We start from the raw sequence: 576,716 nt of genomic DNA on the forward strand, positions 1-576,716 counted from the left end.
GAAAAACGGGAGACAGAGGCAGGAGAATCCAGGAGCTTATGGGTCAGCAAGCCTGGTGCACAGAGTGGTGAGCAAAGACCCTGTCTCAAACAACATGGAAGGTGGGGATGGACACCTGACGTTTTCCTCTGACTGCAAACATGCCATGGCACATGAGTATGTGTACATGCAATTGCACACACACACACACACACACACACACACACACACACACACACACACACACACATCATACCACATTACACACCCACACAAAGATGAAAAAGCAACACCATGGAGATTTTTTTCCTCATCTTTCTGGCAACCACTCAATAACTTCGATGCCATGTTCAGGGTGTCATTCTCTTATTCATTACATAAATTGTTTCCTGGCTTTTGAAACTTGTTTTTCAACAAGTTAACAACCTTTAGCCCCTGACCACATTCTGCAAGCACTAAATGGGTTTGTAAGGCAGAACACATGGGATCGCTCAGCTATCAAGGCATTCATGATGGTGTCAACTCCATGAGACTAAGCATCACCATGGAAACAAGACTTGGGCATGTCTGGGATTATCTCGGTTGGGTGAATTGAGATGGGAAGACCCATTCTAAAATGCGGACTGTACCATTCCACAGACTGGGGGGCCTGGGCTGAATCAAAAAGAGAAAGCAAGCTGAACCCCAGCATCCATCATCACTTCCTGACTGTGGATGCCATGTGACCAGCTGCCTCATGCTCCCATCATTGTGCCTTTCCTGACACGATGGACCACATCCCTTCCAACAGTAAGCCCTGCTGTGGGATGGTCTGTATGTCAAATGTGTTGCTGATTGGTCAATGAATAAATCACTGATTGGCAGTGGCCAGGCAGGAAGTATAGGCGGGACTAACAGAGGAAAATTGAGAGAACAGGAAGCTGGAGGGGGAGACACTGCCAGCCGCCATCAGGACAAGGAAGATGTAAAGTACCGGTAAGCCACAAGCCACGTGGCAAGGTATAGATTAATAGAAATGGATTAATTTAAGCTGTAAGAACAGTTAACAAGAAGCCTGCCACGGCCATACAGTTTGTAACCAATATAAGTCTCGGTGTTTACTTGATCGGGTTTGAGCGGCTTGGGACTGGCGGGTGAGAGAGATTTGCCCTGACTGTGGGCCAGGCAGGAAAACTCTAGCAACAAATGGCGTCCAACGTGGTGGCAAGAGTTTCCACCTAAAACCTGAGAAAAAAGATTCTAAAACGGAGCTAAAAACAGCTTCCTAATTGTCTCTCTCAAATGAGCGGCAGCTGCCGGTTTGAGCTACTGGCGAGTTGCTGGCGTGCGCGCTCGACCTGCAGTATGGCGGGAATGAGGCCTCTGCAAGTGGCACATTAAGCTGTGTGGTGAATTTAGCCTTTGCTAGTACAAAACAAAACAAAAAAAAAAAAAAAAAAAGAGGTTTCTGGGCTACACACTGCTTTGATAAAAGCGTAGACCCACTATTTCTGAGACTTGATGGTTCCCAGAGCTGGCGGAACCGCCATGTTGGGAAGCTAAAGTGGGCGGAGCCAGCAGCCACAGTGCCGTTTCAGGCTTAGAAGGCTGCAATTTAAAGCAACAGGTTTACAATAAGACAGATTCAGATGTAATAGTGTAAAATGTGTGTAAAATATACATAGGCTTGAAAGAGACAAAAAAGGTGATATATACAGTTATATAAACAAATACATGGTTTTAAAAAATAAAGTCTTTAAAGAGACAGTAAAATTAATATAAAAAATAAGCCACGTAGAGATGACTATTACACAGAGAGTCTGGATTGTGTTGTCTTTGGGATTCTTAACTACAGAGAGATGTTTGATTGTAAAGGAAACTGAGTTAAACCAGTACGTATATTTTAAAGATACTTTGACTTCAAAATTTGGATGTAAGGATATGTTGCTTTGGAAAAGAGTCTCTTTTGTTTCCACAGAAAGCAAGAGGCTATGGATTTGTTCCAGATTAAGACACATCAGGTTTGACCAGCCAAGACCACCTGAAAGGTCTCCGATGACACCATGGCCCAGATGATCCAACATCCAGAACCGTTTCAAGGCAACTGGCTCAGACGATACAGCCTCACGGACTACTCCATGATCCTAAAATTTTCTTTGTTTCCCCAGAAGAAACAGCGCCCCCCTCCAGCAGGAAGTAGTAAGAGAAGCTACGCCCAAATTCCCAAATATACCAAGCTGACTTTGGAGATGTGTAAAGGTTAAAACCTTCCTTTTTAAGAAAAGAAAAGGGGAGGTGCTGTGGGATGGTCTGTATGTCAAATGTGTTGCTGATTGGTCAATGAATAAATCACTGATTGGCAGTGGCCAGGCAGGAAGTATAGGCGGGACTAACAGAGGAAAATTGAGAGAACAGGAAGCTGGAGGGGGAGACACTGCCAGCCGCCATCAGGACAAGGAAGATGTAAAGTACCGGTAAGCCACAAGCCACGTGGCAAGGTATAGATTAATAGAAATGGATTAATTTAAGCTGTAAGAACAGTTAACAAGAAGCCTGCCACGGCCATACAGTTTGTAACCAATATAAGTCTCGGTGTTTACTTGATCGGGTTTGAGCGGCTTGGGACTGGCGGGTGAGAGAGATTTGCCCTGACTGTGGGCCAGGCAGGAAAACTCTAGCAACAAAGCCCAAATAAACCCTTCTCCCACAATGATTGGCATTTGGTCACAGTAACAAGAAAAGCAACTCAACCCCCCTGGAATAATGAACCCCCAAACTAAAAGCTTTCTAAGTTGCCATGGTCTTGTCACAGCAATAGAAAAATGACTAAGATAGCAACTAAGGGTAGTCTATAAGCTTAGCAAATATACTGGTCAGAAATTAAGCTGTAACAACAGGGCTGTTTGACAAACAGATATTTTTGCTGCTATTTCATGCATTACTCTGATGGTTTAGACCAGCTGGAGCAGAAAGCAGGGCTACTGAAGGAGCTGATGGGGACTAAGTGAGGGTGAGCTCTTTGAGAAAAGTGGGGGCTGTAGAGATGGTTCCGTGAGTAAGAGCGCATACTAGTTACTATTTCTGCAGAGGAACCAGGTTCAGTACTCAGGACCCACATTGAGTAGCTCACAACTGCCTGTAAGTCCAATTCCAGGTGATCTGACACCCTCTGCTGGCCTCCACAAGCACCTGCACTCATGTGTACATACTCCCACACAAACATACACATACATATAATTTACAAAACAGAACAATATAGAAATAGAAGTAGAAAAATAGAAATAGAAAAATATAACCAAGGGAGGAAGGAAGGGAAAGAAAATGGAGAGAGGAAAGTGGGGACATGGGGTAGGAGAGGAAAACGAACTTATCCAACCAATGGTTCTTTCCTAAAGGAGACAAGAACTGGATGGAAAATAAAAGACAGTTTCTAAGGAACTTGGCTTCTGTGTTCTGAAGGTTGGAGGCAGCCTCTGCCAAAACCTCCCACACTGAATTTTCTATCTGAGACCATCTGCAAGGTCAAGGCAGTGACTGGGACTTCTGAAAACACCGTCTCAGTGAAATCTAAAATGAATCCTATGCTCTTTCCAGGAGCCACATCAATAACTAGGAAAGTGAGTGGCACAGTGGGTTTTGTCCTACTTTGGCCACTCACTGGTGAAGCAACTCTGAACAGTCCATTTAGCCTTCCAGGACTTCGCTTTTAACATACTTGCTAACAGGCAAAAATCGGTTGGGATCCCAGGCCCACCGCTGTGACTGCGGGATTTTAGGAAGTTACATAACTTACAGGAATCTATTTTTCCAACCACACAATGGGAATAAGACATCAAAGGGCTGAGTGGAAGGAGCCAAAAAGGATACAGGATGTCCAGCTCTGGTTATGTCAAACTCAGAGAACATTCGAACAACAATCTATAAAAGCCGGAAGTAGATCGGAAAGGAGGGGGCGGTAGAAGGAAAGGCTGGGGGGGGGGGGCGCGGATCTTCTGAGGTGGTAAAGATGGGGCCCTGATCTGAGGATGGTCGCACCCACAGCTACACCTCTCACAACAAGCCGCACAAGACATTTTAATCACTTACGGATTATCAGTTATACCTTTTAAAAAGATTTGTGTTATTTTAAAAATTAAGTGTATAGGTGTGTATCTGTGGGTGTCCGAATTACTCTTTGATTGCTATGGAGAGGTACCAGGGCCAAAGCCATTTACAAAAGAAAAGCATTGAATCAGGGCTTGCTTACAGTTTCAGAGGGTGAATCCGCGACCATCATGGTAGGGTGGGGAGCATGGCAACAGATGGAGTGGGGGGGGTGGGGGGGTGGGGGGGGGTGGTGGGGGGGTGGGGGGGTGGGGGGTGGGGGGGTGGGGGGGTGGGGGGGTGGGGGGGTGGGGGGGGCCAGACAAGGTGCTGGGGCAATCAATAGCTAAAAGCTTGCATCCTGGTGAGAGAGAGCGAGGGGGGAAGGGGAGGGAAAAGGAGGGAGAAAGGAGGAGGGAGAGAGAGGGAGGGAGGAAGAGAGAGCACAGTACATAATCATAACTGCTAAACCATCTCCTTTTTAAAAGACAGAATTAAATCTACACAAACCAATTGCACAAAAAGTGCCACAAACAAGCCTCCAGAAACAGCCTCGTTTCTTGCTCTTGCCCTATTTTGGTAAAGGACTATTTGAAACGGTTCTGTGTGACATAAACACCCATGAGTGTTAGAAACATTAATTATGGGACAATATGCAAATACCTCTATGTTTTACTTAGGGTATCATCTTTATTAGCCATGTTTTATGCTGTTAGAATCACATTAAGCGTTGGGGATTTAGCTCAGTGGTAGAGTGCTTGCCTAGCAAGTGCAAGGCCCTGGGTTCAGTCCTCAGCTCCGGAAAAAAAAAATCACATTATAAAGAAGGAAACCCCACGGTCTATCATAAAAACGCATATGTGAAATGTGTATGTGGGGCTTTGGAGATGGCTCAGTGGGTAAGAATGTTTGCTGTGCAAGCATATGGCTTGAGTTCCAATCCCTAGCATCCACGTAAGAAGCGAAGCATGGCTGTGTGTGCTGGCTAGTTTTATACGAACTTGACACAAGCTGGAGTCATCAGAAAGGGAGGAGCCTCAGCTGAGGAAATGCCTCTATACTATCATGCTGTAGGCAAGCCTGTAGGGCATTTTCTTAATTAGTGACCGATGTGGGAGGGTCCACTTTATTGTGGGTGGGGCCACCCCTAGGCTGGTGGTCCTGGGTTCTATAAGCCAGCTAAGCAAGCCAGAAAGCAGCCCCTTCCATGGCCTCTGCATCAGCTCCTGTCTCCAGGTTCCTGCCCTGCTTGAGTTCCTGTCCTGACGTCCTTCAGTGATGGACTATGATGTGGAAGCTTAAGCCAAATAAAGCCTTTCCTCCCCAAGTTGCTTTGGTCATGGTGTTTCATCACAGCACTAGTCACCCTAACTAAGGCATTGTGTATCCCTGTGACCCCAGCATTGGGGGTGGGACAGATACAGATGGATCCTGGAAGCCCCTGGCCAGCCAGCTTAGCTGAAATGGTGATCTTCAAGTTCAGGGAACCTTCCTAAAGGCAGTAAGATGGAAAGCAGTGTAGGAAAGACAACTGACATCCTCTGCGTGCCAATGCAGGCACATGCCTGCATGTGCACACACACAGTGTGCATGCTATTTTTAATGGTGAACTCGTGGTGTCTCAGAGATGAGAATTCTGGACACACTCTAAAAGCAGAAGTGTCAGGATTTACTGACAGATTGAACCCAAGATGTGAGAGAAGAGGACCTCGGGATGACGGTGCAGCTTTTGGCCTAAGCAATCAGAAGTCTGGAGAAGCTGACATTTTCTGAGAAGGGAAAGACGGGGAAAGGGCAGCTTTGGAGGAGGAGGTGAGGAATTCAGTGTGGAGGACAAGCGTTAAATATCAAACTGGGGATAAGGAATAGGAGGTGGATGCTAGATTGGGGGAGTTGGGATGGTGGTCCAGCTGGAGACACTGACGTTAGGAGTCTCCAGCATGAATGTGGTATTGAAAACAGTGAGCTGGATGAGGCCTTCAAGGGCACACGTATGAAGACAGAGCAGAAGAGGTTCCACCATGACGTTGACAGAGTCCTTGAATGTCAGGACAGCCTGGATTTGGGGAAGGACCAGCAAAGGTGGCAGAAAAGGAATACCAGCAACAAGGAAGAAAGTCTGGGAGCGTAGACTATTCTGGCAGCCATGAAAATAGGAAAGAAGGTGCTTATCATCCAGCAAGAGAAAGGTGAAAGGGACACTCTCGAAATAAGGAGTGGCTGTACCACAGGTGTTACGATTAGAGTGTCACCAAAGCGTGGCAGCAAACAGAAGAAGGTCCTAACAAGGCATTCAAGTGGCCGATAAGTAGAGCAGCCGATGCTTGACAGCATTCGCCGTGACAGAAATACACATCCAAACCATGGTAATGTAGCACTTCACATCCCTAAGGATGGCTGGAAGCTAAAGAAAACCCTGCTCACAAATGTGAAATGGTGTGGCCTTTTTGAATGCACTGGTAAATTCCTCAGGGGGAAACAGAGTCCTCACGTGACGCAACACTTCAATGCCCAGGAATACCCAGGGATGGAGCCAACAGAAGGGAAAGCATGTGCCAATACGAAACTTGTAAATCAGTGTTCACAGAGAGATTACTCATGATGGCTAAAAACTGAAAAAAGCAAATGTCCACGTCTCAGAGGGAAAAAAAAAAAAAAAACACAACCGTGAGACATGGAAAGAAATGGTGGGGGGAAGGGGGAGAAACAATCTACAGAAACTGAGGGGGTCTCTAGGGTTGGACTTACTGGACAAAGACTTTAAGATCGGGCATTTTAAACATTGTTAAAGAATGGAAGGATGCTTTTTCTAAAGCAGGCAAGCGCAAAGGAGAGTGAGGAGGCAGAAGTTATAAAGTGAGGCAAACAACCTTTGCCGTTGAACCATACGGGACACGAAATGTGGTTACTGTGACAATGATGAGACTGTACTCTCCAGCATTAATCCCAGCACTCGGGAGGCAGAGGCAGATGGATCTCTGTGAGTTCGAGACCAGCCTGGTCTACAGAGCAAGTTCTAGGACAGGCACCAAAGCTATACAGAGAAATTCTGTCTCAAAAAACAAACAAACAGCACTCAAGAGACAAAGGCAGGTGGATCTCTGAGAGTTCAAGTCCAGTCTGGTCTAGATGGCAAGTTCCAGGACTACACATTGAGTTTTGTCTAAAATAAAAAATAATAAAGAGGGATGTAAAACAAACAAACAAACAAATACTTGTTTGCTTGATGACTTTTTCAGACTAATTAACTATATCCTTTGTTGTGCGTGACTCTGAAATCCTCACTTGATTACCGTAGTGACCAACAAACGCTTGGATGAAGATTATCTTAGTTGCCAAGAACCAATACAGCTATCTACTGGTCTTTATAGTGTGAGGTATAGTAGAAACATTCTTCCCCCAGCCTCAGCCTCCACACATGGCCCAGACTGATCAAAACCTTGCAGTCCTCCTGCCTCAGGCTTTCAAGGTCTGGGATTACAGGTTTATATCACTATGTTCAATAATACTCTGTCCCAACTTCCTGCTTATGTGGCAGCTCAAGGTCAGCTAGAGTTGAAAGCTTAGAGATGGTGTCTATTTTCCTGCGCATGCGTACTGCTACACATATACGTGTGGCTTCCTCGATCCCCAGGCATACACTGAAAGCTTTCAAAAGCCCTTTTCAACATCTCATCCTCCTCCGTCTCTCCTCTATCTCTCCTCTCCCCTCACTTTTTTCCTTGAAACAAAGTCTCTATGAAGCCCACCGTGGTGGTTTGAAAGAGACATGCCCCTGCCTCCCCTGGCAGTCTCAGGCATTTGAACAGTTGGTGAGAGCAGGGTTAAGCCCTGGGTGCTCTGTCAGTTGAAATAAATAAAAGGCTTTCAAGTGAGGTCTTCCAGTAAACCAGAAATCAAGTCGCTCTTATGAAGAAGTAACTTTGGGGAGATTCTTAGCCGTCCGTTTTCCTGATGTCACCCATAGTCCCTGCCTTCTGTGAGAACGGAAAGCCCTATTCTTCGAATGTTTGAGAGGGCCATCATAGAGCATCTAAACAGCTTTTTTCTTCACGTGGACATATTTAATGACTGCTTAATTAGCTCTCCCAGTGCAGAATTTTTTTTTCTATTTATAAATTTTCTCTACATTTTCACTTACTGGTATACAATTTTTCATGATCCTTGACACAGCGGCACACACCTGTAACCCCAGATCTTGAGTGGTGAAGGCAGAAGGATCCTTAGTTCAAGAGGCCATCTTGACTACATAATGAGTTTAAAGCCAGTCTAGGCTACCAGAGTCTCTCTGTCTCTCTGTCTCTCTGTCTCTCTCTCTCTCTCACATACACACACACACACACACACACACACACACACACACACACACACACACACACAACACACACACAACACACACACTTTTTACTTAATTCATCTCCACCTGGATACCCATTGGTCAACATTCCCCATTGCATGAGATCACAGTAAAATATGTTTTGAAGTTCTCACACTTCAACTACAGAGTTTGGAGGTATAGCTCAGTGACAGACTGTTTGCCCAGCATGCACAAGGCCTGGGATTCACTCCTGAGCACCCCTCAAGAATGCCAATTGTGACTTCTGCTTTGACCCATGATTACTAGAGTCTGTATTTTACTTTTCAAAGCTAATTCTATGAATCTCATCTATCATATTATTGGCATTTAGATTAACTTCGATGCAGTTAGAAAATGCGGTCTGCATAGTACCCAATTCCCTCAGATCAGTAATGGTTGAATCACGCTTTCTGGCCAGGCTCTTAATTGATGTTCGTAAAAGTTTCATGTGTGCATGAGAATATACACCTGCATATTAACGAACACTTAGATGAAGATTCTTTTGTACTTTGATTTGAGGGGGAATATATGCTCATATGTGTGACCAGAAATGGATGTTAGGTGTCTTTCTCAGTTTCTCTTCACCTTAGTTTTTGTTTTGTTTTGAGACAGTATGCCAGGCTAGCCTCAAATTCACTATGCAGCTGAGGTTGGCCATGAACTCCTGACAGTCCTGCCTCTATCTCCTGAGTGTTGAAAGTACCCGTGTGTGTCACCATGCTTGATTTATGGGGTGAAATGAAACCCAGGGCTTCATGCACACTAGGCATTCCACCAGCTTATCTCCCTCTATTTTATATTTTGAGAAAGGATCTCTCACTGAACCTAGACCTTACCAGTTGGCTAGACTAGGTGGACAGGAGTCCCTGTTTTCATTTTCCCAGCAATGGAATTATGGGCACTTGCCACTGTGCCTGACTTGAAAAATTATCACCATGTGTGCATGTCTGTGTACGCCTCAGGTGTATGTGAAGGTCAGAGGACAGCTCTGTAAGTCAGCTTTCTCCTTCTGTCTTTACATGGGTCCCAGGGAGCCAACCTGAACCATCAGGTTTACACAGCCAGCACCTTTACTTGCTCCCCCAACTTTACTCATCTTTACTCTACATCTTGCTGGTCCTATCTCTAGAGATTCAAACTCAGGTCCCTCATACTTCACTTGACTGACTGAGCCATCTATCCAGTCTCCAGATTATGTGGGGTCAGCATGCACACATTCTCTCTCTCTCTCTCTCTCTCTCTCTCTCTCTCTCTCTCTCTCTCTATGCCAGAGTCCAGTTTTGACCTGCACCCACCTTTCAAAGGGTTATTGGGTGGAGGAGAGAGGAATGAGGAATTGATAGAAAGATAAAAAGAGACAGTAAGAAAGACAGAGACATGGGATAGCTTCGGGAGGGCCCTGGATCAATAGCCAGCCGCCCAGTCCTTTATTCAAAAGGGCTTTTTATAATATGCCAAGGGGAGAGGCAAAAGACCTCCCCCTTGCAAGATCAAAGCACACTGTACAGCCAAGTGTAGACCTTTTAAAATACCTGGTATGATGGCCAAATCATTCCATTATGCAGCCCTGCTGGGTAAAGCAAGCCCAGACTCTCTGACCTGAGTAAGGTCTCATTAGGAAGCTTCTGAGGACTACCACATCTCTCTCTCTCTCTCTCTCTCTCTCTCTCTCTCTCTCTCTCTCTCTCTCTCTCACACACACACACACACACACACACACACACACAAATGTAGTTTTAAAAAACTCATTTGTTCTTTATATGCTTCCCACCATTCTAGCAACCCGAGTTCAATGCCCAGTACCCATATAGTAGAAGGAGAGGACTCCCCCAAGGTGTTCTCTGACCTCCATGGCATGCCATGTGTGCATCCACATCACACACAAATAAATAAACGTAATTTTTAAATGTTGTGAAAGCCCTACTGATTTGCAAACCCATCATAGAAAAATCAGAGTTCACCTGGCAGGCCTCCCTGTGGTGGGCTGCCCTCCTCAGGCACACTGAGGAATGCCCCTGTTTATTCATTTGCTGGAATGGTGGGGAGCACTTTGCCTGCTGAGCCATCAACAGGTGTTTGGCCAGGTTTGCCCCCTCCCCTGTATGATCTGCTAGACTCACAGGTCACTGAGCAGTAGTCCCTGCTGAGGGGATGGGGGCGGGAATCTGTTTCCCCAGGTCCTCTCAATTTTGGGTCTATAAATTTGAGGCTACTTCATTAAAAACACACAGTTTTAGAACCATGTGTCTTCCTGGTGAATTTGAAATGTGACACATTGATGCTGTCTATCTTGAATAATATTTGGTTCACAGTGATCTATTATGCTGGTATGACCATACCAGACGGCCCTGGTTAATGTTTCTCCTGGGTAATTTTTCTCCTTCTTTTACTTTCAATCTGGCCATATCTATATGCTATAACTCAAAATAACACATTTAGAAAATGTAATTTGACAAAACACGTATGCTCAGTTTGATTCTTCAGCCGTCTTTTTTCTACCATTTCACCCTTCTGTTCCTACTTGTTCTGTATTTTCAAAGATTTTTTTTTCTATGATCCTGATCTTTGGAGGAATTGATTGTATTTTTTCCACTTATCTCTCATTGATTGAATTTACATATTTTTTTATTAATCTTCTTTGTAATGCTACTATGATCACTTATCTAAACTGAGTCTAAAAATAAATAGTTTCTTGGCCAGTGGTTCTCAACCTTCCTAACGCTGCGACCCTTTAATGCAGTTCCTCATGTTGGGGTGACCCCCAACCATAAAGTTACCTTGCTTCTACTTCATAGCTGTAATTTTGCTACTGTTATGAATCGTAATGTAAATATCTGATATGCAAGATATCTGATATGCGACCTCCAAAGGGGTCGTGACCCACAAATTGAAAATCACTATTCTTGACCTTTGCCAGAACAATTAAGGACCTCTGAATAATTTTTATTCTCCATAAACTATGTTCCTATGCAGAACAGTATTTCAGTATTAGCTTCTTATTAATGCCATAAAGCAAAAAGTATTTTACACAAGTAATATTTATTTGGAATTATATACACACTTTTTTTTTTTTTTTTTTTTTTGGTTTTTCGAGACAGGGTTTCTCTGTGTAGTTTTGCGCCTTTCCTGGAACTCACTTGGTAGTCCAGGCTGGCCTCGAACTCACAGAGATCCGCCTGGCTCTGCCTCCCGAGTGCTGGGATTAAAGGCGTGCGCCACCACCGCCGGGCATATATACACACTTCTAAAAAACATCATTTTAATCCTTTTTCTTTAGACCATCTGTTGGATTATTTTCTTCCTTTAATTGTAATTCACTGGAACTGATGGTAAATGTATTTCCTGTTTATATGTAAATTGTTACTTTTGTTTTGGAAGGTAATTTTTCTGGACATGGAATTCTGGGGGTGGCCGTTAGTCTCTCTAAGCGATTGTTTTCTGAGGCAGGAGCTCATGCATCGCAGGCTGGCCTCTGATAACCTATGTAGCAGAGAATGACCTTGAATTTCGGATCCAGGAGTGCAGGGATCAGGGGTGTGCATCACTATGCACAGTTTCATGCTGGGGACAGAGCTGGGGCTTTGTGCGCCTTGCACAAGCACTCCAGGAACATGACACAGTTCCAGACCCCTCTCAGCCTTTTGGAGAGGCTCTCCCACTGGCTTCTTGCGTCCTAGTTGCTGCAAAGGACAGTGACGTCATTTTCATTCCGCTTTCTCTGTGGCTGATGCTAAAGATCTTGTTGTTTCTGGGGTTTGGCAGCTTCACAGCTCTCACCTAAGCATGGGTTCCTTTGTATTTCCCCTTTTATAGGAAGGATATGGAGGGGTTTTGTTGGTTTGGTTTTTTTTTTTTTTTTTTTTTTTTTTTTTTGGTTTTTCGAGACAGGGTTTCTCTGTGTAGCTTTGCGCCTTTCCTGGAACTCACTTGGTAGTCCAGGCTGGCCTCGAACTCACAGAGATCCACCTGGCTCGGCCTCCCGAGTGCTGGGATTAAAGGCGTGCGCCACCACCGCCCGGCTAGTTTGATTTTTTTAATACAGGGTTTCTCTGTGTAGCCCTGACTCTGTAGACCAGGCTGGCCTCCACATCAGACATTAACCTCTGCCTCCACCTCCTGAGTGCTGGGATTAAAGGTGTGTGCCCCTACCGCCTGGCTAGGTTGTGTTTTTTAACTTGTATTTTTAAAGATTTTATATACATACATATATATCTAAATATTTAAGCCCACATTGTATATATTATGTATATATATTACATATATATTTTATATGTGTATGTATGAGTGTCTCCCCCCCTCCCAATCTATGTACACACACCATGTGTGTGCCTAGTGTCCACAGAAGCCAGAAGAGGCCATCAGAGGCCCTGGAACTGGAGTTACAGGTGGTTGTGACCAGCCATGTGGGTGCTGGGAAACAAACCTGGGTTAATCTACAAGACCAGGAAGAGCTCTTAACTGCTGAGCCATCTCTCCAAGCACCAATGTGGATTCAAAACATAAAAATAAAAACCATAATTCTTGACATGTAATGTGGTTTTCATTCTCCTTAAGTGATTGCTTCCGGGCCGGGTGGTGGCGGCAGGGGTGGCAGTGCCTTTAATCCCAGCACCTGGGAGACAGAGACAGGTGGATCTCTGTGATTTCAAGGCCAGCCTGGTCTACAAAATGAGTTCCAGGACAGCCAGGACTGTTACACAGAGAAACCCTGTCTTGAAAAAAAAAAAAAAAAAGTGATTGCTTCCTGCTTCCTCTTACTGATATAGGTCTGAGGTCAGCTCTGTGCTATTAGACATCAGGGTACTTTGTGAGCCATAGGGCTGCTGTTCAACATCTTACAGCCTATACATACATATATATATATACATATATATATACACATACATACATATATTTGTGTGTGTGTGTGTGTGTGTGTGTGTATGTGTGTGTACGTGTGTGTCACTTGCTATCTGCTTTGGTCATGGTGGCTGCTGCTCTAGGGAGAAGTTCCTACTCAAATGGAATGAGAAGAAACAAAACTGGGCATGGTGGCTCATACCTTTCACCCCAGCACACGGGAGTCAGGGGCAAGTGAATTGCGTGAGTTTGAGGCCAGCCTAGTCAACACAGTGAAACTCTTTCTTTAAGAGAGAGGGAAGGAACATGTAGACCAGGTGGGATAGTATAGGCCTGTAATCCCAGCACCTCAGAAGCTGAGACTAGTGGGTCTCCATGAGTTCAAACCCAGGCTGGTCTAACACATGTGGTTCCAGGTTGGCCAGGAATACACGAGTCTCTGTCTCAAAACAAAAAAAAAATAAAGGGAGGTGGAAACCCGTGAAGAAATGAAGCTGGAGAGTGGTGGTGGTGGTGGTGCACGCCTTTAATTCCAGCACTCAGGAGGCAGAGCCAGGTGGATCTCTGTGAGTTTGAGGCCAGCCTGGTCTACAGAGTGAGATCCAGGACAGGCACCAAAACTACACAAAGAAACCCTGTCTCAGAAAAACAAAAACAAAAAAAAAGAAAGAAAGAAAGAAATGAAGCTGGAGACTTTTGAAGTAATAGACCCAGGATTTGGATGGGTTTTTATCCTCCTGATTTTGATGTGTTTTTGTGAGTATGTGTGTCTATGTGCATCTCGTGTATGCTACTTTTTTCCTTAATATGTGTATTGGTGTTTTGCCTGCATGTGAGTCTGTGTGAGGGTGTTGGATCCTTGAGCTGGAGTTACCGGCATCGTGAGCGGCCATGTGGGTGCTAGGAACTGAACTCAGGTCCTCTGGAACAGCAGCCAGCAGCTCTTAACCGCTGAGCCATCTCGCCAGCCCCCACACAATATTAAAGTTGCTTCCTATGCTTAGGGCACTGAAGCCTAATATCCAGAGAGAAACAAGACAGGAGACATCTATATATTGATTTGATTCACTGAAAAAATGCTTTGTTAGGTCTTAGAACTCAACAGTATACTCAAGAAAATAAAAATATCTCTCCTTGGTGCATCTATAGATCTTAAAAAACACTTGCTTATCATATTCCTCACATACTAGTCTTCTTCTTTTTTTTTTTTTTTTTTTTTTTTTTTTTTTTTTTTTTTTGGTTTTTCGAGACAGGGTTTCTCTGTGTAGCTTTGCGCCTTTCCTGGGACTCACTTGGTAGTCCAGGCTGGCCTCGAACTCACAGAGATCCGCCTGCCTCTGCCTCCCAAGTGCTGGGATTAAAGGCGTGCACCACCACCGCCCGGCTAAGTCTTCTTATAAAAGAAAATAGATGACCTGGCTTGGAAGCACATGTCAGAAACCAGTTTTAACTAGAGAGTCCTGTCTGTTTTATCCCAATGATATAAAAAGGGTCTAATGGCTGAAGGTAAAGGAATTAAAAAGTACATTGTTTGCCCTTCATGTGATGTTTTTTGTTATTGTTGTTTTGCTTTCTGGCTTCTGTTTTTTGTTTTTGTTTTTTGAGACAGGGTTTCCCTGTGTAGCCTTGGCTGTCCTGAAGCTCATTCTGTAGAGCAGGCTGGTCTTAACTGCCTCTGTCTCCCAAGTGCTGGGATTAAAGGCATGTGCCACCACCGCCTGGCTTCATTTGATTTTCTGAGCATGCAAATCTATGAAAAGTTTAATTCATAAATTAGGCAGAGCATAATATTAATTGTAGAATTTAATGGTAAATAATATACTATATACAGCTTATGCAAATGTGCTTTTCACAAAGTGCCTCACTGCGCTCTTTTGACCACATTTGGCCAATACTTCAGAAACAGATCGTGCATGTTAGGGGAGACCACCACAGACTTTAACTTAAATTTTCGTTTTAGAAAGGGGTTTAAAGCCAGCCTGGTCTACAGAGTGAGTTCTAGGACAGCCAGGGCTACACAGAGAAACCCTGTCTCAAAAAACCAAACCAAACAAACAAAAAAGATTCGTTCAAAGTGTATGTATGTTTGTGCACCTATGTGTGGGCTTATGCACCTGAATGCAGTACCCACAGAGGCCAGAGGAAGTCACTGAATTCCCTGGAGCTGGAGTTTCAGGCAGTTGTCGCTCCTCTCACATGGGTGCTGGGAACTAACCTCAGGTCCTCTGCAAGAGCAGAACTTGCTGTTAACTACTGCAGCCCCCATTAGCTTCAATTTTCCTATACATGGGTCTGGACATTTCTTTTTTTTTTTTTTTTTTTTTTGGTTTTTCGAGACAGGGTTTCTCTGTGTAGCTTTGCACCTCTCCTGGGACTCACTTGGTAGCCCAGGCTGGCCTCGAACTCACGGAGATCCGCCTGGCTCTGCCTCCCGAGTGCTGGGATTAAAGGCGTGCGCCACCACCGCCCGGCTGGTCTGGACATTTCTTATGATCTGCTGCTTGAGGTCTTAGGCATTCCAGAACTGTAAAACTCCCCAGAGGTCATCTTGAGTAAAAAATGCTCTTCATTTTACTCTTGAGATGTAAGAAGTCAATTAACCCTGTCTACATTCCCACCACTGGAGATGGGCCTCCAGCTTCTCCGGCCACAAGAAGAACCCAGGGACCACAGGGCAGGACCAGGCTCTCACTTGTGGGACTCAAAAGATGGATCAGAAGGCAGCACGCTTGCTGTGCGGACCTGAGGACCCAAGTTCATACGCCCAGGGCCCATTTTAATCCCAGGAACTAAGACAGGTGAATGGTGAGGGCTGGCTGAGCAGCCAGCCTAGGCCAAATGACAGAGTTCAGTGAGGCCTTGTCTCCAAAAATAAAGTGTGGAGTGATCAAGTAATATACCTGATATCAACCTTTGGTTTACACCTACACAAACACACAGCTGAGAGCACTTGTATACACACACACACACACACACACACACACACACACACACACACACACAATATATATATAGAGAGAGATTTGCTTGTACTGAATACACCTCTTGCTACCTACTATCGATGTCACTGTATTGTCCCATGTCCTCAGTCCTCTTTCTATACTTCAGGAACTTAAGCCATTCTCCTTTCATTGTGAGCAATGCACACTGTCAGCTACCCTGAACACAAGTAGACTGTGAGGAGCTATTTTTATTGGTTTATTGATTTATTTATGGTTTTTCAAGACAGGGTTTCTCTGTGTAGCTTTGCACCTTTCCTGGAACTTGCTTTGGAGACCAGACTGGCCTCGAACTCACAGAGATCCGCCTGCCTCTGCCTCCCGAGTGCTGGGATTAAAGGCATGGGCCACCACTTCCCGGCGAGGAGCTATTTAAAAAAAAAAAAAGACATTGTGTGTTTTCTAGCTTCTAGAATGCATATACTTTATGTTTAAACAATTTAAAAAAGATATTCATTGAATGAATGTCTCCCAGAAAGATTATCTGCTCTCCCAGATATGGTGATATTTTATTTGTATTAAAATGTTATTTGTAGCCGGGCGGTGGTGGCGCACGCCTTTAATCCCAGCACTTGGGAGGCAGAGGCAGGCGGATCTCTGTGAGTTCGAGGCCAGCCTGGGCTACCAAGTGAGTCCCAGGAAAGGCGCAAAGCTACACAGAGAAACCCTGTCTCGAAAAACCAAAAAAAAAAAAAAATGTTATTTGTATGTTAATAAATAAAGTTGCCCGGGGTCAGAGCTATTAGCAAGCCATAGGAAAGCAGGGCAGTGGTGGCGTACGCTTGTAATCCCAGCACTTGGTAGGCAGAGCTAGGTAAGTTTCTGTGTGTTCAGGGATACAGCCAGTATTGGATACACATGCCTTTAATCTCAATACCAATCATGGAAAACCTGGAGGTCTATACAGACAGGCCGTGATGAGGCAGTCATGTGGTTAGGTTTACAACCAATGAGAAGGCAGGACAGGAACTCTATATAAAGACTTTAACACAGGGGTAGCTCTGGTTTGGAGAGGTAGGACCACCGCAGGAAGAAGGGTAAGGTTTTAGCTCTTAGCTCTGACCTCTTGGCTTTCTTCTTTGCATTGGTTCTGTGTTTCTTATTTAATAAGAAGGTTGGTTACATCTACACCCAGAAAAGTTGCTATGAAATTGATGATTTATCTTAAAATTGAAAATTTAAGTCTGTAAAAACATTGGTCCTTGGCCATGCCCACTTCCAACCCAGCCTGGCACAGTACTTCGTATGAAGATACAGAGGGAGAAGAGAGGGCATGGTCTTGCTAAATTTCATCTCTTGCATTTATCTTTTCCTTGCTCCACACAGACCTCTGAGTGTTGGAAATTGGAGGCAAATTGACTTTACCATGGGAACTAAGTGCAGGCCTTTCTTGGCATTCTGTATCATTTTAAGTGTGCTATTTTTATACCTGAAACATCTAGATGTCAGAACCTCACTTCTAGAGCAACATTATGGACTGAGGAGCTGCCAAGTATGTTTAAAAAATGCCGAAGAAGGACTTTTAATAATTAATGCCGCACTAATTATAAATTCTAGCCAGACTCAGAAATCTCAAGGTGAGTCAGGCTTATCAGAGAGCTGGAGGACCTGCTGTGGCTAGGATGCTATGGGAAAGACTGAGCTCCACTACAGAGGAGCTCAGTCTTTCTCTTCAGCAGTCATGTCAAAGGCTCCAATAATGGGTTTCAGGAAGGAGGTCGGCAGGAAGATTCAAATAGAGGAACTTTGAAGTCATGTGAACTCCAATACAGACGCTTAGCTTTGTGACTTTTCACAGCCTCCTGGAAATACAGGCATCAGGTGTCAGGAGGAGGATTCAGTGGACACAATACAGCCGATGTTATATGTGAGCCACTGATCTCACTCCGTCCTCACCTCCTTCCTTCAGCCACTTCTGATGTCACACAGAAATCCTCCTCAAATACTATTGGTTCTGTGCTTGAATATCCCGCCTTCTAAAACGCACCGTCTGTTCTAGGCCCACCCTCCTCAACTGGTAAAAGCAAGAGTCCTTTGTTCCTGTAGCAGAGCTAGCCCACATTCAGGATTTGTGATCAACCGGCCCGATTTTTGCCATTTCCATAAACACCAACGTTATTTACCTAGTCTTTCAACTTGGTGTCTGTTGTGATAAACACCATGACTAAAAATCGACTTGGAGAGGAAAGGGTTTATTTCTTCTTAGGACTCCCAGGTCACAGTCAGTCACTGAGGGAAGTCAGCACAGGAGCCTGGAGGCAGGAATTAATGCAGAGACTGCAGAGGAACCCTGTTTACCGGCTTGTGCTCTCTGGCTTGCTCAGCTGCCTTCCTTATACAACCTAAGCCCATTAGTGCAGGGATGGCGCTGCCCACAGTGGGCTGGGACTGTTATGCTTAGATCGCAGGGACCCCCAAAAGACCACCACGGAGACTGAATCCCATATGTAAAAGCAAAGAGCCTTTATTATCTTCAAGCTCCCGGGACTCGATCTCTCTGTCTGTCCAACACAGCGGTGAGAGCAGAGAGCCCAGAGCCCAGGCAGGGCGGGTTTTTTTTTTGTTTTGTTTTGTTTTTAATCATAGCAGAGGTTGGGGTGAGGGTATTTCCAGGGTTCAGGACCCTGCTTGGCTGACATTTGTCTAGGGGTATAGGGAATGTTTGGAATGTCACGTATTTCCTCTTAGATGCAGGTCCCACTGGGTGGGGTCTGCTTATGGCTAGGTCCAGGTGTTGCCTGCCAGAAGCTGTGTCTAGGCCTCTAAGCCTGTCATGGCAGCTGTGTGGTCAAGCTGTTTGGGGGCTCCCCACAGGGACCTCCTACATCAATTAGCAATCAAGAAAATGCCCCACAGACATGTTGTCTTAGTCAGCTTTCTATTGATGGGATAAAGACCATAATTGAAACTCGGGGAGGAAAGGGTTTATTTCTCCTTAGAGCTTTTAGTCCATCATCAGGGGAAGCAAGGCAGGATCTCAGGGCAAGAACCTGGAGGCAGGAATGGAGGCAGAGGTCATAGGGGAATGCTGCTTATTGGCTTGCTCTATAGGGCTTGCTCAGCTCGCTTTCCTACAGCACCAAGGACCATCTGCTCAGAGGGGGCACTGCTCCCAGGGAACCGGACCCTCCCACATCAATTATTATCAAGAAAATGTCCCTACAGACCTGCCTACAGACAACGTGATGGAGATATTTTTCAACTGAGGTTCCTCTTAGGAGATAACTTTGGTCAATCTGACAAAAAAAAAGTGACCAGGACATATGCCCCCAGGCCAGTCTAATGGGGGCAATTCCTTACTTGCCCTCTTCCCAGATTGGCTGTGTTAAGTTGATGGTGGATGTTAAAAATAACACGTAGTGTATTTGAGACAGTCCAAGACTAAATGCCTGTGAAGTCACAGATTTAACACACTAATTACATAACATACATAGACATGCAACTTTCATACGTACTAAATCAAATGCACCCGAAATCTTCTCCTGTTCTCTCATGCTATACACGCGACGAGTTGATACAGGAGTCCCAATGATTCATGTCATTTCAGCAGACACGGATACGCAGGAAATTCGGCGTTTATAGAACCTTTGGGGGTGCCGCCAGGGATTAGATTTGGGACTAAATCCTCAGGACTGGCTCCCACCACAGCAACCTCCCAAGGAAACACCACCCCTGGGGCTACCAAACAGAAGAACACAACTATCACTGCTATTACCACCATGACGGATCCCCAAGCCCACAAAACTAGCAGAAGGGCATTATAGAGTCCAGCTGTGCTGTGATCAACTCTCAACGTCCCCAGAACCGAGGCCCAGACATGAGATGACAGCCTTCCTTCTCATGAGAAAATAACCCAAAGTGCAGGAAGACAGCTCTATCAGATGCCTACCTATTGCTAAAATGCCCTCCCTTGGGGGACAGTGTCTACCCTTCTTCCAAAGGTCCAACAGCAAACTGAGGTATGATACCTCCAATGTTCACTCAGGAACTCACTCAGGAACTTACTGAGCACTGGGGTTATGGGTGAGCCATCTTAGAAATAAGACCAAAATGCTTTCACCCTAAAACTAAGGCCTAAGATTTCTCCTTTTAGGAAGAGGCCATTAGTTACTGAAACCAGTCAGTCCAGATTCCAGAAACCAGGAAGTGTAAAGGTACAGAGTCACAAGGTAGTCGCAAGGTAATGACTGCCAGACTATGGAATGTCCTCTCCCTGGTTTCCAGGGTAACTGACCACAGAAATGTCCCCACCTGAGGGCAGCCAATGAGAAATGGTGGCGGGTAACCACTCCCTTAGAAGCGAGATTAAGCCATGATTTCTAGAAAGCCCCTAGAAGTGAGCCAGTCAGAATTGTACCCATACTAGCACCCCTAAATGATGTAACCTTGTGGTTTTTGCCTTTAAAAACTGAGCTTGCAAGAGGTGGGCACTTCCTCCAGCCTCCACTGCGTTGGATCTGTTGGAAGAAGTCCCTGCCTCGGCTTGTATATCCAGAATTAAACCTTGCTTTTGCATTCCAGCATGCTTGTCTTTGGTGGTCTCTCTGGGGGTTGCAATCTGGGCACAACAATGGGCAGGGGTGTGGATGGTCTTAAAGTAGCCACACCAGAATGTCTACACCCAGCATGGATGAGGACTTCTTCACGGTGGCACAAATGGAGCCCCCTTCCTAATCCTTCTTCCTCCCTATATAATTCTAGCCCCTCCCCCGAGTCCCTGTGCAAGTAGAGTAGAACTGGATACACCTGGTTGAGAGGCATGGCTGAATACTTCTTCTGTGAAGGAATGCCAACAGTCAACAAGCCCAGCTGCGGGGAGCATTTGCAGGCAGGCACAGCTGAACTCATACAGATGGTGGCGGTTTAGCTCAGAGGACAGTCCTGTCCAATACCGCCTTTCAGATTTCAGATGCTCCTACACAAATGGTGGGAATTCATGTCAGCCAGGACGCTTAGCTGTCAGGGAGTCTAAAACGCATGGCTGTTAGCTTTCCAGCCTCTGCTATTTGAACAGACACACTGGAGACAGAGCTAAATGAAACAGCCTGGCCTGTCTGCTGCAAACCACAGGGCATACTCCCACAAGCAAAGGACTCTGGGATTCACATTCCTTAAGCTGTGTCTTCTTCAGCCCGCCATCACCGCAAGGGATGATGCCTCATTTGTCAATCGGACCTGGCCTTTTGTTTCTTCCCCCCCCACACACACACCATTTAAAACATTTTATTAAATTTTTTTTCATATAATACATCTTAATCATATTCTTTCCCTTCTGCAAGGTGTCCCAGATCACCCCCCATCTCCATACCCACCCAACCTCACGTTCATTCTCTTGAAAAGGAAGGAAGGGAGGAAGGGAGGGAGGAAGGAAGGAAGGAAGGAAGGGAGGGAGGGAGGGAGGGAGGGAAGGGAGGGAGGGAGGAAGGAAGGGAGGAAGGGAGAAAGGAAGGAACAAAGAGAAAACCAGCAAGACAGAAAATACCAAGTTAAAGCAAAAGGCACACACAAAAAGCCGTGGAGTCTGTTTCATGTCTGCCGTCTACCGGGCACGGGACCTGCCCTGGAGTGTGCTCACATTCTTACTGAGTTTGAGACCTGTGTGAATGAGAATCAACCAGAAGCTTTATTAATTTCTGTTATCGCATCTGGTCAGCTTTGACGAACTTCCTCGTTCCTGTTTCAGGTACTGGTGACTAAAGAAAACCCAGTTGTCTTCGAGGCTTTAGACTACGGAGTGACAGAGGACACACCGAATGGCGTCCAAGTTTCACTGAAAAGCAAATCAGGAGAGGAACCGAGTTCTACAACTCCTGCGTCCCACGTGGTGGAATGAGACAGTCAGTTCATGCAAAGTTGTCCTGATCTGTACACATGTGCACTTGAGCACACGCAGACAAGGACACACACACACACACACACACACACACACACACACACAAGAGCACTTGCATAAATTTTTTTTTTTTTTTAATGGAAGAACCAGACCTTGAAAGACTCCATCTTGCCAGTCTGGAAAGGCTACATCCTTAGGCTAACACTGCAGTGGCCCTTGATCCCTGCTCCTGGGTAATCCATGGAATAGGGAGGCTGGTCCAGCCAGCTGGATGCATGGAATTGTCTTACTCAACAGTGAATCCTGGATTTCAAACTCTTTTCAGGTGTTATAAATTGTCACTTGTTTAAGGGACAGTTAGAACTGCTGTTTCCATTTCAGCAGGGAGCGTGAGGACTGGTGGTTTGCACGGTGTGACAAAAACGGGGAGGAGCGCCCCCCCCACTCCCCCTACACCCCCCCACCCCCCCCCCACCCCCCCCCACCCCCCCACCCCACCCCGCCGCTAAAAGCTCTGTGAGGAAAACAGAATGCTAAGGGAAGGAGTTGATCATTAAACGCCAGGCCAGAGAAGGGAATGCAGGAATGTGACATGCTGGTTAGTGAACCTGCTCCACAGCCAGCCTCTGGGTTTGAGTCAGCCGGCACCCTAAAGCTCAGCAGTTCGTTTTTTTGCAGGCCTCAGCTTTCCCGTCTGGAAGGCGGAGCCAGACATCACCACCCTCGCAGGGCTGCTGTGGAATCAGCCGTGCCTGGATATAGGAAGTGGATAAGTCAGTGCGGCCAGGCTCTCTTCCACCTGCCGAGAGGCAGAGACAGCAACACCTTTCCGGAAAAATCACAACCCCATGTTACTGTCAAAGCTGCTGTTTTTAGGGTTTAGGAAATTGAGGGCCCCATAGCTACCTACACAAAAAAGCACCCTGGCCTCTGGGTGGAACCTGGGTGCCATGGCATTGTGTTCACTCTCAGGGGTGCCCTCAACCTTCACCTTCAGAGTGTGGAGCTGACCTTGAAGACCAGCAGCAAACAAGGGCAACAGTATGATTTGGAGTTAAAGTAGGAGAGGTAAAAAATTACCGCCCCTCCCCCGTCCCCCCACTACCCTCCCCCTCCCCCGTCCCCCCACTACCCTCCCCCCCACACCAGCAGCTTCTGTCTAGTGGTGATCTGCAACGTTTTCTTTTATAATTAAGGTTATAATTAAAACTAAACAAGTATTTTTTAAGAGAAGGAAAGGTCACTTCAGACTTGACAGCTTCTCAGACCGGAAGTCCGTTTCCTGAACCGAATGCAACCCCACATTCGCAGATAGAAACCTGACAACCTTGGGAGTTTTGATGATGACTGCGGACCAACACTAGCTGATCGCTCTGCTCTGAAACATACAGCTCGATCTTTAGGAAGACAGGCAACAAAAGGAGAATAAGAATTACTTCAAACTAAAACCAGCACCGCAAAACACTGAGTGCAGATATGAGCAGCTGCACTCTGAAGAGGAAATCCTGAAGAGCCAATAACAACCATCAATAACAAGCATCAAAAAGACAGACTGTTTAGCTATGTTGTAGAAACACATAAATCTATTAGGCTTTATGGACCAGCTATGGACAACCTGAAGATGAAAACAAGAAAAACAGTCTTGTTAAAAATGACGCAAAAATAATAAAACACTGAAAGAAATGCGAAGCTTGTACATTGAAAATGGCAAAGCAGGGGCTGGAGAGATGATGGTTCAGCAGGTCAGAGGACTGATGCTCTTTTGGAGAACCCAAATTCAGTTCCCAGCATCCATACAGGGCAGTTTACAAACGCCAGTAACCTCAGCTTCAGGGAACGTGATGCCCTCTTCTGGCCTCCCCAGGTATCTGCACTCATATGTGCAAACATCCACCTTGCATACATATATACATTATTAAAAATAAAAATAGAGCCTTTCTAAAAGAAAATGACCAAATATTACTGCCCCCCCAATAGAAAGGCAGGACAAGATGGCATCACAATCTGATCCAGTGGTGTTGCCACTGGTGAGGAGCCCATGCTCTGCTAAAGCCCCTCCCGCACGCAATAATAACTCCCTGGGTCATTAAGAAAAACAGCAAATAAAAAACTAGAAGGGGGAGTCGGAATGAGGGAGGCACTTAGCAGGAATGGAAGCAGAGAACAGAGGGTAACAGGTGTGAGTATGATAAAAACATACACATATGTGAACATGCCATGTGAAACCGATTATGTATAATCAACTTATACATAAAGCAAATTATCTTTTTAAGGTGCGTTAAAAAGTGCAGGAAGAGGGCCGGGTGGTGGTGGCGCACGCCTTTAATCCCAGCACTCGGGAGGCAGAGCCAGGCGGATCTCTGTGAGTTCGAGGCCAGCCTGGGCTACCAAGTGAGTTCCAGGAAAGGCGCAAAGCTACACAGAGAAACCCTGTCTCGAAAAACCAAAAAAAAAAAAAAAAAAAAAGTTTAAAAAGTGCAGGAAGAGCTGCCTAAAAGCGACCTCTGCCGCAAATTCACGTAGCACAGCACAGAGAGAGACAGCTCTGTTTGAGAGAAAGAGGGGGAATTATGCTCAGGCAATGGGCTTAGAACTCAGGCCCGTCAAGCCCAGGGCCCAGTCCACATCAGACGGGAAGAGGAAGGTAGGCACAGGTGATTGCCTTAGCGCTTATAGAGGTGGGCTCTCTGCGGTGAAACCAGTTCTGGGGCCAGGGACTATGAGGCTTCTGCACCTCCCCTGGAGCCAAGCAGAGGCTTGTGGGGATGGACGACGCTTCGAAGGCACCAGAGCAGGTCATCCTGTGCAGCAATTCCAACCACTGACGTGTGAGCACCCTGGACTTGGGAAGACCTCTAGTGTGAAGACAGGGCAATGCAGGAACAGCGGACTGGTGGCCAATCTGGGCTTAGAGCGCCATCTACTGCTGAAGCCGCAGCAGTGACCACCACCTTAGAGGAAAAACCCCAAAGCGGCAGGAGCCTGGCGACCAAAGAGGAGACGCTATCAAACCTTCAACACCCAGGGTCATTGTTACGCCAACAAACACAAACTTTAAAGGAGTCATGACCTCAGCTAATGGACGCCCGAAACTGGCCACTAAGAAACTGACACCTGAAATCTCAGGCAGCAGTTTTTGTTGTTAAGATTCATTTATTTTATGAATGTTTTGTCTCCATGTACCTCTGCACACCAGAAGAGGGCATCAGATCCCACAGGACTACAGTTATAGACAGTTGTGAGCCACCATGTGGGTGCTGGGAATTGAACTCAGGACCTCTAGAAGAGCAGCCACTGCTGTTAAAGGTTGAGCCATCTCTCCACCCCCTCAGATAGAGAATGTACAGTAGCTGTTTTAAGGAATCTCAGCAAACTTCAAGGAAACCCCAAGCAACAATTCCATCCTCTATCAAAGCCACAGCAGGGAGATGGAAGAAACCTGAAATCTCTAAGATCCAGGTACTAAAAAAACGCTCAAATGAAATGGAAACCACGACAGATGCTGTCTTAGCTTCTCTCTGCCCTTGTCATAACAGAATGTCCTGACAGAGCGACTTAATGGAGAAGGGTTTATTCCTGCTCAGCAGTTCAAGGTACCACTGTCCCTTGTACACCATGGTGAGGAAGTCAAGGAGCTTGAAGCCTTTGGTCACACTGTATCAACAGTCAGGAAGGAGAGAGGGGTGAATGCTAGCGAATGATCGGCTGGTTTTCTCAGCTTTACACAGTTCAGGATCCCCTGACCACTCCCAGTCAAGCTATATGTCTTTCCACATCAGTTAAGACACTCAAGATAGTCCCTCACAAGCATGGCCAGGAGCCTGTCTCCCAGGTGATCCTAGATTCGGCCAAGTTGACAATAACACTTGTCATCGAAGAAGGTATCTGAAAAGAAAGAAAAGGCAGATTAAAAAAAAAAAAAAGGCCAGAGAGTTCAAAGGTAAACGTGTTTGGAGATGGAAGAGAAGAGATGGGTGTGTGTGAAATGAAATGGCCACACTCATATCACACACAGAAATAAGTCTTTAATTTGAAAGTAGAGAATGGGCCGAGGAAAGTCCTTGTACAATGACAAAGGAGTCAGTCAGCAAGAGGAATTACTGTAAATGTGTATGTAAAAACCCAATAACAGAGCACACAAACACAGATTAACATCGATCAACATGGGAGAGCTATATTAGATGGTAGCGTGTGGTACCATAACTCCACTTCAGCAATGGACAGATCACTCAGGTTGAAAACCATCAAATGGACGATTTTCGTTAAACCATGATGAAGTGATATTGTATTTGTGCTCTAACAAATAAAGCTTGCATGGGGATCAGAGGACAAAGCCAGCCACTATATTAAACATAGAGGTCAGGCAGTGGAAGCACACACCTTTAATCCTAGCATTTGGGAGGCAGAGATTCCTCCGGATCTCTGTAAGTTCAAGGCCACACTGGGCACAGAGCCAGGCATGGTGGTACAAGCCTTTAATCCTAGTACAGCACTAGTTAACCACAGAGGTCTGAAGGTCTATACAGACAAACAGGAAGTGACAGAGCTGGGCAGAAAGAGGAAGTGATGTAGCTGGGCAGAGAGAGGAAGTGAGATGGCAGGGCACAGGAAGGTATATAGGCATGAGTACACAGGAAGTAGCTCTCTTGGGCTGAGGATTTCCTAGCAGCAAGAATTTGTGGCTGGCTTGTTCTATTCCTCTGATCTTTCAGCTTTCACCCCAATATCTGGCTCTGAGTTTTTTATTGGTTATACCATTTAGCAATTTGTGTTACATCATGTCCTAGACATAACAGATCTCTACAAAACATTTCATCCAACAGCTGCCGAATACAGAGTCTTCTCATCGATGCTGTGACATTCTCCCAGCTAGATCATATAACAGACCACTAAACAGGTCTCAGCACAGTATTCAGAGTGAGATCATGTTGAATGTCTCTTGCAACCACAATGCAATACAACCAGAAACAAGAAAAGCTTTAGAAACCACACAAATGTCTCTTGCAACCACAATGCAATACAACCAGAAACAAGAAAAGCTTTAAAAACCACACAAAAGCTATGGAAATTATACAACACACACCTAAGCCAACTATTGCAGGAGATTCGTTCACACTGTCACTCCGAGACTGCCAATAAAGTTAAACTTTGACTTACAACAGGTTAATGAAGAAAATAAGAAGTCACAAAACATCTTCAAACGCATGACGTTGGAAAGACAGCACACCAATGCCTACATGAAGCAGCAGCAGGAGCCGTGCTGAGACACTGGACCAACCAGCATCTCCATTCCATAAGCAGCTCATAATCTCGAATAAATTACCATCTTGACACCTTAAGGACTTGAAAAATAAGAAGAATCAGATCCAAAATCAGAAGGAAGAAAATAACATCAGAGTGAAAATAAATGAAATGAAACAGTAACTAAAAACAAAAAAAAACCCAAAGATGAACAAAAACCAAGTCATTTTTTGAAAAGGTAAACAAAATTGATAAACTCACCCACATTAACAAAGGAAACAAAGACCACAAATAAAATCAGAGATGAAAACGGAAACATTACAACTGACATCAGAAATGCAAATGTGTGAATTTGCACACGTGGGAAAATGTATTGCTGTGATCCATGTAATAAAAAGCTGAACGGCCAGCTGGGCGGTGGTGGCGCACGCCTTTAATCCCAGCACTCGGGAGGCAGAGCCAGGCGGATCTCTGTGAGTTCGAGGCCGGCCTCAGCTACAGAGTGAGATCCAGGAAAGGCACAAAGCTACACAGAGAAACCCTGTCTCGAAAAACCAAAAAAAAAAAAAAAAAAAAAAAAAAAAAGCTGAACGGCCAATAGCTAGGCAGGAGGTATAGGCGAGACTTTGGGAGGCAGAGAGGACTATGGGAAGAAGAAAGGTAGAGTTGCCAGCCAGACATGGAAGAAATAACATGAGCAGTACGGAGAGATGAGGTAGCGAGCCGTGCGGCAGAATATAAATTAAAATAAGTGGGTTAAGTTATAAGAGCTGGTTGAGACAAGACTAAGCTAAAGGCTGAGCTTTAATATAAATTTCTGTGTAGTTATTTGGGAGCTGGCTGGTGGGACAGAGAAAGACTCGTTACATACAAGGGATCACTAAACAATTATTTGTCAACAAATAATTATTTGAAATTATTTGAAAACCTAGAAGAAATTGACAAATTCCCTGAACACATACACATTGCCATAACTGAATCTTTTTTTTTCTTTCCTTTTCTTTTTAATCTTTTTTTTAAAGACAGTCTCTCTATGTAACCCTAGCTGTCCTGGAATACACTCTGCAGACCAGACTGGCCTTGAACTCACAGGGATCCACCTGCCTCTGTCTCCAGAGTGCTGGGATCTTGTGTGCACTACCACACATGGCCACAGTTCAGTCATGAAGAAACAGAAAATGGGGACAAGCAGACCTGTTGGGAGCCATGCAGCCTGGTTTCAGACCAGTATATGACTGCTTGTCCAAAGGGTCTCCAGATGAGGCAAAAGCCCTTGGAGACAGTCTCACTCAGCAAGGACCAGTGGACATCACAGAATACTGCTGGGACCACATAGCCTGCATGCTCTCTTCCCTCTCATAATATTGATGATTCTCTTGGCAGATTTAGGGTCATTTTGTCAATCATGCATGGGACATATGGGAAAACCCCATTTTTTCTCTAGAATCTTCCCCTAAAATTCTTTGGGAGCTGATGCTCCTCAGGTTTCTTGTCTGGGGATGCCAGCTGTCACTTCGGACCCCAGGAGCTGTTCTGATTCAGTGCTGACAGGATCGGAGGCAGACACCCTATTTCTGTAAGTATGTTTTGAACAGGGATTGTTGTTTTTGAAAATGTGTGCCTCTGTCAATCACTTTTTAGTTTTGTAAAGACAGGATGTACCTGGCTCGATGTTTGGCCAAGCCATCAAATTGATAAGTGTTGTTTTGGTTTAAAGATGTTTAGATGTAAAAGTTGGAAAAAAACCATATTTGACATATTTGTTTTTGCTGAGGTTTACGTAGGAGGATGGGGAAAGCTTGTTTGTTAGTATAGAAAAACATGCTTGTTTTTGATGTATGCTTTGTTTTGATGCTTGTTTTTGATGTATAAATAAAGACGGCTAGAGCGACTGGGGCCGGCCACTTGTGTGAAACTCATCTGGTAGTCAGACACTTCATTTCTTCACACGGACGCCCCTTCCCCATCTCAGGACCTGAACCCAGGCTGCAGCAGGACCACGGCACAGACCAACGACGATGGAATAAACCAACGAGATTGAATAAAAAATAGATAATAAGCCGGGCGGTGGTGGCGCATGCCTTTAATCCCAGCACTCGGGGAGGCAGAGCCAGGCGGATCTCTGTGAGTTCGAGGCCAGCCTGGACTACCAAGTGAGTTCCAGGAAAGGCGCAAAGCTACACAGAGAAACCCTGTCTCGAAAAACCAAAAAAAAAAAAAAAAAAAAAAAAAAAGATAATAAAAAGCTTCTCAGTCACATAAACCTAGAACCACATGATGTCTGTTATCAGTAATCTTTTTGTGCCGCTCTAATGAGATGCCTGACATGGGCCATTTCTGAAGGAGAGGTTCGTCTGGCTCACGGTTCTGAAGGCTCAGCCTCTGAAACGGCGGAGTGTACGGCTGTATGCTGAGGACTGTCCTCCTGCTGCACCATCTCACCACCCAGCAACAACAGAAACGTGTGTGGGAGGAAGCGAGTGTCAGCATCTCCAACCAACGGGACACCACAGGCGAAGCTTCTCTTCCTTCTGTCCTGTCACGAGAACTACCAAAGGGGTAGTAAGAAAAATGTTATATCCCCAATGACCCAAGGGTTTCCCTTGTCCTCCCTCTCAGAGCTTCCATGACCCCCTGATAGGACAACCCGGAAGGCCCAGCCTTCACTCACCTAAACCATAGCAGCTTCCCTGTTGACTGCTACCGAATTTTTTTTTTCCAGAGCTGAGGACCGAACCCAGGGCCTAGCCAGTGCTCTACCACTGAGCTAAATCCCCAACCCCCGAATATTTTTAAAGGTGATGCCAATTCTTCATTTGTTTAAAAAAAAATGATGATGATGATGATGGGCATGGCGGAGCATCCTAAGGTGGCACATCCCTTTTCTCCCTGGCACATGGGAAGCAGAGGCAGGAAGATCTCACTGAGTCTGGGACCAGCCTGGTCTACACAGTAAGCTCCAGGGCAGCCAGGGATATGTAGTAAGACCCTGTCTAAAATTAAAAAGGGTGGTGCTTGGAGGAGAAGGAGGAAAGAATTTTTTTCCAAACTCACTTGATGAGGCCAACATTATCTTTGTATTAAGATTTTCTATTTTGAATTATATATATATATATATATATATATATATATATATTTATATATATATAGCATACAGAGCCAGGGGCATTGAATTCCCTTGCAGGTGGAGCTATAAGCGGTGGTGAGCCGCCTGATGCGCTGGGTACTAAACTCAGGTTGTCTGGGCAAGAGCAGTACACCTACTTTTAACCACTGAGCCATTTCTCTGCCCCCAGGCCAGCCTTGACCAAAAGACAGCTTCAGGCTGGAATTTCTAATAAACACCGAAACACAACTCTCCAACAAATACTAACATGCAAAACATCCAACAGGATGTTAAAAACATTCTCCACCACCATCCAGTGGGGTTCATCCCAAGGAGGGAAGGATGGCTCAACATAAGTCAACCAAGAAATGTGGTCAGTCACCATGTCCTAGTTACTATTATGACCAATGCAACGTGGGAGGAAAGGGTTTATTTGGTTTAGGCTGCCACGTCATAGTCCATCACTGAAGAAGTCAGGGCAGGAACCTGGAGGCAGGAGCTGATGCAGAGGCCATGGAGGGGTGCTGCTTCCCGGCTTGATCCTCATGGCTACCTCTGTCTGCTTTCTTGCAGAACCCAGGATCAGCAACAAGACAACAGAAAATAAATCAATGAATAAACAGCATCCCAAATGGAAATAATGAATGTACGTCGGTAGCACACGAGGCTACCACTGCTCAGGGATAGCACCACCACCAATCTCTAATTAAGAAATGCCCTACAGCCAGCTCTTCTCAACTGAGTTTCCCTCCTTTCAGATGACTCTAGCTGGTGACAAGTTGACATAAAGCAGGCCAGCACACACCCCAACAAAATGAAGCACAAAACCATCAGAGCATCCCAACACCCACAGAAAAAGTCCTTGATAGAATTCAAATCTCTTGACGATAAAAGGGGAGGAATGTCCTTTAACATGATAAAGTCCAGATCTAACAAGTCAGCATCATCCTGAATGGGAAGAAAGTGGAAATCTTTGTCTCCAGGTGATTGACCACGACAAGAATGCTGACTTATGCCACTTTTATTCCACACAGTGCTGGGAATCCCGGTCAGCAAGAAGGCAACAGAAAAAAAAAAAAAATGAATAAATAGCATCCAAAGTGGGAATAATGAACAAAAGTCAGTAGCACTTGAGGATACCATGGTGTTAAACATGCAAAACCCCACCCAAAGACGCCACCAAGAATCTTAGAACCTATAAATGAATTCAGCAAAGAGAGAGAACACAAAAGGAATATAAAAAAATCAGTACCATTGCAGCATGCCATTAGATAATTATCTGAAACAGAAGAAAGCAGTGCTGTTTGCAAGAACCAGAGAGAGACAGAGACAGAGAGACAGACGACAGACAGACCTGGAAATTAATTTAACTAAAGAGAAAACTGAATGAAAGTGATTGACGGGATACAAAGAAGTCGAACACCACCTGTGGGACTAGATAAACCAGTGTTAAGCTATCCATGCCACCTGAAGGGTTAGCAAATTTCATGCGATCCCTATTAAAATAACAATGTTGTTCTTTACAAAACTGAGAAACACAACGAGGAGGAATCCTCATTAAAACAACCTCAAATGGAAAGAAAGAAGTAAGAAGTGTAGCTAGAGTACTTGCTATGGCTCTAACAGCTCTGACCCCTAGGCAACTTTATTTATTAACATACAATTAAAATCACATTTCAGTACAAGTAAAATACCACCACAAAGAAGCATTAGACTCTTGGTGTCCAAACACACAGAAGCATCGCCCTCCATTTCCCTCTGGGAGTTTCACAGTTTCGGCTCCCTCATTTAGTCTGTAACATGCTTAGAGTCAATGTTGCACATGGTGAGAGACGAGGATCTAGTTTCTTCCCTCTGCATGTGGACGTCCAGTTTCCCCCAGCACCATTTACTGAGGACACAATCCTGTCCACAGTAAGTATTCCAGTGCCCACGTTAGTCAGTGCAACGCATACCTGAGATAAAACAGTTTTTTAAAAAATAACGGTTTATTTTGGCGGCGTCTGTCCATGACCAGTTGGTTCTATTGTCTTGGGCCTGTGGCAGCGTGCTACATTCCGGCAGAATGTGGGGTGGAGAAGGCCAGTTCAGCTATGAAAGAGTGAGAAAGGGCTAGGAGCCAAAAATGAACAACATTCTCTAGCAACTGGGAAATCTCCCAGTAGGTTCCATTTCTTAAAGTTTCTACCCCCTCCCTACAGCACCAGGGGCTGGGAATCCAGCCTTAGCACATGTGGCCTCTGGGGAACCTGACCCAAGCCATAGCGGTGGTTTGTCAAAGATCAGTTGACTGCGAATTCATGTGTTAACTTAGAGGTTTTGTGTTCCTTTGCATTCCTATTTCTGTTGGCATCGTGGAGTGTGCCAGTGTCCTGCTGTCTTGATTACTATAGCTTAGTAGTGTGCTTTGAGAAAGTACTCTCACACTGCACATCTGATACAGATCATTACCTAGAACACAGAAGGAACTTACATGGCTCTGTAGCAAGCAGTCTAAATTAAACAACAGGCAACAGGTCGAAATCGGCATTTCTCAAAAGGATGCCCACAAATTGCTGACAGGAATATGAAAAAAATGCATGGCATCATGAATCACTGGAGAACTGAAAACGAAAAGCACAACAGAGTATCACCTCCCTCCCTCTAGTTAGAGTAGCTATAATCGGAAGGTCACAGTGCTGTGAGGATGCAAAGACGGGGAAGCCTTAGATGTCATGGGTGGGATGCACACTACTTATAGAAAACAGTACAGGGGGTCCTTACATGAGGAACAAAGAACCACACGATCCAGCTCTCCCAACACAACAGAACAACCACACCGAGAGACCACGAGTTAGACAGACTCTCTGGCAGGCAGACGGACAGGGAGAAGGGCCATGGCTAGGTAATAAAGGTGGCGAATTTCCAAGATGTCTGGCTTCGACCTCACCCTCCTGACTTGAGACAAAAGGCTGGCAGCTTCTGTCTCCCACCAGCGGGTCCCTGCTGATGGACTGGCTCAACCAGTTTCAGGCAAGTCACACAACAGTTGTGGACCGATCAAATTGATCAATCCTACATGAGGGGAGGAAACCTCTTCAGAGGCTTTGAAACCCCCAGCCCTCATGAAGAGACTGATTTTGGGCTTCCCAGTCCCCCTGCTTTGCAGAGGCTCTTTTCCTTGTGTGTCTGCTGTATGTGTGTGTTTCCTCATCCCCAGCAAACGCCTTTCTTCCACTGCTGATTCTGTCTGGGTGCTTGGGACGTCTCTGCCACCACCTGTTGCTCTGCAGATTGCTCTCGCTTTTTCTTTCTTTAACTAGCAGAGAAAGCGAACCCCGAGACCCCCAGACTGTATCACTATGATCCAGTTCTCTAGGTATGAAGCATTTGCCCAAAAGAAACGATGTCCATAAATCAGAGACACCTGCATTCTCGTGCTTTTATTTATTCCTAATAGCCAAGAAATGGAAATTAAAAAAAAAAAACAAACTTCCTATCAACTGATGACAGGATAAAGTAAATGAGCCAGACATGCCAGTAGCTCTCTCTCTCTCTCTCTCTCTCTCTCTCTCTCTCTCTCTCTCTCTCTCTCACTCACTCACACACACACACACACACACACACACACACACACACACACACACACACACGGATGAAAATTTTCAATTTTTTTTTCTTTATTCTTAGACAATTTCCTGCTTACTTAGGATATCATGTATTTTGGTCATTTTCGCATACCCCTCCTGTGAAACTCTGAATGTAATTGGCCCCCATAATTTCATAGGGAGTGGCACTATTAGGAGGTGTGGCTTTGTTGGAGGAAGTGTGTCACTGTGGGGTGGGCTTTGAGGATTCCTATGCTCAGGATATTGCCCAGTATCTCAGTCGACCTCCTGTTGCCTGCAAACCAAGATGTAGCCAGCATCACATCTGCCTGCATGCTGCCATGCTCCCCGTCGTGATGATAATAGACTGCACCTCTGAACTGTAAGTGAGCCCCAACTAAATGTTAGCTTTATAAGAGTTGCCAAGGTCATGGTGTCTCTTCACAGCAATAGAAACCCCAACTAAGGCACCTCCCCATTATCCCTTCTCACCCCCCTCCCTCTCCTGCTGAACCTTTGCTTCTTCCCAAGTCTTCCTCCGACTCTCACATCTTTGTTTTGTTTTGGAGACCCACTGAGTTTAATTAGGGTCGCCTGCATGAGCAATTCCCTCCAAATTAATAGACCAATTCCATTTAATTTTTATTAATAATGCTCAAAGGTTTTTTTGGTAGCAATTAATAAATGATTTCAAAATGTATATGAAAATGTAAAAGAAAGCTAGACACAGTGGCACAGGCCTCTAGTCCTAGCTAATTAAGAAGCTGAGGCAGGAGCGTCGCATGTTCAGGGCCAGCCTGGGCTGCAAGATGAGTTGAAGGCCAGTCTCAACAACCGTGTGAGCTCCTGTCTCAAGATAAAAAGTGAAAAGAGCCGGGCGGTGGTGGCGCACGCCTTTAATCCCAGCACTCGGGAGGCAGAGGCAGGCGGATCTCTGTGAGTTCGAGGCCAGCCTGGTCTACAGCGCGAGTTCCAGGAAAGGCGCAAAGCTACACAGAGAAACCCTGTCTCGAAAAAAACCAAAAAAAAAAAAAAAAAAGTGAAAAGAGGGCTGAGGGTATTGGTTAATGGGAGAGTGTGGTGATATTATGTCCCCCAAAATATTGTGCACCCTAATAAACTTATGGGGGGGGTCAGAGAACAGAACAGCTGCTAGATAGACATAGAGGCCAGAAAATGGTAAAATGAAAAAACAAAAAACCAAAAAATTTTCATTACTTATCCTATTTAAAACAAGTAGTTCCTTTTTAAAAGTAGATTCAATAATCTCCCTTTTTATCTTCTCAGGAGAGCGTTTGCCTAGCTTGTGTGAGGACTTGGTTTAACCTCCAGTGGGTGAAGGGTGGGGGCTGTAAGACACAGCCAAGGCCTTAGACTAGCCCAGGCAGGTTTTAAAAAGAAACACAAAGTTCATGAATTTCTATCACCCGACTTGAAAACTTCCTGAAAGACTTTGCAGTAAAGATAGACTGATAACTCGGCAGGGTAGAATTAACAGTCCAGAATAAACTGTTGAATCTGTAGTCGGAATACCCCCTCTCCCATCCCGTGTGCTAGGGATCAAACTCAGGGCTTCACACAAGCTGGCCAAGAGCTCTTCCTTAACTACATCCCAGTCCTGCTCACGAGAGTTTGGACTGAGCTGCCAAGGTAATTAACTAGGTAACATATCTTTTTCTTTTTTTAAAGTTCATTTATTTTTATTTTATGTGCATTGGTGTTTTGCCTGCATGTATGTTTGTGTGAAGGTGTCAGATCTTCAAATTACAGACAGTTGTGAGCTGCCATGTGGTTGCTGGGAATTGAACCCAAGTCCTCCGGAAGAGCAGCCAGTGCTCTTAACTGCTGAGCCATCCCTCCAACCCCAGTAATGTATCTTTTTAACAAATGCTCTGGGAAAATTGAACACACATGTGCAAAAAAGAAAACAAACCTTTACTTTACTTTTACTTTACATTTACCTAAAATGCATTGAAGACCGAAATATAAAATTGAAGACTTCTTAAAGAAAATGCAGGCTGGAGAAATGGCTCAGCGGTTAAGAGCACTGGCTGCTCTTCCAGAGGTTCTGAGTTCAATTCCCAGCAACCACATGGTGGCTCACAACCATCTGTAATGAGATCTGGTGCCCTCTTCTGCCATGCAGGCAGAACACTCACTGTATACATAATAAATAAATCCTAAAAAGAAAAAAAAAGAAAATGCTTGGGGAAATTCCTGTCACCTTGGATTAGGCAAAGATTTCTTAGATGACCCATAAACGAATGTGGACCTCATCAAAGTGAACTCTTAAAAATTAGTGCATGGGCAGTTAAAATAAATTCACAGGCCAGAAGAAAATATTTGCAAGTCTTAGTAGGTCTGATGTAAACAGTATCCAGAATATATAAAGAGCCTTTACAAAGCAATAAGAAGATCTTTTAAAAGCTTATTTAAAAAAGGGGCATGGATTTGAGTAGACATTTCACCAAAGAAGATTCTTAAGCAACTAGGAAACAGCATGAAGGGAAGCCACCTCTTAGTCATCGGGGAACTGCGAACAGAGTAACAGAGAGGTTCCATTTTTACAGAGTAACAGAGAGGTTCCATTTTAGATGTGTCATAAGGTCGTAGTCAAGTTCGACAACAGGAGGTAGAGATATAAAATAGTATGGGCACTTGGGAAAACAATCTGGCAGTCACTATGCAGCTCAGGGTAGCCCTGAACTCATCATCTTCCTGTCTCAGCATCCCAAGTCCTAGTACCACAGGCATGCCATGCCAAATCCAGCTTGTCATGTATTAAAAGGTTACAAATAATATAAACTTTAAAATAAAATAAACATTTAAAAAGTTAAACAGTTCCTATCCAATCTAACATTTCCACTTCTAGAAGTGAGTGAGGGATGAAAATAATTGCCCACATAATGATTTATAGATAAATGTTCAAATTTCACAAAAATGTGCATCAGGGTAACCCAAACCCGGAAGCAAAGCAAGCATCCATCCTACAGTGAATGGGAAATAAGATATGCGTCTATAGAATGGAACACGTGTCAGCAATAAAAAAAGAATTGACTTCTGGGGTATACTAACAAACCAACCTCAGAAACAGGCTAGATAAAAAAAGCTCCACAGTAAAGATTATATATTGCATGGGTTCCGTGTATATGAACCATCTACAGAGCCAGAATACATCAGTGGCAGGCTGACAGGGGAAGGAAATTAATTTCAAAAAATGGGATAACTTTTGCAACAAAGAAACTATTTTAGCATTGGACCACGGTGACGCCGCACACGTGAAACTCCACTAGAAAGAGCTGCTATAGTCTCACACGGGTGGATCTTATATGTCCGCTGGGTCCCAATACGTTGTTAAAGATTGTTACAACTGAGAACAAAATACCTTTCATTAAATCCCCATCACATTTGGCTTCTTTTTTTTTTTTTTTTTTTTTTTTTGGTTTTTCGAGACAGGGTTTCTCTGTGTAGCTTTGCGCCTTTTCCTGGAACTCACTTGGTAGCCCAGGCTGGCCTCGAACTCACAGAGATCCGCCTGGCTCTGCCTCCCGAGTGCTGGGATTAAAGGCGTGCGCCACCACCGCCCGGCACATTTGGCTTCTTAATCAACTGAAAGATTATTCTCTCCACATAGGAATCATATAATTCCTTTCCTCTGTACAACAAAACCAAACTTCTTTGATCTCTGCATCATATACTCTCTATGTTGGCAACCATTTTGCCCACTGTTTTGGCTTTCTCTCTCAGTAAGATCTCAAGGTCTCTTTCTCTTTTTTAAAACACACTCACGCACTCGCATGCCCATGGAGGCCAGAAGAAAGCATTGGGTGCCCTGGAGCTGTAGGTGGTTGTGGGCTTCCGATGTGATGCTGGGAACTGAACTCTGGTTTTCTGCAAGAGCAGAAAGTACTGAAGCCCTTTCAAGGTCTCCCTCGAAGGGGAATCTTCACAGTTTTCATGAGGGAATTTTTTTTTTAAGATGTATTTATTTATTACATATACAGTGTTCTGCCTACATACCAGAAGAGGGCACCAGATCTCGTTAAAGATAGTTGTGAGCCACCATGTGGTTGCTGGGAATTGAACTCAGGACCTCTGGAAAGGCAGTCAGTATTCTTAACCTCTGAGCCATCTCTCCAACCCATTTTTAAAATAACTTTTTAAGGGTTTTTTTTTTTTTAGTTTTATTTATTTATTTCATGTATATGAGTACTCTATCTGCATGTACGCCTTTATACCAGAAGAGGGCATCAGATCTCACTATAAGTGGTTGTGAGCCATCATGTGGTTGCTGGGAACTGAACTCAGGGCCTCTGGAAGAGCAGCCAGTGCTCTTAACCGCTGAGCCATCTCTCCAACTCCTTCAGCTGGGAAGTTTTTATTGAGTGTTTATTATATGTTGGGTACTAATACCTATAACAGTTATAAGCTGGTCAACTCAGTTGGTGGAATTTCCTTCCCTTATGAAACAGATCATGAATATAACATTAATCTAGTCAAATGATAGCAAATATTTGTTGTCTTATGCTTTTGGCAGATAACCTTATTAGGGTTACTATTGCTGTGATGAAACATGACCATAGCAACTTGGGGAGGAAATATCTGGTTTATGCTGCCATATCACTGTTCATCACTGAAGGAAGTCAGGACAGGAACTCAAGCAGGGCAGGAACCAGGAGGCAGGAGCTGATGTGGAGGCCATGGAGGGGTGCTGCTTACTGGCTTGCTTCCCATGGCTTGCTCAGCCTGCTTTCTTACAGAACCCCAGGACCACCAGCCCAGGGATGGCACCACCCCACAATGGACTGGGCCCTCCTGCATCAATCACTAATAAGAAAATGTCCCACAGCCTTGCCTACGGCCAGGTCTTACGGAGGCACTTTCTCAACTGAGGCTCCCCCTTTTCCAGTTAGCTAGCTTGTGTCAAGTTGACATAAACCTAGGTAGCACAGCAGACATCATTAATCAATCATAGCATTCCCCCCCACAACCCCCACACCCCCACCAGGGGACTGAAAAACCTTCTGAAGGCCATGTGCTGGGAACTCACTATGATTGAAATTAAACTGAACTTCTTGCTTCTGCTAGAGACAAAGACCGAATTAGCTTTACGTTCAAATTATGATGCTTAAAATATCTGAAGCTGGGCATGGTGCCACCTGTCTTTAATCCCAGCACTTGGAAGGCAGAGGCAGGTGGATCTTGTAAGTTCAAGGCCAGCCTGCTCTACATAGTGTGTTTCAGGCCAACCAGAGCTACACAGCGAGACCCTGTCTTAAAAATTGTTTGCTTTTTACTTTTTCTCACATACTATTCAGAAAGTCAGGTACTATACCCATGAATTCATGTTTAATTGCTTTTTCAAAAACTGTTTTTCCTTATGACTTTTATGTATTAAATTTAACTTATGGTATGGGTATGCAACAGGATCTTGCTAAGTAAGTGTCTCAGGCTGGCTTTGAACTTCCTATGCAGCCAGGCTCGCCTTACATTTTTCATGCTCCTGCTCAGCCTCACAAGTACTAGCATTACCACACTCAACTCATGTATTTAACTTTCAATAGTTATAATCAAAATGTTGTGATTTGTTTTCAGTTGACATTTTCCATGATTCACAATTTTGTAACTGTAGAATTGCAGGGGAGAGAGAATTCCTATGCAGATCAACAGCACTATAATGGCCTTGTAGAGCTTCATGCACATCCTTGGTATGTTCGTTAATACACTCACAAAGCTGTGCGACCATCCTGGGCTCCCTATCAGCCCCAACTTTTTATTTCAGGCTTATTTTTCTAAGTAATTCTGACATCTGGATGTTTGAGACTCAAGTCGCAGATGTGTCCTCTCTAACTCTGCTCTTAAAAAAAAAAACAAAAACAGTACAGAACTGTAAAACCCCCTCCACCTCAGTCTGCCTAGCCAGCCAGCCACACTGCCAAAGGAGAAGCTAAGCGTCAGTCCGCAAAGCCCATTCTACACTCATCGTCCTATTCTTTTCTACAAGATACAAGCCGTGAGTCCTAGAATCTGGCTGAGAGCGTATAAAACATCTTGCCCTGAGATTTCAGCATTGCCAATTGCTCATCTCCCATTTTTAAAGATGAGGACAAGATAGATCTGTGTCTGCTCTCCTTAGAAGTAAAGAGTTTTTATTGTTCCCCCGGGCTTCCTTGGCATCTGATAGACCATACATATGTGCACACACACACACACACACACACACACACATTTGTGTGTTGAGTGAATAACTGAGTACCTCCCATAGACACTTCTGGGTCATGATGTCACAGCGCTCTAACCAGCTATTTTGGCAATAACTGTCCACTGTTGACTTCTGCCTATCCATCAGCCTTAGCTTAAATGCAACTTCCTGCCACATCTTTTTAATTCCCTCCACTGAGTTAGGTGTTCCTTCCGCACTATATTATTGATAAGAGCTGCCGGAGGAAGTTTCTGTGTTTGGTTCTGGATTCACCTTAGCGTCCACAAGCTCGGGGACCAGCAGTGGTTAGTGCTTCAGCAATATGTGTGGAATGAAGGAATAATGAGAGCTGGAAATGTCGTTTGTCTCTGTCAAAAGACAAAAACCGCAGCCAGTGTACCAGATGTTTTGGATTATGTTCACCTGTCTTGAATCTCTTTTATTTAGCAACTTCGTTGAGATGTAATTTACATAGCATAACATTCACTCATTAGGACCTGACTAATGTCTTCTTGCCTCTCGCTTGGTACGTGAAGGTCATTTTTTTTTTCTGATAGCGAAAATGGGAAGAAAATCGAAGTAGCACATTGCTGAACCCTCAGAGAGAATGGGCCCTTCCGGCCCTGTTCTCCAGGCTTGTTTGCCTGCCTGCCTGTCTTTCCAACTGTGGCACCAAGCAAATTAACATTTCTAAGCCCCGGATCCTGATTTATAAAATTTCACTAAGGCAGTAGCTTCGTGGGACCCTCTCGGGATGAAATAAGATGGCCCGAGTAAAGGATCCAACCAGGGAGACAGCACTGTAAAAACCATGCTGGTTCCCAGCATCCTGTGCAGCCCCTGCTGACCTCAGCCTCTGAAACAGCATGTCCGCTCTCTGAGCATTTGTTCTGATGCGTCCTCAGCCACCTCATTCTGGGGTTTAGCTCTCCTGACAATTGATGCAAATCTGGTCCCTCCTTCAGCATAAGCTTTTTCCTTCCATCTCTTGGATGTGCCTATTGGAAAGAACACATCCCACATTACAGATCATTACAGAACCATGGTTCCCTTATTTGCAACATCCTTTCTTCTTTGCTGAAAGCATTGTGGACCAGAATCTTGTTATCCCAAGCCTCTGATCTTTGAAAAAGGCCTTTCCCATTAAAAAACAATAAATTTTTTTTTTTAAAAAAAGCTTTTCCCTTTAAGCCTCTTGTCTCAAAATCACCCATCTTTTCTTTGATCTCTTCTAAAGTGTTCCACCGTCTGTATTCTGGGTGTCTTGTATTACCCGTCCCTGCTTGTACCGCTTCCCCACGACCCCACCGGTTCTTCCCCAGGAGTCACATTACATCAGCCTCACTAATGCACTATCGGCTACAGATCAGATGTTTTATTCTAGGCAGTCCAAATTAAAAAAAAAAAAAATGAGCCTGGGCACAGGTTCGACTTAACATGGAGGACAAATTGTCTGAGGTTAAGTACAAACTGTTCCGAGATGGGAGGGGACGGACAAATATTTATATTCATATTAAATATCTATATATTTAATATATACCTGTTGATTTTGTGCTTTTTCTCAACGCTTCAGAGACCCTCGAACTTTGGAGTGATTGAGACGGTAGAGGATGGGTTTCCAGAAATTTCGCCCCGAATTAAAAGCTCCATCAGAAAGGCTGCTCCATGCGCTCAAGTAACACCCACCAACAAAAACCATCTCCACAACCACAGATTATCTCACCGGCGAGTGAGGCTGCAGGGTTTGGGGGCTCGGCTGTACCACTCTGTGCGGCGCATGGGGGGGTTCGAGGCCGCTTGGCCGTCTTCCTCGCCTTGGTTCGGCCCCTGACTCCCCTGCTCAAGCTTCCCCAGTGCGTCGGGCCATCGCTTTATAGGTGCAGCCTGGGCGGTTCCGCCGGCTGTTTTTTCGGCTCCTTGGGGTGGTGGTTGCTCCTGTGGTCCGCCAAGATGCAGCTGAAGCCGATGGAGATTAATCCCGAGGTAAGCGCAGCTGCTGGGCCGCCATGGGAACGCAGCGCCGGCCTTTAGCTCCGGCCAGATAGCCGAACCAGCTCGCTTTATTATCTTTTCCCCCTTTTTTTGCATTTGCCTTTCAGATGCTGAACAAAGTGAGTGGCATGGTGCGCAGCCTCTGTCCCTCTCCCCTGGGAGCATCGTCGGAGACGCCCAGCCGGCCGCGCCCTGCGCAATGGAGATGGCCGGGCTGGGGCGCCCTGCTGGATGTCTTTTCGGCCCTGAGTTATTTAGGGGTGGGGGTGGGTGGGTGACTGAGAGAGCGATCACAGGGAGGTGGTGGAGGACGCACCCGGACAGGAACAGGAGCGAGCGCGGGGGAACAGCTCTCGAGGGCGTGGCGACTGCCAAGCGGCGGGGACTCAAGTCCGAGGGCTTCGCGGGAGCCACGTGTGGGCCGAGCTTTGTGCTGTGTCACTGCGCGGCGCGGAGGGTGGGACGCCGCGGAGACTCCTCCCAGACTCGGGTGGGGAACCTGTGGCGGGGTGGGGGAGGGGAGCGGGGTGCGGGGGAGGGATGCGCGTGCTGACCCCGCCCCCTAGCAAGGGACCCATCACTCGTCTGGCCCTTTCTTCGGTCTGGCTGCCCTGTCTCATCTCTGCAGGTGTTGGCCAGGCTGGGGGTCGCCGGCCAGTGGCGCTTCGCGGACGTCCTGGGGCTGGAGGAGGAGACTCTGGGCTCCGTGCCATCCCCTGCCTGCGCGCTGCTGCTGCTGTTTCCCCTCACGGCCCAGGTAGGGTGAGGTCCGTGATGGGCGGGTCTCGGATGATGGATGCACAGTGCTCAGGGATGCGCTCTTAACCCACGCTGTCTTTCCCTCCTGTAGAGTAGGGAATGAGGATTCCACCTCCTAGAATGGGAGGTGCCTGCATTTTCGTGGTACCTATTCATTGGCGCTCCCGTCGTTGTAATGGCCATTATTGGCTGTTTGCCTTAAATTTGCAAGAGAAGGAGCCTACTGGTCCCGTCTGTTTTTCCAGTTACCCAGAGAAAGAACTCCTACTCGCTTGGTTCCTTTATTTTTCTGAGCTTTGCTTCCACTTGGGGATGGCTGTGGTTTCCTTGTAAGGTCACTGATTGGTTCTCTCAGACTCCCACCTAGCTGTACATTGAAGAGGGCTTGGCTTGCCCTCTTCAAAAGGTTTTTAAATCAAAAGGTACTCTTCATTTACCACCTCCACCTGCTTTTCTGGTGGATTCGGGTCTCTTCTCTCCACACACACACACCCCCTCCCCAGCAGGCACACTCTTGAACCTGATTTTTAAAGCTGAATCATTGGCGACAGAATCTCTTCAGCAGCTGCCTCTACCTCCCTGACCTTGTAGCTGGATGAAGTGGGTCTTTAGCACAGTCCATGGAAACACGCTTTCATTTTCTGAAACGGTCTTCCATTTTCCAGTGTTTGGGGATGCATGTGACTCAAGAGACTGGGCATCAGCTATAAAAACAATGCAGTAGTCTATGTGTTTTCTTGCAGTGTGTAGAGTCCCCATAAATCATGGCATCATCTGTCCCCTGTTGCTATCAGTGGCCCACACATTTAGGAGGGGATGGAATAGGCAAAACTGGGAGGCATTAGCATGTCTGGCATTACTCTAAATGTTAATTAAATGATGAGGTTAATTAAATACCATTCTAAGGGCAGGTGTTCTAGAACCATCCTCGGCCAAAACTAAGCTCTATGGGAAGGTCTAGGCCTTCCTCCTAGCAAATGGTCTATTAGGAGTTCAACGTGTAGTTTAGAAGATCTCAGTGACATGTTTTATAGCCGAAGCTTTTATTGCAACCACGGCATGTCAGGTTGGCTTCCATGACTGCACCAAAGCCATCTCCTCCACTTGAGCTGTCCCTGGAGCTGTTCTTTCCGGGAGCCATGATGACTTGGAGGTTTTGAGCAGCGCTCAGGCAAGGCCTCTGGGAGGCAGTGCAGCAGCCTGTTTGCTTTCAACTGCTCCCTGGTCTCATTTTGCAAGCTCCAGTGGATCTTTTTAGAGAACATTCCAGCTTGTCTGGCTGCTGTTTTGCCCTTCAGCAGCAGCCCAGTCTGCCCCATAGATTGGGTACCTAGTCTCCATATATAATGGGTAAAACACTGAAAAAATTTTAACGGAAAATGAAACTTGGTTTGACTTCCATCCACCAGCTAATTTAGGAAACATCAGTCCTGACTCAGGTTATGTTGAAAAACCCTTCATGGACATCTTCATTGATTTTTGTGGCAGTGAGATTGTTAGAGAAGTCTCTCCATGCAAGAGCCCAGATAACTAGAGGGTGGCTAGTCTGTTGTACAGTTGTAGCCGATTAGCCTTAAGAGGTGTGAAAACCCTTAACAGTAAATGGGATGCCAGAACATCCTGAGTGGAGTTTCAGCTCATCTTGTGGGACAGACCATCTTTCTCCCGTTCTAGAGCCACAGAGTAAACGCACACTTCATTCTGACTTCCATGAACAGTCAACGCAAGGCTACTAGAATCGGAGCCATGCTGGCTGATGTGCTGTGTGTTCTGCTGGCCGTGGGCCGTAGGCGGTTCCAGAGCGGTAGCACCTCTTTTAACTGGCAAGTCCTAACTTCTTCCGAACTCACTAGTGAGAGGAATACGCAGTCTCCTGAGTCATTGTTCAAGAAGCGGGCAATGACTTGGGGAAATCCTGTTCACACAGCAGAGTCTCTCCAGACAGTTGCTACTGTCCTCTGGTTAGACTGCTGTATTGTGCCTTGACTTCCTCTTACAAGGTGAAAAGGTTTTTAGTTTTGTTTGTTTGTTTGTTTTTTGAAATCATAGTCCGTTTCTTGTATCAATGTCTTTCTAAAACAAAACAAACAGGAAAGGAAGTTCTTGTCCCTTTCAACGGTTAAAGCTTGTTTAAAGACGTCGACTCTCGCACAAATGGAACAGTTACAGAATAGAGACACAGACACCAGCTGGCATTACCACTGAGTGTTGATCAAAGGTTGATTGGGACACCTGTATGAAGTACAGCCATTGTTCTTGTGGAAGGGAGAAAACCCTGAGCAGCGCTCTTCCCGGGTTTCATGCTACCCCATCGCCAGCTAAAGGTTGCCGTGGTGTCTAGACAGCCTTGGGCAGCATCCAAGGCTGTTGCCTGCACTGCAGCATCAGGGTGGAGCCCTCTGGCCTGCTTGGGTGTGGGAGGGAGACAGGCTGGTCTCTGGTCATCCGGCACAGCATCTAGAACCGTGGCCCCTGCTCCTGGTCACGTGTCCCACTGTGCATCTCTTTAGAACTGGTTGGGCTGCCATATGCATTTGCATTTTGAGATGAAAAAAGGAAAAAACCCAAACCACCTTTTCCCTCCATTCACAGCATGAGAACTTCAGGAAAAAGCAAATTGAGGAACTGAAGGGACAGGAGGTTAGCCCTAAAGTGTACTTCATGAAGCAGACCATCGGCAACTCCTGCGGTACCATTGGGCTGATCCACGCAGTGGCCAATAATCAAGACAAGCTGGAATTTGGTACTTGTGGCTTAATCATTTGGTCATCCGCTATTTTTTTTAATTGGTGTGGGTGTATGCCACAGCATGCCTATGGGGGTCAGAGTACCACAGCTTTGTGGACCCTCCCCTGCTACTTGACGTGGTTTTGGGGTGGGGGGACCACACTTGCCATGGAGCTGGTTCTCAGTCACCTGCTATTTAGAATTGAGATGTTGGGCTCAGAGCGTTCACAGTTTAACAGTTACAGTTTATTTCAGCCACGTATAAACATACACACACACATGATGGGACAGGACACGATCTCACTCTGACTGGCTGGCCTGGCTGGCCACGAACTCAAGGTGATCCCCTTGCCTCAGCTTCCTGCTGGGACTTCCAGGTGTGTGCCTCCACACGGATCTTTAGAGGTGTTTAAAGCCTGTTAAGTCACACAGACGTCTCACCCGGATGCCGTCCCATGAATGGCGTTCTGCCGTTTCTCTTTTGAGGGGATGAAACTAATTCTCTAAGTTCGGGCTGCCTCCCCTACACAGTGAGCTTCCTGGGTAGCTAGCTTTTCCTTTTTTTCCTTTCTCTTCTCTCGCAGCGTTGTGGGGGTGTAGGTGAGAAAAGGAACACTTGAGGGCCAGTTGCTTTAAAGGTTCTCATATACACTTTTTTGTTTTGGTTTGGTTTTTCAAGACAGGGTTTCTCTGTGTAGTTTTGGTGCCTGTCCTGGAACTCACTCTGTAGCCCAGGCTGGCCTCGAACTCAGAGATCCGCCTGCCTCTGCCTCCAGAGTGCTGGGATTAAAGGCGTGCGCCACCACTGCCTGGCCACTTTTAAGTTTTAAAATTCTAAGAAATGGTGACAGGCCCTACTGATCCACATTTTCTGGCTATCTACAGCGATTCTGTCTCCTAATGGACAGAGGGCCCAGCACAGCTGAGAGCCGCTGGCACAGGAAGGCGTAGCGATAGGTGGAAACCTTGAAGGATGCAGCTGAGAGCGAAGTCAGGTGGAGGCCTTCCGCCCTCTTCCAGCAGAAGCTGAAGGGAATGTCGGGAAAGAGGTCCGAGCCCTTAAGCTTGTGAGAGGAGCAAGAGCCAGCAAGAAAATGTTAACACTCACGGAGCAGTTACATGTGATTTAGGCCAAGAATCAGCAAAGTTTCTTAAAATGCCAGAGAGTAAATCTTTTAGGCTTTGAGAGCTGTGTGGTCTCGGACCTCTGAAAACCTGCCGTCGCTGTGCTGGAAGCAGATGGGCGTGGCTGGGGTGGATTAAAACTTTATTTATAAAAAAGAAATAATAGTAATTTGCCATCCCCTAATTTTGAATGTCTCCAAAGTGAATATCCTCAGCACTGTTGCTCCTGCAGATCAAATAAAGACCCAGCTACTCAGGATACTGAGGCAGGAGGATCACTTGAGCTTATTCAAGGCCACTGAGAGACCTGTGTCCAAAAAAATGTATAGCTCAGTAGTTCTTTGTCCAGCAGTACAAGGCCCTGGGTTAATCTCACACATGTACACTAACATATAAAATCATTTTCACTAAGATGCATGAATTAAAAAGTACCCTTGTGTACATTTTAAATTAAAATGCTTGCTTGTCCATAAGTACGTAGGTCTAGAAGTTCTTTTTCCAGTATGGATGTGATGAAGCTGGATCAGAAAGCTGTGTCTTTGTCCTTTTTATTTCCTCTGAGAAGCCTTACTTTATCTAGAGTCTGTTCCTGGGGTCAGGCTGATAATGGACTGTTAGAACCATGATAGAGCTAAGGTCCAAGAGTTCATTTGACTCAGCCCTTCTTGTGGAGTTAGAGGATCCCCATCAATTCCAGGTTTTGGTTTTCTTTCTTTATTTGCACAGTGATAGGGATCAAACCCAGGGCTAGGCAAGTACTGTACTATGCAGTCCACCCTCAGCCTCTCCAGATTTTGAGATGATCACCATTAACTGAATTTGTTAAATCTAGAGCTGGCAGTTGAGCTGAGGTCATTTGGAATTGTTCTTGTAGCTGGGTCGGTCTCCTGCCTCCTGTCCTTAGTCCACTGAGCAGTAGCCGTGCTGACACCAAAGGCCGTCGGTCGGCACTGGGCTCTCAGCCAGAGAGCAGGGTCTTCGCATTTCTACGGCCTTTATGCTAATGGTATTCTGTATTCCGTTTGCCTGTCTGAAATAGATATCTGGGTTTTGGGAACTGTTACTAGATTAGAGTGTTATCGTGGCACCATCTGTATATATAATAGACGTTCCATTTGAACTGGGAAGTGGTTCAGAGTTATCCACAGACATAGTAGACGCTGCTTTTAAGGGACTAGGACCCCACAAATACATGATTCAAGCATATGGGCGCTGTAAGGAAGTGGTGAGATTTGAGACATGAGAGGGGCAGGAATTGGGGTGTTGGGGACCAGGTGAAAGAACGTGTGCATCGGAAGTGTGGACCAGTCTGATTGCAGCTGCACGGAGTGGTCGGGAAGCTCTGGGAAAGGGGGGCAGCTTATCCTCGTCCCTGGAGGCTGTGTGTGCATTGAGGTGGTTCATAGGGCCAGCTGTATAAGGGCCTAAGTGGGCAATAAACGTGTGCCCTCTGCCATGGTCTGACCTGTGCTAATGTGTCCTTTTCTTTTTAAGAGGATGGATCAGTCCTGAAACAGTTTCTTTCGGAAACGGAGAAGATGTCCCCTGAAGACAGGGCGAAGTGCTTTGAGAAGAATGAGGTAGAAAGGGCCTCTGTACACCACTCTGAAATCGTTCTGGAGGGCTGCACTGCATGCTAATTAATGGCTTTCTCTCTTCTGCAGGCCATTCAGGCAGCCCATGACTCCGTGGCCCAGGAGGGCCAGTGTCGGGTAAATACCAATGCGAGTACAGGCCTGAGCCAGGCTGCCCCACCCCCACGCCCTCTCTGTTTCCTGTTGGCTATTTATAGGTATCACTTACTGCAATGCAGTGACCACCAAGTGTTGTCCAACAAGGGCAACTGACCCCAGAAAATCCTCCTTTTATAACATCCAGACTTGACCTGTTCCCCTCAGATAGTTTGAGAAATCTACTTGGCAATCAGTGGTCAATTCTGTGATTGGCTTCTAAGAACCTGTAGCACCAAAAAATAAGTAAGCCATAGTGAATGAAGAGACCCTCTGCAAAATTTAACTCAGAAGCCAGGGCCTGCACTGCCACAATTGTGTCTTCTGCCTTCTGAACTTAAGGCAAGCTACTCTTCCCTAGGCCTGATCTCCTTCCCACTGAAAAACATGCAGCGCATAGGCCTGCAGAGCTGCCCCCCCCATTCCAGCATTTCTGCCTTAGTAGGTTCAAATGAAGTATATTCCACTTGGAGAGTGAGAGAATGTTTTTAATAAGTTCATCTGCTACCTCATTAATTTTTTTTCTTGACTCTTTTTTTTTTTTCAGGTAGATGACAAAGTGAATTTTCATTTTATTCTGTTCAACAATGTGGATGGCCACCTCTATGAACTTGGTATGTAGTGCTCCATTTTGGAATCCAGTAGACTATCATGTATTTGTTCAGACTTAATCTGCCTTTACAGCATTGGTGTGTGACTTCCTGGCAGTATGCATGCAGTGATTTATGAAGCCATAACTGTGTGTTCCAATGGGAACATTTAGCCCTCTGTCACACCCAGTTGACCCTCCTCAGGTAACTAAAATACCCAGTGAATGGCTTCAGTGACAGGCCAGTGAGAGGGGTAAATCAGACTGGCACCAGTTGTAGAGATTCATGGTGTTCCCTCACCCCACTCACCTACAGTGCCCCTAATAACATCCATTTCCACAAGAATCAGTGCCTGAATCTGACCTTCTGTAATAGTATAGAAAATGCCTCTGTAAAGTGAATTTGGTAAGATTGTTTGAGACAGGGTCTCTTTACATACGCCTGGCTGTCCTGGAACTCACTACGTAGACCAGGCTGGCCTCAAACTCAGAGATCCGCCTGCCTCTGCCTCCTGAGTGCTGGGATTAAAGGCGTGCGCCACCATCCCTAGGTTGTAAAGTGAATTTGGATCTGTTGGGCATCAGTTCTACTTATGAAAATTAAAAGGAATCTCCATCTTGTAAAATCTACCCCTTTTAGTGGAAAAGACTTGCAGCTGTATCGTCTCAGACTTAGACTCCCCAGGGTAGAGGGACAGGGAAATTGGCAGTCACTAAAAGGCAGTTGGAAACACAGAGCACTCTTTCCTGTAGAGACAGCCTGATGTTGGTTTAGCTAAAACTGGGTGTGCAGTTCCCCATTTGGGTAGCCGGGTCAGGCCCGGGTGATCTCAACTGTAGACTAGAATTGTCAGTGACCGTCTAGGGGCCACTTGAACCTCAGCGCAATCCTGTCGCTTCCAGGGTTTCCCTCGTTGGAATGGTAGCAGCCTTTGGAAGAATGTAAAAATCCTTCTGGGTTGGGCGGCTGCCATATCCTCAAAGTTTGCAGGGAAAGCTGACACCCTGGGCTTCTGTGTTCTAGATGGGCGAATGCCCTTTCCGGTGAACCATGGCACCAGTTCCGAGGACTCTCTGCTGCAGGTAATCCCTGGAATGCGTCTCTGTCTGTTGCAGACACACATCTTTCAGCTACTTCTGTGTATTGTGCTGACATTCAGAATGCCAGCCTCAGTTATGTTGGTTAGTAGCATTCCTTGGGGCTTAAAGATCACGTAAGTCATTCCGTCTGCCTCGCTTTATGGCAGGTGGCTTTAAACAGGATCCTTCCAGAAAGGCCTGACTAATCTGTTTCGTGTGCCACCTTTCGTTAGAATTGGCTCGAAAGCCATCGCCTGGCTTTAGTGTGGGATTAAGGTAGCCATTGTTTGCCTGTCAGGTTACACCATCACTGAAGAGTGGAGTATCAATTTCCTCTACCTTCCCTAGTCCTCCAAGGCTGCTTCTGCGTGTGGGTCAGCCTTGTTGGGTACATATTACAAATTTTGGCTAGGTAAATTATATATATATTTTTTTCTTCCCACATGGTCTGCTGGTATTGGAGAGCAGGGGATTCAGGATCACTTGGCCAGAGAGGTGGCTCTTCAACCATTCAGAGTGTGTACTGCCTTTGCAGAGGACCCAAGTTCAGTTTCCAGTACCAGCATCCAGGCAGCTCACAACTACCCGTGATTCCAGCCTCAGGGGCATCCGCAAGCATGCACAAACCCACACATACATACGCATAACTGAAATAAGGGGCTAGAGAGACAGCTTAGCCGGTCAGTGTGCTGATGCATACTTGCAGAGGATCTGGGTCTGATTCCTAACACCAGGTGGTGGCTCCCAATCATCTATAACTCATTTCCAGGGGCTGTGATACCGTTTTCTTGCCTCATGCAAGTGGTACCTAGATACTCATGCAGGCAAAACTCATGTACTTAAAAAATTAAAAAAAAAAAAAATCTTGAAGATTCCGGAGGACCATGCGCCTCTCCTGTTAGAAGTAACTACTGAAGACTCAGTTCTGAACTGTTCTAGGCTTTTTTGGCCTGAAAACGAGCCTTTAGAATAGAATCGTCATGCTGTTGCAAAGGAATGTCTTATAAAATACAAGACATCGACTTTATTTGTAGTAGCAGCAACAGCTAATCTTCCCTCAGTGCTCGGTGTGCACACAGGTAGGGATCAGCAAAGGTTTTCTGGGAGGAGCCCGATAGGAAGTACTGGGGCTTTGTGTGGCCTGTGTCTCCGTGGGCAAGGGCCCAGTGATGCTTCTGCAGCTCCGAGCTCTTCCAGACAGTCCCTAAACGAACGTGTCTGCCTGTGTCTGCCAAAGGTTTGTTCACCAGATTGGCAAGAGGCTGGGTTGGGCCTGTAGGCTTCAGTTGCTGACTCCTGGACTGGGTGATTCCCTAAGAGAGTTCTACCTCCTGTTGAGTCCCTTCAATGATGCAGGAAGTGAGACTCCTTGCCCCTCCTCTAAGATAAGGATCGGGGCGCATGCTCAAGGTTCTGTGAATTCAACAGTGGAACCCTGGTTCTTGGCCACTGTGATTGAGACCCTTCTTTATAGAGGACCGACTGGGCTCTGGAGCATCAAAGATCTGGTCACCTCCCAGCACTAGTGAACCAAGTTATACCAGACTGAGCACTCCTCAAAAGAACATGGAGTCACTCGTCCTGGGACAGTCTTGAGTTAAAGTGGAGTAGAATCGAGTCCCAGCCCCTGGGTCTTTTTCCATTGCCTCCACCCTTTTAAAGTCGATGAGGGTAAACTGCTCAACTAGGCCTTGGAAACACTTTCTCTTGTGATTTGAAATTCCCGTCTCCAGCAGGTTCTGTTTGTGTATTAATACCATCCCTCCTTTCCAGGACGCGGCCAAGGTCTGCAGAGAATTCACTGAACGCGAGCAGGGAGAGGTCCGCTTCTCCGCAGTGGCCCTGTGCAAAGCCGCCTAAACCGCACCGGAGCAAACCAGCCGCTCCCCTTCCCCCGGGCAGGCCCACGCAGCCCTGCCTTGGACCTGCAGCTTTAGCACTTATAACCACAGCTGTCATCTTACGTTCCACAGCCCCGTCACCTCCACCCTACCCAGGCCACCGGGGAGCTCTGTCACAGCCACGCCCGCGTGAACTTCAGAGGCGAAGCATTTCCCCTCCTGTGTCTCGTACCTTGATATCTATGGCTTTTTTTGGTTTATGTCTGTAAGTGAAGGCTTTGGGTGTGGTTTGTCTGTCCTTAAAAGGAATAGTAAAACTTTTCTGCTGGTAAAAGAGGATCAGCTGGTTTTTATTTTCTCTTTCATGTCCCCACCCCCACCTCCAGTCTCTCAGATTGTTTTGACAAGTGATAGACAGATTTCTTACCTTCCATCTAATGGCAGGTAAGAAAAGTACCACAGAATAGTATTAGTGTTTAATCCAGACTTATTTCTGTGCACTTACAGTCCTATACATACCTGCAGACACTAGTTTTTTTTTAAAAGTTCCTTGTAGGCTAGATGTGGTAACTCAAGCCTGTAATTATAGCACTAGGCTGAAGCAGGAGGATTGCCCCAAGTTTGAGGCTGGCCTGAGGTATGGTGTGAGACTTCGTCTGAAAAAAGATATGAATAGGCAGTTTTAAGAATAATCTCAGTAAAGCCCACAGGAAGTTTTCTGTATTATTGATGTTTTATGTTGGTATCACATTATAATTGATCCTGATAACAAGGTCAGCTGAAGTCCCTAGTCTGAATGTCACCTCTCGGTTCAGGATCGTGTGTGTGTGTGTTAACATGATCTTTTGGACTGTGTCCATTGCTCCAGCCTGCCTTAGTTTTGATGACCTGGATTGTTTTGAGCAGGACTGAAGGAACAGTTTGCAAGTTGCCCCTTGATTTCAGATTTTTTTCCCCCTTGACATTGTGTGTGTGTGTGTGTCAGAGGCACAAATGCCACAGTGAACACGTTGGGACCAGAGGACAGTACATCAGAAGTCCCTTCTGCCATGTTGGAGGCAGGGTCTGGTTACCATTGCTGGGGCTTCCTGTCAACTCTCCTGCCTCCACCTCCCCATCTCACTGCGGGAGTGCCGAGATTACAAATTCACCCCCTTGCATCTGGGTTTTATGTGGGTTCTGGGGAATGGACTCAGCTCATCATAGTTGCTTGGCAGACGCTTCACCCACTGAGTCCTCCCTGGTCCGGAAATGGGTTTGTCTAATGTTTCCTTGATGAATGACCTAGGAGCTTTGGGATTCAAGAGCACAGTGGTTAAGCGCCACTTTCCTGGTGTCACATAAAGAGGACTGTCACCTTGACTCATAGCTTTTCCTCTTGAAATTTGTCACTTGGCTGAGGCTGAGGAAAGTCTCCAGGCAAAGCCCACAGCTGGAGTAGCCTTGAGGTAGACAGATTACAACTTAATTGGAATTCTTAAGGCAGGAAGCTTTGTCTCCTGTCAATCATCTGCATCAGTAGGAACATACTGATGCTATCTCAGTTCTCATATCTGACATACTCCAGTCAACATCAGCATTTTTGCTTTCCAGTAATTCCTTCCTAGGAGCTCTTTTTTAAAAAAATATCCATTCCAAGAAAGACTGAATGTGGACATGAGTTCTGCAGCTGATCTCACAGTTCCTAGACACAGGAATTCTGTAGAGCAGGGCAAGCCTCATGCTGCCTATCCTGACTCCAGAAGAGTCCTGTCCTCTGGGGTCCTCGCTGCCTTCATGTTTTTGGGGTGTATGTCACAGTAAGGTCAACTCAGGTGTTGGTCCTCGCTTTGCGCTTTGTGACAGTCTCTCTTGCTTGCTGCTGTTACTTGAGGCAAGCTGGCCCACAGCATCCGGGAATTGACTGCCTTTGCCTCCCATGTTGCTGTAAGCATGCTGGGATTACAAGCATGTGCTGCTGCGTCTGGCTTCCTGTGGTGGACTGGCTAGTTTTATGTCAACTTGACACAAGCTAAGAGTCCTTTGGGAAGAAGGAAATTCCAGAAATTTCCATCTGAGGAAGTGCCCCCACTAGATTGGTGTGTGGACAAGCCCATGGCACATTTTCTTGACTGATTGATGTGGGAGGGCCCAGCTTTCTGTGGGTGTCACCCCTGGGCTGATGGTCCCGGGATGTATAAATAGCAGGCTGAGCAAATCTGTAACAAGCACTCCTCCATGGCTTCTGTATCAGTTCCTGCCTCCAGGTTCCTGCCTGAGAATTCCTGCCCTGACTTCTTGGGATAATGGACTACAAGCTATAAGATGAAATCAACCCTTCCCTCCTCAAGTTACTTTTGGTCATAACTGTTTTATCACATTAATAGAAACCCTAACTAAGACATGTGGGTTCTGGGGATCTGAATTGCACCCTCGTGCTTGACTGGCAAACACTTTATCCACTGAGCTATCTTAGGCCCCATTTTGTGTTTTGCTTTCCCAGACAGGGTTTCGCTCTGTAGCCCTGGCTGTCCTGGAACTCACTCTGTAGACCAGGCTGGTCCCGAACTCACAGAGATCCACCTGCCTCTGCCCGCCAAGTGCTGGGATTAAAGGCATGTGCCACCACCACTGCCTGGCAAGCCCTGTTATGTTTGGAGACAGGGTCTCCTGTAGCTCAGGCTGGTCTGGAATGGTGTACCTGAGGATGACCTTGGCTCCTGGTCCTCCTGCCTCCACCTCCTTAAGTGCTGAGATTATAGTACCAGCATCTTGTTAATGCTATGCTGAGGGTCAAACCCAGGGCTTCGTTCATGCTGGGCAAGCACCCTGACAAGTCACCGAGTGGCTTCCATAGCTCTTCTTTGGCTTTTAGCTTCCATGATGATAGCACTTTCAAACTTCCTCATTTGGGGGCCAGCAGGATGGTTTAGCGGGTAAAGGCATTTACTGCCAAGCTTGACAACTGATTTTGATTTCCAGGACCCACATGGTGGAAGGAGAGAGCCAACTCCTGCAGGTTGTCCTCTGACCCCCACGTGTACATTGACATGCACGTGCACACGCGAGCACCAAATAGAAAAGGTTTCTTAGTTTTGACCGAAAATAATTACATATTTTCAGGGGATAGTATGATAATTGATGTATGTATGTATATAAGGTGAAATCATCAAATCAGGGCAATTAGCATTTCCATCTTCTTAAACATTTATTGTTTTCTTCTCTTGAAAACCTTCAAACTCCTGTGTAAAATATGTAAGGTGTAAACTGTAGTCACCTTGCCTAACTGAAACACTAGAACGTCTGTGTAACCCCATCCTCCTCTACCATAGCCAATTTACCAACTCCTTCCCTCTAGTGGCCGCTCTCCTCAATTGTCATGAGATCAACTTTGGTTTTAGCTTCCAGCAAGAGCATATAACATTTGTCTGTCTGTCCCTGGCTTACTTCATTTAGCATAATGGGATCCATTCCTCCGCAGGTTGCTATAAACAATAACTTTTATTCTTGTTTGTGGTAAGATAATAGTCTATTGTGTGTACACACATGTACATCTGCTGACATCTTTTGATGTCTGTGAGCCTCCTATTAATGTAAAAACTAAAATACAGCTGTCTTCCTTTCCTTTCCTGTTGCTGTGATAAAATACCCTGACAGAAGCAATTTGAGGGGAGAGGGGGTCACTCGGGCTCACAGATCAAGGGTCATACATCCCATCATGCTGGGGAAAGTCAAGGCAGCTGGAGCTGGACACAGCTGGTCACATCACATCCACAGTCAAGAAACAGAACAGTGAGGGTGTTAGGGCTCAGCTGGTTTCCTGTTTATGCCACCCAGGATCCTCTGCAGGGAATAGACCTGCTCACAGTCAGCATGGTCTTCCTAAATCATTTAACTCAACCAAGATAATCCCCCGCAGGCATGCCCAGAAGGCCATCTCCCAGGTAATTCTAGATGCTGCCAGGCGGACAAAACTAATCCACAAGGACAGTGACTCAAATGATTCCAGCAGCATGGAGTGGAAGCCAGAGGGATGCCTTTTAAATTCTCATTTGAGTTAGGGTCATCAGTTGATGCCAAGTTGATTGAACTTGTCCTTGACTTGGGTTCTGTCTCAGTCACTGAGCAAAGAAATTGTCCCAACCTCATTATTTCATGTTAAAAACACACTGAGAGATCTGGACCAGGGCTAGGATGAAGCTCAAAACCTTGGATTTCATCTTCAGCACCAAAATAATATAAGTAAATCATATTTAAAAACCGGTGAAGATGTATAGGAAGGATTTGGCCTCTAGAAGTTTCCATCTAGTCTCCCTCCAGTCAGTTACACAGTACTGTCCAGGTTGAATTCCATGGAAAGGCAGATCCATCTGAGATGGTGTGACTCAGAGGCCCTCTGCTTGGCATCTTGGATTTGTCAAAGATTTATACATTAGCTGCTAAAATCTCCGTTTAAAACAAATACTCCTGCCGGGCGGTGGTGGCGCACGCCTTTAATCCCAGCACTCGGGAGGCAGAGCCAGGCGGATCTCTGTGAGTTCAAGGCCAGCCTGGTCTCCAAAGCGAGTTCCAGGAAAGGCGCAAAGCTACACAGAGAAACCCTGTCTCGAAAAACCAAAAAAAAAAAAATACTCCTAATATCTAATTGGGTTCCTTGAGATCATAGACTACTCAGATAATCCCTGCGTTGACTAAACACCCGCAGACACGGAGAAATGTTCGCAAAGGAAACCCATAAGACAGCTGGCTGATATGTGCATGCGTATGCCCGTAAAGCCAGGTGAAGTGTTGGCCCTACTCTGTGTACTACACATCTGACTGCATTGTGTGGTCTTGATGTTGTTCCTGTTTCTAAGATGGAAGACTGCCACACGGTGAAGCTCAGGCAGCTTGTCTAAGGTTACTTGTTTGTTAAGTGGCGTTCCTGACATTCAGACCAAAGCAGACAGAAACACACAACAATATTTCCTGGGCACTAATGGGCCTGGCAAAGCTAAGTTTAAGTTTCATGGCCTCACACTTCGATGGATCCTTCCAACATTTTGGCTTGGATGTCCCCGTAAAATTCATCTCTCTCTCTCTCTCTCTCTCTCTCTCTCTCTCTCTCTCTCTCTCTCTCTCTCTCTCTCGTACGTGTGTGTCTTGTTTTGTTTTGTTTTTTAATTTTCTTTTTTTTCTGGATCTCATTATGCATACATCTCTCTATGCAGAGCAGGTTGTCCTCAAACCCACAGAGATCCACTTGCCTTTGACCCCCTAAGTGCTGTGATTAAATACCTATGTCATCATACCCACTCTTGTATCTCTATTATTTATTCTTTATTATTATTTTTTAGATTTATTTACCTTTGAGTGTATGAATGCTTTTGCCTTCATGTCTGCATGCGCATCATATACGGGCCTATTACAACTCCTGGAACAAGTTACCAATGGCTGTGAGATGGGGGCTGGGAACTGAATCCGGGTCCTCAGCAAAAACATCAAGTTCTCTTAACCACTGAGCCATCTCACCACACAGTCTGTCTTTTGTTTTTGTTTATATATATATATATATATATATATATATATATATATATATATATATATATATATATATATATATATTGAGACAGGGTTTCTCTGTGTAGCTCTGGCTGCCCTGGAACTCTCTCTGTAGACCAGGCTGGCCTCGAACTCACAGAGATCCTCCTGGCTCTGCTTCCCCAGTGCTGGGATTAAAGACATGTGCCACCGCTGCCCAGCTTCTATCCTTACTCTTGAAAACACAGTTCTTCCCTGCTTCTGGACATCGATATTGCGATGGACTTAACTTTAGATCTCACTTTCCAAGCTTTCAAGAATGACTACATTATCTTTATAATAAAGTTTTAAGTTCTTCCCCTAGGATTGAGAACCCTTCTCTGAAGGGTTAATTCTACACACACATGCACACACATATATGCAAGCACACACTCATGCACATGGTTGTTAATTCTAGCATGCTTTGAAGTTTCTTCAACTTATAGCTGAAACCTCTTATTTAGTCCCCTGTATCATAAAGGTCGTTTGGTGTATGTGTGGGTGGCATGCATATGTGCGGGAGTGTGTGCTTGTGTGTGTGTGTGTGTGTGTGTGTGTGTGTGTGTGTGTGTGTGCGCGCGCGCGCACATGTGTGTAGGCCAGAAGACAACTTCGGATGTCCTCAGATGCTGTCCACCTCGTTTCTTGAGCCCTATCTGTCAGTGGGACTTGGAGCTGTCCGGTTAAGGGGACACTGAGCTTCAGCACTGGTCTCTGCCCCCCCCCAGCACTGGGATGGCACGTGTGCTCCACCACACTCACCTTTTCACACGATCTAGGGATCAAACCCCACTGACTGATCCACCCACCTCCCAGCCCTTGTACAAGAGCCCTCTTCTGAACAGGCACTGTGATGGAACTGCCTTAGAACTTAATTATTTCATTTTCTCTGAAGCCTCAGCTGATCTGGACCCCACTCAGTTTCCTGCCCACTCTGCCGTGTTAGCGAACGGCCCAGTGGGCTAATTTGGCGAGTTATTTTCTTTTCCTCCTTGAATAGTGTGGTCTTTTGAAATCATTGCTTTACCTGATCGGTTGCTCACCCGGGGTTGGCTTTCACCGGGAGACAAGTGTGGTTTTGCCAGTGCGAGCTCCTTGTATAGTCAGATTGTCTGGTGTCAAGTGTGGCACTTCTCCTCAGTTCTGCAGGATGCGGATGGCAGGGCCTCCCCCTAGCAGTGGTGGACTTAGTACCTGTGGGCATTCTTGAGTAATCATCTCAATGGGACTCAAAACTGTTAAAGTTGAGGGCTGGGCATGGTGGCACACACTGGGAGTCTCAGATGCTATGGAGACTGAGTCAGAGCATCACTTGAGCCAAGGAGTTTGGGGCTAGCCTGAGCAACATAGCTACATCCTGTCTCAAAATAGAAAGGCAACCAGATGGAGGACATTCCCTCCTAGTATAAAATATATGAACAATTTAAGGCATTTGATGGTTTCTTGGTCATGTTCACATTGCCAAGAACAACACCCACACACAACTCACTGAACATGGAGAAGTTGAGCTGATGCCTACATGGAGTCTTCAGCACTATGTTCTAGTCTCTTTGGTGTGGGAAGGTACTCTGCAAGCTACCAAAAGAGCAACATGAACACCAATCCAGCCCCCAAAATCTTTGACCTACAATCCTTCTTGCCTGCATAAAATGCTAGGGCGGGGTTGGGGATTTAGCTCAGTGGTAGAGTGCTTGCCTAGCAAGCGCAAGGCCCTGGGTTCGGTCCTCAGCTCCGGAAAAAAAAAGACAAGAAAAATGCTAGGGCAATGGTGGCACAGACCTGGTGGGAGTAGCTAACCAATGTCTGAATTGACCTAAGGGCCACTCCATGAGAAGGAACCCACACCTGACACTGACTGAGTAACCTGGAACCAAAGACTAGATAGTCCAGAGACCTAGGGTAAAACCAAACACCACTAGTCAAAAACAAACAAGCAAGCAAACAAAAAACACCAATAAAATGACTACCGATGATATATTCCGCTATACTCACAGATCAGAGCCTTATCCAGTCATCATAAGAAAGGCTTTAGCAGCAGACTGGAATAGATGTAGAGATCCACAGCCAGACGTTATGTGGAGAAAGAGTCTAAATTGGAGGTCTCCATCAAATTTAAGGTCTTAAACCTGAATACCCTATTCACATCCAAAGCACACTGAACAGCTCACTCAAAGCTATGCTCATTATGCCCAGTAGGTGGCAGTACAGTATAGTGTCATAGCCAGGCAGCTGCAGCCAGAAAGAGCAGTGAGAGAGAGAGTGTGTGTGTGTGTGTGTGTGTGTGTGTGTGTGTGTGTGTGTGTGTGTGTGTGTCAGCTCCATTTTCCCAAGGTTTTGGGCTGGGTGACTTTGTCCAGATAGATTGTATCCAGCATGAACCCTGTGGATTGAGGATTGTTGTTGGACCATTTATAGTTTTTCCAGGTTTTATTTATTGTATGGTAAAATAGAAATAAATAGTAATAAATTTTAGAAGTCCATTGTACCATGGGGGATGAGGGAGGGGGCTTGGGGAGAGGATCAAGAGAAAGAAAGAATGTATGAAAATGCTGTAACGGGATACATTACTCTGTATGCTGTTTAAAAAGCTAATAAAGTTAGTTATAAATGAACTTTTCCCTCTGCTGACTTTGAGTTTACGGAGTCAATTTTATGGACCAGGAAAGTCTTGCATTTAAATCTGTGTTACCATTGGGAAATAGTGGAATTACCTGTAGAGCATTAAATCGAAAGATCCTTGCAGAGCTGGGTATGGTGGCACAAGTCTACAATCCCGATGCTCAGGAGTCAGAAGCAGGATCCGTTATGAACTCGGAACCAGACTGAGCTACATACTGAGACCCCGTCTCCAAAACAACAACAACAACAAAACACTGATAAGTTAAACTGTTAGGTCTTCAGGGAAGTGTTTCCCTCCCTGCTGTGGTTAATGTTCCTCTCTTCCTCACTCTTCTTTGGTTTTGATCTTAGACTCAGAAACTGAAAGCTTTCTTAGATTCTAAGTCCCGTGTGTTATGCCTGACTTGTCTGTGCCCTGACCCCACACAGGTTTCTGTGTGTTCCAGGCAGGTATCATGGCTTGTTTCATATAGTGCTGGAAGTTGAATCCAGGGCTTCGTGCATGCCGGGCAAGTACTGTTTCAACGGAGCCACAGCCTCAGCTCCACCTTCTCATCTATTGGTGTGTGTGTGTGTGTGTGTGTGTGTGTGTGTGTGTGTGTGTGTGTTTATGTGTACATGTGTACATGCAATGCGGAGGCTTTCGTCACCTGGCGCCTTCCTCCCTGTCCACTTTATTTTTGAGAAAGAGCCTTACACTGAACTGAGATGTGCCAGGCTTTTTTTTTTTTTTTTTTTTTGGCCACCAACCAGCTCCCAAATCATGACACAGAGACTTCTGATTAGTTATGAATGCTCGGCCTTCTCTTATGCTTGTTTCTTGCTAGCTCTTATAACTTAACCTGCTGATCTTCATCTACGTTTTGCCTCGGGGCGTTTTACCTTTTCTTTCTGTGTGTCCTACTTTTCCTGCTTCTTCCGTGTCTGGTTCGCTGGCGGCTGCCTGGCTGGCTGGCCCCGGTGTGTGTCCCTCGCTTTCTTTCTCCTCCTCCTCAGCTCCTCTCCTCCTCCTCTTCTTCTCCTCCTTCTCCTCCTCTTCTTCTTCCTCTTCTTTCTTCTGTTCTTCTTCCTCCTCCTCCTCCTCCTCCTCCTTCTGCCTAGATTTCTCCTCCTACTTACCCTCTCTGCCCGCCAGCTCCACCTAGCCTTTCTCTACCTAGCTATTGGCTGCTCAGCTTTTTATTAGCTCGATCAGCTGCCTTAGGCAGGCAAGGTGAAACAGCAACACATCTTTACAGAATTAAACAAGTGCAGCACAAACAAGTGTCACACATCTTTACTCCATTAACAAAGGCGGCACAGGCAAACGTAACACACCTCTACACAGTTAAAGCAAGATTCTGCAGCAGAAACAAATGTAACGCATCTTTGCCCGGATAAACTAATATTCCACACCACTGAGAGCTCACTGATTCGACAAGCCTTGCTGGCCAGGAAGCGCCAGGAATCCTCCTGCCTCCACCTCCTCAGTGCTGGGATTGTACATATCCACTACCATGACCATCTTTTTAGATGGATGCTAGGGAACACACTCAGGTCATGCTTATTTGGAAAGGCTTTACTCACTGAACCACCTGCCCAGCCTCTCTGCTTTTGTTTTAAATTTGTACTGACACAGAAATGTACACATTATTGGTATAATGTAATGATTTAATACATGTGTATATTTTGCAGTGATTTAACGAGGGTGATGGGATTTGCCAAAAAACAAAACAAAACAAAACAAAAACACTTGCATGAAGAGAGTCAAAAGATTTCGCACAGGGTTTTTATCTACACAACTCCCGAGAGAGACTTCGGAAAGCCCGATGTAGTGTGGCACTCGGCCTTCAGTGTGGGAGACTGTCTTTTGGTTAGCCTGGGCAGCACTAAATGCTAGTGGAACCTGCCTCTTGCTACCACAATAAAGAATTGACTACAAATGTTCACCCCTATGGACTATTTAACTAGACTAGGGAATCTTTCCTAACAAATTTGTGGAAAGTGGAATTCCGTATTGGTTACCACGCTCCCCAACCCTATTCTCCTATACCCAACACTCCTGAGATACCACTTCACTTTAAGGAGATTTTTACATGTGTAATTAGGTACCAATTACGTTAAGATGAGGATGCAAAGGCTCTGCTCAGTTGGCATGACACTCTCCTGGAAAAGGATTAAGCTTTTCCTGGAAAAGGAATGTGGGCAGCGTGCAGGAGCGAGGGTAGCCCACAGCTACGTCAGCATGGGAATAAGCATGGATGTTCTCCAGCAAGAAGAAACTGAATTTGGCCAACAGCCTATATGAGCCTGTTCTACCCTAGAATCGCCAGAAAGGAACCCAGCCCACCCAACTCCCTCATTTCAGCCCGCAAGACCCCGAGCAGCCCACCAGCCCATACCACACGACTCCTGACCTATAATAGGTACTAACCCATGAGTGTTGGTTTTCAATTTGTTTTGAGGGTCACCGAGAGTGCAGCAACATAAAACTCTTATCTGAGATGATGCCACACGTCATGGAAGCACAGGGGGACCCCCTGTTGTCCTCCCCCAACCACCCATAGCTTCTTTTGTCACTCAGGGCTGGAGCAGGAAGAAGGCATGCTGCTCCTCCATCCCTTTCCCTCAATTCCCCCAACTATGAGGGTGCAAGGGTATGCTGAATTTCCAGGAGCGGATCCCCCCCCCCCCCACACACACACGCTAGGACCTCTTACAGATGGCTGAGGTCATCTGGGTCCCCTGGCCCAGTCTGGCGCCTTTGTCTGCATATGCTTTTCATCATGAGACACCAGGCTGGTGAGACATAAACAGGAAAGGTGACACGGAGTCTCCGTTATTTACTGAAATCTGACCTGCTGCTGGGTTCATTCACGGCCCGGAAGGTTACCGAAATCCCATTTGTTTGAACCCAGTGATGGAAATGGTCTTTGTGTTCATGGGACTGAAATATTTCATGTTTTGTACGGGGTGAGGAATTCCAGACCCTCATGTCTGGCCTGCTGCCTGCTTCTCTCAGGAACCATTTTCTGTGTACTCCACAGCTGCCCCGTTCAAAAAAATGCCACCAACAAGCCATTTCAGTTACAGTTTTTCTTTATTTTTCTCTTTCTTTCTTACTTTTTTTTTTTGAGACAGGGTCTCATTATGCAGCCCTGGCTGGCCTGGAACTCTTTGTATAGACCAGGCTGGCCTTGAACTTAGAGATTTGCCTGCTCTGCCTCCCAAGTGCTGGATTAAAGGTGCCCACACTACTTGAGTTCTTTTTCTTTAAAAAAAAAATTTATACATATATATATATATATATATATATATATATATTTGAAAACACAAATCCACATTGAGAGCTTTATGACAATAATCATTTTACATCAAAAATTGTCCATTAAGTTTGAAATGAATAATGATTGGTTCAGAGACCTGGCCTACTCCCCTACGTTAATTATGGAGACACTGGGAACCAATGTTCTTCCTTACAAAGACATAAAATGCCTGAGTTCACTTTTATTTTTTCATATTGACCCATTCCATGGATTTCCACTGGACTTCCTTTTGACACCTTTCTTTCATGTCTGATGTTCCACTGCCAGAGGAGATCTCCAAACGCTGCTTGGGGGCTAGGACCTCGACACATGGCCTTTGGGGATGCTAAAGCTCCAGACTGTAATGTTAGAGCAGCATAATAACATTTCTTTAGTTAAAAGTTTTTCTAAAGCATCTCTGTCCCCGGATCTTTATTTGAATGGAAAGTGACATCGTGGTGTTTAAAATGATGGAATTGTTCTGAGGAAGACAGGGACTAGCACTCCATACAGACACTGGATGGCATCGATGAGTGTTTTATTGCAGTTCCTCGAGTCCTAGGACTTTTCAGTATGATAAGCCAATAGGTAAAATGGTCTGTCTCTGCTGGGCGTGGGGGCGCACACCTTTCATCCCAGTGTGCCGGAGGCAGAGGCAGGTAGATCTCTGTGAGTTCAAGGCCTGCCTGGTCTCTGTAGGGAGTTCTAGGCCAGCCAGGGCTACACAGTGAGACCTTGTCTCTAAATAAATAAATAAAATGAAAGTAATAAAACCAAAACATGTTCTGTTCCTAATTCTATGGAGATGAAGCACCTCTGTGCTAGAGATCTAAGAGAGCCATTTTTAACCGAGCAGGTCTGATACACTGTCCTCTCTTGGTGTCTGCAGGGATTAGCTCCAGGGTCCCCATGGAAACCAAGCTCTAGGGATACACAAATCTCTTATACAAAACAACATGGCATGATACTATTAACTGTTATCTAAAGAGTTGTTATGTTATATTGACAAAAGTTTGTACACCCATGGTACAGACAATACCTTTTTCTTTTTTTGAGACAGGGTTTCATTGTGTGACCCTGCCAGGCTTTGGGCTCTCACATCCTGAGTGCTGGGATTAGGATTAGCAGTATGTGCCACTATACCCAGTTTCTAGTACTTTGGGTCCCGGGTAGGTTGAGTCCATGGATTTGGAACTCATGGCCATGAAACAGAGTTAACAGAGAATACCTGCATCATAGTAGCCTCATTTGAGGGTGTGATCTGAAGAAATGATTAGGCTGGAAGCCCCTGTTAATAGGGACATTTCTCAAGTATACCCCCAATTCTATGAAGCTCTTTGCCGTTGATTGTAAGCCTTACTTATTTCCCAGGGCTGACCTGTGGGTGTTTGTGTTTCACTTTTGTTACACGCATTTCACAGAGAAAGTGAAGACGTTCAGCACTGATACGTTTCCACTAGCCAAGGGCATCATCCTACCGGGTATTTCTGATACCCATTGGGAGGTCATTTTCTTATGTAACCATATTCTCAGCTCAGCTGAGTCTCTTGCTTACATTTGTTCTATATGGAGAAAGCCGATCTAGAGGGACAAGTAAGAGAACCAAGTAGAGAGAGGGGCCCAAAGGAGAGACCCAGGGAATGAGGTAGTGACTGAAAGTGGACATTATTTTGAATTTTTCGAACAACAAAAACACCCAGTGTAGGAATCCTGGGAAAATCACTCATGGCCCTGCCCCTGGGTCAGCAGGGAAAGAAGGTGTGTTCTTGGCTTGGCCAAATTGGCTCTAGTTTATCGTCGCAGATAAGACGACACATGGAAATAACTTGGAAGGCTGAGTTCCCGTGGGTCTGGATTCCGTCTTGGCAAGGCCTCACTCAAACCCAGTCTACAGGCCTGGAGCCCGGGCCGGGGCCTCTGTGGGAGGTGTCTGAGGAACGATGGTGTTATAAGTCTTCCAACCACAGGAGAAGAAAACTTTTCTTCATCCTCCGTTAAAACTTACCGCTTGTCATGAAAAGAGAGATAGAGGGGTAGACCGAGAACTAAGAAAACCGAAAGTGTTCAGAGATGTAAGGATTCTTCCATCCCGGAAGTCATAACTGTCACTGAGGCAGCCCCCCTCGATGTCTTATGGAACATATATGTGTGTGTGTGTGTGTAGCTGGAGTTTTCCTGCCTGGCCCACAGTCAGGACAAATCTCTCTCACCTGCCAGTCCCACAGCCTCTCAGACCCAACCAAGTAAACACAGAGACTTATATTGGTTACAAACTGTATGGCCGTGGCAGGCTTCTTGCTAACTGTTCTTACAGCTTAAATTAATCCATTTCTATAAATCTATACCTTGCCACGTGGCTTGTGGCTTACCGGTACTTACATCTTCCTTGTCCCGATGGCGGCTGGCAGTGTCTCTCTGACTCAGCCTTCCACTTCCCAGCTCTATTCTCCTCCTTGTCCTGCCTATACTTCCTGCCTGACCACGGGCCAATCAGTGATTTATTTATTGACCAATCAGCAACACATTTGCCATACAGACCATCCCACAGCATGTGTGTGTGTGTGTGTGTGTGTGTGTGTGTGTGTGTGTGTGTGTGCGTGTTTTGTCTGCATTTATGTGTGTACACCACATACATGTCTGGTGCCCAAGGAGGCCGGAAGAAGGCACTGGATCCCCTGGATCCGAAGCTACGGACCGCTGTGCTCCCATGTGGGCACTGGGAACCAAACGTGTGTCCTCTGTGAGAACAGCCAGTGCTCTTAACCCCTGAGCCATCCTGCAGCCCTCTCACGGAATTTAAGCTTGTTCTCTTCTATCCTTTGTTCTGTGCTCTTTCAAATTCCCGATTCCCACCCGTTTAAGCCAACTCAACAAACACCCGCTAAGTACCTGCCACACAGTGGAATCGAGAAGGAGGAACAGGACTGGGAGCCTGCCCTCAAGAAACCTATGGTTGGTAATACGCCATAGCCAAACCAATAACCGCCTAGAGCAGGAATTATGCAGGACTGGGTTTAGGGGGTTCAACGAGAAATCTAACCTAACTCACTGCAGGAGCTTCTGGTCTGAGGGCAGGGCACAGATGCATACAAACCAAACACGGGCCGGACGATGGTGGCGCACGCCTTTAATCCCAGCACTCGGAAGGCAGAGGCAGGTGGATCTCTGTGAGTTCGAGGCCAGCCTGGTCTACAGAGTGAGATCCAGGAAAGGCACAAAACTACACAGGGAAACCCTGTCTCGAAAAACCAAAAAACCAAACAAACAAACAAACAAAAAAACCCAAACATGGTAAGGGCAGTAATAGGAGGAAGGAGGAATTCATAGAGCAAAGGGCAGGTGGTTGGTTTATTTGCGGAGCTCTTACCATGCGAGGAAACGTCATGAAACACAACAGAATCCACTAACAAGAATGTTATTAAGATAAGGTAGAGAGACAGAGGTGCACAGGCCTGTGGAAAAGACACAGATGAGACCGGGAATCATGACACCGGCTTATACAGGCTGGGCCGCCGGCGCACAGGCCCATGTGGCTTTTCCATGCATGCGGGTAGATCACACGGTTGCGCTGCGCGCCTTACGCAACCACGCAAAGACACGGGGTCCTGGACATGCAAGACGTTTTGACCCGGAAATGACTAGGCAGAAGTGACTAGGTCCCGTCGGGCATGCACAACGGTGCCCAACCGTGGGGGCGTGTTGTGAATCCATATCACAGGTGACCTGCAGAAGCTTGAGCCCCAGAATCAAGAAAAAAGAGAGAAAGCAAAAGAGAAAAATAATGAAAAGGGGAAGAAGGAGGGAAATGGCCACGCGCAATGCAGATACTTACCTAGGAATGATGGCGTATCTTGACAGCCCCACCCACCTGGCAGGGGGATCATTTGATACCAGCAGATTCCGGGACCACATATGAGATCTTGCCTCAAAATAAATGAGAACCAGCAAATGAGCCTGGCATAGTGGTATACATGGATAACGCGGCACCCCGGGAATTGAGGAAGGAGGATTGAGAGTTTGAGGCCAGCGTGGGCTATTTGATGGGTTCCAGGCTAGCATGACCCCTAACATGGAGACTCCCAATCATGTTGATCTATTTATTGCTGCTCACAGTTCTGTCAAGTGGGTAGTTCTCCTGCTGTGGTTGCTGGGGCTCATACGGCATCACTCAGCTGGAGGAGAAGCTGTGGGCTGGCCTCAGCTGGGCCCTGTTATCCACATGGTCTCCAGTCCTTAGTCTCTCTGTGGCTGTTCATGAATGCACACGTGTTCTTACAAGGTGGTGGGCCATTCCATAAAGGTAAAGGCTGAAGCTCTGAGTCTTTGCAAGACCCATCCTTGGAGGCTACAACGGTGCCACTTCCGCCAAAAGTTACGAGTCAAACCACGTGGAAGTTGGTTGATGGGGAACCATCCGATTAGGATGTGAACAGTAGACACTCAGAGACGCAAAGTCACATGAGTAGAAAGGAGCAGGTATTTAAGATAGATAAGAATCGGAGGCACGATGTTATATGCGAGCTCATTCGAGCGTTCTGTGTGGAGTGCTATTAGAGAACAGGTTGCAGGTATGATTGATGGATGCTGCTGTGCCCCTCCCTCATCCCAGCTGCTGTGAGTGTTGGCTGACAACAACTCACAGCTGTTCCTTTCCATAGACAGTTGCCCTTGACTACACAACACCCCACCCCGTGCCTGGTTGGTACAGGGCAAAAGGGCGGCTCCTTAGGTGTGGGTGGGATTGACTCTGATCCTGTGTGTGCTCCAGGGCCTCCTTGCTTAGCTACCTCTGCTCATTGCTGCTTCTTTTGCTTCCTTTCCTCTGAAAGCATTCTTCAGCTCGGTTGCTAAGGAACCAGCCTAATAAGTCAAAAAGGAACGTCTTAAGAAGGTGCTAGAGTGAGTGCTAGGCTTCGGGCTTTACTCCTCCAGCCTCTCTTAGCTCCGTCCTGTCTCTGATCCTTTTCAGTTCGTGCTTTTCTCTCTAATTTTTGTCTCTCCTCCCTATACACTAGTTTTTCTACTTTTTTGAAGTTTTTTGTTCCCCCACAACTAGACAGATCTGTCAGGTGTGGTAGCACACACCTGTAATATCAGCACTCAGGAGGAATGAGCAGGAAGTTTGCCCTAAGTCTGAGACCAGCCTTGTCTAGAGAGCGAGTTCCAAGCGAGCCAGGGTTACCTATTAAGACCCTTGTTTTGGGGGTGGTGCACGCCTTTAGTCCCAGCACTCGGGAAGCAGAGGCAGGTGGATGTCTGAGTTCAAGGACATCTGAGGCTACACAGAAAAACCCTGTCTCAACACCCCCCCAAAAAACAAACAAAAATTATAAAACTGCCCTAGGCATGGGGACACAGACCTTTGATACCAGCACCCAGGAGGCAGAAGTAGGTGGATCTATGTAAGTTCAAGGCCAACCTGGTCTACATAGCAAGTTCTAGGCCAGCCAGGGCTACACAGGGAGACCCTGTTTCAAAAAAACAAAAAGAAAAAAGCAGGGCTGGCCCAGCGGCTCAGCAGGGAAGGGTGCCTGCTTCCAAGCCTACCTGCCCGAGTTCAAGCCCAGCAGCCCACGTGGTGAAGCGAGACTTGACCCCTGAAGATTGTCCTCTGACTTCCATGCCGTGTGATACATCAGACATTTGTAAACATACAATAAAGTCATAAACGAAAACATTGTTTTGAGGGGCTAGGGATGGTTCAGCACTTAAGGGCATATAAGAGAAGCCCTCCATTTGCTTCCCAGCACTCATGTCTGGTGGCTTACAACAGCCTGTAACTCCAACTTCAGAAGACCCAGCACTTTCTTTTAGCTCCACAGATGCCCTTACTCACATACACATACCCACATACTTAATTGTTTTTTTTTTTTTTTTTTTTTTGGGATTTTTCGAGACAGGGTTTCTCTGTGTAGCTTTGCGCCTTTCCTGGAACTCACTTGGTAGTCCAGGCTGGCCTCGAACTCATAGAGATCCTCCTGGCTCTGCCTCCCGAGTGCTGGGATTAAAGGCGTGCGCCACCACCGCCCGGCATGTTTTTTAAGTTTTTAAATTTTGTGTTTAAAAATTAAACCAAAATGCCAGGCGGTGATGGCACATGCCTTTAATCCCAGCACTTGGGAGGCAGAGACAGGTGGATCTCTGTGAGTTCAAGGCCAGCCTGGGCTACAAAACAAGTTCCTGGACAGCAAGAGCTATTATACAGAGAAATCCTGTCCTGAAAAATGAAACCAAACAAACAAACCCCCAAACCTCAAACCAAACCATATAAACAAACAAACAAACAAACAAACAAACAAAAAACAGGATGGGCATGTAGCTATTTTGATAGGATGCCCTAGCATACATGAAGCCATGGGTTGGATCCCCAGTACTGTGCCTGTAATCATATCACTTAAGAGGTAAGTGCAAGAGGATCAGAAGTTCAAAGTCATTCTTGGTTATATAGTGAATCGGGGACCAACCTGGGCTACATAAGACCCTCAAAACAAACAAACCCCAAATGTGTTGGTTTAAATGAAAATGGCCCGCATAGGCTCTTAGGTCGTGGCACTATTAGGAGGTGTGATCTTGTTGGAGGAAGTGTGTCACTGGGGGGTGGGTTTGGGGGTTTCAGATGCTCAAGCCGGGTCCACTGTCACTCTCTCTTCCTGCTTCCTTCAGATCTTGTAGAACTCTCAGCTACTTCTCCAGCACCTGCACACTGCCATGCTTCCCGCCATGATGACAATGGATTAAACCTCTGACCTGTAAGCCAGCCCCCCAATGAAATGTTTTCCTTCATAAGAGCTGCCATGGTCATAGTGTGTCTTCATGCAATATAAACCCTAATGAAGACACCAGCCAATCAACCAAACAAAAACCTGGGCCAGAGAGATGGTTCAGCTGCTAGAGGCACTTGACCACCAAGCCTGACAAAGTGACTTTAATCGCCAGAATCCATAGGATTGAAGAAGAAAACCATCTCCTGAACATTGTCCTCTGGCATCTATACATGCACAGCATAGATACAGACATACTCACAGACAGACAGACAGACGTAGACACACACACACACACACACATGAGAAAACCCCAAACTAGGCAGACTTACTGAAGAATTCTTAAGATGCTCTTTCTCTGAGCCTGAATAGATCTGCCTGAATTAGCTAGGGCCTTTACAGATGGGAAGCCAATGAGATGGACTCAATCCCCGGGATTCTGCTCCAGTCTTATGAGAGCTATCTTGGACAAAGAACGTGGACCCAGAGTTTCAATTCCTGACCCAGTTGGCCTCTGTCATTTCTGCCCTTCTGCATCCACTCCCCTCTAGCCTGAGACCTCATTTTCAGTGGAATCGGCCTTTCCCACTCTCTTCTTTAGGCAGGCCTGCTTTGCTGACTCATAGGCGAGCCTGTGACCACACATAGAGTCATCAGACATGATGTCATCGGCAGCAGCCAGTGTCTGGCTTAGTCACACACCTTCGGTCAGACCAGTGAGAGACGATCAGACCCAATTCAAGACTACCTCTTCTCCAAGAAGGTGACTTTGTTTTTAAGAAGATCTTTTTGGTGTGAGTCAGGGGAGACTTTAAGAACCCAGTGGAGAAAACAACTGTGACATAGACTGAATCTAACTCAGAGCAAGAACAAGGTCCTGGTCTCATTCCCGGTATTACCAAGAGTGGATGAGGATCATAAGTCAGGGCTAGCCTGGGCTACAAAGTGAGTTCCAGGCCATCTTGGGCTGCTTAGCAAGACCTATCTCAAGAAAACAAAGCACCAATGGGATAGACAGACTGGGTCCTGATGTCATGCTATACGCCCTTGAGTTTAGCTTGGCCAATTTTTCCAGAACTCTACAGTCACATGGGGCCAATAAACTCCCCTCACCCCACCCCTTTAAACCAGTTTGAGGTGGGGCCTGCTGCTTTCAACCAAAAGACACCTAACTGAAATACATAGAGTTTTACTTTATTTTACAATGAAGCACTTGTTTTTACCACACTTAGACATCTGTTTCCTCTGTGCCAAGCATACACAATGGGAATGAAGTGGACATTTAACTGGAGTTGTAGTCTCTTAACTGGAAAGGCTGTAGGTTAAAAGGAGATAGTATTTGCGAAATGAAGGAAGATTAGCTAGTACCCCCCATACTAATGTGCTACTGTTTCTTGTTTCTCCTGAATCTTTGGACACTTTACTCTCATTTTAAAAACTTATTTGTTTTTGAGTAAGGGCATGCGCGCGCCACGGCACATGTATGGAGGTCAGAGGACACCTTGGAGATGTTGATTGTCTCCTTGTACCATGTAGGCTCCTGGGGTTGAACTCGGGTCATCAGGCTTGGCAGCAAGCACCTTTACCCAACAAACCATCTTGTCAGCCCCCTTCTTCCCCTTTTATGTCTACTTAAGAAATCTAGTTACACATTGGAAGTTTCTTTAAAAAAGAAATAAAGTCCTTTGAAATGTGAACACCCTGACTTCCATGTCCATGGCCTAAAGTCAACAAGTTTAATCTCAAATGGCCTTCCCCACCCTCATCATGTTATAGCCACATACAGCATGATCTCCCAGACACTTCCAAATGCTTACACAAGTACCCGCCACCTTTTGTTTTTTGCTGGTTTGCTTGTTTATTGAAACAGAGTCTTACTATATAGCTCGGACTGGCTTTGAACCCTAGATTCTCTGACTTCAGCCTCCTCAGTGCTAGGACCAAAGCATATAGCATCACACCTAGCTGAACATACACATATATATGATGCTCTCAGTTCTCAAAGGAGCCCCCCACAAACCCTCCTCCAGCTTATAGGTAAGAATATTTCATCGGAAAAGTAATTTACTGGTTCTAAAAGCTGATAACCAAGAGCCAATATTCAGAGAATTCTGATTCCATGTACCATGTGCCCCTTGTTTCTCTTCAGGCAAATACTTTGCTGTCTACAACTATCTCAAGGAAGATGAGTACTTTTGCCCAGGCTTGACCTCACATTAAAACCTCTTGGAAGATTTTCCATGAAATCAAAACTGCACATTATTTATATGTATATCTATGTAATATAAACAATATATATTTAGTATATATAGATTTTATATATTATACTAGATGTGATGGCTCATGGCTATGATCTTAGTTGTTGGGAGGCAGAATCAGGAGACCATAAGTTCAAAGCCAGCCTGAGCTACAGAGGTCCAGGCTAGCCTGTTTTACCTAGTGAGACCCTGACCTCAAACAAACAAAATTGAAATTAAAAATTAAAAAATGTGGGCTGGAGAGATGGCTCAGCGTTTAAGAGCACTGGCTGCTCTTGCAGAGGTCCTGAGTTCAATTCTCAGCAACCACATGGTGGCTCACAACCACCTGTAATGAGATCTGACATGCAGACAGAACACTGTATACACAATAAATAAATAAAGAGATCTTTTTAAAAAATTAAAAAAAAATGCTGAGCACCTGTGACATATTGAGCACACATTGAGCACAGTTGTAAATGCTGAGACGTCACAGTGGGCAGGCAAGAGAAATGTCCCAGCCTCTAAATAGAGCGCACACAGCCCTAGGGGGACAGGAGGCCAGTGTGCAGACAGATGAGAGACGCCCTGCCCGCTGCAAGGAGCTCTGCGGTGAGAAACAAAGCTGGCCAAGGGCTAGGTGATGGGGAGGCTCTTAGACCAGTGGTTCTCAACCTGTGGGTTGTGACCCATTCGGGTCACATATCAGATATTTACGTTACAGTTTGTAGCAGTAGCAAAATTACAATTACGAAGTCACAACAAGGTAATTTTATGGTTGGGGGTCACCACGACATGAGGCACGGTGTTAAAGGGTTGTAGTGATAGGAAGGTTGAGAACCCCAGCTTTAGATGAAATGGCTACAGAAAGCCTCTCAGAGCCTTGTAAGGACATTTGGACAGGGTTCCAAACAGATGAGAAGCCGAGGTATGGGATGTCCTGGAGGAGCAATGTTTTGTGTCCCCTGCTGTGGAGCATCCTTAGAAATGACGTTGTGGGATGTTCTGATTGCACTCTGACACTCCTGAAAGTGTCCAATAAAGTTATGCCTTGATTCAGGGGTGGAGCCAGAGACTAGCTGAACAGAGTTGGCCATAGAGAAGTCAGCAATTTGGATAGAAAAGACACACAGGAAGGAGAGGACAGGGACTAGAGTTTGAGCGCTCAAGGTTCTGGGATGAGGGAAGGGACGTGTCTCTTGATGTGTCTCTGTCCAAAAAGCAAGGTCAGCTAGCTTCTACTCAGCCTCTCTGAGCTAGCAGGTTTTCACCCCAGCCTGTGACTTCTGAGTCTTACTGATAAATAGAATGATAGAGACTTAATTTAAACCTACACATGGTGGGGGATCAGAAGCCCCACCAGGCCGCAGCTTGAGTGGTCACCTGGCCAGTCACTGACTGAGGGTCTGTAGGGCGGCAGACGATAATTAAAATGTCGGTAGGTTCATGTGCAGCCACTAAGCCGACAGGAAAACATCAGGATGATTTCTCATTTATTCCACTAGCCTCCACTAGATGGACTCCCTAAACACAGGGAAACAGAAACTCCACTGGTAGAGTGGGGTGTCCTAGAGAGACGGGAAGATGCTGACCACCCCTGGGAATTGATTTTCTTAAAGATGTAAATCCTATGGTCACCTGAACTGGACCCCAAAGAGAAGGGGTGTTAGTAGCATAACTGGCAGCATCTGAATCCGATCTTATTTAATAGCAACCAATGCCAATGTCCCTAGTTTAGATATATTTAAGTGATTCTGAGAGGTGTTCACAGTAGGCCAGGCGGAGTGACAGGCAGGTGGAAACTCTGCGCCATTTGTGACTTTTCAGTAAAGCCACACTTCTTTCTGAAGAAAACAAAAAAACTAGTCACTTGATGCTACTTATCTTTAATTCATATTGCCAAAACCATCAAGACCTAACCGAATGGAAAAAATCTGTACTGTTCTTGGATTTCCCTCAGGATATACAGAGTTGTTGGGATCCTCAAAAATGTCTTAGATTTTATGACCGTTAAGAAATTGATCATTTCCACTTATATGAAGATTCAAAAGAGTGATCCAGACTGAAGCAGCCTTTAAGGACATATCGGCCACCAAGACACAAGGGGCTATTGCTGTCAGATGGAGATGTTGCAAAGGTGGGCAGAGACCAGAACACAACCCAGAAAATCAAGCTCACATGTAACTAGGATTCTGAGAAAAGGGCAATACGGCACAAGGAAAGGGGTGGTCTCATAGGGAAAATGAATTCTAACATTTAAGTTACACAACACACGCACATTGATTCCATATGTAACATATAAAAAAAACCCCAAGCATCTAAAAGGAAGCAAGAATATCTTTATGACAATGGCAGAGACAATCATTTCTCCAACAGGACACAAAAAGTCCAGAGCACAAAGAAAATAATAAATGAGACTACATGGAGAACATGATGCTTTCTCCATGAGAAGATCCCACACAGACAATGAAAAGGCCATGATATGGGAAAGAAGTGTATTTCTTGGAGCTGACAATGTGACCAAAATACACAGCTAGCTCCTAAAATTAAGAAGATAACAGCTAAACATATGTATTTTCATGCTTAGGCAAGCGCTTTACCTAAGCTATAGCCTGAGCTATATTCCAGCCCTCACGAGATACTTGTCACACACAAAGCAGAATGGATGGATCTTACCCACAAGATGAGGTCAAGAGGCCATAAAAGAATATATTTGTATCATCCATTCATATAAAGCCCAGGAGCGAGCAAAGCTATTTTTATGACCATAGTGATTGCCTTTAACAGGAGGTGGTTGGTGGTACAAAGGGAGTCAATGGGTGCTTCTGGGTGCCTGTTAATATTTTAGTGCTTGATCTGGGTGTGGTATAACGCAATAATTCATGATTGTAATTCAGGAATGTAATAATTCATGATTTGCGCATGTGCACATACACTACGCACGCACGCATGCACGCACGCACGCACGCACTCCAAGAAAAGTTCAGATGCAGGGAATGTGTATGTCGGTAACCCCAGCACTCAGGATTCTGAGGCAGGAAGATTCTTGTAAATTTGGGGCCAGCCAGGGCTACACAGCAGGAACCTGGAGCCTGGGGATGGAGGGAGGAATGGAAGAAGGAGGAGAGAGAAAGAGAGAGAGAGAGAGATTTGGATTTACTAAAACACTACCCTATGTGGCTTAGATAAACAGAAGGGTTGAGATCGGGAGAGGCCATTTGTGTTATCACCGGCTGCCTCGCAATCATTCCAAACCTTAGCAGCCGAGAAAAACAAATACTTATTACCTCACAGTTTCTGTGGGCCAGGAATTTGGGAGAAGGCTAGGGTGTAGCTCCACTCGGGGTCTCTCTTGAGGTTGCAGCTAACCCATTGGCCAGGGCTATAGTCATCTGAAAGTTTGACGAGCTGGAAGGTCCACACCCATGGGCCTGTGTTGTTGGCAGGCTGGGACTCCGAACCCATGCTAGCTGAGGGCTGAGCTCTGGTTCTTCACTGTGGGGTGATCCCCACAGGCGGCCTGTTCTCACAACAGGGCAGCCAGGCTCCCTGAGAAGTGAGCAGAAGGGACCAGAGGGCCCTGGATAAAAGCCACAGTGTTTCTCATGACCAGCTATGGAAGTGGAGTGTTAGCCTGATGCTTGCTCTCTGCCTTGGGAGCAGAGAGAAAGTGAGGGGGAGCCATCTTGTTGACTGACTCCCAGAGAAAAGTTACTTTTCTTGTTTCTGTAACTAACTACTTTACAGAAGCAACCTGAGGGAGGGTTTCTTCCTTCCCTCCCCTCCCTAACCCTCCCCTTCCCTCCCCATCACTCCCCTCCCCTCCCTCCCCACCACTCCCCTCCCCTCCTCTCTCTCTCTCTCTCTCTCTCTCTCTCTCTCTCTCTCTCTCTCTCTCTCTCTCTCTCCTTCTCTCTCTCCCCCCCTTCTTTCCGTGTGTGCGCACTCCACACGCTTGCAGGTGCTGGTGCCCATGCCAGAAGAGGACAAAAGAGGGCATCCTATCCCCTGGCACTGGAGTTACAAACAGTTGCGAACCTCAGATGTGGGTGCTGGAAGCTGAATCCAGGTCTTGTGTAAGAGCAGTACTCCAAGCATCTCTCCAGCCCCAGTAATGGTTTATTTTGGTTCAGGGGATGCAGTCTACCACGGAGGTTGGGAGAGGGGCAGGGTGGGGGGCGTGGCATCTGGAGTGGCTCAGCTGATGGGGTCTGGGGTTCTCCATGTGGCTTCTTATGCTCAGCAGATCAGGAAGCCGAGAACTAGGGCTAAAAGTGGGGCTGGGCTATCACCCTGCTGCCTCACCTCTGCCAACCAAGACCTCTTTCGCAAAGGCTCCCAAAGGCTCCAGGTCGGGAACCCAGGCATTCCAACACTCCAGCCTTTGGGAGGCCATTTTTAATACAAACCAGAATACTTCCACACCCACTCCTTTGCTCTGAAATGATGAGGTTATCTTTAGAAATTCTTAGATTCTCAAACTTCCTGTCTCTCTTGTTACAATCCACCAACAGGCTCAACAATCTCCGACTGCTTTCCTGCTAATCTTGGGCAGGACTTGCTGGTGGAGACGACGAGACATCCGGGAAGGGGGACAAATCCTCCCAAAGGGAATCTGTGCTGTGGTGATGCTCTTTCTAACCTACAATTTCAGAAATTCCAGCTGTCCTCTCTGTATCTAGTACCCTGTCATAACTTGATCACCTGAAATGCCACCAGGAGAAACCTCACATGCCATTACTAAAAGTTTTTCTGATCAACATGGGCACATTATCCGGACAGTACTACAGTGGTTCACACGCTTCCCTGTTCATTAGAACCTCCTGGGAAGTAGATAAAAATACCAATTCCCTAAGCCAGCTATGACTCAGTACTCAGGAGACAGAAGCAGGCAGACAGGCAGAGAGCTCTGAGTGTTCGAGGCCAGCCTGGTCTATAGAGCAAATTCTGGGCAGTGGTTAAGCATGGTTTCTAGCACTCACGTCTGGCCTCTCACAGCTGCCGTTAACTCTAGTTCTAGGGGACCTGACAGCTCCTTGGACACTGCACTCATGTGCACAATTGAACCCTCTCCTGGAAACATACACATGCAATTAAAACCTGAAATCTTTTTTAAAAAAAAAATACTAATTCCCGAGTCCCCCTCAAGACCCACTGAATCAGAGCCTCCAGAGTTAGGCTCCCCAAATCTGCATTTTGAAAAGACTGAGAACTGGGGAGCCAGCTCAGTGAGTAAAAAGTGTGTGCTGAGCAGGCACGAGGACCCGAGTTCTGATTTTCAGGACACAGGTAAAAATAGTCATAATATTAAACCAGGTGTGGCTCTATGTGTCTGTAGCCACAGTGCTGGGTGGGTGGTGACAGGAGGATTGCCAGGACTTGCAGGCCAGCTGAAAAAGTCTAGGTCCAGGTTCAGTGAGATACGCTATCTCAAGAAAAGCTCAGTGTGGGCCGGGTGGTGGTGGCGGCGGCGGCGGCGGCAGCGGCGGCGGCGGCGCACGCCTTTAATCCCAGCACTCCGGAGGCAGAGCCAGGTGGATCTCTGTGAGTTCGAGGCCAGCCTGGTCTACAGAGTGAGTTCCAGGACAGGCACCAAACCTACACGGAGAAACCACCAAAAAAAAAAAAAAAAAAAAAAAAAAAAGCTCGGGGTTGGGGATTTAGCTTAGCTAGGCAAGCGCAAGGCCCTGGGTTCGGTCCTCAGCTCTGGAAAAAAAAAAAAAAGCTCAGTGTGATAGAGGCAGGCATTGGCAGTCTTCTTTCGACTTGCATGATGTGCATGTATATAACGTACAACACAGACACACACAACAGACAACACAGACACACACACACAAAGAGAAAAAGAGGGGACTGAGAGAGTTGCCCCCACATCTAACAGTTGGCGTCTGGAAACCATGGCCACACACTTTTAGTAGGTGGCTTTCAGCACCTTCCTGGAGAGGAAAAGCTGTTTGTCCGCAAGAGCCCATTTCCTGGCCACTGCCATCTGACAGTGTGAGTGAGTCGGGCTCCTCCGCCCCTTAGGATACCTCCTTCTTCCCGCACCTGCTCTCTGGTTCCCACCGCTCGGCCTTGAAGGTGGAGTGGCCTGTCAGCACCCCAGGCTTGTGGAGGGAGCTGCAGAACTGACTTTATCTCCTGGGCTTCAGGCTCCCCTAAGAGGGGTCCAGTGACTCCTGCTTGACAGGACACGTGGCATCTCTCGACACGGTCAGGAGATCTCCCCACCCCCATGGTCAAAGAAAGGACACCATGCCTTGTAGAGTTACCACTTGAGGGTTCTGAGATTACACTGGATGATGGCAGGAGCCTGGAGACTTCTCGCCTATGGGAAAATATTCAAGGCATGTGAAAGTTCTTCAAAGCAGAGCTTAGAAACAAGTATTTGTTTTTCATACACTCACGGGGCAAATATGTATTGGGCATCTCTGATTATATCTGCTTCCACTTTCTCTCCCATTCTAGCCCCGGTGACTCCCCCTGTTCTCACCACGGGCACCCTTCCACCCCAAGGAATCTGCACCTAGCTGCTCTCTCTCTCTCTCGAACATTCTCACCCAGGTATTTGCTCGGCCCATTTCCTCACCTCCTTCATGCCTGTTTAAATTTCCTCTTCTTAAGGGGACTAAGCCTCACTGTGCTAGTTAACCAACGTATTAGGGTTCTCTGGGGAAACAGGACGGATACGATGAATATTGCATGATATACACTACGACATTTTTGACATTTTTGTATTACACAAGGGGACTTATTACATGGCTTGGTTGATAGGGACTGGGCAGTCCAACATTGGTGGGAGGGCCCAAGGACCCAGTCACTGATCAACCCATGAGGCTGGTCGACTCAGCAGTCCCAAGCTCGCGCTGAAGGCCTAGAGGTTTCCTGGAGAGCTTTTGGTCTTCACTTCATGTTGGAAGGCAAAGAAGCTTGGTCGGGATAGATGCGCTCGCCAGCAAAACCCAGACAGGCCATCAAGAAGCTAAGTAACAGCTTCATCCTCCACGCCCCCCTCACCCCGCACCAACCTCTTGATATCTGGGTGACCTGCAGGGCGGGGGGGTTCCCCCTTTAGTTAATCCTCCCTGAAACACCCTCCCAGACCTGCCCAGAGGTGTGTCTTTCAGTTCATTCCAGATCCAATCAAGTTGACGGTCAAGATGGACCCTCACATCCAGCCACCAGCTTCCCTTCCTGAGCCTGTCTACCCTTCCTTTCCAGTACATGTCCCACCTCTTACAACTTTCTAACTTAAGTGTGATTTGATTTTAATTGCTGCCTAGTAACTATACAGCGTAACTGATTTTTCAGTCCACTATGCTATGATTAGGACAGGCCAGTGGCACATCTGCCGCTTCAAGTATTGTTTCTTTGTGTCGAGGCCGTTGAAAATCTCTCTCGGAGCTGGAGAGATGGCTCAGCGGGTAGGGTGTTTGCTGTGCAGACTTGAGGCTGAGAGTTTGAATCCCTGGCACGCACATAAATGCTGGCTGGGCGTGGCGGCCTGGCTGTGATCCCCGATCATTTGTGGAGCATGGTCCCCAGTGGACAGAACTATCTGGGGAAGTTCTGGAAACCTGGGACTGAGGAACCTAGTTGGATGAGATAGGTCTGTAGTGGGTAGCCATTTCAGCTTTGATCTGGAAGTTCCAACCCCCATTGAGGCTTTGGTAACTGTCACGCCTACAAGGCGGGGCCAAGAGAGGACCTTGAAGACCCGAGATCTGGATGCACTGCGCTCTCTTGGTTCCTGGACCCTGGACGCTGGAGGTAGACCGAGCAGAGTTCTCCAGAGAACACCGCCGGACTGCACTACATCTTTCCCAGACCCTGCAACCTACCTATCCCTTCATTTGTAAGTTACGCGACTAAATAAACCTCCCTTTTAACTACGTGGAATGGCCCTAATAATTTCACCAATACAGGTCACTGGGATGGGCCTTTGAAGGTTCTATCTGGTCCCCCACCCTTTCCACAGCTGGCTTTGCTTCCCGTCCGCTGCGAGGTATGTGGCTCCTGCCACAGTGGTATTCTACCTCACCGTGGACCCAGACTCAGTGGAGGCAAGGGCTGTGGACTTAACTGTCTGAAACTGCCAGCCACTTTATTGTTCTTTCATGTACTTCAGACAGAGCTTTGAAAAGTAACTAACACAGAGTACGGACAGACCTGGAGGTCAAAGGTAGTTAGTTCTTCAAGGCAGCTGTGGTTACCTTGAGACAAGAATGTTGGGTGATCTATCTCATCTAAAAGAAGTAGAGAAGGCAAGAGAGAGACACAGCATATATTGTTGCGAGGCAATTCCACCAGAGAACACACGGACACTCTGAAAGCTGAATAGAAAGCTTGTATTGATGGCTATCGGCTACATGGGGAACTTGCCCAAATCATGTAGCCCCAAACCCTCACTGTGCTCTGTCTTTCATGCACAAAAATCCCATCCTGGTTGACACACTTTGATTAGCAAAAAGAGTTAGTGAGAAGTGAAACTAGAGAATCCAAGAAGCAAGGTTAGTACATTTATGGCCTTTCCTGGATCCTGGAACTATGGTCCAGGTCTTTGATGGGCTAGGTCTTTGTTCCTGTTTTCCAGGTGCTGGGGCTCACTTGCTGGATTCTAAGCTCAGAATGGTGCCTCCACCATGGTGTCGACTTTGCTAAGGTGTGGGAGCCCACAGAGGCTTCCTAGTGAGACCTTACTCAGGGTCAGAGAATCTGAGCTTGCTTTACCCAGCAGGGATGCATAAGGAGATGATTTGGCCACGGGTGTGTTTACCAGGTGTTTGGAAGGGTCTACACTTGGCTGTACAGTGTGCTTTGATCTTGCAAGGGGGAGGTCTTTTGCCCCTCCCCTTGGCATATTATAAAAAGCCCTTTTGAATAAACGAAGTGGCTGTTGGGTATTGACCCAGGCCCTCCAGAAGCTACCCTGTGTCTCTGTCTTTCTTCTTGTCAGCAAGGTCTCTCTTTCTATCTGATATTTTCTTATCCCTCTCTCCTCCACCTAAGAACCCTTCCAAAGGTGGGGGCTGGACTCCCACACTAAGGTCTGGGGGCCTATTACAGTATTCCATAGTTTCCAGGAGCCTCGTGTGCTGGTGGTGTTGGGTTTTTGTCTACTTGACACAAACCTAGACATGCTTGGGAAGAGGGAACCTCAGTTGAGGAACTGCCTCCATCAGACTGGCCTGTGGGCATGTCTGTGGGGCCTTTTTCTTGACTGACAGTTGTTGGAGGAGGGCCTGGCCCACTGGGTAGTGCCGTTCCTGGGAAGCTGGATCCAGACAGAGGAAGAAATGCAGCTGAGCAAGCCAGGGGGAGCGAGTGAGTGAGCCAGCAGGCAGCATTCCCCAGTGGTCCCGGCTTGGGCTCCTGCCTTCAGGTTCCTGTTTTGAGTCACACCTTTGGCATTCTTTGGATGGTCTCTAAGCAATGAGGTGGAATTAACCCTTTCATCCCCTACTCGCATTTTGGTCATGCCATTTATCACAGCAGCAGAAACCACAGTAGGACCCCTTTTTAAGCACAGAGAATGCTTATGGCCTCACCTGGACTTGCCTCTCTTTTCTTCCACCCTTAGGCTCTGAGTGTCAGCCTCGGGACCTGTGTATCACTGTAGATGTGCAATGTTTGATGAAGAACATTCTTTATCTTCTGATCGAGCACCTCCTCAGACGCAAACCAAGTTTCCCACCTCAGGGATCAGTCCACCGAGAAAGTTGACACAGGCCTGTCACCAAGAGTTGAAGAGACACGCGATGGTCTCAGAAACAAAGCCACGTAAAGGCTGATGGGAAGGGACTTTGTACTGTGCAGTTGATGAGATGAGGAATTCCAGAGCATTCCAGCAAAGCACTTTTCACAAGGCAGCGAAAGAAATGTCTGTGGGGACTAGAAGGTCCAAGTCATTACACTGAGGCCTCTGCTAGAGATCACCTGGCCGCGGCAGGCAGTTTCCTCCTTCTCATTTTTCAGAAGAAAATGTGCGGGCATGGATAATGAACCAGGGGCAACACTGTAAAAAGGGATCTCAGATCTTATAAGGACTAACAGACTTTAAAATCGCACTTGTTAAGCCGGGCGGTGGTGGTGCATGCCTTTAATCCCAGCACTCAGGAGGCAGAGCCAGGCGGATGTCTGTGAGTTTGAGGGCAGCCTGGTCTACAGCGTGAGATCCAGGATAGGCACCAAAACTACACAGAGAAACCCGTCTCGAAAAACAAAAAAACAAAAACAAAACAAAACAAAACAAATCTCACTTGTTAATCTACCTTTGACACCTCTCACTCTCTCTGGGTCTCCTCCCCTCTCCCTGCAGTTAGGCCTCTAGGCCTGGCAGTGGGGGAGGAAATATACGATTCTTCCTTGAGCCCTGGGTTCCCAGCTTCCCAGCTGTCCACAAAGAGTACCGAGAGCCACTCAGTGCTTATGGGAAAAACACCTGGGCATCCTCATCAGAGGACACAGGGGCACATCCATCAACGAGGCCTCTGTGGAGTCTGGGTTCTTGTTGCTTTGTCCCATTCTTCTGTTTTTTGCTGAGTTAGTTAGTTATGGAGGGGGTGACAATGACTTCTCACAGCGGGCTGGCATGGTTGTGGTTGCTTTGAAGGAAGTAGTGACTGTATGCCATAAATATCGAGGGAGGGCCCGTGGAGCCTTTTTGTGCATATTCTCAAATTTTCTATAAATGACACACCTCTGTGCCAACTTTTGACAACTCGTATTTTTTTCCCTCTTCATGTTTTTGTTTGTTTGTTTGAGACAGGATTTCTCTGTGTAGTTTTGGTTCCTGTCCTGGAATTCGCTCTGTAGACCAGGCTGGCCTCGAACTCACAGAGATCCACCTGCCTCTGCCTCCCAAGTGCTGGGATTAAAGGCGTATGCCACCACCACCTGGCCCCTCTTCATGTTTTAAAACCTTACTTAGGTTGAGACGAAGTACCCTCCCTTCACTCATTCAACCCCACAGACCGTCAGCTAGGTGGGGCAGGCTCTCCACCAGGGGTGGAGTTGAAGTACTGGCTCTGGTTTGGTAAGGCTGCAGTTCTCAAATGATGCTGACGGTGCTGGCCAGGAACCATTTGGAGAGGTAAACTGTATAGTACAGTAGCCTTTGAATTCACAGGGTGCCATTTATTAATCTCCGTCCCCGCTGATGGACTTGAAGATTATGTGTAGGTATGTTTTTCCCAGCATCTAACATAAAGGACATGACAAAATCTTACCTTCGTGACACACCCACACAAAAGTTCTCCAGGACATCTGAGATGGCAACCGTTGGCTTGTAATGTCTTCATCGGTGAAAGCTGTAACTCAAGCGTTGCTGGTGGTGCAGCCAGAGGAGTTCTCAGAGACCTCTGCTCGGGAGCAGCTGGCTTCTTCACTTCTGCTGCAGAAAAGGAGGAGTTAGTCTGAAGCAGAGATGGGGTTTCTGAAGAGGGTGACATTGTGGGATTTGGGATACCTGGTTTAAGGGTAAAATTTAACGAAGAGAGGAAGTATAGGCATGTTCCCGCACTTCTGTGGGGTTTTCCTGGATGTGTGATGCATCCGATGCATGATGGATGCAGGCAATATTGCAAAGCTAATGATGTGAAGGAGCAAAAACCAAAGACAGTTGGTGGTCATCTTGGTTGGCCATGTGGGTCCTAGTAGTTTGTAGGGTCCTTGTTATGATGCAGCTCTAGCCACCTTGAGGTTACCACTTGCCCTCCATCAGCCTTCTCTCAATGGGACACATCCGTTCAGTTTTACCAAGTGTGGTAACTGTCTTCCACAGCGGCGGTTCCCACTGGCCATTCTAACAGAAGTTTAGAATTGCTTTCCCTTATCGTGGCTGCACACGAGGTGTTTTTGGTTTTTTAAATCAAGGGGTGTTACTTTTGACAGATTTACTAGATATTTAATTTCTTTATAGTCTTTAAAATTCTTATATGGTGGTTACTGATCTCTGTGCATACCTCAAATATATGACTTTCTTCATTTTTCCAGAACACAACTATACACACACACACACACACACACACACACACACACACACACACACACACACACTTTTATGGTGATATTTCATTTGTACTGAAATGTGATTTTATTTGTATGTTAATAAATAAAGTTGCCTGGGGGTTAGAGCTAATAGCAAGCCATAGCAGAAGCCGGGTGGTGGTGGCACACACCTCTAATCCCAAACACATGACAGGCAGATCTCTGTGTGTTCAAGGATACAGCCAGCATGGAGATACACGCCTTTAATCTCAATGCCAACCATAGAAGACCTGGAGGTCTGTATAGACAAGCAGTGACGAGGAGGTTATGTGGTTGGGTTTACAACCAATAAGAAGGCAGAACAGAAAGTCAATAAAAAGACAGATACACAGGAAGTAGGCCTCTTTCTGAGGGAAGGATGGCAGTGGCAGTGAAGGGTAAGAAAAGGTTTTTAGTATCAGCTCTTAGCTACTGCTCTGACTTCTTGGGCTTTTAACTCTGCATTTGACTCTGTGTTTCTTATTTAATAAGACTGTTACATCTACACACTTTTGTTTGTTTTGTTTTTTTCAAGACAGGGTTTCTCTGTGTAACAGTCCTGGCTGTCCTGGATCTCACTTTGTAGACCAGGCTGGCCCTCAAACTCACCTGCTCCTGCCTCCCAAGTGCTAGGATTAAAGGCATGCACCAACATTACCTGGCAATTATATATTTTTGTAAGTGTGTGTAGGACAGAAGTTGACTGGGTATCTTCCTCTACTTCTCTTCATCTGTCTTAGTTAAGGTTTTGATTGCTGTGAAGACACACCATGACCACAGCAGCTCTTATAAAGGAAAACATTTAATTGAAGTGGTGGCTTACAATTCAGAGGTTCAGTCCATTATAATCATGGTGGGGAGCATGTGGGCATGCAGGTAGACGTGGTACTGGAGAGGTAGCTGAGAGTCCTACATCTTGCAGGTAACAGGAAGTCAACTGAGACACTGGGCAGTATCTTGAGCATAGGAAACCTCAAAACCCTCCCTCACAGTGACACACGTCCTCCAACAAGGCCACTCCTCCTAATAGTGCCATTCTTTTTTTTTTTTTTCTTTTTTTTTTTTTTTTTTTTTGGTTTTTTGAGACATGATTTCTTTGTGTAATTTTGGTGCCTGTCCTGTATCTCTCTCTGTAGACCAGGCTGGCCTCGAACTCACAGAGATCCGCCTGGCTCTGCCTCCCGAGTGCTGGGATTAAAGGCGTGCGCCACCACCGCCCGACCATTCTTTTTAAGATTATGGGGGAAATTACATTCAAACTACCACATCATCTTAGCTTTTATTATTTATTTAAAGATTTATTTATTTGCCAGGTGGTGGTGGCGCACACCTTTAATCCCAGCACTTGAGAGGTGGCTCTCTGTGATTTCAAGGCCAGCCTAGTCTACAGAGCAAGTTCCAGGATAGGCTCCAAAGCTACAGAGAAAACCTGTCTCAAAAAATTTTTTTTAAAAAATTATGTTTTTATTTTATTTTATGTGTGTGTGTGCATCACCTGTGTGCAGGTGCCCTTGCAGGCCAGAATAGGGAGTTAGATCTCCCAGAACTAGAGTTACGGGCAATTGTGAGCTGCCCAATGTGGGTGCTGAGAACTGGACCCTTGGTCCTCTGCAAGAGCAGAAAGTGCTCTTAACCACAGAACCATCTCTCCAGCCCCCATCTTTTTGAAACAGGGTCTTTCACTGAGCATGAAGCTTGCTCTTTCAGCTGGATTGGCTGGCCAGTGAGCCCCTAGGATCCACGGGTGGGCATAGACACTGTCAGGGCTAGTAGTGTCTGCTGGGGCTGGGGTGGGGCTGGAGTGGGGCTGGGGCTGGGGTGGGGTTGGGGGTGGGGCTGGGTTCTGAACTCAGGTCTTCACGCTTCAGCAGCAAGCCTGGTACCCACTGAGTTATCCCCTCCCCTGCCCCAGCTCCAGAAGACAGTTTTAAATGTAGACTTATCATTTAGTAGACTGGCAGATCATTGATTTCAGTCAGATTAGAGTTAACATAGCAGCTCTATCTTCTCCAATTAAGTCTAAATTACAAAAGGCAATGTAGTTCCATGGAACTAAGTGGCAGATCTCCCAGGGCCTTCTCTGTAGCTGTCACTGAGTTGTCCCTATAGCTGTCAACCTAGCCTACTGCATCATCGTCATCGTTTATTTGACCAGCGCATGGACATACCAATTACCCAATTTGGTCAGGCCTCCAGGTGCACCTGATTCTGCATCATCTTTGCTGGCCAAACCAGTGGCTCCTTTTTGCCACGTTGGGATGAGACTATGTCCACAGAATGGATTCCCAACTTAGCAGTTTCCTAAAGCAGCTGCCTCCCGACAGCCACACAGCTGTTTTCCGGTCTCATCCTCTGTCTCTTATTCTCTTTCCAGCCCTGGAGGAAACTTGGGTTTGTATGGTGGATGAGGGTGGAGCGGAGGAGGAGGAGGGGGGCCTTTCTCTCTCTAATCCCCTTTGTTGTGCGAGTGTTCACGGGTCCCCTAAGGCTCTTGGACTTGAAAGTCGGTTCACTTCTTTGTTTCTTCTTTCAGCCAGCCACATCCTGCCCTTGAGGCAAGTGGAAATAAAGACCTGATGCTTCGGAGAAAGGAACCGGGAGTGGAGGGAGACGGGGCTTGGAAAAAGCTGTATCCAAGTTGGAAGGACAGGCAGCCCCACCCTCAAAAGGTTAAATGTAAAGTTAGCAGAAGACCTAGCAGTTCCACCCTTGCATTTATACCCAAGAGATGTGAAAATGTATGCCTGCACAAGAACAAATATTCCCAGAAGTGGCGTTCATAAAAGCCAAGACTGCAGAGAACCCAGATGTCCATCAATGGATGAATGAGTAATCGCAAATGCTCTCTATCCCTACAGTGAAATATTATTTGGCAGTAAAATGAACGAAGTGGTGGTATATGAAACAGAGACGGATTAACTTTGAAAATATTATGGAAAAATGAAAGAATTCAGATGCATAAGACCTCATTTTGCATGACTCTGACTATATTCCGAATATAGTCAGACTATATTACTCTGAACATCCAGAATCGCAAATGCGGGGGACCCTAAAATAGTGTTTGCCTGGGCCATGGGGAAACTGGGGAGGAGAAGGAGTGAGTAAAAACAGGGACAGGGGTTCTTTTACGTGTGATGAATACCCTGAAATTGGTTACAGCGATGGCTCAGTCCTAAATATACTGAAGCCGCTCGGTTATACACTTTACATGGGTAGATCGCACGGTCTGTGATTTATAATTCAATCAAGCTGACTTTAAAGCAAGGAAGCAATTGAAAAAGAACTACTTGCTCCCTCAAAGTGTTCTCCAGTGACACGCACATCATATATATTACAGATATTTTAAAAATTGGAAGCAGACCCTATAGGTAGATTAGCCTACTTTTCCTCCTAAATATGGATTAGGTGTCTACCCTGATCAAAGCGCTGCGGTAGAATCCTGTGGAAATCCAAAGCAGAATACAGCATGCCTCCCTCCCTCTTTGATAAACTTACAAAATGATTGCTTCCAGTCATTTGGTTTCTAGCCACTGCGGTCTGCAAATGGGACCGATTATGTATTTCACCTGTCCAAATGATCACCCCGCACTTGGGTGAGCTGAGAGTGGGGGTTAAAAGACCCAAGAGGCTAGAACTACCCCGTAAGAAACCAACCTAAAACAATGGAAACTTCTCTGTCTGTCAGTTAGGTGTAGCGGGACTCAGTTGGGCTTGAACTGAGTAGTGGTTGGGGTGGGGCGGGGAAGAGAAGGGGGAAGTGATGTAATTATATCTTAACTAAAATGAAGAAGCATTAAGGAAAAAGCAAGTGTGTATTTGGAAGGTTGAGCCATGCTCCCTATGTGACCTGAATGGTTGAGGTGTTTATGCAAATACACCAAGTGTCTCCCAAATACTGTTGGTGACAAAGCACCGCCGAAGCCCATAAGAGTCTCCCAACCAAGAAAGGGAACGGTGGGTTCGAAATCAGAAAGGGCGGCCATCAGTGTATCTGACAGAAAGGTCAGCAAAACGGCTCAGCAGAGAAAGGTGCTTGCCGCAAGCCTGTCCTGAATCTGATACTCAGGACCTACGCGGTAAAGGAGAGAAATGACTCCCACAAGCTGACCTCTGACCTACACACACACACACACACACACACACACACACACACACACACACGGGGTGGGGGGTGGGGGGGTGGGGGGAAGGAAAGTGTCGTTAATGGGCGTTAGCTCCGAGCACGCTGAGGGATGAGCATTCACAGCTCAGTGTCTGGCTGGGTTCAAGGTGGAAGTGTTGAGGGACAGAGTTAGGCTTATGAGGACCAGTGGTTCTATTGAAGGGCAACTGCAGATACTTGGGGTTCATCTGCTACCATTCAGGCTTTAAAATATCTCGAAGGGCAGCCACATCCTTCCCTGAAACCTCCTTAGTCTCTGTAAATCAAAACAGAGGGCTAATTGGATTACCCTCTGTTTTGGCTCAGTGGTTCTGATTTCTACTATCTTGCATGTATTTTTCTCTTAAAGGAATGGCTTCCTTGTCCAAAATGGGAAGAGAATCATGACTGGAGGTCTTTGTCCACCACATGATATACTGGGGACAAAGGTTTCTGTGTTTGCTTGGTGCTCAAAAGGATGTGCTTTAGACATGATTTCTTTTTTCCTTCAAAGCCTTATCCCTCCAGCAGCGGTGGCACTGAACACAGAATCTCAGATGCCATACGATTGGGGTCTGGCCCTGGAGTTCCAGTCTTGGCAGTTAGGAGCTATTTCCTGGTCCAGGAACCTAGAAGAACAGCTTTCCTGTTATGTTTCAACTCTGTCTGCTATCTTGTCCTCCAGGGATCCAGGGATCAGTTTGGTGGTGGGGAAAGCCCGCCCAGGCTTCAGGACTGGTAGGCATGATTTCCCACTGCACAAATGCCCGTGCAAAGCAGGAAAAAAATTCATGGGCTGCAACAGACTGACATTCTCTTGTTAACCCCCAGAGCATGTGGATAAAGGTCAGGACAGAATTTATGAAACATCTGAAATACACTAAAGGTTTGAAGCGATCTTATGAGGAACCATTTGTATATACGTGTGTTTCCCAGAATGTTTTGCTAATAGCCCAGGTTGGCCTCAAGCTCTCCATTCTCTGGCCTCAGCCCCCTGAGTTCTGGAATTACAGTGCTATCACACCAGCTTCTATTAAATTTTAAATCACATTGAAAAGTTCCGCAAATCCCAACTATTTATAGGATTGAATTCTGGTACTTCCAAGAAGTCAGGCCAATTGAGATTTTTGAACCCATGGGCTGAGAAGGACAAGTGTCTTAGAATGCCTTTCACTGCTGACAATGTTTCAAACCAAGATCATGGCTCTCACACAAGAAAACAGGGTGCTGGTGAGTTTTGTTTTTATTCTGACGTAATAGATTGATGCTTGAGACAGAAGTTAGGGAAGCAGTGGAAACTTTGATCTAGGAGATGCTGTAGCTGCATCATCTCAATGTAATCTCTCCTGATTGGACGACTGGCCAAATATTTGAGCTGGAAAAACAACATTGCTTAAGGCTCAGAGTTGTCTCAGTTTTGTTTTTAAGTTTATAGGTGGATACTGTTTGACTGAGGTCTTGTACACTCTGTTTATTTTCTTAACATTTGTTATAAAAGGAGCCCAAGTTCTGCAGATTTGTAAATAAATTATATCTAACTGTACCTAACCTGGCTTACATTCTTGGTGGATCATATCAACATTGGCAGAATGTTTAAATAAACATGCGCCAGAAGATGAGACAAAGGTTAAACGGTTGTTTTTTTTTCTCCTTTTCCTACCAAATTCCTTTGGCCTTCTGAAGTCACTCTTAGAAATTTCATTTTGCTCAATAAAAGTTAAGAATAAAAACTTTCATGATGGATCTTAGTAAAAAAAAAATACTATTAATGTTCCTTGCTGGGAGAGTAATAATCTTTTACCAGTCATTCATCTAAACAATTTTTTTTTTTTTTAAGATTTGTTTTGTATCCATTGTTCTGCCTGCATGAATGCATTCATGCCAGAAGAGGGCACCAGATCTCATTATAGATGGTTGTGAGCCACCATATGGTTGCTGGGAATTGAACTTAGGATCTATGGAAGAGCAGTTAGTGCTCTTAAACACTGAGCCATGTCTCCAACCCTAAACAAATCTTAAAAAAAAAAAAAAAACATAGCCTTTAAAGCTGTGATTCTCAACCTTCCTAATGCTGGAACCCTTTAATACAGTTCCTCATGTTGGGTGTCCCCCCAACCATAAAATTATTTTGTTGCTACTTCATAACTGTAAGTTTGCTACTGTTATGAATCATAATGTGAATATCTGCTTAGGAGGTGTCTGATACATGATCCTCCAACACAGGTTGAGAACCGATGCTTTAAAGTGTTATAGTATAAAAACTATCTGCTAGAGCTATTTTCTCTGTGTAACATCAGTAAGATGAACTTTTTTCCTATCAGATTTTAAGGGTAAATTGGGCCTTTTCGGGGAGGGGAATGGGTATAAATGAGTTATAGCATTGGATTTACTTTGAGGAGCTAGTGAGGCCCAGGACACTTAGCTTTGTGCCATGATAGGGTTTAGCTCTTTGAACATAGTTGGCACATGAGCTACGCCAGGCCAGTCACTATCTTGTGAGCTTCAGGGACTGGTCCCTAGGAGCAGTGTGATCCAAGTTTAGTCTTTTCCTTTTAGCTATGGGTTAGAAATGGCGGTGGTGCACACCTTTAATCCCAGCACTCAGGAGGCAGAGGCAGGTGGATCTCTGTGAGGCAGAGGCCAGCCTGGTCTACAGAGTGAGTTCCAGGATAGCCAAGGCTACACAGTGAAACCCTGTATCAAAATAATAATAATAATAATAATAATAATAATAATAATAATAATAATAATAAATTCTTTTTTTTGGTCTTTGATCAGGAAGTTATTGAAATATGGGTCAATCATGTAAGCTATCATATGCCTCTTTGGAGGATGCCCCTTTGGAGAAGGAGAGAATGAGGGTGATTGGCAAATCAAAACAAAGAGAAAGATGCCAGGTGGTGGTTGTGCACACCTTTAGTCTCAGCACTTGTGAGGCAGAGGCAGGCAGATCTCTATGAGTTTGAGGCCAGCCTGGTCTACAAAGCGAGTTCCAGGACAGCCAGAACTGTAATACAGAGAAACCCTGTCTCGAAAAAACCAACAAAGCAAAACCAAACCAAAAACAAACTAACAAAGAGAAACAGAGATGGATACAGACACAGTTGTGAAAAATGAAGACCCTAGAGTCATCCAGTTGAAGATGCTGTGGAAGATGATCACCTGTTACATCATGCAGTGTACCATTGAAAAGGAATACACTCTCCATTGTTCCTGGCTCCTTGTGGAGACCACTTCTTCCTGCCATACTCCTAACCTTCAGCTACTTCCCTCTGTGGTGAGCGAAGTGGCTGGTTTAATTAGTAAGTGGAAAACAAAGTGGCCATGCTCTGCTAGTCTCCTTTCTCTCTCTCTCTCTTCGCTTCAGGCATCTATGTGCCTCCTTCCAAGAGCTGGGAAAGAAGGCTTGGTGCGTGAAAAAAAAAGGCTTTCTGCTTCAGCATGAAGACTGGAATTTTGATCCCAGCACCCACAATTCCACACATGACTGTGATCCCAGTCCTGGGGTGGGCGGAGACAGGAGGATCTCTTCAGCTTGCTTGCCATAAGCCTAGTGTCAGGCTCAGTGGAAAAACCTTTTTGTCGAGAGAATAAGGCAGAGACTGACAGAGTGGGACACTTGATATCCTCCTCTGGCCTTGGCATGCGGGCACACAGGGGCTCACATCTGTCTACACACACAGCCTAGGATCTGCGCTGGCGTCAGGATGTTCAGGCTGAAGTATCCAGAGAGAAACATAAAGCTGATTCACGGATAGATAAGATAGATGGATACATAGTTACAGAATAAAGCTGTAGCAGAATAGTGATGTAGAGTTCAAGCAGTGGGAACTGGAGGATTGCTAAATTCTTTCCATTCTGTAGTTTGTTTGAAGAACTTCTATAAGAAAGTTGGAAAAGAAAAACCCAGTATGCATGTTAGTCTGAGTTGATATAACCTGGGAAATGGCAGAGACTGCATTTCTCTTGCCTTTTTATTTTAAAACCTTTTGTGAAGGGTGGCTAATTTATTTAACATATCCCAGATCGTAGAAAAAGAAACGAAAGTTTCAGATTCTGTGTGTGAAGAAAGGATACCTGCATAAAACTAGCAAACATTGACCAAGTTGAAGCATATCACTGAACTTCAAGACGGTGTCTTAAAAGGAGCCTGGCCTTAGGCAGGCACCAGGTTCTGCAGATCACATCAGCATTACCAGCGAGGGGAAGGCTAGCTGGGCAGTTGGGGAAAGTGGCCAGGCAGGCACCAGGTTCTGCAGATCACATCAGCATTACCAGCGAGGGGAAGGCTAGCTGGGCAGTCGGGGAAAGTGGCCAGGCAGGCACCAGGTTCTGCAGATCACATCAGCATTACCAGCGAGGGGAAGGCTAGCTGGGCAGTCGGGGAAAGTGGCCAAACTGGTCGCACCGGGGACTGTCTCTGAGCAGTTCTTCCTCGCTGTGAAAGCCCTCGCTTTGTCCACGGGCAGGAATTCTGAAATGCTACTCTCTTTAGCAGAAGACAAAATAATGGAAACTGGATATTTGGGTGGCTGAGGGGGGGTGGAGCTGCACAGAGTGGAAGACTTTGTGGCTGTATTGAGACGGTGCTTATAAAGGCTTACTTAGCATGATGGCTGAAGTAATTCTAACGTCAGCTGTGGTTAAGATTAGCATCTAGCCTAAGAAGAAACCCATGTCTACATTACAGTGGGTTCAGGTGGAACCCCAAGAAAGATATGCAAGCCTTAACCCCCAGTCCTATGAACATGACTTTATTTTGAAATAATGTTTTGCCCTCTTTGGTGTGTGTTTCTTTCTTCTCACCCCCTCCATCTTTCCTTCACTCCCTTTCTTCCTTCATTTGAGACAGGGCTGTACTAATATAGTCTAGACTTGGCCCAAACTTGCCGTCCTCCTGTCGCAGAAATCCTGTCTTTTTAATGCATGTGTTCATTTTGGACTTTAGGTGGTTTCTGGTCACCCAATGGGGTAAAGGTGGAGAGAGGCAGAGATGCCCGGGCCATGTGAAGCTGGAAACTCAGCTGCAGTGATGTCCCCTGACATCAAGAAACATCGTAAACCACAGGAAACTGAAAGTGTCAAGGAAGGGTTTACCCTTCAGAGCTGAAAGAAACCCCCCCAAATTGTGATTATTTGTTACAGTAATCTTGAGGCACAAATCCATTAAACTAAGGTAAAAGATGTCATAAGTTATTTGGATGTGATGGTATCATTATTTTTTGCCGAGAACTAGTGCAAGTCCGTATGAAAATACCCTGTGGGAACATCAGTGTCACTTGGAAGTTTCAAGTCTCAGTCCTCTCGTTGGGGGAGGTCCACACTTTTTCTGCTTTCAAGTCCCCAGCTTGCTTTTGAAGCACATGGGGCTGGCCTGGCTCTGAGCAAAGGCGTGAGAGGCCATGCTGTAGATAATCGTGGGACGTTGGGTGGAAAAACAGCTAATAATTACCTCAATGAAGTGCTACTTTAGATTTTGTTGCTCAGGCAACACGGGCAAAGGGAAATAGGTTGCATTGCAGCCGTTTATTTACATGAGAATAAAAATGTGAGGATATTGGCTCTAGCGTTACTTTTCAAGGTCTCTTGATATGTGCTAAGAAAAATGGTTCTGTCATTTTTGTGGTTAGATTATTTCCTGGAATGTTGGAGAAAAATGCTGATGCAATACATGCAGGACTGTTGTAACCCTTGGACTTTCGATCTTGGTCCTCTATTCCAAGCCCCTGTCACTCATTATTGGTCATGGTTCAGCCATTCTGGTTTTTAATTCTTTATGCTGGTTTTAATATATATACATATATATAGTATATATTATATTAATACATTAAATATAATATTTCACTGTATTTGACATACAAAAATGCATACATTAAAACCAGCATAAAAATTTAAAATATGTATATTTGAACTTTTAGACCATGATTTCCTGTCGCCCAGGCTTGCCTTGAAATCACTTTGTAGCCTAGGATGACCTTGAATTGATATTCCTGCCTCCACCTACCAAGTGCTAGAATTACAGGGTTGGCCAACAGTCTGTCTCCTTATATTGCTTTTTCCTAATTAATAAGAAAAGTAAAAACAAAGGAACCCAAGTCCATTGTAAAGTACTAGAAAATACAGATGTCTAGTGGAAACAATTTAAGTTATCTGCATGCATCTCAATCAGACCGTTACTATTAAAACACTGGTCCATAGAATCAAAGGAAGTTTTCCATCAATATTTAGCTATGTAGTTATAAGAATTTCCTCATAATATGATTATCACTCAGAAACTTGCATTTAACTTTTAGCTATTTATTATAATCATTGTACATGTTAGTAAGTATGGAATGGCCATACTTAATGATTATATTTTAATAATTTGCTTAATAAACTCCTTGCTGCTGATAGGCCTCTGTATTCCTGGAGTAACTATTTCAAACAACTCTGAAGTGAGCCTTCTTCATGGATTAATCTTGAGTGCAAGTCTATTGGTTTCCTTATAGAGATGGTCATGTGCCTGAATGTTGAGGTCTTGTAGATCTTTGGCAATATAAAAGGTTTCTGAACTTGTAATTGCTGATTATCAATTCAAAACCAAACATGCAATGAATCTGAGGTGGTCCCAGGTAGCCCTCTCCTGGGTCACACTGTGCGACTTCACTGCAGCCTGGGTTCTGAACATACGTTGTGTACTTTGCACTGTGTGAGCCGTCAAAGCAAACGGTGCCAACAGATGCTGCTCGGCATACCTGATCTAAGGGTCAAGACTATTGAGTGTTTGAATTGCAAATTTTTGCCGCGTTAATCAAATAAAACAAAGAATTTATTTTATCGTCATCATTTCTTCAGCATGTAGGTACCAAGCAGCATCTCTTTGCACTGTAATGCGTTGGAATGTTGGATCTTACATATTGCTGTTTGAGTTCATGATGAGTTTCAGTTAAAAGAAATCGTTAAAAGAATTTGGTCTAGGATTTCAGAATTTCCAACGATTTCCGAAATTGTCATAAACATACTCCTGCTCTCTGTAGTACATATTTATGAGAAGTGACATTCTCAGCATTGATCACAAAATCAAATTATAGCAAAAGATTAAAGATGCTATGCATTCTGAGATATCAAGTCTGCAACAGTTTTTTTTTTTTCAGACGAGGTCTCATGTATTCCAGGCTGTCTCAGAACTTGCTAAGAAACCAAGAACAACCTTGAACGTCTGCTCTTCCTGCCTCTGTGTACAGAGTGTTGAGATGATAGCCTTGCACCCCGCACCTGGTTTACATGGCACTGAGGACCCAACCCAGCTGGGTACATGCTATGCATCACTTTACCAGCCGCTACATGTCAAGCTCTGAGATAAGCCTTCGAATATAAGCATTAAGTCCATCTCACTAATATGCAAAATACTTTCTTTAATAAACGGTAAAATTATTCCTTAGTGTTATCAGTAAATGCTTGATTTGTGTAGCTGTTTTGTATACCTACATTTACCCAGGGTGGTTTAACAATTTCTCAGGCAAATAGAGGTCATGATGGAGCAAAGTTCAAAAAGTCCTGCTGTACAGTGCCTGCCATGGAGGGAGAGCATGACTGTGGATGACATTTGTTAGTGAATACTTTCTAGGTGGAGAATAGAAATGCCAGCATACTACTGTCTACTCTTTTACTTATCCTTAAAGGAAAACACCACAAATTATTCACATTAAGTGTAATGGTTTGAATGAGAATGACCTCCATAGGCCCATGTATTTGAATTAGTGATTCCCTCATGGTGGGACAGTGTGGGAATGATTAGGAAGTGTGGCCCCTTTGGGGGAGGCTCGTCACGGGGGGTGGGGGGTGGGTCTTAAAGTTTCAAAGGCCTGCACCACCCCCAGTCTCTCCCTCTTTCTTTTCTCTTCCTCTGCCTAGTGCCTGTGGATCTTGATGTGAGCTCTCAGTCACTGCTTTATTACCATACAGGCCTGCCTGCCGCCATGCTCCCCAACATGATGGTCACGGACTCTAACCTTCCATGACCATGAGCCCAAATTAAACGCTTTCTTTCATAAGTTGCCTTGGTCGTGGAGTTTTATCACAGCAATGGAAAAGCAACTAAGTTATCAAGTAGAAGCAAACAAAATGACTAACATCTATGTTGCTACTCTGTATCAGGTGGGTAAAAACAGTCTTCGGGACCCCACCCCACCCCTCCCCTTGATATCTAGTTTCTGCATGTGCCAATTCAACAAATCTCAGGTGGGAAATATTTTCAAACAAATTGCATCGGTATGTGTGGGAGGTATGGAGGTGCTTCTCTTCACTGATAAGTACCAGGGGAACCGGGAATGCTAAACACATAGGGTTGTCCCTTCAAAGAGAGGGATGTATATAACCCGTTTTCTACACGGAAGGCTGGGAGCGGACATGGTTAATAGCTTGGTGATCTTTCTGCTATCTGTGGAGCCAAGACCACAATGGATCCTTCCCTATACCTTTATCTATAGAACCTACCTGTATAGAAAGCGTCCCATGCAGTCAATCTATGCAGCCCATTTTTATGAAAGATATCACATGTACTTTACAGTTTTAAGTTTTATTATGTACACAGGATTGAGTTAATTATCACCGTGAACGTTTTCACCACATTGTTCTGTAAAAATGCCTAAAATAAAGTTCTTGGTTTGAACTAACACTGGCTACTGAGTTATGTTGAGCCGAACTACCTTCTTGCCTCCTGTGAATCATTACTCTGCTGACCGTGGTGGTCTCAGAGACCTCCCCCATCCCCATGTATGGAACATGTACAGATCCCCCCATTGTGATTAGTTCCTAAACAATGGAGAAATGATTTTTACATTTAGCATTTCCACAGGACTATACACAAGCAATCTTACAATGACTGAAAGTACCCAGGAGGGCATACATAGGTTACCTGCCCGCCATGACATTTTATGTAAGGATTTCAATGTCCTCAGTTTGCCTTCCTCGGAGGGTGACTCTGTTCTGTGAAACAGTATGTGGTCTGTGTTTGGGTTTCAGTTTCTGTATTACCTTTTGGGAAGTGTGTCGGCGTGGACACAGGTTTAAGGCACACATTGTGGATGCCAATGGTGCTGACAGGGGCACTGAATAATAGAGAGCAAATGTAACCATAGGGCCTGGCCGGGGCAGCTGCCACTGTGCCCTGGCTTCCACAGAGCAGGAGTGCATCGCCTCCTCCTCTTCCAAGTTTGCTAGAGGGGGTGGAAATCCAGTGGTTGTAATTGTTAGTTTTTGTTCCTGAATTCTACAAGCTGGGGCCTATTTTAAGCATTGTTGTAAGGTGCTGTACAGGCTCTAAGCCCTGTCTGAAGCCTAGTGCTGAACCATGGGTCATTAGTTTATGACCTCTGATGATATCGCTAACATTCTCAAGAAGCATATTCTCAGAAAGCTGGTCAATTTTAGGGTTTAAAAAAGGAAATACATTACACAGACTTTGTCCAGTGTAAGCTGTGTTGTAGCTGGACTTTCTTGAAAGCCTCTCCCCCCCAAATAATGACACAGAGACTTATTAATTATGAGAGCTTGGTCTTTAGCTTAGGCTTGTTCCCAACTAGCTCTTACAATTTAAATTAACCCATTTCTATTATTAATCTATGTTCTGCCACGTGGCTTTTACCTCTCTCCCATTCTGTACGACCAACTTGCTCCATGTCTCGCTGGTGTCTTGCTACCTCTCTTCTTCCCAGAGTTCCTCTCCGGAAATCCTGCCCATTCTCTCCTGCCTAGCTATTGGCCATTCAGCTCTTTGTTAAACCAATCAAAAGGCATGTTAGGCAGAGATACATCTTTACAGTGTACAAAGAAGATTATCCCACAACACTGTTTTGCCTGCATATATATGTGTGTGTGAGATGTGTGTGTGTTCACTAGTGTGTGGGCACGTGTGTGTGTGTGTGTGTATATGTGTGTGTGTGTGTGTGTAGACTAGATGTGATGTTGGGTGTGTTCTTTGTTCACTTTTCACTCCAGTGAGGCAGTGTCTCTGGCTGAAACTGTAGAGATTTGATTCAGCTGGTCTAGCTAGTTAGCTTGCCCTGGGGAGTCTCTGTGTCTGTCTGTCTGTCTGATGCCAGACTGACAGCAAGGCTGCCGTGTCCATATGTGTACGAGTGTCTTGCCTGCATGTGTGTCTTGCACCACATGTATGCCTGGTGTCTGTGAGGTGAGACGGATTCCCTGGAACGGGAGTTACAGACAGGTGTGATCCACTACAAGGGTGTTAGGAATCAAGCCCCATCCTAACCCCTAACCCCGCCATCCTTTGCAAGAACAAGTGCTCTTAACCACTGAACAATCTTTTCAGCCCTGCACACTCGTGTTTGGTTTTTTATTTTCCTTTGTTGTTGTTTTCTTTATGTGGACTGGGGTGTTGGAGATCCAAACTGTGGGCCTCATAGTTGCTCGGAAAGCCTCTTAGCCACTGAGCCATCTTCCCAGCCTCTAGTCTGAACTATTTTAAACATTTGCGCTGAATATTGCTTCATTTTTTAAGTAGCCTTGATTGATAATTTTATTTGATAATGTCATATGTGTATAAAGCAATTCTGATTATTATAAGCCTCACCCTTTTTAATCTCGGTCCCACAACTATTGCCCCACGCTCCTGCCTTCAAGTTCCCTTCCCATATTCAAGGCTCTGTTGTTGTTTTGGGGACCCACTGGGTTTACTGAGGGCTATCTGTGTGGCCATGGGTTTGAACCTATGGGTTCCTATTACACTGCTGCCCCTCCTCCCAGGAATCCATCAGTGGCTAGTAGTTCAGCAGGGAGGGGCTAGGGACCTGTAAGCCCCGCCCCAGTTCATGACGGACAGTTGATAGGCCCTATCTGGTGCAGGCCCTCATCTTTCTTAAAAGCGCTCACATACTGCATTTTAACTCCTTTCATCCTTCCACTAATTCGTTCATATTGAGGTCCAGTGGATCTGCTTTGTGTCTTGACCTCCGGGAGAAACAGCTCAGGAAGCTCCCAAGTTAACTTCGTCCTCTTAACAGATGTTAACCAGAGATGGAAGCTCCCAAGTTAACTGCCTGCTAGCAGGAGAAAGCCCTGTAGGTCTGCAGGCAGATGGCGGTAGGAAATTCACTTGAACTTCAGCAAGGCTGCGGTTTCCATGGGAACGGAGGAAGCAGCCATACCGTAGCCTGGCAGTTGAAAGGAATAGGAAACAGGCGTGCAGTCCGCATACCAATAGAAATGGCTACATTATCCCACGGCTCCAACCACACGCCTTTAGTCCTCCCCTTCGAAAGCATTTGAACTTTAGTCAGGAAGAGGAAAACCAATGGTGCTTGGTCACATGTTTAAATAGGTTAATGAGTGAATATCAGGAGGAAGTGTAAACATTTTCAGTTGCTAAAATCTGAAAATTATTAATAAGCTTTGTCTTCAGCACAATTATTCTTTATTAAATAAGCCATGATTATGTATATATATACATATATATATATATGTGTGTGTGTGTGTGTTTTAGTTAAGCTTCATTCTTTCCCTCCCCCACTGCCACCAATGTGGTTTTCTTTCTTCTTCTTTTGTCTGTGTGTATGTATGTGTTTGTGTATGTGAGTAAAGGCACACACTTGTGCAAGCTGGGGGAAAAAAATCCTTATTTAGTTTTGGTTTTTCGAGACAGGGTTTCTCTATGTAGCCCTGGCTGTCCTGGAACTCACTCTGTAGATCAGGCTAGCCTCAAACTCACAGAGATCCTCCCGTCTCTGCCTCCCAAGTGCTGGGATTAAAGGCGTGCGCCACCGCCAGACCCTGAGACATCCTAGGTGTCAGTCTGCACCTTCCAGCTTGAGACAGGCTCTCACTTGTTCACGACTGTGTATGCTAGGCTAGCTGACCCAAGGACGTCCAGAGATGCTCTTCTCCCCTTCCCACTTCCCTATGAGTGCTGGCATGGCAGATGGATATGATACTGTGTCTGACTCTTCCACGGATTCTGGGAATCTGAACTCAGCCCATCAAGCTTGTGAGGCAACAGCTTTGCCTATGGAACCATCTCCCCAGCCCTCAACATGGTTTTCTTTTAGGACTAAAATACATTACAAATAAATAAGTATTTTCTCTGAATCTCCGGGTACTCAGTTAAATAGTAAAGAATAAGCTGCGCTGGAGAGCTGTGTTATCTTCTGAATTAAAGGGAGGAGAGGGTTGGGTCTCTAGCTTCGTGGTCAGACACTTGCTTAGTGTGTGTGTGAGGCCTTGAGTTTGAGCTCCAGAGCCACAAGAAATGAACAAAAAACATAGAACAGAGCCTGAGCTCCCTTGTGTCTGTCATCCAGACGTGGATTAACCAAACTTCTGTTTCCTCTCTCCTACCAGAATTACCGTCCTCTAAGCCTCTGGGGCCAGGGAGCGTCAGAATGTTCCCATAGCCATATATCTCTGTAAAAGATATTTCACTGCGGTCTTTTGCCTCTTAGACTTTCCTTTCATCATAATTTCCCTCGTGCCTCGTGGTGATGAAATGGCTGTGGGTATTTTGGGAATCTGGGTGAGGGGAAATTGAGTTGGGGTTACATAAAGTATGGATGTATTTATGTGGCCACGGTTTAGCAGATTGGGTATGTTATTGCCGGTGGGTCTGTTTTAGGAATGACTTCCAGGAAGATCTGCGCCATCCACTGTGCCTGTTGCTAGCTGCTGTGACAGAGAGGTTGTGAACCAGACTCTGGGTGGAGCTATGCGCATGCCCTTCAACGCCTGCACCCAGGTTGGGTAGGGTAAGGTTGAAACAAGGAACTGGGCTTTGGGAAATTCTTTTCATCAGTAGACATGCAAAATCAGAAACGGAGGACTTGGTTATTTGGATTCTTTGTCAAAACTGAAGCTCTTGCCTACAAGAATAGCTGTAGAGTGTAGCCTGGTAGCCCAGGCTTACCACCACGCTACTCAGAAGAGTGGGGCAGGAATGTCTTGAGTTCAAGGTCCATGACTGAATTCAGTGCCAACCTGGGTAATTTAGCAAGACCTTGCCTCAAAATAGAAAGTACAGAAAGCAAGGATTGGGAGTCTAGTTCTGTGTTAGAGATGTTGCCCAGCCTGGGCAAGACCTTTGTCTCAGTCCTCATAACTGCATAATAAATGAAGAATAAAATTATTTTGGCAATGCAGTACATTACACTTTTAAAAATCTTTGTTTATGACCAGCCTGCCTGGGTGCCAATGGACTCCGGCGGGCGGCCCCCACTATGATGAACAGGTATGTGGCAGAGAAATGGGAGAGGAGGTGGAGAGGAGGAGAAGTAGAGCTGATCATGCGCTGTAGAGAGAAGGGGAACTAAAGATATGACGGCGGTGAGGAACAGGATGATATGGGTGGCCTACGCTGCCCCCCCCAGGCCCATGTGATATCCGGGCCTGTGCTGCTGCCAAGGTCCATGTCTGGGTCTATGTTGCTACCGTGTTACTGCTGGAGCTATGGAAGTGCGGGCCCCAGTGGCCTGGGTACTGGAGAGCTGGTCCCGCCCCTTGCCAGCCACCTCAGCAAGCCAGCTACCGCCCTCCCCCCACCCCCCAAAACTACTCCAGTGTTGTGGGCCCAAGAGTGCTGTCCCCCGAGACTGCCCTGGGAGAACTGTCGTCTCCCTCGCCTGCCAGAGCAACCGGAAAGTGGGCCCTGCAGAAGAGCGGGATCCACCTGGAGAACTGGCCCAATAGCATGGGTGTGGGAAAGCGGACCCTGAGAGACCATTGCCTGAGGAGGCGGTCCCAGTGGAGGTCCAGACTGACCAACTCAGCTACCACCCACGCCCCCATCCAGGGCTTTGAGTTGGCCCACCCCAACATCCACCCAACACATAACCTGGTGAGAGCATGAAGGGACTGGTCTATGGACCCATAGCCACAGGATCTCCATGATTTGGGGCGACAGCAGGATATCCTAGGGAAGTTTTGGTGAGGGTCCAGTATTGAGGAAGCCAGAAACTTTGAACCAGCCCAACAACTCACTGCAATGAACATTAGCAGGTAAAGCTGTTTGAGCAAAAGGGTCTACCGTGTGACACACCGCAGCTCCCAAGGTCATTATGACGAGTATGTGATGGAGAGGCAGAAAGACAGAGAAGTGAAATGTTCTTTTCTTTTCTTCTTGTTTTTTAAAATTTTCTTTAGGGGGGCTACAAGGGTGGAGGGCAAATATGGAAGTACTGGGAATGAGTGGGATTAAGGGTGCATGATGTGAAATTTCCAAAGAATCAATAAAAATTATGCAAGTAAAAATATTTGTTGCCGGGCGGTGGTGGCGCACGCCTTTAATGCCAGCACTTGGGAGGCAGAGCCAGGCGGATCTCTGTGAGTTCGAGGCCAGCCTGGTCTCCAAAGCGAGTTCCAGGAAAGGCGCGAAGCTACACAGAGAAACCCTGTCTCGAAAAACCAAAAAAAAAAAAAAAAAAAAAAAAAAAAAAAAAAAAAAAAAAAGGAAGAGGCAGGTGGGAGGGGGGAGGAAGGGAGAAAGTACTGGGAAAATGACTAGAACTGGGGAGGCATTTTGGGGGTGAGGTAGAAACCTAGTGCAATGGAAACTCCATGGAATCTAAGAGAGTAACCCTAGCAAAGGCTCCTAGTAATGGGGGATACGGAGCCTGAACTGGCCATCTTCTGCAGCCAGGCAGGGCCTCAAGTGAAGGATATTGGGACATCAACCCAGTCACAAAACCTTAGACCTACAATTTGTCCTGCCTGCAGAGGGTTCTGGGACTGAAGCCTAGGAGAATCGTCATCAAAGGGACCAGAGAGACTTCATCCAGCAACTAAAGGGAGCAACAGCAGAGTCCCACAGCCAAACCTTAGGTGGAGCTTGGGGAGTCCTGAGGAGGAGGGGGAGGAAGGATCAGAAGACCCACAGGGGTCAGGGACACTATAAGAACAGGAACTTGACCTACAGAATTAACTGACCAAAGCTCATGGGGCTCCCAGAGATCAGGGAGCCTGTAGGGGTCTGACCTAGGTCCTCTGCATGTATGTTATGACTGCTGGGTAGCTTGGTGTTCTTGTGGGACTTCCTAACAGTGGGGGTGGGGTGGGGAGCTTGTCTCTGACTCCTCTGACTGGCTTGTGGGACCCTATTTCTCCCACTAGGTTGCTTCGTTCAGCCTTGATGTGAGGGCACACTCCTGGTCTTATCGTATGCAGCTTGTTATACCCTATTTGGTTGGTGTCCCTGAGAAGCCTGCTCTTGTCTGAGGGAGGTGGAGGGTGGGTGGGAGGAGTGCCTAGAGGAGGGAGGGAGGAGAGGGAGGAGAGGGAGGAGAGGGAGGAGAAACTACAGTAGGGATGTAATATATAAAAGAATTAAAAAAAAAACTTGAAAAGAAAACTTACTTTATTTTTCTGTGTATGTGTGAGTACTTGCATGTATGTGTGCACACAGTATGAGTACCTGGTGCCTGGGAGGATGGATGAAGGATCTCCTGAAGGGTTCTACATGGTTCAGAGCCATCATATGGGTGCTAGGAACTAAACACGGATCCTCTGCAAGAGCCGCAAGCAATCTTTTTTTTTTTTTTTTTTTTTTTGGTTTTTCGAGACAGGGTTTCTCTGTGTAGCTTTGCGCCTTTCCTGGAACTCACTTGGTAGTCCAGGCTGGCCTCGAACTCACAGAGATCCGCCTGGCTCTGCCTCCCGAGTGCTGGGATTAAAGGCGTGCGCCACCACCGCCCGGCGCCGCAAGCAATCTTAACGACTGATGCATGCTCTTGTTCCTCTACCATCCATTTTAATGGGACGTACGTGTCACAGAATTCCTCAGATCCCTGTGGCTGAATTGACACTTGACAGTGACAAAAAATGGCATAAAACAGCGAAGAACAAATACAGGGACATCAGTGACAAACTGGTTCCATGAGAACTACTGATCCAGAGAGCATTTCAGATGGGAAACTACTACCGTGACTACACACAGGAAGCTGGCCAGTCCCGAAATCCAGTAGCAGGCCAGGTGTTGCCCACGTGAAGCCCCGCGCTGCAGGAGTGGCAGCAGGAGGGCGGGCCAGCCATTCAAGGCAGCTTTCCGGTCGGCTAAGATGTGAGGGGTCTCTGCTACCCACTGCTACCGTCGTCAACTACGTCTTGTCTTCTTGATCATGGTGGAGCTGAAGCCAGGAGCCAGAAGAAATGCTTCCCCACTCAGGTAGCTTCTGTCAGGTACTGGTCACGCATATGAGGACACCTAAGTCATACACACATAGAACACAGACACCTCTCATCTGTAGGAAGTGTAGAGTGGTTCGGATCACTTACTACTGAATTTCGTACGGTCTTTGTCCTCTACCGGTCCATCTGCCCATGCACCGAGCACTTTCTAACTGCTAAGCCATGAGTGCCATTCTCAGAGGAGGAACGATTCCTCCTACACCTCTAACAACTGTATAGTATTATATATACACTGTAGTGATAAAAAGAACACATAGCTATCAAGGGCTGGAGAGAGCCCAGCTCCTAAAAGTGTCTAGTGTTCTTTGAGAGGATCTGGGTATAATTTTCAGGAGCTGAATCATAGACTTTGAATTTGCTGTCTTCCTGCCTCAGCCTTCCAGGTTCTGGGATTATAGGCATGTGTGGGAACACCTGGTGGTAGGGCACATTCCAGATGAATTTCTTAGCTCGGTGTGGGGAAGTGCTTGAGCACGATCATGTATATTCCGTCTCTAAAGTGGATTGGACTTACGTTCACCTATGGTCAAAGAAGGTTCATCACTACCTCTTGCCCCACACACCGAGAGCTCAGGTCAAGACAAGGGGGAGAGAGCATTTTAGTTCTAATTCCCCACATGGCACAGGCTCAGAGCATTATATTTTAGTAATTAAGCTGGGCTGTGGTGGCGTACACCTTTAATCCCAGCACTCAGGAGGCAGAGGCAGGCGGATCTCTGTGAGTTCGAGGCCAGCCTGGGCTACAGAGCGAGTTCCAGGATAGCCAGAGCTACACAGAGAAACCCTGTCTCAAAAAAAAAAAAAAAAAAAGAAGAGAAAAGAAAAAAGATTTTAGTGGTTAAGCCAGGATGAGGCCTTCGAGCTGTGACTTCACCACAGACCTGTCAATCAATGGGCAGTCGAGAACACACTGCTGTCTCCATGTTTTCTCATTTTTTTTTTTTTTAAAGATTTATTTATTTATTATGTATACAGCATATGTGACTGCAGGCCAGAAGAGGGCACCAGATCTCATTACAGGTGGTTGTGAGCCACCATGTGGTTGCTGGGAATTGAACTCAGGACCTCGGGAAGAGCAGTCAGTGCTCTTAACCTCTGAGCCATCTCTTCAGCCCCATGTTTTCTCATTTTGTCTCTTGAGGATTTATGCTCACCTCTTCACAGATCAGTTGTGACTATTATTTACATTTTTTTGGAATAAACAGTATTTATAGGAGTTTCGTAGTAGGAAAATTATCCAGTCTGTCATAGTCTAGGAAAGTGAAATTGCTGTCCCCACATTTTCTTATGAAAAAAAAAATTTTAAGTGTCATGAAAATCCAAGCAATGGCAAATGCAGAGTATTTCTTAGAAATTTCCTTAAAGTTTCACAAGCCTATTTTCTTCTTCTTCAGTATATACCATTTTCTTGAGTGTGGGAGAGCTAGCCCAGCCCCTCATCTGCCATATGGTGGTATGAGTGGGGCTGGGGAGGTGGTGGTGTGCCCCCCTCCCTACCCCAGCCCCTTGCCAACTGTGGTGGGTGGGAGAGCTGGCCCTGAGGTCATAAGATCAGAAGCACTGTCCCTCCCCCTCACCAGCTGCAGCATTCTGGAGCGTGGCCCCTGCATCTCACCTGGGCAACACACTAGCGCTGGATCTGACAGTTCAGGTGTGAGAGAGCCGTCCCTGAGGGTGTGAAAGCAGGAGAACTGGCCCCGCCCTTTGCTCATTGCTGCAAGAGGTGAGCTAGTTGGGGCAATGCTGGAGAGCTCACCCTGGTGGTGAGGACTGGGGAGGGCTGGCGGGCTGACCAACCCTGCAACCACCCAGGCCTAGAACCAGGGTTATGAGCTGGCCCACCCCAACATCCACCCCATCTATGATCTGCAGGAGCACATGAGGGGCAGGGGACCGGCAGACCCAAGGCTGCAGTATCTCCATGACACAGGGCAACAACAAGATATCCAAGAGGATTCCCAGTGAGGGCCCAGCATTGATAGTGTAGCAGAAACCAGAGGCCTGAAACCAGACCAATGACTCTTTGCAATGAACACTTGCAAGTAAAGACATACGGACAAAAGGGTTTACTGCGTTACTCACTGTGTCACAGTACAGCTTCCATGACAAGATTTTTCCTGTTCTTTTTTTCTCTTAAATTTTATTCTGTTTTGGGGGGTGGTGGTTGCAAGGGCAGAGGCTGGGTATGAAGGGATGGGGAAATGAATGGGATCGAGATGCATGATGTGAAAGACACAAAGAATAAGTGAAAAGAAAGTTTAAAAAAAGGAAATAGATTTCTTTCGCACATAATATATCCCGATTAATTTCCCCTCCCTCTGTTCCTCCCAGTTCCTCCCCATCTTCCCTCTCATCTAGATCTTTCTGTCTCTCATTTGAAAATAAACAGGCTTCTAAGGGATACTAATAAAATGAGATAAAAAGTAATATAATGAGAAAACAAAACTAACACACCAGAATAGGACAAAACAAACAGAAGGAAAAGAGCCTGCTGTGGATGATTGACTGATAAATAAAACACTGATTGGCCAGTAGCCAGGCAGGAAGTATAGGCGGGACTAGCAGAGAGGAGAATTCTGGGAAGTGGAAGGCTGAGGCGGAGAGACGCTGCCAGCCGCCACCAGCCGCCACCATGAGAAGATGTTAAGATACTGGTAAGCCACGAGCTACGTGGCAACTTATAGATAAATAGAAATGGGTTAATTTAAGATATAAGAACAGTTAGCAAGAAACCTGACATGGCCATACAGTTTGCAAGCAATATAAGTCTCTGTGTGTTTACTCGGTTGGGTCTAAGCAGCTGCCTGACTGGCGGGTGAGAGAGATTTGTCCTGACCATGGGCCAGGCAGGACCAGGAAAGCTCCATCTACAAGAGCCCAAGAGAAGGTATAGGAAACAGATACAGACTCAAAGACCCGCTTGTTCTCACACCAAGGAATCCCAAGTTCTAGGACAGCCAAGGCTGTTACACAGAGAAACCCTGTCTTGAAAAATCACACGCACAGAAACAACATTAAAACACTAAACTAGTTAGCAGCTCCTGTGCATGCTGCCTCAGTCTTTGTGAATTCATAGATTCATTGATCCTGTTGATTGAGAGGGCCTTGTTGCCTTGCTGTCCTCCATCCCCTCTGGATCTTACAATCTTTCTGTGTCCTCTTCCACAGGGTTTCCTAAGCCCTGAGAGGAAGGATTTGATGGAGGTATCTCATTTAGGGCTGAGTTTTCTGAGGTCTCTCATGCCCTTCAGATTGTCTGGCTGTGGGTCTCTGTATTTATTCTCATCTGCTGCAGGAGGAAACTTCTCTGATGATGGCTGAGCAAGGCACTAATCTATGAATATAGCAAAATATTATCTATTTGCTACATCCTTTGAGTAGAACAGTAGTATTTGGTTTTACCCTAGGTCCCAGAGCTATCTAGTCTCTGGTTCTTGGCCACTTAAGCAGTATTGGATATGGGTTCCATTTCGTAGAGTGGCCTTAAGTCAAGTCAGATATTGGTTGGTCACTCTTACAAGCTTTGTTCCACCTCTGAACTAGCATATCATTCAGGCAGGACACCACTGTAGATCAAAGGGTTTGTAGCTGGGTTGATGTTTACACTTCTCCTTTAGTAGTGTGCCGAGTACCTTCTGTACCAAAGATGCTAGCACATGGGTGTAAAGGCTCTGTGGAGGTCCCAGCTTGACATCTCCATGTTTAATGAGTTGTGTAGGTGTTGTCTTTAGCAATAGGGCCTTGTGGTCAGTTTGTGAAGAGCAACCTATAGTCTTGTCAATAGCCTGGGTTGTCTGGGTATTCCCATGGGACCCCTCAGACCTGTTTGTTGTAGTGTAAAGTACCACATTGTGATGACAGGTGACTATTACTGGCTTGGTGGCTCAGCAAGACTTCACCACAAAGGTGACATGTAAGTCAGACCTTGGTGAGCAGGAAGTTTAGTAAATACTTGCTTATATCCAACCACAGGTCTTCCAAATACTGAACATGCTGGAATTTAGAATTCGTTTGTTGACAACCAATTAATCTGCTTCATTTTATATACTAGTGTATATTCTGTTTTATTTCTGTTTCTGTGATAAAACACCCTTATTAAAAGCAACTTAGGGAGAAAACAGTTTATTTGGCTTACAATTCCATGTTACAGCTCATCATTGAAGGGGGATCAAAGTATGAACTCCAGCAGCAGGGTCACATCACATCCACGGTCAAGAGCAGAGGGACATGAATGTGCCCACGCTGCTTGCTTTTTCAGAGCTTTCCTCTACCTCTCTCCTGTCTTACATAGTTCAGATACTCCTGCCTAGGGAATGGTGCCGCCCACAATGGGCTGGGTCACCCGACATCAACTAACAATCAATACAATCCCCCACAGACACACCCCAAAGCCAACCCAATCTAGACATTTCCTTAACTGAAGCTCTTTTCTCTGGTGATTCAAGTTTGTGGCAAGTTGGTAATTAAAAACTAACCATTATATTAGTTATACCTATCTTAACATATAATGCTATCACATTTATTGTTATCAATCACTTATTTTTGAGTGGCATCTAAGGACATAGGTGTTTTATGAATAACGTAGGGCTGGAGATGTAGCTCTGGAGTCAGTCCTTAGCATTGCATACACATGGCTACAATTCTGGCACTTGGGAGATGGAGGCAGGAGGATCAGGAGTTCAATGGTGATCTCAGCTACATAATAAGCTTGAGCCCAGTCTGGACCACACAAAACCTTGATTCAAAAACAAAACTAGGGGTTGAGGATGTAGTTAATTTGCAGAGCCCCGGGTTCAATCCCCAGCATTGCACAAACCAGGCACAGAGGCCCATGCCAATCATCCCAGCTCCAGGGAAGTGGAGGCGGAAAGATGAGAAGTTGAAGATTATCCTCAGCTACATAGTGAGTTCTCGGCCAGCCTAGGCTACTTGAGACCTTGCAAGACAGACGGTGATGGGAGAAAGATTCAGAAGGATTAAATAATGTTTTAGTTAATGCATTGTAATGAGAGACAGGACTGGACTCAGATTCAAATGTGGTAGTTATGAAATGTGCCCCTTAACGAACATCATAGACCAAGGGCTGCAGCTGTTCCGCTTTGAAATTATGGTCACATTGCATTGAGACCCCACAATGTTTCTAGACAGTTGCTGAGAATGGCAGGAACGCGAAGGCTGGCCTGTTCTTGGAATATCTGGACCCTATTGCCAGCTGGCATTGGCTCAAGGACCTCCTGACAGGCTTGCAGAACTGTTTTTGGAGTGCATGGCAGCCTAGTGGCTCTTCTGACTGGCCCCGCCCCCTTTCTTGAGACAGGCTTTCATGTAGCTCATGCTGGCTTCAAACTTTCTAGGTAGCCAAGAGTGGCCTTGAACTCCTAATTCTCCAAGGTCTACCTCCCTGTGCTCTGGGATTGTAGATGTATACTACTGTGCTGGTTCCTCTCTTCTTCACTCCAAGGCAGCACTCACTGACTCCCTCTGTAGTTTTGCTTGAAGACAGTTTCCTAATAAGCTCTTCACACCTGAAAATGCACGTTGGTTTCTGCTCCTCAAAGGACCCAGGCTAACAAGGTTTGTTTGACCTTAAGATCTGAGCTTCAATGAAAACTACGGATGTATCAAAGCTGAAACAATAAAACTCTTTGAAAGATGCATAACCTTTTGTGAGCCTACATTAAACTATAATATCTTAGTTATGACACCAAAACCCTGAGCAACAAAATTAGAAAATGGATATTTTAGACTATGAAAATGAAAAACATCTGTTCTTCAAAGGGTACCACGAAGAAAGTGAAAATTAAGTCTAGAGATGGAGAAGGAGTTAAGATCTTTTACCACTCTATCAGAGGACCAGTTCTGATCCCAGCACCCATACTGGGCAACTCCAACTTCTGGCCTCCATAAGCACCCCGGTGAATACACACACACATATACACACATGGAAAAAAAGATATTTTTAAGTGAAAATTCAACACAGAATAGAGAAAAAACTTACAAATCATATATCTGAAAGGGATTCATATCTGGAATATATTAGGACTCTTACATCTCAACAATAAAAGAAAAAAAAGAATTCAATTAATAAATGCCAAAAACGTCAGGCCTTGAGTTGCAGACCTATGATTCCAGTACTTGAGGTGTTGAGGCAGGAGGCTCACCATAAATATAAGGGCAGACTGAGTTATAAAATGATCCATTAAAAAACAAACAAACAACAAAAACAGTAAAGAGGAAAAAAGGAAGAAACTAAAGAAAAAAAAGAATAGATGTCTCTCCTAAGAAAACACTTAAGTGGCCAATATTCATATGAAAAGATACTCATTGTCATTAGCCCCCAGGGAAATACAAATCAAATCAAATCAAATCATAATCAAAGGTTGAGGATGTAGCTCAATTGGCAGAAAGATTGCCTAGCACTTGTGAAGCCCAGGGTTTGATCTCTAGCAGGGCATAAACCAGGCATGATGGTCCACATGCCTGTAATCTGAGTGTTCGGGAGGTGGAGGCAGGAGCATCAGATGTCCAAGGTCATCCTTGGCTTTACAGGGAGGTTGAGGCCAGTGTGGAATACAGGGCACCCTATCTCCAAAACAAAACAAAAAAACTTAAACTCCATTTCATAAACACTGCCGTGGTTACAATAAAAGTCTGGGTCAGACAGGGTGGCATGTGTCTTTAATCTTAGCACTCAGGAGGCAGAGGCAGGTGGATCTTTATGACTTTGAGCCCAGCCTGTCTGGTGGTTTATCAACAAGCGGAACATAAAATCATCTTGGCAAATACACAAGAGAAAACATATTTCGATACAAACACATGAGCATGAATATTTATAATAGCATTAGTCATAGCAACTCCAGAGTGAAAACAACCCAATGTCCAACTGATGAATGGATATACAGAATGAATATTAATACAGTGTCAAAATTTGGGGTAATAAAAAGGAGTGGAGTGTGGTTGTGATGGTCTGTACCACCAGGAGTCCCAGTTGCTAAGGGGATTGAGGTAGCAGCATCCGTTGAGCCCATCTGGAGGACATTGTGAGAGCATATACCTTGAATAAAAAAAATGACAAAATACTGATATTGATACATGCTGTAACACTTTAGGGATGAATTTTAAAAACATTCCAAGAAGCCACATATGAGAGACTATGTCTTGTATGATTCTATTTACTTCTTTATTCATTAGTGCTGGAATTGACCTGGGGCTTTTGACATGCTAAGCACATGCTCTATTACTGAGTTGCTTTGCCAATCCCCTATTGTTTACAGGCAGGGTCTTGCTATGTAGTCCAGGCTGGCCTCAGTATGTATCGCAGGCTATCCTCAAACTTGCAGCCCCCTTGCCTTGTTCTACCCAGTGCTTGGAGTATGGGTGTGCACTATCACACTGCCTTGGTCAACAGTCTGAACTCAGATGCTGTCTAGGTCACCTGCTTCCCTTCCCTGTACTTACCATGCAGTAAGAAGGCCATGGTGACAGTTCAATGTCAGTGTTCTGAAGTTGTTTTACAAGCTCCTGTGTTTACCCTGGTGCCTTTCTTCCTGGAGACAAGGTCTTCCTTGGACTGCATTCCCTTAGGCCCTCTTTAAGATCTGTGTTTTGCATATCTGCCTTTCCCTCTGTTTTGGATGACAGGACGCAAGGGCCAGCTGGCCTTTGCTAAGCACTATGAACTACAATGTTTCTGTCTTTGGACTTAGTCACCGTGTGTGCTTGTCCATGATTCTGGGTGGCTTGACCGCTTCGCTCGACAGGAAGAAACCGAGGCACAAATGTCAGGTGGTTTGAACAGGAGTGGAAAGGAAGCTGGGCCTGCTGTTAGAGCAGGCCTGGATAAGACTGTCTGAGCTTATAGCCTAGCTTCCTCACAGCAATGATGACAGGGCTTGAATCAAGTTTAGGTTGGTCACCTCTTTGTGCTGCAGTGAGAACTGTGCCTGGCCCCACTCAAGTTCATCTAAGTGATTTCACAGTTCATACACTATAGGCTACCTGACTCCCAAGTAGAGCATAGTGCAATTCCAAGCCTGCGTTGGGTTCATCTCTGTGTTGCAGTGGCAGAATGGGACCCAAACTAAATTCAGACTATAAACAAAGGACAGATTTAGCTGCAATGACTACCTGCCTGTCTCCAGCCAGCTTACTCACCTCTTTCCAGCAGCTGTTCAGAGATACATCCATTGCTTCCTGTCAGTCAAGAGCACTGTGTTGTGTAACAGTTTCCTCTGTAATTGAAACATTGCATCCTTCAAGGAGGCTCCTTAAGTAGGAAGGCAAACAGCTCAAAACACCTTCAGGAAGTCCCTGAAACTGACCAGATTCACTGGGCCCCCTCCTTGCCAGAGAAAATATTAAGAGTTGAGGGCTCCCCCACCCCGCAGAAGATGAGAGACAAGCTGTAAAGAAGATTCTCAGACTGACCAACTGCCTGGAAGAAGCCGAGACCAGCAGAGCTGCCTGGAAGAGGTTTAGACCAACTGAGGGAGGCGTCTGGAATACTCTCCAACCTGTTGAGCTGCCTGCACGCTGTGCATTGTGCTCCAGGTTCCCAACTTTGGGAGCTGTCTCCCATGTTGGGGTGGGCCTTGGTGATACAGCTCTCTTTGAGTCATTTCTGCAACCGTAAGTAACCCCTCACCCATATTCCTGTAAGTGACCCCAGTAAAACTCACTGGCTTACCAAGCTGGACTTTGGTTATATCCTGTCTCTCATGGAATCCATATCTGGGGTGAGTAGACTATGTGGGTTGTGTCTCCCCAGTGTAGCATGAATCTTAAAAGTTCTTATTAGCCGGGCGGTGGTGGCGCACGCCTTTAATCCCAGCACTCGGGAGGCAGAGCCAGGCGGATCTCTGTGAGTTTGAGGCCAGCCTGGGCTACCAAGTGAGTTCCAGGAAAAGGCGCAAAGCTACACAGAGAAACCCTGTCTCGAAAAACCAAAAAAAAAAAAAAAAAAAAAAAAAAGAAAAAGTTCTTATTAATAAAAACAAACCCAGGAGCCAGGTATTGGGGTGAATGCTGGAAGATCAGAGAAGCAGAACAAGCCACAGCCACCTCACCTCGCCAATTCCTCAGCTGATCCTGTTTCCTCAGACTGGAAGCCTCTGGGTCCTCATCCAGAGTGAATCTCAGCTGAACTGTTGCTCAAAAGCCTAAAAGCTTAACCAGGCTCTAGTTCCTCGTCTTCATGCCTTAAATACCTTTCTGCCTCCTGCCATTACTTCCTGGGATTAAAGGCGTGAGTCACCATGCTGGCTGTTTCCAGTGTGGCCTTGAACTCACAGAGATCCAGGCAGATCTTTGCCTCTGGAATGCTAGGATTAAAGGTGTGTGCTACCACTGCTTAACCTCTATGTTTAATATTGTGGCTGTTCTGTTCTCTGACCCCAGATAAGTTTATTAGAGTGCACAATATTTCGGGGAACACAATACTACCACACCCCAGGAAAAGTTTTGTCTCACTGAGCCACAATTGAAGTGACTGAGCAAAGGTAAGGGGTGACTGGACAGAACTGGGCGTGGGCGGGAAACCAGATAGTATCAGAGGAATTTACTGGGCCTGTGGGGAGGGATGGGACAAGAGAAGACAGGACCCACAGAGGAGAGATCTCTGTTGCTTCAGAGTAGTGGTGCCAATCCCCATGGCCTCAGGGAGACAGAATAAACTCCCTATTGCTTTGTCTAATTCTCTCTCCTCTAGACCTCTGCCAGCATGCTTGCCTCCCCCCCGCCCCCATTTCTGGAGCAACATGAGCAGGCTATTAAAAATCAGCTAGCACTTTCCTTAACATAGGCCATCTCCTCTTAGCAGATACCACATTCTGCACACATCTTTTGATTTGCATGTTTATTGTCTGTGCCCCCATGGGAATATATCGTGGATATATAGTGGAAATATATACGGAGAGGGGTGTCTCCTATAGCCTAGGCTGGCTTCATACTCACTGTGTGCAAAGGATGACCTTGGATTTCTGAGCTTCTGCCTCCGTCCACCTCCTGAGTGTTGGGATTACAGGTTTGTGTTTCCATGACCACTTGTCCTCAGTGCTGGGAACAGAAACCAGGGTCTCATGCATGCTGGGTAAGCACTCTACCAAATGAGCTATATCCCAGTCTAAATGTGCATCTCATCTCTTGAAGGCCCAGTCTTTAAATTGTGTCTTGGTTAGGGTTACTATTGCTGTGATGAAACACCATGACCAAAGCAACTTGGGGAGGAAAGGGTTTATTTGGCTTACACTTCCACATCATAGTCCATCAGTTGAAGGAAGTCAGGAACTCAAGCAGGGCTGAAATCTGGAGGCAAGAGCTGATGTAGAGGCCATGGAGGAGGGGGCTGCTTTCTGGCTTCCTCAGCCTGCTTTTTTACAGAACCTAGGACTACCAGCCCAGGGATGGCATCACCCACAACGGGCTGGGCCCTCCCTTATCAATCAACAGTTAAAAAAATACCTTACAGCCAGAGCTTATGGAGGCACTTTTTTTTTCAGTTGAGGTTCAATTGAGGCGTGTGTCAAGTTGACATAAAACTAGACAGCACACATTTTCAGAGTTTTTTTTGTTTGTTTGTTGTCGTGTCCTAGTGCTTGGTGGCTGGCAAATAATAGGAGCTGAATAAGTCGTTTGAATGAGTCAACAGACTAGGGCCCAGGTAGCTTGCTGTTAAAAGCTTCTCTTTTAACAGAAAGATCTGGTGCCTTCTGGATACTGAAGGGTGCAGAGCCAGGGGCTGAAGCTCCTGGCTTCAGGTCTGTGGTTGGGAGGGGCAGCAGGTGCTAGCGAGTCCTTCAGCTCCGCTGCAGTAGTTCTGTTTCCCTACCGCGCTTCACCCAGGTGCAGCCCGATCCGCGTCCCCACCCCGATCCCCCCCAGGAAGCCGGCCTGTGGCGGGACACGCCGGGTGGCGGGCCGAGTCCCTCCCACGGTCCTTGCGTGAGCCGGGAGGGACGCCCGGCGCTCCCGGCAGGTTATTTTTAGCTGGGGGAGGGGACGGAGCGGCAGGCCCGGGCGACACAGGCTGAGGTGGCCACGGCGTCCTCCGGCAGTGCGCGCCGCTGTCCTCGGGGACCTGCGCGCGGTGGGGGCGGGGAAGGCGGCGGGCGAGCGCGGCGGGCGGGAAGGGGCGGAGAGCGCGCTCCTGCGGAGGCGGCTGTGCTCATCCCGGCGGCCCAGCGCTCCAGTGCTCGCCGGGCTTCGCAGATGGCTTGCCCCGCTCTCGGTCTGGAAGCCCTTCAGCCCCTGCAGCCTGAACCACCTCCGGAGCCTGCCTTCGCCGAGGCACAGAAGTGGATCGAGGTAGGGTGCCGGCGGCGACGGGCGGCCTTGCAAGGGCGCCCCGAGCTGCTGCCTGGCGCGCAGCGATCGCGGGTCCAGCCTCTCCCCCACCTCCACTTTCGTGGCCAGCTTTCTCAGGTCACCCAACGCGGCCTGCAGCCGGACTGCGATCCCCTGGCGTTGGAGCCCCGGGGTGGTGGGCGTGAACAGGGGACACTGCGGTCTAGCAGTGTGCCCAGGGGCAGGAGGCGGTCCCCTGCGCCTCCATCCCTGCTGCTTGCGGAGCTCGCAATCTCGGCTCGGTTTGCAGGCGCTGCCATGGGAAGCGCAGTGCGAGCCGAAGCGCTGCAAACGCGCCAGGGGCTAGGGCTTCCAGAGCCCTTGCGGGAGCCGCATTTCAGGGTGTCCCGCTCTCTGCTCCACATTCCACCTCTTGGCCTCCCTCCTCGCCCTTCCGGAGCGGAGTTGGCAGTGTCTCCACAGAGGCTCATACCCATCGGAGAGCCTCTAGCCTGTGTTCTGGCACCGGTTCAGGTGCGAGGCTGGCGCAGAGCATAGCATGGGGGAACCTGCAAGACCTAGTTGCGAGTGCACTATCCGCAGACACGCTACCCTGCCGTTGGCTGCCCCAGAGACCGCAGGGTGGGCTCCAGCAGGCCGTATACCCGGCCAGGTTGGCACATTTCACTTCTTAAATGGCTCGATTGAAGGCCAAGGAAATCACTGGAGCTCTCGGCTCAGGCCAGGAAGCGCTCGCAGGGTGATCCTGATTCATGATGTCTATCTGCAGGTGCAGTTCAGTAGCCCTGCAATTCCGAAACCACTGGTCTTTGGTCTCAGGACGCTTGGAGGGCGAGAGTGGGGGAGGTGATCCACTCGTGGAATCCCTATTTCAACGGAATTATGCTTGCTTATGCTTTGTGGGAGGTCAATTTGGCCAAATGACTCCTTTGACCTGACTATTAAAAGGAGGATGTGTGTGCGCGGCTAAGTCATGGCCAAGCAAGGATAAACTTCATAGTACTCAGAATCTCACTTAGGGACCCCATCCCCACCCTAGGGACAGCCTGGGTTTCCATTGTTGTTAGGGTGATAGAACTATGGGGCTGCAGATTTAAACCTGCTGTATGGGGCTGCAGATTTAGACCTGCTGAGTTGCCTACAGAGGCAGTTGCTGGAAGGCTCTAGCCACAGGCCGCCACCTTTCAGGGTCAACCTTCTTCATGTATACAAAAGCGCCTCAGAGTTTGGAAACATCTATTTAAAAACGGAGTTAAGGAAACAGAGTATACCAGACACTGTTGCTAAAAGCTGGGGCTGGCGTGTCTCTTGAATACAGATAACTCACTAGCAGATGAGAAAAAGACATTGGCCTCTTATTTTTGATGTGTGCCTGAAAGACTTGGAGTATGACAGGTGTTCTCTCTGCGCTTGGGGCTCACAGGCTCCACAGGAGACGTTTGTAGGCACTGGCGGTAGTGGAGAGTTGTAGGACTCTTTATCTTTCAGGTTCTTGGACTTGAACATTCCTTGGAGAAAAATTGATTGTATTTTGGAGGTAAAGGAATGTCCAGGAGAAAGAATAGCCTCTCTGTTCTCATAGGCAAGTGATTTATTTCCAGTTTCTTTAATTGATGGTAACGCCGACATGCTCTGCTTTTTGAAGTGTATTGTGGCATAATTTCCATACAGGATAGCATGCAAATCTTAATTGCACATATCCGTGAATTCTGGAGTATGTACATCCTCCAAAGAGCAAGATATATAAAGCTTGTATGTGTGTGTGTGTGTGTGTGTGTGTGTGTGTGTGTGTGTGTGTGTGGTATTTCAGGCTAAACATTGCACAGTGTGGAGCATCAATTTTCATATTGGCTTGAGGAAAGGAAGAGACAGTTTAAGAAAGCAGAGCCAGGTTAAGCTCTAAACACAGTTTAGTATTATTCTTGTTACTTTTCTTTTTAAACCAGTCAAAGAAAGTGAAAACCTTGATGGGGTGTGCCTGTGTGGCTTTAGGACCAGGCTGCCAGGCACGCTGCGTGTGCATAATTGAAGCGGCCTATCTCCTTACCACAGCGGAGTTGTATTTCATCAAAAGGGGAGTTTCCCCTTCCAAGCCTGGGCAGTAAAAAGGTGTTCTCGGCAGGGGCAGGGGAGCTACTCGATGACCCCCTCCCCTTTCCTCACATTCCTCTTGAAGTGTAAATGCCACGTTTGCAAACCGGGAGCCAGGGGCTGTAACAGATGGTTTTGCACCCAGTTACCCAGCGAACAAAGATTCCTGGGTTAATATAGCAATAATGCGTTTCTTAGTGGGAGCCACTTCCCATGGGGATTCTTATCAGGAGACGATCGCATCTCCCGTTAGGGGCCCATTGTCTCAGGCAACATCCTCATCGGGAGGGCTTTGTTTTTCGGTTTTTGTTCCATTGGTGATTAAATTTCCCACAGGCCTTTTCTTTTTCATTTTTCTTTCTGAGCAGTCAGAAATTTTACCCTTTCAGAAAACGTCCCCATGGGTGCAGCAGGTTAATAAACAAACTTTGCTACTACTCGGCTTCAGAACCCTTAGTTCTGGGCTGTTCAGAGAATTTACATTCTTAATAAGGCTCAGAGAGCAAGCTCCCGGATACAGGTTCCTAGCAGGAATTTCTTGGCCTGCAGCCTTGACTATTTGAAGACCCTGTTATTGGGCAGGAAATGTAGCCCAGAAGCCAGGCTCCTTCTTCCCCCTGCTCCCCCCCCCCCCCCCCCCCCCCCCCCCCCCCCCCCCCCCCCCCCCCGCAGATTCTGACTTAGATGCTAAAGGTGAATCCCCTAATAAAGCTGGACTTGGTCACAACTGGGTAGGGACCGCTGGGGCACATTTCAAGTGACTTTCCATGGTTGTGGGAACAGGCTGAGTGCCTTACTGTGGGTTTGGGGAGGGTCCTGGGGAAACAGCAAAGTGCAAGCATTAATCCACGACCAGCAGGCAGAGGCAAGGCTAACTTCCTATCATATTGCCGTTCTAGCTCGTTTCCCCAAGCACCGGGCAGTAAGGGCTGCACAGGGAGCCAAGAGGCCTAACTTCCTAGCTGGAAATCCTTGGGTGGAGGCCCAGGTCTGTCACTTCTAGCTGAGCGACCTTGGACAAACTGCTTTTCCTGTCCTTATGTTTCCAGATATTTTCTTTGAAAGATACCTCGAACTAACAACAGAACAACAAAGGGGTATTGTTGAAACATCTGTAAAACAGGATGTTAAATAACACCTCACCTCGTAGGCGTGCTGGAGGGTTTAATAGGTGAACATATTTTAAAATGCTTAGAGTAGGGACTCTGGATAAGGTGCAGTGGTTAAAGCGTTGGCCAGGTAAGTGTGAGGGCTGGGATTTGGATCCTCAGAGTCCTCCATGACCCACCTGTCGTTCTAGCACTGGGATCCCCATGGGAGCTGGCTTGCAAGCGGTGAGCTCTTGGTTCGGTTTCGAGACACTGCCTGGAAGAATAAGTTAGGGGGTGGTTCAGGCAGACTCCTGATGTCAATGTTGGGGTTCCATGTACACAAACACACACCTGCACACATGCACTAGTACTTACACACACACACACACACACACACACACACACACGAACACACACAAACAACAAATACACACACATACTCCACATGTGCATGTTAAGAAAGTAAGTACTCAGAATAGCACCTGGTACTGTTTGAGTGACGGCATTAGTTAGCATTTATATTATATTATGATTGTTGTTATTCCTCTGTTATCTTTGCTACCACTCTTGGTGCTGTTGCTAATAGCAACTGAATTTGATTTTGCTCTGTTTTGGTTTCACTCGTCTGTTATCTTATTTTATTTATGATTTTATTTGTGTTGCAGTACCAGGAACTGGGCAAGTGAGCTAACTGATGTGACATCCCTAGTCTTATATTGATGCTCTGAGACTGAGGCTTGCCCAGGCTGACTTTGAATCTGAGTCCTCCTGGGATTACAGGCATATACCACCAAGGCCTGCCACTAAGCCCGAGTTTGAGAGAAATTCTTCTGAACCATATGTTTCTAATATACAACATATAATTCAGTTACCTACTGATTTCACTTCATTATCTTACTATATTTTAATACTTACTTACGTTGGGGATCAAATCCATGTCTAGGCAGGAGTTGACACTATCTCAATCTAGTAATTCTGGATACTTGGGCTAGAGAGAGATTAAGTAGATGCTACATGCTACTGTTGTTAGATTTTAGGGTCCGAGGAGAGCCTGTGATAGCTCACTCATGAGGTGACCTCACAGTCCATCAAGACTTAGAAAATTACCCCTCAATATTAGGTTGGACTTCAAACTTTAGCATGTAGTTTTGCTACCAAACTCTGAGAAGAATCTTCAGTGCCTCTTGCCTCGAAGACAGTCCAATACATTAAACTGGAGACTGGCTTGGTAGTGGTTTTTTGATTGTTTGTTTGGTTGTTTGTTTTTCAAGACAAGGTTTCTCTGTGTAGCCTTGGCTGGCCTGGAACTCACAGAGATCCGCCTGCCTCCGCTTCCAAAGTGCTGGAATTAAAGGCGTGTGCCACCATGCCTGGCCGGTAGTGGCTTATTTTGATGCCTACTTTCTTCTATGCTAATATTGATGTTTGTTTGCAGGTTAGATGATTCTAATATGCCTGGTTCTCCTCTCCCATTTGTCTCTCCACCCACAACAATATTAATCTGTTCTAATATTTATTTTTCTCTTAAGTGCCAGGCACTTTCTGGAGGACCAGATGTCTCTTCAGCCGGGTTTCACTTGATTTGGATTTGGAACAGGTTGTGAAGATTTCAACCCAATTCAGTCGTCATTTGAAAAGTCTCTGGATTGCTTTAACTTGAGTCATGGTGTGCCCATGGGTATTTGGTGATGGGTACAGTCTTACTTGTAACCTAAGGCATGTTTCATGTGAGTGGGAACTTCATTTTCCTGTGGCCACAGGGAATTGCTTTTTTAAAAAATTCCACTTTGATTCAGATCTCATTCTGAAGATTAAATGCACTTGTAGGTGTCTTAGGTGCTCTGATACCACAAGGTGTTGTATGGCTTGGCAGGAGGGGAAATTTATGAGTAGCCTTTGAGTTCCCTTAGCATTTGATGGCCGGAAACTACGACACTGGTGATGTCGTGATGGAAGTTGTACAATCCTTCAAGTTCTCTGCAAGGACTCTGTGACTCTTAAATCTTTTTTTTTTCTTTCTTTCTTAGTCGCAGTGAAGATCAGGTTTACAAATGTTTCTCCAGCTTTGCTTATGAGAGATGAAGAGGGAGGAAACCCCCTGTTGACTGGGTGGAGAAAGTTGATGTATAGACGACCACAGCAAGCAGTGTCTTTCTCACAGTGACATTGAAATAGTCTGCCTTGTTTGTAGACAGGGCTGCTATGACACAATGCTGTCACATGGTGGGAGAACAGTGAAGTCCCAGAGATCTGGGGAAAGGGGAAGTGGGATAGGAGGGGGAGCCGCTTCTTGCCTCAGCGTCTCCCTGGAAACGGATTGTATCAAACAAACTCTAAATGGGCAGGCCACTAAGAAGGGGGAGGGGAAGGAGACATTCACTTCCAGCAACCAGAGCTCTGAGCACCCTGCTCTTCACTGACAGATGACAAAGGACCTATGATGTCCACATCTGGCTTTGACTTCATGGGTGGCAGTCAGTGCTAGGTGGGACAAGGCAGATCTTGAAGTGCTGGAAATTGTGAGCTTTTCTTTTCTCTCATGAGATGGCCTTAGACAGGAGGCGGCATGCTAAGGATGCTAATACTGCTTAAGATGAGAAGCTGTATTTATGGAGTGTTGACTGTGTATTGACATTGGGCAAATTCTTGTCTTTCTTTTTTCTTCTCTCTCTCTCTTTCTTTCTTTTTTTTTTTTTTGAGACAGGGTCTTTCTGTTTAGCCCTGGCTGACTTGGGACTTGTTGTGTAGATTACACTGGCTTCAAACTCACAGAGATCTACCTGCTTTTGCCTCCTGAGTCCTGGGTTTAAAGGTGCGTACCACACCTGGCAGAGGGCAAATGATATGTTTACATGATAAGTACTGCTGTTGTTACCACCCCTTACAGATGGAGATTAAGGGTCTTGTCCAAGTACTAAGTGGTAAATGTCGGATAGGAGAGTAATCTATAGCATCGTCTCTTAGATTCCCAACTATATGTATATATTATATATTAGTGTATTTTGTATATACGTTAAACATTAATACAGGTTAGAATATCCATATATTAGTATATGTTATAGAGAAGGATGTGTTGTATGTATATGTATATACTATATGTGTTAGTACATGTTACATATACATACATATTATATATTACAAACGTATTTCCAGTTATCCAAAATTTATAGGTGAGGAACCTGGGCTTCTAGGACTCAGGAAAGTTGAATTCTTAATCAGTTTAATTGCATAGCCCATGCCATCGCATTCTGCATATTTCTCTCATTTAGGACCCTGCATCTTTTGTAAGGACTGTGCTTGACACTGCAGAGGTCCACCTCTCACGTGGGGACAACATGTGGACTCAGCAGCTGCGGCTGCTGAATGGGAAGCAGCCTATTCCCTGTAGCTCATAATTTTCCTCTTCAGGACTCAGGATTGGTCTCATGTGGACAGGCCACCTCCCAGTTCCCTGGTAGGGGGTGCTACTGAGGCAGACAGGCTGGAGGAGTGAGGCTGCGCCCCTGGCTTGCTTGCCTTCAGACCTGACGTTTCAAAGGTATGAAGACAGATTCTGGAGCGTTCAATGTCTGCTAAGAGAGGTCCTGGCTCTCCTTACACCTTTATCTTCAGTGCTGGTGTGTTACAAGTGCCGGTAGCATTTGCAAATGGACAAGGAGCACTCCTCACCACCCTCTCGTTCCCTAGATAATTCAACTGAAGAAACAATACCTTGCTCTTCACATGGGATTGTGTGGGGCGTGGGGAGAGGAAAACATCTTTCCTCTCCCCACATTGACACACTGACTCTTTGATCTTTGCCACACCTCCCCGATCTGCATCTGAGAGTTTTCTCATCTGAGCAGGACTTTATCTTCGAATGGTGGAAGTGCTGAATTCAGCCAAGAGGCAGATCCTCCTGAGAGGGGAATGGAAGCCTCTGCCAGCGGCCAGTGTCTCACTATAGGCGGCTAAAGAACCTGGATACACAACTCTGGAGCCTTAGGGGAGCTTGCTGTGGTTGACATCCCTGTTGCCTATGTTTCAGGGTGACCTTGTCACTATATTGTGGTCTTGATTTTCAAGGATCTTTTGTTGTTGTTGTTTATTTGTTTGTATGTGTGTTTACTTTTAGGTAGGGCCATATAACCAAAGCTGCCTTTGAACTCAGGTCCTTGGGTCTCAGCCTCTGGAGTGCTGGCTAGGAGGATGGGATGGGTGTGTATCACTATGGGTGTGTATCACTATGGGTGTGTATCACTATGGGTGTGTATCACTATGGGTGTGTATCACTATGGGTGTGTATCACTATGGGTGTGTATCACTATGGGTGTGTATCATCACTATGGGTGTGTATCACTATGGGTGTGTATCACTATGGGTGTGTATCATCACTATGGGTGTGTATCATCACTATGGGTGTGTATCATCACTATGGGTGTGTATCACTATGGGTGTGTATCACTATGGGTGTGTATCATCACTATGGGTGTGTATCACTATGGGTGTGTATCACTATGGGTGTGCATCACTATGGGTGTGCATCACTATGGGTGTGCATCACTATGGGTGTGCATCACTATGGGTGTGCATCACTATGGGTGTGCATCACTATGGGTGTGCATCACTATGGGTGTGCATCACTATGGGTGTGCATCACTATGGGTGTGCATCACTATGCCCAGGTGATTTTTGACCAAGCTACTCTCTTTAGAACTGTTTGTTCTTTGTTTGTTTGTTTGTTTGTTTGTTTGTTTTTCGAGACAGGGTTTCTCTGTGTAGCTTTGCGCCTTTCCTGGAACTCACTCTGTAGCCCAGGCTGGCCTCGAACTCACAGAGATCCACCTGCCTCTGCCTCCCGAGTGCTGGGATTAAAGGCGTGCGCCACCGCCGCCCGGCTGTTTGTTCTTTTTAAGCATAGTTCACGGCTTTGAGAATTTAAAAAAACATGCAATGCAGTTTTTGTAATTCATTTCCTCGCTTGTTCTTAAGGATGTGTGTGCTTATATTCCAAGCACAGGAAAGTATCCGATGTGTGTTTGATGTAAGGAGACATAGGGACAAAGGATGAGTTCAGTGCAACCATATGAGCCAATGAAAGGCTGCGAGAACTTTGTTGTTAAGGGACTGATCGTTACAATGGTAGCTGAAACGGAAGGGTCACCAGAAAGTACAGGGGAAATCATAGTGCTTTTTAAAAAAGAATGACATAATATTGGCAAGGCTTCTGCCAGGACATGAGATGTCAGATCTATCTCTGTGTGCATGGAGGAATGACGTAATGGAATTCAAGTCTACTGTGGAAAAAAACTCCCATGTCTGCAGAATCGAGAACAACACATCCAGAGCGATGTTCTTGGGCACCGGATGCTGACAGGCTAGCTGTGGGGTCCCAAGCAATCACCTTTGACCCCAGGAGAAAGGCAGGGTGACTTGACCTTTTGCCAGACACCTATGAAATCACTTGGCAGATACCTTTTCCCACTACACTTACACAGCCAGCGGAATGTTCTGTTTGTGTCTACACTGAGCTGTAAAGAATGAAGTGGTAGCCAGTAGGAAAGGCTAGCCAGCCCGTGCCCTACAGTCTGCTCAGTAGTTACTATGAGGAGCTAATAGGAGGTGCAGTCTGTCTTCCTGATCCCCCTTACGTGTGAGGGACAGACCCACCATTACCTCATTACCTTTATATAGCTACATTATAGAGGACCCAGTTAAAACCCACCCACACTTGCTTTTTGAGTAAAGGTCCAAGGTAGAAGGGTTGTGGCTTTTTCATTGACCTGATCTAACATTTTAGAAGAAAAGAGAAGTCCTCAGCCTCATCTGTGACCATGTGAGTCCATACCAAGTCCTGTTTATTACAGTGAGTACATTGTTCTTTTCCTTCATTACAAAACATTTCTAGCAAATGATACTCAATTATTTTATTTCAGTTGGATATTTTATTCTGATTCAAACACTTGGGGCTGGAGAGGTGGCTCAGCAGTTAAGAGCACTGACTACTCTTCTAGAGGACCCGGGTTCAATTCCCAGCACCCACATGGCAGCTCATAACTGTCTGTAACTCCAGTTCCAAGGCTCCTGACAGGCTCACACAGATATACATGCAGGCAAAACACCAATGAACATAAAAATAAATTATAAAAAAATGACAAGTACTCAAGTGATTTAAAACATAAGATTAATTAGTTGGGATGCCCAGTCAGCATTCATTTGTAAGTGTCCTTTATATAAACCATGGTAAAAAAAAAATTAGCATCAACATGTGAAAGTGTGATTAAAAATTCCTTTCCTGAGAGAAGTTTACTGAGTTCCAGTGGTGGTCCAGGCCCAGTGCCAGGACCCAGAGTTACATGATACAAATGCACACAGTCCCTACCTTCCGGAAAACCACACTGAGGGAAATTAGACTAATAAGTGCCAACTTACAAGTTAGGTTACATATATTCTAAAGATGAAGAGCAGGCTGGGTGTGGTGGTGCATTCCTATAAGCCTGTAATGTTAGCTTTTGGGAGGCTGAGGCAGGAGAATTGGAAGTTGGGAACCAGGGTGCATTATAATATGGCAAGACTAGGTTTCAAAATGAATGGGTGAATGAAGTAAGTAAATAAAATATCATGTGGGGATGTTTAAGGTGGAAGAATTCTTTCTATTGATGAGGGTTCTTAGTGAAGGAAAAATTTGAGCCAAGAACATTGTAGGATTCTAAGCAGGAGAGTTAGTAAGACTGATGCTGATTTGTGGCTTTTATTATGATTGTGCTGTGTTTAGCTGGAACTGTTACTAAGTGATAGAGCACTTGTCTAGTGTGTGAGAGGCCCTAGGTTTAACCTCCAGTACTAACACACACACACACACACACACACACACACACACACACACACACACACACACACTGTACACATACACCACATACCACACATACACCACACACACACACACACCACACCACACATACACACACACTGTACACACACACCACATACCACACATACACTACACACACACACCACACCACACATACACACACACACTGTACACACACACCCCATACCACACACACACCACATACACATACACACACACACACACACACACACACACACACACACACACACGCAGTAGAATCGAACATTCTTAGTGCTCTACGGGTAGGGTGAAGGTCTGTGTGTGGAGAGGGACAGGGAGCAAGGAGTTGTTAAATATGTTTATATGTTTCCCCCTTTTCTTCCTTTTGGCTGAGTACTAAGCACCAGACCTGGAGTGTGGCAGTCTAGGCAAGGGTTCTGCCACTGAGCTGCAGTCCCAGCCTCCACGAATGTACTTGCAGGCTCCTCAGAGAGTCAGCGGCATGGTCAACCAGACCCTTTTATACAAGTCACAGAGAAAGTAAGAACTCTTTTTCTAGGAGGAATGTTGCAGAAGACCTTGAGACTTACATTTCAGGATTTAGGGATTAAAACTGGCAGGCAAAATGGAGTTTGTAGAATTTGCCCTGTACACAGATGTGAGAAGGAATTGGAAGAAATCTGCCTGCTTTTCCAAGTGCAAGCTGAGTTAATTTTGTACAAGATCCTAGGTGGCAATTCACAGATGTCCTCTGATTTGGGATGCTCTTTGGAAGCCCCATCAATTGTCAACTTTCTTCTCATGGTCCAATGTGGATACCAGACTACATCACCACATCACCTGTCCAGGAGTTGGGCTGGAGGAATTGGAACGGAGGCTACAATTGTCTCTTGTAAGATACTTTCTAGAAAATTCTTTCTGATACACCTGCTTCATTGTTATTGCTCAGAACTTAAGTACCATAGCTGCTGCTGGAGAAAGGGCTTTCCCCCCTCCTCCTTCTATATCATCATCATCACCGTCATCATCATCATCACCATCACCACCATCATCACCGTCATCATCATCATCACCATCACCATCACCACCATCATCACCGTCATCATCATCATCACCATCACCATCACCACCATCATCACCGTCATCATCATCATCACCATCACCATCACCACCATCATCACCGTCATCATCATCATCATCATCATCATCACCGTCATCATCATCATCACCATCACCACCATCATCACCGTCATCATCATCATCACCATCACCACCATCATCACCGTCATCATCATCATCATCATCATCATCACCATCACCATCACCACCATCATCACCGTCATCATCATCATCACCATCACCACCATCACCACCATCATCACCGTCATCATCATCATCATCATCACCATTATCATCATCAGTATCATCAGTCCTTTCAAAGAATCTAATTCTCAATTCTCAGGAGAAAGGAGGGAATGGCCCCTGGGATGTCCCTTCCTCACTACCCCAGCGACAAATCCTTTAGGAGCTTCAACATGACATTCTGGGTGACATTCTCTCCAGTTGGTTAAGCCCACGAATCCCTTGCTTCCTGGGGTGCACTACACCTAGAGCATTCACCTCTCTCAGAAACGTTGTCCTAGTTCACCATAGTGATAGTCTGTTGTATGGGATCTGCCTCATTTGATAAGCCCCACAGCTCCCCTGGACAAGGATTAGATCTTCATCAAAGTCCTCCTCATTTATTTAGCTAGGCAGGTTAGCCACCAGGCCCACAGCCACAGAGAGTCTGTGCCCAGACATCGAGAGTCATTTGATTGGCACTTGAACTCTACTGAGACAGAGAAAATAGAAGCTGTTGCTGCCCTAACAGGAAGCAGATTTTTTTTTTTTTTAGCAAAGAGTGATTTAAAAAAAGCAGTTCACCTAAGCGTGGCCTGGAGACAGTCAGTGATTGGATACTTGGAACGTGATCCCACTTCAGGCCCTTTGGTAGGTGATACTCACTGGAGGAATCATTTCAAGAGTAGCCTTCCCCGGAGTTTGGCTTTGGGTAGCACTCACAGAACTGAGTTCTTGGCTAGAACTAATAGCAAATGCAGGCAAGTCCCAGGATGTTTATCCTTCCTTTCCTCACCTCTAAGCCACATTCAGTGCCCTTCCCTCACCTATTCCAGGTGCCCAACTCTTTCTTATTTCTTATTTTTTTTTATTTATTTATTTTTTTTTTTTGGTTTTTCGAGACAGGGTTTCTCTGTGTAGCTTTGCGCCTCTCCTGGAACTCACTTGGTAGCCCAGACTGGCCTCGAACTCACAGAGATCCGCCTGGCTCTGCCTCCCGAGTGCTGGGATTAAAGGCGTGCGCCACCACCGCCCGGCTTTTTATTTTTTATTTTTTATTTTTTTATTTTTGGTTCTTTCTTATTTCTTAATAGGAGAAATAAGTACTTCTGATTGCAAGATAATCAGTGTGAAACAGCATGGAAGGGTATTTATGAGAAGCGGCCTCGTGTGTGTGTGTGTGTGTGTGTGTGTGTGTGTGTGTGTGTGTGTGTGTGTTTAACTAGGCGGGTGTTCTCACAAGGACAATGGCCCCCAGGAAATGAACTGGTGAACCATCATGCCTGTGACAGTGGGCACAGCCCAGTGTGAACTCAGAGCAGCAGCCTCCTCTCCGCCTTTCCTATGGGAAGTGGAAAAACAAATGGCTGTGGAGCTGAGGTTGTCAGCAGCAGACAGATGTGGTTACCGCCTGTTTCCTTAGGGACCTTGTAAGCTGTCATAAATGGGAGGGGTCGGTGACAAGCGAAAAAGCCTGACTCATCCTGTTGCGAAAGTCAGTGGAATGTGATAAGGTACTGTGACCTAGCTAGCCCAGAGCCAGAGTAAGTAATAATAATAATGATGATGATAGTGAAAGCCGACCCCCTCCTATGCCATTTGTTAAGTGCTGGTGATAGTGTAGAAGCTTAAGCTAACGATATGATAAATATAAATCCATTACATCTGGTGCAGTGTTTCTCAGTCAAGCAATTTTATGCATATTTTATAGAAGGGAAAATTGGAGCACAGAAATGTTAACTGATCTGACTGAAGCCACATAGCAAGCAAGTGGCAGACTGGAGATTTAAAACCAGGCAATGGAGTTCCAGAGTTTGGGCTGTGACTGCTATGCTCCATAAGGCCCCCAGGAAATCCCAGCCACAGCTATTAAATGGCTGACCTGCCCCTCCCCCCTCGGGCTCAGCCCCCTTCCTGAGATGCTGTTTACTGAGCAGCAGCATCTCTGCAAAGCAGTGTCGGTTGCTAGGAAACACTTCCACCTATCTGGTACCCATGCACATTCTCTTCATCGGAAGCCCTTCCAGTATTTTTTGAAAGAGAAAATTTGTCAGGAGAATGGTTAGGACTTGAAGGAAAAGCCCTTACAGGAGCAGAACGGACCACGCCAGTGGTGGGGTGGGGCTCTTTGTAGTCTCCTCTTTACCTGCTCCTCCGCATCTTTCCCCTTCACGGGGGGCGCTTACTACGTCTCTGGATTTGGATAGTCCGGGATATAACATAGACATGAAATGATTATTAACAAGACAGAAGCTCATGGGTTCGGTACACCCTTAGGTTTTCTGGACGTGGCATCCTGTTTAGACCTGAGCCACACAGACATCTACTGCCACCATGCCCCTTCAAGGCTCCTTATTGGCCCTGACTCCGGAAGTGCCTCTCCTGTTGAGTTGGGTGGGTAGGTTGGTCGCGATCCTGTTTGGCTCCCGGACTCCCACCTGGTGTCTAGCAGCAGTTCTTTTCTTGGTTTGCCCGTGGCACCCCTAGACTGCAGCTCCCCTCCTCAAACACTCGCCTGGTTTCATTCTTGGTGTCCTGAACAAATACATTTGCATTTGCATTGACTTATGTTAGAAATGTGAATCGTGCGCATGCGCAATTTCCCAGGGTCTTACAGGTGGGAGATAAGTGTTCTGCCATTGAGTTCCCACAGCCCTCGCGTGGACTTTTGATGAGCACTTTGTATTTATAACTTTTCTCATCACTGTGAAAGAAATAACCTGGAAGAAGTACCTTAAGGAGAAAAGGCTTATTTTGGACCAAGGATTGGAAGGGGATGCTCCCTCATGGCAGGCAAAGCGTGACGCCAGAGCATGGAGTGGCTGGTTCTATCCCCACTGGTCAGGAAGCGGAGAGATCAAGTGGGAAGGGTTGGGGGCATAAACCACAAGGCCCACCCCCTAGGGACTCACTTTCATGGAGTCTCCTCCTCCTAAAGGTCCCACAACCAATGAAAATAGCACCACCGGCTGCAGCCCAAATGCTCACACTCGTGAGCCTATGGGGAATAAATAGTTCGCATTAAAACTACAGTATACTTTAACTTGTTCTGCCACAAATAGCAGCAGTGAGCTGAATAGACTAAGAGATGACCGTGGCAGCTGGAGAGGCCCGACACCCTGTTTATGTGCTAGACACTGTTTGGCTTTAGGGGCCCTGAGAAGTCTGATTTCCCAGGCCTGATGAACCCTAATACTGATTTGATGTGATGGGACACTGACTTTGCCTGTTGTTTAGAGTTCAGAGTAGGATGTATTTGCAACTTAATTTCTTTTTCTTTTTTTTTTTTTTTTTTTGGTTTTTCGAGACAGGGTTTCTCTGTGTAGCTTTGCGCCTTTCCTGGAACTCACTTGGTAGCCCAGGCTGGCCTCGAACTCACAGAGATCCGCCTGGCTCTGCCTCCCAAGTGCTGGGATTAAAGGCGTGTGCCACCACCGCCCGGCTGCAACTTAATTTCTTATGTGAGTTTATACTGTAGCCTATGTATAGTTAGTAAATTTTCCCTTGAATTTTTTTTGTGTGTGAGTCTGTTAGTATTTTATGATTGTATGGTAGAAGTTCAACTGGAATTGGTTTTAGAGAAATAGAAGGCCTCCTAACTCACTGACAGGGTGCATGTAGAGTCCCATTTCAGGCCAGGCTGACTCAGCCACATCAGGGATACTGGAGAGGACTTAGATTCTCTCAGCTGTTCCATTGGACTGTGCTTTATGTGGCTTTGTGTAATGCCATTTGCCTTCCCTGCTCCAGCCCAAGAAGTCCAGTGAATTCTGGCCAAGACCCGGTGAATCCGGTCTTCACACTCTCCTTCCATGCCCTGGGCAGAGAAAGGGGTCGTGGCCCTCATTCATGATGTCCACAGGAATGGAGTTAATTATCCTAGGCCAGTCAGACTCTAGTCTGGTCCATCCCTATCAAAGGGCTTGGATGCTTACTCAACAAAGAAGCCAAGAGTTCCTTAAAGGAACTTGTGGTTAAAAAAAAAAAAAAATGCAAGGAGTGGATGAGGAAGAAGCCAAGATCTATTATTGGCACTTTAACTAAAATGCAATAATGAGCTTGGGAGATAGCACAATCAGTAAAGTGTTTACTGTCCAGGATGAGGACCCGAGTTCTCCTCCTGGAATCTACGTAGAAAGCCAGGCTTGGGGCACTCGCAATCCGAGTTCTGGGGAAGTGGAGACAGAAGGGTCCCTGGAGCTTCCTCCCAGCTCCCTGGCTGGCCCAACCTATTAAGGTGAGTTCCATGTTATTCAGAAACCCTGTCTCAAAAACCAAGTTGGATGGCTGAGGTCATCCTCTGGCTTCCACACACAAAAATAATAATGCGATAATATATAGGAACATATTTCATGGATGATAAGGAAGGCGGGAATAAGATAAGAACAAAACTGTGGCTACTTCCTTAAGGGGACTGTAGGATTATACTCCTAGAGTGATTTAAAAAGAGCCATCAATAAATTGTTTAATTCCCTTTTATTTTTGTGAACAGGGTCTTACTATGTGGCTCAGGCCAGCCTGGAACTTGCAGGAACTTACCTCAGCCTCCCGAGTGATGAGGTTATAGGTGTGTGTCTCTCTGCCCAGCTTTATTTCTGTTTTGTGTGACTTGAAAAAACATCAGTTTTGGAGGTGTCAGTGAGGATCAGGTACCCAACCCCTCCCCGCACACCTGATTGGTTCCATTAGTTGTAACAAGTGGATGCAAGGAAGCACATTGATTTTAAGTGTTGACTAAGGAAGCCAGAGGTCTATGTTTTAGGAGCGTCAACTCCTTTCTTTCCAGTCTTTATGGGAATGTACTTTGTATTGAATTATAAGATGGCCAGTTTTTAGCCGGGCGGTGGTGGCGCACGCCTTTAATCCCAGCACTCGGGAGGCAGAGCCAGGCGGATCTCTGTGAGTTCGAGGCCAGCCTGGTCTCCAAAGCGAGTTCCAGGAAAGGCGCAAAGCTACACAGAGAAACCCTGTCTCGAAAAACCAAAAAAAAAAAAAAAAAAGATGGCCAGTTTTAAAGAACCTTAGCAGTAATAGTCCATTCCAGTGGCTGATTTGTGTTTCTCCTGTCTAATTCACATTCCCCAGAAGCCTAGGAAGGGCCAAAGTGTTCAGTCACTCCTCACTGGACCCTCGGATCCAGAGCATGCCAGCTCTGCCCGAGCGCTCCCCAGGCATGCTGCTAAAAGTGGACACAGCGGCTGTCGCCCACTGATCCTCTGCGTTGAGTGACCCAGATTGGCAGAGCGCAGCTGGGGCTCGACGCAGAGAGAGTCCGGGAAAGAGAAGGGTAAAAATAAAACGGGACATGCAGCTTAGCTGGAGTCGGGATCAGCGGAAGCTCCCTGAGTACTTGGCTAGCCCATTGGTCAGAATTTTTCTTTTTTTCTGCAGAGACAGTGATGATAATTAGAAAGGATTATTTTCTAGGTTTCTTAGAGTTGCAAAACAGATTTGTCCATCGCAGAGGAGTTGGGGTGATTGTTATGCATGGGGGTGAGGGCAGAGTTTTGAAAGATGAACATTTTGCCTTTATGAATTTCTTATTTAGCCTATTAACATTGTCTTTTTTTTTTGTTTTTAACCAAAGCATCTCTTTTGGTTAATAGAATGAAGTGAACTTTTCATTCATGTTTTTTTTTTTTAAATAGTTACTTTAGTAATCTTTAAAAAACTGAATGACAGTATTTTAGGTATGATGTCAGGTTATCCACCAACAGTTAAATTTTAGTCCCCTCCACACTCTGCCATTTTGACATCTATATTTTTAAAGTGTCTATTTGCTCAGTTTGAAGTTCCTGTCTTTGTTATTGGAATGTTGAGATTTATTTTTTGGCATTGAACCAACTTTTTTTTTTTTTAAGTGCAAAGCAAATTCCATGTCATTCCGTCTCTTCAGCTACTGATATCTTTGAGCCCTAGGAGATCCCTCCCCAGAGCTTGGTCGTTTTTAATGTAATCATGTCTCTGTGATCTGGAGACTGAAAATTCAATCTCCAAATAGCCTTTGCTTTGCAAGAGCAATTAAAAAGTGTATTACATATTTATGTTTAAGAATATATGGGAAATGTAGATATAACTTACTTGAAAGATAAACTAAAATACTCAAGGGATGCAATACTTCTGGTAAAAAGCTTTTATGCAGTGTTTGTGTGAGTGTGCTAATTTGGAATAAGTGGTTTTCAAATAATTCATTCAAATTATCATTTATAGACAGTACCAAGGGACTTCTGATGGCTATGGGTTTCTTTTTAGTTGTAGAGAAGTTGTGGAATTAGATAATGGTGACGGTTGGCTATTATTTACAATGCTCAGAGAACAGTGCTCCCAATTGAATCATGTACTTTAAAAGGGTGAATTTGACAGTGTATGAATTATCTTTACTAAAAGTCTGCTAAGAGCTCTTAATATTCTGGGCCCTAGTCTCAGATCTAAAGATAGGCAAAGAACGCCTTCAGTGACAAGGTCTAGGCCTGTGTCAGGCAACTCTTGATGCAGCAGTGCCGTGGAACAAATTCCCTAAGCCTTCAGGAACAAGGCAGGAGCATACTTTATTTGCAGGGTCAGCTGTGGCTTTGTCCAAGCACTTGGCTGGCGTCACTTGGTTCCAGGCTATGGGCGGGCTTCAAATTGGCTTCATGTGTCTGTTCTCCTTGGACAGAGGCAACCTGGGAGATATGTTCTCATTAGAGCAAATGAATGACAGGTGCAACAGAGTCCAGCCAAAAACACGCAATGAATACGGCTCCAGTCTTCCTTTGTATCCCATCTACTTACATCCCACTGCCAAAGCAAGCTGTGTGGCCAAGTCCCAGTCAGTGGGGCAGGGAAGGACATTCTGCTCATAGTGGTAGAGGAGGGAGCAGATATTTCTCCAATAACATATCCTAACAGATACGTTAGGAAGCAAATCTGTTCAGGAGTCCTTGAGGTGTACGGGGAAGACGAGAAGGTGCTTTCTGTGTTTGGAGAACCCTGGAGGTCAAGGTGCTGAGTGGAATCTTAAGAACTGCTTCAGTGTTGTCTCTTGGGTGAGGGAGAGAAGCGAGGGAAGGTGAGAAGCAAGGGTTGGAGAGAGGCCCTCTGGGCAGTTGGGAGAGGCTGCAGAGGAGGCATGGCGGTGTGCTGAGGGAGCAGGGAGCATTGGGAAGCCTTGGTACCGGGACACAGTATATGAAGAAGGCTGTGGGGGAGAGACACAATTGGCATGAACAAAGGCCATGCTACCATGCCTGAGGGAAAAATAAAATTGCATTTGATAATGATGATGATGATGATGACAAATTGAAAATGTGGTGTTTGGAAATAGATAGCCTGAGTTCAAAACTTGGCTCTGTCATTTTATAACATCATGACCATGTGCTAATGTCAACTTCTCTATGCTTTATTTCTCACTGTAAAAGAGGAGGATTTTTTTTTTAAGCACCGAGTTTAGGAATTTTTGATTATTGCTTTCTTATGGTGCTGTAGTTTGAACCCAGGACCTTGCACATAGGCAAGCATTTGCATCTGAGCTATCAGTCACCTGAGGTTCTTATGAAAATGCTTGTTACAGCATCATGTGCTCAGGGAATGCTGACCGCTCTTGGTATTACCTAAAGGATATTGGGTTTTATCTGTAAGCAATGGGTTATTCCTCAGAAGTAGATCGGGCAGGTTCATAGTGTTTGGGGAATGTGTTCTTGGTGGTAGTGAGAGGAAATATACAGTGACCTGCCCTTAAGTGCCACTGAAGCTGGAGACCAAAATGTTGTTGCAATCATGTAGACAGAGACGCTGATGGGATCCCAGTGAGGACAAGTGGGAGATGTGTGAAATGGGACGTGGATGAGATTTAGTGACTGGATGGATGTAGGAAGTAGAGAAATGCAGACATGAATGTGATTCCCAAGTGATTTCCTTAGCTGGGGACCACAGAGAAAGAGTACCATGAGGAGTAAGAGGCTATGTTCAGGCTTGAGTGTGTTAGGTTAGGGCCTGTGAGATCCTGAAGAAGGTTTATCAAGCAGGCTCCATGGACGTGTGTCAGGAGAACATTGCGAGCTGCTTCCGGTGATCACAAGAGTGGCGGTAGCTCACAGCTTGGTGGGAGGCATGTAGCTGAGTGAGAGAGGGTAGATGATTTCCTGGTGCTTGACACAGAAGAAGGAAGGCGGCTGACAGCAGGGGAGGAGGAACCAAGATCGCAATAGGATTTGTTTGGTTCTGTCCTTAAGGACGGGAGAGATCCCTACATAGTAGAAGGTTTCGAGACCGGAGTTTCCACTGACCTTCGTTATAGGATGGTGGAAAGGAATGATGGACAAATCAAACTCCCAGGGCATGCAGGGAAGGACTCTAGAGCAGATACAACATTTCAGATTTTATCTGAAAGTTTCATGGTGGTGCCTTGGTCATCTGTTGCTGCATAACAAATTACCCTCAACTACAGCATCAGAAAACAGCCAATTCCTATTGTAAGTTGAACATCCCTCACCTGAAATGCTTGGACCAGAAATGTTGTAAATTTTGAACTTTATTTTTTAAACCTGGGGATATTTGCATATGTATAATGAGATACCTTGGGATAAACTTTCTTTCCCATGTATCTTCTACATTGGAAATTATATCATGCCATGTTTCTAGTATGTCTGAGTCTTGGCTTCAGCATGAGGTAAGGTATGGGATTTTTCTGTGATGTCAGGTTGGTACTCAAAAAGTTACAGATTTTGGAGCATTTTGGATTTCAGATTTTTGAATTAAGGATACCTGACTTGTATTTCATAGTTTCTGTGAGTCAGGCATTTAGGAATGATTAGCTAGGTAGTTCTGGTTTAGGGTCTTTCTTGGGGTTGCAAATAAGACATTGGCTGGTGCTGACGTGACTGAAGACTTGCTTGGGACTTCAAGACCTATTTCTAAGATGATATACTCGTGTGGCTGTAGGCAAGAGGTCTTGATACACGAGCTGTAGGCAGGAGGTCTTGGCTGCTGGCTGCTGGCTGGTTCTGATTCTCTGTGACTAGGACACACTCACTGTGTGTTCTTTTTGCACGGTCACTGGCTTTCCTTGAGTGACTGATTCAACAGAGCAAGGAGGAAGCTATGGTGCCTTTAATGCCCCAGCCTCAGGCTTCTGGTACCTCCATCTTTGCCACACAGTTTCCTTAACTGGGAGTCACTAAGTGTAGGTCACCAGCAACAGATGAGGACGTGGGTCCCCTTCTTGTGAGGAGGACCAAAGGATCTGTGGACCTATTTTAAAACTACCACAGAGGCTTGATAATCAGCGTATGATTTTTTGACTGTAACTATTCATGTCTCGTGTTTTATATATAAAGGATACAATAATAAATATAAACTAATTTTTTACAAGAGTGTGAGATGTTTCCTCTAGATGCATTTTCCAAAATTGACTAGTGAATAATAATAACACCAAAGCAATAACAGAGCCAGTGTAGGAATGTGAGTACCTCTGTCCTATAATTCCACCTGATACAGGTAATCACTGGTAACATGCACTGTTCACCTTTCAGCCCATGTTGCTCACGGTTTTCCTCAGTTTCTGGAAAGTTTAATATTTATCCTATAGTTCTATATCTTGAAATAGAGTTTTTTTTTTATTGAGTTTTATTTCTGAAATGCTGTTCAGCAGTCATTTTGGTCTTCCTGCTAGCCAGGCTCCCGCTCAGCAGTTCTCCGCCCTGGCTGCATGTTAGAACCACTTGGGAGCTTTCAGTTTAAAAGATCTGGACCTGGGCCTGGGCATTGTTGCTTCATGAGAGCCTTCCCTGAGTGATTCCAGTGTGTAGTCAGGGTGGGCCCAGGAGATGACTAAACAAGCCAGTGAACTACACTGAGGGCTATTGGCAGATGCAAGATGTAAAGTCCATTTTAATTAGTATTTCTGTGGGTGTGTGTGTGTGAAGAGATGTGTATCCAGGGAATACAGTCATGCTTTCTGCCAACAATATCATTCCTAGGTCATATGATGGAGCAAAATAATCAGCATTTGTGACGGACTATGATGAGCAATATGAAATTCCACACATTTGAGCAAATTTGGTAATGAGGGAGAGGGATCAAGGGACTTCAGTTTTTGTTAATAGAGATGGGGAGTCTCCTTCTGTTCCCTTGGATCTGGGCAGGGCTTATGATAATAGATTGCAGCAGAAACAATCACATGCCATTTCCAAGGCAGGCTTCAAAACATCCCGTGTCCTCACGCTTGTCTATGTCCTCTGCCGGTCACCTTTTCAAAGCCTCAGAAAGCTCTCCGCATGCCTACAGGCTAGGGACAGAGCCCAGTTGCCCCAAACATAGTCAATTTAGAGCTCAACAAAGAGCTGAGCAGTGCTTCTAGCGTGGTTTCTTAACAACAACACTCTGGACATTCAGGCTTGGTTAATTGTTTGTTAGGGAGGAGGGAGCTGTCTCTTTAAGATGTTTAGTGTCAAGATGCCAGTGGCATATTCATCTTTAGTTGTGACAACCAAAAACCAAGTATAGACGTTGTCACATGTCCCCTGGGGTGGTGGGCAAAGCTGAGCTTGGTTTGTAGCTGGGCTCTAGCTTACGAATGTGTCTGACAGCAGCACTGTCCAGCTGCGGATATCAGATGCACAGGCAGTGCATGCTTTGTGGTGGATTGCTGTGTTGCATGACGGTGCAGCAGAGAGCTGAATCTGTGAGTAAAATGGAGGTGAACCTGGGGAAAAGTGAGTTATCCAGAGTTCCTATGGAGTGCATGCCAGGCTGAGCACATAGGCTGGGAGGGTGTCTCTGAAGACTTCACATGCCCTGATATGAAGTGTGTGTGTGTGTGTGTGTGTGTGTGTGTGTGTGTGTGTGTGTGTGTGTGTGTGTGTGTGTGAGAGAGAGAGAGAGAGAGAGAGAGAGAGAGAGAGAGAGAGAGAGAGAGGGTCAATGTCAGAGGGCAGGGGAACTGGAGGCAGGAAGATGGGTTTGGAAGTTGTCCACCTGATTGATGCAGAAGTCCTGAATGAGGAGACTGAGTCTGTAAAAGCAGGGAAATCTGTAGACACATTTTGGGGTAAACTTGCTGTACCTCGGCAACCTAGGTACCACTGCCTTCGCATATCTGCCTCTTCCTGTCTGGAATGCTCCTTCTCCGTTGATTTCTATCAATCTTCCACACTTGGCTCAGTGCTCCTGGGAGTCCTCTTGGAAACATCTCCTGTGTATCACGAGGTGGAGCTTACATGGCATTTACCACTGATTTGCACAGAGACCTGAAAAAACAATGAATTTTAAACACATACACAGAGTTGGTGAGTTTTTTGTTTGTTTTGTTTGTGTTTTCCAACAGGGTCTTGTTGTGTAGCCCAGGCTGGCCTCAAACTTGCTGCTTTCCCTCCCCTGTCTCTGGGCATTGGGACTTCAGATGTGCACCTCACACTCAGCTTCCATTCTACCTTTTAACTCTCAGTTCAAAGTCTGTCTCCTCTATATGGTCAGCTGCTAGTTCAGTGTTTTAAGCGCTTGCTCTTTGTTTGGGTGGCAAGAGCCTGGGATACATCTGTGAGTGAGAGAGTTACATGGTCTTGGTCTTACCTTCCTTGAAGCTTGTGGTGACAGCAATAACCAGGTTTATTCTGGCTAGGCTCTTCAAGGAAGTGGGGGAGGTGGCCCAGACTTAGATTGTCCAGAGTAGGGGAGGCTGGTAAGGGTCTCTCTCTTTTTACATCTATTTCTTGTGTGTGTGTGTGTGTGTGTGTGTGTGTGTGTGTGTGTGTGTTATGTGTCTGTGTTACGTGTATGTGTGTGTTATGTCTATGTGTGTGTCTGTGTGTGTGTGTGTGTGTGTGTGTGTGTGTAGGCATGCATGGACTACTGTGTACGTGTAGAGGTCAGGAAACAACCGGCAGGAGTTGATTTTTTGCTTTCACTGTGTGGGTTCTGGGATCAAACTCAGATGCCAGGCCTGGTGGTCGGTACCTACACTCACCAGGCCACCTTATTGGCCTATAGGTGTCCTGGAGGAAGAAAATGACCAAGAGCTAGAATGTGATGGAAGAGGATTTAAAGCCAGGGATTCACAGGTCTTGTGACCCTTATGAGAGAAAACAGCACATTTAAAGAAAGGAAGAAGACTCAGCCTAGCTTGATGACAAAGTGCTTTAGGAGCTATATGCAGAATTATATTGGGGGGAAAGAAAAAAAAAACCACTTCAGTTGATTTTCAGTTCTTACTACAAATGAGAACTGCCTTATGGAACTTTTCATACATATCACTCGACTCGGTCCAAGCCTCTTGAATCCCTACAACCAGGGTGTGTTTTAGATTATGTTTGTATATGTACAGTCGGTTCATATCCAGGGGCTCTGTGTCCATGGATTCTATCAGTTGCAGACTAAAATAACTTTAAAAAAGTTGTGTCTGTATTAAACATGTACAGACTCTTCCCCTTTGCTAGCATTTTTTAAAAATAATATAGTGTAATAGCACTTATACATACATTGAGAATAACAAACCTGCTAGAGATGATTTAAAGGACATAGGAAGGTGTGTGTGTGTGTGTGTGTGTGTGTGTGTGTGTGTGTGTGTGTGTGTGTTTTCTTTGTGACAGGACCTCTCTCAATTTGACCTGGTATTTGCTATGTAGATGAGGCTGGCCTTGACCTTGTGGTGACCATTCTGCCTTTGCTCCCCAAATACTGGGATTTTAGGTGTGTGTCACCGTCTTTATTTATTTTAAGGCAGGATCTTGTGTATTCCAGGATGGCCTTGAACTCACTGTGTAGCTGGTGTTGACCTTGAACTTCTGATCCTTCCCAAGTGCTGGTTTACAGGCAATACCACCTTACCTAGTGTCTGGGGAGGTGACTGAACTGGGCTTTGTGTGTGCTTGGCAAGCACTGTACCAACTGAGCTCTATACCCTCAGCCCCTGTAATTAAAAAATAGCTGAAGAAGTAAGTAGAAATGGGCCAGGAAAGGGTTAGGGTGATGCAGAATGCTTAGTCTGGCTGATTGGCAGGGCTGAAGCAGGAAGAATAAATGGGCTGGGTTTGGTCTTGTGTTTTAGATACGCTAGGGGAAGACACTCAGTTGTGGTAGGTTGTATTTGATGGCTCCTTAACTTTATAAACTTGGAGTTGAAAATGAGTAAGAAACCTAGAAATTTAAGAAAAGAGTTAAGTACATCACAGCACATGCCTGTAATTTTAACACTTGGGAGGGAGGTGGAGGCAGGGAGATTGTGAGTTTGAGGTCAGCCTCGTCTACATAATGAAAACCAAAAATAAAAATAAATATATAAAAGCTATGCGAGGCGTCACCCTGGGTTTATGTGATCTGGAACTGGTGAAAGGGAGGTGTCTTCAGATAAGGAAGTTAGGATAGCTCTCCAGAGCTCTGTTATGGTATTTTCAAGTTTTCCATTGAATTCTTCAGTGTATTTTGCTTATTATCCCTTTGAAAATTGGAAGAGTCAGTTGTCCTCTGAACCAGTGGATAACTGTGTGAGCTGGCTCTCTTCCATTCTGGCAGGCTTTTATTTCCTTAATGAATTCATTTCCTTCATCTGTTAATGATAAACAGGCAAGTGAAGAATTCTTATCTACATATATGGCTTGAACATCTGTTTCTAGTCCACTGTAATCCCCCTTCTCTCCTTCCTTCCTTCCTTCCTTCCTTCCTTCCTTCCTTCCTTCCTTCCTTCCTCCTCCTCTTCCTCCTCCTCCTTTTTTTTTCTTTTGAGACAAGTTCTTTCTACATAGCCCTGGCTATCCTGGAACTTGCTCTGTAGGCTAAGCCAACCACAAGCTCACTGAGATCTACCTGCCTCTGACTCCCAAAGGCATGTGCCATCACACCTGGCCAGTCCACTGTTTTATTTGGATTTTTTTTTTTGCTGAGAAATTCATGCGAACAAGTTTTCTCTCGTGTAAAGCCACTTTTGATTAGGAGTATTTGTTGTTTGAACACTTTCTGTGAATTGAATCAATAGCTCATCTATTTTAAAGTGTCGTAGATAATGCAGAGATTCTGGTGGGTGGGTTTCCTTCGATCCCAAACCTAAATGTGTGTGACAACAATTTTCCCTTCTCCTCCTTTCCTCTTCTCCTCTCCTGTTCCCTTTTATTCGGCAGCCCAGACTGGCCTCCAACCTGTGATCCTCCTGCCTCAGCCTCCCAAGTGCGGAGATTATAGGTGTGAGCCATCAATTTGGCAACACAGTTTTGAAAATGTAGTTTTGTGGCCAAGGATCATCAGAGAACTGTTGAGTTTATTACCCCGTGGGCATTTTCTTTTGTTAGCGAGCCGCGGCACCTTTTACTCTACACACTGGAAGTGTTCTAGAAAGGAGAGCAAAGACTCTTTATAGAGACTCCGTGGAACGCTGTCCTCCCCCTCCTCCTCCTCCTCTCCCTCCTCCCCCTGCTTTTTGAAAGGAAAACTGTAAACTGGGTAAGGAGATACAAAGGAGCAGTGCTGTGTGTGGATCCGGCTTCCAGGAAAAGCATGGATCTGTTCCCTGTGTGACTCGGGGCTCGTGTGGACCTCACTTCCCCTTTCTCACAGGGAAGAGCTATAAAAAGGAGACTTACATATCAGCACTTCTAAAAGCAGTCTGCCAAACAGCCCGGAGGTATTTCCTTTGTAACAAAGCCTTTTTGTAGCCACCTGCAAATCCCAGATTCCAGGATGGATGGGAAGCTGCAGGCCTTGGTGGGTGAAAGTTCTTAGGGAGTGCCATCCTCCAGTTCTTGGTACCTTTCAGAGGACAGTTAATGCTCCTAGAAAATTTGGCTAGTGTGAGTCTGAGAGAGTGGAGAGAAATGTCCAAAACCAATCCAACCTAGTCGATGAGTTAGTGTATTGCTTCACAAGAACTAAAACGTAGAGTGAGGCCAAGCGGCGATTTGTAGGGACCGATAGGCAGTCTGGGTATCATTATGGCATCCACTGAAGCATCGGATTGGTTGTCCAGGCCTCAGTGCCAGGAGAGGGAGAAGGAAGTACTTTACTTTATAGCATGCAAAACAGTGGGTTGCGTTGGGGCATCACCACACATAAATATCACACATAAATATACTTGGTTCCCCTTCGCCCCCACTGTGAGCTTCTCCTGTCTGCCCTCCCTCTGTTCCCTTATTTCCCACAAACTGTCCCCGTTCACATATATATGTAGATATAGTCTACCTGTGCAAAAATGTGGTGTTTACCTTAATTCCCCCATAGCCTCTCATGGTTCTTCCTTCTTCTCCCTGTAGACTGCATTCTTTTGTCAGTCTCCTGTTGCTTCCATATTATATCTGTGTGTGTCTTATGATATATCATATATATGTGTATGTGTATTATATATCTGTATATATTATATGTATATATATATGTATGTATTCATATACACACATTCCATGTATGGGAGGGCATATGGCTATTGTCTTTCTGCATCTAGCTTATTTTGTTTAACATGATGATATTCAATTCCATCCACTTCTCTGCAAATGATTTTATTCTTTGCGGCTAGATACAATCCCACCGTGCATAAGCCACATTTTGTAAATCCATTCACATATTGTTGGGTGTCTAGGCTGACTTTGTATCTTGGCTCTTGTGAATAGTGCTGTAGTGGCCATGGATGTGTGAGTAGCTGTCTGGTATTCTGACTTAAATTCTTTTGCGTATATACCAGCAGGGGTACAGCTAGGTCATAGGATAGTTCTATTTTTAGTGTTTCCGAGGAACCTCCACACTGATTCCCATAGTGGTGACATTAGTTTACAGTGTAGGCTCTGAACTTTGACCTCTCTTGGAAGAAGCACCTGCAGGGACATCAATGCATGTGTTCACAGAGGGGAGATGGAAGACTCAGGTACAGAGTCCCAGTGGCCAGGTAGAATCCAAGCTTCTGATGGAGTTGTTCAGGAAAGTTGCCCAATGCCTCCAAACTTCTGCGTCCTTATCTACGTGACGGCTGTGGCAATGGCATCTATCAGTGCTGTTTCAGGGACAGATGAATTAATGTGTGCTAAACAGCAAGGGAAATGGCTGACTGTGTCAGTTGCTCGTGCTTGATTATTCAAGTGTCTAGATTATTCAAGAGGAGGAATGCTTTGAGGCTGTGAATTATCCTAGAGTGGAGACTTTGGTAATAGCACCAGCCAGTCAACGGCTTTCTGTTCTTTAGCGATTACTTTTCAATGGCCTAAAATGCAGTGAGTACAGATGGAGAGGAAATCTATTGAAACCCGATTCGAAACTAATGCCGTCACATGAAACAGTGAGAGATGACTGACGGGGGGTATTTGGCCTCAAATGTTCGGGAAAGGTTGGCTCTTTAACAGAGATGTGTTGAAGGGCCAGCTTGGATAAGTCCTAGCTTGAGAGTTAAGCTTCTTGTGTACACTGAATTTGGAAACAGCCTCTTTGGTGCTGCTTGTGGGAAAGGATTAGTATGCAATTTTCTTTTATAAAAAATATGCAGTGGATGTTATAGTCATGTGGTGTGGCTGCCTTTTGGATAATCTGGGCTCTCTTTTTTCCTAAATCCTGCAGAGTAATGAGCACGCTGCTGTTAGAAAGCTTGTCTCTAGCCGTGGGGTCCCTATTTTTCAGTGATCATCCAAGGTGGTTGTCATGGCTAGTCAGATTAGAAACTACAGCTTTGTGTAATCTATTACTGTTCATCTTGGACCCTGCTCCTCAAATCTATAAGCCCATAGTTAGTAGATATTGGTCACTGTCTCCTCTAATCAATTTTATTTTATTTTGTATTTTGAGACCGGGTTTCTCTGTGTAGCTTTGCACCTTTCCTGGAACTCACTCTGTAGCCCAGGCTGGTCTCGAACTCACAGAGATCCTCCTGCCTCTGCCTCCCGAGTGCTGGGATTAAAGGCATGCGTCACCTCTACCCGACTCTCCTCTAATCTATTTTAAATATATATGGAATCCTCATATATATGGGGGTGGGAATTAATCTCATAGGTAGAGAGCTTGCTTAACATGCTCCAGTCTCTGTGTTCCATCTCCAGCCCTGCCAAACCATCCATCAGTCAGTTCGTCCATCTGACCATCCATTCATCCAACCAGGCAGCCAGCCAACCAACCAGCCAATCAATCAATCAGTCAGTCAGTCAGTCCATCCGTCCGTCCATCCGTCAGCCAACCAGCTAGTCAACCACTCACTTCTACCTCTACAAGGCCTACCATGCAGGCTTTCTTCTACTTAGAACTGGACTCAGTACTTACTACACTTATCAAAGAACTGACCACTCAAGAGCATCAGCAGCCATGGATGCCTTTACTGGAAAGACAAAAAAAGAAACATTAGCTCACTCCTCTGCCCCATAAATCCTGGGTCTTCTGTAGTATTGATTTTGAGATAGGGTCTTGCTATGTAGCAACAAGGCTACACCTCCTAATCCTTCTAATCCTGGCCTTGTTGGAGGAAATATGTCACTGGGGATGGGCTTTGAAGACTCAAAAGCCCATCAGGCTCAGGTTCTCTCTTTCTGCTTCATGTGGATCAGGATGTAGGACTCTCAGCTCCTTCTCCAGCACCATGTCTGCCTGCAGGCCGCCATGCTTCCCACCAGGATGATGATGGACTGAATCTCTGAAAGTGTGACCAAGCCCCTAATTAAATGCTTTCCTTTGTAAGGGTTGCATGGTTATGGTGTCTCTTCACAGCAATAGAACAGTGACTGAGACAGCTGCCATGTGCCTAACCAACCAACTGAGGCTCTATGATGTGGGAAAAACTCCAGGACAATTACTAGTCTTGGCTGCGTGTTTGGTTTCTTACCTGCAACACTGTTAGATAAATGCCATTGGTTAAATGCAGTTATCAGAGCCAAGCTTATTAGCCAGTTACAGTGACTGGAGAATTCCTGTGCTATTAGAGATACAGAGCAGGGAATTTTTCTTAGATTCACTTTACCCGCGGATCCTTCTTGTCATATTAGCAATTTGAATCCCTAGAAACTGCATGGGCTGCTACAGGAAAGGAAAATTACTAGTTTCCTGATGGAGGAGCCTAGCAGACACCACCTTTATCAAGTGTTCAAGGTTAACTTCACCAGCCCTAAGTTGTGTGTTGCTTGGATGTCATAGACACTGAAAGGTCCTCCAACTCCATTATTCTCCCCCCAAATCCATATCTTGAAGTAGCAGCAGACAAGCTGAAGCTGAGGGACAGTCTATGAAATATCTGAACAAATATCCAGCCTGTCAAAATCAGTTTTTAAAGAAGACCGCCAAGCTATCAGACTGGAAGGGCCAGGATGTTGAACTCCAATGCGGACATTATTGGAAAATCTGGAAACCTGATAAATGGTACCATTAGGTAATAGTACTGGCCCAGCATCATTCTCTTTCATTCCTTGAGGGGAGGGCCAAGGAAGAGAGTAAGTTTATTTGGTGGACTCTGATAACAGGCATCATCCCAGTTACCTCTCCACACAGACTGTAGGATCTTGTCACTGTGTGTGTGTGTGTGTGTGTGTGTGTGTGTGTGTGTGTGTGTGTGTGGTCTCGTCATCACGCTCAGCGTGGTGCAGTGCCTATGTGGTAAGGTGAGATGCTTGTGAAGCTCAGTCTGATGGGGGGGCGGGATCTCCATCCTCTTATTGTCTGTGCTCATCCAGTGAAGTGAGGTAGGGGTGGAGGGAGGCTGCCCTGTCCATACTCTCCAAAATGTCAGCCCTTTCTTTCCTGTTTTGGTCAGCCATGTGTGGGTTATAGTGTGCTACACAATCCATTCATAATGAAGACGCCGAGTGTTGCTGAGAAGGCTGCCCAACTTTCCCGGCTTCCTTCCTGTAGGGCCTGTCTTCCTCCCGGCTTGGGAGGGAGGGGTGTGGTCAGGTGGAGTTCACTGTCTCTTCCTTCCCTTTGGGAGAGGGCAAGAATGTGGCTGCGGCGGCGGCTGCTGGGAGTAAATTATCATCCCAGTCTGCCCTCCATGGGCATCGCTCTCACTGGCCATAAAGGATGGAGTCAGAAGTCAGCGGGATCCCGGTACCTGCCTTTGACACGGCCTTTGATAGAGGGTTCCTTGATGTTAGACTGCTAACAGGCAGACTCTTTCAACACAGCGGGCCTGGACTGGCCCAGTTATACTGAGGGACACTCAGTCTCATGTACTACTGTTAGTCCCAGGTTAGAGGCAGAGAGGTGAAAAGCTTGGGTAGACATAAAAGAAAAAAAATTTCTCAATAGAACTGGCCGACGTTCCGTCTGGGGCCTTTATACCTCAGAACGGGCCTTTAAAGCCATGTAACAGGAGAGACGCTTTCATCCCGATCGCTTTGACTTGTAAAAAGGAATCCCCTTTTGGAAGTGTATATATGGATGAGTACGCTGAAACTACAAGGATCCTAAAGATACTGAGACAAAAGCAAATAAGCCTTTCTTTTATCAAAGTGTATTTTAACCATCTGGCAGATACAGAAGGGAACCCTTTCAGCTGAATTATCTCCAAGCCAGTTTACTGGATCATCAGAGAAAATAAAAACAGCTCTGGAGGAATGTAAATGTCCTCAAGTCTGCAGTGTGTATGTGTAACTTAGGTGTGAGGAACTTATGTCTGAGTCCAGCTTTACCTTTTGCTTTAGGGATTACGTTGTTGTCTGTGTCAATTTAGTTCTCGAGGTTTTAAAGAATCCACCTCCCTTTCCGGCATGTACTATGGCCAGCTTGGTTCTGTTTTATGTGTGATTGGCAGTTTGTGATTGAGCCCCACACTCCTGTGAACGAAGACTGTTCTGTTGCCGTGATTCGTTAAGGAGTGAGCATTGAATTGGCTGGTTTGCGGTTTGTTGATAGAATCAGAAGTTGGGTTCTTGGGTTACATTTAAACTCTCTCCATGAAAAGAACTTTTTTAAAAATTATACTATGACACGGGAATGAAATATTCATTAGCTTGGAACCTGTTAAATTCTTAGATTTCATATAGGGTGTGCAGAATAAAGGCCTTCTGTTGACTAGCCCTGATCTCAAAATCTCTGTCATGCTTCTCACTGAACTGTGAGAGCTGTGCTCTTGGGTTCTGGGACTTGGAATTAAAACTTGTGGATTTCCTGAGCTTGCCAGTGGAAGAGAGTGGAGCGGTAACAGGCCAAGAAAACTGATGCTATTCTTGATCTGTGATTGTAGGTGCTTCTGACCTTTAATTCAGGATTCCTGATGAGTCACCTTGCTGCCCTAGCAATCACGTGTTGGCGGACGTCTAAATAAATGTCTGGGGTCTATAATAGGCGAGTATTTTGGGCAGACCATGTGATGCCTGGTGCAAATTGTGTGGCTGCAAGAATCCAGGGGTTTGGAGATTTCACAGCCAGTGGGGCATTTACAAATGGTGCTCGGAGGAAGGGCACCACCTGGGTTCAAATTCTGCAAGGGGCTTGGATCTAAGCATGAGTTCTCAGAATCTATATAGACTGAGTTGTGCAACTGAAATTAGAGGTGACAGCCCCTCTGTTTTATTTGTGCAAAAGGATAAGACAAACAGAACTGAGAATACGTTTTTGTAGATACTATACCCTACCCCTCTTCATTCAGCTGGGGATTGAACCTAAAGTCTCACACATGCTAGGCATCTACTCTACCTCTGAGCTATATCCCCAGCCATTTGCTTTACTTTTTATTTTGAGATAAAGTTTCATTTATGTGCCCAGGTTCTCCTTGATGAGTTCAGTAGCACAGGTCAGCCTTGAACTTGAGATGTTCCTGACTCAGCCTCCCAGGGAAATGAGATAGTATATATGTACCCCCAGACTGGGTTGCAGTAGACTTTCTCATGCGGCTAGGCTGGTAGGAGTGAGTGAATGTTTAGGAACTAATATACTGTGTTCCCTGTACTGCTGACCATCAGGGTCATTATGGCTGAGTCTCTATGTCCAACCCTTCTTAATAGACCAACCGTGGCATGCCTGTGTGTCTTGCTAGAGCCTGGCTAAGAAGTGATCCAGGGACTCAGTCAGGACTCTATGGAGTCCACTTCTTTCCAAGCAAGACAGTAAGAGAAGGTTGTTGTTCTTCCTCTGGCTATCTTCGTGTCTGTGGTGATGCTCATAGCTGCTGCCACCATCTTGCTGCCAGCCTGAGAGTGAGGGACCGTGTACACTGTGGAATTCCTGAGCACTGGAGCTCACCCGCTTTGGGCTTTTTACTGTGTTAGATAATACCATTGTTTAAGGCAGGCTTGTTTGTTTCATTGGCAACTAGAACCATCTGGACCAGTAGAGATTTTTTTTTTTAGTAGTTTCCTGCCTATCACCACAGAATATATTCTATGAGTGTCCATTAAGTGCTTTCTAGTGATTTTTATTTAGCCCTACAAACTTGAAAATTGCTGGAATCATTTTGGAGGTTAAAATGAAATATGGTAGGATTCTTGTCCTTACACAGTCTCTGAAGTTCTTTTTATACAAAGGGGCTAAGGCCATTTGGTGTGTTTAAAGGGACAAAAGGACTTTTAGTGGATCTCAGTTTACTCTGATGGCCCTGTCCTTGAAGTTAGGAACATCTTATAACAGGAGAAGAAAAAAGGTATATTTTAACGAACAAACCTGCTTCTACATGCCAGACTCATGGGGAAGGGGTTTCTTGCATGAGTCTGGATTCTTTGGTTTAAGAAAAATTTCCTGTGAACTTTGACTTAATCGCTCTATTCCATTTGTTAGGAGCATGGGTAAGTGCAGGGAATGTGGGCAAACAGAGACACCCATGAGGCTGTTCAGGGGTTCAGACTGTGGGCACATCGACTTCTGCATTTCTCTCTATTGTTCAAACTATACAAGTGAAGGGAATTTTTGCTTTATTTTGTGTAAAACAGTATTTTGGGATTTGTTTGGTCCCAATTTATTTATCTGTTAGCTCTTACCAAGGCTTGGCATAGAACTTTGCCCCTTGGTGAGGAGTGAGCAGGCACAAGGTTTGGCTGAGACCGCAGGAAAATGTACGTAGCCAGTGCCTTTTGGGGTCTGGCATGCAGAAACCTGAGAGGCTCCAGGCTCAGCACAAGGTGGCTTTGTGCATTTCTCTTCACGTGAGGAGCGTGGAGGCAGCCACCTGTCTGTCCCTGCAGCTCATTTCCAGAGCACACCCTGTTCTCACGCAGAAGCCTGTAGGGAAAGGTGGACAAAGACTATGGGCAAAAGTCCACCAGCCCAACCTTGCCTTCTGGTGGGATACTGAGGAAGGCTTCAAAACTAATACCTCTTACCCCTTCACCCCTGAATGGCATTGTCAGTGCTCAGCCCTGTCCACCTCGCTGGAAGGTAGTTCCTTTGGAATTCTAGAAAATATAAGACTTCTTTGTGTTGTCCTATCCAGATACATTAAAGAAAAAAAAAAAAGAATTCTAAGATCCCAGGTAATTAACATTTACGGGGTCCCCATTGCTCTGTCCCCTGTGATGTGTTATTTAAGCTTTGCAGAGATGAATTCAAATCTGCTTTTTGTATGCTTCGTTACTTGTTTAAAGGGGTGATAGGAGAAAGGGAGGAGGGATCGTTTCATGGGAGGCTTAGTGCAAACTAACCCATCATTTATTCTGAAATAACGTGCTATTCCATACACTGTAGATGACTTTATTGATTGACATAGTTCTTACATTAAGACCAGCAGACTCAGATGTGGTGGGGCATGCCTCAATTTTAGCACCGAGGAGGCTGAGATGGGAGAGTGGAGAGTTTAAGAGGAGCCTGAGCTACGTGGTGAGGTCTTTTATGAAATCAAACCAAAGGGAGCAACCAACCAACCAAACTGAATGGTCAATAGAACAAATGAGAAAGATCCCCCCCCTCACCCCTACCCCACCAAAGGAGGCATGGAGAGGAGGAGAACCTGAAAGAACTTCTTCTCTTGAAGAGGGCAGACGGGTGAGGCGGTGGGGCAACTTGAGAGATTTGTTTGGTTGCAACAAAAAGAATACAGTTGTTGGTGGGGAGATCCTCAGTGTAGCTGTGAGCTCAGTCAGGCACACTAAATTCCAGAGGGCTTGTCGACTGGCCCACAGTCCCCCAGGGCGCTCCTGCTGCTGCTGAAGTGCTGAGGCGAGTTGGTCTACTTTATATATGCAGCTAATTTTACTCTTAACATCTTTTCATTTCCTTTTGCCTTTCTTTTTGAGGCAGAAACTGAATGAAGCTTAGAGAAATTAAATTCCCAAGTCTCAGACTGCAAGAAATAAAACTTAAGATTCAGACCAAGATGATGACGGGTCCCAGTGGCGCTCTCTGCCGCCTTTGGACATCTGCAGAAATAAAATATATAGCTGAATCACTTTACACTTAGATCAGAACAAAAAAAGCCTAGTAGTAACAGAAACCAAATTTCAAAGTCCCAAAGGTCTTTTAGAGGTGACCTTAGATATAGAGAGAGGACTCTTAGGGAGAGTATTCCACGTTTCTTAAACTGTGTCGTGTCATGTGGTAGCTTGAAAAGTGTCTGCTCTTTTATTTTAGCTGTCCAGAAAGGGTAAGGTCGTTCCCCAGCTCCGTGTTCATGAGAAAGGTCAAGGCAGGTATCTCTTTTAGATTGGACTATCTCATGAGTAATGCTTGAAGAATTGTGTGTTCTTGGCTCTTCTGCTGCGGACAAAAGTGGAGTACCCTCCCTCCCTCCCTCTCCCTTTCTCCTCCCTCTCCCTCCTTCCCCCTTTCTCTCCCCCTCCCCCTCCTCCCCCTCCACTTTTCTCCCACCCCTCTCTATATAAGCACTAATTAAAATTATCATTATGCTGTAATATCAAGGCTCTAGAACGTAGTTCGAACACTTGGTGCTTTCTAGATGGAGCTTAGCATAAACATCAATAGGAAACAAAATGGAAGGTACAGAATATCGATCCTGGCATGTCAATCTCTAACATGTATTCGTGAGAATGCGAGAAAGCAGCCATACAGCACACACTCCACCTTGAAATTTGCTAGAGAAATTTCAAAGCTAAAGATGTTTAAATGCAGCTGGGCGGTGGTGGCGCACACCTTTAATCCCAGCACTTGGGAAGCAGAGGTAGGTGGATCTCTGTGAGTTGGAGGCGAACCTGGTGTATAGAGAGAGTTCCAGGACAGCCAGGGTGGTTACACAGAGAAACCCTGTCTCAAAAAACCAAAAAAAAAAAAAAAAAAAAAAAAAAAAAGTTTAAATGCTCTTTGAACCTACCATTGAAATGCAGAAAATGAAATGAATGGGGTTACACATGGATGAACTGGCTCGTGCTGGGTTTTTACATGGCTATCACGAGTTAAATATTTTCCCAGAGACTCAAATCTAGGAAAACAGAAGAAATGCTGTGAAGAATGTCTCGACCGTTCATTAAGTATTTTATTAGTTAATTTAGTCTTGGGGTAGGAGTACAAGATGGAATTTCCCACTTGATGTGTATCATGAACTTAAGCCTTCAGGATTTTCTTTCCCGTTTTAGGTTGGCCCTCAGAGCCTTTTGTTTGGCTATTGTCCAATAGCTATGAGGATTTCTACCCACTTCTAGCATTAACCCTGTATAGTTCCTTCTTGTTTTTTTCATGGATAATGTGCTGTGCACGTGTGTGTATGCATGTTCAAATGTGAGTGGGCACACGTAAGTGCAGGTGCACACGCATATGTATGTGTGTCTAGGCCTCACATGTTGGGTATCTTCCTCACATGTTGGGTGTCTTCTTCAATTGTTCATTTTATTTACTAAGGCAGGGTCTCTCGCTGAACCCAGAGCTCACTGATTTGCTCCTGGGATCCCCTGTCTTCATCTAAGTACTGGGATTTCAAGCAGCCATAGTTCCCACCCAGCTTTTTACATAGATTCTGGGAATCCGAACTCCAGTTCATGCTTACAAGGCAGGCGCTTGACCCATCGACATCTCCCTAGCCCAGAGCCTATATATTTTCAGTATAATACATTCTAGCTGACTGTCTTCTACACAGAGTAGAAGATTAACATGGCAAGCCTTGTTAATCTCATGAATGCCATGCCCATGCCCCGGCCTGCTGAGAGGACACTTGGAATTGCAGTGGATTCTGTTACATGAAACTATGGAATGTTGGCAACTCCCATCCATCCCATACGGTCACTGCCGAAATATACCGCTTTACAGGAGTGTAATTAAAACAATTTGGCTTTTGTTTTACTTGTTTGTTGAGGCAGGGACTCCACATGGAGCCCCGCTGGCCTAGATCCTGTGATCCCTCTGACTCATACTCCTACACCACCATGCTGAACTTGATTTAATATTTGAAGGAGACAGCCTCTTTGAGGTCTAATTTGTTGGGACAGCTAAGGAGTGTTTAACAGGTTAGAATGGTCTATGTGGGTCCAGAGGAAAGTCTGCATAAGTATGCATGCCTGATCCAGGGGAGGTTGCATTGTGTTTCATGGACAACCGGGCCCCTCATCTTAGTGGCTTGAACATTGATGCTGCACATTCAACCCAGGCTGGCACCCAGAAGGGCAGTTTACCGTCACAGCATCTTTAACCACCATCATCATCCTTCCAGTGAGAGGGGGAAGCAGCTTCACCATTGGGGTGTGACTCACGGTGCAGCTCTTACTCTGAATGTCTGTTGGCAGAGGACCACAGGGCAGCTAGCGCTCTTCCATGGATTTTCCTGAGTGATATATAGGGGAGGTGGGTACAGATCTTGCTGATTTGGTCTTTGGTACCCCATTTGGGTTTTCTTTGAAAGTTCTATCCTCAATAGTGCATGCAGAGATGATGGCCAAAAAAAGCGAGTCTAATTTATTGTTCTGTGTATATATATATATATATACACACACACACACACATATATATGTAGCACATAATGTAAGTATCAATTTATTTTTATTGATTTTGCTTATTATTATTTGCTATATCATTATTATGATATTGCTTAATTATTATTGAGGTTTCTTAATATTTTTGAGATTTTTTATAATATTGATGTTTTCTTAAAGCATCTTTGGTTTTTAACCCATTTGTAAAATTTTCAAATTTTATGATAGTCACATTTATGCATGGCCCTTTAAAAATTTTATTACTCAAATGTAACTTTGTGTGTGTGTGTGTTTATTTTGAATAATGAATTGATAAAGATCTTTCAACTTATTCTGTGTTTTGGGATGTCTGTATTTTTTTTTAAGGTTTATTTTTTATTTTATGTGTATGGGTGTCTTGCTTTCATGTCTCACTGTGCACTGTGTTCATGCAGTGCCGCTGGAGGCCAGCAGAGGGCGATGGGTGCCATGGCACTAGAATTACAGATGGTTGTGAGTTGCGGTACAGGGTGCTGGGAATCAAACCCTGGCGTTCTTGAAGAGCAGCAAGTGCTCTAACACTTACTAAAGGTCCACCCTTTCTCAGTATTCTTCCATTGTGGGACTGAATTTCAACATAAAGCTTGGAGGGGTCAAACCATATTCAAAGCGCAGCAGCTCCTCATTGTGTGATCTGGCTTGTCGTGTCTTTGCAGTTGTGTCTTTCTGTAATTTGATTGACTGAGTGAGCATGGGGAGCATCTCCCTTGTTTGCATAGCCTATCACCTCTCCCTCCCCCTTGCTGGCCTCACATAACATCCTGTATCACAGCTCCCTCCTCCTTGCCGGCCTCACATAATGTCCTGTACAAAGTAGCTGTTGACAAAAGCTTGTTAAGCAGATTAGATTTTCACTGAAAACAAGGGTTGAACTTTTGAAATGATGTGGGGCTAAGATAAAAACTGTAATTATTTAATAGAGAAGGTAATTATAGGATTAAGTCCGAGGAGAGCTGAGACCAGAGAGGGTACGTTAATGGTTTGGTATATAGAACGTTCCAGCATGTTTAGAAAGTCTTGACTTGTTTCAAGAGGGCAATTTGTTTCCCTTTGCTTGTATAAAATTAATGTTCTTGAGTTTATTTTTTAGCTTTCTGACGTAACACACCTCTATCAATCACTTTTACTTTCTTCTGAGTAACGTCAGTGTCTTTTTCAGGAGGACAAGGAAACAAACTCCTCTGGGACCAAAGCCAATGTTTCTGCCTCAGAGAAACAAAATTATCTGACATTTCCAAAGCTACTCTGGGCAAAGCACGTTTCTTGATTTATAGTTAGGAAAAGCCTCCTTTCAGAATTTGGGTGTTTTATAGTAGCTCTCTCTGTTGATTACTTCCATTTTTGTTTCAGTAAACCATCTAGAGTGGCTATAGTCATGTCCTCAGAAGCTTGGCATTTACTTCATGGTCCTTGGAAGACCCACTGGAGGTCATCAGAGTGAATGGGAAGGGTTGCCTTCTGTAGAGGGGGAGAAGTAACAGCTTGACCCTCCCCACTCACTCTCCAAGGGAAACTAAAGGGTTAGCTGTTAATGGGGGGGAATTACTGAAATGTTAAGGTTTTGGTTTTGTGGGTTGGGTTCCCCAAGGCCTCAACTTAAGAGTCCAGCAGTCAATTATAATGTCACAGGGACAATATTTTTGTCATTGAGATAACAGAATGGCTGGATCGCTGACCTTCCTTTGTGGTGAGTGGTAATGATTCAGGTGGACTGACATGGTTATGTATTCATTATAATGATTCCAGCAAGGACACGGGTTTAGGTTTCAACGAACAGCATCCTCCCAGTGTTAACATTCTTCAGAAAGAGTGATTAAGAGTTGGAGACATTTGCTCACAAGCCAGGGACATTCTGACCAGTGTGAGAGCATGGCTGTGTGGGAGCTCTGTGCTTCTGGGTTACTGTGAATATCATTGCTGGGTGTCCTCAGGATCTCAGGTATTAATTCAGGTTCAGCTATCTGATGGCTTCAGCTCTCCTAGGGAGGCTAGCTCCACTGTCATGGTGATGTAGACCCTTCCAACTTTCTAATTATTAGTAAAATGTGACTGGTCCTGGTCTTGGTTCTTGGGATGTAGGTAAAAAGAGAGGGAAGAAAAAAATCCTTGATGAGTCTAGATTCTACACTGTGCACTTTGTCATCTTCATCCTCCGCTGGAATGGTCCTGGAGAGCAATCAGTGTCGCTGTATGGCTAGGGCTGATGTGGTCCGGCTGTGTTCATCTGTGTATGAGCGCGTGTGTAGGTAGCTTTGTGTACGTGTGTGTGGAGGCCAAGAACCCCAGGTGTCAGCTTCAGGGACCTCCTTTGAGACAGAACCTCATTGTTCTGGAGCTCACACTTGGGGGAGACTGGCTGGTCAGTGAACCCTAGGGATCCTCCCATCTCTGCCTCCCAGCGCTGGGAATACAGGCTAGGGCCACCACATCCTGCACTCTCCTGTGGAGTTTAGGGATTGAACTGGGGTCTTCACGATTATAAAGGCAAGTGTTTTCCCAACGGAACCATCTTTCAGCCCCTTATTTCAAAGCTCATCTTGCTCAATACCCTGTCCCTAGTCAGAGGTCAAATATCAGATCTCATGAATGAGAACAGATCTCATGAATGAGGACAGAGTATCTGGCATAGTTCCTAAGGGAGGTGTTGAAGTGAACAAGAGCATGCTGGGGAAGTAGAGAAGACTATTGGTGTAAAGAGGTACAAGTATATAAAGGTTTTAGGGGCTGGTGAGACAGGAAATGGGATAGGGATGCCTGACTGTGAGTGGCTCTCTGCTTAAGACACATTCTTCTCAGTACAATCTGTGTAGGTGGATTTCTCTGACTCTGAAGGTATAACATGACCCTTTGAGAATGTTTCAGTGCTTTACAGCAAGTCCCCCAGCCCCCATCATGATCCCTTATTACGGATAAGAAGATGAAGATAGAAGAACCCACCAACTTGTTCCAAGCTTCTCTGATGATCGTGAAAACATGGACGTGCCCATGTTTAAAATACCAGGTGTCCAATCTTCCTCCTGGAGCAAAGGCATGGTAGCTGGAATAGTTGAGAACTCCCATCCTGATCCACAAACAGGAGGCAGAGAGAGCTAACTATGACAGGTGTAGGCTTTTAAAACCTCAAAGCCTACCTCAGTGACACACCTCCTAATCTGTCCCCAAAAGTTCTAACAACGGGAGACCAAGTTTTCAAATATGTGAGCCTGTGGGAGCCATTCACTTTTAAACCACACCCATGCAGGTTGATTCTTGGGTGGTTTTATGGAATCAGAGAGAGAAGAAAGTTGGCATCCACAGGTGTTGGTTTCTTCTTCTGAAATAGAAACATCTTCATTTCCTTTGGCCCTTTAGAAAATGTCAGTGGCTGGATGGATATCAGCATAGGTGCATCGTTCCAAGGGTAGAGTTACAGGATGGAGCCTGGCTTCTAGTAACTATTGCCGCAGAACCTCCTAAATTAGTCCGGAGGTTTCTTTCCCATAAGTACTAGGGAAGAGCAGCAATTTGCTTTGGGAATGAAAGCATTTTAGTTCAGTTGTAGCAGTCAGTGACCCAGAATAATTTGTCTGCATTTCCATCTTGATTAAAAGTATCTTCTAAAAACTTGTTAGTGGTCCTGATTGGGTTATTATGTGGGCTATACATAGAGTGGTAGGGGAAACAGTGTATTTGATTTTTTTTTTGAGTTCTTAATAATTAAAATATACTTAGAAACTTGACTTGAAATTCTATGAGATGAGCTCTTTCATAATGAAGTGATGCTAGGATTTGGCTTGTTTTTCATGCCAAATTTAAAAAAACGTAGGTAATTTTATTTGACCATGTGCAGGGTGATCTGTTGACTCAGTATTATTACTCATGAGCAGTGTAGTCTGGTCTTTCAGTCTTGAGTCAGTTCATTAGGAAATATTTAGCCAGAACCATTTCTTGGGACTGTTCAGGCCCCAGAGTTTCAGGGTGATTAGTGCGGCCAATAATCAAGTATCTCCATTGTGACATTCAGACTTGAACAATATACTACTTCAGTGAGCCAGACAATCAATGCAGTGACAATCGGGGTGACGAATAATTTTCATTGTCAACCTGACAGGATTTAGAATCACCGGGGATACACAGGTTAGGCATGTCGATGAGGATGTTTCCTCCTAGAAAATGCTTTCTGCATAGAAGCAGCACTATCCCAAGGCCGGTCCTGGGTTGATTAAAAAAGATGAAAGCGGAGGTGAGCTGAGTGCCGGCTTTCATCTTGCTCTGTTTCCTGACTGTGGATGAAGAGCAGGTGGCTGTCCCGTGTCCCGTACTCCGTTGCTATGCCTAGCCTGCCGTGGTGGACTGGATCCTCTCAGACTGTGAGGCCAACAATACACCCTTCCTTCCTTAAGCTGTTCTTATCACACCAGTGAGAAAAGTAACCCATATGGCCTACAGTAGCTTGATACTGGGTAAGTTGTTTGACTTGGTTAATCTTTTAAAAAATTTGGACATCCTTGCTATAATTAAAAAGTTGTCATTTGGGGCTGGAGAGATGGGTCAGTGATTAAGAGCGAGCGCTGCTCTTGAAGAGGACCTTAGTTTGAGTCCTAGCTCCCGTATTGGGTGCCTCACAACCGTCTGTAACTCCAGCTGTATGGACTCTGACGTCCTCTTCTGAACTCTTTATGTTTCCGCAGTCACATGTGTATATCCCTCCTGCCACATATACACAAAAATTAAAAAAAAATATATTTTGAAGAAGTCACTCATACCTAAATGCATCTGTATTGGGGGAAGGGAACACTTTAGGGGCCGTGAGATAGTTGGGTGTTTATTTAGAATCTGTGTTGAGATGAACATATGGGTGGGCCCCGTAAATGATGTCATGATACAGTAACACTGTATTCATCTTCTGGGAGTTCACTCCTGACCCTTTGGCTCCTTCACAGCCCCAGGGCAATTTGGAACAATGTGAAAATTGCCTGATTTACTCATTCCAAGGAAAAGGGCAAATGCGAAATTAGTTTTCATTTCACAGACCAGCTGAGTTCAATAACAGGGAGTTTCTCCGCCCTCCTCCATTTTATTAAAGCTTTTCTCCAAGATCCAACAGTTTCGATTTAAATTCTTTAAAAGCAAAAGAGAAAAAAAATTATTTGCCTTTGAATGGCTAAGAAAGATTATTGATTTAGAAATTTCCTGAAAATGAGCTTCTAGAAGGGCTTTGTATCTTAGGATACCAAAAGTTGTTTTTGTAAATTGGAGAGAGACAGAGAGAGACAGTGAGAGAGACAGAGAAATGAAGGAAGGAAGGAGGGAACCAACTGTGGGATCCAGTGAAAGAATTGGGGGTGTGGGGGAGGGTCAAGTCTGATTTCAGTGAGTAGCCCTAGGGGTGAATACGTTTCCGTCCTATTGCCTCTTAGAAACAAGGGAGGCTGTATTCAAAGGCCCGGTTGACATCTGGAGCCAGGTGCGGGATTCCAGGGTCTGTAGACTGCATACCTGTTGGAGTCTTATTCTTCAGGATAGCTTGCTCCATTTGGTTCCATTAAGATTTCTACTCGTCTAGGTTTACCTCTGCTTGCCCCTTAAGGTCTGTCTGTGTTACTCGTGTTGCAGGACAGACAGGCTTCTTCCTGCCCCCCGCCGCTGCTGCTGTTGCCTTCATCAATGGTCCTTCTGTCAGACCCCTTTACATTCTGACCTGGGTGCCACAGCTCTGCTTGGATTCTCTGCAGTAAAACGTGGTGGGAAAGAGAACTTACCGTGTCACTAACGGAAGCCTCTCCTGTCCTTGGGGGCCAGTGGCAAGTATGAGGCCCTGGATATTTAGAGATTCATTTTGGGTTTCTGTTTCTGCTATGGATGGGTTCGTTATCCCAGCTTTTGCCTCTTGTCACCTTCTGTCTGGGTTAGTGATGGACAGTGCCTCTCATTTTTCCCATTGTTACAAAAGTCAGAAGAATCATTATTACTTTTTGGGCTTGTTTTGTTTTTGTTTTTTTGAGACAGGATCTTGCTGTGTAGTCCTGGCTGGCCTGGAACTCACCATGTAAGACCAGGTTGGCCTGGATCTCACAGCAATCTGACTACCTCTGTCTCCCAAGTGACATCACACATGGCATGATCACATTTTTTTTTTGTTACAAGCACACAAAAAAAACCCAACCAACCAACCAGCCAGCCAGTCAGCCAGCCAGCCAGCTAATCAACCAACCAACCAACTAATCAATCAATAGCAAAAACAAACAAACAAAACACCCAAACAACCCACAAACAAAACCACTATCACTGATTCTGCTGGTTCTGTGGCAACATTCTTACGGTCAGAAGATTTTGACTATTTATTTATTGGTACCATAGATTCTTTTAAGTTTTCTGACCAAGTCCATGGAACCCCTCACAGAATGTTAAACACATAAAATAAGACATAGTGTTATAAAGGAGACTGGATATCCCAGAGTAACATAGTGTTATAAAGGAGACTAGAGCCGGGCGGTGGTGGTGCACACCTTTAATCTCAGTACTCGGGAGGCAGAGGCAGGTGGATCTCTGTGAGTATGAGGCCAGCCTGGGCTACCAAGTGAGTTCCAGGAAAGGTGCAAAGCTACACAGAGAAACCCTGTCTCAAAAAAAAAAAAAAAACCAAAAAAAAAAACCCCAATCAATCAATCAATAAATAAATAAAAAATAAAGGAGACTAGATATCCTGGAGTAAGTGATGTAGATATTAGGAATTTTTAATATACTACCACATAGCTGCTTTAAAAAACACAGAGTAACATGATTCAGCACTGGTTCTAAAATTTCTGTATTATAAAACTTGTTGACAATAAAAAGATGCTTTTGATATCTATAACAGTTGTAATTTAGCAAAATGTCTTTTGTGGGGGAAATACTTCTGATTATTCCTGTGGTTCATAAATAGCTTCCATATATTAAAATTCAGTCAGATTTAGTACAATCAAGATGCAATTTCTCACCAAGTTCATGGACATCATTTGTGTGATTCACAGACTAGCCTTGTCAATCTATAATGTGCAAGTGACCTACTTCTCTAATCATTTTCCTGGTCCTGTGGCCCCTGTCTTCCTGGGACATAGGTACCATATTTTTCTATTTCACTTTGCTGGTCCTTGGCTTCTCTATGGCCAGAACTTTACCCATGTCCCACACTTACACTAGCCTCTGGGACAAACTAACTCCATTCTACCATCCTGTCTGTTTCGTTTGTAGATACATATTCAGCCCGAGTCATTCCTGACCACCTCCAGGTCCTTTTTTCCTTTCATGTTATACCCCAGGTATGACTCCCAGTCTTCCTACACTCAGGCCTTGAATATATTTGTAAAGCATTTTAAGAGTATGTAAACCTTTTACTTAATATGAGAGGAAGAAGATAAACATTGTCCATCCATCCTTCTATGTATCTACTCGCCTATTTTTCCATGCAGTATTTACTGATGATCAGTCATGGCCCAGGAGACCTAGGCACTTGGGATTTGGTAGAGAAATGCTATGTGACTGTGTAGCATGAGGACCTCCTCTTAATCTAACCCTAGGAAAAAAATCTGAACTAAGATGTATAAAATCTAGTGACAGATGTGTGGGAGTGAGGGGATAGGGAGAATGTTCCAGGTAAAGTAAATGATGATGATGATGATTACATGAAATGGTAAAAATTAGCATCAAGCCTTTGCTGTGCATCAGCCATTCCTGTATGTACTTAGGTTCATTCACTGAGTCCTCAGAACAGCTCTTTAAGGTAGAGACTATTCTTAAAGGACATAGGAGACAACCCTGTGTCCTATGATATAATATTGTAACGTGATATTCCCTGAACTAAAAGATGTATCTAAATGTAGTCAGGCTGGGGTTTGACCCCAAGCAGTCTGGCTCCAGAGCTGATGTTCTTAAATTACTGGTTTTTATATTTGAGATAATGGAGGTAATGTGCACAAACCCTTTATATCAAACTGCTCCTTTGGTCATATGGCATTCTAACTTCTCATGGCCAAAGTTACCATTAAAACTTATCAGCCAAATGCTGTTTTGCATTTTATCAGCAAATTCCTTTTCTGGTGAAAGAGACCTTCAGATTTGCTAGTCTTGTCTCCCTGATTGGCTGTGAGTCACTGCGTGATTCTGATTGACAGCTGTACTGCCCACTCCTGTGGTCTACCAGCTGCGGATAAGCTCAGCCTGCAGAAAGAAAGCGCTGCAGCCCTGGAATAGATTGAAAGCCCCTGTTTAAAACAAATTGCAGGGAATGATAGTTAGCAACGGCAACAATAACCCCCCTAAGCCCATAGTGTTTGCATTTTTCCCCAGCTTGAGGCTGTGACCCCTCTACCCCCCAGCTCTCACGCTCAGATATGCCTTGGCATCCGTGAGGAACAACAATGATTTATTGGGTACCACTTGAAGATTTCATATGGAGGTTGCTTTCCAACTAAATAATTTTAAGCGTGTCCAAGAAAGAGACCAGTTGAAAATCCAGGGATACTAAAAAATGAAATATAATTACGTACTGAAGATATCCGGCAGCTGTGGTCCTAGGTGTTGAATTGCATATCTCAATCCCCACTTTTCATGTTTGAAGATTTTTAGATAGTCCAGGACCTAGGAAGGTTGCTTAAGGATATTAAGTGCCATGAGATTTTGTAACCCAAAGGGGGAAATAGAGGTAAAATGGCAGACTCTAAAATTTTTATTTTTAGGGCAGTATTTAAAAAAAGAATATGGTAATTGGGTCAGTTTACATGTCAGCCTGGGTCTTAGATATTGGGAGAGGGAGAGGTTCTTTTGTGTGTGTTGTTCCTGCTATGTGCTGCTAGGATAATGAGATAGTGATGGGGGGGTGAGCTGTAGGAGAACAGACTGAGCTGCAAGAGGCCGTGGCACCTGAAGATGAACAGGGATGAGCTGTACCCTTCTGGATTCAGGAATACCCAGTCTTTTCCCTTTGCTCAAACTGGTGGCCGGAAGTTAAGTCTTTGCCCAGAAAAAAAAGATGTAAGGGAAAGTGATGATCTGGTGGGACAGAATGGCCTTTGATTTTTTTTTTTTTTAAGTGTAGCAAGATGCTGGGATATATTTGCTGATGGGTGATGTCGCTCTGTATTCTGTGAGTGTGTTGCTCTGATTGGCTGATAAATAAAATGCTGATTGGCCAGTAGCCAGATAGGAAGTATAGGTGGGATAAGCCGACAAGGAGAATTCTGGGAAGAGGAAGGCTGAGTCAGAAGATGCCAGCCTGCCGTCCAGGGAGCAGCATGTAATGGCACACACATAAAGCCATGGAACACGTGACAACATATAGCTTAACAGAAATGAGCTGAGTTTAAGTGTAAGAGCTAGTTAGTAGTAAGCCTAAACTAATGGCCGAGCAGTTTTAATTAGTATAAGCCTCTGTGTGTTTACTTGGGTTTGAGTGACTGCAGACTGGGCGGGACACAGGAAAACTTCCAACTACAATTTGCCTCATAATTACTTTATTGAATCCGAACCTGGAATTCACTAACTCGATCTGAAAGGTGATCTGGGAGGTGAGATATCCAAGTTTGGATAAATGTCAAATTCTGTTCTTCCTTTACATATTGATACTATTTTTTTTCCTCTTAGAGACTGATATAAATTCTAAAACTTTAAAGGTAGGTATTTTACTAAATGCAACATGTAGACTTAACAAGCGGTGGACGGTTGGAGGGGGGCAGAGAAAATCTGGCTGAATGGTTTGAAGTCTTGTGGACCTTGAAGAATCATCTGAAATACAAGTTTTTTGAAAAATGTCAATGATGGAGCAGAAAAAAGAGAAATTGGCAAGATATGAACACTTTCTAGTTCATTTATCCTGGCCTAGGGCTGAAGGTGCAGTTCAGTGGGGTGACATTTGTCTAGCCTGTGCAAACTCCTGGGTTCATTCTGTCCCTGGTACCTAAAACAGAAACCCCGGGGGCTGTGAGTGTTTCTGCAGCATGGTTATTTTTGTTGTGGGCGGCTGAGACCGAAGTGGTTTCCACCCGGTGACCTCAAGTGGGAGGCAGATAAATGAGGTTTAAAAAAAAGACCAGGAGAGGTTCCTGCGGTTCATCAGAAGGAAGTGGTTGAGGAAGGAGATGAATAGCTGAGGGTTACTAGACCATGGGTAGCCAGTGCTAGGTTTCTATGCACACCCCTTTGGGGCTGGATGGGGCCATGCCTCCCTCCTTCCTCGTAGAATGGGAAATATCATTAGAGGGTAATAAATACATTTAGTTTAAACTTCAGCTCTTAATGTTTATATGAGGGGAAAAAATAGATTACAGATTTATAGTAACTCATTTCTCCAAGTATCTGGGAGTGACTGAAAATCTAATAGCCTTCTATTATTCATTTTAACAGGGTGGGGGAGGCAGGAAGAGGATGTGTGTGGACCACATAGAACTACAAATAGTGTAAAGTCACAATGACTGACAGATGTCCACAGAATCTTCCTTCTGTCTTCTGCCTGACTTGGACTTAGCAACATTGGCCGTAGCTGGGTCCTTAGCATGAGAGCAGGGACAGATGGGAGCAGGGACAGCTCGCATGCCACAAAGAAAAGATGATGTTGAATTAAAAGCACATTATCTGACCCCCCTCTTCAAACCTCAATTTCCTCTTAACTTCTCATGCTCAGTGAAACAGACTTATAAGCCCCTAATGCCTGACTGTTTTCAGTGCAGTGATTAAAGTCAGATGTTTAGACACACTCGGCTAATGTGCCTTGACTTGGCCTTGGCCAAGACCATAAATCCATATGTCAGAGACTGGGCGATTGCCATTTTTGTTATGAATATAAATTATGCTGGATATGGAGCCTGATGTAAAGTTATGCATTATGTTTCTGTGTCAGCTAGCCATCATGGCAGCTTTTGTTTGATGCTGACCATGATTATCTAATAACAGGACTATGAAACACAATGCAGGATGCCAAAGTGAAATTCTCATGTCAGTCTCCAAGATGCAAGAGTTAGAAACTTGTGCTTTAAAACAACTGAAACCATACAATTGGTTCTCAATAAATAAAGAATAACATGGTTCAATGATTTTCTACAAGATTGTATACCTCTTGCATGCACAATATCTAAAAAATGTTGTTGGCAAAATGGTAAGTACAATAGGGTGATTGGGAACATGGACTTGGGGACTATACTTTACATTCTAGTTTCATTTCTGTTGCTGTCATAACAGAGACTGACAAAAAGTGGCTTAGAAGCTCACAGTTCCAGGGTACAGTCTGTCACTGTGGGGAAGTCACAGCAGGAGTCAGCTGTCACATCACACCCACAGGCAAGAACAGAGAGAAATGAATGCACACTTGCTTCCTTGAGCTTAGTTCAGTTTCTCTGGTCTTATACAGTTAAGAGCCCCTGCCTAGGGGATGCTGCTGCCCACAGTGGGCTGGGTTCTCCTGTATCAGTTAATGTAAGACATGCTACAGGCCAGCCTAATGCAGACAGTCCCACCCAATGCAGACAGTCCCTTCTTATTGGCAGGCTCATTTCCCAGATGACTCCAAGTTGTGTCAAGTTGACTGTTACAGCTAACCATCATGCCTCAGTTTGAATGTTGGTCTTGCCACTTACAAGATGCTTCCTCTCTCTTAGCTTCCTCTCCCCCTTATATATAAAATGGGCATATGTACAATAATAAAATGTGTTTTTGTGGAGATTTATAGTAATAATAGCAGTAATAACAGCAGAAATAATAAGGAAACTGCCTAAACATCTTCAATTTATGTTTGTTGTTGTTAATGTTGTGTGATATATTTGTCTTGCCCCTTCGCCCTTAAAAGCAGTGTGGAGCATACCAACTGTATGTTATGAGGTGTATTCCTGGAGGGTAATCAGATGCTAATTAAAAAAAAAATCTAGCTGAAGTAAAATGTCCTTTAAACTTACCCTCCCCTCTCTTGCCCTGTTGCCTATATCAAAAGCATGATAGATATGCATGGGTATGGTTAAAACACGTTATAGACATGTATGAAACTATCACAGTGAAACCCATTCTTTTGTGTAGTTAGTGCACACTAAGATAAAAAGGAAAATGTGGTGTACGAATTTTTGAATTTTTTTCCCTATAGGCATGTGGTATTTTATAATTAGTAAAATAAACTAATGATGAATCATTTCATTTTGGATTCATGTACTTTGACCAAAAAGTAGCAGAGAAGAGGCTATGTGTCAGTATAACCTAACTGTGACTTTGGTTCTCTTTGGACCAGTGATAGTTGCTCAGTTCCTGCTTCAAAGTATACATCTGACACAGAAGTTGGGAGTATTCCTTCTTTCCTTTTCGGTCACCTCACCCTTTGTCTTGTTTCCTCCATCTCAACAGTTCACTTGTATTTGTCTTACTTTTGCCAAATGTGTGAGGCTGGGTGATATTTTAACTGGTAAGTGATGCCGTATCTGATCTCATCAAGGGTAAAGAAAGACTACAGCTCTCTAGCCAGCCATCACCTTTCCATTTGACAGCTTCCTTAACATTCAGATGCCCCAGTTGTAGGTCATTATGGAAATTAGAAAATTTAATTAAACATGTCACCTTTTCCATTCACCTGGACTGAGAAGGGACTTGACCTGGGGAGCAGCCAGCATCTGGTCTGGGCCAGTGGACAGCTGCTACCATGTGTAGCACTGTGAGCAAGCCTAGGGTTGCCTCCTGAGAGTCAGTGTGCAGGGGAAGGCACCGGCAGTCATAGCAGCAACCAAATGTCCTTCTCAGAGCAAGTGGCTGCTGCTCAGGCCATCTGGTCAACCAGCCTGCCAGGCATCCAGCTTCCTAAGGCACCTCACCTTGTTACCCCTGGGATCCCAACCCCATCCTCACTACAGAAAGCTTTTGTCATCACAGAATGTTCTCACAGTCACTGGTCCAGATGTTTGCTGGTGTGTGTGGTCAGCCAGCCAAATTCCAGTTTTAAAATGCTGTTTGTGACAATGGGGCTCTGTCAGCTCAGGCTTTTAAAGGGCTATGCCGTGGGGGTGGGGCACACAGAGAGAAGCATGCTGTGGGGAACAATGTAATTGTAACTAACAAGTGACTTCCAACCAGAGAGAAAACATAGGTTTTAATTTCAGGGATTTCTGAGTGTCATCAGAGACAGGGCCCCAAGTTTTAGATCATTCCTGGTTCATAAAAGATGGCACTAAGATATTTTCTGAGAGCTTTAGGGCTTTTACCTGGGAATTAGCAAGTGCTTTATGGTCTTTCTCAGAGAGGTGTCTCAGAATTTCACTTGGTTTTAAGTCACAAAATTCCAATATTTTAAATAAGTCTTTTTCCTGAAAGTAATGGGGGATACTGCATTTCCTCCATCCTTCCCTCCTTCCCTCCATCCCTCCATCCCCCTTCCCTCCCTCCCCCCTCCCCTCCCTCCCTCCACTTCCCCTCTCCCTGCCTATTTTTTCCCTATCATTTCCTCTCCTTCCCCCTTTCCTTGCGTAGTCTTTCCTTTCTTACCAGCTTCGACTCCCTCCACTACCCTTCTCCTCTCTTCTGTCCTCCCTTCCCTCCCCTTCCATAATACTTAAATGCCATTATTTGATCCTGTTATTATTAACACCAAGTATAAAGCTTCAAACTAGTTCTAGATTGGAAAGTTCCCTTGGTCTAAAGAAACTCACATTATAGTTGAGAAAGTTGGATAATTAACATATTTAAAAAGAACTCCAGTGGCCAGCAAGATGGCTCAGGTAAAACCATTTGCTGCACGTACCTGATAACTGAGTTCAGTTCTTGGGACCCACATAAAAAAGGCAGGTGTGGTGGTGTGCACTTGTAACCTCAGTACTTACACAGCGAGATGGGGGTCAGAGACAGGAGACTCACCTGGAAGCTCATGGGCCAGCTAGGCTGGAGTATGTGGCAGGGTCTCAACAAAGTGGGTGGAGAGAACCAACTCCTCAAAGTTGTCCTCTGACCTCCATAGTTGTATGGTGGCCTACATGTACCTGCATTCACCTCTCTCTCTCTCCCTCCCTCTCCCCCCCCCACACACAGATATACACACACACAGATGTGTAATCATGCACTCAAGCTGGGGAGATGGCTCAGTGGTTAAAAGTAATCACTACTCTTGTAGAGGGCCTGAGTTCAGCTCCCAGAACCCACAAAGTGGCTTACAACCATCTGTAACTCTGATTCCAGGAGATCTGAAACTCTCTTGACCTATGTGGGCTCCTGCACATTTGTGGTACACATACTTGCACTCAGTCACACACATGTACAAATCAAAAGAATTTCAGATGATATTAAATGCTGTGGATAAAACTAGGCAAGCCCATGTGGTGGGGGTGGGAGGGGGCAGGTGAGAAGTGCTGATGGACAGTTTACTGCTTTCCTTTGGGTGGTCTGGGAAGGCTGTCTGGGGAACTGACATTTCAGTCCAGACCTGAATGAAGAGAAATTGTGTAGTTCCTTGCACTTTCCAGTGTGGACATAGCCCCCAGGCAGGGTGATGAGTCCTTTCTCAGGGAGGCTGGAATTAATGGAGGTAACAAGCAAGAATGCCTAAGAAGCCCTCTGGTGCCCAGTAGCCTTCAATTATGATAGGATTTTACAAATGCACTCACCTTTCTTTTTCTTTTTTCTTTTTCTTTTTTCTTTTTTTTTGTTAGTTGAAGTTGTCATATCATCTATACAAAAACCTGCTGGCTCTGGAGGATAAATAAATAAACGAATGAATAAATAAATAAAGTATCTGTGAGGGCCATGTTTTGGATTTAGAGCATAGGACTAACAAGATGGGGGCAGAATCTAGCCTTGCCTCTGGAGATGATTGGTGAGGTTAATTATGTTGCGTTCATTGCCAGCTCGGCTTTAGTAGTTGGCTGGAACTTGTGGTTTGATGGATGAGTTTCAGATAGGGCTTCACTGTAGGAACCATGCCTCAGGTTAACTCAGCCTGATTTCTTTCTCCCCAAAAGCAATATGCAGGCAGCTCTGAGGTAGGGCCAATATGCATGCCGCAGGAGGCTCTTGAGACATCTGCACACACCTGGCAGATCCTCTGCTGAATTCTCCAGTTCGGCACTGTGGAGTGGAGAAGAAATGGCCTTGGCCTGCAAAGATTTGATAGCAGGTGTTAGCCTGTGGCCGCCAAGGGCTGCAGGATAGCAATTCCTCACTGCAAGAATGCTTTACTAAGCACGTTTTAGTGTACGTGGGCCAGTTGGAATAGAGTCCTACTGCTTGGTTATTATTACAGACTTCATTTTGAAAGCACTCTCAAGACTTACCCTAGGAACAGGATAGTGACTGATCTCACGTTTGTTTATGCCTTGATCTGGATCTCCAGGACTAACAGTAACTTTGGGGATTGCAAGTGCTAGCCCAAGAATAGTATCTCCAATTAACATGGCTAGTCTTTAAGTGTTGTTGATACTCTGGTATTAGACTTACAGGGGGTTGAATCTAAAGATGAGTTTCCTAGTTCTAAGTAATCTTTCTATTTTATTTAATATTGAATGACACATATTTAAAAATCATATGTTAAAGGTATTTAAGTCCTTAGTAGTAAAGCCACATGCTATTACTTTTAATGATATTGTTTTCCCTGCTTCACAAAGGGAGAAACCGAGATACCTAGCAATTAATACTAAATTATGCTAAGTGAGGTTATTTCAGCTTTTTTGTTATGTTACTGGTCTTTTCATATCCGGTGCCCAATTTGATGAAGAGCTTGGAAAGCACAAGATTGAAAATGGTCTTTCCAATATAATGATGAAGTGAGTTTTTTTGGTGAGGCCACACTATAAATGATATGATCACCTGATAAGCTATGCCTCAGACATCACACTGAGCCCCCTTCTCTTCTACGATGAAGTTCTAAACTGTTCTCAGGGATGCTTTCATTCAATATATGAAACTTCTCTTTGCCTGAAGTGTTAGCATCATTTTATTTTTCAATGAGCTCCTAAGGTCAATATTATCTTAAAGAAGTATTTAAGGCCTGTAGAAAATGGAGACATAATGTCATACTATGATTAACCCCCCTCCCCAGAGTTAGAAAAAGGAACCTTTAAAGATTAAATAAAAGGAAATGGTGAAGAATCAGTTTGGGTTTAGAGAGCCTGAAAGTGACAAGGTTGTCATCCTGTGTGGCTCTGGTGAACCGTGGGAAGATGTCACATGGGGTCAGCTCCAGTGAAACAAATGGGGACAACCATGAAGGGCAGAATTTGTGGGGTGCTTGATAAGCTTTAGTGTAGGGCACCTTCTATAGGGTTGGGGACACAGGAGGAGCCCAGAGACTTAGGAACCGGCTTGAAGCTACTACTTCCTCTGGAGGCAATTGCTTCTGTGGAAGTCTTAATATTGTTTACAGCCATCAACAGCTGGAAACATTTGATCTCGTGGATTCTGGAAGGGAGAGTTCTGGTTGTGACACACAACTAGCCCAATCCATCAAGGGATTGCTGAAATGAATTTTATATATAAGCAAAAAAACTGATTTGCATTGAATGCACGTATGCCGTCTTGGGGCTGAGAAATGACCTCACAGGGCCTCCGGGATAGCACTACCATATTGACGCAGAGAATAGCGAGGGAAGCCTGGCTGTGATCTCTTGAGAGAGGCTGAAGCCTGGCTAAGCTGCAGGAAGTGGAAAGGAGTGCTCACCGAGGACAAGGTACTGAACATGCCCGCAGCAGCTTGGTGCGATTACCCCAGTGGCCTCAGGTTTTCATGACCACACCCACAAAGTGGGCGGGGTCTGCTTGGCGTTAGAGACCGGAGAAAAGACAGCCGACCACTTCCTTCCTGCCTCTATAAAACCTATACAAAGTTGCAGGCTCTCATCAGCCATTTGGGGCTGAACACTAGGACCACGCCCCAGACAGCATACCTTCTGTGGATGTCCCAAATGTCTTGGAATGTGATGTTTGGGCTTTCCCCTAAAATCTTTATGTTAGATGTATAAAAGTCAGTCATTTCTTTTATAGCTCGTTTAACAAGGTGTTTCCCGTTGTGGCCAAGGCAATGATGGCTGCTTATATTTTAAATTGAATCTAAGTTTTCTGAAAGTCAAGCGGGTGAGTGTTCAGCAAACAAGCTTGGGGAGTTGATTTTTGACTTGGTTTGAGAGGAGAATAATGCTGTCAGCTTCCATTCTTTAAATAGAAAAGGAAAAGGAAGCGCTCTGTGACCTTGAGTAAGAACTTGATCTCTAGGATTCAGTCCTGATATTGACAGTGAAGTGGGGACTGGGATGGAGCCCAGGGTCAGAGGCTTCCCGTCTCAGCACCACACAAACAATCAACAAATAAAACAATAAAATCAAAACGCACACAGTGCTCACCGAGCACGTGGTCCTTATTCTTTGGCCCAGTGTTGACCACTGAATATCTGACACCCAACCGATGGTATTCTTGCTGCCCTGAGAAGTGGGTGCCTGCCACCCTCTTCTTCACTTGAGTAAGTGAAGAATTACAGAGCTTAAATTCTATCCTCATGGCTACATGTGTAACAGTGTGCCTGAGATTCAAATCTAATTTCTCTTCCTAGAGCAATCATTTTTAGTTAAAATTATTAACCTAGGCTGTGTGACTGGGTGAATGCTTGTGATAGTTGATTTTTTTTTTTTTTTTTTTTTTTTGGTTTTTTTCGAGACAGGGTTTCTCTGTGTAGCTTTGCGCCTCTCCTGGAACTCACTTGGTAGCCCAGGCTGGCCTCGAACTCACAGAGATCCGCCTGGCTCTGCCTCCCGAGTGCTGGGATTAAAGGCGTGCGCCACCACCGCCCGGCGTGATAGTTGATTTTTAAACGCCAACTTATCACAATGAATTATTTGAGAAGGGAACCTCCTCGCCTGAGGAACAGTTCCTACCTTCTCAAAGCTTTCTTGCCTGGGAGAGTGAAGCAGGACCATGAGAGAGAGAGTGGGCCCTGTGGATAGACATGCTTCTGTTGGGTGCTGTGATTAGCCCAGTCTGGGGCAGTTTTTCGTGAAGATGGAGAATGGACAAGCTCATTTCGAAGCGGAAGTGCTGTCCAGGTGTGACCTGGGGAAAGCTGTCCTTTTAACATGAGGGCTACTGGAGTGGTTGGTGGAGAGACGGTGAAGAGGAGTTAGAAGAAGTAGCATAGGCATCTATCTGGGTGGCGGTTCAGCTTGGCAGGGCTGGCTCATGGGTCACGATGCCCCGGGAGTGGTGTTCTGAGCCTCAGAATAACCAGGAGGGGGAGGTCTCTTTCCTCCTGTCCCCTCTTCCTGTCACTCTGATAAGGAGTAACTAAGATATCTCTTATGAACTGTTTAAAAAAATTACTTTCACTAATTAACTCTGCATGTGACATCAGGTTTCCTGGTTTGTTTTTGTTGTTGTTGTTTCTCTCTCTTTCTCTCTCTCTCTCTCTCTCTCTCTCTCTCTCTCTCTCTCTCTCTCTCTCTGGTCATGAGACCATACTGATGATACAAGCAGTTCTGGTGATCCTTATTCTTCATCTTGTTTTGCATATAAGGAAAAATCAAACTGAGGCCCTTCGAACATATGCCAAATACCTAGCCCCATACCAGGCAAATAACACGCGCTTTGAAATGCCAGGTGAGACAGTGTGGTGACCCACAGCTGCAGTCCCAGCATCAGGAGGCTGAGGGAGGAGGGTCATGAGTTTAAAACCAGCCTGGGCTGATAGTGAGACTTTTTCTCAAAAAACTGGGGATTTGGGGGAAGATCAGTTGGATGGAAGAACTCAGGTAGAAGTTCAAAGCTCTTCTCCTAGATTCTTACTGTTTAAAGTCGTCTTGTAATGGCTCCAAGGATCCTTATCTGAAACACATTGCGTATTTCAGAATTTCCTAGATTTACAAAAGTTGGTGCAGAACGTGTAACGTATCACGTAACCTCTTCGATAGCAGTGCCCCGTATTTAAATACACCGAGTGTTGTTTTTAGTAATGAAATGTACAAATGCAGACCTTGGACACTTAAGACAATACATGCAACTGTGGGTTAGTTCAAGTTAGGATCTCAGAGATGTCAGGGTTTTTCTTATTGTTTATTTTGAGATGGGGGGTCTCACTAATGCAGCCCTGTCTGACCTGGAACTTTCTCAGACTCACAGAAATCCACCTGCCTTTGCCTCCCTGGTGCTGGCATTACAGGTGGCTTGCTTTGAGGATTTTTGAACTATGGGTAAGGAATGATAGACCACAGTAGAGCTTTGCAGCTGCTTCTGGCTTATGCCACCATTAGGCGTTGCCCAGTTTGCCTTCCAAAAAAGAAAAATAAAAACAACAACAATACAAACCAACCCCCCCCCCCAAAAAAAAAAACCAAAACAAAACAAAAACTGGGCTTGTCTGGGTTAGATGGGGTGGCTGACTGCTGATGGCATTGTTCACCTTCTGTGTCCTGCAGGAAATCTGCACTTCCGATGCCACAGGCCAGGAAGGAAGCGGGGGAAAATCCATCTTGGGTTTCCCTCTGGGTGTCTCTGTTGGGTCCTGATTAGGCCTCTCAACTGTAAAAATACTTCCTCTTGGTCACCGAATTTCTCAGTCACCTCCCTGGTCCCTTTCTTTAATCACTGCTCAGAGAATGTGACATTGCTAATTGGCTGGCACAAATGGATCCTTACATCAAGAAGAATATAATCTCTATTTTTTTTTTCTGAACCTAAAACGATAACAGTAACACAGTGTGAAGAGTACTTTGCTTTAATATGTGGAGATAATAATGGCTTCAGATGGCTCCATGTCTGTAAAGGAACCTTGATCCCACAAGCTGTTTGATTCTTGTCTGTTTCTTATTTCCCTTCTCATGGTCTTAGTTCCCACCCCGACTTTGCAGTGCACACAGAGAGCCTCTTTCTTACTGCCTCATCTCTGTTGCCTGCTTGCTTTGTTGTCTGCCTCGACTGGGGGTGGGGAAGCAAAGATAGCCTAGGAGGTCCTCAAACTCCAGCCTTCTGAGTGCTGGGATTACAGGTATGTACCCAGTGCCCTACCTGCCTACAATTTCTACCCATTTATACTTGCGTTTAGATGCTATTTCCTACAAATCTGAGTGTCTGTGGGTATTGACCTGGATCCTCAGTTGCCCATTCCCGAAAACAGTTACTAAACAAAATAGATGGCCTTAGCTTCACAGATTATGTTACAAGTTTTTTCTATTTTAAGTCTGCTCACATAGGCAGACACTTGAATTCCTAGTTTCTTTGCTGTTTGGAGCCCTTGGGTTGCTGGGCAGCCAAACGCTGGATGTATAAGATGCCGTTGCTGTGAAAGAATATTTTAATGGGTGGGATGGGAATAAGTTTTTATCCGAAACTGAGGCTGCTATGAAATCTGAGAAAGTGCAGAGATTCTTCTAAGGTTTGTGTACCCGTGCATGCATGTGTGTGGTGTTGGGTGTGTAAAAGAAGTATCTGCCTGCATTCTTCCTTATAGTGGGAGGCCTGCATAGTCGGGTAGCGGTATCATAGGAGATGTTAGTGAAATTTAGTAGGGGCTTTAGCCTGGCAGTGTCCCATTATGAATGTTGTATGTTTAGAGTAATTCACATCGCTTCATCTTTGGAAGGTTCCATGCATTGTGGAGGCGCTATCTGGAAACGATGGTTTTCTGTTTGGAGCTACACAGCCCAGCATGCACAGCTGCTGTTTCCACCCAGCTCTGTCATTTCCTACCAGGGACTCTCCCTCTCAGACTTTGGGTTGGCACGGAAACATTATTGCTCAGAAGAGCCACCCCATTCCTGAGATCACTCGGACAGGTCTTTGTAAACAAACTTCTTGAGCTTTGTCGAAATGAGTGGAAAGATCTAGGTCTTTCTGTTTACAGTTAACAGCTCTTGAACAGTTGATGTTGATTTGCCTTTCATCTGAAATGTTCATTAGAGGGGAAACACTGAGTAAGGAACACATCCTTTGGTACACCTGGTACCCGGAGTGGCACCTGCTGGAAGCTTCTGGTGAAATTCCAGTTAACTCTTAACTCCCCATGGATGGAGATGTAGCGTCACAGGTTGAATTCTCTTATCTGAAACATTTGGGAATTGCAGATGTTTCAGATTTCGGATTTTGATATGGCTGCATACACATACGTATCTTGTGTGTGTTCACATGTTTATGTGGGTATGTGCACATATACGCACATGAGTGTAGAAGCCAGAGATTGACATTGTGTGTCACTCTCTACCTTACTTTTAAAGACAGGTCTTTCACTCAATCTGGATCGCATCAACTGAGCTAGACTGGCTGGGGAGTGAGGTCCAGGGCCTGTTCTCTTAACTCCTCAATGCTGAAGGTACAGATAGATGTGCACCGCTTTGTCAGGCTTTTTACAGGCGTACCAGGAATCCATACTCAGATTCTCATGCTTGCCCCATGAGCACTTTGCACCAGAGCTACCTCCTCAGCCCCTTCACATGAGGATAAGACCCAAGTCTGAAAAAATATATATATACATATATACACATATATGCAGAAGATACTTTTATATATCTTAACTCCTTCTGTGCATGAGACAAAGTTTGCTTATTGCAGATGACAGAGTCCAGGAGGGCCCCCTTTTCATCTGGGGACACCAAAGAAGCTGTGTACCATGCTTCCGACGTCTAAAGGTGACCTGTCATAGGTGGCCAGGAGTGCAATTCTACCATAGTGTTGTGGACACACTCAGGAAGTTTCAGGTCTGAGAACATTTTGGATACTTAGATAGAAGGCATTCAGCCTTTGTTAGTTTCTGATCCCCAGAGCCTGCCACAGTTCTTGGGCATAGGAAGAGACACACAGTTAAGGTTGGGTGAATCGATAAATGAGTGAACGTCTAGTAATGAGAGAAAGTGACCAGATGTAGGTCATTTTACAGCTGAGCATTTCTTGGAAAGTTAGGAGGGGGAGCTGTTTAATTTCATATTTTCAGAATGTCTCTTGCTTTTCCTGCCCCCTGCCCCCTTCTTTCACAGACTGTCCAGGGTCTGCCTGTCTGCATGGGTCTTTCCTTTTCACTCACAGGAAGGTGGGATCATGTGTACATCGTAGCACCACATAGTGTTTGTCTCCAAGCTCACTAATGATGGATTTTGTTTTCTTTCTGCCCCTCGGCTCTAGAGAATGGGCAGTTTCTATTTACCAGTCTGCAAGGTCATTTCCTCCCTCCTAGCCTACTGCCTGTCCTAGGCAAGAAATCAGTTAGTCTGGTGCGGTGACCCCCCCCCCCCTCCCCTTGGGTCAGACAGTTCTGGAAGTCTGTGTGTGTTTATTTCCTTGAAGAAGTGGAAGGCAGCGTGTTTGGAAGCTGGGCAGCCGGGGTCTGTCCCAGAGCGTTTGTCTAGGTTATTTATTTTTCTTCACTTTTACAGAGTAGCATTTGCTGGGAGACCTTTGCACCCCTGCTCATGCAAACCCTGAGTTACAAAAATACATAACAAAAAATAAAACAGAAGCCGGACTGGAGGTTATCTTGCCCAAACAGGACTTCTTCCTCCTTTAGATTGTACAAACAAACGCATTCCCAGTTAGGGTGCAATCAATCATTCCGATGAGTTCAGCATGGGCCTCGCTTTGTCTTTAATGCAGACCGCATTGTCTAGTCCCGGGGGCTCTTCACTGTTCCTGGTCTTGTTTGCTCGCCAAATGGTGAGTCTGTGTGGGAGAAAAGAATGGTTCCCTTTTCCTTCCGTGTATTCGGCCATTGCAGGGGGCAGAGGTCGTCTCTAAAATGGGTTGTGGGGGATAATAAACAGTTTCCTTTGGGTGGTCTCAGCAGAGCTCAAAAATTATTCCGGAATTGAGATCCTTAAAAATGATTTTTAAGGCTGGATGTGGTGGCGCACGCCTTTAATCCCAGCACTCCAGAGGCAGAGGCAGGCGGATCTCTGTGAGTTCGAGGCCAACCAAGTCTACAAAGGGAGTTTCAGGACAGCCAAGGTTGTTACACAGAGAAATCGCGTCTCAAAAAAATCACACACATGCTCGTGCACACACGCGTACACACGCACACACACACATTTTAAAATGGAGAAAATGTGACCTCTCTAATCTTTGGAAGAGAGGGAATGCAGCAGTAGAGAGAAACACATTGGGCCTAGTAGTGAAGAATGGCCACAGGGCCAGAGGCCTGTGTGAGTCACTTACCTTCATTGTGTGATGGTATCAGTGACGACCTGCCCTGGGTCATTGTAATTAGATGAGTTAATATCTCTGGGAGACATAGAACGGTGTCTGGCACATGCTAAGCACCGTCAAAAGTGTTTGCTAATAAATGAATGAGAAATGGAAGTAGGAAAATGTCAGGAGGGATTAGTGTCAGGAAGTCCCAGAGAGGTGCTGGGGAAGTGGCTCAGTGAGTCAAACCCTCGTCCACACAAGTGTGAGGACGCAGTTTGGGTTCCCAGCTCCCATGTAAAAGCCAGGCAGGTGTGGTGACCACCTGTAACTCCAGCACTCTGGAGACAGAGGTAGGCAATGCCCAGGACAAGCTGGCTAGTTAGACTCACTGGAATAGGCAAGCTCCGAGTTCAGTGAGGGACCTTGCTTCAACAAATAGCTGATGTCAACTTTGAGGTTCTCAGTGTGCACACATGTACATGAGTACCTACGTGTGTGCACCCCACCCCCACAAACACACACATGCACATGGAAGGGAGGAGACTGACTAACTAGTAGATCACCAGGAAGACTCAAGGAGAGAAGACCAATTTGAAAGGGCAGCCGATGATTGGCGGTGTCAGAAGAAGCAGGTTTAAGATCAAGAGCTGGACAATAAATTTGCCCATTTGGAGATGTTCACTGTGTGACTTTCAGAGAGCCACTTAAACACTGCCCCCCATCAGTAAAGGGAGACTGACTCAGTGTCTCTGTGTGTAAGCGTGTGCATGAATGTATAAATATTTGTGTGGGCATTTGTATATGTGTAAATGTGTGTGCATAAATATTTGTGTATAAATGTGTGTATATATAAATACGTGTGTGTATAACTCTGCGTGTGTATTAATGTATGTGTGTGTGTGTACATGTGTGGAAATTAGAGGTCGACACTGCCATCTTCTTCTTTTTTTTTTTTTTGGTTTTTCGAGACAGGGTTTCTCTGTGTAGCTTTGCGCCTTTCCTGGAACTCACTTGGTAGTCCAGGCTGGCCTCGAACTCACAGAGATCCTCCTGGCTCTGCCTCCCGAGTGCTGGGATTAAAGGCGTGCGCCGCCACCGCCTGGCTACCATCTTCTTTAATAGCTTCTCCAGCTTCTCTTTTAAGGCAGAATCGCTCGCTGAACCCAGTGCTCATCAGCTGATGAAGGCTGGCCACTGGGGATCCGCCTGTGCCTGCCTCAGCAGTATAGAGATTACAGTCCTGTGCCGCTGATGCCTTTTCCTATGGGGTGTTGGGCGTCTGAACTCAGGTCCTCAGGCTTGCGCCATAAGCACTTGACTGACCGCGGCTTAGCTGTCTTTTAAGTGTGTTTTACTCCAGAAAGCCACAGACTGCTGGCTCCCGTTTTGGCTGGAATGCTGGGGACAGAAACCGGATGATGGTTTTAGGTGGGATGACTCTTCCCTGACAGAGGGAAGAGTCAGAGGGAAGAGTCAGACCCGCTTCCTGCGTCGTTTTCTGATTGGGAGAGGTGAGAGCATTCCTGGGGCTCGCACTGGCCTAGGGCTGGCTGGGTTTCACTCTGTGTTCCGTTCCCTTCCCAAGCATTTCGGTCCATTTTCTGCTTCTTTTCCAACCATGTCCCTTTCCGAGTGGCAGGTTGAAGGGCCTCATTGTTTAAAATGAGTCTGCCGAGGAAGGAAGTCACGGTGCACGACGATGTAAACAGCGTGTGTAAATCCCCTAGATGATCTCCAGCAGCGGAGGAGGGTATGCAAGTGGCTGGGCTGAATCCCTCCTGACTCGCTTAATAGCATATTTTTTTTGATATTGGAGTCCGTCTCCATGGCAGCTTCTTGAGTATATGTTTTTGTTTGTTTGTTTATTGTACTATTCTTACGCTCCTCCTGGGCTCCTTCAATATTTCTGTTTTACAGAGCAGCATTGGTCCCCTCCCACACTTTGTTTCTGGTGCTCTGACCCACAAGCTACTTGAATATAAATTTACTTGGGTTTAGTTATTGAGTGAGGACCACTCATGTCGGACTAGATACTTAATATCTAGTCTGGTATAAGACTGTTCTGTGGATTTTAGTATCTCTGAGTGGTGAGGCTGCCAGCAGTGGCGTTGAGTAGCCTGATGCTTTAGTCACACAAGTATTCATTACATTTATATTAGTGTTTGTCTCAGGCTGGGGTAGGCAGTGTGCTCAGATTTCAACTTATGAAGAATTATGAAAGAAGCATGATGAGATCAATAGACATGAGCATTACAACCATACTGCTCAGTTTTTTTTTTTCTTGATTTGTCTTTCTTAAGATTTCATTCACAGGTTCTTTATGTGTATGTGTGTGTGCCTTGGTATGTATATATGCCTGTGTAGTAGAATATTGTTTTAAGGTGTATTATTTTTGTTTATATTGTATTTGTTTAACTCTGTGAAGTTGTGTTACTGTGACTGTCTGAAACACCTGATGGTCTAATAAAGAACGGACTGGCCAATGGCAAAGCAGGAGAAAGGATAGGTGGGGCTGGCAGGCAGAGAGAATAAATAGAGGGAGAAATTTGGGAGGAGTGATAAAATCTAGCAGCCCAAGAAGGAGGAGGACTCCAGGGGTCAGCCAACCAGCTACACATCAAGCCTCGGAGTAAGAGTAAGATTTACAGAAGTAAGAGAAAAGGAAAAGCCCAGAGGTAAAAGGTAGACAGGATAAGTTCAGTTAAGGAAAGCTGGCTAGAAACTAAGCCAAGCTAAGGCCTGGCATTCATAATTAAAAATAAGCCTCTGTGTGTGATTTATTTAGGAGCAGGGTAGCAGGTCCCCCCAAAAGAGTAAGACACTAACAACAAGATGCCTATTTGTATGTGAGGACACATATACGTGTGTGTGAACCTGTGTGTGGAAGCTAGAGCTCATTCTTGGATGTTGTTCCTCAGGCATCATCAACTTTGATTTGAGACAATAGTGGTTTGAATAGGAATGGCCCCCATGGGGACTCATGTGTTTGAATGGTTGGCCCATAGGGAGTGGCACTCCTAGGAGGTGTGGCCTTGTTAAGGGAAGTGTTGAGGTTCCCTTATGCTCAAGCTTCTCCCAGTGAGACACAGTTTCCTTCTGCTGCCTATGGATTAAGACGTAGAAAATGTAGAACTTGCAGCTCCTTCTCCAGCACCATGCCTGCCTGCATGCTGCCATGTCCCGCCATGATGATGATGGACTGAATCTCTGAACTGTAAGCCAGCCCTAATTAAATGTTTTCCTTTATAAGAGTTGCTGTGGTCATGGTGTCTCTTCACAGCAATAGAAACCATAGCTAAGGCAGACAGGCTTTCTCCCTGGGACCTGGGAATTGCTGAGTAGACTAAGCTTACTGGCTAGTAAGCTCCAAGGATCAGCCATCTTTGCCTTCCCAGCACTGAGATTACAAGTACACAACACCCCATTCCATTTTTGTTTTTGTTTTTAATGTGGGTGTTGGAGATCTGAACTCAGTTGCTCATACTTTCATGATAAGAACTTTACCAATTACGTTATATCTCCCCAGTTCCAGAGGTTTTGTTTCTGTTTTTAGACAGAGTCTCATGTAGCCTAGATTGGCCCTGATTTCCTGTGTCTACCTCCCAAGTGCTGGAATTATAGGCATATGCCACACCATGCCTGATTTTTGTGATGCCAGGGGTTGAATTCAAGGCCTTGTGCAAGCATTCTACCAATTGAACTACATCTCTAGCCCTCATACAGAGTTTCTAAAACTGGCATTCAGGAGGTGGTATGTTGTGCTGCAGTAACGAACACCACCCAAATCTTAGCAGTTTAAAACAACAAAGGTGTTTCATTTTCTTTTCTATTTAAATCGCCACAAGGGCTCACTTGTGAATTAGGAAGTTAGGGAGTCTTCCCTACCTGGAATGTTGGTAGTTACCATGGTGAAGAAAGGAAAGGAGACCCTGTGAGTCATGCACTACACACTGTGAGATCGGACCGAGGAGCGATATAACTGCTACGCATGCTCATTGGCCAGTAAGAGAAATCAAGCCCGTTAAAGAATCCTGCATAACTCCAGGTGGGCTGGACCCACAGCTCCATCCTCGTCGTGGAGGGAGACTTGGAAATATTTGGTGAGCAGCCTAATGTCTACTCCAGACTCCACTGAGTTGAGTGGCACACCCAGCAAGCAGAAGGCAATGTGGTCTGAGAGAAATTAAAATTTTGAGAAACAGCTTTAAGAATTGCAAAAAAATATAATGTCAAAGCTAGGCAGTTTACGAGCTATTCATATTTTTTAAATTTATAAACCATTTCTCTCTCTAGTTTTTAAAGAAACTCTTTCCTTCACATCCATTTCTCCAGTTCTGTCATTTTCTTACACAAGTTACACAAAGCTAGTAAGTCACATCCAGAATTTAAATCCTTAAGAAACAGCTTTACACAGTCTTCCTTTGAATCTTTGTATAGGAAATGCACCATTTGTGTGTGTGTGTGTGTGTGTGTGTGTGTGTGTGTGTGTGTTCTGGCCATATATTTGCTCTCTGAAAACTGAATATGCCTAAAGAAAATAACATCTTTGTTTCATGCTGGCTTAAAACTCAGACAGAGTTCTATTGAAAGCCAATGCGTTTTCTGGTTACTTCCCCTGTGGTCGCCCCGCGCCCCCCCCCCCCCCCCCCCCCGTGTGTTTCAGTGCTGAGGATGGAAATAAACCAGCATGATAGTCTCATAACGCAAAGTGTAGCAATTCTACATATGTGCAAGTAAGCCCATCACTTACAACATCGCTCATGCATGTCTGGAGTCAGTACAATCTTCTCAACTGCCCCTGAACGTTCAGATTGTTTCTCTATCCTAGATGCAGGTCCATTGCTGGGGGTCACAGCTCCATGCTTCCTGGTGGGTTTTGGGTTATTTCCTAGAGTCTAGACATAGGATGGAAATGATGACATAATCCATTTCCTGTTCTTTTCTGAAGCATTCAGGGCACTGTCTCAGAGCTTTGACATGTGACCTTCTCCTATTGGGTGGAAAGAACAGCAATCCAAGGACCGATAGATGTGGGTTGGGATCTTAGCCCACCCCTTCCTACCTGTAGGGCCCTGGGCAGGTTGCTTAGTTTCTTCAAATTCCACTTTCATTCTCAGTGAAATGAAGAACATCAGAACGATTTCAGACGCTTCCTGTGAAATGTCTGCATGTAGCTCTCATCAGATACCATCCATGGCTGATGTGCAATAAGGATGCAGGAAGTATTCCCTATTGGCACAGTACCTACCGGTGTTTAAAGAACTTTGTCTAATGAGAACACACCATGGTGGTGAGAGACATCTAGCTGAAATAGTTTTTCATTATCTTCCCCCCAAAGTAGAAACTCAAAACCGGAAGGACAGAGTTTGAATCGTAGTTAATAGTCGACTTAGGATACATGCCTGCTTTCTCTGTTAGTCCTGTTTCTCATGTGTCATCTTGTTAAGAGTCTGTAGACTGAGTCCTCTGTGCTCTTAGGAGTTAGAGGAAGTAGTGAGCAGTGATTAAGGGCTGAGGGGATAAGTGTGACTATTAAAGGAGAAGAAAACAAAAACTGGTAATCGCAGTTATAGTCAGTAACAGTAATTGAATAACCTGTATGTCAGTCATCATTCCCTTACTGTAAGAAGATGCCCGAGTTAATGGACTTATGGAGAAGGTGGTTTAGTTTTGCCCATAGTTTTGGAGGTTCTAGTCCATGACCACTCAGCTCCATTGTTCAGAGCCTATGGCGAGGTGGTAGATCATGGCGGCGTTCCCTAGCAGAACAAAGTCACATCATGTTGGTGAAGGAGCCAAAGGGGAAAATCAAGGGCCGAGGGTCCCACAGTCCCCTGGCAAGGCACAGCCCCAGTGACCCAAGAACATCCCACAGCTCTTGACCTCTCAAGACTTCCACAATCTTAAAAAAAAAAAATGCTAACTTGGGGTTAACACATGGACCGTAGGCAGAGATTCAAAATCCACACTGTGGCACCTAAGATGTATCTAGTTCCTAGTTGACACTTTCGTCTTCGTATGAAATAAGAACGAGTCTTCCTTTAGCTCAATTATTATTTATGCATCAAAGATGAAGTTCAGATTAGGAGGATAAAGAGGCAACATGCTTAGTATTGCTGCTCTTGGCTCAAGACTCTCTGACTTCAGAATTAGCTTGTTTTCACCTACTCGTCTCTCTTGTGCAGACATACTGAGTTCCAAATCGGGAGTGATATTCCTGGCTGCCAAAAGCTGTGTGACTACTGTGGTGTGAGAAGGTTATTGTGGTGGCCAGAAAGAGCAGGGTGTGTTGTTGGCGTTTTGTACCATCTAAATTTGTCTAAGGGGCTTTAAAATAAGTGTGTTGCTGCTCTTGACAGCGACAAGGCATCTGAGAACTTGGGAACCTGGTCTTCGTTACTCCGTTTATGACTTCTGGGTTTTGGCTCCTGCGGGCCCTTCAGTGGCATCCACAGCAGGGGCGTTAATAGAGAGAAGGGACAGTCGTAGACATGGAAACTAGAACAAGGAGTCCACGCTTATCTGTCTGAGTTGCTCCTGCATTTTTCTTGCGTGTAACAACTGGAACTTGTCTGAGTACGCCATCCCAGAGACTTTGGGGGTCTTCCTGCCCTTGTTTGGGTGGTTGTCGTCAGGATGCCCTTTTGTCTTAAGTTTTCCATTCAAAATATTCCCAAAGATAAGCAGCAAGGCCTGGGTGACATACATACATTGGAAATTTTTATTCTTGGTTATGAGGCTTGATGGGACACCATTCTTTGTGTGTGTGTGTGTGTGTGTGTGTGTGTGAGACTCGCGTACACGTGTGTAGATGGCCTTATCCGTGAGAATGGCGATGGAGGACAGAGGTTGATGTGAGGTGACTTTGTTCTATCGATCTCCACTTTATTCTCTGAGACAGAATTCTTGTTCAATCTGGATCTCAATGTTTCAGATGGACTGGCTGGCTACCGACCCCCAGGGACCTGCCTGAATCCGTTCCCCTGTGTTGGGATTCTGTAGACTTATGCTGCTTCTAGGTCTCCAAACTCAAGTCCTTATGCTGTTTAGCAGGTTCTTTACCTACTAAGCCATCTCCCCACTCCACAAGACACTATTCTTAAATGATAGCCATGCTTCATTTCTTAAAACCTGTCTGTTAAGTACAGGGCATTGGGGAGATGTCATTAAAAGGATCAAGTTTCATATCATTTTTTTTTTTTGATGGTGGAGTCCGATGTGTAGCATTCCAGTCTAGTTTCACAGCCTGTTTGATCAAAGAAAATAAAACTGATCAAGACAGCACTTCTTAAAGGGTTAGTGCCCTGGAATTTCACACTTCACAGTCTGTGTTACGTCCTTAGCATTCTTGAGGCATTTTCTCATTGATGTCAAAAGACTTGGGTTGTTACTCAGGCCAGTGGCCCAATGACTTTGCATAGCACATTCCCTCCACCTGGAGGGAAACCTCTGCATGCTAATTGGAAAAGAAAACAACAACAACACCCAACAGTGTGAGTTGCTTCTTGGCTACTGATGAATTAAATGAGTGCATTTAGTCAAAAAACAAAGTACAACAAAACCCTTGCCAAAGAGTAGGCCTTGTAAAATGTCTCCTTACTGCCTTTCAGTTACTGTAAGTGCTCTGCTACCTTGTCATCATGATCACATTTTGAGGGGAAGGGGGACAGAGAAAGCTAGAGAGAGTGAGAGAGGATGAAAATGAATGAGAATATATGTACATACATATATGTAATATGTAATTATATACAGATATGTATGTGTGTTATATAATACAAACTTATACATAGATATATGTGTGTATAGATGTTACATAATAACATAATAATATAAATAGATGTATGTATATATACTTTAAAAAAGTGCTCCACTTACCTACCACAGTACAAGGAAGCATTTCAAACATTGTGGCTTAAAATACCAATAATTTGTTTTTTTCTTAAGATTCTCTGAGTTAACTGCTTTGGCTGGGGTAGTTCTAGTCCACTGTCATTGTATTCAGCTGGTGTTGGGGTGCACTGGAAGGTGGAAGTCTGCCCAGGTGCTTCTCCTCCCGGCCTCCCCAACTGGCTGATTTGGGCTTCCTGTTACCATGGTGCTCTCAGGCAGGTAGTTGCCCTTCCTTGGATGGTTGGTTTACAAGAGAGAGGAAGCAGAAGCATCCAGACCCTTTAAAGCCCATCCTGGGAATCTGAACATTTGGTTTACCATATTGCATGGGTCAGAGGAAGTCCTGTAGTCTGTCTGGATTCTAGGGATGGGAAATAGATTTGGGACAGATGGTATGCTTTATACCTAAAGGGAGGGAAGGACTTGATAGAAAACATTCGACAGGTACTAGGGGGAGCTGATGGCTAAGACTGATGGAAATACCAGTTACAGAGGAAAATGGTACCCTGCTTCCTGTGTAGGGTTCTGGGCAAGGATTGATGTGTGGTGTGACTTAGTGTACAGTCATTTAAGATGATAAATGGGGTGTCCGAGGGAAGTGATAAGAGAATGTTAGGATGTCTGAGAACGATGGAACCTTGTTGGGGGGCCAGCGTCCTGGAAACTTGACCGCTAAAACCATCTGGAGCCAGTGGCTTCAGGGTTCTTGTCTCTCAAATTCAAAGGCTGAAATTCATGAACCACAGAGGTGAATTTTGAATTTATTATATGTTATAATAAATTTATATGGAGAAGTTTATTATAAATAAATAGGTAGGTGCTGAAGAGGGAGAGAGAGAACATTGCCATGTGAGTTAGGCGTGGAGGGCAACCACATGGTGGGCATGGGGAGCTTTTGAGAAAGCGGAAAAGCCCCAAAGTACCAGGGAGAACACACGTAGGCTCTGGCCAGTGTCTTAAACAGACAGAAAAGAAGAAAAAGGAAAAGTTATACTTTTCCAAATAGACCTGCTTTGTGAGGGGCAGCCCTTGGCCAGCTGATTGACCTACCTGGATTAACTCTTAAGGGAGGAGGCAATGGCTTCTCTCCACCCAAATGATATTCTGTTCTTCACTGCAGCAGAGGGTGTTCAGTGTGTGCCCTCAGCTCCTGTATGGTAGTGGAAGGAGCCAGATGCTCTCAAATGATTCCGTGAGAGGACTCAGGAGGCAGGTGAGTTACAAGGCAAGAGGGCTGAGTAGAGGGTGACATCCAGGGTTGGCCATGGCTCCCTTTGCCCTGCCCACCAGCTGTGGGCAGCAGCTGCAGCTGCCTGGGGGATATCTGGAAATCCACTGGTTTTGTTGCCATGGTCTCCAGGCGGGCAGCAGCTCACTCAGTAGCAGGCTGCAGCCCTAATGGAGAGGCACCATCTGATTGGTGCGTTGCATTTCCGGAGTCACCATCACAGCGGAAACACACTCTTATTACACACCTCATCACTGTCTTGAAGATGAACAGGAGGCAGGTCAGAAAGGCAGGGGACCAAATTTGATGCCTCGAAAGACTGATGGTAAGAAGTTGCTTAATTTATTGTTTAAGTTGCTTCATTTATTGGACTAAACATTTGCACATTGGTCTACAGCTAGCTGTCTCCACCTGGCCATCTAAACACCAAACCCCTCATATTCCCCTAACTGACTCTCCAGGACCTCTGATCGTGTTATCTTACACAGCCAAGAGACTTCACAGGGTGGTTAAGTGAAGGGTCTTAAGATAGGGATATTCTTTTGGATTATCTGAGAGTGCCCATTGTCACCACAAGGGACGATACAAGAGGCAGATATAGAGATAAAGCGATGGTGCATTTCAAAGGTGGAGGAGGCCCTGAACCAAGGGATGCTGGTCAACTCTAGTAGCTAGAGAAGGGAGGGGGAACTCTCTCAAAGTTTCCAGGAGGAATAGCGCTATGATGTGTGACATAAGCCTTCTGGCTTCCAGAACTACAGTGCAATGAATTTACATTGTTTTAATACATTATATTAAAAACTACTGTTATATTAGCAGTATCTCTCCTACCCCAAGCCAAAATCACACAGTAACATTCCAGCTCACTTTTGCTCCTTTGTACAGTAAAATGAGAGTTAGCTTTCTCTTCCCCCCATTTATTATCCTCGTAACATGTTAGCTTTCTCTTTTTAATGAGTAGGAACTTGGAAGGGTAGGGAGTGAAGTTTGGTGACTGTGTCTAGGTTGAATGATTGATGATTGAGTCTGGATTAGAGCCACTGAACTCTGGGGCTGTCATGTAAGAGGTGGACTTCCGTCAAATGAGTCAGGTGGGATGTGTCAACCGGGAGTCTTTAGTGAGGAAGCGCCGGGGTCTTAAAATCGTGTCTTTAAAGCCCTCTATTGGAGCACCCTGTTGACAAGAGACTTTCTGGAACTACATGGGAAGACGTGTCTACACAGCGTATCTTAGCCACTCATCTTGAATTTGAACATTTCAATTGACCCCTGAAGAAATAACCGCTATAGTGTATTTGTTGAAAGTTTAAAAGCATGGGTAGTTTTCAATGCATTCATAACTTTTAAGTATGTTTGCATTTTAATTTCAATTTACCCTTTATTTTATTTGTTTACTTTTCATATTATCTCTTAGGTTGTTTTTGGGAGAATTTCATACGTGAGTACTGTATTTCCATCATTTCCCTCCCTCCCTCTCCCTACTCCTCTAACTCCTCCTGTGCCCCCCAACTCCCTCTCAAATTCATGACCTCCTCCTTTGTAATGAGTCCTGTTACACACACACACACACACACACACACACACGCACGCACGCATGCACGCACGCTCGCACACAGAGACAGACAGACAGAGCCTGCTGAGTCCATTTAGCGCTTGCAGGTACAGGAGTTTAGGGATGACCACTTGGGGGTGGATGACTTGTCAGTGGTCTCATACCTGGAGAAGATGGAGTCTCCCTCTCAGCGATCCCCTGGAACTGGAGTTACAGACAGTTGTGAGCCACTACGTGGCTGCTGGGAACTGAACCCCAGTCTTCTGCAAGGGGGATAATTGCTCTCCACTGCTGAGCCGTCTCTCCAGACCCACATTTAAAACCTTTTGTGAAGTTCAGGTCTAATAAAGTTTATAGAGCCACAAGAAAAAGCCTCCTCTAAATTTGTGTTTCTAGTAAAAGAATAAATTCTGGGTTGTAAATTAGGATGCCAGAAATCCTTGTCCCGTCATGCGAGGTGGTAGTGGTTTGATTTTAGGGAGATTTTTAAGGCCGCCTTTATTTCCGTGTTTGTGGTGTTGAGGAGCAAACTCAAGGCCTTGGTTATGTTAGGCCAGCGCTCTACCACTGAGCTACATCCGCAGCCCCTTAGTTTGAGCCTTTCCCCCTTCCTCACTCATATACAGAAGTTTGGGTGCTAGGACGGTTCATGTTTTGGAGCTCTCCAGCTGGGTGGGGTAGAGATGGCTCCTCTGAACATTTGTCTGCATGTGTGGACCCCTCCAGGCCTTTCTGCTGGAGTTTTTCTGTTAGACCTGGCAGTGGAGTCCTTACTCAAGGATTGGGGTCGCAGGCTTACCCAGGGTCTGGTCACAAGTCTGGGTCACTCAGAAATAATGCCCATATGTTGGAACAGCTTGCATTAAGAATAAGCTTTGTGAGCCAGTTAATACTGTGACGGATTTTTTCCTAGCACTGTCAGTGTGCTATTCGGAGCCCAAGTTCTAACAGAACAGCTTTTCCATTTGTCATCGGGATTGTGGAGACAGCATGCAAAATAATTATAATGATGGCACCAAGCAGTCCGTGCGCGGATGTCAGAACTACAAATGGAATTCCTAAATTTCTTAGTATTTGTGTATAAGCTTGGTCATGTCTGTGGAAATTGGATACTTTCGGTTCTTGCAGAGGATGGGAAATCAGGATTTGGTTACGTTCTAGGTAAATGTTGGAAGTACGGAATCAGTATGGAAAAAAAAATCCATTAAATAGATAATGTTAAATTAAATAAGGTGGAAAATTAGGGTGAAAATCTGTGCTTCTTGTTCATCCTTTTTACCTCTTGTCCTGTTGGGAGCTGGAGAGGTAACTCAGTCAATAAACAGCTTGCTATCCAAACGCAAGGACCTGACTTCTATTCCAAGAACTCATACAAAGGAGAGGGAAGTGGCCGTGCTCTCTTGTCAGCCCATGGCCAGGAGACTGCGACACAGGTAGGTCCCTGGGGTTCTCTGGCCAGCCAGCCTAGTCTAATCTGCAAGTGACCTCCTCTCAAATATCTTTGAATGTTAGGCAGTGGGGGCGATCCGCTGCCTCTTGGCAAAGGGTTAATCTCCTTAGAAACCTTGTAAAGTCCCGTGTGACCCGAGTGTCCTCTTCCTCCAGTAGAGACGTAGGACAAGAAGAGTGCAGGGGCCTGGACCTGGGCCTGACAGCTGATACCACACCGTCCTGGCATGACAGGGGTTTCCTGTGTTTAGGCAGCAGCCCCCTGAGGACTGAGGCTGACTGTGGAACAGTGTCCCCTGACTTATCAGGCTTCCACCCAGCTGGCCCTGATAATAAACAGAAAGGAGGGTGTAATGGAATTTATTTAAATCAAAGCGGAAAGAATTAAAGTGCCGTTTCACAGGCAAAAATAGCCCAGGAAGGCTCAAAGGGACCCGATAAGGGCTGTCTGCTTGGGCTGGTTCTGGGCTCAGGGTGTGGCAGGTGGACTCCACAGGCCTGAGAAAGACCTTTGCTCTTGATTTGCATTCGCACAGTGGCCAGAATCGCCCTGTGCAGGCTAGCTGACGTGATCTGCACGTTTCCCTTTATCTTGTACAAAAATGCATTTCTCTTCTCGTTCGACCAGACATTTTCCATGTAATGACTATAATCATTAAACCAATCTGTTGTATCTTTTTTTTTTTTTTTGGATGGGGCAGTGTTTTTTGGTTATCGTTGGATGGAGTTGAGATTTTTTTCCCCCTCTTCACAATGCTCTAACTGTCACATATGGTGAAGCCTGGACCCTGCCGTGTCCACGGGATTATTATGTCCGCTTCCAGCCTGTGCTCGACTAAATCTGTTGCCAAAATAGTTTTTGCCTGGGCTATAAGAAGAGGCTGGGCACTCACTGTTTCATGGCAGGAGGGCTGTTGCCCAAAACATGGCACTTAGTTCACACAGCTGCAGAACTGAACACACCCAAAAAGTATTCAAATGTGTTATCTGCCTTTGAGTCACACAAAACTGAAACTGTGCATTTGCTGATGTGTAGAGGTAGCTGCTCACTCCACAAACAAATGGCCGCCTTCATCTCTGTCTTTCTCTTTTCTCTGTGTTAGTGTTTTCCTGCGTGTGTGTCGTCTGTGCACCACGTGCACTTCTCAGGCCTATGGTGGCCAGAAAAGGGCATGGGATCCCCTGAAACTGGAGTTCCAGACAGTTGTAAGCCTCTAAACTAAACCCAGTCCTCTGCAAGAGCAGCCAGTGCTCTTGACTCCTGGGCCGTCTCTCCAGCCCCTTCCTTGTTTTCTTAGAGCACTGGAGATCTAGCCCAGGGCCTTGTGTGCATTGGGTAAGAGATCAACCACTAAAGTACCCCTGGCCCCATCCTTAGCTGTCTTCATCTGTGTCTGCTTAGATGGAGGGCTGAGGTTCAGAGGGGTTAAGTCGCTAGCTCAGGTCACGTAGAGGAGCTGTAGGACAAGGATTCAAACCTGGGTCTGCCTGACTCCAATGTCCGTCTCCTCACTGCAAACTTCTGTTGGTTGAAGAACTAAGTCTTTGTTTGGGAAAGGCCTAAACCGTTGTAACTCAAGGCTGAGAGGACAGGGGTGGCATGCTGGTGCCTCTTGGACCATCCATCGGAGCAGGTTGGTTACTACCTCACCAGGTCTTTGTTCTCCTCAGCAAGACTTGGAGGGAACGCCAATGATGAAATTGCCACAGGTCTCAGCCCCTGTTCACGTGTGCCGTCATGGACCGTGATGACTAACTCACAGATCCTTCTTGTGGCATTTTGCTTTGGTGTGTGAGGATGTTTGGAGGGACATATGGAACACTGGAAGTGAGGTTGAGCGACTGGGAATTGAACATGTGGAAGATGATTCGACTTTCCCAAGTCCTCCCCACCCCCCAAGGAGTGTCTAAGGCCTACAGCCAGGTTTACAGGGCAGGGAAGTCCAAAAGGAGGAGGGCAGCAGAACACAGCCTTGCAGCAGCTTCTCTAAATGTCCTTACTCATTCACTTGGCGATTTGTTCAGCTTACTAACTGAAATCTCCTTGAGAGCATGTTTTTCTAGCTGCTTCCTGATCAAGGTGTTCTTCTTATACTTTGGAGTTGGCTGGTGGAGGAAAAAAAGTAGAAAACATTACAATTTTTTTTTTCAATTTAACTCAATCCCAGCTGATATATGGGCAATGAAACCCCCAAACCTAAGGCTAAGGGGAAATCATGGAAGCTGGGCTAGAAAGAGTGTAAGAGGCCGAGACCCAGGATGCTTGTTGTTGGATAGTGTTACCTAGGCATGACAGGGAAAATGCACCCGTGAAATCTCAATAATATGGTTGCCTGAGCAAGACCAAATACCAGTTAACATGCCAGCGTGGCCAATGGAAACTCTACACGGTCTCATCCTTAGGTGAAGAGCTACAGGTGGTCTGTAGCTGCTGAGAGGGAGAACCAGTCTCCTTCAGTGAGCTCCTGTATGGGCTATCCAGTCTCAAGTAGTTAGCCCTGGACACATGTACATAGAAGCAAAGCTAAATGGGTTCAGTAGGTTGTGTATGTATTCCTAACAATAAGAACTTAAGAAGAGCTGGGCAGTGGTGGTGCACGCCTTTCATCCCAGCACTCGGGAGGCAGAGCCAGGCGGATCTCTGTGAGTTCGAGGCCAGCTTGGGTTACCAAGTGAGTTCCAGGAAAGACGCAAAGCTACACAGAGAAACCCTGCCTCGAAAAACCAAAAAAAAAAAAAAGAACTAAAGAAGAGACCATGAATTTGGGAGGTTTGGAGAAGGAGGGGAGAGAGGGATATAGATACTGTACTCATGTATGAGGTTCTCAAAGAAAGAAAGAAATGAATAACAAAAACAAAACACAAAACAACTTAGCCAGGCATGGCAGAGCACCCCTGTGATCCAAGCACTTGAGAGATGGAAGCAGGAGGATGAGTTCAAGGTCAACCTCAGCTGTGCAAGTGGGTTTAAGGCTAGCCCGGGCTACAGGAGAGCTACTCTCAAAAGTCAAAAAGAAACAAATCATTAAGTTTCAAGTTTTGTGAGCTGAGCTGACCCTCTGTAATCATTTGAATTCCCTTTCTGTTCTAGAACAATCTGTGTGAGGGTGGGTAATTTAAATGAGTACAGGAGTATATTGACTCATGGTTCCAGCGGTTGGAAGGTCTAGGAGTGTGGTGCTAGTGTCTGTTTAACACTTACTGCGGACCCTCTTGATGTGGAATAAGGTGGTAGAGGGCATGGCCTGGGAGACAGAGTAAAAGTGCTAACTCTAATCTTCATTCAGAGCCATCACTACCACCACTGGGATCCTATTTGATGACTCTGTCTAGTCTTAATTACCTTCTAAAGGCCTCACCTCTAAAAACTACCGCAATATGGATTTGGAGAGTAACTTTCCAACATCTGAGTTGGGTAAGAGTGCATGCACCCCATAGCAATCGTGAACTTCTTTAAGAAAATGTTGTTTAATGCTTGGTTATATACTTGATAAAATAGGGCCCTTGTGGTGAATTTGTTTTTCAGTGTTTTAATCAGAATGCTAGCATCTAATTACAACAGTGTTTCTCTGAGAAAAACTACATCTTCCTGAGCTATTTCTCACTTTCTTCCTCCCTCAAGGATTAAATCCTGCTGGCAGAGCACCATCTGTGCTCTGTGGAACAGTTTGCTGTAGGCCCCAGAACTGGTGAACCATTTTGGTTTCCCTAGCATAAGATAGCATACACGGTCTGCTGGAGTTGTAGGTTCTACAGAACCAGTAAGAAGATGCCCCCAGCATTCCTTGGTAGTGTGGCAGACTCAGTTCTGTGTTGACAAGGCATAAAGGAAGTAAAGTTCTCCAGAACGTTTGCAAATGCTGAATTTAACTGTGGGAATTAAGCAGGTTGGTCTTAGCCTCTAATAACTGCCCGCCATTGACAGATTGCTTCCCTCCATGGTAGATTTTACTTCATGGGCCGGAGTCGATTTCTCTCGTATGTGGAGGGGTGAGTCTCGTCACTGTTCTCTAGCACTTCCTTGCCTTGGAAACTCCAAACCACAAAGGATTGTCAGGGATTTTTTTTGGAACTTGATCTGTAGTCCAGGCTGGCCTTGAACTCAGAGATGTGCCTTGGCCTTCCTCTGACTCCCAAGTGCTGGGACTAAAGGTGTGTACCACCACTGTTCTGCTAGCTATGGAGTCCTTTTTTTTTTTTTTTTTTTTTTTTTTGTCTTTTTGAGACAGAGTTTCTCTGTGTAGCTTTGGAGCCTTTCCTGGAACTCACTCTATAGCCCAGGCTGGCCTCAAACTCATAGAGATTCACTTGCCTCTGCCTCCCAAGTGCTGGGATTAAAGGCGTGCGCCACCACTGCCTGGCATCTATGGGTTCTTAACAGAACTAATCTCTTGAATGAAGTTAGTTTGTTAGGAGAAGATGTGGAAATGCATGCCATTAATATAGAATAGTATCGTATCATATCGTATAGTATAGTATAGTTAATGTAGAAATCACTAAAAACTAGCTGAGGGTGGTAGTTCCCAGTACTCATGAGGCTGAGGCAGAAGGATTACTGCTAATTCAAGGTTAGTTTGAGAGAAGAAATCAGTGAATACTGAAACTTGATTACATGAGAAATGCACAGCATCTTCGGTAATAAAATCCAGCAGTACTATGTTAGGTAAAAAAAAAAAATCTAATTAACATTATTAGTATTTGTGTTAGTTTGCCCAATTTCTCATATTCTCTTGTGGGTGGGTTTCTATAAAGGAATGCTTAAAACATCGTAGCACTCTCAAATTCGTCACACCCCTTGGGAAGGACATCACATGCCTTGCTTTTAATCTGAGGGAAAATGAAGGTAGGGTAGAATTTGTATTAAATATTTGGGATTTTTTTCCCCCTATCTACCCTCAACATCTGGAATATGCATGAGATTCGGGGAAACAAATCGGAAACAGGATCTTCCCCAGATATGTGAAACATGCACATCAGAATGGTGGGGCGTCTTGATTTGAGGACACTGCCGTTTCATTAAGGAGCTTGGGTTGCAAAGTTGTGCGTAACTGTTTTATTTTGACATCCCCAAGAGTGAAAGTCATTTTAAACATTAATATTAACTTTGTTGGTATAAACTTAGAACAGTGTAAGCTGAGGCTGCATGAATGTTCTAGGTTCTTGGGTGTGACGTGAGACCTCAGAAAGGAATGAAGAAGAATTTAAATTAGACGTAGTTTTGTTTATTTCTCTCTATTCTGAAATGTAGGGGTTACTGGGGACATGGAGTTTGTACATGAAACAAGAGAGATGATTCTCTCAGATATTAATGTTTAAAAAAAAAATAGCAGACAGATAGACCAGAATAACCCACCAAAAACATTGTATGAAATCTGTGTATTTGGCCATTTAGCCCAGAGTGCCTGATTCACCTCACTTTTGTATATATGCTTAGCATATTTTCTGGCACACATGTGGATCTAATGTGTGCTTCTGGAGCAAATGAACGAAAGAAGAAATCAGGTAACTACAACCAAATAGTTAACTGACTGATTTCAGAGCTAGCTGAGGACATCACTTGAGTGGGTCCCTATTAAGGTTTGAGATCACCTGTAATTTCCAATTAGACTCCTTCACTGCCCATTTTGGCTGACTGTTGATGAAGGAAGAGACTAGTACCCAGAGACCCAGTCTCCTCGCAAATGCACACGTCTTCTAGTGATACGGTATGGAAACAATTACAGATTGGATTTTAATCATGTAAGCAGCACAGGCATTCTGTTTTCTCCTCACTCCATTTTGCGGCATGTAATTAGCTTATTATGTATCAGTCATTTGAGCGGGATAAACAATAATTGCTGGGAAACTCAGATTTTTTAACTTGAAGAAAAGAAGTGTTATGTAAACGGGAGGGGAGGGCACAAATGTGTTTGACAATTCCCTTTGTTTGTTTAGCAATTCAGGAAGTGCCTTCAACTCAGCCTGCCAATGTTTGAAGCTAGATTTTTATCAAAGGACCAGTCCTATCTTTTTTTCATGTGTGTTTAGTCAAGAGGTTTGTTTAAATGGAAACATAAGCTAGCAAGCAATAGTCTCACTTTTAGGGAGTGAGTTCCCCCATAAAAAGCTTGGCATTTCATGCCCTTGATGTAAAGAGAAAAAAAAAAAAAGTAAGATTCCCCTGCCCCCAACATCCCCCAGGAAGAAACCAGTGTAGTGGATTCAGACCACCTGTGAGACTCTAAATGACTTTCCCGGAATCTATATTAGTTAAATAACAACATTTGATTATAGTGTTTAAGAGCAAATCAAGGAGTATGCAGACCAATCGAATCAGTGGATAAACACATTTAATAGTAGTATGGACGTCGCCCTTATGCAGATGGATCATTATCCAGTGAAACCATTCTCATTTCGTGATGTAAAATGTTCCAGATCTCAGGAAGCTAGGGCAGCTGTATTTTTTTAAACCCCCACTTATGATCCCCCCCCCCCCCCCGGAACGCATCATTTCCTAGAGAAATGAAGATCCGTTAATCCAGAGTATTTATAAGCAGTGGCTAAACTCTGGTCTGAAAACATCACAAATGCACCTGGGGAAGGAAAACTCTTCCTGCCAGATAAAATGGAATGTTCTCCATCTGTCAAGGGAGCAGTTTGGCTGGCTCCCACGGAGCAGGTGCCTCAGAACCTTTGTTCCCAGCAGTTGGAAGACGGAAGGGAATTTGTCTGGACTCAGGCAGAGGATGGTCAGAGGCAATGTATCACCTTCTGTGTTGCTTTGTCTTGAAGGGTGGACCCATCAGGAAACTGCCAGACTCCAGGGGTATCTATGTGGATAGCTGCATGGATAGCTGTGTGGATAGCTGTGTGGATAGCTCATCAGTGGGACCGAAGAGAGTCAAAATGTGTGCAGAGATGGTGCAGGAATGGAGAGCTTCCAGTTTCTATTGGTCTGAGTAGTCCCTCCAGATTCTGCGCCTGTGTGTTTTACATTCTGGAGCTTTCTTCCCACAGTTTTCTGGTTTTGATAGTCCTCATGTAGACATCTGGTGATTTTCAATCGTGCGGATGGATTCTTTCCTTCCTGCTGTATAGGGGGCACTAGGAGTTTGTTCTTGTGGTGACATTCCTTTGTGCTTGTGGTGACATTCCTTTGTCCAACATGCCATCATTTTTCTCTGGTCATCTTTACCCATCATTAGAGTGGGCAGTATATCACTTTAGTCTCCCCAATTAACCCTGAGGAGAGAGGAGCCAGGGTGCCACCTGCTCTGGCCAAGTACAACAGTTGAAGTCCCCAGAGCCTGGAAGGAGTCATCCTGAGAGCCCCAGTGTCCTCATACTGGCCATCACAAGAAACAGACTTCCAAGTCTTACTCAATATTGGGGATTTGCATATCCTTTATGATCGTGGTTCCTCTCCTGCCTCTCCTGCCTCTCCTGTCCCTCCTGCCCCTCCTGCCTCTGCTTCTCCTGCCAACTATCCCACGTTGGGCGCCAAATGTAGATGTAAACAACCTTCTTATTAAATAAGAAACACAGAACCAATGCAAAGAAGAAAGCCAAGAGGTCAGAGCTAAGAGCTAAAACCTTACCCTTCCTCCTGCGGTGGTCCTACCTCTCTGAACCAGAGCTACCCCTGTGTTAAAGTCTTTTTTTTTTTTCTTTTTTTTTTTAGGTTTTTTGAGACAGGGTTTCTCTGTGTAGCTTTGCGCCTTTCCTGGATCTTGCTCTGTAGACCAGGCTGGCCTCGAACTTACAGAGATCCGCCTGCCTCTGCCTCCCGAGTGCTGGGATTAAAAGCATGTGCCACCACCGCCCGGCGTGTTAAAGTCTTTATATAGAGTTCCTGTCCTGCCTTCTCATTGATTGTAAACCCAACCACATGACCGCCTCCTCACGGCCTGTCTGTATAGGCCTCCAGGTTTTCCATGATTGGTATTGAGATTAAAGGCATGTGTATCCAATAATGGCTATATCCCTGAACACACATAGACTTACCCTGCTCTGCCTACCAAGTGCTGGAATTACAAGCGTACACCACCACTGCCCTGCTTTCCTATGGCTTGCTAATAGCTCTGACCCCTGGGCAACTTTATTTATTAACATACAAATAACATTTTAATACAAATAAAATATCACCATATTTCCCCTTTTCTATTTTAATAAAAAGGAAAAAAAGAAAAAGCTTATAACTAACATAAGAAAAACTATATACAAAAGTACAATAACTATATACAATATATACAAGTAATAAATACCTAAACAATGTCTAGTTCATTTGTATTTGACAAATTCAGAGAAAATAATTCCATTATCTATTCTATTGTATTTAATTCACTTTCTATCCTAATTAATCTTCAACTGTAACTAACTAATCTTCAGCTCCCTCAGAGACTCAAGAAGGAAATAATATTAGCTAACAAAAAAATAAAAACAGGAAGTATATACAAGCAACTTCCAAAAAATTGTGAGTTGACAGAAACAGCCAGCTGCCTGGACAATCATTTGAGGTTTCTCCGCAGTGTTGGGTCATCATCTTCAGCCTATAGGCTTAGCGTATCTGACAGACTCATTTGTGAAGTAGGATGTACACAAGACCAACAGTTCAACCTCACATTGGGTGAGAGCAGTCTCTATACCAGAAACACCTGAATTCCACTAGTGTCATGTCATGATTCAGGATTTTAAATTCTGGAAATTGTTGATGTTTTTTGAATTCAGCTGTCCATTCTTCTTGGCTATGTGTGTATGTGGCTTCATTTCAGCATCCCGTTCTTCTCCACATCCCTCTATTAAATGCCATTCTACTGTTGAGAGGTGTGAGCTTAATTACTCTTCAAGAATAACTGTTTCAACTACCTTCCCATTGCACATAAGAAGCCATCGGCCCACTGCCTGTTAAGCTGCCTTCGAAGAAAAGGGCACTGTACCTTTCCCGGATTGCGAAGGCCACTTCAGGGATGGTGCCATATTGTCCTGGCCTCAGAAGATGCCTTTTTTTTGTTTTTGTTTTTGTTTTTCGAGACAGGGTTTCTCTGTGTAGCTTTGCGCCGTTCCTGGAGCTCGCTCTGTAGACCAGGCTGGCCTCAAACTCACAAAGATCCGCCTGCCTCTGCCTCCCGAGTGCTGGGATTAAAGGCGTGCGCCACCACCGCCCGGCTCAGAAGATGCCTTTTGATAAAGCCATAACCACACTTGTTTTGACAAGAATCAGTAGTCCTTTGTTTCATGTCCTGTCTGTCCATTTTGTCAGCAGTTGATTCGAGGATACTTTGTTGTCCAGTGGCTAACTTTTGCCACAATAAAAGTTAACTCCAATTGCAGTTTTTTCAATGCCCATATTTTCTCTGAAGTAGATTGGTACTGCCAGGAGCCGACATGTCTCATAGTCATAACAAAAAAGAAAAATTTTCTAAGTTATTAAAACATTTTAAATGCCATATTCTGTAGATCTCTGAAGGGTTTGAAGATAACCTGTCTATCTAAAATATATCTACTCAGTCTTGAAAACATACCTAATATAACTACAAGTTCTATTATAATGTCTAACTACTAACTTTCATTTCTTTATATCCTAATAGTTGGTAATAACAACATTCAAGGATCAGAAAAATTGCATTACATTGTTAAATGAATGGTACAATTAGAAATATACATATAGCATTTTCTAACAATATCAATTTAATATATATAATTTGTATACAATATAAAACAATCCAATCCAATGTAAAGTATTTACATTTTTCTTTTCTTTCTTTCTTACTTTTTTTTAAATAAGAACCTTAAATCTAATCTCCTTTGCTTAGCCCTTTTCCTCACCCTTGACAACAACTTGTAACCAACCCCCCTAATCAATGAAAATTATCCCAGACCCAAAAACCATTAAAAGACCAAAAAACCCACCCGCCCCACACCACCTCTTTGGGAATGTGGGCGTCGTATTCTTGAAATTGCTTACTGCTGGGTATGGGCGAAGGTATCTTTATCCTGAAAGAAAAATTTTAGGTTAATTGTCAAATTCTAGGAAAGGTAAATATATCCTTCGTTATCCAGTCTGTGTATAATGCCAAAGTTCAGGGTTTATCTCAAATCCTTATTCAAGTAGTCTTTGAGACTGGATCATCTCAGCTAGCTCTCTCAAAATTGCTCTGAACACTTTGTAGTTCAAAGCTGATCTGTAGATGATGTTTGTCAGCTTAGTGATGTTATCATTGTCCACGTGGAATTGTTGTTGTTGTGGGGCCCCATATTCCTCCTGGAGACTTCAGTTGATGTTAGGCCTGACCGTGATTTCCTGCAAAAAACTGATAAGAGACTCGAACACAAAGACTATATATGCGGCTTTTTAGAATTAGTTAGTACTCTATATGACCATTTATATCTTAACAAAGTTTAAAATGTATATATATCTATATATAGATCTTGTAAATTTTGATATAAAATTCATACTTTAAGAAAAGTTTAAAGAATCAGAATAGAATCAAAAAGTTGAGATTAGTAATAGAATAGTCCCTTAATTAATTTGGCTTTTCTCCTGTCCCATAGCAGAAGATGGCTCTTTTCTTCTGGCATGATACAGGGAGTTTGCATTTTCCTTTTAACAACATGCTTGAGTTTAAAGAAGGAGAGAGCCATTCTCCACCTCCAAAATCAGCTTTAAATTTTAATTGAACTGGGACTATTAGAAGACCAATAGTGTTAAATCTTTAAAGAAAAGCAGAAACAAACATTTAGGAAGACATAAAATTTTTTAGATAACATACCCATACGCCATTTCACTCTGTTTCTTAGGATAGACGATTTGTCCCTTTTCTTCAGTTGTCTCATTTGTCCAGTGTTCTTCAAATTCCTTAACCTTCATTCTCCTAAAAGACAAAAACAAAAACCTTTCCCCAAGGTTTTTTGGGGATGTTCCTTTTTGGCAAGTTATTATCTGATTAAATGAAAAAGCATGTGTTACTGGTGTAAGTTAGTTTAAATTGGATGTTCATGATAGTTGATGAACTATCACCTCCTCTAATTAAGAGGTCTCTCTTGTTCAAATTGAACCTTTATCAATTTTGATGGTACCCACAGCTTATTTTCTCCTGTAGAAATAAAAGCAAAACCTCGTCCCCAATGTAACACATATCCTGGTTTCCATTCTGAGGTCAGCACATCCTTAAGTATATAGGTTGATTTAATTCTGTAGTTTTTTCTATTATCCAATGTCTCTCTGCAGCTGTTGTTCCTTTCTCATTGGCATTGAGAAAATTCAAAGTTAATAGAGCATTATGTAGTCTATTTCTGGGGGTTTTTGTTACTCCTTTTTGTTTATTTAGCATATCATTTAGAGTTCTGTTTGATCTTTCTATAACTGCTTGACCTGTAGGATTATGTGGTATACCTGTAATATGGTTTATATTATAATAAGCAAAAAACTGTTTCATTTTAACAGAGACACATGATGGAGCATTATCAGTTTTGATTTGTGCAGGTATACCCATAATGGCCATAACTTCTAGCAAATGAGTGATTACAGAATCAGCTTTTCAGAACTCAAAGCAGTTGCCCATTGAAATCCTGAATAAGTATCGATAGTGTGGTGTACATATTTCAATTTTCCAAATTCTGCAAAGTGAAACACGTCCATCTGCCAGATTTCATTCCTCTGAGTACCCTTTGGGTTACATCCTGCTGGTAATGGCGTTTGATTGTAGAAGGAACAAGTAGGACATTTCTTTACTATTTCTTTGGCTTGTGGCCAGGTTATGGAAAATTCCTTTTTTAAACCTTTACTATTTACATGATGTTTTTTATGAAATTCTGAGGCCTCTAGCACATTTCCTATCAATAATTTATCAATCTCATCTTTGCCTTGTGCTAGAAGGCCTGGCAGACCAGTATGGGATCGAATGTGAGTTATATATAAAGGATGACTCCTTTCCTGATTGTATCTTGTAATTGAATAAATAGTGAAGTTAATTCTGAAGCATCGTGGATAAATTCTGCAGTCTCAATATGTAATACTACTCTTTCAGCATACTGAGAGTCAGTTACTACATTGAGAGGTTCTGAAAAATCCATTAATACCAAAAGAATAGCATACAATTCTGATTTTTGAACTGAATTATAAGGACTTTGAACCACTTTACTTAAATTTTCTGATTTGTAACCTGCCTTTCCTTGTTTGTTGGCATCTGTATAAAATGTACGAACTCCAGATATGGGTTTTTTCCTCACAATTTGAGGCAAGATCCAATCAGCTCTCTTTATAAGATCAATTCTATTGCTTTTGGGTATTTGCTGTTAATTTCTCCCAAAAAATTACTACAAGCTTTTTGCCAAGCTTCATTTTCTATCCATAATTTTTCAATGTCCTCCTTAGTTAAAGGTACAACAATTTCTGCTGGGTCTATTCCTGCTAATTGACGAAGTCTCAATTTTCCTTTCCAAATCAAGTCAGAGGTTTTTTCCACATAAGTTTTTAATTTTTTATTTGGTTTATTTGGTAAAAATATCCAATATAATATCTTCCCTTTGCATTAATATTCCTGTTGGGGAATGCCTAGAAGGTAAAATAACCAAAATGCAATCCAGCTTTGGATCAATATGATCTACATGCCCTTCATGTACTTTCTTTTCTACCAAGGCCAATTCTTTCTCAGCTTCAGGTGATAATTCTCTTGGACTATTTAAGTCCTTGTCACCTTCTAAGGTTTTAAACAAATTATTCAGTTCATCATTTTTACCCCAACAATAGTTCTTAGATGAGAAATGTCTCCAAATAATCTTTGAAAGTCATTAAGAGTCTGTAGTCGATCTCTCCTAATTTGCACCTTTTGAGGTCTAATTTTTTGAAGTTCTATTTTATATCCTAAATAATTAATATAATCTCCTCTTTGTATCTTTTCAGGAGCAATTTGTAATCCCCAGCAAGGCAAAATTTTCTTTACTTCTTCAAACATTCTTTCTAAAGTATTTGCATTTGAGTCAGCTAATAAAATATCATCCATATAATGATAAATTATAGATTTAGGAAATTTTTTACATACCACTTCTAATGGCTGTTGTACAAAATATTGGCACAAAGTTGGGCTATTCAACATTCCCTGTGGGAGAACCCTCCATTGAAATCTTTTAACCGGTTGAGAATTATTATACGTAGGCACTGTGAAAGCAAATCTTTCTCTGTCTTTTTCTTGTAAGGGTATTGAAAAGAAACAGTCTTTTAAATCAATAACTATGAGGCCCCTCTGGGAGTTTCCCGAAGCTCGAGGCAGAGGATTACCCTGTCTGTCTCTTGTTGATCTACATTCGTTGGTCCAGTGTTTTCCCTTACCACACCTTCTGCATACTCCAGAAGGAAGGGGCATTCTGTTGCCAGTGTTCCTTGAAGAAACATTATTTCTAGGAATGATGTGTTTACAATCCCTTTTCATATGTCCTTGCTTTCCACATCCAAAACATCTAACATTTCTCAAACCTTTTGAAATTGCTTCTCCTACCCACATATCATCATGGTCATGAGCCTCAACATTAACTGTATCTCTAATCCAATCTTCCAAAGGTGCAGATCTTGCCTTTAACGGCCTGATTATTCTTTTGCATGCTGCATTTCCATTCTCAAAGGCCAAAGATTCAATTATTATCTGACTAGGATCTGAATTCGGGACCATTTTCTGTACTGCTGAAGTTAATCTCCTGCCTCTCTCCTCCTGCCCCTCTCCTCCTGCCCCTCTCCTCCTGCCCCTCTCCTCCTGCCCCTCTCCTCCTGCCCCTCTCCTCCTGCCCCTCTCCTCCTGCCCGGCCTTGAACTCACAGAGATCCACCTGGCTCTGACTCCTGAGTGCTGGGATTAACTGCCTGTGCCAACACCACCTGACCCTTCTTCCCTTCTTAAAAAGAGAGAGGATGAGGCTGGGAGGCCGAGCCAGATAGATCTTTGTGAGTTCGAGGCCAGCCTGGTCTACAGAGGGAGATTCAAGAAAGGCGCAAATCTACACAGAGAAACCCTGTCTTGAAAAAAAAAAATCATACCTGTAAGGTCATTTGCTGCTCTGTTCTCCATGAGTCAGAAAGCAGCCACTTAAACTTTCTTCCCTGCTTAATAAAGGATCTTTCTGTAAACAGTGTTTTTTTGACCTGGCCATCAGACTGAGTTTATGTGTTGAGTTATTTAATGGCAACATTGTCCACTTCTTCCAGCCTAGTGTCTTGTGCGGTCAGCACTGTGTGTCCTCCTAATGAAGAGGCCACCCTTCACCATTTCTCGATTTTGGGTGTATGTGTGTTTCAGCACTTTTCCCGTCTCCGTCTCCACAATGCTAGGATAACAAAGCATGCACAATAACACTTTGTTTTTGTTTTTTAAAGTGGGTTCTGGAACTCGAATTTAGGTCTTACTTTACTTGTGAGGCAAACCCTTTGCTGACTGAACTATCTCCCTAGCCTTGCTAATTCTCTGTTAAATTCCTTGGAAGCCTGTTTGAATGAAAAGCCTCTGATTGATATTAGAGCAGTCGATCGATTGCCCATGGAGTGGGTTTGTGCCATTCTATGACCCCAGTGGAAAGCGTATGATGGTGGGCATCCGAAGTGAGAACCCCGCCGTATAACTACAAAGCAGGAAGCCTCAGAGACACGGATGGAATTTTTGTCCTCTAATTTTTTTTTTGATTGCCTTTTGGCAGGAAAAGTTGCATTTGAAGTACTACCTCTATTTTGAAGAAAAACAGTGGATTGCTACAATTAGTTCCTCTGCCATGAAGTATGTGAAGGATTTCTTATCTCTTTGCCCACTGGACTGTATCTTTCCTCCATACTTTCAAAGTGGAATTTATGTAGCCTAAAAATGGAAATTCATTTTGCACCGGCTTTCCTATCTTACTTTGCTATCTGTTACTGTTGGCTGTGCTTGCTTTTTCCCGGATGCACTCTGAGCCTGGTTCTGTGGAGCAGATGCTGTCTTTGGAGGATCCTGGCCCTCTGTGGCTGAGATAAATACATATTAACCTAAACTGGAGTTTATTTCCTTCTGTGAGTAGATTCTAGAGAATTACAATTCTGGAAAGAATTAAAAGTTCAAATAAGACAATGAATTTCCCTAAGGCTTTATGGTTTGAAGCCTCAGCACGTCAAGTAATTGTTCTAAAAAGGGCTTTCTTATCCAAGGGTTTGAGGGTGGATGCCTGGCTGTTTCCAAGGCTGAAGATGAAGAGAACTGGTTTAAATTGCACGTTCAGCTGGACCACGGTCTGGACCATGGTGGGAAGAACGTCTCCAGGTTGCCGGTTATTGGCTTGTTTGAAGCACATGTGACATCTGTACAGTTGGGTACCTGGTGAGGGCAGGGGTCTGGGGACAGCAAGGAGGAGATCTAGACTTCTTGGGAGACCTGGGGACCAGACCCAAGGCTGTGTGCATGCAAGGCAATCCCTCCACCCCTGGGCTCAAGCTCCAGCCCCTGGCATGAGCTTTGCAAGGCTATTGCTTTATTTTCACACTAGCTAATGAGTTAATGTATCACACACCCCCTAGTCTTTCTGGAATGGTCTACAAATGGAGAGATGTGTTGAGTAAGTGTTGGAAGGCAACAACTCAGGCAATTAGCAGGAATTTAAAGAAGTAAACCACATGCATGTGATGAAACAAAAAGCTTACATACAAACTCAGTCACTAACACTTTGCATAAAGACAAAGAGATGACCTCACTAATAGGTTTCCTCATCTTGCAAAGTTTCTTTAAAAAGTGGGACGTGGTTCCCAGGTCTGGTGGCACATGCCTGTAACTCCAGCACTAGGGAGGCAGAGGCGGGAGGATCGTTAGTTTAAGGCCAGCCTAGGCTACCTAGAGATCATGTTAAAACCCAAACAAAACTGGGAGGTGGCTTTAGAAAATGAATTATGAGGGGCTGGGGCAATAAGTCAGTTGTGCACAAACTTGTGGCACAAACACCAAGTGAAAACCGGGAGGTAGACACGGGAGATCCCTGGGACCTGCTGGGAGGGCTCAGGGTCAGTGAGAGACCTAGTCACAGCAAATAAGGTAGAACGTGATAGGGGAAGGCATGTAATGCTGGCCTTTGGCTTATACACACACACACACACACACACACACACACACACACACACACACACACACACACGTGTATACTCACAAGTATACTTGAAAATTAAAACTAAAAACAAGAAATTGAATTACTGTAAGAGGAAAGGGAAGAATTGTTCCCCCATATATGTTTGTGTATTTGTGTGTGTGTGTGTGTGTGTGTGTGTGTGTGTGTGTGTGTATGTGTGTGTGTGTGTAGTGTACGTGATTCTGCATTAGATTCAATGTGGATCAATATGGTAGAAAATTAGAAGCAAATCTGAACGTTAAATGTATTCACTGCATTTCAGCAGGAACCCCTGTTTGCAAGAAGGCTGAGGGACTGGGGCCTGCTTCTTTAGCGGGTCTGCCCTGCAGGTTTGCCGTTTCCGTCTGTATCTGGAAATGCATAAGATCCCAGGCTGCAGAATTCTGTTTTTATTATTAAGGCAGTGATGTCCATCCAAAGTAGATGACCGTGATTCATGGAATTTTCAAGAAAAACCAAATATTCTTTTTTTAAAAATAAAGTAACAGACTTGGGAGTTGTACATCTGTTCTTAAAAAAATCTGGTTCTCCTAATAAGGAACATACGTTAATCGCCACATCTTTTATGAAAGTGGGGGGAAATTCTTCTCGAGCCGATGGAGACTTGATTCTGGAGGGTGGAGCAGTGGAGATGAACATGGGAAGGGGGGGCGAATGCAGCGCATCTTGTCTCCTTGTCTATGGAACGGTGAATTCCAGGCTGCTGGTTGGTCAGGGTAATAAAGTCAGACTACCTTGGGACTAGCATTTAACACAATTGAACTGGAGTGAGTACAAAAAAAGCATAGTACATTTATATAGTAAGAAGTTTGTTTTGTAAACTTTATTATTATTTTCCTGTGTGTGTGTGTATAGATATACCATACAATGGCATGTACACACCCTTGATGTAAGATGCACCTTTCTTCCATTTCATCCATTTTTAGGACATCAAATGTATCATTGCTCCGTCAGAGGACCAGACCAGTCTCTGTGAGACTCTCCCTGTAGTCTCGGGCCGTTCTGCACACAGCCTCCTCTCTCTCCTTCCCGTATAGAACAGACAAAAAGGCAAAGGCGTGCTTTTGTCACCATGGCAACCACTGCCAGCCTCTTCTTTGCTCTTTTTTGAAGTTGCTTCATGGTTGAGACGTTTATTTGCATAATGTTATCGACTAGCAGGCTAAATGCTTCTAAGTGCTTCTTACCGTCATTTGAAGGTTTGGTCTTATATCCTTTCCCAAGCCCTTACTTAGTATGGCTGTTCGTTGCACAGTATCTCCACTGTGGATGCCTCAGATATTCCCGTTGCCAAAGGACCCCTAGAGTGGCTCGCTCTGTCTAGACCTCCAGATCCCTCTGTGTGCGGTGGAGCATCAGGTGGATATGTGTGCCTGGCCTGGAAATAGATCTTGACCGTTACTGTTGTATCGGTTAGTACTTGATGTATCACTGGGTTACAGTACTGGACAGAGCCAATGTGGGGGGCCGGGAGCTTTGTTTGCCGTCTTTGCACATCTGGTCTCTGCCATCGCTGAAGCCATAGCTTCTCAGGCCCTTTGTTCTGAGCATGTGGCAGAGGGCAGCTGTTTAAGTCAGGGCCAACCGGGAAGCAGTGAGCGGGTCAGGAACCAGGGGCCAGATTGAACCTTTAAAAGGCCTGTGTGTCCCTAGTAACCGACTTTCTGCTAGCAGGACCTCACCTCCTGAAGGTTCTCCAGCCTCCTCACGTACATAGTGCTACCAAATGGGAACAAACCTTCAGGACATGAGTCCGTGAGGGACATTGCTTATTCAAACCATAGCAAGCATGGGTGAGGATGTCCAATGGATCACAGGAAGACACAGCGCCGTGTCCATGGAGAGAACACACAGGAAGGTGGTGTTTAAATGATGTGGTGAGGGAATTTGAAGTCACCTCTTGTGAAGTCATCGAGGCAAGGCCCATAAAACCTCTGGGGCCATAGGATTCATGACTTTCTTTTATAGTTTTTGTAGCAAGTAGATGGTTCATCCTACCTTAAGTACGTTCAGGGTCTGGGGAGTTCTACCTTTTTTAGGATTCCTACTTCTGACCATGTCTTGAGTAGATAGATACTTTTTTAAGCATCATCTTTAAAGTAATGATTCGCGTCTATGTGTGTAGGGGTGTATGTGGAGGTCAGAGGACAACTTTGTGGAGTCTGTCCTCTTCTGCCACCTTTACGTGGGCTCCAGGGATTAGATTTAGGTCACTTCCCTTGCACAGCAAGTGCCTTTACCCATTGGCCAGCTCTGTGACCCCAAACTTCATGTTTCTGAGGTGTCAGCTTATTATTGCAGTTCCATCCCTGGGACGTGTGCAGACACTTGCTTCCGTGCAGCTGTTACGAGACACTGGGAAGGAATGATGCACCTAAGCAAAGTCATGGCAGTCAGCGTCCAAGTGCTGTTCAGCAAGCTGATGCCATTTTTCTTTGATCCACTCGAGAGACATCTGAGGACTGATCTCTTACGGGCATGGTGCTGCAGGTTGATGCCTCGGGGTGTTTCCCTTGATTCCAGACTTATACCACATCCAAGGAAGTGTATGTAATCTATATTGGTATATATTACAAATCTAAATTTGTATATATTGTGTATATTATGTTTGTATATGATCTATATATAAAACCACCCCATAGCCTTCCAGGTCCTAAGCTCTTCCCCTACTTACATGCAGCAGTTAACCCGAATGGGCTTTTATCATTCCCATTCATTTATTTTCATATTTTTGCTGCATATATATATTCATATGCTATGCATAATATTGCCTTATGTGTACTTTAAAAAAGTCTTCTGGAAACCGTGTAACATTGTCTCACTAGTCTGCATGCATTTGCTTTCTAGACTTTGGAGATTTACACATGTAAATCCTACTTTATGATCTATGCTCCTGGGTTTTAGACCATGAAAGGACCATCATTTATTCCTGTCATCACTTATTGATAAACACTTAGGTTTTCCACTGTTGCAAATTTTGCTCAATTGAACATTTTGTATAATTGCCGAGTCATGTTATTGACATTATCTTCAGTTTTTCTCTAAATTTTTATGTTGCACGTCAAAATAATTATGCCAGTTCATTATTTTTATCAGTTCTGTATTTAAGTTACAATTCCAACGTCCTCACTAATGCTGAGTTTGTCATAGTTAGGGAAAAAAAGGCATGTGTGTGTACACGTGCATATACATGTGTGTGTGCTTTGTGCGTGCACACATGTGTGTGCGCACGCGCACATGCATGTGAAAGTCAGAGGAGGTGTCAGATGTCTTTCTCATTTGCCCTTAACAGTATTTCTTGAGACAGAATTTCTCACTGTGTGTGCGCGCATGTGTTTGTATGTATCTGTGTGCACAGAGATGTGTGTGCATCTGTGTGCATGTGTGTGGAAGCCAGAGGTTTCCGCTGGGTGTCTTCCTCAATTGTCTCCACCTTACATTCTTGAGACATGGTTTCTCACTGAACCTGGAAGCTCACTGATTCAGCCAGGCTGCCTGCCCGGGAGCTCCAAGGATCTGCCTAGCTCCACCCCCCAGCACGGGGATGACAGCCCATGCTTCCATGCCCAACTTCTCACATGAGCTGAACTTAGCTCCTCATGCTTGTACAGGAAGCATTTTACCCATTGATTATAAAAATATCTCCTTTATGGCCAGGCGGCGGTGGCGGTGGTGGCGTACGCCTTTAATCCCAGCACTCGGGAGGCAGAGCCAGGCAGATCTCTGTGAGTTCAAGGCCAGCCTGGGCTACAGAGCGAGATCCAGGACAGACACCAAAACTACACAGAGAAACCCTGCCTCGAAAACCAACCAAACAAAAATCTCCTTTATGGTGTGTGTGTGTGTGTGTGTGTGTGTGTGTGTGTGTGTGTGTGTGTGTGTGTGTGTGTGTTACTCTCCGAACTCTTGTCTTTTTTTTTCTTTGAAGCTTTTGACAGACCGAAGACTTCAGGAGGCAGGGGCATTGTCTGCTCTTCACTGTGTACTCTCATGAGTCATGAAAATCCAACTCCTTCCTTCAGTGCTGCAGGCCAATGTAGCAGGAATCTTAAAAGTTCTTATTAATAAAATCAAACCCGAGGCCAGTTATTGGGGTCAATGCTGGTAGATTAGAGAGACAGAGCAAGCCACAGCTACCTCACCTTGCCGGATCCTCAGCTGGTCCTGTTTCCTCAGACTGGAGGCCTCTGAGTCCTCATCCAGAATGGGTCTCAGCTGAATTGCTGCTCAAAAGCCTGAATGCTTAACCAGCCAAATGCTTCTAGTTTCTGGTCCTCGCACCTTATATACCTTTCTGCTTTCTACCACCACTCCCTGGGATTAAAGGCTCGCTTTCTGGGATTAAAGGCGTGATGAGTCACCATACCTGTCTGTATCCTTGAACACGTGGATTTCTGCCTCTGGAATGCTAGGATTAAAGGCATGTGCTACCACTGCCTATACTTTATGTTTAATATTGTGGCTGCTCTGTCTCTGACCCTAGATAAGTTTATTAGCATGCACAATATTTGGGGGAATAACAATACCACAGGCCAATGTCAGGGGCCAGATCTTCTCCACAGCTTCCTCCAGCCCTCAAAACCAGGTGGTTCTTCCATCGTGGTTACAAGAATGCTTTCTCTGTCTGCATCTCTTTCATATTTACTGCAGGCTGCCAGGTCTCATTCCCCTGTTGCCCTCCATGGATTAGCTAGTCTTTGAGAGTGGATAAGGTATTACCCATCTTTGTGGCACCCATAGTACCCATGCCTCGTGTGTCTGAGGGACACAGTGACAATACTTCCATACCTGGTGTATCCGGGGACCTGTCCACTCATGCCTTTCTGATTTGGGTTTGCACTGGAGTGTTTTTACTGTAGGCTCTTGGTCAGAGGCCAGGTCACCCTGGAAGAATTCTAGGTCTTTTCACCACATGTGTGCCTCAGCGGTGGAATTATCAGCCCTGCTCACCTTTGTCAGGGAGAGGGAGAGGTAAGCGTAGGGTTAGGGGTCGGGGAAGGGAAGAGCGGAGGAGAAAACCTTATATCATATGAGTAGTCATCTCAAACTTAAGCTTAACATCACTGTTTTGAGAGGCCTGCCTCTGTCCTCACCTCCTATAAACTTGCCCATCACCTCCAGACTCAGCCCCATCCTTCTCTCCCATAGCCACCCGTGTGTCCCCTCTGCGGCCCTCACCACCACTACGTGCAATGCCGTGCATCCTGAATCCTCGTATCCTCCCCAATAGTGTGAAGCCCCTCTGGGCCTGGGATAGAGTATTTCATCAGTAATGGAATGAGTAAATTAAACAGCTATCACTATTTTATTAAATAAAACTGAAATTTAATTTCCATTTCATCAGCAGGTAGAGAGATTGTTCTGAAAAACATTTATGTTTGCTAATGGAGATTAGTAAAAATAATGGAGTGTTTTCAAAAGGTTTTGTGTGTGTGTGTATGTGTGTGTGTGTGTATGTGTGTATGTGGGGGGGTGGGGAGGGAAAGAAGGAGAGAGAATGAATACATGTACCTGCTATCTAGGGGCCGTACACATTTTCCAGCTCTTTTTGAATGAAAAAGCAGAGATGTAAGATATGCAGTACACATCTGCAGGTTGTTTTCTAGGAAGAACTTGTGAATCCGATCTAATTATAATTTATTTTTGTAAGTTACATACACACGGTAGGTAGGTACGCTTTAAGGGCAATCCCCTGATCGGCTGTGAGAAAACACAAGGTTGTAATCCTGACCTGATTCTGCACTGGAGGCTTTGAGGGCACAGGGACAAGTTCACCTGTGGGGTCCACCCCTCCTTCCTCCAGCCTGTATGTAGCCATATTTGATGAATATGGCTGTCTGACTGACATGTTATGGTTATTGACATGTGCACGGTAGATCCAACCACAAAAGGCACTGTTTCTGTAGGTTTGACTGCAGTAAATATTTACGTGGAGTTAATTCTCCAGGACGCGGCTCTCTCAAACGAGAAGGCCAACAATAGCTGAGTAGTCTATAGGATGGAGAAAAAAGAGGCTCTTACCACTGAACAGGGTGTGAAAGGATGGCTTTAGATGAAAGGATGGCTTGCTATGTAGTGTATCAGTCAATCCTGGGAGCAAATTCTGCTCGATCACATCTGGGTGTATTTCCTTAGTCCTAGAAGGAGAGGGGGCGGTAAGTTGGGGGCTTGGGAGCTGACCGGGCCGGGTGGGCAGGAGCAGAGCTGGAGGGAAGGAGAAACATCGTGTTACATTCTCTGACTGAGGTTGGGAGCTGGGAGAAGACATGTGATTCTGAAGTGAAAGAGGCTGGCTGAAGTGTCGGTGTTGCGCGCTCTGGTGAGTTATTTAAGTCCTAAATTGGTACTACAGTCTTCTGTAAGGACAGGAGTCTTGTGAGTCACCTTGGCTATGTGGGTTTGTGGGGTTTTTTTTTTTTTGTATGTGTGTGTATATTATATGTACATGCTCACATGGGCGTGTGTAAGTGCATGTGCATGCAGATTCCTGTATGTGTGGAGGCCAGTGGTCAGCATTGGTGATCTCTTATTTTTTGAGATGATCACTTACTGGATCCGGAGCTCGCTCATTTGGCTGCCTGGCCAGGAAGCACCAAGGATTCCCCGTCTCTGCCTCCCCAGTACTGGAGTTACAGCCTTGTACTGCTGTACTGGGCTGTGTTTGTGGGTGCTAGGGACCCAACGTCAGGCCCTCCTGTTTGTGCAGCGAGCAAGCGAGCACCTTTGAACTGAACCATCTCTCCAGTCCACCCCTTATGACTTTAACCTTTGCCAAGGACTGTTGGATGTCAAAACAAGACGGTCTTCTGACTTGATGGTCGGAAAATGAGAGTGGTGACTTTTCCGTTTCGTGAGTTTCGTTTCTGATTTTATTTAGCTCCCGGATCTGAGACAGACGTTCTCTCTCTCTCTCTCTCTCTCTCTCTCTCTCTCTCTCTCTCTCTCTCCTCCCTCTCTCTCCTCTCTTCCCCCCTCCTCCTTACTTCCTTACTGAACAGGTTCTGATAATACCACGGAAACAGCTAGATCAGTATCTTTTATTTGGTCTATCTGAGTCTATAAAACTTTGGACTGAAAAACGACGTGTACTTTAATGGCCATTTTGGGGGGTGACGGGGGGGGGATCAAGGCTGGGTTTATAGTCTCACAAGGCTTGTGCTCCTTGTTTATGTGAACATTTGTTTTAGGACTCATACAGACTTATTAAGAGAGAAAGATCGACCCAGTTGTTTTCAGAAATCTGTATGTCTGATTGGTGCAAGTTTTCTCGACTTTCTGAAGGTGACTATTTTAACTTTTTTTGATGCTTTCTTATCCCAAAACACACTGCGAATTCTCCAGGTACCGCGTGGCATATGTCTTATCACAAGCCAGCAGTGAAATAGTGCTGCTTTATTATCAGACTGATGGAGATTTAAAACTCCACAGTACGTCCTTGGCAGCAGTCTTAGACCAGCACTCCAGCTTTGAACGAGGCACACACAGAAAAGCAGAAACGGAAAGTAAACACATTCAGCAGTGGCCTATTCGCTGTGTACCAAACTGCCTGCCCTGGCTGCGATTCCTATTTACCAAGTCACCCCAGAACACCATGGCTAAAAACCCGAAGAACCGATTTCCCTTGCAGACCTGCAGCTTGGTCAGAGCTCTGCGGGGATGGCTTGTCTCTGTGTCACACTGGTCAGCTGCGCATGCCAGGAAGGGGTGGCAGCTAACACTTGTTAGCCCACATGTGCAGTGGCTGACGCTAGAGTTGAGCCACGGACCTTAGCGTGATTGCTACGCTATTACACACACGTCGCTGTGTGGTTTGGGCTTCCGCACAAAATGGAGGCTTGTTTTCAAGGGTAAGGGCGATATTCTGTGTAAGATGAGAGGCCAACAGTCTCTGCCATCGAAGTCCTGGCTGTCATCTGAGGACTCAGAGGCAAAGCCATGTTTGGAGACTAGGTAGATCCACATTGAGAAGTTCAGAATTCATATGTGCATAGATACAGAAAAAAAAATGTGTGCATACTGTCTAACATAGCCATACGCCATTGGGCTCACTGGATGGATATACACCTCACTGTCTACCATAGGCACAAGATATTGGGCTCATTGGATGCACACCTCACTGTCTACCATAGGCACAAGATATTGGGCTCATTGGATACACACCTCACTGTCTACAATAGGCATATGCTATAGGGCTCACTGGACACACACCTCACTGTCTACCATGGGCATTCACTATTGGGCTCACTGGATACACACCTCACTGTCTACAATAGGCACAAGATATTGGGCTCACTGGATACACACCTCACTTTAGTCAAGATTTCTGCAACAGTTTAACTTCTGGATTGTCAAATTTATCTTGCTTTCAGAGTCTTGTATACATTATTCTATTTATAATAAATTGGATCATCTTTCTTTATTGGTTCACACTGTGTTTTGTGGAGGCAGGAAAGAGACCCCGAGGGAGGTTATGGAACTGAGACTGTTACCCCCTGACCCAGAGAAAGTGATCAGTCAGGCACAGTGTAGCTTTGGTTGAAGAATGATGTCATATTAATAAGAACTAATAATGTTTATTGGGAACTTTTCGGCTCCCCAGTGGCAAGGTAGATCAGGTAGTTTTATTGGTTTGATTTTATAGGGAGGAAACATGGCCCAGGGCCCTAACCCATACAGTGAAGTAGAGCAGTTAAACCACAGCAGTGAGACAGTTTGGCTCAAGTGTCCCATCCCTCACCCTGGGGAAGGTGGAGAATTCCATCTCTTCCAAGCAGTCATGTGACCGAGCATCTGTAGAGCGTTATAGAAATGGATTTAACGAATATCTGCAAATCATCTATTTGCAGAAGCCACGCAAGACGCTGATGGGAGGCTTAAAAACAAAATATTTAAAATACCGTCTTTGCTGTCAAGGACCTCATAATTTAGCAAAAGTATTAAAATACCATAGCTAGAATATAATGCAAACAGTGAGTAAGTGAGCAAGAACTTCTGAAACGGGGAACTCCAAAGAAAGGAAGCCAGAACTGCACTCTAGAAGCTTGAGGCAAACGATGAACTCCCACATCCAGCAGACCTGGAGAGGCACTCAGTGGTAGCAGCGGGACAGGAGCTGTCATGTATGCGAAGGAAGCATCAGGTAGCTTATTTGGGATATGGGCAAGGAGAAAGGAGCCAAGACTGAAAAGGAGACTAACGTTGAGTCTTTTCCAAAGACAACAGGGAGTGCTTGATGGCCTGGGTTAGTGTGCTTGAGTGTGTGTGTGTGTGTGTGTGTGTGTGTGTGTGTGTGTGTGTGGTTTGCATGACCTTGCTTGACCTTTTGAGGCATGCTAAGTCTTTGAGTTTCTGTTTAACCAGCGTTTGTTGCTCTCTGTGTCTCATGAATGCCAGTTACAATAATGTGTGATGAACCAAATAATAATGTGTGATATACTTTAATATGATACCTCCCTCTAGATAGTAATGCATGATGGAAAGTATATGCTGTACCTGGGATATCAATAAAATATGGAATATACTTTCTAGCATATGTTATTATTGTAAATAGATGACATCTATGACAATTTATATCATACATTATTGTTATTTATGTTTATTTATCTGTGTATGTGTGTGTGCGTGCATGTGGCTACGTGTGTGTACAGCTATGTGCAAGCCTCATTGTGTGGAAGTCAGAGGACAATTTGTGGGGGTTGGTTCTCGCCTTCCATTGTGTGGGTTCTGGACATCGAACACAGACTGCTAGGCTTGGCGGCAAGTAGCCTTACCTACGTCCTAGTCACAGCCTAGAACCACATGAGAGAAGAGTCTCAATGAGGGATTATCCAGATCAGATGGGCCTGCAGGCGTGCCTGTGAGGGACTGTCCTGATTATCAATTGATACATCGAAGGGGTCTCAGCCCACTTTGGGTGGTGTCATCCCTAGGCAGGTGGTCCTGGGTTATATAGCTAAACATGAACCTGTGAATGAGCCAGCAAACGGTGTTCCTCCATGGTTTCTGCTTCAAGTTCTCGCTTGAATTCCTGCTCTGGTTTCCCTCAGTGATGGCCTGTGACTTGGAAGGGAAATCCATACCAATCCTCTTTTTTCATAAGTAGTTTCTGGTCCGAGTATTTTGTCAACAAAAACGAGATGGAAACTAGAAAAACTACTAAGACATCCTGCCTGCATCACATAGTATTTTGTGATTGACAGTGATGAGCATTGACTGTCCTGTGGTTTTGGGCAAATAGTTAGAGCATTGTTAAGGTGGAAATTTTAGTTAGGATGCTGTATCAGTTACTGTTTAGCAGGAAAACAAAAGTCACAACATAGGGCAGGGTGCAGTGCTACGTGTCTGTAACCTCAGCCCTGGCGAGGTTGAAGCAAAGTCATGAACTTGAGGCTTCAGTGAATTTTAGCCCATCCTGGTCTAGGTATTTCAATGGAAGGAGTTTAATAGCAGAAACTGATTATGTGGTAGAATAAGATAGGACAGAGAGAAAGACTCCACAAATTAGCAAGAGCAAAAAGCCAGCTCCCATGAACTTATTCTTAGGGCTATGAAGACAGAAGGAGGAAGACAGTTTTGGTGAGCCTGGATGCTTGGGCTTAGTGGGAGCTGGTTGGAGGACAGAGGAAATGTAGGGGAGAAAGAGATAGCAGAATTGAAAGAACAGAAGGGTTTTTTGATTTTTTTTTTTTTTTTTTTTTTTTTTTTTTTTTTTTTTTTTTAGACAAGGGCTGTCTCAAACCTAAGCCTAGGCTGTGAAGATGCCTCTTAAGTTAGTTGGAGAGGTAGGCTCTTGGGGGGAAGAGTGTTGACTGGCCACTCTTTGTTTCTGCTTGTTAGCCCTACAAGTATATGAATACCTTTTCTACTTGGACCTTTAAGCTAAGATTTAATCAAGTTAAATATTTCAAATTGTTAAGATAGACTTAAGGTGACTTTAATGATGACACCCCCAAAAGTCACAATGGTTATGACCTCATATATGTAAGGAAGCCACAGTTGCTGTTAGCAGGCTTCTGTACCCTCTTTCAACTGCTAGTTTGGATGCTATATGGGAGCCTAGGTCTGTGGGTGTGTCTTCTGCTGTAGACCTTGTTTCCACGTCAGTCTTCAGGCAGAGCAGTCGGCTTTGGTTCTGGGTTCCTCTCCATCCATCAGGCCCCTCTCGGCTGCTTTGTAGTCTCTTGGGAATGGGTGAGTAGGTGTGTTCTTTCGCCTCTTCCTTGTAGGATTTGTGCAGGATTGGTGTTCAATGCCACCGTGGCGAGCATGATGGCAAGGAGAGGCAGCGAGGTAAAGCTTCCTGCTGTTCTCAGTTCTCCCGGGACTTGACTAACTGGAAATGAACTAACTTGATTCTTTCCGTGTAAATGAGCCAATCGTCTCTGAGTGACTGTCATGGTTCTGATTTCCTTTCACTAATCTGCTTAGTGCTTTTGTGGAAATAGTAACGCGGACCATGTCTGTATGACTGTTCTGTGTCATCTTCTCTCTTTGTAAGCACTGTGAATTTGTTGAGTGTTCACAAAATCATTGATCTGCTGCTTGCAAATGAGGACAGGGAGGCAGTGTTTAAGTAGGACTGGCCCTCAGCTGGGACAGTTATCAGCCCGGCCTTCTTGCTCCAGAATCTGTACTGTTGATTGCATCTCTCTTCTTCCAGTCCTGGTAATTTGGAGTATAACATATGCATACATTTCTTTGATTGTTTAAAAACAACTAAAGAGAGTGTGGCTTGTTTGATGTCTAGTTCATTGTGGGTTACACAGCATTGGCTGTCTTTTACTTAAAAACAGAAAAAAGACAAAAGCCATAAAAGGACATTAAAGATCATTTTTGAGAAGCTGAGACCTGTGGTTTCCTTTGGATGCACAGTTGACACACCAGGTCTGTGGCTTCACCTCTTTGGATTCAACCAAACATGGATGCAAAACTTTCGGGGAGGAAGAACACATCTTAATTGAAAATGTGAGGACTGTTGTGTCTTAGTGTTATCTAAATGATACAGTGTAATGAGTATTTCCCTAGGTATTGTAAGTAACCTAGAGATGATATAAACATATGGGAGGGTGCATGGAAGTTATATGCAAACACCACACCGCTTCCTGTGAGGGACAGGAGCACCCCCATATTGTGATACTCAAGGGATTAGGGATTCTGGAGCCAGCCCTTCGTGATTAGCAAGAGACACCTGCCTGCCTGTATTGACACATAGTTGCTGCCTCAAGTCACATGAGCAAAGGAGTCTGGTCTGGGCTGATTGCTGCTTCCTTAGACTGTCCTGCTGGCTTTCCACAGAGAAGATGGAGAGCAGAGGCAGAGCTTTGTGGGGCTGTTTTTGAGAGTTGCATTTGAACCCAAAAGAATCTCTTGGGTTCTTGAAAACCTGGCAGTGTTTTAAACTGGAAAGCCTACAGTTTAATCTGGATTAAAGATGAGGAAGTGGAATTTTGTTGAGAAAGCCATCATCTGAAAGCCTGAGTGGCCTGTTCCACTCACATGCTGTCCCAAATGTTTGTTTCAGTTGTGTGTGTGTGTGTGTGTGTGTGTGTGTGTGTGTGTGTGTGTGTGTGTATGTATGCATGTGTATGTGTATGTGTACCTGTGTATTTTGAGACAGGGTCTCACTATGTAGACCTGGCTGTCCTGGAACTTACAGATCCTCTAGCCCTGTATCCTGAGAGCTGGCATTAAAGGCATGTGCCACCGTGCTGGGTTGGTTGCCTTAGTTTAAAAACATAAAGGAGAAAAGTGTTCAGGTCTAAGCGAGAGCCTAATGAAGTGGACACGTGCATCCCAGGGTCCTTCATCAAGACCCAGCCCATGATGGATTGTTCCAGGAGATTGTCTAAATCAGTAGCATGTTTTTGGACAGCTGAAAAGACATCAGCCTCTAGCATTTTGGCCGGTGTAGTGGAGAGGGCTGCTGTTTCAGGTCTGTGAACTTCTCTCTGTGTGATAAATAATTATAAAGAGAACTTACTGGAATATCTGGACGATGGAAAGAGTGCTTGGAAAGAATGCTGAACTTTGTGTGCAGCCCCAACATCTGGTGTGGGGACTTGGTGGGTTTGGGAAGGGGCTGTATGTTTGACATCTGCACATTAGGTTCTAGAATGTTCTTTTCAAGTTGCTTTGTGTTGGTCCCAGTTGACTTGTATCCTTTAGGAAATAAAAATGAATTGCAAGGGAGGATTAGTTAGATTCCAGCTCTCTGGAAACCTCTGTTGGTGACCAGTAGACTGAGATGAAAGTTTTCCTGAATTTTCAAGTATGACTTTTCTCCTCAAGTAGCTGGCAGTGCTGGGGATGTCTCAAGAAGAAGAAGAAGAAAAAAATGTTTTGCCCCCACGAAGGTCAAAGGATGGAAGAAAAGAGAAAAAGAGTCTCCCAGGAGTCAGGAGACATTTGGTCTGGCAAAGCAGAAGTAATTCAAACATGAGCTGAAAAAATGCTTTGAATCTCACAGGAAAACATACGTAAGCCATCAATTGGTGTTGGATGCGTCTTGAAATTTTGAACTTTTGTACATAACATAAACCAAGAAGACCACAAGTTGTATGCCAATGACCCCAAACCACAAAGTAATTTACTTTTATTAACATTGGAGTAAATACCAGTGTTTGCTGGCATGTGGCTTGGAGATGAAACATGAAAGAAAAAAAAGTCTGTTTGGCTTTTTTCTCCCCCCAAAGCTAAAACAGCTGGCAAAAGGCAGGGTTTTGCCTCACTTGTAATTGTCCGGAAATTTAAAATAGACCTTCTACTTCTTTGGAGTTTATATTGAAATTCCATCTTTCATGAAATCAGTAAGCACAAGTTTAACAGCAGGCACCCGTCTCTCGTGGGTATCCCCGTTACGGGAAAGGCAGCTTTGAGCATCAACATGGCACCAGTCTTAATGACCTTGGGATGGGGATCTTGGGTAGGGCCCAGGATCTTGTATCATCTGAAACTGAGCTGTGCCATCCCTGCTTCAACACTTCTTACCTCCCAGAGGTCCCAAAGGGAGTTATATATGAGGAGAAAGAGCTCAGAAGAGTTCAGTCTCCTCCCTCCCCCTCCCCCATCACTATGAGGTTCTTTTCCCAATCTCTACTGAGTGCTTGAAGATCTGAACAGGGTATCTAAGTGTCAACTGCATAAGATCTAGTCACGATTGTGATCCCCCGAAACACCATTTTTACGGCACACCCACATTCATAGAACAGCCCGAGTCTGTCCCACAGACTATATGACCTGTGTTTAGGATTCAAAACGAGAAAGTGAGAGCAGTTTTATGGTCGCTCCCTCTGCCAGTGATTCTGTGATCAAAGGCTAGAATCTGGAACGAGGACATTTACAGGAACCTGCTGCCGACTGTGAGTTTGTGTGTAGCAGGTGTCTTCCAGGAAGTGTGCACTGGCTTCCCCACACAAGACCACTGGCCCACACCAGCTCCCCCGCCCCCACTTCTTTGCTGTGCCATCTTCTGGAAGCACATAGTAGATGCTGTCACCTCCTGCCCAGCACGGCCGGAGCCATTGCATGTCTTTCAGTTGGCCATGCTTTTGCCTGTCTCCTCCAGGGGTGGGGCCGAGTTCTCCTTGCTTTCTGAACTCTTCCCTCCTGCCTTTCCCCCCTCACTTCCTGCAGACATTTCCTCCACTGGCCTTCCGTCCAGCACTTCTCTTTCCTCATGCTTTTCTTCCCTCCTAATTCAGATCTTGGCCCCGGTGTGGATCAAGTCTGTTTATTCTGTGCTCTCCCCACACAGGATAGCTTCCTTCCTGGAACTTAACAACAGCAGCTGTGGTACAGTTAGGTACCAACCCACTCCCTTCTTGCCCCATGCCTCCCCGCCGTGTTTCTTGTGTTGAACACAATCTCCTTTCATGGTACTGCCACATAAACGTTCATTGCGTCAGTGAATGTCCTGGAGTGTAAGTATACTTCCTGGGCCACAGTGGAAGACCAGGAACATCTCCACCATCTTGCAGGAGTTTGAACTTTGTGGTGCAATGCCTCTCCTCTGTCCCTCCTGAGAGCCAGGTCTAGCTTTTTTTTTTTTTTTAATGTATTTTTTGGGTATGAGTCCTCTATCTGCATATATGCCTGCAGGCCGGAAGAGGGCATCAGATCTCAGTACACATGGTTGTGAGCTACCATGTGGTTGCTGGGAATTGAACTCAGGACCTCTGAAAGAGCAGCCAGTGATTAACTGCTGAGCCATCTCTCCAGTCCTCCTACCCCCGCCCTACAGTGTCTGGCTTTTAGTGCATTCAAATCTTCAAACTTGCAGACCCTTTCTGTAGACTACTGCACTCCTGGTCAGCAACTGCAAAGCAAGGAATTCTCCTGGTTGCATTTCCCAGTTTTTTCTGCTAATGTCATTAAAAAAATTCTTGGCAGGGTAAAAGTTCTGTCTGTCTGTCTGTCTGTCTGTTTCTCTCTCTCTCTCTCTCTCTCTCTCTCTCTCTCTCTCTCTCTCTCTCTCTCTGTGTGTGTGTGTGTGTGTGTGTGTGTGTGTGTGTCTTATAGGTAGGCTAGAGGTCAACATTGGGCATCATGCACCTTGCTTTTTATTAATTAATTTTCTTGTGGTGTGTGTGTGTGTGTGTGTGTGTGTGTATGTGTGTTATATGTATGTGTTGTATGAGTGTGTGTGTATTCATGACCAGAAGAGGATATTGACTATCCTGCTCTACCACTTTCTACCTTATTCATTTGAGACAGACTTTCCTACTGAACTTGGAACCAGGTCAAGAAGTCCTAGTGATCGTCCCTCCTCTAACCCCTTTACCCCCAGTGCTGGGGTGATAGGCATGTGCACAAGCACGCCATGCTTTTTATGTGGGTGCTGGGAAGTGAACTAAGGATCTCATATGTATTAGTCAGGGTTTGTAGAGGAACCGATAGAATGACTCGATACAAAGGAGATTTATTAGGTTGCTTACATGATCCAATCTGGCCGTCCAACCATGGCTGTTGCACACTGCACAGTCTGAAAGCCTGGTAGCTGCTTAGTCCACAGGGCTGGCTACCTCAGCAGTCCTCATCTGGTGCTTCCTGCCTGTAGGATTCCTGGAGGGCCAGCTGTCTTCTGTCCCTGTTGGAAGGACTAAAGGAAGGAGCTGGGCTGATGTTAGCCAAGCATGACCACAGCAGTTCTGCAAGGCAGCGGGGGAGATGAGCTCATGGCAAGGTGTGAATAGGGTGGATGAGATGAGGTGAGCAAGGTGTGAATAGACAGAGCAAGGTGTGAACAGGGTGGGTGATAGAGCAAGGTGTAAATGGGCAGGTAGCCTTGCCCACATGACAGGAAGGTAACTCAAAGGCAAAAAGCAAACCCTTTTGGGACTTCCTTTCATCTAGCTGCTACCAGAAAGTGTCACCCACATGTAGGGTGGGTCTCCTCACTTTCCATAACTGACCAAGGAAATCCCTTACAGGTTTGCCCATTACATTGGAGTTGATTTGTCACCAGTCAAGGTGACAGCCAGGATTAATCACTTTATCCTGTTCTTGCAGTGAGCACTTTCACTCACTCAGCCGTATCTTTGGCTCCCACGTTGTTTTTGAGACAGCATCTCTCCTTATCCCAGAGCTTGTCAAGAGGGCTAGATTCGCTGGCTTGTGAGCCCCAGGGATCCACTTGTCACTGCCTCCTCAGCACTGAGATCACAACTGCATCCACCTTAAAAAACAAACAAACAAACAAACATGAATTCAGGTCCAGCAAACACACTACCAACTTAGCTCTTTTCCCAGCTCCAGGTCCCTAAAGTTGCTTACTTTGGGCATTCATTGCTTCTTTTCTGTTAGCACGCTAAAAGCCCGAGAGCCTGTCTCCTCAGAGTGACTCCCAGCTGTCTCATGCTTGCTCACAGATGAGAAGTTGTAGTTGGAAAGTTTCTCCATCCATCCTGCCTGGCCCTGTGTCCTGCAGCCGATTATACAATAATCATTCAGAGGCTTTTATTAGTTCCCAATTGCATGGCCTATGGCAGGCTTCTGGCTAGCTAGCTCTTATAACTTAACCCATTTCTATTAGTCTATAAGTTGCTACGTGGCCATGGCATTACTGGTCTCCTGGCATCTTGCTGCTCTTCCACAGTGGCAGCTGGTGTCTCCCCCTCCTCTCCTTTCTTCTTCCTGTCTGTTTGTATCTCCTGCCTGCCTCTAAGCTGCCTTGCCATAGGCCAATACAGCTTTATTTGTTAGCCAATCAGAGCAACACGTATTCACAGCATATAGAAAGACATCCCACAGCAAGAAGCCTCTTGATGGACTTTGAACTGATGGTGCCCTTGACCTCTGCTGCTGGCATGCCAGGGAGGTCCAGAATTCTCTTGGCTAGATGACCGTCCTCAAAGGCTTGCTGCTCCTTTTATTACTGGCTTATTTCACTTAGAGCAGTATCCTCATGGTTCATGCACATTGTATATCAGAATTCCCTTCCTTTTTAAAGCTGAGTCATTCATTGTGTTAAGTATATATGTTGAAAAGTATTTGCCTTTCGTCTTTTGGGCATTGTGAGCCATACAGCTGTGAACATGAGTGTATCAAGTCTCCTTGAGCCTGTTATATTCCCTTTTAACTTGATATATCTCTTACCTTGTCTAAGGAAAGTCAGATCTAGAGCCTGGTCCTTAATATTCTCATATAAGACATGCTACTTATGGGAGGTCAGTGATCAATAATTATTGTCTAACCTTCCTCTGTACCAGAAAACAGAATAGTCTGCAGCATGGACTTGGAAACCCAGTAATACTCACCTTTGTTCATCACTGTATAGTGACACCATTGATTCCTACCAGGCCCTACTCAGCATGTCATGAGTCACACTCTAAATACTGCGCTTCTTGATGCTTGTCAGTGGTTTAAAAAAAAAATCTTCATTTTTTCATCTGTTTTTCAGAGTCAAGTGACAGCTCTCTGGGAGTCTAATAGTGTAACATAGTAAGCTTAACGCTAAAACTTACGTACTTTTATTATTTTTATGGATCTGGAATCATATTGGGCTCAATTATGTAACGTGGGGCTGGGGTTACAGTTCAGTTGTAAAGTGCTCACCTAGCATGTGTGAGAAGCTGGCTTCACTCTCCAGTATCACACACAAAACAACAGCAACAACAGCAACAACAACAACAACAACAATAACGACCCTACTCCCTAAACAAACAAAACCAGCCAGAAAACAAAACAAAGCTCTAAAATCCAAGAAACTCTGTGAAGTGGAAAATTTCCTTTAATTCTGTTTTTTTTTTTATCTTCTTTCTCTTCTTCCTTCTGTAGTTCATTTAGTAGTAAAATATTGACCTGATCCAAAATGACTTGAAGACATTCATGACCTTCAGTTTAGTCCATTTGATGTGACCATTCAACGATTGTATCATAAAGATATTGTGTCTGTTTTTTTTTTTTTTTTTGGTTTTTCGAGACAGGGTTTCTCTGTGTAGCTTTGCGCCTTTCCTGGAACTCACTTTGGAGACCAGGCTGGCCTCGAACTCACAGAGATCCGCCTGGCTCTGCCTCCCGAGTGCTGGGATTAAAGGTGTGTGCCGCCACCGCCCGGCTGATATTGTGTCTGTTTACAGGATGCTTCCCTGGGCTATCTGGAGGGGTTTCCTAGAAAATGGTACTTAGATCACATGACTGTTATATAATCTAAGAAATTATAAACCCAACATTTAGAGTGAGCATGGCAGCCTTGCATTATCAGGCATCTAGTTTTCTCACGTTCTGGAATCTGGAATCACTCCAGACAGCATTGGGAGTGCTCCTGGCTTTTATGTCTCCCTTCCAGCTGTTATTTGACCAGCTGTCTGACAATATTCCTAGGGAGATAGGAACAGATGTCTCCTCACTCAGGTAGGGGAATTGACAACAGACCAAAGTAAGGATACCAGTGAAGTCCAACTTGGTAAACCAGTGAGTTTTAGTGCAGCTACCAAGAGGCTTATGGGTGAAGGTTTACTCACAGGAGCAGGACTGACTCAAAGACAGCCTCCTCACTAACGAACACCCCAGCATAGGTGACAGCTCATGAAAGTTGGCTCTCAGGAGCACACTGCACAGCCTGCAGGAAGTTCAACAGGTTGATACATGTCCACTCCAGGTGCCTCAGTTGGTCTGAGCCTCTCCCGGTCAGCTTAGCTCATTCCTGCTTCTTTCAGAGAGTTCAGCTTATCTGAGAGTGTCTCTCAGCAGTCATCCCTACCCCTTATGTATGCTTGAGGAGGGAGGAGCTTAGTGAATCTGGTCAGTTTCAGGGACTTCTTAGAGCTGTTAAGTTGTTCACTTCCTGAGTCATAACCTAAGCTTTCCTGTAGGGTGAAACGTTTCACCCTCCCTTAGATCACCCTGTTGTTTCGCCCTCTTTTAAACATCCTGCACCTTAAGGAGCTTCCCTCCTTAAGGGAAGCTTTGATATCAAAGGGATGGTTTGATATCACAGAGATTGCTATCTAACAGTGGCGCCATTCAGTTTTCTAACTCTGGACGTCTATCTGTTGGGAACATTTGTGAAACTCAGTTGTAGATAGCCTTGTTTGTTTGTTTGGAGACAGGATCTCGTGTACCCTAGGCTGGAGTTGAGTTTACCTGCAGTGTGTATAGATGTGTGCCACCACACCCCATTTACCTGGTGCTCAAGATTGTTTTTAGGGCTTTGTCTTTGACAGATAAACATTCTGTGAACAGAGTCATGCCCTCAGCCTGAGAGTCTTTCTTTATTTTTAATGATGGATTTATTTTTATGTCTATGAGTGCTTTTCCTGCATGTATAAAAGCATACCACATGAGATCCTGGTGCCCAAGGAGGTCAGAGGAGAGCATTGAATCCTCTGGAACTGGAGTTAAAGATGGTTGTGAGCCACCATATGAGTCCTAGTTAGTGAACCTGGGTCTCCTACATGAGTAGCAAGTGCTCTTAACTACTGAGCTGTCTTTCCAGACTCTGGGAAGTCTTACTCTTAACAAGCTGAAAAATGTTTCCTTACTTTAGGAAATTCCAAGCTAGATGTTTATACTGGTGTGCTTAAAATTTATTTTCTTATATTTTATTTTGTGTGTGTGTGTGTGTGTATTTGTGTACACATGTGTGCACACACACGCACATGCATGCCAGCACATGCTACAATGCATGTGTGGAGGTCAAAGGACAACTTGCAGTCAGTTCTTTTTTTCCACTGTTTGAGTTCTGGGGATCTGAACTCTGGTCATCTGCATTGGTGGCAAGCACCTTTACCTGCCGAGTCCTCTTGCTGGCCCTATCCTGGTGGTTTTAAGGCTCTTCTTCTGAAAAAAACTAAGCAGGGGACTTTTCTTCATGACTCCTGAAAAACAGTTCAATGGATGCCTTTTGCTATGGTATTTGAAAGGATGTCACAGATGTTTATGACATAAGGGTCATCCCCTCCATCCTTAGGGCGTGAAGATCACATGTTTTATGAGGTGAAAAGTCAGGAAGTTGTACTTCTTAGAACCTGGACACTAATATCTTTAAGCCACCACCTCACAATGGAAACAAAACCACACATTTGAATGACCGGCTCTTTTCTACAGTGCACTGTCTTCGTGGAAAAAAATCGGCTTTTACGTCACTCCAGAATACATAATTGCACTACCAACCCATGTCCGTCACTCTGTGTCTGCCTCTCTCTTTAATCCAGTAATAGATTTCCAAAGCCTTTGAAGTGTTGTTCTTTCTCTGGAACGTCCCATCAATCATTGCGCTCATGTCCTTGTCAAAATGAGAGATGAAGGTGACTGTGAATGTGGGCGGCCAGCCATGCTTGCAGCCATAGGCACTCTTCACGGTGTCCAAGGCCTGGCTGGGGCCACATTCCCGGAGAGCTTTCCTTTAGTTTTCATAACCCGTTTCATGATTGTGTTGCCGCTACTTCTGTAAAATGTGTAACTAGTCTCCTCTTTAAACACAGCTCCAGGATTTTGTGCTGGTGGAGAACAGCCACAAAGCCGTCAAGGTTCTTGAAAAGGAGCTGAAGGGTGGACGGAAGAGTGGACCATCATGTGGGCAGCCCATTCATGTCCCCTGCCCACATTTCAGTTCACTACTCCTCTCTCCCTCTTCTTCCCCTGAGCTTCCAACTTGAGTCCCCATTTGTCACTCTAAACTGATGACTTCTCAAAGTAGTCTGTGATTCATCTTCCTAGCATGGATGTGGCCCTAGCCCTCCATCTTGTATAACCTTATCTATCAAGCTTTCTTGTCGGACTATCTTAGGACCACCAGCCCACAAATAGTGACCCGGAGACCTATGAAAGCTTGGCCTTAGCTTAGGCTTTTCCCCAACTAGATTATAACTTAATTAACCCTTATTTTTTAACATCTACTTTCTGCCACATGGCTTGGTCACCTCTTCTTAGTACAGCACATCTGACTTGCTCCAAGTCTGCTGGCGAAATCCACACGCCTAGATTCCTCCTCCCCGGTGCTCTGTCTCTGCCCAGAAGTCCCGCCCATTCTCTCCTGCCTAGCTGTTGGCCATTTAGCTCTTTAAGCCAATTATAAGGCTCCTTAGGCAGACACACACCTTTACAGTGTAAGCAAATATTCCGCAACACCCTTATGTTCTGCTTTCTTTGCTTTGTAAGAAACGACCTCTCTGCTCACATCTAAGCTTTGGCTTTGGCCTGTAAGCTGTGTCAGTTCAGTAGAACAATCAGGCGTCTACCCCTGTGTCATTCCTTCACACGCTTCCTCGCCGAGCTTTCCGTCTTTTCTCCTCCTGTGAAGTGGACTCTCCATGCCTCCCTCCTTTATCTCTGATCCTCTGCTCTCATCCTCCCATTCTGTACAAGTTGCTCGTGTCAAGGTTTCCTGTATCTTTTATGCCAGCCCAACGGAAAACATCCAGTTCACATCCAACACAACTTTCTGCCTTATCAGAGCATGAACTTGCTTTCTCTTTTCGAATAGTTCTCTCTCTCTCTCTCTCTCTCTCTCTCTCTCTCTCTCTCTCTCTCTCTCTCTCTCTCTCCTTCCACAACATTCTCATCTCATTATGGCCTCCTAACTCATCAAGAACTCTTATTCTTCTTTACTGGATCATCTTTTTTCTCACTGACTGAGTTTCAGCTTATCTCCCAAAGTTCAGTCCTTAGCCATTGTGTGAATAGTTTCACCTAGTGGTGATCACATTCAGGTGTCCATGTTCAGCTCCGCCCCTTCCTGTGCTAATGAGTGCATCCAGTGCTCAGTGTTGCCATAGAGATGTGTCTTTGGCGTTATCAAGCCTTGATAGGAAGAAATATGGCTAAATATGTCCTTCTGAATTTGTTCCTCTTGAAGCCTTCTCCATTAATAGATTGTACAAGCTTGTACCTGTCCCTCAATAGGAAAACACAAGAGTGCTTCTCCTCGTTAATGTCTCACATCAGGCCAGTCCACATGAAAACACTTTAGCCTCTAGCTTCAGAATAAACCTGTGTATGTACTTGCATTTCATTGACCGTCTGTTTCCCCTGTAGTCTAAGTTACCATCTTTTCCCCTAGTCAACACTCTGTGTCCTTCCTGGTTTTTCTCTCTCTAGTATTTCTCTCCTCCTTCTTGCAAGTCGATTCTCTATATATTGGCTAGACTCATTTTTTTTTTTTAAATGCGGCTAATCAAACCATATCCTTCTCTGTTCAAAACTCGTTTCTCAATGGCTTTGAACAGCTTAAGAAAAGTCCAGAGTGCATATTGGGACCCATTCACACCTCATTTGCCTCTCTGACCTTGGCTAGGTATTGATTGGCAATTGGCACTGGCTCCATTCCAGCCACCCTGGCCTTTTGCTTTTCCAGACACTCTATGATCACACCCACCTATGGGCACTGAATTTGCATGTCTCTGCTCAGAATGTTCTTCCCATACAAGGGAGTGCTTGCTTCTTGTGTTCACCCGGGTCTCTGATTGCCTATCACTCCTTAGACTAGCTGTTCCAATATAAAACACCCCAAACGGAGGTCCACTCTACCATTCTCTGCCCAGCTCTTGATTTATTTATAGCTCTCATCACTGTCTAATGCTCTATACTATTATCTGTCTTAGCTACTAGATGTCATGGCGCAGGTTCAGGGACCACATCCCTGGTGTCTAGAACAATGCCAGGGATATCAATAATATGTACAGTAAATAATTGATGAATAAATCAATCTACTCCAGGGCAGAGGGACAGAAAGACAAATAGTAGCAATAATTCAAATTACCTTTTCAAAAATTATACTTTTGGCCATGTACAGTTTCAGTTAGCACCCAGATACATAATCTTGACTTTTTTTTTTTTTCCTGTGAGGTCAATACTATGATTCCCTGCCCCCACACTCCATTTAGCAGGTAAAGACAGAACTACATCACAGATGTATTTACCCCAAATCATATAGTCATTGGGAGATAAGTTCATTTCTTCTGATTAATGGACATGTCCATGTTAGCTTTTCATCACTAGGGAAAGTACCTGAGATAAACTAAGGGTGGAAATAGCATTGTTGGCTGGCACCAGGGCTTGTTGCTTTGTGGCAAGGCAGAAACATCATAGCAGAAGAGCGTGGAGGAGGATCATCTCATTGTAGCTACGAAGCAGAGAAAGTGAGGAAGGGAGCCGGGACAAGACATTCCTTCAGCCCCACACCCCAAAGTGACCATCTCCTGCAACTGGGCTTCATCTTCCAGTCTCATCACTTCCCAACAATGCCATAATACAATGCCATCACTGCCATTAATACATTGATGAGGTCAGAGTCCTCAAGATCTCATCACTTTCCCAAAGCCCTGCTTCTGAACATTGCGTTGTGATCAAACTTTCGACACAGAAGCAGTTGACGGTTCTCCCAAACTCTAATAGTAGGAGTCAAGCCCAAGTCTCCTAACTATAAGAACTACCTTATTTCACGTGTGAGAGACAATGGATGCTCTGGGAGGGACAGTTAATTTGGCCTGCCAGGAGGCGGAGAGACTAGATAATATGTGCCGTAGAAAAATATTACGGTACTTGTATCTCGAGACTTGAATATGGAGTTGGAGATAAATAAAGAGCAAAGACATTCCTGATGTGACAAATGGCATGCGTGAAGCAGAGGCACACATCTGTGTGGCGAACTCATAAAAGATGTAGACTCACACCGCAGATTTCTCAATCTGCTAGGCAGTCTAAACGTTGCAGCTTGAGCTGTGGAGAGTGGGAGACATTAGAAAAATGTCTGAATCAACGCTGCTTTTCGAACAAGTAGGAGCAAGGATTCCCTGGCGTGGCCAGCAGCACAGAGAGGGGTGGCCAAGGGTGCAGGACGAGACCCTGGGTTGGAAGGCCTCATTCAGGAAGAGAGCCGATTCAGATGTGGAGGTGGCAAAGGGGGTGCGGAGGCCTGTGAAGACCTGGGGACTCCCAGCACTCAGAGAACTGTATTTGTCTGACGGTGCCCAGCTTTCCAAGGCAACATATGACATAGAGGCAGAAAAGAATTCAGTTTGGGGGTTAGGTTGCTAAAATAATCGAAGTAGTCATTATGTGGGAAACAACAGAAGTTGTGCAGCAGCGATAGATCTTAAATCCGACTGGTGAGTGCATTTTTCTCTATTGTGGGTTAACTCCATCTTCAGTACTTTTGGGGAGAATCAAACCCAAGTGCTTACGTATGCTCGGCAACCATGCTAACAGAAACAAGTAGGCTAGCACTTAATTTGTGCACATAGAATTTTATCTATGTTTTATGTAACATTTATAGTTATGTGTAGTTATGTATGATTTTATTTATGTACTATTTATTTGGTTACAATGCTGGGGATAGAACCCAGCACCTAATGCATGCTCAGGAAGCTCTCTCTGCTGTTGAACCTTATCCCCAGCACATGCAGTACCTTCTGTGTGTGTTGAATGTGAGTGTGTGCATGTAAGTGTGCAGGTACACTCACGTGTCTGTCGTACAAATTCTAATTGGGCTTTATAATAAAGACCTGGAGTCAGATATCGGGGTAAATGCTGAAAGATCGGAGAAGTAAAGGAGCAGCCACTAGAGAGGCTTCTTACCTCTTCTGAATCCTCAGACTGAAAGGGGCCAAGCTCCTCTCTCCCCCCTGCCTTATCACTTCCTGTTTCCTCCTCCCAAGTGCTGGGATGAAAGGTGTGTGCCTCCCAAGTACTGGGATCAAAGGCATGCGATTCCAAGTGCGGGGATGAAAGGTGTGTGCCGCCACTGCCTGGCCTCTAGTGGCTAGCTCTGCGCTCTGAAATCCAGGCAAGTTTTATTTGTTAGAGCACACACAAAAATATCACCACATGTGTATGTGTGGAGACCAGAGGTGGATGTCCACTAACTCCCTCAATTGATCTCTACCTTATTTATTGAGACGAGGTCTCTCAGTGAATCTGGAGCCCTAGTTTCAGTTAGACTGGCTGGCCTATGAGCTCTAGGGCTCTGTGTGTTTCTGTCCCAGTGCGTGGTTACAGATGCATACCACCGTACTCAGCTTTCACGAGGGTGCTGAGGGTCATACCTCGGGTCCTTATGCTGGTGCAGCTAGTACTTTAATCACTGAATCATCATCTCCTCATTCCGGTTCTTTCTTAATAAACACTTGTGTATCATTTACAAAGTTGCCATGACTGTGCCTGCCCCTTTTGTGGGGATATGAGGCTACCCTGCATCCACAGTAAAGCTTTCAGAAGCTGACTCACCCTACATTGGTTTTTAATAAATGTTCTAGGAGGGTGGAAAAAGCTGGGTGGAACAATGCTTGATATTTCAAAGCAAGCACTTGAAAGTCTATTTCTGCCTCGTAGTAATAGGATCTCCGAAGTTCCAGAATTATTTTTGAACTGGAGTGCTGGCTCTGGGAGGCCCAGCTACCCTGGATCTGTACGCTGGTAAGGATACTGCTGTAATGGCTTTTACACCTGGCATTTGATGGACATCTTTTAGAGAATTACTTACTCAAATTCCTGAGAAACACCTTGTGTTCGTCCTCCTTGAGGCTGACCAGACAGATTGACTTCACCTACCTGTGTCTAATGTCAGTGATCCGACAGCTGTGTTTTTAAATTACGTTTCATATGGCAAAGTCAAATGCATGTGTGTGAGAGCGTTGTTAGGCAGTCTGCAATCTGAATTTCATGACGTGGATTCGCTGTGTGCTTTTATCTAGGGAGTGTTCCTTGGCTTGTGTGTTCCCTTCCTGCCTCGCCCGTCACAAATCCCCGTGTTAGGGAAGACCTCTCTCCTCAATGCCCCGTCTCACTTCCCTGTTTGATGCCTTTGAACATCTGTGGTTCTCTTTCTTGAACTTTGCTATAAACTGAATATCTTACATGGGATGTATTTTTTTTTTTTTTTTTTTTTTTGGATGAGGGGAGCGGGGTTCAAGACAGGGTTTCTCTGTGTAGCCCTGGCTGTCCTGGAACTCACTCTGTAGACCGGGCTGGCCCCTGACTCAGAGCTCCGCCTGCCTCTGCCTCCTCAGTGCTGGGATTAAAGGCGTGCGCCAGCAGCAGCAGCAGCAGCTGGGATGGATAGATGGATGTGTTTCAAGTTTATTTATTGACTGTGCCCCATCCTGTGTGCGGAGTCAGAGGACCACTTATAGGAAGACAGCTCTTTCCCTTTCACTGTGTGGGTCCCAGGGATTGAACTCCCGTTGTAAGGTTTGCTGGCAAGTGCCTTAACCGTTGAGCTGTCACACCTGCCCACAGTGTAGCTTTCAAAAGTCCCTTATGCCTGAGATCATTTGCTCAGGGCAAGCAGAGCTGTGGGCAGTTGTTGACTCTTCTCCAAACCTTGGTTTTCAGTATCCGCTCTTTGATTTTTAAACCTTGGTGACTGTCTTAATCTGTTTTCTGCTTTAATGACAGAATGCCTAGCCTGGGAATGACCATGAACTAGGGAAAGTGTAAAGAAGAGAATTTTATTTCTCACAGTTCTGGAGACTCGGTAGTCCAAGTGAATGGTCCTGGTGTCTGGTGGGACCCCATGCTGTATCGTTACATACATGAGGGCATGTATGTAATGTATGTAAGGACATGCAGACATGGGAAGAGTGGATGAGAGAGAGCAGGGCTCCCAAGAAGCCCACTTTCAGGTAGCTAACACATTCATGATGGAAGAAACTTCTGAACCTGATTACTTCTTAGAGATCCCACCCCCTAATACTCTCATAAGAGCAATTCAATTTCAGCATGTCCTTTGGGGGGGGGGGCATTCAGACCTCAGCAATGGCGTGTTCCCTTTTAAAACAAATAGCGTATGTGTCCAAGACAACAGGGGTTCCACAGCACTTATGGGGGAGCCTCTTTACCCATCATGCTGTGAGTTCATTAGCTGTGCCGAAAGCCAGAAGTCCCTGGGCAGATAGATCTACAAAGCACTAGCCCCAGCCAGCCCAAAGACTAGCCTTGAAAAGGGGGGTCTTGGGTTGACAGACTGGGAAACATTGCTTTTTACTTTACTGGAAGATCCCATGAACATGCTGTCAGCACTGAGTTGAAAAATTAAACAGAGCATTCCCCAAACTTATTTGGCCATGGATCCTTTTTTTTCCACATCAAATCTCTCTCAGTCCCATGGAGCCTGGGATCCTGTAAAACACACATTGGGAAATGCTGCTATAAGCAGTTTTTTCTCATAAGGAGTCGGAGAATCAGTGTAAAGGCCAGTTGCTATGAAACGATAATTTAATTCGTCTTAAGACAGGATGGGAAGAACAGTATTACCTTTGCACTTTCACCCCAGTCCCCATAGTCTGCAAGAGGTCAGCCCTGTGAATCTCAGTGAGTGTGAATCACCAAGTGCCTGCTGCTAGTGCCAGGAGTGTGGGGGGGGCGGGGCAAAAGTTGTGTGTTTGGTGAACCCCACGTCCGTTCAGATATTGGGTCTGTCTGTCTTGCTTTAGACTTGTCATTGGGTACCATAGCATATCCAGAGACAGAGAGCAGGGAACAGTTTACCAAAGAGAGAACAGACCCTTCTCTCCCTCATGTGCACACACACACACACACACACACGCACGCACGCACCCCCCCCCCCCCCCCCGTGTCACTCAGCAGCATGAGGCTGACTTTACTGGTCCCTCATGCCTATCTAGCAGTGTCATAAAGAGCATAGAGTTTGGACACTATACCCATTTTTCTTGGAAGTAGGATGTGTTTGCCCCTTTTCTCTAAATGTTCGGCTGTTTTTTAACAACATGGTTAACTGCCTGCAAATTACTCAGTTCAAACACAGTGTACCCTAGAATGGATTGGGGACAATTATTAGCTTTGTTATAAGTTTCTCCTATATTGGCGACAGAAGAAATATGTTTTTAAGCTCAAAAGCATCTAGATGTTCATATGGTTATGTGCTTTGTTTTTAATCATTATCTGGCTAATGTCATGGTTATTCAGAAACTACCAGACAGACCATTACTTACAAGTTAGCTCCTTGTCCTGCAATGTAAAGAACACAAAATGGTGAATTTACTGTGTGGATCTGGGGTCAGCTCATGGGGCTGAGGAGAGGACTGTGCCCCTTTTTTTCCTCTGCTTTTTACTCAGTGGCGTTATGCTGAGGTTAAATAAAGCCATGGTGGAAATGACATTTATACCATGTTCGTTGATAACTACTATACACGAGGAGTCCTCCATCCTCTGTGAAAGCTGGTGTTTGGTGGAACACCGTGGGTCCCAGGCTGACCCTCAGACTGGCTTAAGTTGTGCATCCTTGCCTGAAACGCTTGGGACAGAAGTGCTTCTAATTTCTTTTTTCTGATTTGGAATACCTGTATATGCATACCTAGTGTGAGACCCAAGTCTAAACATGAAATTCATGTATGTCTTATGCACACCTACACGTAGCTTTAAGGTAATTTTATGCAGCATTTTTAGTGTGCTGACATTTTGACTATGACCCATCACATGAGAACAAGTTGGAAGCTTTCTCGTTGTGCCTTTGGGTACACCAACAATTTGGGGTTTGGCATCATTTCAGATGATGGATGCTCAACTTTGTAGAGTCAAGTGCCTTTATAACTGTGTCCCTTTATAACTGTAACTAAAAGGCCTTTCACACCATTTACCCTTTAATCTGTTAACAGAAATTTACCCCCTAGTGAAATGTACAGTGGTGTGTGGGCACAAGGTCCTAGTATTTGTCAGTTAAACATAGACCTTACCAATTAGGTTCCTTAAGCATGGTCTGCTTATGTCCTCTTTAATTTCACTGCTGTGGCATAATGCTACATTATGACCAAACAGTTCTTTGTGCTAGAGATGAACCTCCTTCCTCTTTGGCATGGGCATTATTGGGCATGGAGGTAAGGCGAGCCAAATTCAGTGGTGGCTCTATATTCACTTGGCTTCGTGGAAGCCAAGATGGGTGCTTTTTTACTGGGGCAGCTGACACCTCACTGCTGACTCAGTGAGACTCAGTGTTGGATGGTGATTCAGTGGGTTTGGATTACCATCTGCTGTTTTTATCACAAAGCAGCCAAGAGCACAGATTTCCTGCCATTATAACATTATTTGCAGGTTTAAAGAACCAGTGAACTGTTGAGTGGTGGCACACACTTTTAATCCCAGCACTTGGGAGGCAGAGGCAGGCAGATCTCTAAGTTCCAGGCCAGCCTGGGCTACAGAGAGAGTTCCAGGCCAGCCAGGGCTACACAGAGATACCCTGTCTAGAAAAACAACAACAATAACAACAGAATCATTGAAAGATGAGTCGAGAGCTCCCTTGTTTTGTAAATGTTAAAGAAGCAGCTTGCTTACCTTCCCTCTCTTCCTCTGTACCCTCCATTAATGGTTAGTTATTTTTCATTACACAGGATCAATTTGTGTAAAGGTTTATTCAAGATGGATTATTGGGTACCTGTTACGATTTTTTTTAAAAGGCAGAGTTAAAAATCTAGCAATACCACAAAGCCTTTTATTTTTTCATCCCTATGATATTGAGGAAATTAATGATAAGAACTCACATATTTTAGTATGTTTCTGAATGTAGGGATTTATTTTCCTACTCCTCACTTTGAGGAAAAGGCAGTGTAATGAAGGAAAAAGTTGACAAGAACAGTCTCATCAGCATAGCCTGATGGCTAGGAGCATGGGTCAGGAGTCAGCCAACCCTGCCTATTATCCTCTGCCGCCTGCTAGCCCTAGGAAATTAGACAATTTGTTTAATGGTCTGTAGTTCAGTTTCTTTAGCCTGCAGCAGGGATAATGATAACACTTGCACTGGGCTCTTGATAACAACTGAGTAAATATCTGAAGAAAGATCTTGCCATGAATAGACCCCGTGGGTTCTCAGCAGTGGTTTAATAAGCATTAGAGAAGTAGGACTTTCAGAAGAGGTTGCATGGTTAGGCAAAGGCGACTGGAGCTAATGAACCTCACTGTCTCCTCCATGGACCTCCCTTGTCCAGGGTCTCATCTGTATAACGAGCCAGTGTGGTTGTGACCACGACACGTGGAGCTAAGGGGCCGGTGAGTTAATTTAGTGGAAGATACCATTGCCATTGCTATCATTTCAAAGGCAAGAGGCTGGGGTGGTGGTGGGCTCAGAAAAGTCTGTGACGGGTACAGAGGAATTTTAGAGAAAGGAAGAGTTTACCAGAAGCCCATTGGAATTATGGGTAGAGCCCCATTTCCTTGACTCTGGCCTTTCTTCCGCAATATTGACTAGGTGTTAGTAGACAGTTGTATAATTCAAACAAAAGATAAAGCAATAGAATATTTGAATAAAGCGCTCTGTGGTCACACCAACCTAAGTGCCCACCTGGAGCCACTTAAATGCCAGGCTCTCCAAAACAGTGTGATTAATTTCACAAACGAAATAGTGCATTAGTTTCTTTGCCCAGTATTCAGATTTTCACTTTAAAATACATTGTGGGGTAGGCATGGATGGATTGCAGCCACTGAATCAGCAGTTGATGCTATAGTTCAGTATGGCTTGTCACCCTGTGTTGCCTCAGGACTCTCCCAATAGGAAGGCCTGTAGCAGCTCCTTAGCGCCATGAGCCCAAATCAACCTCTTTTCTTCACAAAGTGTTCTGCCTCTTGCACTTCATTATTGTTGCATAAAATTAACTAATACACACATGTGGAAAAATCACATAAACAAATACACAGCCTGGTTAATGATTGAATGACTTCCTTTATTGTAATGACTTCCCAAATTAAAAAAAAAAAAGAATCTTTATACCCTAGAAACGTCTTCTGCAATCCTTCCCACTTTTCTCAAAATCAGTCTCCTCAGTGTGTGTGTGGGTGTGTGTGTGTGTGTGTGTGTGTGTGTGTGTGTGTGTGTATGTGTGTGACATGTGCCTATGTGTGTGATGTGTATGTGTTCCTGTGTGTGGAGACCAGAGGTGAACTTTGCGCGTTAGTTCCCTAGGAGCCCATCCATCTTGTTTTTTGAGACAGAGTCTGTCACTGGGACCTGGGGCTCATTGATTAAGTCAGGCTGGCTGGCTGGTGCGCTCCAGGGAGCCAACTGTCTTGTCTCTTCAGCACTGAGGTTATGGGCATGTACCCCCGGGCCTGGCTTATTACGTGAGTGCCAGGGATCAACGCCAGCCCCTCCTGCTTGCTGTACTTCACCTGTCACTCTGTCTCCCTGGCCTCACTCATTTTCAGTTGGTCGCTTCAGAGGTGCCCTTAGGCATTTCGTTACTCAAGTCCACCCTGAAATAAAAAAGGCTACTTTCATTACTATGCTTTTATTTTGAGTCTGCCGCCGCCGCCACCGCCGCCATGTTTTATTTTCACTTGGTAATCCAATAACTTGTTTGGGTGAATTCTGGCCGTTTTCTAGTTTGGCTTTCATGCCGTTTTCTGTGCCGGGTACTGGCAGTGTCCACCAGTTCTGTGGTTGCTTTGGATCCTTGGCTGAAAATTATTCCATTATTAGAATATCAAATAGTGAAATTGATCACTTCTTCGGAGAGCTCTAGAGTGGCTACGGGACTGTGTGTCCTTGGCAGAGCCTCGAGTTCTTGTTCTTTGCCCGACATCAGGAAGCCTAGGTGCTGACCCCTTCTTCCTCCTCGTCGTCATCATGCCAGTGGCTGGCAGGGCCAGTTCTGGGTTGTGACCGAGGGCGTGAGCGAGTTGACACAAATATGGTGACTAATAGTGAGCTGGCAAATGACTGTCCTGAAACATGGAAACCACCCCTGGAGATGATCAAGAAGGCCCTGGATGGGTTGTTGAATGACCACTTGGTTTGGGTACTGCTAAAGTAATTTTCAACCCTAGAACCCAAACAGCATGTCATTGTCAACGTTTAAAAATATGTGGAAGGGAAGAGAGGAGGGAAGGAGAAAGAAAGGGAGGAGAGAGAGAGAGAGAGAGAGAGAGAGAGAGAGAGAGAGAGAGAGAGAGAGAGAGAGAGAGAGAGAGATGAACGTGAGGGGAGGGAGGGGAGAGTTGCAGCTGGTAGTCTCCTAGAAACCCGAGTGCCAACTGTTAGATCTCAGTGGTGATTGACATTTCTGCATTTAGTTCATACACATCCATAAACACTCAGTATTTTTCCAGCAGTTTCAAAAGAAAGGACAGGCGTCAGCTACCTTCCTTCTCTAAATATCTGAGCACACGCCTAAAGAAGAGCTTCCTCCCAGATAGCCATTATCACTTCAGGAGTGGACAGTGATGACTGATGTCCTTAAATGACTGCTATATATTCAGAATACCCAAGTTGTGCCCCGGATGTCACCCATGGGGTTCTTTTCAACCATTGTCTTGCAAGGAGATACACATTACATTTTGCCATGATGCTCTTAAGGACTCTTATTTATGAATAACGACCTTTTCTGTTTCCTTCATGACAAGGACTTCTTTTCTATTGACAAGTCTGGTTTTCTTATAAAATGTATCTTTTTAATTTTTCTCCAGGATTTGTGTGATTGCTTCTTTATGGTCTCCTTTAGTTCTGTCAATATGCTTGGGGACTCTCTCATCGGCTTCCTGGCCTGATTTTGTACCCAGCACCCACAAACCCTGACCTCAGCAGAGTTGCATTTCCAGACACAAATGGTAGCCCCTGACCTTAGGCACACTAGTTGTGGATTTCCTTCCTCTTAAGTGTGAAGTTGGAGAAACCAAACCATGAGAGAACTAGCATTTTACCCACTTCATAAACATGAAATGCCCCTCGGGGCAGCATCCACCCTGACTTCTGACCTCCCACAACTGAGTAAAACAGGCTCCTTTTAAAGACCTTGTAGCAGGCTCCAGTGAATGATGCCTTCTCTCAGCTCCCAAGCCTCAGCCCTGCAGTCTGTGCCCAAATCTGCCTAGTGCAGTGGCTTTCTGCTTCACTGTGCTGAGAACGAAGTGACAGGTTCACCGAATTTAGCCCAGAACTGCAATGTTTACTGAAGGAACCACACAATGCCCAGGAAAAAATAACCATGGCTTCATGAGCTCACACGAGACAGTATACTTAGCTCGCAACACCCTCCTGGCCCAGTTTCTTTCTGGAATCTTCTTTCCCTTCAATCTGTCACTGAGGCTTTCGGCTTTGGTGGAACTCATTATGTGTGTTGTCTATCTTTCTCTCAAGCTTCTGTCAACCTCTCTTAAAGGGAAGGGCAGCTTGAGAATGTGCAAACACAGTCAGCTGAACCCACGCACACGTGTCTGCGTTGACCCATTTTCTGGGTCCAGAGCATACAATGGTTAGATCAGAGGACGGGACGCTCCCAGGGTGCTTTAGAACATCAGCTGTATTCTTAATTAGATTTTTTTTTGTAGGCTCTGTCAATCTGTGGCTATAAACAGCGCCTTCTGGTTTTCCGATGACACGATGATAATATAAATGGATCTTGCAGATTGCATTTTATTATCCTCCATATGAAGCGCTCAGAGCTTGTGCTAGCGGGAATCGTGGTCTAGTAATGCTGATTAAATAACTTCAGCCTCGGACTTCTGTGCTGTTTTTCTGCCAAGCCAAACCAAATCAATATAAGGAGCTGTTAGCATTGAGCAAAGTGGAGCAGTCTCACTGGTCAGGGAGGCGTCAGGACTGTGCATACAGTGTGGGGGGGCCTGGATGAAAGGGGACCTGTCACTCTAGCTGCTGACTGACTGGCCCACATAACCTTGAATGAGTCACTTGATTCGTTTTTCTCACCCGTCATGTGAAAAGCTTTTATTTTATTTTTCTATAATAGGCTTTAATCTCGTGTGAGGTGGGGTTCTGGGTGGGACTTTAGAAAGATCTCAGGATGCAGCGTGGGCGATGATTTGAGGAAGGCCCTGTTGGTGGACACTGCAGTTGTATTGCTTACAGAAAAGACAGGTCTGGAATCTATTTTGAAAAGACTACTTGGCTCTTTCTGGTGGTTTGAATTCATCTCTGCATTATTAGAGGAGGTGATGCCATTCATGGATGCAAAGACCAGAGATGGATCGAGTTGGATTGGTGGACAGACATCAAGATTTTGTAACAGCCTCAAATGTGATATGTGTGTGTATGTATGTATGTATATATATATTAGGTACCCAAGAGGAGATGTTTAATGAGAAATTGAATATTTGATTTGGGACTTAAAGGGACCAGAACCATGTATAAAAATGCATGAATTCTCCTCATACATAAGACATGAAAGACAGGACTAGATAGAATTACCTGGGGATGTGATGGGGAGGGCACAGGAAGAGAAGAAAGGGGAAGTGAAAGGAGAGGGAAAGGCTGTTTGATACGTTCCAGCTAATGAGGTAGAAATCCTTAATGCAGTGGAAAGGTGTATTTATTTAATGAGGCGGAAAGAAAACCGGGAGAACAAAGTGGCCGGGACGCATAGGAAAGGTAATGGATCTCAGAAGGATGGAGCTGTTGGCTCATGCTGCTCAGTCATTGATTAAGATCATGGGGTGGGGGGAGATCTTTACATTAGGCAGTATGGCAATATTTGTGCATCATCAGAGAGCCAGGGAGCACTACTTCTCTTACGATCAGGGAAGAAGGGTTGGGGATTTAGCTCAGTCAAGGCCCTGGGTTCGATCCTCAGCTCAAAAAAAAAAAAATCAGGGAAGAAAATAACTGCACAGGACTATTTTAAAAAAAGCAATAGCAATGTTGTGTAGGTGGACACTTACGAAATGTCTCACAAGAGGCCTTGGCAGTGGAGCCAAGGTGCCCCAGGGTGGTGGGTAAGAGACAGAGATGCCATGCAGACAGCGCTCAGTGGGGAGTTTTATTTGGTGGGGGGAAGAGAGTGGGGAGAGAGAAAGAGAAAGATGGGAAGAGAGGGGGGAGAGGAAGAGAGGAAAGGGGGTCTTATTTTGATCTCATCCCTTCTACAGGGCCTAGCTAAACATGTATTCAGGAAATAATAGATTGGTTGGTTGCTAATTCTTCCTTAAGTGAATATGATTAATCTTTGTTTACAAAACACACCCTTAAAACTTGGGTTTGACTTTCTAACAATCTCATGAGAGGTTTATTTCTGAGGAAAAAAGGTGAAAAGTAAGAATTTTATTCTGCTTTATCTTATAATTTCAGCACAAAATATGCAGAGATGCTCCAGTTAATTAAGTCAGGTAGGATCAGAAGAGCTGGAGGCATAATGAGGTAAAGTCTCTCCATGAATGAAGGAGTGTGGTTTTTATCGTTAATAAGGTATGAGAGGAAATCATAGCCTCTTGAAAAAGACTTGCTATTACAGAACTTGAGGAAAATCTTTACATCTCTTAAATGTTAAGTGAAAATCTACTCAACCTTATGTGTGTTTCGCTTGAATCAGGGAGCATTATTTTGTCAGCAAACAGAATCTCTTCTTCAGAAGGCCAGGAGTGATCACTCACTCCTGTAATCTCAGAATTTGGAAGGCAGAAGCAGGACCATCTTTTAAAGCTTGAGGCCAGCCTAGGCTACATAGTGAGTTTCTGGCTAGCCAGAGCTATGTGGCAAAATCATGTCTCCAAACAAGAAAGTCAGGGGCAGAGAGACGGCTCATGGTTAAGAGTGCCTCTTGCTCTTGCAGAGGACCTGGGATGAATTCCCAGCACCCACATGGTGGCTCACATGATGACGTAACATCTGTAACTCCTGCTCTAGGGGATCTGACACCCTCTTCTGACTTCTGTAGGCACCAGGCATTAACATGGTTCATGTTCATATGTGCAGGCAAAACATTCATACACATAAAGTAATTTTAAAAAACCCTCAAATCAAAATAACATATAAAAAATCCTCTGCTTATATCATTGTACTAAGAATTGTGAACATTTATTGAAAATGCTCTTTAGACCCATACATAGTTTGTTTGTAGTTTCCTTTAAAAAAATCTACAAAAGATTCATGAAAATGTTTTTGGAATACTATTTGTATACATGGTAATGATCAGGCTAGAAGACCAACTCTTGGCAGCCTTTGGCTGTTCATTGCAACTCCATAATAACGATGGTAACAAAGCAATTAACAGACTGTAGGGCTGTGATATACAGCGTGTTACATTATAAACACATCGTAAAAATGTTGCCGTGGAGCTGTGTGGTTTGCTCTTGGAAGTCTGGCTTCTCCATATTTCAGAATTCGAATGATTCAGAGCAGAGCCAGGGGCGTAGACAAATTCAGAATTACCTTTGAGCTCCATGGACAGGAAATCGGATACAGATGAGCTTCCTCAATAATTGCTTGCACCGAACAGTGTGGTGACACATTACAATGTCCTTGGCTTCTGCTTTTGTTTAATTATGGAGGCAGATCAAAACTTTGCTTTTCCTGGAAAAATCAGGTTTTGGTAAATTAAGTATTCAGTGACTTGTCCTCTGCCTGGTCCTCCAACAAATATTGTGGTTAGTAATTAAAGTGGATTGACCCTGAGCATAAAGCAGGGAGGATTTGATGCAGGGGTTCCCTGAAGGTTAGCCAGGGGATAGCTGATGACTTATGGCCATCCTAAGAATTTCTGAGGATTCCCTTGAATAGAGAGATGTGTTGGGGCTCACCCTTGATAAGACAGTGGCGGTCAGTAGTTTTTGTCCATGTATTCTGGCATTCTAACATGTTGTCATCTGCACCCACCCGATGCATGCGTTCATGTGTGTGTGTGTGTGTGTGTGTGTGTGTGTGTGTGTGTGTGTGTTGAACACCATTAGGGAACTGTAGGGACTTGGCTTCTACCATGATGCCTGAGGTTCAGAGTCACTGGTGGAAGCAATGAGAAGGGTGGTGGTTTGATCTATAAACCTTAGAGATTATGGGGTGCCTGCTTGAGAATAGATGGGAGGCCAGGTGGAAGCCATTGGGCCAGCTTTCAGAGTCTCTATCAGACATGTTCAATCCATGACCTGTGGGCCATGTGTGGCTTAGGATAGTTATAATAGTGACCCAACACAAAACCACAACTTAAAGTCTTGTATTGTGACTTCTCTTTCTTTTAAACTTGACTGTGAGTGTTCTGTTGGAAGCTCCACTTCAGGCCCTCCCCCCCAACCCTGCCCCTCAGAAAGCCCACCAGGTGGTGGCTCCTTCCCGGAGCTGCTCAGGACCACGCCTCCAGGGTATTTAAGCTCCGGTCCATAGACCTGCCATGTGATTTCTCTTCCTTCCTTCCTTCCCCCAAGATCACTTGAGAGTGCTTTGCTCAGATTAAACCTGATCTTATTACTTCGGCCTGATTTGGCTTACTGCATCGGCGGAGAAACCTGTTACCGGGGATTTAAAATACTTACCGGTGAGGTTCTGAAGTGTGAACTTCATAGTTGGCAGCAGCATGTTACAGTGTCAAAAGGCTGGACGTGTCTGACGGATGGAGGAGGGCAGTGGCTTGGAGACTGGTAGCACAGTGGAGGAAGTGAGGATGGGTCTACGTTCTAAAGGGAGAATAAAGAGTTGTTAAGGGGCGCGCTCGATATGGAAGAAAGGGTTTGGTGCGGCTTTGTCGGTAGGGCTGGACAGCGGTGAGGATGGAGTTTCTCTGGGTGAGGAGTTGTAGGGGTGGAACTGGGAAGAGTGCTCTTGACCATTTTGTTGCTCTTCCCTGCTGGGTCCTGAATCTTCCTGAGCCTGGGCTTTCTTCACAGATACCCTGTAACCTAAGGCCTCACCTCAGGCAGATAAACACACACACACACACACACACACACACACACACACACACACACACACAGAGTCTCTCTCTCTCACACACATACACACAGTCACACACACACAAGGTCACACAGGGTCACACACACACACACACAGTCTCATACACACACAAAGTCTCTCTCTCTCTCTCACACACACACAAGGTCACACATGATCTCACACACACAAGGTCACACACAGTCTCTCTCTTACACACATACACACACACACACAAGGTCACACACACGGTCTCACACACACACATAAGGTCACACATACAAGGTCACATACACGGTCTCTCTCTCTCTCTCTCTCTCTCTCTCTCTCTCTCTCTCTCACACACACACACACACACACACACACACACACACACACACACACAAAGGGCACACACACAAGGTCTCACTACATAGCCCTGGCTAACCTGGAACTCACTGTATAGAACCAGCCTGGCCTTGAACTCATAGAGATCCACTTGCCTCTGCCTCCCTCCCAAGTTCTAGGATTAAAGGTGTGCGCCACTGCACTCGGGATCTCTTAAGAGCTTGGCTGAGCTTCCTCGTGTCTTTGGAAAGTGGTCATGGAATGATGGCAGGGCTAGTGCCTTGTTGGCAAGATCGCTAAGAACCCTTAATCAGCTGGCATCCAGGTAGAGGTTGGAAGGGCCTGAGCCATGACACTTAGTTCCCTACAAATGGACGTTTGTTAATGGCAGTTAATCTTAATAATGATGACTGACGTCGTCATGAAGAGAATGTTAATTAGAAATCTTTATAGTCAGAATACAAAATGTGAGCCATCGTAAACACATGATGAAGGTACGTTTTTTAAAATTGTCGGGATGAGTTTGTTCTGAATTAGATTGTTTCTTCTGTAACTATTAGGTGCAGTTCAGCAGCGAGCCTTTGAGCCCTGCTGTTTTCTTTAGGGGGGGTTGTTTGTTTCTCTGTTGGATGAATTGTGCTTGCGTCAGGGATTGTATCAGCACAATCTAAGCTGCTTAATTTATCGGTCCAAACTTATTTATAATAGTCCCTCGTCGTGCTTTTAGTATTTTTATTCCCTGCAGTGATGTCATTTGCCACGTCTGAGTCTGGAAATTTGTATCCTCTTTCCCTTTTGACTGTCTGTGTCCTCCAGTCCTGCTTCCGTATTTCCGTCCATGTTTTGTTATGATACCCTTAGTTTAAAAACATTTGGGGAGATTCCACAGATACTTTGCTGTTAAGTTAGAATTTAATTATTTTGTGGTCAGAGCATACACTTGGGATAAAGGCTTTTAAGTGTATTGAGAATTGTTTTATGACCTAGAATTTGGTCTGGCTTGGTAAACGTTGAAGGGTGGAATATTCTAGAAATAACAATTCGACCAGTTGGGTCCATAGTGTTATTCATGTGTTCTATATCATTATTAATTTTTTCTGTTTGTGTGTCTTATCTATTATTAAAGAAAAATATTTAAATCTCCGACTCCACTTATAATCTGTCTTTCCTCTCTTTGTAATCCTATCTGCTTTGGTTTGTGTATTTTAAAGTTTTTTTTTAATATAATGAAATACATTAATGTTCAAGATTATGATGTCTTTGTCGGTGAATTAACCGACCCCTTATTATGAAAGCGTTTTCTCCATCCGTGCTATTATTTTCTGTTCTTTCCTTTCTCCGATACTAGTATGACTGGTCCAGCTTTCCTGTGACTCCTGTTAGTACACAACTTCTAATTTAAACAGCGCATTTGGAGGTAGCTCAGTGTTGACTCAACTTCTGAATCAGCCTGGCAACCTCTGTGTTGTAACTGGGGGCTCTGGGACCACTCTCACTTAAACGTGATTATCTATGGACATAGTGCTGAGTCTTCATCCTTCCTGTGTGTTCTATCTGTTCTCTACCCTCTTCCCTCCCCTCCCTCCTCCTCTATCTCTTTTCATTGTTGGAATATTTTTTTATGGCTCCATTTTCCTTCTTCCTGTGGCTCCTTAGACATACTTCTGTTGTTGCGTATTAGAGGTTTCCTTAGGGCGCGTTACAGACACATCTACCTGGTATATTTCAGGTCAGGGCTTTGTATGTAGAGAATGAACAAGTGAAACAGTGAGTACCTTGTGCCCCAGCCAATGGTTGCTGGCAGCCAGCGACACCATGAATGTCCCTGTACTGTCATTTATGCATGGTGGGATTAATCTCCAGTCACGGTGTTAGTCTCCTGAGGGGAGGGTCTACAGACTCTCCTTCCCTGACCTCCAATGCTTTAGCATACAGGGTCTTTGTCCTTGGGCAGTACTTCCTATTTGCTGTTAGTTATTTTCTATGTTGAGAGAGGCACTGTGACCTTGCCTTAACTGTGGTTGAACCCCCAAAGGAGCACTATTATCAGTAAGAACAGACACTTCATGGCTTAAGTTTATCTCACCTGATCCACGCAAAGCCACATGTGGGAAGGGAACTCGAGGCTAACAGATTTTCCCATTCTTGGAATGTCATGGGTTTTTCAGGGCTCTTGAATTTTTTTTTTAAATATTGAACTTCCGGGTTATAAAAGAAAAACTTACACTCTTGTTTCCTTTTCTTCTTTTCCAGCAAGTCACTGGCCGAAGTTTTGGTGATAAAGACTTCCGGACAGGGCTAGAAAATGGGATCCTTCTTTGCGAGTGAGTAGCCCTTCCTTTTATTCTAGGAATGTCTTAACTATTATTCAATTAGTCTGTAAAACTTCCAGTGGAGTATGTTTTCTTTTTCTTTTATTTATTTACTTGTTTTTGTGATAGGGTCTATCATGTAGCTCTGCTGACCTAGCACTTACCATATAGATCAGGATGTCCTTGTACTCATGGAAATCTGCCTGCCTCTGCCTCCCAAATCTGGCCTCCAGTCTTTTTGATTGAGTCATAGTTTGAATCTGTGTGGCTTAGGAGAAACCCCTAGGATAGGCAGGGGACACGCATGGAGAGTGAGCCCCCGTGTGCAAAGGGAGTGGCGGGCACCATAGTCATTGCAAATTAGATGGAGAAATAGAACCCATGGGTAGGACCCAGCTCCCAGTAATTCCACCACGTGGGAACTTGTGCCCCAGTAGTTGTGAGGATGCAGGGCTGACTGTGCTACAAGTGAACACAGTGTTTCTGTAAACTCAAAGCATCCTAACAGCAGGCCGGGATGTGTTCTTCACTAGCCCTACTGTGTGCAGATGTTGGGTACATTGAGCTTGTGTTGTTGATAGAGTTCCAGCGTAGACAGTGATGGCAGTGTCTGTTGTATTTGGAGCAGGGGTCTGTCATAGAGCAGTTCTGTGACAGTAGAATTAGGAACTTTCTAGAAAGTGGCTTTAGACACAAAATAATCCAGAGCATTCATATTTACGGATGTATATGGACTTAAACTTTAAACCAAGACTTCAGATTTTGAATGTATTTAATAGACTGTATAATTTTGACACTGGTTTATATTTTAGTGAAAGGTAACTAACATTGTGTTGGCTAGTCTTAGATCAACTTGACACAAGCTAGAGTTATCTGAAAGGAGGGAACCTCAACTGAGAAAATGACTCCATAAGATCAGGCTGAAAGGCATTTTCTTAATTAGGATTGATGTGGAAGGGCCCAGTCCATTGTGGGTGGGCCATCCCTGAGCTTGTGGTCCTGAGTTCTATAAGAAGGCCAGCTGAACAAGTCATGGGGAGCAAGCCAGTAAGCAGCAACCTTCCAAGACCTCTGCATCAGCTCCTGCCTTCAGATTCCCACTCTATTTGAGTTCCTGCCCTGACTTCTTTGGTGAACAGTGATGTGGAAGTGTAAGCCAAGTAAACCCTTTCCTCCCCAACTTGCTTTTGATCATACTGTTTCATCATAGCAATAGCAACCTTAACTAAGACGGACTTAAAACAAAACACACTGCTCCTAAATGTGAAATCTGGGGGTTTGAGGGACATATACAAGCCAGTTCTATACCCCCATCAAGCTAGAAAATAGAAACTTCTCCTTTTGCTGTATTTACATTATTTCTTCATGCATACATGCCTCTTTTGGCACTAAGCATTTGAAACTGAGATACAGATGTCATGAAACTCAGCTCCTAAATTCTCGAATGTGCATCATCTAAATCCAAGGCTATTCTCCGTCAAGACATTTAGCCGTACCCAAAGTTGTGTGAGAAAGCACAGTAAAGCACTCAGCATAGTCTGCTGCTTGCTTGGCCCTCCACCACCGGCTGTCCCTATTATTGTCAGTGGAACTAGGCCAAAAGCCAATTATGATGATGACATGGTCAACGCCCCTCTGTGTCACTGTGCACCCGTCCCCGCTCTCCCAGGGTCTGCCAGCCAGCAGCAGGGTGAAGGAATTTGCATTTTACTTTCTAGCTTCTCTTGTCTGGTTTGTGAGCAAAAACTGGGCAAGACTATTGAGTCCCTTACAAACCCGATCGTCTGTGAATAATGACCTTTGGCTGGCAGAGCTTGGGAACTAGAATGCTTATTTTGCAAACAATAACCTTGACCACTGTGCTGATGTCATTTCCTCCTGCTTCTCCAGTTTGCGGTGGCTTCTTCCTTTGGCAGGCTGTTTGGAACTCTCCAGGCAGAATCAGTGGGTTTCTCTCTATGGCTTCTAAGTACCATTTTTAGCCTTACTCTAATATTATCACTCCATCTCTGTTGGGTATCTACACCTGTTGCTTACACTAGACCCCCAGCTTCTTGAAGATGCTTTGATATATCCTTGTATTTCTCTCACCTTGGCATGTAATGTCTGCTCTAAGCACTTGTTGACACTGAGACCCAGTAGTAAAACCTATGCCTAGGGTACCATTGACAACCCTTGACTCTCTTCCCACAATATTGTTTTCTGTCTCTCTCTCTCTCTCTCTCTCTCTCTCTCTCTCTCTCTCTCTCTCTCTCTCTCTCTCTCTCTCTCACACACACACACACACACACACACACACACACACCTACACACACATAAATTTCATACAAAGAACATATTGCTGACTATCAGGGCAGTAGAGGATGGAGGCATCTGTTCTCTTCAAGTATAAAATTCTCTATTGGGACCTTCAGCTTTCTAGGAGGCCAAGAGCCACATGGTTGAGTTTTATTTTGCCAACACATTCTCATGGAATGCCAAGTCTGAGTATGTGAAATCTACAGATAAGTGACCAGTAAAGAATGCCCAAGTGGATTTTTGTCTCTGTTCTTATGTTGCCGAAATAATTTTCTGAAGATAAGAAATCTGCTGCTGGTCCACACTTGTTTATGCTGTCCCTGATAAATGAGCTGCTTGCTCTAAGAAGGAGGACTTGTCTTGGATTCCTGTCATGATTTCAGCATGAGATGTGGTGTGCACAGATGTGACTAGCCCTCTGTAGGGTAGATGGGAGTGGATGGTGCAGCTCTGTATGGAGGATTTCTTGTCATGAGGGGGGCTTGTGGGACACTGTCCATGCACAGGCACTGAGGGGTGTAAACAGGGAATGTGAAGTATCATCTTCAAAGTCTTTATAATGAGCTTATAGAGTGATCTCTCTCTCTCTCTCTCTCTCTCTCTCTCTCTCTCTCTCACACACACACACACACATACACACACACACACACACACACACACACACACACAAATGTAGTGAAGTTAGAGTGTAAATCAGTGTCTTAATAAATGTAGATATGAACAAGATTTAATCTCCAGGATTTAATAAAGAGGTACAAAGGGAGATATCATTGTGGTTTGGTAAACAGTTATTAGGGAGATGATTTATCAGTTGGATTTTACTTCACATAGGCCAAGGGAAACAAGTCATTTTTATAGCAGAGCTATTTTTTGTTTTGTTTTGTTTTCTTCTTATTTCTCTATATTTTCACAATGCTTCTGGTCACAAAAATAAACAATTTTCCAACACCAGCCAGCTGTCCCATAACTTATTCTTAAAAATTATTTTTAGATTTTTAAATTTTATGTGTATGATTGTTTTGCCTGTATGTGTGTATATGCACCACATGTGTGCCTTTGGAGGTCAGACAAAGGCCTCAGATCTACTGGAACTGAAGGTACAGATGGTCGTGAGCAGCCACCGTGTGAGTGCTGGGAACCCAATTCACATCCTCTGCAAGGGCAATAAAGCCTGTTTATCATTGAGCCCTCTCTCCAGCCCCTTCTTACTCTTGACACTAGCTGGAGTCAGTGCAGAGCCCACAAGTTAAGGGCTCTGTGCCGCAAGACCATACCCTAGTAAGTCTCACAGGTTAGCCATGGCAGCTGGCTCACTCAGCTACAGACTGGAGGTGCCCATAATCCCCTTTCCTGGGTTTTGTCAATTGCTAAGCTGGCGTTCAGGACTCAGGCAAACGCCTTACTCACGTATACTAGTTTATCAGAAGGGCTATTAAGGAAGAGCTGTGATGAAGAGATGCTTTGGGTAAGGTATGAAGCAACAGACATGGAGCTGCAGTGCCCTCCCTGGGCGGGCCACCCTGGCATCTTAGAACCGGCAGCGCAGAATCTCTCTTCCCTTGTCTTCTGGAGACTTCTTATGGCGGCACCATCCCATGGGCCTGCTTGGGTGTTAGTGCCGCTTCCCCGAGGATGGGAGTGGAAGTTTCAAACTTCTTGTTAGGCTTGGTTTTTCTGGGGATTGGTTTTTATTGAGGGGCCGACCTTTTACAGCAAGAGACATTCTTGTCCTTCAGGAAATTCCATGAAGAGTTCCGCCTCAGCGGCCAGGATCCAAGACCATCCCCATCACTAGGGAAGTCATGAAAGTTTAAGGAGACAAAGATTTAAGAGAAGGTTTTATTATAGACCACAGCATCATGGCGTTCCATCGAGGGACAGCAGCAGGAAGGAAGGTTTGGAGTCAGGAAAGGAATGGTTGGTAAACACAGAAGGAGCTGGCTGGCAGGTTGGCAGCAGAGGGGATACTTCTTACTGTTCATTCAATGCAGCATGTTTTAAAAAACATTTTTTTTAAATTTATGTATGTAGGTGTTTTCCCTACTGGTAGAGTTCCAAAAGAGGCCAGAAGAGGGCTTTAGATCTCCTGGGACGGGAGGAACAGATGGTCGTGAGCCACCACTATCTGTGAGTGCTGGGAATTGAACCCAGGTCCATGGGAAGAGCATTCAGCGCTCTTAAGCACAGACCCGTCTCTCCAGCCCCTCAGTGAGGCATTTAAAGAACCCACTTACAAACGTGCTGTCACTTTGAATGGTAGAACACTGTGCTGTGAAGTCAGGTAATGAGGGAGGCTGATCAGGTCTGGTCTCCGAATCTTAACTCAGCGTGGGCTATAGACCTCAGGTTGCCTTGAGGGAGCAGCATGTAGATGGAGAGTTTAAGGAAATCTAGCAGCTCTCCTTTATTACCAAAGGAGAGGAGTTGGAAAAGAAACATGCTCTTGAGGGCAGATGGCCATGTTGGAATACCGTAAACCCAACAGGAAGAAGGATGTGCATGGGAGTAACCGCAGATAGACATGTGAGGCAGAAATGTGGGAAGCAAGGCATGGAATCAGAGTAGGTGCAGCAAGGTAAGGAGAGTAAGATTAGCAGAGCCCTGTGAGCCACACAAGGATTTGAAAGCTTGACCTCTAGAACAGGAGAAACAAGAATATGGATGAAATCATCAAGATAGAATGCATTGACTAATAAGACTTAAAAATAAAATCAGTATATCTGTTGTGAATGAAAGACCACAGGGCCGGGCTCTTGACCCAACTGGTCAGGGTCCTCCGTTTGTGGGGAAGGGTTATGATTTCAGTTGGGGCAGGTCAAGTTTGAGATAAAGACAGCCACCCAAGGAGCAGACCTGTGGGCTTTAGGAAGTGAGGACTCCGAGCTTAGGAGGGTGTCAGTGGACTTGACCTACTCAAGTCAGATCAGAGAGCTTGGATTAGATGTCATGGGTAAGCTGTGAGGCCTAGCAGGGTCTTAGGGGAGGAGCACCCCTGGAACATCTGGAGAAAGGAGCAGAACACATCTCAGTTTGAGGGAGTTTCTCTCTTGTTCCAGGGAAAGGAGAAAGATGTAAACAAAAGAACTATCAGAGAGCAGAGAGGAAACCAGGAAAGCGTTGCCATGGAAACTAAGGTGGCTAAGGAGACTTTTAAGAAGCTAGAGCAGCCTCCCGTGTTCCCTAGAACCTGCATCGATGAGGCTGGGGTAAGCCTTGCCCCAGTAGTAGAGGAGATGCTGGAGGCCTTTGCCAATGAATGACAACAGATGATCATTTCTCCACCTGGCTGGGTTAGATTTGCCTCAGTGCTTTTCACTATCTTAGTGGGCTACTATTAAAGATCTTATGTAATGTGAACAACATATGTGGTGTTTTCCTGAACCACTGAAAATGAAGTAGGAGATTCCTGTGACCTGAGGGCTTGTGACTGGGGTGACCCTACAGTTACAAACCAGGATGGCACTGAAAAGGGGTGGCAAGTAGATGAGGTACAGAAACGGGTGGCATTTGGGACTGTCCTCTGACAACTGGGATGTGTGGTCCTCCTAGGTGTTGGCCATTAAGTTCATACTGGTGTTTTCAGAATATCCTTGTTTTGTTCTGGGTCTATGACCCTCCTCTCGCTAAGTGTCCCCAGGAACCCGAACAGCTGAGCAGCCTGGACCTCCCAAAGCCCCCATGCAGCCGATCACATGGAGACCCAGGGTGCTGCAGCTCACCGTATCCTTAGCCTCTTTGGGGCTTTTTCACCAACCCAGATTCTCACTCAAATCTTAGCACTCTCGGGTCCTTTTCCCGTTGCTCATTCTGGCCTCAGCAGGCCGTTAAGAACTTGATAGGCCTTCTATGTAGGTTTCTCTCTTGTTTCACTGGCCAAATCACAGTTGGCCCCGCTGACTTGGCTTGTTTCCAGCTTCTGGGCACTAAGACTCATTAAGCCTTCAAGTTCAAGTGAGGACAGTTTGAGCTGCTTCTCCCCCTCCCCCAAGATCTCTAGTGAAAAACTGCTTTTTGTTTGACGATTGGCCTCGCTTAGGTGGGGACTGAGCAAGGACTGAGTATTCCCAGCAGCCTTCTGTCAAGAACAAGGCACACACATGGAAACCATGCCGGGCCAGGGTGCAGGGCTCTCCTGATGAGCAGAATGGACCCCTGGTCCTCCGCAGATCAATAGCCTCTTGGCACAGTTGTTGCTGTCAGACTGTTCTCTCAGCATCACTTACAAAGTCTTCTTGGGGAGCTCTTGTGAGCACTCCAGCATCTCGCATTGGAAACCTGCTCGCCCTCATCCATCTTTGTGATGTTTTCCCCATTTAAAGCGATGGCATCCCTGTCACAACTTCTATTCTCTCCATTGAGACTTTGGAACAACACAGGTCTTGGAACTTGGAGCTGGTTCTGGTGCTTCTCATCAATGTGTTTGAAATTCTTTTCAGGATAATTATCATTCAATAACTGTGGTGGTATTTTACTTGTACTGAATATAACTATTTCCCCAACCAGTATGTGGTGGTGTCTTCCACCTCATCAGCCTGGGCCTTGATAAATGTGCGACTTCTGTGGACTTAAAACAGCTTAATTAATCTCTTGCTTCCTGAAGACATTTCATGTATGTGGATGAGAGTGATCAACTGACTTAAAACTGGCAGGGAGCTGCAGGCTTCAGTCTGGACTGCTGTGTGGCAGAAGGAAACCGCTCTGCCCCTTTGCCCACCTGGTAGGGTTCCATGCTGGATTAGGCTTTGCCCGCATTTAAGAGGATTTAGTAGCTCCCTAATTGAAGTTCCATAATAATTCATTTTTTGATTGCCTCTCATGGGCTGTCAAGCTGGGTGGGCTGGCTTCCCACGATGAAGTGTGTAAAAGTCCTGTCTCCACCATTCTTTCCCCGTGTTTTCTTTGGTTGCTCACAGGAGAGGGCCCTTTCTTAAATAGCCTACCAAGGGTCTGCCTTATGAATGGTTTCTTTTTAGCGTTAACTGCAAAAGTCGACTTCCTTCTTTTTATTAGAGCAAACAAAGAGGGAAGGAGATGGAAAATCGAGGCTGGTGGGTGAGGTTCGCTCCCATGCCCGCTTTCCCTTCAGCGGCTGTGGATTGTTCTGGAAGGCCAATTTTATCGCAGAAGAATCTTGCTTACCTTATCGCAGGTGGGAGGTGAAAGATGAGTTTATTGGTCGATGTCCTTCCTCCAGGACATGATTGAGGCTCGGTTGACAGGTAACCGGTGTCCCTGAGTGGGTGCTGGGTTGCCACAGCGTTCGTCAGTGCTGTCCCTGTATGCTGGCCCAACAGTAAGCGCTGTTGTTGCTGGTATTGGCCCTGCTCCCCCATCCCACACTGCGCTGCACTTTGTTCCAGTTCCTGGTGTGCTCTTCTACCTGGCCAGTTTCGTCGCTCTAATGCCTAAACCCACAACCACTTTGGGCGCCTTGGCCTCCACTAACTAACTCTCTGATCTCTGTGTCCTGCATTCCGTGCTTTGGATGCACTTGGCTCTGGCCACCTACAGTAAAAATGGAAACTCTCACTTCAAATGTTCTTTCCCATGTTTCTTACTTGAGAGGTGTTTTGGCTGCGCCTAGATTTAGTCATTGGTCTTACACATGACAGTACTCCTGATAGTTAGAATTTTCTCTGAGATTATATATTCTGTGGAGTAACTACTGGGCTTGTTTAGTTGGCCCTCTCTTACTGTAACAAAATATCTAAGAGAGTACTCTTTAAAAATAGTAAAGGTTTCTGCTCACAGTTTCAGGGCTTTCTATCCATGGTTGGTTGCCTGTTGCTCTTGAGCCTATGTTAAGGTTCGAAAGCCAATTGAAAAATGGACATCATGGCAAGAGTCCAAGGTGGAAGGAGCCTGTTTGTCCCAGGGCAGGAGAGAAGTGGGCCAGGGAGGCAGTAGCGTGGCAGTAATGCCCGTGTCTCTTTCAGGGTACACCTGCAATGACCACAAGTCTCTCTATAACACTCCACTCTCCAGTCTCCACCAGTGTCAAACAATGTCAGGCTGGGGACTCAGCATTTAGCACACAGGCCTTTGGGGGCCATTTTCAATCCCAAATTACAGCAGGACTCACCCATCTTTGTTTACCCAATGGTCCTTGTACAGGGCAGGCTTATAATAGGTGTTCGAAAGAAGCAGGTAGGAAGGGAAGATCATTTCAAAGTTAGTTTCAAAGTTAGTGTATTTATAACCAAGACAATATACTAATATGACTAAACCAGTAAATGTACAGTAAGTCTGATCCCTCTTAATCCGTAATAGATACTAGAGCTAAATTTAAGACCTGAACTATGAAACTCTCTGGAAACAGAACTTACCTGGGTTAGGCCATAGTTTTTTTACACTTAGCATCAAAATTACAGTCATAAAAAAAGGGATAAACCAGACTCTACCAGAACAATTTTTTGTTGTTGTCATTTGGAGATGTAGACTTGCCATATAGTCTAGGCTGGCCTTGAACACACGATGTATTCAAGGCTAAATTTGATCACATGGTTCTCCTGCCTCACCTTCCTTACTGCTGGGATTGCCAATGTGTCACAGTTCCTGGCTCTAAGTTAAGCATCCTGTTCTTCAAATGATACCATTTGAACCTACACAGTGGGAAAATATAAGAAACAATAAGGGACCTGTCCCTAGAATATGTAAAGAACTCTTACTACTCAATAACAAAAAGGATGAACAACCAAATTTGAAGATGGATGAAAGATCTAAATAGACATTTCTCTAAAATAGCTATAAACACAGGCAAGAAGTACATGAAAAGATGCTTACTATCCTCAGATCCTTAGTCTTCTGACCTAGCAGCTACACTTCTGAGGACGTGCCCAAGCGACATGAAAAGGCAGATCCCAAAACTCAAACACAAATGCTCTCAGCAATGTTATTCATAATAGCCAAAAGGTGGGAATCCCCAAATGCCCATCACATGATGAGTATTCTATCTATATAGTGTGCTTCTGTTTGATTGCAAAGAGGAATGAAGTACCAGTGTTTGCCACAGCATGGATGAACATTAGTCCCAAAGACCAGAGCCTCTGAGGCCATTTGGATGAAATAGTACATCTGTAGAGGTAGAGAGTAGACTAGTGGTTTCCTAAGGCAGGGGGTTGTGGGTGAGTAAGAGAGGAAAGGACCCAAACAGGCTTGGAATTTCTTTTAGGGTGAAGGAAGATTAAAATATTAAAATTAAGTCTTAGGGATGGCTGTATAATCTTGACAGCTGTTGGATTTTAGACTTCTAATGGTCCAACTGTGGGTGAACATTGCTTCTTTAATAACACACACATAAGTTAAATTTATTTTATTTCAAGAAGTCTAAAATATCATCTTGATGGACTTCTGATGCCAATCTGTTCCTTTCTGGGTGTTACTAATATGACATTCTAATGTATCATTCATATTTTAGAACTTCATTGATGACATTGTGCCCTAGATTGATTATATATATATGTATGTATTTTATATATGAAATTATGTATATATTATATTTTATATAATATATAAGAGGTTCCTGTCTAGATAAGTATGTCCTCTCAGACTTGTGTGGTCTTGCCTACAAGCACAGGTGATGAGGACTCCCCCACCTGAGCTCCCGGCCTCAGGAACAGAGATTCTGCACATTTGCTACAAAGCCCATACAGTAGAGTGACAGGTGCTGTGCAAGCAGAGTTGGCCCTGGTGTCTGCCTGCTCACCTTACCCCATTGGTGTACCTCATGACATATCGCAAAGGGACTCGGCTGCCTCCTTTGGGGACAGACAACTTGCAGCTGTCCTTTGGAGTAATCAGGAGAACACCACTCTGACCATGCCTCTCCCGTAGATCAACAGCCACTTGATGAGGTGGGGGCTGCTGAGAAGGACCTGTGAGCCTCTCCGATGACCCTGCTACCATGTGGTTACCTGGACCCGATTTTCATCTTGGTCCCCAGAGGATGATTCAACTGCGGTCAACAACAAACATTGCAAAGTTAGGAATGGATCTGTAGTCTATTGTAGTTTCCAAAATGATGTTTGAGGCTTTCCTAAGACTTGGCAATTACTTATTTCGTATGAATTCACTGAGCAAAGAAGCACTAAGGCCCTGCCAGGGACTAGCCTTTATACTCCAGCTAAGATTGGAGAGCTAAGACAGAAACTGCAGGTCTAGGGAAGTATTTGGTCACAGGAAGGATAGGCCAGTGTCTAGCACATGGACAAGGTGGGGCACACTGGCGATGTGAGATCGGTATCAGAGCAGACTGAAAGGGCTTGAGCAGCCCGTTGAAGGGATTTCTGCAGCATTGGCGAGCAGCTGGCAGCCAGGGTTGTTTCTATACGGAAGATCGGTGATTTGGGACTTGAATTTGAGGACGTGGACTCTGTGGTGGAGACTTTGATTACTTTTTTTTCTGTGCTCTAACACAAATATGTGTAACTGTAATGCTGCGCTCCCCTCTCACGGCTAAAGGCACCATACACAGGTTCCCTACACCTGTCTCGTTATGTTCTCCCGCAGTTAGAATTCCTGCTACGTACTTCCCATTTCTCAAGTTCTCTTCTTTGTTAGTCAATTATAACATGGGTTTCCTCCCCAAAGAATTAAGTGTTCTCTTGTTGTTGTTGTTGTTATTGTTTTGTGACCCCACACCATCTGAGTCTGTGACAGCCCTGCTGTAGAACCCAGTCCCATGAATATGCCAGGGCTTAGTGGGGGTGTGTATGGAAATGATAAGCAGAACGAATAGGAAGTACACAGTTCTAACTGGTCCCATTGAAGCAGCATCTCTCCTTTTGAGATAGGAAGACCCTGTGCAGCCCTTGGCTCCCCACCTCCATCCTCCTCAGAACATCAAGTGAGGTGAGGCTCTGAAGCCTTGAAGAGTTCAATCTCAGCTAGCCTTGGACAGAAAGCAGGACCAGTGCCTAGGATGGAGCCCCAGCCTAGCTATAATATTTATCCTTAGGACCCTTACTACCTTCCCGTGTGGGCACCCTCCCTTCCTTCCACCCCAGCTTTTCTGTCGCCTTTCGCCCTGTCCAGAGACGACGCCCATGTAGAGAACTCATATGAGCTCATTTGCTCCCTCTGCTCTTTATCTCCGTCAGCCTAGTGCAGGATGCATAGGAGGAGAATGGAGCCAGAGGTTGACACATCAGACTTGCACCGACCGGTGCGAGGCAGGGTGAAAACTGGCTCGGGGGAAATGATACCACTGTGATCAGCATGAGGAGCATGAGGTATGTAATATATATATATCTGGCCTGTGCCAATTTTGCTGTTCATTTCACACTCCTCTTGCATTCTGACTAGTTGGTGTTTTTATCCTCTTTTTCCAGAGGGAGAGATGTAGGCTCCCGGATGTTGACTACTTCAGTAACCTGAATTGTGAATTGGGGTTGGAATTGGAGTGCAGGCCTTTGTTTCTGGTGATTCCTGTTATGCTTAGGATCTTATGGGCTTTTCGTTCTGAGGACTTCTTATTGAAGGAGAGTGCTGGGGGCCTAGAGAGGGCTGCTTACCCGCCTTGGGCTGGACACGAAAGCCTTTCGAGTTGGAGCACAGCGTTTTCACTCTCTAAGGTTCTTCTCCACCCTCCTGACAGTGAACATAGCAAGAACTGAGGTTTTTAGCTTTGTGAAGGAAACACTAATTGCAGTCATTAATACATAATTACTACATGGCACAATGGTGATTACATGTATCGTTGTCTGTGTCAATGTAACTTTATACCACTCTATTTAGCTTCACTAAATTCTGTTCCGGTGTTGCCATTTTCACAGTTCATTAACCATGTGTGCCATCTCAAACTGGGAGCTTATAAAAGCAGAAGAGACCTTGAGTAGAAGTCTTGGTGGGAAAGGCAGTTTGGGGATGTGGGTTTGATTATTAGGTGAAGGCATTTGAAGGGTGTGTATTACTTCTCTTCTCTGTTGCTGTGATAAGACACTGGCCAGAAGTAACTAGGAAGAAAGGGTTGATTTGGCTTACAGGTCGCAGTCCATCATTGAGAGAAGCCAAGACAGGAACTCAAGTGAAAACCCAGAGGTAGGAACCAGAGCAGAGGCCACCGTGAAGAAACAGTGCTTACTGGCTTACTCCCTCTGGCTTCCTAAGATTGCATTTTATACAACTTACCTGTCCAGGGGGATGGTACTGCCCACAGTGAGCCGTGTCTTCCACGGAAGTTCTTAATCATCAATCAAGAAGGCGTCCCACAGACATGGCCACAGCCAATCTGATGGAGGCTATCCCTCAATTGAGATTTCTTCTTCTCGGATGACTCAAGTTTTTGTTAAGTTGACAAAAATGCAGCTCAGGGGGTAGGTATCCTGTGACAATAGAAACCCTGGCAGTCATTTGGAAGAGAGAATGATCTGGTCTAAGGCTTGGGTTTTAGAAGTGTGGATATCCTGGGCTTATTAGTGTGAGGGCTGGGGATTATTTGTTGGGGTGCAGAAAAACTGAAGTATGTGGAGTGCTGTAAATGAGACATCGGTATCACCACCTCTTGGCCCAAGGCCTTCATGGAAGAGGTGGGGGAAAGATGGTAAGAGCCAGAGGTCAGGGCGGACCGGCATGAAAGAGTGTTCTGTACATGTCAGGACTGCTGTACTCATGAACTCAACAGCAATTGTAGTTGCCTACACAAGACCAAGCCAGCCAGCGTTTTAGCTTGGAGTGGGGAGGGGCTCGTGAGACTCCAACCCTGTCTGAGGATCTGCTGAGAGCTGATGGCTTCAGCTGTCAGTTTACCTGAAGGGTGTGGCCCCTAGCGGGTTAGCCATGCTCCAGTGGATGGTCCCACACCTATGAGTGTATGGGCAGCACAAATAGGACATGGTGGGTTATTTAAAAGAAATTAAAGGAAAACATAAAGGTGGGAGGGGACAGGAAGTTGGGGGTAGATCCGAGAAGAGCTAGGATGTGGAGTGAGGTTGTGTTAATATGGTCTTGATTGTTGTAGAATATTTTAAGGTGTGTTACTTTTGTTTATGTTGCATTTGTTTAACTCTGTGAAGCTGTGTTGCTGTGCCTGCCTAAAACACCCGATGGTCTAATAAAGAACTGAACGGCCAATAGTGAGGCAGGAGAAAGGATAGGCGGGGCTGGCAGGCAGAGAGAATATATAGAGGAGCAATCTGGGAGGAGAGAAAGAAGTAGCTGGAGAAGGGGGGGGGACTCTAGGGGCCAGCCACCCAGCCACCCAGCCACCCGGCTGCACAGCCAGCCACAGAGGAAGAGTGGAAACAAGGTTACAGAAGAAAGAGGGAATGCCCAGGGGCAAAAGGTAGATGGGATAATTTAAGGAAAGCTGGTAAGAAACAAGCTGAACTTAAGGCTGGGCATTCATAATTAAGAATAAGCCTCTTTGTGTGATTTATTTGGGAGCTGGCTGGCGGGCCCCCAGAAGAGCCAAAGACCAAAAAATCCCCAACAACACACGATATGTGTATGAAATTCTCAAAGAATTAATAAAATATTTTTAATTGGAGGATGATAGGAAAGGATCCTGTGTGGATTTAAGAAGTACAATTTGTGATCCTGACTCTATCAGTGGGAGCTCTGACCTCAGGCGTGTGCCTTGACCTTGACGAGTGACTTTGCTTCTCTGTATCACTTTATTTGGTCCCTTCTAGTCCCCAGATGCCAGAATTTCGAGACAGCAGGAATGGCTGTGCAAGAGATGCATGGCCAGAGAGCTTGGAAATGAACCAGAGGACTCTGGGAGCTGCAGAGAAATGCTTTCCACCTCTTCCAGTGATTGTAGATCATATGACAGAAAGATCCAGGGGAAGTATGTGACCAGGTGTTTGGTTTTAGTGTGAGGACAATATTTCCCTGGGTATAATTTGCCGCACGGGTTTCCTTTTCATCGAATGAGGTCCTCCTAGTGAGAGCTAATGCGGGGTTGACATCTAACTAATAAACACTACATCACAGTGGTTTAAGATGACAGAAATGTGATCCCATTTGTGCAGCTTGAGTTTGGCATTGGGGAAGGATAGACGTGAAGCGAACCAAAACTAGTGGGTGGTGAGGAAAGAGAATGAAGGATTGCCTGTAAGGGTTTTAGGACTAGGCTGGCGTGGGCCATATTACTGCTGCCCAAACTCTATTGGCCAAAAGTCTGTTACGTTCCTATAGTGAATGGGAAAGGAGGCTGGAGAATGTGGCTTTGTCTGGGAGAGAAGGAAGGCAAGTGTGGAGGGTCGGTGGACAGACTCTAACACTGGAGTTCTATCAGAATAACAGTGTTGGTCAGCTCAACTTCGTGGGCCCAGGATCAACTTCCTGGCTTCAGGTCAGCAGAGACCTTCTTTAGAAAGCTCCTGTGTTGTTCTCCATTGGCTCAAGGCAGGTGGCTTAAACGTGACCTACCTGTCACCCACTCTGGACAAAATGCAGCACCCCCGAAACATTTGGTTGATGTTAACGATGACAGTTTGTATTCTAACAGTATTTTGTTCACATGAAACTTCTCCTTGGCTCAGATTTTGCTTTTCCCTTTCTTTTAGTAATTTCCCCCCGCCCCCCACAAATCTTAAGAGTTTGTTAATGTTCCTGGTTCTGCCAAGACAACTCTAAAAAGAAAACTTTAAATGACATCTGTAACGGGTTTGTGGTCAAGGTTGCATTGATCACGTGCTTAGGTTTGAAACCAGATGCCATGTTAGATTAAATGAAAATGCCTGTCCCTTCATTCAGGGCTCACAGTCAAATCCAGAAAACCATCAAGGAAACCATGTAGAAAAACACTCTTGAGCCAAATGAAAAAGGACACAAAAATGGGCCATTTTGTCACCACTGTTCCCAATTGCAGCTGTACAAACCAAGCTAATGAGACGATGATGTAATGTATTGTTGTAAAGGACAAAGTCATTTCCCGTGAGATGAAGCCTAAACTTCCCATCCTGGTGTTTGAGGTCTATAACTGCCCTCTCCCAAACTCTAGGATAATTACAAAGCCCGGATCTTGGAAGCCAATCATTTGTAGAGTAAGTTCAATACTCCCTAAAATTCTCAGTCCTTTACATCTTACTTTTTAACCTTCTTCCTATTACAGTCTGATAGCAGTCTGTCTGGTGGGCTAGTTCACCATGTCTGGACAGAATCTTTGTAGCATCACATGGTTTTGTACCCCTTTCCAGAGTTCTTGTATAACCTCTGAGAAGAAACAGAAGTTCTTTCTCCAAGGCCAAAGATTAGAAATGGGCTTTGGTTGGTTTGTTTTTTGTTGTAGATCTAAAAAAGCATCTTCACTTTGTATTTATAAATACAAAGCAATGCTTACGCAGTGGCTGAGAGGCCACCAAGAACTGCATATGGGGAGGCAGAATGTTGTTAAATGCAGTCTGTGGTTGAGTCGGAATGTTGGTGTCATTCTGGGCTCAATATTTTTTTTAAGGAGTCTAATAGAGAGTTACCCTTTAAGAACTGTATTTACTAGATTACATGCTACGCATGTTTTTGACACGTGGTGGCTGCGCATGGGTGGTGTGACAGTGAACCATACATGTGCAGAGTCCTTGACTTCCCATGGCTCTTAAATCCAGTAGTGAGTGTGCACTGCACTGTAGAGACCTTCCCTGGTTTCCTTTGTGTCTCACACCTGGCTTCAGAGCCAACATCATGCGGGATCAACAGATAGATAACTTGTTGAGTATATGAAGAAACAGTGGAATGGCCTTTTTGACAGAAGGATCACAATGTATGTCTTATTTTGGGTTTCTATTGCTGTGATGAAATACTGTGACCAAAAGAAATTTGGAGAGGAAAAGGTTTATTTCACTTAGTCTTACATATCATCATTGTTTATGATCAAAGGCAGTCAGGGCATGATCCCAAACCGGGCAGGAACCTGGAGGTAGGAGTTGGTGCAGAGGCCATGGAGAGGTGTTACTTACTGACTTGCTCCTCCTGCCTTGCTCAGCCTGCTTTTTCATAGCATGTAGGACCACCAGCCCAGGGGTGGCATCACCCACAATGGGTTGGGTTCTCCTGTATCAGTCACAAGTTAAGAAACTGCCCTACAAGCTTGCTTAGAGCCTGCTCACACGGTGGCATTTTTCTCAACAGAGGCTCCCTCCTCTCAGATTGCTCTGGCTGAGTCAAGTTGACATGAAACTAACCAGCATAGCATGTTGGATTTAGAATGTAAGCTTAGGGTGTATGGTTTAAGTTGTATCAGAAGAGGCACATTTCTTTTTACTTGCCTTCAGTGATGTTACTTTTTTTTCCATAATTGAGGATTGTCCAAGATAGTAGTTTTTCTTACTCAGTGTTTTTCACCAGACAGACACTGCAAGGCAGGTGGTATATATCGGTTGATATAACTCATTTTTCTGAGATCTTTATCTGGTTATCTTTGGCCAATGAGAGAAACTAGAAGTCATTTTAGGCTTGGGCAGCTGGCTAGTGGGAAATTGAAATGAAACCCCTTGGGCTCACCTGCTACAGAGGGACATGCTCAGTTACTGAATAAAGAAGCAGTCAAGTTGCATTTATCACAGCCTCACAGTGAGCTTTAGCTGGAAGCTCAGCACCATCCTAGATGGAGGGGAGGGCTTTTTCACCCCCATTTTATGAAGGGGGAAACTATAACCCTTGCTGAGTGGCTTCCCAGTAACTTAGAGTTGGTGAGTATGGAATTTGCCTGTTAGAACTTAAGCCTGCTGGCTCCCAAGGTCATTGTCTCTCTGGGCTCTTCACTCTGAGTGCCATAAATTGTCTGTATGATTTGGGGGTTTTTGTTATTTTTTTCTGATTCCTGTAATACACATCGCTTTATATATACGATTGTAAAGTTATCTTTACACTTATTCACAAATGGTGTTTTACACATTTGAAGTAAGTCACTCCAGCCTCGATTTGAAAGTGCTTCCAATTGAATTTGGAAAAAACAATCATGACACCTCACCTGGACATCTTACACTCTGGTCCTCGAGTGATGGACCACTTTCTCCTACCCATCATGCTCTGCTATATTGAGCTGCTGAGCATCCCTGAGTATACCAGCCCTACTCTTCTGTCCAGGCCTCTCTGTTAGCTACTCAGTCTGTTTGGAACTGCTGTCCGCATCTTGCTTTGTAGCATTCAGTGTTTTGTTCTTAAATGTTACCTTCCAGGAGCTTAGCCTTCTGACCATCAATTGAAGTATCCATCACATGACTGGTCACTAGGCTGGTCTTCAAGTGTTTACGGTTCTCTGAAGATTCCTTTTTGCTTGCTACTTATTTTCTCTTCCCAACACTCATCTGTACCAAAGAACAAAGCCTTTTCTTGTCCACTAGTTGCACACCTAGAATACCATGCACCGCTAACACTTGACAAAGAATCGTTGGTTAAGTAAGTCTCTGGCAATAGTTCCTTCTAGTTGGCTCTTTTGTCTTCATCGTTTTTTGTGTTAATGGTTTTATAATATGAATGTATTTAGCCTGAAGATATAGGATGACACATTGCTTTCATTTTTTTTATTGTGTAAAATTATACCAATTTCCAAGAAAGAAAGAAAGAAAAAGTATTGAAATAAGCTTTCAGTTTATAGACCAGGCTAGCCTGGGACTCACCCTCATCCTCCCTTAGTCTTCCAGGCACTGGGATTCGCAAGTGGCACCTCCATGCCCAGCCCAGAATCATCTTTCGATGAGTACAAAGGTGATTTGTTACCAGACAGAGAGAGTAAACTACCTCCAAGACAGTCTAGCTAAAGGCTTTGGAAAGGATACCCCACAGCGGGGACAGTAGGGGATACCCACAGCGGGGAGAAAAGACATTCTGCCGTGTCTGGGATTCCTGCTCATGATGTCGTAGACCATCCATAGGCAGAGCAAGAATGTGATGTGTCTTCAATGTACCATCCCCTTAACAGACAGTTGCTTCTAGTCCTGTTCACTCTTACAGATATATGTATACACACACACACACACACACACACACGCACACACACACACACACACACACACTTAATTCCAATGCTGGGATTAAAGCCATGTGCCACTGTGACTGGCCTTTACCCCATGATATTTTGACATTGTTCTTTGTTGTGCTTTGAAGCTGGTCTCCCTCCCTCCCTCCCTCCCTCCTTCCCTCCCTCCCTCCCTCTCCTCTCCTCCCCTCCCCTCCCCTCCCCTTCCCTAACTCTCTTTGGAAAGCATTCTTTTTTAATTAATTTATTTTTATTTTATGTGCACTGGAGTTTTGCCTGCATGTATGTCTGTGTGAGGGTGCCAGATCCTCTGGACCTGGCATTACAAATAGTCATGAACTGCCCTGTGGATGCTGAGAATTGAGCTCATGTCCTCTGGAAGAGCAGTTAGTGCTCTTAACCACTGAGCCATCTCTCCAGCTCAAAAGCTGATCTTTCTAAAGGAGCAAACTGTAGCATAAATAACCATCCCAAATGTCCTGGCCAAATTACCAGCTGTGTCTCTTGGGATGTCTTCACACGTGATTGGGACTTAGTTTTTTCCTTTATGGGCATGGTGGAATACACATGTAACCTCTATCTTGGGACAAGGCTTTTGAGTAATAATGTACCTCAAAAGGGACATAAATATAAAATATCACCATGCTCATCATTTAACAGCGTGTTGTTCATAAACTTATGTGGTGGTGGTGGGGCACTTGTGGCTTTAAGTAAAATTATAGATGAATTGCCGGGTGGTGGTGGCACACGCCTTTAATCCCAGCACTCGGGAGGCAGAGCCAGGCGGATCTCTGTGAGTTCGAGGCCAGCCTGGGCTACCAAGTGAGTTCCAGAAAAGGCGCAAAGCTCCACAGAGAAACCGTGTCTCGAAAAACCAAAAAAAAAAAAAAAAAAATTATAGATGAATATTCTTCCTCATAGCTACTGTTACATGTCTCATTGTTTTCCTAATACACAGAAACTTTTCCTCAGTTTAAGGCAAAATACAAGATCAAATCCAGGTGCTGGGCATCTCTACAATGTGAATTTGATGTTATCTTTTATTGTTGTATACTGTAAATTCTGTGCAGAACTGAAGACTGTTTACATGGAAAAACACAGCTGCACAGTCTTGGAAATATCCCACATGCACGAGAGAGCAATATGGCCTGCTATTTTTATTATTTTATTTTATTTGGATTTTAGTGAAAGGTTTTGAGAGATGTTGTAGTGTTCCGTCATTCTTTTCATTAAAGTGCAGCATTATAGTTTGCTTTATTTCTTTACCTTTTGGATGTCTTCATGGGCTAGTGAAATGCCTATCATCAGAATACTCCATGAAGGATTAAAGTAATGAGTTTATAAAAGATGAGTGAGTTAGAGCCATCATTACTACAAATACCAATGAGTCCCTTGGAAACAGAAGACAAAGGATGCCTTTTGAGAAGAATTTTTAGCCAGTGCATTACGGAGGAGAGGTGTTTTTTCTGCTTTCATTGCTTAGCAATATGGCTTAAAACCTAGTGGCAATGCTATTTCATTTGATTTTTTTTTTTAACATCCAAAATGATTTAAACAAATGGTATGTCTAAAATGCTCTCCGTCAGTCCGTTTACAATGGCTGAAAAACTTCCACAGAAACCTGGGGAAGTGTTTATGGAGTGTATGGGCTGGGCTCTGTGCTAGTTTCTCTCGTTTCCTCTCTTTAAAGCCACACTCGAACATGTGTTACAGCTGATAAAACAGGTTAACAAATGCGTCCGTAACACCACTAGAAAAGGACCCAGCTGGGTGTTGTATTCAGGCAGTCCTCAGAAGGAATTGCTCCCCCAGCCCCCACCCCAGCAGCTCTCCAGTATCCTCTGTGCTTATTAAGAAGGACATATCCTCCATATGCATTGATAAGACACGCTCTCCAGAGTAGATTGTCCAACCTCCAGGACACACAGTTACTCCTCTGTATGCGTAGGCTATTCATCATGGATTCAGCCAACCACAATAAAAGATATTTAGGGGAAAAAGTCATATCCCCATTGAACGTGTATGAACTCTCTTCTCTTGTCATTATTTCCTGAATAATACAGCATAAGAACTATTGCCTGGTATTTGTATTGTGTTAGTATAAGTAGAGATCATTTAAAGTATGTGAAAAATGCAGAAATGACATTTTATATACAGAACTAGAGAATCTAGAGATTTGGGTACTCAAAGGGGACCTGGAAATAATCCCCTATGGATACTGAAGGATGACTACTTTGTTAAGACAAGGCACAGGACAGTGTATGACATGATATGATATGGTATGGTGTAGGCTATGTATACCTGCCTTTTAAAAAAAATATGTGTACTTAAATTTTTTTTTCCATTGAAAATTTTTCACATTGCCTTCAGGGAATAGACTGAGGCCCCATGGGAGCATAGCAACAGCAAGTGTTCTACATTTTGCCATGTATCCTTTTAATCACCTTTGAATTGTGAATACTGTACACAGATATTTTATAATTCTATTTTAAATGACACTATGAAGAGCTACTAAAAAAAAGTAATGCATGTTAAGAATTCTGCCCATTTGATTGTACGGAGAGTAAGAGACATGGGACCACCCAACCTAAGTGGGATGTCTTCATCAAAGCCCTTCCTCCAAAAGGCTTAGGGGTCTGTGAAGAGGAGGAGGAGGAAAGACAGTAAGAGCTAGGATGATGAATGCCCCCAAGGAAACAGTGTCTTCCAGACACAGCAGGACCAGTGTACATATGAACTCACAGACACCATGGCAACATGCACAAGACCTGCATTGGTCCAAGTCAGAAAGGATCCCAGTACTAACAAGAGGAAGTGGCCATGGAGTCCCCCCACTGAGAAGCTAATTGCAATTGATACCTGCTGGCTAAGAGAAAATCAGTTTTCACCACTTATATCAACCACAGCCCAGGGAAGTTGTCACACCCAAGAGCAGTTGGCCAACACACACACACACACACACACACACACACACACACACACACACACACACACACCACACATACATACACACACCCTCCCTTTTGTGGACTTTTTGTTTTGTTTTATTGATCTTTTGCTTGCTTGTTTTGATTTTTGTTTGTTTCTGTAGGGGTTTTTGCTTTTTTTTTGAGAGAGAGAGAATGAGAGCATAATGTTAGGTGGGTAGGGAATTGGAAAGATTCTGGGAGGAGTTGGGAGAGCAGAAAAACAAGATCAAAATATATTGTATGAAAGATTAATTAAAACAATAAATTAATTTTTAAAATTCTGTCCTTTTTAAATTTTTTTTTTGCTTTGGAAACCTTGTATCTGTGTATTTTAAACCAAAAGATATGGGGTTCTAATACTATCTAAGAGAACATACTGACCTAGGTCATGTGGGTATTGGGCCCAATGAGGCTTCTGAGCATCTCTGGGGAAGTAACTCAGCAATACCAGACCTCAATTTTCTGTGCAATAAAGTGGGAAGTCACCTCCAACTCAAAATGCCAACAACCCCAGAATAGGTTGTATAGAAATACTTCTTCAAAAAGATGAAAGGCATGGCTGACCTAACTTGGTTCATAGAAAAGAGTAGCCACCTTGGCCTCAGTGAAATAAGTATCCCATGCCCACTCTGACCATTCCATGCTGGAGCAGTGAGTGGGATTTGTAATGAAGTATCTTGAGAGCTTGTGTTGAGCTTCGGTAAAAATCAGAGTGTCCTGTCCCGCTGCTTCAGGCTGTCTCCATCTATGTGGAGTGTTTGAAAGAGTCTCTGTTAGTGTGACCTGTAGAATCTCTCAAGTGTGGGGCCTGGAGTGTTTACTGTGATCTTGGATTGCAGGAAGAAGAGCGGAAGTCAGCAAACCTTTTCTGTAAAGGGCCACAGAGGGAACATCACACACTTTGTAGACCATATGTTCTCCCTCTGCCGCTGAACACGGTGGCTAGAGACAAGACGAGCTGTACACTGTTCATAACAAATGGCCTTGGTTGCAGCTGTGTGCCAGTAAAACTTCATTTGCAAAGCATGTGTTGACACCCCTGGCCCATGGGTTTGTAGCTTGTTGATCCTTGAGTTATAATCAACTTCTAATTTCTCTACGTAGTATTCTGAGGTAAATCATCTAGCTGCCTAATTCTTAAATAAGCACTTACATTCTACGGTCCTTTACTGCCCACGAGTCCTTAATGAGCATCCGACTTTGTAAATACTGCACTCTACCGTTTCCCTGATGCTAACCATGTTTTCATTTTACAGCTTGCTTACCATTCTTACTGCTCTTCACACTCGGTTTATATTTTCTACAGACCGCAGCTCAGTTGCTCTTGTGTTCTCTTGCTGGTAATTCCATTTTTACATGTGCTTAAGCTTGCCCTGAAAAATCTTTTGCTCAAGTAAATTTTTTGGTACCTAGGGAATCGTGGTCAACCTTGTTTCAGATCTTCAGGATGTGAGTGGTTAACCCCTTAGAAAATACACTCTTCCATGTTTAAATGAAGCTCAACCACATCTAACAAGCCACTCCCCTCAAAGCACAAATAGGGGCTGGAGACAGAATTTGTTTTGGCAAATTATTTGCAAAGATCTATGTTGGTCTCTGAACCTAGTCTGTCCCTGGAGAGGTCCTTGCCTTAGCCAGGAGAATTGGCAACATGCCTTACCTGCCCTGGGTTGCAGTACATGGCTCTGATTCTAGACAGTTCTCTCCTAGTTTCAGCCCACCTCGCATCTTTGTTCCCATGAAACACTTCTCAGTCTCTTTCCATTCTCCTCTCCTAACTTTCCAAACTCTGTGACTCCACCTGCTGTCCACAGACTTGGTGTTAGCAGAGCTCTTGACTTACAGAGGGAGGCTGGTAGATGATCAGGATTTATGGCATGCTTGAAATCCACAGCTTTTCCTAGTCAGCAGTTTAGCCATAGCCCTGGCTCCAGGTGATTTGTGTGATCCATCTTGCTTTATGTCTCACCTGACATTCTGCCTTTTTCACGACAGGTTGCTGAATGCTATAAAGCCAGGACTTGTTAAAAAGGTCAATAGATTGCCTACCCCCATTGCAGGATTGGTGAGTATTCACAATGGAGATTTATTTTCCAATATTCCTTTGCTCTAACCTGAGGGTCATACCAGTGCCATTGATCACAGTTCTTTCCTGCAATATGTATTCTACTTGAATGAGAATGCATCGACTCCACTCCACTCCACTCCGAGATCCCTTGAACATGAAAAATTCCAGCCATGTCCAAATGGCATCTTAATCATTGTTTGTATTTTTCCCAAGAGTGATAAAGTCCTCTAGTCTTAAAGAGGTAAATTTGTTTTGGGGCAAGAGGCTGATAATTCGGTTGACCCAGGAAGGGAATGTGATTTGAATTACATGTCCCCTCTGGAGTGCCTCATTACATTCCACTTAATGGAGGAGGGGGAAACCGAGAACTTGCAAGAGGAAATATCACCTTAAGTTGCCTTTTTCAGTGTTAAAACTCTATGTTGGTTTAAATGTTTCAGCACTGGCTAGTTACAAACCAGCTCTTCCCAAGACAACTCATTCCAAGGTTATCCAGTGTTTGTTACCTGGTGAACCATGCAAGAATGGCCCCAGCACTTCTGTGCCCACTCATGAGATCTGTAGAATTTCATGTTCACATCAGATCAGGCAGGATATAGCTTTCAGGTATTGATGTGTTTTATAACTCTTAGCCATTAATAGTAGCCATTTAACTGACACTACCTTTGTGTAGATAAAAGGAAAAATGGAGAACAGGAAGATGACCAAATCTTAATTCTTGAAGGAGCTACAACACACACACACACACACACACACACACACACACACACACACACACGCACACGCACACGCACACACGCATGCGCACACACACACACGCACACACGCATGCACACACACGCACACACACACACACACACACACACACACACACACACACGCACGCACACACACACGGATGTGTGGCCTGGTAAGATTCGCTGACTGTTTCCTTGATTATTACCTTCTCTGCCTGTGTTTTTGCAGGAAAACAATGAGAAAAATGTCAAGAATTTAGGCTGGCTCCTGCATAGGCCCTGCTGATTGTTTTAACGTTTCTTAGTTATATCATGGTGACTGGTTAAAATTAGATGTGACAAGAAGCTATTGTCCTTGAAGACTGTGGGGGTCCTGGTGGGAAGGCATGATATCAGTGAGTTAAACAAACTGGGTTCATTCGTTAAGAATTGCTGTTTCTGTGGATACACTTTCATTCCTAGATTGGTTGGTAGAGAGTTGGAGATTAATCATTAAAATTCCATCTAGTTTGTCAGAATCATGTAGCCAAGTGAGCTAACAAATAGGGAGAGGGTAGATAGATAAACTTAGGAAGAGTGGTTTTAAATAATTCTACCAAGCATATAATATATGAGTATTATTGATAGATCACATATGTTAGTATGTATCTACATCCATTATTTTAGAACTCTACTTATTAAAGCCATCTCTTCCAGATGTTGAAGCTATGGTCTTTATGACTGATGTGTATCTCCTTGGCTTTGAGCCTGGGGCAGCCTCTGACCTTGCTGACCCTAGAGCTCTGGGAATTAGTGTCCCAGGAATAAGATGAAGTACAAAGTGAAGGAGGCCCCAGGACACACTCATGAGCTGCATACAGCTCTGTACACAGTAGCTAAAGGAAAGGGAGGGGGGTGGAAACTTTAATTTCAGATGTGCTTGTGAGTAATTTTAGTAATAGTACATGTTTGAGTACATACATGTATTTTGATATTCTTTCTTGGGGAGTAGTCATGTGTGCAGAGTATGCTGTGTGGTGCATGCTTAGGAATATCTGTGTGTACACGCCCGTGTGTACAGGTAAGGAGGCCAGAGTAGGACTTTGGGTGTCTTGTTTTATTTCTCTTCGGGTTACTACTTCAAAACAGTGTGCCTCACTGAACCTAGAGCTTGCTGGGGTTTGCAAGCTTGTACACAAATGTTTGGCTTTTTATGTGAGTGCTGGAGATTCAAACTAGGGTGCCCAGACTTGCAGAACCAGCATGCTGACCCTTTGGCCCAGCTCCCCAGGCTTATTTTGCTATTATTATTTTTTTAATTTTATGTATCAGCCATGGATTCCCTGTCCTCCCCCCTCCCGCCCCCCCATTTTGCTATTATTTACCATAGATACTATTCTTTCCATATCAGACAGTTTGATATAAGCAAGGGGTCTTCAGCTGTTTTCCTGCTTGTATAGATGACTTCTTTCTCATTCTCTTTTTTCCCATGTTCTGGATCTTTTCTAGCTGACATTTCCCTGATTGTTTTCATTCTTTGTCACTTACATCTTTCTTACTAAATTGCTATCTTCTGACCATATTTAATATGTTAATATCAAGTATTAAGTAAACTACTTTGGTAGTTGAGCATTTAGAAAATGCTTTCCTCCTGGGCTGTAGTAGCACATACCTTTACTCCCAGCACTGGGGAGGCGGAGGCAGGCAGATCTCTGTGAGTTCGACGCCAGCCTGGTCTACAGAGCAAGTTCCAGGACAGCCAAGGCAACATTGAGAAACCCTGTCTCAAAAAGCAAAAAAAAAAAAAGGAAAGAAAGAAAAGAAAATGCTTCCTAAGCACACTTACTGCCCCAGTGGTTAAGGAATTGTCAGTGTTTCCACTCTTTTTGACAAAATCCTGCTCATTTATCAAGATCTAACATAAAACCACCTGTGTGAACACTGGAGCGTGTGTAGTCTCTTAATATCTTTCTTTACAGAATATGGAGAAAATAGATTACTGCATGAGAAAGATAAGTATCAACTTCGTTTAAATATACTCTGGAGAGTAAGATGATGTAACAACTTGAAATGAAAGGCCTGTAAGTGTTTAGTATTTATGCTAAGATAGTATGGCTTTAAATGCTAATTAGCTATGATCACGCATACCAATAATGGCCACCAGTTGGCATAGTTTTACATTAAAAATCACAATTCTACCAGGCAGTGGTGGTGCACACCTTTAAGCCTAGCACTTGGGAGGCAGAGGCAGATGGATCTCTGTGAGTTTGAGGCCAGCCTGGTCTACAGAGTGAGTTCCAGGACAGCCAGGGCCACAACAATAACAAAAAAAAACAAAAAAACAAAAAAAAACCAAACAAACCACAATTCTGAAGAGATAGTAAGACAAGTCCAAATGTAGGCACATGCCGCAAAGCAGCAGGCCTGTGCTCTGTAGCACTGTTAATGTCAATTAAATATACGATATTATGGTAGCATTGTAACCATTTGGGTAGGTTTGCAAATTTTTATCTTGGCACAAAGTTGGAGATTCAAAGAAAATTCTGTTTTATAGGAGGAGACTCCAAATAAGCAATATATTCTCGGTTGTTGCCCTTGTATTAGGTATAATTTTCAAATGATATTTCCTTCCTTCTCATATTTATTATTGTGGGTTGCTCACCAGAGATGATGAATCAGCTACAGTTGACAGCCAAGTGAAAGTTTTTATTCCAGCTAGCTGTGACTACAGTTAGGTATTTAGGGCCCAACAGTAGGCCCAAGTGTTTAGGCTAAGGGGTTTTCAAAGGCAAAAACCAAATCCTGGTAGTTCACTTGGCAGATGCAGGGGGAGGTTTTATGCAAGCTAGCAGTTTAACAGAAACTAAGATAAGCAGTTAGCTGTAGGGAGTTCTGCACAAGCAGGTAGTTTAACAGAAGATAAGTTATTTAGGGTATCTTGTCCTCAGGTTCCTAGGGTAGAGTTGGGTGGTTTTCCATGGAATTCTCCATCAGGGAGATCAAATTTTAGTTAAACCTGAAATGGCTGCAGTCAGAATACAAGATGGAGGAAACTCTTCACTGTCTTTCCCTGTCATGTTCATGACACTAAGGAAAAGGCAGAGAATACCTCAAATGTGTCTGAAGACTTCCAGGTTGGTGTTTACATTGCCAGGGAGTTGGCAGACCACCAGCCAACTATTGATCAAGAAGCCTCAGGTCTCCTGAGAAGTATGTTGAGGGTTTTCTGTACCAAGAGACAGGGTGGGGACTGTATATTTATATGTGTGTGTGTGTGTGTGTGTGTGTGTGTGTGCTTGTATACATTATGTACATATGTCTCTGTGTGTGTCTCCTAACGGCTTAGTGTTGAGAAGTCAATCCAGTAAGATGGCCCAATCACTCAACCTGAAGATAAATAGCAAAGGGTGTTTTCACATACCAATCCAGAATTACAAACACATGCAGATGCACAGAGGCATGAATAGGTGTATTTTACCTCCTGAGCTGTGGTTACAGAGAATTCAGGGGCGAAGGTGTTAAAACAAAGTAGCTGAGAAACATTTCCTGGCAAGAACGCACACAGACCCTGGATCCAGGTCTGGGTTCCTTCTGTAACGCTGACATCTGAAGCTGCGTGGTGACTGCCTACAGATGCTTGCATTCTTCTTTAGGTGTTAGAGAAACCGTTTGCTGCTGCCAGAGAGAAAGACCTCAGATTCAGGGCTTGGCCTACCAAAGATTTTTTTTTAAGTATCCCTTTAGTCTGCCAGCTCATCAGCATTGCATAATTGAGTCACGTCCTGAAGTTCCAGTCAGCGGTCGTTAGAAGATGTTGAAGGCCATTGCACACCAAGTCCTTGCAGTCCATGGGAGTTTGCAGCTGGATCTTTTGGCTACTGGGATTTATTTTTTAACGGCCATTTACATATGCATATGAGAAGTGCAACTAGAAAGAGATGATACTGGGGGATGCTGCCTCAGGTCCTGAACCTTCTTAGAACTATCTTGCTCATTTGGTTTTGTATCCGGGACCATGAGGATGAAACTGATCTTAGGGGGGAAAAAAACCTCACAGATGGAAAGACATTGTAGTTACATCTGTTTTATAGATGCAGACATGAGGGCATGTATTGGGGGAGTTATTCACTCCAGATTAGTCAAACAGTAAAAGCTAAGGAGTGTGCTGAATCCTAGCCACTCTTCCGTTACCTATCCCACTGTTCCCAGTTGAAGACCGGAGATTCATGACAGATTATTTTGAATTCTTTAAGCAAGGGGGAAGGTGAAGTCTGCCCTCCCTAGACTCAGAAATATTTTTTTTGCATAAAGGATGCATTTTTCTCTAACTAAGACATTATTTCAAATATGGGTAGAGCTGAGCTTCCTGGAATGGATGAAATGTAAGTTTCTGGAAACTCTGCAGACTTCTGGGAGCTTTCAGAAGGCATCTGTGGCGTGGTTGATGTCTTACTGTTTGAGGGAGATCAGAGCAGGGAGATTGATGAAAGGGCTGTAGAGATTTCCAGACTGTAAGAAGATTAAACACATTGTTTTAGACAAGAGGTAGGTTTGTGAAGCTGTGGAAAACCGGCATGAAAGCCTTACACAAACTTCATATTTTCAGGAAAAGGACAAGATAATAAACTTGGGCCCCAGGTGTTGGGGTGTCCACCAGCCAATGAGAGGTCTCCCTGAGAACCTACCCTGAGGTGAGCTCCCATGTACCAGCCCACTCTCATGAGCACCTTGTCTTTGAGGTAGATAGTCTACCACTTCTCCCAGAATTTCTAGCACTTTCCTCCTCCTCCTCCAACAGTTTATCTTATGGGCCAGTTCAGAGAAAGCTCAACAAAAATTCTGTTCTTTACTTCTGTCTCTATTCCAATTAAAGTCATTATTTTTGGCCACAAAGGAGGCAGAGTAGGCAATGAGAAAGACCAGGGTGTAGCCATCACAGGGCATACACTCACATATTAAATGTCTATTCTGTGCCAGATACAGCACCACATTGGTTCTTACTCCTCACATTCACACTGAGATGTCATCCTGGCTGGACCCTGGTTGGATCTCAGGCCCTACAGTTCACTCAGTCTTATTCACTCTCCTCTCCAGTAATAAGAGAAAGGGTAGGAATTTAAAGCTGGATTCACCCAGCTTCGGGTACTGTGATTTTCCACCCTGTCACACTGTCTCCTCCAGACCTCATCACGTAGACCTGAGTGCAATACTTCCAAACATTTGTTTGGAAGCCTTGACCTCCAAGCAGAGCTCACGTGGTTTTAGAAGACCACCACCCTTCTCGTTTCCGATGTGTTCACTTAATGAAGGCTGGGGATTGTGGACCCTACAGGAAGTATTTCTGTCAGCCCAATTAAATCAAGCTCCACCTGGCCACATCCCAGGAATCACAGTCAGTGATGTGTAGTCTGGCAACCCATAATAATAAGAATGAAAGCATTTAAAAAATCTTTGCTAGGGGCTGGAGAGGTAGCTGGTGGTTAAAAGCAATTGCTGTTCTTCTGGAGAATCCCGGTTTGGCTCCATGTGGTGGCTTACAACTGGTTATGAATCAGGTCCAGAAGATGTGGCCTCCACAGACTCCAGGCTTGCACATATACATACATATAGGCAGGCAAATACTCATACACAAAAATTATGTTTTTATTATCAGTAAGTTTTGCAAAAGACTTTTTGAAAAATCATGATTCCACTTAGAGCATACAACCAAACTTCCTAAAATGACATCTTCCTTTTCCTTCTGTTTGCAGGTGTGTTCACACGAGTGCATGTACACACACACACACACAAACACACACACACACACACACACACGAGTCTGTCTCTTTGTTCTTTGTGAAGGAAGCATGTTTCACTGAGGGAAGTGATTAGATCTTGTGGGGTATCTCAACCAGAAGTGACTTCAGGGCACATCTCCTTTTATCCTCATCCCTGGCACAGTGTGAGAAGCCTTGCTCATATTCCCACATGGTACACAGGAGATCTGTTCTATGTACTGCTGTTGGAGTTGGTGCCAAGGCCAGTCTGCAGTCAGGATGGTTGTTAGCATTTGGTTTATACATAAAAGAGTACAGACTATAGGGGGGAAAAAAACAACAACAAAAAGTGAGGGTATTGCATTTTTACATTCGGCCCTGTGTTAAGTTGAATGATGGAGCATGAATTGGGGAGAGGAATAGTTTATTTGATGTCTATCAGATCATTGCTGGCTGCGTGCTGGTTACAGCGGTCTCCACTATTGGCTTGTAAATGTGCAGACCATTCTGGGGCCTCATCTTTTCCTATACTTTTATAAAGCTCTCAAATGTATATGGAGTGGAATCCAAGCACATGAGAATAGAGGCATTTGGGGTTCTTCTTGGGCTACATTAGAGTCCAAGTTTATCTCTCACATCCGTGATTCTTCAGGAACCAGACCCCATTTAAGCTATGACCCAACCCAGAAGATATGGCTACATAATGAATATGCAGACACCCATGTCAAATGATGACTGCTTTCCTCACAGTGAGGGAGATGGGTTAAAGGAGCGTTCTGATGACCAGTGAAGCAGAGGGGCTGTCGGGATCTGCCTGTCACCGGGAATGAAAGAGTTGTGCATACACTCGCCAACTGTTTTAGTTTTTTTTTTTTTTTTTAACTTTACCATAGTGTAAAAGTGATGCCCATTCAGTAGAATCCATACGTTGATCTTTTCCTGGAATGGTGGTGTGCAGTGTGGCATTCTGAATCTTGACAGTGGAAGGAGCCATAGGTTCCAGTCAACCATACATACACAAGAGCAAACAACATACACTACTGTGGTTGTGTGTACAGCTCGTGGCTGCTCACTAATATGCTTAGATAAGACTGGCACATTAGTCTCCTTGTCCAGTTTTTGGGCAGACGTTTTGAAAAGTTTTGTTCCTTATATGTATCCTGTCCTTCCGACCTCTCTTTGGATTTTCTTATTTGGAGAGTTTGTTAGTTATCCATTGCTGTATAACAAATTGCCTACCCAACTTTGTAGCTAAAACACACAACCTTGGTTTTCCCATAGTTCCCATGGGGTCGGAGTCTGAGCAAGGCTTAGAGTAGTTGCTTAAAAAGAGGAGTGGAGAGATGGGGAGAGGGAAGGAGGGAGAGAGAGACAGAGAAAGGGGGAGGGAGAGAAGAAGAAGGGAGAGAAAGAGAGAGAGCACCAACACTTCAGGTGGAAGTCACAGTCCTTTATACCTTAATCTCTGAAGTGGCATTTCATCACGCCTGCCATACTCATTCAGTTAAAAGCGAGTCATGGGGTGCAGCCACACTCCAGCGAAGGAGCTTCAAACCGGAAGTGATCCCTGGGAGCCGTCAGACCTTCATGTCACAGGGGATGAAATCGTTGTACATATATTCTCCAACTGGTTTGGTTCACAGTTGTTTGACTTGAATATGATGTGAAATGATGCCCATTTGGTAGAGTCTTTGATCTTTCCCTGGAATGGTGGTGTGCAGTATGACATTCTAAATCCCTGACAGTGGCAGGAGCCACAGTTTCCAGTCAGCCACACGTACATAAGAGTAAACAACGTATACTACTGTGCGCTGTGTCCCTGGGTGTGATGTTTGGTGGGGTAGATGTGTTTATTGCATTTTCTTTTCTTTTAAAACATTTTTATTAAGAGATTTTTTTTTTTTTTGGAGCTGAGGATCGAACCCAGGGCCTTGTGCTTGCCAGGCAAGCACTCTACCACTGAGCTAAATCCCCAACCCTTGCATTTTCAATATGTTTGTCAGGACTTACCTCATTGGAAACTGAGGAGCATCTCTACTGACCTGTAAATCTCTCATTCTTCTGAAGTCATTTCCCTAGGGTCACAGGACTTTAAAGATTACAGTTTCCTGAGACGGTCTCTCTTGTATGACATCAAACTTGTTTCCTCTTTTTTTTTTTTTTTTTTTTTTTTTTTGTGCATTGCACCAAAAAGAGATGGTTTGTTTTCTCTTGTGGATTCTCCCAAGTAAGAATCCACTTCTGACATAGACATAACCTTTAACGCTTAAGGGACCTCTTTCTAGAAGGCAAATAAACAAGTCTAACATTGGGTCAACTGTAGAGTGCTAAGGAAGTCTAATAGGCAACGATGAACAAGGAAGGTATGCTGACTTGAGGTCAAAACCTGCTTTGGACAGGTGAGGTGCCACCAGGGTCCCATGAACACAAATGGCCTTGGGGTTGGGGAAAGGATGTTCTTTTTAGGAATGTAGATGGTCAAGCCAGAAGAGCTTAGATGCTGTCTGTGAGTGGCCAGGATTTCTATACTGTATGTGGAGCTAAGCATCTCTGAGAGAAGTCAGTGTTTTAGAAAGTGAACCAGAAAGAGTACATTGAGGCCAGAAATGCCATCAACATGGAGTTGGTTCCTTTTTCATCTCTTGGAACCCATTGAAAGCAAAAGACTTCTGTGTTGCGGATAACTCTGCAGCTGTGTGTGACTAGCTGGCTTTCTATCACTATAACAAAATACCCGAGATAAACCTACGGGGAAAAAGTTTTTTTGTGGTTCATTTTTACAGATTGAAGTCCATGGTCAGCTGACTCTGTTACTTTGGGCTTGCCAGGAGGCAGTGGGTTATGGAAGTAGGAGTGTGTAGCAAAAGAGACTCCTGTCCTCATGGCAGTCAGGAACCAAACAGGCAGAGAAAAGACTGGAGAAATCATACCCTTCAATACCACAGCTCTGGTGACCTGTCTCCTCCCACTAGGCTTGCGGCTCATTAGCCTATTTAGCCATGACTTCATCAGTGTCTAAGTTCTCATACTCATGATCCAGTCGCCTCTCAGGGTCCCACCTCTCAACATTGCTGTGCTGGGGGCCAAGCTCTTAACACATGAGCTTTGGGAAGACATCTCAGATTTAAACACTAACAGTGTGGGCAGGCTGTGATGGAAAGAAACAAGGAATTAAATCAGTTGAGTAGGAGACAAGAAATCCAAATGAGAGATGACACACGTCTAAGCCTAGATGAAGGCCAGGAGGAATGGACATGAGAAGATAGAATTTGTCTCCAGATGCAATAAGCCATCATTTTATAAGACATACAGTTTTTAATAGCCTAGCTAATAAAAACCACCTGCCAATTCAATTATGACACAATGCTAAGGCACCAGCAATGGAAAGATGCGACTTTATTTCAGATGTTAAAAATATGTACGTGTTGGACTTGGTAAAACACAATAAATAACGCTAGGAAGATGACATCCATGTTTTGGACCTGAGCAACTTGGAGGATGCTAATGCCATTAATAGGGATCGTGGGAGCAGGGGAATGAGAAATGGGTTCCAAGAGCAAAGATCAATTCTGTTTTGAATGTACTGACTTGGCTGTCTCTAAGAGACGGTCATGAGCAGCTGTTTGGCAGAGTAAAGAACATACTGGGTTGAAACTCAAGGAAAATGACAAAATTTGGACTCAGTTAATGAGTGAAAAATTTTGGCATTAAATCTTTATGTTTAAGTATGGACAAGAACAAATAATTTCTTGTCCTAGAATCGAAAACTTTGAATTTCCCCCCACCCCCAGTTGTAGTCTTGGTGTGTTTGGTCAGTACTGAAAGGACTCAAGGAAGAGGAGAGAGACAAAAGGGACTTGAAGCCACAGGGGGAGTCATTAATTGTTGGAGTTAGATTTGAAATCACGACGGATGGAAACTTGGAAAGTCCTTTGTCTAACGGACTGACAGCTTGTTAGGTAATCCCCACCGGGCTCACGCTCTGAGCCTTTCTCCTACCCCTTGACCTTGACTGTTAGTGCCAGGGGAGCCTGTCGGTTTGCTCTGCTACTGTAACAAGTGCCACACACTGGGCAGCTTGAGCAACAGAAATGTGTTTTCTCAAAATTCTGGAGGAACATGAAAGTCTAAGATCCAGGCGCCACGAGCCCTGGTTTCTTCTGAGCCTTTTTCTTTACTGTAGAGGTGGCCATCTTTTTTGCACTGATCCATGCTTGTCTCTGTCTGCATTTCCACTTTTTATGAGGACACCATCACAGCTTGACTTAGGTTTCACCGAGATGATCTCCTGTAACTTAATGACCTCTTTAAAGTAAAATACAGTCAGATTCTGAGTTATAGGGGTTAGGGTACAAGTCAACCCATTGCAGTGAATAAGCCAGCCAGCCACCTAAATTCTTACTCACACGTGCCGTGAATGACTAGAGTCGCTTGCTGGAGTCTAATTACCTCTTCATACACTATAAATTATTTTCCAAACTTCTTTCCACCATCATTTTGTGTCTCTGCAAAGGTGGGAGTTAAATATAGGAATTCGGTAAGCTTTTTATCCTTTCCTTAGTTTTTTTTTCTTCTTCCTGTCTCTGGGGGAAGAGAAAACAAACCTTTCTTTGAAGAAAGGGCCCCGTTGTTTTCCCTTATCTTTCACTGGGCCGAGTTCGGCAGCCTGTGACATTACATCACTTCCTTGCTTTCCCCCTTTGGGAATAAAACCTTTAATTAGGACCTGTGAGGAAAAATGTATAAGAGCAGGAACACATGTTCTGGTCTGAGGCTTACCTGTTTTTCATAGTCACAGCTTACATAAAGAAATTTCCACGGAACTATTTCTTGCCGTGGACTCCCAACTTGAGCTCATGGGGGTTCTACAGTTTGACAAGAAAAAAAAAAAAAAAAAAAAAACAATGTCCCTACCCGCTTGAAGGCATCAGACGAAGAGTAGGCCATACTTGGCTGAAATAACATTGCTCTTCCAGTACGTCTTCCTCTGAGACTGTTTTCGTAGGGAAGTTTGTCTTGGCAAGCCTTTCAAAAGAATTGCTAGACACCTCTCTGGTAATTAACTGGCTTCCCGCTAGACGCTTAAGGGTTCCACACTCATCTGAAAATGGATGCAAGCCTTAGTTTCTCTCTTATCTTCTCAACCATGTAAACTACAGGGTAACCAAGTAAAGGCCTCATTATTTAACTTGTCTTTTTTCAAAGTTCAATTCTTCTTACCATAAAGCTGCTGTTCGACTTAAATATAAAGCTTTTAAAAATATGATGACTAATAGGCATGGTGGCACAGACCTATAGTCTCAGTTACACAAGGAAGGAGTGGACGATCACTTGAAGCCAGGAGTTCAAGACCAGCCTGGAAAACAGTGAGACAGCCACCTCCCACCCCCACATAAAATGAAAAACCAACCCCGAAAACGTAAAATAAAAGCAGTGTGGATGATACAAGTGTTGTAAAAATAGTACTTAACCTTTATGGTCCTCCTCACATGGCTAAGCATGAGGGAAAAAATAGCTAAGTCAAGTGGAAAACATTCTAGAAAGCACCCAGCCAGAGCGTTTTCACAGTTGCCAAGGTCATTACAAAAAAACAACAGGCAGGTTTCAGAAACAAGGTAAGTCCTGGGAAGTTATGGGGACGCGCTGACAATGTATTGTGCTGTCCTAGACGGTATCAAAGAGCTGGAAAAGAACATTGGGGGAAAAATATGAAGGCCATAGGAGCGAAACACAGTTTGGTTCACAGTACTCTGCGTGCATCTGTTCAGCAATTGTTACGGATGATCCCAAGCATTGAGATCCAGGGTCTTGGTTGTACTGACATTCTTTTATTTTTGCGAATTTTCTGTAAATTTAAAAACTCTCCTCGAGTAAATATTTTACTTAAAAAAGTAGAGTAAATGACAGGAACGATAAAGGAGGGCGTAATGGGAGGAAACAGTGGAAGGGCCAGGAAGCACAGAAGTTATTAATAAATGTTAAAAGCCAGCCTACTAGATGATCTATTGGTGTCAATAAATAGCAGGATGCCAGGGACTCTGCTGGCCTATCAATCTAATAAAGTTTTATAAGTGATGGATTGGTTGTAAACACTGTGTTTTATAGCACCTGAAAATTCCAAACAGTAAATCCATACAGGGTATTTCTGCTCACATATTTCAGGACCCTGTTTTTAGAATCTGCACAAAGAAATATTTCATGCCCTTTATGGAGTTTTAATAAAAACCAACAGGTGGGAAATGGGTTCTGCAGCAGCAAAACCGTAAATACTGGTATCTCAGAGTTACACCAGCAGAGACTGTAAACACATTAATCACCCGACGGCACTGGATTCCATTCGCAGATGCCACCTCAATTTCAAGCACAGAGATTAAATGCGACCATTTAAATTCAAAACACTGAATGGATATGATGATCTTTTTTTACGTTCGTGGGGATTCACAGAGCATGTGTGATAGTTTCCTCATCTATAAAATGGAGCTAATAAATCTCATCTCAGCATTGTGGGACCAATCAAGCTGACACACATTAAATGTGTAAGATGGTGGTGAATGGTATGTAGTGTGTTTCCGGTAAACCACAGCAGTGCTTATTTATTTGTTAGGCTTGTGTTTGTTTTCATGGTTGCAAGACTAGGGACCATCTAACTGCTTAAGAGCACTATTATTTTATAAATGGGGAAACTGAGACTCAGAAGGTGGCAGCTGGCCCAGCCCCCTGCAGCTGGTTTGTCTCTGAGTTGGAGGCCTTGTGCCCTGCGTCACACTTCCTTCAGTCCAGTCCCAGAATGGCTGGCAGTACTGCAAGCCTACTGTGTGCCGGTCCAGAGACTGCCACCATGTTGTTTTGCGCAATGGTATCTGGGTCTCCGGGGGTCTGGGGACGCTTCCTCCTCTTCCTCTGCGGGAGCGGAATCCCCGCCTCCCTTCCCAATAGATGTGGCAATCGGCTCCCTAGCACTTCATCCTGCTTTCCCGCATCAGCATTTCAGCTCTTGCAGCCTGCTCTGCCCCAAGCTTGCCTCTGTGGTAGTGAGGCTCTTGCTGAGCAGGAGAATGTAGGGGCATCTGGGCTGCTGCTGTGAGGGGCTCACAGGAGGGGAGGCGCACCGCCCATCTCTCTGTGTGAGTCTGCTGGAGCTCAGTGCTGAGTGTGAGGACATGCTGGGGTGAGTAAGATCCGTTATTGGAAAGTGTATATGATGGATGTTCAGGGGAGAAGGAAGGAGGCTATGCGGATTTTTACGTTTAGTTTAAAACATTACTTTTTATGAGCTAAAGTAATTCCAGAATCAATTTCCTATCACTGAGCCTTTGATATGGATTTTTACTTTTTACACCCCACCCCACCGCCAGTTGCTTTAAATAGGCTTTATCTGCTAAGCGGAATACTGTCTTTTCCTTTAGGGGTATGTAGCTAAAGGCACAGATATAGTAATTTGTCAAACTCAAGAGAATGTTAAGAATTTTGTGAATGAGAAGCACCCCTGCTGTGTTTTAAAGACGGATGCCCACACTGCGTCATTCCTGGCAGCACCTGGTGCCATGGAGAGACCTCTCACCTGGGGCCTCTCTCACACTCTGCTCTTTCCTCAGCTACCCCCTTTGCATTGTGAAAATCTTCTCTTCTGGCAACAAAGAGGGAAAATAATTGGAGAAAAGCGAGCCGGGAGGAAGAGGCAGTGGTTCTGGATTCAAGGGCTGGATAACCAGCCTCACTCGCTGGCCCTTGTCCATCACAGTCCATATTTGTAGCAGGCAGAGAAAGGGCTGGAGGTTATTCCCGAGCAATCTTCTAATCAAACCCCGTCAAAGCTGTCTGAAGACTGAATGAACGCTTCATGGCACTGGTTGCCAAGGGAAGGAAATATCCCTTCATCAAATTTATGGGGCTGGATCGAAAACCAAATTGAAACCGCTTCACGAATCCCCGTGGCAAAATGATTCATCTTTGTAGGCTTGGAAAATCTATTTTTATCACCTTTATTCTGCCAACTCCCCATTTTTTATTCTCTCCCTGAACTACTGTGATTTCCTTCATGGTGCCGAGTAAACCAAATATCTCTAGAGTCTAACTGTTCTCCCTGGAGCATCCCAGCCCGGCTGATTCAGCAGCCAGGGGAGAAGGGGATTGTTCTGCACTGTGTAGGTGGGGACTACCAGAGGCTGCTAGTCTCCACAGCTGCCTGGGACCCCGGGAGTCTGCCTAGGGGTGCGAGCCACACTCTGCAACTTGCTCTCTCTGCAGGTGTGTTGAGTGTTACGGATGGCTATAACTCTCCCAGCTTCCTCGGGTAGAGAAGGGGCAAGAATACACCACGCTTTCAGCCCTCCCTATTTGACTGGGAAGGAAGACACACAAAGGCTGCCATATTTGTTCCTCCCTCCTCCTGACTCCATGCTGTATCTTTCCCTGTGTTCCTTAATAGCTGTCCCTCCAGCCTCTTTGCATGTCACCAAATGGTTCTTGGAGGGTCCTAGGAAAAAAAATGAGATCGTTTCCTCCAAAGACATAGAAGAGAAGCTGCTTTCTGGGCTCCCTTGAGTAGCATATTCAGCAGCCTCTTCTTTTGATGATAAGACACGTAACTAGAGAAGCAGGAGAATGTAGCTACCTAGGGCCAAAGCTCATGCCAGTTGGGGCAATTTTAGCACCTGGTAGACAGTAGATACTCAGTAGGTATTTGCTGAATGAATATGATGCATTCCTCATAACCCCAGCCTTCAAAATCTGTCTTTCAGAAGAGGGTGGTATGTTTTGTTGACAGCTGACATTCTATACAGTAAGCTGGTAATCTGAAACCCTGAATTTTCACTTTCGTGGCTGTGTATTCTGGCAGATTCCTTCATCCTTTGAAGCCTGTGTTTACTTGCCTGTAAAATGGGCTTTATAATTGCCTTCCTGGTTTTCCTGCAAGAGCAGGAAAAGAGGAAAGTAAAGTAAAAGGAGAAGATGGAGGAATAAGAGGGAGAAGAGAGAAGTAAGGGGGGAAGAAGAGGTGAAGGAGGAGGATTGGTCAATTCTTTGAGATTTTTATCTCTGAAGGTTTAGTGTGTGGGTGTGGGTGTGTGTGTGGGGGGGTTGTGGGTGTATGTGATATGTGTGTGAGTGTTCGTGCATGTGTGAGTGTACATGCATTGAGTGTGTGTGAGTGTGGTGAATGTGCAAGTGTGCATGCATGAGAGAAGAGAGGTGGGGGAGGATTCAAATCCTTCCTCAATACTGACTGCCCTTCTACCCCATCCAGGTAGTAAACCAAATGTCAGGTGGTCAGTGCTAGAACCAGTCACCTCAGGTCTTACCCCAATGGATGCTGCTGTCTAAACTCTGCAGGGTGTAGCGGACTGTAGGGTGCCACCAACTAGTCAAGACCAAGAAACTCAGCTCCATGTCCCTTTTCCTGATGTTTTCAAAAGGGATGTCCAGTAGATCTAGAAGAACAGTGTGTCTGTACTCATTCTTAGGCTGTAGGGTGAAGCAGGAAGGGTTGTCTATGTGTAGAGTGGCATACCTAACTGTTCTGAATATCGCTATAAAGGAGAGACAAGGATGAGCCCCAGATAATGGGTCCCAAGGGTCCCAAGACTCCTAAGGCCCAGCTTTGGGCAGATGACTTGATGAAAGCCAGCTTCCGTGGCTTCTGGTACTGTCTTGGCAATTGAGCTTGTGTTTGGTTCCTTCCAGAGCCCGGAGCCCCACCTCTCTTGGGTATATGGAGATGTACTAATTTCTATCTGGCTTCTCCAGTCTGAAGAACATCTACTTTAATATGGCGTGGCCTTTTTGACATTGACCGCCTTCAACAATGACCTGTGCTTGCCCTTGACCCCATTCCCTCTCCTTTGTGAATGTTTTATTCCTGGACATCAGAGAGCTCTGAGTTCCAGAGGGTGGTGGTTAATTTTCACTCTTGCTTTCTTTCCGAAGGCTGGATTGATTTCTGGGCTCCGTTCTGTAAGCAGTCATTTCTTCCACAGCAGCCGTCTGCGCGGAGCTGGAGGTTACGAAATGACTGGGGCATGTTTTACATGGCTACACTTGGTCTCTTCTCTTTGGTTCCCATGTAAGTGTTGGCAGGAATTTCTGCAGTCATTTCTGAGGGAGGTGCTGGAGAATGCTGTTGGTAAACAGCCCTCTGGCTGTTGTTGGCTGTCCCTGCAAATACCATCAAGAGTACATCTTGAAAAGTTGCTGGTGTGGTTTCCTGCCTCTCCAAGGGCTGAACCCAGGCCTGACCTCGGAGACCCTGACCTCAGCCATACTTGGGGGATGAGCAGTGGCCTGGAATTGCTCTGCTTTCCCTGGCTTCTTCTTGACTTCTCTGGGCCAGAGGACAGCTCTGGTTCAATCACTTTGCCCTCATTATATGTCCTGGGATTTTCACTCCAGCCCTGATTCTGCTGGAATCATTTTTGATAGAGTCTCATTCCATCTTCCTATTTGGATTCAATTTTATACTCCCAGAAATCTAACCAGCCTAGAAGTTTCCAATGTATTGATTTTTTATCCACACAGCTGTTTCTACAAATTTCCACTTAGAAATATGGGAAAACTTAGGATATTCTTGGACATGTTTACATCTACATATTTGCTACTAATGGTAGGAAGCTTCTGGGCCCAAGTTATTCAATCAAGGTAATTAAGTCCTTAACACATTTACAGACTTATATCTGCCCCCTCCCATCTTCCTACCTACTTATCTAGTAATGACTTTTAGGAAGGAAAAAACTACCTAGGGGGAAAAGTGATGCGAGTAGACTGGTAAGAAAGGAAAGTGAGAAATGGTAAAGAAGGGAGAAAGGAGAGAAGAGAGGCAGGAGGGAGGAAAGAAGGGGAAGAGGGGAAGAGAGAAGAAAGGAAGGAAAAACTGTCCCTTTCCCTCCTTGCCTCTTAAATACCCCTGCTGTTTTCTGACACTGACCCTGTTCTATTGCTTTAAAATAAATACACACAGCACTTTTCTCACCCCACCATTTTGCAGACATAGCTCCATCATAGGGTTCGCATTCTGTCTCACCGTGCGGGATACTGCTCTGCGTGTTTCCATGAGTGGGAGTGTCTTACATCAGCCTAAGTATTAACAGTAGGGAAGAAAAACCTACTATGCAGTGCTTCTATAGAGGAATCCTCCCACAGTGAAAACCAGAGCAAAAGAAATTATGAACTACTTTTTGTAATAGTCCTGAAGAATTACCTATTACCAATTACCACGTGTAATGGCCGAGGGATCCATTGACTCTCAAGAAATAATGAGGCTCTGTTATCGTCAGCGTGGGCTTTGGGGGTGATGAATATCTTGATTTGATGAAAGCTAATTGCATCAAATGTGTGGAGAAAATAACATGAAACTATGCCTAAGAGATTTGGATGCCAATTCCTTAGGCAGATCCAGCACTTTCTTCTCTGGTGAGTGTTCCCAGGAAAGCTGGTCAACCTCAGGGCTCAGAATGTCTGATATTTATGATATTTAGTTTTGATTATAAACATGCATGCAGTATCTTTTAATAGAAATATGTTGATCTATAATTGTGCATGTAAATATAAAGATAAAAAATCCATGAATTATGTGTTTGTTTTCTTCGATGTCCCAGGAAAAGTACTCACAAACCAGAGTCTAGGTCTCCTAGCTATAAGGACCCAGTTTCCACCAAGTATATGACTCTTAAGTCCACCTGCCAATCTAAACTCAGGGGAGAGGCATGCTCTTGGCTTCTGTAGACCCAAACACCGGAAATGGATCTGTTGTCGTTGGTTCCAAAGAGGGTAGCCCTAGCAAAGGCATTCTTCCCCAGTTTGTCCGATCTCTGGTACGTTCCTGTGATGAGGCTACAACTCATGGAGGTCTAGGCAAGCACCTCAGGGAAGCCGAACTCAGGATACCACAGGAACCAGCCATCCTTACTAAAGTGCGCCCCAAAATATGGCAGAGCCACAGAGAGGATGGCCTCGTTGGAGCACTTAGGCTTAAACTCATCCAACACAAAGGTACTCTTGGGCAGGTGAGTGAAGGACCCTTGGCCTTGGCCTCAGCAGCAGCCAGGGCCTGCTCACATTCATGCGTCTCCTCTTCAGGAGCCGTGGCAGGTGCCTTTTTTTCTTTTTTCCCCTTAGCCTGGGATTTCTTCTTCTCTTCCCATCAACTCTTTTCTTTCCTTGGGAAAAGTATCCTTTTGAGGCTGACTGGCTCTCTGCGGACTTCTTAGTGTCAGACTGGGCCATCTTTTCGCACAGCTTCACCTCCCCCAGGACAGCCATGAACCAGGGCTGTCGAATGCAGCTGGTATTGGGGAAGGCCTAGCAAAAAGGGAGCCTCTAAGGCCTGTTTCTAGAGCCACCGCAGGGTGCACACAACTGTGCTATCAGCCAGTGTCACTCATTACTGCCGGAAAAGTCCTTATCCTCAAGTGTGTCCAGCAGCCCCAGAATCCACCTCATCTCCTCCTTTGCATTTTCAGTGGCCTGTTTGGTGTTGTGCATGATGCCCAAGGTGGGGAGCACCCAGGTGTTCCTAAGTGGCGGGAGGAACGATGTTACCCTTGGCAAAGCTCACCCATTGCACTGTGTGAGTGGCTGTCCCTGGATTACTTCTCCACTGTTCCCCCTTGCTCACACAACAGGTGACAGAATCTCGGCCAAGCACACAGAATCTGTTGTTGCCCTCAAATGGTGGGACCTCGTTGGGAGGAAATCTGTGGAGAAACTCAGGGGTGCAGTTGGTTTGGCCAAAGTGGAAGCGGGGTGGTATGGAGAGCACGTAGACCTGAGCCCCACAGTACTGAGCAGCAGTGAGGGCCTGAAGACACCCCTACCCCCACCCCCAGTTTGCAGGATATGAGTACAGGGTCCCGGCCACCATGGTGATTCTGCAGGGAAAGGGTAAATTATATTTTGATGTATTGAAGTCTTCTTTGTGCTTCTATAGAGAAAGTGTTTTGTATCTGAACTAGAAAGTTGGGTTTTTCATGAAATCAACAGGTTCAGTACACATGACAGCGAAAGTTCAGTTCTGCTTTCCTCACCCTGAATGGAATGATATGTTGTGGGGTATTTTGTTCGCACTCTGACACTCCTGAGACTGACAATGAAGTTTACTTTGATTCAGAGGGCAGAGTGACCTACTAGCAGACCACAATTAGCCATAGTGGTTTTGGAGGACCGAGGACAGATAGACACAGAAAGTAGTAGGGAGGGGTTTAGAAAGATTCTCAGCCCTTTTTGGATCGAGGAAGAAGAGAGAGAGAGAGAGAGGAGGTCACTGTCACTTCTCTGTTGTTTCTCTGATCATTCAGGTTCTTAACCCGATATCTGACTCCTGAGGTTTATTGATAAAGAATAATTAGATAAATGCTTCAGAATGAAGCTTTTACTTTTTCCTTGAGCACCAGGATGAAGGCTAGTGTGTGGTACAGCACAATGATGTGTACCTTCATAGTCATTGCATCTCCTTTATGAACATAGTTGATTGAACAATACACGAAGGGATTTTGTCACCATCTTAACTCCCCCATCCAGATCTCAGATCCTCTGTTAGGCCCCTTACCCTCAGAGCAGTACTGCCATTTGGGATCCTGGTGTCTTGGCTGTCGGGCTATGATGATGATGATGATGATGATGATGATGATGATGATGATGATGAAAGATACCTGTCTGCACCTTTCTAGAAAGTGTGTGGCATGCGTTCATTTTGAGATTAATTTTTATCACTGACATTTCACAAGTCCTGGTTAGTCCCCCCCCCCACACCTTTCTTTTGCATGTATGGCTGACATATTTATGGGGCATGTCAACAAACTCACCATCGTAGAAACCATTTTTCTTCAGATATTTACATTTCTAGTTCTGTTTGGAATTCAACCTTGTGTCCTGTGGGGGACACTTTCCTGTTCAGGTAACACAGTGAACTAGTGTTGTTTTCCTGACTGCCCACCCATGTCCCCCAAGCCTGCTCAGCCACGGGCCTGTGATTATGCTGGAGGCTTCTCATGCTATACTTTGGGTTCTAATGGACCAACTGAAACATTGGCTGCCCTGAAATAAATCTCCAGCCCTTTGGAGAACAGATCCAGCTGATGAAAGAGCCGGAGGACATAGTAGCTCCTTGATAGACTGTGAACATTCTTGAACTCTTTGAATAAAAGCAACCTCCCCTGTGTGTATGTGTGCCCTGGAGACTTATGAAAAAAATAATAACCACAGTAGCATGATATTTAAAGCCTTTGTGTGTGTGTTCTTAACCCTGCAAAGTTTTTCTTGGCAGGACTTGAAGCAGACTTGGCTGTCATCTACTTTTCTCCCATTGAAGGGAGGAGTTGAGCCCAGGGGACTGGTGTGGCAAGGAAAAGCCATTAAGGAAGGAGGCCAGGGTACCCTCTGGTACCCTGCAGCTCCCTACCTTTCCATTACCAAGTTCACCCTGTTCCCCAAAGCCCTGTTTCCATCATGTGAATCGCTCTGTGTGTCTTTCCTTCACTGGATCTGTAATGTCTGAGCCCACCCTGGACACCACACACCTTCTGTTGGTCTCTTTCATCTCCAGTTGCTAGGTCAGGCCCATTGACACCAACACCAATCTTCCCAAACTAAGGGCCTCCTTTATCTGTGCTGGGCAGCCAGCGAGAACACCCGCACTTTGCTGTCATAGGCTTAGCCTTCAGGGACTCTCCAGCTTGCCTAAGTTACCTCCTGGGTCCTTGATCTAAACTCCGGTTGCCAGGTAACGAGGATGAAGTAATTTGCATTATTCTCTCTTCCCTTTCCCACATGTCCTGTCTCCATTCTGAAAACAACCCTCTGAGTTGACACATGCCTACAGGGACTTCCGTCCCACAGGACAGCTCTCTGCTATCCCCTTTGTGATGACCTCAGAGTTCCTTCCACTACAAGACTGAAGCAGATTAATCATGCCGAAGTTCAGTGCTGTGTGAGCTCGAATGCTAAGAAAAGCTTGGAGATATTTTAAGCAAAATGGAATATGTTGATGAGTATCTCTCACCTGAAATATTTCTCAAATTTTCTATTTCTAGTTTTTTTTTTAGCAGCTTCACAAAGGGCTATTGTATTTGAGTCAGAAAAGAAAAAAATATTGTTATTTCCTGTCCTTGACACTGAGTGGCATTGATAAAAGCATCAAGGCCCTTTGAGTTCTGAATCTTCTAGGGGTGGCGGGGAATACGTTCTCTAAGAAAGAAGTTGAGTGGTGTTTTGTTTTGTTTTTCTTGTTTGTCAGCATGAGAAGAGAGTAGCAATGGAAAATGATGGACAGTTATCACTGGGGATAGAAGAAAAAAGAACTCTAGGAGGAGGCCATAGCAAGAGTTGGTGGTGTAGCTACCACGATACCTGACTACAATCCCAGTCTTGACCTTGACCAGCGGCCACTTGCTTACATACAGTCTTGAGAAGAAGCTATTCCATCTTGACTTATAGTTGTCGAGTTCTCCATCATTCTATTTAATGGGCATTTAGTTACTAAGCCAATGAGTCTCTCATGTATGGTCAGAAAAGAATTCACTAGAGTAAGGCACAGGTTTGACTTTCCAAAGTTAGGTAAACGGAGAGCTATACTTTTAAACAGTTAGAGGAAAAAATAATATATCCAGTAATATATTCATTACACCTTATGATTATTTGATGTTTTAGATGTTTTGGGGCCATCATTCAGGTTTTTAAGTTGGTTCAGTTTGCAAGCATGAAATATTAACCATTAGCAAAATGATTTATTGTTTCTGCCTGGCTTTCCTGTGTACCCATCAGTACAGTCCAGGCTGTGTCACAGACTTCTAATGGACATTTACTTAATATTTGCAAATACAGATTGCTTTCTGTGTACAAAGACACCCTCACACATGTATTGTTTGTGTGGGAGTGTGCACACAGGTGTTAGCACACATGCATATGTGCAGATGCACATGGGCATGTACGTATGTGTAGAGGGCACAGACTGACATGAGTGTATATCTCAGTCATTCACTACCTTATTTTTTTGAGGCAGGATCTCTCTCTGAACTGAGTGCTTGCCAAATCAGCGAGGCTTGCTTGCTCGCAAGCCTCAGGGAACTTGGTGTCTCTGGTTCCCCAGCACTGGGATTATGGTATGTACTGCAATACTCCCCCCCACCTTTTTACTGTGTGTTCTGAAGGATGGAACGCGGACCCTCATGCTTATGCATCATGTAGTGTATGACTGAGCCATCTCAGGCCCAGTAGCTATGTTTTTTAATTAGAACAATCCCCATGAGCCTGCTTTATACTGTGTTAGGCTTGTCTGCCTGTGGAATGGAATTGATGTATTTCTGGTTTTTTTTTTTTTTTTTAATCTCCACTTTATTCTTCTCTTTAACCCCTTCATTCATTCCCTGCTCCTGAGTCTTTCAGGCACACAAACCTCCCTTTTCTCTCTTGATTTACTGTTCTGCTTAGCATGTTGTTTCAGGCAATGAGCATATTGCTTCTGCTGTGAAAGAGGACAGCCCTGTATTGGAGCGAGCAGTAATACAACACAGCAGATCTCACCATCTTAAAGTCAGCTCTGGGTACCACTAGCTCAGCTCCGTGTCTGGTTCCTCAGCAACTGCCAAGGCAGCCCCTTCCCCACTCCCACCCCAGAGATCTCCCTGTTCGCTTGGGTCTTCACTACTACAGAGCCAAAGGTTTGCAAATGGGGACTGTCTTTGCACTTGCTGTTTCGTGCTGTTCTTTTTCTTCTTCGTTTTAACTAGCACATAGTTGTAGGTTATTCGTGGAGTACAGTGCGATGTTATGATGTAGGATGACTGCCAGGCGAATGAATCTGTACATCACCTCGCACACTTGCCATTTAGAGGTGGGAACATTTGAAACTGACTCAGCCAACTTGAAGCATCTATCACGATTACTCACAGCCATCATCGTGCCATGCAGGAGCTCGCTGGCTCCTCCAGTCTAAGTGACACCTCGTTGGGTCCTGTCCTCTAGTCTGTGCCCACTGCCAGGCTACTCCGTACTTTGTGAGCTCGACTCTTTCAGATTCCACATACAAATGAGGTCATTCGGCATTTATCTTCCTTTGCTTGCGATTGTCTGAGGGGTTAAGTATGGAGCTCCATCATCCTGCTGAGCTACTTCCGTGAGGTGATCTTGGGTCACCTTGTCTCGGTCTTATGCAGTAAAGTGAGGAGTAACTTCAGCACCAACCTCACGAGGCTGTGGCCAGGCTTAACTGAGCTATGTGAACAGAGTATCTAGGCTTCTTCTGCCTGGGGCATGGGGTGTGTTCCCAAGCAGTTGGTGATGGTCGATGCTCTGGTGAAGGTGTTAATGTCTCTCGCATCCTTCCTCGGACTCCTGCTTCCATATCTGTGAAATGGCACCGTAATAGCATGGAATCAATTAATTTGTGAGGAACAGAGGCACAGAGGCACACAGGGTGAACTCAGTGCTGTCTAGCCCTAATGAACTGTCAGTGGATGGTGACCAGAACTTTGGCCACTTGTGAGACCGTTACATTTCTCCTATTTATGGCTACCTTCTGTTTGAGGTCTACGCTATAGAGCATGAATAAACTCTCACGACGCTTGGAGCCTGAACTGCCCCATCTCTGTGGTCAATCCATTTACCCTCTTGTTTCTATTCTGCATTTGAAATGTAAACTGAACTAAACACTTGGCATAATATTTCCCTTTAAAATATTTTAGCAATGATCACAATACTCATTTTAAAAAAATCCCGTTCAGGAGAATCTTGTTTGAGAACTTCCTTGTCACTATCCAAAAAACCTCTAAAGACCCTAGTAAATTTTCTCATATTAAAAAGAAAAATCAGGGTCTTTTATTTGATTAATGACGCCATGCCCTGGCTCTATCCCAAAGTATAATTGATCGGTCTGTAATTCCCCAATGTCATTCTGATTTCCTGTGGTTATATTTTTGATTTACAGACCTTTGGCCAGTTTCACAAAAAATTAAATATAGACGCCTTCCAGACAGAGGTTCTACGGATCAAGAACAATGTGGAGTTGTGCCTCGTCACCAGTGGCAGCCCCTTCCTAGCCCAGTGCTTGAATCTTTTCCCAGCTTTTTCCCTTTCTGAACGTAGCCATGAGGAACAGGTTTCCATAATGACCCCACCATTCCTGGAGGTAGAAGGCCCTCCAGTGCGGTTTCTAACCCAACATGGACGACTAGAAGGTCAAAGCCCTGTGTTACAGACCGGGCTCTGCCTCCAGAGCAGAAGGGCATGAATTGTCCTATTTATGAATGGAAGGAATACTGACTGATGCCAAAGAGCTTTATACCTGTGAGACTTGGGACCCTGAGTCCATTCTATTAGTGATGGCGACCATCAGCTGAACACTTCCTGTGTGTCAGACATTGTTAATGACAGTTAGATATATGTCCCATGCCGATTATGTGCTAAGCGTTTTGTGTCTGCTGTTTATTCTTCATAGGAATTCCAAGTGGTAGATGAGAGGAGTGGCCGTGTGTCCTAGCACACTGATGTCCAGGGCTGGGAGGTCCTTGCTCACAGGCATGCCTGAGTGAGAGATGGAAGCAGACTCGGACTCCTGGAGTCTGTCATTCTGTCCTTCTCCTGTTTGTTAATTTTTAAAAAGTTTTTTATTGTTTTAAATTTATGTGTTGTGGGTGTTTTGCTTGCATATGTATGTATGTATGTATGTATGTATGTATGTATGTATGTATGTGCATCACATGCATGTGTGGTATCTGGGCCTGAAGTTAGAGACAGTTGTGAACTGCCATGTGGGTGCTGGGAATTGAACCTGGGTCCTCTGGAAGAGCAGCCGGTGCTCTTAACTGCTGAGCCATCTCTGCAGCCATCTTCTCACTTTTATTTTGTTACATTCTAAGCACTGTCCCCTTCCACTGGTTTTTGTTTGTTTTGTTTTTTGTTACTGTTGTTGTTGTTGTTTGTTTTCTCAGCAACCTTGAGAAGTGTACTGTAGATCCCACATTTTATACAGTACAAAGCAGGCCAGGCGCAATGGACAGTCTGACCAGAGTGACCTAGCTAGTCCTGTGCTGGCTCTTCCCACTCCGTTCAACACCTCAATGTGTTTCTTTCTGCTCTCACACCTACCACTGTGAGCTAGGGAAAAACACAGTTACTGTACATTTTAAAAGTATTTTTTAAACTCTTATTATACAGAAGCCACTGTATAATAAACACCCTGCTGATAGGCAGATATGTTTTATTTGGGAAGATATTGTAGGATAACTTATTTTCTGATTTGTCTTAGGTTCCAGACAACACTGTCGAAATTAAAACTTCACTGTGCACCCATACAGCAAGATCCAATGCTTCACATCCTCGCCTGCAGATCACCCCTTACATCCTCTACATACTCCTCTAATGTTTAAAAATCTGTTTCCTGGCCGGGTGGTGGTGGCGCACGCCTTTAATCCCAGCACTCAGGCAGGCGGATCTCTGTGAGTTCGAGGCCAGCCTGGTCTACAGAGCGAGATCCAGGACAGGCACCCAAACTACACTTGCTGGCAGTCACGTGCTTTTGTTAGTAGAGACAGGCAGATCCTCGGAACTCACTGGCCAGCATGCCGAGCCTAAATGGAAAGCTTTTGGTTCAGTGAGAGACTTTGTCTCAGGGAATAAGTCAAAAAGCAGTAGAAGAAGACACCCCTAGAGTCTTCCTCTGGTGTCTGCGTGCATGTCCACGAAGGGGGAGAGCACACACATGGCCATACCATCTATACATGTGTACAACACACACACACACACACACACACACACACACCCTAAAAGGCCATTAAAAAGATCTGTTTCTTGTTTATAAGAAGGTAAGAGTCAAAATGTGATGCACAACCTGGTTGGTTCATTTTACATTATATTATATGATATTATATGCCCAGTTAATGCCAGCTGGCTAGTTGGGTAAGAAAAACCACCTGATACTGTTAGCTTATTTCACTCTTCTAGGCATTAAAAAAAAAAATAAGTCTTCCACTTTCAAAATGCAGACCAAGCGGCTCGGGCTTATCCTGCGTCACCATCTCTGGTATACAGAGTTGGACTCCCAAGCGCTTGGCCTGAGATTCTAAGGAATAGTTGTCAGGAAATGGGCAAAAATTCTTCCCTTGCTTATTGTTTTTGTAAATAATGAGTGCCATGGCAACAGAATGCTAACGGCCCGATGAAGAACAGAAACATATGGAGATGTGGAAGTCTCGAGAAAGGGGACATTTGAAAGAAAGCTTTTGTTTGGCTCATCTTGATCTGGCCATGTTGCTAATATGCTTTTTTGTATGTGTTACTAACATGCTTGTTTCTGTGTGCTTGAACAAAAAGACCAGGCTGCTAAGATTAATGAGTTAACTAATTGATATCTCACTTTTCTAACAAAATCATATAAAAAATATATTAATATAGTTGGGAAAAATAAAAGCTTTGACCGTGGAAAGTATCAATATAACCAAAAGATAAATACATAGTTTTTGTAATTGGGATGGGAACTTGACTTGAGTTTCCTAGTGCCATAGCAACATGGAAAATATGATTAATTATGTAAGTTTCAATGCTCATGAGAGAGTCACACCAATTTTTCATGACAAAGAAAGCTACAGTTAACAGCTAGGCAGAAAAGAAATCCCTATATGTGTATACACTTATATAGGTGTCCCTATACACCTATAGAAGATGAACTCTGATTCCAGTGTTTCTCTTGTCTCTTTGCCTCTGTAACAGGAGACCAGTCATTCAGAATGGGAAGTTTTGAAAGTCATTGTTAGGACAGCTGCTCAACCCAATAAGAGAACAGATGGTCCATGAGCAGTGACGTGTGTCTTTCATCCCTCTATCTATAGACTCCATGGGTTTCATTGACTTTTCATAATCATGGACATTTATTACAGCCTTGGCTTATATTGTCGAACTCATTAGAGACCTTTCAAGATGGTGCTCAGCAGATGTAGAGATCCACAGCCAAGCATCGGCTGAACTCTGGGAGTCCTGCTGAAGAAAGGAGGGATTGTATGAGCCGGGGTGGGGGGTGGGTGGGGAGGGTGGGGGGTGGGTGGGGAGGGTGGGGATGGGAGGGTGGGGAGGGTGGGGGTGGTTGTCAAGGTCATGATGAGGAAACACACAGAGACTGCTAACCTGAGCTCATGGGAGCTCATGGGTTCTGGACTTAGGGAGCCTGCATGGGACTGACCTAGGCCCTCTTCTGCATGTGTGTGACAGTTGTGTAGCTTGGTCTGACACCGAGGCTCCTAGCAGTGAGATCAGGACCTGTCCCTGGGGCGCTTAGCTGGCTTTGGGGAACTTATTCCCCATGCTGGATTACCTCGCCCAGCCTTGATGCAGGGGGAGGAGCTGGGTCCTGCCTCAACTTGATGTGCCATGCTTTGTTCACACCCACGGGAGGCCTGCCCCTTTCTGAATGGACCTGATAGAGGAGGAGTGGTGGGGAGGAAGGTAGATGGAATGTAGGGGTAGGGCGAGGAGGAGCAGAGGGAGGGGAAACTGTAATCGGTCTGTAAAATAAATGAAACAAGTTTAATTAATAAAAAAAAATTCACTCATGAAGAAAAAAAAAACCCAAACAAACAAAATGGTGCTCAGGCCTCAAAACTTCCATAGAAAATGACTAGAAAGAAAATAAGTCTTGTGAGATATGCTTTTCTTTATATAGTTTTCTGCTTTATGAAATAAAAATTAAGTTTACCATCAACGTGGCCAAATACTGAGAATCTTCCAGCAATGGGCTATTTTCCTGGCATTTGGCCGTAGAAAAACATAGATATGAGATCACAGAAGAGCATTTGTATAGAACAGAGCAGGGCACTGTGAACCATGGGTTCATGGCCTGGGTTAGGACTGGTTTTGTGTCTTTAAAGGGCTGAGGTAATGGTCAGAGAAGAATATCCTGTGGCACATGGAGATGAAGTGAAATTTTAATTTTTATCTGTAAACACCAAAATCGGGGTTTCTTTTTATATAGCAAAGATTTCCCATCATCTCTGTTCTGGTTTTCTGTTACTGCTCTTGGACTATGTAATGGTCGCCAGGTCTCAAGAACAATAGACGAGTGTCAATCACTCATATGTCTAGGATAGACAGGCTCAGGGCACTGCTAGGGCCAAAACGGTGAGGTGACCAAGCATTGCTTCACATGACTTTCCTGCTCTGATGGTCTCTCCCAGGCACGTCCTTATACTATTGAGTTCCTTCCATTAATATCCACGCAACTCCATTTCTGGACCACTCACTGTTCAGTCAAGATTTATTTTTTCTAAAATGTGCACCCAGACCTGTGTATCTCTTTCCTAGATATGGTCATTTTTTTTTTTAAAGCAGGAAAACCATTATTTCTTATGCTCTGGATACATTAATTTTCTTTTAAATTTTACTTTTAGATTTGTTTTATTTTATATACATGAATGTTTTTTTCTCATATTCATGTCTGTACACCACATGTGTGCCTGGTGCCTGGATAAGTCAAAAGAGGGCATCTCGCCCTGAAACTGGAGTTCTGGATGGTTGTGAGCCACCACATGGATGCTGGGAGTTGAACTTTGGTTCTCTGTAAGAACAAGTGCTCTTAACCACTGAGCTATTTCTTCAGACCCTATATTTGCTTTTCTTATTTGTTAATTTGGGCTGAGATGGCATTAACTCATTTAGCAGTTGAATTACACACTTGGGCCTCTATCTCATGTCAAGCTCAGAAAAAAAAACCCATAAAATGTGTGTGTGTGTGTTTGTGTGTGCTCATGTGTGTGTTGTGTTCAACTTTTATCCATTTTATTGAATCAACTGTCTTTGGTGTCTCATCCCTGGGGTTTTGTAAAGGGTCTTTGAAATATGTATTGAATTAACTAAGTTCTTTTATTTGTTCAGTAGCTATTCGTCATGTAACTACAAGCACCAAATATTGTGCCCAGATTTACATAGAGATGATAACTTTTCTCTTATGGAGCTCATGCACCAACCACAAAAGGCCGTGATAGATGTTAAAGGTTTGGCGATCAGGATTCAAGGCATGGCTGGTGTGGTTGCCCCTTTTCACAACGGAGGCCTCTCTGTTCTACTTAAGAGCTCCTGTGTTTGATTAAACTTCTAGTCATTGCCCTTTGATTGATAGGTGGGGGTTTGGGGAGCTGTTGACACAGCTGTCTGAACAAGGCAGCCATAGTTGGCGGATGTGGAAACTGTCCGCAAATAGCAAAAAGCAGGTTTCTGTTGAACGTCATGAACTTGATCAACATCACACTCGTGGAGCTGTTCATTTATCAGGAGTTTCCTCCCACTTTTCCAGGCATGTTCAAACATTTCCCCCTGTGCTGCCTGATGGGCATAAGTTGTGAGGCGTTGTAGGTGCGGGAGCAGGTGGTGAATACTTAAGTCCGTGTAAACAATGCTTTCTCTCCCCTTATCCTCCGTGGTATGCCTTGGGTGGGAGCCAGCTGAAAGCCCCCCAGTGGCTCTAGGTATCCCATTAGCATCTCTTGGGGTGTTGCCCTTTCTCAACAACTGATAGGAGATGGCTTTGGAGTACAGCAACCTAACTGACCCAACATTTAAAATGCCAAGCCCATTAAATTCTTTATTCATTTTCATCAGATATCAAGAGTCCACCAAGCACTCGAAAGGCGTCAGTGGACAAAACACCTGCCTCTGAGATGAAAACATGGCTGTCATGACTAATCTATTAAGTAGGAAGTTCAGGTAATATGCTAGGCAATGAGTTCAGTAAGCAAGGTCATGCAGTGCTGGGGTAAAAAGCTGTAGGGTATATATTTTATCTGATTGGACCAATTTGAGCAAAGATCTGAGAAGAATAAGAAGTTAACTATATAGCTATTGAAAAATACCAACCATGTAGATAAGGCAACTGGCACCAGGGTCACTGGGCCCATCAGATGGTGCCATCAGCCCACAGATGACATTGGCTTCTAATTTCTAAGTGCTGGAGACAAGACATTGGATACTTTGCATATATTGCTTGGAATCTGCCAGCAGATGGGTTGTATTATCCACATCCACTTACAGTTGAGGAAATGAAAACTCAGATTAAGTCAAGTCCAATATCCCAAGCAGCAGCTGAGAAAGGATTTGAATCCGGCTTTGAACTCTTAACACCAAAAGCCTGAGTATTTTTCTCTTTGCCATGTGGCTTCTCTTGTATTTATAACCTTAGTGGGAATGGCCTGAAACTAAATCAGGAATTTAGGGGTTTTTTTTTTTAAGTAACTGGGACTATAGCTCACTGAGTAGAGCCCTTGCCTCTCATGCATCAGGCCCTGAGTTTGCACCCCAAGATAAAAAGAGGATTTGATGGGGGGAGGTCACTACTGAAAGACAGAATATGACATTACTAACACTCTACAAATTCACAAAATCCTCATCAGGATCAGCTTTTCCCAGGAAATCTCACCAAATCAAAAAGCATTTGGAGTATGGCATCCACTGAGGCCATCTACACTCTTTGTATAGCCCAACTACCACGGAAGCCATCCTGTCCATTTTTGCTTGTTAATGACTGTCCTTGGGCTAGATCTCTAATTCCTTTGGGTACCCAGCCAGTTCTGGGTGATGAATGCATTGAGTAGTGATGGCTTCAAAAGCTCAGGCCACAGGTAAGCACGGGCCTTCCTTATCGTCCCCCATTGCAAACCCAGTCACAGCGTGGCCTGCTGCAGGATGGGTCACATTTCCCTGTAGGAACATGTCACAGTGGAGTCCCTCATACCTGTTGCTTAGGGACTTGGTGTCAATAACTCATCATGAACCAGCAGTGTTCTGAAAGTAAAGATAAGTGTAAAAGTGTGTTTTGAGGCCTATAAAAGGGGGGGCTACACAAGGGGACCCTGTAGAGTCAGTGTAGTTAGTACATTAATAAAAGCACAGGCACACTCCCCCACTTCAAGCCTAGCTGCCACATATACATCAGACCAAATGGCTATACACAGAGTGTAGATGGCCTCAGTGGATGCCATACTCCAAATGCTTTTTGATTTGGTTGAGAATTTACAACCTTTTGGGATAATTTGAGAACTGAGAGGCTAAGGCAGTTTTAACTTATGCCCTTTCTTCAATAAATAACCTTAAATCAGGCAAAGGCATATAAATGTGTTTGCTTTGTTAAAATGTATACCTCCTCTAGGGTCAGAACCCAATCAGTTTTAAACACTTCAGTGGTAGGTGTGGAGACATAGGTCAGTAGTGGAATGCCTGCCTAGTATGTGTGAGGCCAAAGTTTCAGTCCCAAATACTCCCCAAACACTGAGATATTCAAATACCATTAGAAATATAGGATGATGAAAAACTTTGATTTCCCAGAATTCCCTGCACACACTACAGAGTTGAAAGGGATTCTTCTGTGAGGGAAGTGGGATAGCACATGCAAACTTCCAAGGGATTCTATTCAGTAAGAAGCTTTTGTACAGGCCTCAATTGTGAGGCTAAGTGCCTAAGATTGGAGAGCTGATCCTGGCACCAGTCCAAACTCTTAGCTGCCCCCTGAAGGGTGGTGTGACCTGATCACAGTGTGAACCCCTGCACCGGTCTTGTGGTGCACCTCAAGGATGCCTCCCAGGGTCTGGCTGTTAGTTTACTTAAAGCTCCAAGCCTAGCTGCCACATATACATCAGACCAAATGGAAGTCACCAGTAAACAAACACTCTGTGCCTTCAGGAAACCTTTTCACTCATTGGTGATAACCCTCAAGCCATTTTAGTCTTTTCTAAAGGGTCTTAAAAAGCCAATACTAGTGATTATTTTTCAGAACTTCAAAGCATGTCTCTTGGGGTTGTAAAGGCAGGAATAAGAAAGCACTAGCCTCAGATCTTATAGGCATTCCCTGAAAGCAGGCATGGTATCCATTGAACCATTGGCTAAGGAAGTGGCCCAGGCTGATGAGGCATCCTCCCAGCTAGAGGTTTATTGGTTCCTTCCCCAGCAGGATACAATCCATATTCTTTTCAACAGCCTGCCTAGCCTCATTTCCTGTCCCTTTATCTCGGTTTCCCCACCCCCAGTGTCATGCCTTTCCATCCCTTCCCTCCTCAGAGATGAGACAAGGCTGACTTGACTGACTACCCTTAGGGTGACTTAGCTCATGTCACGTCTCTGAAGTCCCCTTTGGAAACTTCTGGGTGGGCTCCCATCTCCCAGTACAGCTCCCCTTGCTGGGAGTAGTCACGTCATATTGAAAGACATGTCTGGGATTCTCCTGTTGAGACACTCAGTTCTATGGAAGTTAGAAACCATTGTCTGTCCTTCCCTTCAGCGTGTGACTTGATTATAGCTCCTGAGTGATTGAATTGGTGTGATGCTGTAAAGAAGAGGTTTCCTCTTGGATCTCAGGGTTGCTTTTGTTAAAGTGAGTGGATTTCCCATTTCAGCACTCATTTCCACAAACACATTGTCACCCTCTGATACTATGTATTTAACTGGCTTTGTGAACCAGATGTATTTTTATTTCCTGTTACCTAAGAGGGCCTCATCTGTGTAGCTTTTATCTGGCTTGGAAGATTAATTTTGAAGAGTGGGAAGGTATGGGACAGTGTATAGAGGAGGCAGCTTTTGTTATTTGCTTTTTAGGTAATTCTTTAACAATTGCAGACTTTCGTAAAGGGCCCTTGCTGCTGTTGCTAACAGAACATGTGAAGCGTAATTTGGAATTCTAGCTTCAAGTGACCCTTCTTGGTTACCTCCAGCCTCCTTCTTTTTTCTTTAGTCATTCCTGCAGCCTGTGTCCTGTCCTCCCCCACCCCCGGGCCTGTAGGAAGAAGGGTCCTACCCTCCCTGTCTCCATTTGCCCTTCTAGAATGTCGTCAGGGAAGGTCCACACTGCAGCTTGCCGCTCTCCCGTTTTTTCTGTCCCTCACTTGCCATCATTTCCTCCCTGTTGGTCTAGAAAACTCCTCAGCTCCACTCTCCTTTGCTCCCTCCTTTCCTGAGCCTGACTGCATCTCTCCGGTTCCACCTTCTCCATCCTTTTCTCTAGGGCACACTCGGGACTCTCCTACAGGTATACACACTTCCTCGCCACCTCCTGTCCTTGGGACCCTGTCAACTTTCCATCCTTCCCAGAGCTTAAACCTACATGCTGAGGCCCAAAGGTGCATCTGCTGTGCACCCCCACCCCCCACCCCATGGGACTGCTACACTGCTCAAGCCCTCTGTGGCATTACCTTCCCTCTGTGTGGCCCTCCACTACAGGAGATAGCTCTCCTGTGTGGTTCTTAGCTTACCCTCTATCAGGATACTTCATTTTCTTAATGACCTATTTTCCTCTAAAAGCCACCCTACATTGTCAGCCACCATGCTCAAGCCCAATGCTCAGCCTTCCCTGGAGTTGTTCCACAGGCCCCGTGTAAATTCCCCGAGTCCTCTCTGTCACAGCCACCTCTCCCTACTGATTTCGTCAAAGTTCCTGCCACCCACGAGGATTATGCTCCTCTTCTGCTCCGTTAGGACCACGGCAAAATCCTTCAAGGCTGTCAAGGCCACATAGGACTGACAGGGGACATCTGTGCCCTCCTATTCATGGTCAAACAGGCTCAGCGGCAAAGGAACATGTATGAAAGTTCCAGATGGCGTTACTTCTCCCAAAACTTCATGCTCATGCATGCCTCTTTCTGTGCCTAGATTTGGGCACAAATCAATTATGACCCCTTTTCTGTCCCAGGAGTTCAGACCTGTGAGCAGGTCGAAGGTGTGACTTGCATCTGTAGAATTTACTAGACTCTTCCTGGCCCTGATTGCTTGATCAAAGCTCTCTGTGAAAGGAGTAGAGCCCGTGCTGTCCTAGCATGTGGCAAAGTCCTTTGTGGGTGCTTACCCCTTTCTGTTCCTTTCTCCAGGTCGGAAATGTGACAATTAAGTGCAGTCTTGCTTCGTGTGCTGCATTTTTAATTTCTTTTTCTCAAAACGGCATGGAATTTTCTGTAGGTACTAGAAAAATCTAGTTCTGTGCCACTGATTGCTTTGTGAATCTTGGTGAGTCAGGGCTTTTTGTAAACGATGGGAACATTCAGGTTCTTTGAGGCCGGCAGTCCATGAGCAGAATGCAGAAGAGCTCATTAGAATGTATAGTCAGGGCACTCTAGTGAATGGTTTGGAGGAAAAGGCTGTAAATACATCTGGGGCTGGAGGTCTCGCATCTGTATTTCAAGGGGAAGTATGTGCTTGCCATTGCTATATGAAAATTAGTGTATATGTTTCTTTAAATACCTTGATCTTAAGTTCCTATTCTTGGGCATTAAAACAAAAGGACAAAAGGAAAAGAAAAGATATGAAAAAGGAAAAGAAAGAAGTAAAGAAAGAGAAAATAATAGAAATTCCAACAGTGGTGGATTATGAGTGCCTACCAAAAACTTAATCAACAAGGGACTTAGGGGAAGAAGATGAGAGAGCCCTCAGCAATCCTGCTCTTTATGTCCTGTAATTACGATGTGAAGCCACTGAAGGCTATCACAAGAGACACACTCCAGTAAACATTTCCCCGAAATGGCATTTAAGAATCCACAGAGATCTCCCCAGAGGCCTTAAGACCCCTCCTGTCTGCAGAGAGTTCTGATTATAAAATACTGTCTGCACGTCTCTCCCTCTTTGGAGCCAGTACCACGACTGCCTTGTGGGTTTGAGACTTGGTTTTACTTTTGCTTCTGCTGTATGGCCTCTGAGCCACTTTCAAACGTAGCCAAAAGGGCCTTTTTCATGTGTCACCAGCATGAAGTGGCAGGCAGAGTCCTGTGACACCTCTTTTTTGCAGGGGGAAGGGGACTCCAAAATCCTCTCCTTAACTTTGCATATAGTGTGGACTTGACTCTCCCGCCCAGACCTTCTGTACACTTCCTGTAAAAATGCTTCCTCTTACCACCAGTTAAGGGACTGGATGAGAAATTTTCTGTTTCCTCCTTTCCAAGTGATGATAGATCAGCTTTGTAAGTGGTATCTTTTGGCTTTCCCTTGTTTCTGGGAGCAGTTAAAGAAGGATGAAAGTGAAAGGAAAGAGGGAAGTACCAGGGTATTTAGTACTAGTAAATTAGTAACAATTTAGATGAGATGCTGAAATCGGAAGGTAATAATGTTGCTTTATCACAGATTAGCATGGGTCCCATCCGCCTGCTCTAAAAATAGAATTTGCACTCTCAGTCGAGGGGGCTGGTCATTAGCAAATAGCAAGATTCCACATTGTTACCCCCCGAATAGCTGGGTTCAGGCACAGTCACTTGGGCCACAGTTACTGGTAAGAAAAGGTTAGTTCAGAAAGTGTAGACCAAGCCTGGGAGTGGGTATGAGTCCCTGTATCTGCTTCTCCGGGGCTGATGTGTGACTGTGTCACGCCCTTGTCTGGGCAGATAATGGGCTGTGAGGCCTGGGAGAGTCTCCCTGTCTGTACTGTTAATACCATTGGAGGTCTTTCCTGCTTTCCAGAACTGACAGACATTTGCTAGAAGGATCATGGAAATGGAATGAGCAGTTTCATCACCTTGGGTAGTGGATTATAAGGAGGGCTTAGTTTCTCAATCACAGCATTTCTAAGCAGATTTTTAAAAATTTTTACTGTATGTGTGTTACATACATGTGTGTACAAGTATGCATACCCGTGCATGCACATGTGGAGATCAGAGGTTGACACTGAATGTCTTTCTCTATTACTCTCCACTTGACTTTTTTTCTTCTCTTATTTTAAATTTGGCATGAGTGTGTGGGGGTGCATATAAGCATGTGAGTGTACATAAATATGTACACTCTCACTGAACCTGAAACTCGTGGATTCACATAGGCTGCCTGGCCAATGAGTTTAGGGCATCTACCTGTCTTCACTACACCGCCACCAAAGCTGGGGTTACAGACATAATACCACCATACCCAGCTTTTTACGTAGATGGCGCGTGGGGGGGGGGCATCTGAACTCAGTCCCTTGTGTTTGCAGAGTTAACTGAGAGACTCATCTCTGTACCTCCCTCTTCCTCTTTTGAGACAGGATCTCTTCACTGAATCTGGAGCTCACTGGTTGGCCAGGAAACCCCTGGGGTCCACCTATCTCTACCCTCAATCACTGGGGTTACAGATAGGCGCTGCTGCATCTGGCTTTTTATGTGGGTTCTTAGGGTCTGAATTCGGGTCATCGTGACTGTGCAAGTAAGCATTTTAGCCACTGAGCTCTTTCCCCTCCATTCCTAACTAGATTAAACTGCCCTCCACCGTTTTTAAAGAAGATGGATTGTTACATAAACTGCAAATATGGTGCTTAAGTGGTGAAGACTCAGCTACTGTTAGTACTTGAAGGTTTGTGGCAAACTAGTACTGTGTCGTTCTTGGGCCAGATCTTCTTAGGACTGTCACCCTCCAGCTCTGTGACAGCGTTAGGCCACAGAACCTTTCCAGTGTTTAGTGTCCTTGAGCTGCGAAGCCTAGTGACAGTACAATCAAGGAACTGTCATAGCGAGAAAATATGACATCTATAAAATGACCAGCACTATATAGGCACACAGTAGGCACTCAGTTCACATCACCTGATATCATCATGGTTATGCGATGTGTCTAATCCACATCTAGCATTCCTTTCCAAGATACACCCGGAGCACACTCAATCAAATCCTTGCAGCTGGCTTGCAAAGAGAAGGGAGTTTCTCCAAATTCAAGTAACCAGCTGATACATTTTAATGTTTTTCTTATATTAAAGGGCTGGATTAAATTTATATTGAGAGACACCAGATTTCTTTCTTCCATTGTTTTTAGTCTGAATATTTTTTTAAATAGTGTCTCTGTGTGTGTGTGTGTGTGTGTGTGTGTGTGTGTGTGTGTGTGTGTGTTTTACAGGTATGCATATTTACACATGTGGAAACAGATGTTCATGGGTGGGGACCAGAGGGTGATGTTGGAAGTCATTCCCCTTCACTTTTCTGCCTTATTCAGTGAGGCAGGATCTCTTAATCAAACCCAGAGGGCCCTGATATGGCTGGTCTTGCTAGCCAGCATGCTCAGGAGATCTGCTGTCTCTGTCTTCTGAGGCTGGAATCACAGTTAGGCCATTGTAGACACCTGCCATTTCCATTGCCTCTGGAGACCCGAACCTCATGCTTGTACAGGAAGCCCTGGAACCACCAGGCCATCTCCCCAGCCCTTGATCTGTATAGTTTACTGAGAAATTTTGGGAAATTTCTAGGGAGTCCAGTGTAACACGAATCTTAAATGGTCTTATTAATAAAAAGAAAAAATGCAGGAGCCAGGTATTAGGGTGAATTCTGAATGATCAGAGAAGCAGAGCAAGCCACAGTTAACCTCACCTTGCCAACTTCTCAGCTGATCCTTTTTCCTCAAACTGGAAGCTTCTGAGTCATCACCAGAATGGATCTCAGCTGAACTGCTGCTAAAAGCCAAAAAGCTTAAAAGCCTCTAGTTCCTGATCCTCATACCTTACATACCTTTCTGCTTCCTGCTATCACTTCCTGGGATTAAAGATGTGTGTGTTTCTCAAGCGAGACATGAGATCTCAAGTGCTGGGATTAAAGGTGTGTGTCACCATGCCTGGCTGTTTCTAGTGTGGCCTTGAACTCACAGAGATCCAGATGGATCTCTGCCTCCGGAATGCTAGGATTAAAGGCGTGTGCTACCACTGCCTAACCTCTATGTTTAATACTGTGGCTGTTCTACTCTCTGACCCCAGATAAGTTTATCGGGGTGTATAATATATCAACCACATTTCCCCTTTTTTGTTTAAAATTAAAAAAGTTATAACTAATATAAGAAAAAGTATATACAATGAGTATATACAATATATACTGTAGATGTAATTCAGTGGTCTCATTAAACAAGAAACACAGAACCGATTCAGAGAAGAAAGCCAAGAGGTCAGAGCCAAGAGCCTCACCCTTCCTGATTCAGGGATCCTCCTCAGCCCAGAGAGCTCTCCGAAAAGAGAGCCCTACTTCCTGTGTGTCTGTCTCTCTAGTCTCCTTGTTCTGGCTTCTGATTGGTTGTAAACCCAATCATGTGACTGCCTCGTCACTGCCTGTATGTACCGCCCTCCAGGTCCTTAAAGGCGTACACCACCACTGCCATGCACTTGCTATGGCTCTAATAGCTCTGACCCCAGGCAACTTTATTTATACCACCACAATATACAGTCAAAAATTACATTAACAATGTCTAGTCCATTAACATTTGACAGATTCAGACAAAAAACTCCATTTATATAAATTAACAATGAATGTCCAGTCCATTAACATTTGACACATTCAGACAAAAAAATTCATTATTCATTCTATTTTTTGGTGTGTCCAATACAAAATTTTTATGTAATACACAAAAATCCAATCCAATGTAGAACATTTAAAGCAAGTAGTTCCTTTATAAAAGTAGATCCAGTAATCTACCTTTTTATCTTATTATCATATCCATATTCTCTCTTTCTTCTTTTTTTTTTTTTTTTTTTTTTTTTGGTTTTTCAAGACAGGGTTTCTCTGTGTAGCTTTGCGCCTTTCCTGGAACTCACTTGGTAGTCCAGGCTGGCCTCGAACTCACAGAGATCCGCCTGGCTCTGCCTCCCGAGTGCTGGGATTAAAGGCGTGCGCCACCACCGCCCGGCCTCTCTTTCTTCTTTTCATAGTAGATTCATATCAACCACAGCCCGTATACAGACGGCTTGAGAAGCAGCTCTGCTTTGGAGGGCAGTGCCTCCCTTTCACTGTATCGGTTTGTTTGTCTATGGCTGTGATAAAACACTGACCAATCACTGAGGGAAACCTAGGCAGGAGGAGCTCAAGGCAGGCAGCTGGAGTCAGGAACTGAAGAGAGGCCATTGAGGAACGCTGCTTACAGGCTTGCTTCCCCTAGCTTGCTCAGCTACCTTTCTTACGCAGCCCAGGCCCACCTGCCCAGGTATGGTACCGCCCACAGCAGGATGAGCCCCCTAACACGTATTAGCATTTGAGAAAATGCTCACTGACATGCCCACTGGCCAAGCTGATTCCTTAATTGCCATTCCCTCTTCCCAGGTCAGTCAGAAGTTTTACCATCAGGGGAGCCTGTTGAGTCTGAGAAAATGCTGCACTCCTTACAGTCCTCTTTACTTCCCTCAGAGCCAGAAGGCCTCTGTAACTGCTTCTCCCCTTTGTCTTATGCCTGAGGAAGTAAGGGAGCTGAGATGGTTAAGTGATTGGCCCTTGACCTCTCATCTAGAAATGACGAAAGAGCAGCTAACGTTTATTGAGTAGTCTTCATGGTTCAAAAGCTCTCCCTCTGCTTTTTGTATTATGTCAGTTGCTTCTGATATAAGGTATAGATGACAATATTCTTCCCCTGATTTTACACATGAGCAAAGGAGTCCAGAGTACCATAGCAACCCATTGAGGGTTAGGAACCTGGAATTAGAAAGCAGGTAACCAGACTGCCACTGTAATTAATTGCCACGGTTACTGAGCCATGGTGATGATGAGGTGCCCAGAGTTGAAAAGGTCATACTACAACACTGTCTGGCCTTGATGACTCTTCCCACTCACTCGCTCTCCTGGCTGAACTGGGACTAGAACCTGTGTCCAGGCTACTTCCGGCTCTCCCCATCCTGGCCAATGAGAGTTAGCTTTTGCATCACATGACAGATTACTGGAGAGAAACAACTTGAATGATACAAGATACATTCTGGCTCATGGTTCCCACTCAGAGTTAGCTGAACTGTTGCTTTGGGGCTAAGGTAAGGCAGAAAACCGCGGTGGCATGAGATTGTGGCAGAGTCCACTGCTCACCTCATGGCATCAAAAAGCAGAGAGAAAGAGGAAGAGTCTGGGGGCCAAGTCACCCTTCAATGGGGTACCTCCAGCGGCCGCTTCTTCTAACCAGTCCGTGTAGAGAATGTTAAGGGAGAGCCAGTGGGGTTGGGATCTTGTCTGAGCTGCTCATTGTGTGTACATTCTTAAGTAACCCAACGTGGGGCTGGAGAGAAAACGCAGAGGTTAAGGACGCTTGCGATTCTCCCAGAGCACTCAGGTTTGATTCCTAGCACACACATGGTGGCTCACAAACACCTGCAACTCCAGTTCCCCGGGATCCAGTGCCCTCTTCTGACCCCCATAGGCACTAGGGGTACACATACATGCAGGCAGGCAAAACACCCATGCACATAAACTTTTTAAAATTAAAGAAAAAAATAATAAAGTAGCTTTTCAATGCCTTGGTTTCCTCCCATATTATGCTGTTAATGAGGTCGTATTAAAATGAATGTGTTTTAAGATATATCAAAAGAGCAATGGCGGACATGTTTCAGGTGGTCTGTGCTACTGTTAGCTTTATAGCTGTGGTGGCTTACTTACCTTCCTAGGTAATGTCTGTAGCTCTGCAGCTCTGACATTTACTGACTGGGCCGCCCAGTGGTGTTTGAGGAGCAAATGGTCAAGGCTCCAATATTCAAACCAAAAGCAATAGTGGATTAATAAACTCACCACAAAAGAAGCTTATACCTACCACTTTACAATGCATTCTATAACCTGAAGGTAACTTTAACTCCTCACCCCAAAAAAGATTATTAAAGACCCGGTTGTGTGGGCCTGCTAGTGTGTGTGTGTGTGTGTGTGTGTGTGTGTGTGTGTGTGTGTGTGTGTGTGTGTGTGTGTGTAAACATGCATGTGTTTCAGTGAGGGTGAAAGCCAGAGGTCGACACTGGATATCTGTCTCAGTTGCCCTGCCTTATGGACTGCGGCAGGGTCTCTCTCACTTGAACAAGGGGCTCACTGATTCAGTTAACCTAACTCTAGCCAGGCCAGCTTCTGTAAGGATTTCCTGTCTCTGCCTCCTTAGTCCTGGGATTATAGGTAGGCTGCCACACCCACCTTGCATTTACACAGGAGGTGGGGATCCGAACTCCTATCCTCACCCTCGCACAGCAAAGCTTTACCTAGTGAGCCATTCCCCTGCCCCCTGACACACCACTATTACAACACAAGGATCGTGGCTGTCACTTGTGATGGGGTGTCGTGGATCTGACCCACATAAACAGTGAGTGAGTGTTCTTGAAGCTATGGTGACATAATGTTCTACTTATTTTGGGTCTAAATTTTTTTCAAACAACCCATGCTAGAAAAATACTCTAAAATAGATTATTTCTTCTGGCTTTCTTTCAGAGAGAGCGAATGAGAAAAATATGATGCTGTTAGAAGTGGGCCAAGATGTTGATGAAATGTCTGTGAATGTTGTTGGGTCTAATCAAATAGAAATTGTCTTCTTTGCCACAGAACACAGTGAGGCTACAAGCCTGGGAGTTGGCAGTCCCTAGGAATAGCAAGTAGCTGTTGAGAAAGGTTGTTTGACTTTGAAATGGAGTGCAAGGATACACATTTGGAAGAATCTTCTCAAATTCTGGCTCTTTCAGCTGGTTAGTTACCACCCAGCTCAGGTTCGGTGCAGGTTTGGTGCAGGGTTGGTGCCTGGCTTTGCTCGTTGACTGCCTCGGTATGTTACATTTCTGTTTCTTTTTCTCTTGTCTTGTCTTGTATGGGACAACGAAAATACACACCGAATGTAAGAGAGAAGTGTTCCACAAAACTGAGTTTTGTGCTTCTTAATGCTACACTGAGTAGAAATGACCGAGCAAGGGAAATTGAGAACTGGCTGAGTAAATAGCTGAATCCAAACCAGATTTGATGGTGTTGACAAACCGATTTATTTGTCCTGATGTCTGATGACCTGTGCTGGGAGATGCAGGAGTTGGAGTTAGCTAGATGCTCAGAACGCTTTCTTTCTTTTTCTGGGGGAGCACCGTGTGCCCCTAGCTGGCCTCAGATTCGCAGTGGGCCTCATGAACTGAGTCACTCCACTCAGCTTCATTTTCTGGAAGCCATGATGCTGGTCTGCAGCAAACGTGCTTGCTGCTCTTTCACTCGGGGCTAAACTAGACTCACCCACCAAGCCCTGGAAAGAGAGACGCACATAGGTCTCCCCTACAGAAGCTGTACCCCCAAAACATCTAGTGTGCGGAAGGAGAGAGAGCACTGTTCTTATAGGATACCAACAAAGGGCCATGGCAGAGCATGCCTAATTTCTTCCTCAGAACACACCACTCTGACAGCTCATGAGCAAGGTGGCAGAAAAATACTTGGGGACCTTATTCCAATGGAGTTCCTTCTCCTGGGAAACAGGAAACAAGAGATTAGGAAGGCCTGCCCTGGGTAACATGTTACAACATGCAGCTGACACCTGTGATTTAAAAACAAACCATATCTCTGGCTGTCATCACTGTACCTTGCTACCCAGATGACTAGAGATAAACAGAAGATAGTTTCAGAAATAATGATACACAGGACTCCAACCACGCTGCCAACAACGGAGTCTCAAGCCTGTGAATGCTTATCCAGTTCACCATCGGAAATAACCTGCTCACTCAAGGGGCCTTGTAGCTAGAGTTTTCCTGCCTGGCCCACAGTACAAATCTCTGTCACCCGCCAGTTCCACAGCTGCTCAGACCCAACCAAGTAAACACAGAGACTTATATTGCTTACAAACTGTATGGCCATGGCAGGCTTCTTGCTAACTGTTCTTATAGCTTAAATTAATCCATTTCCATAAATCTATACCTTGCCACATGGCTCCTGGCTTACCGGTGTCTTCACATGCTGCTTGTCATGGCGGCGGCTGGCAGTGTCTCTCTCCATCTTCCTGTTTTCTCTATTCTCCTCTGTTAGTCCCACCTATACTTCCTGCCTGGCCACTGGCCAATCAGTGTTTTATTTATTGACCAATCAGAGCAATTTGACATACAGACCGTCCCACAGCAGAGCCTTGCTCCTCGGCAGGTGCATTTGTTCTAATCAGCCCCATTTGGAGACTGTGCACTTGAAGAACTTGTATATCTCTATTTACTTGGGTCTATGTGCTTATCAGTGAGCCATCAGTTTTGGAGAAGGAATGAGTTGTGTTATTGAACATATATGCCAGGAAAACAGAGGATGTTACCGTGGCCCTGCTCTGGACATTTTGTAGCATTGATGATGTCTAACACATAGTTCTGTACAAGAAGGCCTCAGGAATCAATATTTAAGGAAATTTGATGTCACAGGGGTGAATGACACCACCCAGAAAGGACAGGCTGGAAAATGTAATTGACCATGAGGCATATGACTTGGGAAAATCATCATTTAAGAAGTGGATAGAAGTAACTCAGTGGCAAGCTGAGAAAAGGAAGGAGATATGTGCAGGAAGTGGAACATGATAACGTAGGCAAGTAGGAAATTGTCTAAAGAGAGATGGTCATGAGCTGGGCCAATTGCAGGTAGAGCGTTAACCATGGCAAGAGCTGTGAAGTGTCCTTGACTTAGCAAGTAGAGCCTGATGGTCAACATATGCAACACATGGTGAGAACTGAAGTTAGGTTGTGAGGGGACCAAATAGGGAGAGAAATAGACTAAGTAGGGGCAGTTCTTAACAGCACAAGAGATAGGGAAATCATGGGGAGGGGGTTGAAAATATTGAGGGAGCCACACCTTGCTTGGAGGGCTATTGCTTAGGGTGAGAATGTTTTTGTTCAGAGGAAAAAGAGAGGGCCACTGTTGTGAAGAATGTGAATAGTGATGAGGGGCTGAGATAGATAAAGTCTTGGATTATAAGGAGGGAAGGGCTTGTCATGAAGGGAGGTGAACACATGGGGTATGTACATAAGGACTGGAGGGGTCACAATGTCATTCTTGAGGGTCTCAAGTTTCTCCATGCAGCATCATCCAGGATATCTGAAAATCAGCAGAGTGTATCCCAAAGGAAGCATGGGGAGAGAAGTCTGCCTTGGAATAGTTGTTGAGGGGGATGGGAGAAGATTATGGTCTCAGTAAGAACTTGGAACTAGCTTTGGAAGCAGTGAATGTAGAAGGGAGCCACCTGAAAGTTTGGAAGTTTATGAGGTTCAGGGACCACTGCATTCCGAGGGTGGAGAGAACTGGCGGTTAGTGCATTCAACTGTAGAGTTTGGGATGGATTTTCCAAGGTATTACTTCAGGTAATGACATGATTCATAGTGGATCTCCAAAGTAGAGCCTGGCCTGATAGGAAGGGGAAGTGGGTGGCTCCTTTCTGTCTCCATACCAAGGATGGTAGGAAACCACCCCTGCACAAAACTCACCCCTGTCCTTAGACAGCACCCACACGAGCCTCTGAAGTTCCTGGAAGACATGTTATGCCTGCCTGTAATTTAGAGGTAACTAGAAGTGGACTGATGTGGAGGATGTTTTCATCTCTAAGGATGTCTGCCACTGCATGAATAAGAGATGATGGGAAGGGGTCTTCTTAGATGTGTTAGCTGGTCGTATTGCTCATGTGGGAAGGAGAAGGAAAGAGGGGTGTGGGTGCTGAGAGACACAGCTGTAGTGACAAATGAAGAGCCGCTCCATTGACCTTCTCGGGAGGGTTTCTCACTGTTATCAGCTCTACTCACAAAGGCACCAAACTAACAGATAAGAATGATGACGTGCCAAGTACCCCACTCAAGTTCTTATAAACACACGGTTGGGGAAGGGTTAGGGCTGCATGAGGCAAACAAAACAAAATCCCACAATTCAGCTTGACAATGGATTTCAATAATCGCCCAGTAGAATTGGCTTTATACTCTATCTCACTGTCAGAAAATGGTGTATTCTGCAACTTTCCCCAGTACCAGTTGTTTATTTATTGATTTGGTTTTGTTTCTTGGTGGCCAGGAACAAACTCGGAGCCCCCAGGCTTGCTTAATTGTGTACTTTACCGTTGAGCTATGCCCCCTGGTCCTCAATCCTCATCTTTGGACAAAAGCAAAGAAAATATGAGATGCCTTATTCCCAGAGGTAAATCAGGAGTGAGCTGGAGTGATATGGAATTTGACAGGGAGGTAAATAAAAAGGACCTCTGAGGTAAGGCTCTCTGACAAAAGAAAGCAAGGCTCCTGGTAGCACATTTGGGGAAGGAAAAAAAAATGATGGCAGAGGAAAGTGATTTCAAACAGTCTTTCATACTAGTGAATGATGTACTCCCAGGCTGGAATGAATTGATTCCCATTTGGCACAGGGAGTTGATGTTCTCATTTCAGTGTCTAGGTAGATAGACTTTGGATGAGTGGAAGGGAGAGACTTAGTAACCATAGGATAATTAAGAACATAGAAGGCAAAGGGCTTCCAGGAATTAAGGTATTGGGAGAAGAGGCAGACAAGAGCCTTCAAAGGAGGAGGCAGACTCCCCCACAGGCTGTTGCCATTCAATGAGGCTAGAGATTCTGAGTCCAAAATGTAGTTGTCCGCAGGAATGGGACACTTAGTATGTCAAAGATTGTATAGATAAAGAAAATCTCTGCTGATTTTGACTGAGGTAAACCTTTCAGATCCTCTTCAAGCCTGGAAATGAAGATAGCCCTGAACCTCACTATCACACGGTCTTTTTCTACACCAGTGATGAGCTGAGCAGACAGCAGAGGACAGCATGAGGAACCATCCGTGTCTAATCATTCATGTTGGCTCGGCTGTAATTGCAGAAGGCCCCTAGCTAAGAATCAACAGCACCAGAAATCAATTTATTTTGAAAATTGGTCATATTTTCTGGACTGAATTTTAATACTTATAGTGTATGAAAATTAATATTTCTTCAGTGTATGAGAAAGTAAAAGCACATGTAATGGTGTGCTCTGTGTCAGCATTGTGGTGTGCAGCCCAGGTTTTTCTGTCTGTTTATATAAACTTATTAGATAAATGGCATGGTCAAGGTTATTATATACATCAGTTCTATCCTTTATTCTTCCTTGACCTTGATCATGAGGATTTCCCTATGCTGTTAAGTAATTCTTTGAAAAATGCTATTTTGATGGCTATATAACCTTTTCTCCATATGGTTGTACAATAAATTACTCGCATATTTCTTTTTTTGGCCAATTGGGGGATGTTTCTATTTTTTAAGCTATTATAAATCAACTTAAGATGAACAATACTGAGCATAAATCTTCCTTTTTCCTAGGCATTTTTTTTTAGGACAAAATCCCAGTGGTAAAATTGCTACATCAAAGAAAACACACATTTTTATGGTTTTTGAGACATTGTCAAGCCTTCCTTTAAAAGGTTGCAATACACACGATGCCTGTGCAAAGTGCCATACAGCCCCCAAGGGGGATATTTGATTATGAATGCTGATGGTCATTAGGTCATTAGCTGTAAGAACTATTTTTAAAGGTTTGAGTTCTGGATCCTTGCCATAAGCTCTCATCTATAATGTAATGAAGAAGGAAAATGTCGTATATATGCCAACTGCTGGGGAGTTTGTGCCAAGTGATCCAAATGCACCTCATTTTATGAACACAAACCTTGGAGGCAGGAAATAGCCCTGGCTTTGTTGAGCTGATTTTATTATATGGAATCAGGTGGGCTCTGGCAGGGATGGTCCAGTGAAATTTTCAGATGGACAAAATGTGTTGAGCTTATGTGGGAGACCATTCTGGATCTGACTGCTGTTCACATGGGCCCCCTCTCATGCTGTAGCATCCACAACCCTCCCTGAGAGACTAGGTGAAGCCAGAAACTCTAGCTCATTTACTTGTGTTAATATTGTGTTCCCCGAAATATTGTGCACCCTAATAAACTTATCTGGGGTCAGAGAACAGAACAGCCACTAGGTATAGAGGCCAGAAAATGGTGGCACACACACCTTTAATCCTAGCATTCCAGAGAGATCTGTCTGGCTCTCTGTGAGTTCAAAGCCACACTGGAAACAGCCAGGCATAGTGACACACACCTTTAATCCCAGGAAGTGATGGCAGAAAGCAGAAAGGTATATAAGGCATAAAAACCAGGAACTAGAGCTGGTTAAGTTTTTAGGCTTTTGAGCAGCAGTTCAGCTGAGATCCATTTGGATGAGGACTCAGAGGCTTCCAGTCTGAGGAAACAGGATCAGCTGAGGAATTGGTGAGGTGAGGTGGCTGTGGCTTGTTCTGCTTCTCTGACCTTCCAGCATTCACCCCAATACCCAGCTCCAGGTTTGTTTTTATTAATAAGACCCTTTAAGGTTCGCGCTTCATCTACCGTCGCTGCTGCCAATGGTTATGCATTGGGTTTAAGCAGTGCACGTCTTCAGAGTGGCCAGCGTTCTTGTATGCTATGTGAAGCCATCTACCTGGCTGTCTAAGGGAGTAAAGTGGACAGGACATTGGGGTCAGGTTTAAACCCCAGCTCTGTCATTGTCTACCTATCTGACCTTGGGAGAATAATGTCGCCCCACAGACTCTTAGATCTTACGCTTGGTCAGAAAACTGTTATTTTAAAAAGCGTGTCTGCAGTGTTGGTCGCACTCTCCCTTCCACAAGCACACCCCCACTGGTGTGATGTTTCTCTTGCTCACACTCCATTTTTTTCTTGCCGCATGTTTCGTACTAGCAAAAGGTTAGAAGGATCAGGGGTGTGTCTAGCACTAGAGGACGTATGTGAGGATTCTGGGAACTGTGGTCATTGCTTAAGTGTAAAGACACTATCAGGATAGCCTTTCTTATTTTTAATTAGTTTATTCATTTCTATAATGTACTTGTTTGGCTGTTAGTTCTCACTATGTAGCCCAGGCTGGCCTTGAGCTCACAATTCTCCTGCCCAGGACTCCCCAGAAATGGGAATCCAGAAGTGTAGTATCACGCCAAGTTAGGACGGCAGTTCTTTTAAGATTTTTGACTTTTAAAGGCACTATCCCTGAGAAAGTGCAGTTTGGCCAGTCAGTTCTATATTGCGTCATGATTTTCATAGGTGGATGTCTGTCTTGCCCCAGATGTAATAGTTTAATGAATATTTATTATGTATCAATTTTTCACATACTCATTACAAGACCAAAATTTAAAAAATATATTCATTCTGATAAATGCTCTTTTGGAAATAATTTTAGAATGCAATTTCATCCTGTGAATATGAGCCTCTATGAAATCACTCAGGAATCCTCTCTCAATTACTTGAGAGCACTCTATACTTGATCTCCTGACTCTGTGGGGAAGAAAAATTATGTGGTGAATATAAAGCTCAAATCAGGAATGTCTTCGCAGTAGCAGCAAGTGGCTTAAGGTTAGGGTCCTGGTGCAGGACATTATTAAACATATTTTGGCAAGTGTGCATTTCAATTTTTTTTTTTAAGTAAAAAGATCTGTGACTTCACCCCAGAGTGTAAACCCCTGATGCAGGAGTGAGTCTGTCTTGGTGGAAGGAAAACTTGCTTCTTGTGATGTGGAGCTGATGTAGTTGATAGTGAGTATTATCATCTGTGGGTCTCACAGGAAGTTTTTCCTCTCCTCAGCCCCAGAAGCTACAAGGGGTACCATGGATCCTCTAATAGCTGCCCCACCTCCCAAGCGGTCAAGTCTTCTCTTTGGACAGGTCGTCTCTTTGGATCTCTTTGTTCTCTGACCAGAAAAGGGCAGCCTTTTCGGTTAGCCATTTGTTGTCCTTTACAGACTTCAAATGAAAATTCACTTGCATAGGTGGACAGACAAGAGTGCATGGTAGAAAATTAAAAGAAGGCCATAGACACACACACACAAATACTAATAAACCATGTAATTACTGCAATCCCGTCTATGTGTTTTCTGACTGCATAATTTATTCATCTAGACACACTTCTTTTGCTTTTTTAATATCTGTGTATTTGGGTGTGTGTGTGTGTTGCGCGTGTATGTGGTATATATGTGTATGTTCATGTGGGGGTATACGTGCCCTTGTGCATACATGTGGAGGACAGGGAAGGACATTAACTATCTCCTATCACTCTCCACCTTATGGCGTCAAGACAGGGTCTTCCACTGAGCCAGAAGCTCCCCATTTTGACCGGGTTGACCAGCCGGTAAGCTCCCAGGTCCGCCTGACTCTGTCTCTGAATGCTCTGGTTACAAGTACACATGGCCATGCCCAGGCTTTACATGGGTGCTGGGGATTTGAACTCAGGTCCTCATTCTTGAGCAGCAGGTGCTCTCATCCACTGAGCCATCTTCCCAGCCCCAGCACACATTTCTTTTGGAACTTATGATTGGTTTGAAACATCAATGTAATTTAAATATCCAAAACTTTGGTTATTTACAGTTTTGTTTCTCTTTAGGTATTTACGACATAAGAATACTTTAAACCTGCCCAATCTATATTTTTCACAGTTTTTAACTTTAAAGGCATCTTTTTCCTTGTTATCAGTGTAGATGCTTGTTTAATGCAGAAAGATAAGAATGCTAACAGTTTGACAGACATTCTGTAAATATCTGCCACATAAAAACATTTGGCTCAGAGATTTTTTTCTTTTTTTTGGTTTTGAGAGAGGGTCTTCCTCTGTAGCCCAGTCTGTCCTTGAATTCACTTTGTAGCCCAGGCTGTCCTTGAACTCACTCTGTAGCCCAGGCTGTCCTTGAACTCACTCTGTAGCCCAGGCTGCCCTTGAACATACAGTCATCCTTCAGCCTCCCCAGTGCCAGGACTGTTTGCATACACTTGGGTAAGCCAATACACCGTTTGGCCAAGTTATTTCACTTCAGTTATTGTGACCTACAGTTGCACTCCCACTTGTGTGAAATGTATATTAAGGTTTTTGTTGCAGTATCACGTCGTCATCATCATCATCATCATCATCATCCTCAGCACCATAACCATCATCACCACCATACTAAGTGTTATGGCTTGAATGAGACATGTCTCACATAGGTTCATGTGTTTGAATATTTGGTCCTCAGTTGGTGGTTCTGTTTGGGAAGCTTATGGAACCTGTAGAATGTGGAGTTTTGCTGGAGGAAGTATGCCCTTGAGAGCGGAGTTTAAGGGTTTATAGCCTGGCTCCACTTCCTGTTAGATCTCTCGGTTTCCTATAAAATGGATAAAATATGATTAGCCAGCTTCCAGCTCTGGGCACCATGCTTTCCCCAACTGTTGCCTTCCTTGTCATGCTGGACTCTGGCTCCCTGAAACCCTAAGCCAAAATAAACCCAAAATGTGTTTGAAATGGGAAACACACTTTAAATAGTCACAGAAAATTAACTTTGAAAAAGGATCTATCTTAATATAAATAATACTTGTTCTGAGTTCAGTTGTAAATTTTTTTTATTATTACCCTTTTGAGTGTCCACATAATTTGAACTTCAAGACCAAATCTTTTCAAATAATTTCAATGCCTAATAACAAGACTTCATCAACAGTACTATAGTTTCTGACCTGAGTATATGTCACATGATCACTGAAGCAACCTGTTGTTTTGCATCTGTTTGCACTCCATTTTAAACCATGTTGCAGTGTGTATTGTTTTACAGAAAGATGCTATGTACATCTTTATATTAAATTACTAAAAGGTGAATCGCTTCGTCCAAGAAATACACAAGACTACAGCTTTGACACTCACTTTTTAATTACCCTTCTGAAAGATAGTCCAGAATTACTTTATTCTCCTTTTAGCTAGATTGAAGCTGTCCGTCTTTTCACACCGTCCCCAACACTGAGTCTTATTATTATCCAGCCTGGCCAGTCTGGATTGGATTGTTTTCATGCACAGTGAAAATCTGGGTGCACATTAAATTTCTCCTCTCTATATTTGTCAGGTGTTTGTCTCTTATGAATAAAGACAACAAAAGGAAATAAATGATGTTTTCGTGAGACTAAAATTTTAGAAGAATGTTCTGGAAGGAGGAAACTGTACTGATTTTTGGCTTTCTTCCTTGGCTTGTTAGATATCTGGATTAAAAGTTGCTTTTAGGGGGCTGGAGAAATGACTCAGCGGTTAAGAGCCCCCTGACTGCTCTTCCAGGAGACCTGAGTTCAATTCCCAGCACCCACATGGCAGTTCACAGCTGTCTGTGACTCCAAGATCTGACACTCTCACACAGACATACATGCAGGTAAAACACCAATGCACATAAAATAAAAATAAATACATTTTTAAAGTTGCTTTTAGAAATATCAAGCCCCAAATTATTATATAAATCTTCAGGCCAGCTGTCAAGTGCATCAGGACCAATTAACCCATCTTGTTTCCTGTCCTGTAAGAATCTTACCAGCCACTGCATTTGGTGGGGGTCTATCCCCACTTCCAATTCTTTCATGATGTTGAGTCAGCCATGAAAGCTCCTAAAATTAATTATGATTTTCTGAATTATTAAACTCCAGTAGATAGATGTACCTTTAAGCATGAGGTGGCGAGTCCTTTGTGTTAGGATGGCTTTACCTTGCCCTGCCTTTCAGTGGCACCGAGTTAGATTTCTGTTGAGAGAGTCCTCCCAGTCCATCTGGCTTACAGCCGGTCACCATTAATACAGCAGTGAGCTGCATCCTATATGGATGTCTAAACATCAAACAAATCATCCTCCTTTGATGTCCCTTTTCAATCAGTCTTTAGTTTCAAAACTGTGCTCTACAGCGGTTAAGTAGAACAGCAAAATTACTTTCTGTCCGCCCCCTCCTCCCCCACACTGTACACTTCAGCATGCTTTAAAGGATTTTAAACACTTAACGGCTTCAAAAGACACTTGATCCGGGATGACTGCCTTTCCTTCGCATCCTCTCGAGTGTCGCAGGCATGCCTCGCAGTGTCCTTTTCTCCGTACGTGTGGTCCGTGGGGCCTGACCAGAGCCAGTCTCCATTCAAAGGTTTTTCTGTTGCATGCTGGGACTGCAGATAGGGGGTGCTTCCTATCTTAGCGGCTCCCTGGGTCTTTGGGGGGAAGGTGTATCACAGGACCAGAGAGAACACACGGGTCAGCTCGCTGTCTACCAGTTACTGTGGAGTAGGAAGCAGAGTTTGTGTTCTTGTGGGTTTTGAAGCAAGCTCGCGTTAGATAGGCCAGCTGTGGTTTATACTTTATTCTTGGGATCATGCTGAGACCTAAATCTGTGAAGGAGATAGGGTTTTTATATCCTACATCTCAGGCTTTTTCTTATCACGTCTTACTAGGGGGCTGATGGGAAATTGTTAAGTGAATGAGTGTCATGGCAGTGTCCAAAGATATGAACAGAAACATAAAAATAGATAGTTACATGTCCGTAGAATTTACGCTGTTATCTTCTCCCCTCTTACCTTGTGCTTGATGGCAAAGAAACTCATCAAAAGACAGGAAAAGGAGCCGCTCAAAAGGTTGAACTCTGGTTAGGATGAAATGGGGATCAAAATAAAATGAAACAATTTCAAAAGCTTTACCCACTTGTGAATTGGTAAGCACATTTATTGATCACCTTGGGTTCAAAAGGGAATTCAAGAGGAAGTTAGAGTTACTAGGAAAGAAATTAAAAAGAGTATGTTTGTTACCAAAACTTCTAAGCAGAGTGGGTAGGATGGCTCAGCAGGTAAAGGTGATTGCCGCCAAGCCTGGTGACCTGGGATCAATCCCTGAGACTGACATAGTGGAGGGGGAAATGGACCTCCAAGTTGTCCTCTGACCTCTACACGTGTATTGTCACAAAGGCGTGCGTGCACGCGCGCGCACACACACACACACACACACACACAAGCACACTTACATGCATTAAATAAATAAAGGTAATAATAAAAGCCTTTCTATGTGGCAGGAATCTTAAAGAATCTTATTAATAAAATCAAACCCGGGTCCAGTTATTGGGGTGAAATGCTGGTAGATCAGAGAGACAGAACAAGCCACAGCTAACCTCACCTGGCCAACTTCTCAGCTGGTCTTGTTTCCTCAGACTGGAAGCCTCTGTATCCTCATATCCGAATGGCTCTCAGCTGAACTGTGCTGCTAGAAGCCTGAAAGCTTAACCAGCCAAATGCTTCTCGTTCCTGGTCCTCACGCCTTATATACCTTTCTGCTTTCTACCACCACTCCCTGGGATTAAAGGCTCGCTTTCTGGGATTAAAGGCGTGTGTCACCATGCCTGGCCGTTTCCCTTGTGGCCTTGAACTCACAGAGATCCAGAGGGATTTCTACCTCTGGAGTGCTAGGATTAAAGGCGTGAGTGCCACCATTTTCTAGCCTTTGTATCTAGTGTCTGTTCTGTCTCTGAACCCAGATAAGTTTATTAGGGTGTGCAATATTTTGGGGAACACAATACCACCACATTTCTAAGCACAGTGAGTGAAGCTCTCTGAGGAACTTTTTTCCTTGTTAAAGAATGAAGGTCTAATGTAGGACTATCCTCCAAACCAAACAGCTGCCATCTCCATGAGTTCAGCTGTGGCTGTCTGCAAAAGATCATCACAGCTGGGCTTGTTGACTGTTGACACTCCTTCAGAGAAGGACATGTCGGGAGGGTCATGGGACCCTCACTTGTGTATCCAACCATGCCTTCCAACCAGTCGTATGCAGTTCTGCCCTACTAGCACATGACCTAGTGATCTCAGGGAAGGGCTAGGGTATATTAGATGGGGAAGACTTGGGGCAGGTGGTTCTATGTCTGCAGCCATGGGCAATCCATCACCCATGCTATGTAGACCTTTTTGTGTGGCTGCCCTAGTATCGCCCATGCGTCTATCAGCAACCTCTCACTCATGCCCTGGGAGGAAGCCCAATAAATTCACTAGTGAGTTTGGTGGAGCAGAACTTTGCTTTGTCGTTGGAGTTTTAAAATGAGAGCATAGACATTGCTTATGTGGATGTTGCTTAGTCCCAACCAAGGAGAAAAATTCCCAAAAAAGAAAGAAGATAGGGCAACTCACTAGCTCAGCTTTGGAAGCAAAGAGGAGCGAGATAAACCCTAAAGATTGGCAAGAGGGAATTATTCAGGTAAAAGCTGAGACGTGAAGAAAGAACAATGGACGAAATATCCACAGGTCAGCTCTTTGGAAACACCAGTAACTTAGGTAGTCTCCATGAAAGCCCAAGAAAAGAACCAAGTAGACAGTAAGCACAAAAATACAAAAAAAAAAAAAAAAAGGAGAGGAAATAACTTTGAGGCCTTTGTAGACAATGCTATTGCTAAAGGATTGAGAACCAATAGAAAAGGCAAAATAGAAATGATCAAAAATCTAAAGGAGAAATCATGACTATATCAAGTACTGCAAAACAATTTAAGAGTGAGCTTTGGTCTGGGGCAGTTGTTCAGTTGGTGAAGTGATTTTTGCACAAGCATAAGAACTTGACTTTGATGCCCAGGGCCCACGTAGAAAAGCTGGATGTAGTGATACACCCTTGTGACCCTAGCACTGATGAAGTGGAGACAGGTGGAACCCTGAGGCTTACTGGCCAGCCAGCCAGCCAGCCAAATCAGTGACCTCTGGGCTACTAAGAAGCCAGTGTGGCTGGCTCCTGAAGAAAGATGCTCAGAGTTGTCTTCCACATATGTGCATGTGAGTACTCTCAAAGACACACACACACACACACACACACACACACACACACTCATGAGCTAGCACTGATGAGTACTTCAGAACCAGGTTTTAAAGTACGAATTACGATTTTTTTTAAATCTTCTAGGTTCATTGATGTATAATTGATAGCTAAAAATTGTATCTATTTAAATTATAGAACATAGTGACTTAAAATACATGTAAAAATGACCACAGTCAATTAACACATCAGTCCCCCAACATAATTACCTTTCTTGTTGTGTGTGTGGTAAGAACACACAACATCGACTTTCTTGGCAAATTTCAAGTATACAATACAATATTAATAAGCACAGTCACCATATTGTATATTAGATCCTTAGAATTTATTCATCTTGTAACAAAATTTGTACCCCATAACCAGCATCCATTTCTCCAGACTTGGCAACTGTTCTTCCCCATTAGAATGTATTTCTTTGCATTTAATGAGTTAAGAGTCCACAAATAAATAAGATGAGACTATATCTGCCTTACTTTGCAAGGCAGAATATTCTGGGTTTCAACCATGTTGTCACAAGGGCTACTCCCTCCCTTTTTAGGGATTAACAACATGACTGCTTCATATCTCGGCCACTGGGAATAGTGCAGACACAAGCATGCTATTTAAACTATTCCAAGTGAATTTTTAAAATGTACCTAACACCTGTTGTCTGTCAGTCATAGTACTAGTCCTAAAATACTCTGAGTATGACTCCACACATGGTGGCGCATAGGCCTACCATAACCCAGACTGTACGTGCATGCTGTTATTATAATCATGGGACATGTGGTCCCAAGGGAGTGTGATCCATAGACATGTGGACATCGTCATGACAGGAGACATTTGAGCAGGACTTTTATATCTTCCTTTGAGATTACGTATACATGGACTTTTGGGTACCTATCTTAACATTATTGATGACCTCCATGCATATGTGGTTGAAGCATCATATTGAAGCTTGTGACGATTATGTCTTTATATATTGTGGGCCAAAGCATACACACTAAGAGACAACGCCATACATGATAATGAGCAGAGCCTCCAGAATGACACTTTCTACATGATCTTCTTCTACTTGAAAGGTACTTAGGGTTAATTTGCTAGAAGTCAGTGTGGAAGAGATTGAAAAGCTCTGAATACTTTATAGGGCCTTGATGCTTCTTGTCTTTGGGTACCCATGGATGCTCTTCTTGTCTTTAGGTACCCAGGGATGCTCTTTCTTTAGGTACCCATTGTAGATGTAACCAACCTTCTTATTAAATAAGAAACACAGAAAAAATGCAAAGAAGAAAGCCAAGAGGTCAGAGCTAAGAGCTAAAACCTTACCCTTCCTCCTGCGGTGGTCCTACCTCTCCGAACCAGAGCTACCCCTGTGTTAAAGTCTTTATATAGAGTTCCTGTTCTGCCTTCTCATTGGTTGTAAACCCAACCACATGACCACCTCCTCATGGCCTGTCTGTATAGGCCTCCAGGTTTTCCATGATTGGTATTGATTAAAGGCATGTGTATCCAATAATGGCTGTATCCCTGAACACACAGAGACTTACCCAGCTCTGCCTACCAAGTGCTGGGATTACAAGAGTACGCCACCACTGCCCTGCTTTCCTATGGCTTGCTAATAGCTCTGACCCCCAGGCAACTTTATTTATTAACCTACAAATAACATTTTAATACAAATAAAATATCACCATATATGCTCTTTCAGAAGCCCAAGTGCTTAGAAGAAGGTCCTTTGCAGCCACATTAGTGACTCTGCCTTCCTTGTTCACCTTGCCTTCTTCCTCCCTCTCTCTGGTGACTTTTGTCTCATAAATGTGTTGTGAACATAAACAGCATGTACAATATGTTAACTCCAGTTGGATGCCAAGAATGTGCTGGACGCTACTGGGGAGGGATCACTTGCCCGTTAGATTTATTGTATAAATTGGACCAAACATTGCAGTATCCATGGACATTTTTTAAATCTAGTTTTTAAAAAGTTTCTTAAAGATGTATTTGTGGCTTCCACTCCTGAAGTATTATCAAGTTAGGAATTTATGGGCTATTGAAAGGCAGTCTCTTCCCCATCCCCCTTTTTAATTACTTAGTAACATACTAGCGTAGTGAAGGTGCCCCGATTTCAGTGAAGGACCCAATAGATGGGTAGCCATGAAGGAACAATAGGAGTGGCCTGGCTGTGGTGTTTCCACAGCTTTCCTTTCTTCCGCCATTGAATTCTCTCTACTTCCTCTTTTCCACGTACATTTAAATATCAGCAGACCATTTGAAGAGAACCATTTTCTCCAGCTGAATTTCTTAAGTGCTAAAATTACTCCAGGTCACGCTCTCTGTTGGTGAGTGCAAAGGTTGCTTATGGCTTTTTACTTTGTGGCATTTCCTTTCTTACTGGCTTCTAGCCTTCTCAGTGGAGAGGTGGTGACCCATCCATGCAAAAGGGACGACCACATTTGAATCTGTCAGTCTGGCTCCTTCTTGTTTCTTTTTCTAATGGCATCCACATGCCTGACCCTGACTGTGAAGGATGGTTCTGGCAGTCAGTGTTAACTGGTAAATCCTTGTCTGGAGAGACGGTGTGAATTGCACCTTTTCTCATGGGGCAGGAATGAATTTGACTTCTAGCTGTTGGAGTCCTGTGAGCCTTGCATGCCTTGAGCTTGGCATTTGTGTGTGTGTGGCGGGGGGGGAGGGGACTGAGAGAAGACTATGGTCAGAGCAGAGTGATGGTGATTTCACTCTGTTTTGAGTGTTGTGTGACAGTCTCAACACTTCATCTTCTGAAGCCATATTTTATGAATGGAGGTACTGGGAGATGATGGAAACAAAGGATTCGGAGGTTCACTGGGTACAGGAACTGCTGAGCTGCAAGAGTTTAAAAGGATGTCTTGGGGTCAGGAGAGATGGCTCAGTGCTTAAGAGCACTGGGTGTATTGTAGAGGATCCAGGTTCAGTTCCCAGCACCCACAGGATAGCTCACAACCATTTGTAACTCCTAGGGATCTGGCACCCTCTGACCTTCTCAAGCACCTGCATGAATGTGGTACACATTAACTCAGGCAGTCGTACACAATACGTACATCCATCCATCCATCCGTCCATTCATCCATCCATCCATCCATTCATACATACATAAGGTTGTCTCATAACAGTGACTCCAAGCACAAAGACCTTCACTTGAGGAATACTGTATACCACATTTTCCTAGTTGACTTGATTTACACTTTCCCAGGTCACATATTCCAGGACTGTACCATGTGACAAAGCAAATTTTGTTGCTGATAATAGCCTTTCCCTGCTTCCTTCCCCTCCCCTCCCCTCCCCTCCCCTCCCCTCCTTTTCTTCTACATTAGAATACATAATACAGTTTCCATTTTAGATATTCAGTTGAGTGACACTTTGTAGCCCTACTACTTGTCTAGTTCATCACTGTTCTATAGCAAAACACTGTAAGCTGGCTATAAACTTATTAACAAAAGAAGTTGATTCTCATAATTTTGGAGGCTAGGAAGCCTAACATTAAGGCACTAGCAGATTCTGTGTCTGTAAGAATCTGCCCCCTGGTTCATAGATGGCTATTCTCTGTCTGTAATGTCACATGATGGAGGGTGTAGGAATAGGAAAGTCTATTTATGTGGGGCCTGTCTTTATCACTGTATTATTCAGGGTTCTCTAGAGCATCACAGAACTTACAGAATGAATCTCTCTCTTTTTACACACACACAGAGGAATTTATTGGAATGTCTTACAGGCTGCAGTCCACAATGGCTAGTTATGAATGGAAAGTCCAAGAATCTAGTAGCTGCACAAGGCTGGGTATCTCAGCTGGGATCCCGAAGAAGGAATGGATGTGCTGACAAGGAAAGGGCCAGCAGGCAAAGAACAAATCCTTCCTTCTTCCATTGTCCTTATATAGGCTTCCAACAGAGGGTGTGACCCAGATTAAAGGTGTGCCTTCCAGCCTCAAGGTCTGGATTAAAGGCCTGTTGCCTTCCAGCCTCAAGATCCAGATCACAGTGTGTCCTCCGTTTCGAGATTATAGTTCATTCCAGATACAGTCAACCAAGAACAGCCACCACAGTCACTTGGTCGCCTCCCAAAGACCTCTCCTCCAGATACTCATCTTGAGGTTGAGGTTAGAGTATGTGAATTATGGGTTGTGCAGACATCTAATGTTTAGCACTGTTTTCAGAACTTTCTCATCACCACAGATTGAAACTATGCTCATTAAACAATCACTTCCCGTTACCCCTTTCTCTCCCTGACCCTGGTAACCTCTGTTCTGCCCTCCATGCCCACACTAAGAATGTGACCACTCTTAGTACTTCATATAAGCAGAAGCACAGAGTTTCTCTACTTTTGTGTCTGGCTTATTCCCATTAGCTTAATGCCCATTGTTGTGGCATGCGCAATTTCACTCCTTTTTAAGAGTGAATAACATTCCCTTGTGTGTACATACACAGTCTTTGTGTCCTTCTGTCTGCTGGTAGGCATTTAGAGTGCATCTGCTTTTTGGCTATTGTGAATATAAACATCGATTGTTCAAGGAATCAAGTTTGATCTCCCCTTTCCATCCTTCTGTGTGCATGGTCAGAAGTGAAGTTATTGGATCACGTTGTAATTCTGCATTCAACTTTTGGAGGAACTACTGAATTGTGTTCCTTAACATCTCTGCCTTTTTTGTAGTCCTATCAGCAAAACACAGAGCTTTCTTTCTTCCTCTACATTCTTACCAACATTTAAAAAAAAACTGTATAAAATAACACTGTTCTACTCAGTCTTTAATATGTTTGATTGGCTTTTTGCTTTGGTTGTTTAGTCAATGGATGCTAGTTTCTACTTCCATTAGTTACTTGGTACCGCTGATATATGACTTGTGTATTGGAAGACACTCACACTGATATATTTCTTCTCTATTCAGGGTGATAAGTCTATTGACCCCACAGTTCGACTTGATTACAGCGCCACATTATTTTAAACATTTCTCAGTACTTTTTTCCAGCTCTTCATCCATTTAATCAGAAGCACTAGAAAATCCATACCTGGCTCTGCACCACATTTTATCAGTGTACCTGGTCACCCTTGACGAGTCAGATGCATGCCTATTATTTGATAGAGTGGGATAGCCAGTGTGATCCTAATACACATGAAAACTATTTTTCATTCAATTCCCAAATCACAATTAATGGAATATATTGGGAAACAATTTGCCAATGTAACATTTGAATGCTTCTGTTGCATTTTAGGGTTAGGTTAAGTAGTTTAGGAAGCAGACCAGTACTTTTTCAGAGGATTAGATTTCATGGCATCTAGACAGTTGTCCTGATTGTCTGGACTCCCACTTCTGTGGCGCTGTCCGGCATGGCCCCGAGTCAGGAATCCAGAAAAGCAGATCAAATCCAAGTGCCAAAGGCCATGGAGTCTTTGGAATTGGGCACTCTAGATCTTAAATACCCCGTACAGAAGAAGAATTGTGCTTCAGTTGCTGTGTGGTGAGGGAATTGTGCTTGAAAAATCTCTTGCCAGAGAGTTAATTATATAAGTTTATTGTTTGATTCTGTAGCTTTTGTATTGTTAACTTTGAGAAACTGAGGCAGCATTATGGCTTAGGAGACAGACTTTCCTGTGTTATGAGAAACTCTAAGTTTGATTGGCTTTGATTGATATGTTTACAGTGATAGTAATAACCATATAGTCCACTCCCTGAGAACAGAACTTGGGGAGAAAAAGCTAGCTCTGACACCCCACCCCCACCCCCCTCCCCCCACCCCCCCACCCCTGGTGAATGAAGTTTGTGTTCCTGGGCCAGGTTCCCTGCTGAAGAGTCACTTTTCTCCCATTGGAAACAGTACCTCTCCTCCTCCTCTTCATTTCCTGAAAGGGTTTATGATCCTGTCTGCCCAATCTCTTTAGTCATTGTGGGAGAGAACTTTACTCTGTGCAGGCCTATAGAGATCTTTTCCTGCCTTGTTTTTCTAATGCCAAGTGAGGAAAAAAAGTGGATCTCCTTGTACAGTCCCTAACCACTTTAGTTGGGAACCGCAGTGAGGACCAACAAGCCAGCCGGCAGAGTGGACAGAAGAGAAGTAAGTGCAGGTCCCTGAAACACAAAGCCCTGGCTTCCTGCTGCTTCAGGGGTTCGCCTGTATGCCTACTCCATGTCCACCCTATAACTCACGCTCATGTCACAGCCATTTCAGACCCCCAGGTAGGCTCCATCGTTTGTGTTTTACAGTTGGGTGAGTGCTCCTGTGCCCAGGCTGTGCTAGACTCTGTGATCCACATACATCGACTTCTTCTGGGCTTCTCTCATTTGCAAAGAAGAATCCAGCCCTGATGGTGAACCTTCCTGTGCAGGGCACTTCACACGTTACTTTTCATGCAGTAAATACACAATGAATTGATTTAAATGTTTGAAACTAAAAGAAAGTTAGTATGGGTGAACCTCTGACTCTTTAATCTCCACCCTAGCCAAGGTGTACATCTTGCTCCTGTTGTTAAAAAAATAAAATAAAATAACAGATTATTTCAGAATGCCTTAGGGTATTCGGCTTTGTCTTTTAAATAGAAACAGTTTTTAGATGCAGAATCTGTGGTGAATGGGGTGAGGGGATTTAACGTATCCGTGAGAGAGAAGATGATGAAAGATGGCAGGGAGACACAGAACAGAGAGGGAGGGGGCTTTCAGGCTTCTTCCGGGGTGGGGAGAGAGCTGACCAGATGCCCAGGATTACCAACTACGTCTAATGGGCCGATGGCAGTGGGAGCTCACGTGTTTGTAGCGTCTCCAGATCCAGAGCAGCACTATTATGTCCAGTAGCGTGGAGAACTGAGTGCCAGGGGCTTAGAGCTGTCGATAGGCAATGCCCCTCTCATCCCCCAGGCTGAGATAGAGGCACAGGATGTCACACAGCGGGGAGACTATCCGTCCTGCTTCCCAGGAAGCAAACTGGAGTGCATGGGTTTGGAGCTGCAGCCAAGCGGGGTTGCTGATCCTCACCCTTGAATTAAACAAACCCAGCCATCCATTCCTGCCACAGCTGGACATCCACAGGCATCATCCCCTACAGAGAGGCCCCTACCACATGGTGGAGACAAACAGAACACATGTGTCCTACAGACAGGCTGTCTGCCACGGAAAGGATATCCCAAACGAGCTGAGCTGGGTGTGTGCCCCATTTCTTCTCTTGAAGCAACTTGGGGGGGGAGGAGGAGGAGGAGGGGCCAGGATCCCTTCTATGTAGACACATGGCTGGTTCCTCTTCAAGTACAGACAAGGGATGTCAGGTTCAGCCAACAAGCCTCACTGTTTCATTTGTGCTGCTTCTTTTCCTTCATCTTCATTCTGTGTTGGGAAGATTGGAGAGAGGCAGGCGGTGGAGTCAAACAGCCACATTGGTCAGGATTAAATCCCCAGGAAACGCACCATGGGGAGAGAGAAATGGGCAGGGGGGGGTGGGCGGGAGGAAAGAGGAGGCATTTTAAAGGAGAATGAGAATGAGAAGCCTCGGAGTTGGGAGAGCTACTGTGAAGGAGGTGGATGTGGGTCAGAATCCGCCACGCAAGGCTGAATGATGGCCTGGAAATTCAGAGTGTAACTGGAAATGGCCTCACTGGTCCTCAGACATGCCAGGTAGAACCCTGCCAGCACCTTGGCATTGCTTTTTCCCCCACTTGGAGCCTAGATGCTTCCTAGAACAGTATCTGGTACACAGTTAGTAAGCACTCAATGAAAATGTGTGGGTCGCATGATCATAAGAGTGAGGAAGATTGTAACATGCCGAGGCTATTGTGTGGTGTTACATAAGAAAAAAGTACGTGAAGTACTGAGAATGGAAATTTTTGGCACACGGCAATAACCCAATAAATGGCTTCCATATACTTATTTTGGGTGAATACTGTCCAATCATCGATAAATGGATTTTCTGATTAAAAGGACATTACTGATTTTTTTTTTTTAGAATTTCAAGTGAACAGTGAGGTAAAAGTCAAGTTCTTGAAGTCGAGAAGTTGGTGTAGAATAAAAGCAATAAAGGAAACTTATAGAGACTCTTTGAGGCTAGTTAGCTGATCTCCGATTCCTGTGCACATGAGCAGTTGACTCCTAAACCTCTGTATTGTTCAGTGGCCTCACTGTTGACTCTTAGTCCAAATAGATGTCCCCAGTGAGATGTGGCTCTTTGAGAAGAGAAGTGTTCCAAATTAAACCCAGTTCCTTTTTTTCATCAGCCTCCTCTAGTTCCTTAAGATCATTTCAATGGCTACAGCTTTGGCATCACCTAAAAATCTCTCCCAGTGCCTCATCGGTTCCTAGATCGCTCATCTTTCCTCCTCTTGCTGCTTCTGAGTTACTTCTCCTCAGTCTTTGAAGAGGCCTTTGGTGGACCTTCTCCCTGACCAATGAGCTCCTCCCGCAGACCCACACATATCTGCGCTAAAATACACGTAGGGTTCCAAGACTCCACATGAACTGAATTAAGTTCTCACAGCCTGGAGCTTGTCAGAGGGGTGCTCAAACCCCACCACCACCCCACCCATCAACCTCAAAACTCAATTTTCTTCCCTCCCTCCCTTCCATTCTTCTGAGACCTATCATGCTTTCGCTCGTTTCCCATCCATGGTTTCTTTCTTTTACCTCAGGAACCCACCCCGATGCCACCTTTCCGGTTCAGCTCCCTAAAGTCTCCCGGTTGCATTGAGTTCCTCCTTCCTCTCAGGGGTGGAACTGGTGTCCTCGTTAAGTGCTCCTGGTAAATAAAAATACTCCGGTAGGCTGGCTCGTGCTGGTTGTTGTTGGACTCCAGCCAATCCCAGGAGTTCGATTGGAGCCGGTACAGACTGGGCAGTAACTGTGAACAGGGCAGGTCCAGGAAACCCCGGTGTTCTATTGATTATGGGGTAAGTTCCTGGAGATGTTTTTGGTAATGTATTCCTTAAGTTTTGAGCTTCTTAATTGTATATGTGTTGAAGGGAGTTTGCTTCTCATGTCGAAAATCTAACAAAAAACATATTTCAAAATGAGTTTTTTAAGGTAGAATAGAAAAGTAACATTAATCTTGGTTGTTGATTTTCCTAACAAGATCTGGTCTTCTCTGATGTATTTCCACATCCTTTTGAGATATCCTATTGCTTATTATGGTTTTATAGAAAACATGTATTATACAGATATACTAAAACGACAGATCCACAGGTGACCACAGTTTACATTTTTGTATTTTCCATCCAGTCTTTCACTTAAAGAAACTGAAAATTACAGGAATGTGTTCTATATTGTATTTTCCATACATAGCTGTAGTGAGTTTGTCTGAAGCCTGAAGGTGCATTACTTTTATTTTCTCTGAACTTCAAACCGTCTTGCTCTTTCTCTATTTGAGAAAAAGAAATAAAACCCAGAGAAGTGGGTCCACCCCACTGGAAGGGCTCCACTAGTGCTGGGTTCCTGAATCATGGCCAGAAACATGCTTGTCCATAACAGTAGATCAAGGAGACAGAGGGCTCTTCCTTTCTAGATAGAAATGACAGCTCAGGGGAGCGAAAAGCAGCAAATGGTTTCTTGTTTGTCTTCTGAGGAAGAGAGCAACAGCCTTAAGATGTGATGAGGCCGTGGAGTGCTCCCCAGGGACCGCACGGGAGTGCCTTGCTGGCCCCTCCATCCTGAAGCACAGCCAAGGCCAAAGCGAGCCTCTTCTGTGGACAGAGGCCGATGGGGTCTGTGAGCCAGCTGTAGCCAGGAACGATGAGCACTGGACATCTGGACATGCATTTTCCCACTGCACAACTTTGCTCCATCATGGGATTAATAGCCCTCCACAAACACTTTGGCTTAAGCAGGCTTTGCTTAATTCTGGACTGAATTGGGAAGGATCGCTTGAGGATTTATGTTTGGGGAATAATTGCCAATGATGACTTACATACTGCTTACATACAACTACCTTGCACATGACCTCTGTGTATATTAGCCTGCTCCTGAGTTTGAGGCTGCCTGTGGACGCCAAGCTGGTGACTAACAGTGAACAAATAATAGCAGCGTCCCTCCTATATTTTAATCTCCCGTGTAACTGACAGGCTCTGTGCCAAGTGTCTCTTTTTTCTTAGATGCTTAAACTGTTCTTCATTCTATCTTCCACAGTCTTTTCTCGACCTGAGTGGACAAAAATGTCCAGATGATGCCCTCTATGCCTAACACCTCACTTACCTACAGGGCATGCATTCTAAGACACACACACACACACACACACACACACACACACACACACACACGCAGCAGATGCCTGAAACCTCAGTTAGTACCAGACCCCATCCATACTAGGTTCCCCAACCCCCTATATATACAATCTGATTGGCTCATGGTTGGATCTGAACTGCTCTTCACAAGCTCATGCTTTGACCGGTTGTCCCCTAACTGATGGTGCTGTTTCATGAGGCTGTGGAACCTTTAGAGGGTGGTGCCTCTCTGATGGTGTAGATCAGTAGTAAGAGGCAGGCTTCTGAAAGCTATAGCCCTGCCAGTGATTCGGCCTTATTCTCCGCTCCCTGGCCCACTCTCATGTGAACAGCTTCCATCTCACACTCCTGCCATCATGAACTCCATGGCTTCTCAGCCATGCTGGGTTGAGGGCTCTGAAACCGTGAGCGGAAGTTAATCTCTGACCCTTTCATTTGTCTGTCAGGCGTTCTCTCATAGATGCAGCTATGACTCATACACACATACCAATGATAATTCTGATATATAAAATAGTAAGATGTTAACAAAAACTAATAATAAGCAATTGTGATAATGCACTGTAATGAAATTTTCAGTCCCATTACTCTCGTGCTCTGAGGGCCATCATTAATTAAGATAAGGATTACTCAAGCTTGTGGTGGCTCTCCAATTGTTCTGGTAACCAAGACGGCTGCAGAGTAATGAACATGTAAGTAGTGTATGGAGCAAGGGCACACTGGCAAAGGGGTGACTCGCATCCTGGGCAGGATAGAGTGACATGGTGTAACACTTTATCACGTTATCCAGAACAGCATGCAATTTAAGACTCACGAATTATTTATTTCTGGAATTTTCCATTTTGTATTTCCAGACCATAGTTGCCTATGGGAATAACTGAAACCGTGGAAAGCAAGCCTGAAAGTAAGGGGAGAGCTACTGTAAGGAATGCCTGGAATATGCCAGAGAGCTGGGCTGTGCTTTTAATGTTTTGTTTCCTGTAATTCTGACATCCACATCTACAAGGTTGATCGCACCCCTACCTACCTTACAGATTAGAGATGTGACCATCAGAAAGGCTAGGGAGTCTAACCCAGAACACACAGCCAGGGTGCAGATGAGACTGAGGTTCTAACTAAAGTCCCTCTGTCCCCAAGGCTATCATGCCATGTTCCTAATTTCCATTGTCTAATTTGATACAAGACCTCTGTTTATGTGGATTTTGAATTTTTTTTTTTTTTTGTGTGTGTGTGTGTGTGTGTGTGTGTGTGTGTGTGTGTGTGTGTGTGTCGATCAGAGAACCTGTAGGAGTCTGTGTTCTCTCCTTCCACCACACGGGTCCCTGGGATCAAGTCAGATCATCAAACTTGGTCACAAAAGCCTTTACCCACTCAACCAGCTTTCCCCTGTTTATGTGGATTTTGAACAAATCTAAAAACATAAAGGATCATGAAGATTAAGGAATCTTTTGTTTTATTCACCATTAAAAAACATCTAGAAGACTATTTGGTACATTCTACCTGAAAGTTTAATGAGCATGCATTACCTGCAATAGACAGCTAGTCTCTGGGGCTAGGGGCTATCTTGAGCTGGGCTGCTCTCCCATCTTAGAGTGGGCAGAGAAGCGATAAAGATATAAAATCTTCAGGGCAGGAGTTGCCAGGAAGATGGTAAGGTCATCTGTGAGCTCCTATGAGCCCAGGTTAGTTGATTCCATGGGTTTTCTTGTGATGTCCTCAACTACTCTGGCTCCTACAATCCGTTCTCCCTTTCTTCGGCAGGATTCCCCAGCTCTGCCTAGTATTTGGCTGTGGGTCTCTGTATTTGTTTCCATCAGTTGCTGGATGAAGCCTCTCTGATGACTATTAGGCTAGGCACCATTCTATGAGTAGAGCAGAATATCGTTAGGCATCATTACTTTGGCTCTCTCCCCACTCCAGTTGTGTTTGGTACTATTCTAGGTCTCGAGGCCATGCAGCCTGTGGCTCCTGGTGCTCCAGGCAGTGGCAGGAATCGGCTCACTCACCCGGAATGGGTCTCAGGCTGGACTAGTCATTGGTTGGTCACTCTCACAATCTCTGTACCGCTCGTACCCCTTACCAGCCTTTCCAGGACATCCCAGAGGCAGGACAGAGTGTAGGTCGAAGGTTATGTGGCTGGGTTAGTGTCCCAGTCCCTCTACTAGAAGCCTTCCCTGCTCACAGGAAATGACCTACCTATTCAGGCTACATATCTGCTATTGCTAGGAGTCTTAGCTGAGGTCATTCTTGTAGATTCCTGGGAGTTTCCCTTGCCCCAGGTTTCTACCTGACTCCAAAATGCCCCCCTTTTCCAATCGACTCTATCAGTACTCCCCCCAAACTTGACTGCAATTTCCCCTCCCTCCTCTCCTTCCAGTCTCGCCCCCCGCCCCCACATCCCACCTTCCCTTTTCTCCCCTCCTCCTTAGTTTCTCTTCAGAAAAGGGCAGACCTCCCGTGGATATTACCAGCCACGGAGAATCAAGTTGCAGTAGCAATAGGCAATTCCTCTCCTAGTAAGGCTGGATAAGGCAACCAGTAAGAGAAAAGGGTCTCAGAAGCAGACAACAGAGTCAGAGACAGCCCCCTGCTCCCGCTGTTAGAAGTTCCACAAGAAGACCAAGATACATAACTGTAACACATGTGCAGAGTGCCTAGGTCAGTCCCCTGCAGGCTCCCTGGTTGTCAGTCCAGTCTCTGTACTCAATTCTTAATATTTTGTTATTTGCGTTTTCCTCTCTCTAAATGCAGAGAAACACATATGTACGGTCTCTCCATCCCTCTCTCCTCTCCACCCCTGTCTTTTGCTCTGTGGCCTCCCTCTTCCCACATGTGAAGATACGTGTATGTACACAGACATGCACACACAATATTATTGGAACCATTTAGAAGTCGTGTTACAGATGTAACACACCATTAAATAATCCAGATGTGTACTTAAAAATAAGGCATCCACTCACTTCACTACATTACCATCACCACACCTCGGAAAGTTAACGCCCAATCCAAAATTTATTCAATAGTCTGCCCGTGTTCAGCTGCATAGCCTTATTTACTTTTCCTTCTAGAATCTAGAATCCAGTTAAAGCTCATACATTTGGTCAGCATATATCTTTAATTACCAGGGGTTTTTTGTAGCAATGATTGTTTTCAAGTCTCTATAAAGCTCCCCAAAAGATTACTAAATGGATATTAGCTGTGTGTAAGTGGGAACTACATATAATAGACATTGTAGTAAATCTGTGCCTCCCACTTCTCCTGGGGGATTGACACAGTGTTAAATGGTTTAGCTCTGAACTTGAGCTACCAAGATGAGGGCTTTGCTGGAAATCGTAAATGTGGAGAGGTCTCAGTGGGTAGAGAAGGCAGATGAGAAAGTACGGGATGCATCCTTTGTAATTAAGAACGTGGTTGTTCTTGCCTGCGCCAGTGGCTGGCCTTGGTTAGCTCTTGGCTCGGTGGCTCTTCCTTCTGGCTTTGCCTCTGACTAGGGCTTGGCTCTTTTCCAGCATCATTAGGTTACAGCAAGGAGTTGGAAACAGACCTGCAGTCATTTAAATCTTCCAGCCCAAATCGCCCCTGCTGGCTGCCATACAGAGCTTGTATGTTTGAAGGCTGTGTGCTGAATGGCGTGCCGTGTTCCAGGGTGCACGTGTGCATCTGGGAACGTGTAGAGGAAGAATATCTCCTTGTTTGTACTCACGATCCTGGATCCAGGATGCCATAGTCCTGGGGGACTGCGTGGAGGTCAGAGGCCTGTCCTTCATTGTGGTCACTGATGGTTCCTAGAGAGCACCTACTCACTTCCTCCCTTTCCTGAGAGGCACTCCAATCCAGAAGACACTCAGATGGCCACTGAAGCCCACCTGGCATCTGTACTGGTCACTGCCTTGTTTGGAGTTGCCTTCTTCAGGAAAGGGGATGTTTACGCCTCTGAAATGTGGACTTGCAAAGCAGGGGTGTGCCTTATTCTGAACATGGCAGCCTCTGAGCCAGTGTGGTCTTTTGAGAGTTTCAGAGCCAAAAAGAATGAGAGAGAGACAGAGACAGAGAGAGGGGGAGGGAGGGAGGGGGGAGGGAGGGAGGGGGGATGGATGCGAGGACATACTTGTGTTAGGCAAACAGGAAAGAGAAAAACCAAGGCTGGGAAGGAGGTATAGAGGGAAAGAGGGAGAGATGGAGAGGAGGAGGGCAGGATTTAAGGATGGATGAATAAGCATAAAGAACTAGGAACTGGAGAGGTGGGAACAAGAATTGCTGCTTTGAGGTCTTAGAGTTTTTACCTCTGGACAATCCCCATTCCATCTCTGTGATGAGTTAGCTGGGATGCAAGATTAACTGGTTGATTCAGTGTGATGTGTAATTGCTCTGTGTCTCAGCTGCCCCTGGCTCCTGCAGCCTGCTTTCTACATCTGTAAGACCCTCTGAGATCAGTCCTACCCTCCACAGTCCCACTGTCCTTTGGTACTGACCTCGAATTCTGTGCTTGGATTCATCAGACATACCACACTGTTTTGCCGCCTGCTTCTTTTGTTGATTGTAATCTTGGACCATTGCATAATTGTTCTAGGCTGCAGATCACTCTTCTGTCAGTTTAGGATAAGGTGGGCAGGGATTAAAAGAGTTAATATAATAAATGCGGCCCTTGGGAGGATGTTGGTCATGTAATATGGGCCATAGAAAGGCCAACAACTCTCTACTATTGCTCTTTAGAGCCCAAGCATGTTAATTTTTATTGCCACATTAAAAATGACCATAAACGAGCATCTCAGAGCAATACCCATTTGTTACCTCACATTGTCCATAGATTAAATGTCTGGATAGGGTGAGACAGGGCTCTTTTTGCTCAGAATATCACAGGGCTGAAATCAAGATGCCTGCAAGAGTGCAACCCGGATCGTCTCCCAAGCCCATCCCAAGTTCTTGGCGGTTGATGACATTCAAGCCTTTGCAGCTGTGGCATTCAGGGCCAGCAGGAACTCTTATATCACCCTCTGTTTAAAAGCTCCCTGATTACATCAGTGCCAATCAGATGATCTTTCTCTTGGTTAACTTAGAGGCAATTGTTTAGTGCCATAACCTTATCACAGTCATGGCTTTCCTTTGTTCTCAAGGGGAGATTACCTAGAGTGTGTTCAGCTGGAGCAGGGTTCTTTGGGGCCTGAGAGTCCTGCCTACACACTGGGTAATTAAAAATATTATCTTTGCTGATCCCTTTGAACTACCTGGGGTGAAGTGGGTAATCACCACCCTCAGTTCAGTTGTTTACAGCAGTTTCTGTCAGCATTCAGAGGGTTTCTCATTGATGTGGCTCCTGGGACCTGATAGCCCTCATCCTGCAGTTCTTAAAAATTGATGGAGTCAGTCCTCAAGAAGAGGACAATTAGAGATTCGAGGCAATGAATCTGTTGACCAGTTGTCCTGGGGTCTTCAAAGGATGACCCGCACAGTTTGCATTCACTTTCAGAACCATTCATTTATTCCTAGGACCTCCCATAGATGAGCAGCCCAGATGGAATCCTCCTTAATGGAGAGTACAGTTGTCAGCCTGTCCTGCTCCTCTGCTGGTTCTCAGTGAATCTGTGCCTGCCAGGGCATGTTCAGCAGGAGGAGGAGGGTCTTTGCATTGTTCTCAGAAGTCTTCCTTGCTCTCAGTTTCCTTCCCAATCAAGTCTAGATTTTTTTTTTAATTAATTTTTAGCAAACCAGGTAGCGGGTTTCTTCAGGACATCTTCCTGTATGGCATTGTATCTTGTGCCCTGCTCTTCTCCCCCACTCCCCCTACCAGCTGTCCCCCCCCCCACACACACCAAATACTCTAGAGATGGCAGTGGAATGAGTGTGACATGAAAGAAGGGACCAGATTGCTTTTATCTTGTAATTCATCTCACATTCCATTAAAAGGGTATTTTTAGCCATGACCCATAATGAATGTATGAAGGGTGTAAAAACCTGAAAAGAATATATTTAAATTAATTAATAAGAAAAACTTGAGGATGAGAACACCTGAGGCAACAAAACCTTTTATTATTTTCAAATTATCTATTTTTACAATGTCTTCTTTTGTGTGTGCGGTGTATGTTTTTGTGTACGTGCATGCATGAAGTTGCATGTGTACACATGTTGGTGGAGGCCAAAGGTCAATGTTATGCCTCTTTCTCTGTCCCTGTTTATTAGTTACTTTTCTGTTGTTGTTATGAAATGCCATGGCCCACGGAACTTAGACAGCATTAAATTGGGCTTATGGTTTCAGAGGGTTAGAGTCCATGATGGCAGTGTAAAGACAAGGCAGCTGAGAGCTCACATCTTGACCTGTCATCGGGAGGCAGAGAGAGCACGCTGGGACCGGTGGAGTCTTTTGAAGCCTCACAGGCTACCCCCACTGACACACTTCCTCCAACAAGATCACACCTCCTCCTCCTTCCCAAACAGTTCCACTACTGGGGACTAACCTTGCAAATACATGAACCCATGGAGACCATTCTCGTTCAAACCAACACAACAGTCCACCTTATTTTTCTGATACAAGATCTCTTATTGATCCTGAAGCTTACCAGGAATCACCAGGAGTCCTTCTGCCTCCAGCTTGCTAGAGCTTGGATTTCAGGCGTATGCCATCATGCCTGGTTTTTCCCTTGGGCACTGGGGATATGAACGTGGGGCCTCATGCTTGTTCAGCAAACACCCAACAGCTAAGCCATCCCCTGCTCTAATTGTATTGTTAAAGTATCTATTGAAGCCAAGTTCTAAGCAATGAGACGTGGGGAAACGATTTAGAAGCCATGGAAAATACCTGGCTGTTTAAAGTACTCTCCCTCAAAAAGATGCTATGTTCTCTTTATAGCGGCATTTGACTTACAGTTGTTTACAGATGCATCAAGCCAAGGGGAAAATTGAATTTGGCGTGCCTAGGATTTTGGAAACCTGAAGTGTCTGTTTATTCTGGTGTTTCCTAACTGCAGTTTTGTTGTGTGACACACCATGATTTAGATGTGACTGTAGCAGCCATGATGGCCGGCATCTTGACAATAGCACTTGGGGCTATTGATGAAGTGGGGTGAAGTGGGACGTCATAATCTAAAATAACACTTGGGCTTCTTTGCTTCCTTCCAGGACAATACCATCTTATTCTTGAGGGGCTGTAAAGAGCTTGGCCTTAAAGAATCTCAACTCTTTGACCCAAGTGACCTCCAGGATACGTCCAGCAGGGTCACTGTCAAGTGAGTAATGCCTGATTTATGCTTAAAGGAAACCCTTGATGTTTCGATTTGCAGTTTTGTGAGGATGTTGTAAATTCTAAGAGGTAGAAGATTACATGTTCCTAATAAAATAAAAACACACAAGCAAAAGTCAAGCTTTCGCAACAGAACACAGTGTCTTGTCCGCTGTGTGGAGCTCTGATTCTGAGCTAATATAATTTTTCAAATGCGTATAGAACCAGAATTTTGAAGAAGAGAAAACATTAAGTAGAATTTAGCGGTGAGGCTACAGAGAAATGTGCACAAAATCTGTGCGCCTTAGACAGGAACCCCGTTCTTGGCTCCCGTGGGACAGTTGAATAGGCTCTTGGCAGACTGCACCGGGCACAAACAGATTGAGTGCTGTTGATGATGTGGAGTAAGGTGAGCTGGCTCCTTCATTTACACTTGTAGCCATTTTCTCCCATGTGACAGTGATGAAGCTTTTCAGAGATGGCTCATTGGCCTCTTGGCCATTTCTACCTATATCTGTTTAGTGAAGCATATTTGGGGCAAAGAACTCTTGCAGTAGGATGCGTTTCTGTATAAAGAGATAGCTCATGACCAGAGTGAGAAGATCCATCCTTATGAGGAAGCAAAAATAAGTTGCCTGTAGTTCGGGAGTCCTGCAGAGTCTGTGATGTCATATAAAACATTTGTCATTTTATTCAAACAGTATATAGTGTGAGTATGGTTGAGCAATAAGCGGGATTCTCTCCTGGGGCTGGAGAGATGGCACAGTGGTTAGGAGGGGGTCCCACTCTGGCAGAGGACGCCGGCTCAATTCCCAGCACTCATGTTAGGCAACTTACAACCTCCTATAACTCCAGCTCCAGAGGATCTAGCTCTCTCTTCAAGCCTCTGTGGGCACCTACATTCATGTACACATACCCATGCACTGATACACACACACACACACACACACACACACACACACACACACACACACACACACATATATAATTTAAAAATAAATCTTTTCAAAAACATCTAAAAGTAAGGTGTGATGCCATATCTTGTAATTGCAACACTTGGGAAACAGAGGTAGGAGGATCTCTACAAGACTAAGGCCAGCCTGGTTTACATAATGCATACACCAAATAAACCAGGGCTCCATAAGGGCAACCCGGTCACAAACAACAGCAATAACAACAAGACTCAATTAGCTGAATTGAGTCGAGGGGATCTGGGATTTGATAGTTTGGGGCAGTGCCATCTTATCATGGAAGAACACAAAAGGGAAAGAAGCCACAGCTTAGAGGATTTTTGTGGTGGTGGTGTTGTTCATAATTACGATGATGTTGTTGATTTCATAATTACGATGACAGGAGACCTGAAACTCCTGAATGAATTGGAGTTGGGAAGTTTACAGTGGATTTTATGATGTGTGGCTGGGAACAAGGAGAGCCAGCCATGATGGATGATCTGGAGTTCCTTCTGTGTTTTTAATGTGCTGTTCTTTATAGTACTTCTCATGGAAAGTGGATGTTGAGTGAAAAAAATCCATAAAAGGTGTAATATTTCACTGTAGACACCTTCATAGGCGTCACTGTAACCATCTCAGGCTCCATTTGTTATCAAGCCTAAATCCGGCCTCTGCTAAGCTCGTCTTCACTTTGGGAAATTGCTTTAAGTTCTGCCTCATCTCGTGTTCCGGTTTCACCTGCTTGGCAGGTGACCAGAAACAATAGCAACTGTGCAACATCATAGGTAATAATAGTCACACACACGTTGCTTGGAGGGTGAAGGCAAGTTTACTCTGGTGGTTTAACTCCTTTTTTAAAAAAAAAAAATTTTTTTTTAAATTTTTGACTACCTTTAAACAATCAATTACCGGAGCAGGAGAGTTCTGAGGCCAGTTGGTTTCAGAAACGAAAACAGAAACTCAGATCTTCACCCCGCTCGTCTGCGACAACGAGGGAATCAGAAACCTGGGTCGAGCTCCAGGTCTGGAGCTGCCTGGACCTCTGGCTTGCTGAGCACCTTTGCTTAGCACTGTGCTGTCCCCTGCAGAGGAGGACCGGATCAAATCGGTCCGAATGTGACTCTAAGTAAAGCTTGGTCATGGTAGACCTGGGAAGACAAGGGGGTCAACTTCTAAAGGGATGGGTTAGCTCAGAGACACGGGAAGCTACTGGCCGGGAGAAGGTCACTGAGGCCAGTCACAAGTGGTCACTGTCCCTTTGTTTACTACGGCGGCATCTTCATCTTTTCTTGTCCTCTTGGTCTTTTCTTTTTTCTGTCTTCTCCTTCCTCTGCCTCCCACCTCCCTTCCCTTCTTTACTTTCTTCTCATCTACCTCCCCTTTTGCATTTCTTCTGCATTCCTTCCCTTTTTAAAATGCCCTTCCCTTGGACACTGGAGTCTCTAGATACTGCTTCCCATCACCTTCCCTTATATCTGTATCCCTCCAGTCAGCCATTGAACAAAGATTCACTCAATAGCTCCTGTGAGGAAAACGCACAAATAAGATGACCAGCGTCCTCTGTTCATGTTGAACTTACACTGCAGTGCCAATAACTTAGACACACATTGAGTAAGAAAGAAAATAACTATGAGAGTGCTGGGGAGAGCATAAAATAGTGAGGCAGGAAAGCCAGTGGTCCGTCTGGAGGGGTTCAAGGATAGCCTATCTGAAGGGGTGGCTTTTCAGCATCAGCCCTGGGGAGATTTGCTGGATGTTTGGGGTGGAGGCAAAGCAAGTAAGAGGCCAAGGGAGAAGAAGCTGTTGGGGCTTCAAAGGACCCAGTGAGGGTGGAGGGTTGTGCTGATGGGCAGGTGTGGTGGGAGCAGTCATCACAGGCAACGGGGCGTTGGACTTGGAATCATTTTGTAGGAAGGTTGTCTCACCAGATTGGCATTTAGAAAATCATAAAGAAGGCCGGGCGGTGGTGGCGCACGCCTTTAATCCCAGCACTTGGGAGGCAGAGCCAGGTGGATCTCTATGAGTTCGAGGCCAGCCTGGACTACCAAGTGAGTTCCAGGAAAGGCGCAAAGCTACACAGAGAAACCCTGTCTCAAAAAACCAAAAAAAAAAAAAAAAAAAAAGAAAATCATAAAGAATTTATACTCAAATTATGTCACAAATTAATTTGTGGAGCTCAGAAAGGCATTGCTTCTGGGTTTAGCAGGAGCGTAGGAGTGGAGCGTGGACTAAACTGTTAGCTTCACAGTGTTTTCATAGGTGATTCTGCTTTCTGGCACCAGTCGGGGACTAGTTTTTAGAGTGTTGATTTTGTAGCGCAGAGAGATCCGAGTACCACGGTTGTCATTCTCTGGTTTCCCTTCTGAGAGCCGAGCAGCTCGCCGCAGAGATGGAGAGCATCATTTTGACGAGAGTTTGTAGCATCATCACGGAGATACAGGATCAGAGATAGATCCCATGGGGGAAATTTGTATTTTTTAAAATTGTCTTTAAAAAATAAAAACTCTAGTTTTAAGTAAGGTACTTTTTCTTACCTTTTCTGTCCAAATGTAACTTGGGTAGAAAAAAAAAATTAAGAGGAAAAACCCTGGAGATTATTACAATACTGACTGTGTAATTGCATGAACCCTACCTGTAATGAATGCCAGACAACTTTGATGGAAATGGAAGCACAGTGAGGGAGGGGTGTGCGGCGCAGAGCGGAGCCCCCCCCCGGGGGGGGGGCACAGTGCAGACCATCCAGGGAATCAACACAGTCGCACAGAAGTGTGGAGAGGCTGTGGATGGCTCCTGGGGCTGGAAGTCTCCTTAAAAAATGGGAAGTATTCCAAGTAATTGGTGGTTACAAGAAAACCACTGTACAAATATTTTGTGAGGTCCTACTGTGTGCCACATATAACGTTTTAGCACCCAGTCACAGTTTCAGTCAGTGAACTTTTATTGTCAATGCAGAAAAAATGGTTGTTTTTTTCCACATTCTTGTTTTCCTAAGACATTTTAGATCTTTCTTGGATTTTTTTTAATCTTTCCATTATTAAATGGAAAAAAAATCTTAGCAGATATTTAAGCTGAGAATAGCATGCCATTACTTTCCTGTTAAACTCAAAAGTATAGAAACATTTCCTTGAACAAATGCAAATTGGATGGCTTCTTGTCTTAACTGAAGCCCTGGATCCTGTGCTGCTCTCTACAGAATGGGACTAATGTTGACTGGTCCTTCCAATATCAATAACTTAAGCCTGTCCACCTATCCATCATACTTAGTTTGTTAGAATATACTAGCAGCAAGTAATCACGGTCTAAATGCTTTGCAGTGTTCTCGACTAGTTTATACGATGGAATTTCTACTCCCTACACCTCACCAAAGTGACCAGAGAAAAGAAATCCAGCATTCATTTTCCTAATATTTATTTGTTGATGTGTTCATGGAGCTTTCAAATACCTTTAGAAATATTTTGATTTTCATGGTGTGAATAGTCAGAGCTTTGGTGAGTTTTAGTTAGAGAATAAACGTTATTATGTGTTTTTTTTAACACATGTGCATACATTTGAAAATAGCATGCATATTTTCCTGTTTATGACCAATTTTTCATTCTAATTTGTAGCCAGGGGTGGGGTGGGGAGAAACCATTTAGATAGTACAGCTTCTTACACATGTATTTTCAGGTCTGTTTCACTAAGTTGTCAGACCTGTATTAAATGCATGAAGAAGACTTAGGAGATGTGGTCAAATTTCCTTCAAGACAGTATCTTCAACAATCAAGTTTGTAAATTCAAATATAAATAGTCCCAGTTTTAAATGGAATTCTCATCTTTCATATGTTAAAAAGCATTTACCTTTCCTGGCATCCTGCAAGACTTCAATCCTCCCTGGTCCTCCTATGGGTTTTTGTTTGTTTGTTTATTGTTTTTCCTGCAAGTGAAACTACCAGCCATAGGCCTTAAAAAGCCTGCCATATTCTTCTGATTTTATTTTATGTATTTTTTGCAAGTGTGTCTTTGAGGTGTTTAAGGAAAGACCACACTGAAGAAACTGCTATTCTAATAATGTTTTGTTTTTCTTTCCTGACCTAGGAACCTTGATTATAGCCGGAAGCTAAAAAATGTAAGTGTTTTGACATCTCTCTCTAAGTTTGTATACTTTTGACTTTTAATGGTCCAAGGTTGATGTTTAGCTAAATGCAGTGCCTCTAAAAAGCCTCATTAGAAAGATTCTTTCTTAGGAAAAATGTATATGCATCTCTTATAGAATAGTTAATAACTATGCTAGAGCTAAACAGAGTAGATTTGGAGGTTTTGCTCTCACCAGAGTTCAGTCTAGAAACAAACAAATAAAAGCTTGTGTTCCGTGGCGGTTCATTTTCTTAACACACACATCGATAGGTTTCAACATTAACATTAGCCATTTTCATTGTGGCCCAGATGGGATCTCAGTCAGCACACGTTAGTTATATTATGGTTCTAGTTAATGTCCTTACATTCGGTATTGTCTGTTCTCTGGGAATTTATTTGTAAGAACTCAGTTAATAAAAGACCTTCTGGAAGTTTTGAAGGATTCATGATGTAAGAGTTTCCCACAGCGGTAGAAAACTGAACCGCATCATAATGCTCATGCACATAGCTATACTTCGGGCCCATGGCCAGCTGGACCCATATGCCTATGTCCCATTATCCAGAGCATTTTCTGGCCTGCCACGGGGAAGGTAGTGCAATAAGTCCTTTCCAGCATAGATGAAGCAAAAAGACAGAATGTGAACATAAAGTCTAGGCTTTTGCATGGGCTTCTCATCCCTATGATTCAGCTAAGGAGCATATCTTTAGCCAATCCCTGATTTTTTTTTTTTTCTCCAACTCAAAGTAAAGAAGATTTTTGTTTTTGTGGACAGTTCTTTGGAGAGACAGCATAAAACAAATGTAGGACAGTAACCTCAGACCACTGGATATCCATGAACAGTCCTCAGCATCCAAGTTTGTTTAACCGATAGCAACTGTGTCAAGGCTAAAATATTCCCATCTCAGATTAATGGGGGTGTGGCCACACTCTGATGCGAAAGGCCAGTAGGTCTCACTCTCTGGGCATTGCTGACTCTGACGTCACTTAGATGTACTGTGTTGATCCTGTGCCTCGGAGCACTCAGTAACCTTTATCACTCCTTTGGGAGTTTTGCCATCCATCCCAGTAGGTTCTCCATGTGCACAAGTGGAAATTAGGGGCTCTGAAAGAACCCATCTCAAATGGAGCTGACAGTCTCCTGCATCGCTTGTCTGGGTAAAGACTCCAAAGAGTTTGTGGGACAATGCTGTCTGATGAGAGCGTCATTTTGGAGGATTTATTTTCCCTTCTTGCTCACTCAGAGATCACTTTCTCACAACCTCCTTTTTCCTAGAGCTGGAGACTTGCTTGACTGAATCATGTGTCTGGGTCAACCGGGACAGCATTGGGTTCCCATTACCACGATCTCACCTTCATGGGTGCAGCATGACTGATTTTCACAAGTCGGTGGTGCTGAGCTGTTCCTTCCTGCTTAGCTGTTCCTGGAGGGTTCCTGAGCCCCATGCTGAAGTATCGTTCCTCAGGACAAATCCTCCCACCCTTATGCATTGTTCCGTTCCTTAGGTGTTGGTGACCATTTATTGGCTGGGGAAAGTTGCAAACAGCTGTGCATCCTACAGTGGAACCCCCCTGAACCTGAAGGAGTTTGAAGGACTGTTGGCCCAGATGCGAAAGGTGACTTGGCTTTTCTTCCTCATCCCCGGAGGGTTGGACAAAGCGGGAAAGCAACACGTTTTTAAGATGATTACAGTTCTGGGGCTAGAGTACTCAGCGGGGGAAGAGCATTTGATACTCTTCCAGAGGACCTAGGTTCAGTTCCCAGCAGCCACGTGGAAGCCCACAACCTTAAGTAACTCCAGTTCCAGGGGATATGATGCCCTCTTCTGACCCCTGTGGGCATACATACAGAGAAAACACTCACACACATAGAATTAAAAAAAAAAAAAACTTTACTAAAATGAAGATAAATATAGTTTCACATGGCAGAACTGTACTGACCCAAGGTATACATTCAAGAAAGGGTCCATTTGTCTAACCCAGAGCATATTTGCCTCCTGAGTCTCAGTTTTATATGTTACAATCTTTGGTGATTGGAAAGTCTGAGCCGGCTCCAACTGTAGTTTCGAAAGAGCGAGTTTGGTATGTTGGTGTGTGGCTTGGTACAACCATGGAGCTCATGGCTTGTGCATCTGGGGGAGGCAATGCTTGAATTAAACAATGTGGCATTCTGTAAAAACAACCACTGGTTCTGCGCTTTCAGCCTAAAGGTCATTGTGTTTGCCTGTTAGGGCCTTGATGTGGGTGAGGTGATGCCAGCCATGTCCTTGCCCCAGCCCCCGCCCTGGACGGGCTCTGAGAAGTTAGACGTTGCCTTCTACTGGGTCTGTCTGATGATCATTGTATCTGAGTGATCTGGAAACTCAGAAAATGGTTTTAAAGCTTGATGTGTTTATTTGACAAAATATTTGATGGCATATCATTAAAAACTTGGTTTGTTTGCTTGTGGGGAAGATTGACAGAAGGTAGGAGTTTGTCAAAGAAACAGCAGAATGCTTTGTATGTGCCTGCCTTTTAAAGGCTCCGCAGTATCGTTAATTCATACAAGACGGTGGTTCAGCCTCGGGAAGCAGGAAGGCTCGCTTGGAGTTATCATCCTTGTATTTCGGTCAGGGCTGTCTCAGAGCATAAATAATTGAGGCAGCTCTTCCTTGCTTTTCTACCATACAAAGTAAATCTACTAATGAGACTCAAAAATATCCAAAGGGCCAGAAAGTTGGCTCATTGAGTAAAGATGCTGCCACCAGGCCTTATGACCTGAGACCCACGTGAGGGAAGGAGAGAACTGATGCATACAAGTGCTCCTCAGACCTTCATGTATATACCCAGATCTCACACACACACACACACACACACACACACACACACACACACACACAGAGAGAGAGAGAGAGGGGGGGGGAATAAATTTTTCAGGACATTCAGACCTTCATGATTTTAATTCTGAAAGCAAGAATTTGTTCCAACTTTCTAATAAATTGTTCTTCTTTCCTTAAAGCAATGCTTCTCAATCTGTGGGTCATGACCCTTAGACAGGGTCGCATAGCAGATATCTTGCATATTAGATAGTTACATTATGATTCATAACAGTAGCAAAATTACAGTTACGAAGTAGCAACGAAAATAATGTTATGGTTAGGGGGTCACCACAACATTTGGCACTGTATAAAGGGTCGCAGCATTAGGAAGGTGGAGAAGCACTGCCTTAAAGCTAAGAGTCTCTACATTTGCCTGAAGCCAGTCTGGCTCACATATCTATAATAGATAAAGCAGGGTTGAGTGTGTACTCAGTGTAGAGGACTGGCCTGGCATGCATCAGGCCCTGGGTTTGCTCCCTAGCACTGAAAACACAATAACAGGACAACCTTTGTATTTATCATGACCTATGGAACAAATACACCCATACAGTAAGCACAACCCACTGTCTCTTGCCTTGGCTCTCTATTACCCTCCATCTTTCATCTAACTAATAGAGTGCCGTTGCTGGTTGGGAGTTGGACGTGTGAGTGGTTGCTTCTATATTCAGTGGTACTTGGGTAATACTAGGTGGGTCATCTGTTGAAAGCTGCTGAAATCTCACAGCCCTGCTGATGGATGAGGAAGAACCTAGTCTGCTTTGCTAGCTCCCTTCCTGCTGAGACGATGCCTGCAGTGGCCTGCCGTCAGCAACTGCTTCTCTTTGGAGTGAATGTAGACAACACCACAGGATATGATGCAGGGGTTGGCACAGCTAGGCAAAGCATGGCTCTTCACGACTGTGGCCCCCGGTGGTACTCCCATGCCATAGCGGTGCTTGAGACCAGACGACCTGGAAGATACTGGTCTATCCAAACACTGGCAATATTTTGTATCTGATCTATATTCTTCCATGCTCTTACTTACGATTGGGTTCACCTGCAAAATGTAAAAAAAACTCAAATTAACAGCTGAAAGGAATATTTTATTTTTTTCTCAGATAAGTGGGACTTGGGTGTGAGCAAGCAGTCCAGAGCTAGTGTGGCAGTTCTACACCTGGACGATGCCAGAAAGCCCAGACCCTTGTGTCCCATGCGCCATCATCCCCAGCCCACGGCTTTTCCCTGCTGGCTCAAGCTAGCTAGATGCTCAGGCTTTTTCCCTATCATGTCTGCATTCAAGTCAGGAGGAAGGAGGAACAGAGAAAGGGGCTATCTTGTGAGCACGCTTTTAGAAAATTACACACTACATCCTGCTGTGGTTTGAACGCCCCCTCTATAAAACTCATGCTGGACCTTAACTGCGGTGGTGGTAACAGGAGTTATACTCTCAGGGCTCTTTGGCCGTGGGGAGTACAGTCTCACAAATGGATTGATTGATGCTGTGGTTGCTAGAGTGGGTTTATAATTCCAGCTGTGTTATCAAGGCACACTGTCCATTGCACACGTGTTCTCTGGGTAGAGAATGGCTTCTGTCATGTTAGGAAGATCTTCCTCCATGCCAGCACCTTGACATTGGATTCAGCAGACTTCGGAACTCTGATATGTAAGTTCTTTTTAAATTACCTAGTCTGTGGCATTCTGTTCTAGCAGAACTCCCAGCTTACATCTCATTGACTTGAACTTGGTCACAAATTCATACCCATCCCCAAGTAAAGGCTTGGAAAAGAAAGGCTTTATTTTGACATATATATGTATATATATTTATTTTAACTAGGTGAGAAGTAGACAGATTTTGTGGGATGACTGAACACTGTGAACAGAGGCTGGCTGAAATAAATTTGATATTAAATTTGTATCTTCCTTAAAGGGGACTAACTAGAAAATTTTAATATTAATTTTTTCAGTGGAAAAATGTGTACAAAATCAGTAACTATAGGGTACTTATTCTATACTTAATATGTGGAGAGCCCTTAGCAAGAATCCTGAAATGGAAGGGGGTTTGGAGCTCTCAGTGTTGAGAACCATGTGGGTTATTTCTCCAAGACCTTCACTCATCATTCCCATCTCTCCTGGAGTTTATTCTCCTTCCTGTAAGAAGTTAATCCTCATAAAGGGATGTAGCTAACAGCATCTCCAGGGAAGATGCTTCTAGTTCCTGGAAAGGAAAGGAAGTATTTCCTCTAGGCCCAGAGGTATAATTCCAAGGAATGGCTGTCCTGTTCTACACTAGTCATTGTGACCATGGGTGGCCTACCCCATTCCTGATCCAAGAGGTGAGGGCATCAATATGAGGAAGGGATAGAAAGGGGGAAATGGGACTAGCAAACAAATCCTGGAGAGACGAGTGCATGAAATAGTCACTACCATCATACTCATTCTCCAATTTTGTATCTACTTACCTTTCTCTGTTTATCTGTGGTCTTCCCTTTCAGAACACGAGGTTCCTACAAATAAGGCGTCCGTTGATTTATTTTTATGATGCTGTGTCCCTGGGGCTAGAATACTACCTAGAAGGCACTTGGGCAGTATCAGTAGAATGAATCGCTTATGTTGGAGAAGTTAAACCTCAGACATGTTGGAGCAGCACTCAGCCACCCTATAAATCACACAGCAAGCCGAAAAATGTTGAGGTGTCCAGAGAAGGCATCTGGAGTGTCTTAGATACTGTCAGTCACCCACGGGCCCTTGCTGGCTCTCATTAATACTCACAGAGGGCCTAGGAAGAAGGGGATTAGTGAAATAAATCCTGAGTTTGTGGAGGCTAGAGGCGCCCATTCCCTTTATGAACCCTCTTTCAACAGTGAGCAGTTGGTCCAGTGGGTTGATTTCAGTCTTTCCTGCCTTACCTTGAGAGCTCTGTGGAAGACAGGGGCTACTGTGCTCCAAGATGAAAGGCACAGACAATGCAATTAGACCCCATGAAAGACTTAGACATACCTGTCTTTGTTGGTTTATATTTTCCACCCTCCCCCAAAGCCTCACTATAAAGTCTTCCCAGCCCCCCCTCCTGCCCCCCCCCCCCCCCCGCAAAAAAAAAGTGTGGAGACTTGATTGAAACCAGTAAAACTGGAAGTCCAGTGGATGGCCACATTTTTTACTTCTGGCTAACAGGTCAGCCTCCTGGTTTACCTGTGGCATTCCTGGGAGGCCAGTGTGGCCAGGTTGGCCACAGTGACCTACTTTCTGCTTTTCAGACTGTCCACACCACTTATTTCCCCACTGGGGACTCAATCTTGGCTTACTATGTAGTCATGAACATGGTAAGCTTTCTGTTTTTCTTTCCCGTGAGCATCAGGGAGATGCTGAGGCTCCAGGAACAGACACACTGACCTTCTTTCTTCCTGAATCTTCTCCTGCAGTTGGGGGTGCAGGGAAGACCCAGGCTTCATGGAAAGCCTTTCTGATACTTCTGTCATGTGGCACCGAGCAGCCTGTGAGCATGTCACTTCCAGCTGCAACCAGTGCCCCCCCCCCCGCCCCGCCCCGGCTGTCTGTTTTTTGCAAGGCGCTGAGGTATAAGTAGAGAAAGAACAGGTCAGTGTGGAAAGTGTAGCCTTTGACACTGGTGTATAAATATTGTATAATTTCTATATTAAAATGTATATGCCTCAGTGAAGGAATAGTAGTTAAAGCCATTGCTGATACTTTGTAGAGTCCTTACTCTGCATTATCCCCTGTTCCGAATACTTTCCACAGATCACGTGTTTAATAGTCCCAGAAACTCGGTTGGATGGGTATCTTTGCTATGTCCCATTTTATAGATGAAGACCCATGAGGCGACGTGAGTTGCCTAATATCACACAGCTAACAAGATTTAAACCCAGCTATTATGGCTTCTGAAGCTAAGCGTTTGGCCATGGCCCTAACTTGCATCTCTTTTGTGACATTTCTCCTTCAGTCATTTGGTCATAAACAGCATCAGTTAGGAGACATAACCCAGATTGGCAAACTTTCACAAGGATGCAGGCAGCACCCAGTCTTGAGCCATCTTGCCAAACCTAGAGACTAATCGTTTTAGGTTTTATTTTTAAGTATTTACCATTTACTGTGTGGCTTAAGTTAAAGTAACTCTCTTTAACTTAAAATTCCTATTTTTTCTCTTCTATAAAATAAGGATATTATTAACTACCACATTGGCTGACTATGGGGGTGAATAACATGATATTCAGAAAGCATGACCCAGACATATAGTAAGTGTTCAATAAAAGTACGCTTCATCTTTTAGTCATTTGGTTGATGAGTAATTTACAATAATAACTTGTATTCCCAAGGAAGCTAAATTTGACCCTCTGTCTAATTCAGGTCTGTTTTTCAGTGAGTTATACGTTCTTTTTTCAACTTCTCAGGCCTGGATTTTATTCCAAATTCTGGTTAACTTTTGACCTGCACGTAATTAACCTTAATTTCCATAAGTGGCATTTCTGAGCCGTGGTTCTGAACCTGTGGGTCTTGACCGCTTTGGGGTTGAACGACTCTTTCACAAGGGCCACATATCAGATCCCCTGCATATCAGGTATTTACATTACAGTTCACGACAGGAGCAAAATTACAGTTATGAAGTAGCAACAGTTTTATGGTTGGGGGTCGCCACAACCTGAGGAGCTGTATTCAAGGGTCAGAGCATTGGGAAGGTTGAGACCCACTGCTCTAGTGTCTTGTTGCTGTCCTCACCCAGGCATTTGACAGCCTAGTCTTCAGGGGCATTAATTGGCTGGGGCCGCAGGGTTTCCCCCACCCCCAGCCCTGCCCCTGTTCCCTTACCCACTCCTTCCTCCCTGATGGGAAACCTGAGTGTGCCTGGTGAATTACAACCATTCCAACCCCATGCCTGTCTCCCCAGGGTGGGGACTGGGTCAGAAGCGCACCCCTCCATAATTGTTAGAAACAGCCGGCAATTATAGTTCCTGCAAAGGCATGGGCTCCCAGGGCCCCTCAGACAGAATTAGACCAGCGACCGTCTCAAACTGCAAACAGGGAGAGTGCTGATTTTTTTTTTTTTCCCTTTTCCATTGGGAACGCAGAGGGGACCTCCATGTGCATCCCGGGGAGATCTGCGGGGCAACATTCCAGATTTTGTCTGTGAGAGCATACTCCTCTGCCGGTGTGCTCTACAGGCTTGATTTCTAGCGACAGTCTCGGGGATATTAAGCGGAGGTTTATCTTTGAGTGACGGGAGTTGTTTTTTTTTTTTTTTTTTTTTTCCGTCGGCCTGGACTATTGTAATGAATGCGAAGGCGCTGGCAGGAACAAGGCTTTTATTATAATGTGAGGGTGAGGATGATTTTGACTGACCTTTCTTCTGCTGGAGTTTCAGTGTTTTAGTATGTGTCGCTTGTGCTGGAAAGAATTTATAATCACAGGCTGTCAAAGGCAGCCATTGTTCTCCTTGCTCTGAACATGTGGGTCAGCCACAAGTGCCTGCAGCTCCCCCAACGCCAAGAGCTGGCGGAGAGAGAGAGCATGCCTGGATTCTTCTGAGGCATCAGGAAAAGCGTTTTGCATATTTTTCATTGCCTTTTTTTTTTTAACTTTTGCCTCAGAAAGACAGCTCGCTTTCAGAGCAGGAATTTCCCTCCAAGGTAGCAGGAGAGGGAAGCATGCAGCTCCAGAATTTCACAGCCCTGATTCTGCCTGCATTTGCCAGACAGCCTAGCCCTGGGCAGTAGCACTGAACTAGGGACTCGTCCCAGAGACATGCGGTTATGGATTCCGAAAGACAGGTCAAAGGTTTTGTCTTTATTGTCAATGATTATTGCATTCTTGTGAATCCAAACTTTGTGATTCTCTATATTTACTTTTTAAAAAAAAATTATGGGATATGAGTTTCTTGGGGATTTTTTTTTAAGTTGTGCATGATTTTCTAATTGAAAGAATGCAGCAGAGAAAGGCTGAAGAATTGGATAATCACCTGTTGATTAGCCTCGTGAGCTAGCTGCTCCGACTTTTCCACACCAGATTGCCTATGCACGTATCTCGCGGACCCCTGGAGGCCGGATAACATATGTATGTTGCCGTCATATCTGAAATTCTTCCGTTTTATTTTGGGACAGGAGACTGATGACATTGAGAGTCCTAAGCGCAGTATCCGGGACAGTGGCTATATTGACTGCTGGGACTCTGAACGCAGCGACTCCCTCTCTCCTCCTCGCCACGGCCGAGATGACTCCTTTGACAGCCTGGATTCTTTTGGCTCCCGCTCCCGGCAGACACCTTCACCAGATGTAGTTCTCAGGGGAAGCAGTGATGGTAGGTTGGCTCTTCATACACTGCCCATCTTGGAGTTAATCGTTAACAGGAGTTTCAGGGGCCTGGTTAGAGAGTGCAGGGCCGGGAAGGCAGTCTCCATACCCACCTGGCTGGAGCCTGGGAATTCTATAAAACTAGTAGGGGGAAGGGAAAAGTCTTTGACTCTTGTTCTTCGTGGCTTTCAGAATTTTGCTTGGTTTTGCCCGCGGTTCATTCGAACACTGCCTCCCTCAGTGAGTGTATCTTCTGTTGGAAAATGTGTTACATCACTCTTCCCTGAATCAAGATGCTGTGCAGACCATTAGCTCATAAAGTGTTCTCCCGTTTATATACTGTGGGTGCAAGGAAGGGAAATGTTTAGTGAGTAACACACTGTGGAAGGGAAAATGAAACAACTCCCCAGCAAACTAGAAGTACGCTTTACATCCTCAAAGCCCAGGGGCCCCCAGGGCTGTGCCCCTCTCCATTAGCACCTGTTTTATCAATTTGATGCTTAGCATGTCTCACTGGTGGGCTAGCTCAGTGAAAATGGCCATGAGTGAATAGTACATAGCCAGACTGTTTGTTGGCCCCAAGGCTGAATTTTATTTAAAGCCTGCAGATTTGATATTACTTGTATGGAATGATCATTATTTTCTCTCCAGAGAAAAAAAAAAGTGTGGTCCTGTAGCCTGATGTGCGTTCAGTGGCTGTTACTAAGAGCTGCTTGCTTTATTTCTCTTGCACCTTGGGGCTTTTTAGGAGAGCAGGTGGCTTGGTTCTGCATGTGTAAACTTGCAGAACAGCAGTAAGGCTGGTGGGGGATTTTTGTTGTTGTTGTTTCTGTTTTTGTGTATGTTGCTTAGTTGATAGTAATACATAGCCTTCTACTATCTGAGATCAAGATTATCTTTTGTGGCTGCAGTGTTGACACTAAATTCTTACTATAGTTTTTTGTTTGTTTGGTGAAGTACTAGAGATTGATGCTAGGCCTTGTGCGGTCTAAGTGAGTGCTGGACCACTGAGCTGCATCCCAGTCCCTGAGCTATGCAAGTCACTGTGATACTTGAGTATTTCCCAGGTCCAGGTTCTAAGTTAGACTAGATGCTTAGCGCGCAGTGTTTTAATCTTCAGCCTAGATGTTGGTGTCCGGCAACATCTTAGGTTATCCTTGCATGGAGCTGGGAGACACCCCTACTCCTTATTTTACAGATGTGTCTTCAGGAGTTTAAGTCTTTGTCCCAACATTTCTAAATGATGACAATCGCTGTCAGTCTAGTAGTTTAATTGTGTCAGCCTCAAGAAGCATGGGTCCAAATGGGTACTCTTAATTTACCCGGGCTGCTTTGGTCTTTACCCAGTAGAAGTTTTATTCTAAACTCACTGAACAAATGTGTTGGCTCAGAATATATACTTTTCAGCTGACAGATTAGCCTCAGGGCCACATAGTGTGCGACTCCTAAAGAATTCCATGGTACATTGTGAGCTGCTTGAGAAATATTTCTGAAATTTTATTTGACATCTTAAATACCACCCACGGCACTAGAAGTTAAAATACCAAGTCCGTGATCTAATTATGCTTCAATCTAACCCAAGCATGGGTTTCCTTTCACAAAAGCCACCTTGACCAAACTGTTTCACCCATACTGTTTGTTTTAACCTCTAAAAAAATGTGACTGTTTTTCCACCTCTTTTTCTATAACTGGTACTGTGGATGCTTTAGTCTGTCACCAGCTTTGAGGGGTTCAGAGTTTAAACCACATCTTGAAAGGATTTGAGATGGTGATTAGTAACATTATGCTAAAATATCCCAAAGCACAGTTTAGTTGCAGCAATTAAAACTGATAAACTAGAGTCTATTTACAAATGCTTTCTCCATCAGATGAACAGTGGAGAATACGGCCCTGCCATTTCCCCTCCCTGTGCGTCTCCATAGGTTTTACCAATCAATCTGATACCTCCAGGCATATCTTCCTATAAACTAATCAAGACCCAGTGAAACTTTAAAAGAAAAAACACATTTCTTAATCTTCCTTTCTAGTATGTTCCTTTAAAATGATGCTCATCAGTAAGATTGCTAGTTCTAATAAATAGTTCCATGTTCAGAAGATTTCGGGGTGGGGGGATGTCTTAGCATTTTTTTGTCCCCAGACTCACAACCAATCTGGGGCAATTTTAACCTAAAATTCTTTCCCTTTGTATTGGGTCCATATGGAAGGCTTCAACTGTGTTATTATAGATGGGTACCCACTGACCAATTCAAAAGAGACAAGCCATGTTCAGAAGCGCCATGATTCTGATTTGGATACAGTTTCCTGGTAGGCTTGCTTCAGCCAACATGTCTTGCCAGCCAGGTACCAAGTGCCTCCTTCCGCTTCCACAAGCATCACCTGTGAGGTCACTCAGGAAACTTCAATGAACAGAAAATACAACCTTGTACTCACGTTGCTTTAAAATTTAGTAATAGTTCATAAATATGACTCATTGCCTTAATTCAGTATACCAATATTTTTTTTAAAAAAGATGTGTTACAAAAAAAATATAAAGAGTAAGTACAAGTAAAGTGCTAGAAAAACAGTGACAAAGTCTTTGTAATTTGGGGGTGTTTGGCAGCAGATATGTGGAAGGAAGAGGGGGTGGAGGAGGGTAAGGAAACCAAATGGCTCTACTTGCTGGTAGGCACGTGGAAAAGAAGGGGGAGACTTTGATAAAATGATAATGCACCGTGTGCTCTGTTCTATTTTCCTAACTCTGAACGTTTGGGGAGAAGCCAGCCTGGTAAATTTCCAGGTCCACAGGATGAAGTGAAATAACAGTCTTTTTCAGGTCTAGCCTTACAATTACCCAGGCATACCACGCCAGCCGTCCTGAGGTCCTCTGCGCCATTTCACTGGACCCTCACAACACCCCAGGGGAGCACTAGTATCTCCTCTGTGAAGGCCACGGGAACTGAGGGGACCTGGGGTTTCAACTCCCAGTGTCGTGGAGCTCTCAGGTGGTGCAACTGAAATGCCATCTTGGCTGTGCATCTTTGAAGCTGCCCACTTCCCAGCTAAGACCAGGGACATGGGCAAGTTAACATTTCTTAAAATGTCTGTTGAGACCATCCCGGAGAGTAATTCACGGAGGAAAGGGGTGTGCTTACATGCTAACATATTTTGAGACTTTCAGTATATTGTGATACTATTTAGATATGATACAGAAATATGACCCCTAGACTCTAGATTGAGGGATCCAAGACAACTGTAACCATCACTAAGCTGCCATAGTAAATGCTTTCATTCATTTATTCAGCACACTGTAATAGTTCCCCTAGCCCGGGACACTGTAAAAAGACGTTTTTCTCAGAGCAGTGTGCTCACAGGACAGAACATTGGGTGTCTGGAGAGCAGAATCCAGTCTCCCCGAGCCCACACTAGTCAGCCATGGGGAGGGGAGGACCTCTCGAGCCTGTTTCTATCCTTATAAAGAGAGGCTACTATCAAGTGGAGAAACAAAGCCGTGTGCTTGGCAAGGCCAGGCGGTGTGCGTATTTGTTTACAGGCAACATTTTATTTTGGCACTGACAGATATGCTTGTTAAAAACTTGTGGTGGGAAAGGGGCTAAGTAGTGAATCAAACACTAACAAGCCAGGAAGTGGCCAAAATTTCAGAAGAGAGACCGTAAGTAAGTGCCATGAATAATTCATAGTCTGAATATTTCACATAACAATGAACAACTTGTTCACAGCCAGTGCTTTTTAACTTTTACGGTCTCTTAAACATCATTTTATTGTCTAATCTTTGGGGCAAATCCTTTCATTCCAGTCTCACAGAAGAGGACATTTAAGTGTGTTAGAGACAAACTTAGGAAGCCACAGCTCCTGTGTGATGGACCCAGACTGTTAGGACAGAAAGAGTAGGTGGCATGTATTAACCACTAGGTGCCGGATACTGGGCCAATAGTTGTAGGTGGATTCCACCCTTCCAGTAGTCCCATAGAGCAGATGGCATTGTTGCCCTCACTTTACAGATTAGTAGTCGGGTTAACAAGACTAATGAATAACAGAGCTGGAGCTGGAGTGGCTCTAACCTTACATACTACCCCCTCTGCCTTGTTCCGGCTCTTGGCTCTCTTCCTAAGCATTAATGTCTTTGTTATCAACAGAGTCAGAATGATGTCATGCTCTCATTCATTGATTAAGAGTTTTCAACCAGCTTTACAATAGCAGCTACTCATATGATTGTGTTTGTCTTCATTCTAATAGACCTTAGAAATCTAACAACATGAGACTTGGGCTTTTCAAAAAGAATATATTACAGTTACTGGGGCTGTGCTCTAGGAGCAAAGCTGGTGTTGGCAGAGCTGGATTCCTTAGCATTCAAAACAAAACAAAACACTTTTTCAGCCAAACTAATTCATGTCTCCATCTGAGTGTGAGATGCCCATTGGCTGCAATGGCATGCCTTAGAAGCTGTATACTGGGCGACTCTGGTTCTTAAAACAAAGGGAGAAAGAACCATGTACGGGGACAGAAGACATGACCATGGGTTGGTAGCCACAGTAGGAAGAAGATTGTCCCCAGCTCAGGGAACTGGGAAAAGTGTGTAGAAGAAGGCGTAACCTCTTGGAAGGTCAACCCTCAGTGAAGTCCAACTGGTCACTTTTCTAAGCTCTGCCATCCTTATCTGTCTTTGCTACTAGATAATTTGCATCTTCTCTGTGTTCTGAAGCAGAGTGAAAGGTACAGAAAGACAAATCACTTCTAATGCATACTTGTCACAATGCCTAGCACAGTACACTCTGGCTAGACATCAGTAAAAACCCCACTGGAGAACTGATGAGATTTTCTTTTGAGAGTGGCCAAAGCGCAAGGCTTGGCAGGCAAACAAGTGCACACAACTGTGTCATTTACTGTAATTCCACACACTTAAGCTTATCTCTGTGAAAAAAAAAGAGACAGAGAAAGAACAACAAAAACTACTACCACCCCAACTACCGCCAATAAAAAACATGCGTATAGTTTTTTTTTTGGTTTTTTTCCTCACTGAAATTGAGGCCTCTTTCCAGAGGAGGTTAATGTAGACATTTTCCAAGTTACTAGCTCAAGGTATGAATTCCAGAACACATAAGAGTTACCCTTGATTGTATTGGAGATGCCACTGCGCGTCTCTGCTGGCCCAACACACTTTCCCAGCCTTTATCCTTCCTTTGCCAGGAAGAGGAAGCGACTCTGAATCCGACTTGCCGCACCGGAAGTTGCCGGATGTGAAGAAAGATGATATGTCTGCACGACGGACCTCCCATGGCGAGCCGAAGTCTGCAGTGCCTTTTAACCAGTACCTCCCGAACAAAAGCAACCAGACCGCCTATGTCCCGGCACCTCTGAGAAAGAAGAAGGTGGAGCGGGAGGAGTACAGGAAGAGCTGGAGCACCGCCACCTCCCCGCTGGGCGGGGAAAGGCCCTTCAGGTAGGAATGAGGTTTCGGTACTTCGATGCACCAGTTTGGAGGAAAGTAAGTGGCCAGTGCATCCCGGAGAGCTTGCCATAGAGTACCGATTTCTTGCGCCATGCCTGGCACAGAGTAAGGTACCCAAGAAATATTTCCGCTGAGGAGCGGATGCTCTGGGCCGGTTCTGTTGACAGAAGGTGGAAAACACACGTGTCACGTGTGTCCTGTTGTGGAGGCTGCCCGATTTCTGAGCCTGTTACAGTGGAGGTACAAAGACTGTGCACAAAGAGTCTTGATGCACTCGTGTAGAGCAAGCAAAAACAAGAGAACAGCACCGACGGGCCTTGACGATCGAGTGTAGACAAGGGTCAGAATAAACAGAAGACATGTTTTACGTTTGTTTTAGAGAAGGAAACTGTTTCCTTAATCTCCGTATTAAGGTACATCTTTATTCTGCAAGTATTTGTTAAGTGCTGAGTATCGATTACGTGCTGGGTGCGGTCTTTTAGGACTTGGGGACCCAATAGTCAAACAGTAAGAAACAGTCCCTGTCTTTAGTAACCTTATAAGGACTTTACTATCTCATTTTTATTGTCTATGATTTTTTTCACTGAGGAAATGTTTAGTTAAAAATTTTGCTTATTGATCAAAACTAGTGAATTTTACCTTTCCAGCAGAAGAAGTTTTTTGCTTTCAGTATCAAGTTTACAAGAGTCCTTGATCAGTGTGTAGGAGAAATGCCTTGTATTAAATAGCTACACTAAGTTGGCCTCACGTTAGCAGGATCCCATTCTGGGCTGTGATTGTTAATTTTTTTTTTTTAGTTAAAAGTGATATCAGAATGTCTTGGAAGCGATGTCCGGTCTGTTCCCTGACCTGTCTATTAGCTTAGTAAACCATGTTGTCCAACTCACTAGTTATCCTGAAACAATAGAGGAGGAGGAGGGGAGTGAAGCAGGGTCTCCTGGTGAAGATGACCCCAGCAGCCAGACGGGCCCGGATGGGTGGCCTCACGGTGGGTTAGAACCTCCTCCCAGCCATGGTGAGGAGCAGTCTCCTGAGGATGTTGCTGCGGTACCGATTGCCGTTCCTGAAGACAGAGATGCCGTGGAAAGCCAAAAGCGCCGAAAGCTGGAGCAAGCTGGGATCAAGGTCATGCCCGCGGCACAGCGCTTTGCCAGGTTAGCTCTGCCAGCTGAGGGCTGGCCTGGCTGGCCTTCTGCATGCCCGCAGGTTTGGACTCCGTCTAGCAAGTTGGACTTCTCATCTTGTTTCCCCAGTTGCTACATGTCCATCGCATTACTCTTGCCTGCTCTGGACAAATAGAAATAGATATTCTGCCTTGGGGCATGTCTCCGCTAAGTCCTTGGCTAGTGAAAGTAGAGATAGAGTGTGAGCTCCTCTGTGCTTCATTAGACGCCATCCCTGTGGTCAGTTATTATGGGCTGCAGGGTTTACCTAGCAATAACATTTTATTTTCCTATTGCCTGTGTCTTGTTAGCTTTTATACTACTCCTAAATGGCTCATTACCTCATGTGACCGACCCATCATTAGACTATGTTCAGTGTCTTGAAATAGGGGGCAGTCTATTCACAGAGAATAACTGACTGGCAAAAATACACATTCTTTTAAGGAGTAGTAAGGACTGGATGCGTCGATGTATTTTCTAAAACATGGTGATTCAGAAGCTAAGAACAGAACAGGGATGTCATTGCAGCTAAAGGCATTAGTGGACAGTGCTGCTGGCTTTGAAGGATAGGTGGGATGAAGTGTTTTAACAATCAAAGCCACGGAAGTGTTTTAACAATCAAAGCCATGGAAGTCTACAGGTCTACAGTTTTATTGGGGGTGGGGTGGAGTCAAAAAGCTTGGTTTTTTTTTTCTTATAAGAACCACAGTGATTCTCACAAATAATCATGCATTCAATGCTTATGTAACAAATGGATGCTCTAAGAAATTTGACACTTGAAATTCCTTTTCATTTAAAAAAAAGTCACTAATACACTCACTTTTTTCAAAAGGAGAAACAAAGGATGGGTGATTATATTATATTACTTTCTTAGTGCTATGAGAAGAAGTACCTGACCTAAGCCACTTCAGGGAAGAGTGATTTATTTTTGCCCATGGTCTCAGGGGATATCTTAGTCCATCGTGTCAGGGAGAGTGTGGAGGCGGGAGCAGCGTGGTCGTATTGACAGGAGCACGAGGCAGCTGGATTTATTGTGGCAGGCAGTAGAGAATGGGATCAATAAGGTCTGGCTACAGCCCCTCCCCCACCTGCCCCCAAAGCCTTGTTCTCAGTGACTCACCTCTGCCAGTCAGATGTCCGTGTCCCATCTCCCAAAACAGTGTCACCGTCTAGAGATCAGGTCACCAAACATATAAGCCGGTGGGTGTTCTGGTGACAGTTCACCTTCAAAACATAGCAAAGATGGTAAGTGACCTGTAGAGCTGGCCGGAGCTGGCCTGGCAGTCAGAGTCAGGTCCTCTGACCACAGCACTGCATCTGCCTCCCACACATGTATTTCTCTGTATGCACCCTGTGTGGTCATTTCCACGGTCTAGTTCTTGACTGAAGTATTCAGTGTTGGGCTTTTATATATTTAATTGTAAGATAGCTTTGTGTTGATTTTTTTTAAACACCCAAAAAGAATATATTCCTTCCCTGTTGGTGGTATCCCACAGTTAATCTTCCTACCTTAAACATGTATGCGTTTCTAGAAATTTTGGTGTAAAGTCTGCTTGTGTTTTAAGCAGGTCTCTGAAATAATGAAGAATAATATCACACTGTATCTTCTGAATATCCAAATATTCTTTGGCTGTGTTGGAAATATACTTTCCCTGTCTCTTCCAAATATCTGCCTATCCCAGAGACCAAGCTAAAAGCCAAATACAGAAATGAATACCATCCCCTCCCCTGCACCGTTTTTCAAACTTGTCCGACTCCCCTCTTTAGCCTTATAACACATTCAGAGTATTACTAAGTTATACAGATAAGGGCACAAACCTGCAAAATCAAGTTTCTACATCTCAGATGCATATACCTTATTTTATTTATTTTTTTTTTTACCGTATCTGTGAAGTCTTTTAGCTAAAATTCATCAAGAAAATCTTTGTCTTTGGAGTTTTTGAAAGAGCAGTAGAGGGTGAGCAAGAAAAGGCAGGGTGCTTCCGGGGCACACACAGGAATAAGATGACAGAGGACACAGTTGTGTACTTTTGGGAGTCCCATCAGTGACCTGTGCCACTCGGTGAGAAGCATATTTTATAATAAAACATTGAGTTCTTGGATAACGATTCTCGCTCAGCATACAAACATAGAGTTGTGCTTTAATGTGATTCTGGTGGGGGGAGATCCTGTATTTAGGTGGTCATTTATGCTTCCACGCTTGTTTGGTGATACCTGGTTTACTTCTTAGCTGTGTCATCCGAGTTAACTCTGAAGCAGAAGTCTGCAGCTTGTTAACGTCATCCCACCTCAGACCTTCTCTCACAGCATTTAAAATGGTGTCGGGGCAGCTATGAATATTCCTGGAGAATGTCCCCCAGAGAAGCACCGTTCATCTGCTTCAGTCACCAAGAGTTCATTTGGTAGACAGTCCTTCAGCAGCTAGCTCACTCCCAAAGCCACATGCACCATGCCACCAGTCCAGCGTATCTAGTTTTTGTCACTTAACCTTTTACAAGGCACAGTAGAGTTGGGAGTCATTCTCAGTTTATCCACACTTGGGGTCCTGCTTTTAATGTGGCAAAACGTTGCTTGACTGGAATGAACTGCAAATCATGACGGGTGTGTGTGTGTGTGTGTGTGTGTGTGTGTGTGTGTGTGTGTGTGTATAGTCTCAGTGTGGGGAAACGTGAGACTATAAATCATTAAGCTATGCCAATGTCTCTCAGAGCATTTGACCTCAAGTCTCTTGTTTTGACATCCAGATGGATTCTGGCCATCACATTTTTTGGACCCAGCAAGAAGCTAAAGATAATTCTTGAGGGCTGTTGCTCAGTTGGGAAGGGCTGTTTGTCAGGCATATGCTGTACAAGAAAGGGACATACACAGGAGTTGGGGGGAGCACCTTTATAGCCAGGCCACTTTTCTCTTTCCTTCCCATGGATCCTCACATACATCTTTGCATTACTTTTAAGCCAATATATACACAGAGCAAAGGTGCATGTCATTCCATTTCCCCATGAGGTTAGAAGGCAATAGGACCCATACTGCTTATGAAAAAATGAATCAGGAGGTACCTTAGCATCAAGGAACAGAAAATAAGACTTCTCAGTAGACATGTGGCAGTTAATATTTATTAGAATTTCCATCAAAGTTTAAAAAAATAGCATATAAACTGCTTTTTCTTCTGTTTTATTTTATGATCATGTTAACTTAATTACTCCTCCCCCTAAGATTCTGCCAAAGAAGCCAGATTTCTGTTTTTAAGAGGGTAAAATAGAACCAAGATTCACTTCCCCCTAAATTAAAATACCATAGAGATTTGAGTCCTCTTATTTGGTGTTTCCCATTGGAGGAGTACATTTTTTAACTGAATTATAGGTTTCACGTGACCGTACTTCTCTTCTAATTATTTGCACGTGTTTCATCACTCAGTATTTTCCACTAGTCTGTGAATCTTCTCAACCACATGGTAATTAATGACAGAGGGAGACAACCCTCCAAGGGACAATAGACATTTTAGAACTCTTTGGAGGAAGAACAGATGTAACCCAGTGCCAGACACATACTCTTCCGTGTCCCGCTGGACCAGATGCTGGCTTCCTGCTGATTTCTGCACAGATCCCCCAGTCTAGGGACCAGACAGACACAGGCATGACCTTTGTGACTCTGCATGTGTCTGCTGTGCCTGGAGACAGGGTAACAGGGAGGTTTCTGCTGTTGCCCATGACATTCCCAAGAGAACGAACAGGCCTTTCTGGAGAGCCCAGTTTCTTTCAATAGAACAGACTCACTGCCAAGCCAAGCTGTTTGCTCATTGCCAAGGAAAAGGGGCGAAAGAGAATGCCAACTTTTCCTTAGTTTATTTCTGTTTTGTGTATGTGTATGTGTGTGTTGCATGTGCGTGTTTGTGCTCTTGAGCATGCAAAGGCCAGAGGAGGACATCGTGTATGTCGCTCCGTCAGTCTCCATCTTAGCCCTTGGAGCAGGGTCTCTGATTGAATCTGGAGCTGGGCTGGTGGCCAGAAAGTCCCAGTGATGCCATTGTCTTTGCCTCTCCCCCCAGCCTGAGATTTTGAGTACATGTGCAGCCACTCCCCTTTAAGTGGGTACTGTGAATTAAAAGTCGGGTCCTCTTGCTTGTACAGCAAGGACTCACCTACAGAGCTATCCCCAGCCCCCTTTGCCCATTCCTTAGTTTTAATCCATAATCTCTCTTATCATGACAGCATTCCTTTGTTTTGTTTTGTTTTTAGATGAGACTGGCAGAGTTGCCAGATCATAAGCTGGGCTCTGCATTTCTCCGTAGCTGAACCAGGTCTTGAACTTGTGATCTTCCTGACTCAGCCTCCCAAGTAGCTGTGATTGCAGACCTGTGCCCTCGGGGCCCGCTAGGCTTCTGCATTGCACATTACATATGGATTGTATTACTTCTAGTGAGCACTGTCCACCCAGCAATTGCCAACCCTATCAGTAAATGTAAGTCTGAGCAGTCTGACTGATGCTTATGGTTAGTTAAAGTTACTTAACTAAGTTCGTAAAACTTGAACTAGAGACTTTAATATTCTCTGCAATGTAGATATCATAATTCCTGGTTTGTAGGGTTCTCTTGGTCATCAGTCTATGCACCAGCTTCTCAGACTGGTAGTTATTGAAAATTAAAACTATATCAGAGTTTAACAATAGGCTGCCTTGAAGGACTAAATAATACAGAATAGAAGTCATTGAAATATTTTTGGTTCATAGATACTTGTGACCATTCTTCTACATATCTGCCTTCAATGCATTTTTATTTCATGGTCAGTAGTGTCAGCCAATAATTTCCATCATTTTTCATTTCTCTGAGATGGCCACAAAGCTCTAAATTTACAGAATTCATACAATGAACAAGAATTGCTCATAGTAACAGTTTTCCAGTTGGAGTAGAGATATTCCAGAGCTGGGAGTATCTTAAAGTGGCCATTGACAGAAACTTTATTCAGTCTCTTCTTTGAAGCACGCATATCTAAATTGAGATCACTTGAAACAAGTCCTGCCACACTGGGCAGTTAGCCTAGAAAGAAACACTAGGGGAATTTGCAGCCCAGCTGGGCCTGCAAGATGCATAAGGTACCAGATTTGCACAGCTCAGATTGGCATTGTAAATTGGCAGGGCCATTTGCATACATGCATACTTTTTATTTTAGCACATTCTTCCAGATATGAAGACCAGGCCTCGCAGTCAAAAAGTGGAAAGAATTTTAGTCTTAGACTTGATTCATCCTGATAATCTGCCCCACACAGGGGTGCGAGACTGTGTGAGGTGCTTGCCATGGAGAGGGTTTGTATAATAGTAAATGTTGAGCACAGTTGGGAGGTGTGACTAGTTAGCATTCTGCTATCATCAGTCCTCTCCATGTTCTGTGCAGTGCAATTTACAACTCTATTCTAAGCCCAACTCACAAAAATCCCTTTATTTAGAAACCAAATTACTTCCCTTTTTCCTGTTCTCATAGGAATGATAGTGCTTTCCCCCTGCCCTTCTTTCTTTTCCTTTTTTTGATATGGTGCTCTGCTTTCAAAGCTGTTCCTGGCATTGTTGTTTGTCCAATCAGTAGCACAGTGGTCTATTCATTGTCATGGAGCAGGGCCTCTGGACCCGGCCTGCCTTAATTTGTATTCCAATTTATGCACCAGCTCTTTGACCTTGTGCAAATTTCTTGGCCTAATCTTACTTTCTACTTGATAAAATGAGGAAAAATGTATACCCTAAGCCATGCAGTTTTAGTTTTAGAATCACTATGTAGGACATAGTGTATGCTCATTATCCACTGGCCAGCATCATTATAATCAATTTGCTTTTGCATAATGACTGAAGAGATTCAGTGGTCTGTCATTTTCTACTAACTATTCTTCATAGCCAATTTGACCAATCCAAGTTGATCTCTGCCAAACATGTCAACCAAAGATTCAGGGAAGGAAAGTGAACACAGTTTAGGGAGGGACTAGGCAGGAGACTGAGAGTTGAGTGTACAACTCTAAGGGCATGATTCAATACTGTAAATAATAAATTTATTGAGAAGTAAAACATCGTACACACATCTGTGTTTTAAAATCTTATTGAGAACAATGGCTAATGTTGAAAAGGTGTTGTGAATACGACCAAGCACATTTTGATTTTTCAAATCTCAGAAAATCTGCTGTCATTCCATGGTAATGACCTCCTTTGCAGCCGTATAGTACAGAATAATGGTGGACCAACTGGTCAACCAGAGTAGATGGTCTGGTCACTGCTTCTATCCTCAGCCAGGTTAATTCCTCCTGTGGTCATTCTTGACATGAGTTTGTCCTTTGATGAAGAAGAACTTAGTCTTTAAATTTTTTGAACATTTAGTGTGTGTGTGTGTGTGTGTGTGTGTGTGTGTGCGCGCGCGAGCGCGTGCATGCGCACGCGCGCAAGAGCACATGTGTTTGTGTTCATGCCATTGTGCTATAGTGTACATAGTGAAGGTCAGAGAGCAATTTATGGGAGTCAGTTCTCCTGCCACATTGTTCCAGGAATCAGAAAGTTGTCACACTGGGCAGCAAGCTCCTTCACGCACTGAGCCATCTTGCCTGACCTTAAACACATTTGGTAGTGGGAGCGGGGGTAAGGTGGGGTGTAGTACTACTGATTGAACTTGGGTTTGTATGCATGCTAGACAAGTGCTCTGCCACTAAGCTGTATCCTCCATTTGGAAACTTTACATCACCTTTCATAAAAATCCATACAAAATAAGTACACTTTTTTTTTTTAGAAATCAAATAATTTTGTTCTTCTACTAAGTCCTCAGCTCAAGAACTTTTAATCATCTTTCTAAAAGCCCATACAAAATAGGTATGCTTCTGTAGAAATTGGATTATTTTTATTTGCTTGTTGTCTTTATGGACTGAGAATACAATAAACGGTTGGGGAATAAAGTTTCCAGCACAGGTTGTGATTTAAAAATGAAACTGGTCTTTGAAAGGGATGGAGGGATGAGATTTTCTTTGAATGCCGCCTAAACACAATTGCTGCCTTGCCTGCCGCCCCAGGACAAAAAAGAAAAAATAAGAGAGGTCCTAAGGCTTGCTGCCTGACATATCACTATCAAATTGTCTTTAGCAGTTTAAAGCTGCTGGTTTTAAGGGGCCTTCAAGACTCCTTTGGAAATGGAAATCATCTGTAGCAGTCATTTGGCAGAATGCCTTTACCATGCTGTACTCCACTTCCATCAATAGGGAGGAAGCAGATCTGGGAGGTGGAGCGCTGAGGGATGGAGGGGAGGAAGCAGGCGCTGATGGGAGAATGCAGGGCTTGATCAGCTTATGTGCCATCCTCTGAGTGGTCCTGATCTAGTCCACATGCCTCCGCTCACCTCGGTTGCCGAAAAACCTTCCTTGGGCTTTCTAGTGGGCACATGTCCTGTATCCTAGCACATGGCTTCCTTCATGAGTTTTCTTCCAGATTCATTTCTTGGCCTCATTCTTCTGCTCTCTCGGCCCAGACCAAGCTGAGTGCCTACTGTGTGCGTGGCAAATGTGCTCATAAAGAAAAGCGGCAGGGATAAGCTCCCTGTGGTTTTTTTCCCAATTTCACAAAAAGAATTTGGATTGTCACTTTACGAGCCATTTAGGATTTTGCTTTTATGGATGCTCATGCAGTCCTGCAAATTCCATGACTTTTTAGTGTTTGTATCTGGCTGAATTCAAGATTGTAAGCCTATCCTAACAATGCTGCGGCTCTGTACTAAAATAATAAGGCGGCGATGCCCTTTGAACTAACAGCATTGAGAGGACTTTTCAATAACAGTGCGATTGCCTGGAGATGGGGAGTTGGAAGTTTTTTGGTCTGATCACATGTGGAGTTCCGTTTGATTTTGCTCTGTCAGTCAAAAGCAATCGAGTGACGAGAATGAAGCTACTCGTGATATCATCCTTCGGAAGGAAAACCCTTTCCTGACCCAACATGGCAGAGACTCAGAGTCAGAAGACGAAGTCGCATGTCGACTGCCTGACCTTGAGAAAGACGACTTTGCTGCAAGGAGGGCAAGGATGAACCAGAGCAAGCCACTGGTGCCCCTTAATCAGCTCCTGTATGGACCTTACCAAAAAAAAGATGGAGAGAAGGCAGGTGGCAGCAAACGGGTCTCAAAGGGACCGTCAGTCAAGAAAAATCTGAAGTGTAAAAGGTGTGTGTGCATTCTCTGTGTGTGTGAGAGAGAGATCACAGTTAAGCACAGGTGATCTGTACACAGTCTCCATTCCTACTTTTCTGCCTCTGGTGCTGTAAGTTCGCATCACTAGCCACCTAGACATGTCCAACTGCCTTTCAGAGAACGGCCAACACTCAAGGGCGCTCCACTCCATTCAGAGGGGCCAGAAAACAGCCATTGCCTTCCTATTAGCCTCTCGTGTTAGCATCTTTTTAGACGGAAGGAGAAAAACAAAGCTTGTCCTTTCTTCTCTCACACAAGCAAGATCACTTGGACAAATGATGGTGGCTATTTCTCGTAAGAAGCAAAGCAGAGCTGGGTAGATGGTTCAGTAGGTAAAGTGATTCTCATGCAGGTTTAATGACTGGAGTTCCGATTTCCGGAACCCACAGACATTCCCAGAAGTAGCACAAGTGTCTGTGATCCGGTGCACTCCTAGCGACCAGGCAATGAGAGATGGAGACGGGAGAATTGTCAGAAGCTTGCAGGGCAGCGAGCCTAGCATCTAGCAGTAAACAAGAGAGCCTGTCTCAACCAAGGGGGAAAGAGAGGCTCAACCTCTGAGGCTGCCCACTGACCTCCACATGCCTGTCGTGGCCCAGGAGCAGATATATTCATACACATCAAATTATGTACACATGCATGCATGCACACGTGCCTGCACAATCACATGTGCGCACACACACATGCACATACACCCCTTCTCGGACCTATAACACACTTCCACGAGTACTGTGTGAGAAGTCATTCTCAAGTGAATTTCCTCCTCCCATCTTTCTTCCCATCATCTTGGTTCAAATGGCCCCCAATCTAAAAATGTTTAGAGACTGACATTTCCACAAGTGGAAAATCCCACCCCTGACGTCGTATGACAGGTCACAGTCAGAACACAGGTGCACTAAAGAAAACTGTATACAGATCACCTTTGGGCCATGTCCATAGAGTGTATATAAACCATAAATGAAATTCATGTGTAGACTTGAGCCCCACCCCCATGATATCTCATTGCATATGTGCAAAAGATTCCAAAATTTTAAAAATCTGGAATCCAAAGCGCTGCTGATGTAAAGTATTTAGATGAGAGGCGCTCAGCTGGTACATGTTGGGGTGAACTGAGGAAGGAAAGTTGTAGTCATGTGGGCTCTGGCCAGTGAATTATGTACAAAGAGAGCGTGGCAACAGTCAAGGCGTCTGCTTCGCAGAATTTCACCCTGCAAAATGTATCATCTTGTGGGTTTTCCTTATGTCAAAATCGGAGTTCAGATTGTATTATTTTTCTGCCCATCATTTTAGAGAGTTGAAGTCTGTGGAACTAAGAATATCGTTCTCTCTCTTGCACTTTCCGAATTAAAAGCCACTCACTCTATAAGCAAAGCTATCGAACTTTCGGTAAACAGTTGGTGTTTGTTGTTATACGTGCTTTGCTTTACTTTGGACATGGGGTTTTGTGTAGCCCAGTCTGGGCCTGGAACTTGCAAGCCGAGGCTGGCCTTGATCTCCTGTTCCTCCTGTCTCCATCTCCCAAATGCTAGGATTACAGATAGATGTGTACCACTATGCTTGGTACATACACACAAAAGACTGTTTCAGTGTGATAGACTGCTGAAGCATATGGCTGACACCGCTTTAAATTACATGTGTCGACCTGCATTTAATTTAGTAGAACAACTGAGAATATCAGTTCAGCATTCAGAAAGGTCAATAGTTCCTACCCAGAGAAAAGAGTGTATAGTCTCTCTTCTTGTGCTTATAGTAGCCAACCCAGATTAATGTATGAAACAGAGAGTGAGGTTCAATGTTCAGAATCAACCTCACTCTACTCTCAGGCCGTTGGGGGTTTACAGTTGAGATGTTCACATCTGAACCATGTTCCAGCTATCTCCAAAATAATCCTAGAGTATGGATCATGCCAAGCTCATTACTGACATTTACTGATGTAGCAAAAAGCATTCTAAGAGGGCTGAGAGACTCAATCAGAAAACTCGAGTTCATTATAGTGACTTGAATAGTGTGGGAATTGAGCATCTAACTGAAATCTCATAACCATCGTCAGCAGTCTTTAGCCAGCCCTGGCTTTCCTTCCTAGACAAGCTAGAGACTATCACAGATGGAAGGAAAAACATCTACTTTATTATAGTATTAAAGGGGTAGCACAAAGGGCTGGAAATGTAGCCCAGGGTTAGAGCACTTGCCTAGCATGTGCAGGACCCCAGGTCCCGTCCTATGAAGATGCTCACAGCTCTATTAATCCCATGTTTTGAGGAGGAAAAGGGTGTTTCTGTGGTTGCATTCTGCCCTCAGCCTCTAAGTTTCCATGCTTGACATTCTGTTTGTCTGCTCCCCCTCCTTGAACTTGGCTTTTCCAATGATGTGGGGGCCCCAATCAAATCAACAGAGACCAGGACCAACCTGAAGAGGGGAACACAGTAGTGGCCTGTGTCATGAGAACTCAGGAGACTGAACCGATGGAAACGAATTTCAGGAGAGCACCGGATCTTCAGAAGGACGACCTGGCCCAGAGGAGAATCCGGGGCAGACAGACCCCTCACCATGAGGCTCCAAGCTTCATTAAACTCTCCAGTATTACAGAAGCTGACCTAGAGACGTGGGAGAGATTGAAAGTGTCAGGAAAGACAAGGTGTGTCATGGTTTCACCCCCCCCGACAGTGGTAGGATTTAAGATGCAGAGAACTGAGCGATTATCCAGATTTCATTTTCTATTTTGATGGCTGGAAAGAGTGCCTCTCTCAACGCAGAACGTCTGGAAGTGAGCACGTTCTGCATGAGAGGAAGCATTGATACTAAAAGCCACGTTAGCAGAAAACATCCTCTTTATCCAGCTGAATTTCTAAGGGTGGTTATTTATTCTCCTAGACTTGCTTACTATAAAGAATTTCAACTTGATTTTTGAATAACTAACCATGGCACTGCACCCACAATTTTCTTATGCTATCAATTGGGGTGCTAGAATTGATGCTTTGAAAGCAACAGAAACTTAAAGCACTATTTACCAAGGCAAGAACAATGATCATCCCTTCATTTGAGTGGTTGATGGGAAAGCCATTGTGTTCTACCCACGGTAGTGTGCTTCATGTATCTAGTTTTGGCTTTCCGGCCTCACCTTGATTTGTACTTGCCTTGGGATCTCCTGGAACTGATTTCTGGTTCTGACCAGGGATGGAGATGCTCAGAACACCTGTGCCCCTGAGCCCTCACCAGAAATCAACGCAGAGATGGCCATCCGAGATGACTTTGCCAGCCGAAAAGCAAGGGCCTATAAGAAAGTATCCAGCCCCAGGCAAAAGTTTGTGCATTTTGGGCCCGTGACAGAGATAGACCAACAAACTTGGAAGCGGCTCAGCATTGGAAAGGCGGGGCCTAGGGACAATGCGGAGGTTGTCAGTCACAGCAGCCGAAGCCAGACTCTCTCCCGGTTGCCTCCCTCTACTGCTCCTTTTGGCTTAAAGGAAGACCAAATGCTTAGTCCACAGAATGACTGCAGGTACTTTTTTTTCCTCCTATGCAAGGAGGTCTGCATGGGAGTCAAATGCTGCTTTTAAAGTTGTCTGGGGCTGTCGATGTAGCTCTGTGGTAGGGCATATGCTTAGCGTGTGCTAGATCCCCAGCACCAAAAAAAAAAAAAAAAAAAAAAATCCCAAAACAAAACAAAAATAAATTCAACAAAAACCAACCATCCAACAACAAAATGCCAAGAGTTTGATGAGATACATTACAGGAACCTCCAGAGATGACATAAATTTGATAGACTCTTCCACAGAAGAGCAGAAAAACGGTGTTAGGGGTCCATCGTTGGGGAAACACGTGCGTGAGGTTAAATGGCAGGTGTCTATTTCCAGTCTGTTGTCATGGGAACCAGTACCCGAGAGGGCCAGTGATCTCCACAGACATCCTTTTTGGCCTAACCATTGAGCGCCATTTTATTAGTTGAATGACTTGAAATAATAGATGGAATATCATAATGGTACTGCCCGTGTATCTTCTGAATACATCAAACCTGGCTTGTGTAACAGCATCCCCCTCTCCTGTCTCACAGTTAGAAGGTACTTGGGAACATCATGAACTCAGTTTTGGACATCCAAGTAGACCCTTTAAAAAGGGGTTCTCCCTCCCCCTAAGCTTTCAACATGTCTGGTAAATCACAACTGGAACAAGATTGCATTCACCTCTTCCCTGGAGGCCCTCTGAAGCCCTCTTCTGGCATTTCAGGCCTGTCATCTGGTCTCCCTTCTCTTAGGCAGAAGCAGAACATTTCTCATTCTCCTGCTTCTCCTAGAACCTCCATCCCACCCACTTGGTAGGAGCCATGTGACGGTTTTTTGTTTTTTGTTTTTTTTGTTTTTTGTTTTTTTTTTCGAGACAGGGTTTCTCTGTGTAGCTTTGTGCCTTTCCTGGAACTCACACTGTAGACCAGGCTGGTCTCGAACTCACAGAGATCTGCCTGGCTCTGCCTCCCGAGTGCTGGGATTAAAGGTGTGTGCCACCACCACCCGGCCATGTGACGTTCTTCATGGGGGAAGAAAACATAGCATTCCTCCCAATACTTTGTCCTTGAGACCCAGAGGAGGTGGGAGGTGGTCCATGACCTGTAGGCAATCTCTGGAGCTCCAGACTGGTTGACATCAAAAGAGGAAAAGCTGTCCATATAAACGTGTTAGGAACACATGGTGAGGCTTCAGGGTTTCTGTGTCTGAGAGGATGGGGCGAGAAATTGCATGAGAAGTGCGGCTTTGGGTCCTCAAGTGCTCACGGGCCACTACTCAGTCCTGCAGTGAGTAGGTCATACCAGGCCCTCTCGGTGTGTTTTAGGCCTTTGGAGAACTCACACTCTACCCTCTAAATCTGATTATGTCACCTTTACTAACTGGCCGGTGGAATGACAGCCGAGGATCTCTCTTAGTCTTTCAGTCATAACCCTCTACCTTTTGTCTCCTGACACCATGCTACTTGATTAACATTAGGATAGTGCCTTATGGCACAGATGACTGTCTCAAAAAGGTCCCGTGCCTGGCGCCAGTGCCGGAGTCCCAGGAAGAGCAGGTCTGCGTTCAAAGCGACAACCCAAGGACAGAGGAAGGTGAGGCCCAGCATATCCTGCCTCCCAGAGGTGGTGGCTGACAGGCAAGCAGGCTTTTGGTGAGGCTTCTTCCCATAACAAAACTGTCCTCTTTGGCTCCAGTTACACCCACGCAGCTGCCACAGAATGGCAGAGAACAAAGTGAAGAAGTTATTCAAAAAGAGCCTGAGATGCTGCCGAGAGCCGAAAGACCGGAGGAGTGCAGTGGACCCCTGTGAGCTTCCTGCCTGCCTTGTGTGTTACACCGCCTCTGCTGTGCGTGGCCGTTGTGTGCCTAGATAAGAGCTGAGCATCCCTGTATGCCCTCAGTGCCTGAATCAGTGGGGGAGTAAAGTCACTTAAAGGGATGTGCCCGTCCGCCCGTCTGCACTAGGATTGGAGCTGTACTCCCGGAGCACAGCCTGGATGGAGATTTTAGCCTTTGCATGTGGCAGGGACTGGCTTGATTTCCTCCTCAACAATGGTGAAAAGTAGACTGGGGACCTTTCCCAAGTACCAACTGCATGACAGGGGCCTGGCCGGATTAAAAGGGGGATTTCCTATGCAGCTGCTCCATCTGCGTGCACTTGTGCCTTAATTAGTGTCCGTAAATGACACGATTGAATTCCTTTAGCAGTAAATGGTCTCTAACTGGCTGGACCAAATGTTGCCCTAAAGCATGTCCTCTGGCCTCCGAGTGGGAGCCGTTGGGAACAGAAGCAAAGTCGGAGAAGAAAACAGCTTCTTCCTGGCGTGGCTGTGGACTAAAAGGCCCTCAGAGCAAGATGGCTGATTCATGAAAAGATGTTATGATGGCCAGAGAACTGGGGTGCTCCCTAGACATCCCAGATCCAAACCGATCTAGTTTCTTTTGTATAGTAGCAGAATGTAATCTGCTGAGGGTATACCCAGGAATGATCAGAGCTCAGGTTATCCTGTGCCCCGTGACTTGATTTCTCCCGTCGGGGCCTTGCCACATGCTTTGAGTGTATTACTAATGCATCATGGTGTATCAAGGCCACTCACCTGCTTCGGCTAGAAGAAATGGAATGATTGGCACTGGGCCAGTCAGTGCCGAGTGTTTCTCTCTTTTGCATGTAAGCAGGTATGAGGTAGTTGAGTAATGAGTTTACCTGTTAACCATTCTTTTTGATCTTTGTCTTGTGGGCAGACTAAGTGAAGAACTCTTCTTTGTTCCTGGCTCACAGAGGAGCCTTTGGCAAAGGGGTCAGACTTCTGTCCAACCTACTTGGTTTTATGGATTTCAGGCCAAAGAAGACAAACAACCTTCATAAAACTTGCAATGTTTTCCGCATTAGCCAACCTCACTGCCATCTGGTGGCGGGATTTCTGTCCCACTTTCTGACTCGAGTTAAGATCCTGGAGTTCAAGGTCCTATGTGTGGAAGCTGGTGTTGTCATTTAATGAGACGAATTGTGTGTGTGTGTGTGTGTGTGTGTGTGTGTGTACGTGTGGTATACCTACCCCCATGCTGGGCAGTGAGAGAGAAGTGCTTTGCTATCTCTTAAGTTCAGGATGAAGCAGAAAGTACTAGCATTCTGCTTCTCGAAAGCCCTTGATGGCCCTGGGTCAAGGACACAGTGGGGGCCAGGAAGAGCATTAACTGATCCAAATTTAAAAAATAAGTATCCTAGCCATCTTTATAAGCTGAATTGGACCCAGAGTTTCTCTGCTTCTGGATAATAACAATAGTAGAATCATATTACAATGTATAATCTTATTACAATGATGTCCAGGGAGCAGGTACAGTAGCTATGCTTTACACCGTAGATGTGGAGTAAGTTGTGTCCTCTTCTGTGTGTGTCTGCTCTCTCTCCAGCTCACCTCTGAGAAACCACAGGCAGGTTGAGTGGATATTCTCTCATTTCACCAATGAGAGACATGACGGTCCCACTTGCTTCCCAGGTTGAGGCTGGTTAAGTTGTGACAAAGGGGACTGAGTGGCCAGCCTTGTCCTCCATTGTCACTCAGCTTCCTGATGTCCCAGCCTGAGGCTTTATTCTGGATCCCTGGGCTGCTGTAGAGCAAACCAGAGAGAAAGGAAAGAAGGAGGCGGCGCTTGCAGGCTGGGAACTGGTGCATTCTGGGTGCATTTCTGGTTTTCACACACGACCTTTGAGAGTATGGATTTCTGTTGCAGATGGGAAACCAAACTTCAGGAACTAGCCCAGAATTAGAGCACCAAGATTTAAACTTAGCTCGTGGTGGAAAACCCCTTGAAGGGAAACTTCAAGGCATTGCCTACACAAGTCACAGAGGCCTGGAAGTTCCTACCACAGTCTATCTGCCACTCATTTGTAGTTCATATTAGGATGAATAGTTAATGTAAGTGGAGAGAGCCATGAACTTTATGACATCTTTAAAAAATTTTTGGGAGTTTGTTTGTATGAGAGAGAGAGAGAGAGAGAGAGAGAGAGAGAGAGAGAGAGAGAGAGAGAGAGAGAGAGAGAGAGAGAGAATGAATGAATGAATGAATGAGAATGCCCACATGCCAGTAGGGGTCAAAGAATAGCCTGCAGGAGTTGGATCTTTCCTTCTAACATGTGAGTTACTAAAAAACGAAAACAAACAAACAAAAAACCCTCGGGTCTTCAGGCTTGGTGGCAAGCTCCTTTGCCTGCTGAGTCATCTCCCAGCCCATGCCATGCTTCTCGATCGATCGAGCCAACCCACACACTCTGAGAATTTGTGTTTCCTTTTGACAAAGGTTTACTGAGTAATTACTATGTGCAGAACGCATGGCTGAGTGTATGTCCTAGGTGAGTGGTAAAAGCCATTGTCAGCTCTTGCTTCAAATTAGTTTGGCGTACAGGGACCTCCCACTGGATCCTTGTGGATTCTGAGATGCTCTGTTAGAGCCAGGAGTTGTATAAAGACGTCAGTCAGTATCTGACTTGTTTCTGTTACCTTTCCCGATACCCCTGCCCTCAGATTGAGACTTGGTTAACTGACTCTTCTGATAGGCTGCACATTCCTACTGGCTCTGCTTCTTTGCATTGAAGATCCTTCTGAGAGAGAGAGAGAGAGAGAGAGAGAGAGAGAGAGAGAGCGCACTGTTTGATAACTGAAAAAAGCCCCTTGAATCCCAAGTGCTAATTATCTTCCTCTTACCAGCAAAGGCAGTTTTACTTACATTTGTGCCCTTTAACAGATTGGTCAGAGGAAATTCCTTAGATCCATGAGCACACAGAAAAGGGCTATAAAAGAAGGCAATCTTCAGGGCCTGTGCCTATTCCTTCCAGTGCTCCAAAATAACCCTCAGGGGCCTCCTCTGGCCACTGCTGAGGGAAGACAATCAGGAAACTTCTTGCATAGTGAGACTTCGAATTTTGTAGGAATCCATTTATCTGCACAGATGTCCATGAGTGCCGTTAATTGCTCTGTGAAGAAACAGTTGACATTCAGATATATCCCAAAGCCAACCCTGTAGAAGTGTTAGCTAGCATGAGACTGTGTGTGCACAAGTTCACTGTCCAATTATGCTCTGCTTCAATCTGACACGAATTAGACTTCCAGATAGTGACACGAAACCACACAACTGCTAGTTAGCTATTCCCCATTCATCCTCCCTCAAGAATAGCTTCTCTTTCAAAGATGGTTTAGCAGGCTCCACGTTTGAATATGTGTATTCTAAGACCTTTTTACTAACTGTAACCCAGGTAACAGAACTTATGATTGATGCTGCTTATGTTTTCTCTGTCTGGTGGGGAGGATCCTCATCATGCGCTCTGCAGTTGTGGCATTTGGGGCACACTGAGACTCTTACTTAAACTAGCACCTTCTGGAAATGCCCCTGGAGCACAGAGTGAGTCTTCCATCACAGAGGTGGAGCCTCACGGCCCTTTCCTTGGCTTGCTTGCGGCCATTCCAACAGAAATCTGGGGGTTCACCCACGCATAATTTGGACGGCGTTAGCTAGCACGAGACTGTGCGTGCCCAAGTTCTGCTTTCCTCTTAGAAAACTGTAGAACTAGTCTTTGATGTTGTCTGTGCAGACGCATTAACACATCAGGTCAGCTGAGGGAGGGTGCGTGTGTGTCGCATGCCCATTACAGTCCATTACCACCGACACAGAGCCGTGAGCGGTTTAACTGTTTGCGACCAGCCAACCATGGTGTGCTTGTGTTTTAAGCTGTCTTTTTCCAAGCACCGTGGGTTACATCTAAGCTTCTTTATGTTTACCTTGGACAGAGTTTTTCTTTGTGGGCAGCATGGGATTATTTGATTTCTCTTCTGGGTTTTAACACAAACTTTATACCCTGTGGAAATATCAAGGCTTTAGTTTTTCAGTAGCTAATGAATATTGCTATTGGTGTGATGACATTTCTCTTTCAGCATGACCAGCCAAGAAGGTTTGGTATACATGAATCGATTTCTCCCCCAGTTTGCTTTTTCAGCTTGGTCCCATCATCCACTCTCTGCCAACCCTCTAATTTTTTTTTTTATTTGATCTTGTAGATACGGTCCGAGAACTCCTGTGTCAGATGACGCAGAGTAAGTGGCGTTGCATTTGTAGGATTACATTAACCACTAGCCTAAACTGCATGCTTCCACTACTTACCACTAATTGGCATGCACCGGATGCCGCAGCCAGGTGCATGGTGGGCCCAGTCCACAGCAGACCGTGTGGGGCCACCAGGCAGAATGCATTCCATGCAGGGAGGAGGAGGAAGCAACTTAAACCTGCTGCTGATGTTGAGCTGATGCTTCAGCTCTGCTTTCCATTTTTCGTAGCTGGGCATGGCTCAAGTTGCTCTTTTGATGTGGACGTTGGTACCCTTTCTGCATTAGGAAGTCATGGAACTAATGGAGTTAGGAAAGGGGTGTCAGGAGTTTTGCAGTTTAACCCTAATGCACTGGGGCTTAGTATACACAATGAAGTAGTCATTCCTACAGTCACATTTTTTTTTTCCGAACTAAGAAAATAAACCCTAACCACTAATTATAGATTCAGAAGCCCAAGTCCCTGCCAGGTTGGAGTCATATAAACTGTGGGATGCTTAAGACCCAAACATTGGGGTTTTGTTCAAGTCCCATGGTATAGCAAGGGGTCAAGGGTATAGAACAGGACCTGGGTTCCTCTGCCTGCCACTGGCTTTTCCTCCCACACACGGGTCTCTTCCCCACTCACACCTCACATCCCGGTTCGAGAAGAATCTTAACTGTCCCATCTATGACCTTAAAACTCCGTCCCACAGCTGGATTTCCTGTAAGCAGATCATTCAGCACCAGATACATAAGGCAGAAGGGTTTTTCAGAATGATATCCTTCTCAGGTCTGAACAATTGGTCTTTTAAGGAACAGGATTTAATATTTCATTCCGACATCTGTTACACAAAAGCGTGTGGCCTGACACAGATGAATCCGTCCCCGGAAGGCTGAGTGCTGCCTGTTCTCCTTAGCCAAGGTGTCCACGTCACAGAGAGGAGTCTAAATCGGGGTGTGGAACCCACAGATGGCACAATAATGGTGTTTGAGCAGAGGAAGGACTTTAAACAGTGTTTTCGTATCATGTTATTCCCATGTTTGTGTTGAAGGCGTCAGCCTAGTTTAGACTCTTAGCCCTAAGCATTCATATTCCATCCCCAAGTTGTGATGGGCAATCTAGAACTATTTAGTTACCTGGGAGACAGAACCTCCATGCCTCAAAGGTGAAATTCAGCCTGCGCTTGACTGGCTTCACGGAGTTAAGCAGTCTCTGAGACTGAGCCCCGGGTCTTACTGGTAAACCCCGCAGTGGCAATACTTCACATCCCTGACAGGAGGAGGGTGTGAGATTGACAGGTACGACACTACTCGGATCTGGTGAGCAGCAACATTGTGATAGAATGGATTTGTTCTTAACTGATGCAAAGCTGCCGTGCAATTTGCCCAAAGCAGATCTTGGGGAACGCCTAAAAGGTGAAGGGAAGAAAGCTACTACATTCAAAGGAATTTAGACCTTCCCCACACTCGCCTCTGAAACCTCGGCCACAGCAAAGCTTAGTGGCTGTTTAAAGGAACCGGGTGCAGGGCTCCCCTCTCCAGCGTTTATAAAACTGTCCTGTGGACCAGGAAGAGGTCAAGGAACTTCTTGTCCAGAAGTTCGATTTGAGAATATACAAAGTGCCAGATTAACTGCTTAGAGCAGACACGGTTGACGTGAAGTCACGTGAGCAAAAGGTGCTACAGAGTTCATTTTTAAAGTAGAGATGTGTACGGTTCTTACCTTTTCCCCTCTCCTTTTTCCAAGTTCTTGAAAGGCAATTACTGACATAAACTGCACTGATTAATAATTGACACATTAAGATACAGCCCAGTGACAACACAATGTGTACTGATAACATGTCAGTCAGGGTAGACCTACCGTAGAGATGGCGAAACCTCCACCTTCTGGCCCGTCCTGAGTATCTCTGTAAGTTAATTTCACCTCCTCTCACTTTACTCCACTGAACATTCCTCTTCTCTCCACATGCCTCTGCCAGAGGAGCCTGCATCTTGGGAGCACCATGAGGCATTTTATTCTGAACTTTTTTACTCCAGACTTTTGCCTCAGAAACCATCTTTGGGTGCCACCAGAGGCAGGTCAAAAATGTTCGCTTGCGCCCAGCTGAGTCTTGGACTCTACAGCCAGCAACCTGTGTCCCAACAGCCTGGGACATAAGCATCGGTGCTGAGGACGGGTGGGGTCCAAGTCACAGTATTCTGGAGGATGGTTTCTCCAGAACGCCTCACACCATCTCTGCCCCACCCCACACCCAGACCCACACTTCTGCATTCAGATGTGAAGTTCAGCCTCTGAACTGAAGAACATTTTCTAAACGGTGACTTGGCCCATTTTCTATTATTGTCAGTTTTCAACTTTTTCAGTTCCATTTTTTTTTAATAATTAAAAAAGTCACAATTTTCTTTCCTTTCTTTTTTCTTTTCTTTTTTTTTGGCAAGTTGTTAGAATTTCTTTTAAAATAAAGGGATAGGGATGAAGTTGTTAGGATTTCTTTTAAATTGGGGGGAAGGGGGAAGGGATGGTGCCTCCTGCTATAGGAGCAGGCAAGTGAGGACCACTTAATTATGGGGCCTTTGGCCGCGTTTGGGCTGGGGTAAGTCAGAGCTTCGAGGTGGGAACAGAGATAGAAAATCAAGGCTGAGGAAGGCAGCCTTGGAGGCCTCTTGTTCCCTCCACGAACAGCTAGCGAGTGGGCTGAATCCCACACCTTGGAGAAGCTGGCTACTTCCTTCCCACCCCTGCAGAAGCCACTGTGTAGCCGCCTACTAGGCAAGCCAGAGTTCTGCCCTTTAGAACTCACAGGCAGAGAACCAGAGGCCTCCTCTCTCCCCTCACCTTGTTGACTGCTTGGTCCTGTAAGACACTCAGCTCAGAGACGCTTATACATCCAAAGGCCTTAGTAGAAATTGTAATCTGCCTTAAAAAAATAACTGGATGGATTGGATATTTTAAAGGTAAAAATTTCCCTCTCCTCGCCCCCCCTTAACTATAAAGTCCTCCCCCACCCCAGCCTTTTAACTCTAAAGTATATGAGTTTCAATCTATTTCTACAAAGCCTACTTAGATGATTTTTTATCTTAAAGTTAAAAAAAGCAAAACAACACAGGCTAGACTTTTCTTCTTAACCCTGTAAATTCCCAAACCTTTCTTAATATCAGTAAGTAGTGTAAAATAGATGAAAAAGACCCCAGCCCCTTTTACCCTTTGAGGGGGAAGTTTATTTTTCTACAAGGCACAGCTTTGGAAACCAGCATTCCCAGGAGAGAAGGCAACAGCAGCTAGCTTCCCACTGTGCCCCTCGTCACCCCTGTACTGACAGAAGCCTCAGATTCAAAAGGAAGTCTTTGCAGTTGGATTCCTAGAACACTCTGGAGGAAGATAGTCTTTGAGTTTTAGGTCTCAGATTAGATTTTAAACATCCAGCACCTGGAGAAAGGGGCGAGGAAGCCAGCCATCCATGCAGATCCATCCAACAGTGCTGCTGCTGTTTGCGCATCCCTGACCGTGTCTGGGATCCATGGTTGCCAAGCGCATGGCTTTGTTCTTGTTTTTCCTAGAGGTTACGCTGGCTTCCGCAATGGATTACCGCCATCTTCTACACCTAGGGACCTTCAAGGTTTCTCCATTACTTCTTGCCTACGCAACCCGTGTGATCCATTCCGTCTCAGAGCCTATAGTTTCTTTAAGGGGGGTGGGGTGGGGAGGAGGGCTTTGCGTGGCCCCTACTTCTGTGTTCCCTGCTGCGTCAATGCTTGCTCTTAACAGGTCTGTTGAGAGCTCCGTGTGTGGGCTTAGGGAGCTCCCACAGAATTTATCAACCACACGCACAGCCAAAAGATTTGCTTGTCTTCGTTACCTGCCCTTTTTGCCTTCAAAAGTAAGTTAAAAATATCCTGACAAAAAAATAAACCAAAACGATTGTAAACACATTAGGGTACAAAGTGTACCCCGATTTATATATTTATCCCATCCGCTTATTACAGAAGGCCTTATTTTCTTGATTCCAAGATTACTATCAATTACATAACTGTATAGAGAAGAAAAAAAATAACCACAGCATGCCCAGCATCAGTTTAAATATGAAACAGTGGGTGTCTTAATCTTGAGGCCCTATGCTTTTTTTTCTTTGAAAGTGATGAAGAAATTGTCTCTGGGCATCTAGATCAGGCCAGCCCTCTCTTTTCACCAAGAAGTTACACTGCAGTGGCCATGTGCCGGTCCCCACAAATTCTCCCTAAATTATATACCTTTAAATGAGAAGCGTGCAGGCCGTCAGATGCTTTCTCCTAGCCCTCATCTGGCACCTTTCTAGAAAGCTGCCCCCCATTCAGGGTCATCGATGAGGACAAAGACATCCCCTCGAGGCTGTGCTGCTGGTAAGACTGCTTCCCGTTGCGGAGCCGCGAAGAGGCAGCGGCTCTCAGCCCGGTAGCGCCCCCAGGCGGCGATGCTCAGTGGCGAGCGGAGCCTGCAGCCCGCCCGCGCTCGCTCGCTCATCGCGCTTGCTTTTTGTTTTTGCTCTCTCTCTCGGCGGCATCAGGAGCACGAGTATGTTTGACATGCGGTGTGAGGAGGAGGCAGCGGTGCTGCCGCACAGCAGGGCCCGCCAGGAGCAGCTGCAGCTGATAAATAACCAGCTGAGGGAAGAGGACGACAAATGGCAAGATGTGAGTTCCGGGCCAAGGCCGCGGGCACTTGGGGAGGGACTCAGCCGACCACCACCGGGCTGGGAGGGTAGACTTGGACTTCAAAGGCCTGCTGGGGAGGGCCGGGCCGCCCCGGCATTACAGACGGAGACACATCAGTGGGAAGATGAAAGGAGGGGTCTGTAGGGACGTGGAGAGAGGAGAACCTGACGCTCGTGTGTATCAGCAGGTACTCTGGACCAAAGCTTGGTCACAAAGAGAACGGGTGGGAGGCAGGCGACGAGGATAAGCACAGAGCTGCCGTGTGCTGTCCTTGAATATTCTGTGTTTAAGACTGATGGATGACTACGGTGACTGCAGCTGTCAGCGTTAATTGGACCAGTAGCAGGCACTGTTCTAAATGCTTTGCTCTGGGTCATCCATCCCACCCGTTTAGTAACTCTGTACTAACAAGGGTTAGCTTCCGGCACCCACAGATAGAATCCCAGCCCAGCCAAACCACTGCCCAAAGTTCCACAGCTAGTGAATAGAGAGGCAAGATTCAAACCAGGAAAAGAAGGTGCCAGAGGCTGGTGAGCGCTTGGAGGTAGCGTGCTGAGAGCAAAGAGCTACTGCAGGGCGAGCCTGGGCTTAGCAAGGAGAGAGGATCGTTTTATTTGCTTCTCACAGAGCAGGCAGGGCCCCTGCTCCTCCACCATTAGTCAAAAAGTTAATTTCTCCGAAGTTGGCACAGTGTAATGACAATATGTCTATCGGTCTAGCACCTTAGTGTGTCGGGGCACATTGAACCCCACGACTCGTAAGCAGAGTCGGAACAACCGCCCCCATTTTAGAGAAGATAAAAATGAGTTCAGAGAGGCTAGGAAACCGGACAGTGCGGGAGCAAGATAGAGCCAGGCTGTTTCCCACAGCTCCAGCTTGGCCCTCAGACCCAGAAGCCTCACCATTGTGCTGTAACAACTACCTGTAGGCAGGTCCTCCGCCACTCCTGAGGATGCCGAGGAATTCACACCTATAGAAGCAATGGGTCTGTGGGGCTCAACTCCACAGCCACGTTTTTTCCCCCACCTTTACTCCCATCCAAGAGAAAACTGTACGTGACTCCCTCCCGTTCTCTTGCCAGAATATCTATTTCCAGTGCAGAGGTGGGGATAGAATAGAATGAAGGTTACCTCGTAAGACAGTTCTCTCAAATTTGCCCATCAACGTAAAGGATGATTGCATCTACCACACCTCAGTGTTGCGGTAAACAGCTGCCCTGTGGATGATCGTGTGCGCACTCTCTGCTTCTTTCCCTGCCTTCCAGACATCCTTGTTCCAACCAGACCTTCATGGGATCGTGTGGAAGTGTCCCCAGCACAGCGCCTTGGCGCTTACAGGTCTATGAGTCACGGAAAGGGAATTCCGTGCAGGCTGAGAAAGAACATGGTATCTCTCTCTCTCTCTCTCTCCCCTACCTCAGGACCTGGCTCGTTGGAAGAGCCGTAGAAGAAGTGCTTCTCAGGACTTAATCAAGAAGGAGGAGGAAAGGAAAAAAATGGAGAAGTTGATGTCTGGAGAAGACGGGATAAGTGAACGCAGGAAAAGCATCAAAACCTACCGAGAGATTGTCCAAGAAAAGTGGGTCTTTCCCTTGTCGGGGTACAGTCGTGTCTAGCTGTGCTCTTTGTAAGCATAGACGTTTGCTATCACAAAGACTCCAGTGCTGCTACTTACAGTTTGGTTTTACTCTACCTTGGTGGGGATCTTTGCAACCCTCCCAGCTGCTCATTCATTGCTCTTCTTCCCGTGCCCCACCTTGCAGAGAGCGGAGAGAGCGGGAGCTGCACGAGGCGTATAAGAACGCTCGGTCACAGGAGGAGGCGGAGGGGATCCTCCAGCAGTACATCGAGAGGTTCACCATCAGTGAGGCTGTGCTCGAACGCTTGGAGATGCCAAAAATTCTGGAAAGAAGCCATTCCACGGAGCCAAACTTGTCCTCCTTCCCGAATGACCCCAGCCCCATGAAGTACTTGCGGCAGCAGTCGCTGCCCCCACCCAAGTTCACTGCCACGGTTGAAACCACCATTGCTGGCCTCCCAGAGACCAGCGCGGCAGGCGGCAGTGGGTCTCCAAGCAAAACCATCGCTCCCCATGCAGTGCCTATGCTGACACCCAAGCCTTACTCGCAGCCCAAAAGCTCCCAAGAGGTTCTGAAGACTTTTAAGGTAGGATGAGTTCTTTGAGAGAAAAAATGGAAAGCGAACTCTGGGTAGTTTGTGAAGAGAAGCCTTCCTGACTCGAGAAAAAAAAATGCAATAATTTTTATCAAACAAAAGCCAAACACGTTAACACTGACAGTAATGCATTTATATTTCAGGCGATTTGGTCCACAGATACTTAAGGGATGGGCGTTCCTCTCAGTACTGTTGTTACGCTTAGTGGAATGACAAGTCTTCTCCATAAGCAAGGCCTAGTCCTGGTTTGTTGATGATGTGGTTTCTCTTAGAGCAGTGTAAGCAAATCCTAATTTAGCAATACTCCATATCTGTAGTTATCGGGATACATGGCAAACTCAAAGTGTATTTGCTTTTGGTTTAAATAGAAGAATACACAGCTATATCTTAAGGAAGAAATTGACACTATATCCAAAGAGTTGCTGTGCTTGGGAAAGATAACTAACGCAAGGCCCACATGGTAGCGTGGGGCGTGTCCATCATCAGATAAGACAAAGCTTTTCTTGAGCGGTAAACTGCTGTATTACTGAAGAGTGTGTTAAATCATTTTCAAGAACCAAAGACTCTTTGGCAACCAAACATATTTTCACTTGCTCATATTCCAGTGTCCACCTGTACTGTGGGGGAGCATTCATCCTGAACCCTAAACTCCTTTGACTCCAAAGACAAATCGGTTCACATCGTCCTTGTACCCTCCATGAGTTTTGTAGTAGATGTCAAAAGTGGACTTCATCACTAGTAGTTGTTGCCATTCAGACTGGTGAGAAGTTTGCCTAACTCAACTAACTGAGAGTGAGTGCAGGGGACCTTTATTTCAACTAACCAAGAGTGAGTGCAGGGGACCTTTATCACTGGCCTTCAGAGAGACCCCAAACCTACCTTCTGACTTAGGTTGAAATAAATCTAAATACATCTTTAAAATCTGTATCTTAAGCTTTGCTAGCATAAAAAAAGATGAATGTCTGTCCATTTCATCCAGATTGAATTAAAATGTTTGTGCCTTGTAGGGTAAGAACTGTATTTTTCATGGCTCCATCTGAAGAGCCTGACATAAACAAACACCCAGGACATAGTAGGCATTCAGCAAAAGTAAATAACTTAATTCTTCCTGAGATTAGCCATAGAAGTTGAAGACTTATTTACAATTTATTTGTGTGTGTGTGTGTGTGTGTGTGTGTGTGTGTGTGTGTGTGTGTGTGTGAGAGAGAGAGAGAGAGAGAGAGAGAGGAGAGAGATCTGTGCCTAGCAGTGTCCTCAGTGGTTGAAATATTTGAGCACCTTCCTTCACCTGGGGCCAGGATGCTGGATGGTGTAACATCCGATGAAAGCATTATATCGAGGTGGCCCAGACAGAGGTGAGAATACATTTCCGTAACTGCTATCAAAGGCATCCGATCACATTATTTAGATGTCCACTTCCCCTCACTTACGCAAATGGTGCAACATGACCACGTCATGGTTAAGATAGAAGAATTTATGACGAAAGTTAGGTTCTGAGGAAACCTTGTCGTTTCTGTTCGGCAGCCTCTCTCTCCTTCACTGTGTGTATAGGGCAGTGGGGGTGTATGCCCACAACAGCAGGACACTTTCTCAAAAATAAGTGAACAGTCCTCGTCAAAGTGACATGTAAATAGGACAGTGGTTACTAGATTAGGGAGGTGAGACAGCTTAGAAAAATGTGCACACGTGTGTGTGTGTGTGTGTGTGTGTGTGTGTGTGTGTGTGTGTGTGTGTACATGTGCCCACAACAGCAAGACCTTTTCTCAAAATTAATGAGTAAATAATCTGTAGCATAATTTTAGAAAAAAAAAATAAAGGAAGATCAAGTGATGCACTTCAAGCATTGGTTTTCAAAAACAATCTTGTTTGGGTTTTTGTCAGTTTAATGGTTTAGAATCACCATTTTGAAAAATGAAGTGGACAAGAATACAATAGAAAAAAGTCACACAGATCACACTCAATAAAGATAAGCATACCGTTTATCTGTCTCCACCACATTCAAGGTGTGTGCTGTTGTGGTGTCAATTTCTTTCTTTTTTTCTTTTTTTTTTAGTTTTTCGAGACAGGGTTTCCCTAGGTAGCTTTGGAGCTTGTCCTGGCTCTCACTCTGTAGACCAGGCTGGCCTCGAACTCACAGAGATCCGCCTGCCTCTGCCTCCCAAGTGCTGGGATTAAAGGCGTGAGCCACCGCTGCCCGGCTGTGATGTCCATTTCTTACAGGTGGCAGGCGATAAAGCATGGTGGCCAGTAGCACAAGGTAGACAGTCCAGCCAGTGTCCGGCCTTCTGTTGTTTTTTTCAAAAGATTTTAGAAGACTTACCGAGAACAGGCAGTAGTGCTAGGTGTTGCTCCAAGTCCTGAGCACGCTTTAGTCGTCCAACCCCACGACAGCACTATGAGGAAGGTCACGTTGTGTCCAAATCCGCGTTTTTACACACACAGTCAGAAACCTGCTGGAGATTGCAGAGCTGCTGAGAGGTAGCATCAGAACTGGATCGGAGGTCATCTCACCACAGATCATCGGCCTCAGACAGAGGACGGAGGTTTCCAGAGGCCGGCCGAGCCCCCCTTTCCCTTCTCACTCTCACTGCCTCCTCTAAATATGGAGTGTGAAACAAACACGTTTTAGTGAGCACAGGCTTTTTTCCTCTTGAGGAAAAAAGTAGAATTATAAAACTAAGTAGAAATGAGATTTAGTTTTGTAATACAACATATCAGAATCCTTGCCCTCTGTGATAACTTTACGAAATACACCCCATCTCTCCACTCCAAAGTAGCCTGTAAAATGTTCTTGATCAGGTCCCACTTCATTGGTATGCTAAGCAGAAAAAAAACAATTTGACTTGTGGAATTGCCATCACGGCTTAAATTGAAAAGTGACTGAAACCCAAATATGTGGCGTGTGTTTAAGACTCCCTGATTTTTCTACACTTTCAAATGAAAGCCACTGTAAATCAGATGAGCATGAAATGTCATCCGGTCATGATGTGACTGACAACACCCTTACAGATGACATTGACGGAAGACTGACTTCTCGGACCCCTGATTCCTTTTTGAGATGGGGACATACACAGAGAATTCTTTAAGGCGATTCAGAATGTGTGTTTGGTTATCATCTTTGGTTGCAGAACACTGTGTTTTCTTGTTCATCCTGGCCTTTATAGGTAGATGGGAAAATCAGCATGAATGGAGACATGGCCCACGGAGATGAGGAAGAAAAGGAGAAAGAAGGGCCAGCGGTGGAACCGGGCCCCTCCTTAACCAAGTCCCAGATGTTTGAAGGCGTGGCCACAGTGCATGGTTCTCCTGTTCAAGTGAAGCAAGGCAGCAGCAGCATTGAGATCAACATCAAGAAGCCAGACTCCGCTCCCCAGGAACCAACAGTAAGACGCATTGCCCCTTGGGATAATTCTGTCATGGCTTTTGCAATAAGTAGGTCATGACAACGTTTCTTTCTTTCTCCTTGAGTGCATAAGTTGGCTAGAGCTACATAGCATACAAAGTACTATAAACTACAAGGCCTCAACAGTAGAAATCGTCTCGGTCCTAGTCAATAAAAATCCAAAACCAAGGTATTACCCTTCTGTTGGCAGTGAGGGGGAGTCTGCCCTAGGCCTCTCCTCAAGCTATTGATGCTTGCTGGAAATCTTACTGCCCAATGTATGTAGATACATCACCCTAACCTCTGCCTTCTTCTCCTCAGGGCTCTTCCTGTGTGGCTGTGCCCAAGTTTCCTGTTTATAAGGATATCAGTATGGCTGGATGCCTACTCCATTAACCTTAACTAAATTCAGCTAAAATAACCCTATTTCCAAATAAGATCATATTTGAAAGTTCTAAGGAAACCCAATTCAATCTAAAACAATAGGCTATAATTAAAGATAATATAATTTGAGAACAATAAATTAACTTTTCTTCATATTATTGGCCTATTGTGTTATAGGAAAACATGTATCTTTAAATTATCCTTTTTCTCTGTTTGTTAAAGGCATCATTAGACTTGTTTTTATGATTTGAAAATAGCTAGTACCGATCTAGGTGTGGTGGTATACACCTGTAATTCCAGCACTTAGGAAGCTGAGGCAGGAGGATGGTGAGTTTAACGTCAGCCTGGGCATCATAGTGAGACCCTGTCTCAAAATAAGATGAGTGGTGCTGTCAGAACCTGACTTCTTATCTTTGATGATGTATCTCTGTCTGTCTATCTGTCATCTGTCCATCATCTATCATCTACCTATTTAGTATCTATCATCCATCTATCATTTATCATCTGTCTATCTATCTTCTATCTACCTACCTATCTGCACACACACACACACACACACACACACACACACACACACGCACGCGTACACACACACACACATGTTTTTATTAGTTAAAAACCAAAAATTCGTTAAAAGTACAATTAATTTGTGTTAGCTTCAACTTTTAAATTCAAACTCGTCTAAGGCAATAGCCCAGTCTTCAGTGAACAAGGCAGAAGGAGTAACTTAAGAAGAGCGGCCATGAGAACCCAGAACGGCGCCAGGTTTGCCCCTTTGGCGTGTGACCTGCCATCAGGAACTCAGGCTGGTTTTGCTTATCCAGTCGAAGCTGTCACCTGCACAGGGACAGCCAGGGTTTTGGGATTCAGGCCGCCCTCACTAGCAGCCAGCGTCCTACTGTGCTTTGGGGTTTGTCTGATAGTTAAGGATGGATAAATAGTTGAGGTTTCCTCTCCAGCTCCTCAGAAGGTTTGGTCTGAAGGTAAACTTGTTTCCCACTTCCTCCACTCAGCATGAGGTACCCCCTTGCCAAACCCACACACTGGACCCGATAGCTTCGTCCTTTTAGCAGCCCTATAAGTTTTGTCAGAATTGTTGAGAGGATGTCATTCTCCCCACAGCGCCCCCACCCCACCCCACCTCACCCCTCCCCACCCCTCCCCACCCCTCCCCGCCCCATGCGCTGTGACAGAGACTCACACGGGAAGAGACCGAAGTCACTTCTTCACCAGGTGTTGTGACCCAGGCAGGTGCTCATCTCCTGTACTGTAATTTTACTTCCGCTTTGTGAAGCTGTCACCACCGCTGGGGACACGTTACAGAGAGGCAGGACTGGGGGAATGAGTTCTACTACCAGGAAGGGAGATCTTAACTAGTCAGATAAACATTCACTTCTGCTCTTACATTTAAACTAGAACCCCCACCCCCCACCCCCAATAATGAAACACTGTGGGGCTGGGCTTGCTTTTCAGAAAAAGTTAGCAATTCTCTCCCCACTCCATGGTCCTCAGAAGCATTTTCGAGATTCCCTTCATTCTTAAGTGATTATACACTTAAGAAGCAGCATCCATCCTATGAAATAAATCGTGTTATTTCAGAAGTCTGCGTGTCCCCATAAGAGGAACTCCAAAGGAAAGTCGACCTTGCAGCCTTTCTTCCCCACAGCCAACACTATCCTAGGCAGCCTCAGAGGGTAGATCCAAGCTCATGGGCAAGCCTGGGGTTTCTTCCTCTTGTGTAGTTTTTCCTAGTTAGGATTCATGTCTAATTGAGTAAACTTGAGTCCTGACAACAGAGGCTGACATTTATGATCTCTAGTGCTTTTAGCTCTTAAACTTGATAGGAGTTATTCCATTATTTTCTGAGTGCATCTATCTATCTATCTATCTATCTATCTATCTATCTATCTATCTATCTCCCTCCCCAACTCTGTTCATGCATTCATGCGTGTGTGCATTCATGTGTGTGTGTGTGTGTGTGTGTGTGTGTGTGTGTGTGTGTGTGTGTGTGTGTGAAGTTGTTATCTGTACTATGTGGAATTTTGGCTCATTACTAAAAAGTTCTTCACTTACACTGGTTACTTAAGATTCTAAAACTTGCCGGGCGGTGGTGGCGCAAGCCTTTAATTCCAGCACTCAGGAGGCAGAGCCAGGCGGATCTCTGTGATTTTGAAGCCAGCCTGGTCTACAAAGTGAGTTCCAGGACAGCCAGGGCTACATAGAGAAACTGTGTCTCAAAAAACAAACAAACAAAAGATTCTAAAACCTTTCCTCTCAAGCGTGTTATCCCCGAAGTCATCTTAAAGGAATCCCTTCCCAGAAGTTAGTCATTTGAGTCATGCCTGTTTAAGGAGCTCATTCAGGAGGATTGTTGCAAGTCCGAGGCCAGCCTCGCCCATGTAGTAAGTTCCTGGTCAGCTAGGGAAACAGTGAAACACCATCCAAAAATTAATAGATAATTGTTTTTTTAAAGAAGAATCAGAGGCTGGGCAGTGGTGGCACACGTCTTTAATCCCAGCACTCAGGAGGCAGAGGCAGGCAGATCTCTGTGAGTTTGAGGCCAGCCTGGGCTACAGAGTGAGTTCCAGGAAAGGCACAAAACTACACCACAAACCCTATGGGGGGGGAGGGGAGGGGAGAAGAATCAGTTTTTTTTTTTTTTCAGAAATCTTACTCTTTTATTTACTTCCTTCTCTGTTATTCCAAAAAAGCAAGCAAATTGAAGACGTGAAATGAATTGATCCTAGTGGGGAATGGTGGCCGTCTTGAGACAGAATGCTGTACTTCCATGCCTCCTAAGAACTGGTACCGGGTTGGACTTGACTTTTCTGTTTCTAACTCATTTTCCCAGTTCCGTGGGGCTGTCAAAAGAATAGTGTTCTTTTTAAATAGTGTCTTTCTTCCAAAAACTGCATTCTCAAAGGAGACACCCTCTACAGAGGAGTAGCCTCACCCACCACTAAAATGTCACAGTTGCTTTAGGGCAAGTTGGAGCTGTACAAAGGGGCAGCAGTAGGCAGGAGTGTGAATTCAGAACGTGAGGTGAGCCACAAGGAAGTGAGGCCATGATGCTCCCACTGGGTGCCCTGAAGTGGGAGTGGTAGCCTCCCAGGCTGACATGGGTACTTTTTAGGATGACACGTCACCTCTTTCAATTTTCTTCAACTTCCTCTTTCTCATTGGATGCCATTGAGACAATGATTTTCTTCTTTTATAATTAGATTGGAAGGAAATCTGGATCTGTTCTGATACCTGGGCTGTATCTACCTAGACCATCCCATTTCAGACCCTCCTGATAGGCTCAGTTGTATAAGATTAGGAGTATAATGTTTGCATAAATGAACTGGAGAAGGGCATCCACCAGTATGTAATCAGATGCTCGGTTATAGACTAAGGACACCAGAGGACTGTAAGATGGCAAAGAATGGGTAAAATCAGTGTAGAGTAGGTGTGGTCTGGGAACGTTTGTGTGGGGTGTGGGCTTTGACCTTGAAGCCTGACCTTCAGCGTGGATATTCACATCAAATTAGAGGAAAGATGTGGCTGTTCCACATAATGGGAATATTAGAATCCAAGGACCCAAGAGGGTTACCAGGTAGTGCTGGAGACTAGCTGCTATCCTATTCCGGGCCAAGGGATTCATTCCCCTCTCTCCCTGATACTTGTGAGATCTTTCAGAGTTTAGTTTATTTCTGTATCTCTGTTAGAAGCCAAGTAAAAAAGAGCTAGCCCCTTGCATTTTAAAATGCTGGCTTCTGTTAGAATACCATGTCACAGCACACATGCAGGTTCCTAGACTACAGGATTGGAAAGGAAATTGAGAAATCTTCCTAGTGAAGATTAATCTATCCTATGTTTAGTAGCCTATATTGAAAGACATGCTTTTGTCTTCATGATGTTTAATACTGATTGTCAACTTGATAGGTCCTATGATCACCTAGGAGACAGGCCTCCGAACATGTCTACATTGGGTTAACTGAGGTAGGACGACCCCCTCTAAATGTGGATGGCACCATTGTGTAGTACTGACTGAAAAGGAGAGAGGGAGCTGAGCACCAGCGTCCATCTCTGTTTTCTGACTGTGGGTGCCACATGACCGGCTGCCTCAGACTCCTGCTGCCGTGACTTGGCCGCCATGACAGAGTGTATCCCCTTGAACTATGAGCCAAAAGAAACTCTCCCTCCCTTAACTTGCTTTTGCTGTGTGTTTTTATCACGAGGGAAATAACTGAGATAGTCTCCCTCAAAGCTGTCTCCATGGTGGTGGCCGTGTTATTTGTTTTTTGTCCTTTGGCCATTTATATTTCAATTTGAGTCTCTTCCGTGCTTGGTGGTCTGACAGTGATCCTTTCCTGAAATACCCCAAGAACACCATGCATTAGGCTAGACTCTACTGAACACATGTAAGTGTCTGACCTTGGCCTGTATATAGAAGGCAGTTAGTAGACTAGCATTGCATACACTAATACATGTCAGATGGTTATTGTGAGAACGCGCATCTGCCAGGCACTTAGCACAGTGCCAAGGCGACTTGTAGACCGTGGGTGCCCTTAGTTTTGATATTGCCATGCAGCAAATGCAAGGTAAAATAGCACTTCTCCCCCGAAACCCCAAATTGGGAGAATTTACATAAGATCATCAAAATTACTGTTTGGAGCAGATGTGGATTTCACATGCATGAGGTGAAGTCCTTGTCATCTCCCAGCTGCTCATGTCGATCATTCTCTGAAAACCCGGCAGCTGTGAGCAGTTCTTTCCAGAAGACTCCATCGCTGATAACTCTACGTTCTTCCTTTGGCTCTTTCTGTTTCTGCTGTGATGTTCCCCAGTCTCGGCTCCCTTGTGCCACCTGAGCTCCCAAGATTCCCCTCTGCAGACAGGGCTGACCCTTCTGTCACTCCACTCCAAAGGCTGACCAGATCCCCGTCACACACTCACTCATCCCAAATGATGGTGGCAGTTTTTCCTCGGCCGAGCCAAACTCGGCTCCTGGGTATCTCAAGCACTCCCCCAGCTTTTCTCAAACTGAGTGATGAGGTGGGTCTGTGTTCCCCATCGTGAAAAAGCTTGTGGCCTTCCTCAAAAAAAAAGTCAGCACTTTCCTTCTGTTTTCTGATCCAGGGGAACAATCGGATCTTTCTTGCTCCGTTCTGCTTTGCCGTGAGAGCAGGGTAAAGGCATCTGAGTAGGCGCTGTTTGCCTCATAGCTCGCACCAACTGCAGATTCCTTTCGGATGTCAAATGTTGACAGGCAGTTCTTCATAAAGTGTTTTTCCCCAACTAGAAGTAAGCGTGAGGCTGATAGATGAATGCTTTTGAAAAAAATCTATTAAGTATTATCTTAATATTTTTACATAGAAGCTTAGCAGTTTCGAGAAGATGTACATCAGAGGAAGTAAATTCAAGCTGGCCCAGCTCCAGTGGTTTGAAAGCAGGTTATAAATAGCACAGTCCCAATGCATGTATGTATGTAGCATTTAAAGTCTGCAGAAGCTGGTCTCCTGTCTTGCTTCTTCTCCGTCCAGTGGTGACAGATTCTTAATGGCCCGAAAGTAGAAGGAGAATCATATGCACAGCACATGTGGCACTAGGTCATGATGCCAGGACACAAATACACTGGTTTTCCAGGCTCACATCCAGTTATTCAAGACCGGAGCCAGAAAACCTCTCACCGTCCCAGAATAGTCTCTCGAGAAGGTCCTTGGACATCACCATGGAGGTCAAGTGATGCTCTGGAGCTTAGGTCTCAGCCTGGATCTTACCCTTCCTTCTTACAGTCTCCATCCCTTAGATTGCTCTCTGCCAGTCTGACAAGGCTGAGGTCCTGAGGAGCAGCCCGGTAGCCAGGTAGATTTTTGTGGCTAAACCATGTGATTCTGAAGCCAGGAAGCCGCCACCTCCTGCCTGAGGCCTTGGGGCTGAGTTGAGCAGTGAGGCTAGCTTGGATGAGTTCTTGGCTAAGGGGAAGCCGACTCCTGGCTTCGTCTCGTGCAAATCCTTCTGGGCACTCATTCATTCCCATCCAGCGCTCTGTTTGTGTTGACTTGTTTTTGTCCTTACGAAGTGTTACCGGTTGGAGGCGGGAAGACCTCTCTTCTGAGCTGCAACCAAGGGGAAGCCCAAGTCAGAAGGCACATGTGCCAGCAAGGATGTGTTTCTAAAGCAAACCTCTGATTCTATCAGGGCTGGTTAAGACTGCCAACTTTGAACTCATTTCCTTGGACGTAATGCCATTAGTACAGAAATAACAAGCATTCAGGATGGAGAAGCCAGACCTGAGTTAATTAAACCAGCTTTGGGAATTTCCCTTCGTTACAGATAGTCTTTGTATGTTGCAGAACGCAGAAAACTTTATAGAAAAAAAATGTAAGGTGCCCATTACATTTACCACTGTTAAGTTCATTTTTTTAAATAGCTTAAATATAGCTTTTTCTTTTTCTTGGTACATATAAAGAGTTCTTAAACTGAGTTACAGCTTCTTTTTTCTCTCAATTTTCCCTGAATATTTTGCTAGTGGTAACTTGATTTGGGTGTATACTACGCATTTAAACCTAGCTTTTGAGCATGGATTGCATAGTTAATGCATTTATTTAGAAAGCATTCGTTTTCCTGATAGGGGTTGTGTGTCCACCCTTGCCACTTTGAACCCAGGGATGGCTTGCTGGCCAGGGGCAGTTATGGTCTTGGCTTCTCTGAGAAGAGGAGCTGACCAAACTGCCTTCTGCTCTGAAGGAGTCCAGCAAGTCCTAACCTTTTGCTGAGTAATGAGCAGAGGTAGAGGAAAGGACAGGATTAGAAATGGCAGCTTGAATTGTTTTTACAGTGAACTTGAAAGTCTTGAGTATTTAGTTACTTCTATGGGATCAAAAACTAAATGCTGGGAGACCATGGTGGTAAGTATGACTCTAAAGCCGGATGGTAGCATGGGGAGGTCATTAGCGCAGCTCAGAGCTCCTGCCTCTCCTGCCTGGCACTGGCACCCTGGCAAGCCACTTACCTTCAGCCTGTGTAAAGAGAACCATGTTGATACTGCCCTTAAGTTCACCCTGATGGGTCAGTGACCTCATCCATATCAAGTGACTCAGTGGCACTGAAACCTGCTAAATGAGATCAATATTGATCATGGTAACTGTATTACAGCCATTATTGAACCACAGTGGACAGCAGAATGTAAGGGTGGTTCTTGACCATCATTTCAGGGTGGGTGTTGAACTGTATAGAAATACCTCAGCAATCTGAGAACTCTCAAAGGTAGGTCTGTTAGTCATGCATAACTAAAATATTACTGGAACGTGATATGCCAGTTACATAACCCTGGTTGAAGTAGTTAATGCTGGTGGATCTTGTCCTGTTTGCATTATGCATTATGGCAGACAGGCTTCGGGAATGCTCTCATTTCATTGAGTTCAAGTGGCACCCTTCCTGTGTTTTAACGTCTACAAATCAAGACTACTCTTGCAATCCGTAGTGTGCCATGCTTAGCAGTGTGCTTTCTTTCTTAGGAGTGCCTGAAATAGTACAGCTTGAACTGGATGGCATCTTAGATCGCAGAAAATATGTCCATCTCTTTGTTCATTTTAGTCTCTGGGCCCTGTGCGCAGTTACTCGGTTCTAGGAGTTGGGAACATGAGTGTTCCCGAGAGGCTCCTTCGTCAGTATTTAGCTGCAAATTTGTTTTCCAGCCTTAGACGGTTTTCTGTAATTTTGTCCGTTAGGAGAAGGAAGCCAAGGATCAGTAGTCCTGCCAGCATTTTATATATTAACCTCATAAAGCAAAAATACCACCTGTAGTAATGTTTCTGTTTGTATCAGAGTGAACTTCAAAGATAAAATCTAGCTTATTCTTTTACAGTGTTGAGCTGGTTGTTCTTCAGTGATTCCTGTAAATACGAGTACACACACACACACACACACACACACACACACACACACACACACAACCTCAATATAGTAAAAGAGATTTTTGGTCTGGTTACTTTTATTCATTATATTTCTTCCTTTGTTTCTTTTTGTTGTTACTGTTTTTGTTTTTCGAGACAGGGTTTCTCTGTGTAGCCCTGGCTGTCCTGAATCTCACTCTGGTTGGCCTCAAACTCACAGAGATCCACCTGCCTCTGCCTCCTAGTGCGGAGACTAAAGGCATGTGCCATCCTCATCCATGTGCCACTCTGCTCATTCATTTTTTTTTAAAGGGATTCAATTCAAGCTTGTTGGTATGATTAAATATATTAAAAATCCATTAAATAATATCAATATGGTTATTTTCTGACTGTATTTTTCTTATTGGCAGTGTGTTTGGGGAATGTTTGTTTCTTTTTTTCTTTCTTTCTTTCTTTTTATTTATTATTTTTTTGTGATACTGAGGATCAAATCCAGAGCCTTGTACATGCTATACAAGCAATCTACCATTTATCTACACCCTTAGGCCTTTTCAGTTTTTCTTGTGATAGGGTGTTACTAATTTGCCTGTACTGAGCTTGAACTTGTGATCCTGACTCAGCCTCTGCAATGGCTGAAATTACAAGGGTTTTTAAAGCCAGCGTCACCAGGTGGTGGTTCTATGTGAATTCGAGGCCAGCCTGGTCTACAAAGCGAGTTCCAGGACAGGCTCCAAAGCTACACAGAGAAACCCTGTCTCAAAGAACCAAAAAAAAAAAAAAAAAAAAAAAAAAGCCAGCCTCAAGACATAAGCTTAGTCTCAACTGTTTGAGAGGCTGAGGCAGGAGGATTGCAGGGTCTTTCTGGATACAGAGTGAGTTCAAAGATGGCCTGCATAAATTATCAAGACCCTGACTTGAACAGTAAGAAAGGGCTAGGAACAGGGTGTGGCTCAGTGGTAGTGTTTGACTTGTGGGTAGGAATCTCTGTTGAGTCCTCAGTACTGGAAAAGAAAAAAAAACTACATTTTTAACTTGATATCGTGCTCTTTCCAACTTGATATATGATTATCCATCACTAGAAAATTCCAATCTAGCTGGGTGGTGATGGCGCACGCCTTTAATCCCAGCACTTGGGAGGCAGAGGCAGGTGGATCTCTGTGAGTTCGAGGCCAGCCTGGTCTCCAAAGCGAGTTCCAGGAAAGGCGCAAAGCTACACAGAGAAACCCTGTCTTGAAAAACTAAAAAAAAAAAAAAAAAAAAAGAAAAGAAAATTCCAATCTAATTATGACTATTTCCAAGTATTTCACACTCCAAAAACAAAAACAAAAAAAACACGTTTTTTTTCCACTAGTGTTAAAGTCTTTTAGAAGCTTGAAAGGTTTTGCTTTAAAATTCCTTTATTTAATGTTTTAAAAGTTTTACATTTATTTTGTGTGTGTATATATGTATAGTGTGTGTATCTATGGGTGTGTGTATGCCTGTATGAGGGCACAGTATGCCATGGTGTGCCTGTGGATGTCAGGGGACGACTTGGTTTTCTCTTCAGAGGTATTTTATGAAGAACTTAATAATGCCTCTCCTGAAAACCAATATTAGCTCTTGTCTCAAAACCCTTTAAAGTTTATGAAATGTTTTATACACACTAAAATTTCAACTTTAGTCTTTTACATAAAACTTCTGCTAAAAGAAAAATAATAATAAAGGAGTCATTGACTTACACTCTTGGGCGCAAGCATTCCTCCAGACACATCTGGTTTAACCTTCCGCTTATTTTCATTGAGCAACTGAGACAGGAAAGAAGGAAAATTTCAGACTCAACTCTAGAGTGAGTCCCCTACCCCGTGAAGGTAGTGTGGAATGTCAGGATGGTTTTCTGATTGTCCAGCACTTATAATATATGAAAGAATAGGTAAAGAAATGGAAAGGTCATCCCTACATGTATGCACATTTAAAAATAAGCACTATTGACATTTTCTGTTTCTGTTTTTATTGTTTTAGTTAACAGACTGATGGCTTCATGACGAAACATGATGACATTATGACACATACATACATACACTGTCCATTGCTCTCATTCTCCCCCCTCCCGTTGCTATCCGCTGCCTCTCCCCGCTGCCGCCACTGTTCCAATGTTAGTCTTCTTTTGTTTTTATCATACACACACATAAGTGTGTATATGTATATATGAGTATAAATGTATGTACATTGTATATTTTAATACGTGTACTAACAAGTACATTTATATGTACATAAGCATATGCACAATCTCATATATGTAGACATAATGCTATGTATATATGAACTTCAAATGTTTTAACTTCACATTGAATAACAAGTTTCACACATCACTACTGTATAGCATGTTTGTTTGTTTGTTTGTTTGTTTGTTTTGCAAGAAGTCCACAGCCTCACAAACACTAGGCAAGCCTTTTCCCACTGAGCAATGTCCCCAGCCTGCTCAGCATCTTATGTTCAATGACTGAGTAGTACTTCCCTTCACAGTCCTGAGTAATTCATTCCACTGTTGCCCATCTGATGAACGTTTGGGTGGCTGTGCAGCGGATGTTGTAAAAAGCACACAGCTGACAGCGGGAGGCACGGCTGTGAGAGAGTGTACTTGACCGTGGTGTGGCAGGTGACTGGCATCCGTGCCAAGGGGACCCATTAGTGGAAGACGGAGGGAAGAAAAACTAACCTTAGTTCCCAGCTGTCGGAACGAAAGGGCAGAAAGGGCTATAGAAACTCCCGAGAGCTTCGAGGATAAAACCTACAGTGTTAAGAGCAGGCACAGGCAACTCTGCCCAGGACAGCCAACTGTGAGGTTTATCCTTTAAAAATCAAAACAAAATCCCCTCTGCTAGTGATAGGACCTGCAGCCAACTTGAAAGGCATTCTGGAGCAAGCAGATGGTAACTTGGACTTATGAGATTTGGTGGTAAGACAAGGAAGTGAGGATGTATGTGTAAGGGGAGGGCCAGGGGCAGTGGCATGCTGGTGCCCACTAGTTCACGCTCCCAGATGCCTCCTTCCAACAAAGTAGATCCCCAATGTAGAGCTGCTTGGAAACAGAAGACAGTTTTTGTGGGCAGCCCACCTTGTTGGCCTGAAAATTATTATTGAGGAAATAGCCTTTGCTTTTCAGAACTTTCAAGGGTCTGGTTTATTCAGGGGAGGAAAAAATCTTTTTCAGGCAGCCTCTGATGGAGCTGAGTCAAATGGCCAAGAGGACGAGAACGGTGGTGGGAAGTCGGGGACACAGGACGTGGAGCCGTCCTCAGCAGGTCTGTTTCATGGCATGCTGGTTTTCAGGTAAAACCTGGTAACTTGTGATAGAATCATGCCGGTTTCTCCTCCTAAACGGCAGGGGCTCGTCAGGCTCTGTGGTGGTGCTGCCACCTAGAGGCTCTGAGGAGAAGTTCTCACTATGGCATTAACGTTGCTATTATAAAAATAGTAACTCAGGCTTTGGGTTTTAGGGTTTTTGTTTGGTTGGTTTTTGTACTCTGATATTTTATTTCCTAAAAGTATGTCTTCATGCTTATTAAAAATACCTGATTCCTTTATAGAAATAAGTCAAACACTGAGTTGTCGTAGTCGCTTTGTAGTCCCTGTTGATAAACATCAACTCGGGGAGGAAAGTGTTCATCTTGGAATTCCCAGATCACAGTCCATCCATCAAAGGGGGTCAGGGCAAGAGCGCAAGTCAGAACCTTTGTAGCTAGAGTTTTCCTGCCTGGCCCACAGTCAGGACAAATCTCTGACACCCGCCAGTCCCACAGCCGCTCAGACCCAACCAAGTAAACACAGAGACTTATATTGCTTACAAACTGTATGGCCGTGGCAGGCTTCTTGCTAACTGTTCTTACAGCTTAAATTAATCCATTTCCATAAATCTATACCTTGCCACATGGCTCGTGGCTTACCGGCATCTTCACATGCTGTTTGTCATCGTGGCGGCTGACAGTGTCTCTGACTCAGCCTTCCACTTCCCAGAATTCTTCTCCTCCTTGTCCCGCCTATCCTTCCTCCTGCCTGACTACTGGCCAATCAGTGTTTTATTTACTAACCAATTAGAGCAACACATTTGCCATACAGAACATCCCACAGCAGACCATGGAGGCAGGAATCAGAGCAGAGACCATGGAGGAACAGTGCTTGCCTGGTGGGAGCTGTAGAAAAAGACACATCATGTCAGCCTCTAGCCTCCGGGCAAGGACAACAGCTCACACAGCAAGGGAAAGTTAGCTTGTCACCCAGTCACACGGACAGACGGGACTGTGGACATTCCGCCCCACTGTCGTTAAATATTTGGTGTCACGTGGTTCTCAGATGTGAATCGTGACTGCTCAGAACAGTCTTAGATAGTCGGGCAGTTTGATGGGAATCCTGCCATCCCAGACCCTTTGCTGTGTATCCCAGCTTGTCCCCAGGAGGGAGGACTCTGATGAAATGAAGTGATCCTCTGTATGGTTTCCTTTTTCTTCCCTCCAGAGCCACGGCATTTCACCACAACTGTGACCCGATGCAGCCCGACCGTGGCCTTTGTGGAGTTTTCCTCCAGCCCACAGAGGAAGGATGAGGTACCAGAAGAACAGGACCAGAAGAAGCCAGAAAATGACATGAGCGGGAAGGTGGAGTTGGTGCTGTCACAGAAGGTGGGGTCACAGCAGAGCGCAGGGTTCAATCCACAGGTTAACATGGCTTCCAGGGCGGCCAGCAGTCCTGAGGACTGACCTTCTCACCTGACCTTTTCCCTGTCTTCAATCTATATTTCTTTCTCAAAACTACACTGCATGTTCATTGTTAAACATTACAAACACACACACACACACACACACACACACACACACACACACACACACACTCCCATACGTTGTAAAGAGATACCATGACCAAGGCGACTTATAAAAGAAAGCATTTAATTGGGGGCTTGCTTACAGTTTCAGAGGGTGAGTCCATTTTCATCATGGTGGGAAGTGTGTCGTCAGACAGGCAGGCATGGTGCTGGAGCAGTAGCTAAGAGCTTGTATCTGATCCACAAGCAGGAAGCAGAGAGAGACAGACAGACAGACAGACAGACAGACACAGGAAGAGACGGGCCTAGTGTGGGCTTTTGAAACCTCAAAGCCTGCCCCAAGTGATATACCTCCTCCAATAAGGCCACAACTCCTAATCTTTCCCTAAATCATTCCACATACTAAGGAAAAAGTGTTCAAATATATGAGCCTGTAGGGGCCATTCTCATTCAAACCATCAATGTCTATAGAGAAAGAGAGAAAGGGAAATATAGACATTTGCCATTATGATTATGTCAAATACCATAGTATATATAAACACATTTGTTAAATGTAGAAACAATAGAATGAGCGAGGGGTGTTCTGTACTTTCAGCATTTACAATTTTCATGTAATTTTCAAGATGCTTACTTTTGTTTAAACGTGATCATGTTGTAGAATCCTTTTAAAGTTAGGCTTTCACTTGCTGTGAATGGACTTGCTGGTTTGTTTTCTTAATGTAACATCTTACTAAATATTCTCTTTCCATTGTGTATCTACTTCTTAGCAATGGTATGTCTGATACCCCTGGATTTGAATATCAAGAAACTTGGCATGCCATGGGCTTTGAAGTCTTGCTCTTAATTAAATGTAGTTCATATTTAGAGTCTTATTTATATTAGTTGGATTTGTTTTTAAATGCCAGATGTAAAAACTCTTCACATTTGTCTCAGTTGTTGATTTCTAAAGAATTTTAAAACTAAAGAGTGTATTCCAGACCAGATAGACACTCTGAAACATGGCCCTGACCTCTGTAAAAGCTCCTCGAGAATCCTCATGACCACCAAGGGGGGACCATGCCATGTATGGTAGTCAAATTATTTATATCAGTGTTACACCATTAAAAATCAACCTAACTACAGATTTGACCTTAAAGTGAAAATTGTACCACTTAGTTCCATTTCATACATCATTTCCTCAGGCACATTAACTGGGCACCTACGATGTGCCAAGTACCATACTAGACACTGGATGTTTGATAGGGAACAGGACACAACACCTAGCCTCACAGAGCTGTCCTTGGAAGAGCCTCTAAAATGCCTATAATCTGATGTGAGTATTTCAGACCTCAGCTAGTCCCCTTTTGTTTTGTTTTGTTTTGAGACAGGGTTTCTCTGTGTAGCTTTGCGCCTTTCCTGGAACTCACTTTGTAGGCCAGGCTAGTCCCCGTTTTTTTACAGAGAGAATTACTGAGCTGTCTGGAGAGCAGAGGAAAATTGAATCGTGGGTCTCACAGCCAAGTGGGACAGGCAGGGTTTTTGTCTTTGCCAACTGTACCTTATCTCCCATGTGTTTGTAATCATGATTTACTTATTACTCCAAACTCAGCACTTCACGTAATGCTAACCTGAAAAGAAAACCTTGTAACATTCCTGGAATTTAGGACTAACCAAACACAACGACTGCCATAACTTAGTGTATTCCTGGATAGTGCTCACCTGGGTCCCCTCATCAGTGTGAGCCATCTTTAGAGTGCCAGTTTCATGGCCCACCACTATGGGTAAACGCGCGCGCATGCACACACACACTCGGGTTCTCAGACTGTTTATCTGTTTTGTTTTTCCATCATGAACCTTTTGTCTATTTAGTAAACACGAGTCTCAGAATCCTATTTTTAAAGTATAAAATATCCGGAATTCCCAGATTATCCTTGGTATCAAATGCTACTACGTCCACAGCTTTAAAATTCTGTGCTGTCGACTGCAGGTTCAGAAGCTCTGATGGTTGGTTAGCAAAAGGAATGGCGGCCTCTAGGGCAACACTTTGCCCACCCGCCCTCTCTGTGGCCCCCTCCCCCTGCTCTCTTGGTCTTAGATAATGGTGAGCACCATGCTTGCGACAGCTTTTGATTTTTCTGATTTCACTTGGGGATGTTACCTTTGTCAAAGCAAAGCGCCAGGCTGACACTTCTGTGGTGTTTAACCCTTTGGTTCGCGACCAGTTCTTCTCTGAAGCCCCTTCTTTTCAGTCTGCACCACGCAGGAAGTAGTGTCTGTGAGCTTAAGATTGGAGGGTTGTGAGGCCTAGGGAGGTGGCTGGGTGGTTAAGAGCACTGAGCTCAGTCCCCAGCACCCACATCAGATGGGTCACAGCCAACCATAATTCCATCTCGGGGAGACCCAGTACCTCTGGCTTCTGTGGATATCTGTTGCACTCACATGAACATACCATCACACACACACACACACACACACACACACACACACACACACACACACAGAGTTATAAGTAAAAATAAGTATTTAGGAAAGTAAAAGACTAGCATGCTGTGAACTTTGGCAAAACCAGACCTCAAGTATCTGTTCTACGTTGAATGCTGAAGTCTGTACAGCTAGCTGGTTGACCACAGCAACACTGACCAAAGTGACTGATTATATTTTCTTCAAGATTCTCCTGGGATTGAATGTATTCTTAATAAAGAGAAGTACAACAGAGAAGAAATAAACGTTGCACAGCCTGAGGTCACTGGCTGTCACACTAAGCATGGAGGGCAGCTACCAGCCAGAGATGAAATCAGAGTTCAGTCCCGTGAGAAGCAGAAAGAACCTAACCACATACAGCTGCACTCTACATTCAGATTCAGAAGTCTGGCTCCCCTCTGGGGCACTGTGGAAATGTTCGTCAGTCTGTCTCTAGCAGCAATAAGATAGCAAGAGGGCGCTCCACTAAGGGGCATTAGACGAGGAAGAAAAAAATACAATTAAAGAGCAGTGATATGAAAAAATCCTAGAGCAAAAATAACAATTGTTAAAGCCTATAATTTTAGAACTATTTACCATAAGGACAACTGATCTAATGTGCCTCAAAAACTGTAAGGACACCCCTGTGCTGGCACTGTGTGATACTAGCCATTGTTATGGGTAATGCATCTTTGTCAATGGGCAATGGTACGTATGTTGCATAACTTTGTAGGAGGGTGGAATACTGTCTTCAGAATAATGTCCATTAAACGTGGATTACGATGATGCTTAGCCTTACAGCAAAGATGGTCTTAATCATCTTCCGTGGAATATTTCATCTTCAGCTGACAAGCTCAGCAAGATGTAATACCGAGAGTTGAAGCCTTGAGTGGTGATGCACACCTTTAATCCCAGCACTCAGAAGGCAGAGCCAGGTAGATCGTTCAAGGCTAGCCTGATTTACAGAGCAAGTTACAGCCAGGGCTTCATAGAAAGACCCTGTCCCCTCAAAAAGAGAAGGAAGTATGGGGGCTTCAAATATCTTCTGAGGTTGAAGAAAGGGGATCACCACATTTTTATGCCCTTGCGTAATTTCTAAGAAAAATCAACCACTCTGTTGATTCAGAAAAGTGTGATAAGTCATTAGGGAAGGAAAAATTCTATTGTAAAATTAAATGTTTTTGCTTACCGGCTTGTTTAAATAGTCAGAGTGTAACAATGATCTGTGAGGTAAGTGCTGGAAGGTCTTTCTAATGTTTGTGTCTCCTGCTGTGGTCCAGGTGGTAAAGCCAAAATCCCCAGAACCAGAAGCAACCTTGACGTTTCCATTTCTCGACAAAATGCCTGAAACCAACCAACTTCATTTGCCAAATCTCAGTTCTCAAGGTAAGGGCGGGGGGGGGGGGGGGGGGGGGGGGGGGTGCTCTCTTAGATCTTTATAGTCTGCCGGGCCCACCTGTGGGAAAATGCACTTCACACGGAAAGCAAGTTGCAACCTTCATGGGACGTTCCTGTAGCCATATTCTCCGCCAGAGTTTGCGAATGGAGAATTTCAGATTGGAAAGCTAGGATGCATTTTCTCTTTGACAACAGGACCCTGGCCATGAAGCCCACCTTGTCAGCTAGGCATTATGGGTACAACAGAGCCTGACTAGGTACTGAGACTTTCCAACTTGTTTTGTCTTGGCTCCAAAACATGACAAGATAATTAAAAATAAAAGCTCAACTTGTTTTTCAAAAAGTTTATCTCTTAATATTGTATAAACTTTATTATTAATTCCAGTCTTTATAAAAATACTCATTTTATTTAATATAAACTTTGGGGAAAGTGAAAATTTTTTGTTCTATAATAAGTCTTGGGTGTACACAATAATTAGTGTAGTTACTCATTCAAAATTTTACTCTTTTAAAAAATTCTTCATGGCCAGGTGGTGATGGTGCATGCCTCTAATCCCAGCACTCAGGAGGCAGAGGCAGGTGGACCTCAGAGTTCAATGCCAGCCTGGTCTACAGAGCAAGTTTCAGGATAGCCAAGGTGATAGAGAGAAACACTGTCTCAAAACAACACAAACAAATAAAATTCTTCATAGTAAGAAAATTTAGAGAGATGTCTCAGAGGTTAAGAGCACTTGCTGCTCTTCCAGAGGTCCTGAGTTCAATTCCCAGCAACCACTTGGTGGCTTACAACCATCTATAATGAGATCTGGTGCCCTCCTCTGGCTTGTAGTCAGAACACTTGTATGCATAATAAATAAATAAATCTTTTTTAAAAAAAAAAGGAAAATTTAATATTTTCAAAAATGAAAAGTAAAATGCATGAAACATTTAAAGATACATCTTAAGTATGTGTGTAATCATACATACACACTAAAGACAGGTTTTAATATGTTTAACACATAACATACTTTGGGATGCATTTCAATGTGTTTTGTGTATTTGCTGTATTTTAATGTTTGATGTAATGTAGGGAGGGATAGCGTTGAGAAACGTGGGAGTTAAGGATCAGTGGAGGTCTTAGAATTGTGTTGGCTCCCACTATGTGGACCATCTATGAGTTCTGAACTCACCCTTTTATTCTTTAAGAACTCAACTTTATGCCCTTTTATCCTCATGGGAAACCCCAGTGCCCACACCCCATGAAGGCGCTCAGGAATGTGGACTGGGGAACATGGCATTCCAAGAATGCTGCCATCCCTGGGGATTATTCCTCCAAGTGGAGAGACTTGGGCTGCACCAATGCAAATCCTCTAGATTGGAAACAGCTGCTGGGGGAGGTAGGATCATAAGGCTCCATGTGCCTCTTTGTTGACATTTTTCTCCAGTATTTTATAGATCTGATCTGTCAGAGATGATGCTATAACATCATTATTCATGGTTTATCATCACTTTTCTTTTAAAGAGTGAGAAGCTATTTGGGGTCACCATTAACACCATCTGAGTTGGTCTCCATTAACTTTTGTTGGTCATTTGGGGAGCCATATACAAAACAAGGAGCATTTGGTAGGAAACTAATTAGTGGTACACATACTAATGGGCATTAGTCTCTTAACATAGAGGCAAATTCAGTACCACCTCCAAAGCATTTGACACAAATCTTTCAGCGTTACAGTCCTGAAAATAATTAATAAAAATAAAACTCACAACTGGGTCAACCAGTTGGCCATATTTAGACATTGTAATTATGTTCCATTTCTAGCACTTTATAACTATGTAAATAAGAAATATAGTTAGGATAAACATGTAAGCCTTATCAATTAGTCTTGATGGCTTATATTTATATTTTTCATCCCCCATTAAACACAAGGCATTCTGATGTTGAGAAACTGCTATTGAAGTAAGGAACTTTACTTCGTGCTTTGTCCAACTTGAATAATTTAAAAAATAAAAATTCATGGCATTGGAGTCTTTCAAAGGTCATTCTTCAAAGGAGAACTGGATTTGGCAGGCGCTCTGTTGTGACATGTGGATCATGAACTCTGTGACTTTTAAGTGTAGTGCTGGAGATAGAACAGCTGGGTTTACATTCTCGCTCATCGAGTTCTTAGCTGCATAGTTTTCCCCTTTTGGTTTTCCCTGTGGGCTCAACTATCACCCGTCCAGTAGAAATAACCATACACTGGTTTTTAAGAGAATTGGATTTAGCAATTATAGAATTATAGCAGTAAGGGTGGGAGTATAGAGTCAAGTGCTAGGAAGAAATAATAAACTCTTCTGGAATGCTTTCAAAAAAAAAAAAAGAGGAGGAGGAGGAAAATTAAAGCATTAACAGGACAGCGACACAGCTTGAAGCAATAGTTCTCAAACCTGAGTGTGTGCCCGAGCCTGCAGGACTGGGGCCAAACCCTCAGGGTCTGGTTCTGTAGATCCGGCCAGAGGCTCCGTCTGTACTTTAGCAAGGCCACATATCCAGGTGATGTGGCAGCCCAGGAATCCCAACCTGGAAGCCACTGGCTGGAAGTATTTATTTAAATGGTGCCTCAGAGACATTGCTGATGGATAGGAAACTGGCTGTCGTGCTTCTTTAGACTCCACAGAATACAGGTCTTTCTGGAAGCCAGGGGCCTCTAACAAGACATGATTGTCTTTGGAGTGTGGTGGGAGAAGTGCTGGGTTATGACCCAGATATGAGAATTTGGTACACATTGAAGTGGCTAGCATGAATTCCAGCATCCAGTCCAAAGGAACTAGAATCCCTGGGGCCACACCTCATAAATTCTCTCTCCCCCAGAAATTGGGGTCTTCCCAAATTCTTTAAAGTCATCTATTTGTAGATGCTCACAGGCCACTGCAGATCTGCCTGTCAACCCAAGTAAGATTCCACAGGCGCCCCCAGGCACACGCATGTGCATCAGTACAGTCTTTCAACACTGTGGAAACATTCATAAAATACACTTAAAGCTGACAGACTGCCTTGATCCAACTCTCTGGAAACAGTCAAGTTATGCCAAAGTTATGTTTCTGTAAAACACGGGCTTGAACGCGCAGTGTCCGTTGCTCTGAGAAGGCAGGTCGCAGAGCCAATGTGTAAGGTGCAAATGTTTGCCAGTAGTTCTGTCTGCTTGGTGCACCACAGGCTGTCACAGACGTGTACTTGTCTGTATGTGTGACAGGAAGCCAGCCACATCATCGCCCCTTCATCAGGTGGGATGTGGGTAACATCACGATCCCACCACACATCTCCACCGCCCTCTTATACTTTCCTAAAGTTGCTCCTACACAGCATACTGCTGCGTCATCGTGACCTTTAACCCTTCAACCATCTCCCCACTAAGTATGGGCCTGGAAACTTGCACTCGGCACCCACAGCAACAGGAACACAGACTGCCGGGTTCTACCGCCCATGGTCCGTAGGGTCAGGTTTGACGTGTATTCCGGTGAGCGGTGAGCGGTCTTATGTTAGAGTCGTTCAGTTCCCAGCTCGACTCCGACTGACCCTTCTTTGACAGGTGGGGATGTGTTCTCAGCTCTCACCCGGTTTCATGGATTTCTGTTTATTCTATTTTTCACCATCTGATCTAGAGGTGCCTAGCAGTGCCAGTGTCCCGCTGAGAGTTCAGAACTCTTGGCGACGGTCCCAGTTTTTCTCCCGGTCAGGTAAACGACATACTGGGTCGCTGCCTTTCCTTTGTGTAAAAATCCATGTTGGGGCAGCCGGTGGTCTCTGTCACTGTCTTCATCTCCGACTTCAGATACTTGAGAGAAGAAAGATGCTTGCGGGTGACACACAGTTAGCAATGAGCTTGCTCTTTGATGTCCGCACGGTGGCACTCAAATTGGGAGGGATTTCGCGGACCTTTATATTGGTTTCTGAGATGCCGGAGAAAGAGCACCATCCACCTGGCTCTTTACCACCCACGTTCCCCGGGAAAACAAAGATTAGACTCCATGGCCACCAATGTGGTGTCCTCTTGTTAACTGTGTCACTCTCTGGGTAGCACCTCTGTGTGGGACCTCTCCATGCCAGACAGTAGGGTACCCGCTCCCTTCACTGGAATGCAAGGTGTACCAAGAGCCAGCACTAATGGCTTAGTCATCGCTTCCTAGAGTCTAGCACCTGGCGCTACTTGGTGTGTCCCGCTCCTCTTTCCTCTCGGTGACGGGCACACCCTGCCGCAAAGCTCTGCTTTCCTGTGGTTTCCTAATGCTGCCGAAGTTAACACAGGAACTACACTCGTGGGGTCCAAAGACCACCACGGCCGGAAGCCACTCACACTGATGCCTTCTCTTCTGTCTTTTATTCTGTCTAGCTGATTCTCCAAGCAGTGAAAAGTCCCCTGTAACTACACCTGTAAGTAGACCCTCTTAAAGAGCTAAGCCGTGCATTTACAGTGATTTTTAACTTATGTTTGATCTTCTTAAAGAGTATTCAACCAAAACTGAGATTTAAAAAAAAATTTTTTTATTTTGAAACAATTTGATGGTTCCTGGTACCAAGATTGTAAAGTCATAGATCATCATTCTATGAAGTCAGTATCCTGCCCTGCCTGGAAACAAAGCATCTTTGTATCCTTGAGTCCGGGTTTACTAGCATAGGACACTGGAGGTAGTTTATAAATCCTCCTTAATTAATCTTCCTTGACTGTGCAGTGAGGTGCAAATAGATTTCTTTTAGGGTTATTGTGAGCCTTACTTGAAATCATCGTACAGTTGCCGCTATACGGTGCCTGATACAGGAATGATCCCTCCCTCTCCAGTGACCAGTCCACGATGCTTACCATAGCCAGTACCACCTAGTATCTACAGGCAAATTTGCTCCTTTGGTGGCCATGTAGAATGGACCACCGCTTGTCACCTAGCCTCAGTATCTCCCACCACATTTCAGAACTAGGAACCACATGTGAAAGTTCAATCATACACCCATTCTGGTAACCCCAAGTTTCCTGGAAACTAAGAACCCCAGAATGACTATAAAGCTGGTATCACCACACACATCTGAAGAGGATGATGTAAGCCATTGACTCCCAAGGTTGTCAAACTCTTCACGTGCCCCTGGAGGGGGTGGGGTGGAGAGGAAAAGGCATTGTAGAAAGATGGACTGCTGTTTCCTGTTTGGGGAAGGTAGAACAAGCGAAAGAATCGGTGAATTCAGATGGAAAATCCAACTGCGTTCTTGTTTGTTCTCAAACCTGCTCAAACCTTCTCGAAGGATTTTGTTTGTTCTCGGTGTTGGGTGTGAGTATTTATTATGCTGGCCTCAGGGCTGGGGCTCTTCTGACTCCTCTTACCTCTCAGAGTGACATCAATCCACTTTGGGGGAAGCTGCCATAGAAAGTAGTAGTGGTATACAGGCTTCGCTTTGGGTACGGCAGTCAGTAGTCCTTAGACAGTGCGTTTCTCCTGGTGTAAGCCAGAATTAGCATCATGCTCAGGAGCATGGCTGCTTCTAAACTTTTCATGCTTCTGAGAGAAATGGAGCAAAGCCTTCTCGGTCCTGTGGCTAGTCACTGTGTGTTTCCATGATCCATAAAGAGGCACAGAGACACAGAACCAGCCTGGCATTTGGGAATCAATGTAAAGAGAGAGAGAGAGAGAGAGAGAGAGAGAGAGAGAGAGAGAGAGAGAGAGAGAGAGAGAGAGAGAGAGAGAGAGATTAAGTCGGCCACCAAAGAGGGCATTTGGATATATGAAGATTTATTTCTACGTCCCTTGGGTACCATGTTGGAGGCTAATTGTCTTCTCTTGCTCTGGCCGGCCCTTGAGGACCTGCCTAAGTTCTGATCACGGGGTTGCGTTCTTTGTTTTTCCGGAGCAGTTCAAGTTCTGGGCGTGGGACCCGGAAGAGGAGCGTAGGCGGCAGGAGAAATGGCAGCGGGAACAAGAGCGTGTGCTCCAGGTAGGACCAGCCTGCTGCCTTCCCTGTGTTCAGTGACTGTGCACTCTGAATGTCTGTCTGTCTGTCAGCAAGAGTGTGTGCTCCAGGTAGGACCAGCCTGCTGCCTTCCCTGTGTTCAGTGACTGTGCACTCTGAATGTCTATCTGTCTGTCAGCAAGAGTGTGTGCTCCAGGTAGGACCAGCCTGCTGCCTTCCCTGTGTTCTGTGACTGTGCACTCTGAATGTCTATCTGTCTGTCAGCAAGAGCGTGTGCTCCAGGTAGGACCAGCCTGCTGCCTTCCCTGTGTTCCGTGACTGTGCACTCTGAATGTCTGTCTGTCTGTCAGCAAGAGCATGTGCTCCAGGTAGGACCAGCCTGCTGCTTTCCCTGTGTTCCGTGACTGTGCACTCTGAAGGTCTGTTGCATTGAATAGATTTTTAGCACAGGGAACATGGAATCCAATTCTCAGAAACTCGTGAGTCTCTCGATGCTTTGTGTCCAGGCAACAATCTTGTACCTGCTTGTTCCTGCGAACAGGTCCAATGATGAAAAGGAGTAGGGAAAAACCTTCACATTAATACTTTAAAAAAATGTATCTCTAAACAGTGATTAAGGGTCAGTCTACCCGGATTCATTACCTCCTTAGCCACCAGTTCCCAGTTCAAGAAACAATGAGAATGAATTACCCAAAAGATACTCGACAGCATTCAGGTGGAATGAAACTTGATATCAGTCTAATTCCTTCAACAGAATTTTCACTCCATGTTTCAGTGAAAGCTGATAATGGTCAATTCTAGAAATATTTGGAGAAGAAATGTAACATGCTTCCACTTGCCTCATACCCAAAGTGACCTAGCGACCTTCAAAACTGGCCTATTTATATACTTGGGGTGTGCTGGGGACACATCTGAATAGCCAGTTTTTAGTTGAAGAGGTGAAGGTTCACAGAGGTCGGATTAACCGCCTGATATCACATGGCTGATAGGTGCCGAGCCTGGGCCCGTCTAAGTCTGTACAACTCTAAATCTATGCTGTCTCCACTAGACACCCGGACGCTCACCTAGAGAAAGTGTAAACCTCATTAAACGGGGTGGCTCCCTGCTACTCCAGAACTGAAGCGCGATGTGATTTATTCTATTTTCTCTTCAGATTTTTGTCCTGATCCTTTGCCCTGATTGCCATGGGTAAGGGAGTGGGTTCTGTGGTAAAATCAACTACTTGGATTTAGCTCTGCAGTTCAGCTTGGTGCCTTTGAAAAATTCAAAGGGTTAGGCCTTGATTACTTACGTGATAGTAAGAGCCTCAGAATTCCCATTCTGAATTTTGACAGTATTCTGGAGTGGGGGGTCATTTGTTTTGATTTGGGAATTGGCTTTGGTTTCTTCTGTTTGCTTGTTTGTTAAGACTAATTACTAGGTGACCCTGCCTGGTCTGGAATTTACAGAGACCCTGCCGCCTCTCTCCTGAGTGTGGGATTCCAGCATGCACCACCATGCCCAGCTTCTGCACGGTTTAGTTCCGATAATAAGTTTTTACTCATCTCTCTGGCTCCTGCCATGGTTCGGCCAGCAGTGCTCTGCTAGAATTAGCAAGAACGCCGGTCTCCAGAAGTCCCCAGAAAAGCTTTTTGCACCTAAGTCATAACAGCCACTCTCTGGGGACAATTCAGTGCCTGCCTTCCCCCTCCAGAGAGACACGCAGTCCTGTCCTACCTTCAGACAGCTGACAGTAGCCAGTCAGTTCCAACCAGTGTTGGCACGTCTGTGCACAAGCCCAGGTCTCCTTTGTCTGCTGTGAGGACACTATCTTCAAGGGACCAGTTCTTATTTCAAATATTGATTTTAATCTTCATATACTCCTATATTTTCCCAGTCAGCTGATAGGGACTCCCTGCATATTTTTTATGTCATTCTTATTCCAACTGTTTTATTTTCTCTCCGAAATGGTGACAAGTATTACGCCATTTCTGAACACAAGGATGGAAGTTTGTAGTCGAAAGGTTTCTCCAGTCTCACCTAGCCCCAAAGTCCCACAGCCGCTTATTAAATAATCTTTCAGAGGCTTAATATTAATTACCAATTGCATGGCCTATGGCAGGCTTCTTGCTAGCTAGCTCTTATAACTTGACCCATTTCTATTACTCTATAAGTTGCCACGTGGCCGTGGCTTCCCGGTGCTTTCACATCTTGCTTCTCCTGGTGGTGCTGGTTTCTCTCTCCTCTGCTTTTCTTCTTCTTCTTCCCTCTCTTCAATTTTCCACCGAGCTATAACCTGACTTGCCATAGGCCAAACGGCTTTATTTATCAACCAATCAGAGCAACACATATTCACAGAAGTTCTCACACCAACACTGCCACGGACTGGCCCATCGGGGGTACCACGACCGTAGGGGAACCAGGGCTTGGGTAGTCAGGAAGGCAAGGATTCGGCGAGTGACAGACAGACAACACACTCAGAAGTGGTTTGAATCTGCTGCAATTTTACTTCTGTATATCAGTAGTTTATATACAGAAAAGAAAACTATCAAGTCATACAAGGAACAACAAGAGCTTGGCAATAATTCAATTATATCATCTTTAAAAAAAAACAGCAAGCACACAATTATTAATCGGCACTAGACATATCCCTTCACCCCCAAGAACTTTATGACCCAAAGAGCAGTCTGTGTTTTTTAAACTTAGTACAGTCCCTAGACTTGTGAAGGCTTCTTTGCGGTTGTAGCTGTGTCCTTCATCTTTATCTCAACTGCTCTCTAGTTTAGTTTATTATGCACTTCTACTGTTCTGGTTCTCATGACCCACTTAGCCAGTTTGGATGTTGCAGACCCTCCCTAAGTCTTTTTTAGTTTTTTACCATATATCTCTTCAGTTGGGATTCCTAAAGGATTCCTAGTGGGTGAGTGTTCATTCCCTAGAAGTGCCTGAACTATTATACTTTCTTTATCTAGCGGCTTGGGGTCTTTAAGAAATAGCTCATTCTGCTATATCTGATTAAGAGCCATGCCTAGCTTCCCCTTTCCTCCATAGTTCACAACCCAAGCATTCATTAATTTTGGCTGTGCTTCATAGATTAATTAGAACATTATCAGAAAAGCAGTTATACAGAACCCATAGCCCAGGGAGCTCATGATCCGTGAAGCACATCTCCTTCGAGAAGGAGGCATAACATGGGCACTCTGCCAGGGACCTCCAGGGAACTTAGTCCCATGGGACACGTATCTCCCGTCTGCTATTATTGACATAATTGTTCATGTCACACGGACGACACTGGAGTTGGTGTGGCACAACACATTGTAAGGGGTGGTATAAAGGCTCTTTTGATTCAAGTTACTGTGAGCTGGGCCTGGTACCTCATCTCGTTGCCATGGTGATAAGCAGAGTGCTTCTGCCTCTCAGCTGATGGTTGTCTTGAGCACTTTGAACTTTTTCTGCCTCTTATAAACTTAGCAGGATTTTATAACCTTTTATTAAACTTCCTTAGCAGCAGTGTTGGTTGGTTTTGGCTTTGATTGGTTGGTTTTTGCGGGGGGTGGGGTTCAAACCCAGACCATGGCACATGCTAGGCAACTACATCCCCAGCCCAGAAATATATTTCTATTAGTGAAATAACAAAATTCACCTCTTGGACAGTGGTAGTACATGCCTTTAATCCTAGCACTCGAGAGGCAGAGCCAGGCGGATCTCTGTGAGTTCGAGGCTAGCCGGGTCTACAGAGTGAGATCCAGGACAGGCACTCAAAAAAATCACCTCTGAAAGGCTCAGTTGAGGCAAACTCTATGTATAGCCTACCTAGCACCTCCCAATCTCTTGAGGGAGATTGTTGATATTTTTTTTCATCTTTTATGAACAAAGGTCTATCTGAAAAGAAATTCTACAAAACATAACAGCAGAAATCTGGCTTCCCATGGGATTTTAAATGTCTATGTTAGTTACTTTTCTGTTTCTGTGTTAAAAAAAAAATACCCTGATGAAAAGCAAGATAGGGAAGAAACGGTCTATTTTGGCTTATGGTTCCAGAGGGCTACAGCCCATCATGGTAGGGAAGGCGAGCCGCGGGAGCTGGAGGCCTGCCTGGCCCTCAAGAAGCAAAGTGGTCACGTTTCATTCACACACAGGAAAGCAGAGAGAGAAGAGGAAGGGAGACTGGGCTATAAAACCGCAGAGCCCAACCCCAGTGACATACGTCCTCATCCTAAAGGTTCCAGACCCTTCCCAGACGACACCACTAACTGGAACCAAATGTCCACATACATGAGCCAAAGGGGGACATTACTCATTCCATCCCCCACACAGACCAGACTTGTGTGCATAATACCCAACATTTTTTTTTTGATATGCGTGCGTTAGATTCCAAATGTTCACTCTCAAAGACTGTGTTGCTCTAGAAGAGGGGAAAACACCCCGGTGATGAGTGCGATGGTCACTTGTTCTTTGGACATCCCATGACAGGAGAGGTACCAGAAGGAGCAAGATAAGTTGAAGGAAGAGTGGGAAAAGGCCCAGAAGGAGGTGGAGGAAGAGGAACGCAGGTACTACGAGGAGGTAGGAAACCGCCAAGAGGAACGTGACCCGTCCCGCCGTTCCGCAAAGTCTGTCTCCTCCCTTTGCGTCTGCAGCACGTGCTGGTGGTGGGTGTGTCTGACACTCTGTGCTCGAAGTGGGGTCCCTTCGGTCTCTTGAAAGAGAACCACATCATGCCGGTTCCAACAGACCACAGTACCCCTACACACACACACACACACACACACACACACACACACACACACACACACACCCCACGTGGATTGTAGGAGGAAGGGATTGAACCATGTTCAAGAAGCCGCTGTAATCACATCTGTTCTCCAGTCCTGTCTGACTCTTGATCTGTCTTAGGTAACGTAAACACAGCGACGTGTTACTTTGTGTGTGTGCTCCCTTGCAGCAAGAGTGTTTGGTAGTAATGAATTCATTTTGAAGGATAACTTTAGCACTGAAGCTACATGCATCCTCACTGTTGACTCCGCTACTGCACCGTGCTAGAGGAATTTGTGGAGGAGAGCTGTCCTGGTAATGTTTTAACAACACGGACAGGCCACATCCCAGAGTTTGGAGGAGGCTATCTAAAGTGTCTGTTATCTGAAATTTGTTGTCAATATTGTTGGGAACTTTACCTTCAGCAATAACTTAACCGATCAGCTCCACAGTAGTTTTTCTTAATTGTGTTCTTCCGTGACACTAATTAAACTTGGTGTTCGTAAATTCAGTACAAAGTTCTAAACTGCTGCCCACTTGGTGTTAACTTGATTTGTATGGAAAAATAATTTTCCTAATGCCCTGCTTATCTGTGTATGTTCTGATGAGTTTTCTTTTCCCGGAGTTCCTTAATGTATTTCTTTCTCTTGACAGATTTAATTTTTTTTTTCATTTATCCCCGCCTTTGCCCTAGGAGCGTAAGATCATTGAAGACACTGTGGTCCCATTCACTCTCTCCTCAAGTTCTGCAGACCAGCTGTCTACTTCCTCCTCTGTAACGGAAGGCAGTGGGACACCGGTGAGACCACTGTTGAAAACCGAGTTTGACGTCAGTAACCTCAACAGGTTTCCCATCACACTTAGTAACTTAAAACCGGAGTTGGCTTTTCATCCCAAGCCACAGCAGCCCCTACACTGCTGTCGCCAAACCCTAAGCTCCCTCCACAGAGCAGGAGTCATTGCCCTGGCCAGATCTTCCCAGACAGACTGGCAGGATCTCCAGGAGTAAAGCCATGTGCTGGAACCTTCTCTCTGCCTGACTCAAGCATCACTCTTCCCTCCACAGCCATGCGCCCCTTCCCCACTGTGCCGTGCATCCCTCTGCATCATTCTGCAACAGCAGGCATGCCCCCAATGCATTCCCTCCCCACTGTGCCGTGCATCCCTCTGCATCAGTCCACAGCCGCAGGCATGCCCCCAATGCATTCCCTCCCCACTGTGCCGTGCATCCCTCTGCATCAGTCCGCAGCCTCAGGCATGCTCTCAATGCATTTCCTCCTCACTGTGCCATGCATCCCTCTGCATCAGTCCGCAGCCGCAGGCATGCCCCCAATGCGTTCCCTCCCCACTGTGCCATGCATCCCTCTGCATCAGTCCGCAGCCGCAGGCATGCCCCCAATGCATTCCCTCCCCACTGTGCCGTGCATCCCTCTGCATCAGTCCGCAGCCGCAGGCATGCCCCCAATGCATTTCCTCCCCACTGTGCCGTGCATCCCTCTGCATCAGTCCGCAGCCGCAGGCAGGCCCCCAATGCATTCCCTCCCCACTGTGCCGTGCATCCCTCTGCATCAGTCCGCAGCCGCAGGCATGCCCCCAATGCGTTCCCTCCCCACTGTGCCGTGCATCCCTCTGCATCATTCTGCAGCAGCAGGCAGGCCCCCAATGCATTCCCTCCCCACTGTGCCGTGCATCCCTCTGCATCAGTCCGCAGCTGCAGGCAGGCCCCCAATGCGTTTTCTCCCCACTGTGCCGTGCATCCCTCTGCATCATTCTGCAGCAGCAGACATGTCCCCAGTATATCCCCTCCAGCTGCCATAAAGTAGCTTCTTATCCCCCCAATTCCACATGAACCTGATGTGTCTTTGAGGGTGGAGAGAACCTGTAAAGGCTGGTCAGCCCCACATCTCCCAAGTAAAGTGATGGGGGTACTAGCTAGAAACATGCCAAGACGTGTAAAATAGCTCAGAGGCCATCTGTCCTTGAAGTAAGCAGTCCCATGACTTCATTTTGTTGGGAAAGGGGGGTTTCTGGACCCATCCCTTTTGTGATAATTTCTAGGAAGATCTCAACTGCACATTTATTCCAAGTGTTTGGAAATCCTTGAGCTCTGTTAGTTTAGAAGACTGTTTTTTGAACTGTAGACAGTGGGACGGGTAAAACAGGGTCAGTGCAGAAGTAGAAGAGCAGGGTGGCTATAACCAGAACACACTGTGTGCGTATGTGCAAGCCACAGTGAGTCTCATTCACTGTACAGGAAGTACATAGTAATAATTTCTTTAAAGTTAGAGCAAATATGGAAGAAAATTTTCATTATTCAAAGAAAAGAAAGGGAAAGGATTGTGTTTCAGGTCATCCATGGTCAGATAGAAGTCATTGGGGGTGGGTTTCAGAGAGTCCGTGGTCAGATATAAGTCACTGGGGGTGGGTTCAGAGAGTCCATGTCAGATACAAGTCATTAGGGGTGGTTTCAGGCAGTTCACGGTCAGATAGAAAAGTCATCTAGTGTCTTTAAAGATTATATTCAAAATGATCCCAATTTTTCTATCAGAATAAGATGGACTTGGAAAGCTGTCAAGACAAAGAAAAAGAGAGAAGACAGAAGCCACCTTTCCAGGAGAACGACAGTGACTCGTTGCTCAAGGCTAGGGAAAGTGGTCCACCAGAGGAGGACAGGTATGTGCCCATCCCAGACCGTCCACGGGAATTTCCAAAGCTGAGCTCTGCCATTCCCTCCCAGGAAGGTGGTCCTGCTGCTTTAAAAAGATCTCTAATGATGCAGTCCGTGTTGTTTAAACATGCTATAACAGCTCTGAAGTCTGTGTCCTTGTGCTCTGGAATATATGGACTTAACAGGCAAGGCCAGTTGTGAAGAGAAAAAAGGAACATAAATTTGAGGCTAGCCTTGGGTACATAGTGAAAGCATACCTCAAAAAAAATTAAATATAATAGGTGGAGAGATGCTCAGAGGATAAAGTCACATGCTACTCAAGCCTGGAATTGAGTGTGATCCTAGAAAGCACATAAAGGTTGAAGGAGAGACCCAAGTCCACAATCATCCCCTGTCCTCCACATACATGGTGTGGCATGAGCACACACATCATACACATATCACATGATTCAGTTTGAATGTTTTAATAATGATGTAAAAAGTTTAATAAGGGAGACCTGTTTTAAATAAAGAAAATAGTATAAATCATCAAAGAAGCTTGTTGTTGACCCCAAACCTCAAGCTTTCAGTTACTTGAAATAGAGGATGTACCAGAGAGGAAAGATGTTGAAGTCCTGAGTCTCACCTACCGTGGTTCACTGTGGACCCGAGCATGGCCGTGGGTGTCCTCACTGATGTGAGTGGTAATGTGAAGGATAACCAATTTGTCAGAACAGTTGTGGGTGGTCACCTCATGCATGAACTCTAGGATGTTCCACGGGAGATCCAGAAACGAACCCAGAAGCCCCAGAACACACAGAGTACCTCAGACTGGAGCAGACTCTGGGCTGCAGGTTATCAGTGCACCTCTTGCTTAACCTGGAAGGAATCTACAGGAAGCCCAGGAAGTTGGCAGCATCCTGCTTAAGAAACAGATGCTTGCCTCAGGGGCGTGAGATCCCAGATAGGTGTCAGCAAATACACATGCACCTATAACACATGTACAGCATCCCAGAGGGACCTGAAAATGAGAAAGGTGTCCGGGTGTCATAGATGGGTCAAGGTGAGCAGTTGGCTGGGAGCAGGGTTCTGGGGAGGATTTGCACTCAGTGGGCTGCTGGCATCGGACTCTGAGCACCAAGTCTGACTGGCAGGGCATGGCCTGGAAGAGCAACTCTGTTTCCGGGTGACACTACTTCAGAGTCTGGGGAGTGAGCTGTTAGGAAGGTTTGAAGGATCCCGAAACACACCCGTGTGCCTGCGTGATCATTCACTAGTTCTCCAAACAGGCCCTGCCTGTGGATTTGCTGTTTGCTTTCTCCAGGCTGGTCTCATGGTCACCAGAAATGGTGCTTTCATCTCCTTAAGGCTGAGGAAGTAACCAAGGCTGCAGAGATCCCAAGTGAAGTGGTCCCAGTGATCTATTTATCTGTTTATTTTTAGATAGTATATCTCTTTGCTGCCTAGGCTGGCCTTGAACTCACTGTGTAGCCCCGTTTGGCCTCGAACTCCCGATCCTGCTGCCTCTGCCTCCTGAGTGCTGGGATTACAGGTGTGCTTCACCATGCCTGCCTTCCAACTGAAACTTATAATAATTGCTCTCTTGTGAAAATGTGGGAGCTTCAGGTCCACTCCCTAGAGGTACTCAGCATGAAGAGCCCAGTGGGCAGGGAGGACCCCAGAAACGATCATTTCTTGACTTTGTTAAATAGATGGGCACTAAAAATGCATAGTATTGTATAATGGTTTTAGTTTAAAATAAAAAGAATAAACAGTCTATTCCTTTCCTTAGATTGCAATTGCTAGCTCTGTGTCCCTGGGTATGGAAACAGTAGGTTTGATCTGGTTGCTGTTATCTCTACTCTGAAGTATGTTTCTTTGTTTTAGCATTAGCAGCCTAACTCAAGGGCCCTCGGCTCACTCTGAAGAGTCCATGTCAAAAGGAATCCATCTGGACCAGCAGCCCGAGGCTGAGGCTGGGGCCCCACACTGTGTTACAAGCCCACAGCTAGCTCAGGGTAAGAACGGGCCAGCAGCTGGAGGCAGAGGCTGCGCCCCCCCCCCACCCCACACACACACACACTATGGTACAAGCCCCCAGCTAGCTTAGGGTAAGAATGGACCAGCGGCTACACATACACACACACACACACACACACACACACACACACACACACACACACACACACACACACACACTATGGTACAAGCCCCCAGCTAGCTTAGGGTAAGAATGGAGAGACAAATCCCAACATTTAAGTTAACATTTAAATCCTTCATGCTGTCCAGAGCTGACCTCTGCTGGTGGCAAGTTTCTCTCTAAGAGCCCCATACCCTAGCTTCTGTTAAATACGTAACACATAAACTCCCACCGTGTGACCAGACTCTACACGAGGTCATCGGGGTCTCAGTGAGACCTGAACAGTTCTTAGCATTTTACAGAATGGAGGCTTGTGGCTCCCGCAATGACCCAGCAAGAAGGGGCTGCCACTGACCCTGATGACCTGAGTTCACTCCTTAAGACTCATGGAGTGGAAAGAGAGAAGCGTCTCCCAAAAGGTGTCCTTTGGCCTTCACACACACACCCCTGTGGCATGTGCTTTACACACACACACACACACACACACACACACACACACACAAAATAAATAAATGTAATTCTTTTTAACTTAAATGGAGGGGCTGGAGAGATGGCTCAATGGTTAAGAGCAGTGGCTGCCCTTTCAGAGGACCCAGGTTCAGTTCCCAGCTCCTCTATGGCAGCTCATAACTGTCAGTGACTCCATATCCAGGGGGATATGACGCCCTCGTATGGCTTCCATGTCACTGCCTGCGTGTGGGGGTCACAGATGTACGTGCAGGCAAAACACCCATACTCAGAAAATAGAATTTTTTTAATCAAAGGATGACTGTACAAAAAAAACCTTTAAGTTATCAGAAACCGTGCATTCTTCAAATGTCCCAGTTCTACCACTGAGCATGACCCCGCCCCAACCCCCAAAATCCTCTTGAGGGGTAGACTCTGCCAAACCAGACTGGGATACGTGTGCAACACGGCCCACCTAGGATGGCTGTGAGGACCGGAAGCCATCGGCGCTTTAAAGGGCGGTGTGTTACCAGGTATCAAAGTGACTTTGCTGAGCACCGTTTATGTTCCTTCCTTGGTCTTAGATCCACCTCAGAGTCCTCAGGTATCAAACCCATCATCACACGTGTCGGAAGATGTGAAGCCCAAAACCCTGCCCCTGGATAAAAACGTTAATCATCAGATTGAGTCTCCGGGTGAAAGGCGGAAGTGAGTAAATGGGAAAGACGGAGGTGGGATTCCTGTGTCAAAACAATTGTATCGACTCAGATGGGGGAGAAGTGTAAGGTGGCAGCAGCATTTTTGTGCTTTGTCTCCATTTAATCATTTTGAAGGATATACTTGGGGATAATAGGTATTTAAGCGTTTAAAACTCTTCCTCTCAGTGAGCCTTCCCAATAATGTCACGAGGTTGATAATCCCAGTTTTCAGATGAAGAATTTAGGGAAGTTACGTAACTTGCCCACAGAATCTGACTGGTGACGTGTTTGAGGAATATACAAAGGGCTCACAGCTTCAGACCACAGTTAAGCCGCATCACACTTACGCCATTCATTCCTTTAGCAATCATTCCACTTGGATCGGGACTGTGTGGGTTCAGAGTCTGTCTGCTGCCGCCTACCTACCCGGAACCTTGGGCACGGGTCTTAGTTTCCTCATTATCAAGTGGAAATGAGACTGGTACCTTCCTCAGATTCCCAGGCCTGGTAAATACCCAGCACTGCAGTGTGGGTCATGAGCATGCCCGTTAGCTTCCCTTCCTCCTTGACACGGGATTGAAGCGCCGCTGCCTCTCTCTTGGGTTGCTCCGGTTTTCATGGCTGGGTATCTGTGGCACCGGGATCAGCAGGAGCTCAGATGGCCTGGATGAGATTACTCCCAGTGGTTACTGGGGTGCTTCTCAGCCTTTTTGTTCTTTCAAGCCACGGTGCTGACACTTGGAAAATGTGACTTTTGGAGGAGACAAGTGCCACCTGAGGTGGGAGGGCCCGGTGAGCAGGGCCTCCAAGGATCTCATCCTCAAGCAGCCAGGAGACAAGGGACTCTGCCTCTGTCTGCCTCGGTGGGCTTCTTTTCCTTTCCTTGGTCTTTTCTGTAGCCTAACTGGTTCTTCACTCAGGAAACGAGCTTTTCAAAACTGAAAACTTGATCCCACACGGGGCTGGCTCCTAAGCAGCCCCTGCCCCCGGGTGACATGCTAGCAGCATCAGATGGCGGCTCTTCTGATTTCTTGTGACCTAATGAGTGATAAAGGGTCTCAGCGCCACCCTTCATGGCAGGAACCGTGGCACTGAAAATTGCTTCCTGTTTGCTTGAGTGGCCACGTGACCCCAGCTGCGTGATATTTGTTATTTGCAAGGTCTTTGCCATAAAGCAATTTTTTTTTAAATCTCCCCTGAACTTCTGGGCTGCCCTTAGGAATCTCCTCCTCTGTCTTTATTCATCTTTCAATCCCACAAAGGCCGTAGTTTTCATATTAAACTCGGCATGCAACAACAGCTTGCTCCGCAGCGTCGATGGGTAACAGCCCCGTAACAGAAGTGAAGGAGAATTCACCAGTATTCTCCTTTCTAAGCAGCAGTACCACTAAGGTTTTCATTTTACATACGTGGGCATTCCTGCCAGATGTAATTGCTACTTTTGTTCCAAAAAGACAAAAATAGACAAAATCCAAGCGTGGTAGCACATGTTCCTAACCCCCACTTGAGAGGCTGAGCCAGGAGGAAGAGGAAGCTTCAAGCCAGCCTGGGCACCATGGTGAGACCTTATCTCAAAACAAATAAGCAAAGACGCCAGGAAGAGACTCCTTTGTGGTCCTTTTGTTTTAGTTTTAAGCTAAAATGTCTTCTATTGTGGCTTCTGTTAACTTCTTGTAACTGTGGGCGCCTTTACCATGTTACAGGAAAAGCCCTCGAGAGAACTTCCGGGCCGGGCCCCTGTCCCCATGTTCTCCTACCCCTCCTGGCCAGTCGCCAAACAGGTATAAGAGGTCAGCGAGCCTTTCGGAGGCTGTTTTGTGGTCCAGCACCTAACGGGCCTAATTCTGGCCAGATGAGTGCTTGCCAAGTGATGCTGAGAGGCTTATCATCCTCATCCCTCACCCCTCATCCCCAGAGAGGGGAGGAGTCAGGAAAACATCTCCATCTGCCTGCAGATTCATCCGCATGGGGTAGAAAAAGTCAGCTGGGTGGTGCTGGCCGTGGCCATTAGGTTTTAATGACGTCGTGTGGAACAGGCAATCTAATAATAAAGCCCACCAGACAGCTGGTGGGCTCCTACAGCAGGGCCTCTGCCTCCGAGATGATCAGCCCTCCGAGGGTAATGGGCTGCTGGCTCCTCCAGAGACGCGAAGAAGCTGGGAAACAAAACTTCATCCTCTTCCGGCTCTCCCGAGGTCTCTGGACATTAGTCGGTCCCCATGATATCTTTCAAAGCTGCCTGGGTGTCTGTCGGTCACAGGCGCTAATGACTAAGGGCTCAGTGGTTTTCATTGATAGAGGATTTCTCTTCATGGCTAGAGAGAGGGAAATCTTAATTGATGGTGTTTGATGAGGCCAGCTCTTCCTCCTCCGACGTCTGTCCTTCTGTTTCCTCTGTCCCTTTGTGCAATGCATACTTGTGAATTTCTCCTAGGGCTCTGCAGCAGTGGGCATCATGGGAACGTTGTCCTGAGAGGACAGCCCTGTGGTGGCAGGTGGGCAGTTGACCCTGCCCTCTCCCCTGGTGGGACCTGCTGAGTTTAGCCCCTGTGGGTGGACAGTGTCCAGGGCTGTAGGTAGAGGCAGGCCTTGGGTTCAGTCCCAGGAGGTTACGATATAGACAGAAAGCACGTACCATTCCTGCAGACGGTGTTTTTTCTGGAAGACACAGTAGAGATAGAATGGCCAACCCTTTCCCTGTGTAGATAGAAGGGAGACCCAAGGCGAGCCCTTGATGGCACACCATGACTCGGAGGAGCAGGGACCCAATCCCTGAGGCCTCCACAAGCGTCCCCCTCTCCCATGACAATGGACTCTTTTAAAGGAAAGGCAATGGAGACTGCTCAGGCCACATTGGGACCTTAATGAAGCTAAATCTGAGTGTCTTTGTAGGACTTCTGTAAACATGATACGTATGTTGAATCATCTCAAGGTGCTCAGACCCAGCACATTCAGCACCACGCCATCCATCACCCTCAGCTTAGGCCCTGCTGGCAGTGTATGGCTCTGCTTAATTCTGTGTTCATTGTCAGTGTGGGATCCTCATTTTATTCATGGTTTAAGCATTTTTTTAAAATCCATGTTCCCATTTTTGCATGAGGTTGCCTGTTGCATGAGCCAAGGTTCTCACTGTGTCTTTTTTGATTGTTTTTGTTTTGTTTTGTTTTTTGTTTGTTTTTTTGACTCAGGTCTATAAGTGGGAAGAAGCTGTGCTCCTCCTGTGGGCTTGCTTTGGGTAAAGGAGCCGCCATGATCATCGAGACCCTGAATCTCTACTTTCACATCCAGTGTTTCAGGGTATGTACGCAGCACTCTCCTCTCTGAGCTGATGTCAGGGGTTAGGTCGTGTCCTGTGCTGAGAAATCCCTCCTGTAACTTTGCAACCTCTCCCCGTGTGGTATAGGCAGATGTGTGGGTCAAGTCCAGCCTTAAGGATACAGCTCAGCAGCCCTGAGTCTCTCTGGGAAGAAAACTCCTTCTAGAAGAAAAATAGATCTGTGCAATTTGTCTTTGCATACTTCTGTTGCTGACAATGGATGTTCCAAAGGGAAGTCGGGATTGAGACCCTGGGAGACAGCAGGGCCTCAGAGTCTGTGGGGCCTTAAGGATTTATTTGAAATAGTTTTGCTGTTCTTTAACTCTTACAATTTCCTATGACAAGGTTTTAGGTGTTGCCCTAGTGGAATATTTCCTGCCCAGTGAGTGGCAGTGGCTAGCTGTAAGATTTCAGTGTTCTGAGAGAGCATGTCTGTCACCTTAGATGGTGGCCCCCTCTGCGAAGCCCTGGGTTAAGTCTGTGGTTCCGTTGTTGCTGTTCCTTGGTGTGTTTTGTTTTGTGTGAAACAAGGTCTCGTTGTGTAGCCCAGGCTGGCCTCAAGACCCTCACGGTCCTTCTGCCTCAGCCTCCCTAGGGCTGAGATGACTAGCACACACCACCACATCCAGCCAGTCAGTGGCCTTTGCTGAAGAATCCCAGGTAGCCTTTCTGAGTCCTTATTGTTCATTATGCTGTGTTAGTTACCAGCTGCTGTGATAAACAGTGAGCTCCATAAGAGTAATGATTCTGGCCGGGCAGTGGTGTTGCAAGCCTTTAATCCCAGCACTCGGGAGGCAGATCTCTGTGAGTTCGAGGCCAGCCTGGTCTACAGAGTGAGATCCAGGACAGGCTCCAAAGCTACATAGAGAAACCCTGTCTCAAAAAACTAAAAAAAAATAAAATAAAATAAAAGAGTAATAATTCTGTCTTCCTCAACGGCCACGGTTTTCCTTTGCATCTACAGGGGTAAGTATCAATGAATACTTTAGATGGACTAGTACAGTGCACCAAGGAGCCTGGCTTCTTTCTAATGCCAGGTCTCCTGCTACTTGGGGGCAGGGGAGACGGTCATACTTGGTGTGCTATCAGATGAATGAATTGTACTCTATCAGCACACCCCAGCCTCTCTTTCGACTCATGAGCACCTTTCAAGTGGATGTAATTGATTTTGAAGCCAAGCCTCTCTCTCTCTGAATATCTGAGTCCTCTTTTCTCTACATGATGCTACTACATTTTCTTTTTCTCTTTGGATTTTGCCCTCTTTCTCGTTGGTAGCATCCTTGGCTATGCTATCCTTGTAAGGGATGAAAAAAAAAAAAAAACCAAAAAACCCTCCCTTTGTCCCTAGTGTAAGAAGCAGTCAGTGGAGTTCACAAGTCAGACAGAACGCAGTGAAATGCAGGTCTGCCTGTTTGCTGACTGTGTCCCTGGGACCTGGCTAGTTTAGAGTATGGACTAGAGGCTGCATCTGAACCTCTGCAAGGGGCTGGCACCTGGAGGGACCCCCGTGCCACCTCCTCTGCTGCAGATGCCTCCTGCATTTCATTTCTGCTCTCAAACTACTCGGCTAATGGGGGTTCCATACCCGGGGAATTTATTACCCTGAGTACCACGCCTCTAATGTGGAACTAGACCACCGAATGTGTTCCTTAGTAATTCTCTGGTGGGATGTTCCGGAAAGCCGAGATTATTAGTAGTCAAGTACCAACTGATGTCCATTGGCTGCATGTTTGTTTAAAACCAGTAGGGTGTAATATGTTGGAAATGGTCCTTCTATCTCCGTTGAGAAATTGTGCATCGTAACAGTAGAGCAGGGCTCTCAAGTCACTGCAATGTCACTTACCAGGTTCCCAACCCCAGGGCAAACCAGTTAGTGTCTCTCAACCTGTGTCCTTCTCTGTAAAATACAGGCGTTAAGATAAAATGGTCAAAATATATTTTACTTACTGCCATAAATTGGCTTAGGGTGCCATAGCTAGCCCATAATAGATGCTCAGTGAACAGGGAGCTCGTGGGAGTATCCCAGCGTGCGTCACATAAGCAGTGTCTTAGTTACGGTTCTGTTGCTGTGAAGAGACACCATGACCAAGGCAGCTCTTACAAAGGAAAGCCTTTCATTTGGGGCTCACAGTTCCAGAGGATGGTAGAGTTCACGGTCGTCAGTGCAGGAAGTGGACAGGCATGGGCCTGGAGCAGTAGCTGAGAGCTTTGCATCTTGAACCACAGGCAGCAGACAGAGTGAGACCCTGTGCCTGATGTGGGCTTTGGAAGCCTCCCAGCCCACCCCCGGTGACAGACCTCCCTCCAACAAGACCACACCTCCTAATCCTTCCAAAGCAGTTTACCACCTGGGGACTAAACATGCAAACAAATGAGCCACTGGGGCTGTTCTCACTCAAACCACCACAAACAGTCAGCAGCAGGTTCCAGACACGGTTCCCTAATGTCATAACTTCTGTCCCCTCTCTCCTTGTAGTGTGGCATTTGTAAAGGACAGCTCGGAGATACAGTGAGTGGGACGGATGTTAGGATTCGCAACGGTCTCCTAAACTGCACCGACTGCTACATGCGATCCAGAAGTGAGTATGGAGAGAATGTCTCCCCCAGTCACACTTCTTCTGTGGGATTTGGTGCGTGGATTCAGTTATTTTCTGCCTCCAGTTGGCATTTCCTACCCCTGGAAGGAGGATTCTGAGGATGGGGGTCGAAGAAATAAAAAGCCAGTAGGCAGTTGCTCCTCACAGGAAGTTCCTGCTCCGGTGGGCACACGACTCTTACCCAGGAGTGTGTGAGCTCCTCAGCAGGTGGAACCATAGGCAGGTTTGAGAGACCCACCTGAGCATACTGCAGGGACCTTATTGAGGCAGAGGAAGGGCTAGTTTCTGCAGCACTGTCCCCTGGTCAAGCCTGTCTGCAGAGGCCGGCAGCTGCTGGAGGAGGTGGAATTCGGAGAGCAGCTGTCCGGGGTTTGATAGGTAAGTGCCCACTCGGCAACGGCAGAGCCCTCCAGGGGTTTCATTACAGAATACGGTTTTGTTCTTAAAGGAACTTGAAGGTTCATTGAAAGGCAAAATGATAGCTCCTACTTCTCTGGCCCCGCCCACTTCCATACCTTTGCCTACAGTAAGATCTCAAAAACTGGCTGGCTGTGGGTGTTTTATCGGGAGCCACCAGGGGGCGCCGCTGTCTAACTGTTGAGACAGTTTGAACCGGACTGGTTGGTGGCTCGCTGGCCCAGTCCTCATTAAGTAGAGGCGTAAACAGCAGGAGACCTTTTAGTGCAAACTCACCAGTTCCGCGGAAGAAATGGCGTCCGAAATTCAAAAATATTATTTGTCAAAGTCAGTGAAGAAATTATATCACTGGCTCCTAGATTGGAGGATAAGAATAAAAAAAAATTAAATGGTTTTCATTTATAGCTACAGATTCAGTGCATTAAGAAATACAGAGAAATAGATCCTGTTAACAAAATCGAATGCAGATTGTTTGGATCTGTGATAAACCTTGAAGTCATACAGTTCCAGCTGGAGCTATCGTTGAATAATGGGACTGTTGACGTCATGGATTACACATGGCATTAATTGTCAGATTTTGTATCCTATATGAGGTGTATAAGCAGTATTCAGTACATCTCATGAATATGAATGCCTGCATACATAAATGCATACATACACATGCAATGTATAATAATTGTACTTTTTTTTCTTTTCTTTCTTTCTTTTTCAAGACAGGGTTTCTCTGTGTAGCCCTGGCTGTCCTGGAACTCTCTTTGTAGACCAGGCTAGCTTCAAACTCAGAGAGATCCACCTGCCTCTGCCTCCCTAGTGCTGGAATTAAAGGCGTGCGCACGGTTGTACTTTTTAAAACTAGGCTTTTGTGTGTTTTGTTTTTGTGTTTTAGAAAGGAATGCCCTTTTCCCACAGGTTTCAAAGTGATTTCCCCCATCATTCTTTATAAATCTTCTCAACCTCAGCAAGAGGCTGGATTGGAATCATAGTCCCAGAAGGGGGCGCTGTTGGAGTAAGGGACTGTTGACGGAGCACTGTGGAGCTGAATTGCTTTTGTATCTGAGCATTAGCAAAAGATGTCAACAAGCTTGAACCTGCTTCTGGGTGGCAGTGACCCGTTTTTTCATCCAGACTTTTGGGGAGTTAGGTGATTTGTTGCCATTTCCTTTGGAATAAGGCTTCTGGCTGTAGGCTAAGAACTTCCGTTACACATGCAAATATAAAGGGCGTTAACTGTTTTTAATTCCAACTAAAGATAAGAGCCAGAGAATTCCTGGAGCAATTTCTGTAAAAAGAAAGCTATTTGAAGGTAGACTACACATGAGATTTTTTTTTCTTGTTCATAAGGTTTTTTTTCCCTTTTATTAGCACATATTCGTTGTATCAAATGCTAGGTCTCTTTATTCCACTTTCGTATGTGTAGATCCCGTGTGTCCATCATTTTCACATAGAGAGAGAGAGAGTGCTATTATCTTTTCTCAAAATAGAATACTGTGTTTTTTAGAAGGTTAAGAAACACTAAGAAGAAAGCAGGGTGCCCAATGGTTTCTCTGCTCACGGTGTCTGCATCTGTGACATGCAGAAGAATAAACAAGTGACATTTTGAATAGTCCCGAAGCATACGACATTGGAATCCAAGTCTGTCTGAGGCTACCCCTTTCCCGTGGTTTCTTCAGGGCAGGGGTGGAATGGGTGTTTGTGTATTGTACACGCACTTGCACACATGCTTACACATGGGCTTGCACACGGACTTGTACATGGGCTGCATCTAGCTGCATATGTGTTCGGCTTCACTCCACAGATGGACTGGGCTCTGTACCGAGTTGTTATTATAGCTGTGTTCAGCATTGCCCCTGAATGTCTTCTGGGTGGATACTCCGGTTGTGGCCAAACACTTCTGTGAACATCCTTGTGTATATCTGGATGAAGATGTGAAGCCATCTCCAATGGGTAGATGCTGAGCAGAGGCAACATTGTATTAAAAGGCATGAGCTTTTGACAGCTTCAGACATCTTGCCTGATTATTATCTGAAAACAAACGAGTCCTCCGTACAGAGTGCATGGGGATCCTCCCTCTTCTTCTCTGCTGATAGCAACTCTTCAGATGATCATCTGTTAAACTTTTACCCCTGGGCTGTCAGTGTAGCTCAGGACAGAGTGCTTGGTTAGTGTGCATGAGAACCAGCACCAAAAAAAGAAGAAAAAAGGAAATGGAAAAACCCACTCTGCTAGGCAGGGAGGAGCTTGTATTCCTTAGATATGTAGCAGGTGGGTATGGGTTTGGTGTAAATGTGTGTGCAATATATGTGTGAGTGGAGGTCGGCAACACATGTGTTCCACGGTCACTCCTCATCATACTTTTTGAGACAGGGTCTCTCACTGAACCGCCAGGTTCACTGTTTCAACTGCCCTGGCTGGTCAGCGACCTCCACAGACCCACCTGTCTCTACCCCACTCCCCAGTGTTGGAATACAGACATGCCACTACCATGTCTGGCTTCTGTGTGGACACTGGGGATCCACACGCAGCTGGTTGTATGTACACACTTACCATCTGAGGCTTCCCCTTAGCCCCAGAGGCGTATTTTTAATTCTGAGTTTAAGCCTCTTTCCCTGTGTGGTTTTTTTTCCCTCCATTTGTGTTTATTTTTCTGTAATGTGGTTCTCTGTCCTTTGTTCCTCTGGCCGGAACCTGCTCTGTTGAAGGACTTTGCAAGTTAGACGTTTTCCCGGTGTGACATTTGCTGCATGCTGCAATTCTAATTTTTTTTCACTTTGTGATTTATTTCCATGCAAAAGACTTTCATTTTAAATAAACATACAAATTCTTTGCCTTTTAAAATTCTGGGCCTTATGTCCTACTCAGGGAAAGCACCGCTTTCTGTTCCAAAGGTATAAACAAGATTAGCTGAAAGTTACCCTAAAGTTTCCTTCAGACTGTAAATGTGTGATTCTCAGGAACGTATTTGGAGATAAAAATTAGGCAGATATTCAGTAAGTTAGCCCATGGCATGAATATTACTTCATAATCATTTTTTTTCTAACTAATATGAAATACTAGCTTTCTCCTGAGCTCCCTGTGAGTTTGAGTCTGCTTCTGGATATATGATTATATTTTAATGTACTTAAGTTCCATGACTGTGTGGTTTTAATTGTTGTAGCTTCATAATATGTTTTAAGATTGACTAATAATAGCCACATACATTCCAGTTTCTTTCTTTTTTTCCCCCGCAAAGCTTTCTTAACTCTTGCCCATGATTTTTTTTTCCAGACAAATGTTTGTATCATTTTAGGCTAATTTTAATTAAATGAACACATGTCAAGGGGAAAGACCAGGGTATATAAGAGTACTTCTCTCTCTCTCTCTCTCTCTCTCTCTCTCTCTCTCTCTCTCTCTCTCTCTCTCCTTGCTGTCTTAAGAAATAAATGTACTCGGGAATGATGTGATGGGGTAGGAATCATTTAGCTGAAGAACTATAAATACACTTGACAGGTTGACTGTATCCCCAGATGTAAGTGGCGTGGGGGAAGGATGGCTGACAGCGATTTTTCTTCTTTTTTAAAATCCTGCTTTGAATTGAGAAGGGAGATGGATTGATGGAAAATATGGCTTACATCAGAGGCATTCCACAAAAGCAAAAATCACTTCATTCTGTGGAATAATGAAACCTGAATATTTAATCCTCTTTTCTCCAAGTAACTAGTCACATTTAAATGAACTTTTTTTCTGTTGGAGGAAAAATGGCATAAAGCATATTCAAATGCAGCCCCTAAAAGCCACGTAGGGAGTTTTTAAGTTCGTATGTAAATGGGAATGAGAGCGCAAAGCCAATTACCCGTCAGGACTCCAGCCATCACATGTTTAACTGGTGCCGATTGCGCCTGGGCATTGGATGGCCGTCTTCGTACATGGCATTCTGTCCCATCATTCACTCTGGTGAAATGCACTTAGCACAAACTCCCCCGGGGCCTTTCCAATGTGAAGTTCGCCTCATCATGACTGGAGTGCCTCAAATGAAGAAGATACCTTGGGAAAGCTTCAACAAGAACTCGAAATTTAACCCTCCCTAGATGGGGTGACCAGGTAGAATACAAGATGCTCAATGAAGTGTTTGAAACTTGAATTTCACAGAGAGCCATGCATTTTTGTTATTGTTTTTGGTTGGTTTGGGGAGGTTTTTGTTTTTTGGGGGGTTTTTTGTTTTGTTTTGTTTTGTTTTTTTATTTGTTTGGTTTTTTTTGGTATGTGTGTTTACAAAATTCAAATGCATATGGGAAGCCAGGGGTGGTGACCTTAGTTGTCATTCTTTAGATGATGTCCACTCTGTGTGTCTGTCTGTCTGTCTGTCTGTGCCTCAAGTTGGCTAGGCTGCCTGGCCAGCAAGCCTCAGGAATCTGCCAGTCTCTGCCTTCCCACTGCTGAAATTGCAAGTGTGTGTCATCATCTTAAACTTACTCACCTGGGTTCTAAGGATCCGACCGTGCTGTGTCCTGTGCCCCATTCTGTATGGGGAAGGGGGGTGGTGGGGGGGAGTGGCCTGGTTTGAGATAGTCAAACTCACAAACAGACTGACCTCCAAGTCACCGTGTAGCCAAGATTCTGATTCTCCTGTTTCCACCTCCCGTGTACTGAGATTCCAGGCATGCACTGGTACACCCAGCTAAACAATAACTTTTCACATTGTATTTCAGATATATAATCATTCTCTCAATATATATTGCATGCTCCAGATTTAGCACAAGTGTGTCCCAAATATCACATGGGATATACTTACACGTTTAAAATGTGTATTTATCTGGAAGTCAGATTTATTAGGTGTTCTGTATTTTACCTGTTCAATCCAGCAGTCTGTTTTTTTAGATCATTTAGATTCCTCCAGTTTCAGTGGGCTGATTCTTTGACCTAAGACCTCAAAAAGAAAAAAAACAACAACAACAAAAAGTTCTTGCTAATGTGTCCCAAAGGACAAACTGGAAAGCTTGATGGGGAGTCTTTTGGTTTAGGGGAAATCCAGAGTCCTTACATCAGGCTTGAAGCATCGGTACCACCTGCACACCTGGCTGTGTGGGGCTGAGCTCACAGCTGTGTTCTAACAAAAACCCATGGGATGCCACATTCCGTGCCCAGAGATGATGCCAAAAGCATTCAGGGGGGGCAAGACTCCGCTTCCTGTGGGAAGAGACTTTGGCAAGGGTGGCTGCTGACTTGAGAGTTTTGAAACATACGGAATGAGACTAACCCAAGTTTCTGTTTTTCTCGCCGCAGGTGCTGGCCAACCTACAACACTGTGATGTGGTTGGGAGCTTCTGGATCACTGAGCATCATTTTTTTAAGGGTGTCCCTTGGCAACTGCTTAATTAAACCCCAAGTTCAGGGGCTTCTCAGCATTCATCTAATTTCTGGGAGATTCTGCTACAAGGTGGTATCTGCTCTTTTGTATTGTAGCACAATGTTTGTGCTTTTTTCTGGTTGGGGGCTGATTTTTTTTTCTGCATTTGCACAGTATATACAAAAGAATATTGCATTGTAATGATCCTGAACAGTTAACGGGGGAAAAAAAAAACGGTTTTAGCATGGGCAGAGAGACTTATGGCTGAAAAGTTGTTTTTCTCTTCTTTGGGAAATAGCAAAAGGGTGCAATAAACCTGTTGTGTTTTAGTATTTCTAGAAATTAAACATGTCATGTTTACAGAATTGAGCTTCAGGAAGTGCAAGACATGCCAACGTAAGACAGGAGCATAAAGTGAATGCATTTCAGAAAAACTCGACACCCCAGAAAGCTCTGACTCTGAACTGTAACTTGTTTTTTAATGCAAAGACACTAGTCTGATAGTATATACTGTACTCCTGAGAACATTTGTGTTACTTACCTTTGGGGGCAGAAATCCTACCAATAAACTATCCCACTGCTAGTATTAGATTTTGTGTACCCTGGAAGTCAAGTCATTAATAGAGGCTGGTCCAGCAAATGAAGAGAGCCCTTTCCAGACTGCTAGACTTCCCCTCTGTGACACTGTCCAAAGGTAGGAAGAAGCAGGAGGGAAACAGACCAGCCGTTGTCTTCAGACTTACTGTAAAATCTGTGAGGAAGGATAGTCTACCCTGCCCGTGTGTCAGTGGTAGCCTTGAGGCGTGGACCGCCTGCTTTCTCCAAGCACCGGGTTAGGGCTTGTTGAGGGCTTGGTGTGAGGATGTGGGTGTTAGGCATCGAGGACAGTCTACCTTTAGGAATGGGCACATCTCATCTTCGCCTGCAAGCTTGCCTTGGGGGCTGACGCCCAGGTATCCAAAGAGAAGCATTAAGTCGATCCTCACAGAGCCCAGATGGCACGGCGGCGTGACAAGCCCGCAGCCTGGTCGGTAAGCGGCCGCAACCAAGGCGGACGGTGCCCTGCCCACTCCCGTGGACCTGTGGGCACCTTCCTTCTCCCACGTCGCCTTCTTTGCTCTCAAGAATTCTGGACCTGACCCGTGGAGTTTAGAAAGGGATGCCTGCGGAGATGTGGTTTATTTCTCTGCCCTATGTGATAAGTTTCAGCTGGACGCGACAGGCATGAAGTGGCTAAAACCAGCATGACTTAGCTCTCCAGGCTGTTTTCCTTAAGACTGGGGAAAGGGGAACTATTTATTCTGCCTTAAAAGGATGGCAACCAAGTAACGACGCTGTTAGGTGAATGTAGACTATGGATACACTCCTAGTAGGCTAATGTAGCATAGAGAGAGAGCAAGTAGATGTTTTTCTGTTATGTAAAGCAATAATTTTTTCTGTGTCTTACGGAGTATGGCTAGCAATTATTTATTTCCAAGCTAGACGGTTCTTTGCATGTGGGTTCTTTATAGGTGCAGGCATCTCCTGGCCGCTGGAGGCATATTGACCACTTTGTCATTTGGACGAGCTGTTATTGGATTGAAATTCACACATCATTTCATTCAAAATTGTGCCTTAGAAAATGCAAAGCTGTTGCACATAGCGATGAATGGCAGATCCAGAACACCGAAGGGAAATGACGTCACTTCCCGGTTCCCATGAGTTCTCTCAAAGGTGTTTGCTGCTTTACAAGAAAAAAATAAATAAATAAAAGATTTTAAAAGACAAATAAAAAAAGGAAAAATTTAAAAAGAAAAAGAAAAGTTTTGAAAATGTACAGATCAAGTCCAATATTTTGATGAAGCACCTGCATGTTTTATTAACTATTTTAATAATGTGGATGTTTACACTTTGCATGATATTAACAGAGTACTTTACGAGAAGCGATGCACAAAACATGTACAATACGGTCATTCATAAGCAACTTTTATAGAATACTTTTTCCGTGCGCGAGGCCATCCATTCTGTCAGGAGCACATGAGTATTGCACATTCTTCTGGTTTCACAAAGCCGTTTTTACATATTTCTTAGTGAGACGCATTGTACATGTACTGAAGCCAGACTGGAGTCAGGAGGAATCAAGCCCCATTCCCAGGCGGAGCATGCTTTCCCGTAATGAACACTAGTCACCAGCCTGGAATAATCTCCAGCATTTTCTAAATTCTAATTGCCAACTGTTTCTATTTCTATTTGATTTATATTTCATTTAGGGCCAGTTACATGGCAGCTTCGGCAGACTAGATCTTGTTGTTCTCCAAGGCAGCATAGAAGACTATGATCTATTTCTCTTCAAATAATCTTTGAGATCCCAGGGAAAAAATGCGCTGTTGTGTGGAGCTATAATGTAAATGTGTTTGTTTATAAACCAGACGGGGCAAGTGAGTGATTTATTGTTCCTGGGGGACTGTAGCTGATTCTCCCCTGCAGACTCCAAATGCTTCCTTCCCAAGAACAAGAACGGTGACTCTGTTTCTCACTAGCAAACTTTCATAACATCTGTCCTTCTTTCTGTGTAGTGTCATTAACATGACCCGTATTCTAGTTACCGTGTACGGCGTAAGATTCAGTGAGCCGAAGTAATCCACCTTTTGATGTGAGTCCATCCAAAAGATGTTCCTGTTCTGGGTGGGCAACATTCTGTATCAATTACACTAGCTTCCATTTACAATATTTATTCTAAAAATGCCTCTGAGAAATAGTTTAAAAAAAATTAAAAATGAAAAGTTGTCTAAAATGCAACAGCTTTTATAGTAAATGTACATTTATAAATAAAATACTCAAATCCACTTGGTATTGCTTTTGTTATTTCTGGGGGGAGTAGGATAATTCTTCTTGGGGAGCAGAGAGTCTCACGGCTCTTGGCTCAGGGCTACCTTGTCAGATGACGGCAGAAATGTGCGTCCAGCTGGGCGGTGGTAGCAGCCGGGCGGTGGTGGCACATGCCTTTAATCCCAGCACTCGGGAGGCAGAGCCAGGCGGGTCTTTGTGAAGTTCGAGGCCAGCCTGGGCTACAGAGCAAGATCCAGGGAAGGTGCAAAGCTACACAGAGAAACCCTGTCTTGAAACACCCCCCCCCCAAAAAAAGAAATGTACGTCCAAGGTCATCTGTTTATGAACAATCAGAGCTACCCGCTGGTTGTAGGGGTTGCTGTGGAATGGCCTCACAAGGGAAGGTTTTAACTTCTTGAAATTAGATACACAGTGACCAGGAGAGATCATTCAGGTGCCTATGGAAGCTTCCAGAAGCAAACAGGTAATGATCAGTGAAACAGCACTAGCCCGTTGAAGTCAATGTGTGCTACCTCTTACCCCCGACTTCCTCAGTGTTCTTCACTCACTGGACACAGTTGCCCTCCTCACTAAGGGCCTTTTCCTCAGTTACCCAGAGATTGGACCAGAGAAGATGCTGAGAGACAGGGACACCCTGCTGATACTCTCCCCTCTTTCTAAAGCTCTGGTGTCCTGTGCCTTGCGCTCAGTCCCACATTTGTAGGGAGTGGTAACCGCAAGCAGATCCCTTGAAACTTTCCAATGCTTTAGGGAGCAACATTCTACTTGTTACCCCTGTTTGCATGGGGTTCTGATTTTTGAAACGTTTGACAGGCAGTTGTTGGGGCCATTACCATGGGAAAGTAAGTGCTTTTCCTTTAGTAGGAGAGTGTCCATAGTTACCAGAGGAACAATACAGTTGCTGGGGCCGGAGGGCTGGCTCCACAGTTAGGAGTGGGTACTGCCCTTGCAGAGAACCCAAGTTCAGTTCCCAGCACCCATGTCAGGCAGCTCAGGGCTGTCTTTAACTCCAGTTCTAGGTGGTCCAGTGCCCTCTTGTGGCCTCTGCAGGCACCTGCACCCTTACGCATGTGCCTACACAGAGGCACACACAGTTAAAAACAAATCTTTAGAAAGTACGATTACCACAATGAAAGCCCTGCCACTAGAATGCATTTCAGAACCAACAAGTATTACTCTGTGAAATCGAGGAAGAATATCATTATTAAAAACATTTTATCTCTGCCATATTGAATTAGCTTTCTTTCCATTCACATTCTTTAGGTTCTAAGGACTAAATTGTTTAACCCTAATCTAGACCACAAGGTCTCCTTCCCCATTCTTTGGTATTACCTGAGGTAGGAGTTAGAAACTAGAATGGTTCGGTAGTTCAAACTTCAATGGAAATGCTAAGTACTGTGCATGAGAACAGCAGCAGACTGAATACGGTTCTGTCTGAAGAAACCGGCAACCTCCAATGTTGTCCATTTGCTTGCCTGTGAAATGCCCAGTTTTTAGAAGTGCCCAATTCAAAACTCCCTCTAACACGGTGCCATCCCAAGTTACAGAACTCAAGAGCCAACAAGATGGCTCACTGGGCAAAAGTACTTGCTGCTGAGACCCATGACTCGAGTTCAGGCCCTGGAGCCCACACGGAAGAACAAAACCAACTCCAATGTATCGTCCTCTGACCTCCACAAAAATGTACCATGGCATGCATACGTGCATGCACATGTGCACACATGCTTACACAAAATAAGTAGATTAAAGGAAGTTTTTCAATCTAAAATTATGGAACTCAAAATGATTATATGTATGTATGTAATTTTATATATTACATAGGTCTGTATACACATACAACTTTCAGGAAATCAGATGGCAAACTATAACTTCTTTTTACTCTATTGGCCGCTACTAATTAGCTGTGATAGGAATAATTAATTTATTGACAAATATCATGCAGATCACCTGCATTTCAGGATGTTCGGGGTCGTGCAGAGAAAGCTAACAGGTTCCCACATCACCAGGTGACAGGGCTGGGACCTTTGGATAGCTTCCTGGAGTGTTGTGTCAGGGATTACTACTGTCGGAGCACTGTGTTTGGGGTCCAGATTAACTGTGCCTCTCCCCTAAACAGTTTCATACTTGATTATAAGTGTCTTCAAGGGACTCAGGAAACAAGACGATTTTTTTCTTTCTTAAATCTGTTTAGCATCATTTTAACAGCTGCACTGTTTCAAGCAGTGTTTTATTTCTAAGATAGCATTTCTGGCATGTTCCAGGATAGCTTTATGTCTCCCCATGTTTTATCAGTGAGAAACTAGGGTCATAAGAGGAGGAAGTGATGTGTCTCAGGTAAGTCCAATGTTTTACAGAATTGTGTATTTCATCAACTTCTGCAATCAAGGTTGGTCAGGATAAATTCCTCTTGAACTGTTCCAGATTCTCAGGATCTGGGACATCACTTGAGACCCAGGAGGAGGACCCCTGAGCATGGCTGGAACTGGTAGAATTTCATCTGTACCCAGGTGAAAGAACCTGGTGTGTGTGTGTGTGGGGGGGGGGTGTCCTCGTGCATGCTCCGGTGCCTGTCTTTTGAGCCAGAGTCTCTTCATGTAGTCTAGGTAGACTAGCCTCACACTTAGGGTCTTTCTGCCTCTGTCTCCTGAGTTCTGGAGTTGAAGATGTGCCTACTCATGGCAAGCACACTTGTGTTTAGTAAATTTACACTAACACATATTCAGATGACTTTTTTTTTTTTTTTGCTTTTTGCTTTTTGGAGACAGGGTTTCTCTGTGTAGCTTTGCGCCTTTCCTGGAACTCACTTGGTAGCCCAGGCTGGCCTCGAACTCACAGAGATCCACCTGGCTCTGCCTCCCGAGTGCTGGGATTAAAGGCATGCACCGCCCGGCTAGTTAGGATTTCTGTTGCTGTGATAAAACACTGCGTCTAAAAACAACTTGGGGAGGAGAGGATTTGTTCCGGTTTACAACTCCATGTCACAGTCCAGCATTGAAGGAAATCAGGAGAAACTAAAGGAAGAAAAAGCAAGGAAATCAAGGCGAGAACCGAAGCAGGGGCCATGGAGGAACGGGACTGGCTTGTTTAACCTGCCCTCTTTGGCCCTCCAGGGCCACCTGCCCGGGGGTGCCACCACCCACCATGGTCAGGGTCCTCCCACATCATTCACTTGTGTGATGTTTTGTTTGTGTTCTGACAAAGCTTGCCTGGAGGTGAGAGCAGGGAGCTAGCCACTCGTTAACCATAGAGGCCGGGCAGTGGTGGCGCACACCTTTAATTCCAGCCCTTGGGAGGCTCACGCCTTTAATCTCAGCACTCGGGAGGTGGAGACAGGATCTCAGGGCCCCTCCCGGTCTGAGGATCTGGAGAGGTAGGAAGTCACTGGTGGCCGCTCCTTTGCTTCTCTGATCTCAGTTCTTACCCCAATATTTGGCTCCTGGTTTTTATTGATAAGACTAATTAGGATCACGCTTCATTCACTAGTTAAGAAATGCCCACAGACTTGCTTACAGGCCAATCTTACGGAGGCATTTTCTCAGTGGAAGGTTCCCTCTTCTCAGATAAGTGCAGGTGTGTGTGAAGTTGACAAAAGCCAACTAGCATACCGCTTGAGACTGAATGTTGTTACTCTGGGGGTGGGAGGGACCCAGCTGTCCTTATGGCAGGCTTCAGCTACTAGATGTTTGCTACATGGAGGCTGGGACACGACAGTGTCAGCCCCAACCAGAACTCCGATCCAGCCTTTCCCAACAAACACCACCTCCAAACCTCCCTCCCCTCTCCATGGGTTTGAAATCATCAGCCCCGAGTTGCCAGCTCCATCTAGCTGGACCTCAGCTTTTTCAATTCAACAGCAGCCAAAGCTAGCAGGACAAGGACTCCGGAAGTCCCCACATTGATCCTTGTGCTCAGTACTCTTGGGCTGGTACAGGAGAAACGAAATGTCATTGTGAGTGGAAGCTAGTGTTTCTTAGCATTCACCAGACAGATGGATGATTGTTTCAACATGCTTTGTGGGTTTAGAACACGTTGGCAGAGAGAGAGATGTCAGAACCAGCCCTTGGAGGCTCCCATGAACACTCAGCTGGCTTTGGAGCCCATGGCTGTAGTCCCGTCTATAGTCAGCTGAGGGCAGGGCTTGAAGCCCAGTCTGGGCACCATGGCAAGCCCCTGGCTGAAAGGGGAAAGGAGAGTCCATCATGCCAAACACTGCACTCACTCTGCACAAATATTGAATCAATTACCATTCACACTCTGATCTGGGAGCATTGGCTGTTCCTCCTGACCATGAACAAATGTGATCATAAGTGACCCTGCTTTTCAACACCAAGAGTCTGGAAGCTTGGTTTGTATGACAGCACTCTAGGAACCAAATGGAAAGTTTGATAACAAAAGAAGGCCTTTCCTGATACGGTCCATGAAAGTTCAACCAAATGGTCTTACTGAATAGTAAAGTAGCTAAGAAGATAATAATAGACAGAATATGGATGGGGGCAAGCATTGCCAAACTAATTATATTTGATGTGGCAAAGAATAAAGGTCAGAGACACCCAGATAAACAACATTTTAGTGTATAATAATCATCATAAATCAGTGCCACACAAGAAATAGTTGATTAATGTCATCTCTTCTACAATAATATCAACTCCACCTGGGTCAATCCTCAAATGCTTTTTAAAAATCAAAATAAGAAAAGAATGAAAGGTCTAAATATAAACACAAACTTTGGAGAAACTTAAGTAAACTCTTAAAACTAATGATATGACAGAAGGTTACTATCAGTAATGTGGAGACATACGTTAAATTTTTGAAAATCTCATAAAAAAAAATATAAATGACCAATAGACCATGAAAAGCAACCCTCAACCTTATTAGTGATCAAAACAAATGCAAGTTCAAATAACAGTTAAGGGGGTAGAGACACGACCCACATTAAGAGCACTGGCTGCTCTTGCAGAGGACCTGGGTTTGGTTCCCAGCATCCATGCAGTGATGTACAACTGTCTGTAACTCCAGTTCCAGAGGATCCAACACTCTCTTCTGGCTTCTGAAGGCACCAGGCATGCAAGGGGTGAACAGACATACATGCAGATAAAACACACATGTAAAAATATTTTTAAACAGTTAAGACAGAATCTCCCCAAACAGGGAACCAGTTTACTATATTAAGAACTTACAGATTGTAAAATGAAACAGAAAACGAAAGTGGCAAAGAAACAAGATACTTGTTGCACATACAATTAGCAAAGATTTAGAATAAAAAACATATCAAGAATTCTAATGTATCAATGAGACATAAAGAAACTTAAAATATCCATTAAAAGCAAAAACCATTAATAGAAAATATGAATCATGGCCAGGTGGTGGTGGTGCACACCTTTAATCTCAGCACTTGGGAGGCAGAGGCAGGTGGATCTCTGTGAGTTCGAGGCCAGCCTGGTCTAAAGAGTGAGTTCCAAGATAGCTAAGGTTACACAAGAGAATCCCTGTCTCAAAAAACAAACCAAAAAATTTAAAAAAATAAGAAAGAAAATATGAATCACAACACACACACACACACACACACACACACACACACACACACACACACGCCGAGTTACTAGAAAGGAAATGCAAATTACAATCAGTAGACGTGTCACAGTATTTTTTACTGGTGCTGGGCATTGAACCCCTGGCCCTGAGCATGGTGGGCAATCCCACCACTACTGAGTCACAATGCCAACCACAGTGCCATTTTATACCCGTCCGACTGGGGAAAACTCAAGGCTTTGATGGAGCCAGATGTGAGTGAGGAATAAAAGTCAGGAACCCACTGCTGATAAGAGTGTTTATCGGCAGCCAGTCATGGCAGTGCACACCTTCAATCCCAGCACCGGAGAAGCAGAGGCAGGTGATTCTCTGTGAGCTTGAGGTCACAGAGAGCGTTCTAGGCCAGCCAGGGCTACATATTGAGACCCTGTCCAAAACAAAAAATTATTGGCGATTAATATAATGGCATTGATTGACACAAAAGTTTTACTTCTAGAATCATGCCTAAGCCTCACTTGAGAGAAGCTTAAGAAGGGAGTCACGTGTGGTCCAGGACACATGTTCAATAATGTTCCCACAGCACACTCTACTTGCTTATAATTACGAGGGAAAATTATGAAAAGCGAGTGAAGAACAGATCACACATTGATATGTAATGTGATACACAATACCATCGACTTGACACCCAGAGACAACAACAGAACCAAGCACTGTAGCCTCCACAGACATGCATCACGGCCTGAAGTGAAAGAAGAACACAGAACTCGGGACTTGGGACAGGAGGAGGGGACGCTACTGAGGACACTGTGAGGGACTGTGACTTCGTCGCTCTTTTGTTTTTTTCCCATTTACTTTATTAGGAGTTCTTTCAGAGACCAGCTAACACGGGGTGATGTCGAGGCCAACACAGGCTGCGTAAAACCCTGTCCCCAAATAAATTAGATAAAATAATATAGAATACCAATAGTGTTCTTAAGAAGATAATGCATTTTAAATAGGGTACATTTCTAGTTTATAAGAAAATGTTGGCCATCCATATTAGGATTGCTGTCTATTACTAAATGTGTATGTGTATGTTAAAAAGATATAATAATAGAATTACTTGCCCGGTATTTACATTTTTTTACATTTTAATTTTATGTGTATGGGTATTTGCCTGTATGTACGTCTGATACCACATGGTGGTGGATGATGCAAATCAAACCACAGGTCCTCTGGAAGAACAGCCAGGGCTCATAACCACTGAGCCATCCCTCCAGCTCCAGGACTTACATTTTTCTCAGTATGTAAAAAACAAAAACAAAACAAAACTCAGTTCCTCTCCACGTTGCAGGACAGGATTGCCAGACTAGGTCTTCTGAGGGAGAGTGCCCCCTGGTTAAATCCTCGTATTCGGCGCTGGGAATCCCAAGAGTTCAGAACCATGCTCGGAACACTGTCAAATAAATATGTACCGACTTAAAAAGGAAGAAAGCAGAGCCAAGCCAACCCCAGCACTTGCAGCAGTGGCTGCTGGTTGGTGGGGCTGTGGCTGGCGTACTACTCTAGCTGCACACTTTAGTGTTTACCCATCCTGGCTCTCTACCGGTCTAGTGGTGTGCAAGAATAGAACTATTGTAAAAATGAAGAAGTGTCTGTCATCTATATCCATGCAGATGGGAAAGTCTGTTGGAGCTGGTTAGATGATCAGATTCTGCAATGAAATGTAGCAGAGGCCTGAAGGAGGCAGCGTTTATCTGAGCACTGGGTCCTGGCAGAGTCCAGCTGTCCCTTTGGCCATGGGGCTGCTCTCAGAGGCCTGGGAGCTCTCCAGCTGCTGTCCCTTAATGTAGGCAGAGTTTCGTCCCCCGGGGGCAGAACAGAACTGCATCTTACCCTGAACTTGGAACTGACGCCACAGCCTCATCTCATCTGCATTTAACATGGGCAGCATCCACCCGGGCCTTCGAAGTGGCTCAGAAGAAATGCTTCATCTCGACGTTCATATCAGGAAGCTAGAGCCTCAGGATGTTCCATAAGGTGGAAAAGGGGATCCAGTTAAAGGTGCACAGAGTGTACCCTCCACCCTCAGAAAGACGACAAGTACGATGAATCAGTAGCATCTTTAGATCAGATATGCTATTCTGGAAAGAATCACCTTCGGGCCTTTTTCTCCTCCTTTCTATTACTTTTTAAAGGGGGTTTCAAGCTTTCCTTAATGGATTTCATTGTGGCGTAGCATCCTAGAGGCATCTAATAACACAGACTGACAAAGGGCAAGTAGATAATTGACTTACAGAAAGCCCGGTGATTTGACAGGGAGTCGAGAAGCGTTTCCCAGTGTGCATTATGATGTGTTCTCTGAAACGCTGTTCAGGAAGAGGATTTCATGGCCAACATGTGTCCAAACATGGCGTGTTCTTTTTCCTGGGGCTATATAAGGCATATTAAAAGATGGAGTGGTGTGTGCAAATTTGCTCAATCCATGTTTTCCTAATGCTATCTCATCAAGAAACTCTATTCCAGATTTTTTTTTCTCAACATCTAGTATTTGGATTCCACAGGCTGTGCTTTGGAAATGATTAGACATTTAACACATTCGAAAAAAAATCACTCTGAATCTTTGGCAATGTGCACTCATGTTTTGAAATTCTTAGGTCATTTTAAATTCTGAATTCCCAGCTATAAAGATTATCAACAATAAAACCAGTTTGGAAACTTTTCTCTGAAACGAAGCAGGTAGGAATGGGAGGCTCCTGCGGGGTGGAGAGGGGCCAAAGGAGTATGGCTGGAATGCATTAGACCTCTTGATTCAAGCCCATGAGCGCCCAAGAACTGTCCAAGAGGGTGTAGTGCTTGTCATAAGCAACAAGATAAAGCTGTTCTTATCTAATGATAACTAATAACTCCATAGTTTATTTGGTTAAAAATAAAAGTAAGTCAGAAACTATCTTTTGCTTTTGGGAACCATTCATTAAAACGTTTAGCAATTTGAACAAAAACATGACAGTTCCTAACCTTGTGCCCTCGGTCTTCATCCTCTGATGCAGAGTTTCAGGGTTTGTGAACTCTGCTTTGGACCACTGTGCGATTCTCCGTCCTGAGTTACAGGAGCATATGAGTAACATGGAGGCTCTGCTGAGCATCTTGAAATCGACTTTGCTCTGATGTTTGTCAGAACAAGGCCCCAGTAAGAGCACTGAGATCCTAAAAGCTTTGAAGTTACTATTGTGCCATCCATTGCCTATTGTTGAAAAAAAAAAAAAAAGTACAAAACCCAGGACTCTTGAATTCACTGTCTCGGTGACTGTGTATGGCGGGTCCCTGGTGCGCCTCCCATCACCCATCCCACAGCGGCCATGTTGTTAGGTGGGATTAGCAGCCCCACTTGGCTCTAGGGCCAGGCTCTGATTGCAACAATCCATCAAAATAGCCTTGCTCCTTTGCCATCCTTATTGATCTGAGAGACTAGGATTGAAGTCAGTGACTTAAGCCTTTTGTTAGAGCTGAGGGAAGTTTCCCCTTTTTCCCTAGATGAGGAAGACGCTTGTGTATCTGCTTGTGCTGCGCCTCGGGGGCTGCTGAAGATGTGGTGATGGAGAAAAGAGTCCTCTGAGACATTCCTGGGCCCCAGCTCTAAATCCACATGTGGAGATTCCTAAAACCTTCAGATTCCTTTAGTGTTTCTTTCAATGTTGGCTGCTTTTCCTGCGACTTGCCAGGAAAAGCTTCCTGTATGAAGCAGAAGTCAGTGTGTGTCTCAGACACAAAAACACAGTAGAATGACCATAGCTGCTTCTGCTTCTACCTTCAGTGGTGCCTAGATTTGGGCTTTGGAACTGATACATGATTAAGTTCAAATCTTAATAGGTTCCGCAGTTTTCTCCTAGTGGTCGTCCTGCCTTTGATACTGTTGGTTCATAGTTTATTCTCCCCTACCCTCTTAGCAGAGGGCTTCTGACTTTTCTGTTAGGGAGCAGTAAAAACGGGGGGTGGGGGAGAGTGTGGTAACTCTTCTCAAGTCAACACAGTTACTTTCACCCATAAAACCTCTGGCCAGTTGTTTTGGTTCACAGGTAAGGCAGCTCCTCTGGTTATAAAGGAGCCCAGGTGACAGCGAGGCCCCGCCTTCCTCGGGCTGACTGTATAACGGGGAAAGGGTTTTGTCCTAGGACAGTTTTGTTGAAAGCTGAAATGCAGAGTGAACAGACAAACACAGGGTCAGTTTTGCTCAAATCCAAATCCGTGGCTCCTCTCTTTATTAGTTACCTTTCTCGTTGTGACCAAAGGCCGGGCAAGAAGCAACTTGGGTCTGCGGTATAGGACGGGACTCGGGCTGCCTGCGTGCGCCTTCAGTGCGGACCTGGCGCCTCTTTTGTGAGACAGCCGCTGAGGAGAACCCAGGGCTCACCTTGGACCGTGAGAAACCCAAGCCAGGAGTCAATCCTGGGAACAAAGATCGTATTAATTAGAAGGTGGTGGGGTCCGATGGCAGTGGTGCAGTTTAAGATGAAAAGGTATCAACCATCTCGTAAACCCATGAAAGCCGGCTGTGAGCGTCAGGGTTGGTCAGTGAGGCAGGCCGGAGTCTGATGTGATGGGCAGCCCATCATAAAACAGACACAGCCGCAAAGATGAGAAAACAGGAGGATGAAGATGCCGTGGTGCAGTCCAGTCACAGACAGGAAGTATCTACTAAAGAGGAACCTGTTCCTTCCTCCAGAATTACTACAGACCAAGAATACATTCTCAGTTAGTGTGGTCTGATTCCATCACAGCCTGCTGACCCTACGGTTTTCTCTAGTCCTTCACCTCCCCTTCCCCATCCCTTTATTGGACATAAAGTAGCTGGTGGGGATGCAGAACGTATTGTACCTTTAAAAAAAAACACAAATGGCTTTGATTGGCATCAAATGAAGATGATACAGGGAAAGTACTGGTTCTGAAAAATGCCTCCTTTCTCCATTAGTGGCATGCTCATTCAGATCGGAGCTTCATATTCCAGTAAGTTATTTTGTTTTAACAACAACAACAACAACAAAACCCAACAACATAAAACTCTTTACAGATCTTGTTCAATTGGAGAATTTTAATGTTTTTCATTTATCATTGTAAAACCAAAGACGACAATTTTATAGCTTTTGTACTGTTCCACACAAGGCAATCTGTCTTTAAGTAGGGTTAAATTACTCCGGGGGCGGGGAAAGAAACGGTGAATCCTAGGTAGTTTTCCCTTCATGTCAAGCGTCCTGTGGTTTAAATAAACTTCTCATTTAAGATTTTTAAAAGAAGAGATACATTTTGTCCTGGCAGGGAAGGCCTGGTATCAGAAGCACGAGGGAACTGGTCACATTGTGTCCACACCACCGAGGACAAAATAGACCCCAAGGGGGACCATGGTATAAAACAGCAAGTCCGGCAAGTACTGGCTTCCGGCCAGGCTCCACCTTCTAAAGCAATGGTTCTCAACCTGGGGATCATGATCTCTTAGGGGTTGAATGACCCTTTCACAGGGGTTGTCTAAGATCATCAGAAAACACAGATATTTACATTACAGTTCATAACAATAGCAAAATTACAGTCATGAAGAGCAATGAAGGTAATTTTGTGGTTGGGGGTATCACCACAACATGAGGGACTGTATTAAAGGGTCACAGCATTAGGAAAGTTGAGAACCACTGTCCCGAAGGCTTCCAAACCTCCCAAGCCACCATCACTAGCTGAGGACCAAGGGTTCAAACACAAGAGCCTATGGGGGGACATTTCACATTCAAATCACAAGGCCCTCACACGTGGAACACAGGACTCCTTTGGTCTTCTACAACCCCTATCAGTTCTTCAGCTGACCTTCTTAAGGTGGGGGGCAGACTTCTATGGGAAAAGATTTGAATGTTTAGTAATAGTAAAGTCAGAAGGCCTCTCTAGATTCGCTTCCACTGTGCCCTTTGGAAATTATGCCAGTCTTCCCGAGCCAAGCCACAGGGCAAGCCTCTGACGGACAATAGTTGAGCCAAAGCCCCGGAACAGTAAATTGTGCATAAGAGGACACATGAGTACTTCACACAGGGGAAGTCCTGCTATTTATTTCCAAGCCAAGGTGATTCCCATCAGCAGCCTGAGCTGGAGTGGGTAGGCTAAAGGGCATGGTTGGCAAGAAAGTAAAAGGCTATGTCTACTCGGGGACTAACCCCATTTGACTGTCCTAAGCACATCTGGCTTCTCGAGTGTGCTTTTACTGCAGATGATTATGAATGTTCCAAGTGGGCTCACTGCGGCCACCTGACTTAAGGACTGTGAGGCACTTTGGAAATCCAATTTCAAGAGAGAAGATTGGTTTGAGAAATAGTGAACACGGAGAACTCTTCCCTGGGAGGAGCAGCCGTGTGTCAAAGTTTCCCTCATTATCTTATGGCAGGTAGAAAAGAACAAATTAAGACATTTAACTGCCTAAAATTTGAGCTCCAATTGCATTTAACACCGTAAATCTTGTTACCAGAGCCCTGAGCTTACCTTCCCCTTGTGTGAGGTCTGCTACGTCTCAGCAAATAGCATTTCTTAAAGCTGGAGTCTGAATCTGGGCTAAGTGGATAATCACTGGTCCATGTTCTCTACTGGATACGAGAAGGTCCTTTAAGACTCAAAGATTTTTTTGATAGTAGATTTTTTAAATCTCTGTGAGAGGGGGCTGGAGAGATGGCTCAGCAGTTAAGAGCCCTAACAGCTCTTCCAGAGGACCCGGGTTCAATTCCCAGCACCTACTACATACTACTGTCTGTAACTCCAATTCCAGGGGATCTGGCACCTTCACAGGCATACATACAGGGAAAACACCAATGCACATAAAATAAAAACAAATAAATCTAAAAAATAAAATAAAATCTCTGTGAGAAGACCTTAAAATCACCTTCTTGCCTGGCTGCCATTGCTAAGCCCAGCATGCTTCAAATTAATAGCAATTATATGACTTACGAGTCCTGTGGTTTAATATATGAGGCCGTTCAAACTCTGGGATTAGCCTTTCGAATTGGCTCCCATAATGAAAGAACCATTAAGAGCTGAGTGGTGTTCCAAGAACTCTTCAAAAATAAAATAAAATAAAATAAAATAAATCAAAGGGGGGAAACAGTGGCTCCCTTCCCTTTGGCCAGTCACAAATATTTTAATCAAATTTTGATGAGACGATGATGGTTGTACTATCTTTCCATCCTACATGCTAAATTAACAAGACCGTCTCATTTCCTCCTTTGAAGGCCCACTGAGATGAGTTTCTACTAATTCGACATAAAGCAAGATGTGGACATCTCAAAAGTCTTGCGTGGTGCCTGGAGTCAGCATTTTCTCAAGTGGGCGCTAGGCTGGGGCACGGTTCAAAGGATTTGTGAAAGAACTCCGCCATAATGTTCAATCAGCTAGCAAAAATGAATCTCAGTAGTCCTAACACATTCATGAAAGCATTTTAAACTTTCTAACAATGTTTTTTAAATCCTTATTTGCGTGTCTTTAGAGAGAACATGTCTCGAATGTTGAGTACAGGTGGTTCATATTTGTCTCCAAAGCGAGAGTGATGAACGGAGCAATCGGGGAGCAATGGATGATCTCAGCGCAGCCTAGCACACAATTACTCACTCGCTTCCCACACTTCGTGTGTCTAAAAGACTTGGAAGTAAAGCTGCAGCTTCAACTTTTTTGTTATTCTGAATAGTCTTACATCCATCGGCTTGGAATTTTGACCCACTTGCTAGAAATATGAAGGGTCAGGAAAGAGGAAAGTGATTCGTTTTTCTGTTCGGGGTTTGAATATCTGGACATTAATCATCATTTTGCTTTTTAAAATTCCAGGTAATAGTAAACCAGCACAATTACCAAAAATATAATGCTTCCTTAGTCCAGTGCTCAGAAAAGCAGCATACCACCCAGCAACCATCTACTTGCTACAGGTCGCAGGGGGTCAGATGCACAGCCCTCGGGGAAGCCCAATGATTGCCACAACATTCCTCAGATTCATGGGAGACAAAGACCCAGGGCCAGAGTTTGGATTTTCTCTAAGATGAGCTGATCTCCAGACATCTGAGATCCAGGTCTAAACTTCAAATGTGTCTATGGTCACGCCACCTTGAGTGTGCCAGATCTCAGCTACACTCCAAACTTATCCTTGAGATATGCCCTGTTTTGAGATATTAATGGCTATGAGACTAGGTAAATTAGGTCTTCTCCAAATTTGTATGGCAAAGTCCTAACTCCCAGAACCTCAGAAGGTGGTCTTCTTTGGAAATGGGGTTGTTTTGGATCTAAACAAGAGGATGAGTGTGGGGAGGTGTATGCTTCATGGGAGTCGTCTTTGAAGAGTACATGCAGCACGTGGTGATGCACTGACTGAGATCAGCTAGAGGAGGGTGGGTTTGAAGGAAGGAGAGCTTTTAAGATAGATTTTAGATGGGCTGAAATTTGAATCCACAGGAGACATCCAGTAAGCATGTAGGCAGACAGGTAAGGCGTGTGGTTGAGGAAAGTCTGGGCTAGAGACATAGATTTACAAGTCCTCGTCAGGTAGAACTGGAACAGGGTGACTGTGGTGAGTGAGAGGAAGAGAGAGCCCGGAGCAGACAACTCAGGACCTCCAGTAAAGACAGGGCAAGCATGGGCGAGGGCGTTTTCAAGGAGACTGAGAAAGTGGAGCCAAAGCGGTATCAGGAGAGTTCAGCTCTGAATCACACAATCTCAGGCAGATCGGCAGTCAGACCTCCAAAGACACGGGAGCGAACAAAGTGGGTGATGCCACAGTGGCAGCATAAGCCCCAGGCCTATTGGCTTTGCACCAGAACACAGCTCCCTTGCACTCAGCTGCTGCAGGACTCCCTGCCTCCTAGGCGGTGGTGGTTCAAGGGGCCAGATAGGGTAGAGGCCAGCAACCATGACAGTAGTGTGAGAGAATATCAGGGCTTACATCCTCTGCTTCAGCACCGAGGCCACACTTGTCACTTACCCTTCAAGGTTTTAGGCAGAAATGGATTTTAAACTGAGTACAGGGTTACCAAATATCAAAGTCCTTTTATACATCCAGAAAGAAGGGGATGGATAGATAGATAGATAGATAGATAGATAGATAGATAGATACATACATACATACATACATACATACATACATAGATACATACATATATATATATCATTCATACATACATAGATACATATACATAGATAGATGATAGACACATAGATAGATACATATATACATACATATATACATCATACATACATAGATGCATAAACATAGATGGATAGATGGATAGATAGATACATAGATACATAGATAGCGATAGATGATAGACACAAGATAGATTCATCCATATATAATTATGCATATACACATAGATGCATAGATACATAGATGGATACATAGACACATAGATAGATTCATCCATATATAATTATACATATACACATAGATGCACAGATACATAGATGGATACATAGACACATAGATACATACATAGATACATAGATAGATACAAAGATACATAGGTACACATAGACACATAGATACATAGAACTGAACATAATGATCAGATAAGGTAAGAGACCAAAAAAGTGCCTCTTGGCTGCATTAACAAAATTCTCTAACTCTTAAGCAGATTGTACTGGTGGATCCTTAAAAAACACAGTGGAGTAGTGTCCCTAAGTATCATTCTGAAATAATCCCTGAAGGCTCTTCTGGCCCTAAAGGCCTTGGCTTCTACTGGGCAGATCTTCTAGCCTCTCTGACACCCACAAAAAGCCTGAGCCAGCCATAAGGTGTCTTCCATCACACACAAGCCAACTTGGATGAGCGGGCGGCCAGCCTGGCTGACTTTGCCTTTTCCGACAGTCTAAAGTATGAATCAATTGAGCTGTGTGGAGGCTCCAGTCTAAGCCAGAACCTTTAATTGCATTTTCTTCTCCCATGACAAGTAATTAGAAATGACTGTTTCCTACCAGTCTAAATTACAAGATGATTATTTCCCTTTTCCAGTCACTAGCTGCTTGGCACTGCAAGACTCTGGTATTATCTTTTTTAAGTATACTGATGATTGGGGAAAGCAGCCAATAAGAAGCAATTTTCCAGCTTTTGGAACAATTTTGGTCATAAAGAAGGGGAAGGGTGGGGAAGGTTCCATGGAGACCCCACATATATAGATGTTTCACAAGGTTGTCTTGGAAATATGGGGAAGTCATGTCACAAACCTACTTTTTTTAACTAGCTCCCCACAAGGGAGCTAGTTTAAACAATAATTATTATTATAAAGTTAGTATTAAATAATATAAAATAATAATTTTAGTATTAGCATTAAAAATATGAAACAAATAAAGGCAAAAAAACCCACCCCACACTGAACAAGACTACTGGCCACCTGACAGGATGGGAAGGCCAATCACTATCAATTAGAGAGTTCAACCGTGCCCTTCACCAAGGAGGAAGAATTCTAATCTTCAGTAAATGCAAAGAAAAGAAGCCTGGGGGAAGAGTTGGTGTGTAAACATCATGTGATCCTACAGATACCATATCCCCCAATGACAGGGGAAAAAAATCAGTATTGTAAAAGGAAATTTACAGCCCTATACATGCATGTGATCTCCTCTCCACCTCTGTGCATGCATGTGTGTCTGTCTGTCCGTCTTTCTGTCTGTCTGTCTGTTTTAAAATAAGTAATTAATACACTCTTCAGGGCCACTCCTCAGAAGGACAATTCTTCATTGTTGCAATTAAGGATTCATACTGTTAAGAAGACAATGTTTCCTTCTGTGTCCATTATATCTCAAAGTAAGAAAGTTGAGCTAAAAGCTTCCAATTCCAATAGTTTTGATTACTCCCCTACAATAAGTCTTCAAATATGGTGTGGGTGCATGATCGTGGCAGACACTGGTACAGGAATCCAAGTTTGGAAAGATGAGAGAGAGGTCCACATGGCCAAAGTGGCTGATGTCCCTGGGCCCGTGGATGGGTGGGTTTAGCATCAGGAGCAGCAGCCCGAGAGAGGGGCTTACAAAGGACCATTGCTAGGTTTGGGGGTGGTGTGTTGAGGGAGTAGGTATTGAAGACTCTATCCACAGGGTGGTGGTGCTGGCGGGTTACAAAACCTTCAAGAGGTGAAGCCTCATGGGATTAAGAAGGTCATAGGGCATCACCCTGAAAACAGATTAATGTTATCTCCCAGGGGGGCACAGCTCCTGTGAGACTAGACGTGTTCTGGAGCTGAGAGAGCTCAGGCTTTAAGAGCGTCCACTGGTCTTGCTGGATCCCAGCACCCACACCAGCAGCTCACAACCTGTAACTCCAGTTCCTCTTCTGATCTCCACATTCTCCTGCAGACAGGTGGTGCACATAAACTCGTGCAGGCCTACACATACAAGGACAGAAGTAAGTACATCTTTTCTAATGAGTCCTGACAGAAGAGGCTGGCTCCTTCCCGCAACCATCCTCATGTCTGTGGAGCCAACATCACATGCTCCCACCAGCGTGATACCATATCCTCATGTCCACCACTGTGACACCATATCCTCATGTCCACCTCTGTGACACCATATCCTCATGTCCACCTCTGTGATACCATATCCTCATGTCCACCTCTGTGATACCATATCCTCATGTCCACCTCTGTGATATCATCCTCATGTCCACCTCTGTGATACCATCCTCATGTCCACCTCTGTGATACCATATCCTCATGTCCACCACTGTGACACCATATCCTCATGTCCACCACTGTGACACCATATCCTCATGTCCACACTGTGACACCATCCTCATGTCCACCTCTGTGATACCATATCCTCATGTCCACCACTGTGATACCATATCCTCATGTCCACACTGTGACACCATATCCTCATGTCCACCACTGTGACACCATATCCTCATGTCCACACTGTGACACCATATCCTCATGTCCACACTGCGACACCATCCTCATGTCCACCACTGTGACACCATATCCTCATGTCCACCACTGTGACACCATATCCTCATGTCCACCACTGTGACACCATATCCTCATGTCCACACTGTGATACCATATCCTCATGTCCACCACTGTGACACCATATCCTCATGTCCACCTCTGTGATACCATATCCTCATGTCCACCACTGTGACACCATATCCTCATGTTCACCTCTGTGATACCATATCCTCATGTCCACCACTGTGACACCATATCCTCATGTCCACCACTGTGACACCATATCCTCATGTCCACACTGTGACACCATATCCTCATGTCCACCACTGTGACACCATATCCTCATGTCCACACTGTGACACCATATCCTCATGTCCACACTGTGACACCATCCTCATGTCCACCACTGTGACACCATATCCTCATTTCCACCACTGTGACGCCATCCTCATGTCCACCTCTGTGACACCATATCCTCATGTCCACCTCTGTGATATCATCCTCATGTCCACCTCTGTGATACCATATCCTCATTTCCACCACTGTGACACCATATCCTCATGTCCACCTCTGTGATACCATATCCTCATGTCCACACTGTGACACCATATCCTCATGTCCACACTGTGATACCATCCTCATGTCCACCACTGTGATACCATATCCTCATGTCCACCACTGTGACACCATCCTCATGTCCACCACTGTGACACCATATCCTCATGTCCACACTGTGATACCATCCTCCATATCCACCACTGTGACACCATCCTCATGTCCACCTCTGTGACACCATATCCTCATGTCCACCACTGTGACACCATATCCTCATGTCCACCACTGTGACACCATATCCTCATGTCCACCACTGTGACACCATATCCTCATGTCCACCACTGTGATACCATATCCTCATGTCCACCACTGTGATACCATATCCTCATGTCCACACTGTGATACCATCCTCCATTTCCACCACTGTGACACCATATCCTCATGTCCACCACTGAGACACCATATCCTCATGTCCACCACTGAGACACCATATCCTCATGTCCACCACTGTGACACCATCCTCCATGTCCATTGTGCCACCATCAGACGCTCTCAGCACTCTGATACCATTGTCCATGTCCATCAAGCCACCAGCACACAGTCCCATCACTGTGATACTACCCCCATGAGGCTCTCTCCAGGGCTGAGAAGATGCTGCCACCATGTTCGTAGCCTCTCAGAACTGTGAGCTAATAAACCTCTTTTCTTGACAAAGTTACTCAACCTCAGATGTTTTTGGTGTAGCTACATAAAAGCCAGCCATGGAGCAGCCACGGAGCAGCCACGGAGCAGCCTCAAACCATCACTACAAGCACAGAATAAGCTGTGATTACCAAAACAATTTTTTTTAAAAAAAAAGTGAAATTATTTGAAAAAGAAAGCAATAAAGAAAAAGGTGTTTCTGATAGGAAAATGGATCGACCAGCCTGTGGGAAGCATCCTGGCGGTGTAGCCGAGCTCTACAAACGAAAGGACTGAGGAAGAAATACACTGAAATGGGAAACTTGGCCTTCTTCCCAATGAACCAAACCATTCTCGTGTGCTAAGGCTGGTGACCACAGAGAGGTGTGCTCTCACTCTGTGGCTCTGTCAATCCCAGGAGAGTAAACCAGTCACGGCTGTGTGGATTTTTCTTTAAAATTGTGTTTGCTTGAATTCCGATGTGGCCTAAATAGGCTTCATGAATGAGGTAATATTTACTGGAAAAAGGTAAAAAGTACGTGAGTTTGCAAAATGTAAAAAAAATATATTCAGAAGAATGAGCCATAGCACATACAAAAACGTGCATTGATTTCCTATTTGCCGTGGTCATGTTCTCTGAAAACGAGAAACTGCTTTCACAGGGCTGGGACTGTAGCTCAGTTGGGAGAGTGCCTGCCTGGAATAGTTGAAGTCCTGGGCTCCCTACCTAGCACAAAAACAGGCCCGGGAGTCATGTGTTTATAATCCCAGCACTCAGGAGGTCGAGAAAGGAGGAGCAGAAGTTTCAAGGTTATCCTCAGCTATGCAGGGAATGGGAGGCCAGCCTGGGCTACAAGAGACCCTGCTTCAAATGAACCATGATGAAAAGAGGACTTTTGGGTTGTTCTTTATGCCATGGCCAAGTTCGTGGCTGTAGAGTTGAGCATACCTTCTTTGTGTCCACTCTCTCTCTTTCTGATCTCAGATGGGCCCAAGTCATGCATACCCCCTTTTATTTTATAGAAAAAATAAAGTGTTTAATGGGAAATAATTTTTTATTTAAATCATAGTCATACACCAAAGGATGCTCATAGTAAGCAGATTGAAAAAATAACCTCACAGACTTTAAAGAGTAGATGACAGATGATAGGTAGGTAGGTGGATAGACAGACAACAGACGACAGACGGCAGGCAGGCAGGGTTCCTCTGTCTCCAGATCTGCACGTACATGGTGACTGCATAGAGTAGTTAAAGGAAGTCCTTTAGTGCTGGCTGCTTTGTTTTGTTGTTTTGGCTTGATTTGCTCTTGAGGCCGGGTCTCCCCACGTAGCTTATGCTGCTCTGGAGCTCACTGGGTAGCCTCTTGAGTACTGGGGTTACAAGGATGCGTCACCGCTCCTGACATGCTTGCTGGGTTTGGTGAGGGACGGATAGAAGAGGAACAGATGGGAGCAGATGGCTCAGTGGGTAAGAGGGCTTCCTGTACAAGCATGGGGATCTGAATTCAGTCCCAGCCCCTGTGGAAAAAGCTGGGTGCTGCCATGCATGGCCTATAACTGCAGTACCATATGGGACAAGGAAGGATCGTTAGGGCTTGCTGTCTCCCAGTATAGTCAGAAGCTAGTGAGTTCTGGGCTCCATGAGAGACCCACAGAGAGAAGCACAGCATCATCAGACATCCTTCTCTGGCCTTCACACATATGCACACATGTATACCACACACATGTACACACATGTACACCACACACACATACACACATGTATACATACCACACACACATACACAGTGCACCACACGTATACACAAATGTACACCACACGCACATATACCTACATATACACACATATTAATACACATGCACACACACTCATACACCAGAAATAACAGTAGTGAGAGATGAGACTTTTATTTTAATTTATCTATTTAACAATTGCTTTGTTTTGTTTTTGTGAATGACTACTACTTCGGTAATTCTTAACTTTTTTAAATGAAGATCTAGATTAATGAAGACATTCACTGATGGTAGTGGCAATATTTCTAAAAGACAAGCTGCATCTTTAAAGCAATGTGTCTTTAGCTCCTAGAATGTGACTTGAAAGTTAGTTCGTGGTAACTTCCAGCAACCTAGAAAGATTACTAACCAACTAAATGTAGATGGATGCCATATACTAGGGAGAAAAAACTTCACTTTTTAAATGAATGGTTCAACAGAAAAACAAAAACATTGAATCTAGGGTAAGTTTCACGTTTACTGGTTTCATTAAAGCAAATCTTTCTGTAGACGATCTGAATAGATTCTGAGTCGATGGACATCTCAGCCCTAATGATCATGTGTGTATGATCTGAAGGCTGATTTTTGTTTGCCTTATTAAAAATGCCACTCCTATGGATGTTAAATAAGATAATAGTGGTGTGGTAATGGTGGTGGTGGTGGTGGTGGTGTGGTGGTGTGGTTTTGGTGGTGTGGTGGTGGGGTTATAGTGGTGTAGTTGTGGTGGTGTGGTTGTGGTGTTGTGGTTGTGGTGGTGGTGGTGTGGTAATGGTGGTAGTGGTGTGGTAATGGTGGTGGTGGTGTGGTAACAGTGGTGGTGGTATGGTTGTGGTGATGTGGTGGTAATCATGGACGTGGTGCTGTGGTGGTTTTGTTTTGTGGAGGGGAGCAGAACTGCTCAGGAAAGAGAAAGAAATCCCTGCAGTATCTGCCAATAGTTCCAGACAGACAAGAGGAGCGTGCTGAAGGAATCCTATGCACAGAGACAAGGGGTGAATAAGCAGAGTAGAGAGAACGGGAAAGCAGCAGATGGGAGACAAAAAGACTGTGGGGAGCAGAGCCAAGCCTGCAGGAGGGAGAAGGGGTGAGCAGGCTGGATGACGGTTGGGTTGCAGCAATTCCATTGCTTTTGTTTGGTTTTTCAAGACAGGGTTTCTCTGTGTAGCTTTGGTGCCTGTCCTGGATCTCACTCTGTAGCCCAGGCTGGCCTCGAACTCACAGAGATCCGCCTGGCTCTGCCTCCCGAGTGCTGGGGTTAAAGGCGTGCGCCACCACCGCCCAGCGCAATTCCACAGCTTTATCAGAAGGTGGGGCGAGTGTCTTGTTGTGGCCTAATTGTCTCCCACCCTAACTTTTAAATGAGTAGGAAGATTTATTTTTTAATCATCAATAATCTATTTGCATTATCGGATTTTATAAGTAACTTGAGAGGTCGCTGCAGAGGATTCGTTAATAGCTCCCATTTCAGATAGGACTTTTCAAACAGAAGATGACGGAGAAGCTGACCTCTCCTCCAGTTAGTGAGAAAGGAGGTGGGACTTCTGACCTTGTCATGATGGGGGAGGGGGCACAAATTAAAGCCACTTTGACAGTGATGTTTTGTAGCAAGGATCTTCAAGCCAGGCATGGTGGCACACACCTTTAATCCCAGTACTTGGGAGGTAGAGGCAGGCAGATCTCTGTGAGTTCGAGGCCAGCCTGGTCTACAGAGTGAGTTCCAAGACAGCCAAGACAGCCAAGGCTACACAGAGAAACCCTGTCTCAACAAACACACACACACACAAACAAAGGATCTTCAAGTCCTACTGAGGCCGGTTATTCATCTGGTCTTACTAACCAAGCAGACACAGCTCCCCGCATGACTGGGAAGCCTGTAGACCAGAGGCCGTAGACCTATCCTCACTGACTGATACTTAACAGTATCGATGCTGGTGTCGTGGATTGAGTGCCCTGTTTTAAACTACCCTGCTGAGTGCAGTACTTTGCTTGGAAACAATAAAATAATAACAACCATCATTTTTCCTCTCCCCCTCTTCCAGGCTTTGACCAGGAGAAAATAACTACAAGAAACTACTAATTTACAGAATGTGCAGATGACCTACTTTATTCATAACCATAGGAGTTTTAATTTATTAAGCAACAATTTAATATGAGCAGTGCCTAGTAATTCTAGTTTGCTGTGTGTTTTGTGGGAGAATAATGTATTACTTAATGGAGAGGATAAATTTATTATTGGGGAATTTTAATAATGAACAAAATTATGTTTGGGTATTTTCTTGGGAAGTAATTAGTTGCATAACTGTCCTTCCCTGAAGTGTGGCGGTATTGGTGGCAATTGCTATTTAGTGGTGAATTCCCTACGAAACATCCTACCCGTGTCTTGCTGCAGTGGTGCAGGAGTACTGAGGGATGTCAGCAGCCCTGGGCCTGGAGAGGAACTCACTAAAATAAGCTCCCGGCTTCCAGCGGCTCTGCTGGTCACTTTCACCCGCACCAGGCAGACCCGAGACAATCAGGAGGTCACTGATTGGGGCTTTTGCTCCATAGCTCCCGCTGACTTGAGAGGCTGCAGCCTCCAGGGGCCCCAGACAATCTTCCTGTGACTTGCTACACTGTCTGTGACTTGTTTATCCCATTGAAAAGACTCGTGTATGTGGACACAGAAGTTCTAGAGGGTCACTGATAGAGTGTAGACATTCAACTAGAATCTGTGACTAGCTGGGCATTAATTAGTAATTATGCTTGGGAAGTAACGTGTATTTATTAAAACGCTGCAGGCAAGAGCCTAGTTCACAACAGCTTAAGCAAATGAGGGGTTCACTGGCACGTAGAACTGAGGAGAAGTCTGGATAGATGATGGAATTATAAAGGCAAAGTTCACAAAGAGGCTGAGAATAGTGGTCTGGAATCAGCAATGCAACAAGGCCAGGGTTCTCTCAACCCAACACTGGATGTCAGTATAAACCACTATGCTAAGACAAGCTTTCTCCGTATAGCCAGGGAGGAGTGTGAGAGGCCAGTTGGTACACCCCTTAGCTTAGCAACACCAGTGAAGAGAGATTCCTTCTTTCACCTAGCATCCCTGTATTAATCAGCATTCCCTCACTATAACAAAATGCCTGAGATGGTCAACTTAAAAGAGAAAAGATTTTGTGGTACGAGTCCAGGATCAGTTGGCCCCAGGGCTTTGGATTCACGGAAAGGCCCTCATGTCACAGCAGGAGTCCAGGGCAGACTAAAACCGCTCAGCTCTGTAGCCAAGAAGCAAAAGGACAAAAGGAAAAGAGTCACTTCCACATGCTCTAAGGACCTCTCACAAGATCTTTCAAAGTTTCTACCGACTCTGGATAGTGCCACCCCCAGGTCAACACGTGGGCCTTTGGGAGGGGGCATTCAAAATTCAAACTACAGTAACATCAGTTCCAGGAAATGACCTGGACCAGTAGGTCATTCTTCAATGACAGAGTCCTAAGTGGGGGGTGGCCGGAAGATGAGAAGGCAAAGGAAGACAGAAAGGTTGGGGTCAGGAAGTCTTGCACAAGCCATGTCTAATGCCAGCAAGTTTACCAAGTACAACTTCTTATATCCTATCTTCCGGGGGTCATGGTCAAGGTCAGCAGAGAGCTAAGTCAGTAATGCTGAAAGGAGAACACAGCCTACCTCAGACACGGGTGCTGTAGGAGTAACCACAGTCCAGGGGGAAGAGTTGGGTCCCCACAAACCACAACTTTGACTCCTCTGAGGCACAGGCTCCAGCTTCAGACCGGCTCTCGGCCAAGTCCATTCTTGGACAAGGGCATACACTAACGCTCCCTTTGTCCCTTTCTCGGGGCCTCTGAGAAAGTCTTGGGTGGATCTGGCTCCCAACAAGGAAGATCATATATAACCAGTAGATGGCATCCCCACCTGGTGGACTAATAACTGTTGAACACTGGTGAGTCTGGGACAGGAAGACACCATTCCTGGAATCCCCCACAGAGTCCCACAAAGTAGAGTAACAGTTCTCACAAAGGAATAAGAAACCATTGAAGACATCAAAGGAGACCCAGAGCACAAAGTCTGTGGTCCATGGCAAGCCAGATCTAGGAGTAAGAACCTGAGTGATGAGTACCCTCTCCAACACTCAGTTAAAACACTTTGCAGAGTCTCCCAGGTATCTGACTCCTGGCGGCAAACACCATCTAAAATGTCACTTATCCCCTATTTTTACCTGACTGATAACAAATGTTATGATGCTATTATGAATCAAAATCTCTGATTGGCTGTTGATCAGTCCAAAAAATTCTAGACTGAAAAGACTTTTCCTTTCCTTTCCTCTCCCTCCTCTTCTTTTTTCTTTTCTACCCTTGCTCCCTCCCTCCCTTCTTTCCTTCCTTCCTTCCTCCCCTCTCTCTTTCTTTCTTCCATTCTTCCTTCCTTCCTTTCTTTTTTATTTTTATTCTTTGGAGACTGGCTAGCATTGGCTCCCAGTGGCGGTTTCTGAAGTGACATCTAGTTACTAATGGGCATTGCAAAAGAGTTTAAAGTGACTGGCACGAGAAGAGACATTCTTTGCTTTAGGGGAGAAAAAAGTTTCACAGTCGAGGTCCATGTGGACTAGACTCAGGAGAATCCCCAGCACCAGAAGACTGAAAACCCCCCAGGAACAGGTGTGTTTGGAACAGAGCAGCCATTGGAATCTCCAGCCAGCATCTGGAGAAACTGAGAGGGAAAGAAGAGGAGAAGTGAATGGAAAAGACTTCCCACAGAGGCAGCAGGAGACCGCGACAATCCAGCCCCCTCAACCTTCCACGGTCGGCCAGGATGTTCTCTACTAAACGCTGGAGACCACAACACATTTCCACAAACTGGGTTCCATCTTAAACACTTCGAACCTCCTCAACCCTCCACCCCCATCATGCTTCTTCAACCATCCCTCTCCTAACACCCTTAATCATACTTCCTTGTTTAGTTAAGGCCACCATATTGTTTTCATTTGATTCACCACAACAATCTCGTATCTGGGAGCTCAGCGCCTAATTTGCCCTGTGCCAATCCATTCTCCACACTCAAGTGTAGATTTTCTAAAGTGAAAATTGACTCTTATTCTTCTGTCACTCAACACTTTGTACGAAAAAGAAATAAGTCACTGAACACAGCCTGTGACACTCTCTCTCTCTACCTAGTCTATCACCAGGTGCCAGCCCTTTATAGTCTAGTCTATAACCAGTCACCAGCCCTTTACAGATAAGGACTCCAATTCCATGAACTTAACTAGCTGCAGTTGGGAAATTCTTTTTTAAATTGTATCTGTGCTGCATATGAGCCGGGGTTTTTCTTTGCCATCCCTTAAACAATCGGGTACAATGCCTGTTTACATAATATGTACATTGTAGTGGGAATTATAAGGGACCTAGAGATGGTTGGCTATACACAGGAAGATGTGTGTAGGTCACATGCAAATACCACCCCATCCAAGATTTTGGTATCCTTGGAGTCCTGTAATCAATTTTCCACAGAGAGGAAATGATGACTGTAGTTCATTCATAACCACCAGAGTTTGAGATTATTAAAAAACAAAACAACAACAATAAATTCTCCTCTCAATAGGTCCATCACATAATCCATTCTTTGTCCACACAGACATGCATTTTCTCTCTCTCTCCCTCCCTCCCTCCCTCCCTCCCTCCCCCTTTCTTCCTCCCTCCCTCCCCCTTTCTTCCTCCCTCCCTCCCCCTTTCTTCCTCCCTCCCTCCCCCTTTCTTCCTCCCTCCCTCCCTCCCTCCCTCCCCCCTTCTCTCTCTCTCTCTCTCTCTTTCTTTCTTTCTACCAGCTAACACTGACCTCAAACTTGCTATGTAGCCCATACAGGCTTCAAACTCTCGATATGCTCCTGCCTCAGCCACAAGAGTGTTGGGATTACAGGATCCTCTTCTTACCTATTTTCAAAGCTATGGAAAACCCAATGATTAATGATACACTCAACTAATGATACACCTAACAGACAGTAGCTGAGGCTCGAGGAAAATGGGAAATCTAGATTCTGGCTAGGCAGTCACGTGACAAATTAGACTTCTAGATCTGGAAAGAAAAGAGTGGGTCCCCGGTAAATGATTAGCTATCAATATACTGTGTTCATTCCCAAGCTTACAGAAGGGCCAAAGGAAGACAAACCCACAAAGTGACGTGTAGCCCCTTTGGTCCTCACCAGAATCAACACTAGCCAAACAGAAGGAAGTCACCTCCTGAGGGAGGTGGCAGCAGAGGCTGTAATTTAGAGAAGATGGCTAGACGCAGGGTACCAAGCAGGCGACAAGTACCAGTTTGTCAGGACTGGCAGTTCCAATATTAAAGTGCATCTGAGCCCTTTGGTGAAAAGTCTCTCTGCTAAGTTCTGATTGCTACCTGCCCACCCTGCCCACCCCAACTCCTCTTCTGGGACACGCAGACTTCCCCCATGATCCTGCAGCAAGAGGATTTGTGTGTTGCACACAGAGGACTCCTGGAGTCAAATCCTGACTGGCCAATGCTTTTTGATTCCTTAATATCACCCCTGGCCAGAGAGCTGACACCGAGTGTCCTCCATCAGTCATCAGATCTACTCCAGGACAGGGACAGAAGTGGGGTGGCCATGGATTACTGAGCCTAGCCTAATCCTTTTCCATTTGAAATCTTGCTGTTATACCTGAATTCTAAAGTTGAATTGGATGTCCAGGACCCATATTGTATGTGGCTGTGACCCCCACGGATGACTTTTATTTTGACAGAAGACAATGAAACTCAGTTCAAGAGTGAGAGGAATGTTGACGATATGTTAAAATAATGCAAAGAAATGTGTAAGAAAACCACCTGTAATAAAGTCAAGATGAATGTAATGTGCAGTTCACCAAAGGGCTTCTCCACGACCCTGAATCCTCACAGCTGTTGAGAAAGGTGAAGGCGTGGGAAAAACACTGGATTTTGTACCAGATCACCTGGATCCTTGCCTGGAGTAATAAAAGGAATTGTCCCTGGTTACTACATGTACAAGTAATTTCTCCAGCTATAAAATGGAGCATACAAATATTTGACACAAAGAATTATTACGTTAAGCTGGAGAGACGACTTAGCTGTTAGAAGCGCTGGCTGCCCTTTCAGAGGCCCTGAGTTCGGTACCCAGCACCCACATGGTAGCTCACGAACATCCAGAACTCCAGCTCCAGGGGATCCAATGCCTCTTCCGACCTCCTTGAGCACCAGGCATGTACGTGGCACACATACATATTTGCAGGCAGAACACTCATGTATGGAAAATAAGAAAAACTTTTTTTTTTTTAGAAAAGAGTTATAAAATTAAGATTAAATGAATTAGGACAAGCCAGATGCCTGGCATACAGTAGGCACTCATCAAATGCCAGTCCACAGTTTCCTTTGTTGTTATTCCCATTTCTTATCCTTTCTCTACTTGTAACCTTCTCCTGCCTACTACCCACTACCACCTACCCCTACTCTGCTGCCTCCAGACATGTACTCACTACACACACACACACACACACACACACACACACACACACACGCATAGGAATTTGTAATGTTACCACAGCTAGTTGACATACATCTTTAAGTCTCAATTTCTTAATCTGAAAAGCAAGTGCAAATGCTGTACTTCCTGAGAGGCAGGACAGTTATGAATAGAAAGCAGGATATAACTAGGAAGGATTGACAGTTGTGGTCAAGAGGGGCAAAAAGAGGTGACAGACCAGGCAGTGGTGGCACACACCTTTAATCCCAGCACTTAGGAGACAGAGGCAGGTGGATCTCTGTGAGTTCGAGGCCAGCCTGGTCTACAAAGTGAGATCCAGGACAGCCAGGGATACACAGAGAAACAATGTCTCAAAAAACCAAAACCAAAACAAAGTGACAGATTTTCTTACTTTCCATGCATTTCTCTGTCATTTCTCCAGCAGGACTTTAAACCCATCTACACTAAAGGTTTCTGGGCTAAAGTGAGGCTAGGTCACATTTGTTATACCAATCATCGCACCCAATGACTCAACCTCTCACTGTGTGCCTGTCCCAGAGCGAATACTCAGATGGTAAGTATTTCACGGAAGGCATAGTGATAAAGCTACACATTTAAAGCAAAGACAGTTTAACACAGAATTGCATTTGAGGCAGGTGTGGGCTTATTTCACACCAAAGACTGTTTCTGAACAAAGAAACATGAACCGACTCATGTATTATGCTGAAGTTCTCCAGCTGGTAATTGCTTTAAAGGGAGCCTTCCGCCTTAGTCATTGCCAGCTAGGAGATGAAAATGGATGCTTTTCCTGACGTATATTTGAATTTCTAAGGTCTTGCGTTTCACACCAAGAACTATATTGCAGTCAACAATATAAGAAATAATCAATGAATCAACTTTTTTTAAAAAAAGAAAAAGAGAAAGAAAGAAAAGGATTCCCTTTGGGAAGAAGTAGAAAGCTATGCATAATTCATGAATTAACAAATGATTTGCCACAGTTGTTTAAGGATTGCTCACATGAAACACCCGGCCCAGGGGTGCAAACACCACCCGCTCTGTGGATCTGTCAGAAGTGTTCGAGTGTCTTCTGGACTGTGTGATGGAAAAGTCCCAGGAGGCAGTAAGAATGTGTCAGGAAAAAGGGAAGAGATGAGACATTACAGGGTCCTTCCTGGTAGGTTTGGTTTGGGGGACAGCAAATTTGTGGACAACATGTGGCTATTACTTCATATGGCCCTGTGAAGGAATTTAGACTTTTTCCCACGTGCGCAGAATATTTAAATTTTTCCCAAAGTCTACTAATTGCAAAGACTAATGGGATCCAGTGTGATACTTGTGAACGTGCACGCACGGCGCTCTGATCAAACTAGCTGTCCTTTTTCACCCTCACTCCGTGTGGTAGTTTGAGTGTGATTGGCTCCCACAGTCTCGTGGGAAGTGTCACTATTAGTAGCTGTGGCTTTGTTGGAGTGGGTATGGTCTTGTTGGTGGAAGTGTGTCACTATGGGGGTGGGCTTTGAGGTTTCCTGTGTTCAAGATACCACCCAGTGTCCCAGTCAACTTCCTGTTGCCTGCAAGGTGTAGGACTCTCAGCTACTCCAGTACTACATCTGCCTGCATGCCGCCATGCTCCCCACCATGATGATAATAGACTGAACCTCTGAACTGTAAGCCACCCCAATTAAATGTTTTATTTATAAGAGTTGCCTTGGTCATGGTGTTTCTTCACAGCAATGAAAACCCTAACTAAGACACCCCAGCCTTTCCCAATATCTAGTAATCACTGTTCTACTTTCAGATCCCCGTTTTCAGTTCCCACACATGTAAGGGAACAAGCAATACTCATCTTTCTGTGTATATACACCACCTTCTTTGTCTATGCAGCTGTTGATTGGCACTGAAGATGACCTCTTAGGTATTTCCAGCAACACTACAATAAATGACCACGCAGGAATCTCTTCAGTAGGAACTTACACTCTATCCTAGAGCAACAAGGAGCCATTAAAGACATTCGGTGGCCCATCTCAGGTGACGGAGAAGTTGAACAGACCTGTACTTTGAAAAGATGATGCTGATATTGTGGGCAGGATGAACTGGACCGGGACACAAGGAGCTAATTACAACAGCCCGAGTAACCAATGCAGCTGATCCCAGGCCATCTCAAGGGGGTTGCTGATTAAAAAGGGGTGTAGGTGCTGTTAGGGGAGTGAAGACACAAGGATCTGAGGACAATCGGGGAAAGCATTATGAGTCAGAATTGACAATAAGACATGAATGAGTCTTAAGTGAATTTAAATGACAGATTTCTCTCAGGAATAAAGTGAGACAGTTTTCCATTTAATCCTGGCTTTGAGAGCTGCTTCCCCTGTAGAATTAGTTAGAAGCTGCTGCTACTTTTTTTTGGTGTGTGTGTGTGTGTGTGTGTGTGTGTGTGTGTGTGTGTGTGTGTGTGCATGGCACTTGGCTCTGATGTTTACTTGTTTAAAAGACAGTGTTATTTGGAATTTCCCATCTCGTCTATTCTTCAGGTTTTGGGAAGCCTGTCCAAAGTGACTCCTTCTTATAGACCCTTGTGTTCACATGGGGCTTGCTTTCAGTGCCCTAACCTTGAGTCTTTTTTGTCTAGAGATAAGATGATGGGTGAAGATATGAATTTACATTAATAGAGTTTATATTTTAGGACCTCAAGATTTAAAGTTATGTTTTGTTGTTGTTGTTATTGTTGTGGTTTTAGTCTTATGGAACCTAGGACGTCTTCACATTTTCCAAGGATGACCTTGAACTTCTGATCCTTCTGCCTCTACCTCCCCCAGTGCTGGGATTATGCGCATGTGCCACCACACCCCATTTGTGTGGTACCGGAGATCAAACTCATGGTCTTGTGCGTGCTGGGCAGGCACTGTACCACCTCAGCTACATCCCCAGTCCTGCTTCATTTTTTTTTAAAGGAACTTAAGGACCCAGACAAAGACAAAATATAACATTGTGTTCTGGAAGTATGACGTGTGTTCATACCACTGCTTTAGGTAATGCATAGAAAAGTATGCTGATTTTGTTTCTGAAGTGTTCGTCGCTCTTTGCAGTGTCTTTCTAGGTATAGCTGCCACTTTCATCTATAATAGTGTGAGGAGGTTTCCTTCCAAATAACTTGATGTTATACATGATGAAAACTAAGTGAAGGAAAAGCAACAGGAGCTTTTGAACAGCACAGGAGGCTTTCTGGTGTGTGGGACACAGTGAAGGCGTCCCCAGAGCTCATGAAGTTTGGGGGACAGTTGGTGATTAGGCAGAACAAGAGGATCAGACTCATGCCAGGTGGTGGTGGCGCACGCCTTTAATCCCAGCACTCAGGAGGCAGAGCCAGGCGGATCTCTGTGAGTTCGAGGCCAGCCTGGTCTACAGAGCGAGATCCAGAAATGGCGCAAAGCTACACAGAGAAACCCTGTCTCGAAAAACAAAACAAAAAAAACCCCAAACAAACAAGAGGATCAGACTCAGAAGATTCCAACCCCGCCTTGGCCGTATGGTTCTATGTAGCAAATAAGCTGTTTTGGTTTTCCTGAATCTCACCTGTGAAATGGGGATGGTAGTATCCACCTCGGGATGTTAATGGAGAGAGATGGGTATGTGATGGCACCTTCCAACCTGCCAAGTGTGTTGGGATCAGCTCCGATTGTCCTGACAGGTGCCAGGCTGCTCAGGTGCTGATTTACAATAGCTTTCCCAGAGACGGAGCGCGCGGGGGAGTCACCTCCCCTCCACGGTGCACCAGCCCTAAAATGCATCTGTTGCTTCCTGATGATGTTATCCATCTTTAGGGGAAGGAACGTATTGATCTGTTTCCCTTAGAAGTGCTTCTGCGAATTGATCTGGCCGTTTCAGATGTTGCAGGCTTGCTAATGCCTCCGCCATCCCGGCTGTGGTTGGAAATGATCCTGCTGCAGGGAAAAAAGGCCTGATCCGTCTGACATCCTCCGGTCTGGTCTGGCTCCTCCAGGTCTGAGCAGCCGAGGCAGGCGCGGATGCTTAATTCCTGCAAGGACTTTGTTATTCAAAAACAGCAGCAGTAACCTCAGAACAGGGTTTTGTTCCCAGCAGTGGGTGGTTGGGGCTGCCAGCGGCTGGTGTTTTCATGGTTTGGTTTTTTTTTGTTTTCTTATTTCCTTTACAATATCAAAGATAGAGAAGCAAAACCCATCACATGCTCCTGAAATAATTAAACCATTTCCGTTATTTCCCCCCATTCCAAACCAAGATTCAACGGACACAGAAAAAGTACTAAATAAAATGCATGGAGTTTAAAAGCCATATTCCTGCCACTTATTCTGAGCAACCTTGGGCAAGTCACCAACCCCCCTCCACGCCTGAGTTTCTACTTTTGGAAAATGACGAAAGACTCCACCTGGATTGGCTGTGACACCTTGTTCTGTGAGACAAGTGAGTAATTCGTCTCTGGAGAGCAACACTACTTGGCCTTGATCAGGTACAATCTGTTTATCACCAATGGCAGACATCCGAGGCCCTCAGACCAAAACTGTTGGTGTCTCTTAGCCAGCCTAAGCGCAGTAGTTATCAAAATTGGCGGGCCACCTGAGCCCATGCTGGAGAAAAGGCATCTCTGCTCCCCCAAAAGTCTTGACCCACAAAGAGAGGACCTGATGACGTCATCTCTGTCCTTCGGAGCCAGCATCTTCCTGAATCTCATTCTGCTGCCGGCTGGCCTGCCCTGCATGAATTAGGGTCTCAAGTAGTAGGCCTGGAGAAGTGCTGGACAGGGACAGAAGAAAATCTTGTGGGAATGGGTTAGCCCTGGGGGGGACCTCATTATTTCCAGAGTATTAGGGAGTCCTGACTTCCCAGCTTGTCTGGTTCACAGACACTTCACACTGATAAATACTTGTTAAGCACCAGAGACTGTAAAGATGGGTTTTAGGAACTTCTGCCCAAAACAAAATACTCCTGAATAAAAAAGAAAAATCAGACAGGAGACTGCACAAACACTCCTGCTACGCACAAGAGCTTTTGGGGGATTAGAAAGAACGGTTTTTACTAAGGCAAAAGTGAGCACACACCTGCTGTGTGAAAGTAGATGCTGTGGAGCAGAATATGTGGAGCAGAGGGGCAGGTTGAGAGGAGATAAAATCAGATCCTAGTCTTGTTCCTCCCAGCTGTGGGATGTGGGAGCCCACAGAGGCTCCCTAGTAAGACCTTACTCAAGGTCAGAGAATCTGAGCTTGCTTTACCCAGCAGGGCCGCATAATGGGGTGATTTGGCCACGGGTGTGGTTACCAGGTGTTTGGAAGGGTCTGCACTTGGCTGTACAGTGTGCTTTGATCTTGAAATGGGGAGGTCTTTTGCCTCTCCCCTGGATAATCATTAGAATAGATCTTGAGGCAACTGGGCCCTCCAGAAGCTATCCTGTGTCTCTGTCTTTCTTATCATCTCTCTATCTTTCTGTCGTTTCCTCATCCTTCTCTCCTCCCCCCAAGAATTCTTCAGCAGGTCGGAGCTGATCTCCCATAGACTCTGACAGTGGGAAGTTGAGCAAGCTACTCCATCGTCTTCAATCCCAGTTTCCTCATCTCTGGGTGGGGTGATTGTACTACCCCATCTCACATGGTTGCTGCCTCAATGAAATGAAATAATGCATGAGAAGTGCTCTGCATAGTCTCTAACCCATGAGAGACCTCCATCAGGAGTATAACTGTCATCAGTCACGACTACTGGGTGTCCTTTCTCATGAAGGTGAGAGGTCGTTCTCGGCCCCTGTGCAGAGGGAGTAAAAAGCACAAAGCGTAGAAAGTATGTACGAGGTCACAGCGTTTGTGTTAATTACGTTTCTCATTGCTGTAACAAAAATGCCTGAGAAAGGAAGGGTTTGTTTGGATTCGTGGGTGGCAGTGGGACCGTCCGTTCTGGAAGGTAGCACCATGGGGCCGCTGGTCACACTGAGTCTGAGATCAGGAAGGAAAGAGATGCACCCAGTACTCACCAGTTTTCTTGTTCATTTCCCAACTTTTTTTTTTTTTTTTTTGGTTTTTCGAGACAGGGTTTCTCTGTGTAGCTTTGCGCCTCTCCTGGAACTCACTGGTAGCCCAGGCTGGCCTCGAACTCACAGAGATCCGCCTGGCTCTGCCTCCCGAGTGCTGGGATTAAAGGCGTGTGCCACCAACGCCCGGCCTTCATTTCCCAACTTTTATTCAATTGGACAATTTCCCTTTTATTCAGTTGAACATCCAGACTACATTTAGGAGTGGTTTAGGGTGAGATTTTTGTTTTCTTTTCTTTTTCTTTTTCTTTTTTTTTTTCTTGATTAACTCTTTCTGGAAACACTTTCACAGACACATCCACAGATGTGTCTCCTGGGTGATTCCAAATCCGGTCAAGCTGGCAACAAAGAACAGCCATCATAGCCTTTGTGCCCACATATGAGTAGTAGTCCCTCTCCTGTTGCTGAAACTGAACACCAGAGCTGGCAGTGTGTCCAGAATACATGTTTCTTTGGCTCATGCTAGCAAGTTCAAGACTGAGCAGCAGCGGCCAGGGAGGTCCTTCTTGCTGGCGTGGACTCCACAGAGTCCTGAGGAACATGGGGCACCTAGAAGGAGGCAGAGCCAAGGCTATCTCAGCTGCAGAGCCAAGGCTATCTCAGCTGCAGAGTCAAGGATATCTCAGCTGCTTCCTCCTCTTAGGAAGCCACAGTCCTATTGAATGAGGGGCCTCACCTTACCGCCTCTATAAACATTAATGACTTCCCTAAGGTCCCACCATCAAATGTCACAGGTTAAGTGTTCCACACTCTTAAAACCACACAGTGATGATTATATTTCAAGATGAAATTTGATGGAGGTATTAAAACTTTGCCTCCAGGGGAATAAAAATATTAAACAGAAATCTTAGTACCGGTGTTGCAAAGTGATTTTGGACTTCAATGGCGACACTTCTGATCCACTAAAATCCCTCTTCAGTTTCCTGACTCTTTTCAAATCCTCTATACTTTTCCATCTTTGCACCCTGCACACGCACATGCGCGTGTACACACACACACACACACACACACACACACACACACACACACACACGGGGTCGGGGGGTACACGTAGATAAATGAAGAGAGACAGTCTGTTTTTGACCCTAGAATAGTCTCCCTGGGTAACCCAGGCTGACCTCAAACTCAGTCTTCCTGGTTTTGCCTCTTGGTTACTGGGATCAAGGCATGCGCTCCCACTGGCTGCAGGAGACAGTTTTCAGGACACAATGACTACAAATGCTAGAAACTTTTAGGGGGACACCTCACTAACCTTTTCAATCATTTATAGTTGTACCCCATGTACATCTCACCTATGTAAATATTTAACTTCTGAAATCACTAAACTAGTCAGATTTTTTTATGACTTATTCCACACTACTTCTACAGGCTGGATAGATATACACACATAGCTCTTGCTGTCTTCTCTCTTCTTCTTCTTTACGGCAGGCACCCTGAGTTAAGACTAAGAGAAGATGTGTGCAAATTATGGCCGTAAGAAACAAATGACATGGAGGAAAACAAAGAGGTGATGCGTTCCTTACTGGAGTCTCTATTTTTAAATGACTGTGATTCACATACTGTAAAATATCCTCTTCTTAAGGGGAAAGCCAGAACATTTCCATCCTTCCCTCTGCCCTTGCCAATGTTTTCCTGAGGTGTGAGCTAAAGGCGGTTCTGTGTTCTAGGCCATGACTCGTCTCGACCTGGGAGGCTCTAGAGGATGGGGCAAGGGCTGGGAACTCAGTTCTGGTACTTACCCACTTTGAAATCTGGAGGAGGTCGCTCTTTTCTATCACCGGGATTTCTTTCACATCTGTAAGATGAGACCATGACATCTGCATTCTGGATGCTTGAAAGACTTCCATAGACAGCAGCGCAAAATGGCCAGGAGAATATGCAACATACTGTTAGTAGTTTAAGACGCTCTGTGTCTGGGCTGGAGAGATAGCTTTGGGGTTAAGGGCACCTGCTGCTCTTCCAGAGGACCTGGGTTCTAGTCTAGTCCCCCTGTTGGGCACCTCACAACTGCCTGTAACTCCAGTTCCAGGGGAACCTGATGCCATCTTCTGAACTCTCTCTCTCTCTCTCTCTCTCTCCCTCTCCCTCTCCCTCTCCCTCTCTCTCTCTCTCTCTCTCTCTCTCTCTCTCTCTCTCTCTCTCTCTCTCTCTCTCTCTCACACACACACACACACACACACACACACACTAAATTTAAAGGGAAGAGTTCAATATGCTATGTCTCAAGCAAACCAGGTCTGTCTTCCGCTTTGCCCAAGGTGGCCCATCATCATGGCCTTAGAGAGATTAAGTTTTACACCACGCTCTTCCTGTTCCGGAAATCAACACTTATATGATCTGAGAAGTCCTCTAGCAGGCAGTCATCCACTCAGTTCTATAATGAAGTTATGTCCAGGTAACAGGACTGTGTCCCCCCTGATGTCTGGCTTTTCCCACAGGGAGGTCTTTGACATAAGACTATAGCTAAAGTAGCATCATTGCTAAAACACCAGGCTGTGGGATGTGTCAACAAGTCAAATAGCTTCAGATTCAGACCAAAAAAAAAAAAAGGAGTGAGTAAACATCTAGGTAGATGCAAAATTGTCGTTTCTGTGTTCTTTTTAAAGCTGTGGTGCTCATGTGTGGGCAGGCTAAGCTTTGAGTGGGATCCTTGCTTCCACGTTGCTAATTGTGTGACCTTGGACAAGATCCCATGGCTTTGGATCTCAGGAGTGTGGAAGAAGGAAGGAAAATGCCGTCCTGTTCCTGCAGGGTCTCACTGAGCCTCTGCCCAGTGTCGGGCTCCTGTGACCACGTGGCATAGCAAGAGGAAGCCCAACTTCTACAGAGACCTTCAGATCTCCTCACTCTCTCCTGCTGCAGCCAGGAGCATGTAAAGTCCTAGAGCAGTGGTTCTCAATCTGTGGGTCGTGACCCCAGGGTTGTCGAATGATCTTTTCACAGGGGTCTCCTAAGACCATTAAAAAACAGAGATATTTACATTATGGTTCATAACAGTAGCAAAATTATGTTATGAAGTAGCAATGGAAATAATTTTATGGTTGGGGGTCACCACAACATGAGAAACTGTATTAAAGAGTCCCAGAGATAGGAAGATTGAGAACCACTGTTCTAGAGTCTTCTTTGGATGGCTTTGAGGGCTTGTTTTATTCTGTTTTGTCTTTTTTTTTTTTTTTTTTTTTGGTTTTTCGAGACAGGGTTTCTCTGTGTAGCTTTGCGCCTTTCCTGGAACTCACTTGGTAGTCCAGGCTGGCCTCGAACTCACAGAGATCCGCCTGGCTCTGCCTCCCGAGTGCTGGGATTAAAGGCGTGCGCCACCACCGCCCGGCTCTGTTTTGTCTTTTGAAGGAACATTTGATACAATTTAATTTTCTTTGATGTTGCTTCTACCAATAAAGTAAAATGATTGCATATTCTAGTCCTGGAGACATAATCCCCGGCTCTCACCAATTGGCCAGGAGCCCCCAGCTTTGTGGTGTGTGTGTGTGTGTGTGTGTGTGTGTGTGTGTGTGTGTGTGTGTGTGTGCGCCCGCGCATGCGCGCGCGCGCACCATGGGCCCCTTGGCAAGGTGATTATGCCCATGAACCCCTTCTCAAAATGGCATGCTCCAATGAAAAACACAAAATGAAGTTGGAGGAATTAGGGGAGACAGTGGTCCAAGACTATAAAATTTAAGTTATAAATTTGGTCTAAAAGTTGAATAAATCTATCTACTGCTCAACATGGTGACTATACTTCATAATAATGGAATGTATTCTTCAAGGTTTTTAAAAGAACAGATTTTAGGTGATCTCACCTCAAAAAAAAAAAAGATAAGTAGATAAAGTTATGAGTATGTTAGTGAGGTTAATGTAGCCTTCTTATAAGGTATATATATATTTTAAAATAATCACAATGTGTACAATAAATATGTACAAACTTTGCCATTTTGGAAAAATATTATATAAGTCAGTTAAAACAAGAGAAGGCTGAGGGAAAGTGTATAGTTCTATGAGAAAAAGCCAGTTAGAGCAGTGTTATCAGAAAATGGTTTTAATAGACTGGGGTGTAGCTCAGTAGTAAAGCATTTGTCTAGAATATGCAAAGCCCTGAATTTGACTCCAACACCACAAAAACATGCAAACAATTTTTGTTATTTCAAGTTGTGTGCTTCTTTATTAATGTGTTCAATAATAACATAACATCTAGGCTAGTATCATAATCTTAAATAATGATGAATGTGAATCTTATGTTAACTGCAGAAGCTCCACCATGAAATGCAAGTGTCTGTGACTTCTGTTGATGACTAGGTCACGGGTACTGACAGCGACTGCTGTAGCTATGGTCCCTAAATTCATCACTTAGGCAATTCACATAGAGGTTATGATCTGCTCCTCTGCCTCATGTAGTCTACACATGAACTCAAGGTGAAGAAACCAGCATCATGTGGAATGTCTAGCGCGGTGTTGGAGACCTGATTCTAACCAACCTGCCTGCCTGTATAATGAGCTATAGGTCTTTGCATGATGCCTTGCTTTCCCACATGGACACATCACCGGCTGGAGATGACTCATCGTTATACAGCCACAGGGATTGAGAACCTCCATCCTGAAATCAAGGCCAAAGATGAAGGGCTTCTTCAGTGGAGCCATGTGTCTGTCATGACGGTGATAAACGAGCCTCCAGGGTAATGTCCATTCCTGTTGATGGATCCATGTTCTGCCCTGCGTCTGTGAAATCACTCTTTTCCCTTTCTTGTTCCATGCCTCTGGCTACTCCTCGTCTTGTCCATTTCCACGGAGATAGAACTGGAACTATGCTGTCTGGCAGGGAGCAGTCTCCTCCTCCAGGACTGGGCTTCTCTGTACAATCCTAGCCCAGCACCATCCTTCCTGTTGTCTAGTCTAACATTCACCTGCCTTTCGAGATCTCTTGGGTCTGATAATATGGAACCTCATGGGCTAAAACGAATCCTTCCTTGTCATGTTGTAAAGAACACTGGTGAAAGAACAGGATCTCTAGAGACAAACTAGCTAGGACTGGATTCCTGATGCAATGTTACTAACCCTGGGCATGTTGTGTAATTCTTCAGTGCCCCGGGTCCCTCTTAAGAAAAAAATGAACCTTTTCCCCACAGAGTAGTTGTGGGAGCTGATGTCACTAAAGCTTGAGAGCCTAGCATATATGAGGGAGAAAATATTAGTAAGAATTCCTTGGGAGCCCTAGACCACTCTGTTTTGTTACAGTCCCTCCCTCACTGAAGTTCTCCAATCCCAGCCTTTGCGCTTTCACTTACACTGTGTTTCCAGAGGCTGTTGACTTCTTTGCAGAAACCTCCACTCCTTACTGGGAAGAGCAGGCAACCTGACATTGTCCTTTTCCACTTTCCTGTTTGAGTGTCAACTAATTGTTCACTGTATTCCAGGTTACCATCCCACCCCACTGTTGCATGGCTCTGAAGGCTTTGGTAACAGACCAGAGCTAGAAAAATCAAGAAAGGACCTGGGGGGTCTGATCATTATCATCATTATCATCTACTGAAAACTTACTGCCATGCCAGATACTTGTTGGATGATATTTTATTCACCCACCCTACCAACCCTCAGTCTGTATTATTACTTTTCAAATTTATAGTTGGTGAGTGAGTCAGGCTCCAAGCATTAAGGTTCTCAAAGGCATGCAGAGATCTGTCTTGAATTGAGGCTCATTTCCAGGTAGCCATTACACTGCCCTCCTTAAGGTCCGAGGTAGCTGCATCTGGACTGTGTTGTGGGCAGCTAATATGCTGGGTTATCAGTCCCTCTCTGCAGCCGCTTGGGTTCTCTGCACTGGGATGTTTTAGAGGAGACTTGGCTTCAGGGATGGCCATCTGGCATCAGTTCACAAAGCTTTTGTGAAGTCACGTGTGGTCTCAGGGTTGCCAGGAAAAAGGATGCCTTGATGAGCCAAAATGCAAATTCCGCAGGAGAGGAAAAGTGAAAGTGAGCTTGTTCACACTGTGCAGGACTCCAAGGAAATGCCACAACGTGAGAGACACAGTGTCCTGCCTTAGGCTCCATCATAGTACAGGGACACTCTTTTGCATTTGATCAAAAACTTGCCTTCCAACAATTTGTTTCTTAGGTCATTAAGAGAAGCAGAGGTGACCCAAATTCAAGTCACAGGTGACTCATTGGGGAGCTGCCATTCTGGGGAGTGGGAGTTGCCTCAGCAACCCCCAGAGTTTCTCTTGTCTTAGAGACAAGACACTCAAAGGAGAAGAAGATATGAGACCCTTCACCCATTTGTTCCCATCTGAAAACATCTCCAGGGGCTTCACTAGTATTTCTAAAAAGCTCTTCAGCTGGTTGGGGTTTCCTCTTCTATTTATTTACTCCTAGTTTTTGAGACAGGGTTTTATGTAATTCAAGCTGTGCCCCTCCAGAACTGAGATTCACAGACATGACCTCTCTCTCTCTCTCTCTCTCTCTCTCTCTCTCTCTCTCTCTCATTTTCTCCTTCTCTCTGCTCATTTTGCCTTCTCCAAGACACTTGTCCCACTGGCCCTGCCCAAGCTCAAGGATTTTTACCAGATGGGCCTCACTGTCTAAAAGAAGACAATCTTCCTGTAGCCAAAATATTACCCTCTTTAAGTGCTCTTTAATCAATAGCTTTCCTCTCTTTTCTTTGCCTCCAAGTTACATTTACAACCAAATACTGAGTCCAAAGAGATCCAGTGATCATTGGTTTGGACCAGAACAATTTTTTTTTTTTTTTTGGCCGGGGTGGTGATGGTGGTGGTGGTGGTGGTGGTGGTGGTAGTGGTAGTGGTTCGAGACAGGGTTTCTCTGTGTAGCTCAGGCTGGCCTTGAACTCATAGAGATCCGCCTGCTTCTGCCTCCCGAGTGCTGGGATTAAAGGCCTGCGCCACCACCAGCCGGCTGGACCAGAACAACTAAAGGCATTGTTTATAAAGGATGCATTCTTGGCATTTATTAAGGGGCATTTTGAGATGAAATTTTTCAAAGACTATTTGAAAGCCTTTTTCAGTGATGATTAGAAGCTCCTTTTGACCCAGAGTTTTGACCGTCTTGGAAAACTATATGCACATGTAATGTTTGAAAAGGAAACTTAGAAAGGAGTCACTATGACATGTATAAATACATTTGGAAATCTGAAGCGTATTTTATGACAATTTATTTTCGCAGACATAGCCCAGCAAATTCTGAATGAACTTGCCTCATCAAAAACAAGCTGGGCTAAGGTAAGAAGCCCGGCTAGATTTAAGACATATGGGTTGCTTATATTCAGACAGACTGTGGCTATTCCTCATGGAAGGGGACTGAATCACCGGTTGTCAAGGCAAAACCAAAAGCAAATCAAAGGGTCAGAAACTCATACAAGACTCCTGCTTGAGAAAGTGACTCAAAAAGAGAGAAAAGCGCAGAGTGATGTGTTGGGGCTTTCTTGATGACTTCTTTATTCTAAAAGGGGACCATTATGGCTGGCAGAACACACACACACACACACACACACACACACACACACACACACACACACACACCTACCTGCTCCCAATCTAGTTACAATTCTTAATTTTCCCTTTGAGTTGCTTAGAGTATATTATAGTTCATTAAGTCATAGTCTTAGTAAAACTGGTAGGAACCAGTCACTCGGCCTCACTCAGAGTTAAGGCCAGGATGGGATCTAAGCAAGTGTGCATACAAATCCATAAGTAATGCTGATGCTTCAGGTCTGGGAGACACACTTTGAGAACCACTTGAATAGTTGGTGGGTAGGTTCTAGAGTTAGATTCTGGGCTCCAAAGGTTGGCATTAACTTTTGTCAACAGGAGGACTCTTGGGTTGTATAACCTCTCCATTAGCATTATGGTCCTGCACCCCGTTCAAAAGGAATTGCACCTGCTGTGTGGCCCCAGGTGGACAGGAAAATGCACAAAAGCACAGTTGTGATGGGCAGTAGTACCTCCTGAAGTCCAAAAATTAGTTCCTCCAGCACACCATTACAGCAAGCTGCTGCTGGGTCCAGAAGCCCTGCCCCTTGACCACAGAGAGGCACTGGGATATCTCTGGGTGGCAGCAGTTGGTGAGGCCTGGGGATTCTGGATTACCCAGAGCTAACATATAGATAGATCCTGCAGGCTTCTGCACACAGAACCCTAGCTTTCACTTCAAGTCCACTTCAAAGACCAGTTCTCGAACTGTGCCTCAGATACAGCAGTGGCCAGGAGCACCCTATGTACACTTTTATTGGTGGTTGATGTTCCTGAGAAACAAATTCACACAGAGCAGAGGCACCCCTGTTCCTCAAGCACCAAAATTCAGGTTTGGATCAATTTGAATGCTTGAGTGTACAAGTCAAGTGCCGGGATTAAAAATTCAGTCCTCTCCATGCTTAGCACCAATTCTTCTGCCCGTGACACTTCAAATTAGATTTAAACAAGACTGCAGAGAAAATCCGCAGAGTTCCATTGCTTATACTTGCTTTTTGCTTTTATTATCAACAATCAAGTTAATGGTACACTCTTGGAAAACTATATGCACATGTAGAAATATTTCCCCTTTAAATAGAAGCATTCATTATAACACGTATAAATAAATTTGAAAATCTGAAACATAACTTATGACGCTTATGTTCACAAACATAGTCCAACGAGAAGAAAATGAAATCAGACATACATGCACCTGATAACAAAAATATATACCATTGTCTGAACCTGGTCTCTCTAAACACAAAGGAATTGAACCCGTGAGAACCTTATTACGCCATAAAGACACACCATAGAGACTACAAGAAGAGAAAAACATTATACGGTCACGTAGAGGAGACGGTCTGTACTGAGAGTAACACGATACATTTGAGTCACAGAACACAGCTGTAGAAAGACACCGAAAAAGTTAAAGCCTCAACATTCAACTAATATCTATAGTTTGTGCCTTTTAAAATAAAATAAAATAAAAATCCCAACAGAGATGTCTAAACTGCGCATCAATATACAGTCCGTCCACCCTACAGGATGAGTCCAGCTCGGATCACTCAATCAGAAATGCAAGCCGAGACACTTTCTGCAAACTGTGTGTGTGTGTGTGTGTGTGTGTGTGTGTGTGTGTGTGTGTGTGTGTGTGTGTGTGCCTTTCCCGTGCTGGGTAGATTTCTCTGCAGCCAGCTCCGTGGGACTGCAACGGACTCCAATGCAAAGCAGTGCCAGAAAGTTCCGTAAAAGCTGGTGGAAGAAGAGGATGCCGGTGGGTCGGGGTGGCAGGAGAGAAAAACAAGGAGCGCTGTGAGATAGGAGGCGCGGTTCGCAGAGTTTGAGGATGAAAAGGCATCTCATGTACGGGGCATCTTTTCAGGGCCAAGCGGCTGCAAGATTCGGGTTTGGGGATAGCAACGGTGTGGCAATCAGTCGCGCTCATGGCAAGATGATTTTCCGGCGAGGTGGGGGACAGGCAAGCGGGCTCCAGAAAGTCACTTTGGCTGCCAGGACAGTCTGAGTGAGCCATCTCTGCGGTGGCCGGAACCCAAGGACCTGAGGGGAACCAGGCTGGAAAGGCTGTCAGTATTCCTTCCTAAAGAGGAGTCACGAGAGTCTGTACAGTTGTGAGCATGAGAATTTAGGGGTTCGCAAGACCAAATCCTCAGTACTAGCCACAGTCCTCCCTTGCCCACTTTGTATTTTTAACTTGTCCCCTGCATGTGGATCTTTTTAACTTTTGTGATTTATTTTACTTTTTTTTTTCTAAAAAAAATCGTTGCTGCCTTCCGAATTTTTAATTTGTTTCTAAGAAGTCACTGAGTTGGTTGTGTCCCCCCCCCCCATATCTCTCCCTATCACCTACTTGGGGCCACAGACACACATTCTCCGAGACAAACATACACCCGACACTCAGACACAGCCCCCTGAGAGTGCCCCAAGTCCAGGCCACGCTGCTCACACCCCCTGGGCAGCAGGCAGAGCCCTGTCCGATGCGCAGCCCGAGGCAGGTGCGAAGCCGGGGAAGTTTTTGTTTGTTTTGTTTTGTTTTGTTTTGTTAGGGGAGGGAGGTTGAGGAACCGGGCAGGAGTGGGGTGGAAATGGGAGCGACGTCATTTTTTCGTTATTCGAATCGCGATCATTTTAGGCCTTCGATGAAAAAAGAAAAGAAAAAAAAAAAAGCCCCTGGCAGCAGCGACACTAGCCTTGGGTTTACCCACTCGCCCACTCGCCAGCCCGCGCCCGGGCTCGCCCGCCGCCGCCGCCGCAGGTCGCAGATCAGAACATACTGCTCTTCACTAAGGCGGCCTTGGCACCGTTGGGTCTTTGGAGCGAAGACAAGACGCTGGCGAAGGGGCCCCCAAGCGAATCCGGGATGGAGGTGATGGGGCCCGGGCCGGGAGCCCAGCCTTGTCCGGGGCCCCCGGCCGCAGCCAGGCCTCCCGCCGCCGCCGCCGCCGCCGCCGCTGCCGCCGCCGCCGCTGCAGCAGCCGCCGCAGCCGCACCGCCCTTGCCGGGTTCGCCTCCGGGGCCCCCTGGGCCCGCCGCGCCCGGAGCTCCGGTCGGGCTGGGCCCGCCGCCGCCGCCGCCGTTGGCCCCGCAGCTGGGGGTCGGGTTGGGGTTAGGTCCCGGGCCCCCGGTGCTGTCCGGATCGGTGCTCTTGGCCTCTTTGCTCTCGTCGTCCCGGGAGGAGTCGGACTTCTTGCCCGAGGAGCCGTTTTTGGCTGCAGCGGCCGCTGCGGCTGCGGCGCGCTCCTGCTTGCGAAACTTGGCCCGACGGTTCTGGAACCACACCTGCCCGAAGAGAGGGGGAGGTGAGGAAACGGGGCAAGAAAACCAGAAGGCGAAGTGGCGCTTGGGACGACCTACTTCGTTTCAGACGGTACACACACACACACACACACACACACACACACACACACACACACACACACACACACTTCGCTGTATGAATGGACCATTGACACCACAGCGAAGGACCAGTCCGACGAGTCCGCCCTCCTCGTTGCTGGTACCTCTTCCGAGAAACCGTCTTAGGGCTCGGACGAACGTGCCGGTGAAGTGGCACCGTAGGGGACAGGTTCAAGCCGGCCTGCTCCTAGGCCTCTCAAGTCTGACTGGAGAAAGGAGGGTGTCTTCCACTCTGGTGACCGCTCATCCCCTGGCCTTGCACTGGGCTGGCCGACCAGCTCCAGAACGTTCGCTCCTAATAGGCAGGTAGGGACGGTCCCTTCACGAATCTGTCTCAAGTCCTCGTTGCTCGGAAGTTACACCGCGTGCCACCGGCGCTAGGTTTTTCAAGGCGCTTGAGTTAGGAGGCACTTAGCAACCGAACGGTGACAGCTGGGCTGACAGAGTTACCGGCAAAGTCTGCAACCTTCCTCCCACCCGGCACTTCCCTTCTCCCGTTCAAACTCCCAACGGAAAAAAAAGTGGGAAACACTTTTCTCCCTCCCCTGGAGCTGAGGACCGAACCCGGGGCCTTGCGCTTCCCCGGCAAGCGCTCGACCAACTGAGCTAAATCCCCAACCCCGGTGGGAAACACTTGGCGGCTGTGAATAAATTGCCCAGAGCGTGGATCCTAGGCCCACCTCGTGCGCACGCCCACAGCGTTCCAAATCTCATTTCTCTGACCCGCCCTGGGTCCCTTCGGAACTCTTAAGCATCAGCAGCATCCGGCATCTAGCATCCACCCCTCCCTCACCCTCCCGCTGCGGCTCTCGGTCTCCTCTCCGCCGGGTACCTGGACTCTGGCCTCGGTGAGGTCAATCTTCAGCGCCAGCTCCTCCCGGGTGTAGATGTCAGGGTAGTGCGTCTCGGCGAAGACCCTCTCCAGCTCTTTGAGCTGCGCGCTTGTGAACGTGGTGCGGATGCGCCGCTGCTTGCGTTTCTCGTTGAGGCCGCCGTGGTCCGTGAAGAGTTTGTACGGAACTAGAGGGGGAGGACAGAGGAGGCTAGAGTGAGCAAAATACAGTCAGGAGTTTGGGGGCCGCCGAGCCAGCACGTGGGGACCCAAGGTCAGAGAGCCCGGGAGCCGCTGCGGACACCGGCGGCATCCGGAGGGAGTTTCAGCGGCGGCGACCTGCCAAGGGAACCCAGCACATTAGTAAGACACAGAAGCGGGGACTTTGTGTGGCTTCTTGTGGCCCCAGTGCCTTTGGATGGGTTGAAATAGCAAGCTGGAGGCCACCTGAGCCCCCGAACGGGGAACAGTGCGTCCAGCAAGAAAACAGTCCAAAAACATCAGCTGGAATATCAGAAAGCCAGGGACGAAGTTACCCCTCGCGCCTACTGTTGCCACTTTTCAATTCTCAGAAGTTGACGCCGACCAAAAGTTGGGGGATAGTGCTGTAAAAAAAAAACACAAACCAATAAATTCCAGAAATGATCATAAAAATGACCGGCCAAAGAGGTGTGAGCCGCTGTCGGTTCTTAAAAAAAAAAAAAAAAAAGGAGACACGGCCAGTAATGAGCTTTACTCTTTGTTATTTAATTATTTTCTAAGCTTTACGTCTCATCGCAAAGTAAATAAATTATGCCTATCATTTTGGCAGCTTAAGATAATTTTGTTGGCGGTTCGGGTGTGACTAGGATAGTGTAACCCTGTAAGTGAATTACCCCTCCCTGCAATCGCTTCTAACGTGATAAATTCTTTCATTTGTGTAAGCAAATTTCGTTTGGTAAATACTAAACACATTTCCATTTTCAAATGCAATCAAGGCTTCCTATATACGAGCGGAAAGGCAGCTTCTTCCGCTAAGAGAGCTCGCGGTCCTTACCTGCGGCGTACGGACTGCTCTGGTGGTCCCTGAGGGTGCCGAGGCTGCAGGATCCCGGAGTGAGGGACGGGCAGCCGGACGTGGCCCCAAAAGTGGTCCTGATCGGGTTATACTGGAAGCCACTGGCCTGGCTGCAGGAACTGAAGTCTGCATAGGCTGAAGCCAGGCTCGAGGTGTCCATCCCGGCCATACAGGACTCGTAGGCAGAGGAATTGAGGTAAGAATATTCCATTTTATACATTGAAAAGGTTCTGGGCGGCTCAGCCAAGTGGAAAAATGGAATAAAAGATGGGTGAGGAGACGGTGGCGGCGGCGGGGAGATGTGCACAGCTCAGTGCCTGCCTCCACACTGGCCTCCCTACTACCAGCAGAGCCTAGTTTTATGAAAAAGCCTCCTATGAGATGCCTTGTCTGAGGTCTCTAGAGCATATAGTCCTCATAATAAACTTGGCTCTTTCCACTTGGACAATAGCAAAGCGGTTGGTCTTATTGCTGGCGCTTTTTACATGACAATAACTCATCCGTCTATTGGGCTGGCACTGGGGAACCGAGCTGTCCAACCTCCCTATCATCGATTCCTGCATCTCTAATTAGAATTTAATACCACACCATTACGCACCGAGCCCCTGATCCTCCCTTCTAACCAGCTCCTGCCCTTTAATTCAATCACGCTACTTGGAAATAATGAAAGTTGGGTGACGATTTTCCCTGATCCAATTTCCAAGAGCTTTTAAGCCTTTTTAACTGATCATATACCTTAGGCATAAATTGAGATAGTGTGTTTTCCCCCTTCTTCGTCTTTTTTTTTTTTTCTTGGTTAGGGAGAAGAAACCTTGATGTCATAGAAAACCTGTTTTGTAAGAGTGTTACACGCTCAATTTAACAACAAGCCTACCCCCCGAAGTGCATGAAATGTTATAAAGACTGGGACATTGGCAAGACTCAGGCGCCCCTGTAACGTAGCGTAAGTGGGCCGAGGGGGTTTTATGTGAACGATAAGGATAAGCTGATTTCTTTAAAATACACCTGGTCGAAGGGGATGGGGGAAAAAATAGCTTCTTATCAATTGTGTTTCTGCTCGAAGCTTTATATGCTTTCCAGAGACGTGGACAGACAGCCCCCTTTACAAAAGTAAAATAAACAACCGAGTGAAGCTCTCAGAGGTAAAACATCTGGACTCCCTACCGAATGTTTCTCTGCGCTCAGCCTGCGCTGTGTCTGTCTGCGTTCGTTCCTGTAGATTTGCAGCGGTGTGTGTGTGTGTGTGTGTGTGTGTGTGTGTGTGTGTGTGTGTGTGTGTGTGTGAAGCTTCCCCGCGGTGGTTGTTCGTTTTAATTATTCGGTAGCTACCATGCCCAGCATGAAATGCACCCAAACGGGATCTTCTTTTCCAGCCTTCTAGTCTCTCCCTCCCTTTCGCCTCCTGGTTTTTCAGGCGCTCACAATCCCCTTCAGACTTGGGGTTTCCCAAAGAGGATCGCTGTCTGTTTGCCCTGTAGGTTTTCGGACTTCACTGAGTGGCACCCTTGCAATTTAAACAAACAAGGCAACGGCTGGAGGCAGCTCACTTTCCTAGTTCGATTCCTGGGGCTCTTGGGTTCTGGCAAGGAGGCACAAGGAGGCGCAGACAAAGAAGCCAGCCGTGATTTGTGGACCTCGGTGGCCCCATGATTTAAGCGGAGGGTAATTTTCATTTGGTTCGTTAGACTCTAGCAGAATAAAGGGAAATATTTCATTAAATCCTTCCTCTCGGTGGACAAGAGGGGGGAATGCTTAGTTGAATCGCCGTGTGGTGTAAACAAACCCTGGATATTTTATATGAATTAAATGTGTAGATAATTAGTTTTATTGCATTCATTACCCCCTTTATGTGCTCTGTAACAAGTCAGTAATTAAAGTAACAAACTCATAAAGTCTTTATAGGGGCATTTAGGCGTTCAGTGTTTGCCAAACTAAGTGGTTTAATTCGATGCTAGTGCCGGGGAGTGGATGGGCGCACGCTCTCCGCTGCTACCCTGCTTTATTACGCACTAAACCGCTGCAGACTCGGTAATGGATTAAACCCGGACAGCGGCCCCCAGCCTTTTCAGCTTCCTCCCAGGTGTTTGCGCATCCTCTGGACGTAAGAGCGCTGAACTGGCAAGGGCAGGCAAGGGAACCCACCGAGGAAGCTGGTGATAGTTTTATGGGGAGGGCTGATAGTTTTATTGCAGTTGTACGCTGTACAATGCGTATTTGATAAAGAGGGGCCCTCGGTGACCAATGCGCACTTTTTTTGTGCAGCGGGGGGAAATGAAAATAAATGCGTCCGAGCTTTGACTGCGGCGGGAAACAAATTGCAACACTCTAAATGGTTTTTCTTTATGGTCACAAGACAAGAGGAGAAAGGGGGATGCAAACATCTGTCTTCAGACCCTGAACCTAAAGGCCAGCAAAGACGGATGCGAATCCAAGGGTTATTACAGCGCGGATTTGTCTTTATTTATCGCTCTCTCATGAATATGAATCTGCATCTGGACCGGGAGGTGCCTGTACCCCACGGACTCCACATGGAATTTCCCTCACTGGTATTCTCCCACTGCCTTCCACTTCAGGGAGGTGGGGGATAAGTTACCAAGCACAAGGCTACATTGTCCAAGTTTCTCTGTTCCCTGGGACTCAGGGGTGAGGGGGGCAAAAGGAAAAGAGTGCGTCCTGGTTTTTCTGAAAGGGGTGTTGTAGCTCAGGCCCGAGTTCTGAAGATGCCAAGGCGTGGGATCTAGGCCAGGTTAGGCCAGATTAACACCGGCCAGCTCCTCTTCCTGGCAGAGGTGGGCTTTAAGCTATTTTTCTGCAAGAGAGACATTTTAGGGAGGAGGTGCGTTTAGTCTCTAAAGCTTAGGTTTAGCAAAGCCCAGGTTCACAGCCTGCCTGAGGTGCATCTCGGGGTGTTCCACTCGAAGCCACCCCGACTCCTGGCAGCTGCTCTTCCACGGAGCCCAGAGCCCTACACCAGACCGGCATGCCACGCATTTTCACGCGGCGTTCCAACAGCCTTCACCTGACTTCAGCTTCAGACCACTCTAGGTTGAAAGTCAAAACGCACGGGGCTGGTTTTTTGAAAGGAGTTTGGAAAGAGGTCCTGGCTATTCAGCAGCTCAGGGCCCTGCGTGCTGGAAGGGAGAAAGAGAGAGTGGGGACCAGGAATCTCGGCAAGGGAAATGCCCTGGGAGGAGGGATAAGCCACCGCAGGGCGCCAGCCCAGGGCTGGTCCCTCCCCGCAGTCTGGCTCCAAGCCGCCTCCACTTGGTCGCGCCAGCCGCCTTTAGGGTGCCAGCCCTGTTCTGTGGACCATCCTCGGTCCCTCTCCAGACGCCCCCTGGTGCCCATCCTCTTGTGGCCCGTGTGCTGAGCGCCTCCTGGAAGACCTTTCCGAACTAGAACCGCACGGTTGGATGAGCAAACGCTCTTGACTTCATTTTTCCCATTGTAGGACTTTGTAGGTTTATTTTGTTCAATGTCACCGTCCCTCCCACCCGCCCCTTCCCCAGCCCCGGCCCCTCTTTTGTGGCTCGGGGGTCCTGATTCTGTACAGCCATGAAAGGCTTGTGAGGCTGGGCCAGGCCAGAGCTCCAGTCCCAGCTCCCTGCTTTGTCCGGGTTGTGCTTTCTACACGCGAGCTCTCCCCTAAAAGTTGTACCAAATGGTTAATTTAATTACTCCAACTATAGACCAACTGCTTCAGCAGCCGCACCACGCGTCTGGGAGGAAAAAAGAAGCCATCTATAAGAAATAATCTAATAAAAGTGAAGTGTAGAAAAACCCCTCCTGGTTTTCAACCGGCACAAATAGAATTAAAGGTTCAGCATCCTTTTCCCAAACAGACCTTTTGTCCAGATCACAACTTCAGCCAACCAGCCGTGTGTCCAGGGCCTGCTATTTATTTTAATAGAGGCGGGTGGGAAGCGAGATGGATTGATAGATAAATGGCCACATGGATAGATGGATGGTTTGATCCATCTTCTTCTGTCTCTCGTTTCTTAGTATGTGTACACGGTTGACTTTTTATCCCCTTGCCAATTTCTAAATCAATAATGGAAAGGCAATTCTATGTGGCAAAAGAAAAAAAAAAGCCCGCTATTTAAAGAACAAGAGAAGAAGAAGACTACCCGCACATATACTATGGGGGGGGGGGGGATGTTTACAGGCTACCAAATGAAAAAGGTTGAAGGTTTAAAAGAAACGTTCCTTCCCTTTTCTTTGCCATTCATAAGAGGGTTTCTTCTTCTTCTTCTTTTTTTTTTTCCCCTTGAAAGTCAGAAAGAATGTTAGAAGACAAGGAGTCAAAACCAGCAAACAAAATGCCATTGTATTGTAGTAGCGATTCATGGGGAAATGCTCGCCAGCCCCCCTCATGCCTCGCTCTTAGGAGACTGTTTTACCCTAGGCAAGGCACAATAACAGAGACGAATAAAATATTAAATACCAGTGAGAGTTTCAGAGGAATTTTCTGTTTGCTTTATTTAATGCTACGTCTGAATTGCCCGGGCACAGCCAACTCCTGCCTGGTGGATATGAAACTCGGAGCCAGTGTTCCCTCAACCAGAGAATTAGAGGGTGCAGTTTGTCCTTGGCCTTCTCTGCACAAAGAATGCTGCAGGGCTGCAATTTTCCTCCTTTACCTGCACTAAGAAAATAATCCTCACAGAATTTATCAGGACACCAACTCCCAGAACAGAAAACAAAGCAGCCAGAACAGTCTCCAAACCTGACTCAGGTCAACTGTATATTCATTCACCCGGCATTTGAGAATCTTTACTACAGACAACATCTGCCTAGCAACCCAGATTCACATTTCCCAATAGAAACCTTTTTTGGTTTTTGTAACTAACCTCCTCACACCATGATGCTAATAATTATTAACTGCTTGTCAATAGATGCAAAGCAAGTAACATGGAGCTTGGCACTTGAAGAGAATCCGGTGATGGTTAGCCACCAGCATTAGGGTGATGAGGATGATGGCATTGGAAGACTGCTTGAAGTCTTTTAGGACTGTGAGGTGAACACTGGGTTTTGCATGAAGCATAGGTGCATATCTTTCCAATTGCATACTTATAACGTGTATATAGGATGGTAACCAGTCACCCAGCAGTTCCAGGTTATCGGTAGGAAAAAGTGAGCGATCAAGCATGAACATTCCATTTTTTAAGGGATTTACTAGAAGATATATAGGCATAGATGATAAGCTAATCCTATGTTTCATCTTACATTATGCACAGAATTTACTTGTGATTAATATGACGCTTTATTTTTGTATACAAATGCTGAGTGTTAGAGGAGCTGCTCTGTAAAAATCTTTTGTCTTTGGCTAACTGGGTGGGCTCGGGTTAGAGTTTTACAGATGACTCCTGGATGGGGCTTATGTATCTGGATTTGCTTTGAAGGTATCTCAAATGTAAGTGCTGTGTATTGGTGATGGGCTGCTAATCTTCATAGATGTTCTCTGAGGACCTCCTCATGGGACATGCCTGGTTCCAGTTATCTTCCCTCCTCTTTCCCCTCCCCCATATAAAGCCATAATTAGCAGAAGCGGCAGCCCGCTACTTTAACTGGAATTTGGCTGATGGTACTAACATCTGCTGGGCTGTTGGTTGGAGAGACACAGGGCATTTGATCAGAGTCACAGATGTAAAAGTGACATCTGCTTGTAACAAAGAAAGGAGGAACAAAATTAAATTAGGCAGGGAGCCCTCTCTGCCTGAACAACAACAATGACAAAAAAAAAAAAAAAAAAAAAAAAAAAAAAAAAAAAAAAAAAAAAAAAAAAAAAAAAAAAAAAACCTATTTGAAGAAGCAGAGAGAAAAAGAAAACCTGAGCTGCTCAAGCTTGCAAAGGGCAAGTGGAGAGGTTTGTGAGCAGCGGCTGCCAGGAGAAGCCAAGAAGCCAAGTAGCAGCTCCCACAGAGCAGCAATGTCCTGAACCCTTGAAGCTCACGTGCCCCATAGAAAATGATCAGACAGGTTTTTCTCAATCAAACAATATCCCAACCTATGTGGATAAGGTATGAGCTGAGAAGCCGTCTCCGGATTGAAGACAGGGCTTAAAGGTCAGACCAAAGCCTCTGGGCACACTGACATTCCAGGTTGTCTCTGGATAAGTGTGGGAAGAACTGGAGTTTCACTCAACAGCTGTATTAAAACTTCTACTGTCAACTACGACGAATGAGTTTGTGGGTTCTGGCCTATTTGTGTGCCTAGAATTTGTGTATGGCATTGAAACTGCCTACATGGTACCTGAAGTGGGGCTCACCTAGGGGGGGCAGGATTCAGAGATAATGACTTAACGTCTTTCCAACCTGGCAGGCTCTCTCTCTCTCTCTCTCTCTCTCTCTCTCTCTGTGTGTGTGTTTTTAAGTGTGTCTGTCTTCATCTCTCTCATTTCCCAAGTGGAACCCATTGTGATTATACCCATCAAGTTCCCAGTGATAACAAAATCTACTGCACAAGAATCCCTTACTTCTCAACCCGTAGAGCAAACCATTTCTGCACCTGTTCGTGTTTCCATTGTCCCGCTGCTCAGAGGAGGAAGCCTTAGTCTAATCTCAAACTCATCTTGGCATTGTACCCTGGAGGTCAAACCCTTCCACTGCCTGAGGGCTCCATCTAACCCTTTCACGGGTCTTCAAACTCCAGTGCTTCTGGAAGTCAGCAGGCTAGCCCCAGTCACACCCACACTAACCGTCAGGCTAGCTAGCCCCAGTCACACCCACACTAATTGTCAGGCAAACAGCTTTCTTAGCTTCACCCCACTGCTACCACCCCATCCCAGTGGCAGTCAAACATCTGGAATGTGTTGTCTTCCTCAGTGCCATTATTTCTTAACTTCTCATCGTCCTTCACCACGTGGCTTCCACACCCTCATGCAAATCAAATATTTTCATCATGGTTACCAACTCCATCATAGACTTTCTAAGCCTGGACTTATTTGAGTGTACTTTATTACTCAGGCTGTTTAACAAATATTTCTGGCTTTGCCTACTTCCAGGAACCTAGTAGGATTCCACCTTCCTACGTTCTAGAAGATAGATACTGTCATATGCCTTGCCTTGGCAATGCCAGTTAAACTCCTGAGTGTGACTTCTGGAAATCGAGAGAAGGCATGCGAGCTCTTCCCATCTCTCTTTTGCTCTTATCTTTACTCCTGTAGTGGCCACATCGTTAGCCCTAGCCTTAGAGTTGGGGATGCCTGGGAAAAGAGATCACTGAAGAACCATAATGAACAGATAGGTCCTTCAAGAGCCAGGGAATGCTCTGGAAGAGAGGATGTATGCTAACTGGCTACTACCAGCTGAGTAGGAAATAAAATGGTGATGAAGGTTCCAGGCACAAGACCATGATAACCAATATTCAGGCTAGTTTTATGTTAACTTGACACAAACCATAGTCATCTAAGAAGAAGGAAACTCAGCTAAGAAATACTTCCAGAAGATCTGGCTATAGGCAAGCCTGTGGGACATTTTCTTAAGTAGTGATTGATGAAGGAGGGCTCAGCTCATTGTGGGTGGTGTCACCCCTGGGCTAATGGTCCTGGGTTCTGTAAGAAAGCAGGCTTATACATCACAAAGAAGCCAGTAAGCAACACTCCTCCATGGCCTCTGTATCAGCTCCTGCCTCCAGGTTCCTGTCCTGTTTGTGACTTCCTGCTTTTGATGGTGAACTGTGCCACGGAACTGTGAGTGAAATAAATTTGTTCTTCCCAAAGTTGCAGTTGGTCGTGGTGTTTCATCACAGCAACAGTAATCCTAACTAAGGCAGTCAAAGACAAGGAGAGCTTGGAATATTCAGGAACCCATACGTAGTTCAACTTAAGTTTTCATTATAATAGAAAAGACAAGAGTGTTGGGGTCCATGAAAAGGTACAATAAGACACATGATAAACCCAAGGACAGACATGAATCCAAGACAGACAAGAACCATGTAGAATAAAGAGACACAAAGGGATTAAAAATATGGTAGAGAAGCAAGTCTCAGAGCGAGCCAAATCCACAGTCCTGACCAGTTCATGAGTTCAAGGATCACCCCAGATGTGTGAGCTGTCAAGATTTCCCCTCTGTCACTCCAGTCCAGGGATCTTATTAAGCCACTTCTCTGAGCTTGCAAGACATGAATCACTCCCTCGTGTCTCTACTATATACTAGAAACCTCCTCCTTGGTGTAAATATGGCTCAGATAATCTTGCATGATTTGGAAATGGAACAAGGATCGGCATGGAGGGGAACCATCCAGCTGAAAATAGAACCCCTATCAGTGTAAGAAAGTTTGGCACCAAACTTGGGTGTCTCATGCCGGACTGGTCATTAGACAGACCCATCACTAATCACTCCGGGCAAAGACCTCTGTCGCCTCAGGGACTGGGGTAAGACTTTGGACAGTCTAGTTTGTTCCTAAGGTCCTGTGAACTGATTGGTGGGAAAGAGTTTAGGAACCTCCATTGTGTAATTTTCTCTACGAGAGAAAGAACAGAAGGGGCTGTGTGGACAGTGGAAAGCCAAGGAAGGTGACCTAGAGAAGAGAGGAGCGTGAGGTACAGAGGCCAGGAGAGCTGAGCAAATGTCATCCTTCCCTGGGATTTTGTGTGTTGTCTCCCTGGGCCTATTTTTCAGATAAGGCTACCAAGAGGTAGTGTCATAGGAAACAAGCCCTGTTATGACAGAAGAAGCTTCTAGAAGTATTTCCGGTGGTGCTTTCTTCCCAGTGTTCCTGCTGGTATACCTGTAACATGGCTGTCTATTTGCACCCCGCCCCCTCCGTAGGGAAGCCTCCCTTGTTCCTAGCTCTCTAAGGGTTCTCTGCTGCCACCACCACACCCAGGTAAGTTCCGGGAACAGGCTCTGCATCTTAGGTCAGCCCAGGGAGTCCACTGAGAGGGGTTGGAGGGATGCTGGGGCTGTCTGCCATCTTCAACTGCTCAGCCTGAGAGATGGAGAAAAGGGAATAAGAAATTGGAGGTGTCTAAAAATATTTTCCTTTCTGGCTTTTCAAAAGGTCCTGCTGCTGCTATGGGCTCTTCATCTCACTGAATTGTTTCATTTAGGAAGTTTGTGGGTTTTGCCGGTAATGTGCTGCAGCATCATGCATTTTAATGTGGATTTCAGCTGATTCAGAATTTAGAGGCAAATGCAATCCAGGACTCAGGGGCTGGCACCACGTGTCCTAGACCTCGGGAGCCAGAGATAATAAAATAGTTACAGTATGTGTGTTTGCAGTATTTCCCCTGTCGGATAGAATGGGAAGACTCATTTTCTTTTTAAATGCGTATTTCTTTCCTCCAGCTGTTTGTTTACCGCGCTGAGTTATCAGCATCCTAGAGAATTACTAGGCGGTGGGTTCCCGTCATAAACTCATGCGAAGACACTTGCTTATTCATACAGCTTTCACCATTTGAAATTGGGCTTGAAGACAGGAAGTGGGAAGAGAGATTTTAAAGGAAGAAATGGGAGGGTTGCTCAGGGGCAGTCAGGCAGGATGGTAGACAAAACAGCTCCCCAAGTCACCCCAAGAGAGCACAGAGCAGAAGCCACCAGCTCCAACCCAAACGGTGCTAACGGCTGTGAGATGAGCCACAAAGTCTCCAAAATGGCCTAGGCTGGGGCCAGAATGGTGCTTCAGAGACAGGGTTGAGGCCACACTGGGCCTCTTGGACTGGCCTTGGCCAGGCCCACAGTCATGAGACCAACTTCTTCATTAGCCACTATTGGCCATCCATTTCCCTACCCTCTGCTGAAATGCCCTTGCTTCTGAGGGGTCCCTTAGGCCACACCCACCTCTCTGTGCATGCAGCAAAACCAAAATAAAACAAAACAAAAAACCGCTCCAAGGAGAGGTTGAGGGCCACTCTTGAGTGCTGGTCAAGCCACAGAAGCCAACACCGGACAAGACACTCATGACGTAGTCAGAGCCGACCACTGCTTTCTTATTCCTGCTTTTAATTCCTGCCCTTCCTTATTTTGAAGTAATCAGTATCTACAGTGAAACACATCACGGAATGTATACGACACCATGCCCAGAGAAGAAAGCAAACGCTCCCTAATACGACACCATGCCCAGAGAAGAAAGCAAACGCTCCCTAATACGACACCATGCCCAGAGAAGAAAGCAAACGCTAACTTCCTCACCTATCTCTTCTCCTTCTGCTAATATACAATTTTTACAAAATGAGATACAGTTTTCAAAAATTAGAAATGTACCCCACGGACCACTTTGTAACCTCCTTTCTCCTTCAATGATATGTCATGAACATCCCCACACTGAGAAATTCCCAATTAGGAAAACTATGGCCACAGAGTATTCCAGTGCACAATAAAACCATAGTTTGTTACGACAACCTCATATTGATGGACGGTTAGACTGTTTCTAATTTTTAAAAATATATTTAAAACACTACTCAGAGCATCCTTTTAGGCAAGTCTCTCTGTACATTCTTGGACTCAGGATTAACTGATAACATGGGAACTCTGCCATCACAAGAGCGCATGTATTTTGAAAGGCTCGGAACGCATGCTACCCATTTGCCTTCCAGAAAGGTGACACTCTGTTGTGCTTATGAAGCAGAGCATGAGACCTCTGCATCCCAACACTCACCAAGACCGCATGGTATCATCAATAAGTGAGGTCCTTCCTCTCTACTGGGGTGTTGTCAATGAGCGAGAATTCTTTTTTTTTTTTTTTTTTTAATTTTCCGGAGCTGAGGATCGAACCCAGGGCCTTGTGCTTGCTAGGCAATCGCTCTACCACTGAGCTAAATCCCCAACCCCGAGCAAGAATTCTTAAGAAAAGAAAAAGGTTGCCCAAAGAAACCAACGACCCCATGCAAAGGCATGAGGGCTGAAATAAGTGATTCTAAGTATTAACAGTAACCTATAAAAACAGAGTTTCAATGACAAGGCTTAAAAATCTAATGATGACAGAAGGATGAATTCCACCTGGGATTGATTTTTTTCAACATTGAAAAATGGTGACGGAAACCAAATAAAATTCCTATTTTGATTCTGCCTTTTCTGTCAAAGAGAATAAACTTCAGTAGGGAAGGATTAGTGTGAATGCCAGTGACAGGGACCAGAGCCGATGGGCTGTGCCCGACCTACAAGGGTCCTGACCACTTTCGTGAGTTCCTTCAGAGCTCTGAGGCCCAGGAAACCATGCCAGCGGGACCCTGAGGGACTGTAATTTCATAGGACCGTAGAGAATGAAGCAGGAGGAACTGGGGAGATGGCTCAGTCTATAAAATGCTTACCACACAACCACAGGGACCCAAGTTTAATCCCCAGCACCCACTTTAAAAAGCCAAAAGTTGGGTACAGTGGCATGGTTGTAATCCCAACAGGGATGAGATGGAGATAGGAGAGTCCTGCGGCTTTCTGGCCAGCCAAGCCAGCTTACACAGCAAGCCCCAGACCACTGAGAAATCCCACCTTAAAAATCAAGATGGACGGCTCCTGAGGAACACACCTGAGGTTGTCCTCTGGCCTCCAGATGTTTATGTGTACACACACTACACACATACACACACACACACACACACACACACACACACACACACGCACGCACGCACGCACGCACACGCACACTCATACACTCACACACACTCACACACTTGCTCACATACACACACATTCATTCACACAGATTGTCACAAACACACATTCTCACACACTCACACACACACTCACTCTTACACATTCACACACATACACACTCACACTCATACACTCACTCACACACACACTCACTCACACATTCGCTCACATACACACATTCATTAACACACAAATTGTCACAAACACACATTCTCACACAAACACTCACACACTCACACACACACTCACTCTTACTCACACATTCACACACATACACACTCACACTCATACACTCACACACACACTCATACACTCACACTCACTCACTCTTACTCACACATTCACACACATACACACTCACACTCATACACTCACACACACACTCATACACTCACACTCACTCACACATTCGCTCACATACACACATTCATTAACACACAAATTGTCACAAACACACATTCTCACACAAACACTCACACACACACACACACTCTTACTCACACATTCACACACACATACACACTCACTCACACCCACACCCACACAGGACTGAAGCAGAGGTAGAAAGGCAGTTCTTCTGGAGCTGTTTCTTTTTCAGAAAGGAAACCAAAGTGGGTTCTGAATGCAGATAGCCACAGCAATTCCGAAGAGAATTTGAAAGTGAACAAAGAGGATTATGGGAAATGTGTGCCTACACCAAGGATCAAGAACGACATAAAGGAGGCATCAGCAACCTCTACCCCGGAAGCGGCAGCTGTCTGTTCATCACAGTCTTGTTCCATCCTTTCTGCTCCCATTCGGTTGCTAAGAGGGGACTCTAAGACACCAGAGAATCTGCTCCTTAGATGGTTCCATATTTTCTCTAAAAGACAAGATTTTCTTAAAAAAAAAAAATCTCAGTGCCATTCTCACACCAATAACAACAACAACAACAACATCTTCATATCCTCAGTTACCCAATGTTCATTTTCCCCTGATTTGCTCACAAGAGAATTTTGTTTTTATTTCTGGGTTGTGCTGTGTGATTCAGAATCCAAGCACACATCGCTCTTTTCATTTCCTGTCCCCCCTTTTCTGTTTACACACCATATGATAATGGCAACTACTAGTAATTATTAAAATAATAATCTGTGTTATTATTATCTTGCTGTGCCATGGGTCAAGTCCAGGCCCTTATACCTGCTAATCAAGCGTGTTACTGCTGAGGTGCCTCCCTAGCCCTTATAATTAATTGGAGAAGAAAATGAATCACGTATGCTCTGAGCTTTCCCGTGGGACTGTCTTGCCCTAATCTTGTGTATTTTCCTTAACCTGGTAGCTTTCTCTAGAGGCCTGATCAGCTACATGTCAAAGTTGAGTTTAGTTTTGGGTTTTTCTTTGTTTTGTTTTGGAGATAGGGTCTCACTGTGTTGGTCTGGAACTCAATGTGTAGACCAGACTGGTCTTGAACTCACAGAGGTCTGCCTCCCAATTGCTGAGATTGAAGGTGTGTACCCCAGCTCCCTGGTCCTGCATGTTCAGGCTTTTAACTAGAATACTTTGAAGGGGTGCTGTGTTATTCTGCCTACATCACCTTTGAAAGCTGGTTGTCTTCGATGGCGTCAGATTGCTCTGTACCACTTCAGCCTTCCCAGCCGGGATCATCCCTTTTAATGTTGAGAATCCCCTTTTAAACTAAAGGCCTTAGAAGTCATTAGCTAACATGGCCTCGATGATATGACTTCATTTATTTAGATGGCACAAAATGACGAAGCTCTCTAATTCTTGCACTCCGTGTTAACTTTCTAGCTAGAATGCTGCTGTGGGGGAGGATGGTCCAGGGCTGGGTGTGGGTGTGCATTCCTACAAAGCCTGCACTGGGCAGCTGAGTGAGGAGCTCTTGAACTCAGGCCAACCCGGGCTCCTTGGTGAGAATCGATGTCAAAGGAAAGGAAGAGGGGAAGGGAGGAAGAGGGGAAGGGAGGAAGAGGGGAAGGAGGAAGAGGGGAGGGAGGAAGAGGGGAGGGAGGAAGAGGGGAAGGAGGAAGAGGGGAAGGGAGGAAGAGGGGAGGGAGGAAGAGGGGAAGGAGGAAGAGGGGAAGGAGGAAGAGGGGAGGGAGGAAGAGGGGAAGGGAGGAAGAGGGGAGGGAGGAAGAGGGGAAGGAGGAAGAGGGGAAGGAGGAAGAGGGGAAGGAGGAAGAGGGGAAGGAGGAAGAGGGGAAGGAGGAAGAGGGGAAGGAGGAAGAGGGGAAGGAGGAAGAGGGGAGGGAGGAAGAGGGGAAGGAGGAAGAGGGGAAGGAGGAAGAGGGGAAGGAGGAAGAGGGGAGGGAGGAAGAGGGGAAGGGAGGAAGAGGGGAGGGAGGAAGAGGGGAGGGAGGAAGAGGGGAGGGAGGAAGAGGGGAAGGGAGGAAGAGGGGAGGGAGGAAGAGGGGAGGGAGGAAGAGGGGAAGGAGGAAGAGGGGAAGGAGGAAGAGGGGAAGGAGGAAGAGGGGAGGGAGGAAGAGGGGAGGGAGGAAGAGGGGAAGGGAGGAAGAGGGGAAGGGAGGAAGAGGGGAGGGAGGAAGAGGGGAAGGGAGAAGAGGGGAAGGGAGGAAGAGGGGGGAGGGGAGGAAGAGGGGAGGGAGGAAGAGGGGAAGGAGGAAGAGGGGAAGGAGGAAGAGGGGAAGGAGGAAGAGGGGAGGGAGGAAGAGGGGAAGGAGGAAGAGGGGAGGGAGGGAAGAGGGGAAGGAGGAAGAGGGGAGGGAGGAAGAGGGGAAGGGAGGAAGAGGGGAGGGAGGGAAGAGGGGAAGGGAGGAAGAGGGGAGGGAGGAAGAGGGGAAGGGAGGAAGAGGGGAGGGAGGAAGAGGGAGGGAGGAAGAGGGGAGGGAGGAAGAGGGGAGGGAGGAAGAGGGGAGGAAGAGGGAGGAGAGGGAGGAGGAAGAGGGGAGGGGGAAGGGAGGAAGAGGGGAGGGAGGAAGAGGGGAAGGGAGGAAGAGGGGAGGGAGGAAGAGGGGAAGGGAGGGAAGAGGGAGAGGGAGGAAGAGGGGAGGGAGGGAAGAGGGGAGGGGAGGGAGGAAGAGGGGAGGAGGAAGAGGGGAAGGAGGGAGGGGAGGGAGGAAGAGGGGAAGGAGGAAGAGGGGAAGGAGGGAGGGGGAAGAGGGGAAGGAGGAAGAGGGGGAAGGGAGAGGGGAAGGAGGAAGAGGGGAAGGGAGGAAGGAGAGGGGAAGGGAGGAAGAGGGGGAGGAGGAGAGGGGAGGAGGAAGAGGGGAAGGAGGAAGAGGGGAGGAGGAAGAGGGGAAGGGAGGAAGAGGGGAGGGAGGAAGAGGGGAAGGGGAGGAAGAGGGGAAGGAGGAAGAGGGGAAGGAGGAAGAGGGGAAGGGAGGAAGAGGGGAGGGAGGAAGAGGGGAAGGAGGAAGAGGGGAGGAGGAAGAGGGGAAGGGAGGAAGAGGGGAAGGGAGAGGGAAGGAGGGAAGGGAGGAAGAGGGGAAGGGAGGAAGAGGGGAGGGAGGAAGAGGGGAGGGAGGAAGAGGGGAGGGAGGAAGAGGGAGGAGGAAGAGGGGAGGGAGGAAGAGGGGAGGGAGGAAGAGGGGAGGGAGGAAGAGGGGAAGGGAGGAGAGAGGGGAGGGAGGAAGAGGGGAAGGGAGGAAGAGGGGAGGGAGGAAGAGGGGAGGGAGGAAGAGGGGAGGGAGGAAGAGGGGAAGGGAGGAAGAGGGGAGAGGAGGAAGAGGGGAAGGGAGGAAGAGGGGGAAGAGGGAGGGAGGAAGAGGGGAAGGAGGGAGGAAGAGGGGAGGGAAGGAGGAAGAGGGGAGGGAGGAAGAGGGGAAGGGAGGAAGAGGGGAAGGGAGGAAGAGGGGAAGGAGGAAGAGGGGAAGGGAGGAAGAGGGGAAGGAGGAAGAGGGGAAGGGAGGAAGAGGGGAAGGGAGGAAGAGGGGAAGATGGAGGAAGGGAGGGGGGAGGAGGAGGAAGAGGGGAAGGAGGAAGAGGGGAAGGAGGAAGAGGGGAAGAGGAGGAAGAGGGGAAGGAGGAAGAGGGGAGGGAGGAAGGGAGGGGGAAGAGGGGAAGGGGAGGAAGAGGGGAGGGAGGAAGAGGGGAGAGGAGGAAGAGGGGAAGGGAGGAAGAGGGTAGGAAGGAGGAAGAGGGGAGGGAGGAAGAGGGAAGGGAGGAAGAGGGGAAGGAGGAAGAGGGGAAGGGAGGGAAGAGGGAAGGGAGGAAGAGGGGAGGAGGAAGGAGGGGAAGGAGGAAGAGGGGAAGGGAAGGAAGAGGGGAAGGAGAGAAGAGGGGAAGGGAGGGAAGAGGGGAAGGGAGGAAGAGGGGAAGGGAGGAAGAGGGAAGGGAGGAAGAGGGAGGAGGAAGAGGGGAAGGGGAGGAAGAGGGGAAGGGAGGAAGAGGGGAGGGAGGAAGAGGGAAGGAGGAAGAGGGGAAGGAGGAAGAGGGGAAGGGAGGAAGAGGGAAGGGAGGAAGAGGGGAAGGGAGGAAGAGGGGAAGGGAGGAAGAGGGGAAGGGGAGGAAGAGGGGAAGGGAGGAAGAGGGGAGGGAGGAAGAGGGGTGAGAGGAGGAAGAGGGGAGGGAGGAAGAGGGGAGGGAAGGAAGAGGGAAGGGAGGAAGAGGGAAGGAGGAAGAGGGGAAGGGAGGAAGAGGGAAGGAGGAAGAGGGGGGAGGAAGAGGGGAAGGGAGGAAGAGGGAGGGAGGAAGAGGGGAGGGAAGGAAGAGGGGAAGGAGGAAGGAGGGGAAGGGAGGAAGAGGGGAAGGGAGGATGAGAGGGAAGGGAGGGGAAGAGGGGAAGGGAGGAAGAGGGGAAGGAGGAAGAGGGGAAGGAGGAAGAGGGGAAGGAGGAAGAGGGGAAGGGAGGAAGGAGGGGAAGGGAGGAAGAGGGGGAGGAAGAGGGAAGAGGGGGAAGGGAGGAAGAGGGGAAGGGAGGAAGAGGGGAAGGAGGAAGAGGGAAGGAGGAAGAGGGGAAGGGAGGAAGAGGGAGGGAGAAAGGGAAGGAGGAAGAGGGGAAGGGAGGAAGAGGGAGAGGGAGGGAAGAGGGGAAGGGAGGGAAGAGGGAAGGGAGGAAGAGGGAAGGGAAGGAAGAGGGAAGGGAGGGAAGAGGGGAAGGAGGAGGAAGAGGGGAGGGAGGAAGAGGGAAGGGAGGAAGAGGGGAAGGGAGGAAGAGGGGAAGGAGGAAGAGGGAAGGGAGGAAGAGGGGAAGGGAGGAAGAGGGGAGAGAGGAAGAGGGAAGGGAGGAAGAGGGGAAGGGAGGAAGAGGGGAGGGAGGAAGAGGGGAGGGAGGAGGAAGAGGGGGAAGGGAGGAAGAGGGAGGGAGGAAGAGGGGAAGGAGAGGAAGAGGGGAGAGGAGGGAAGAGGGAAGGGGAGGGAAGGGGAGGGAGAAGGGAGGAAAGGGAAGGGAGGAAGAGGGGGAGGAGGAGGAAGAGGGGAGGGAGGAAGAGGGGAGGGAGGAAGAGGGGAGGGAGGAAGAGGGGAGGGAGGAAGAGGGGAAGGGAGGAAGATGGGGAGGGAGGAAGAGGGGAGGGAGGGAGGAAGAGGGGAGAGGAGGAAGAGGGGAAGGGAGGGAAGAGGGGAAGGGAGGAAGAGGGGAAGGGAGGAAGAGGGGAAGGGAGGAAGAGGGGAAGGGAGGAAGAGGGAAGGGAGGAAGAGGGGAAGGAGGAAGAGGGGAAGGAGGAAGAGGGGGAAGGGGAGGAAGAGGGGAAGGAGGAAGAGGGGAAGGGAGGAAGAGGGGAAGGGAGGAGAGAGGGGAAGGGAGGAAGAGGGGAAGGGAGGAAGAGGGAAGGGAGGAAGAGGGGAGGGAGGAAGAGGGAAGGGAGGAAGAGGGGAAGGAGGAAGAGGGGAAGGAAGGAGGAAGAGGGAAGGGAGGAAGAGGGAAGGGAGGAAGAGGGAAGGGAGGAAGAGGGGAAGGGAGGAAGAGGGGAAGGGAGGAAGAGGGGAGGGAGGAAGAGGGGAAGGGAGGAAGAGGGGAAGGAGGAAGGAGGGGAAGGAGGAGAAGAGGGGAAGGAGGAAGAGGGGAAGGAGGATGAGGGGAAGGAGGAAGAGGGGAAGGAGGAAGAGGGGAAGGGAGGAAGAGAGGAAGGGAGGAAGAGGGAAGGGAGAGGAAGAGGGAAGGGCGGAAGAGGGAAGGAGGAGGAAGGGAGGAAGAGGGGCGAGGGAGGAACGAGGGGAAGGGAAGGAATGGAGAGGCAGAGAGGGTGGAGGGAGAGGTAAGGAAACACAATCTATCCTCAGCTCACTAACATGTGGCAGGCATGGGAAGGCTGAATCCTTTGCCTTTGTTTACCAGTTTACAGAAAATGAAGATTTTTTTTTTTTGGAGGCACCCCACATTAGTGGGATTTTTCATTTTCTTACAGCGTTATCCACGCACAGATCTAGATATATTTTACATATTTCTTTCATTGCAGTGACTCTCTCTCTCACTCTGTCTCTCTGTCTCAGTCTGTGTGTGTGTGTGTGTGTGTGTGTGTGTGTGTGTGTGTGTGTGTGTGTGTGTGTGTGTGTATCCATGTGAGTGCACATGGAAGCCAGAGGTCGGCCTCAGGTATCTCTCTCAGTTCCTCTTCACCTAATTTTTGAGACAGAGTCTCTCACTGAACTTAAGAGCCTATCCATTGGGCTAGACTAGCTGGCAGCCCAACCTGTCTCTCTGTGACCCTAGCCCTCCGGTAAAAGACGCACACTCACCCCAGATTTTTATGCTGGGCCTCCAAACTCAGGTCCCTCATGCTTATACATCAAGCTCTTTGCTGATGAGCTATCCCCCCTCTACCCCTGCGGTGGCATTGTTAACATTCAAGTTAGCCTAGCTCCGACCAGTGGGACTCTCTTCCCAGCTTCTAATTCAATTGACAGACCCCAATGGCTCCCCTTAGCTTTTTTTTTCTGATGGAGCAACAGAGTGGTCCGGCCTCATCCTCCCCACCTTTGCCTACACCCCGGCACCACCCATGTCACCAAGAAAACCGTGCTCTTTCTTATGAGGAATTAGCACGCGGAAGTCATCCTGGGTGCTTATGCTGGATTCCGGAATGAGTGATGTGTTAGATCAGAAGTGACTGTCAGTCGGTCCAAAATCGAGTTGAACCAATCGTCAAATAATCGATGTCTAATTCTAAATGAGGATGGAGGTACATGAGCATCAATAGCCTGGGAGACAACATTACCCTCAGGGATTGGGGGGGTGGGCAAGTCGGGGCACAAAGAATCACGTCTGGAGTCAAGGAACAAGGCTTCGCTGAAGAGCAATAAGCACTAGAAATAGGCAGGAAGGTGGGGACGCAAGGGGATGCTGGGCAGAGCAGAGAACAAAAGCAAAGGCCTGACCATCAAAGCGCATGGCAATGCTTGGAGAGCCCGATTTGCTTCATTTCCTTTGACAGGGTTAGTGGATAGAGAGAGCGGCCAAGTGCCACAGACATAATGTATCTGGACTTCAACAGAGCATTCGTCCCGGCCCGTCACAATATCACTGTGGACAACATGGAGAAATATGGACTAAACAATAGTCCCATTAGACGAATTAACAGCATTTAGGTGAATGAATGAACCCCAAAGACGCTGCTTAGGAGATTGACGTTAGCACAGGGGACGGCCTCAAGTGAAGTGACAGAGGCCTCTATCCGGCTGAACCCTTTTCAACAACATGGTAAATGTATAGGACAAATATTTAACGAACATGCCAGTTATATGGCGCCCTGTTCTTTGAGTAGTTTTGGCAATAACGTCTGCATTTCAGGTAGATATTGGCAGGTTCAGTTTATGAATCCACTCCAGGTATCTCTCTCAGTTGCTCTCCACCTAGTTTTTTGAGACAGAGTCCTCTCACTGAACCCAGAGCTCACCGGTTGCCTAGACTGGTTGACCATCAAGCTCCACAGATAAAATTTCTAGAGATGAAAGTAAAATTTCAGAGCCAAGTTAAAAACTAAGCATCGGTATTTACAGACATCCAGACAACCTGAACAAAGTGTAGTTTAGCGGAGTCCTCGGAGAAGATCTAGGAGCTTCAATCTGCATATTGTGTGTTTATCTACACCTTTGCTTGTTTTTCATGCTGGGGATGGAGCCTGGACCTCACACTTGCCAGCCAGGTGTTCCACCACTGAGCTAAATCTCTCCACCCTTCATTGCACACTATTAATGTATATGGATAAACAGCAAAGTGCACAGAACGTTGGTGTGCATGAATGTATGTGTGTTGGTTTGGAAGATGACCCTCAAAGGGAGTGGCACTATTGGGAGGTGGCTTGGTTGTGGCCTTGTTGGAGGAAAGTGTGTCACTACGGAGGAGGCAGGCTTTGAGGTCTCATATATGCTCAAGCCACACCCAGTGTCTCAGACCCACTTTCTGTTGCCTGCAAGATGTAAAACCTCTCAGCTACCTCTCCAGCACCATGTCTGCCTACACGCTGACATGTCCCACCATGGTGATAATGGACGGAACCTCTGAAACTGTAAGCTGCCACCTCAATTAAATGTTTTCCTTTATAAGAGTTGCCATGGCCATGGTGTCTCTTCACAGCAATAGAAACCCTGACTAAGACAGTGTGTGCACATGAGAACACTGGTCAAGAGCGGGCTGTGCAGACCAATTGCAGAGAATACTTTGTAGTTAGTTGACAAACTGGGATAAACAAGACCTGATAAACAGAGGGCAATTTAATGAATCACAAGCCTAGAATCAAACAGTCTTAGAGGCTCATGCAAAGACAAGAGCAAACTCCCCCAGCATCACCTAAAGCAACAAGAGAACAACCAGGAGGCCACCCACAGAGGCCATTGGGAAACAGATTCCTGCTCCATGGCAGAACTTTCGGGGCCAGTAGTTCTCGACCCTTCTAATGCTGTGACCCTTTAATACAGTTCCTTGTGTGGTGGTGACCCCCAGCCATAACATTATTTCATTGCTGCTTCATAACTGTTATGAATTGTAATGTAAATATCTGCTATGCAGGATATCTGATATGCAGCCTCTGTGAAAGGGTCCGTCTACTCTAAGGGTCATGGCCCATAGGTTAGGAACCACTGTTCTAGAGCTTCCCACAGGGAAGCAGGCCATCTCCACATTAAGCCTGCCACCTCCAATACAGGCAACTAACCAGTAAGGCTGCTGAGGAGAGCTGAGTATCCTAAGCAATAAAAGCCTGAATTCTCTCCTGTGTCTGAGAGACAGGAGCTTCCTGAGCAGCTTCCTCAGTGGCCTCCTTTTCAGGCTCTAAACTGTGCAAGCCCCTTGGGGGTGCTTACAGCCACTGAGACGTTTCCATTCTCAGGAGGGCAGTCCCGTGCCTTCATCCCTTCCTATGTGTGCTAAGACCCAGGGGAGTGCTGTGGGATGGTCTGTATGTCAAATGTGTTGCTCTGATTGGTCAATAAATAAAACACTGATTGGCCAGTGGCTACGCAGGAAGTATAGGCGGGACTAACAGAGAGGAGAATTGAGAGAACAGGAAGGTGGAAGGAGACACTGCCAGCCGCCGCCATGACAAGCAGCAATGGTAAACCATGAGCCATGTGGCAAGGTATAGATTTATAGAAATGGGTTAATTTAAGATGTAAGAACTAGATAGCTAGAAGCCTGAGCCATTAGGCCAAACGGTTTAAATAATATAAGCGTCTGTGTGTTTATTTGATAAGTGGGCTGTTGGACTGCCGGGGCTTGGTGGGACCCAGAGAGAAAACTCTCCAGCTACAGGGGAGCTCAGCTGCAGGGTCATTTCTTCTAATGCCAATCTCAGTGTCCACGGACCTCTACTAGATGGTAGATAAGATGGCCGCAAACTCTTTGATGTTCCTCGGTTGAGAGGAGACCAGCTTTCCTCTTCCTGAAATTGGGCTGATCTCAGGGACTTCCTGGACCAGTACCATGTGGCGGGAACAATGGGACTTCTAATTCGAGGTCGTAAGAGGCTCACTCCACAGAGTGAGTGTTTCCACAGAGGCCCACTCACTCTGTGAAGAAGCCCTGAGAGCTGTGAGAGGGACCTGAGGGGAGAGGGAGAGAGAATGCATCCTGCCAAGCCCAGTTGGTCCAGCTCTCAGACATTGCAGTCACACTAGCTGAAGCCCCCAGATGGCATACAGAGCAGAGGGAGCTCAGCTCAAATCCCATATGTGACTGCAAAATGAATCATTGTTATATATTCATCCACCACCATGTTGTGGGACTTTATAGTACAGGATACCAGGTAAACTGTCTTACTTCGTTGGGCATCAATTTTCAATCTATAAATGAGGTGAGGGAACCCAATATTTCCCAAGGTTTCCTTTGTTGTGTTAACTTTCCTTGATGAGACATCAGCAAATATCTCTTCACCCTAGATAAGGCAGGAACAACAGACCACAACAATGATTCGAAACCCAAGTCTAACTTGGTGAACCAATGTTGTGATTGAGCGTGTTTACAGGAGCAGGGGTGAGGAAGGCTTACTTTCGTGAGCATGAGGGGCCCTTCCTCCTTCCAGTTAACTTTCCCCATTATGTCTTCTAGCTCCTCTCAAGACCTCCTGTGGCTGGAGCAGAATTCCAGACAGCAGGTAGTGACTTTCAGGCTCACAGTTGGAATCTCAGGTAGGGTCCAAATGACAATCCCTATCCTTACTCCTCTTTTTCTGAGGAACTTTAGCGGGCTGGATCTTGATGGTATCTAGCAGGCAGCCAGAGCTCCTCTGTTTAAGATAATGGCTGTGTATGGTGGAAGAGAATATTCAACAGCTGTCAACTTTGCTGGCCTCTGCAAGAAACATTTGTGATACCTGGATTCCTTTCCATCTTTGAGGCCCCCCCGGAGAGCTTTTGTTTATAAGGGCTATATCTTCTGATACTTTCTATATTAGAAATAAAAACTGAGGAAAAAAGCTTATAATATTCACCTAGCACTTTATTTAAAAAAACAATAAAATCCATTAAATGTTAATACAATTAACATACTTTAGATGAAATAGTATTTTTAAAAAATGTATTAAAATAATGGCATTGTTTTTATTTTGCCAATTTCTTAGTGTTTGATCTAATAAGGAGACTACTATATTCTCACACCCTATTTCTACACTCAAAGTATTGTAGTATCACATGGCAAGTGGATTCTATTAGAAAATTTCACTCTAAAGCCGGGCAGTGGTGGCACATGCCTTTAATCCTAGCACTCAGGAGGCAGAGCCAGGTGGATCTCTGTGAGTTCGAGGCCAGCCTGGTCTACAGAGAGAGATCCAGGCACCAAAACTACACAGAGAAAACCCTGTCTGGAAAAACCAAAAACCAAAACAAAAAAAAAGAAAAAGAAAGAAAGAAAGAAAGAAAGAAAGAAAGAAAGAAAGAAAAGAAAGAAGGAAGGAAGGAAGGAGAAGGAAGGAAGGAAGGAAGGAAGGAAGGAAGGAAGGAAGAAAGAAAATTTCACTCTATACTCCAGAGAGACTGCAAAGTAAAAATGAATTATTATTTTTATTATTATGAAAATAGTTGCAGTTTCATTGATACCCCTTCCTACCCAATATTAGGGACTTCTAGAGGTCTTCTGATCATGTGTTAAGAGACAGTACTCTAGGCCAGGGGTGGTGGTGCACACCTTTAATCCCAGCATTTGGGAGGCAGAGGAAGGTAGATCTCTGAGTTCACAGTCAGCCTGGTCTACAGAGTGAGTTCCAGGACACCAGGGCAGACTAGGCCTCTGTAGAGAAACCCTGTCTCAAAAACCAACCCCCCTCCCAAAAAAAGAACCAGTACTCCAAAGAAACGCTGTGCAAAATTAATCTGTATTTGTAGCTGAGGATGATAAATTCAAGGTTTTAGGGCATTTGTATTTCCACAAGGATTAAATCTCCCTCAGGAGCCTTGGTCTCTCAAGGAGCACTTGAGAGACGAAGTAGGTTCTTTATCTGACTGCTGTTCTGGTGTCACTGTGCTCACAGCTAGGCTTGTCCCCTTGGCTCCCACCTGAAGCTTGCTGGGAGTCCAGGGCTGCGAGACGAATCTGTGAGGCACGGTAACTGGGAAAAGCAAACGAATTCAGGTCATCCGTGCAGTGCAACATGGGACGACCTTGAATTCCCACCCTCCTGCTTGCACGAAGCCCCGCTGGGATTGCAGGTGTGTGCCACATGGTGCTGGAGATCTAACCCAGGGCTTTGTGTGTACTGGACAAGCACTCTTCCAACTAAGCTACAGCTCCATCCTTCTTTCTCCTTTTTATTTATTTATATTTGTCTTGGTGGTCACTAAGCACACTTTCTAACACAGAGTGATACCCCTTTCCATCTCCTCTGCCTTAAGAGAATACATCTCTTTTGTTTGGTGGACAGAGAAGGACCCAAGGAGTAATTAGCAAAGAACTTGAGATTAGTGGCTCTCATTGCCTCTACTTTGAGCAATTAGATGTAGGTCTTCATCATATTATAAGCTATGCTGAGACTATTGTATGCTTGTTTATTTTAATTAAATCATTGAAAATCAGAAATGATATCATATCTAGACTTTCCTAGTAATGTAGAGACTTCCCAGAACTTGTAGCTGCATATTTTTTTGTAATTGCATTGTGCTAATCAACTAAAATGGCCCAGTAGAAATGTTAATAAATAAACATAGTCATAATTATAATCCTAGACATTGCCCATTGCCAAAGACCTCAAGAAGTCATTGAATCCATCCCTCTGCCTCCAGGCCTGCTTTCTCTTCCAATCAATTCTTGATAGGAGTAATGTCACAAATGTTCAGCAGTGGGCTACTTTACATTTTGTTCTATATGTTCTAGTATAGAAATAGATAGCAATGAATTCAACTTATTTATAAAACATTAAAGATGACTGAGATGTAAATGCATTTGCAAGAAGATTTAACTTATCAAATGGTCCTTTATTATTATTATTATTTTTCTTGAAATGAAGTACTACATACATTTTATGAAATGCACACAAACCTGCTAAATTTATATGTACTGGATATGATTCTGGATCCTGATGGCTGGGTTACAGAATTTTATTTACTTTTTTTTTTTTTTTTTGAGATGCGGTCTTGTTATGTATGCTGGCTGGTTTATGTCAACTTGATACAAGCTAGAATTCATCTGAAAGAAGAGACCCTCAATAGAGAAAATGTCTCCATAAGATTCGGCTGTAGAGCATTTTCTTAATTAATGATTAATGGGGGAGAACCCAGCCCGTGGTGAGTGGTCCTTTCCTTGGACTGGTGGTCCTGGGTTCTGTAAGAAAGCAGGCTGAGCAGGCCAGGAAGAGCAAGCCAGTAAGCAGTACCCCTCAATGGCCTCTGCATCAGCTCCTGCCTCCAAGTTCCTGCCCTGTTTGAGTTTCTGCCCTGACTTCGTTTAATGATGAACAGTGATGTGGAATCCATTAAAAGGTTGATAAATTGAGACTGGGGAAATGGTTCAGTGGGCAAATGGTTTGCTACACAAGCTTGAGGACCTGAAGTTTGGATTCCTAGCTCACAGGAAAACATTGGTCATTGTCTTAGGGTTTCTATTGCTGTGATGAAACACCATGACCAAAAAGCAAATTGGGGAGGAAAAGGTCTATTCTTCTTACACTTCCACAGCATTAAGAAAACTCTTTATGGTCAGATCCTATGGAGGAATTTTCTCAACTGATGGTCCCTCCTTTCAGGTAACTCTAGTTTGTGTCAAGTTGACTTAAGACCGGCCAGCACAGGCACGAGGATGTCTGTGTCTATAACCCTAGCACTGGGGGGATAGGGCAGATAGGTGAGTGTGGAGGTTTGCTGGCCAGCTAATCTAGCTTCAATAGAAAGTTCAGTGAGAGACCTTGTCACAAAAATCAGGTAGACAGCAAAATATGAGAAATACATTGACCTCTGGCCTGAACAGGTAGCATACTTATACACATGTACACACGCGCGCACACACACACACACACACACACACACACACACACACACACATACACACACACACACACACACACACACACACACACACACACACACGGGGGGGAGACTTAACTTTTGCAAAAGAATACAAAAATAGGGCAGATGGAGAGGAAATGTTTGCAAACAATATCTCTGGCCACCATCCTGTATCTGCAATAGATAGAGAACTCTCAAAACCCAATAATATGAAAACAAAAACCAATTAGGAAGTGAGAAAGGACATTTCATTAGAGAGGAGACACAGCCAGCACATAAACACATTAACAAATGTTCGACATCATTAGCCATTAGGGAAATTAATTAAAAGTATTATAAAGTATTACTGTATACCTATTAAACAACTAAACTTCTTTTTATGCCTGTTGTGTGCGTACATATGTGCATGGGTGCTCACACGCATATGGGCACACTTGTGTTTTCAGGTGCATATGAACATGTGTGCACATGTGTGTGATGGCCAGAGGTTGACACAGAGTGTCTTCCTTGATCAAACCCCTCCTTGTGTATGGAAGCATGCTCTCGTCCTGAGCCAGGAACTCACTGATCTGGCTAGTCTAGTCAGCAGCGGGCCCTGGGATCTACTATGTTCACTTCCTGGGTACTGCAGGCCTACTTGGCATTTACATGGGTACTGTGGATCTAAACTCAGTTTCTCACCCTTGCACACCAAGCACCTTTGCCCGCTGAGCCATCTCCCAGCCCTCTAACATATTTTGAAATGTAATAATAACCCTCAATTCTTTGAAAGACCCAAAGAAACTTAATATCTCTGGGATTGTAATATTACATTCTCTGGAAAGGATTGGCTGTGTCTTATAAAACCAAACATGCGTTTACCACATAACCCAACAACTGCCATCTTGACCCACAGAAGCCATATAAACCCATACTCATGGTGGTTTTAGTTATGATCGCCCAAACCCAAGACAACCCATGTCTTTGAAATGTGAATGGGAAGACCAATTGTACATCCACACCTTAGACCCCCATAGAAATGAAGAAGAAGAATAAGGTATTGGTGCCTATGACAACCACTCTCAGGGGAGTAAACATCGAATAATTCCACTTCTTAAACATACTTACCATCGCCTGGTGGTGGCGCACACCTTTAATCCCAGCACTCGGGAAGCAGAGGCAGGCGGATCTCTGTGAGTTTGAGACCAGCTCTACAGAACAAGTTCCAGGACAGCCAGGGCTACACAGAGAAACCCTGTCTCCAAAAAACAAACAAACAAAAAACAACAACAACAAAACATAGTTACTATCACGAAACCACAGAAATGGGTGCCAGATTAACGTATAGCAAAGGGCAGGAGTGGAGTAAACATGAAGAGGCTCACAGGCTGTCTTGTGGGGAGGGAAAGGTTCATAACTAGGTTGATAGTTACAAGAATATGTGAAGAGATTAAAATTTCATGAAATTCAAACAATAAAAACGATGGATGTATTGCCCAACAGTAACAGCAGTTCTCAGTACCACGTGCCAAGCTGAGCCTCCTACAGATGCCTGTAGCTTAAACTCCAGGGGATCTAACACCCTCTTCTTGCCTGTATAAACCCACACCCACATGTGCGAATACACCCACACACACACACACCCCACACACACATAAATAAACAGAATTAAATTTAATTGCGCGGAAACACACACAAAGAAGTATCTGTGAAATTGCAGAAACTGGATGAGGTCTGTAGTCGGTTCCCATTGGTGCAGTAATGTCTATTTTCTGGTTTCATACCATACTGCAGTTACACAAGAAGCCATAAATGGAGGAAGTTGAGGGAAGGCCATATTGGACTCTATGGTTTTTTTTTTGAGACAGGGTTTCTCTGTGTAACAGCCCTGGCTGTCCTGGAACTCACTCTGTAGACCAGGCTGGCCTCCACCTCACAGAGATCCACCTGACTCTGCCTCCCGAGTGCTGGGAGTAAAGGTGTGCGCCGCCACTGCCGCCGCCGCCGCCGCCATCGCCACCACCACCACCTGGCATGTGTTATTTTTTTTAACCTCTGTGTATAATTCGTTCAAAACGAAAGTTAAGAAAGGGGGTTGGGAGATGGCTCAGTGGGTCCAGTGCTTGCCTGGCAAGCTCAAGGATCTGAATTTGAGCCCCTGCACCCACATAAAAAGCCAGGCAGGTGTGGTGACCCTGAGGAGGTGAATCTCCGGAGCTCGCTGGCCAGCTGGTCTACCCCAGTTAGAGGGCTGAAGGTTCAGTGAGAGAACATGCCTCAAAAGTAAGGTAGACATCAATTGAGGAGACACCTGCTATCAAACTCTGGCCTTTACACACATGTGTACACATGCACACACAAACATGAACACATGTATATACCAAAAAGGAAAAACGTTAAAGGGGCAGATCCCAAAGGCAATCTTTCTCCCTATGACTCTCTCCTCCTCCTCCTCCTCCTCCTTCTCTTCCTCCTCCCTTCCTGCTCTCCTTCCTCCTTTTTTAGACATCAGAGATTGACCCCAGCACCCTAGGTATGCTAAATAAGTACTCTCCCACTGAGCTACATCCCAGCCTTCTTTCTTCATTTAAAAAATATAAATAGGAAAGCTATGGTGTACTGAGACTCCCTTTGCCTCTTTCTGGGAGTTCAGACTGTTCACAGTTGTGATTTTCTGCCCGAGCACCTGGCAGATGGCACCTTCCGACCCATATGAAGTTAGGACCGTGAAAATTGCTGTGGCCAATGTGAACAGATATGACACTAATCCCTCCTATAAGAGAGTTTCAAAGCAGAGTAGGACTCTGAGTGCCTTAAGTGACAGCCTGTGACAGGCAGCACTGAGATGAGGTGTGAGTGGTAACTAAACCCAGGAGCTCTGGTGGCAGATCCACTCCATGTGACCTGGAAGGAAAGACAAAATGATGTGACCTTCTGAAGGTCAGTTTGGCAAGGGCTGGTTCTTTCTTTTGACTCAGGAACTGAACTGCTTGAGATAGCTATCCCTGTTCACTCACGGAACACAAAACTTCAAGCACCAAGCTGCTGAACAAGAAACCGTTACAACAAGGAGGTCCAGGCAAGCAAGAACAGTAACACAGCCTTGGAAGTGGCACAGTACGGATGTTCAAAGAGGGATGAGCATACAAAATGACTCTGTATAATACACTGCAGCACAAATTCTGGTTGGTCTTAATAATAAAAACCTGGAGTCATATATAGGGGTAAAAGCTAAAAGACCAGAGAGACAAAGGAGCAAGCCACAGCCACCTCTTACCTCGCCAACTCCTCAGCCTTAAAGGGGGGGTCAAGCTCCTGTCTCCTCCCGCCTTATAGTCCTCTCTGCCCAGCCATATCACTTCCTGTCTCCACCTCCCTAGTGCTGGGATTAAAGGTGTGAGCTTCCACCTCCTGGCTCAGTTTCTCTTTTAAATTGGATTAATCTTATGTAGCCCAGGGTGGCCTTGAACTCCTGATATTCCTGCTTCCTCCTCCCAAGTGCTGGGATTAAAGGTGTATACCACCACTGCCTGAACTCTATGGTTAACCAGTGGCTAGTTCTGCACTCTGATCTCCAGGCAAGCTTTATTTGTTAGAGCACAAACAAAATATCACCACATTACACAGTGCTATTAGCTATTATTTTGGAAAAATGCTTATGTTTTGGTGTTAAATGAAAAAAAATCACTCGTGTGTGTGTGTGTGTGTGTGTGTGTGTGTGTGTGTGTGTGTGTGTATTGAGTAAGCATCTAAGCATGTGCAGAAAACACTGTATGCACAGCAGTCACACCACAAAGAAATGAAACACACAAGAGACTGGACATGGTGTTTGCAATGCACGTAACCTAAGAATGCAATATGCAAGATATATAAAGCATCCCTACACTCAAAATAAACCTGGCAAAGACTGCTGTGGGATGGTCTGTATGTCAAGTGTGTTGCTGATTGGTCAATAAATAAATCACCTATTGGCCAGTGGCTAGGCAGGAAGTATATATAGGCGGGACAAGGAGGAGAATAAAGCTGGGAAGTGGAAGGCTGAGTCAGAGAGACACTGCCAGCTGCCATGATGAGAAACAGCATGTGAAGATGCTGGTAAGCCACAAGCCATGTGGCAAGGTATAGATTTATAGAAATGAATTAATTTAAGCTATAAGAACAGTTAGAAAGAAGCCTGCCACGGTCATACAGTTTGTAACCAATATAAGTCTCTGTGTTTACTTGGTCGGGTCTGAGCTGCTGTGGGACTGGCGGGTGACAGAGATTTGTCCTGACTGTGGGCCAGGCAGGAAAACTCTAGCTACAAAAGACGTAGAGAAAAGGTAACTTCTACAGCACTGTGAACAAGTACAACCACTACAGAAGATGTAAGGAAGTTCCTCAGGCAGCTAGAAATAGAACAGCCACATGATTGTGGTGCCTGCTCCTGCCTGGCCTTAGAGTCAGGTGACCTGAAGTCAGTATGAGGAAGAGACACCCGCACTGCAATGTGAACTGCAGAGCTAGTGGCAATAGTCAAGATACGCATATGTATTTCAGCCAACCAAGGTGTCCATCCCCAGGTGGATACAGGGGTCCAGTCTGATGGGAGAGCTTCTTCTAATGTTCTATAGCACAGTAGCAAGCTATGGTTGGCAGGAATTAACTGAATATTGCAAAGTAGCTGGAAGAGAAGGTCTTCAATTGTTCATAACACACAAAAAAAGATCTCTGTCTGAGATGGCAGATTTGCCGCTTACCCTGATCCATCATTCATGCTGCATGCATGTATTCAAATGTCATGTAAATATGTAATTGTTATGTCTGAGCAAAGGCAAAAATATCTATCTATCTATCTATCTATCTATCTATCTATCTATCTATCTATCTACTTTTGGTTTTTTAAGACAGGGACTGGAACTCACTCCATAGCCCAGGTCTTCCTGTGCCTCCCCAGTGCTGGGATTAAAGGTGTGCACCAGTACCTTCTGGCTAAAAGCTATCAGTAGGTAAGTGCAGATGAAACCATAAATGAACAGTGAAGTTGGTACAGTGATGCTTGCCTTTTATTTCAGTGGTTGGGAGGCTGAAGCAGGAGGATCTCAGGAGAGTGCTAGGGAAGCTGTTGTGGAATATTATTTTAAGATGTGTTACATTTGCTTATGCTGTGGAACATTTGTTTAATGATGCAAAGATGTGTTACATTCTTTTATGTTGCATTTGTTTAACTCTGTGAAGCTGAGTTACTGGGCCTGTCCAAAACACCTGATTGGTCTAATAAAGAGCCGAACGGCCAATAGCCAGGCAGGAGAAAGGATAAGCGGGGCTGGCAAGCAGAGAAAATAAATAGGAGAAATCTGGGAAGAGAGATGAAGGAGGGAGAAAAGGAGCGGCCAGCCACACAGAGCCAGACATGGAATCAGAAGGAAAGAAAAGCTACATGGAAATAGAGAAAGGTAAAAGACCAGAGACAAAAGGTAGATGGGATAATTTAAGTTAGAAAAGCTGGTTAGAAACAAGCCAAGCTAAAGGTCGGGCATTCATAAGAAAGAATAAATCTCTGTGTGTGATTTTTTGGGAGCTGAGTGGCGGGCCCCCAAAAGAGTAACAGAGTAAAACAACAACAACAGGCAGCGTAGACTACATAGCAAGATCCTGCCTCAAAAAATAAAAACAAAGTAATCACAAGATGTTCACCTGTTGGAGACACTGAACTGTAAATGACAGCCAGTGATTTCTGGAAGGTGTCACACCAGTGACAGCGATTTCACCCAGAGAACTCAGCTCATACAAAGCCCCACGGGCATGGTGTCCCGCCTGCAACTCCAACTTCTGAGGGCAGAGATAGGCAATCCCCAGAGCAAGGTCACTGGAGAGATTTGCCATTCCCCAGGTCTGGATCTGATTGAGAAACCCCTGCCTCAGTAAAAGAGAGAGAAGAGTGATGGACAATGATTCCCAACACGAACTTTTGGCCTTCACACACACACACACACACACACACACACACACACACACACACACACACACACACATGAAAATAGAAAAAAAAATTTAAATATACTGAAACAAAGCAGAATTCAGAACAAGTACAGCAAAATGCTATGTAAATTTCTTACAGTGAGGGTAATCATGGGAGCTTAGACAAAACGGTTGACAGCAGCTGTCTTTTGTTAAGATTGTGAGCAACATTTCTTCATTGTACTTCTCTGAGATTTCCAGTTATTCCCTATAAACATGCTATGCTTTGTAACTGGAAAGAATCTGCATTAACCTGCCCCCTTCTCTTATTCAGTTTTTTTTTTTGGTTGTTTTGCTCATTGTCTGTGTAGCAAATATTATACAGAGTTATAGAGAGTGGGAAGAGCTAGTCTTCCTTCTTCCAGATTAAAATCTAGAAAAGACATTAACACCAAGATGGCAATTTGCCTTGTCCTCTTTTTCAGCTTGGCAAAGCCCTTTGTCCCAGACCTGGAGATCTAGTCAGGGACTATGGATTATTTTTATCATTACAACTAAAATCTCCCCCTCAGTTGTCTGGAAATTAAGATCTGAAACCCTGAACGGTTCTGTCATGTGGAATACCAACACTTCACTTCTGATCCTTCAGTCTTGGGTCTTGAGAACAGAGAAATCCTGTCATAATACCCAGATCAACTAGCACACTGATAAAGGCAAAAGCTGACATGTGACTCTAAGCCTGCTCAACCACTCACTATTTAGTGTAACCATGAACAGGTTAGTTTACCTGGGTAAGTTTAAGTTTTCATGTGTGAAATTAGATTCTGTCAGGTTTTTGTTTGTAAAACAAAGAAGTCAAAATCAAACACACACACATTGACATGTACTCTCACACACACATGCACACATCCTCTCTCACACACACATGCACACTTGCATTCTCTAGCTCATACACACACTCACATGCACACACACACACTCTTACACTCACACACTCTCTTACAACTTTTACACACTCTCACACATACTCACACACACTCTCTTACACATTCACAAATACTCAAGCTCCCAGAACCACAGAGACAGAAACAGAAAGCTGAGGAGCTTGTTTCGAATGTGGCCGAGAAGGTTCTCGACCCTGACACTGGGCCATTTCTCCAGACCAAGGTTATGTGTTGCCACAGTTTGGGCCAGAGTCAGCCCAGAAAGCAGCAAAGTGCACTGTATGGTTAGAAACAAAACAAATTCAGAACTATCTACTATAGGGCATAGAACCGTCAGCTTTTACCTCCAGGTTTGTTTTTAAGTTTAAAAATATTTTTGTTATTATTTTATGAGTGTAGGTGTTTTGCTCGCATGAATGTCTGTACACAAGTGTGTGCATGATGCCTGCTGTTGTCAGAAGAGGGTGTTAGATCCCCTGGACCTGATGTTACAGATGCTGTGAGCTACCATGAGGGTGCTGAGAACAGAAACTTGGTCCTCTAGAAGAGCAGCAAGTGCTCTTAACCACGGAATCGTCTCCCCAGCACCTTAAAGACTTACTTATGTGTATATGTCTGTGTCTGTGTGGATGTATGATGTGTGTGAGTGCGGTGTCCATGGAGGCTAGGAACGGTTGGGTCCCCTGGAGCTGGAGTCACAGGCAGTTGTGAGGTGCTTGACGTGGGGTGCTGGGAACCGAACCTAGGTCCTCTGTAAGAGCTGCAAGTGCTCTTAATTGCTGAGCCATCTCTCTAGCCCCATCCTACCCAGTTGTTTGGGTTTTTTTCTTCTTAAATATTTATTTTTATTATTTTAAATTGTGTGTGTGTGCATACACACACGTGTGCATTAGTGCAGGTGGGCATTGGATCCTCTGAAGCTGGAGTTACAGGTAATGGAGAGCTACCTGTTATGGGCCCTGGGAATTGAATTCAGGTCCTCTGGAAGAACAGCACAGTGCTCTTCACCACGGAGCCATCTCTGCTGTGCTCCCACAGAGTATGTAAGGGAAGAAATTACAATGTGAGGAACGCACTTGGTTCAGTGGCAGGCCTAGTGTGAGCCCCCTACGTTAGCTGGCACATTGTCCAGGTGACATCAGTGGAATCAAGGCTGACTATGCCCAAAGCCTCAACAGCACCCATTCTAAATGGGTGACATGTCACACGTTTAGTGAAAAGCCTTAGAGAGTGATGACCTCTCACATGCCAACCCCCATGACTGTGAGTGCTGGCTTGAGAAGGATCCTGAGACCGTGTGCCTGTCAGAAACCGGTGCCTCGATCAGTGTAGAACACCTGTAGGCCCTCAGGTTTCACTCATACAGTCTCTGTTCAGAACACAGAGGCGCTCGATGGTCCAGTGAGATGGCTCAGCAGATAAGGGCACTAACTTCTCAAGCCTGATGACCTCTGGGACCCACATAAAGATGGAAGGAGAGAACTGACTCTACAAAGTTGTCCTCTGACCTCCACATTCCTGCTACGGCACACAAGCTCCCACCTCACCGCCGTGAGCATCATCAATACGATGTTTCTAAGAAGGTACTTGGGCCCTTAGCTTGACTTTGGGTTGGTAAATTATTAAAATATAGGATGGCGCATAGATTTCCCATAAACATTCAGAAAGTCTATGTCACGTGTCATTTGAGAAGGGAGGGGGGCAGCCATGTGCTGCATTCACCCATGTATTTGGTGCCTACTGTAGAGTAAGAAAGCTCAACCAACAGGTTTTTTTTTTTTCACACTAAACTGAAAACAATCATAAAGAAAATTTTTCCGTGGAATATTGGTAAAATTAAACCATGCAGGACTCGAATACTGTTATGTTCTGCTCATTGGTTTTGTGCATTTTTTGTATATAATTCATGGCATTTATATTAAATTCATAAATAAAATATTGCTCTGTTTGTGTGAACTCAATAAAGCATTTAAGAATAACAATAAAAATGTCCTCCTGCCCTCTTACTTATTTACCGGTAATTCTACTGATTTCTTAGCTCTTTAAGACTTAATGAAAGAGGTCTGCAGGGTGGCAGGCAGGTCAGTGACAGAAAGATGTGGCCAGTCAGAAATAGAAAGGTCTCCGGTGGTGTGCAAGCAAGGACCGACCTGGCCACACACATGACAGCTCTCTGGGTGTGGAGCGTGGACACCGCACATCTGCAATGACGCTGTGTTACGCAGTTGCCTAGAGAGCCCGATTTTCACCACACAGGGTGGAGAAGGTGTATTCGAAATTGCTGCAATACTAAATATAGATTGGCTTGGAATTGGCTAACAAAGGGAGTCGAGAGAAATAGAAGTAAGGGCCATGAGACAGTAGCACCCAGACAAATGTCAAAAGTGTGGGTTTGCAGCCACAAGGGCTTTGGTTTAAATCCCAGCTCTATCTGGACCTTTGGTGTTTCAACTTTCTTGGTCTCAATTCCTTTGCTAAGAAATAAAATGTTAAAAATAATATAGAGCTGGGTGGTGGTGGCGCATGCCTTTAACCCCAGCACTAGGGAGGCAGAGGCAAAAGGATCTCTGTGAGTTCGAGGCCAGCCTGGTCTACAGAGTGAGTTCCAGGACAGGCTCCAAAGCTACGCAGAGAAACACTGTGTTGAAAAACCAAATAATAATAATAATAATAATAATAATAATAATAATGATAATAATAATATCAACTCCATAGATGACTGTGATGGTCAAAAGGATGCTAGTTATAAAGTTCTCAGCCTAAGGCAAATGCTTAATTAACAATAGCTATTGTTGTTAGTATGATTATGAACTCAGCTCACAGGACATTTGTTGGCAAAGTCATGAGTTCAAGCTTGGAGATTAATGTATGTATATGCAGGTGTGCTCACACACAGGTCTTCTAGCATGTCACAGATTTTCATCACTGTAATATTCTCTAAAGTCTCACACTAAAAATTGCTGGAGTTGATTGTGGTGATGTTTTATCTGTGTCCCCCAATAAAGTTTATCTGAGGATCAGAGGAAAAAGCCAGCCACTATAGTAAACATAGAGGTCAGGAAATGGTAGCACACGCCTTTAATACTATCACTTGGAAGGCAGAGAGATCTGTCTGGATCTCTGTGAGTTCAAGGCCACACCAGAAAAAGAGCCAGCTGTAGTAGTACATACCTTTAATCCCAGCACTAACCATAAAGGTCTGGAGGTCTGTACAGACAGACAGGAAGTGACAGAGCTGGGCAGGAAGAGGAAGTGATATAGCTGGGCAGAGAGAGGAAGTGAGTTGGCAGAACAGAAAGGCGTATAGGTGTGGGTATGCAGGATGTAAGGTTCTTCGGAATCTGTGGATTTGGTGAGGTGAGGTTAGCTGTGGCTTTTCCTATTCCTCTGATCTCTCAGGTTTTAACCCCGATATCTGGCTCCAGGTTTATGCTCCATTTAGCATTTCCACTACAATTGACCCCTTCACACAGCATAGAAAATTCTGCTTTTTCTCTTAGCATTTTTTTAAAAAATTTATTCCTATTTGGATTCTTAGGGGAGGATCATCTCCCTCTTAAATAGCCCTGGGTCAGGACTGAGTGAAAAGTCAACCACATAAAAGTATCTTGTAAAAAGAGCTACTCACATCTCATTTAATACTCTGTAAAATTATGATATGTCAGTATAATTGAACAGGCAAGCCCCGAGCGTGCATGCGTGCATGCGTGCGTGCGTGCATGCGTGTGTGTGTGTGTGTGTGAATGCATGCTGTAAATGTGTGGCACATGTGTGGGCACATGCATATACGGAGGTCAGAGGACAAAATGTGGAGCTCACTGCTCCCCTTCCATTATGTATAACCTGGGAATTGAACTCAGGTCCTCAGGCTTGGCAGCGGGTGCCTTTACCCACTGCTAGTTTTTTCTCTTGCCCTAGCTAGTTTTTTCTCTTTTATATATGAGGTATAACTTTACATCCTGACAGCCTCAGGAGAACCTGTGCTCCCTTCATCTGACTACCGGGCTCCTGAAAGCGCCTGGGCAGGGGTCAAGAACAGATAGAAAGTGAAAAATGGAAAACAAGCAAAAGAAGGGAAAGTATGAGAGGTGGCTTGTGAAAAAGCAGAAAAAGGCTCACCCTAGGAGTTATGCCCCTGCACCCTGACATGCCATTTGGAAGGTACATGCTAGTCCAGGGAATCTTCTACATAATGGAAAACTTACAACACACACACACACACACACACACACACACACACACACACACACGCACACGCACACGCACACGCACACACACACACCATTGGATATAGAAAGAAGTGGTGGCCCACTTTACATAATACAGAGTGTGTATTAATCACCACCATTTCTTATTACAGTGAGTAGTATCTACCTTCTGAACTGCCCGATCATTTCATCATCAGGTATATGAAGAAGTTATTTAGAAAGCCCACATCCCATTGACCACTTTTTTCCGTTTGGATGGGGACCGTACACTGGTCCCCTTAAGGGTGTTAGGCGGAAAGAGAATGCCGCTCTTCTAGACCTGAGAGCTTGGCGGTCTGCCAGCAAATGAAAGCAGGCTCTGCAGGCTGAGGAGAGGTCGCTAGGGTGAGGAAGCGCTTGCTTCGCAAACCCTAGGACCTGAATTTGATCCCCAGAGCCCACATCCAGAGAAATGCCAGCGGGGGGTGGCGGGGGCTTGGACTCCAGCACCGAGAAGGCAGAGGCTGGTGGATCCCTGGAGCTCACTGGCCAAACAACTTAGGCTCTTTGGTGAGTTCTAGGCCAGTGAGAGACCCTGTCTAAAAAGAAGAGTGGACAGCTTTTGAGGAAGCACACCAGATACTGCCTTCTGGCCTCCACACGTACATGCGTGCATTCCTGCTACACACACATACAGATGCAAACAATAAACACACAAACCAACAAGACCTGAAATTTAGACTCTGGAAGACACATGATCCAACTTTTAAAAGGTGGACCATAAAGAGGAAACTCAGGGACTGGACTGATGGCTGAGTGGATACGAGAGATTGTACAGAACACGAAGAGCTGCGTTTGGGTCCCAGCACCCATGTACAACGCCCATGGATCTCGGCACCACGTGAGTTCTAGCCCCTGTACCAAGGAGAGCAGAAATGGGGGGATCACTGAGGCTTGCTGGCTGCCAGCCTAGCTCCAAGTCCAGTAAGAGACCTCATCTCAAAGAAATAGAGAGTGATTTAGCAGGACATCTGGCATCCTCTGTGCGTGTACACAGATGTCAATGAGGCTTAGCGAAACTGCAAAAACACCCCGAAGCCCCCAGCAATTACACAGCTAAACCGAGGTTTGAATGTTCTATACTTCTTCACTCTACCACAGCAACTCGTTAGTCATTCTTCAGTCACTACAAGTGACTTCAGATAAGCAACTGGAGATGAATAGGGAAAGACTGCTGGAGTTTTACTTATAAAAGGAATTCAAGGCCCAGTGTAGTGGTACACGCCTTTAATACCAGCACTCGGGAGGCAGAGGCAGGCAAATTTCTATGAGTTCGAAGACAACCTGGTCTACATAGTGAGCTCTAGGACAGTTGGGACTGCACAGAGTAGACCATGTCTCCAAACTCTCTCTCTCTCTCTCTCTCTCTCTCTCTCTCTCTCTCTCTCTCTCTCACACACACACACACACACACACACACACACACACACACACACACACACATACACACACACAGAAATTCAAATACAAGGTCATGTGTTCTTGAGGTGTGAGGAGTGGAGGTAAAGTTGTACTACTGACTGTACCTACAGCTCTCTGTAAGATAAGGTCTGACTGTATAGCCTAGGCTGGCCCTGTACTCACATCCTTCCTCAGTCTCCAAAGTACAGGATTCCAGGCATGTGCCTCCATGCCCAGCAGAAGTTCTCAACAAAATAGGTTGTCTTCTGTTTGTGTTCACCTTGCGGAGGACTTGAACCCGGGGCTGTGCACTTGCTGGGCATGTGCTGGGCCACTTAGCCACACATCTAGTCCTTGGACATATGTTCTTGGAGATTACAAGCCACCTGTGAAGTTGACTGGGATGACTCTTTGTAAAGCGGGTCACAACTTCTTTCTATATGCAAGACCATGCTCCATGACAATCCAGCCCTGATAAAAGTTCCTGCAGCCTGCTAAAAGAAGGAAATATGGAAGCTCAGACCAACTCTATTACTAAAGCATTGTGAACACAAGAAAAAGGTCAATAGCATACTTTTTATTAATTCTTGGAAAATTCTGTACATGCATACAATGTGATTTATCATCACATCATGCCCACTCCTACCTCTAACTTCTCCCAGATCCACCCCTTCCCCAAATTAATGTCCTTTAAAAAAAATAGCCCACTGAGTTTATTTTGTACTCCCCATATACTCACGGGTACGGGGCCATGTTGTGGAATATGACTTCAACTGTGTAAAGCTGTGTTGCATTTGTTTCTGCTGCCTTTGTTAACGATGTAAAGATGTGTTATATTTGTTTCACCTTGCCTGCCTAAGGCATCGGATTGGTCTAATAAAGAGCTGAACGGCCAATAGCTAGGCAGAGAAAGGATAGGCGGGGCTGGCGGGCAGAGAGATTAGATAGAAGGACAAATCTAGGCTCAAGAGAGAAGAAGAAGGAGAGAATGAGGGAGAAGAGAGGGAGACGCCAGCCAGCCAGATGCGAGAAGCAGTGACAATAAGATTTACAGAAGAAAAGAAAGATACAAAGCCCCGAGGCAAAACGTAGATGAAGAGAAATAGGTTAAGTTATAAGAGCTAGTGGGACAGGCGTAAGATAAGGAAGGCCAAGCATTCATAACTAATAAGAAGTCCCAGTGTCTTGATTTGGGTGCTAGTTAGTGGTCCCAAAGAAAGCCTTCCTTAGGGCCATCCACTAGAGCATAGCTGGACCCACCAGGAGCCACCCTTAAAGAAAACTGGCTCTCCCTCTCCCAGGAGCCGTCAACTATCAATAGCTCCTCAGCTATGGGTGGGAGGTTGTGAGCCTCCCCACCCTCTGTGCTGGAATATTGGCTGGCTTGATCGTGTGCTAGCAACCAGGGCTGCTTACGAGCCCACGAGTTCAGGGCACTGTCACCTCCAGAAGACACCGTTTGGTCCAACCTCTGGCTCCATCTCCATGATGGTCCCTGAGCCTTGATGGGGAGTGTGTGTGGTGCCGATGTCCCATTTGTGACTGAGTTCCCACAGGCCCTTGCTGTCTTTGGCCAGTTTCGAGTTATTGTGTTAACGGCTGTCGACCACACAAAGAAACGTCTTTCATGACGTCTGAGAGCTGCACTCGAAGCTCATTTGCCATAGGCCGTAGCTTAAACTCCAACGGTCCCAGCTGTGGCTAGAAAAGGTAAGATTGTCTTGGTGTAGCATTGACTGCAGTTACCATTAGAGCCTAGCGGGCAAAATGCCCTTTGTCAAGTTTCTTGGTCAAGACCATGTCAGCCTAAAGGTTAGCTATGTTCCAATAATCTTTCAGTTAGTGAGAGAGAGAGAGAGAGAGAGCGAGAGAGAGAGAGAGAGAGAGAGAGAGAGAGAGAGAGAGAGAGAGAGAGAGAGAGAGAGAAGTTGCCAGGTAAAGAATCATTGTTTTTATTATCACCATTTCACCCCTGGTGCTTATAAAAACATCTCAGCCAAAAGCTCAGGCCCATGCTCAGTACAGTGAGTGGTCAGCAGGGTGAAGACTTGTTCTGAGGGCCTGGTGAGCTCCAAGCCCCAAAAGGTAACTGCCAGTAGGGAGACTTCCCATGTCATAAACCCTGGAAGACCAGAGTTAGCAGTCTGCCCTTAAGTCAGTGAGCCACACAGGGCAAGGCAGGAATCAGTGGAGAACTCAAAAATAAATAAATAACCCTCGGTGGTCCTGATAAATAACATTATAGGACAATCTTAAAAATAAAATAAAATAAAATCAGCCCACTGTAGACCTTCCTGTTCTTGTTATTTTTAGAAATAAATTTTTACTGAAACCAGGTTTGGGATTTTGGACAGTAAACAAGGCGGGGTCTAAGCCAACACAGCAATGTGGGGGAGTTTGTCTCTTCAATGACACCTAGAAAGCTAGGGGGAAATCCTGACTCGGGAGGGCTGAGGTGAAGCCTGAGGACAGCGACCATGCAATTGATGTTACTTGGTTCCATAGATTTGGTCTGCTAACATAATGGACTTATAGCATAAAACACTTGAAATTATAGGACACATGAGAAGAACTTGGAAACAGTTTTGTTTTAGATTTCCATAATCTATTTTGGTGATAAGGCTTTGTCTTCTGAAATTAAAATGCTCATAATATCAATTTCTCTGCCCCTTCTTGAGACAAGCAGAGCAACAGGGTTTATTTATATGCTTAGTATCAAGATTTTCCTGTGTGATCTGCCGGTGGGCATCATAAATGCTTTATCTGGGGGGTATTGCTGCCTTTATAAACATTCACCCAGCTAATACACTCATATTATTTTTTTCTTTCTTTAAAACCCATCTTTACCTGAATTATTCAACAGATGATTTTTTTTTTCAGAAATTCTGTGAGACATTTTAGAACGTGCCCATTTCCTCTCACTGACTGGAAGGACTCTCAGCTCATTGTGCTATTCAATACCCTACTGTGTGTGTATAACCCAAACCACTTCTAGGCTATTTTTACCACACGGGCGCACACTGCTTTGAGCATTTTAATTAAATCAAACAAATAACCAATGGCTAACGTGGCCAGCGAGCAGCCATTCAGTGAAGGCAGCAGAGGAGATTGTCTGGAGACTGAGCCTCAATCTTTTTGTTAGCTCAGCCCTTTTGGCTTTCCTCCACTTAATGTTATTAGGGCACCTCTCTCCCTCCACCTGCCTTGGATCGACCAGGCTTCCCTGGCCCAGTGAATGTTTAGGTTTCTAATTACGTGTCCCCGGATACATCTGCTCTGCCTTAACGTTTGTTCTTTTCCATCAGTGAACTTAACGCCTTGATCCATTGTGTTTTTCCTTTGTCGTAACTTCCCACTCAGGCTTCCAGTTCAGGGTTTTCCGATTTTAGTATCAGGCATGCATGCCATCCGTGTGTGTGTTAGGGCATGGCGATATCCTTATCTTGGCTTCCTATCATCTTTCCCTGATCCTGGGAATGGACGAAGCCCTTGTGTCTAATAAGTCATTTGCCTCAGCAGGTCCCAAATGACCAAGAGATGAGGCTGGGAGAGATTAGCATGGTAATCTCATTCTGATGGATAAAATTAGCAAAGCTATCCCCCCCCCCTCACAAATAGAGAGCTGCCATTGGCGAACTGCTGCGCTTAGAATCAATTACTAAATTACTTTGAGCTCTAAGTTGACATTAACAGAAAAAAATTGCCATCGACCAAAGGGAAATAAGATAAAGAATATGCGATCATTAAATCTCTCGCTACTATTCACGAATGTGACTCACAAGAATGATACACAAAACAGGGCGGAATTTAATTTTTAACAGAGCCCCTGTCAACATTTCATCCCAAGCTTTTCTGTGGCCTGGGAATCTGCCCTGGCCGTTCCCATTTATTTGCAACAGAAGAAGAAAAAGAGGCAGGGAGGGTAGGAAAAAGGCTGTGTCAGTCCGCAGCCCCATCTAGCTCAAGAGTGAGTCAAACAGAATGGGCAGGGTGCTTTCTGGGCCCCAGAGAGACCGTCAATGAAAGCCTGGTGTCGTTCCTGATGCCCCCTCCTGACCCGCCCCCACAATAACAGGCAAGGCTGTCTCTCCCTTCGGTTTGTCCTCAGCCAGTCTGCCAGTGACCTACATGGTGGTTGTAATCAGCTCCTCAGACCACTGATGGTACTCTCAGCTCTTCCCGGAAGGCGTTTACTTGCATGGCATTGCTAATTAACCTAAGCGCTCCATCTTAGAAAAAAAAAAAAAAAGGAGCCTTCTTCTATTCAGAAATGCTTCCTTGTTTTCATAGAGAAGTAGTTGGAATGATGGCACAAAGGAGGAAATTACGTAAAGGAAGAAGCTTTGAGACTGTTGGGTTGGTTTTTTTTTTTTTTTTTTTTTTTCCTAAGCGAGGGCCTGGGGAATCCCAGTGGCATAGTAATTGTTAATATTATTAGCACAGTATACATATCAGCTGTCTAGATATTATGAGGACTTGAATTCAATCTCTGTTGGGGGAGTCAGGGTCAACATCATTAACTATAGATCTTGTCTGGGTTTCCATATACATGCCTTAGGGCGCATGTCTGCCAGATACATCTCTATAGATGCTATAACCATAGGACGTACATGGGGCCCATCACGCACGTCAGTAATAGACAACAAGCTTTTGTTTATCTGAAGGTTTACTGGAATTAACTGATTAGTGTCAGCTTGACACAATAACTTTTGTCTACAGCACAGTAGATCATTTTGATGGGTTTATTGATGGAGTGTGTGGTCTAATGTAAATTGTAAGGGAAGTTGAATTTAGATAAAGGCTGGTACGTTTTTCTTAAGAGCAAACTGAAGAAGCTGTTTGTGAATGCACTCTTGACAAGACACCCTCTGCAGTCTTATGGATGTTACAATAGTAATTGTGATATTAATAATAATAATTACGAGGCAGAGTGGTAATTGAAATGTATGCAATTCAGTGGCTGGCAAATGAATCTTTAAGAGGACACATTTTGTGCTCTTACAGATATTGCAACCAAATGGTGATATTAATAACAATGATTAGAAGGGAGATTTGTAAGTGAAATGTAAGCAATCCATTCTGAAATTAAACTTGGAACACAAGACCATTAAAAGGGAATTAGAAATAAGGCTAGGTTGTTTCGGGTGACAGGACTTTTCTTGTAAAAATCTGCCTGAGAAGGTGACAGAGAGACGAAATGAGAACAAGTGAGAGTCTATACATGTACACAACATTTTTTAAATAACTGCAAATAAAATGTATTCAAAAGCCAAGCCCTCATTTGGGAGGGATTAAAAATGATCTTGAGTTTTGAGGGCTTGTTGACGGGATAGCAGCAACACATCAGTCCAAAAAAGCTGTGTGCACAGTTGAGATGAGACCTGGGTAAACAATCATTGAGTGATTAACCACGAGTGTTACTGCTGATCTGAGAACCCCTCCATCAAATAGTTTCGAGAAACAGTTCACCATTTACATTTTTCTAACTGCTAAATGAACTAAAAATGAACAGTTGCAATTTTCTGAATCTAAATTCTAGAAAAAGAAATGGTATCCTGCTTCAGTCACATGAGAATCACAGAGTTTATTGAGAGAAGAAATTCCGTGAGTGGACTGGCAGTGGAGAAATCTCTTAAAAGAGTAAAAGCTATGATTCAGACACTTGGCAAAAGGGCACCATTTATCTGTAAAATTATTCCCTACTATTAGGGTATACGTTTATTTTGTTTTTTGTTTTTGTTTCTTCATCCACAGTGACATGTTTTATTGAAACAAGGTCACTATGAGACACCGGAGCTGCAAGATGAAGGGCTCTTCTGGGATCTTGTCCTGGTATTGCCTATCTCAGGGCATCACCCACCTAAGCCTGGTTTTAGGAGAGGATTTTCTACTGTCCTAATGAGAATATACTGCACTCATGTATGTCTATTATATATGCATTGGTTTTGTTTTTTTTGGAAAAAGACTTGATATGTAGCTTGGACTGGCGTTGAACTTCTGATTCTTTTTCCTTAAGATTCTGAATGTTTTTGTCTTCGTGTGTGTGTGTGTGTGTGTGTGTGTGTGTGTGTGTGTGTGTGTGTTCCTAGTTCCCCTGCAACTGCACTCTATTGTAAATACCAACCGCACAGACCACACAGAACTTCAGATTCTTATGTGGAGGCCTCCCAGGATCCCTCTCTTCTGTTCTGGATTCTCAAGATTGACAGGGGTAGAGTTACGACTAATGGCAACAGAATAAAATAGCTTCTACCTATGACTTTAAACACACACACACACACACACACACACACACACACACACACACACACACAGAGGGAGAGAGAATCATCATAAAGGACTCCTGTGTTTCCTGCCTCCTTTTCTCCACCTAGATTCTCTGTCTGGAATAGAGAAGGTCACCTGAGGGTCACCACCACTGGCCCCAGTATCCTTCAAACAAAGGGTCTAGATCTGGTGAATCTAGAAAAACAAAAACTTCTGGAGAAAAGAAAATGGGAGAGCTAGCAAGCCACCCCGCCCCAGAAATGAGCCAGCGTAAACACCAGCAGATCTCACAAAACAGTCGGGAGTGTTTCCACCCCAGAAGAGACAAGATGTCTGTGCATACTGAGGACGCCAGTGTCTTCATGGCACACGGACCGGCTGCCGGGCAAGGTATTCAATGTTGCTTCATTCTTTCTGCGATTCTTTAAGGCAGAGTCACTCACCACCATTTTCTAGATAGGAGACCTAAGCCCTGCCAAATTAAATAGCACAGCTCTAGGTTACAAAGGTAGACACAGGGCTTAACCACTCGCCCAGAGTTCAGAGAAACACTGATGTGAACTCACTCTCCCTTCGTGTGCCCTCCTAGGTTGGGTTCACTTGGTCACTAACCCCCGCCCCACGAGGGGCGACCAGAGACCACAGGATTGGGGGAGCAGAAGGGTCGCTATGGTCTGTGAGTCAGAGCTCAGGCTGGGGGTCCATCAGTCTGCCCTTGGGCCTTGTCTAAAGCTGTAGCCTGCCTCTAACAATCACTGACAGGGGCAGATGCCAAGGGTTTTGAAGGCAGAAAGATCTAGGCCTCAGCTTTTGGGGGTGGGATATTGTCAAGGACAAGGGCACCCTTCACCCTTTGTTACCCCTCTAGGTTGCTCAGGACAGAGCAAGGGTAGGTGATGAAGAGAGGGAAAGAGTGGGGGAGGGGAGTTAACAGCAAACCAGGATCCAACCATGTTTCCTTCCTGTGCCTAAGAAGGTTCTGATGCTTAGCGATTTTGAAAAGAACAGCTGGGCTCTGTGAGGTGTTTGAACGGGTGGTAACCAGATGTAGGAAAGCACAAAGCATGGGCCGTCTCTTTTACTCATTTACAGGCCCTTTACTCAGTGTTCCTTCATTTCCAGGGCGCTGGCTCTGAGCCTCAGCAAGGTGCACAGCTGGACCTAGGCTGTACCCGGGCCCTTTGAGCAGAACAGCTTTGATTTTGCCCTCCATCTCACTGCTGGGTTCTACGGTAGGCCGCTCTTCCTGATCCTGTCTGGGTTTTAAATACTGGGAATCTTGGCTCTTTTGTTCTCTACAACACAGGCATCTATAAGGAGGGACAGGAAAATGGAGTGAGTTACAGCACGTCATTTTGACATTTCAGGTGTTGAGAAGGTAATTTAATAATTAGAATAAGTGTTTAGGATACAAGATCAAATACACAGCGTAGTCCAAATAAAGCACAAATTCTGATTACATCGTATCTGAGTAACTGAGTAAGGAGTTTGGAATGAGAAGAGCATGGCTGGGCCTCTGCCCCTCACAAGCTATGTGGCTTTGACCAGTCACTGGACCATCACAGCATTTACTGTCTAGCCTATAAGAACAGCAGTAGCCAACCCAAACCGCTGTTGGGAGAATAAAATAGGATGGTATGTTTGAAGCTTTGCATCAGGCCTACTATAAGCAATTGAGAGGGCAAAGGGTTTATTTAGTTTATAATTCCAGGTCACAGTCCATCACTGAGGGAGGCCAGGGCAAGAATTCAAGTAAGAACTTGAAGCAGAAACCCTGAGGGGAAGCTGCTTGCTGGCTTGCTTAAACTTCATTATCCAACCCAGGTCCATCTGCCTACTCACAGTGGGCCAGGTCCCCCTCCATCCATCAGCAGTCAAGACAGTCTCTCACAGACATACCCATAGAACCAACTGATACAGACAGTTACTCAGTTAACACTACTCCCCAACCCCAGGGGATTCTGGGCTATGTCGAGTTGACAGGTAACTATGACACACACCAAAGCTTCAGAAGGAGACACCCAGTAAGGCTCAAGGATTCCTGAAACCAGGCTAGGCACCATTTGTCTGATGAGCCTTCAGGGTCCATTCATGTGAGACAGGGGCATTTATTTAGCTAAGCACCACCACCATATGGGTAAAAATGGGAGCCTATGATTCTTCACCCGTTTAGGACCTACTTACATTCGCCATTGACTTTAAGTTCTATGTTTTTAAAGGACCCAGCTAAGTGCTGATGAAAAAACTCTACCTGACAGTTAATGGTCCCAGTGAGGCAAAAGTATCTTTATAGACATGATTCTATGTTTTTCATTGATGATTCTTTTAAAAAATTCTTTACTGCGGACTTGTCTGTACTAAGATGGTGTCTCCCCTGCTAGCGCCGTGGAATTGACTCAGCCAGACACAGCCCTGACTCATGCTCTTTACTCCCCCTTGGGACACTGTGAAGAAAACCTTGGAAGAAGAAACTATAGAATAGTAGTCCTAAACAGGGCTTGCCTTTTCTATATAGAGTTGCTCTATGTTTCTACAGTAGAAATATATTGGTTTTGTTCATAGAAAAATGCTATTTAAAAATCTACCTATTAACCGACATGGTAGTACATGTCTGTAACCTCAGCATTTAGGAGGCAGGAAGCATTTAGGAGGCATTTAGGAGGTAGGAGCATTTAGGAGGCAGGAAGATCATTCCAAATGAAGAGTGACTTGGTATATCCATAGTAAGTTCTGTGACAAACAGGACTACTGAGCAAGACCCTATTTAAAAAAAAAAAAAAACACTATTAGCCGGGTGGTGGTGGCACATGCCTTTAATCCCAGCACTTGGGAGGCAGAAGCAGGAGGATCTCAGTGAGTTTCAGGCCAGCCTGGTCTACAAATCAAGTTCCAGGACAGCCAGGACTGTTACACAGAGAAAACCTGTAGCTAGAGTTTTTCTGCCTTGCCCACAGTCAGGACAAATCTGTCACCAGTCAGTCCCACAGCTGCTCAGACCCAACCAAGTAAACACAGAGACTTATATTGCTTACAAACTGTATGGCCGTGGCAGGCTCTTTGTTAACTGTTCTTACAGCTTAAATTAATCCATTTTCATTAATCTATACCTTGCCACGTGGCTCGTGGCTTACCGGCATCTTCACATGCTGTTTGTCATCGTGGCGGCTGGCAGTGTCTCTCTCTCCCCCAGCTTCCTGTTCTCTCAATTCTCCTCTCTGTTAGTCCCGCCTATACTTCCTGCCTGGCCACTGGCCCATCAGTGATTTATTTATTGACCAATCAGCAACACATTTGACATACAGACCATCCCACAGCAAAAACCTGTTTTGAAAAACCAAAACAAACAACAAACAAACAAAAAACCCTACTTGATGTCAAGTAAAATTTAACTTTTCAGTTGATGGGTGCCAATAAAGCCAACCTGTTTTGTATGTTTCTTATAACAGTGAGGTCAGCTATGCCTGGTTGTAACAGAGTGCTTCCTTGGCTTCTAGAAGCCTGTACTAGGCGGAGAGATCTGAGCAGGGAGTCTTGCTTGTCCCTCCTTTTCTCCCTGCTGAAAAGATACCACCAAGCCCAGACGGGCTGGTGCAGACAAAGGTTCTGTATAGTGAGACTGTATCTCTCTCACACATCAAAGACCTTGCCTCTGAAAGGCAAAGCAGAAGAAATGCCTATGTCGGGGAAGAAGAGACATGCATGACTGCTTATTTTTCACATTGGGGATCAAGCCCCCAAAGCCTGGCTCATGCTGGGAAGGTTCATTACTGCTGAGCTGCACCCCTCTGCAGAAATCACAACTGGCATCATGGTGCACACCTGTAATTTCACCACTCTGAGATCAGGAGGTTCAGGCAGGAGGGTCAGAAGTTCAAGGTCATCCTTGGCTACATAGCAAGCACAGGGCAAAGTTGTGCTGCCATGTGACAGCCTGCCTACCCCACCCCCACCTGCAAAAAAAGCAGTTCTAGGGTTAAATGTATGACATTATTTAAGTGGCATGATGACTTTAGCTGTACAAGTGTCTGAGCAAATTAGAGGTCATTTCCATTCAGTCCTGTTGGCCTGTGCACCGGTGACAGTTTAATCTGGGGAGCGTTTGGGAGCTGTGACCACCTAGAGATATGTGTACAGTTCTCAGCTGGAGTGTGTTGTAGGGCAGGTGAACCAAGCTGACCCCACGAGTGGCCCCTCGCCCATCCTCTCTCTGCCACTCCCTACACACTCATGGGAAGGCATAGGGAAGGAGATGGAGCCTAATATATGACAAGGTTGTTCTCACCCTGTGGGGACAGAGGAGAGGCGCAGTTTTCAAAGGTACTGGAGTGTCCGGGGCACTCGCTTTGGTGAGGAGCACAGAAAAGAGTCCCAATCGTGGGGTCCCACAGTCTGGCCTCTGAGGACATCCCGGCATAAAAGAATGTGGATGACCAGCCAGCGGTTCACACCAGAAGTCAGGGAGACTGTTAAAGAGAGGCCAGCGCCAAGGGAAGGACGGATATTGAAACCGATTTATCCCAGTTAGGTACTCGTGCTCTGTGGAAACGGAAAGGAACATGGAGTCTAATCTGGGCTCTTCTTGCTTTGATGACCGGTAGGGAAAAAAATAACTTTGTGGGTTTTGTTTATTAAATTTTTGGTTTTGCTTGAAATCCTTGTAAGAGAAGGAAGTAAACATCCCCTTAGCTAGGATCCTGGCTCCGCTTTTCTCATGGACAACGAACACATTGGAAGCCCCTCTTTTTTGTTGTTGTTTTGTGTGTTTGTTTTGTTGTTTGATAACTTAATAACCATGTACTCATCAACATCTGATCTTTCTCTTCTGGGGAAAGAACATAAACTCTCCCAAGGTCATGACTGATGTAATTTGGAGAACAAGGCCCTCTCATCCATTTCTGTGACACGTATATTTTGTTCTTAAATAATTAAAACACTTAATCCCAGAATTCCCTTTCTGCCTCTTAATGTGTCTTCTCATTAACCAGGGCTGTGTGAGTGATAGAAAGTGCTTGAATTGGATTCAAGGGTTCTTGTAGACCGTATCACAGCATGGGTGTGTATGTGTGTGTGTGTGTGTGTGTGTGTGTGTGTGTGTGTGTGTGTGTGTGTGATGGAGCACCATCCATTTTCTGTCAGGCATTTGACTTAATGACATTTCCCCTTCTCCTCACGCATTTCATTATCTGCTTCTGTGTCTCCAGCAGCACGTAAAGCCATAACCAACATGAAGTGACTGTTGCGCTCCTCAGAGGAAGTTTCATTTTTCATCCATATTTGGATCTTTCTTGCAATCAATTGGAAGGGAATGAAACATTTCCTTGCTTTCTACCAAAAGCTCTCCTCTTAATATCTGGCAACCTCTGGAAAGGAAACCCCTGGCTGGTAAGGCCTAGGGAACAGTAGGGTTGAGGCGGGGAGGGGAGTCTGTGAGTGCCAATACTTTAAAAAAGAGTGATTCCCTCCAGCCACGGACCTTGTAATTGCCACGCACAGGCCTCACTGCCTTCTACTTCCTCCCAGTGTCCTCCTTTCCTAGGTACACTGATGTTTGGGGTCAATTCTAATTGCATTTGCGCTGAACATTGGCGCACACAGAGTTCTCTGTCTCAACAGGCATTATTTTCAAGAATAGAAGGATGGTCCTCTCCCGCTTCCTTCCCTCTTTTCCAGAAATTTCCTGAAGGCGAAAGTTCAGATGTAATCAGCAGGAACCCTGGGCCATGGTCCCAGAACCATCTAGGCCCATATTAGGGATGCAGTCTCAGGCCCGACTCACTCCACCGGACTCCACAACGGAACTGTCACCTATCAGAACATTTCAGTTTAAAAAGCACTGCCTTAGGGTCCCACTGAGTAGACTAAATGAAGCTGTGTGCGAAAGTTTAGTTACAGACACACAGGAATGAGCAAAATGACTATGGCCTCCTAAGAATGCAGTAAAGAGGCAGACACAATTTAAATATTTGCCATTTTCTTCTCATGCTTCCCAAGTGCATAAAAGAGCGTTTATAAATATCTCAAGAAAATGTTTATGAAGATATGTCTGGCAGAAACTGAGGCAATGGAACAAATATTAAGACAGTTATCAAATGCCCAGGGATGGTGACTAAGTAGCATCCTGAGGGCACTGAGCTCTCACATTCACCCAATGCCACACAAGGTCCTTCTAATCTTTGATAACTGTCTTAATCTTTGAAAACAAACTGGCCAACCAAGAAAAGCTAAGACCACTTTCAGAAGACCTCCTTTGGGTGTGAGTCCCTCTGAGATTAAGATTACATCAGTTACCTCACTGCCAAGCTCAGGATCTTGACTTGCAAGGCATTGTGGTTCGGATCTGTACCGCAAAGGTTTCGGACTGGAAATGCGGGTGATCACCAATCTGGTCCTGTTGAGAGGCCGTGAGACTTGTAATAGCTGGATATTGGAGAGATGGCTCAGAGCGTAGAGCACCTGCTGCTTTTGCAGAGGACCTGGCTTCAGTTCCAGCACCCATGCCGTGGCTCACCACCCTCTGAAACTCCAGTTCCAGGGGATCCAGCACTGCCTTCTGACTTCTGAGGGTCCTAGGCCTCCATGTGGTATGCATACATGTATGCAGGCAAAACACCCCTACATGTAAAATAAATCCTCAAATCAGAACAAAGGTGTTGTGGCCTATGGGGATTTGTTGGGTCTTCGGTGGGCACTTCCTTTAGAGATTGACGTAGTTCATGTGGGATGCCGGGTAGTTTACCTGAGGGAGTTGCTAAAAAAAAAGAGTAAGATTAGCATCATTTCCTACTCCGGCTTCCTATTCTCTCTCTTCTTCTGGCATACATTCCCCTACACTGACATCTCCTGAGAGGGTTTGGGATGGGGTTGGGTAGGGTGAGGTGGGGTGGGGTGGAGTGAGGTGAGGTGAGGTGGGGTGGGGTGGAGTGAGGTGAGGTGGGGTGGGTGGGGTGGAGTGAGGTGAGGTGGGGTGGGGTGGGGTGGGGTGGGGTGAGGTGGGGTGGGGTGGAGTGAGGTGGGGTGAGGTGGGGTGGGGTGGGGTGAGGTGGGGTGGGGTGGGGTGGGGTGAGGTGGGGTGGGGTGGGGTGGGGTGAGGTGGGGTGGGGTGGGGTGAGGTGGGGTGAGGTGGGGTGGGGTGGGGTGAGGTGGGATGGGGTGAGGTGGGGTGGGGTGGGGTGGGGTGAGGTGGGGTGAGGTGGGGTGGGGTGGGGTAGGATACAACAAGGGGGCATCTTATCAGAGTTCAACCAGTAGAGCTTGGACTTTCCTCCTCAAGAATTGTGAGCTATATTACCTAGCCTTGAATATTTGGTTGTAGCATCAGAGAATGGACTTAGGTCTAACAGAATGCAAATAACTCGGCACTGTGACTAGTCATCTCTCTCTTCCTGGAATAAGAGATTTAACAGAATGCAGAGTTTTCTGTTTTTAAACCGTGACCCCATCAGGATAACTGGGATGGTTGGGTATTCTAACTCCATTTATGAAACTCAACTAGGCTAATGAAATTGGCCCACAGAGAGTAACGTGTTAGAGGCACATGACTTTCATGGAGATAATTTACTGAAACTGCAAGCTCATCCTGGCCCTTTCTCTTCAAAGAATTGACAGATCATCCCAGCAGATCTCTCGATATTGGCAGGAAGCGCCCAGCTCTTGTTTAACCATCAATAGATAGGCTCACGTTTAACTAAGCAGTGCACTAACTGCATTGATTTTTAAGGCAAGGCTGAAGGTATTAAGAAAATATCCAGGGGACACAGAGACTGGAGTGTCTGGTGGCTGATGAGTCATGGGGGGTGTGGGGGGCTTGCTCATTCTTGGGCACATCTCTGCTGGTGTCCTCTACCGCCCTTTCTACCTCAATGCTGTTAGTAGTGTTAACCTTTGGCCACTTGGTTGAGCTGTTCGAGTCCCTCCTGGGCCCAAGAGCTTTCACAAGATGCCAGGGGTACAAGTTCTTGCTCAGAGTCCAACAGCTGTCAGAGCAGATGGCTGGGGATTTGTACACTGTGGCCCGAGCATCATCCTTTAGCTCTGAGGCACCAGGAACAATTTGACAAATTAGATTAACTGAGGACAATATGCTGCTTGCCTGGAACACTCGCTCGATCCTTCCACACACTTCCGTATGCTCTTTTCATGGCCCCGGGATAGAAGATATTAGCCACCACTCTGGTCAGATGAAACTCTCAGAACACAGTCACCCTTGGCTGCCTCTTTTGTCTTACAGCTGAATGTCTGTGAGTCACACATGGAAGCAGCTTGTTCATGAGCAATGGTGCTCAGACCACTTCTCGTCCTGCCTCCGAGAAGTGGGGTTTCCTGGTCCATACATGTGATGGCTTATGCGTCCATTCCAAAGTCTATCGACTTTGTGAAACCAAAAACATCAGTAGCTGGTCTGCTGGGAAAATCTCCTCAACTTCCAGTAGTTTCCCTGGTGGACACCATGGGGATGACTTTCAAAGTACTTTGTGCTCAGAGACAGCTGTGTGTCCCTGGGTTTGTGAAAGGTGGCTGCCGCTGAGTGGGAGATAATGGTAAGCCCTGGGGAGTCTGTGGGAATTCCTGAGGGAGCTGCAAGTTGCTATGAATAGCCCCGCTTTCCCTGAGGAGATTTACAGAGGAGCCTCCTGCTGTGCCCTCTCGTTCTCCACTTGATGAAGGAGACAAGCCCAGGGCTCCAGAGGTTGGGAAGGGCTCAAGGAGGAGGCCCATTAGGGGACAGGCTTTCTTGTGTCCAGATTCCACTTGGGTGACCCTGAGGAGAGAGACCGCGGGCTCTTATCCAGGGCCACAATGCCCCATTTACAAGCTGCAATTAGTCTCAAACAAAATTTGTGCAATACACCACTAACTGTCAGCTCAAGAGGTTGAAAGTTCAGTCCTGGGGAGGTCAGGGTGCCTTCCAAGGGGCTGATGGTTTTGCCCACAGCTTCCCCTCCCCCACCACAGTGGGGACCCAGCGGAGGGAAGAGAGCACATTCCAGATTGGACCGATCATGAAGCCCAGTGATCAGTGCTCACGGTTCTGAGGCAGCTGGTACAGCGGGAAGATGCACCCTTCACATAGTGGCCTTTCTATCACAGAATAGTGACTTAGTTGATACTAGATGTAGCCATCAGAAAAGAATAAGGCAAGCAAAGTCTGTTGATTATTGGGATTGATCTGCTATCTGGACACTCAACCAGTTTGCCTTGCATGTTCCAAACAGAATTTTTTTTTTAAGCCAGAAGGGTCTAAAAACATGAACAGTTCTTTGCCAAATCAAAACGTGCAACTAGTTCTTTTGAAAGGACAACAAAGAGCCTATTTCGTCTTTAAACACCAGAGCCAGAAACAGGAAAAGGCTGCAATTAACTAAGTGATGAACAGTGGGGAGTTCTTCGATGGTGGGATGGTCATTAGGAAGACAGGCATGCATTAACTCTACCTAGGGCAGTGTGTGGGGGGTGGGGGGGTGGACCACGCTCTTTCCATTGTGATACTGCATTTTAACTTCCCATTTTATCTCCCTGCTCCCCCGAGGTTCTCTGCCTGTCCCTGTGAACTGTGAGGAATCTCCTCTTCCTTCCCCTACACCCTGATATAAGAATGCTGCAGCTACATTGCACTCCAGAGGAATGGAGAGCATGTCCATTTAGAGGCAGGGTGTGGACTGTCTATTTATTTACTTATTTGCTGTGATGGGCGTGCCACAGTTGCCAATGACATGACGCGGAATCCCTTAGAAGAAAGTAAACTTGGCAATTACATTTACCTGGAGAGGAAAGACATCCACATCATGTGTTTTCATCCACAGCACCCAACCACTAACACTGGCTCAATCAAAGCCAGAGGAAGACTGATGGGTCTTGCAAACCTCCCGTCAGCACTAAAGCTGATATACCCACTAAACCCATTCAGAAAGGCACTCGGTGGAAGACGGACCATGACCCTAGGCTGGAGGCTGGACTGGCCACTCCATCCCTGGCCTGCCTGTAGGACCCATGCAACATCGAGGCCCCACAGTTATGTACACCTCTTCCAGGCTCCCAGACAGACCAAGCTCAGATTTCCAAATGTAAGACTAGTAGTGGCAGCAGATACAGTGTGACACCCAGGCCCCAGGAGAGAGCATCATTCCTTCCCTCCCCGCCCTGGCAATCACCAAAAGCCACATGGCGTCGAACACTGCTCTCACTCAGAGGGACTTACTCGGGCCTCTCCTCCCAATATATGCTCTTAGAAACAGCCTTCCCTCTTCTCTTCCCATCACCTTCCTTCTTACGCCCACCTCAGTTCTCCACCCCAACTCAGCCCCAGCAACGTAGCAGTGACTGTGCGCAGTGGGCAGAGATCGTGGGCCAGATCCTAACGCTCCATGATGAATTAATGAGATACCTCCCGTCACCTGTGGGTAATTTTTTTCTAATTAAGTTAATTGGATTTTTTTATTATAAAAGGAGTGCATGCTCATTATTAAAACATTTGAAAAACAGAAAAGTGGGAAGTTGGAAGGAAAAAAAATAAAGCCTACAGGTGGGTAATTACAGTCCCAGAATTATTAGTCATTTTGACTGGGCTCTGGGTGATTTACGAATTAACTTTCTACAGTCAACTACCGGTCTATTTCTAGTTCACCTCCCTGAGTCTCCCCTAAGTCAACGCCAGAGCTATGTACCACTGCTCCCTTGGAGAGGGCAAATCTTCTCTTCCTGAACCTCAGGTCCCCTTAAAACTTCAAGGTAGAAGTGTGCTTCTCAGAATTGACTGATACACAAGCTGGCATATGCATTCAGTCTGATTTCTCCAGGTTAGGACAAGTCCCTGTCATCTACTTCCATAAGAGGTCAGGAACTCATTCTCCCCCCTCCTCCCCGCCACAAACACACAGCCAAAGGTCTTTAATTTCTCTGAAATACGATGTTTTGTAGAATATCATGTCTGTTTGAATTGATAACGGATCTCTTTATGTCTCTCTGTAGAGTACACACATTTATTTTCTGTATTGTTTGTTTATTTAGTGCTGGGGACTGACCCCAAGATCTCATTTATGCTAAGCATCCCTACCACACTGAGCTGCCCAACCCCTAACCCCCAGACCTGCACATGTCTACAGGAAGAGAGGGAGTGAATCATGAAGCAATCACCAGGCAAGATTTTGGCTCAGGAACAGATGTCAAACAAGCGTCAACCTGACTTGCCTTAACTCAGTGAGGAAACAGGAGATGGCCTCGGCAAAGCAGTGTCACAAAAGTGAAGTCCCCACCGCCATGGACCTGCTCACCTTATCACTTGCTATGAACCCCAGGCAAGAAAACAGGGGTGCTGGCTTCTCTTAGTACTGAGAAGTGAATTGAAAAGCATCATTGAATTCTGAGGAGAGGGGATAACAGGCCAGCAGACAAGAGGGAAACAAAGAACCTTTGAAGGGTAGTTGCCTGAATTCCAGATAAGCAGAAATTTGGTATCATCCTCTGCATCCCATTGGCTTCGGATACGTTACTATGTTTCACTGAAATATATAGTATATAGTGTATAGTACATATATATGTGTGTGTGTGTGTGTGTGTTCTGTATATCAAGTCACAAATTTTTGACCCACTTTAGAAATAACTTCTTAAAACCTTTCAGTGGAGTATTTAAGTTATCTGGTTAACCCAGTTACTAGAATGAATTCAAGGCCGCGCTGATAATTACTGTGACTGTCCAAGAGCCCTCAGGGCCCATAGCTTCTAGGCCGCATGAGGGCGTGGCTTGGTTAACTGTGTCCAGTAACGCTGAACCAATGCTTTAACACAGCTAGCACAGTCAAGAGGCCGCAAACAGTGTTTTTGTCAAATACATGTCCAAACCTCTGTGGCAAGTCCAGGGCAGAGAGCAGGGTGGGCCCCAGGAGACTTCTTTGGCACACTGAGCATAGCTTATAAACTAACACTTGGTTTCCGGAGAGTCAAAGGTAACTGCAGACGCCATTGTTTGCCCACACTCCCACCACAAGCCATCTTCCATTCTTTTTAGACAGAATCTCACTAGCCCTGGCTGTCCTGGAACTCTCTCTGTAGACCAGGCTGGCTTTGACCTCAGAGACCAGTCGGCCTCTGCCTCTTGAGTGTTGAAATCAAAGTTATGTAACACTGCACTTGGAAAAAACGGAGGCACCATCCTAATCAGGAAAAATGTCCCAGAGTATGAAGCCATGGTTCTTTCTCCTTTGTAGCCAGTAGAGTCATATTAGAATATTTTTATTTATTATTATTAATTATTATTATTAATAAAATATTATTAATATTTTATTAGAATATTTAGAAGCATCTTGAAAAACAGAATAAAGTCTATGTACCATAGTTAGTTGAAGTAATCAGTGGTTTACTTCACACAATGAATAACGACTCAAACACAATGAAGTGTGTTTATTAAAGAAATGGGTGCCGGGCGGTGGTGGCGCACGCCTTTAATCCCAGCACTCGGGAGGCAGAGGCAGGCGGATCTCTGTGAGTTCGAGGCCAGCCTGGGCTACCAAGTGAGTCCCAGGAAAGGCGCAAAGCTACAGAGAAACCCTGTCTCGAAAAACCAAAAAAAAAAAAAAAAAAAAAAAAAAGAAATGGGTGAATGAGTGGTCCTTGTTTACCAGTCACTTGGGGACTCACACTGATGGAGTGGCTTCTCTGTCTAGCTACTAAAAGGGAGAGGGATACCCAGATCTCCTCTCATCTTCCCGCTCCCATCTGTACATTCAACCAACCAGGCATCAAACAAATCTGAAAAGGTTGCATCTGTCCTGTCTGTATATATGGTGTTTTCTCTGTCACTCCGTAAATGATACAGTGGAATAGCTACTTACAGAGCACTTGTGTTAAGCCTATAAATAGAGCTGGGTATGGTGAGACTTGCCTGTAATCTCAACACATGGGCAGCTGGGACAGGGAGATCCCAAGTTCAAGGCCAGCTAGGGCTACATAATGAATCCTTGTCTCAAAATTTTAAAAATAAAAGCTGGAGAAATGACTCAGCAGTTAAAAGTACTGGCTACTCTTCCAGAAGACCAGGGCTCGATTCCCAGCAACTACGTGGCAGCTTATAACCTCCTGTAACTCCAGACTCAGGGGATCTGACACCCTCTTCTAGCCTCCTCAAGGCACACACATGACACACAGACATATGTGTGGACAAAAGACCCATACACATAAAATAAATAAAATTCATAATAATGCTATTATTATAATAAGTTGGCTGTCAGTCAGCAATAATGGGGATGCTGCCATGTGTTAGTTATTTCTCTTCTCTTGCTGCCTTGACCATCTCTTCATGTTTAACGGTTGGAAGGGAAGCCTGAGGAAGGGTTCTTTACCGTAAACTTGGTTGAGTTGAATCTAGCTTGTTAGCTTGGCCTTTCTTTCCCTGGATTCTGCATCACCCCCTAGGTTTGAAACGTTCTCTCTGGTTGCCTTTGAACAAGCTGTCTACCACTGTGACAGTCCCAAACCTCGAAAGCTATTGCAAAGTTATGTCATTTCTTCTGAGATTATTATATTTTTTTTGGTCTTTTGTTCCCCCCTCCACTAACTGTATTTTCAAATAGCCTAATTTTAAGGTCACTAGTTCTTTTCTCCTTTTGATTTCTCTTTCTGTGGCTGTGGATGACTTCTATTACATCCTTAACTCTGCTTAGAGTGTTTCCCTGATCAGAGACCTCTGCTTAGTTTTAAATTTCTCTCTCTCTCTCTCTCTCTCTCTCTCTCTCTCTCTCTCTCTCTCTCTCTCTCTCTCTCTGTGTGTGTGTGTGTGTGTGTGTGTGTGTGTGTGTGTGTGCGTGTGTGTGTACATGTACACACATGTACACACACATGCATACACACTACTAAAGATCAAAACAAGTAAATGTTAGACAAACATTTAATCACAGAACTACATCTCTAGCCCTACCTGATATTTTAATTGTTTGAATCTCTCTGTTAGGTTGTCCGTTAAGAGTATGGGATTACACCTCTGTGTTGTCTTGAAACCCATTGCGTGGTTAAAGCAACTGATTTTATCTCCATCTAAGAGTTCGGTCACAACTACTACTATCTGGTTGGTTCTGGGTACTGTAATTTGACCATTAGGTGAGGTTGTGTCCTCTGAAACCATGCTTGGCTGGTGTACAACATCATCTGGGCATTGAATAACTAGAAAGCTCAAAGCTTCCTCCAAGAAGGTCACAACTAGGCTCCTTGGCAAATGCCTAAACTTCCCCAAATGGCAGCACCAATCTGGGGCTGAGTATTCAAACATCTGAGCCTATAGCAGACATCCTCATTGAAACCACTGCAACCATCAAAGAAAAGTAAAAAGCCAGGAAATAAGGAAGAGTCTCCATGTGTGGTTTGCCTGAAAGGTGATGCTGGCCAACACTGACATCTGATGCCAGGGCTCCTGTACACTGCCTGCCCTGAAGCTGTTCCATGTCTCTGCCTATAGGCAGGCCTGGGATGAGGGCCATTAGGATCTGCCCAGTGTTAGGCTCTGACGAGCCCCGCTGTGAGTTCCAAGGCAAAGCCTTATGCTGTATTAACCCCTTGTCTTGTTACTGCAACAAAATACCCAACAAACGTGATTTGGAAAGCAAAGGTTGATTTTGATTCACAGTTTGATGGTGCAATATCATGGCAGGGAAATTATCCCAGGAGCTTGAGGCAGCTGGTCACATTGTGTCCACAGTTGGGAAGCAAATAGCAATGAATGCTGCTATTAACTCTACCTTATGCAGTCCTGGACCCTAGTTCATGGGATAATGCAGGCCCACTTTTAGGGTAGGTTTTCTCCTTCAGTTAATCTGTTCTGGCCCCACAGACTCACCCAGAGCTATATCTCCTAGTTAATTCCAAGTCCTATCAAGTTGACAATCAAGATTAAGTATCACAGTATCCTAGAAAGAGTGCAGGTTTCATGGACTGAGGGACCATATGTTATCTGCATATGACAGGGCTTGTAAGAGGAACAGTGTGTGTGTGTGTGTGTGTGTGTGTGTGTGTGTGTGTGTGTGTGTGTGTGTGTACTAGTAAAGACATGAATAATGCCTTTAATTAGCACCTAGGAGGCAGAGGAAGAGCCAGAGCCAGGAGAATTGCTGTGAATGTGAGGCCAGCTTGATCTACATAGTGAGTTCTAATCCAGCCAGGCAGCCAGGACTACAGAAAGAGATCCTGTCTCAAAAAAAAAAGGACAAGGAGTCCATTGGATTGGCTTACACGATCGAGTCTAGGCATTCCTGCAATGGCCATTTGCACAGCAGAGTGGCTGAGAAGTCAGTAGCTATTCAGCCTATGAAGCTGGGGGCCTCAGAGTCCCAGTCTTGTCCTGAAGGCCTGCAGGATTCCAGGAGCCGCTGGTCTCCAGTCTGTGTTGGAAACCTGAAGAAGCTGGAGTCTGATGTCCATGGAGGATGGCAGCAGCGGGTGGCAGCAGGGGCACCTGGTGTCCTTGCTCAGAAAGAAGCAAAGGCAGGTAGGCAAGTAACAATCCTTTTTCCTCGAATATCTTTCTATTTGAGCCCCCCAGAGGAAGGTCCCGCTCACAGTGAGAGAGGTTTTCTCCTTCAGTTAATCTGTTCTGGCCCCACAGACTCACCCAGAGCTATATCTCTTAGTTAATTCCAAGTCCTATCAAGTTGACAATCAAGATTAAGTATCACAGTATCCTAGAAAGAGTGCAGGTTTCGTGGACTGAGGAACCATGGTTTGGAATCCTGAACCTGTCTCTTAGGAGTCATGTGAACTTAGGTTGAAATAAAGCTTGATTTCTTCCTCTGTAACACCTAACTTACTATGCTATTCTGTTCGTTATTTCTGCTACTGCACCAGCTAAAGTATAGTCTTAGGATTTTAAGGGTGAATGAAAACCATGTTATAAAAGATCCGGAGCAGAGCCAGTATTAGCCAATGCTCTTTCACTTCCCACTACAGCAATGGCCTCGCTGCCCCGTGCCCTCCCTGTGCTAGGTCTTGTGCAAGGATGGAGGGTTTCCTGCAACACAGGACTCTCGGCACTAACGCCAGGGTAGTTTGAGCAAACACGTATTGTTGACCACTCTAGAGCCATGCCATGTGGCCAAAACCCAGGAAAGACAACTGCTGACATATTTCCTTCAGCTTCAGAGTCAGCAGATCATTTCTTGTTCCATCCAAGTCTGATGGGAGCAAGGAGAGTGGGAGCCAACCATTTCTTGAGCTACGCGACTCAAGTCCCCAGTTAACTGGACTCAGTTAAGCCAGATGTGCTAACTCACTGGACACCTTGTAAAAACCGCCTGAAATAGAATCTGCTCTTGTCCTCATCGTATCAGCCAGAAAAGCAAGCCACAGAGCAAGTGACTATGCATAGGTGGAGAAGTCAGGATTCTGGCTCCTCTGGATTCTAGAGATAACCCTCTAATCCAGTGGTTCTCAACCTTCCTAATGCTGCAGCCCTTTAAAACAGTTCCTCATGCCGTGGTGACCCCCAACCATAAAACTACATCATTGCTACTTAATAACTGTAATTTTCTACTGTGTTGAATCATAATGTAATATCTGATATGCAGAATATCTGAAATGTGACACATACCCCCCAAGGAGTCACAACCCACAGGTTGAGTACATTGCTCTAATTTATGTTGTCCTGCCTCTCTTTATACAACCTCTTCATAAGCAAACACATCTCCCCCCGGGACAGAAATACAAAATAGCTTCTAGTTTCAGGGGGCTGAGAGACCCTGTCATGGGCACTGGATTCCACGGTGTGTTTTATGAACATTTCTTCCTGTAAAAATAATACAATATCAAACTACTGCTAGCTTTGTCTTTGCTTCAAGCCTCCGTCAAATCTAAATAAATAGAAGTGACCACATTCTCTGAAGATCAGTTTTATTGTTACAATGTTCAGTGATACGTTTAACTCCTGAAGAGTTGGTCAAGTTGAACAACTTCTGGGAGCTTTCCTGGGGCTGTTGCATATTGTGTCCAACTGTTTCTACTTACCTGTTTCAGACAAGTATAAAGCTCTTGTGTGGCCAAGTATAAAGTACATAGTGTTTTCGGGCCTCAGTTCCCCTAATGGCCTTACTGAATGACTTCTGAGGTCCCTTCCAGCTCTAAAATCACTCCACATGAGGAATCACGACTCTGAGACACTACAGATTTCCTGAACCATACAAAAAGTTTTTTATTTTGTTCACAAAAATGTTTCCTCTGGCCAAAGATTTTGTTTGTTTGTTTGTTTGTTTTTTGAGACTAGTGAGTTGAAGGCTACTCTTGGGGGGAGAAAAGAAGAAAAGTGCAATACTAAACTTGCTAAATATACTTGAAAATGGATTGGAAAGTGTTCTTTTTCTTAAAGAGGGAGATGTGATAGGTGTTTGCTGCATTGAGGATGTACAATATTGCCTTCTAATAAGAAATGACTGAAGTAAACAGTAAGCAGGCAGCTTAGAAGACATAGCCAACATTCCTTAAGATGTGTTACTCAGAGACAGTCAGCTGGTAAGCCACCAGGAAAACTAAAAGGAGGGTGGAATAGAAGATGAAGTAGGTGAAATAAATAAAGATAGTATTTACAGACAAATCATGAAGATCAAGCCATTGGGAGGAACCAGACCACCTCCGTCCAGGCAGCCTCCAACTCTGGAGTCCCTGCTCAGTCGCCCACCGTGACTTCTTGCCCTGATTCCGTACATCCTCGCTTCAGAGCTACAGCTGGCACCCAGAGCTGCTGGGTAGCTGTTAGGGGAGCAGGGGCTGTGGTCTGGTATACCCCTTCTTCCTCAACACCGCATCCCTCCAGCAGACTTAGGCCAGCATTTGTGTTGACTGCCAGCATCTCCCAAGGACTGAACCTCCTGGTTCCATGGTCTTGATAAGCACTCCAGCAGGAGAGGAAGCTGATACAGAGAGGAGAGAATGAGTCAGAGAGGAGGCGTGTGTGGAGATGATGCAGGACATTGCTCAGTGCTGTGCAGATGACTAACCTGCCCCCACACTGTCTCCTCTCCCACATATGTAAATAGTCTCCTTTCTTCCTGCGTGTTTTAAATTTGTTTAATAAGGCAGATGACTTAAACACTCTCCTGCGAACTGTCCTGCTGTGTGACCCTGGAATAGTCTGTCCAGTAGGATACTTGGAGGTCACACTGACTCACAGCAGTTCCCTCCACCACGGGATCGTCTTCTGCCTCAGTTCCACACTGACTTCATCTTGGTGCTGGTACTGGAGCAGTTCCTAAGACAGCCAACCTCCGTTCTATTAAAAACAACGGGAAGCTGTGTGGTTCTTTTTTTTTTTTTTTAAAGCACTGTCCTCCTGAAAAAGATTGAAATGTTGCTAAGTGGATGAGAGGGAATTATAAAAAGCTTTCTGGGGCCAGTATGAAGTAATACAAGGAGACCTGAGGTGCCAGTCTGTCACTCACTGGGCTCTGACTCCCTCTTTTGGACTCTAATTGTGCCAGGAGAGGTAGCATTTAGGAGACTCTAATTGTCTCTGGTGTTCCATGCTACACTGAGCTTACGTCTTACAATCTGTAGGGCTGCTCGGGCTTCTATTTAAAAAAAAAAAAAAGTAATAGGGAAAGGAAGTAATTCTGACATCAATTTTCTGCTTGGCCTCAATAAGACCATGTGTTTCCTTCCTTCCTTTGTCATGCTCACAAGATCAAGAAATGCTTGGTGCCATAGTCTGCCCACATAGGTCTAAAAATAGACTTCTCTCCGGTGACTTGCAGCCAGGCCTGTCTCTTGCTGTTAAGAACATTTTCTGCAAACGAAAACAAAATTCCTAACACCGGGGTCATTCCTCCTTCTTACAGGCATTTTTGCACAGAAGCGGGTCATCACGGGCAGACTGTGCCAGCCCGTCAGGAGGAAGAATGGTGGAAACACTGGTAACTCAGGGAGACGGAGACTGCCCATTCGCCCATCTCACACCTCCACCTCCTTCGGAGCCAACTAGAACGTCCTACTTCTGCATGTCCAAGACATTGGTCAGTAGTCACGTGTCACAGCTGAGTCGCTGAAATGTAGCAAGTACCACTGAATTTCACATTTTAATTTATCTACATTTTAATGGCTATATATGATTATATCTACGATATTGGACAGTGCGGGGCCAGAACAAAGGCTGATCTTTGGAGTCAAACAAACCTGAGCTTGAATCCTGGCTCTGTTGTTCACTAGCTGTTTGACCTTTGACAAGCCACCCATCTCCAGAAGCCTCAGTTTCCCCATGTAGAAGTAGGAATAATGATCCCTTACTCGTCAAATTGTTGTGTGGAGTCAATCAGCTAATGTTTCACTCTCCTTACACTAGGGAGGCTGTGTCCCCAGGCTCCCAGTGGATGCCTGAGTGTTTGGATAGTACCAAATGTATAAGTTTTTCTATGTGTAAGTTTAATTAATAAGTGAGACACAGTAAGATCAGCTGCAGTTAACAATAGAATGGAATGGTTTTGACAACATACTGTAGTAACAGCTCTGAATATAGCCTCTATCTGAACTACATTGTTCTACTGCATTGTTCTCACGATGTCTGAGTGATGGAATGAAGCCAGGTGAGTGATGGAGCACTTTACACACACTCTTGGGGTAGCTTTTGCATGTCTCACAATTGGGAGAGTTCTTATTATAGATCTTAGTAAGTTCTGCATGCAGCAAATCTTTTCTTTCCTTAGCAAGTGGGAATCTTTCACCTTTTTGGCTTCAAGGAAAGCATCTGCAGCTTCTCTCTAACGTGTTCTCGTACTACCACTGTTTGTGGGCTCTGATGCGGTTACTAAATAAAATGAAGGGTGCTAGAACACAAGCTCTGCGGTATCATGACAGGCCATCCTGTAATTAAGATGGCTTTAACACGAGTATTGGGCAGGTGAAAAGAGTGTTGAGATATACTGTGAAGACAATTCCCATCCTCGGCGGGACACAGCATTCACCAGAAGTGGGTTTTTTTTTGCTCAGAACTGCACACAATTTTAGATGAATAAATTGTTTACTTCTAGAATTTTCTTTTTTGTTTCTTTCTTTCTTTTTTTTTTTTTTTTCGAGACAGGGTTTCTTTGTGTAACAGCCCCGGCTGTCCTGGAACTCATTTTGTAGACCAGGCTGGCCCCGAACTCACAGAGATCCACCTGTCTCTGCCTCCCGACTATAGGCATGTGCCACCACCACCTGGCTAGAACTTTCAACTTAGTATTTTCAGATATAGTTGACCATGGCTAACTGAAACCTCGGGGATGAAGCTGCAGCTGATAGGACCCACCACTCATAAAAAGCTCTTGGTACCTTGCTACCAGACATCCCTAGCTTCCTCTTGATCAGATGTGAAATAAATGTTGATTCAACTCCTTTCCTGTAATGACACTTCTTCAGTAAGGATAACACTTTGTCCACCAGTGTTTAGAACACTGGTTCTACACCTCAGGTGACTGTGTCCCCCTACTTCACAGGACGTGGCAATGTGCCACAGTGGAAATATCTTAGGCTGCTATAAATGGGAGACACCAGGCGTTTTGCTAGACATCTCCCAGTGTGCATGACTGCCTTCCTCCACTCCAAACAATGAGTTACCTGTCCAAAACATCAACCATGCCAACTTAAAAAAATTTTAAGTGGAAAATCGATCAGAGACCACTGAGATGCTGCCATTTAAAGATCTTACCGTCTTGTCCCTTGGTTACATGCCCCAAGATTCTCTCCAGCATGGCCACCATTCTCCAAATCTCTACTTTCACCAATGACCCCAAGAAGCATGACAAGTTGTGTAAGGTATATGCGGACGACTCTTGGTCACAGAGGCAGATCCATTTCAAGGAATACAATGTGTCTCCACACTTCATTCCTTCATGGATTGCCTCCTCACTCCGTAATGCTTGTAAACGTGATCTCCACAACCACCATGTGCTACAGAGTCCTTCCCTGGCCATCCACCCAAACAGCCCAAACTCTGTCGTTCCCCAGCCCCCCATTCTGCCACCAGTGCCCCTGACACCACACTCCATGTTTATTTACTCAGAACGGCGGGTCCTCAGAAGGGCTTTAATTGTCTTCATTAGTGTACCCCAAGGCCCAGAACTGTGCCCCAAGGCCCAGAACTATGCCAGGCATATAGCTGCCATTCAGGAAATATTTACTGAATACATTTAAAGAGACATTTCTATCCCAGATCCAGTAACACTCATATTTCAAGTAACACTCAGTGTGATGATTTTCTTAAGTGTAAGAAATGTTTATAAATCTCTAGGTGTCCTAAGCAATAGGATTTAACATTTGCCAGTTAATAACATATACATGCACTTGAATTTAGGGAATATTAACAAAAAGAACAAAGAACTATCTTTACTGCAGCAAAACGACGCTCTTCTTTTGTTCTAAAATACCAAATGTTCTCTTAGAATTATTTCTCCTAATGTCTCAGTTTTAAGGAACTGTGCATCAAAATTTGGACAATTTTCTTGAAATTCGTTTTGAAACAGTCCAATGCACTTTTTAAATGAATCATTTTAGAGACTGCTTCCTTGGTGGAGGAAACACTGCCAGACAGACAGGATCTCCTCCCAGTAAGGAAAGGCTCATGGGAGGGAGGGAAGGAGGGAGGAGGCATCTTATTCCCTTGGGGCTTCTAACACAGCCCAGGACTGCAGGCACCAACAGGCCCACCAGTGTCTTTTCCTCCGCCGGCTGCTCTTTCTCCCGGATCCTGAAGACCTCTTTCAGGGCATATGGTCTTTCAGAGATGCATGTGATAGCACGAAGCTTGGCCCTGCTTCACCCATTTATCCATTCACAGACAGAGGCGGCTGAGTGCCTGAGCCTTAGGCCCTCAGCTGGTAAACTTTGGTTCGGACCGACCCACCCTTCACCTGCACTGGGAGAGCGGTCCGTGGCCCACAAAGACATTTTTCTCTGGGTCTGACTTGACTGTTTCTTCTGTCCCACCCGCTTTATCTCTGTTTCTCAGCAGCGTTGGCTGAAGAGAAGTGAACTAAAATCAATCTTTTTTTTCTTTATTACCAAGGCAGCAGTCAGCCAAAATGCAAAACTCTTTCTGCAGACAGACCACCTTTGGGTCTGTTCCACTGCTAGAAATTGAGTTTTATAGTCCTTAAAGCTGTCCTATTCACCTCCTGGGACAACCTCAATGTCCGCTCAAGGTTAATTAATCACTTACAATTATTGGACTGATTACATGTTATATATATATACATATAATATATGTATATATATATATGAGATTCTTTTTTTTAAAGGTTTATTTATTTATTATGTGTACAGAAGAGGGTGCCAGATCTCATCACAGATGGTTATGAGCCACTATGTGGGTGCTGGGATTTGAACTCAGGACCTCTGGAAGAGCAGTCGGTGCTCTTAACCTCTGAGCCATATCTCCAGCCCCGGAAGATATTCTTGATTATCCTAATAGCAGAGATCAGAGTATATCTTCTTCTGACCTAGAAGCTAAACGCACATTATTTTTTTGAGTTTTATTATTAAGGTGCTTGGTACTTTTCAGAGCTAAGACAGAGGATGGTAAGCTTTGCATGGGCAGGGGCCAGTGCTGTCTTCATCACAGGGTGAGCTCTCCAGCTACGTTTAAAGGGTGGTTCTTCCCGGACTGAAAGCCAGGTGTCCTGGCTTCTAATGCTGCCTCATTTACAGTCTGGGCTGGCACTATTCCAGAGAAATAAATTGTTCTCATGCAGCAGCTAAATTTTTCTAAGTAGTCTCACTTTGTTTTTATTTTGCTTTTTTGCGGTGGTTGTCGTTGTTGTTGCTTCAGGCGATCTCCTATGGTCCAGGTTGATCCTCAAAGTTGGTGTGTGACTGAGGATGACCTTGAACTCCTGCTCCTCCTGCTTCTACCTTCTGTGTGCTGGGATTACAGGTGTACATGGCCACCTCCAGTTTATGTGGTGTGGGAATCAAACCCAGACTTGGTGCATGCTAGGCAAGCATTCTACCAGCTGAACTACATCCCCAGCCATTGCCACGCTCTTTAAAGTAAAAATGAAACAGTAAAAACATTGTAACGATGTTATTTTACTTAGCGGATGCCAAACCCGCTCTTCATGCAAGCTTCTCATCCTGCAATCATACAGGAAAGTACTAATAACGTTTTCATGCCCTTTTCTTCAGGCAAGTCTTTGAAATTCAAGGTCTATTTTATAGTTTCTTTGTATCTCAATGTGGCCTAGCCACATTTGGAAAAATGGGCTTTATTTCTTAGGGTGGTTTTTGGTTTTTAGTACAATTAATCAGAAAGTACACAGACTTCTCATGCACCCCTCCCCCTCCTCACATGCACGGCACTCCTTCTGTCAACACTGCAGGAGCACCTCTGCTACAATCATGGGCTGCATGGCTTCAAGTGTTCCTCAGCCAGTTTGCACCCGGCCCCCTCCTGGTGGTGCACAGTCTACGGGTTTTGACAAATACACAGGGATACGTACCTATCGTTATAACCACCAGGCTAGTTTTACAACGCTAAAACCGCTTTACACTCTATCTGTTCATCCATCTCTCCCTCTAACCCTGACCACTGTTAATCCTTTCATCTTCATGGTTTTGCTTCTTCCAGACCTCCATATCCTTGGAATCAAAGATGAAACCTCTTCAAGTTGTCTTTTTTTTTTTCACTTAGAAATACACATTTAAAATTCTTCCAAAATGTCCGTGGTGTCGGGTGACAAAACTTCTCCTGCGGAGATGCAACACATGTGCCTACTCACCCCAGACAGGCGGCCCACCACAGACCAAAATCCAACCTAGCGAGCAATGACTTTCATCGGGGTTACTTACAGGAACATGGGTGAGGGGTCACTCACAGGAGCTGAAATGACTCCAAGACAGCTGGGCCACCAAAGCCCACCCCAGCGTGGGTGACAGTGCACAAAAGCTGGGAACCTGGAGTACACTGCACAGCCTGCACACAGCTCCACAGGATGGAGAGTGTCCCTTTCAGGTGATCCAGTTGGTCAAAACCTCCTCCAGGAAGATGGCATGTTTCTGCTTCTACCAGGCAGCTGGTCTGGTCCCAGAGTCTTCTTTGCAGCTAAGCTTGTCTGAGCATCACTTCAGCTCAGCTTCAGTTCCTCTGAGAGGGGCTTTCAGCTTTCATTGCTTACTCACTCTGGCAGGGAGGGGCCTAGTGAATCTGGTCAGTTTTAGGGACTTCCTGAAGCTATTTTGAGTTGTTTACATTTGAGATGAGTTGTTTACCTTAGAGTTTAAGGTGTTTCCCTGCAGGATGGGATGTTTCAGTCTTGGAGAAAGCTGTTAGACTACACATAGCTCAATAGTTCACTTCTTTTTAACAGTGTGTAATATCCAAGCATCTGGATAAATCACAATTGAATCCCTTGACCTACCAAAATGCATCATGGTTGCTTCTAAATTTTAAAAACTATGAATATAATCACTGCAAACACTTCTGTGCAGGCTTTTGTGAGGACATGGTTTGCATTGGGGTAAATTCCAAGGAATGCAATTCTAGGTGATGTGACGATATTTTATTTGTGCATCCCAATAAAGCTTATCTGAAGATCAGAGGAAAAAGCCAGCCACTATATTAAACATAGAAGTCAGGCAATGGTAGCACATGCCTTTCATCCTAGCACTCAGGAGGCAGAGATCGATCCAGATCTCTGAGTTCAAGGCCACACTGGGAACAGAGCCAGGCCTGGTGGCATATGCCTTAAATTGCAACACTAGTTAACCATAAAGGTCTGGAGTTCTGTACAGACAGGCAGAAAGTGACAGAGCTAGGCAGGAAGAAGAAGTGATGTAGCTGGGAAGAAGTGATTTAGCTGGGTGGAGAGAGGAAGTGAGACTGAGATTGCAGGGACAGAAAGGCATTTAGGCATGAGTATACAGGAAGTAGGTCTCTTTGGAGGCTGAGATGTTGGTGAGGTAAGGTTGGCTGCGGCTTGTCCTATACCTCTGATCTCTCAGTTTTAAACCCAATATCTGGCTCCGGGTTTTTTATTAATAAGACCGTTTAGTAATTCGACTTACAAGGTGACATGGTAAGAGAATGTTTAATTTGGTGGAAGACACTCCAGCCATTTCCCCCGACCTGTTCCATTTGCATTCCCACCGGCACTGACTGAGGAGTTCCATTGCTTGGCATCCTCGTCAGCATTTTGCTATGCAGTGATATCTTTTTGGAATCTGTATTTTCCCAATAACATGTAATCCATGGTACCTTCTCATACCTTTATCTTCTTTAGTAGGTTGTCTGTTAAGATCTTTGACCCACTTTTTTGGTCAAGCTTTTTGCTTTCTTGTTGTTGTTGAGTCCCGAGATTCCTTTCTACATTTTTGCTTCTTTATCAGGTATGTCTTCGGCAAGTCTTTGCTCCTAGTCTGTGTCTTGTCTTCCCATTTGCTTAATGGGCCAGGCACATTTCTAGCATTCGGTGGTAGCATCAACATCCTAGAAACATTACCCTGGTTACAGGATACAGTTATTCATCCCTGACATGAGGTCTCCAAAAGAAAATGCCAAATCTGTGGTTGGATCCAGGAAGTTGGAGCCCAGAAAAGAAACTCGGGATCATTTAAAGACTTAAAGGTCCTAGAAACAAAATGCTAGCTGAAGTATGGGTGAGCCACACTACAAAAGAGAAAGCCTTCACCGGCAAAGAAGACGGTCATGAACTGACTTCCGGATAGCCTGCCTACTGGATGTCTCCACTTAAGTAATAAGAAACAATCTCAAGTTCAAATTGTCCCCCAACTCAATTCATAATTTCCTCCTGCCACCCCCATCCTCCCTTCTCATTCATAAACCGGAAATCTAGAAGGCCTCTTCCCTCGGCTCTCAGTGCCTGTCTGGGGCCAAGTCCTGCTGATTCTATACCCTCAACTGCTCTTGCAGAGTCTGCCCCTATTGTCATCCCCACCTCATCATCTCCCACCTGGATCGCTGCCACGGCACTCGAACTGGCCTCTCCGTCTCCAGTCAGGCCCCGTTCCAACGCGTTCAGCACACTGATGTCACGGCGATCACTTAAAAGGTAAATCTGATCATGTCACTCCTCTGACTTGAAATCCTTCAATGACTCACCATTACATTCATAACAGGGTCTAACTTCAACATGGCATTCAGGGCTTCTTCTCTTCCCTCCCTAGATGCAAGCACACCCCCCCCCCCCTGAGCCCCAGGCTGCAGCTATATCGGCTACCCACCAGTTAGTTCTCCAATTGTTCTTGCTCGCTTGCTCACACTTCCTTGTTTTGAATATCAGCATAAAATTTCTGCTGTTTTCCTCAGCCTTCCCCTTTACACATGCCTTCTTTTGCCCTCTTCCACCTGGCTAGCTCAGCACAGTGTCTCCCAAGCCGAGGCCCCCTCTCTGAGTTTTCCCATCTTCTTTATATCATGACACCATGAACATACTTCTAGGCCTATGTTTTAAGTGTTTTAATCTGCATTCATCTATCTTACCGCAGAGATTGTGAGCTCCCTCTGGTCAGCAATCATATCTACCACTGATGCCTCCCCAGAGCTTGCTCTGTGTTTGGTAGAAGGTGCTGGGTAAATTTTAGGTGATGGACTAAACAACTAAAAAAGTCACCCAGAGCCTTAGAAAGACTGGGTGGGGACAGGATAGTATCACCCAAGGAGAGATTCTGCCGCTAAAATTGATCATTATTTTAGTTTATACTACTGTTAGCATCTAGCCTTTTATTACATGTTTAGCCTAACACCTAGCATGTGAACAGCTTCTCACCTTTGTTGCCTGAAAGGCTACCAGATGGGAAGAGGAAGACTCTGTAGTTGGGCAGATGGGTGGGGAGTCAGTCAGGTGGATGAGTGTGTAGTCGGGAAAAACCAAACAAACACACCAGTGCTTTCTCCAAAATATCAAAGGCCATTTTCCCCCAGGAAAAATAAACCTGTAAGTTTCTTCCTGATTAATAAATCAAGTAGTAAGATGTCGGTGGCACCAGATAAATGGAGTAAAATGCAGGACTAGCACCCAAGGGTCTTTTTAACTTAACCGGGTGGTTCTTTCTTTTTTTTTTCTATTAGAATTAAAGATGAAAGAGGTGATTTCAATTCACACTGAGTTTCCATCGTCTCAGGAGATTTGCAGATTCAGATCTCACCTATTGTTTTTTAGCCGCAAGCAAATTAGGACTCCGTGGTGGGCTGTGTTAGCAGCCACATTCAACATTCAATCTCAGAGTGAAATGTTGTCTTAAGATTTTATGCACTCTATTCTTGCCCCAATTCCAGGGTATAGGAATACAGGTCAGCAAGGTACCAGGGAATTCATCCATGCTTCCACCCTGTCCTCATCATATTAAACAAGCTATGGTTCCCTGGACCCTTAGTGCTATCCCCTGTATTGAGCTGGAAGAATAAAAGGTTACTAGTATGTCCCTTAATCAAACACAAACTCTTTTCAAAGAGATAGTATGGTTTCATAAAAATAAATGTTGCTAAGCAACTAATCATGAAGGTTTACTGAATGTGTTCCTAACAAAGCTCCTGAAATTCAGGGAGGGAGAGGCATAAGGTCTCCATCAGTTGGGTTAGCTCACCAAATCTCTCTGAAAGAGAGAATAAAAGTCCCTGTAGGCAGTGTAGGGCATGACTACTTTGAACACTCCAGGACGAGATGATTCCAGGCAAGAGGAGTCATGGGGAGGCCTTATGTCTGTCAAGGAAGCTCAGGCCAGGGGCTTTTAAGTGAAGGAGCCCGCAACAGGAAAGAAGAGTATTCCAGCTTTCCCTGTCATCATAATTCAAGGAAGAAACGCTGCTCCCCCAAGCAGAGGCAGTCCACCTATTTGTGGTCTGGTGGCTATCGTGCCAAGAACAACTTAATTTGGGACTCAGGCTAGTGAGCTCATGCTTGGCTAACCTTCCTCTAGCCTGATCCCAGGGGAGGAAGCTCTCTGGAAGAGTGTTGGGAAATGAAGTTCCTCTTCTCTGGATGTTTTAACCCATGCTTTTCATTCCCTCCGCCCCTGCCTGGTCTACAGTAGAAGGGAAAGATTAGCCCCTTGAGTTTCCTCACGTGTTCATCTGTTCTCTCTCTATTCATCCGAGCAGCTACTTTTCATTCTAGACTCTGCTAAGGGACTGGTGAGTCGATGATGGAACAGCTGTGTTGAAAGCAGTTTCAAGATGTATGTAATATGGAGATTGCTATTCAGAGGAGTCAGGGGAGACTAAAGAAATAACCCCCAAACTGGGATCTGCAGGACAAGAGGATGAGTCAGGGTCAGCACGTGGGAACATAGGTAAGGAACAGATCATTGAGCCATCTTGTGAGAGGAGAGAGCAATTCGTTTGAGGAGCCGAGAGAAGTCCCATGAGACACAGACAGAGGGAGATATGTGAGGAGTGGAGGGTTAGGTTGGGAGGAAGACATGGCCTGACCAAGCAAGACTGGGAATCCTTGTCAAGGTTTGTGGCTGTTAAAACAAAAATGATGGGGCTGGAGAGATGGCTCAGAGGTTAAGAGCACTGACTGCTCTTCCAGAGGTCCTGAGTTCGATTCCCAGCACCCACGTGGTGGCTCACAACCGTCTACAATGAGATCTGGTGCCCTCTTCTGGACTGTAGACAGAACACTGTATACATAATAAATAAATAAATAAATTAGGGGAAAAAAAGTTTACAGCCAGGAGGTGGTGGTGCACATGTTTAGTCCCAGCACTCGGGAGGCAGAGGAAGGTGGATCTCTGTGAGTTCAAGGTTCAAGGCCAGCCTGGTCTACAGAGTGAGTTCCAGGACAGCCAGGGCTACACAGGGAAACCCTGTCTCAGAAAACCAAAATAAACAAACAAATAAATAAATCCCAAGAGTTTAAATAAATAAATAAATAAGCATTCTGGCGGGGGACAGGGAGAATGATTGGACGCCATCATGTGAGTGACCTAGATGTTTGTCCTGTCGTTTCTGGCCAGGACATGAGCTAAGATAGGTTTTGCTTGCTCTCAGGCATCAGGTTTTGTGATTTAGAAATTTTTTTTAAATTTAAACAATTTTTTTTTCTTCAAATTTGTTAAACACTGTAATACTTTGATGTTACAGCATAGACCTGAAACATTAGTGACTACTTCAGCCCATGGCTCTCTTACAGGTGAGCTTGGTAGCTCCACACAGGCAGAATCAACTCTGTTTATTATGTCATCCTCAGCCTTATGGTCCAAGGTGGTCTGCAGCAACATATTGAACCTCCGGCTGCAGAGCAAGAGAAGGCGGACACAGAAGTTCGAGGCCACTCTTGAAGAGCACGGACATGGGAACACACCCACTACTTCTGATCACATCCAGATGACCAGGACTAATCTACTGGTCTCTCGTACTTACCAGAGAAGGCAGAAGTAGTCCCCTACCCCTACCCTGCGCCCCTAAGCAGCCCTGCATCCACAGCCATGAGGTCGACTTCTTCTCCTGTGGGAGAGAAAACTAACACTGGGGAGAACCTAGCGTTCTTCCTCTGCACAGACCTTTCTCATCTGCTAGGAATAGACCAACGAGTCTGTTCACCAAGCACCTCCCATGTGCCATGTGCCGTGCTGGGTGCGCAGGTTACAAGGACACATGCGATGCCACCAGTATTGTCAAATACACTGGGGTGCTAGAGTCATGTGGGAGGTATTAGGCCTCACCTACTCCCGGTTCATCAGCACCTCCGAGAGTGAGAGGCTCAACTAATGCGTCTCTTTAAGACCCCTAAATGCTTCCTGTGTACAGCAGCTTTCCACCGCTGGTTTTGTGGACAATAATGATGGGTGAGCGGACAGCCCCAACACAAGGCTGTGGTAGAGGAAGGCACACCCCCCATGGGAACACAGAAAAGCGTGACATTCTTTCAAAAGGCAAAGGGTACGCGAAGATATACGATAAGCTGTAAGGTCAGTGCTGGTGTGCCAGCTAAATGTAGTCAGCAAGGGCATTGTGTAGAGAAGGGAACCCATGCCAGGGGGATGGATCTGTGAGCCTTTGTTGAAACTTTAAATAAAACCCCTTCTGCAAGTGACACCAACCCATAGAACAGAGTCAAGCTCACAAGACCCAAAACAACTTCCGGTGTATAAATGACTGAATATTTACCCTTTTATACTTGGGCTCCTCAGAGAACTTTGTATCTGTACCCCTGAAAAGCAGGTTGTCCTTCTGATGAAGCATGCAAACATTCCAGCCCTGTAGAATAGATGCCAACTGTGTGCCAGGTTGAACAAGGTCTTGGAGATCTTCTGCTGTATCCATCTTTAATCCTTTAGTTAAGGTGGTTCTTAACCTATGAGTCCCGACCCCTTAGGGGCCCCTAACAACCCTTTCTCAGGGGTTGCATAGCAGATAGTTCCATTGCGATTTACAACAGTAGCAAAATTACAGTTATGAAGTAGCAACAAAAATAATTTTATGGTGGGGGGTCACCACAACATGAGGGACTGTTTTAAAGGGCTGCAGCATTCGGAAGGTTGAGAGCCACGGCTTTAGTTGATGAAACATGGAAGGTCCAAAAGTAAGGGAGAGGTTCCTAATGGTTGAGCTCAGGGGGCCAAGTGAGCAGGGAAGCAGGCTGGTGGCTCAGACAGCTAATGATAAGACGTCCGGTTGCTTAACGGTTTTGTGTCTGCCATGGTCAAGACCCATAGAGCCCCAGGATGCCAGCTCTAGTTACATGTGCCCTGTTAGTGATGCCGAGGTGAGGGGTAAGGCAAAGGACACAGGAAAGAAGATGAAGGTATGAGTGGAGTGGGGGAACACAGGGCAAGAGCATCGGGAAGGCACCAGGAAGTCAGGAGGCAGGGTGAAGGCCCAGGCAGTGACGCACCCCCGGAGCTCATGACGTCAGATCGGGAAATGTCCCCCAGCATTCCCTTCCAGGCCTATCTTGAGAGCCTTTCACACAGGCTGACTGACGTTGTACAAAATGACAGAGCCGGTCTTCCCATGTGGCCAGAACTTTCTAGTTCAAACCTTGATTTCTCAGGCCAGAGGAGTAAAGCCAGGAATGTGCCGACCGTGGTTGTCACCAGTGAATGCCCACAGCTGGCCCAGGAGAGGAAGGGCCGGGCGGGAGCTACGTATGTCAAACTTGTCTGTGGCCCCTTCTCCAAAATGGGAAGTAGACAATGGGATGCCATTGTGTATCCAATCAAGTCCCAGTTATCCAGGGGCAGAGTCTCCACTCTGTGGGTCTCCCCTACTCCCTTTGACTCCCCTCCAGCTGTCTGCCCTTTGACCCTTCTGCTGCCCATCAGAGCCCAGTCAGAGGGTGGGCAGGTGGAGGCGGGGAAGTAAAACTCAGATCAGTCATTTTATGGCTGTCCCTCAGACATTCTTGCAAAAGAAGAATCGCTGGTTAAACCAACATTCAGTTTATTTGGGGTTTTAATTATCAGGACTCTGCCTCATCCTTCATTAGCATGGATAATTGGTAATTGGTTAAGTGATATTTATTCAATCTGGGGCGCCTCTGCTATTGTATCTGCCTCATTTCATTTTTTAAAATACTCTGCATTAGGAAAAGCTACATTGAGATGATTTTCTTAATGTACTTGGAGTCCTGGTGCTTTGGCATCAGACTGACATCTGCATTCCCCATTCATGAGGGGGCTTAGGAGTAGTTTAAGTGACTGCACATATATGGGATGCAGGTCCACGGGAAGATTCCCACAAACGCTTTAAAGTTACATTTCACCAACAACCTAAACCCGAGACAGACACGGCAGTGTGTTTAAAGCTCTTCTTCCCCGAGAGTCTGTGCAGTTAAGAGGGGGAACAGGGGTAGAGCTGTCATCCTGGTCCCTCCGACTGGCCGGTTGACTTTGAACATGACAGTTTACCTCGAAAATGAACCAAAGTTTGTTCTTTCCTGTACTGAGGTGAGAAAAAGTTGAGCTAACAAATGCCTCTACAGAAAAAGTCTTTCTGTTCGGAGGTACCATCTGAGCTCACAGCAGCACTTAAAATGAAAATTTGAAAAATTTAAAAAAAAAATTAAAACTCTGTAGGCTGGGCTGTGGCGCATCTGCCTTTGACTTCAGTATTTGGGTGGCAGAGGCAAGTGGAACTTTGTGAGTTGGAGGCCAGCCTGGTCTACTTAGTGAGTTCCAAGACAGCCAGGGCTACCAATGAAACCCTGTCTCCAAACAAAACAAAACCAAACAAACAAAAAACTATTCGAAAATAGAGGAGTCTGGTTTGAACAGGGCAGAAGCCAAGTGCATTGCCAGGGGTTGTGAATCTGCCCTCCAGAGAACCTGTGGTTCTCCGACAGGGGCCTGCATCTGCTCCAAGACTGGGTTTGCCACATATTTGTAAGCTGTGGGTAACTATCCCTGAGCCTCAGTTACACCATCTAACAAATGGGTACAGCAATGGATTAGTGTCTGAGAGGAGATAAAATACACAAGCTCACTTAGCACATGGCTTTATACGTAAACCTTCAGGATGGCTCAACATATTCAAGAATTAAATTTAGAGTGGACTGAAAATCATCAGTTCCCATCAGAAGTCCACAAGATGTAGAGGAAAGCTGTGAGAAGAAAGGACTCCAACCGCAGGATGCCATCTCCTCTGTACCAACACGCTGCCTTATTTATTCACAGGTGAAGAAATCTACCTGAATGTATGGAAGGTAGATTCCAAGCCTTCCTGGGGTAGAAGGAATTCCTTGCAGAGACGTGCCTTGGGTTAAGGTGGCTTTCCACAGACCAGTTTGGAAAAAGCGTCCTGAAATGGCTTATGCGATCTTAAGGTTTTCCCAGCTCCCTGCTAGGGCAGTCTTTGACGGATATGCAGGAACACAGCTGTCAGGTAGATGGTCTGTTTTGCATTCGCCTGCTCCCACAATGTATGGAACTGCCGCCTCCTGTTTGGGCTTCGCAGAAAATCTTTGTATTGCTCTAGATGTCTTGCCATGCTAATTAAATAAACAATGACTAATTAAATGTCATAATGCATGATGTAAACCTGTTTAATGCCAGGGGAGGTCTTTAAAAACAACAGTGAAGAGGGGCAAATTTGTCATATGTCAACATTTTTAGCTAACTTCCAGTAGTAAACAAGCAAATTTTATTTCAGAAATCTAAAAACTCTGCTTATATGATTAGGGGATCCTATATTGTGTGCTTGATTAGTCTGTGGCTTAGATGGGGGTGGGGGCCTGGAAAAATCCCATCTGAATAGCTAACTACCCAGTTTTTCAATTAAGCATAATGTTATGTTAACATCCTAAAGAGGTAAATGATGGCACAGTAAATCCGATTAGAATACGTACTTACAACTGGATTCTCCTGCAATTTTCAAAAAGCTGATTGCATTTCACATCTTCCCTGCTACTCTCAGAGCAGCCTGGACCACAAGTTGTGGCACCCCACACACACAAAAACCCTGCCTGGTGTCTGTGTCTCTGCCTGCTGACCTCTGCTGTAAGAGCCGCCGCAGAAATCACAAACTCTCACATCAATTTGCCACAATTGGATGTGGCATCTTGCAGCTAATTCGATTTGGGAAGAAATGCACCTGGCTCTGTTTTTTCCCTATAGAACGTGGAGGCAGTCCGGAGTCTACACAGACGCCATCTAAGCGAGGAACCCATGTGCTTTTCAAGGTCTAAGCAGTTTGTCTTCAGCTCCCCAAACACAGCCCATAACAAAGGGAAAGGAGCTGAATTATTTAATGCAAAAATAAATTAGATCGGGGTCAGGGAGGGAGAAAGAGACCCCAAATGAACTGAAAAACACAACTGTTGACCTGACTTCTAGTTGCTGCCCCTTAAAAAAGAAGGCAAGCCTTTCTGTTTTGTGTCGACTCCTTCTCTTTGTTTTTAATCCTTCAGTTACACGCAGCCCCTCCGCTATCAGAGCCCGGAAGATGCGGCATCAAATCAACACTACTTGGAAAGAAATAAAAAAACATACGAATCACGTTGTAGGAGGTGTTTTTAATGTTTCAAACGGATTTGAGGTTATAGAAGACAGACCAAATGGTAATGTGCTTTAATCTATTATTGATAAATTTAAAGGTCTGAGGGCTGCTGTTGAAGGAAAAATACAAGCCGCTGGATTTTTATTCAGTGACCCACATTTTATCTCAATTATGCTTCAGATGTTGAACAACTAAATAATCAACAGCAAGCCCTACCTCATAAATATGATGTCCGTTGAGTGTGTGAGGATGCTCTAAAGGAAGGGGAAGAGATAATAGGGTGTTTGGCACAGTGGATTTTTCCCTATCTAGTATACTGGGTTGCATTTATATGGAGAACATTTCTATAGAGAAGGAAATGAATGTTACGGCTCACATCCTCTCTGTATCCTGTTGCTATGAAAATATATCAAGCACAGCTCATATAAAGTGAGGATATTCTCTGGAAAATTAATCTGCTGCTTTTATTTATTTTGTATTTATTTATTTATTTTATTTGTATGTGAGGAAGGCACTTATGTACCACAGTACAGGTGTGGGGGGGTCAAGGACAACTTTCAGGAGTCAGCTCTCTTCTTTCATCATGCCGATTCTAGGGTTCAAACTCAGGTCTTCAGGCTTCATAGCAAACTACTTCACCCTTAGAGCCAATCCACTGGCCCTTATTTTTTTTTATCTGATATTTTTACAAATGAGGCTATTCTGAGTCAAAGGTAAAATTGAGGTCGTGTTACCTATAAATCCTATCATAATGGTCAAGCTTCATACCATATCTGCACAATTTTAAAGTAAAGATAGAATGAGAACTTCATTTGTCTCAGGAGGAAAGAAGGGGAGCTATCTGTAACTCTAAGCATCATGAGGGCAGGCTCACTCTGACTTTCTACGCCCACCCACCACCACCCCCGCCCCCGTACTTGGTAACAAGTCAGTAATTGGGGTTCAGTTGAATGACTGAGTGACCGAAGCTTCCTAACGTCATGTTCAGTTCTCTTTGCAGAGACAGGCCTGGCCTTCATCTGTCTGGGCAGCAGCCTGACCTGTCATGTGATAACCCAAGCGTTTATGTGCCTGCTACAAGGTCTGGCAAATTTGCCTTTAAAGGCGGAGTGTCTGTGATTGCTGCTGTCATGGTTCCTTGGTGTCTTTTTACTTCCGTTACCACAGCATCTCAAGGACTGCCAGCTTTACAGGAACAGCCAGCCACAGAGATAAAAGACAACCCATGTGAGGCTGACTAGTGACGTCATGTCCAACAAAAGATAAAAGGAAGGAAAAACTTTGGAGTCAAGGAGCAGGAAGCAAACAAAATAAGTTCCCAGAACTCTCCCAATCCTATAACCACCATGGCTGAAAGTAACTCAGGGCAGCTTCATTATTCTCTCTGAGTGAGTATGAATTTGCAGATCACTAGACAGGTCCGTCTTCAAATGCTGGAAGAGACTCCAAATGGTCACTTCGCTTAATTTTTCATTTGAGTTTATTGTAGCCACAGTTCATCTTCATGAGACCCAGTGACCTAGAGAGACAATTATTCTCAAGGATTGCCTGAACTCTTCAGCATCTACACAGAGTGAGGACTCAATAAGTAGCAAAATTAACAATTAATTAATTGGTGGGGTACAGTTATATATTAGGAGAGGTTGGCTTCACACAACAGAAATCAAAATAACAGTAGCTTAACCAAGAGAAATTTGGTTTCACTCTGACGTAATGACCTTCAGTGGGCACCCCATTCATTTGTGCTCACAGGCACACGCACAGGAGCATGCATGCACGCACATGCACACAAATAAATAAATAGATAGATAGATATAGATAGATAGATAGATAGATAGATAGATAAATGAATAAAAATAAACCATTTAAAAGTAAGTCCTTTGCCAATTCTAATTAATCTAAAAGTCACAAAAGCCCAAAGGTGTTCTTTTTTTTTTTTTTCATTTTATTTTTTTTTTATGTGCATTGATGTTTTGCCTGCATGTATGTTTGTGTGAGGCTGTTGGATCCCCTGGAACTGGAGTTCCAGACAATTGTGAGCTTTCATGTGACTACTGGGAATTGAACCTTGGTCTTTTGGAAGAGTATCCAGAGCTCTTAACCACTGAACCCTCCCTCCAGCCCTGAGAAGGTGGTCTTATCATCACATTTCAGATAAGACTTTTAGACACAAAGAGCTGAAATGACTTATCCAGAGTTACACAGCTAATAAATGACAATCAGGAATCAAACAGTGCTAAATGAAGGTCTAAGTGTGGTGGCTCACTTTGAGATCCTCTTCTGTGAAGGCAATCCCTCTTTCCCTCTACGTGGGAGATTTGACACCAGCTTCCCACCAGTGAGAACGTAGCCCAGAGGCCTGCACACATCAAGGCCAGAATGCTCACAACAAAAAAGTCCTAAATATCTGAAACGGTACACGGACTATAAAAAAATTAACAAGTGTTACTGAATCTCAGAAAATCAATAAAAGTGTGCTGCTGTCCTTCGTCCAGTGAGCAACCTGATGGTCTCTTTAGTGGTACTGGCTCCTGCCTTCACAGAAAACCTCCATGCCAGAGTTTGTTTCCGGGAGACTAAGTTAGCCGTGCAAAAAGAGGTCCTGGGGATCAGTCTCTGAAATAAAATTTCAGCGCTGGACCACCCATTAGCTGACTGACACTGAAGAGCTCAGGGCCGGTGGTAGGCCAATGATGGCTAGCTCCGTAACGGTGCAATTGGTGAAACGTGGTAAGAGACAGGTGGAAGGGAGTGCATCTGTGGGCACCGTATCTTAGGCACTTGAGTCCTCCAGGGCAAATGATAAAAACAAGGACCAAGGATCAATGCTGGATGTTCAACAACTGACGGGCTTTGAAAACAACAAAATCCTGAGGGTAATTTGCCACCAACTTCCTTGAATTCTGAAGAATCGGAAGGTCTGTCCGTGGCAGCGTAGAAAATGACTGTCATTTCCTGCTAATCCCAAGGTCCACACCCTGTCTCCTGTTTAAAGGAGGCTGCCTGATACTGTGTCGTCAAACGCGCATCTTGGGAAATTTATTCAGACTATCCAAGTGGTGTCTTTGGAACTTTGCTAGACGATCCTAGAAAAATGACTCGGTGGGATTCTATTTCTCTTTTAAAACTGTCAATTAGGTGCTGACTTAAACTGACTTCTTTTACAAAACTTCCTGGTACTTGTTGTCCCTTATGCAGGAGTCTGATGTAAACCAACAGCTAATTACAGTTACCATATCCTTTTTACAGAACTCTGGTATCCAGCCAGTTCTACAATTGCATTTAACCTTATGCTAACTTTATATTTAATCTTATATTAACTTATGTTAATTTTGATGCAAAATTTTTCCTCATTAACTTTGTCTCTGAATGTTCTCCACAAGGTTTTACAATTCCTACCTCCTGACTTATGTTCTGGATCTGTGCCCAACTGTATCATGGCCCCTTGGATGGCCCCTCTTCTGGGGCAATCTGACCGCTGCCCACCTCATCAACCATTTGTCAGCATGAAGCAGTTACTGAGATATCAGCACCCCCCAAACCCATAAAAGCAGAACTAATGGGTGGTGGGCCGTCCACCATACCCCTCCTTATGCCACTCTGGGGCATTGTTTTCAACTATAACAGCCTACTTGGTAATGATTAACCCTTTTGTCCCACCAGCTCTCAAAAAAACCTAGAGAGATCTCAGACCGGCCTAGCATCCTTCAAGTCCACCTCTACTCCTTGACTGCTGCAGTACTTGAATATAAAAAAGCTCTAGAGCTGACTGCTGCTAAGGATAAGACATGTGCTCTCCTCCGCAACCATGATGCTTCCACACCAATACATCCTAACTGGTTTGAGATGGGGTCCTAGACACAGGGACCAGATAAAACTCAACCTCAAGCTCTTCCCATGTGGGTCTCCGGTTCCCTCCCACTCTGGCTCCGCCCCTGGATCACTCTGGCTCCTCCCTGTTCTCGCTCCTTTCCTCCTTATTATACTCGTCCTTAGTCCTCACCCTGTCTTCTTTTAAGTGTTTTACTGACTATGCTTCCTCCTATACCTAAACAAAATGTTCCGCGTAGGCATTCCCAAGGGCTCTCACCCTACAAAGTGACCAGAGGACCCCCTTTTCAATGGACCAAGAACTACCCACCTCCAACAAAGACCCTCCTCTGCAGGAAACAACTAAGAAAGAATCTACTCCCCCCCACTCCCATTTTTTTATAGTCTCTTAGGCTTTGGAATGACAGTTTCCTGCTAAAAGACTACACTTCCCAGATTCCCTTGCAGCCAGGCAAGGCAACACTGGTAGCCAAGGACTAAGGAAGAAACAATGGCTATGGTCATTTCTGCCCCTATAAAGGTTTCAGCCATCTTTTTCAACTTCTTCGGGTTGAAGTTATTCTCTTTTGCCCCTATGGGTTAAAGTTATGCTCCCTTGCCGTGGGTGCCAATAAACACGGCCCCACCTGTCTAGGGTAGATGCCTCTCCTGTTTTGCCTCCCATCTCTTTAAGCTGCCTCAGAAATCTGACAGTGAGTGACCTTATCTTAGACACTTGAGTCATTCAGGGGAAATGATAAAAACAAGGACCAAGCCGGGTGGTGGTGGCGCATGCCTTTAATCCCAGCACTTGGGAGTCAGAGCTAGGCGGATCTCTGAGTTCAAGATCAGCCTGGTCTACAGAGGGAGATCCAGGACAGGCTCCAAAACTACACAGAGAAACCCTGTCTCAAAAAAACCAAAACAAAACAACAAAACAAACAAACAAACAAAAAAACAAGGACCAAAGAATCAAAGTTGGATGTTCAACAACTGATGGGCTGTGAAATAACAAAAGTCTAAGGGGAATTTGCCACTGACTTCTCTGAATTCTGAAAAGTCAAAGGCTCTGCCCTTGGCAGCATGGTAAATGACAATCATTCCCCAAAGATGGGGACACAAAAAGCTAATGATCAGACCCAGTAAGCATAAGAGCAGGCAAAGTCCAGAGAAGACTGGGGGTCGGGGAGGGGGCTGGAGCCTGCCCTGCCAGGCCTTCAGCTTGGATCAGGAGGGTGAGGGCTCAGCCAGATGTTTGCCACCTTTATTGTTGTTGTTGTTATTATTATTATTATTATTATTATTATTATTATTACCATTTAGGGTTTCTCTACATAGCCCTGGCTGACCTAGAATTCACTACGTAGAACAGACTGACCTCAAACTCTGCTCTGCTTCCCAAGTGCTGGGATTAAAGGTGTGGGCCACCACACCTGGTGCCACCTTTATTATATACATGTATTATTTTATATATATTATATATATATATTATATACAGATTGTATCCCCTTTCCGTCTCTGTCTGCCTATCAGAACTCTAGCTCCTAGTCTCTCGCTTTGACCAGCAATTCATTGGTCTTACTGATGACTCCAACAAGTTTGCCGAGAGCGATGACTCATATTGGGGTACCAAATGTTAGGGGAAATACACCAAAGGCTCAGAGAGGTAGGCAGACTCAATGGACATGCCACATAAGGTTCCATAAACTACCAGCTGGGCGTGCTTCGTGATCCAACAAGCAATTCAGGAGTAAACAGCAGGCCCTGCATTTCCGAAATGGCTCTTCTCCGTAACAGGCATCAGCAAGTGTTTCCTGTAAAGCAGGGCTTCTCAACCTTCCTAATGCTTCGACCCTTTAATACAGTTCCTCATGTTGTGGTGACCTCCCAATCATAAAATTATTTTCGTTGCTACTCACAACTGTAATTTTGCTACTGTTATGAATTGTAATGTAAACATCTTGTGTTTTCTTAGGCAACCCCTGTGAAAGGGTCGTTCAACGCCCTCCTCCAAGGGGTTGCAACCCACAGGTTGAGAACCACTGCTGTGAAGGGTTGGAGAACCAATGTTTTGGCTATGCATATCCTGTGGTTCTTGCCACTGTTCCGCCCTGCCACTGAATCACAACAGCACACACAGACAATATGGAAAGGAAGGAGCATGTGAGGGGAACAGATGGGGGGAGTTCAGGAAAGCATAACAGGAGAGTCATCACATTGATCCTCATGATCCGGAGAGAGACCGGGGAGACTGTGACATAGCATGGCCGACGGGGAGAGATGGAGCCCAGGCAACGCTAAGGCATTCATTCACGTAACTGTGAGGGCTAGAAAACATCTGAAATCTATAGGATGGACACCAGGCTGAAAATTCTGGGAAGGGCTGATACCACAGTCTTGAGTCTTGAGTCTGAATCCCATAGGGCAACGGGCTACAAACTCAGGCAGGGATTTATGTTGTAATCCTGAGAATTTCATCTTTGGAAAACCTGGCTGGGTGTTCTTAAATCCATCAGCTAATGTTAAAAGGGCCACATACACCATGGAGAGAAACCTTCACTGAATGTCTACTGGTTCATGCATTCATCACATCTTTGGCGAAACAGCAACATAGATTCTGGGGTTTAGCTAAGCAACGGGTACCAGAGCTTGTCCAAACTGACACCCAGAATGAATCATTACATCGTCTAACTTCCAAGCCTGCTGCAGGTGTGGTGGAGGTCTCAGTGGTCACTGTCTCTCAGTCCAATATTAACCCCTTGTTCCTCAGACTATTTTCCAATAACCCTCTTAAGCATGCATTTCCTTCTGAGAGTCCATATCTAGGATTTCTGACATGAGACAAAATATAATAAAGAAAATATGATAGCCTAAGTCAGATGCCAACACCCCAAGATGTTGTTCTTAGCTTTGGTTTCAGTATTTGACGTCACCCTGGTATGGTGCCTTTGCAAGAGATGTATTCCATTGTTGAGTGTTAGGGAAAGCTCCCGGACTCCAAAAAGAAATCAACTGATCCATTAAAGAGAAGGGAAAAAATGACCTCAAAAAGAAGAGCTCTCCAAACAGAGTCCTCCTGCTTGTTCATTTCCTTGCCTGCTTCATGTCTGAGCAGGAAGCGCTCCGAGCTGGCCTGCTCCTCCTCTCGGCTGTCCTCTGTCCAGTGCTGCGCGGGCTCTGGAGTGTGTGCCCACAGACAAACAGCAGATGGTCTCGGGCTGGACATCTGGAAGGCTCATCAGATTATAGGGCACACATTTGTGATAATAGATTTAATTCAGTTTTTGCTTAACATTTTTGGCTGGGTTTAGAGACCCTGAGGTCAGTATGTAACTTGGCAAGAGTTTTTCAAAAATTGTCCCAAATTTACCATCAATGGGCTGATCTTATACAATATTTTGTTTGTGCAGCTCAGGCCAGCTGGGTGGAAACTAATGAGAGGGCGCCATTATGGGGAGGGGGGTGCCTGGAAGCCCTATGAATGCATGAGTCACTCTGTGTGCCCTGGTCCATCCCACAAGGCCTGCTGCAGGGGGATTGTAAGGAAATCTGGAGGGAGAATAGCCACTTCCTTCTGTTTTCTATTCTCAACTTCAGAATATACACTGGATGTTAAGGGACAGCACGACAGTAATTATAACCAAGTCATTTTGTATTTTGATTAAAACCTGATATAAACCTTGAGAGCAAAATATAAATGAAGCACAACTCCATCCTACTGCAATGCCAATGCACTGTTACAGAATTTCTTCTTTTTTACTATCAAAAATACTATAAATTTTCAACAAGAACACGCATTGAATATTGGCATGGAAGTGTCTAGATTTTGTTTTTCATTTTCTTTTTTGTAGCACTCAATTTTTCACTCAATAAAAATATGTAGAATGGACGGATTTCTTTTTCTTATGTTTTTTGGAAGTTCAGAATAAACCAAAAATAAAATAATTAACAACCCATTAAGAAAGTGATAAAGGGGTTAAAAGGTCACTGGCAAGAAAAGAAATGGGAATGGCCAATAAATACATAGTAAGATGCTTCCCCCCCCATGTTAATTAGGAAAATAAAATATGCAAAGGAAAACCCATCTCCTACCCTTCAAATTGGCAAAATGGAAAAGAACTGCCATTCAGAGTCTCACACCTAATTGCGGGGGCGGGGGGCGGTCTGTAACCTGCACAGCACTTGGCTATTCTCAGTTAGCTGAAGATTGACTTACTTGTCCTGTGACCCAGCAATGTCTGCTTCCGGCTCTAGCCCTTGGATAAGGACAGAAGCTCAGGAATGTCCACTGCGGCATGATTAGAAGTAGTGAAACAAAGACAAAGTCTAAAGCCATCTAAACATTCATCGACGGAAGGGTAGACACACACCCTGTGGTGTACTTACATAATGTGAGACAATACAGCCGTCAAAGTGCATAAGGTCTGATAGCTATAGCATGGCTAAATCAATAGAAACCCAGAAGAAGAAAAAAAAACTCAAGAAAAGTAATATTTTCTCTGTTTGTTATTGCAAAATCTGTAGAAATTTCTGAAGCGAACATGGGAACAAGGAACCCTGCAATGCCTCATGTGAGGACCTCTGTAAGAGGGAGGAGGGAAGCTGGGGGAGCTCAGAAGTGGCTTTTAAGGTACCCATATATTTAAACTTGAGGGAAGAGGAGAGAAGATCTGAAGAAAATAAGAAAAACAATGATCACTCCATGACTTTCTATTTTTCATTACATTTTAAACTCTGTGATACTTAGAATATAAGAAACAACTCTTATTTGGGAACCTGAGGTTTTCATTCCTCTCCAACTCTGTGGCTGTATCAACCCAATCCCGTGGAGGCACACGGTCTCCCCAACACCAGCCCCATGCTGGTATCCTGCATGCCATTCCCTCGTCTGCCGGTGGTCCTGATTTCCAATATCGAATCATCAAAGAGAACACAATTTGCTTAGAAGAGCTGACACTATCTTCTCCCCCTCAGTTAGGCTGCACCCCCAATACTTTCGCGGCTTGCACAGATAGAACATGGAAGGTCGAGCTAGCTCTTCAATAGGCCTAACTTGGTAACGTCTACATTGGTGAAATCTGGCAAAATTAGTTTCCTTTCTCATCGCTGCGATAAGACACTGAAAGAATCGAAGCGAGGCCAGGCGCCACATTCCCACCTCTTTCACGTGTGAAAGAGGAAAAATGGGTCTAGAAAGATGGGTCAGTCGACCAAGTAGGACCTGATTCAGATCCTCGGAACACAAGGGAAAAGCCATGTAGATGGCGTGAGCTTGCAATCCCCCATCACAGGGAGACAGGAGACAGGGATGGGCTGATCCCTGGAGGCTCACTGCCGACTTAGCCAGCTTGGTGAAATTCCAGCCCATGAAAGGTGCTGTCTCCGAAGCTCCGGAGGAAGACTCTGACCTCCACGCCTATGGACACACGCGTGCACATTCCCCATTGCACACATCTGTGTCCCCCCAACACATTAACACTGAAGTTAACAGTACTAATGTTCTCTTTTTCTCAGGTTTTTGTGTGTATATACCTCCCCATGGACATAGGCACACAAATTTGGAATATTCTCATCATATAATAGCACATTCAATTTCGTTTTCCTTCTGGAGCATTCCTACAGCACACACACAGTGTTCCCTTGTATGGCAATTCCATAATCTATTTAAGAAGTTCTCCCATCAGATGGCATTTGCATATTACCAGATTGCCATTCCCGAAAGCCTGAATCAATGTAGGTCCCTATCAACAGTGTAGGTATGTCCATTTCCCTGTTCTCTTAACTGCACTGCTGACCAAGTGTTTTTGTTTGTTTGTTTGGTTGTTTGGTTGGTTTTGCTTTGTTTTGTTTTTCCTCCCTAGAAAAATCATGGGGAACTCTTATTTGGACACAGGAATTTAAAGACAGGGTACTGAGTGAACAAGACTTTTAAAATGTGTATCTAAGCTAAGTGTGGTGGAGACAGGAGGATTGAAGTTCAAGGTCCCTCTGGGCTACAAAGGGAGATCCTAGATCAAAAAGATGTGTATAGAATGACTGTCTAACTTCCAGGCCACATTAATGCAGTAGGTGTAAGACCAGAGAACGGTGACCATCCTCGTGAATGTCAGAATGTTTCTAAAACTTCTGTCCTACTGAGTAAACTCCTTGAGGTTGGATGCTAGGCCTGCTTTAGCGTGTATCTCCAGGGTTTCACATAGAAACGACTTCCCGGAGATGTCAATCTAGGCGATGAGTAGAAGCTGCAGAATCCACGCAGAGTGAGCAAGTGGTCACGCCATGAAAATCAGTTACGTTCAAACTGTTTCCAAGGTAGGAAACTTGGTCGTCTTCTTCTGGTTTAAATTTTCTAGCTTTCCTCATTGGTCTCGCACTGTTTTTCTGTACTTTGTTATTTGTTGTAGGCCAATAAACCTTGGTCATACTTATGCTGGAGGTGAGGAAATTACAGTCAAATAAGAAGAAATTATCTCTGTGTACAGCAGAGGAACATTTTGCTTAGTGGTTTAACTAAGCAGTGGGCGGACAATGCTTTCCAATGATGTAGGTTGTTCTCCTGGGTTTTCAGTGTGGGTCATAGGAGAAAAGTATCTTTGCAGCCAGGACAGATTCCAGGGACACCCAGAACGACCTGAGCGAGAGTAGACAGCCCCAGTGACTGACCCTGCAAGTCCACCTCCACCACAAACCAGACGAGGAACAGCCCTGTCTCCCCAGCAACTCCCAGACCAATGCAATGCCAGGAATTTCTTTTTGGATGGCTTTGTAATAAGCTCCAGAATGACTGGAGAAACAGCCACAATTGGTGTTCTATAGCAAGACATATTTTTAGACTCAACTCAGCTCTGGTCACACAGAGCTGGGCTCTGGACACTGTCCTCCAGGATTTCTCAAATTGCAGAGGGGGGAGCAGGTCATGACCTCACTAGGGTCACTGGGAGGAAAACAACGAAGCAACAAGAGGAATTTTCTTGAAGCTGCTCTGAGGGGCAATTCTGTTTAGCTGGTGACTTCATAGCCATCGAGACAGCCTCTCCGGCTACCTCACCATCTCTCAGCAGTGACAGATGCCTCGGGAACTAAACCAGATCAAGCAAAAAACAAAAACAAAAACAAAAACAACAAAAAAACAAAAAAAAACCCTCTAGTTACTTTATTTGCTGGGTTTTCTTAATGTTTTTAATGCATCATAGAAAAAATGATAATATTTCTGACATAGTAACATATACCTATGATCTCAACAGCTGGGAGGGGGAAGCAAGAAGGTCACAAGTTTAAGGCCACCTTGAGCTACATTTGAGTCTCAAACCAGCTTCACCTACACAGTGACATTATATTAAGAGGGACAAAAAAGGATGAAGGAAAGAAAATACAATTATAGTCCTTGCACAGCGAGCACACAGGCAAGGCCGCCCCTCCAGGAAGCCACTGGCTGCACTGAGTATCTGAAAGCTTTGCCCCCCCCCCACACTGATCTGTGGGCTGCAAAACACACAAACACAACTCGTGTATAATCAGTACATCGCACGTCACCGGGAAGCTGCTTTATAGAGACATCTCATTTAGTTCATGCAAACTTGGGGCTTATAGTTACGGTTCCTGTTCATAAATGGGCCTGAGAAAGATTAAGCACTTCACCTCCAATGTACAGTGTGTTAGGGATTCAAACTCTAGCGTTGAAGATGGTTATTCACATCTGTTCTTTTCCTCCGTTTACAGCGCTTACCTGTAAGATGGAAAATACTCCTTCATGCCAGTGCCTTCAGCCTTATCCATGTAGCTTGCTTCGGTGGATGCAATGCTGAGTATGTCACAAGTGGCTCCAAGTGCTCTTGCATGATGTCATGGGAACCCATCAGTTCCCAAGAACATGGTTTTTTTTTTTTTTTAAATCCACCAGCTTTGGGAATTATTTTTTAATAACTTATTTATTTGCATTTTATATGCATTGGTGTTTTGCCTGCACATGTGTCTGTGTGAGGGTGTCAGATCCCCTGGAACTGGAGTTACAGACAGTTGTGAGCTGCCATGTGGGTGCTGGGAATTGAACCCGGGTCCCCTGGAAGAGCAGTCAGTGCTCTTAACCACTGAGCTATCTCCCCGGCCCCTTTGAGAATTATTATAGCAGAAGTTGACCAATATACAAGGTCCCTCTGCCTCTACAGTCCAAGAACTTCCCATTCACTTCTCCTGCTTCTCATCTCTGGTCCCCTCAAAGAGCACTCCCCCAGATTATCCTGTCATTTTTCTTTTTCACACTCAGTAAAAACAATGTAATTTTTTCCACTTTTTTTTTTACTAGTTGTGATGCAAAGACTTCACAACATAGACATAAAAGGAGTAGGAATTATGCTTTGCAGGTAAATTATGATGCATTTGCTTCACAGAACCTGCCCACAATGCCAGCGCTGTTTCAGTACTTAGTGCCCGTGACATACCCAGACAGTCTCACTACAAGATCAGTACTCAGTGCCTGCTTACAGAATTGAGCAATCGGTCAGTATGCACTTTGCTTAAGAGAGATGGAAAGCTCTAGAGATTAGTAATAAAAGTGATCTTTGGGAACTGGAAAGAAAGCTTACCAGCTTAGAGCATTTGCTTCTCTTATGAAGGACCCAAGGTCAGTTCCCAGCACCCATGTTAGATAGTTCATGACGCCTGCAACTCCAGCTCCAGGGGATCTGACCCCCTCTTCTGGCCTCTGCAAACATTCACACACGTGTGGCACAGCCACACACAGTCACAGACACAGATGCAACCACATAAAACAAAAATAAGGCTGGGCAAGGTGACGGCATATGCTTTTCATCCCAGCCTCTGGAAGATAAAGGAAGGTGGAGTTTTAGACCAGTCTGGTCCATGTAGTGAATTCAGGGCTGCAGGGTTTGACCCTATTTCTAAAACAAGAAAGAAAGAGAAAAAATTTATTTTTATTTTTTGAGACAGGATCATGCCTCTGCCTCCCTAGTACTGGGATTAAAGGCATGCTCCACCACTCCTGGCTCAAAAAAAAATTTTTTTAATTAAAAAAAAATGAAAATCTGAAAGTTATCTTTTGATTTATTGTTTAATCATGGGCACAGCTCTGTGCTTAAAATATCATTTAATCCTTACAACTATACTAAGAAACATGTGTATCAGAGATGGCCATCATACCCCTATAACATCCCCCCGTTAGTAGAGGAAACCTGGAGTTAGACACTAACAAATACTACATTTCCCTTGCGCCTTTGCAGGTAGGAGGTGGCCATGTGGCCAACTAAGTCTTGGCTGATAGAATTTGAACAACCTCCAAGTGGTGCTCTTCCAGGAGAAACAGCATTCCTTCACTCTCTCTTTTTCTCCTCACTGACCGGCATCAAACCCAACGGCAACAACCGAAACAGCCATGTTACTATAAGGCATGAGTCCACTGTAAAGGATGAAAGAGCAACGAGGTATATAAGCTACTGGATCCTGACACTGTTAGCCCTCAGCCAAAGAAGTATGTACCCAGTCTTCCCAGGTCATGTGCATCTGTAGACTTCCTCCTCATGATTGCTTGTGGATACATATTGAAACTGCAATGTTGCATGTGGTCAGTCTCATGGATTAAATATTTATTCTGTCTCCTACCTTTCTCTAATGGTTCATTTTTATTTTATGTGCACTGGTGTTTTGCGTGCATGTATGTCTGTGTGAGGGTGTTGGATCCCCCTGGAACTGGAGTTACAGACAGTTGTGAGCTGCCACGTGGGTGCTGGGAATTGAACCCAAATCCTCTGGAAGAGCAGTCAGTGCTCTTAACTACTGAGCCATGTCTCCAGCCCTGAGACTTTTTTAAAAAATTTATTTATTTATATTTTATGTATAGTGCTCTGCATGGATACTTGCATTCCAGAAGGGGGCATCTGATCCTATTACAGATGGTTGTGAGTCACCATGTGGTTGCTGGAAATTGAACTCAGGTCCTCTGGAAGAGAGGTCAGTGCTCTGAACCTCTGAGCCATCCCTCCAGTCCGCCCTGAGACTTTTAAGTAAACTAGAAAAGTAGGAATGAAGTTTTCAAGAAGATCACAGACTGGACACTGTACAATGAAATTCCCTTTTGCTCCTAAAAGGGGTTTTCATTAGCTACAATGTGACGCTTAAAAGGAAAAGATGAGGGCCAGGCATGGTGGCCATGATCCCAGCACTCAGGAGAGGAAGGCTGGAAGACTAGAATTGGGGAGGGGGACTGCAAGTTTGAGTCCAGCCTGGGCTAGAGAGCCCGTCTTAAAAAATAAAAAGGAGCCATTCGATGGTAGCCCAGGTCTTTAATCCAAGACTCAGGAGACAGAGGCAGGCAGAGCTCTGAGTTTGAGGCCAGCCTGGTCTATAGAGCCAGTTCAAGGACAGCCAGGGCTACACGGAGAAACCCTGTACTGAAACAAAATTAATTAATAGGAAGGGGGAGGAAAATATTTAACATGCCAATCAAACCATTTTGAAATTATCTAGAATTTATCCTAATTGAAATATTAATTAATATTTTATTCTAACAGACAATGACCTTTATCCTAGGACTGAGCCCTAAGGTATTGACTAATAATATGAAGCCATCATGGTTAGGAATACCTTTCATACAGTGAGCTATTTTCCTTGCTCCATCCTGTCAAGACAGCAGTTTTATGTATGTATCATGTTTAATACTACATAAGAACACTAGTGTATATGTATACTTATATATAAATACTGAATGTTTGTAATAAATACATTTTGCTATGAGAATGCCTGTCCAAATTGTTTTCCTGATTAAAAGACACAAT

General features: G+C 45.1%; 3 protein-coding genes, 2 long non-coding RNA genes and 1 pseudogene across 18 annotated transcripts; 2 read left to right on the forward strand and 4 right to left on the reverse strand.

Moving 5' to 3' along the window:
- Positions 1-16,484: 16,484 nt before the first annotated feature.
- LOC128108480 (uncharacterized) lies at positions 16,485-41,970 on the reverse strand. 4 transcript variants are annotated; one of them, XR_008217481.1, is made up of 4 exons: positions 41,746-41,970; positions 41,054-41,203; positions 29,575-29,858; positions 25,163-25,954 (listed from the first exon to the last, which is right to left on the reverse strand). It is a non-coding gene; the product is annotated as an uncharacterized LOC128108480 (long non-coding RNA). The 4 variants fall into 4 exon arrangements; XR_008217483.1 differs by lacking the exons at positions 25,163-25,954; positions 29,575-29,858 and adding an exon at positions 16,485-16,604; XR_008217484.1 differs by lacking the exons at positions 25,163-25,954; positions 29,575-29,858 and adding an exon at positions 21,665-21,831.
- A 130-nt stretch (positions 41,971-42,100) lies between these two features.
- Uchl1 (ubiquitin C-terminal hydrolase L1) lies at positions 42,101-52,387 on the forward strand. Its single transcript, XM_052735041.1, has 9 exons — positions 42,101-42,188; positions 42,305-42,316; positions 42,826-42,954; positions 45,549-45,699; positions 48,303-48,388; positions 48,473-48,520; positions 49,086-49,152; positions 50,152-50,210; positions 51,981-52,387. Exons 1-9 carry the CDS (start codon positions 42,156-42,158, stop codon positions 52,065-52,067), a joined length of 672 nt encoding a protein of 223 aa, XP_052591001.1. The 5' UTR covers positions 42,101-42,155; the 3' UTR covers positions 52,068-52,387.
- A 58,367-nt stretch (positions 52,388-110,754) lies between these two features.
- On the reverse strand, positions 110,755-115,819 carry LOC128108483 (uncharacterized). Its single transcript, XR_008217485.1, has 3 exons — positions 114,774-115,819; positions 112,977-113,053; positions 110,755-111,876 (listed from the first exon to the last, which is right to left on the reverse strand). It is a non-coding gene; the product is annotated as an uncharacterized LOC128108483 (long non-coding RNA).
- Positions 115,819-437,298, forward strand: Limch1 (LIM and calponin homology domains 1). Of its 11 annotated transcripts, XM_052735052.1 has the most exons (33): positions 115,941-116,123; positions 245,107-245,177; positions 268,347-268,416; positions 340,425-340,531; positions 345,549-345,579; positions 347,092-347,202; positions 354,533-354,728; positions 359,906-360,158; positions 361,058-361,321; positions 369,199-369,498; positions 371,918-372,160; positions 372,698-373,024; positions 374,502-374,617; positions 374,720-374,831; positions 379,076-379,111; positions 383,644-383,770; positions 385,212-385,369; positions 385,554-385,956; positions 389,130-389,348; positions 400,802-400,892; positions 402,103-402,266; positions 406,126-406,231; positions 410,593-410,633; positions 412,098-412,178; positions 416,607-416,699; positions 417,583-417,687; positions 419,437-419,561; positions 421,423-421,553; positions 422,707-422,830; positions 424,524-424,610; positions 426,009-426,117; positions 428,613-428,715; positions 434,410-437,298. In XM_052735052.1, exons 1-33 carry the CDS (start codon positions 116,028-116,030, stop codon positions 434,433-434,435), a joined length of 4,626 nt encoding a protein of 1,541 aa, XP_052591012.1. In that variant the 5' UTR covers positions 115,941-116,027; the 3' UTR covers positions 434,436-437,298. The 11 variants fall into 11 exon arrangements, with proteins under 11 accessions (XP_052591009.1, XP_052591012.1, XP_052591005.1 ...); XM_052735049.1 differs by lacking the exons at positions 361,058-361,321; positions 369,199-369,498; positions 371,918-372,160; ... (1 more) ...; positions 374,502-374,617; positions 374,720-374,831 and having other exon boundaries at positions 115,819-116,123; XM_052735045.1 differs by lacking the exons at positions 361,058-361,321; positions 369,199-369,498; positions 371,918-372,160; ... (1 more) ...; positions 374,502-374,617; positions 374,720-374,831 and having other exon boundaries at positions 115,950-116,123; positions 424,524-424,601.
- Positions 286,359-287,747, reverse strand: LOC128108998 (elongation factor 1-gamma-like; annotated as a pseudogene).
- A 44,217-nt stretch (positions 437,299-481,515) lies between the features above and the next one.
- On the reverse strand, positions 481,516-484,257 carry Phox2b (paired like homeobox 2B). Its single transcript, XM_052735905.1, has 3 exons — positions 484,017-484,257; positions 482,981-483,168; positions 481,516-482,031 (listed from the first exon to the last, which is right to left on the reverse strand). Exons 1-3 carry the CDS (start codon positions 484,255-484,257, stop codon positions 481,516-481,518), a joined length of 945 nt encoding a protein of 314 aa, XP_052591865.1.
- Between the last annotated feature and the right edge of the window lie 92,459 nt (positions 484,258-576,716).

Source organism: Peromyscus californicus, unplaced genomic scaffold, assembly GCF_007827085.1.
Source record: "Peromyscus californicus insignis strain IS unplaced genomic scaffold, ASM782708v3 Scaffold_13__1_contigs__length_99412109, whole genome shotgun sequence".
Lineage (NCBI taxonomy): Eukaryota > Metazoa > Chordata > Mammalia > Rodentia > Cricetidae > Peromyscus > Peromyscus californicus.

Bases quoted from the DNA above. Each gene is read 5' to 3' on its own strand.
- Limch1 (XM_052735052.1), top strand. From the start codon at position 116,028: ATGGCTTGCCCCGCTCTCGGTCTGGAAGCCCTTCAGCCCCTGCAGCCT. The intron at 116,124-245,106 runs GTAGGGTGCCGG...CTTCTTTTCCAG, and splicing joins AGGCACAGAAGTGGATCGAG to CAAGTCACTGGCCGAAGTTT. The intron at 374,618-374,719 runs GTGAGGCCCAGC...CTTTGGCTCCAG, and splicing joins CAACCCAAGGACAGAGGAAG to TTACACCCACGCAGCTGCCA.
- Uchl1 (XM_052735041.1), top strand. From the start codon at position 42,156: ATGCAGCTGAAGCCGATGGAGATTAATCCCGAG. The intron at 45,700-48,302 runs GTACTTGTGGCT...TTTCTTTTTAAG, and splicing joins TCAAGACAAGCTGGAATTTG to AGGATGGATCAGTCCTGAAA. The intron at 50,211-51,980 runs GTAATCCCTGGA...CCTCCTTTCCAG, and splicing joins CCGAGGACTCTCTGCTGCAG to GACGCGGCCAAGGTCTGCAG.
- Phox2b (XM_052735905.1), bottom strand. From the start codon at position 484,257: ATGTATAAAATGGAATATTCTTACCTCAATTCCTCTGCCTACGAGTCC. The intron at 483,169-484,016 runs GTAAGGACCGCG...CTCCCCCTCTAG, and splicing joins GAGCAGTCCGTACGCCGCAG to TTCCGTACAAACTCTTCACG. The intron at 482,032-482,980 runs GTACCCGGCGGA...CTCTTCGGGCAG, and splicing joins TCACCGAGGCCAGAGTCCAG to GTGTGGTTCCAGAACCGTCG.